A 576,716-nucleotide genomic window follows, 5' to 3' on the forward strand; every position below is an offset into this window, starting at 1 on the left:
AGTGTGTGTGTGCATGTACACATGCACATAGTCATACAGCCTTTACAAGGCTGACTCCCTTTCCTGTACATGTATGCAAGGAATGAACAGAATCATGGCTTTGCCCTGTTGCCCTCCTGCCCCACACCATCCCCATACATCAATCAGCACAGCTGAGCTAGTACACAAATGGAAGAAACCTGGGACAGGTATAATAAGGATGCCGCAGGTCAATGCCTCCATCCACTCATGCAGCAAGGCGGGAGTTCTCACTTCTGGTCTGTCCCTGCGGCAGTGCTGCTATTTGCTACCTCTTGTTCAGGACAAGTGGCAAAGTCACAATCAAGCTCTTTCTGCTCAAAAAGAATAAAGCTCCAGTGGTTGGAATGGTCAGGCCAGTATTCCCGATTCCCTATTAAAGGACTTATTCTAAAGCCCTTGAAGTCACTGAAACCCTCCCCAGGGGTTTGGGACTGTGTCTTACTTTCAGTCCTCCAATATAGTGATACCAATGCTCTTTTTCTATTACTTGGCTTTTAAGCCTCTGCCACGGCTCCTAATTTCAGCATTTCATCTGAGAGTAGCTCTTTAGGGTTAGTAGTGCCAGGGCCGCCCGGGGAGGGGGGGAAGTGAGGCAATTTGTCCCGGCCCCGCAGGGGGCCCCACTAGAGTTTTTCGGGGCCGCTGGAGCGGGGTCCTGGAAAACTCTCACGGGACCCGGCCCCCAGAGCTTCTTCCTTTCCCGGTTGTCGCCGGCGGGGACGTCCTTCTGCTCCAGGGCGGAAGGATCCCCCCCCCGGCGAATTACCGCCAAAGCGGGACCCGCCTCCGAAGCGCAGCTGGGTCTTCGGCGGTAATTCGGTGGCGATGGGGGGTCCCCGCTTTAGCGGTAATTCGGTAATTCCTTCCGCTCCGGGACCCGCCGCCGAACTGTCCCGAAGACCCGGCTGCGCTTCGGCGGCGGGTCCCGCTTCAGCGGTAATTCGGCCGCGGGGCTGCCCGCCGCGGGTCTTCGGGACACTTCGGCGGCGGGTCCCGGAGCGAAAGGAATTACCGAATTACCGCTAAAGCGGGGGCCCCCCACCGCCGAAGACCCCAGGCCCCGGAATCCTCTGGGCGGCCCTGCGTAGTGCCATTATAAACCAGTATTTTATCCCTGAATAAAAAATTCCTCTGGGTTGAATCTGACAAAGCCAACTCTCATAATAGGCTGTAATGATTTCTAAAATTTCAGAGGCAATTGCTCTGTTCACTGGTAAGCTAGATATGAATGCAAACTAAGGAATGGTGAGGAGGAGGAAACTGGAGAATAAGAAACTACACAGAGTTCCAGGACTTCCTCTTTCCTCTGCTATCTGATGACAAAAATAAAGATGCTAAACATGCACAACAAATATTTTCCATATTGTTTTATTGTATTATGTGTCTGAGCATAGTTCAGTAGGAATGTTCTTAGAAAACTAGTTCACCTTGGAGTTAATGGAAATGTATATCAGTTAGAAGTCACAGCTACCTTTAAAAATTATTCACCAGCATTTGAAAGACTCATTTCAATTCCATATAGTTTGTTGAGTATCTTTTCGCCCCATAACTTACAAATGTGAGAAAAGGTTTGTGTGAAAACCTAGATTCAAATAATTCCGTAGTATATAAAACCCTATAAATAATTCCCTATGTTACGATGGCAAAGGAAACATTACAGACTTTTTAACAGCAGGTTGATAGGCAATATGCTTTTGTAAAAACTAGGTATCCTGAGTAAAATCCTGTCTCCTCTGAAGTCAATGGGAGTTGACTTCAATGGGTCCAGGATTTCACCCCCTGGTGTTTTGTTTCCTTATCTCTTATATTATGTAAATATACTAAAGTTAGAATTTATCTGCTAAAGTGTATGGGGTTGTATGAAAGAAATCCAAAACTAACCCAAAATGTATTATCAGGAAAACCCATCCATTGCTATCAGAGCTGTTTCTTCCTTACTGCTTTCTGAGAGAGCTGCTTTTCCAAAATAGACCTTTCTTCTTGTTTTTTCCCTCAGTGCCTGGGTGGGGGAAGCCAACTGCTCCTTGTGGTTGTATATTAGGATTCCTCTCAGCATTAGCAGGAGGGCTATGCTTGAGATCATCTCTCTGATAAGCCTTAAAGTGAGTCTTAAAGGGAAATATTAAAGTAAAAACTGTGGTGCAGGTTGTAGTGTTCTTAGTGAACTGTGGAAAACCACCCCAAATGGCAAGAGATCAGTTCCAGCTGTAAAAGAGAGTTTTAGCTTTAGCCATGTATAAATGTCTGGTCTGTGATCTACTGCATACAATATGATGTGGTCCCATAAATGCAGCACTGATTTTTTGCATTTAAAAGAATCCTAGTTTGGGTTCTTCATAATGAGTTAGAGAGTTGGGTGGAAGGGCAGAGACTCATTCATTCATCTGATTTCTCTAGTGCTTATGCAGTCTTCTCTGTAGAGACTGTCAGATGTTTGGGAACCACTCATATTCTTTTCAGTTTTTTCTTTGAGTCCATTCTAAATGGTGCTTGAAATATTCCCCAGTGGAGGCAACTTAGAGTTTAGCATTTTAGATTAACCCTGTCACAGACCATCTTAAGAAAACACATGCTGATCGAGGGTGGAATAACACCTAGCATGTGTTTGCTGTGTTCACATACATGAAGCAGATGAGCCACACATTTCTATGAAATGCATACTTTTCCTTGATTCCAAGTAACTCAGTTTCATAGCTGAACTGTTGTGGCACTGGCTTTCCACTAGATCCAAGATATGGAAGAGAACAGCATGGGTTGCTTTATTCTCATGTTTTCTGTTAGAGATAGACCTGAAACCAAAGCCCGGCATCCAAATACCGTCAATCATTGGGGTAGTTTGTATTCAGTCATACAGTTTGCATTTTGGCCCTGTCATGCAAAAGAAACCAGATGAATTCACAAAAAGTGTATGTTGGTCAAAACACAGCTTTAGAATGCAAATAATTTCCTAACCTCTTAATTTACTCAGTAGGTGACAGGTCTCTTTTTGCCCAGAAACATCAGGAAGTGTTGTTCTGTCCTTGAAGTGTGTGTTTCACCATCCATAGCACCACCTCTACCCTGTCCTTCCCCTGACATACAGAGTCTTGTTGAATCATTGCAGTATGTTAAGCACTTGGTTTAAATATCAGAATTCTAGTGGGTTATGATGCGGTCATAATCTGTCACGATCAAAAAATAAGAGACGGTAGGTGATCTGATCTCTGAGTTTTGACTGCATTACCTCTCAGTGTATTATCTGCCATGATCTAATATTGTCTATTAATACCTTGAAAAAATGAGCAGCAGCATAGGAGTGAAAAGTGCAGTGCATATTGTTACACAAGACCCATCTCTTTTCCTAAGAACGTGTAAATGGTATTTTTAAAGTACTGGGCAAGTATTTGTCATAAGTTACAGATGAGACACCAAGAGGATAGGAAAGTTAACTGCCTATAGAAATGGCCAAATGGCTTCTGCAAAAGTTGGGCATGGGTAAAAGTACCTTTGACTCTAGTGCTCCTTCTCCTACAGGCATCTCCAATTGCAATGACTTGGAAGGGAAAGCTATCAAGCCGTTTACCTTTAGGTCACTGGTGTGTATCTTGCCTTGGTAAAAAGTCACCACAAATGATTGACCCCAGGATGTAATGTGCTGATCCTCTATTCAAACACCTTGAAGCTTGGGACTGTTTGAGATCTGAGTTCAGGCCCATCTTTGATCATTACAGTCAAGAGGTTGGTGGTTGGATGAAATGAGTTAGTAGTATCAGTCCAGTTCCTAGTGGGTAAATGTCCACATCACAAAGAACTTGTGCATCTTTTATCAGTGCTGTATCTCTTCTGTGGATTGAAGATGTCAGTTTCCAGGGCTGTCAATCCAGAACCTATTATGAGTATTACATTTACTTTGATTTCTAAAAAATGGGTTCCACTCAACGAATATGTCTCCCGCAATGCTCACCGCTTTGACTCATACTGTCAACAAGATTCTTGCCTCCACTAGCCACAAACCATACATAGCAGACTACAGGGTGTGTATTAGCAACTCTAGTCCCATGAAGTCTCTTGTGTATGGTTTCTGGCCATTGGACTCTGGCAGTCCAGTGATTCTACTGCCCATGACCAGGGCTGGCTTTAGGATGTGCGGGGCACGATTCGAAAGAGCTGCTGCCGAAATGCCGCCGAAGATAGCAGTGGCAATTTAGCGGCAGCTCAATCTGTTGCTGCTGTTTCCGGTGGCACTTCGGCGGAGGGTCCTTCCTCAGCAGCAGTTGTCTTCCAGAGCCTTACCTGCAGGGCCCCTCTTCCAAAGCTGCGGGGCCCTATTAGGCGCGGGGCCTGGTTCACGGGAATTGGGGGAATCGGCCTAAAACTGGCCCTGCCCATGACCCAGTTATTCTGGCACTTCAGCACCCACACTCTTGAGGACATTGCTATTGTGGAGTTTGACTCCTCAGTGTCCAGGGAGCTATGGAGTCCCCATTTTGCAGCTTCTCTGTTTCTTGGGCAACCCTTCCCTTCCATGCATCAGAATCATAGGAGTTCTGCTGAGTTTGGAGACCTTTCATGGCTGATGGACAAACCAAAAGAATCCAGCTCTCACTGAACGCTCCTCACTACCTATGCTGAGACACACAACAGTTTCTGAACTTTTCCCTCTCATAAACTTATTTAAAAGTGATCAACACCTTCAATATTTGCAGAACAAGTGGTAAAGATATACATATATCTATATAGTACTGGTGTTCCAGATGCACATGAGTAGGATGAGTGGTACAGGGAAAAACACTATTGGTCTGTCCCACATGTCACATTTCTATCTATCTGTCTACTCTTGTGTCTGCACCTACAGCTTGCTAAGACAGAGCTTTGAAGAGGGAGAGATTCACAGTCTCAATCAGCCTGGTTTTGTGCTCCATCTTTATTAGCTTGTAAGCTCTTATTTTCTTGAGGATGGTTGGGGATATCTCTTTTGTGGCTTACATGCACTCCTAAAAAGGTGTGAGTAGCTTTTATAAAACTTATTCTGGCAGTCAGTGGATAGTCTATATATAAATGCACAAAGAAAATGTGGCTATTGAGATATAAAGTAGCGGTGCAGGGTACTGTAATGCAAGTCCTTCAAGAGGTCTCAGAACAGTGTGCCTGCTGTTCCTGTTTTATATGGGAAACGTATGTGCAATTACTAGCCTGGAATGGAGAAGAAATACAAGGTAATAAGGGATTACTGAACATTGTCAGTCATTTAGTGCAGATGTTTCTTTGCTTGTAATGCAATAGGAAAAGTCAATAACATGCAAAAGGAAAAGTCAGCAATGTCAGATCTATCCTTCCATAAGAATATTGTTTGAGACACTACTTGGTAAAGTTAAAAGTGAAGAGTCCAAGGTTGTTAGGTGCCCCACTCACAATGAACTGGGAGGAATACATTATGGGCTGAGATATACCTCACTGTCATAACTCACCTGCTCTTCTGGTGTACCTGCTTATATATGGGAGTTGGACAACTAACTTCCTTATTTGCCTTTGACAATCCCAGTCCAGTTTTGCTTATATACAATGGGCCAAATCCTGATCCTCTTCAAGTCAATAGGAATTTAGTCAGTGAATGGAACTAATGATTTGGTCCTCTGTTTGTTAAAGGATTTTTTGGATTTTCATTTATAAAAAGAATCACATTTTTAGAAATGGACAACTTTTATTTAAAAGTGAAACAGGCTGTCCATATGTAAGCTGCAGAGGTTGCTATGGTGTAACTAAGTTTACGTCCATTAAGTTGCAGGCTCAAAAGTATTTCCCTGCCAACGCTTACATGTTGAACACAGAAATTACAGCAACACAAACATTTGATGATTGGGAGATCCAGTTAAATACACGTAAACTTAATTTTAAAGTACTTATGCATGTGCTTCATTTTAAGAACATGTGCGGGTCCATTGGCTTCACTGGGGCTATTTGGATGCTTAATCATGTGCTTAGTGCATGGCTGATTTGGGGCCAGAGTGCTCAGCCCCTTGTGGGATTGAGCCCATAATGAGGTGTATTTTGGCATGGGCATGTGTGTACACTAGAAGAGCAGGTGAGAGATGCCGGTGAGGAGGATCTGTGACTATAATGTATTCCTCCCTATATGCACAGGTACATGTGTTAATATACGTGGATATATTTTTAATCTTTTATGGGTGAGTATGTGGGTGTATAGATGCAGACAGCTCTGGAGTTGAAGTAGCAATTGATTATGACAAAGCACAACAATTGCGGGGCGTGGGGGGAAATATTCGTCAGCAAAAGCAGGATAAACACCCTACTGTAATGGAAAGCAGCAGGGTGATTTTATTACTTACACAGACTTCGGTTTCTAAATTTTCAACCAAAAGCCATCCCCATCTTTCCCTGATATGGTGAATTACATGCTGTCCATTTGTGTTTGTACAACTCTCTCTAGCTTGACATATAATAAAATAATAACCCCCCCAAAAATCTCCTCCTTAGCTTGGTTGGCTGGCAGTTTGGAAAACCTGAGCATGCCCCAATAAATTTTAGTCTCTAAGGTGTCACAAGGACTCCTCATTTTGGGGGGGATAAAATTGTACTGAGTATTTTAAATTGAAGTCTGATTCAGTAAGAAAGATCTTCACAGTGGGGAAGAAAACTGATCCTCCAGGACATGTGCTCATGAAAAACTTTGCAAATGATCTTTTAATGTGTTTCTATTATCAACAGGCAAAATTAATAACTTCTCAATACATATTCAGTATTAATCTATGTCACCCTGTATTGTGTGCATTATATTACCTATGTCTTTTGGTTTCCTGTCTCCTTTGTCTTTGACTTCAAGATACTGTATAGACACAATTGATATTAACATATATGATCTGTCCTTTTTCCATCAGTTTATTACTTCTGCAATGTAGGTATATTCTTACCTTATTATCTTGTGTTTGATTTCAGCATAAATGTCTTTGTGAGAGTCAGTTTGGTGCTTGACAACTACATTAGTTCCATAGGGAGTTTGCAAAATGAAAGAGGATACATCTTGGCTTTGTGGTAATAAAAAAAGATTTGCACTCTCTGGCAGGGCCGGCTCTAACTTATTTGCCACCCCAAGCAAAAAAAAAAAAAAAAGCGCCATCCCACCGCAACACCCCCCTCCGAGCGCTGCACCATCCGGCAGAAACACCCCTCCCAACAAAAGCCCTTGGGGTAAATCCTGTAGTCATTCTCAGCTAGGCTAAATTCTTACTGACGTCAACAGCCAATGGCCTAAATTGAAGACTGAGATTAACTAAAGATTTGGTCCCCTTTCTTTTGAAAATGAACAGAGGCTGAAACTGATTGCAAATGTATGAATACTTTTCCTACCCAATTGTCTGAGTAGCTACAATATATGCAGCTGATAGAAGAACCATATTGCTTTCGTAATGATTTCCATCTAGTCCTGCTTTTGTTGCTATCTCAGTGTAGATGATAGAAAGTCTTCAAAAAAGACTCATTTCTATGTTCAAATCACATTGCTTTGTGGTTATAATGTTATTTACTACTCATGTCTGTTCTAATAATCCTAATTATTATTATTTTCCTATTAATAGCATCTGAAATGTGCTAGCAAATAACAGGAGAAGATCTGTGCCCAGAGAAGCTTGCAATCTAAGACCTTGACCGTGCAAGGTAGACATTCGGGTAGATCCTAGCACCCACACAAACTCCCACTGAAGTCAGTGAGTTCCATGTACACTCAAGGGTTTACCTGTGTGGCGTCAGTGGCAGGACCAGGGCCAAAGATGAGTGAGATTGACATGCGACAGAAGCAAGTGAACTAAGCAAGAGCTGATGTTCTATGTATGTAGCAGTATGATTTTAATTGACTGTTTTGCAGGATGCTGTTAAAACACTCTTTTGGGTGTAAAGCTGCTGTATGTTGTTTCCAAGTGAATATTGACTACCCAATAGTATAATTATAAATGGGCTAAATTGCGTAGGTTTTTCAGCTAGTTGTCATTTCACATGGGGCCTGGTCAAATAATTTGAGTGCATGTCTGGTGCTGGGAACTCTTGAGCTGTGACCCAGAGTCTGATACCTACTCCTTCTGAGGCCTTGATCAAGTCATTTCAGCCAATGTTTGCAAACTTTGTTGCCTGAATTTAGGTGCCAAAATGGTTGGCTCAATTTTCAGAGATGATGAGATCTACCAGCACCAGCAAGATTGAGGGGGGAGAAGAGGACTCATCTTTGACTAATTTTTTATTTAAAATAAAATGGTTTGACAAAGGATCCACAAGTTGTTGGTAACAGATAGGTTAAAGAAATGTGGAAAGTTGCATATCTAGCAATTAATTTAAATAGTATCCTTAGTTTCTTAATGACTGTGACCTTGCTCAATATCTGGGGATGTCTGCTTGGGGATGGACAGACAGATTAGACTGATCTAAGCTAATGTTAGGGAATGGAAATTAAGGAATGGAAGGAGCAACCCTTGTGCACTACTTCAACAGCATCCAAGGTCCTCAGAAATGTTTTTGGAGTTTGACTCATTGACATTGCTCATTTATTTACTCACATTATCCATGAGAAAACATGATAGAAATTCCTTGATCAATAATAAACACAACAAACATTTCCAAATAATACTTCAAGAAATTTGTATGAAAAAGTTTATTCTTGTTTTACTGAAGAATTCTTGGCATTAAAGCAACAATCCATGGTAACAGTAGCCTCTCTGACTCAGAATGGCTTACACTGTAATGCATTTTGTCATAGTTCATATCTAAGCAATAAGACACGACCAGCAGTGCATTTCTAGGTGATTATCGCACAAGGCTAAAAATGATAAGTCACAAGCCAAACATTAAGTGCCTGTAACCAATGGAGAAGTACAATAATAACTCTGAAACCTGGAGTATTGTAATGCTGTTAATGAATATGTCATCAGTTCAAGGACAGCTTTACTACTAGTTACTGTTTGATAAACAAAATGTTTTTAATTAATAATCTCCAGGGTCCTCAATTCTTTAAGGGTTAAATCCTACAAACCAGGTGAAGGCTGTGAAAGTCCACATTTCAGTAGGACTCAACTGTGCAGGTAAGGGATAGGATGTGAAGAATTCTCTCCAGGATTCCTGGACCATAGTACAAGAGAGGATTGTAAGGGGTGGGACATGAGGGCTGTGACAGTCCAGGAGAGACTTTGGCTAAACAGACCCAACAGCCAAAACATCCTTTGAAAATGAGCTGGAGTAGCTCAACACAAGTAGGCTATTTACACAGAGTGTGTACTGGAATAGATGTATTTTAGTTATGTGAACTGATTTTTCAAAGCTGATGTTCACCTGCAGTTCCACTGGCTTCAATGAGATTTGCAGGTGATCAGCACTTCCTTGGAAATCAGACCAATAGTGTGGTAAATGTACATGACACCTTACAATGGATAAGTGTTAAAAAAAGTGGGGTTCCTGCCTTCAAAAATTTCCACTGTAAAATGATTGCTGATTTAACTTCCATGTGCAGCTGGCAGAGAACAGAGAGAGAAGAGTAAAAAGAGATCTGGACTTTGGTAAATAAAATAAACAAGACAATTTAATGAATCAAAAGTGGAGTAAAATAAAAGTTGAATATAATAAAAATAAGCATGGTAATATTTAATTTTTATTTTTTACAATTTTGTTTATTTTTAAGCATTTTCTTTTATCGATTTAAATGTCCATAGTTGTGCCAAATTCTGAGTTTACAACATTTTTTTTCTATTTAAATTTTCAGAGTTGAGGGAAAATGTGGCGGGTCAGACAATAATTATTTAATGACAGTAGATGCTGAGATTCAAAAAGTTAAAGCTTTATAACCTTTAAAACACAAATTGTCAATGTCACATGTCAAAATATCCAAAGTAAATAACGTTCACTCAAATGCTAATAAGTTCCAAAGCAACATTTTTCTTTCTTTGCCTGTCTGTAAATTCTGATTATTATCGATGGAAATATTTTTGTTGGTTTGTGTGTGTGCATTAAATTGATGTTTGCAGACCTTCACCAATAAAGATATCCCTTTAATGACATGGCTCTGTGTTCAAGTCCAGGAGGAAACTAAATTTAGGAAGCCCATTATCTTGTCAGTTGCTTGTGCACAGCTCCCACTGAAGTCAATGTGCAGACCTGACTCTCTGAGCTCCTCCTGCAAAGATCCAGGGCCAGGAAAATTGAAGACATCCTTGCTACATCAGATTCCCTGGATAACCTTTAAACACAGAGATAAAGATACAGATGCGAGGATAGATGGAGTAAGGCCTCAGCATTGATAGCCTCTTTTCTAGATCTTGTGCCCTATTGCAGTCTCACAGTTCAATGTTGCTTGCTCCCTGAGGGCAGCCTGTGTTCGAGGTCATGAGATCTGGCCTTACTCATTGACTCCTTATAGTTCTACCAAAATATAACTTGAAATCAATGGAATTATAACAGAATAAAAAGAAGCATAAGGGAATGGAGAATTAGGCTAATGTGCAGCAAGTTTAAAATGCAACTGGTGATCAAAGAATCATAAAAATGTGGTGCTGGAAGGGACCTCAGGAGGTCATCAAGCCCAGACCCCTGTGCTGAGGCAGGACCAAATATGCCTGAACATGACCAGTGTACGTCCAGCTTATTCTTAAAAATCTCCAGTGATTGGGATTTCACAGCCTCTCTTGGAAGCCTGTTCCAGAGCTTAACTACCCTTTTACTTAGAAAGTTTTTTCTAATATCTAACCTAAATCACTCTGGCTGCAGATTAAACCTATTACTTCTTGTTCTACCTCCAACGGACATGGAGAACAACTGATCACTCTCTACTTTATAACAGTCCTTAACATATTTGAAAGCTGTTATTGGGTCCCCCCTCAATATTCCTCTCTCAAGACTAAACATACCCAGGTTTTTTCTTTTTGTCTTTTCTCATAGTTAGGGTTTTCTAAACCTTTTTATGATTTTTGTTGTTCTCCTCTGGACTTTTTCCAATTTGTCCACATCTTTCCTAAAGTGTGGTGCCTAGAAATGGACAAAGTACTCCAGCTGAGGCCTTCCCGCCAAGTAGAGTGAAACAATTACTTCCCATGCTTTACATACAACACTTCTGTTAATACACTCCAGAATGATGGCTTTTTTGCCACTGAATCACTTTGTTGACTCATATTTAATTTATGATCCACTATAGTCCCGAAATCCTTTTCAGAAGTACTACCGTCAAGCTAGCTAGCCCCCATTTTATAGCTGAACATTTGATTTTTTCTTTCCTAAGTGTAATACTTTGCTGTTGTCTTTACTGAATTTCATCTTGTTGATTTTAGACCAATTCTTTAATTTGTCAAGGTTGTTTTGAACCTAATCCTGCCTGCCAAAATGCTCTCAATCCCTCCCAGTTGAGTATTGTCCAGAAATGTTATAAACTCACCCTCTACTCCATTATCCGAATCATTAATGAAAATGTTAACTAGAACCAGACCCAAGATTGACTCTTCCGGCACCTCACTAGATATGGCCTCCCAGTTTAACAATGAACCATTGATAACTATTTGGTGAGTATTGTCTTTCAACCAGTTGTGCACCCAATTTATTATAATATCATTTAGACCAATTTCACTAGTTTGCTTATGAGAACGTCATGTGGGACTATGTCAAAAGCCTTACTAAAATCAAGATATATCATGTCTACTGCTCTCCACTATCCACTAGGCCAGTAAGTCTGTCTAAAAAGGAAATTAGGTTGGCTTAGCATGATTTGTGCTTGTCAAATCCAAGCTAGCTATTCCTTATTATCCTATTATCTTATACATCTAACTTACTTAAATATTTTTAACATGTTCTTTCCCTGTTTTGGCTTGCATTCCTTCCCCCTTATTAATACTAATTGTGTTAAATAATTGGCCACCATTAACTGTTTTAGTGAATACTGAAGCAAAAGAGGCATTAAACACCTCAACCTTTCCCATATAGAGACACATGGTCCCCTAAACCTATCCCTCACCAAGAGGTGGGGAAAAGATGTCACAGTTGTAATTTTTTATCTAGGTATGTGCTCAGATTCTATGGGATGGGCAGCAGTATAACTACCTAGGCAGGCAGATCCTTGTATTGATCAATGCAAACTAAAGCAAAGGGTCATTGTCCACTGACACCCAGGCCTCTGAGAAAGGTCAGACCAATGGGACAGAGACTAAACATCTCAATACAGGTGTATGCCTCATGTAAGATGTATTCCTGCTTCATCTCACTCCAACCACTTACTTACACAAGGATTGAAAAGGCATTAAAGGATTGAAGGCATTAAACCCCCTCCACTACTCCAGGGGTCCAGATCCCCAGAAGATGACAGTATGGCTTTTCCCCCTTGGTCCCATTAACGGTTTCTCTATGTGAAAATGTTTTACCAGTATAGTTAAATCTACATAGTCTCACTGGTTCAGCTCCTCATGTGAACACTCCCACACTGGACGAAGAGAGCCCTTTCACTCCAGCTTAAACCCTTTCTAAAATAACATAAACTAACTCTCAAAAGGCACCTCTTATAGGGGAATAAGAAAGTCCACACAGGCTGCTACACTCGTATAACTAGATCAGCTCAAATAATAACTAAAGTTGATTAAAAATTGGCTATTAGGAGCAATATTACAGTTGTTTCCCTTATGCCCTCAATTCTCTTCTATGGCGTAGGCCCCATGGTTGGACTATATCTCCCTTTATGCACTGCAGTCATGGAACTTCCATGATGCACTATAAAAGTTCATCCACATGGGAGGCTGCAGGGCATTGTAGAAGATGTAGTCTAGTGGGGTGGGGTGGGGTGGGGCAGAGGGGCACAAGACACCTAAAATACCACAACAACTCAGGCAGACACACTTTAATGTTGAAGTGGCTGATATGAAATATTTTGTTCAGATTTTCCTGATGGGAGCAAAACTGACATTTTCCTGTGAAAAATTTTAATTTTGAGAAAACCATATTTTTTGTTGAAAAAACATTGTGATGGAAAATTCCCAGCCAGCTCTACCAATAAGATGAAACTCAGTGAAGTGCTTGTTTAAAAAACAAACAAACAAACAAACAAACAAAAACAGCACCCAACTGTTCATGTTCCAATTTGGAACATAATGTTGATCACTGCTGTTCTGACATTCCAGAGAAATCCGAATGAAACATCAAGACTAGCTCAGTGGTAAACTTTTGCAATGCAGCCTGAGACGTCACAAAACCTAAGCAAAGGTGTGTTGAGTTTTGAGCAAAAGGGATCCATTTTGGACATGAGTGGAAATCAGTCAAAATTCAATGGTTTTTCATTGTTTTGACCAGAAATAAGACTAATCCTGATGGTTCTTGCAGAGCTTTGCTTTTGAGATTTGGGGCCATAGTATGCAAACCATGACAATTAAAACTGGGAAAAGATTTGCTGTCAATCCCCTGTGAACTGGAAGTGCTAAGTTTTTTCACCCTTAGAAATTATGGTCTATATGGAAATATATGGCCAAATTCCAATTTAAGTAATCACAATTTTATGCTCCTTAAATTCCCCCTTTAATTTTAACTGGCCATGGAATGGTCCACTTCCAGTCCTAGACTCTGTGCTGTTAAAGAGATGTCCTGTTTCACACTCAAAATAGTTGCATTTCAGTGGCAGGCAAAGTGATTCTTGCAGCATGTGTGTCATTTTGCTCTTATTTAGTAACTACCTTAATGTGCTGTGCTAAACAGCAGCATAAAGAAATTTGCAGATGATATGCTACTAAACTAGCAGGAGTAGAGGTGAGAGAGAAATGACATAAAGAGACTTACATAGGGTGCAAACATTGACAATAAATGAGATTCTGTCTGGAAAATTTACTGTCAGAGTAGCCAGTGGAGTCAGTGAATACAGACTTCTGTAATGTGACAGAGCTCTTAACCTTTGTAACTCTGACCCAAGTCAGGTGATTGGGTCCAGGAAATAAAGTACAGTCCCTTATCAGAACCTCTGGGTGTCACACCCTTATTACAAATGCATCTAGGGAAAAGTAATCTAAAACTGAAACATTCAGTGTGAAAAAGAAACCTAGAAAGCAGTCATGCTGAAAAAGACCTAGAAGTGATGGTAGGTAGCAGATCAGTTAAAATCAATACTTCAGAGAAAAAAAGGCTGATATAATTTTGGGATGTATGCACAGAAGAATCAGAATATAGAGCAGGAAAGTGATAATTCTGGTTTATATAGCTCTAGTGAGACTCCACCTGGAATATTGAATTCATTTCTGAGCACCTCAGAAAGATATTAACCAAGTGGAAAGAGTTCAAAGAAGTGAAAAAATATGATGAAGGGAATGGAGGGAGTGACTGATGAAGTAAATATATGGGTCACATATGATAACTATATACAAGTAACTTAAGACTAAAAATACCTTGGAGGTAGGGGGTTAATAAGGATGGCAAAAGGGGTTATAAATATGAATTTCTAGATGAAAATAAGGAAGAGGAAGTTCAGGATGACTCTCATCAAAACCTTCCTGACAGTGAGATCTGTTGATTGTGAAACAATATCTAAAGTGAAGTGATGGAAGCGCTGGCATTTTAGGTCTTTTAAAAATAGACTGGTTAAAACACGAGAAATGTCACATAGGAAACAATCCTGCACTGATAGTGAACTAGATAATTTTCCATTATCATTTCTATTATTTTAATCCATGCATAATACACTTTATTTCTTAACCATCCAAAATTTCTGCACAGAAGCATGCCCCATTATCATCTTATGTCTATATTGTTTCCATAAGCATTGTATATTTCTGAATTAAATTGCAAGCTTCTCATTGCAAGGAACACGTATTGGTTGTTTCTAAAGCAGTGTGTGCCTGTGTATGATATTCCATAAGCTTTGATAATACTAACAGATATTGTTTGCGCTGTGAGTAAAGTTTGTTAGGCATTTTAGGATTGTTATGGATGAAAATAGAGATGGCCCTGAGCTGTGAGGTTAAGCTCTAAGTTCAAATCCACATCTAACCTATCTTCAAAGTGTTAGGGGTCACATGGATTCTCGGGTTTTGGTTCAGGCCCATCTCAGAGTAAAATATGCTGTATAAATGCAAATTCGTTATCATTACACATTCAGACAAAAGAATTTTCCATCTGAGTACTAACCGATATTTGTCTGCAGCATTCAACAGTAATTTATGTATCTTTTTTTTAATCAAGATCCATTTCAGAAGAAATCCTAAAGCAGTTTAGTCAAAACCCTGATATGTTTTGGTTTTAGTTGAAAGCCAAAGAAGTGATTAACTCCCTTTTTCTTTGTGGATTTGCTGAACAGGTGCTCTTCTAAAGGATCATTAGGTATATTTAGCATCTGAAATTTGAGCAAGTCTAAATCTCATTGGCTGGCCTGGCCACATGATAATTTAGGATCTGATGCATCAGGCTTGCTTTTGCCCAGTGTTTCTCAGGAGGGAAGAGTTGGAGAGGCTTTGCTGCTAAGGAAAGTTTGTAAAATATTGCTGGTAAGCGGTTTTAATTTTTTCTTTAGAGCCAATCGGGCAGTTTCTTATTCTGTAGCTTTTTGAGGGCTCTGTTCATTATTTACCCATGCAAGTCAATAGGTATTTTGCCTAAGCAAGAAGTCATGAAAAGGACCCTGAGTGGCTGCAAACACAGTAAGTGAAGAGAAATCCTTGGACCTATGACTGGAGGATATAAAACATGGGGTTTGGATAGATGTTCCCTATATTTAAGTACATATATGTACCACTGATGTTTGTGCTTAGACTGAGCTTTAGCCTGCGTTGTTCACAAGACATACCACTTGTGAATTGCTGTTATGAGTTAGCCCTTTGGTTTAACAAAATAGGTTTCTTCTAATTTTTTTCCCAACGTATTGGCATTAAAAAGGGACAATAATGTATGTTCCTATATTTAACCTGCAGTACTGGTCTTCACTTGCCTCAGAAGGAATTGCAGTTTAGCTAGCTAAATGAAACGAGCCAACCACTCCATAGTATTAGCTTACATGGCAGATATCTTTGGACTAAAGCAGCTGTTCCAAACCTTCATCTACCACCAGCGTTAGAAATAGGGATGTATTGTCTAATAGCAAGCTGTAATTTTGACAGGCCTATAACATAAACATTCCATTAATTAATCCATCCAAATTTTGCAGCAATAACCTTTATTTCAAATATTGACCCAAACGATATGGTTTTCTATATTTTCTAGGTTTGAAGGAAAAAAATAGAAAAAAGCCACAAAAGCTAAGAAACGGAGAATACATGCAGGCTGATGGTGGGAAGAGAGAAATTTAACCTCATTAATTTAAGGTCATTTAAAAATAATTATGCTAGATTTTTCTTCATTTTTTTTTGCTTGTTATATTATAACTTACCAAGGAAAACTCCATCCAAACAAGAGATGAAATAAAATAATGGACTATATAAAAATTATAGATAAGGAGAGTTCTCCAGATAATTTTGTAGTGGGAAAATTAAAAGCACATATTTTAACAAATAACCACATCTCTGATTTGTTCTTCAATATGTGTTGGACGTCAGCATTGAATTCCATATATTTAACTTGAATTGTAACTGATATTAGCATGTTACTTAATCCAGTAACACTGCAGTCTGAAATAAAGTGAAATAAAGTTAGATCATGATGGCTTTAATTTTTGTGAGTCACATGCTAAAGATCTGCTCCTGACTTGCCAGTAAAATAATATATTGGTATTAGCAATTATTACACCGTGACACACACACATAATAGACTTGACTAATAGTTTCATAATATTTGAATACTTTGGGCTAATATTATATTTTCATCTGTTATATGTCCAGTGCCTAGGTGATAGGCAGAGGAATACTCTGTGAAAATGGCAGACGAAGAGGAGTATGAGGAGGTCATAGAGGTAAGAGAAAAATGTTTTAACAATAGAGTTACTTGTTTGTGAACTTGTAACAAATTAATGTTTTGAAAATGCATAGCTTGTGTCCATCTCTATACATAAGCAAACTGTTCCCCAAGTTTGTGTGTGTGCAGGTACGTTAGAGGGAACAGTGCCATCAATACCACAGAACCTCTGTGGCTGCTGTTCCAGTATCTATTCGAATACGGATTGTGAACTTTCCCACCCATTGCAAGGAAGGAATATGAAAGTTCCATATTGGGGGCCTTTTGTGAGCCTTATATGGTCAATACAGTATGAATATTCAGTGTAGATCTGAGGCCAAATTAAACCCTGGTGTAAGAGCACCAAAATCTATGGAGCTACAGCAGGGATGAATTTGATCTCATTGAAGCTCATTGCTTTGTACCTCATTGTAGTGCCATGATTTGAGGAGTCCCCAGTAACTAGGGGCACAACAGCCTACTATCATGGGTGAATGTCAGTGAAAAAATGACTTTGCTACAAGATGGTTACACTATATTAATAAACCTGCCCTTAGTTATTAAACAATGTTTATTCTATTAAAATACATAAGGGCAATTAGAATGGCTTCCATAGTGTCCTCTGAGGGGGAAAAACGGTAGTGTTTATTTTAGTGACCAATTTTACAACTCTGATCTGCACAAGAAATCCTATGGATTTCTCATCTGAGCCAGGATGGTAAGGTTGAGCCTTCAGTGCTGAACACTGTATGTTTCTGATCGTCAGACGCAGATGTGCTAATTCAGTTAGTTACATATCTACATCATATGTCTGAGGAAATATATGTCACTGTTAATACAGTCCCTATAGATGTATTTTGGAATCTAGCTCTAAAAGGAACTATTTCTCCAAATTGTTATGATTTCCTATATTATCTGTGATTCACCTTGTATGCAGTGACTAATAATATCAGTGTTAATTGTACCACCAGTTATACTGTAGTCATTCCCACTTCCATAATTATCTTCTTTTCTAGGCTGATAATTATTTATTTTATTTTTGATAAGGTGTCAATTTCCTTTTTTTAAAAATTTGCGTGATGTGACAATGTTTGCCCAGACAGCTCCATTTCCTTCTTTGTTTTTTAAAAAATGTATGCCTATCTATAACCACATCTCTAGGACAGCCTCAGATGGTTCTGCTTTATTAGCTTCCTCCTGAGATAGTCACAGGGGAGAAGTTATAAATAAAACAGCAACAAATGGCATTTGGTATCATTTTGAAGCAGCTCAGCCCTTTCCAAAATCATTAAATCTATAACCCTAGTTTTATATAAATCACATGATTGAAATCTGTGTAATCAACTTGTGCCAGATATTTGTGTTTAAAGAGAGAGGAAAATTATTGCTGGAATAAGTGAATATTCTTTTACTCACACAGAGGTCTCAGAGTATACTGGGTATTTCATTTAAGGGATATTTCTCCTACTTCTGGATGTACTAGTCTACATTGGATATTGTAGCCATTTGTGATTTGCAAAGAATGCAGTTGATCACAAACCAAATAGTATTTCACTGATAAGTATCTATAAACTTTGGGAAAAGTGAGTCAGATACACTACACTGGCACTGAAGGGGAACTACTCGAAAACATAACCAGATATTAGGCCGCATGAGAGGTACTTTGCTCTAGTTATTTGAGCAAAGTACTGAGGCCCTAGAAAGGCTGAATTTTAATCACAGTTCTTTTAGGGCCTGATCTTTTAGGGCCTGAAAAGGCCTTTGGATCAGGTGCATACTGATGTGCTGTGTGACCTTGGGGAAAATCACTGTGCATGAGATTTTCAGAGGCAAAAATGGCAGATGGACACTTAACTAATACTGGAAGTCAATAATTGTTAGGTGATTTTTTTTTGAAAATTTCCATCTTCATCTTTTCTTCTCCATTGACTTCAATGAAATGTTAGAGGTTCAGAGCAGCTCAGGCTCTGGCCCAGTCTATCTCAGTTTTCCCATCTGTATAAATGGGTACAGTAAAATGGAGAGGGCTGTTGTGAAGATTGATTATAGTGACCGTCCTCCAGGCTTTTGGGAAACCCTGGTTTCTTTGATACTGACTCTCTCTGTTGCTTTGTGCAAGTCATTTAATCTCACTGCCTCTGTAAAATGGCCATGATTATGAATAATCTTTATCACCTACCTGACAAGAATTTTAATTTGTTTGCAAACTGCTAATAATTATTATTATTAAAAATGAGCGGATCCTCAGAACTCTGCCACGGATGGAAAAGACGCTCCAGCATGTCTGAACCACAGCTACATTCCCCCAAAATTGGGTTGAAAGCTGTGTTTGTTATTGCTTCAAAGAGATAAGGAAGGCATTTTGCTGTGCTGCATGACCTTGAGAAATGATGAGGTTTGTCCTCTGTTTATAGTATTACACTGAAGAGACTGTCATTGAGGAAGGTGAACCAATGGAGGTAAAAGATTGTATGAGATTGCATGTGGAGCAAATTGTACATGTTGTTGTTAATGGAAAGCACCAAATGCATAATAAACCATTCTGTGTTTTGAGGATTATTTCACCATTCTGACTGCATAAATATGAGCTGAAATAGGTGAAGATTACTGCTCAAGGGACTTCTATTTAATTTACAAGGTCCTGATCTGGGGAGGGGATAAGCATCTTCAGATAAGGGCACTCAGTGTCTCTCAAAATTGGGCCATGGATTACATGACAGGAAACATGGGCTAGTGTATACTCTAAAATACCTGATGTATTTCAGCTATTCTGAAGACAAGTACAGAAAGATTCCTTCTGAAATCTATTTTATTTACACGTCAGTTCTATTCTTATTTGTTTTGTATGACCTTAGTCACAAGCAAAGTGATTGTTTCCATGTTTTTCCTGTTTCAGTTATTGCGATGTAGTGCCCTCAGGAAGTTATAAAAGTAATTTGAAATTGCAGTTAGGCCATTCATATGGATATTCCAACTCCGAGCTTTTTCCAGGTGAAATACTCCTCATAGTTTGCAGCTATCAAGATGCACAGTCTTACAGTTTTATTCTGTGGATAAAGTGTTTCCTTTTGAACAGAGAGTCCTGTCACAAAATCTGTCTTGAATCCTTGTTCCAGTAAAATGCCCATTGACAAAATAGGAACTTTTACTGAGTAACTAATTGAGGACTACCCCTGCCAAAAAAAGGCTATGTCATATCATTTGTTTTTTAAGATGAACTACCCAGTGAAATCAATGGCCAGAAATTATTCAAAGTAAGCAATGGTGCAACAGATAGTTCTGTATCTGACTCACCGGATTTGCATTACATTAATGATGGTAGTTTTTTTAATTTAAATAGAAAATTAGTCACTGTAGGCACTATAGACTTTCTAATTAATGTGATTAGATTTTTCTTCTGTAGACTGTGGTGTATTAATACCCTGTTACCCCTTGGGTTTTAATATGAAAGAGGAAAACTCACTGTGCTTTCAGAATCAAGCATTTTTTTTCTGCTCATTTTCTTTGAAGAGGTCATGATTTAGGCACTAGTTAAGTCTATTCACTGGTACATGTAAATTTTTTCTAGTGTGAAGGTTTTACTGTCTAAGGGTCAAACTTTGTAAACTCTTCAGGGCAAGTACCATATCTTATAGCTATCTGCAAAGTGCTATGTACATTTATGGTGTAATAAACCAAAAAAAAAAAAAAGTTAATAGGAGTCAACTTCTGTTGAACCATTATTTAGCCCTAGTGTAATAGGTAACAAGAAACAGCATGTAATTTTTTTCATGGTTTTATCACCATGTGCGTGCATTTAGGATTCTCCAGTGCCATTTAATGACAGAAAAGGTGTCATACTTTTCTCACTGATTAGAAATGAATGGATATGGACTAACCTGTTGCAACACATTAAAGTGAATAACAACTTATTGGAACATTATTAGTGAAACACAACTAGTGCCCACAGAATAAAGCATTTTGAAAGATAAGTATTGCCAACATTTTCTTCTTTAGCTAATGCCCAATATATTTGCTATTCTACGTCATATTAATGCAAATAACTGTCAAGAAATCTGAGCTTCATTCATTCCCTTTTGAAGGCTTTCCTTTTTTAGCAAATCTATTATGCACCAAGACTTGATGCTTCCTTATCCATGCACTTTTGAAACAATTTTATTTTTGTAAGTTATAATAACCATTTCTTTTAGTGTTTTTAATTCAAATCTTACTTGTATTAAAACCATTGCCTGCAGCATGAACAAATATATAGATTGTTAAAAGGAAATTGAGTCTCTTCCCAACTGAGCTATACCCACTGCTTATATACATATATCAGATAGCCTCTTCTGTGATTATGATCTGACTATCCACATCAGGACATGCAGGTTAGTAGAAAAACTGGATTCTGAACATACATTCAGTCATCTAATGAATCTTATAGTTACTGTGAAGATCTGAAGGGTTTAGTCATGTTTATCTCGCTATTTCAATTTCTTTTCTCTTTTTGGGGAAGGCTATTCCTTTTGAAGGCTGATAAATGCCTTTCATCTATATTCACATCTCCCAGTGACATCAACAGGAGCTGTGAATGTGTGGATATGTGTTCCCTCCAATATTCCCAATATAGCCCTTAGTACTCAGATCATTTCTACACTTTGGGCCTATCTGTCATCAATTTACCCTCAAGGTTCCCTCTGACGTCAATGGGAGATACACATGTGGAATGATGGCAGCAGAATGCCCTCCAGACTCCAGAGCTGTTGGATAAAAACCAGAGAAGCTTAATTTAGAAATCGGCTATTCTGCAGAGTCTTCACACTGCTTGCTTGGATGATGTGTACTAGGCACATTGGGCAATCCCAGTAGGAAAAGTGGCCCACTACAATGTTCCCACTGTGGGGGGTTCCTGAGTAGGAATTAAATGCCATTTCATCAGATAGGAGAGTTAAAAAGTTCTTGCTGCAAAATTATGGCTTATCATTAAAAATCCAATAAATACATATTGCCCACATTCCCAGATTATCATGGAGACCACTACCACCACCACCACCACCACCACCGGAGGAGCTATTGGCCCCAGAGGCACCTCAGGAACTATTGAGCAAGCTGCACCTCCAGTCAGAAAGAGGATGAAAAAGATAAAAGTGGATTCTTCCAAGTTTATGACCCCTTACCTGCAACACAGTCATAAAATGCAGGATCTGTTCAGTCAGGTAAACTCTTACACTTGTGTCTTCCTGTTTGTTTATTTAAATCAAATATACACATCATAGCAAACCCTAATATCACTGTAATGTCCTCTTCTGTACTTCCTTTCTCATCCTTGTTGATTACTGATATTTACAGTGAAAGAGGAGTTTGTCATTGCCTGATTCATTCATTGTTATGGTAGTGAATCATGATGTCACAAAAAGTGGCTTGAGGGAGGGGCATGAGTTCTATCAGTTATGTTCCTGATGTCCATTCCTAGCTCTCTCACTGACTCTTTGTGTTCTGCTGGAAAATTTATTTAACCTCTCTCTGCCTCAGTTTACACACCTGGGTTGGAATAATAATTAAAGATAGACCTGAGTTGTGAAATTAACCAAAGCTCAAGCATGATTGGTTTGTTTATTTTTCATTTTTGGCCAACTGTAGACAAAAGACAAAATTGCAAAGTCCAGATCTGGATCCAAACTTTCCCAAAAATTTGAAGAAAGGGTTCCAAACTGGGGTGCCACTTCATGCCCAGCTCTAAATACATAAGTGCTGTGAGGCACAATTAATGCCTATGAAGTGTTTTTACATTCTAAGATGGGAAAAAGGGTAGAAAAAATTAATGGTAAGGTGATGAAAGTGATAACTTATTTTATTGTTTGAATTCGCCGGGGGGGGGGAGAGGAAGGACATGACAGATCATAATCCAGGGCCCAATCCTGCAAACATTACACATGAATACTCCTTATTCAGTATTCCTAAACCTGTGAACAAGGGTACTCACTTGAATAAGGGCTGTAGGGCTGAGCCCACAACATGCAGGGAGTATTTTAAAATTGTAGTAGTAGTAGTGCACCTCATGCAAATAAAATCAGCAATTTGACTATAGCAAACCATTTAAGTGGGGAGACTGCCCAACTCAAAGGGAAAATCAATGGGAGTTGGGTGCCATAGGCCTCTTTGTAAAGCCCAGCTTTAATTTATTAAATTAAATGTGCCTGATCCTGATCTCATTGAAGTCATTGGGAGCTTTGTCATTGACACCAATGGGAATAGGATCAGGTCACGTAGATTTTCAGCATATCTAAGCAGCTACATTCGTTATATTATTTAAAAAATGTGTGTCGTATTAATATTGTAAAGCCATAGAAACACTGGGACAAATTCTGCTCTTATTTCCACCCGTGTAGCCCCATTGACTTCAATGGGGTTGCACAGCTAGAAATAAGAGCACAGCTTAAGCATTGTGTTTTCAGGTATCTGAATACAATTTTTTTAGCTACATGATTTTTATAGAATAATTGTTATGATAGAAAACCAAACTCCCTACAGGCCCAACCTGTGTCATATCTGGGTAATCTGAAGTGAGCTCAAGAGGAGAAACAGACTATTATATTTGTTACAGTGTACCAGATCCCCAGCTGGTGTAAATCAGGACACCTCCTTCGGCTCCAATGGGACTCAATTGACTTCAATGAAGCTATGCTGATTTGAGCTCTGATGATCTGGCTCAGTGTTGCTAACCCAGTGAAGATAAACATTGATGACTGCTCTAGCTAAAGCTTCTCCAGAACTCTGGGAGTTTGTCTGAGTAATGTTCAGTCTTGTTTTCTTACAGAACAAATACAAACAGCAGTTTGAAAAAGAAAAAGGCAAGCCATATGCTAGCACAGTTGATACCCCAGAACTTCGGAGAATTAAGAAAGTGCAAGATCAGCTCAGTGAGGTATGTGCTAGGCCTAATAAATCAAATGAGATATAAATTGGTAAGGGACTGCATCTCCTGGGTTACATATTTTAACTTTTGACAGTAACCAAATAGATAATGTTATGCAATCCAGTCTGGAAGCTTAGCAGAAACATTGCCAAGGTCTCTGGTGCCAGAAATGCAGACTCAATGTCAAGCTTAAAAGTCTAGAATTCAGTTTGGGATTTAGGCCTTGTCAACAAGGAAGGAGAGATAATGGTCCTTGATCAGCTGAATAATAATTCCAGGTGGCTGTGGCCAAAAGAGATTTGAAATTTTTTCATCTGAAGTTAAAGATAGGATGCTGGGAAAATGTTGATAAAGTGTAAAGCACTAAATTAAATGACACTGCTGGCTACATCCTGTCATTTTTCTGCATGTGGAATTCCTGTTCAAGTCAATGGAAAAATTGCCTGAATACTGCAAAATCAGACCTTTCAAAATGTGCCTAAGCACTTCTCTTTTCATATAACCACATATCAAACAGCTGCCCTTAATAGACCCTGCTGATGTGCTCTAAAAGGTACTTATTTGTGGTGTTGTAGTCCCATTTCAAGTAGCTCTCTGTTAACACAAACTAGATACCTTTTAGGGAATGTCTGCACTGCAGTTAAAAACCCATGGCTGATCTTAGGGTGACCAGATGTCCCGATTTTATAGGGACAGTCCCAATTTTTGGGTCTTTTTCTTATATAGGCTCCTATTACCCCTCACCCCGTCCTGATTTTTCACATTTGCTGTCTGGTCACCCTAGCTGGTCTGTGCCAGCTGACTCGGGCTTGCAGGGCTCATGTTAAGGGGTTGTTTAATTGAGATGTAGATGTTTGGCCTGGGACCTGCAAGGAAGGAGGGTCCTAGAACTCAGATGTTTTCTTGATAAATACTTCTCCCAATTAATTGTGTTTGGCATGTCTTGATCTAGGTTAAATATCGTATGGCTGGTGATGTTGCAAAGACTATTTGCCATGTTGATGAAAAAGCAAAGGACATAGAACATGCAAAGAAGGTGTCACAGCAAGTGAGCAAGGTAAGAGTGTGAGTGACTCTGTGAGAGGGTTGTGGACATCAATGGCAGCAAGCCGTGTAAGTCAGGGCCCTAAGAATGATTGTACCAAAATTTCAAAGTAACATAGGAAGATAATTAGCAGAGAAACAACTGAGCAAGAGAGAAAAGTGTTATAATCTGAAATGCTCCTCACTGAGGTAGCCAATGGGTTTTCTTTGTTAGAGACTTTTTCTCCCTTAACATTTTGAAAAAGCTGGCTACGTACTAACACATTTTAGTGCTTTCCTACAAGCACAGTTAACCAACATGCTGGTCTTTCTGTCCAGGTTTTATACAAACAGAACTGGGAGGAGAATAAGGATAAGTACCTTCTTCCCCCCGATGCTCCAGAGCTTGTGCAGGCAGTAAAAAATACGGCAATGTTCAGTAAGGTAAGAGCAGCTTCTGCTCTGAGGCAATGTAGTGCATGTATCATTGCTAGTGAGTGGTTATTTCATTCCAAGTAATTACTTCCTGGCACTTTTTTCTCTCTTTAAGAAACTGTACACAGAAGATTGGGAGCAAGACAAAACATTATTCTACCCATACAATGACAGTCCAGAGTTGAGGAGAGTAGCAAAGGCCCAAAAGGTTCTTAGTGATGTAAGTAGCAAAGCCTGATTGCCCATCTCAATAGAGTGGTGTCACACTGATTTACCTCTATAGACTTCTCAGTGGATCTGCATTGGCATAAAACCACTATAAAGGAGTAGAGAATCAGTCCCAAGATGCAGTGTGGATATTTATGAATATGGTAGTGATATGTCTGTTGAAAAGCACTGAATGCGTTGAATGTTTATAGTCTGAAGAGACTGGGGATTCTGAGTTGTGTTCAGAAGCATTAGTGTAATCAAACTATTATTGGCCCAATCTTCTAGGGTGCTGTTTTCAATGGGATATGAGAGTGTTTAACATCTCTCAGGAGACAATGAAAACTTTTCAGGATTGGGCTTATACACCCAGTTCTCCCATGTGTAAAACAGGGATAACAATACTTCCCTACTTCACAGGAATGGTTTAATTCATTAACATTTATAGAAGCACTTGGAGAACTGAATACCTCCTTGGTTAAGGAACTATATAAGAGATGTCAGTGAATTTTGAGGGCATTCAGCACCTCACAGGATCAGGGCTCTGAAATCCAAACTATTAATGTATTTCAAAAGTCCCCTAGCAGGTTAGTAATTTCTCTCTTTCTTAAAGAACACTGTAGGAGTTACACTGCTTGAGAGAGATTATTTTGCAGCAGTGGAAATGACTGCTTCTGTTAATGGAAGCGTTAGAGAGGGTCAGGAGTAAATGGTCTGTTGTTTATTTAATCAGGCAGTTCCTGTAAATGTTTACTCCTTGCATTATTTCAGATTGTTTACAAAAAGGGACATGATGAACGGAAATCTAAATACACTTCTCTGCCAGATCCACCTGATGTGGAGCTCGCCAAGAAAGTGACTAAGCAGCGCAGTGATGTGAGTATACTGCTCCGCTTTCTCCCAACTAGACAGCTTGCTGAAGGATTTGGAGAGGCAAACTCATTTAAGTGCATATACATTATATACAGGCTGGGTTCAAGCATGGAATAAATAAATAAATAAACAAATAAATAGATCAGTCCTCAAAGGGGCTCTGTGTTTGTCATCTAGTCTTCCATGATGACTGTCAGGGTTTTTTTTCTTCCTCATCTTTTTCAATTCTCATATTCACCCCCTACTTCTTTCTTCTCTCCTACTCTCTTCTCCCCTTCCTCAGTCCTCTCATTCTCCTTCTTTTTCTGTTCTCTCCACCCTCCAAGGGTATGCTTTAGAAAGTTGTAATGATCAAAATGGCCACTATGTTGCTTGTTTAAATTCAAATAGCAAAGTGTTTGTCTGTATGGGTGCATTTTTGATTATACAATATTTTCTAAGGAGTCCATAATTTGTTCTCAAGGAACACATTATTTTTCTAGTAGGACTGGATAATTGATATTTGATTATGAAATGCACCTGTCAGATCTTAAAAGTGAACAAGCTGTACTCATGTTGTAGAATATATTTAAATATGAATTTCAATGCAAAATTATTATACACATTATAGAGAGTCCTTCATTCCTAACATCCTCATGTTCACAGATCTCAGTTAGAGGAAAAGTTTGTCAAACAAGATGTCTTCAGCGTGATTTTGCACACTGAATTAGCTAATGGCAACAAGCAGTGAATCCTTAGGGCATGATTAACAGAGGCCCTGGCACCAGTCATCTCCAGTCTGTTTTGTTATAGTTAGAGTAAATCAGTACCAAAGAATGCAGGAGATGGGATGGAATATAGAGAGATAAAAGTTCAGCTAAATAAATGGGACTAAGTCATGTAGACTCTTAAGTTAGAAGTAGGATTTTAACTCAGTTCAGAATGTAACTGTGACTAAAGAGTAGGTGATATATAATCATATTGCTTTGTACTAGTAATTAACTACAGCACAGTGTTAAGTAATCACAATAATTGACCCTGGAGGTTGAAAAACCATTGATGAACATAGTGATGAGCTTAGCTATGAGCAGAGAGAAAATATTTTATCTGGAGAAAATTTCTCAGATAGACGAAGGACCTTACTTCGCAACCTTACTCAAATGTAGCTCAAAAGATAAATGCATGTCAAAAAGACCTTACCATGGAACCAGCAGGAACTAACTGATCACTATATAAAGTTAATGAAATATGAGTAGCAGTCAACAGGCTATATGTAGTTCATGCCAGTGAAAACAAGGGCATTTTGTTAGCATTGTTTTCCACAGCCAGTCTCTATGAGTGGCATAAGAACTGAAGCAGCATGGAAGTGCTCAGATTTTCTGCAAATAAACTGGACTATCAAAATGCAGCCTGAAACATGATGGCACCAAGTCAAAACCTTTGCACGGCATCCATTAGGAAACAGATAGGAACTAGACTGGAGCAGACAATAGTTTATTTCTGATGAGCTTGAGTACAAGCTGATAGTAATCATATGCACCGTGTAAAGGGTGTGCAAACCTTGCATAAATCTGAGCGGTACAGTTTGGTTCTGTGACACGTTGTGTTTGCAGTAGCAGGAAATTCTAGTTGAGTCAGTAGGGGAAAATATGTGTGTTAGTGAGAAGTCATGGATAGTAGTTCACAACTGAAGCTGCCTCAATGCAGAGCATGTACAAGCTGCAGAAAATGAGAGAGCTTGTTATTAAAAGAGAGCATTTGATTTACCGAGTAACCTTTGGAACAAGCAGAGGTGGAATTTTGGCTTGTGAAATTAGTTTTCCTGGTAGGAAAACACATTGTTTTAGAAATAGGTAAATCAGACTATTAAATCTAATGTATATGAGCAGTATATCTGCATCACCTAAAACACTATTCAAGAGAAACCAAGACACATTTATACATTGGAGGTGGATAAATTGGAAGTGCACTTAAAAGGACATTGCCTTTCCTCTTATGGTCAATTGTGTAAAAGAGAAAAATGGTAACAATTGCTGGGGGAGGGGAGCAGGATTTGGCAATGATCGAACAATCTAATTTATATTGCCAAAATGCTGGTCTAAATTATAAACAGCTATACATTTTCCAAGCATGGTGCTCACTGTCTAGTGAACGGTATATGATTTTGGGTGAGAGAGGGAAAGATCCATATATTCTATGTCTAGGATTTTCAAAGTAGCCTAAGGTAGATTTCCTTGGGCACTTTTGAAAATTTCAGCTTGTATATCCTAGAATTTAAGTCAGATTAAACCAAAAGGATCTGTGTCACTATTCTCCCATAGAGGAGAAAACCAACAGCAAGCAATCTCCATATTGGTGAGAATATTGTTGAATCTAAGACTTATTCCAGCTCATGGATCAACTCAAAAGGAGTTATCAAGAAGGAACTAGGCATTAACCAAGCAATGAAATAATTAAGCCAAAACATCCATGACAATAGCAGATAAAATGGATTTGAGGCACTTGAAAAACTTGAAGCAATTTTTAAAATTAGCAAACAGTTTTGAAAACAAACATGTAAGGCAAAAATAAAAGACTATTTATTTTATTTTAATTCAGTTCATTATAGCAGGATTATAGCCAAACCTGAGCAATTCTTCCCAAACCTGAGCCATTCTTTTTAGGTGACAAATCTGAAGAACTGTCCCAGGCTGAGGTGTCATTAGAGGAGGTTTTGGAACAAATTAATAAATTAAACAGTAATAAGTCACCAGGACCAGATGTTCTGAAGGAACTCAAATGTGAAATTGCAGAACTACTGACTGTAGTCTGTAACCTATCATTTAAATCAGCTTCTGTACCACGTGATTGGAGGATAGCTAATGTGACACCAATTTTTAAAAAGGGCTCCAGAGATGAGCCCAGCAATTACAGGCCAGTAAGCCTGACTTCATGACCAGGCAAACTAATAGAAACTATAATAAAGAACAGAACTGTCAGACACATAGATGAATATAATTTGTCAGGAAAGAATCAACATGGTTTTTGTAAAGGGAAATCATGCCTCACCAATCTACTAGAATTCTTTGAGGGAGTCAACAAGCATGTGGACAAGGGGGATCCAGTGGCTATTGTATACTTAGATTTTCAGAAAGCCTTTGACAAGGTCCCTCACCAAAGGCTCTTAAGCAAAGTAAGCTCTCATGGAATAAGAGGGACGGTCCTCTCATGGATCAATAACTGGTTAAAAGAGAGGAAACAAAGGGTAGGAATTATTGGTCAGTTTTCAGAATGGAGAGAGATAAATAGTGATGTTCTCCAGGGGTTTGTACTGGGACCAGTACTATTTAACATATTCATAAATGATCTGGAAAAAGGGGTAAACAGTGAGGTGGCAAAATGTGCAGACAATACAAGACTACTCAAGATAGTTAAGTCCAAAAAAGACTGCAGAGTTACAAAGGGATCTCACAAAACTGGGTGACTGGGCAACAAAATGGCAGATGAAATTCAATGTGGATAAGTGCAAAGTATGCACACTGGAACACATAATCCCAACTATATATATAAAATGATGGTGTCTACATTAGCTGTTACCATTCAAGAAAGAGATCTTGGAGTCATTGTGAAGAGTTCTCTGAAAACATCCACTCAATGTGCAGCAGCAGTCAAAAAAGTGAACAGAATGTTGGGAATCATTAAGAAAAGGACAGAATAAGACAGACAATATCATATTGCTTCTATATAAATCTATGGTACACCCATATCTCACACACAATCTGTGGTACACCCACATGCAGATGTGGTCGCCCCATCTCAAAAAAGATATATTGGAATTGGAAAAGGTTCAGAAAAGGGCAAGAAAAATGATTAAGGTATGGAACAGCTTCCGTATGAGGAGAGATTAATAAAACTGGGTCTTTTCAGCTTGGAAAAGAGACAGCTGGGGTGGAGGTATGACAGAGGTCTATAAAATCATGACTGGTGTGGAGAAAGTAAATAAGGAAGTGTTATTTACTCCTCCTCATAAAACAAGAACTAGGGGTCACCAAATGAAATTAATAGGCAGCAGGTTTCAAAGAAACAAAAGGAAGTATTTCTTTACATAAAGCAGAGTCAACCTCTGGAACTCTTTGCCAGAAGATGTTGTGAAGGTCAAGATTATAACAGGGTTAAAAAAAGAACTAGATAAATTCTTGGAGGATAGGTCCATCAATGGCTATTAGCCAGAATGTCAGGGATGGTGTCCCTAGCCTCCCTCCCAGAAGCTGGGAATGGGTGAAGGGGATGGATCACTTGATGATTACCTGTTCTGTTCATTCCCTCTGGGGCACCTGGCACTGGCCACTGTCAGAAGACAGGATACTGGGCTAGGTGGACCTTTGGTCTGACCTTTCTTATGTTCTGATGATTAATATACATTATTTCATTTTGTTATAGTTTAAGTACCATGAAGACTATGAAAATAAGATTAAAGGCAAGTGGAGTCAAACTCCTTGCTATGAAGTTGCAGTTGCAAGGATGAATGCTGATAATTTAAGTATGGTAAGAGAGTTATTTAGACACTGGGCCAAATATATGTTTGTATCCTGTATTTTTATCAACCCTGTAATGCCTGATATATTTTTCTGCTTTGTTTATAGTACTTCTCTTTTTCTATTTAAGCTATATTATGGATGACTATTTTGCAACGGTAGTGTATTTGATACAGTTTGTTCTCTTTTTCCGTTGCTTGCAGAGAAAATACCAGGAAGACTATGAGCTCATGAAAGACCAAATCTACTTTATGCAAACTGACACTCCAGAGTACCAGGCTAATAAGCGAGTCGGAATTGCTGCCAGTAAAGTAAGTTAAGAATTCCCCCATTTACTTAGTTTGGTTCCACTTCTGCCAAACTTCTGATGACTCCAAATTATATTCAAGAACTTCAGCTGCGAAGCCCCTTTGATACACAACTTTCTTTCTTTTCTGTCTGAGACTTCTATTATGGGCCAGATCCTCCACTGATGTAAATCAATATAATTTCATTGAGTTCAACGGAGCTATGCAATTGCACCAGCTGAGGATCTGGCCCAGTATTTCCCTATTTAAGACATTTCCTATATCAGTGATTCTCAACCTTTTCTGGTTGACAATCCCTTATTCAATGTCCAAAATTTTTGTGATCTCCTTACAGTTACACTTGTTGTCTTATTTTTATAGTATCAGTGATAACGATACATCTATATAATTTATTTGTACATGTATTTCAAGAGATTGCTGGAGAATACTTGACTTTGAAAGGTAAAGGGGGGAATGAGAGGAGAGAGTGAGGGAATGAGATTTTTTTGCTTTAGATTGTAATAAATTTTTCAGTGCTTGACAATCTTCCCTGATTGTCTTTTGTAGCGCTGTAAGTATGACCCACATCTGTGTGTGTGTGTGTGTGTGTGTGTGTGTGTGTGTGTATATATATATATATATATATATATATATGTTTATGGATTATCCAGGGCAATAAGGATTTTACTTTGGAGATTGTCTGTTAGAGGGTGCAAAGCTTCTTGGGACACAGTGAATGAAAGCCGCCACATAAGAACAGTTGACATTCTGTTGAATGCTATATTCATTATAAAGCAACAGCTTAGTTCAGGGGTGGGTAAACTTTTTGGCCCGAGGGCCACATCAGGGTTGTGAAACTGTATGGAGGGCCGGGAAGGGAAGGCTGTGCCTCCCCAAACAGCCTGGCCCCCACCCCTTATCTGCCCCCTCCCACTTCCCACCTCCTGACTTCCCCCTTCTGAACTCCTGACCCCTCAACCCCCTTCCGCTCTTTGTCCCCTAACTGCCCCCCTGGGACCCCACCCCCTAGCCAACCCCCGCTGCTCCCTGTCCCCTGACTGCCCTGACCCCTAGCCACACCCCTGCCCTCTGACAGGCCTCCCAGAACTCCCACACCTATCCAACCCACCCTGTTCCCCATCCCCTGACTGCCTCCCCAAACCTCTGCCCCATCCAACCGCCCCCTGCTCCCTGTCCCCTGACTGCCCCTCCCAGGCCCCCTGCCTCTTATTCAACTCCCCTGCTCCACACCCCCTTACCATGCCAGAGCCAGCCACGTCACCACGCTGCCCCGCAGGAACTTGCAGACCCACCGCTCAGAGAGCTGGCAGCACGGCAAGCTGAGGCTGAGGGGGAAAGGTGACAGCAGGAGATGAGCTGGGGGCTAGCCTCCCCACCGGAGAGCTCAAGGGCTGGGCAGGATGGTCCCACAGGCCGGATGTGGCCCGTGGGCCGTAGTTTGCCCACCTCTGACGTAATTGCTTAGAAATTATGCTCTTTCTCTGATATTCACTTCATTTCCAAGAGCAGCCCTTCTGAAAAGGGCTAACCAAGAAGACAGTCCAAATATACTTTTATTTAATTTCTATAGGTGAAATATAAAGAAGACTATGAAAAGAGCAAAGCTACTGCAGATTATAATGTACTTCCTGCTACAGAGAATCCGTTGCTGAAACAGCTAAAAGTTTCAGGAAAGCAGCTGAGTGATGTAAGTACCATAAAAGTTCAGTTTGAATATTTCAGCTACATGATATAAACCAAGCCCATCAGTTCTTTACAGTGGGGGTTCTTGGGGCAGGGAATGTCTTTTTGTTATCTGTTAGCACAGTGCTTAGCGCAGTGGGGTCCTGGTCCATGACTAGGTCTCCTAGGACATATGGTAATACAAATAAATAATAACAATAAATAATCTTCACTGAAGCCTCTTAGTATTTGCAGGTTGCCGCATGAACCTTTGTTTACTGTGAGATACACCCACCCAGTCCAACTATACTAACCGCTTAAAAGTTAAAGACGGAGGATTTGGCAAGTTGAGGGAGTAGTTGACTGTTCTCTAGTGTCTCCGTGTCATTGTCAGCTGTTACAGAAGTATTTGTGATGGTGTTATAGATCAGAGAGTCATATCCATTCTCCAAAGACGGAACTTTCATTGGGTGTCTGATGAAGCTAAAAGAAGTTGATTTCTCACATACTCACATACATAGTTACTTTCAGTGATGTAATGACAGCCGGGTGCTCCCCAGGCAAGGCAAGGCTTGCCAGACACACTGTTGCCTCTGCCCCGAAGGAGCCTACCCTAGTTTCGGCCCTGCCAAGGGTTCAAAAATTATGAATCAGCCCCCCTAAAAATCAAAAGACAGGCTTAAAAATCAAGAGATAAGTTACATCTCTACCTCGATATAACGCTGTCCGCGGGAGCCAAAAAATCTTACCGCGTTATAGGTGAAACCGCGTTATATCGAACTTGAATTGATCCACCAAAGCGGCACTCCCCGCCCCGAGCACTGCTTTTCCATGTTAATCTGAATTCATGTTATATCGGGTGGCATGATATCGAGGTAGAAGTGTATTTTGGGTGCTTTTTTATTTGCTTTCTGGTTTTTGAGCCTTCAGGGAATTCTTAAGTCATGTTTTCAAGCTTTTCTCTCCAACCATGAGGAGCTGAAATTTTACTTTTTTTTTAAAAAAAGATTCTTACCTAATCACATGCCTGGGGCTTTATGAAAAGCACCAATTGCCATGGCACTTGTGATAAAATTGTACGAGATTTGGTAATACTATAGTCTGCCCCTGTCTCCTAATTTTTGAAAGGGATTCTAGGTAGATTCTATCTAGACATGTTCTAGTTTAACATGTTTCATAAAAATTATTCTTCAGAAGCAGAACTGCTGCATAAATTGACTTGTGCTTAACAACCTGAAAAGTAAATCTGAAAATAAAATCGCCTTAACTATAGGTTTTTCCCTGCTCTTCCCACTGTTGCTTTATATCCTCAGAATTTTCACCAGAGACAGGATGTACCAAAACCCAGGATCTGAACACCATGACCTTTGGAGAAGTTTGGCTCTGGAATTAGATCTGAACTTTGCATGTGCCCTTTATATATAATGGACTGACACCCTAGAACCTATCACACGGACATTTCAGCAAAACATAGATACAGATCCAAACTTTGCAGCTCAATCTCATCTCTGGTTTTTACATTAGCAGATTATTGCCTTGTCAAGCTGATGGCTTGCTTTTGTTTCTTAGTGTGATTTCAAAATGTTATCACTAAAGGCTTTAGTCAGAGTATCATTTCTGCTGGTGGAAATTAATGAATTTCCCCTAAATCATCTGTATTACCTGATTTTATTTTCTTTTGCAGAAATTATACAAGGAAGCCTATGAAAAGTCAAAAGCAACAAGCATTAATTATTGTGACACTCCAAAGTTTCAAATTGATAATGTTCTGAAAAACTTCAGTGATGTAAGTATTGTTGTAATTGTTCCTGTATTTCAGACATGACTTTCTCAGTTATATATATTTATAAATATGTGATTTTTCCCTTGCAGGTTAAATATAAAGATGAATATCAAAAAAAAATTTTGGGACATTATGTAGGCAGCTATGAGAACCCATATCATACACATTACATGAATGTTGCAGCTATGAAGAGTGATGTAAGTATGACAGTGTTTGTGTTCATTTCACCATACTCTCATTGCAAGGCAAGATCACTCTGCTTACTATCTAATGTCATTTTTATTCCCTAGAAAAATTACAGAGCAGATTATGAGGAGGAGAAGACAAAATGCTACTTCCCTCAAACCATAACTCAAGAGTATGAAGTTATAAAGAAATTAGACCAGTGCAAAGATGTAAGTATGTGGCAATAATTGTTGAAAGGAAACCAGTTAGTTGCAGAAGGGACTCACCCAAAGTCCATGAAAGTCAACTGAAAGATTACGATTGACTTCCATGTGTTTTGGATTATTTGAAGGTGTGATTTTTAAAGACCACAGTCATATGTATTGTTTTCAGGAGTTTCTTGTGACACCTAGTGGTCAGGATCTGCTTAGCTTATTTATTTTTTTCGGAGAGGTGTAACCACAGAAGGCTGCTGCTCTGCTCTGTGTAGCGTTTTTCAAATCAAATGTTCTAAACACAACTTTGCCCCCCGTTTTCTAATATTTATATAATAAATCATCATGAGACCCACTGGATCAGACTATAAGTGCCATGTACACCTGGTACATGGTAGATTGCAGGGCTGCTACTTGCAGGTCAGGTTTCTGTTCCAGATATGGACAGGTTACAGAGCTTCCTTTCCAGGGAGATACACAAGATGTGTTCACAATAAGATCCTTTAATACAAACCCAAGCTCTGGCTGTTACTGGCTCTGGTAACTTATGTTACTCATGGCGCCACCTAGTGGCTAATTATTATCATACAGTTTAATATTCCATTACAATATATATCATTATTGGGGGTATAGTTAGTATTTAGTATTGCAATATTACAGTATCTTATTTGATAGCAAACTTTATTTATATGTGTGTATTTGAAACATATTTTATTATTATTCCTCCAGAATACTTACAAAAAACATCCTGATCAAATCAAATTTACACAAGTGACTGATTCTCCAGTACAAGTTCAAGCACTGATCAATACCAAGCAGCTGAGTGAAGTAAGTAGTCTAACAAGTTAAGCAAAACATAACAAATCACATTTTTACGCTGATTTATGTAAAAGATTTCAACAACTTTTCTGTGACTTCCTCTTGTGACAGCTATGCTGTAATAGATCCAGTGCAGGTCAATGAGGTTACAGTAATAAAATATAGATAATGGCCTGAGTCTCAAATTCAGATCAAGATTCAGATTTCAAATCCTCTTCAAAGTTGTGTTGTCTGATCTGGAGTTTTGGATCTGGCACATATTTACCCTGTATTCTGTCACCTCTGTATTTGTCTTACAGCTATAAGCAACTGATCGTTGTCAAACAGAATGTACTAAAAATTATTTACAGTTCTACCTAGGTGTCTGGTTGGCTTCAAATGTTGTTTAATAATAAATTCTGCTAAGAGGATTAAGAGGGGAGGCAGAGGGGCAAAAATGCAAATCTCAAAGTATCTACAGTAATTTCTTTGATACTTAGTGGATATGAAAATGGAAGGGTCAGCTCCAGTTATATTCAGAAATAACATCGGGCCAATATGATGAGACAAAGTACTTTATTGGTGAACTGTTTTAGGACCAATTCTACCCGCATTTACCTCCCGCTGAAGTCCATGGGATTTACATTTGTGAAAGTGAGGGCATAATTGGGCCCTTCTGGCCTGGTACTGCAAAGCGCTGAGCACTTCTTGAAAGATATCGAGTGCCCACAGTTAATATTATCTTCCATGGAAGCTGAGGGTACTCAACACTTTGAGGTCTCTTATTCCAGAATAGTTAAACACAGTCTCCCCCCTGCCCTTTCATACCGAGTCTGTTACCGATATTGACATTATGTGATCCAATAAGAAAGCACATATTCATAAAACCCACTTGGAGCAGTGGACAATTAATCTGGTCCAATTGTCCTTCAACAAAACCTAACTGATGGCTAAATGAGGGCTGCCTCTGCACAGAAGCTCCAATGCATAGAAAGAATGGTTAAAAATCTTTTGACAGACTAGTCAGCTACTTCTTGTGGTATTGAAAGGATCTGGGAAAATAACTTGAACTTCCAACTAGAACCTTCACAATGGACGTCTGTATGGATGAACACGGTACCAGGCACTTGCTCATCAGTTTTAGCTCAGACATCACTCTTCATCATGTGCCAGCTGTATGGCCCTCAGACAGAATAAACCAAGGTGGATTAACAAGATTGCTTGTTGGTCATGTCAAAAAGACGCTGGTACTCTTTAACATGTGTTCTGTAGAGAGGCAATGTGTTCTGGTGGATAGAGTACTGGGCTGGGACTCAGGAGATCTGGGTTATATTCCTGGCTCTGCCCCTGGTCTGCTGGGTGACCTTGGACAGGTCACTTTCCCTCTCTGTGCCTCAGTTTCCCCATCTGGATAATGGGAATAATCATCCTACCTCTTTTGTAAAGTGCTTTGAGATGTGTAGATGAAAAGTACTGTATTAGAGATTGGTGGTGGTATATGTTGAATGTGTTTCTATTATATTTTGTCATAATTACTTCAAGAAAAAACAATGAAATTCTTCTGTTCAGGAAAAAAAGGACAGTTCATGTGGGATTGGTCCCATATTATTTATTCGTTTTTAACAATGATCACAAACAATTGATTTATACTGCTAGGTCCCGATGGAAAGCCCACTGAAGTCAATGGAAAAGGCCCATGATTCTGCTGTGTTTATTTTTGCAGCAGAGAATTGTGGACACTTAAAATAATGACATAAATGTAACAGAATACTCATAAAATGACATATTAAACATATTAGACTGATTAACTTTTTGCTTTAAAAATTTGAGTGAATTTAGTGCTTGTAAGAGCAAAGAACTGGTTAGATCCAGACACTTCAAGGTCAAACATTGTGCAAGCTTCTGTATATATGTATTTCTGCCAACGCATCCCAATCCTGAAATGTAACACCTGTGCTATTCTAGTCCTGGATCTTGACTAAACTAACACTCTCAACTGAGTGGATTTAGTGCACAGACAGGAACTAGAATGAGATCATCAATCTCATTTTCGCTTGTGATTTAATTAAGATGGGAATCTATTTCTTCACAGGGGAAAGGCTAGTGCATTTACACACTATGTTTTCTACTTTCTTGCCTTTCTACTTGATATGCAAAAATAAACATCTGTTTCAAAAATGTTACTTAACTAGAACTGAGCTGAATTACTGATAACAAATATAACTGTTTCAGACCTGGATAAGGATTCTTATTCTTAAAATAAAAATTTCTGGCCTAGCTGTTTAACTTGCATTAGGGAGTGCACTAAAGACAGAGAATTAGAGTGTCAGCTGGTGTAAACTGGCGTAGTTCCACTGAAATCAGTGGGACTATGCTGATTTACAGCAGCTGAGGTTTTGGCTTATAGGGTGAGGATATACCTCAAATTCAGATAAGCAAAAAACAGGAAAAACAGAATATTGTAAAACTGAAATTTGATCTGAAACAAAAATGTACCCACTTGCTTACTTCTTATATTAACCAATCACTGTGACCTATCTATTGTCCTATGGGCTGTACCTTTCTTATATGAATATTTTTGATTGTTTTTAGTTGAATTATAAAGCTAAACACGAAAATGAGAAATTCAAATGCCATCTGCCACCAGATGCTCCATTATTCCTCCAGGCCAGAGTCAATGCATATAATCTGAGTGATGTAAGTATTAATGTAACACCTTCCTGTAGATGACATGAAACATTCATAACAAAGCGCTTATACTTGCACCTGGAGTAAGAACTCTCAATAATACTGATGACAAGAATAAATATTAGGAGATGTGAAAAAACGCCAGATAACTAAAAAATGATATGTGTTCCATAGCACCTAGTAGAACCACTCATGGATCAGGTCCCCACTGAGCTGTACAAAATCAGAACAAAACGGTGGTCCCTGCCCCAAGGAGCTTACAATCTAAATATAAGACAAGAGGCAACAGATAGATACAGACAGAGGGAAGAACATAGGTGAAAAATGATGGGCAGTGGTCACAGCTCACCAGCAGCCTGAACCATTGTCAGTATAAAATGAATAGCCTTAAAGTGGAAATCAGTTATCTTTACGCCCACTTCAACAATGGTGCAAAATAGTCTTTGTGCAAAAGAGAATTAAGCTTGAAAAGTTTGATTTGATAAACTGGGTTTAAATTAATGTTCTAAACAATCAATATGTTTATTAGAAGCCCAAAATATTGAGAGTAATTGTTATTTTATCCTCTAATTGATGGATTAGTATTAGATGTCATATCTTACTTCATTTATTTTCATGTCTGCAGAACTGGTACAAGTATGACTGGGAGAGATCTAAAGCTAAGAAATTTGAAATCAAAGTTGATGCAATTCCACTTCTTGCAGCTAAAGCTAATAGTAAAATTGCAAGCGATGTAAGTATGAAATATAAATGTAGCTACAGTAGTTTAGCTGTGAATGTAAAGTGTGGTTTCACATATATGTTCTCACTGTGCAGGTGGCATATAAGAAAGACTATGAACTAAGTAAAGGGAAAATGATTGGAGCCCTGAGCATTCATGATGATCCCAAGATGTTACATTCTGCAAAGGTGGCTAAACAGCAGAGTGATGTAAGTGTCCTTCTTTTGTCGTTGTTGTTTATTCATTTATATACTGTGTGCTAGGTCTTTTATAGACATCAGAGACAAAAGCTCGGCTCTGAGGCACTTACAGGCTAATTAGAAAATGTAAAGGTAGGTGGGGGAATGGCTCTTCTCCAACCCTCCCCATGCACCAACTGTTTGTGTCTCACGCAGAACCCTTATCCTGCATGCAGAGCTGTGATACCACCTACACTCTGGCACAGCTGATGGTGTCTGGTCCCTCCCCACCATATAGCATCTCTGAGAGTCCTCAGTGTGCAGTCCAAATTAACTATGGGTGAAATTCTATCCAGAATGTGGCTTGTTTGTGTAACAGATTAATAAGGTGTATCCCTCTCTAATGGGTAATATGAAAGATAATAGGCTACTAGCTAATTTCATTAGCTGCCAGCTAATGAAATTGCTAACTTAGCTCAAGTGCTAAAGGTCTGTACTCTGGTGTTGGACACTCTTGGCTTAAATCTTTCTGACAGCTAATGGTGGAGGTCATCACATTTGCTGATATCTCATAACAGTAGTTTCAAAATATAGATTAATGGCAGCAAATTATTTACCATTTCATATCTGAGGAACTTCTTTAAAAATAATAATCTGTGCCTTATTATTTTATCTGTTTCTAATACATCTCATGGAGTTAGCAGATATTGCACTTATTTAAAACATTCGATGTTGCCAGGAGGTAGCTTTCTTCTGAAAAGAATATCTGTTTTTAAAAAACTGTTTTCTGTGTTAATCCAAAACATATGTATTGAATTCCTTTCCACAGCATGAATACAAGAAGGGCTATGAATTGTCAAAGAGCAGATATACAGCACCTCTGGACATGATTCCAATCACTCAGGCTAAGATATCTCAGGCTATCGCGAGCGGCACAGACTACAAGCATCTCCTACATAATTACTCTTATCCTCCTGACAGTATTAATGTGGAACTTGCAAAGAAGGCCTATTCTATGCAGAGTGATGTAAGTGGTCATGCTTTGATATGTGTGGTATTATGGACCAGTTCTATGAAGGTTCTGCTGATTCAAACAGGTTACTTACAATTCACTGTAAGTGAAGTGTGAGTGCAAAGCATGCTGGTAGTTAGCGTAAGTGCTGAAAATACAAAGCCTTCTAGAAAGATATGATATTGACTAACAGTATGTGTGCTATTACTGACCAGTTCTGTCATTGTAACTAACGTGGAGATTCTTGAGGCTACAAATATTGTATGTCAAAAGGATTGTCTTAGATATGCACTGAAAAATGATATGCAAGAGTGTTTCACTAAGCACCAGACAGAAATTAGGAGTGACCTCTAAGGCAGAATATACAGCTGCTAACTTTCTTAAAAAAACAATCAAAAGTCTTCTTCATCTGAAATGTTTATGACTGGTTGCCATGGTTCAGGGCAAGCTTCACCTCTGACCCCTTCCTTCATCTCTCTGAGTTGGCCCCCTCTAGGTCTTAGGCCTAAAGCCTTCACCTGCATTGTGGTGGAATTTCACAATTCTCCCACTCTTAGACTAGGTCTCCAGACCCCACTGTACTATAAACCTGAGGATGAGGGTGAAGGCCATGCCCCCTCTGTGCCCTCAGGCCTGCCAAGGGACCCTTACTGGAAATGGGAGGAATCCTGATTCACTCCTCTTTTAGTGCCAGATATAGAAAAGATGAGATGAGGGGAGCCATAAGCCATGTGAGACATAGAGGCAAAACCCCTCATCTTGCAGTTTTGCCACAAGGGAAAAATCCCCTCCAGACCCTGGAACTGGTGATCAACCCTGCTACTGGCATCTCCAGAAATCCAGCATACTAGTTTAAGGGTGCGAAGGGAAACAGGAAGCCCACAATGGCTACTCTACCCAGACAGGAAACTATATCAATCCCTGTCCCGTCCTCCACCACCACCAAAAAGGAGCCAATCACTAGCCCAGCACCATGTGTACCATCCATTGGCCCAGGCCCAGATGCAGCATGTGACCCCCCCACTCCCTCCCTGGAGCAGGAGGAGAGAAAAGAAGAAGCAGCCTCAACATACTGAAGGCAAAGTGGGGGCTGGAGGAAGGAGAGGTGCTCATGTAACACTGCCTCAGCTGCTCTCAGTTGGGATCTCTCCCCTTACCCCAAAATGTGTCTCCACTGCTAGCAGCCCCACCAAAGTAGCACGATGAGCTGTTAGTTAATAAGCATTATTATGGCTCTTATTACCATAGCAATTCAGTACCTGAACAGTATAAAAAAGATAACTCTTTGTTTAAGGTACAGATATTCCCAACTTTAATTATACCTTTGCAAAGGTCTTCTTTTGTGAATAGAATACAGTGCCAGGTGAATGCATTCAAGTTAACAGGAGCTTCATGAATGCATTCAAGGGAGCACAGATACCTAAACTTTTATCATGAAGGAAGCAGTCTATCATGCTGATGGTGTAGTAAAGATATAGAGGCCTCTCTATATTTTGTAAGGACATTCCCTTCTTTCCCCTTTGCCTCTTAGGCAATTCCAGTTTTGTTGATATAAAAATTAACATTTCAAGCTTCCTTACAGCTATGACTGTTTGAAACATGGGTAATTCAGACCAATAGAAGCATTCTCTTTTCATTGAACTCCTCATTTGTCTTTGTTCCAGAATGAATATAAATCTGACTACAATAGCTGGATGAAAGGTTGTGGTTGGGTGCCATTTGGGTCCATAGAAGCGGAGAAGGCTAAGAGAGCTACAGACATTCTCAATGAGGTAAAGAAATATAATGTAGTTAAATTAGTTACTATTCCAACTCAGTGCACACCAGGGCAATATTAAGGCAACAAGGCACTACTCTTCACATTGTATATCATGCTGTTCATTTACATGTGAAATACCCTCTCAACTAATCCATGACTTTAATGGGAATTCCTTGCAAGATCAGTCCAATGGGTAAAGAGTATTTGATACGACTACTGATATTCACCAATATTAAAAACACATGTTCTTTCATATACTGGTTTCCTCCTACACAATGTTTAAGTGTTCTTGTTACTGAGCAGTGTTTGGGACTATAAAGAGCCAAGAATTCCAGGAGGCCGAACATCGTTCCTGCTAGTTCTGAGTATCACTGACACAAAGAGTGCCGGGCCCACTTTCCACAATTGTTTTGAACCAAGAAGAAAAAAAAATAGGCAAGACAAGAAGATTTCCTTGTGATCTTCCTGAGGTTGACAAGGCATCTCAGAAAAATTTGTTCAGTTTTTAGATCACAACCATAAGCAGATAATCAGAGAGCTGCCATTATTTCATATTTCACATATGATAGGCTGGAGTTAGATAGGATGAGTTGTAGTGAACAAGAATAAACATAATGATTGGTGGATATCCTGCCACCAATCTGCATTGAAATTCATCTTGACTTCTACTAACTCTGCAGGATATGGTTTGATGTCTTCTTTTAGGAGTAAATTAGGCACACCACACATCCAATGGCAAGTGCTTATATAATTTTCTGAGGCCTGCAATGAAACTTTACCTAACGGCAAATTTGATGGCTTGGTCCAGGTTTGCAATTTATGCATATAGATGTTTTCTCTCCAGTTGTCTTTTTCATCTACACTTGTCTGTTTGGGATTACTTTTTGACTTCAGTGGGATGATGGATAAATGACTAAGCTGAAAATAATGATCATAGTATGATCACTATCATTATAGACTGCAGTGTGATGCATAGGAAATGGCAGATACTGACCAAATTCTATTTTTTCTCATACCTGTGCAACCCAGTGAATGCTATGAGGTTATAAAGGAGTAAAGAAAGCAGAATAGGGTCAAGAGCTTCCATTAGTGCCAATGGAAGATAGGCACCAAGGTCAACATTTTAAATGTGTGCACTTACGTTGCTTGTGCAAAATATGCACATGAGAGCATGAACTTGTAACAAAAATGTGCAAAGTTATATCTCTCCATATGCTTTTCCATTTTGAAAGTACAGTGGCACGTTCATACAAATGTTGCAAATGCAACACAGTAATTGTTTGGTTATGAAAATACCTAATGTCACTACGATTAAAATTTTCTTTGTATATAAGGACACGTCTGATGAAAAACTACATTCACTTTTACAAAGAGGTGCAATGGAAATAGATTAAAAGGCGCTTTTAGCCATCAAGAAAATGTAACATTGACTTTTTATTTTCTAAATAGAAAAAATATCGCCAGCATCCGGACACTATTAAGTATACCCAGATTGAAGATGAGCCTGTTGTAGTACAGGCTAAAATCAACCAGGCCCAGAGGAGTGATGTAAGTGCTGATATTTCTAATGGACTTACATACATTAACGAATTTAATTCTGAAGTCAGATGCACCAGTTCACCTCTTCTCAAAGTGCTATCAGACAAATCCTGTCCCCCCCTTCATTGGTGTGGATATCTCCACATTAAGTTCAGTCAATGTGGTTCCACTGCACAACTGGCAAATTCAGCCTGAGTTCAGGCAGGTGAAACTTAATTCAAGTAATCTGAGTTTCCTCTGTGATACCTATACACAAGACCCTCCCCTTACTGAGTGCCTTTTATTTTAAGGGCACTCATGAAATTATTCTCAAATGTACTGAGTACAATTCATTGTTACCAGAATGTCACCTCTGTTGGGGAACCAGATTTTGTCAGTCACTCAAATGGTTTGAGTATGTGTGTGTACATGTAGGTATTATACTCTCTGAGTGACATTATGGCTCTGTTGAAGTTAATGAGCGTTTTGCCATTCACTTCAATGGGCCTAGGATTTCACCTTTTAAATAACAGTATTGTACACATAAAAGTATTACTATTGTGTAAGATGCTTAATTCAAGCTATATGACTCAGCATGTTTTAAGCATTTATAATTTATAAGCATTTGACTGACAAATTTATTTTTTACTTTCTATTGCAGATATTATATAAAGCCAAAGGCGAGGCTATAATTCACAATTATCACCTACCTCCAGACATGCCCCAGTTTATTCAGGCTAAAGTTAATGCCTACAATATTAGTGATGTAAGTTTACGTTGGAGTAAGAGCGCTTGATTTAACATAAAGTAATGGAGGCTTAGATTTTTATTTCAAAAGTGATATTTTCTTCCAGAACTACTACAAAATGGACTTGGAAGATTTAAAATCAAAAGGATATGACCTAAGAAATGATGCTATTTCTATCCAAGTTGCCAAGGCTGCTAGGCAGGCTGCCAGTGATGTACGTACATCCCATTTCATCCCATTTTAACTATTAGTTACATGTAGTGATGATTTATTTTCAAATTGGTTGCATTTCTGTTGCATCTGAGGGATTGTTTATTGAGGCGGGATTTTATTGAATTCTTTGCTGGGTTATTTTTCTGAACGCTCTAATAGAGTCCGTTTTTAAATTATTGTTTTGTTACTTAACTAATGTATTTTAATGAGATGTAAGTGTCAAGAAAAATCTGACACTCATTTATAACACGCATTGAATACATAAAACATCACCAAGTCTACAGTTATGAAGAGAGGCAATGAGCTCTCCTGTTCTAGTCACAGTCCTATGTCCAATAAATGCCGGAGTTATTATCTTGACTCTGTTGGTAATTGGAGCCTGGTCTTAAAGTCATGGAAAGACTCCGAATTACTTCAGTGGGCTTTGGAACAGATTCTTGGTGTATAACCTTGGGGAAGTCGCTTAATATACCTCCAACTTCCCTCCTCCTCCATGTGCAGTATTGGGATAATAATACCTACCTCAGAGTTGTGAGTATTAATTAGTTAATATCTGTACAGCAATGAAAATGTAAAGAGATATAAGTATTAAGTTTTATTACGATTATTTTAGTGATAAACGATTATATTTGTTGCAATTTAATAGCTATAATTTCCCTAGAATTGCTTCCTTATAAATGGGGGTTCTTTTGTTTTTTTGGCTTTTTGTACCCTGCAAAAAAGGGGGCTATTAAGGTATAACAACGCATGTTTCTTACAAATTGCTTCCTTTATAAATGGGGGTTTAAATTGCTCACTAAAGAAAGTGTATTTTATGTCTGATTGTGCTTTGACAGGTCCACTATAAAAAAGACTATGAACTTGCCAAGGGTAAACTTGTTGGCTTCCAAAGCCTCCAGGATGACCCCAAACTGGTTCACTATATGAATATAGCCAAGATGCAGTCTGAGCGGGAGTACAAGAAAGATTATGAGAAAACAAAAACCAAATACAACATCCCATTAGATATGGTCAATGTTGTGGCTGCCAAGCAGGCTCAGGACATTGCCAGCAATGTTAATTACAAGCAGCTGATCCACAATTACACTTACTTACCTGATGCGATGAACTTGGAACTCTCCAAAAACATGATGCAGATACAGAGTAATGTAAGTAACATGCTTCTTTGTATAGAATGTACCCAGAGGGATCAGGCAAAGGCAAACATAACTATCTGATCTGTGTGATCACTTCTTTTTGTAGCATGCCTACAAAGAAGACTATGATAGCTGGATGAAAGGCATTGGCTGGATCCCCACTGGTTCATTGGATGTAGAGAAAGCTAGAAAAGCGGGAGAAGCCCTGAATGAGAAGAAATATCGTCAGCACCCAGACACCATCAAATTTACCAGTGTGGTGGACTCCCCGGTTATGGTCCAAGCTAAGCAGAATACACTTCAACTCAATGATGTGAGTAAGCCTGGGAGAAAGGAAACATAACAAAATAAGGAAGTGTCTACAGAAATATCTATATCTACATACCAGTTTAAGAGAAATAAACAATCACACTATTTCCCTGTAAGTGGTTATTACATCTGTGGAAAGATATTTCCATACCAAAGGGAAAAACAGTGGGGGTTTTCTGCAGTTTTTATAGTTGTGATTTTAATATAGTCTGATATGAACATATACAGACAAAACCCCAATGAATATGTACAATGGGTTTTGTACTGAGTATCGCTGCTGACTTCAATGGATTTATGCCTAATTCCAATGATTTATAGATTTTAAGGCCAGAAATGACTGTTATGATCATCTAGTCCGATCTACTGCACAACAGAGGCCATAAAACCTCACCCAGCATTTTACATTGTGGTTACTGAGAGCAGTATTGGCTAGATCTTCAGCTAGTGTAAATCACTGTAGCTCAAAGGGTGAAATCCCAGCCCTGTTGAAGTCAATGGTAAAATTGCTATTGACTTCAATAGGGCCAGCATTTTATCCAAAAGAGCTATGCTATTCTGATTTGTATCAGCTGAGGATCTGGCCCATATTTTAAATTGGAACACTGAAATGAATTAAAAATATTTTTACAACTGTATGTGCAACTAAAGATATCACAAAAAGTTTGCACCCTCAGACTTATTGACTCTCAGGGAGTCCAGTCCAGATTTGTAAAGTATTTAGGCATTGCTGCACTTAGCATTGCAATGCCTCAGTCTCATTGTCAAAAGGGATTTATGCACTAGGAGCTTAAATCCCATTGACTGTCAGTGGGATTTTGTTTCCTAAGTGCCTAAACTCTTTTTGAAAATGAGACTTAGGCTCCTAAACCAGTTAGGCATTGCAATGCTGGAGTGCAGCAATAGCTAAATACCTTTAAAAATCGGGGCCTCCCTCTATGATAACACAATTAAATTTGTAAAATAAAGCACTTTTAGCTTCACTGGATAAAGGGTGACCATACAAAACAGATTCAGGTTTTCGTTCACGCTCCCAGATCAGAATAGTCATTGTGCACTTATGAAACTGAAAAGGACAGGAGAATCTCCCTGATCTTCCTTTCATTAATCCATACGTTTTGCCATCTTCACAAAAACCTTCCAGTCCTGGAAAAGGTTTAATAGTAAAACACTATGGTGAGGTGCCATTTTACTAAGTCTTTTTTAGAATATACTTACAGTATATTTACTGCCATTTTAAGTATAGTATTAGCATAAATTCTTAAATCCAACCAGAACTGTAAAATGTAATGGACACACTACATTTTCCTGCCTTGTGGTGTTCTCATCTTCACTAATTCATAAAATTCAATAACTCACAATATGTCTTTTAGTCATTGCAAGGTAGCCAGGTTCTGCTCTGTATTACAATTCCTTATCATTGTCTTGTGCTGTCTCTCTTTCACAGGTGGGTATGTTTCTATGTGCATTTGTGTCATACTAATGTTTAATTTTTCTATATGTGCTTTTCCTCTGGTGGAACAACTTATGGCATGATATTTATATCATATAGGCTAGTACATAGCCTGTAAAATCAGAGCCTGTGCATGAAAGGGCAGTCACTGATTTTATGAGGTAGGTGGCAATATATGTCTGTGAGACCAAACTTGAGCCCTCAGTTAATACACAGTGATCTGAAGCTCATTATGCTTGGAAAGAAATGATTAACTATGTCATGTGTTTTGCAGAGGTTATACAAATCTTCAGGAGAGGAAGTCAAACATAAATACACCATGACACCAGATGTCCCACAGTTTATCCAGGCCAGATACAATGCAGCTAACATCAGTGATGTAAGTGGTTTCTTGAAGTATATGACTAAGTCACATGCTGTTAATGAACTAAGTAGTGATGAGTAGTGTAAGTAGTGGTAAGTAGTGTATGTCCAATAATGATACCATGTAAGCAATTCACCTGGCTTTTGGTTGATATGCAGATGCAGTTCTACATAATCAAATTATAACAAACTAGTTGCTGTCATTGTTATTTTATAATTTGAATTTGCAAACCGATATAGCTTATCTAATGTGGATGTAGTCTAATAAATGGTGAATGAGGTGCATGGTACCAGGACATCATCCAGATCCTGCAATACTTACAGTAGCTCAGAAGTAACTATTTGAATTGTGTGCAGTTCACATGGTGCTATTAACCCTCCTGAATAATATTTGAATTTTCTTTTTTTAGGCATATTATAAACAAGATTACCATGATTTGATAGCCAAGGGGAACAATGTGTTAGGTGATGCTATTCCATTTACTCTAGCTAAGGCCTCAAGAAACATTGCTAGTGACGTAAGTATCAATTTCAGGTAAATTTTGTGTCATTTCTCAACAAAAATCTTACATTATGGGCCAGATTGTGAACCCCTTACTCCCATTAGCGAGCAGTTACTCACACAAGAAGTCTCTTTGGAGTCACAAGTGTGAGTAACAGATTCTCAGTCTGGCTCAAAATGTTAGTTTAAGTAATAAATTCTCTAATAGAATAGGGCCAGATCCTCAGCTAGAGTAATTGGACATAGGTCTGCTGAAGTCAGTAGAGCTATGTCCACTTACGCTAGCTGAGGATCTGGCCTTTAAAATGTAAAGCTTGTTGAAAACGCTTATAGAAATTATTCTACTTCAATTTTCTTAACATAATCACTAATGAGGTCTCCATAGGGTAGGCAGGTTACCCTTTACTTGCTCTGGTTTGAGTTATTTAAGTGTGATTTTTATTAGCTTTGTAAGTTGGCTCTGATCCTGCACCTTTATGTGACACTTTTGCCTTACCCTCTCTCAGAAGTTGCTAGCCTGCTCAGGGAGAGATGCTATATATCCAGCTTCATTGTTTGGTCATAGTTTCCCCCACAGTTTTGTGTCATTCTGTTTCCACCTTCCCTGTGTGGGCAGCGAGAGACTGACTTCCAACAGGATCCTCTTTCCCTTTAGCTATGGTGGTTTGCCAGCATTACTCTATGGAAAGGATTTGAGAAGGTTCCCGATAAAACAGATTGTTCTAGTAGCAAAATGGGAAGACTATTTTATTCTGATCTCATTGCTTTATATAAACAGAAACTGCTGTAGTGTCTCTTTTAATCCATTTGTCATAGATGGCTATATGACAAAGCTATTAAACAGCATAATCTGGCTATGGTAAATTTCCAGATAATCTATTGCATTCACATTACAGTGGCATGATACACTTCATCCTGGGACATATTTTGCCATATAGTGGAGGGGGAACCTACCTATGGCTCAGCAGGCTTTATTGTGCTAATTGCACAAACTGGAGGCTGATCCAGTTATTTGAAATCACTAGAGGGGAGCTGGCCAGTTGTGTTCAGTTTATTTGCCATCGATTGACCAGTTGCTGGGAAATTGTTTTAATACAACTTATGGGCCTTGTTAACCCAGGACTTCCTTTGTAAGTTTCTCTTCACTACTCTCTCACTGGTGCAGTAGTGGAAGTGCTAGCATTGGCAGAGCTCCTGCCTTCACCATAGTGTTGTGTGAAGTCTGTTCTGTACAGGGGTAGGGGCTCGTGCCCTATTTACACTAGAGCTCACACCTCTAATACCCCCATTGCTACATTGGTAGTAGGGCAATATTGGGAGATTTTCAAGAAAGTGTAGTATACATACAGACACTGGGGATTCCATTTGGGATGGCAGACCCATCTGAACTACCTGCACCTTCTCCAGTACCTTCCCCAAAGAGCATTACAAGAAAGGACACCTTTCTATTGTCTAAACATTAAATCTAGATATCAATATACATATTCAATAGATATGCAAAGTACATTTACCCTCCTCTCCCTCTCCCTCCAGTATAAATACAAAGAAGCTTATGAAAAAGCAAAAGGAAAACATGTTGGTTTCAGAAGTGTGCATGATGATCCCAAACTTGTTCATTACATGAATGTGGCAAAGTTGCAGTCTGAGCGGGAGTACAAGAAGGACTATGAGAAGACCAAGACCAACTATCATACACCCGCTGATATGATCAGTATCCAGGCTGCTAAACAGTCTCAAGACATAGCCTCCAATACCCACTACAAACATCTGATCCACCATTACACGTATCTGCCAGATGCCATGAATGTTGAACTTACAAAGAACATGATGCAAATTCAAAGTAATGTAAGTGTTTCAACTTTCCCAATTCCATAGTTGCTTAAAAACAATACAATGCATCCCAAGAAAAGTAGAATAAAAGCTTTATTATTATTATTATCTGGAAGGTCCCATTGCTGTGTTAGGACTCAGCACATCCCTGTAAAAAAATTTAAGCAGACTTTATTATCTATTTGGGGGGAAACTACACAATTTTACTTTGGCAGCTGATAGTTTGGAGGTGTTACATTCCTGGCTAGAGTCCTACTCAATGGGATTTTTGGCATGTGCATACTAGTAGAGATTGTACTTTTGGAATACTGAATTTATAGGACTTTTTAAAATGCCTTTTATCACACTTGAGCACAAAACTGATTCTTTGTTTTGCAATGCACCCCATTTTTGTTTGGTTAACTGAGGAGATATTTTGAAAGCCCCTTGATCTTGTCCTCATCTCAGACTGAGACCACATAATAACAAGGTGGCTCCTTATCAGCAAGAGTGGGCAAAAATATAACTATTATTATTATTAGAAAGTCAATCCAATACAGGGAACCAACCTAGGACACTACATTCCACTTAGACCCTTCATGGATTGTGCAGGAGTGGGGTTTCAGTTGACTGAGCGGACAGTGCACTCTGCGCTGCAGAACTGGTTTTTGAACCAGCCTCTGCAAGGTCAGGATGGAAGGTCAGTTTGAGAGTAGGTTGGGGGCAGGTCAAGGGAGGAGCTGTGGATTGAGTGATTCCAACCTCCCAGCACTTCTCCTGCAAAGATACCCTGGATTTCAGGGCCGGCTTTAGGAAGTGCGGGGCCCGATTTGAACAGTTTCTATGGGGTCCCAGCAGGGATGATTAAAAAAAAAAACACATAAAAAACATGTGAGGCTTGTACTCACTGGGCGGTGCTCCTAGTCTTCGTTGGCAGGTCCTTCATTCGCTCCGAGTTTTCGGTGGCACTGAAGAACCTGCCACCGAAATGCTGCTGAAGACCACAGCAAGTGAAGGACCCGCCAGTGAAGACCCAGAGTGCTGCTGGGTGAGTAAAAATTAAAAAGGAGCCTCTAGCCAGGGAAGGGATTCTCGACCACTTGCCCCACCCCCCAGAGGCTCTGCCACTGGGCGCGGGGCCCTCTTAGGCGTGGGGCCCGATTTGGGGAAATTGGTGGAATTGGCCTAAAGCTGGCCCTGCTGGGTTTTATACAGGTGGAATAAATTTCACCCACAGTGCTATAAATTTCACATCTTATACAGCAGGTGAAATATGGTAAACAAAAATCAAGTCATTGCCCTAAAGAGTTTATTATTGTAAAAGAAAGTACAGTCTAGTCCTATGCAATGCAGAACAAACAAAGAATGCTCAGGGTCACTATGTTGTAGCAGGAATGTTTTAAGAATAGGTGGGACCATAGAAGGGGAAGAGAGAAGGAACTTGGTAAATATTAATTGAGAGAATCTACCAAATGTATGAAACAAGGCATGTAGGGCACCCAGGACAAAAGCCCAGGAAATTATAGAGAAGTATAAAAAGGATAAAAGAAAGCATTCTGTTTCTCCAATAAGAAACTATAAATATTTTCTGTCAAATGCAGATCACACTGCCTAGGTCACGTGCTTATCACTTTGAATAGAAGGAATGCTATTCAATGGGAAATTCTTCGCAATCTTTGACCAGTTTAGGATTTGTCTTTTTTCAGAACTTGTATAAACAAGATTACAACAGCTGGTTCAAAGGTATTGGATGGAGTCCTCTGGGTTCTCTGGATGTTGAAAAGGTTAAAAAAGCTGGAGAGGCATTAAATGAAAAGAAATATCGCCAAAACCCAGACACTTTCAGGTTCACAAGTCTACCAGACTCAATGCCAATGGTTTTGGCTCAGCACAATACCAAGCAACTGAGTGAGGTAAACAGTTTTTCCACACACTACTATGGACAGGACAGAATTTGTCAGTTGTACATGTTCCTGGTTCATTGTCTTATACCATTGTTGTGATATTCATGTATTGAAATATAAAGACTCAAATGTAATCTAATAGACCTTTTGCATTTTAAGGGCTATACATGTAGTAAAACTGAAGTTAAACATTGCTACTTGTATATGAATAAGTTGATGTGACCTGCCTTGTATCTTGTAAAAGAGATATTGTGTATTATTTTCCTTCTTAGATAAATTATAAGCAGGAGGGTGAGAAACTGAAACATAAATACACTTTGGACCCTGACGTTCCTCAATTTATTCAGGCCAAGGTCAATGCATTAAACATGAGCGATGTGAGTATTTGACAGTAAATTATTCAATTATTATGGTGTATTAGTATTCTATTTATGGAGTTTTGAGTATATTTGTGGTGTAAAATTTCAATATTGAAAATGTGTAATGCCCCAGCTCAGCAAAGCTCTTGCCTGCATGCATGTACTTAAAGCTAAATGTGTGCTTTAAGTGCCTTGCTGAATACAGGTGGATGTAATATATGCTTTAGTGCTTTGCTGCACTCAGGCCAAAATGACTAGTTAGAATTAATAAGAAACTCAGAATATCATTTAATTTCCAGATTCAGTTCAGTGTGGAGATTGAAATTCTTTCTTTACTTCACTTAGGGGAGGGACAATAGTTCAATCTCTATGACTAGTCAATCCTTAGCTTTGGTATCTATGTATCTATCTGCTGTAAGGTTCTCTGCTGAGACTTCCAGCAAGGGAATGATGGAGCCCTTTCATAGAAATTATAATAATGAATTTGGTGATGAGGACATTTGTCCTCTAGGAACTGGCCAGAGATCACCAACTCCTTTTATATAGTCTACTAGATAATATTGTCATTTTGAACCACTTCCAATCTGGTGTCAGGGTCACACCAACAACTGAGAGATATTCTGTTACTGATATCTGAACTAACCACTCTGCTTCCTTCAGTTTACTTAAGATCATAGGACCTAATCCTGAAGCCTTTACTTAGGTAAATTTCCCATTGACTCAGTGAAGTCCAAAGGGCTTTTGAGCAAGGGCCTTCCTTAGACTTATTTTTTGGTTCGGTGGCTAAACCCAAAAATCTGGGGGGAAAAATGTGTGTGTTTCAAACCAACTCCCCCCAAAAAACTTTCAGGATGAATGAAATGTTTCAAATGTCATTTTGAATTGACATTTCCTTTTGAAAATGTCACTTTGAAATGAAATGTTGAAATGGTGTTTTTTAAAAATGTTAGAAAGATATATTTCAACATTTGCAAAAAATAATCATTTTTTTCAGCGGAAACTATTCATGAAATTTAACCTTAATTTGTGAACAGTTTTGATGCCCCCCAAATTCATGTTGGCACAAATTTATTATTTGAAGAAAAAAAAATTACATAGTTCTAGACCTCATTTACTATCATTGTTAAGGCCATTTCCTCTAAAAATTGCCAAAAATGCTAACTGAGAAAATGAGACGGTTTAACTACACTGATTTGAAGTGACTACCTGAAAACACTATATTATCCTTGTAGTAAACTTGAGCAGACCTAAGATGAATGTTACTGAATGTAATATTTGTAATACAGAAACACGGGTTTACAGTAGTCTGTTAAGATTATTAACTACTCATAATAAGAAAATGTGTTGGTTCTTTTTTTCTTTTCTTTAAGGCTTATTACAAAGCAGACTGGAAAAAAAGAATTGCCAAAGGGTATGATCTGAAACCAGACGCCATCTCTGTAATTGCTGCTAAAGCTTCCCAAAAGATTGCCAGTGATGTAAGTATAATTTGGATAGAAACTGGAGGATCTACTTTATTGTAACTTTCTGCAGCATATAATACTATACTCTGAGCACTGATTATTTTGTGATGTTATGCAATTATCAGCTGATATGGATTTCCATCTGGACTTCAGAAACAAGCTGCATACAATCATATCTTGACTATCTGAACCCTGGTTACCTGGAAGTCTTGTTTATATAGTATGCCCGCCCTAAGGTCTGAATGAAGTTCTGGTCCTGCCAAGTTCTTTCAAGTTCCTCTTGTGCAGCTTATTTGTGCAGAGTTCTGAAGTGCTATAGTTCTAGTTTTATGGCACGCCTTAACTCCTCAGGAATTGTTGTTTTAATTTAGATGGTGTATATGGGCCCAGAGAATCGTCAAACATGACCTTGAACTGTCCAACATTAAACACTTTTAAACAAGGCTTGGTGGACAGAGACCTCAGCTTGCTTAGTATCATGGCAAGGACAACATTAAAAATCCTGTTAACCTTTTATTAAAGATACAGAAAGAATGAAGAACAGTTACAGCATTTGAAATGTAAAGTACTGAGTAAGGCTTTCGTTTTAACCATATTCCTTGTTCCCTTTTGGCTGTAAATAGCTTTTAGAAGGAAACCCTCCCTTGTTTGACAATGATAATAAAGACAACAATAACTGCCCTTTCTGGGGAAAAGAGAAAAGTTTAGTTAAGATGGACGGGAGCAGTTGTTGTTAAAGTCCGATCCCATTTTCTTGAAAACAAAACACAACAAACACACAAAAAAGGGATACGAAGAGAATGGCAAAGATAGAAAATACAGCTTCTGTCTCTGACTTTCACTTTTAATCTCACAGCTGAAAAACACAGGCACAACATGTGGTCTTATTGACCATTCTGAGTCCTGGCAAACTTGTGTCAGCATCGGGCTGTTTAGGGAATTGTGTTTAGCTGCCTCTTTCTGGTCACAGGGTTCCAGAAGTATTGCAGAATATGCAGTTTTGGCTGGCTAAGCCAGATTTTTATTAGACAGAAGGCAAAAGCAGAGGGATGAGAATGAGAAGCAATAAAGGGTATGTTTATACAGCGAGTGGCAGTCTCAGAGCCCAGGCTGACAGATTTGGGCTCATGGGACTTGTTAGGGGCTTTCCCTTTGCCCCTCCCCTGGTTCTTGTCACAAAGACAGAAAGCAGACGATCAAAAGTCTGAAGTGTAGGCAATGCAATATTTATTGGGGTTAATCAAGCAAGCATATCCATAGCTTTGCATGCCAGTAGCACCTTTCCCTCTTGTCCCCGTTTTTCCCACCTCCTCCTCCTTAGCAGGCTTTATACCTGTAGTGCACGCCCCTGGTCCCACCCCTTACAATTTATGGTTGTGTTCCATTCTGGAGCACTGTGAGTCTGGGGGCTTCAGAATTCTCTATTTTTTTACCTCATGAGAGGGGTAAGGCCAGGCTTTTCTTTGGCTTTTAGTGTTTCTTATGCCTCCTTCCCCACCTGTCCCCCTTGCCCCTCTCAACGGGTTGCTTGAAGTTGAATCAGGCCTGTCCTTCAAGTGTGCGCTCATATATTAAACTCCTAGTCTACCCAGCAACAGGTTAGCTCCGTTTCTTCTCTCTCTTCACCCCATCTGCTTGTGGGCAGATGCAATGCAGAGTGGCTTTGTTCTTTGTTCACACCTATTAGTAAGAATGTAAAAGTTGCAAAAATCAAACCCAAAATTCTATCCCAGGGTAACCAACAGGCCTATATACTAAGAGGGCTCAAGCTACAACACTAAAAATAGGTGAGCAGATGTGGCTTAGGCTGGAGCTTGGGCTTTGAAGCTTACCCTCCTCCTAAGGCTTCAGAGCCCAAGCTCCTGCCTGAGTCATGATGTCTACACAGCTATTTTCAGTGCTATAGAGTGAGCCCTGTGAGAGCAAGTCTGTCAACCCAGGCTCTGAGACTTGCTGCTGCGGGCTGTATGGAAGAGCCTAAAGTGGGGAAGAAAATGAGCACATGGGAGGATGTGTGCCCATGTGTGACACAATCTCATGTCCCAGGTGATGGCTGGAATTCAGCCAGAGCTGGTGGAGATGCCAGTGTCTTCTGGGTCCCTCCTCTGGCCTGCTCTGGTCAGGACATCTCTTAGGATTAGGAGGAAGGCCTGGGATCCCAGGAGACAGTGGGGATGACACCTATGATGGTGAAGCTTGCTCCAGCAGCTGTTGGCAGAATGCTATTTCTTCTGCTAAATTTCCCCCAAACACTTCTCTTTTTAAGAACCTCAAGATCAAGTGTGGGGTGGAGTAGTCCATCCTCTCAATATTTTATCCACCAATAAACCTAATTTCTGACACCAATTTTCACTCACTTTTTATTCTCGAGCTCACAATTAGGGTAAATTTGGAGGTCCACTTATTACAACAGGATGTAACTGCAGTATCAACTGGTATCAGGGAAGCCCAGCAACTTTTAAATCAGTGGTGCCAGCTGAGCAGGCTTTGAAGTCTGCAGAGACGGGGAACCCAGATTGAAATTCACTCCTGTCCAGCATGAGCACAAGACCTATGAACCACTCATGTCCCACTTAAATCCTACTCCCTCAAATACCTGAATCCTTACCTAGATGTTTTGGAGCGTTTGGTGGTTTGGGTAGTGCTGTAAGAAAAAAAATGGCAATGGGGCTGTGAGAGGGAGTGGAGTAGAGCCATAAGATATGACAGACAAAAGGTGTAGAGACAGTGAGGGGGAAGAGATTATAGACTGTATATCAGAGCTGTGTGAATACTGGATTTTTCCATTTGCTGGCAATTCTGAAAAATGGAAAAAATATGACTTCAGTTTGAACTGAAAACAAAAAATTTTCAAAACTTTCAGCAAACAAAGAAGTAAAAAATGTTCTGATTTAACTTTGATTTTTTTTTAAATAAAATTGAAGGAAATTTTGAAGTGAAACATCGATATGTTTCATTCTGATATTTTTCTGAATTTTTTTAAGGGAGGAGGTTTGACACAAACAGTTTTTGCAAATTCATGTAGGTTTTGCTAATGTTTTAATGTCACTGAATCTGCTTTAGCTTTGGCAGAAAATTTTCTCCCAGCTCTGCTGTCTATATCTATGTCACAGGTACAGCTTGGAAAGGCTGAGGACTGAAAGCCATCAACTCTCTTCTCCAAACCTAATTAATCAGTTAATATCTGCAAAATGATTGCAAGATATATGTCATGAGCTGTAATTATAACAGTATTGAATTTCAAAATGTTAAACCAATCATAAACATGTCTACCTTTTCCAAAGGTGATGAGGTTTTGTTTTCCTTTTTCTCTAGTACAAGTATAAAGAATCATATGAGAAAGAAAAAGGCAAACACGTTGGATTCCGTAGCCTGCAGGATGATCCTAAACTGGTTCACTACATGAATGTGGCCAAAATGCAGTCAGAACGCGAGTACAAGAAGGGTTATGAGAGCAGCAAGACCAAGTATCACACTCCCCTAGATATGTTCAGTGTGACAGCTGCTAAGAAAGCCCAGGAAGTGGTTACAAATACCAACTACAAACAGCTACTACACAACTATACACTCTTGCCTGATGCGATGAATGTGCAACTACCAAAACACATGATGCAGATTCAGAGTGATGTATGTAATTTAACTTTACTTGATTATACTATTTTGCCAAAAGAGTTGAGGCTAATTAATAGCCAGTGGCAGATTAAGGCAGGATGGAAGAAACAGGTGTTCGTTTGGGGGCCCTAAGTTTTCCAAAGCGTTATAGTGATTATATATAGTGGATTCCAGGATACTTTCCGAGCAAACAAACCCTAGCTCCAAACATTAAATTACTTCCCAGCCAAGGACCATATTTTCTGATCATAAGTACATTTCTGTGGTTGGTGTTATTACTTTCTAATTGTATTGTGGTAGCACCTAAGTTTTATCTATATATACCTATATATAATATCTCTATGTAGCTTAGAGTCCTATTTTTTGTTTCCTCCCTTCCCCCTCACTCCCCAGTATCTTCTAGGGACTTCATAAATAAATCATGGGAAGGATCTATTTTGTTGAAGGATCCTTTACATTTTGTTCCTCATCTCCATTTCTTCCCCATAAAATACATACAATAGCTTTATTCTTCACATTCTTGTACTGTTTTAGGGCAGGTCCTGAAGTCCATTAAAGCTGATGAAAATTTTGTCTGAGCAGAGATTTGTACTATCAGGCCCTAAACAAGAAATTGCTGAAGAGAGAGAATTGCTGGGAGTAAATTAACTGAAAGCATCAATAAGACATTTTATCTAAAAAAAAGATTATGCTCCCTCTCAGTTTTCCTACTTTATCCATCAAATTTTGCCCTCAAAGGTGTGCATTTAGCTTCCAATGGGAGTTCTGCACATGAATCATAGAGAAGAATTTAGCCCTATATTTTGAATGATCTTTAATTGCATCCTATATCTTTGAAAAACACAAGTGAGCACTGATCAATTTTGCTGATATTTTTCTTTCAACAATGACCAGGAAAAATTCAAAGGCTTCATTTCTTTTTGTATGTGGAAATTCTGATTTCTCTTACCCCTTTTAATGTCTCTGTTTATTTTGTAAAAAGAGTCTTTACAAAACAGACTTCAATAACTGGCTAAGAGGAGTTGGTTGGATGCCAATTCAGTCTTTGGATTTGGAGAAGGTCAAGAAGGCTACAGAGATTCTCAGTGAACAGAAATATCGCCAGCATCCAGACAAGCTAAAATATTCCATTACAACTGATGCATTGGAGCAGGTGCTAGCTAAACAGAACGCGCAGACCATGAATAAGGTGAGAATTTGCTCCAAGGAACCTGTGTTTCTAGTTTAGTGCCTCAGTCCTGCAACGTAAAGCACACTGAAGTCACTGGGGTTCCATATAGGTGCATCGGTCTGCCTGGATGCATTGCTTTGTAGGACGAGGGCCTAAGACATTATGGAAGCACCATAGTTAAAAGTGTGCTGCAATTTGCATTCAGAGCAAGATTATAGCTCTATGTTCTGTTTGGATTATATCGTGTATCCTCTCCATATGTACAGAATTGTCATTCTTTGTGTGCGTGGGAAATAATATTAGTAGTGAGTGAACTGCAATAGCTTTGGAATTCTGATTCAGTTTGGATAAGCACTCCCTGAAATGAGGAGTCTTCTCTGAAGCACATCCAAAGCATTTGGGGCACAACTAGGACACCATCGCAAGTGAGTCAGGGATGTGTACCTGAGCACACAGAATAGGGAAAAACAATATGTACATTGAAAATCTGCAGTTACAGTCTGTTGCTTATGATAATATCATTTGCATAGTTTATCATAGGAAGTACAAAAGAAAAATGAGGGAAATTGTCACTGTGCTATAGTTAGTTTTTTGTATAGGTTATTTGTAATACTTATGAAGTTTTGTGCAGCAGAGTCTTATTTAGCACACATGAGTAAAATGAAAAGAATCTCTTGTTTTATAATGAATTGCAATGTCTTTCTGATATTAAATATCACTTTGGAATTGCAGAGGCTCTACACTGATAAATGGAACAAAGAGAAGACAAGCATTCATGTTATGCCAGACACTCCAGAAATTCTGCAGTCGAGGGTGAACCAGATCACCATGAGTGATGTAAGCTGACATAATCAAGCAGGACATTCAGTGTCACTTAAAAATACACTCCTAAAGTGGTGCCCTTTATAGTTCTCATTTTAAAAGATTTAAATGCCAATGCAGGGCTAGTAACATTTCCACCTTCATAACAAAAACTTTGTTCCCTTTTATGTTTTGGATTAGAAATTATACAGAGCTGGCTGGGAGGAAGAGAAGAAGAAGGGTTATGACATGCAGTCAGATGCTATCCCAATAAGGGCAGCCAAGGCCTCCAGAGACATCGCAAGTGATGTAAGTTCTATTTTTAGATTGCACTCAGGTAACATTATGGAAGGGGTGTAAACTAAGAGGAATTCAGGCTATTTCATGTATAAAACAAGTCCAATTTGGGCTGATTCCAACCCTAGAGGATATCTACTTCACAACTGGCTTTTGAAGCCTCCTGGACAATCTAGGTTTGAATTACATGCTTGGTGTGGTAAATCTTGGAACAGTTCTTGTTCTGAATATTTATTTCACAGGCTTCCAGTGGATTCTCTGCATACTCTGTACCCCTTGATCATTCTTGGCTTGATCCTTCAAAGTGCTGAGCACCATAGCCCCATGAATTCAATGGATTACTTATATGCTTAAACATATGCTTAAGTGCTTTGGTGGATCAGGATTGTGGTGTTCAAAACTTTGCAGGGTTGAGCCCTCTGTGATAGGTCAAAACGAATGTTTTATAGCTTTTTAAAAATAAATGCATGCTTAATAATGCATTCTTCTGTACTGAGTTTACCTGGATATGTTTATTTTCTGCCTGCAGTACAAATACAAACTAGCCTATGAACAGGCAAGAGGAAAGCATATTGGGTTCCGTAGCCTTGAAGATGATCCCAAGCTGGTGCATTTCATGAAGGTGGCTAAGATGCAGTCTGACCGTGAATACAAAAAGGACTATGAGAAGTCAAAGACGAGATTCCACACCCCAGCTGATATGTTCAGTGTAGTGGCAGCCAAGAAAGCACAGGAAGTGGCTACCAATACAAACTACAAGCACCTGCTCCACCATTACAATGTTTTGCCTGATGCTATGAATCTTGAATTAGCCAAAAACATGATGCAGATACGGAGCGACGTAAGTGAAAGACTACAACCTTTGTGTTACCAATTAAGTGATATTTAGTTTATGAATAAATACCATAGGTTAAATCCTAGAGTTTTATAGATAAACTAGTGCAATTGTATATTAACATGTAGCAAGTATAAAAGAGCAGTACATTAGTAATATGCACATTGTATTTCTTAGAATAATCTGAAATATAAACTAAACTAGTTTATAAAGAATTTAGATGGGATCAGATGGCAAGTTTGCCCACTTTGTTTATATGCTTGTCACATGTGTTTATAGCTTACATGTCCCATTTGACCCAAGGAGTAATACTTGTGTGCAGCCCAAGCCAAGGAAAGCTTCACTAACAGAATCATCATACATTTTCCAATAAATTATCCTTTCATAATTAGGGGAACCAAAGTTGGACTCTATTGTGCCTCAGAGGGATGTCTCCAATGTATAGTGTTACTTGGGGATACTCCTGAGGTGATGGAACTTACACACTGTTTCTCAAGGCTTTGCCTAAAGACACAATCTAGTTCCTTTCATTGGGAGGGACTGATCCTGCAGCCCCATTTGTGTATGCTATAGCTTCACAGAGGAACTTGGGATTGGAATTTTATATGGAATGTGTAGGAATATAGGCCCACATTAGATCTGGGTGAACTAAGGTTTTAATTTGAGTTGGGATATTAATGTGAACAAGAGGCCCAAAGCATGGAATAAAAAAGAATATGCAATAAACAATTGGCTGTATGAAAAATGCCTTCATCTGACCTTAGCTAAGGTCTGATACTTGGCAATGACATCACTTGCTTGTTAAAAGGGTATAAAAAAGTAAACTCTTAAAGAGTACATTGCTAATACCTGCCTGACCAAGCTGAAGTTGACCGATATGAATCTGAACATCCTTGGCTTTAGCCTATTTGTAAGTATCTTGATCAAATGCTTATAAATGTTTTGTTACTGTTTGGATGTAGTAAATTGCTTATTAGTTAGGCTTTTAGGCAAGTTTAGGGCAATTGTATAAATACCATTTGGCATTTGGATTTAATAAAGGAATTTATGGTTAGATTAGTGTTGTAGCAATACCCTTCATAAATAATAATAATTCCAACAGAATGCAAGAATGAGCTGTAATGAAACACACAGCTGTGCTATAAAAGGATGTAAACTTTGGATACACAAGAATTATTCCATTGTATTCATTTAAGTGTGCACATGGGGGGAGGGATAGCTCTGTGGTTTGAGCATTGGCCTGCTAAGCCCAGGGTTGTGAGTTCAATCCTTGAGGGGGCCACTTAGGAATCTTGGGCAAAAATTGGTCCTGCTAGTGAAGGCAGGGGGCTGGACTCAATGACCTTTCAAGGTACCTTCCAGTTCTAGGAGATTGGTATATCTCCAATTATTATGTTCAAAAAAACACTAAACTTACTAAACAAGTAGAAGGGGACCCAGAATTTTTCATGCATCAGACTGATTTATTTCCTTCTCCTTACAGAATCAATACAAAGCTGACTATGATGAATTCATGAAGGGTGTGGGATGGATGCCAGTAGGCTCTCTGGAAGCTGAGAAGAATAAGAAAGCTATGGAAATTATAAGTGAGAAGAAATATCGTCAGCACCCAGACAAACTGAAGTATTCCAGTCTAATGGACTCTATGAATATGGTTCTAGCTACAAATAATGCTAAAATCATGGACAAAGTATGAAAATATTTGTCACAATTCAGTTATGCATGCAGTGATAAAAGATAAATTAGAGAGTCGTGTGAGCATTTCTTTTTTAAATGATCAGTTCTGGCCACAGATGAATATGCTGGATTCTCATTAACTTTATCCCCATAGGCCTTGACACAACCAAGGAAAAAGCTGGCCAAAATATGCTAAGAAATTCGGAAGGGAGCAGATCTGAGGGTTCCTTTTTGTTCACAAACCATGCTCACTGCAAGATGACAGGTCAAATTTCAAAATGCGCCAAAATTTTCAAAAGCGCCAAAAACGCCAAAGCCCAAGTCCCAGTTCCAAAAGTACCTACATCAGTTTTGAAAATAGGACTTAGGCTCCTGAGTCACTTTGGAGGTTCTGAATATTTTACCTGAATTATGTTACTGTGATCAGAAGCCACTGTGTAATATGAACGTACTTTGTAGTTACACTTTAACTTTTCACTGCTGATTCGCCCGCTGAGCTGCCATCATCCATTTAATAGAAATTGGCTCAGCACTGTTACAGGGGTGGGACAACATTACATGGATCCTGAATCCTTCAGTGTTTTAGGCCATCACACAGGCTCTCAGATCCAGTTCCCTAAGACGAGCTCTTACCTACCTACCACTGGGATCTTGCCATTACTCTTAAGTTAGACAGCCAAGTCAGCCTGCCTCTTGAAGGCAGACAGCTAACAGCAATGAGCTGCGTGCAGAGCTATTGCATAATATTTTGACACCAAATAGTTCTTTTTCTGGGTACAGAACCTGAGGTTTTGCTGGATTCTGTCACTAGATATGTTTGAACACATTTAGGAGGTTAATCCTTCCTAGATGCACCAGGTATGGTTAGTAATCGTCAAGCAGGTATGTCCTATGGGACTGATTCTTCTCTTCACTTATATACCAGCATAACTCCATTGACTCCAATGGAATTATTCTTGATTCACAATGTTGTAAGTGAGAAGAGGATCAGGTGTGTTTTGGGGCATATTTTTTTAGCATGTCAGCAAACTTTGTCAGGTTCCATCACAGAGAGAGTTTATAATCCTGTAGTGTTAGGAAACCTCATACTCAAATTTCCCATGTTTTGCTTTATCCTGCAGAGAGAAAGTAACTAGACAGGTGCATTTTCAAAATAATTAAAAAGAAGTAACATTTTAAATTAAAGGCCAAATTCTGTCCTTGCACACTGTGATTTGCATGCATTCTGGGGACCTATTTGGCCCTTATAAAAAATAACTGTGATGATAATGTGCTATATTTGATTTCTTTGTTGACATCTTTTTATTCGCCCTTCCAGCACCTGTACACACAAGCCTGGGAAGCAGACAAGACAAAAGTTCACATCATGCCAGATATTCCAGAGATTGCTTTGGCAAAAGTAAACGCATATAACATAAGTGATGTAAGTACTATTACTCAGACTGATTAGTTGGCACTATCTTGCAGTTATCTAGTATTAGGAGGAATTAAAATGACAGTACAGTAGAACCTCATTTATTCATCCTTCACTAGTCCATAACAATTTGCACTCGGCAAAGATTTCATAGCAGAAGCTGTAATGAGTTGCCACAGTAAAAAACCAAAATATACTGCAGAATATTTATGGATATATTATGAAATATTAACATAAACAATTAAAACAGGATTTGTAATTTTTAAAGTAATAGTTTGGGTATCCTTGATTTTTTATTGTTGTTTTTCCTCCCTATTTTATACAATTTAGTTCATAAGCCACAACAGTCTCCATTTTTCATGGAAATTAGTGTCTGCTGTATGTAATAGACAACATTTTGGGCCAGTTTCAACCTCTGATATCAAAATTTCACTGCTAAAATCTGCACATGTAAAATGAGGAATGGCAAGTATAGATACCATCTTGCAACACTGTATCCATCTGTTGTCTCTTGCTTTATACTTAGATTGTAAGCTCTTTGGGCAAGGACCATCTTTTTGTTCTGTTTGTATAGCATCTGGCACAATGGGATCTTGATTCATTATTGGAGCTCCTAGGCAGTATGGTAATATAAGTAAATAAATAATGTGCACAAAAGTGGATTTTTTTATTGCATTTTTGAAATGGTGGCCTCTTCCTTATAGATACAATTTGCACCTTCTAAATTTTCACCAATATTTTTGTACTTGAAGAAACAAATCAGGGTCTGTTGCCCTTCTAGTTACCTAGCTGCAGGTGCAAAGCACATAGTTCGAGATGCAAATACTCTGTGCTTAATTTTGAAATATTGCCCCGTTGTGTGCCTGAATGTCTTAAGACATAATTGTTGTATGAGTGTTAAATATATGAGGACAGAGCAGTGCTACTGAAAAGTTCTTGTTTCAAATGATCACATATATGGCATAGTTTATCCTGTTTTTATATGCATTAGTGCATTTTAAAAAAGGAATATTCTCTTTTCTTTTTTTCCAATTCACAGAAAATTTACAAGCATTCCTTGGAAGAGTCTAGAAGGAAAGGGTATGACCTTAGAGCTGATGCTATCTCCATTAAAGCTGCCAAAGCTTCCAGAGACATTGCTAGTGATGTGAGTTTTTAAAGGAGGAAACTGTCTGTTGTCAAATATTATGAAGCATTCATTTATTGACTTGATTCCATTTTGGATGCTGATTTATGAATTCTCTTTATTTTCTATATTGTTTATAAATGTGTTTAATAAGTATAGCTTTTCTGACATTAAATTGGCTCACAGTGATTAAAGAGCAATTGCTTCATTAGGAAGATAGGGAGATACATAAGGAGTCATTCTAGCATGGATCTCATTTAGAAAACCAATTTTACCTTATAGTACGAGTCGTTTGTCAAAGTGACTTTGCTGGAGCACTTTTTAAAGATGACATTGTATATAGTAGCTGCATGCTTTAGTTTAGATATATACATGTTACTCCTTAATTGCTGCATTATGGAGTTCAGATGTTAGCCTCATCAATATTTGAATGGAACAAAGGGTGCTTTGTAATAAATTATGTTTGCTGCTAATACTACAATGGTAGGACCTGGTTACTCAGCTTGTACTCAGTCTCTGTTTAGGTGACATTTGCACTGAATGCACTGAATTCTGCAGAGAAAACCAGTACAGAGTTTCACTGTGCAAAGGTGGGGTGGGAGCACAGAAGTCAGGGTCCGCACCGAGGTTCCCTGAATATCAGTGTTCAGGCTTTGGGTGTAGCAAGGACAAAACTAGCCTATGGAAGGGGGAAAGGAGAAGGCTGAAAAAGCTGATGCTATGCTGATCCTCAAGTTCTTCCGCACAGCAGCCTCAGAGTTGCAATAGACACTGCAGAGTGGATCTGCAGCTGCTTCATAGTCTGAGAGGAGGATTCCTCCCTCCGAAACCCTCTCCAAGGAACTCAGCAGGGCAGATCAGAGCCTGGTACTGGATCTGTGCACTCTGCTGACCAGGATTTAGGACAATGAGAGTGTTGCTTGAGTATGGACTTAGTTTGGGTTTAAGGTTTTAATCCATTACAACGTTATTAAGAAAACAAAACTCGGAAATACTGGGAAGCAGCTTCTAAGTTTAAAAACAATTGTTCAGTCTTAGAACTAAACATAACCACAGAGGTCATTTAATCTTCAAACTTGAGCCAAACTCCAGACCTGATCTCAAAGTGTTAGTAAAATCAAATCCAAACATTTTTCAAAGGGATGCCTACTGCAAATTGGGACTTCCTTAGTTTATCAGTCTCTCAATCTTAAATTATGTGATGCCATGACAGTGAGATTCAGTAACAGCTGCCATCAGAGGCTACATGAGGCACTGCAGGGAGCATGGCATTATGAAGAAACTTTCCTTTTCCTGAAAAAGATTTTTAGGATAATTCTTTTAAAAATGTCCCTCATAAAGATCAAAGAGGTAGGACCTCTGAGTTTTTTCAAGGGTTAGCATCAGATTAAGTAGAAAAATCTACCGGTGCTGTGTTTCCCCCAGTGATTTTTAAATAGCATATTTCTAATGGATGTGGCTTTTTCTCAGAGGAAAGGTTGCTTAATTATTTTCTCAATTTAATTTGTTATAGGCAAGGTAGTTTTAAGGCCTTTTGTTCTGTTTTCTTCACAGTACAAATACAAATTAGCTTATGAAATGGATAAGGGGAAACTTGTAGGCTTCCGCAGCCTCCAGGATGATCCCAAACTAGTCCATTTTATGCAAGTGGCTAAGATGCAGTCTGATCGTGAGTACAAGAAAGCCTATGAGACCAGCAAGACCAGTTACCATACACCTGCTGATACATTAAGTATCAGGGCAGCGAAGGAGGCACAAGGTAATATAACCAACACTAACTACAAACACCTGATCCACAAATATATCCTCCTACCAGATGCAGTTAATGTGGAACTGACCAGAAACATGAATCGGATTCAAAGTAATGTAAGTTACTGAGTTTTTTTGTTCTGATTTGGCCACTTCCTATATAGTACTACTTTTTCAGTTGTGTATGAAGAATTTTTTTTTAAACAAAAGAATTTTTCAATTGCTGAAGTTTGTAAAATGTGTTTTTCCTTTCTGTCTTCTGTTTTACAGAATAAGTACAAAGAGGACTACAATGAGTGGTACAAAGGACTTGGTTGGAGCCCTGCTGGTTCTCTGGACGTGGAGAAATCTAAGAAAGCCACAGAAATTGCAAGTGACAGGAATTACCGCCAGCACCCAAGCCTTTTCCCCTTCACAAAACAGAGTGACTCCATGGACATGGTGCTAGCAAAACACAATGCAGATGTGATGAATCAGGTGAGAGGATACAGTGAAAATTGTGTATGTAAATGATCACTGTGTAATTCAGTATCACTGCCTTTCTCCAACATTGCTTAAAACACATGCTTCCCTGGCAAACTTGCTTTGCTAAAATAATTAATTTCTTTTTAAGGTATGAGAGAACAAGCCATTTACAGATTTCTTTTACCAGATCCAAGCACCCAATTACTGGCTAAATAGTTCCTTCTCCCATTTTTCTCATGGTTAGATCATGTCATTGTTACTTGTACAGTCTCAGTTATTCTCACTGGCATGATATAAATGTTAATTTCTAATTCTGGGGTGCGGGAGGGGAACTATAAGCTTCCATATCAGCATTCAGAAGTCTAATCAGTACAGGTCTCATCCTGCCCTCTTTACTAAGGAGAAACTCTGGCTTTAAACAAACAACTGTGGAACGGGCTGATAGACATTACTAGAAATGCTCACTAAGGGCCTGATGAATTGACCTCAGTGGGAGCAAGATTGGATCCTAATTCACTTGAATCATGGATTAAGTCAGTAAAAATAAATACAATCAGCAACTCTCTCTCTTTCTCTCTCTCTCTCTCTCTTTCCATAAACAAAGTACACACAGAGAGATATATCTATCATTCATATTAGCATATCTGGTACTCTTTTTTTCCCTTAGCATATGTACACTCAAGCTTGGGAGAAGGATAAACTTCAGCTTCATGTGATGCCAGATACACCTGATATTCTACAGGCCAGACAGAACATGGCAAATTACAGTCAGGTAAAGAGTCGTAAAATACTTGATATTGTAGTTCATTTTTGAATACATTAGTTCTGTTTTCCTCAGTGAAAGGTGTTCTGTTATTTAAGAGTAAATATTTGTTATGAACTAGAGGGAAATGAAAAATAGATGGGACTTAGACTCCTGTGTCACTTAGGAGCTTCTGAAAATTAATCCTAAACTCTTGCTAAACATAAATATTAGCCCTGCTCAGCAAGGTGAACTCAGAAAAAGGCTTAGTGTATTCTTTATACCTTCCACAGACATGTACAGGGTCCTTCATGGCCTCTGTCAGAATAGGTTGTAAATTCCTTGTTATAAAATTCCAAACCCACTATGTGCAGGTTTCTCAACCTATCATCATGGACCCACTTGGCACTGTGATGTCCTGTCCCTTTAAATGTTTGAGCACTCCTCTGTGCAAAACCTCACCTTCATGTTGATTTCAGTTTTGCTGCCAGGACAATGAAGTCTCCACAGCAAACAACTGTGTTTCCATCACCTCCCTTTGTGTCTGTTTGTCCGTCTGTCTGTCTCTCTGCTGGGTTCAAATATAACATACTGGCAAGGAGGAATTTGTGTCATGAATATCCTCTGTTCCCACTGCCTGAAGAGGAAGAAATAGATAATAATATGTATAAAAGAGGACAAAGTTCACCTCTAGACAGCAGGTGACAGACGGCTGCTCTTTGTTGCTGGGACAGTGTGAGCCAGCTAGCTAGAGAGGGGGAAGTCAGCAAATAAAGATAGAACAAAGGAAAAGGGTACTGCAATTACTGCTGGAGCTGTCCAAACAGAGAAGTGAGGAGAATGCAAGCAGCCATCTTGGCTGACTATGTGCCAGAAGGCAGCATGTGAGATAGCGTTAGCCTGCACTGAGGGTCTTCAGCCAGCAGAGGGAGCTGAATTCTGCATTCTACAGTATGAGCACACAGCCTGCAAAGGGAAATCAAGTGCAGATAGTGCACAGTTTAAAAAAGGGGGAAATGACTGTGGCAGAGATGATGTCCAGGAGGCGTGAAGTGCAACAGCAGAGCAGAGTAAAATGGCAACTTTTCTGGGCAGTGTTGATGAGTCTGATGAAAACCACAAATCATGAATGTACCTTGAATGTTTTGAGCAATTTTTATTGCTTGCAGCACCATTCCAGACAGACAAATGGTTTCAAACTTGCTGACAGTGATGGGTCCAAAGGCATATAGACTGCTTCATTACCTGTTGTGTCCAACTGTGCCTGGAACTTCTACATATGCTGCAATTACTGCTGCAATACAAGAACACTTTTCTCCTATCCCATTGATGATAGCAGAATAATACCAGTTCCATCAGTGACATCAGGGAAATGGAGAATTCGGAGCACAGTTTGTTGCTGCTCTAAGGAAGTTAGAGTATTGTCAGTATGATGCCCTGTGTGACCAGTTTGTCTCTGGATTATGTAATGATGAGATCCAGAAAAAGTTAGTGTCTGTGTCAGTTCTTACCTTCAAGCTGGCTGATGAAGTAGCTAATGGCTTGGAAACTGCAAAGAAGGATTCTCTGGACTTTAATGTGAAGTCATAAATTCATAATGTGGATAAAGACAAGAGTTCTAGGACACTGATCAAGACCTAGCCCTACACATGTTATCAGAAGTTGGAGTAAATGGCATCTTGGTTACTCCCTTGATTGGCTGGAACTTGATACTGGAGCTGCCATCTCACTGATTTCTGCATCTGTCTATCACCAGATATTGTCATAAGCGCCTCTGGAAGAAACCTCCATGGTTTTGAAGCATTATGCTGGAGAAAAGTTAGTAACAGAAGGGATATTCCGGGTGCCAGTTCAACTAGATGGACAATCAGTTGTTTTACTCTTGTATGCAATCAAAGGAAAGTTATCACCATTATTTGGCAGATCTTGGCTTGAGACGCTTGAGAAGAATTGGACTGAGATCATGGTGACCATGAAAGCACCTCAAAGTCTTCAAGAAATACTGGACAGACACTCCAAAGTCTTTGAACAAGAACTTGGACAGATGAGCAATGTGTCAGTGAAGCTCAGTATTAAGTCTGATAGACAGTCAAAATATTGCAAGCCCAGAGTTGTGTCTTATGCTCTGAAGCCTCTAGTAGAAGCTGATATGGACCATTTAGTGAACACTGGAATCTTAACACAGATTTCATGTGGTGAGTTGACTACACTCATCATACAAGTAATCAAGAAGGATGACTCATTTCCAGATTTGTGGCGTTTGTGATGCTGAATCCAGTTTCATGTTCAGACCAGTCCACTAACTCGTATTGAAGGTTTGTTTGCTACTCTTAGTGAAGGACTGTTTCAGTAAATTGGATTTGCTCAATGCATACCTACAAATAGAGATCGATTCCACATCTCACAAATATCTCACAATCAACATGCAAAAAGGCTTAATTTTGTTGTATCAGGTTGCCTTTCAGTATCACATAGGCACTTGTCCTGTCCCAGAAAGCTATGGATGAGATTCTGAAGGGACTGAACAAAGTTCAGTGCTATGTGGATGACATCCCTGTTACATGAAAGGATCCAGAGGATCATCTTCAAAATTTGGATGTTGTCTTGCAGAGTTTGGAAGGCCATGGACTGAGAGTATGTCAAGACAAATGTGAGTTTTCAGACCTTCAGTTGGACATGCAATTGATATCACAGGCTTAATGAATCACCAGAGAAAGAGAAGGTGGTTCTTCATGCACCACTCCAGAGAATGTGTCAGAGTTACATTTATTCTTAGGACTGCTTAACTACTAATCTACCTAATCTTGTGACAGTATTGGCACCTTTACATGAAGTGTTACAAGCAAAGAAAAAATGGAAGTAGACTCTATGTGTGTGTGTGTGTGTGTGTGTGTTTAAGGAAGTTAAGAAATTTGACATCAGCCGAAGTTCTTACTCACTTTGATGCCTCACTACTATTGCAATTGGCTTGTAATGCTTCACCATCTGAGTGCACAAGCTCTTTCTCCATATTTTTCCTGATGGCATGGAGAAACCAACTGCCTTTGCTTCACAAACGCTTACTATGCTTGAGAAAAACTATGTACAAGTAGAGCAAGAAGCTCTAAGCATTATCTTCAGAATTCAGAAGTTCTATATCTCTCTGTATGGTAGATATTTTGCCTTGCTGATGGATTATCTCCTGTCACTTTCAATTTTTGCACCTAAACATGGAATTCCAACATTAGTTGCTGCTCGGATACAATGGTGGTTGTTGCTACTTTCAGCTCATTCCTATACTATTCAGTTCTGTAAAGGGACTCAGCCCAGCAATGCTGATGAGCTGCCATGCCCAAGCTCCCATTAGCCCAAAGAAATGTCAGATGAAATGTTTTATCTTAATTTGATGGAGAGGTTACCCATCACTAGCACAGACATCAACTCAAAAACCACTAAGGATGATGTGCTTTCTCTTGTGAAGGGAATGGTATTACAAGGTACAGTGTTGGATCATAAGAATCCCCCGTTTACTGCCTGTCAGCGTGTTTTATATCTGAATCACAATTGCATCTTATGCAGAATAAGAGTGATCATTCCGGAATCAGTTCACTCTCTGGTTTTTGTGATGGTCATTTTGGCATTGTATGAGTGAAGGCCATAGGCTGGAGTCATGTTTGATGACAAAGATATTGAGAGGAAAGAGAAGTACTATAGTACGTGTCAGTAAATTGAGCATGATCCTGACCCAGCTCGTTTATACCTTTGGTTGGGGCCTCAGACTCGTTGGACGCATATTCACATGGACGTTGCCAGACCTTTAGTCGTAGTCAGTGCGTATTCAAAGTGGCCAGAGATTTTAGAATGATTTCTACTACAGCTACCAAACCCATTGGACATCTCTGCATATTTAGCCAATTTGTCTTACTAGAACAGTTGGTGAGTGACAGCAGACTTCAATTTTGCTCTGAAGAATTTCAGAGATTCTTAGCTTCGAATGGAATTCAGCACATATGTTCTGCTCCATTCCATCCTGCTACAAATGGACTTGCAGAATGCTTTTGCAGTCATGTAAGGCCTGCTTAAGAGCTAACAGGTCTATTCTGAGTCATCAGCAGAAACCGGATAATTTTTTGCTTGTGTTCCTGTAGACATGTGTTCCTACCCAGGAGTCATCAGCAACTCTTCTCTTGAAGTGATCTTTGTGTACCTATTGTGACCTGCTACATCTTGATGTTGCCTCCTCTGTAGCCAAATCCCAATCTATGCAAATTGATTAATGATGTGAGACTCATCATCTTTTTTTCAACTTGGAGACTCAGTGTGGACTCGCAACTACAGTTGTGGGGTGAAATGGGTACCTGGAGAACTTGTAAAATGCACAGGAATTGTTTTGTGTGTGGTAGAACTGGTGGTATTTTATGGAAATGACATATGGATCAGTTGCAGTCTTGACAACTACTGGAGTTGGGAGATGTTCCAGTAGGACTTTCTGTTCCTCCTTTCAAACCTCCTTCCATTACAACTCCTAATGTCAACAGTTTGGTGGAAGATACTTTGGTACCAGATACAGTTGATTCCTTACCCCAAACTGTTCCTGTTGTGAAGTGCACTGCCACACCATTGTCACCATATTATCCCAGAGACTGTGAAAACCAGTTGTATGCCTGAACTTATATATTGTTTAGTTAGTGAGTTGTTATTCCAGGGCAGAATAATCCCTTGCAATTTGAGAGTCTGTGGTAGTCCACCCGCACTATTTAGGTTATATAGTGTTTCATGTTAGCCATGTAAATGATGATGTATATAAATTTGGGAAGTTTTTAAAAGTAGGGTGGAGAATGAGATGTTCTGCCTCTTTTAATGTTTAGCATTCCCAGTGCAAAGCCTCACCTTAGTGTTGGTTTCAGTTTTACTGCCAGAACTATAAAGTCTCCATGGCAGACAGCTGTGTTTCTATCAGCTCCCTTTGTGTCTGTCTCTCTCCTTCTCTGCTGGTCCAAATATAACAGGCACATAGAATATGAAGCATTTACAGTTGTTTCCACCTTTCTTTCTATCTTTCTTAATTTTCCTTCTAAATATAGGAGAGTGACAGTCTGTGCTAGAGATTTTCTGTAAACTACTTAGTTTTTGCTTTCTGTGGATGGTTAGAGGCAGGTCTTATAATTCCAAGTGCCAAGTGTTTTAAGTTACATGTGCATAGTTCAACTGGATTGCATTTTTTTTAGAGCTACAGTACATCCTTATTAATAGGAAATTTGCAAATCCATACCCAATATTAGTAGTTACTTCCACTCTAGTGGCCAAATTTTCCAGCAAAGTATTAGTGAGTGAGGAAGGTTGATCTGGTGTTCAGGGCATTAGACTAGAAGTTGGGAAGCCTGGGGTCAAATCTCTGCCCCACCACGGACTTTCTGTGTGGTTTTGGACATGTGAATTACCCTGTCCGCCTCATTTCCCTCTATGTGAAATGGGGATAATAACACTTTCCTACCTTATAGCGGTGTTGTGAAGATAAATTCATTAAAGATTTTGAGGCATTATGGTACTGGGGACTATAGAAGTATGCAAAATAGAGAACAAAGTCTCACATTACTAAGGCTTCTTGGACCTGATCCTCAGCTGGTGCAAATCATCATGTGTTCTTTGAGATGGAGCTCCACACTATAGTGGACATCAGCTGAGAACATTGGCCTGTTAGTTTTTACAAATTATCCAACAATATAGAACATACTCGTGTGTTATGAAGCATTAGCATAAATAATCAAAACTAAACTGAACAAAGTATATTTGGGGTGTCTCATCCTGTTTCATTCTCAGGGTACACCCAGTGCTGCTAGCCTCACAAAGAAAGAACTAATTGAACTCTGATTTTTAACCTGGTATGATAGATGGGGATCATATTCTTTCCTGCTGTAATGCCATTTACTTTGGTGGAGTGACAAAGGGAATTAATTCATCCTTAAATATTAATTATTCTTTATGTGAGAACAAGCATTGCAAACAGATTATTTTTAATCTAGTAAGCACTTGTGAAAAAAACCTATAATGTATTAAAGACACAATCCCTAATACTTCCCCCTAAAGTTTCAAATCTTGAAGTCCTTATTGGAGGGTCTATTGTAGGTTTAGCCACAGCCCTGCATTAGATAGTGCAGATCACATTGTCCCAGTGAAAGTATCAGTAACTATAGTAAAACCATATTTCCAAATGGTCCCCAGCACACAGAGGGACAGCCTGCAGGGGTGCAGTTTATGCTGTCCTGCATATCTGGCCCGCTCTGCTGTAGGGAAAGGGTAATGAACAAAAAGCAGCCTGCTCCCTGAATGGGATGCTTTGTGCTCTCTCACTTTTTGCATCCAGGCAGGGCTCAGCCACAACCCGGCCCTCAATTTTCACACACACTTTTCTCAGGCAAAACTTTTGCCTGAGTAAGTGCTGAGTTAAGATGGAGTGTAGTACTCAGGACTTGGATTCAATGTTTATGCCATGGGTTCTATTTGTGTTGTTTTTACAAAGATGCAAGGGAAGTTTTGGAAAACACTCTCTGTTTTCAATTTTAGAAACTGTACAAACATGGATGGGAAGAAATGTTAAAGAAAGGCTATGACCTCACACCTGAAGCCATTTCAGTGAAAGCAGCCAAAGCTTCGAGGGACATTGCAAGTGATGTAAGTGACATTTTCAATTCGATCTGTGATGAATTTTATGCACTCAGACACAGTCTAAGAATCCTCATTGGGCTAGGTCCATCCCTGTGCTATGAAGGTGTGCTGGAAGGGATAGAGAGACAAGAGAGGTTTTCCTCCCTGTGTAATCAGTGGGACAGACTCTCTTAGCATTGATGAGACAGTACGAGAGAGATTGCTCTCACATCATTGCACCATGACCTCAAGCTTGCCATTTGCCTTCTATGTGGCATGGGAGCAGCCTGTACTACCCAGAGCTACCTGGTCTATGTTTTTAGAGCAGCAGCAGATTTTGACCCAACTAACTCCTCCCACTGCCCTGAGTCTACCATGCAGCTGTAGAACAGGTCTCAAGGCAAACACATGCCCAGCACTGCTCCACATCCCAGCCTCAGTGCAGTGCTTGTGTATAAGGACAGGTGTTTGCTAATTTTTAGGGAATTGTTCTGGATAGTCAGGACCCTATATTTTCCAGTGCTGACTTTTATCCTTTGAGACACTGGGATTATGTCTCCACCTGGGAGTACCAAGCAAGCGGTCTCTCCAGATTGTAGTTGGTTGGTAATTTGTGCAGTGGAGGAGCCATTCTGAGAGATGTGCAGCCTGATCTTTCTACGCAGTCCAAAGGCTCAATTCCTTCGGCAGCAGAGGCATTCCTAGAACACTAACATCAAGCAAAGTTATGCACATACATCAAGGGAATATTAGACCCCTAAGTGTGAAACCATAATGATCTGCTCAGCTTCTGGCGTCCAAGAGAGCAAGAAATTGAAGTTTGCTTGTGAGTCTAACTGCCAGCATACATGGCATGCTGGTGAATGTATCTAATAAGCTGTTATTTCCCCATTTTCTCATTCTTATCTTAATTTGAGTACCACAATCTTTATGATTTTAGTACAAGTATAAAGAAGGTTACCGCAAGCAGCTGGGACATCACATTGGATTCCGCAGCCTACAGGATGATCCCAAACTTGTGTTGTCTATGAATGTAGCCAAGATGCAGAGTGAGAGGGAGTACAAGAAAGATTTTGAGAAGTGGAAGACCAAGTTTAACATGCCTGTGGATATGTTGGGCTTCCTACTGGCTAAGAAATGCCAGTCATTGGTTAGTGATGTAGATTACAGACGGATCCTACACCAGTGGACTAGTTTGCCAGACCAGACTAGCATCATCCAAGCTAAGAAAGTATATGAACTACAGAGTGATGTAAGTTTCCTTTTTACTTGATATATTTCTTTTATATTTATGGAAGATATGTTCATTATTGAAGGGAATCTGGTGTCCCTATAGAGCAGAAATGACATTTCCTCTTGTAGTTCCAGCAATACGGATCATAGCTAAACATGCTCTGTTAATTGCCAATTAATCTTTTAACGTAGTTCATTGATGCAGACAAGAGAATGACTGTCCCTGATTTGTTTGGTTCCTCCACAGAATGTATATAAGTCAGATCTTCAATGGCTTAAAGGCCTGGGATGGATCCCCTCTGGCTCTTTGGAGGCAGAAAAGAACAAGAAAGCTTCAGAAATCCTGAGTGAGAAGAAATACCGCCAGCCACCAGACACTGTTAAATTCACAAGTATTCCTGATGCCATGGACATAGTTTTGGCAAAGTCTAATGCCAAAAATAGGAGTGATGTAAGTTTCTGAAGGCTGAACATTTAATTGAACAGATACATTAACTTGTAATTTATTTCAACTTCTCATATAATGCTAAAATTAATATAATTTGAGTTAACAGTGACTAATATGTCTTTAAAAAAGGAATTTTCCAATTGTTGGTCATAGCTCTGTGTTTAGTAAAATGTCAGATTTCTGTGATTTTTGGCCCATTTGACATCTTGAGTTCAGCTGTCAAGAAGTCCCAAATGTGATTCAGGAGATTATCATGGCTGATCTACAAAATGTATTCAATGTTAAGCATAAATAATATCTTTACCCATATTTAACCTTAGTTATGCTGTATATGGGACTGTTATAATGATGACTCTTTTTGGCCTTCCACATACAAAAGGGATGCAAAAAATTGTTTTTAAATAGAACTCTAAGTGATTAATGCATTATTTTCTTCAACTATCCATCCAGTACCATTTATATCTCCCACACTCGATACTTGCGTGACATGTTCTTGTATTGCTGTTACAGACATAAGGTGAAGCTGAATGAAATCTGCTATTTATATGAAGATTCTATTAGACACACTGTTCTTGTTTGTTTCTCCTTCTAGAGACTTTACAGAGAAGCATGGGACAAGGACAAGACTCACATTCACATCATGCCTGACACTCCTGAAATCCTTTTGGCTAAAGCAAACTTAATCAATACAAGTGATGTAAGTTTAACTCCATACTACACTGGATGTTCAACGAGCTTATGACTTGAAAATTCACTGCGTGGATTCAGTCTAAATTGCAGTAAAGTCCTTCAGAATTTATTCTAGAACTCTTGAATTCTTACAGCCTTTAACATACCCATGGTCTTTTTCTGGTAAACTTGTTATGTGGAGGGAGCCAATATGGCAGTTATTAGATTACAAGAAAAATACCAACAAAGCATACAGTATGAGGTTGCTATCTTTAGATATGTCCATTTCATCCCTATTGCTCAAATCAACCCCTTAAATACCTCTCCAATAAAATGTAATTAGTCTAGCAACCTGTTGTGGGAAAATGTCTAATTGTAGTGAGTTGAATTTTTAGAATTATAGAGTATCATTTTTGTCAAATTCTCCTTTGTTATGGAACATCAGAAAGAAATGCCAAAAAGATTTATCAATAGTATTCAAGAGGAGAGGTCATGATAGCATGAAAACAGACACACAGGGAGTCAGAAAATATGCATTGTTGACTCTCTTAGAAGTCCATGTAATTGTGGTCTGGAGCAATGTTTATTAATCAGATTACGTAAGTAAAGTAAATGACAGTATTGGTTGCAACCAAAAACTTTTATTTACCTCTCCCTAGTCAATCTATTGCAGTTATGCAATAATTTCCACCCTTAGTTTGGTGGTGGAAAATGTTCTGTAGCAAGAAGAGCATGCAAGACTTTTGACTAATTTCTAGCACCAAGAAAGCCATCTCAGAGTCCTAAAAATGTGCTTTTTAATTTAAAAATATGATAGCTTGGCAAGCATGCATTGGCAATTGAAAATTAGTAGGAACCAACTCCATTTGATAAATCTACCCTTGTTTTCTGCACAATGTAAAAAATAGGAATTCAGTTCTTGAACTATGGTGTAAAATACATAGCATTTCCTTTCTCTCCAAACATCAACATTGGAATACTTTTCTGCAAAGTGTGCTTGCAATCATTACTGCAAACTTATCTTAACAGAAACTCTACAAGTTAGGATACGAAGAACTGAAGAAGAAAGGCTATGAACTTCCTCATGATGCCATATCACTTAAGTCAGCAAAGGCATCCAGAGACATTGCAAGTGAAGTAAGTGTCTTACTAAACTAAAATAACAGACAGTGTGGTTAAGCACTATGAGGCTGAATCAGTGCTGATTGAAATCAGTGGGAGTCTTTCTACTGGCGTCAGTGGGATAAGGTCTTTCTGTCTTTCAAAAAAGAAAAAGAAGGCATACACTGGATGCTTCAGTGCAAGGCTAGTCACCCAACAATACATTGTGTTTGTTTTTTTCAGTCTGCTACTATATATATCACTTAAACCCAGTTTATTACTGAAATTTTGTGGATGACATTGACATTTTATTTCATTTGAAAATTAGCATAGTCCATCAGTGACTTAGACTGTGCTATGGAGTTGCATGTAATTGTTTGAAAATGAATATGTGACTCACTGAAATAGAGTTTGAATTCAGATTTAATATTTCTTATCAAACCTGGAATTAACCATTACATGGACAATTATTTGCTAGATATAACCTGGATCCCACAAACCTGTATGTGAATAGTCCCAATGAAGCACACTAAGTCCAGTGGAATTCGCTACATAAATTGGGACTACATAGATGAGGAAGGGTTTGCAAAAGCTGTGAACCCCATCCTATGAAATTATAAGGGCTATATCTTCTACTACAGTGGGATTAAGGATGCTCAGCTATTTATAGGAATCAATCATCAACTCATAGGATTAGGTTCTTAGTATGTTATAATAACTAAGGAGTTTCACCAACAGTTTTTACAAAGGTAGCGTTTCTAGGTTGAATCTGAAAAAGCATCAATTGTTTTTTTCTTTCTTTCCAACAGTACAAATACAAAGAAGGGTATCGCAAGCAGCTTGGCCACCATGTGGGAGCCCGCAACATACAGGATGATCCCAAAATGGTGTGGTCTATGCATGTAGCCAAGATCCAAAGTGACAGGGAGTATAAGAAAGATTTTGAGAAATGGAAGACCAAGTATAATAGCCCAGTGGACATGCTGGGAGTCGTGCTGGCCAAGAAATGTCAGGAACTAGTCAGTGACATTGATTATAGACATCCTCTGCACCAGTGGACATGTCTGCCAGACCAGAACAATGTTGTACATGCCAGGAAAAGTTATGATCTTCAGAGTGATGTAAGTCCTAATTTTACCAGCTTTGTGAAAACTGAAGTGTTTTATTAAGTATATTTTTGCTCCAATGTCAAAAAACATATTTAAGGGCTATATTTCTGGACTCTCTTTTGTCCTGCAAAGACCTTTACATACTGGATTGGTGGGTATTTTCAGACCAGTGACAATAGAAGTGAGCTCTTTTGCAGGTTAGTAAGCTCACAATTAGCAGCAGGCAGCCTACTTTTTGTATCCTTACTAAGTACTGATCTCCTCTTGAGCAATTTGGAGTTAAGTTTGTTGCTGTGGATTTGAACAGTGGATTGGAGCAGAGTAAGGGCAAGACAATCTGAATTTCATGTCTTCAAATAATTACTATTTGGGGTGTATAAGTGACATGTCAAGAGCTCAAGCGTTTGGGAAGTGCATCCTCATCTGTGACATTTGGCAGAGGAAGAGATGGCTGTAATTACCTAGACATTCAATGTGCATTTCAGGAATCTCCATTATAGTTGTAGATGAATCTTCATCCTGACAGAAACAGAATTTCCAGCAGGTGGAGTAAGATTTCTGTGTAGTAACTAGTATAGGCATAATCACCCTTGGTTTCAGAGACTGTTAGGGCATGTCTACATTGTAATGTAAGCCCGGAGTTGTACAGCTTGAGTTAGCAGACCCTGGGTTTCTTGATTTAGGGCTTGAGAATTTACAATCATTTGTATCCCCAGATTAGGAATTTTTGAACCCTGGGTGCCAACCTGGTGTTCTAGTGTCTATGCTGTGGTGTGGAGGCCCCAGTCCAGCAACTCATATCCAAGAATTCCTAATGCCCTCCAAAAATATGCTGTCCAACCCTTTGTGGTGCACTGTGGGAAAACTTGACTGTCCACCAAAGATGACTGTCCTGAGAACAAAGAAAGTTGGCCCATGGGATTATGGGATACTTTTGGTGGACTCCCAGAGCACAGGTCTACATTGCAAAACAATAGGGATTGAACTGTGGGTCCAGGCTTGACTCAGGCTTGGAACCTCCACTCCCTTGGGGTCCTGGGACCTGGGTCTGAGTCCTGGTTTAGTGCAATTTATGTATAGACCAGACAGTGAGCGAGGGTGGGGGGAATTGAGCGTGAGTTTGAACCCTGGGCTTACACTGAAACACAGATATACCTTCAGTGCTGAACTAGCCCTGTCAGAGGGCTGTGAGGTGATAACCTCTGTTATCATATGATATTGATTAAACAGTGAGAATCTCTCTAACTGGTGCTGCTTTGCATTGAAGAAAAATGTTCATGTTGTCTAAATAAAATAATGAATTTTCTTGTCTTCCTCTATAATTATAACTGAAGTAGGCAGAATCCACCTTGGGTTTCAGAGTCCATCACTATAGAATTAGCCATATCAGAGGACTACAAGGTGAATACCTCTGTCATCATTAGATATTGATTAAACATTGAGGCTCTCTTTAAGTGGTGCTGCTTTTCTTTGAAGAAAAAAATATTCATGTTGTCTAAATAAAATAACAAACTATCTTGTCTTCCTCTGTTATTTCAGCTTTTATATAAATCAGATCTTCAGTGGATGAGGGGCATTGGTTGGTCCCCAGTTGGTTCTCTGGATGACGAGAAGAATAAGAGAGCAACCCACATCCTGAGTGACCATACCTACCGGCAACACCCAGACACGATCAAATTTAATAGCCTGCTTGATTCTCTACCAATGGTTCTGGCAAAACACAATTCTGAAATTATGAACCAGGTGAGTTTTCTATTTATTTGCAATTAAAATTAAAACAGTATAGTTCTTCTGGATGCTCAAGTGTTTTTTCTTAAAGGAAAACAAGGAAGTTTACTTTACAATACTATAGCCATTTCATTGAATGTCAGGGATTTATTTTCATTATAACTGAGTACTTTTGTTTTGTATTTTGAGTTTCTAGCACATAGTTAAGGTATATTTTAAAAACTATATTTAATAGTTGCTTATGTTTAAGATCAGAAACATGAAAAAGTGGTTTAATAAGAGATTAGCTTTATGTTTTTACATGTTATTTTATGTTGTTACAAAATAATTAATGTAAAGAGCTGTACATTTCCTTTTCAAGGAGGAGTGCAATTATTTATCATGATTGTACAGACAATTGGCCTGTTATACCTAGCAAAGATATTCATATAAATGTCAGGTGAATTGTAACCCAGAAGTTTCGTACCCTATTAATGACTTAGGTCTTCATGATTTAGAACATCTTATTATATTTACTGTTTGCTTTTCAGCGCTCATATACAGCAGCTTGGAATAAAGATAAAACTAGTATCCATGTGATGGCAGATACCCCTGATATTGTATTGGCGCAGCAGAACAAATTGAATTACAGTGAGGTAGGTGATGCCTTGCTTAAAAATTGAAAGGCAGCATGTGAGACTATTTAGATGAAAATGAAGTGCATTATTTCTGAAATGTGAGGAATATTTGTTATGATTTTAGAAACTGTACAGACTTGCAATGGAAGAGGACAAGAAGAAAGGCTATGACCTACGGGTAGATGCCATTCCAATCAGGACAGCTAAAGCCTCCCGAGATATTGCAAGTGAGGTAAGTAAATTTGGACCCTTCTCCTCTCAGTTTCAGAGGTCTCAACATTGTAGTGAGCAGTTAAGGGCATGCTTCATCAACACAATCATGTATCCAGCAACACACTTTCCAAACAATAAATAGAGTGCAACTGGAATAAAATCTTCCCTACGGGAACTGTAGGGCTGTCCTTACTTTATCTGTGGCTAGGTTCCACTCTCAGCATCTGTTGTCTATTTGAGGATCTCTGTTTGATGGCTTGAGGGGTGTGACAAATGAAGTCATCTTGTCCAGTTCTGATTCTGACTAATCCCTCCTATTTAATAATGGCTTGTCAATATTTTTAGCAGAAATAATTTTTTTGTTGTAGTGAAACCTTCCAATACTGCCTATCAGACCTTTCTCAGTAACAAACCCACTTAATTGAAACTGGCATTTGGAAAAAAATGTGTTTCACCTTGTTAACTAGTAGACTATATGCAAAAGCATTAAACAAATTGGACTGGATTTTAGGCTAAATGCTAGTTGAGAAATTGACATGGCCATGACCACACAGAGTGGCTTATCCAGTCACAGGGAGAAGTTTTTCCACTCAGAGACTGTCAAGCTAAACTATTGTTGTAGCATGTTGAAGGTCTGTGTAATATTTTGATACTTAGTAACCAAATTTAGTACCCATTTACCAATATTTTTAATAACATCTTTACAAGGTTGAGGCTGTTATCTGAGGAAGTAACTGATGGGCATCTCAGAGAGAGAATTTGAATTCTGACCTCAGGGGAGCCTGACCAAGGAATTAGAAATGACTTTGATACAATGTCTCAGGCAGAGGAAGCAGTAGTTTTCCTCTCCAAACACTCCAAGGACCTAATCACAAAGACATCTTATTACTTACGTGTTTAAGGAGCTCTTGTGTCTAAACATCTTTTTAAGTGCAGGGAGCCCATGAGTGCTTTAGCAGTCAGATACCACACTCTATGAACAGAACACTTCTTCACATAAAACCCTCCGTACTCTGAGCTCATGATGAAGTCCTCCAGGAAGTTGCTATAGGATGTTTTCTTAGCCCCCACCCCTGAATCTTACTTATTAAACTTTTTTTTTGCCTACAGTACAAATACAAAGAAGGGTACCGCAAACAGCTTGGCCACCATGTGGGAGCCCGCAACATCCAGGATGATCCTAAGATGGTGTGGTCTATGCATGTAGCCAAGATCCAGAGTGACAGGGAATACAAGAAAGATTTTGAGAAATGGAAGACCAAATATAATACTCCCGTGGATATGCTGGGAATTGTACTTGCCAAGAAGTGCCAGGAACTGGTTAGTGAAGTTGATTATAGACATCCTCTGCACCAGTGGACATGTCTGCCAGACCAGAATGATGTTGTACATGCCAGGAAAACTTATGATCTTCAGAGTGATGTAAGTCCGACTTTTACTAGCTTTGTGAAAACTGAAGTGTTTTATTAAACATGGCTTTCCTGCAATGTCAAAAAACTTATTTAAGGGCTGCAGTTCTGGACTCTTATCCTGCAAGGATGTTTTCTGCTGCATACTAGATTGGTGGGTTGTCACAGTTTCAGGTCAATTGCATGTGTATTCCCCCTCCATGGTCCAGCAAGGGGGCAGCCACTTTAGGCTTCTGACTCCCAGCCATCACCTCTCTTGGATGGAAATCTGCATCTTAATCCCCACTGACTGGGCCTCCCTGCCTACAAGCTTCAGTGTCGGACTCCAGTAATTTGGTCTACTTAAGCTATCCTTTGTACATCTATGCACATTATACGTCATTTGAAAGTGTATTATGTGTACTTTAAGATGAGGAATGATGTGGAACTATCAAGTGGTGCCATTACCATAGAAACTGGGATAAACAGTGACACCATCAACATGTTAAAATAGCTACTCTGAAATATTTGCTTTTGTTTGTTATTTTAACTCTATGCGTTATTTAAGGACAAAATTGAATTTCTCTGTGACTTCAAAGCGTCACAACAACAACATAAAGGATAAACATCTATAAATAATTTGTACAGGTATAATATAGTTGTGTTGGTGACATTTCTAATCAAAATCATTATCATCATCTTGTTCATAATTATGGCCTCTGTTGAGAGTGTGTGGGTTATCATGGTCTTCATTGCCTTGACATGTACACCGTTCTGTGCAGGGAAGATTATTCTGATTACAGACACAGCTGATTGTGCAGGGACTTCTATGGGCATATGTACAGAGAAGGTCTTGTACAAGCTCAGATGCCATTGGGCCCTTGAAGCATACATGAAGTAGTTGATCATCCATATTTTTCCATCCACGATGCAAGGGTGATCCAATATCTGGTCTATCTATGTACAAAGTTATCTAAGTCTTTAACATGCTCTTCAAAACTGTCCTTCTAATGTGGGAGTTTGGTCAGTAACTTGTCCTTTTCGATGGTTAGATTGAGGCGCAAAACAATTCAGGTCTCTGTGGGTCTCCTTTTCTTACTCACTTTGGTCATAACAGCACCGCTCCCAACTTCCTGGCTGCAGAAATTATGACTTGTCCATCATTTTCTCCCAATTTGGCAAGATCTCTGAAGCATAAACATCTCTATCAGTGACCTAATTACTATGGTTCCTTTGACATTAAGAGACTCAAAAGCCATATTGGTTCCTACTTCAGGAAGTGTTGCCTTTCTTATTAACAAGAGAATCAGCAAAGACTCTGGCAGACTCCAATTTCTTTACTCCCAAGGCCAAGTGAGTGGACAGATGGTACCAGGTTCCTCAGGAAGGGTTTAAGCATTTCTTTACTCATTCAGTTCCTGATTGTTTGGTGATAGTAGCTGCTAATAAGCTATCTTGTCAAGTCTTTACACTCCAGCTACAAAAAGGAAGCAATTTAGGCCACAGCATTATTCTAGACCCTTTTTCCAACAGAGATCTCAATATCCCACTAAGAAGAGATCAAACTTCCTAGACATCACTAGCCATATTCTACTGTGGTGGGCCATTCTTACAAGACGTCTGTGACCTCAAAACAGTTGCTTTGACTTTTTGATCAAGGTCAGCATACTGATGATATCTCCTACCTTTGGGTCACACCTATCCCTTTTTTACTGTGCTTGGGAAAACATTATGTCAGACAAGTTGCTACTCAGCATGGTAAAGAAGGGATATGTTATCCTGTTCCGTTCCTTTCCATTCCTTTTCCCAAACCACCTTCCCTGTCCCTTTTCAGGGACTCCTCTTATGACACCATGTTACTTCAAGTGTCGTGGTCTTTTCTAGAATTGGGAGCCACAGAGAAAGTACCTTACTACCAGAGGAAAAAGCTCCTATTTCCAGTACTTCCTAGTCCCAAAAAAACGGAGGTCCTCCATCTCATTCTAAACTGAAGAAAGCTGAACTATTTAATCAAATAGACCAAGCTCAGCATGGTCCCCGTTACTTCTATTATCCCTTCCCTGGAGACTGGTATGGTGCCTGACAAGATGCATAAGTCCATGTGGCAATACATCTCTCCCACAGCAAATACCTTTGATTTGTGGGAGGCGCCAACCACTACTTGTACACAGTGACCCCTTTCAGTTTGTCATCAGCCCTGAGGTTCTTCACCAAATGCATGTCAGCAGTAACAGCCATCTCTATCATTTGGGCCTTCAAATATTTCCTTACCTGGATGATTAACTGATCCAGGCAGCATCAAGTATCTGGGTCCTAGTCATCAGACAAGTATTCTCTCATCTAGATCTGAAATTAACTTGGAGAAATCTCACTTACAACCCAGGAATTGCATAACTTTTATAGGAGCAGAGCTCAATGCTGGAACAACCATAGCTTATCTGTCAAGTGAGAAGCATCAGTCTATAACCACCCTTACCAATGCCCTCTGCTTCAGCACAATAACAACAGTACATAGCTGCCTTCTGTTCCTGAGCCTCATAAATGTACATAATTCTGCATGCCAAACTTCACTTTTGCTATCTGCAAGCTTGGCTTCATTCAGTATCTCATCCTTCCACGCACCATCCGAACATGCAGATTTGCATACATAGTCGAGTGCTTTACTTTACGAGTGGGTGGGTGGTCCTGAGGTACATGTGCAAAAGGTTTCTGTTTTTTCTCTTTGAACAGACCATGACTTTTGTAACAAGCCTCCACCAAAGGATGAGGGAGACAAAGAACCATAGAATTGTAGGACTTGAAGGGACCTCGACAGGTCATCTAGTCCAGTCCTCTGCATTCATGGCAGGACTAGTATTATCTAGGCCAGACCTGACAGGTGTTTGTTTAACCTGCTCTTAAACACCTCCAATTATGGAGATTCTACAACCTCCCTGGGCAATTTATTCTAGTGCTTAGCCACTCTGACCCTAGTTTTTCCTAATGTCTGACTTAAAATGCCCTTGCTGCAATGTAAGCCCATTGCTTCTTGTCCTGTCCTCAGAGTTTAAGGAGAACATTTTTTCTCTCTCCTCCTTTTATGTACTTGAAATCTGTTGCCATCTCAGTCTTCTCTTCTCCAGACTAAACAAATGCCTTTTTTTTCAATCTTCCCTCATAGGTCGTGTTTTCTTGACCTTTAATCACTTTTGTTGCTCTTCTCTGGACTTTCTCTAATTTGTCCATGTCTCGGTCAACCTCAGACACAAGATCTTTGTTCTGCTTCAGCTTCATGAGCACTCTCAGAAGGAGAAGAGAGAGAGAGAATGCATATAGGAACTGACCGCACCAGGGAAGAAGAAAAGTATCTGCAGTGAAACGTGGTCTGTGGTCAGCCCTGGAGAAAAACCCTGTCAACTCAGGAGGTTTCCCTCAATATAAATTTATTAGAACTCTAAGCTATTTGTTGGGCCTGTGTGATATTTATTCCCTCCATCAAAAACTAGCTGGTGGAAGTTCTCAGAGACAACACTACAGAGAGGTGCAAGTTTGTCTGAACTGTGCCAGGAGGCTTCCTGCTTTGGAATCTGGGTATCCATCACAATGTTTCCCGGAAGGCTTTTCACCTTGCAGGAGTGAGAAATACCCATGCAGTCACATGCAGTCAATCAGGAAAGACATTCTCCTCTAGGTTTTTCACTGCTAGGGTATCCAGTAATGGACTTGTTCATGACCAACCTCAACAACAAGTGCATGAGGTTTTTCTGCACAAAGCTGAAGCAGAACAAATATTATTAATCAACGTTGCACAGACATGGCCAAGACAGTTTTGGTTCATGGATCTGCATCACCTGTTGACCAGTTTATCGACAATTCTACCACCAAGTACTGAACTTCTGTCACAGAAGCAGGGCAGATCTCTTCATCCAAATCTCAAATCTCTCCACCTTATTGTGTGGATCATCTCTAGTTGAATACTCATAAGAAAACCTGCTTCTGAGAGATGTGGGCCATTTTGGTGAGCTGCAGAAAAGAATCCACTAGAGCCACATACACATCAAAGTAGAAGAGATTTTTCTATTTGGGCACAATCCTGCAGTACCCTTAGAGTGAGGTTATTCACGTGATGGGTATCTCCTGCATCTGAAATTATCAGGCCCCTCAAATAGTTCTGTGGGAGTTCACCTGCTTTTTACTTTGGCAGTACACCTGCCAATAGATAGGTTTTCCATTTTCTCTCATCCTCTTGTTTCTTGATTTTTTAAAAGGCCTAACCAACACTTACCCTCCTGAGTCAGTTCTGGTACACAGCAGCAACATGGTCATCTGTACATACCTTTTCTACTCATTATGCTATCATGCAAGGCTCTCATGATGATGCTAATTTGTTAAGTTGCTGCTACTGTTTCTGTTCAGATGATCAGAAGTCCCTTTACCTGTAGGTCACCTACCTGGAATGTATATGTGTCCAATCACTCGAAGGAGAAAAAGCATTTATTCACCTTGCGGTAACTGTTGTTTTTTGAGATGTGTTGTGCACATAGATATTGCACAGCCCTCCTGCCTTCCCTGCTACTTGGGTCATTGCTTATAGGAGTGTGAAGGAACAGAGAGGGAGGCAGTGCACACGAGAACATGGTCACACGCATGGCCTTGTGGTACTGCTGGTAAAAGTCTTTGACTCGAGTGCACTGGGAGCATATATACCTACTGTGGAGCATATATGTGCACAACACATCTCGAATAACAGTTACTGCAAGGTGACTTACCAATTTTTTCTCTTGCATCCAGCCTTCGATCCTGTCCAACACAGTCTTTTTGCAGTTTTGACACGTTACTGTTATCATATCTGCAAAGACTTCAGTTACAGAATTAGCTGTGTCAAATCCATTTAGGACCTGCTCATATTCTTAGAAGCCAATATATCAGCTATGTGGCATTTGTCTCCAGCTATCATTTGTATGGCAGCCATGGCATCTCTGATGTATGCTGCGGTTTCCTTGTTGCACAGTCTTAACTCATGGTTCTTGTAGCTTGAGTTTCCAGCTGTGGCCCCGATTTAGCTTTGTCTGTTCTTCTCATTGTTCCATCAACATGGTAGAAGGACATAGGCACAGATCCTGTTGGGTGACTAAGATCAGTTGTCCTTGAAATGTCTTCTCTGTATCTTGCTGAGGACAAGATTCTGGAAAACAATTTTTGGACTGATAGCTGCTGCAGTTGTCCCTCCCTTGCCAGGCTTAAATTTGGTCATCTACACCATGTCAGCAAATTTTTTAATGCCAGATTTCCTGACTGGGCTGCAAAAGCTATATGTGGCTACAGAATCAAGAGCATTTCCCCCAGATCTCTCCATTTGTTCTTTGCCAACATGTGCTCTTTTCAGCAGAGACTCTTGTACATTTGATGTTACAAGCAATTCATTAGATATGTTGATAAGCACATCTGGATGTGATTCATGGTCAAATGGATTTGTCATATTGTTGAAGATGTTTGGTAAGAGCTGTAACATGCCCTTCATCCCTCTTCAGTGCAGAGGCAAGGATGTGTTAGTGGACTTTGTCTTCACTACTTCTTGCTAGAACACTTCTTTCTGTAATAGCTTTTCCACATTCCTAATATGAATGTGTGTATTGTCATCTCTAACACTAATACTAACCTGTGTGTAAGTGTCACTGAATTAAAAAGTTATTTTCTAGGCTATTTCAAAGGCTAGTACTACATACATAGACAGTTACACATGAAAAGCTTCTACCAGGCAGACTAGATGCTACACTGTACGTACAAAAGCTTACAAATGGAGAAGGAACTGGGAATTCATGTACATTTATATCTATCCTTTATCCAGTACAAACTATGGGCATAAAATCTTCTGCTACTGATGCACAGTCTTCTGTGTGCAACTGATCTGGTCAGCCAATTTCAGTTGGAAATGTATGAAACTATTATAATCACTTGTGAGATGCTTTGACAATTAAGTATATGCAGTGTGAAAACATTTCATGTTAGTGTGTTGCAAAATATTGATATTTGCCATTTTGGTCACATATTACACATCTTCACCATTTCTTTAAAAAAATACTTGTCTGTGCAAAACCAATACAAAAATGTTTTAATACATTATCATTTGGTAGCTTTGACCAACAAGCACCACATTAAAGTATTTAAATCAATCCATAAAAACGTGGTCCTAGTCAGGCTGCAGTGTTTCTAGAACTGTGCAAAATGTGATACTTACTGATTTTGGTTATTGTTGTTTCACCTTGGCTACAGGCTTATGACACCACTTGACAGCTCCACATCATCCGAACATACTTAAAATATACTTTCAAATGATATACGATGTGGGTGTGTGTAGGGTGGACCATTGCCACATGCCCAGCAAGACAGATTGCTTGCAAAGGCCAGCTCCTGCGCTTTCTTTTCTCTCCAAGTTCTATGATCAGTGTTTTTTGCCTGCAGCTATAAATTACCATACAGCTCCATCTAAGCAAGAATATTTTTTTCATAAAGAAACAGCATTACTGTCACCACTGGGTTGTGGGTGGTTAGACCTTGTAGTCAGAGCCAGAGTCCACAAGACAGGAGTCAGCTGTGTCAGGATACCAGGAGATCAGTAGCAGGAGGTCAGAACATGAATCAGATGCCAGAAATCACGGCTGGTCCAGATGTCAGGATATCAAATGTGGGATGCAGGAAGCACAAGGCACCCTGTCCAAACCAGGGTGGAGCCCAGTTCAGACAGTTTCCTGTTCATGCTACTAGTTTAAGTAGATGAGCGGGCCAGTCAGCTGATCCAGGACTCTGCCAATTGGATTGCGGGGGTGGATCCTCAAACTAGGCTGGGTTTCATGGTTCCCAGGTAGGTAAGCAAGCATCAGCAGGCTGCCAGATCGAGGGTTGGCGCATGACTGTTCCTATAAACCTTACAGACCCAAGTCTGAGACCTGTAGGCTCTGACAAATACAAAGAAAACATATTAAAACAATAAAGAATGTATGTGCATGCTAAATAGTTTAGTGCAGGTTGCCCACTAACAGCATCCCCTGGCTCAGGAAGGTGCCAGTCCTTCAAATCCCATTGGATTTTCCCCAGAGGTTGCAAATTAATCTACACCTGGACAGTTCAGCTGTTTCTTTGTACATCTTGGACCTTTGGTCTCCAGTCTCTGGAACAGGTAATCAACAGACCAAGACTCTCTCCTGAGGGTGTGGCTTCCAAGACTGGGTTTTTGCATAACCAGAATTGGAAAATTTGCATTAATCTCTCCACAGGAAATCCACTTAACACCTATTGTCCCAAAAGTCACTGCATGTCTGGCACACTTCCAGTAGAGTCCTTTCAATTCCCAGGTCTGACATTCCTCACATCTCCCCCTTAGAGAGGTTACATACAGTCCCAACCCACACTAATATATGAATTAAATACAAAAAGGTCTTCCAAAGTGATTGTAGGAAATTGACACATCATGGGTATTTTCAGAACAGTGACAATAGAAGTGATGCCTTAATTAGCTCAGAATTCACAAGAGGCAGCCTGCTGTTTGCATCCTTACTAAATATGGAACTTCTCTTGTGCACTTTGGAGTTTAATTACATTTTCTGCAGTGGATTTCAACTCTCCATAGAGCAGAGTGAGGGCAAGACAATCTGAGTTTCATGTCTGTGAATATTTACTATTTTGGCTGTATAAGTGACATGTCCAGAGCTTGAGGAGGTAGGAGGAAGTGCCTCTTCATCTATGACATTTGTCAGAAGAAAAGAAATGTCTGTTAATTCTCAAAATGCATGCTGAGTGTGTAGGTTATCTCCATGCCAGTTGAAGATGAATCTCCACCATCACTGAGACAGAACTTCCAGGGGCTGAAGTAAGATTTTTGTGGACTAACTGAAGTAGGCAGAATCTACCTTGGGTTTCAGAGAGTCCATCACTGTAGAATTAGCCATATCAGAGGACTACAAAGTGAATACTTATGTCGTCATTAGATATTGATTAAACACTGAGGCTCTCTTTAAGTGGTGCTGCTTTTCTTTGAAGAAAAAATATTCATGTTGTCTAAATAAAATAACAAACTGTCTTGTCTTCCTCTGTTATTTCAGCTTTTATATAAATCAGATCTTCAGTGGATGAGGGGCATTGGCTGGTCCCCAATTGGTTCTCTGGATGACGAGAAGAATAAGAGAGCAACCCACATCCTGAGTGACCATACCTACCGGCAACACCCAGACACGATCAAATTTAATAGCCTGCTTGATTCTCTACCAATGGTTTTGGCAAAACACAATTCTGAAATTATGAACCAGGTGAGTTTTCTATTTATTTGCAATTAAAATTAAAACAGTATAGTTCTTCTTAATGCTGAAGTGTTCGTTTTTAAAGGAAAACAAGGAAGTTTACATTACAATACTACAGTCTATTCATAGAATGTCAGGGATTTATTTTCACTATAACTGAGTACTTTTGTTTTGTAGTTTGAGTTTCTAGCACATAGTAAAGAATATTTTAAAAATATATTTAATAATTGCTTATGTTTAAGTTCAGAAACATTGAAAAGTGGTTTAATAAGAGATTGGCTTTATGTATTTACATGTTAATTATTTTGCAACAACATAAAATAATGTAAAGAGCTAAACTATATATTTTGTTTTTAAGTGGGGGTGCAACTATATACGTATTTGTCATGATTGGGCAGACAACTGGCCAGTTATTCCTAGCAAACATATTTATAAAAATATCAGGTGAATTGTTACCCAGCAAGTTTCAAAATTCAATAGAACTTTGCTAATTTGCGTTTCTTTATCATCACAAAAGTACCTCCTGTCTCTCTGATTTAATGAAAGTTTATAGTGAATTGGCATATTAAAAAGTCTTACTTATATTTCCAAAATACCTAACAGGTTATTAGTCAGTAAATTATGAAGTATTAAATAATCGAAGCTGAACTATCATTGTCAAATGGAAAAATGCATTTGGTAATGTATAATGCTTGCTTTATTTACTGTGATTTAAACTAGATTAATCATCCTGAGAATCTTGTCTCATTGAAGTCAAGGGCAAAGTTCTCATTGATTTCAACAATGTCAAGTAGAATATCACTAAAAACTCTCACTGAAATCACAGAGTGGACTTGTGGAACAGGATACTAACCATAAGTGAAGGTCTAGTGACCTTTATTTGTTAATTAGTAAAATTCAGTAATTTGCAGTGGGTCTTCAGGTCAGTGCAGAGAAAACTTCTGTTGTTATTTTAGTTTTAGTTATAGTTGTTCTGAACTGCATGAAATTTTTAGGATTTATGATCTTGATTACACTTATTCAGTCAGAATTATATCTTACTCTGTTAATGACTTAGGTCTTCATGGTTTAGAACATCTTATTATATTTGCTGTTTGCTTTTCAGCGCTCATATACAGCAGCTTGGAATAAAGATAAAACTAGTATCCATGTGATGCCAGATACCCCTGATATTGTATTGGCGCAGCAGAACAAATTGAATTACAGTGAGGTAGGTGATGCCTTGCTTAAAAATTGAAAGGCAGCATGTGAGACTATTTAGATGACAATAAAGTGCATTATTTCTGAAATGTAATGAATATTTGTTATGATTTAAGAAACTGTACAGACTTGCAATGGAAGAGGACAAGAAGAAAGGCTATGACCTACGGGTAGATGCCATTCCAATCAGGACAGCTAAAGCCTCCCGAGATATTGCAAGTGAGGTAAGTAAACTCAGACCCTTCTCCTCACACTTTCAGAGGTCTCAAGTTCACAGTGAGCAGTTGGAGGCATGCTCCATCAACACAATTGTGTATCAAGCAAAACTCTTTCTGAACAATCAATAGGAGTACACCTGGAATAAAATCTTTTGTATTGTTCCTGTAGGCCTGTTCTTACTTTTATCTGTGGCAAGATTACATTCCTGGTGTCTGTTGTCTATTTGAGGATCTCTGTTTGATGGCTTGAGGGGAATGGCAAATGAAGTCATCTTTTCCACTTTTGAGTCTAACTACTATTTCTTATTTGATGATAATTTCTACTCAGTGTTTTAAGTGAATTAATCTCTTTGTTGCCGTGTAATCTGGCATGATTTGGAGGGCTGGGTGGCTGAGAGGATGCGGAGCTGGATGGGGCTGCTCTGATGCCTTTCCCTCTGGGGGAGGGCACTGGTGGCTAACCAGCTGGTCCTGTTCATGCACTGGCACTGGCTCAGCAGCCTGAGCTCACCCCCAGGTATCCTGATCTGCCTCCAGAAGCTAATTCTGGAGTTCTTCTGGCTGGGGCCACACTGGGAGGTTCTGAGTCTTCCCCTGGAGGAGGGCAGACAGGGTCTGCTCTGCCTCTTCAGTCAAATCTATGTACTCCACCTTCAGACTCTGCAGAAACTCCTTTATGGTGCAAGTAGTTTGGCGTGAAGTGCACTGGCACACGTCTTTTCCTATTGGCTCCAAGGGCTCCATTACAACAAGCAGCTTTTTACCTCCATCCAGTGAATCTTCCATGAGACCTCTCTGAGCTGCTGGTTTTCTACCAGGACCTCCTGCAGACCTGGAAGCTGATCTCTGTGACCAGTTCCCTGGTGGCCTCTGAGGGAAAAGATCTCCTCATGGAACCCCTGATAGACAACCCCCAGCTCAGTGTGCATGTGGCAGAGTCCCCCTTAGTATACCGGAGGTTGGTTCTGGCAGGTGCCACCAGGACTGGGGGATGGGATGGATCCCCTGGCACTCGGCCGGTGCATGGGGCTGTCCACCCTGCATGTCCCCTGGTGCATTCTCCGAGAGGTGAGGGCAGACTTACCTCTCAGCTTTCCTCAAGTGGGTCCTATGGTAGGGTACTCCCTGCCCACACCTCACCCTCTGGACTTCACCATAGGGTCCCTACCCTGCAAGCCCCCTGGCTGCCCCCTCTACACCACCCAAGCTGGCTGCAAAACCTGCCAACGGTCTGTTTCCAAAATGCACCTAGGAAACAGCTATATCCGCTCATGCTCTACTCCCTTCATTTCCTGACCATCGAGTCCCACCTTGACACAGTGGCAGGACCTCCTACCACCTATGGAGGCCGAGGAGCCCAATGGGCCAGTCTGTAGTCCATCCTGGTGCCACAGCCTGCCAGGGATATTGATTGGCAGCTCTTTCATGGGTGATGATGAAGTCCTCCAGGGAACTGCTGTGGGATTATAGATTATTTTCTTTAAAAATCCCCCTGAAACTAATTGAACTTTTTTTTAACCTACAGTACAAATACAAAGAAGGGTATCGCAAACAGCTTGGCCACCATGTGGGAGCCCGCAACATCCAGGATGATCCTAAGATGGTGTGGTCTATGCACGTAGCCAAGATCCAGAGTGACAGGGAATACAAGAAAGATTTTGAGAAATGGAAGACCAAGCATAATACTCCCGCGGATATGCTGGGAATTGTACTTGCCAAGAAATGTCAGGAACTGGTTAGTGAAGTTGATTATAGACATCCTCTGCACCAGTGGACATGTCTGCCAGACCAGAACGATGTTGTACATGCCAGGAAAACTTATGATCTTCAAAGTGATGTAAGTCCGACTTTTACTAGCTTTGTGAAAACTGAGGTGTTTTATTAAATATGTCTTTGCTGCCTTGTCACAAAACATATTTAAGGGCTGCATTTCTGAATTCTTTTATCCTCCAAGGACCTTTACTGCTGCATACTAGATTGGTGGGTTGTCACAGTTTCAGGTCAATTGCATGTGTATTCCCCCTCCATGGTCCAGCAAGGGGGCAGCCACTTTAGGCTTCTGGCTCCCAGCCATCACCTCTCTTGGCCAGAAATCTGCATCTCAGTCTTTCCTGACTGGGCCTTTCTGCCTACACTGTGATATTAGGCATGTGGCAGACACCACCAGCTTGGTCGACTTAAGTTATCATCTCTACCCCATGCACATCATACATCATTTGAAATACTTTTATGTTTACTTTAAGGTGAGGAATGATGTGGAGCTGTTAAGTGGTGTTGTTACCACAGAATAAACAGTGACACCATCAACATGTTAAAATGAAATGTTTTGAAATAGTTGCATTTTTTCTGTTATTTTATGACCCTATGCATTGTTTCAAGACAAAATTGGATTTCTTCACAACAACAACCTAAACAGTAAAACAAAATTTAACAATAATTTTTACAGGTGTAATTGAAATGTACTAGTGCTAGAGACATTTCCACTCAACATCATTATTATCCTCTTGTTCATTAGTATGATCTCTGTTGAGAGTGTGTGGGTTACCATAGTTTCACTGCCTTGGCATGGACACAGTTCTGTGCAGGGAAGTTTATTCTGATTACAGACACAGTTGATTGTTCAGTGACCACTACTGGCATGTGCACAGATAAGGTCTTGTAGAAGCTCAGATGCCACTGGATTCTTGAACAATATAGGAAGTAGTTGATCATTCTCATTTTTCCATCCATGTTGCAATGGTGATCCAATATCTGGTTTACCTATATGCAAAGGCATCCAAATCTTAGTTTGACATGCTCTTCAAAACTTTCCTCCCATAGTGGCTAGACTGAGGTGCAAACAGATCAAGTCTCTGTGGGTGTCCTTTTCTGTCTTTCTTTCTCTGGTCATATCACACTGCTACCAACCTCCTTGCTGCAGAAATTGTGACTTGTCCATCGTTCTGTCTCAATCTGGCAAGAATCTGTCTCAGTCTGAAACAGGAAGGTCCCTTTGTTTTGACAACACTGAACATGGATATTTCCAAATACCAAATAGCAGCGACAGAGAGTCCAAGCCTCTTAATGCATGTATAGCAGGTAGTACGTTGCAGAAGTCAGGAATGAGTGTGTCACAGATTGCATGAATGGATATGAAGTGACACTTGTCAGTTGTGCTGGCAATGCTGCCTCTTTCAAGCCACATGTTATGTACTTGTTCCATTTTTGGAATGTATTGAACAGCAAGGTACCCAAAAGCCATATTTGCACATACAACATGCAGAAGCATCCTTGTGTCTGTTTCCTCTTGAGAACTATACTAGCCTTGGGTTTCCTCAACACCTCTGCTGATGATAGACTGTTTTCTTCACTATTGGAAAAGCCTCTAGCAAGAAGGAGTGTTTGTGTTGGATGTGCTTCTAGACTCTCAAGTGTATTCCAGAGAGGAATTTTATAAGTGATAGCTTGTCAGATGCTTTGTTTAGAAAAAAATTTCATGGAGGCACGGGGTGTCCACCAGTCATCTCATTCTCCTTCAGGTGACAGTACATTTATATATTTCACTGTAGTGCACTTGAGTTGGAGATTTTTGCCAGCAGTATCTCTAGGCGTTGCATGCGCCCCTGTTCTCCTTGTGCTTTCAGGTGAGGGCATACAAGGGGTGTGTTCACTGCCTCCTTCTCAATTCCTTCTCACCACCTGTGGCAGAAATTGGATCTCCCTGTAGCTTTAGCTTTGGTCAGTCATCTTGCTTATACTTTTCTATATATAGCTTTTATAATTATAGAATACAGTGCAGTATAGTATAAAATAGTGTAGTTATTTTAGCTACAATTTTATTAGTACCTGTAGGATTTACTATGAGGAAAAAAAGCCCAGATTTTAAACAAATGTGCCACATGCAGCACTGTTATCCCTGTCACGGATAGGTACAAGAGTTGTTTGATTTGTGTGGGTGAGGGATGTGTGAGGGACATATGTCCTATTTGTACCTCCTTTCCTACCTGCACTAAGGAGCAGAGAAACTGTTGTCTTAATGATGCAACCTTTGCATGAGCAGAGTCTCAGTGGTGACCAAGGGGACCCTGGATCAACTTGGAGTGCTCCTTCAGCTTCTTCTGACTGCAGACGTAAGTCTGGGAGCAAACATCTTGCTTCCCCTTCTCTGTGTGGATCGAAGCATTCTAAACATTCATACTTTGACAAGTCCTCTAAGTCTTGGTCTTCTCCCAGACAATCATCTGGTAGGTCCTGTGGTACTGGTTCAAAGCCTCACAGATCAAAGTGCTTACTGGTCATGTCAGAGGTAGCACTCTTGCCTTCAGCTCAATGGTGCTGTGGAGACCAACGAATTCACCCATGCTAGGTCCTTCTCAGTGTTCTTCAGCTCCACTGGATCCTCTGGCACCATCTGCATGGATATAATCAGCTGAGGTACCTTCTACTCTTCAGGCTTTCCTAGCAGCAAGGGACCTTCTTTGTTTTTTGCTGCCTGACTCTCCTCTATTTCAGCTAGTTTCAGTATCTCCTCAACTGATAATGACTACACATCCGACACCGATTACACAGTTGACCTCGCTGATGCACCTGGCACTGACATCTCGCTTGGAATCGATGATGCAGCCAGCACTGACAATGCAACCAGAACTGATGTTGCAGTCAGCTCTGCTGATGCATTTGGAACCAATGACACACACAATATTTATGCCAGCATCAGCTTTTCGGCCACTCTAACCTGTGTCTTCTACTGACCCTTGTGTGTCTTCCATATCTAGACCACTGAGAACATCTGTGGGAACAGCTCCCCCCTACCCAGTGTTGCCTTCTTCAGGCTCTGAAGAGGAAGAAGTTGTCTCTCCTCTGAGATCCTTCAAATCTTTTTATAGATCTTTTCACTGCCAGATCAAAGGATCAAGACTGGTTCCCAGGCAGGAAAATTCCAGCTTGGGGTCCCTCATCATAGATGGCTTAGTCCATACATTACCCTCCATGGTAATATTGGTCTTGGACTTCCCCAAAAGACTCTATAGCAGTGGTGGGCAACCTGCAGCCCGCGGGCCACAAGCAGCCCATCAGAGTAATCTGCTGGCGGGCCACCAGATCGTTTGTTTATATTTGCACGGCCGCCCACAGCTCCCAGTATACGTTCAAATGATATACCATGTGGGTGTGTGTGGAGGAGGACCATTACCACATGCCTATATGCCCAACAAGACAGATTGCTTAAAAAGGCCAGCTCCTGCACTTTGTTTTCTCTCCAAGGGCTCTGACCTGTGTATTGCCTACAGTTATAAGCTACCACACAGCTCCTTCCAAGCAAGCACATTTGCTCATGAAGTAAGAGAATTACAAAGAAAACAAAATTAAAATAATAAAAGAACATCTATGTATGCTAAACACTTACCATAGTGAACCCCTAAAGCCAGCTCAGGGGTCTGGTAGATGCCAGTCCTTCAAAACCCACAACTGGGTTTTCTTCAGGGTTACAAATTAATCTCCACATTATGTCCATAATCGGAACTCAGGCTGGGCAGTTCAGCTGTTTCTTTGTGCAGCTTGGATCTTTGATCTCTAGTCTCCAGAACAGGTAATCAACAGACCAACCGCCATTCCCCCACACCAGTCCTCAGGGTGCAGCTTCAAGTTGCATAACTAAAGTTGGAAAATTTGCCTTAACCTCTCCACCGGAAATCCACTTAACATCTATTGTTCCGAAAGTCGCTGCACATCTGGCACATTTTCAATACAGTCCTTTGTATTCCCAGGTCTGACATTCCTCACATCTCCCCTATAGAGAGGTTACATACAATCCTGACCCACACTAACACATACATTAAATCCAAAAGGTCTTCCAAGGTGATTGTAGGAAATTGACACATCGTAGGTATTTTCAGAACAGTGACAATAGAAGTGATGCCTTAATTAGCTCACAATTAGCAACAGGCAGCTTTCTGTTTGCAGCCTTACTAAGTATGGATATTCTCTTGTGCACTTTGGAGTTAAGTTACTTTTTCTGCAGTGGATTTCAACTCTCCACAGAGCAGAGTGAGGGAAGACAATCTTTACTATTTTTAATAGTAAATATTGTCTTTATTTTTAATATTTACTATTAAATATTAAAATGAATATTTACTATATTTTACTATTTAATATTTTTAATATTTACTATTTTGTCTGTTTAAGTGACATGTCCAGAGCTTGAGGGGGTAGGAAGTGCCTATTTACTGGTGACATTTCGTGGAAGAAAAGAAATGGCTGTTAATTCCCAAAATGCAAAATAGATGACTCTCCACCCTGAGACAGAATTTCCAGGGGGTGCATTAAGATTTTTGTGTAGTAACTGAAGTATGTAGAATCCACCTTGGATTTCAGAGTGTCAGTGTTGAACTAGCCTGTGACAGGGCTGCAAGATGAATACCTCTGTCATCATCTGATATTGATTAAACATTGAGACTCTTTAAGTGGTGCTGCTTTTCTTTGAAGAAAAAATATTCATGTTCTCTAAATAGTGAACTGTCTTACCTTCATCTGTTGTTTCAGCTTTTATATAAGTCAGATCTTCAGTGGATGAGAGGCATTGGCTGGTCCCCAGTTGGCTCTCTGGATGATGAGAAGAATAAGAGAGCATCTCACATCCTGAGTGACCATATCTACCGGCAACACCCAGACACGATCAAATTTACTAGTCTGCTTGATTCTCTACCAATGGTTCTGGCAAAGCAGAATTCTGAGATTATGAACCAGGTAGTTTTCTACTTATTTGCAATTAGAATTAAAATGATATAATTTTTCTGGATTCTAATGATTTGCTTTTTGGTTTCTAAGGAAAATAAAGACATTTGCATTACAATATTACAGTCTTTTTTAATTAAATGTCAAGGGTTTATTTCCATTATAACTGAGTACTTTTGTATTTTAAGTTTCTAGCACATAGCTAAAGTATATTTTAAAGGTATATTTTGTAGCTGTATATGTATAAAATCACAAGCATCTGAAAGTAATTTACCAGGATTTGGTAGTATGTTTTTACATGTTATTTATGGTGTTATAAAATAATTCCTCAGTGTAAAGAGCTAAATGATGTATTTCCTTTTCAATTATTCTGCAAGCAAGTGGCCAGTTATATCTAAGAAAGATATTCATACGCATCTCAGGTGAATTGTTACCCAAAAACCGTATCATGATTTAATATATCTTCGCTAATTTGTATTTCTTTTTCTTCACAAAACATAATCCCCATAATGTCACCTCCGATCTCTCTGATCTAATGGCAGATGTAGTAAATTGCCATATTAGTAAAACTTAAATACACATCCAAAATTACCGGTACTTAGATTATTTGTCAGAAAATTATGAAATATTAAATCATTCATAGTTCATCTTTATTGTCAAAGATAATTGAAAAATTGCATTTGGTGATGTCTAGAACTTGCTTAATTTACTGTGATTTAAACTACATTAGTCATTCTGGGTGAAATTTTGGCCCATCAAAGTCAATTGCAAGATTCCCTTTGACTTCAAGAGAGCCAGGATTTCACCTGTCTAGTAGTATGTTCTTCAGAAATATCACCAAAATCACTGAGTGGACTTCAGAAGCAAGATACTATGCAACAGACTATAACAGTGTTTAAAAGAGAACTGGATAAATTCATGGTGGTTAAGTCCATTAGTGGCTATTAGCCAGGATAGGTAAAGAATGGTGTCCCTAGCCTCTGTATGAGATGGATGGCAGGAAAAATATCACTTGATCATTGCCTGTTAGGTCCACTACCTCTGGGGAACCTGGCATTGGCCACTGTCGGTAGACAGGATACTGGGCTTGATGAACATTTGGTCTGACCTGGTATGGCCGTTCTTGTGTTCTTAACATGAGTGAGGGTCTCAGTATCTGACATTTATTCATTAATAAGTAAAATACTGAAATTTGCAATAGGTCTCCAGGTCAGTGCAAACAAGAGAACTTTTATTGTTGTTTTAGTTTTAGTTACAGTTGTTCTGGACTACATGAAACTCTTAGGATTACTCATTTAGATCACACATATTCAGTCAGAATTATATTTTATCATTTTAATAATTGAGGTTTTCATGATTCCAACATCTTAGTATATTTGCTGTTTGCTTTTCAGCGCTCATATACAGCAGCTTGGAATAAAGACAAAACTAGTATCCACGTGATGCCAGATACCCCTGATATTGTATTGGCGCAGCAGAACAAATTGAATTACAGTGAGGTAGGTGATGCCTTGCTTAAAAATTGAAAGGCAGCATGTGAGACTATTTAGATGAAAATAAAGTGCATTACTTCTGAAATGTAATGAATATTTGTTATGATTTAAGAAACTGTACAGACTTGCAATGGAAGAGGACAAGAAGAAAGGCTATGACCTACGGGTAGATGCCATTCCAATCAGGACAGCTAAAGCCTCCCGAGATATTGCAAGTGAGGTGAGTAAACTTGGACCCTTCTCCTCTCAGTTTCAAGGTCTCAACATTGTAATGAGAAGTTAAGGGCATGTTTCATCAACACAATCATGTATCCAGCAACACACTTTCCAAACAATAAATAGAAGTGCAACTGGAATCAAATCTTCTGTATAGGCCTGTTCTTACTTTATCTGTGGCAATGATCCACTCCCAATATGTGTTGTCAATTAGAGGATCTCTGCCTGATGGTTTGAGGGGTGTGACAAATGGTCATCTTGTCCAGTTTTAATTCTAACTAATGTCTCTTATTTTATAATTGCTACTCAATGGTTTTAGCTAAATTAATCTTTTTCTTGCAGTGTAACCTACCGTTGATGCCAGTCAGACCTTTTCCAGTAACATACCCACTTAATTGAAATTGGTATTTGAAAACAAATGTGTTTGGCCTTTTAATGATTAGACTTCATGCAAAGGCATTACCCTCTTGGACTGGAATATAGGCCAAATGCTAGTAGAAAATATCAGATGTTTATGATCATAATCCAGTGGCTTATCTGCAGTAAAAGGGAAAACTTTTTTTCTTGGAGACTGTCAAGCTAAATTAATATTGTAATGTTGAAGGTCTATTTTCTATTTTGATTCTTAGCAACCAAATTCAGTATCAGTTTAACAATGTGTTCTACTACATTTGCTAGGCATATTTTATTTTATCTGTTATATTTTATGATTTTCTTGCTGTTTCTGCAAGTGCTTTGTGTTTAAGACCATTATAACCAGGTAGACACTGTCAGCTGAGTAAACAACTGATGGGCACTTCATAGAGAGAAACTGAATTCTGACCTCTGGGGAGCCAGACCAAGGAATAAGAAATAGCTTGGCTACAATGTCTCAGGCAGAGGAAGCTGTAGTTTTCCTCTCCATACATTCCAATGGCATATAGGCAACCAGACCTAGCCACAAAGACATCTTCTTATTTACATGTTTAAGGAACTCTTGTGTCCAAACCTCTTTTTATGCAGAGAGCCGTATGATTGCTTTAGCACTCAGATTCCACACTCTGTGAACAGAACATTTCACATAAAAGCCTCTACAGTCTCCGTTTATGAAGAAGTCCTCCAGGGAGTTGCTCTAGGATTATAGGTTGTTTTCTTAACAAATCCCCCTGAAACTAATTGAACTTTTTTTAAACCTACAGTACAAATACAAAGAAGGGTATCGCAAACAGCTAGGCCACCATGTGGGAGCCCGCAACATCCAGGATGATCCTAAGATGGTATGGTCTATGCATGTAGCCAAGATCCAGAGTGACAGGGAATACAAGAAAGATTTTGAGAAATGGAAGACCAAGCATAATACTCCCGTGGATATGCTGGGAATTGTACTTGCCAAGAAATGTCAGGAACTGGTTAGTGAAGTTGATTATAGACATCCTCTGCACCAGTGGACATGTCTGCCAGACCAGAACGATGTTGTACATGCCAGGAAAACCTATGATCTTCAGAGTGATGTAAGTCCAACTTTTACTAGCTCTGTGACAACTCAAGTGTTTTATTAGTTAAGTTTTTTCATCCTATGTAAAAAATGTATTTAAAAGCCTCCATTTCTGAGCTCTTTTTCCTGCAAGGACCTTTGCTGCAACATACGGGATAGGTGGGTATTTTCTGAATGCTGCCAGTACCATTCCACAGGTTAATTAGTTCATGGTTTGCGGCATGTAGCCTTCCTTTTGCATCCTAAGTACTGATCTCCTCTTGTGCACTATGGAGTTAGATTTTCTGCAGTGGATTTGAACTCTCAGTAGGTCAGGGAGGGGGTAAAAGCATCTGAGTTTCATGTTTGTAAATATACACTGTTTTGTTTGTAAAAGTGACATGTCCAGAGCTTGAGGTCCTTCTTATCTCTGATATCTGAGAGAGGAAAAGAAATGTCTGTAATTACCAAAATTCACCTTGAGTGTCTGGGTTATCTCCATGCCAGTTTTAGGTTAATCTCCACCCTGACTGAAACAGAACTTCTAGTAGGTGGAGCAAGATTTTTGTCGGGTAGCGGTGTAGGCAGAATTCAGAATCTGTCAGTATTGAACTAGCCCTGTCAGAGGGCTGTGAGGTAATGACCTCTGTCATTATATGATATTGATTAAACAGTGAGAATCTCCTTAATTGGTGCTGCTTTACATTGGAGAAAAAAAATGTTCATGTTGTCTAGCTAAAATAGTAAACTTCCTTGCCTTCCTCTTTAATTCCAGGTTGTATATAAGTCAGATCTTCAGTGGATGAGAGGCATTGGCTGGTCCCCAGTTGGCTCTCTGGATGATGAGAAGAATAAGAGAGCAGCCCACATCCTGAGTGACCATATCTACCGGCAACACCCAGACACAATCAAATTTAATAGCCTGCTTGATTCTTTACCAATGGTCCTGGCAAAGCACAATTCTGAAATTATGAACCAAGTGAGTTTTCTATTTATTTGCAACTAGAATTAAAATAATATCGTTTTTCCTGATACTAATGTTTTGTTTTTTGGTTTTTATGCATAATAAAGACATTTGCATTACAATACTAGAGCCTTTTCATTGAATGTCAAGGATTTATTTCCATTATACTGGAGTAGTTTTGTTTTGTATTTTGAGTGTCTAGCACATAGCAAAAGTATATTTTTAAAATATATATTTAATAATTGCTTATGTTTATAATCAGAAACATGAAAAAGATTTTACCAAGAGTTTGATTGTATGTTTTGAGATTTTTTTTGTTATAAAATAATTTCTCAGTGTAAAGAACTAGGCTGTTTATTTCTTTTTCAAGTATTTATCGTGATTGTGAAGAAAACTGGCCAGTTATACCTAAGAAAGATACTCATCTATATCTCATGTGAATTGTTTCCCCAAAACATCTCATTATTGTATAGCTCTTTGCTAATTTGCATTTTTTGATCTTCAAAAAACATAGTATCCATACCCTTACCTCTAATCCCTCTGATCTAGTGGCAGAGGTTGTAGTGAATTGCCGTATTAGTAAGACTTAATTATACTCCCAAAATATCTAATCCATTATTTGCCAGAAAATTATGAAGTATTAAATAGTTGAAGCTGAACCATCATTGACAAAGATAATGGAAAAATTGCATTCGGTGATGTGCAACACTTGCTGTATTTGCTGTAATTCAAACTTGATTAACCATGTGGGGTGATATCTTTGTCCCTTTGAAGAAAAATTCCAATTGACTAGAGTAGAGCCAGAATTTAACCTGTGGAATGACACGTCACTCAAAAATCCTACTGAAATCATTGTGCGGTCTGGTGTAGCAAGGTACTATTCAATGTGAATGAGAGTATCAGTAGATGACCTTTATTAATTAATTACTAAAATTCTGTAACTTGCAATGGGTCTCCAGGTCAGTGCAAAGAAGAGAATTTCTGTTGTTATTTTAGTTTTAGTTACAGTTGTTCTGGACTGCATGAAGTTTTTAGGATTTATGATCTTGATTGAGTCAGAATTATATCTTACCCTATTAATGACTTAGGTTTTCATGATTTGGAACATCTTATATATTTACTGTTTGCTTTTCAGCGCTCATATACAGCAGCTTGGAATAAAGATAAAACTAGTATCCATGTGATGCCAGATACCCCTGATATTGTATTGGCGCAGCAGAACAAATTGAATTACAGTGAGGTAGGTGATGCCTTGCTTAAAAATTGAAAGGCAGCATGTGAGACTATTTAGATGAAAATAAAGTGCATTATTTCTGAAATGTAATGAATATTTGTTATGATTTAAGAAACTGTACAGACTTGCAATGGAAGAGGACAAGAAGAAAGGCTATGACCTACGGGTAGATGCCATTCCAATCAGGACAGCTAAAGCCTCCCGAGATATTGCAAGTGAGGTTAGTAAACTCAGACCCTTCTCCTCACACTTTCAGAGGTCTCAAGTTCACAGTGAGCAGTTAGAGGCATGCTCCATCAACACAATCGTGTATCAAGCAAAACTCTTTCTGAACAATCAATAGGAGAACACCTAGAATAAAATCTTTTGTATTGTTCCTGTAGGCCTGTTCTTACTTTTATCTGTGGCAAGATTACATTCCCGGTGTCTGTTGTCTATTTGAGGATCTCTGTTTGATGGCTTGAGGGGTGTGACAAATGAAGTTATCCTGCCTAGTTTTAGTTCTAACTAATTTCTCTTATTTAATAATAACTGCTAGTCAGTATTTTTAGATGAATTAATCTTTCTGTTGAGGTGTTATCTAATGTCAATGGTGTCCCCCTGCACCCCGCTTAGCCCATCTTCCGTAGAGCAGGGGGGACATACCTGGGCTCAGAATGGAGGGAGCTTGCAGCTGCTGCCGTCTAATCAAGCTGATCTAATTAACAAGGCAGTGTACTTAAAGGGGAAATGCACATATCTCCCTCCATTCCTGCTGCTTTGTAGAGTGAGAGAGTTAACCCTTGAGGACTCAGCCAATTGCTAGTTCATCATTTAGCACTAAGGGAAATATCCCACTCTCTGACTCTCCACCTCAGCCAAGCTTCACAATCATCATCACTGTGTACGAGTATTAAATTGTTTGTTTAAAACTTATACTCTGTGTGTGTGTATATATATATATAATATATATATATATAATATAATATTTTGTCTGATGAAAAAAATTTCCCTGGAACCTAACCCCCTCATTTACATTAATTCTTATGGGGAAATTGGATTCGCTTAACATCATTTCGCTTAAAGCAGCATTTTTCAGGAACATAACTACAACGTTAAGTGAGGAGTTACTGTATTTACATATTTAAGGGACTCTTGTGTCTAAGCCTTTTCCTAAGTTCTAGGTGTCATGCGTGCTTTAGCACTCAGAAATAATACTTTATGAAATGACATATATTCACATAAAAGTGTCCAAACTCTCCACTAACCATGAAGACTCCAGAGAATTGCTATGGGATATTTTCTTAACAAGAAGCCCGAAATTTGTTGAACTTTATTTTTTTACCTACAGTACAAATACAAAGAAGGGTATCGCAAGCAGCTAGGCCACCATGTGGGAGCCCGCAACATCCAAGATGATCCCAAGATGATGTGGTCTATGCATGTAGCCAGGATCCAGAGTGACAGGGAGTACAAGAAAGATTTTGAGAAATGGAAGACCAAGTATAATAGTCCAGTGGATATGCTGGGAATCGTGCTGGCCAAGAAATGTCAGGAACTGGTTAGTGAAGTTGATTATAGACATCCTCTGCACCAGTGGACATGTCTGCCAGACCAGAATGATGTCATCCATGCTAGAAAGGCCTATGAGCTTCAGAGTGACGTAAGTACTGAATGAGAGAGCTCCCAGTTGTATCAGTAAGGCTACGTTTTAGTCAGGGGTATTTTTAGTAAAAGTCATGGTCAGGTCACAGACCATAAATTTTTGTTTACCGCCGGTGACCTGTCCGTGACTTTTACTAAAAATACTCCTGACTAAAACTGTGGGCAGGAGGCTCATGGTGAGTGGGGTGCAGCCCAGGGAAGTGCTGTGGGTGCTGGGGAGGGTGGGGGGCATGACCCGGGAGGGTGCTGTGGGTGCTGGGGAGGGGAGCACAGGTGTTTGGGAGTGAGTTGTGTGCTAGGGAAGGGGGCTACAACCTGGGGAAGCACCCCAGGTGATGGGGAGGGGGGCGCAGGGTGGAGAGTCGCAGCCCAGGGGAGATGCGGGTGCTGTGGGGGGGAGGGGCTGGGGCTGGGGCAAGCTTCTTACCCAGCTCCTGGGAAGCAGCAGCCCCAGCTCCTTAGAGCACCACATGCTGCTTCCACTCCACCCCAGCCCCGATTCTGCAGCTCCCATTGGCTCAGAACCACGGCCAATGGGAGCTGCCAGGGCGGTGCCTGACTGTTGGCAGAGGCAGCATGTGGAGCTAGGGGAGATGAGGGAGAGGACCCCACCCCAAGTAAGCAGTGGCCCCAAGCCCTGAGCTCTCCCACACCCAAACTCCTGCTGCTGGGGGGAGGGGACCCTGAGACTGCCCCTGCAGCAGCCAGTGCAACTGACCGGGGAACTGCAGAAGCTCAGACAGCTCCTGGGCCAGCCACACAGGGCTGCTGCAGAAGTCATGAAGGTCACAGAAAGTCATGGAATCCATGACCTCCATGACAAACACGGAGCCTTGTGTATCAGTGATCACAGATGCATAGTAAATTATGCTTTCAGCATAATATCTTGCCCTTTTGGTGGGTGCAGAGGATCTGAAACCTCTGGAATGGTGGTTCAATAGTTCTGTTGTGCAGTGAGACAGGCTAAAAAAAAGCTCTGAAAGGGAACGTCACACCTGGTCCCCATCACAAAGTGCTGTTCCATGATTATTTTCACTGTGGCTGTATAAAGTCAAGGTCACGGTCAGTGGGTGTATGAATTATGCGGATTGATTAGATCTTAAACGCACTTGAGGGGGGAATCAAAGTGAGCCATGCCCACAGTAGTGTCTATGGAGTGGCTTCTTGGTGAAACTTGTGGGAAGGTTTCATCCTTCAAGCTCAGGTCAGGCTCCCAAGCTCACCGCTGTAAATTTGGATGTCTGAGTGAGGGTGTCCTTAGTGGAAGTCCCTCAGCTATGAAATTCATGGCCTTATTGATCCAAGACTGTTGACCTTCAGTGCATAATGAAAATCCCATATTTTCTCTCAGGCTTTTCCTGACAGGTAGTAGGATGGAGGATACCTGAGGAAGATGGGGAGGCAATATATGCCTAAACTGAGGGGAAAGATTGTAGCTGGCTGGCTAAAAACCAGTGCAGAGAGGGAGGAGGGGGTTGTTTCAGTGTACAGGGCTTGCGCAGTCCCTGCATGAGAAGTAATGGAATGTTTAACTGGGTATGTTAACTAAATAGTTACCTTTGTATTCACTGTTAATAGAATTGCTACAAGTCAGATCTTCAATGGTTGAGAGGCATCGGTTGGGTCCCAATTGGTTCCCTGGATGTTGAAAAAGCCAAGAAGGCTGGAGAGATCCTTAGTGACAATATATATCGTCAGCCACCAGACAAATTTAAATTTACTAGTGTAACGGATTCTTTAGAAATGGTCTTGGCCAAGCATAATGCAGAAGCAATGAATAAGGTGAGTCCTAGCTTTGTGAGAAAGATACTAGTGCTGCAAACCGTTAAAGATACATATAATTACAAATGTAATTTGTTATTATATATATTAGACCCAAATTACATTACCAAATGTGTATTAGACCCGGGCTATAATGATCAATTATGTATAGTCTGAGACACATATTGTAGCGATTTGTAAAATAGCTGGGAACCAGTTGTCTCTGAAAATGTCCATACATTAAAATAATTTGTCGTAGTATTCAGGGCCTCGGTGCTTGCCTACACTTTGTGGACCTGATTCAAAGCTCATTAATGTCAATGTGAGTCTTCAATTGACTTTGCTGAGGTTTTTATTAGTCCCTATGCACAGAGTGAGTGCAAAATAAGCAAGAACAGGAGTATTTTCTAATGGAAATCTTGCAACTTAAGCACGTTTTTGAAATTGAAGCCATTTCAGAATCTTGACCTGGAAAGAGGTTAGTGTGAATATAGATATTATATGATTTTTAGGCATTACTTGAAGTAATGTTATTAAAATACTTTATTATGTTTTATGAGGTCTTCGTATGTTGATTACTGTATTGTTTACTGCTGTTGGTTTGTTATTTCATTTGCAGCGTTTATACACTGAAGCCTGGGATAAAGACAAGACTGAAATCCACATGATGCCTGACACACCAGAGATTACGTTGGCAAGACAGAACAAGGTCAACTACAGTCAGGTGAGCAAAAGCACAGTTTGTGTCATGAGAGTAATAACAATCTAAGTGGAATCATGCTGTGTGATTGGCTTGGCCAAAATATATTTTAACAAACTTGAGATAAATATTTACACTATGTTTTCTGACTTATCCCATAACATTGACCTGCCAAAAAGTCAACATCAAAATGTTTTCCATATTCCAATATAGTAGTCTTCAGGTTTGATTGTGGAACCTTTATTCATGTTGGTGAACACCTTTTTGAGAAGAGTCCCACTCACTTCAAACAGATAAATCTCTTGTAAGTGATCATCAGTATGAGCTAAGGGTCCAAAAATGGTTCTCCAGTGAATTGCTGAGTTTCCTTCTTTTAAAGTTACTAATGCTAAAAACTTGTGAAATTCATCTTGTATTTGAAAATATCAAACAAATAATGTCTAATTTGATTCTTAAGAGCTAAAGTCCTTCTGATCAGGGTAAGTAAGGGGAAAATATATAAGCATCAATAGATGGTTGCTTTGGAAAGTAAGATATAATCCATTTACAGTGGAGAAGTTGTCACTATAAGTGTGGTCTGTAAAATGGTATTTTATTCTACATCAGTTAAAGAAGAAGATAGACAAATAGTACAACCATTAGCTAGACTCTTTCACCCAGATCCTCAGCTGATCTAAATTTACACCCGATGATGATCTGGCTCTTTCAGTTAAGAAAATTAAACTGTTAGATCCGAATAGATCGTATGATAATTCTTTTCGTTGTTGTCTTTCTGAGCTAACTGTTTTGCAGAGAAGGCAACATGCATAGTCCAGCTATGAGAATTTAACTCTGTTTAGTTCTTTTCATAGAGTCTATATAAACTAGCCATGGAAGAGGCAAAGAAGAGAGGCTGTGATTTGCGAATTGATGCTATTCCCATCAAAACTGCCAGAGCATCCAGAGATATTGCCAGTGATGTAAGAAACTGCTCTTTATTTCTCTACATAGTTACATGGGACCTTTGCATTCTGTAAATTCCATATGTAAATTCTGCAATAAGAGCTTTGATTAAACAATGAAGATGTGGTTTACATGTTGTAAAGTTGTAGTGCATATATTTAAACATTTAAATTGTAAAATAAAATAATTACAAATTAAAATACTAAGAGATTCAACTTCACATGCGTAGCATAGATAAAAGTCTGTTGTTGTACATAATTTTAGGCCAAAAAAGACCTATTTCATTAATTACATCTTTAATTGTTAAAAAAAACCCCATAGTTCATGCATATCACAATTATTTCTCTTTAACATTACAAAAAGTAAGTTTAATAATTCTTTATATCCCAGAATGTCTATCCCATTTAAAAGTTCTAATTCACAATCCAGTTGCCTAGAATGCAAGCCCATGACACCACTTTGATAAAATACCTTGAAAGCATCTTAGCTATAGTTTATAAATAATTTGTAGAGAGTTTTGTGTTAGAACTATTTAAAATTAATAGTCACAACATTATTAATAAACGGAACATTATATTTTGCTTTTTCCTTCAGTACAAATACAAAGAAGGGTATCGCAAACAACTTGGCCACCACATAGGCGCCCGCAACATACAGGACGATCCCAAGATGGTATGGTCTATGCATGTTGCCAAAATCCAGAGTGACAGGGAGTATAAGAAAGATTTTGAGAAATGGAAGACCAAGTATAATAGTCCAGTGGATATGCTGGGGATTGTGATGGCAAAGAAATGTCAGGAACTGGTCAGTGACATTGATTATAGACATCCTCTTCACCAGTGGACATGTCTGCCAGATCAGAATGATGTCATCCATGCTAGAAAGGCCTATGATCTACAGAGTGACGTAAGTACCGTTTCTGTTTCAGTTCCAGAATATGACTGTATTTGATACTGTACCTTAGATGAGAAATGATTTCACATAGTGATAACAGCAGAGCCAAATGTTCTCAATAAAACACCAATTCTAGTATTGTAACAGGTCTTGTTACAAATGGAAACTCAGATTAAATCCATTAAAAGACTCCTTAATTAGTTCAAATTTAAGTCCAGTTTAAGCACATTTGTTCCCATTTATGATTATTGAAATTATGAGAAATTCTTAATTACTCATGGTTTTAATCCAGAGGAAATGCAGTGATTTTTAACTAAGATTCACTACTTTGAGATTTTGGTTTTATTCAAACCTGGACCTTGAAGTGAAATGAGGAACGGGTAAAGAATCCACCTATATGGATCAATATATCAAAGGAAATGTTCATACAGATTCTTGCAAAGCAAAATTGCCAAGCTTCATGCATTTCAGTACTATCACTAGGGCTAAAATTCTGACCCACAATAAGCTAAGTCAGAATAACCATGTTGTAACTGGAGAGGAGCTTGAGTCAAAAAAATATGCATGACACTTAGTAAATGGCAGGTTGTGCAAGGGTGGCATTGAGGAAGGTACAAAGTCTAGAGACAAAGAGTATTCTGGAATATAGCTGGAGTGGGGAGTAGGGACCAGGAGCGGTGTATGTAAAAAGATGAAAGCAGAGATGTCCAAAAAGGATATTGATAAAAATCAAAACATAAGTAGAGTAGCTGGATAGCATTGTTTGGGTCTCAGAGGTCAACCTGAGAAAGAAAGACTTGAGATGAGTTCTAAACATGGCTAAACATGGTATTGCTTTTCAAGGGTGCAGTCTGTGAATGAAATGGTAGTTTTGCCATTTACTTCAATGGACCAGTATTTCACCCCTGAATTCTAGCCCAAATCCAGGTTTTACTATATTATAGCTTTTATTTTGTTTTCCCTTTTCATATGCTGTATGTTTTACTCACAGCTAACTAGTTGTTCAGTAGTCATAAAATTTAGATAAAATGTACTGGGATGATAATCTGGAAAAGTGAACTAAGGACTGTATTTTGTATTTACTTTGTTAACAGAATTACTACAAGTCAGATCTCCAATGGCTGAGAGGCATTGGTTGGGTTCCAATTGGTTCCCTGGATGTTGAAAAAGCCAAGAAAGCTGGAGAGATCTTAAGTGATAAAATATACCGTCAGCCTCCTGACACTTTCAAATTTACTAGTGTGACAGATTCTCTAGAAATGGTCTTGGCCAAGAATAATGCAGAGACAATGAATAAGGTGAGTAATGATTTGATAAGTAACACATCAGTGCTGTGCTACTCATGATTAAAGACAGAAAATGAGGAATACCTAGGGGTCAGCACCACTGTATTACATGGTGGACACTTGACAAAATTACTGTACATACTGACAGACATTGGGGAGTTACGTCACTCAGCCATTCAACGTTTCTTGAAAAGTTACCACCGACCTCAACATTTTTACCACGGACACTTGTATCCATGTACGGACATGTTGCCAACTCCTACGTGATTCAAAGTAATGTTGATGTCCTGAGATAAAACAGGATGTTTGCAAAGCAGTAGGTAGGACCTATCTTATTAAGTACAAATGGGGACATGTAAAGCAAGAATCAAGTTAGTGAGATTCTCCGGGATATCACAGTGCGCTGTTTCTTGGGCATATGTGTGTAGTCAGCTGCAGTAGCTCACCAGACATCTTAGGTTTGCCTCAGTCTTTTTATTATTGTAAACTGATGTAATCAGTGTCTAAATTTGGAGCCAAATATGCACCTCTCTTCTCAGGTATATAAATAGGAGTTTTGCTAGAGTAACAATGACAAGATTTGATAGATAGTTACTGTAGATTATTACTGAATTACCTTTCATTTCCATTCCTTCTTAGCGCTTATACACTGAAGCATGGGACAAAGACAAAACTACAATTCATGTCATGCCTGACACTCCAGAAATCATGCTAGCAAAACTCAACCAAATAAACTGCAGTGAGGTGGGTAACAATAAAAAGCTGAGGAGATGAAATAATGAGCTCTGGACAGTACCGTTTTGTTATCTCTGGCTTTTCAATGAATATGATAATGCTGCTCATCTGTATAGTCCCACGTGTGACCAGCAATGTTAGTTAAGACAGATTTTTGCTATAATTTACGTTATCTTCTTGGTATCTGACTTCTGATTTTCAAAAGTACTACCAGCATTAAACTAGAAGCTTATCCTGTAGTAAACCCTTGACATATATAAATAGCACACCTGGAAATTCCCCTTTTTCATTTTGCCAGTGTCCTTGTGAAAAAAAGTTTTTCATGAAATAATGTGAATTTGCAACAGTGCAAAAGTTTGCATCTGGGAAAACCTTTCACCCCATTTCTTGGTCTTCATTCTTCTAGATTCCCACCACCCCTGCTTTCCACTCCTTTACTCCTGACAGGTTTATACAATAAAATGTTCAAAATGTGCATTTTCCTACTACCTAGGGCAGGTAGCTATGGGTCATATTTAAATCAGGTTTACCCATGCTGAACATTAATAATGTTTTCTAGTGATTTAATGGGTTTTGTTATATAAATGTGTAACATGCTTACCTACAGGGGAGATGCATAAAGTGCATGGTTAATGAGATAAAAATATAAATCGTTTCCTTTCTCATAGAAATTGTACAAATTAGCCTTGGAGGAATTGAAAAAGAGAGGTTGTGACTTGCGTGTTGATGCCATTCCAATCCAGGCTGCCAAGGCATCCAGAAATATTGCCAGTGAAGTAAGTAACCTTTTTGTTATATCTACAGGGACATGTTTCTTATGGGAAAGAGTTCAGAATTTGTGCTCTATATTTTTTCCATGTAAATGCTTTTAAATTGTACAATATATTCTATTGCAGTCCAATAATTATAATGCATGCTTCTTGTGTCTGAAGGGAAAGAACCATATCAAGATCTACAGTGACGGATGCCTTAGACATATACACTGCAGTTATAAAATAAATAATATAAAGCCTAGTCCTATGCCCATTGAAGTGTTTCCATTGAGTACAAGGGTGTTGGATCAGGCCCATTGTGAGATTCTATAAAGTACCTATTTATTACTTTTTGAGATTAGAATTAAATACTTCAAAGGTCCCCCAGAAAAAAAAATATTAACAGTCCTAAACAATTCCCTTTTTCTGCCATGAAAGATTTTAATGCTGCTGAAAAGTTGTGTTGAAAGCCCATGTGACTGAAGTCATCCATGGAACAGATATGCCATAAGCATTGACAATAAAGTCTCCCTTTCACTACTCTGCCAGTGTGCCTCACCTAGGGCAACACCAGTTAAGGATTAGAAGGCAGTTCACTCTCCAGGCTGGTTTTGTCCTTGGCATCCCTAACTAAATGGAAGATAAAGGTGCCAGTTGATGTTAATTTGTCAGCAGATGTTGTATGATAAAATTCTTAAGGAAAGAGCGCATCCTAAAAAATTAAAAGGACGTGAGACCACAAACAAGATAGTAAGTAGATAGTTGTAAGGGATAAGGTAGGTAAATTTAGTAGTAATATGTTTATGGAGATAGCAAGATAGAATATCTTAAAATATTTTTCTCTTCTTCTGAACGAAATAAATAAAATAGCATATTAAAGAAAGTGTAACATGCTGTTTTCCAGCATGAGGGTATGCATGTTTTAGTTAAGCTGGGTACATCATTTCTGAATTGAAAACTGTCACAGTGAATATAAATATATTTTATTTTAGTACAAATACAAAGAAGGGTATCGCAAGCAGCTTGGCCACCATGTAGGAGCCCGCAACATCCAGGATGATCCTAAGATGATGTGGTCAATGCATGTAGCCAAGATCCAGAGCGATAGGGAGTACAAGAAAGATTTTGAGAAATCGAAGACCAACTACACTAGCCCAGTGGACATGCTGGGAATCGTGCAGGCCAAGACATGTCAGACACTGGTCAGTGATGTTGATTACCGCCATTACCTGCATCAGTGGACATGTCTGCCAGACCAGAATGATGTGATCCAAGCTAAGAAGGCCTATGAGCTACAGAGTGATGTGAGTGCACAATATATGTAATACATGCAATAGGCCCAATTTTACCCTGATATGCCTGCACACAGATGTGTGTTTTACATGCCAAGAGTGGAGCCCCATTGTGCTAGGTGCTGTACCAACAAAGAGTAGCAGATATCCCTGACCTGAAGATGAGACAGACACAGGGTAGGGGAAGGGGTAGAACAAACAAGCAGAGTAAACAATGAGGTGGCAACAAATGTCATGTTAATTCCATGGATTTTTGTGGGGATGGGGGTTACTTAGGAAGGGATCAGCTAAATCAAAAGAAAAGAGAAGGGGACATGGTCAGGAAGATAGGGCAGGTGAGACGATGGTAAGAGAGGGTAGTATGGAATGAAGCTCAGGTGAAGAGACTGGGAGGTGGAAGGAGAGGGTTGGAGCAAACAGCCAATCAGCACAGGCCAGAGAAAGTCTAGTCAAAACTGTAGAAAGTTTTCCGAATGTCCAGAAGTCCAAAGATCCCTTCTTGGGCTGCTTCAGCCCCTACCAGCTGGAATCTCTGGCTGTCTCCTCTCTGCAGCTCCCTGATGTGGGGAGTGAAAGGGGAGTTGAGATAGGCACCGTCTGGGTCCTAGTGCCCTCAGGATGCAGAGGTGTCTCCCCTGTGCAGTTCTGCATCCAGGGGAAGGGTGGCCTCAGCTGGGCCCCAATTTCTCCACTTCTTCCCCCATGCAGTAGTCTCTGCTTTGGCTGCTTCTACCCCTACTGGCTTGTGAAATTTTCCATATACTGTTACCGATCCTTAATCACCAAATCCTTGCTGTTTTCTTGATCTTTGATCTGTCAGAGGTGCCCTAATAATGCATCTGTGGAGTCCTTTCATTTTCCCATTCGTTGTGCTGTGTAATAATTATTTTATCTATCTTGGAAGAATGAGTGTCAGAATCAAATGACCATTTTGTAGTAATAATGTTACATGAAGTGAGTAGTGTATAAATCAGTTGCATTTATTCATATATTCATTTGATTGTTCCTACAAATGACTGATTAACCATTAATTAAATTTTAGGCTGTTTACAAATCAGACCTGGAATGGCTGAAGGGTACAGGCTGGGTCCCCATTGGTTCCATAGATGTTGAAAAGGTTAAGAGAGCTGGAGAAATCCTGAGTGAAAAGCAGTACCGCCAGCCGCCAGACCAAATCAAATTTACGAGTGTGACCGATTCCCTGGAGTTGGTTTTGGCAAAGCAAAATGCTGAGACAATGAACAAGGTGAGTCTACCAGAAAAATCCTCAGGTGTTACTGACTCTGAGTGTTGGTTCATGGAATGGACAATGCACTTTGGTTGAAAGAGGTAAGTGTTCCCAAAGAAGCAAAATGTCAGACAGCATCTGCTGCTAGGTAGCTGTGGTTACCAAGAGTCCTTTAGATCCTTTGCACGTGGTAAGAAGGTTGGCCCATTTTCTTTCAGATGTAGGGTATCGATGTTTTTCCTCCTCCAGACTGAATTTCTTTAACGCAGTCTCTGTGCAGCTATACTTTAATTGCAATTTCCAAATGACTTAATACAGGACACAGAGGCCTGCTGATGAAGTGTTGTTTCCCACAGAGGAGGATGTTCACTCCAGAGCCCAGGTTCCACATGTGACACTCTACACACCTTATGCTTCATGTGTTATGGTCTTAATCTGGGGGTTAAGTGGTGCCTAAGACTATGTACAAGGCCTCTAACTGGTATTAGAGCATTTTACCCCCGTGCTCTGTTATCTGCACTGGCTGCCTAATACAGCTGGTCAGAAAATTGGATCAAAATCAATCGTTGATTAAAAACAGAAATAAAATTGTTAGTGAATTTCTATTCCTCCTTCTCCCCACCAGTTTCAGATTGGCTGTACTGTATAGGGTTTTTTATTTTTAAAAACTCTCAACTCAATATATGCCAGAATGCCTTTATGGAAAGTGACCTACTAAGCAAGGCTGAGGTTGTTTGCAGATTGCAGAACCATTTCAGACAATGCTGCAAAACATGCAAATATAGTGTCCCCAAATAAGGGGCACACCCATCTGGGACAAGGTGCAATGCTAAGCAACACGTTGCTGAATGATTACTGGAAGGCACTCAGATATTACAGTGATGAGCATGGTATACGAACCTATATAGAATAGTGAGACATCTGTTATGTACGCTATTGTGCTGTATGGTGTAGACTGGAGGACCACCTCCTGTATGCCAACTGAGAGCTCAGAGGCAAGAGCTTGTGTCCCCTCGGGAATAAGGCTGCCTCCCATTTATAGTAGCCTGAGTAGAGTAATTAACATCACAAATTGTCTCTTCCTCCTTCTCCCTAAAAATATATTCCAGAGAGTCCCGGATACAATCCTTCTCCCAATACAGCCTGCCAGCAATGCTGAATCAGCCAATTAACATTGCAGAGCAGATTGGGGCATAATAAGGAGGAGAAAGTCACCCAGTTGGGTTTTGCAGTTGGAGATCACAATGTATCAGAGGATTAAAGATTTGCTCAAACTGTCCCTGTTGATTTATTAGGGTATTTTCAGTGAGTGGGTCTTAGTTTTGTAGGTATGTGTACAGAAGTTGGCTATATATATGCCATGTTCTGGTTCAAGACTTTGGTTTTGTAGACTTTTGCTAATTGTTGCTTTCAGTTTTACTGTATTTTCTCAAGGTGTGCAGAATTCTTTGGGCACAAGCAGGCAATGCAATTCTAGTATGTACCTTTAGCTTTCTTTGAGTCTCAGCCCAAGCTTCACAGTTGTATTTATCAGGGACCTGAACCAGAGCTCACCATAATCAGTGGGAGTCTCCCCATTGGCTGCAATGGACATTAGATGAGCTGTAGGCTAATTGTGCTAAATGTATCGTATAGCCATATTTTGGCTATAAAAGCTGGCTGATAAAATTATTTGATATTAAGACACATGGGAGTAAATTCACCTATAAGCCTAATTTAGTTTTTGTTTGAAAACACTGTAGATTTAAAGTATTAATTCCTTCCACTTGCAAAAACTGTGTTTATTTAAATGTTTCATTAAAATCTTTTTAAAAACTGTTCTCCCCCCTTCCACAGCGTTTATACACAGAAGCCTGGAATGCTGACAAAACCACAATTCACGTCATGCCAGACACTCCAGAGATTTTGTTGGCAAAAGCCAATTCAGCTAACGTCAGCCAGGTAAGAATATTTTTAAAAATATATCAAACAAATACAAAATCATAAATAGGTAAGCATTCATTTCACTTTTAACGAATCTCTTTTAATGTGTGGTTTCATTTTCTCTATAATAATTTGTATAGTACTATATTTTCATCTCGCATATTTTGTCTTCCTCTCTGTAGAAACTTTACACACAAGGTTGGGAAGAATCCAAGATGAGAGATTATGATATAAGAGCTGATGCAATTCCAATTCGGAGTGCAAAGGCATCAAGAGATATTGCTAGTGAAGTATGTGCTGCTTCTGCCAATCTATCATTTTAACTGTATATTAAGGGTTTTTCTCATTTTTAGTAAACTTGTGAAATAATTAAAATATGCATTCTTTAAAATGACAAAACATAGGAATAAAATAATAAATAATTTAAAAATACTAGTATATCAAATTCTGGTTTAAAAAAATGAACACCATGGAAACAGATAAGTGCAGAAAAATATCCAACTTCACACTGAAGAGAGTGTAACATTAAAATTATTGACATTAAACAAACCAACCTAGAAATATATATTATAAATATTAACATATCACATGATATTACTGATATACAGGGAGTGAGGGGATATTAGGGATTTCAACCTCTGAATCAAGGATATTTGTCTGCGATAAATTATTTTTGTTCTTATATTACTATTAAACTGAGACAGTACTGATCACTGATGATTATTTTGCTATCTTTACAACTATGTGCTAATTTGTATTCATTTTGTATCAGATTTGCCTCATGTTAAGTAGGCCGTGTCCTCAGCTGATATAAATTGGCCTAGCTGCTTTGATGTTAATAGAACAAAACTGAATTATGCATCTGAGGATCTGGTCCATTATTCACTTTTCCATGAATATGTAAAACGTAACTGAACTGTTTCTGTTTTCAATAGTATAAGTATAAAGAAGCATATGAGAAACAGAGAGGTCACCATATTGGAGCCCGCACCATACGGGATGATCCAAAGATTATGTGGTCTATGCATGCAGCAAAGATCCAGAGTGACAGAGAGTATAAGAAATATTTTGAGAAATCAAAGACCAGATACACTAGCCCAGTGGACATGCTGGGAATTGTGCAGGCCAAGAAATGTCAGGAACTGGTCAGTGATGTTGATTACCGCCATTACCTGCACCAGTGGACATGTCTGCCAGACCAGAATGATGTGATCCAAGCTAAGAAGGCCTATGAGTTGCAGAGTGATGTGAGTTAAAAAACAAAAGCAAAATAAGTCTTCTGGGATGTGTGTGTGTGTGTGTGTGTGTGTGTGTGTGTGTGTGCAAATATCTATTCAAACATTTTAGAGTAGAATTTGTCCATTATGTACCTGATCTTGCAAACAACATTTTTTGCTCCAAATTGAGGATGAAAAGTCAAAGGTGAAATTTTTCACAGGAAGAAATTTCAAGAAAAATACCATTTGGAGAGAATCAAGACAGATTTTTTTTCTGCTTGCTGGCCTTGCCTATTGGGTTCTTGTCAATTTCACTTTTTCTCCCCAGGCAGAAAGTGAAATTGTCCAGAGCCTTCGAGGCTGGCACCCAATGAGCTGTCATTTTCCAGCAAAATTTAAAGTTTCCCCCAGAAATTTTTGAGTATGTGAAAAGAGCATTTTCCATCAGAAAATCATTTTGATTGAAAATTCCTGACCTGCTCCACTTGATTTCCAGGCAAGTTAGGAGTGAAAATGTGTATGCAAAAGGCTTACTTTCAAACACTGCACCCGCAGAGCGTTTTATGTGTAACTGTAGGAGTGAGAACTCTGGAGAAACCCTATTCTGTATTAAAAATGTACTGGCATGGAGCTGCCAAATTAATCCTGACTATTAGAAAGAGTAAGACCTGAGTATGAATTGTATAATGGATGTCTCCTTTGACACACTCATTCTCTAACCATATTCTGATCCATTTTTTCCTTGTGCTTTTGAGAGTGGGGTGGAAGGTGCACAAGTAGCTTGACAGTTCCACTTAGTGCAGAGGTCTATGTCTAATACTTAACTTTGCTTTCTCCAACTCACAGACTTTGCTCCCACTTGCACTGGAACACAACAAGCTTAGGCTCCCTGTTGTTGCACACAATGTTAGGACTAGCAGGATTAAGGTCAATGCGCTTTTGTAATTTCGAGCTTAATTTGTGAATGCATTTCCCATGATTACACTTGCCAATTAGTAATCATATGTGCAAATAGATTAATGGTGAATGCTTGTAAAGCTATGGATGCTTCTCTTCAGTTGAGAGCACTCTAGAATATTAGAATCTGGGCTTCTCCAAATTCCAGCCTCTCTTGGGGAGGCCAAGTTCAATTGTGGGTAAAATACTCATATTTGAATGTTGAGGTGGTAATTGGAATTGCAAAACTTTATTCAAACTTACCAGTTGCCTGAAAAATTATGATGATGGGGATGCCATCCTAATTCTGCTCTATTTGTTGGATGCATAGGGGACAGATTAGGTTTTGTATCTGAAATTTTTTCTGTAATTATAATATTTTTTGTTTGTTTGTAGAATGTGTACAAGTCAGACCTGGAATGGCTGCGAGGCATTGGCTGGATGCCAGATGGCTCTGTGGATGTGGATAGAGTGAAGAAAGCCCAGGAACTCCTGAATGAGAGATTATACCGTCAGCGGCCAGAAACATTGAAATTCACTAGCATTGTTGACCCACTGCCAGTTGTCCTGGCTAAAATCAATTCTAAGCAGATCAGTGAGGTTAGCTGGCTTTTATGTTACCATAAGTTTTCTGCATTCATGCTGTCATTTTTGTTTATCCTTCACTTGCCTTAAAAAATCATAAAATGAGAATTCCTAATGTACATAATAGTTCATACCATGAGATCAGTTAATTAGAAAGTAACATAGTACAGCATCTTTCACACTGTAATTGAATAATGATGTCTTTACTTTCTCATTAGCCTCTCTATCATGAAGCCTGGAATAAAGAGAAGATACAGTTCACCCTACCTGCTAACACCCCTCAGATGATGCAATCCAAAGTCAATGCTCTGAACATCAGCAATGTAAGATCTTCAATTAAAATATGTAATGTTTATTGAAATGAACATTGCCACATGCATCATTTTTAGCCTGCCCTGTTTCAGAACTCTTATTAAGAACTTCCGGGTTCTGACATAAGCACAGATTTACTATCTTTGTTTTTTGTACTGTTTTGTATTTTAGAATGTAGATGAAGAACTATTATGATTCATTTAAGCAGCATAATATGGTTTAATGAGCACAATGTTCATGAAGCACAATGGACCAGATTAATTAATCGGGGGTCAGTGGCATTCCTCTCTCTCTGTCTCCTTTTGTTCACCCACTTATGCCAGCAGTGATTCTGACCCAAGATCTAAAACACGGACTTGTTGCCTATTTGTTATTCATAAATAGAGTGTATCACCATAACACCTAGATCACCATATTGACTGTCTAGTTAAACATGTAATGTGTTGATAAGAAAAGAAAGAAACAGTGGGATTTGAAAGTATAATATGTACCCTTGCCTGAATTGTCCTCTTTATGACAACTTCCTTTGGGAAGTTTGGGGTTTGAAAAAGATATTATAGGCCAAAATACCATGCAGCAAATATCAGTGATGCCCACAGTGTGAATGGATCTGATCTGCTGCATCTAAGGCAACATTCCTGCAATATGCTATATGTGGGGGGCATCCTTCGACATATAGAGTCTCACTGAAGTCAGTGGGACTGCAGGTGGGCACATGACTCTGTGGATCAGAATACAGGTTTGGAATCTATATAATTAATCATGACATGTGTGCAGTAATTATCAGTTAAAGAGATAGGAATAATTTTTGTAACCCACAAAACTGTTAAGGATCAAATGAAAACTTCCATGCTATAAATCTAGTGAAAATATGATTTATGAGAAAAATGAATTCTAAAATTGTATCTCTGATTTTGATGACAGAAACATTATCAGCAAGCTTGGGAAGATGCCAAGATGAAAGATTATGACTTAAAAGCTGATGCCATTTCTATCAAACATGCCAGAGCTTCCAGAGATATTGCGAGTGAGGTACAATCTCTGTTCCCTCCCTTTCATTTCTATGAAAGGCCATGGACATTCATCCTCATATCAAACACAGCAGACAGCTGTGTAGCTAGCTAAGCTCAGTTCAAAGCTGTTGTGTACTCATATCTGAACAGCATGCTGTCTTGTATATTTGCATTATTTTAAATCCTGTCTTGACCCTCTCTTTCTAATAGAACTTAAAGTTTGCTACTGGTAAAATATTAATGATAACTGAACATTGTATTTTGTATTTGTGGTATCAAAGTAGGTTCAGAGAGCTATTTTGCAATACACTGTAACTTTTAGCCACCAAACATTTTCAGTAATTGAAGCACAGACTATATTTCTGCTGCTTCCAATACAGAATTCAAGGATGTTATTTTTGTCATTACTGCTTTCATGTTATCTGTTCAAATCTAAAATGTAGCATTGCTTATAAACCTTACCAAGCAATTGGAATATCTGTGTATTGTAACTAGTGAGGGACTTCTGAAGTATTTTTCTTTTATCATGGTTTTAAACTGTTAAGATAGATGGACCACATTTTCCAGAGTTGTTGGTGATTTGGAGAATCAGTTTTTGGGGGCCCAACGTGAGACACTGGACAGTGGACCTGAATTTCAGAAGTGCTGATCTAGTACCCTTTAAAATCCCTTCCCAAGCTGGACAAACATAAACACTAGTTGCTTTAGAACATGTAGACTTGCAATTTATGACTGTTTCTGCTAATGTTTTACTTTCTATGTTTATTAGTACAAATACAAGGAAACCCACGAGAAACAGAAAGGCCACTATATTGGATGCCGAACTGCAAAGGAAGATCCCAAATTGTCATGGGCTGCACATGTAATGAGGATGCAGAATGACAGAGAGTACAGGAAGGCATATCACAGTTCAAAGGCCAGGGTCACTATACCAGTTGATATGGTATCTGTCCAAGCAGCCAAGCAATGCCAATCATTTGTGAGTGAAGTTGACTACCGTCAGTATTTGCACCAGTGGACATGTCTGCCAGATCAGAATGATGTGATCCAGGCAAGAAAGGCCTATGATCTACAAAGTGATGTAAGTAGGATTGTACAGTATATACAAGTTGGGGGATGCCACATTAGTAACTGTTGAGATATAAGGCTCTGTAGGCACATCAGGGTGACATGATGATAATCACCCCAACACTTTCTGCAGTTTCTCCTTCCTTCACCAGCTCTTCAGTGGTTGTATTCATTTTTTTTTTCCCAAATGTGGGTCCTAGCTGTGAATTCCCACAGTGCTTATTTGTGGTGACTTTGAACATACTTGAACAGTTGCCTTGGTAACACTGTTGTACTTTTTATGCATTAGTAAATTTCTACTGAGTTTGTGCCTATATGTGGGGGAATGTGGTGTGAAGACTGACAAGGATTTGTGTGCTTTCTTTGAAGCATTTCTTTTGTGCCTTAGCAATTATGTATCATCAATGAACTCTTTACTACAGAGGGATCATGATGCTGATGCAGGCATCCGTTATGAGTCCAGTTTATCTATTTCCAGTTTTGGAATGTTCATGAAATCAATTTGTAAGAAAGCAGGGAGTGTTTTCAAGAGACTAAGAGTCAGGGTTATTTGATTACAGTCCTGCTGTGTGACAGTCAGTTCCCTTTGTGGTTTGCTCTTTGGGCAGTGCAAAGTAGCCCCTGGCGATGCGCTGAGAATAAACTCACACACTAGCCATATATAATTAATAATGCAATTATGTTTGTTTGTAGAATGTGTACAAGTCAGACCTGGAATGGCTGCGTGGCATTGGCTGGATGCCAGATGGCTCAGTAGATGTGGATAGAGTGAAGAAAGCTCAAGAGCTCCTGAATAACAGATTGTATCGAACGCGACCAGATGAACTGAAATTTACCAGTATTATTGACACACCAGAGATTGTGCTGGCGAAGACTAATTCTTTGAATCAAAGTGGCGTAAGAAAAGTGTTACATTTGTGCTTGAGTGTCCCTGTGCATATTGTATTTTATTATTTAAAATAAAAAGAGGAAACAGTATGTTTTATATAGAATTTGAGCTGCCAGGGACTGCCAGGGTTTTAGAAGTAGGCGTTCCCCAGTAACCATTAATGAAGGAATAAACAGGGTAATGTGAAACCCTGTCACTGAAAGGAATTCAAATCATTGCACAGTATATATTTCAAACAAATAATCAAACAATTATTAAAACAATCTACCAGTTCCAGACCATAGTTCTGACTATCTCCCCCGGCATTTGGACACAAATATCTCTCTCACTGAAGTCAATGAGAGTCTACCTATTAACATGGAAGTAAATTGGAATAAACCTTCAAAAAGGAAGATTGAACAGTTTATGGTTTCTCTATTGCATAAAACTGTCTCTCCGCTTTAAAGTGTTATATTTATAAGTAATATAAAATAGTATATATATGTATAAAATTAATTTTAAAAATAACTTCAGTGCTTCCCCTTGTGAACAGTGCAACAAAATGACTAAGTTTATGTATTTAAACACATTAAATAAAGCAATCACCTCAACTAGAAGAGGATCCTGCCAAAAGCAACCTATCAAACCCAATAAAACACTTGATCTTAGCTCATAGAGCTAATACATATAGTTTAAAACTGAATAGCTAGTCTTGTCCTTCACAGTACAGCTATGCCAAAGAATGGATGAATTTACTTCCCAATCTAGTGTGAATTGGAGAATGAGGGAAAACTTTAGAGAGGAACATTTTTGGGGAAAAATGAATTAACCAAAAGAAGATTATTCAGAATCCAAAAGGGCTTAATTTAGACCCAATGTCTTTGTTCAATTTCAGTAAAAAGTAGCCTAGTCCTGTTTATGTTGCCTCAGTGGGAGTTTCGCCATTGGATTCAATGGGAGCTGGACCAACTGTCCAAGATGAGATCAGATATATATCAGAAAGGGTGAAAATAAGTTTCTCAACATTGTACTAAATATCTCTGTGACTGCTTTGTCCTTAGGCTTTATATCGGGAGGTTTGGGATAAAGAGAAGACCCAGTTTACCCTTCCTTCTGATACCCCTGAGATGCTGCAGTCCAGAATCAATGCTCTGAACATCAGTAAGGTAAGATATTAAAGTAAAAATCATAAATGCATTTCTCCAAAAATACATATCAAATTCCACATTGCAAAGCGAGACAATGTCCACTCAGTCATAACTCAAGCCAGGGTCTGACATGTATTTTCTAATGTAATTCTCTATCCTATTCAAAGCTCAAAACCTGCTCCATTATAAACCATAGAAGTAGCTAAAGTAAATATCTAAATTCCAAATGAATTAACTTGTGAGAGATATTCATCAACATAACACGAATTATGTGACAGGTTGGATCGTAGAACCACTCCTGGGAGCTGCCAAGTGATGTGATGCCAGTTCTGCCCCTGCCTTCCTGCCCTGTCAGCTTAGGACTTTAGTGCCCTGCCTGGTTTGAACCAGACTCACTAGCCAGACCTAGATCTGAATCACATCCCCTGATAGCTGCAGGCTTACCTGAAAGCAGATTACAGAAGTGCTCTTGTCTTCAGATACCCAACTCCCAGTGGGTTCTAAACCCAAATAAATCTATTTTACCCTGTATGCAGGGTAAACTCATCAATTGTTTGCCCTCTATAACACTGATAGAGAGATATGCGCAGCTGTTTGCCTTCCCAGGTATTAATACATACGCTGAGTTAATTAATAAGTAAAAAGTGATATTAAATACAAAAAGTAGGATTTAAATGGTTTCAAATAGTGACAGCCAGAGCTAGGGAAGAGGGATAGTTCAGTGGTTTGAGCATTAGCCTGCTAAACCCAGAGTTGTAAGTTCAGTACTTGCGGGGGCCGTTTAGGGATTAGGGGCAAAAATCTGTCTGGGGATTGGTGTTGCTTTAAGCAGGGGGTTGGACTAGATGACCTCCTGAGGTCCCTTCCAGCCTTGCTATTCTATGATTCTAACAAAGTAAGTCACCAAATAAAATAAAACACACAAATTTATGTCTAATCAAACTGAATACAGTTAATCTTACCCTTCAGTAAGTTTTTTCTTCAGACTGGACACCTTCCAGGCCTGGGCACAATTCTTTCCCCTGGTACTGCTCTTATTCCAGCTCAGGTGGTAGCTAGGGGATTCTTCATGATGGCTCTTTACTTTGTTCTGTTCCACCCATTTATATATCTTTTGCATAAGGCAGGAATTCTTTGTCCCTCTGGGTTTCCACCCCCCCCCCCACTCTGCCTTCTCAATGGAAAAGCACCAGGTTAAAGATGGATTCCAGTTCAAGTGACATGATTGCATGTCACTGTAAGACCTCAAGCCTTCATGTCTCCCAGCCTGACTCACAGAAAGGCTTGCTTGCAAACAGAGCCATCCACAGTCAATTGTTCTGGTTGATGGGAGCCATCAAGATTCCAAACAGCCATTAATGGCCTACACTTTGCATAATTACAATAGGCCTTCAGAGTTATATTTTATATTTCTAGTTTCAGATACAAGAGTGATACATTTATACAAATAGGATGACCACACTCAGTAGATTATAAGCTTTGTAATGATACTTTACAAGAGACCTTTTGCATGAAGCATATTCCAGTTACATTATATTCACTCATTAGCATATTTTTATAAAATCATATAGAGTGCACCGTCACAGAATAAACTGAGGCCATGGTACCCAAATGAACTTTTGGGAGGAAGGTAACTTTCTACCATATAAAAGGAACACATCAGTGATTAAAGAACTCTAACAGTGTTCGGCTTGATCTGTAAGCCTTAGGGCTTGGCTACACTCACACTTTACAGCGCTGCAACTGGGGTGTGAAAAAACACCCCCCTGAGCGCTGCAAGATACAGCGCTGTAAAGCGTCAGTGTAATCAGGGCAGCAGCGCTGGGAGCGCGGCTCCCAGCGCTGCACGCTACACCCGTAAGGGATGTGGTTTACATGCAGCGCTGGGAGAGCTCTCTCCCAGCGCTGCCGCTCTGACTACACTCACACTTCAAAGCGCTGCCGCGGCAGCGCTTTGAAATTCCAAATGTAGCCATACCCTAAGTCTCAATAGTTTATAGTCTTTGGATAGATTCTTTCTTTTCACTTAGGGCCAGATGTGTCTTAGTAAATGTATTTTAGCACAAGTAAACCTTTGGTAACCATAACTTATGCTCCCTCACAGACAGCTGTGAGAGTGATCCACATAGAGGAACATACTGGATTTTAAAGGGGATTTTTTAAATTTAAAAAATATATATACAAATTTTATATTCCATTATGAGTAATTTGAACTAATTTTGTATTGATTACTGTCTATGAAAAATATTTACACTATTTGTATATGTGCATGTTAACATATTCACTTCATCCACAGAAATTGTATCAACTAAGCTGGGAAGAAGCCAAGGAAAAAGGTTATGATTTAAGAGCTGATGCCATTGAAATAACACACGCCAAGGCTTCTAGAGACATTGCTAGTGAGGTACAGTCTTACATCTTATTTATTTATTTTGGGTAAAGCTAATGTAGTTTTCTTATTAAAAACACTAGAAATGTATTTATATCAATAGCCAATTCAAAAAATTTTGTTTTAAAACTATGCATAGGTTTTTAACAATGAGTAGTATATTTTATATTATTTATAATCTTAGTTGCGTCTTATAATGATTTTTAAAATGTCGAATCATAGCAGTTTCACACTAAGTACAATTAATTTAAGTAGATCATAAACCACCAGTGATTATGTAAAGTGAGAGTTGATTGAATTATTTTGGAAATAGTTCAGGTAACTAAGGGTATGTCTACATCTACAATTTTGCAGCGCTGGTTGTTACAGCTGTATTAGTACAGCTGTATAGGGCCAGCGCTGCAGAGTGGCCACACTTACAGCAACCAGCGTTGCAAGTGGTGTTAGATGTGGCCACACTGCAGCGCTGTTGGGCGGCTTGCAGGGGGGTTCGGGGAACGCGAGAGCAAACCGCGGGGAAGCAGGTCTCCTTCCCCGCGGTTTGCTCCGGTGTTCCCCGAAGCCCCCTGCAAGCAGGTCTCCTTCCCTGCGGTTTGCTCTCGCTTTCCCCGAACCCCCCTGCAAGCAGGTCTCCTTCCCCGCGGTGTGCTCCGGTGTTCCCCGAACCCCCCTGCAAGCAGGTCTCCTTCCCCGCGGTCTGCAGGGGGGTTCGGGGAACACTGGAGCAAACCGGGGAAGGAGACCTGCTTCCCCGCGGTTTGCTCTCGCGTTCCCCGAACCCCCCCGCAAGCAGGTCTCCTTCCCCGCGGTTTGCTCTCGCGTTCCCCAAACCCCCCTGCAAGCAGGTCTCCTTCCCCGCGGTTTGCTCCGGTGTTCCCCGAACCCCCCTGCAAGCAGGTCTCCTTCCCCGCGGTCTGCAGGGGGGTTCGGGGAACACTGGAGCAAACCGGGGAAGGAGACCTGCTTCCCCGCGGTTTGCTCTCGCGTTCCCCGAACCCCCCCGCAAGCAGGTCTCCTTCTCCGCGGTTTGCTCTCGCGTTCCCCGAACCCCCCTGCAAACCGCAGGGAAGGAGACCTGCTTGCGGGGGGGTTCGGGGAACGCGAGAGCAAACCGCGGGGAAGGATACCTGCTTGATTACCAGAGAGGCTTCCTCAGGTATGCTGGGATACCTGCTTATTCCACGGAGGTCAAGAAAAACGCTGGTGAGTGTCTACACCTGATGACCAGCGCTGGTGATCCAGCTCTGGATCCTCTACACCCGAGGTTCGACCGGGTGTACGGCCAGCGCTGCAAACGGGGAGTTGCAGCGCTGGTAATGCCCTGCAGATGTGTACACCTCCTAAGTTGCAGCGCTGTAACCCCCTCACCAGCGCTGCAACTTTGTGGTGTAGACAAGGCCTTAATATTTCTCCTCTGTTTTGCAGAGGCTCAGGTAAGGTCCTGAAATGCATCAGAAGTCTTGGGTATTTCTCCAACCCTCTGAAACTTTTGAATCAGAAAAATGGTGGAAAAATGTTTTTAATATGTACTTCTTTCCATAAAACACATATAGAGCTAGCTTACAGCAATTATGACCTGATCTAACTTCTGCTGAAGTCAGCTGAAAGATTCTCATTTACTTCAATGGAAGCGGGATCTGGCCTTTAACAAGGGGCCTTGTAAAGAGACAATCTTTTTAGTTTACTTACATTTTAACAACTGAAACAGAACATAGACACCTTAAACTGCAGTTGCAGAAGCATTTATACATATATTTATATATATTTAGATGCCTGATGAAAATGCTTATTTGTTTTTATTTCTTTGATTTCTGTTTTTTACAAATGTATTATTAGTACAAGTACAAAACAGGTTACCGCCAGCAATTAGGCCACTATGTGGGATTCCAAAGCCTGCAGGATGATCCCAAGTTGGTGTGGTCCATTCATGCGGCCAAGATCCAGAGTGACAGAGAGTACAAGAAATATTTTGAGAAATCGAAGACCAAATACACCAGCCCAGTGGATATGCTGGGAATCGTGCAGGCCAAGAAATGTCAGACATTGGTCAGTGATGTGGATTACCGCAATTACCTGCATCAGTGGACATGTCTGCCAGACCAGAATGATGTGATCCAAGCTAAGAAGGCCTATGAGTTACAGAGTGATGTGAGTATAGTACATAATAATTCTCAAGAACTACATTTTGTCTAGAAAGAGGATACCCAAACTCACACTAGATTTTAACCAGAAATATGTGATGAATGATTTTCCAGGCATTTACCATTGGAATATTTTTACTTATATTTTAAAAAATGTTTCCCCTTCTGTCTGACATTTTCTGGCACTTTCTGGTTCACACCTGGATGCTTTTTATCTTTTGCAAAGCAGGATGTGCCAGAGGCATTCATTTAGGCCAAGGAGCCTTTAAAGGAAGGTGTCACGAAAAAAGCATTACTGAACATTGTGTGGTGGATTTAAGACCAAAACAACTGTTTTTATTGCACGGTTCTCTGCACTGCAGGGAAATTATGTAGCAGAAATAAAAGCTGGTGATATAATTCATTTAGTTTAAACTAAGAGAGTACAAATACAATTTATTTTTCTACTTGTCTGACTTTCTCTTGTATGGCTGTACAAGAGAAATTATTTATTTTGGGCAAGAATGTGGCTTGTTCTATGCTCTCTTATTTCCCTGTGAGGACGATCTCCATCACTGGTCACAGCATGATAGAGGGAGGGAGAGAGGGAGAAAGCAGCCTGCTTCGGGTCACTTCCTCTTTTCTAATTTAGTGGGCAGGCAGGGACAAGGACTTGGTGGAGCCTTAATTCCATTCTTCCTCCAGATTCACTGGCCAGAGCATCTGTGTCAACTTATACAGGTAGCAGATTAGGTCTTCCCTAAAGTAAAGGGAAATCCGAGAGGAAATTGTGACAATGAGAGTTACAACTCTGTTTGATCTGCTCCTGGAGCAGTGCAGTACACTATCTTGCTAGGCACTGACAATAAACTCCCATTCTTGCCCTATATAACTAACAGAACAATTTTGTTTGTAGAATGTGTACAAGTCAGACCTGGAATGGCTGCGTGGCACTGGCTGGTTGACCCAAGGCTGTGTGGATGTGACTAGAGTGAAGAAAGCTCAGGAGCTTGTGAATGACAGATTGTATCGGCTGCGGCCAGACGAATTGAAATTTACCAGCGTAGTTGACCCCCCGCCAGTTGTCTTGGCTAAGATCAATGCTCTGCAGATCAGTGAGGTAAGATGGCCCTTATATAACCATATATTTTCTATATTCACACTGATATTTTTGTGGATCTTTCTGTTGTGTTAAAAACACTTCAAAAGAGAACAATAACATGTATTCTATCTTATACCATGAGATCAATTAATTTGAAAATAATGTAATACAGCATCTTTCGCACCGTAATTGAATAATGCTGTCTTTACTTTCTCATTAGCCTCTCTATCGTAAAATCTGGGATAAAGAGAAGACACAGTTCACCCTTCCTGCTGACACGCCTGTCATGCTGCAGTCTAAAATCAATGCTCTGAACGTTAGCAACGTAAGATGTTTAAGTAAAAAATACGTAGTGTTATTGAAATGAACATTGTCATATGCAGCTGTAGTTTTTAGCCTGCCCTATTTTAGAACTCTTATTATGAACTGCCTGGTTCTGACATAAGTATAGATATACTAATTTTATTTTTTGAATTGTTTTTTTATTTTACAGTGTAGATGAAGAATTATGATTTGTTTAGTCATAATACATGGTTAATGAGCACAATGGACCAGATTCATTAATCTGGAGTCCGCGGTGTTCTGTCCTCTCACCATTTTTTTTAAGCCAATGGAGGTTCACCGGCTTACTCTGGCAAGGATTCTGACCCAAGAGCTAAAAAATGTACTTGTTGCCTGTCTATCTATTATTTTCATATAGAGCCTAGAGGCATAATAATCTTTGTCTGGTTTAATACACCATGTGTAGATAAGGAAAACAAAATAGTATCCATAAAGATAAGCACATTGGTCTTGCATAAATTGTCCTCTTTATGACAACTTCCAAAGGGGAACTTATGGGTTTGACCAAGATATTTTAGGCCAACCTACCATGAAGAAAAAATCAATGACATTCTTGGGCTTGGAGGCCCAGAAAATTGTCTATCTATGGAAGAATGGGAGAACACTTCAAGCTTTTGTTTCCATGTTATATACTAATTAAATTCCTTTGAATATTGTTGCTTCTTGCAGCCTCATTTGGACACCTGACATTATTCTTACATGGCTTTTATTTTCAACTTCCTTGATTATTGTTTCAAAGTGATATTTTAAATCTTTTAATATTGCTTGCATTACTTTATAAGATCATATTAAATGTTAAGTTTTCAGCAGAAGTGCCAGCAGTTGTGGGCCTATTGCAGGAGTGAGTGGGTGACATACTGTCGCCTGCAATGTGCAGGAGGTCAGACTAGATGATCATGATGCCTCCTTTTGGCCTTAAAGTCTGTGAGTCTATAAATACAGCAAAACTTCTAAGGAGATTATTGATCAGTGACTTCTCTGTGAGACTAATACAACGCATAATCCAAAAAACATTGAAGAAAATGAGAATCTTTCATTACTTCAGTAGGTTTTGAACCAGACTCACAGTGTGAATGTATCTGATATGCTGTATCTATGACCACATTCCTGCAATATGCTATGTGTGGGGGTATCCTTCTACCTATAGAGTCTCACTGAAGTCAGTGGGACTGCAAATGGGCACATGACTCTGTGGATCAGAGTACAGGTTTGGAATCTATATAATTAATCGTGACATGTGTGCATTAATTATCAGTTAAAGAGATAGGAATAATTTTTGTAACCCACAAAACTGTTAAGGATCAAATGAAAACATCCATGCTATAAATCTAGTGAAAATATGATTTATGAGAAAAATGAATTCTAAAATTGTATCTCTGATTTTGATGACAGAAACATTATCAGCAAGCTTGGGAAGATGCCAAGATGAAAGATTATGACTTAAAAGCTGATGCCATTTCTATCAAACATGCCAGAGCTTCCAGAGATATTGCGAGTGAGGTACAATCTCTGTTCCCTCCCTTTCATTTCTATGAAAGGCCATGGACATTCATCCTCATATCAAACACAGCAGACAGCTGTATAGCTAGCTAAGCTCAGTTCAAAGCTGTTGTGTACTCACGTCTGAACAGCATGCTGTCTTGTATATTTGCATTATTTTAAATCCTGTCTTGACCCTCTCTTTCTAATAGAACTTAAAGTTTGCTACTGGTAAAATATTAATGATAACTGAACATTGTATTTTGTATTTGTGGTATCAAAGTAGGTTCAGAGAGCTATTTTGCAATACACTGTAACTTTTAGCCACCAAACATTTTCAGTAATTGAAGCACAGACTATATTTCTGCTGCTTCCAATACAGAATTCAAGGATGTTATTTTTGTCATTACTGCTTTCATGTTATCTGTTCAAATCTAAAATGTAGCATTGCTTATAAACCTTACCAAGCAATTGGAATATCTGTGTATTGTAACTAGCGAGGGACTTCTGAAGTATTTTTCTTTTATCATGGTTTTAAACTGTTAAAATAGATGGACCACATTTTCCAGAGTTGTTGGTGATTTGGAGAATCAGTTTTTGGGGGCCCAACGTGAGACACTGGACAGTGGACCTGAATTTCAGAAGTGCTGATCTAGTACCCTTTAAAATCCCTTCCCAAGCTGGACAAACATAAACACTAGTTGCTTCAGAACATGTAGACTTGCAATTTATGACTGTTTCTGCTAATGTTTTACTTTCTATGTTTATTAGTACAAATACAAGGAAACCCACGAGAAACAGAAAGGCCACTATATTGGATGCCGAACTGCAAAGGAAGATCCCAAATTGTCATGGGCTGCACATGTAATGAGGATGCAGAATGACAGAGAGTACAAGAAGGCTTATCACAGTTCAAAGGCTAAGATCAACATACCAGTTGATATGGTGTCTGTCTATGCAGCCAAGGAAGGCCAATTATTAGCGAGTGATGTTGACTACCGTCAGTATTTGCACCAGTGGACATGTCTGCCAGATCAGAATGATGTGATCCAGGCAAGGAAGGCCTATGATCTACAAAGTGATGTAAGTAGGAGTGTACAGTATGTACAAGTTGGGGATGCTCCGTTAGTAACTGTTGAGATATAAGGCTCTGTAGGCACATCAGGGTGACATGATGATAATCACCCCAACGCTTTCTGCAGTTTCTCCTTCCTTCACCAGCTCTTCAGTGGTTGTATTCATTTTTTTCCCCCCCCAAATGTGGGTCCTAGCTGTGAATTCCCACAGTGCTTATTTGTGGTGACTTTGAACATACTTGAACAGTTGCCTTGGTAACACTGTTGTACTTTTTACGCATTAGTAAATTTCTACTGAGTTTGTGCCTATATGTAGGGGAATGTGGTTTGAAAACTGACAAGGATTTGTATGCTTTCTTTGAAGCATTTCTTTTGTGCCTTAGCAATTATGTATCATCAATGAACTCTTTATTACAGAGGGATCATGATGCCAATGCAGCATCTGTTATCAGTCCAGATTATATCTACTTTCAGAATGTCCATTTTAAGAAAGCAAGGAGTGTGCATAAGAAATTAGGAGTCATTGTTGCTGGGTTCCAGGTCTGGCCCTGCTGTGTGATAAGTCCACAAATCAATTTATCTCTCTTGCTTGAATTTGCCATCCACAAAATCATGGAAATAATGTGACTGATTCTCTTTATGAGCATGGGGAGTGCAGGGTAAACCCTCAATGTATGTGTGAGTAGCTGCACCAAAGGAAATATTTTACCCCAGGTGAGGTTTACATTTCAAATCAGCATTTTCTGGAATCTGGATCAATACATCTCCTATCTGGCTCCACTCACTCCTCAGCCACTTTTAAGGTTATGTTGGCTGGCTCCAGGCCCTCTATTCTGCAAACATCATTAGTTTATTCCTTTTCATCCAATAGTAGGCTAACAGGTGGGAAAATAGTTTTTGCAGCTGGGTTGGTAAATTATTATGGTGATTGTTCAAAGCTAAGTTACGAACATATTGAGGGGAGGATTCTTTGAGTATCTTTTTACTTCAGTGACCACCTTCATAGACCTTCCATTTTGATGGCTTTCCCTCTAGATAAGCTCATCAGTCATACAGCATATGGTCACTTGAGAGAGACATGACAAAACCCCTCTTCTCAGAGGCAGTTTCTGCCCAGGATTCTAACTACGTGTTTACCTGGGAAGCAAACTACACAAATTCTGATCCTTGCATTTGGTATATTGCACTGAAAAAGATCAATAAAAATCAATGATTTTTTTTAAATGATTTTTTTTAAATTTAAATTGGATTTTTTTTGTTTAAATTATAGTAGATTTATTGTTTTAAAAATAAACCTGTTTAAAATTAAATCTGAATTTGATACAAAATATATTAAGGCCTAAACGTCTTGTAATCTCTTAAAACATTTATATAAATAATGAATATGCTGAATCCATGAAACGCTATCAAAACCTGTGAGCTAAAGGCTACTTTTTTGTATAAAGAAATAATCAGGGGGAACGTATCTAAATTTTGAGGTCAAGCTTTATAAATATGGCACAAGAGGTCATGTAGTGTATTAAAGACTTGATCCTGTAGGGCACCCAGACATATTTGAATATTTTCCCAGGCTGACCTGAAGTAATCAACTGCAGTCAGTGAATTAAACTGATTCCTCTGTTTAATAAATCGTTTAGTTATAAATATGAAACATATTTTGATAAGAAAATGTTATTTATATGACATTTAAGGTTGTTTTGTTGAGTAAAAATACATTTTATATGGTTTTTTATGTTTAATTAAATTCCAGTTACCATTCTAATGCAGCTCGACACAAATCATGAGCAAAAAATTAATTATCTAGTAATCAAGCAACATTTCATTCATCATTTTCTAACATACTAAAAATGTAAAATGTATAAGAATCTGAAAATATGAATATACAACAGCTGCTTAAATAAATGTATCTAGTTATAGTGTACCCTTGTAGGTCACTAAAAGAAGTTCCAAATCTAGTGTAAAGGCTCTATTTAGTTGTAAATCAACATGTTTGAATGGTTCTATCAGTTAATGAGAATGCACCTTTCTTTAGAAAATAGTTGAAAGACAAATGGAAAAGTTGATTCAAATCGATTATTTAAATTGCGGTTTTCCACTTGGTGATTTAAAATCAATGATTTAAATCACTTTGGTTTAAACCAATCAACCTGTCAATAGTATAAATTAACTTTAAATAAAAGTCAATAAAAGGGAGTTCTGTCTCCAGCTCTAGAGTGTTTAGTATTTTCCTATCTACATTATTTAGTATGGATTAAAATAATGAAGGTATTACTTATGACAGTTATGTTCCTCTCTGACCTTATCTGTCGTAGGCCTTATATAAATCTGACCTGGAATGGCTGCGTGGCATTGGATGGATGCCAAGTGGCTCTGTGGAAGTGAAGAGAGTGAAGAATGCCCAGGACATCCTGAGTGAAAAGATGTACCGCACACCTGTAGAAAGTTTGAAATACACCAATATTGTTGACACTCCAGACGTTCTCCTTGCTAAGACTAATGCTGTGCAAATCAGCCTCGTATGTTACTTCATACTTATAATATAAAATTATTTCAGTGCAATATATAATTAAAGAAAACCTCGCTGCTAAAATGTTAAACTAGTTATTTATATTTTAAGTTAACCTTAGAAGCATTCCAAAAATTTAGACTTTTAGTGTTCATAATTCTGGGTGGACTTTTGGCCCACTGTGCTGTGACGTTATAGAAAAGGACTGGCATATTTACAATATATATAATCTCACAATTTTTTATTTTCATAGTCCAAATACAGAGAAGCTTGGGACAAGGCCAAGACTACGATCCATGTGATGCCAGACACACCAGAAATCAACCTAGCCAGGGCAAATGCTATTCATGTTAGCAACGTAAGTATATCTATAGGATTTCTGTATCTTTTGAATTTTAAGATTCTAAAGTATTTTCAAAACACATAATTTAGCCATGTGAATACCCACTGAAGTCAGTGGGAGAGTCACAGGTTCAGTCCTTATGTGATGCTTTGAACATCCCCCCATTATGAATATAATTTTTATAGTATTTAGACAATTTTTTGAATGTTTAAGTATAACTACTAACAATGCTACCCATGATAATTTCCTGCTATCACATTAAATACTGGCAATATAATGCATTATTGAAGCCAGACATTTTATTGAAATAGGAAAATTGCTAGGACTTACAAACTTCTCCTAAATCTTTACAAACTGACTTTAGTTCAGTTCTGATTGCAGTTCCATAAGCTATACCTTCAGAGTACTGGAAGCAACGCATTATATTTGCAGTAAAGGACCAGGAGACTTCATTTACATCAGAACTTGGCTGAACAATGCACAAGAATAAGTGATAGTGATTTTTTTTAATGTGACTACTTTAAATGCGCAATTGTTTCGCTGATTGCAAATGTAAGAGTGCTAGAAAAATGATGGGCCAATTTTCTGTCTTCACAGAAACTTTATAAAGAAGCTTGGAATGAAGTGAAGATGAGCTGTGATTTTAGGGCAGATGCCATCCCAATTAAATCAGCCAAAGCCTCCAGAGAAATTGCCAGTGATGTAAGTATGGAAAGAGAGCACTTCTAGATCTTCACATCCATTTCTAAAGCCTCAGAAATATTAGTAATTTACACGGTGGTCTTTGCTCTGTATCCAGTATAAATACAAATTAGATCACGAGACGCAGAGAGGACACTATATTGGGACTCCAAGTGCAAGAGAAGATAACAAAATACGATGGGCCCTGCATGCAGCCAAGCTTCATAGTGACCTAGAATACAGGAAACACTTTCAGACGTGGAAGACAAAATGCAGTATACCAGTGGACATGCTTCCCATTGTGGCTGCCAAAAAATGTCAGACTTTGGTCAGTGATATTGATTACCGTAATTACTTGCATCGGTGGACATGTTTGCCAGATCAGAATGATGTCATACAGGCTAAGAAAGCCTATCAACTGCAGAGTGATGTGAGTTAACAAATATTCATATTTTATCTTCTATAATATTGCCTTCTCTGTATAGGTCTACTCCAGCTCTAACTGAAGGCAACAGAAATTTTTCTGCGGAACTGAGTTGGAGTTAGATTGGGCCTTTTATTAGTAGATATATAACTTTAAGCCATTATTATTACTATTGTAGCACATAAGTACAGTATATATAGCTCTCTACCAAACAAACTAAAAGACGGGGTCCTTAAAAGATCTTACATTCAAGTTCAGACAAACACAATACATGAGATAAACATTGGGTCACAGGTTGTAATTCTGTAAATATAAATGCATTAATTTTAAAATGAAAGGGCAAGGTAATATCTTTTATTGGGCCAACTTCTGTTGGTGAGAGAAACAAGCTTTTCGAGCCACTTCTCCAATATCTTGGGACCAACATGGCTACAGCTACACTACATACAATAATTAAGCAGTAAGACAAAAAACTAAATCATTGCTGGGCAAGCATAGCAATAGCATGTATCAGGTGGCCTTATAGTGTATAAATGCAAAGGCAGAAAGATGTTTACCATTTGAGAAATACAAGAGTTGCTTTGAAATTGTCTTTATTTCTACCTAGGGTGCCATATTACTGTTACAAATTGGAATGTATAAACTAAGGGAATACACTTCATCTTGTGCATTTATTGGTCATTACATGCATTGCTTTGGTGCCATGGACATCCAGTGTCTAGACATTTAAAGCCATCTAATAACAAACTCTACTGATCTCATATGAATTAAGTTTTTACAATAAAAACATGTTTAGGGTACAGATGGTCAATATTTAGTTTCTCTGGTTTGAATGGTAAAAGACAGAACACTATTAAAGAACACTACATATAAGTAGTTGGTGAAATAGATTATTGAACTTGGTATAACTTAATTACCATATGTACTTGTTCATTAGTCTGTTCGTTTATAAGCCGACCCTCTAAGATGGATAGGTAAAAATAGTAGAAACTGTATGACCCTTTCATAAGCCGACCATATATTTCAGGGATTGGCAGACTTTGGCTCCTGCCTGTTAGGGTAAGCTGTTAGTGGGCCTGGAAGTTTTGTTTACCTGGAGTGTTCACACACATGGAGCCCCTCAGCTCCCTGTGGCAGCGGTTCACCATTCCCAGCCAATGGTGCTGCTTCCCGCAGCTCCCATTGGCTGGGAATAGTAAACCGTGGCCACTGGGAACTGAGGGGCTCCATGCCTGCCGATGCTCCAGGTAAACAAAATGACAATGTATTAGATATTCAATTCAATGATTCCATAGAGTTTAAAATCAACAAATTTTGGTGTAGACCCGTTTATAAGATGACCCCCACTCTTTGTGTCACTTTTTTACCAAAAATATTCACCTTATGAACGAGTATATAGGGTACTTACCAGATTTAATGCCATGTTTAAAATATGGTGAACTTAGAGATCACATTGATATTAAGCCCAATAATGTTCACCTGAAAATCAGTGGATGTGAAAGATGAGCAGGATCAGACCTGTTATTTATGAAACTAACCGTGTTGGGCAGAAAACTCAAACTAAAGACATGGATTCTGTTTTGTCTCCACAGGCTGTTTACAAATCTGATTTGGAATGGCTACGTGGAATTGGGTGGATGCCAAATGACTCTGTTGGAATCAACCATGTCAAGCATGTCCAAGATCTCCTGAATGAGGTAATTATTAAGTATAAGTGTTAAATATTCATGTGTGTTTATAACTGCAGGTATTTGTAATTTGCAAATGCATCAACATTTTACTTTTATTGTAATTTTTGTAATAAAAAGCTGGATCTTTCCACTATATTTGTCTTGCATTGGCTTGTAAATTAATTCTGGTCTTCCATGTAGCTTTTCTTTTTCACTTTTTAGATGGGATTGTTTTATTTGGGTAGAAGGTACTGTAATACAATTATTATTCCATTGTTTTGCCCTTTTACAGAGAAAGTACCGCACAAAAGCTGAAACTCTCAAGTTTACTCCAGTGGCTGACAGGGTTGATTATATCACGGCAAAACAAAGTGGTGAAATTCGGAGTGATGTAAGTATATTGGTTTATTTTTGGGCTATTAAATGTATCTGTAAAACTTTGTCTTTAAAAGGAAAAAAACTAATCCAGACCTCATTCTGGCCCAATGCCTGTGGATTCCTTGAATTTGTGGGACTGATATGAGTATTGCTGAACTCATCCACCTCCTTTGTGCTGAAAGGGACTGGTTTCTAAGGAAGAGTGATCCCTCCCAACCATTGTGAACTTTCCAATATGAGGCACTCAACAGTCCCTTCACCAGCCAGGACAGAAGGCCAGCATATGAGGAGTTGGCCAGTGGGCTTGACATAACCCGCCCCTCTACCCATGAGAGCATGCACCTTTTATTCAATGTGCCTCCCACTGGAAGAGAATAGGCCAATATCAGCTTTTTATTTCCTGCACCAGTTCGAATTGGAACATGCCTCCAAAGGTACATGGCTTTGTACCATGATCCTGGAGTTGCCTTTAATACATAACTTCCTCCATTCTTTAATGTCTCTCTGTGTGGTTGGTGTCTTGTGTGAATTTGGCCTTGAAAATGTTGACAATAATAATCCTTATAAATTATTTCATATATATAATTGTGGTCTTGATGTTACATTTTCTAAATGTTGTGATGACCTTACAATGCATTTATTCCATAAATCTTTTTTTGCAGATTAAATACCACCAAGACTGGAATGCCATCAAGTCAAATTATACTCTAACAGACACGCCACAGCAAGAAATGGCCCGAGAGGCAGCCAGAATTCTTAACCAGGTATGTGTTCACCACCAGGAAATACTTGATCATCTGACAATTTGTAGTCACATTAATAACTTACTAGGAGAATGTATAATATTTGAACCGATTGACTTTCTAAGAATGTCCTGGAGTCAGAATCTCAGCTTCTAATATTGTATATGGTCACATATCCATAGAAGGAGTGATAGTTATAGTGGTTTTATTCTTGGTTTTAACTTTCTTTCATGTTTTATTTCCTACAGAACCTATACAAGGAAAGCTGGGAAAAAGTGAAATCTACTGGTTATCTTTTACCTCCTGATGCTGTGCAGCTTCGTCATGCTAAGCACTCTGGTGATGTCCAAAGTGAGGTAAGGATGTTTTTTTAGGTAATCACATGACTTCAGCAGGAGACTACTTGGGGCCTGGCAAACCTGCAAACCCGCAACCTCAACAATTTATATTCAAAAGGCTTCAGTGGGAGCCAAACCCTAGCTTTGTTTCAGTGATCTCCAGGCCACTGCCCTCCAGCTGTCTCTGGTATCAACCTTGTTTTATTTAATATAGGGGTATTGCTGGCTAAGGTCCAGGTTCTGATACATTTACAGAATCTGGCCCGAGAGAATAGCGAAAGCTCTGATAGTGTGTAAAGGTGAGGGCCTTCAGGTGTGCCCCCACCTTAATTTCTCCAACTAGAGCAGCAGGAGATTCAGTCCAGGGCAAGGAGAAGCTGACACACATTAATCAGACACAATGGTCCCTTCTAATAAACAGTTCGTCAGGCCCTGGATTTAGGTTCCCCAAACTTACAATCCTCACCCAATTCTCCGAGTCAGGTTAGGCTTGTCTCCTAGTGTCTGAGAGAGCAACTGCCACCAACTACAGTCTGTCTGGCTTCTCCTCTCTCCCTCCTGCTCTGCTTCTTCTTCTTCTTTATATAATTGAGCCCCTCAGGGAAGAGCCTCCGTGATGATCTCCAGGTTGTAGATTCCAAGCTGTCCCTTAAAGAGATGCTGTCCTTTTCCCCATACACCCTTGCCTGTAGTGCAGTAGGTGGAATTCTGTTGACCATCTTTAGGAGTATAAGAGACTTTGTCATGAACAATCTGTAAGATCAAATACACCACAAGTATTTTGGCATAAAATACATACTGAATATATTATGTGATTGCTTCTCGATAGCTGAATATGCACATTTCTAAATAAAAGAAGTAACATTGCTTAGAGTTGAATTTTCAATACAGCTTGGCAAACTATTGATGCCATTTTCAAATTCTTTTTTTCAAACTATTTGCAAAGCTATGGTTATATGCAAATGTGAGCAAAGTAATTGCAAGGTGTTCTAGTTGTGCTGAAGAAGTTGCTGTATCCCCTGTTTAAAACATGGCAGAAAATTAAGCTGAAAAGTAGCATTGCCATTAAAGAGGAAGGAATATATATCCTAACATTATCCCTCACCTCATCCTATAGTATATGTATACTGGAATGCCCTGAAAATTGAAATGTAGTTAGCAGCACATTGCTTATATAATAGAGTTCCATTTATTCCTGATGTTGAAGAAAACATAGATTTTACAGGGTAGAAAGAGAAGAAACAGGTTTAGTTGTGTTCAGTTCACTATTCAGTGCTGATATTTAAATATTTTTTCTCCCCCCTTGCCAGCTGCAATATAAAGCTGAGTATGTTAATCACAGAGGTCACTATGTTGGTGTTCCCAGTATGAGAGATGATCCCAAGCTGGTGTGGTTTGAGCATGCAGGCCAGATCCAGAATGACAGATTGTACAAATCAGCTTATCACAAATCAAAGTCCAATATTAACATTCCCGCGGATATGATATCAGTCTTGGCGGCCAAGGAATGCCAGACATTGGTCAGTGATATTGATTATCGGCAATACCTACACGAATGGACGTGTCACCCTGACCAGAATGATTGCATCCAGGCAAGGAAGGCCTATGATCTACAGAGTGATGTAAGTGATTTCCCTTATTTATATTACATGATTTTGATTCTTTGCGGGTTTATGTACATGGCCTGTACCACGTAAGCTTAAAAAAGTGAAAGATTTCTCTTTAGTTTAACTCATGCATTTGTCTATATAATATGTATATTTCTTTGCATTTGTTTTCATGTTTTCAGAATATCTATAAATCTGATCTGGAATGGATCCGGGGTTGTGGGTGGATGCCTTTGGATTCAGTGGAACATAGGAAAGTTAAGAAAGCCCAAGAGTTAATAGATAAGGTGAGTGAAAGTTTTCACAAATACAAATTTCCCTCCTATTTCCAGTGCATGGTATTTAAGAAGATTTTGTCATCTCTTTTTGCAGAGAGCCTATACGAAAGAAGCCCTTGATAACTATTCCCATTTCACAAGTGTGGTTGATACTCCAGACATTGTTTTGGCGAAGATCAACTCAGTCAATCAGAGTGATGTAAGCATTATTTTTTTTGGAAACTGTAATAATGTATTAGCAAAATTATTAGATGGTTTGATTATTACTGCTAGGATGGGGTCTATAGTTAATATATGAATGCTGCAGTTTTGTTTGGTAAAAGTGTTAAATAAGTGAGCAACACAATATTACTGTATCATTACATTTTGCATTTTTAAAGAAAATTTAAGATCTCCAATAATCATAGTCTCTATACATTTTGCTTAAATTATTAAAAAAAAATTAGTCCTGTTCTGGGTGAAGCCAGTGTAGTACACTGGCTTAATTTATAGAACACCTACTAAAATATTTCTGCAGATCAAGAGTTTTCATTCCATTAGAGTAATGTATGAAATTTTTGATGAACCATTATGATGATACTTGCCTAGGTCCCAGAATGACTGATATGCACTAAATAACATAATTCAGATAAGGTAGTGCAAATGGGTGTAAATGCCTGTTTCTCATAAGCTGACCAATCAACGAATTCATTTCCTATAAGTCATTAACACAGTCTTTATTTTCTTCTTTAGCTGAAATACAAAGAAACATTTAACCTTGATAGAGGCCACTTCATTGGTTCTGATGACACTCCAGCATTGAACCACACCAGAGAGATGTCTAAGCTCTATAGTGATGTAAGATTTGGTAAACGGCATGTCTAACTGACTAAACTTATATTATATATTAATGTTAACTGTAATTTCCCAGTGGATAGCACACTGGACTAGGACTAAGGAGGCCTGAGTTCCGTTACAGGCTCTCCTACTGGCCTTCTGAGTTACCTTGTGCAAGTAACTTCCCTTCTGTGTCCCATCTATAAAGTAGGGATAATAGTACTTACCTTCCTTTGTAGAGTGCTTTGAGATCTACTGATGAAAAGTGTTCTACACTGGCTATATGTATTATTATTCTAAATATTTTGCATGTAGAAAAATGTTTTAGATTTTGTGAAATATCTGGATATGTTACTGGTGAAACTTAGTTTTATTTACTGCTTAAAGGCCAAATTGTGAACCCTTTATTCACATTGTTGAGCAGTTACCCATGTGAGTAGTTCCATTAACTTTAATGGGTGAGTAGCTATACCTGCTGGGGTCAGTAACTGCTCATCGATACGAGTAAAGGTTTTACAGTCCAGCCCTAAATTATGTTTATAGTATTTAAGATATGTTAAACATCTGTCTGGAAAACACTTCCCACGTAGTGAGGCTATCATAAATAAATACTAATAATAGGACTTGGCAGGTTTGCATGTTTGTGAGGCATACGTCTTGATATAAATCTTTTCCAGTTCCAGGTAGTGCTTTAATACCAGGCTTCCTATTTAAATTATGAAAGGGGGATATCAATATTAGAGGCCAGAGCCCCAAATGAGGAAAGCAGTGTTATTCAAGTATGAAAACAAAGTTAAGCTTGTGCTCAAGTGCTTTATTGTATTGGGACTGAGATTCTGATCCATTATTCACACTGAAAAACACCTTCCTTGGTGAGTGATCCCTCTGACTTCAGTGGGGCCGTTTTTGGAGTAAGGTACTTCTCAGTAAGAAGGGAAGAAGCTGATGCTACATATTTTGCCAGTGTGGTATGTTTACTGGAAAATATGCTGTACGTTTAATCAAAACTTACATATGTTTTCTTTGACTAGAAACGATATAAGCATTCATGGGAAACTGGTAAGGCCATAGGCTATACTTTGCCTCCAGAGTACATCCCTATCGTTGGAGCTAAGCATGCTGATTATATTAACAGTGAGGTTAGTATGAATCTTCTTTTAATTATATCCCACATATCTTTTTTTTGTATGGGCATTGCTTATTTTAATGATCTCAACAATTTCCATGTGAATGTTTTGCAGCTTAAATACAAAGAGTTCTATGAGAAGCAGAAGGGCCATTACCTGGCTGGGAAGCATATCTCCGAATTCCCCAGTGTTGTTCATTCTCTAGCTTTCCAAAAACTAAGGAGTGCGGTGAGGGTTTTTTCTCTTTTCCATATTTAGTGTGTGCCTAACTCTGATCCTACAACCCTCCCATGAGGGATTTGCACATAAAAGGCATTTAAGATTTAACATCTAGCTAATATTACTGTATTGATGAAATCAAAACATTATTTTATATTGGCATATCTTTTTCTGAGCCATAGGTATTTAGCTGGGAATAAACAATTATATATGAAACTAGGAAACTAAAAGGAGAGGTAATGAAAGATTAGATACATTAGAATAGAAAAAACATAAGCTTTTACTGTTTCCCATTTACTCCTGGGAGAATTTTACACCACTGCGCATGCGCAGAGTTAAAGTCCCGCTCAGATTTCTTTGCTTCCCTGCAGAAAATGAGTTTCTGACAGCAAAGCAAAGGGAAGCTGCAAAAGAAGTCACACATCACTTCCTAGAAGCGAATGTACAATGTTTTAGGCACCCAGAGCAGCTGGCGGAGAGGTAAATCACCACGGGGCTGGGGACACCCCAGCCAGTGGCTCCTACCCTGAGCCAGGATCAGCTGGTAGTCCCGGCTGGGCTGGAGGCAGAAGAGGATGGGACTTCCTCTTACCCTGCAAGGAGTGGCTGGGGCTGTGTCGGACCCACCCCCAGAAAACAGTGCTCTTACTCACAAGAAATGTTGTTTTCCAGCTTCGTAGATTAGAAGTGGTAGCTGGAGTTTAGGACTGCTTTTACAGTAACTCGTTACTTAGTCGTCCCAGTTAACATTGTTTCATTGTTACGTTACTGAACAATGGGTAGGGTTCTGTGGCCTGCTTTGTGCAGGAGGTCAGACTAGATGATCACATTGGTCCCGTCTGACCTTAAAGTCTATGAGTCTAATTAGGGAACATGCTCGTTTAAAGTTGCTCAAAGCTCCCTTATAACATTGTTTGGCAGCTGCCTGCTTTGTTCACTGCATGCAGGAAGAGCAGCCTGTTTGAGCTAGCTGGTGGGAGCTGGGAACCAGGGCCAGCTCCAGGCACCAGCGAAGAAAGCAGGCGCTTGGGGCGGCCAATGGAAAGGGGTGGCACATCTGGGTCTTCTGCAGCAATTCGGCGGCAGGTCCCTCAGTCCCTCTCTTCCTCTTTGAGCTGCCACTGAAGTGCCACCAAAGAGAAAGAGAGGGAGCGAAGGACTTGCTGCCGAAGAACGGAGCGGCGTGACTGAGCTGCCGCCGAAAAGCTGCTGATGGTCTTCTCCCCCCCACATCCCGGTCCACTGCTTCGGGCAGCAGAAAAGCTGGAACTGGCCCTGCTTGGAACCAGGGTGAACCAGCAGCCCCCCTATCAGCTCTCCACTCCCGTAAGTTCCCTGTGCTAGCAATTGCCTGGCAGTTCAGCTGTCCCTGCCCCACTGCCGTGTGCTGCTCCTGCCCTCTGCCTTGGAGCTGCTCCCGGGAACTTCCTGCTTGCTGTGCAGAGGGGAGGGGGAGAAGGAGGGCCTAATGTCAGGGTGTCCTCTTCCCCCACTCCTGTACCTTATCTCCACAGAGAAGGGAAGGGGGACATGATAAAGCCTAGGACAGAGGGAGCTTGCTGGTAGCACTTGCTATCTCAACTTGCTGATCTACTTTAAAAGGCAATGTACTTAAGAGTAGGGTCAGCATACTGAAAGAGGCAATGCATGTCTCTCTCTCACACATGGTGTATGTCCCTGTCTCCCCTCCCTCTATTCGTGCTGCCTTGTAGAGCATGAGGCTAGATTAACAACAGCATGTTAATCCTTGAGGGCTCAGCCAAGTGCTAGTTCATCATTTAGCAGTAAGGCATTCGCTGGGAAATCCCTCCCTCTTCCACCCTCTGACTTCACCACCTCAACCAAGCTTCACAATCACCCTTGTTGTGTACAGTATTAAATTGTTTGTTTAAAACTTATGCTGTGTGTGTATCTATGTATATGTATATATATACACACACACACATATTATATATATAGAGAGAGAGAGGGAGTCTTTTGTCTAGCGAAAAAAAATTCCCTGGAACCTAACTCCCTGCCCTTTACATTAATTCCTATGGGGAAATTGGATTCGCTTAACATCGTTCCACTTAAAGTTACATTTTTCAGGAACATAGCTACAACATTAAATGAGGAGTTACTGTACCTCAAAGTCTCATGCATTTTTTAACCAGCTGTGTGAATCTAACAGGACAAGGGCCACTCCTTCTCTTATAGCACTCCAGTAGAATTAATTTTAAACATTTTAATTTAATAAATATTTCTTCAGCATTATAGGCTCAGTCCTGATCCCACTGCAGTCAATGGGAGTTTGTCATTGAGTTGAAAAGGTGCTGGATTAGACCCTGTGATATAGCTCTGTTTCTAGTCAGAACTGTGCCTGAAAAATACACATTTTTACTCTCTCCCCTGTCCCCCATATTTCCTTTCCAGCTGGCCTACAGAAAGAATTATGAGGACACCAAGGCAAACGTCCATATTCCAAGTGACATGTTGAATCACCTGTTGGCTAAAAAGTGTCAATATATCCTCAGTGATCTTGAGTACCGAACCTACCTCCACCAGTGGAATTGTTCACCTGAAGAAAATGATGTTGTTCTGGCCAAGAAAGCCCAGGAGATTTTGAGTGATGTATGTACCCTGTTTAGTCATTCCAAGTTCGGGTAGCTTCACAGCCTTCTGGCTAAATTACCTTTAAAAAAAAAAGTAGTTATATGTGAAATTAATAACTGCTTCCAAATTGCTTAATAACATCATTTAATTGAATCAGCCATAATGTTCAGGGGGGCTTTAAACAATTTCTCAAAGGATTTTTCTGAGCTTGTTATTTATTATTTGGTTTGAAAATTGGAAAAAAGGTTAAAATGTACAGGCCTAATCCAAGTCCACTGGAGTCCACATTTGTTTTTTTTTCCTATTGCCTTCAGTGAGCTTTGGGTAAGGTCGTACAGAAACATACAAACCTGACTTGCCCAAGCATGCCAGTAGCTTCTAACGACTAGGGTTGGTGTAGGAGGCATGTTGGGATTACAAGATGTGGTCAAAGCACTGCAGCACTGCAGTGATCCTCAGGCATTATAACGCTCCCTTTGGAATGCTCTCACTTACAACGGGGCCAAAACAGCTCCCAGAAGCTCCTGGAATCAAAAGAGTGCAAAAGTGGTTTACCTGTGCCCTGCCACCTTTGGGTGCTGCACCAAAGACAGGGATCAAAGTCTAGTACACTGGTACAACTGACCAAACAGGTTGGAACGCACTGGCTTAGTTGACCATACAATTGTACTATTAAATCAATATGAAATGGTCCTTTTTACCCAAGAAGGTCTGATTACATCTGAATAATCTGACTCTACATGCTGTGGGTTGCCACTTTGTTCTACTTTTACTTCTCATATAAATTCCTGTAGAAAAAGCTGAAAATAACAAAGACGAGCTGTGATATTTGAACACTTTTCTTCATTCGCAGCTATAAACTTTCAAAACTGATTTTGATCAGTGAATAAGACTGGGTCACAGCCTTTAGTAATACTCTGCCTTGCTATGTAGGAGACATTGAGTTGGTATGGGGAAGATGCAATTACCACCTTTCAGGTAGGATGCACATTTTCTGGGAACTGATTCAGTTTTTCTTCTTTACAGGTTGTGTATAAAGATGACTTAAATTGGCTGAAAGGACTTGGATGCTATGTCTGGGACACCCCACAAATCCTGCATGCTAAGAAATCATATGATCTCCAAAGCCAAGTAAGCAAATCTTCCTCAAATAAGAAGAGATAGTGGGCCACATTTTTATTTCATTTACATTACTTGGGGTTTAGACCACCATAGCTGAGAGCAGGGCTTGATGCTCTACAGTATGCTTTAGATCAGCCAAATAAAAAAAATGCAATGTAGTCTTCCAGGCGTATCTGATAGAGACATCATTATTTCCTCTTGTTATTGAGAAAAGCAGAGAACCAAAGGGAACTGGAAAGTATAGCAGTTTAACAGAGTTTGAACAAGCAAGTTTATTTTAGTCTGAAGATTACGAGATTGGTCTGCTTAGATGTGGACTTTCCACTGCTGAAATTTCTTCATGTGGAGTGGTCAGCTCCCAAGACTTCTTGCTGTTAACATTTTTGAATAAATATTATAATATACAGTATAGAGGCCTTTTTTAACAAAGGGAATAGATGGCTGATGGACCTGGAAAACATGATGAAGTTGATAGGGAAGCAGGTCTAGTTATTCTTAGGACACTTTTTGTCTGTGTTTTCTTAGCTGAAATACACAGCTGCAGGAAAAGAGAATTTGCAGAACTACAGTGCTGTTACCGATACACCACTTTATGTGACTGCAGTCCAGAGCGGCATCCATGCTAGTGAGGTGAGTCATTCCCCTTTTTCTATCCAGAAACTTTCCCTCATTCCCACAGATAGTTAAAACACAGTGAATTAATCACTGTATCTTTCTTAAAGGTGAAATATAAAGAAAATTATCACAAAATTAAGGACAAATATACAACTGTGGTGGAAACAGTGGATCACGAAAGAACCCAAAATCTGAAACATCTTTTTAGCAATGTGAGTGTTTTAAACAGTTTTGTTTCTTTCAAGGAGCTGGATTTGATTTTGTTTTTTCAAACTCCTTAGTTCCAGATACTAGGCAAAATACAGTATATTGATAAGCTGATTCCATATACCAAAGCACAATTGGGGACCAATTCTTGCAGGAGACTGGGCCCCAGTGGATGAACAGCTGGCTTTTGTCACTTATGGAGTGAGCTTTTGTGCCTGGTGGGTGATTATTCTGAACCAACATTCAGTCTATTGGGCTTGAGTAAGAGTTCAGAGGTCTGCAGGGGTTTAAGTTAAGATACAAATTATTTTGTTTGTCTTCCTATACTGTGTGTTACATAAGAGTTTTGAAAAGCATATTCAGAGATCTTTGTATTCCCACTCAGAACCTGTACAAGGAAGCCTGGGATAAAGTGAAAGCCACTGGTTACAAAATGTCCTCTGATTCCGTCTCTCTGTCTCGTGCCAAAGAACTGAAGCATAATGCTAGTATTGTAAGTGAACATAATGTTTTAAGCTTCTCTATCTTTGCAGCTCATTAATGCTAGCAATAAAGCCCTTTTCTGCTTTGCATTTACATAGTAGAGCTGTACAAAAATTTTAAATTACTATTTATTTTTATTTCAAATGTGTGTCTATGAATAGGTATGCAGTGATTCATGCAGGTAATTCCTTCTTCCCTGGTAGCCTATTATCTATTGACCACAACTTGGTTCTTGCTCGAAACAAGAGCCTGCTCAATCTTTCTACCAAATACTTCAATAAAAGATTGTCTTCTTATATCCCTAGCCAAAGTTTGCTTTCAGCAACTTCTTCGCTTTTTATACTTCCAATTTTTAGATATAAGACAATAAGATTTAAACCTCTGGCTAGATTTGAATTTGAGATACTGTTACATGTGGTAGATTTAACCATACAGGTTCAACTAAAGACATATTTCTATGATTCATCTTTTGATGAGCAAAATTAATGATACGCATTACTGTTGGAAAGCTCTTCCTGACGATCACTATACAAGAAATGTGCTAGATGGTCCTCAGTCAGCAATCCATGCAACAAAGTACTTAAACATGTGCTTGAAGTTACACATGTGCTTAAGTTCTTTGCTGAATATGGATGGATTCATGCACATGCTTTGCTGAACTGAGACCCATAAAAGATAGTTCCCTTCCTGAACATTTTTATATTGACCTCTGGAAATATAGAGCTGGAGTTATTTTCCTACAATAAATTAATAAATTCATTTATTCCTGCTATTTTACAAAATTTATCTGGAAGCTATCATTATCTATATGGCATCATAGATACACCTAACAAGACAGAAGACAAGATCTTGCCCTGAACTGCTTTCACTCTCCACTGACCTCAAAGGAGTTGTGCCCAGTTCAGTCACCAGTGAATTTGGCTCTAAAAATGTAGTTGTGTTACTGGAGGATGTCATTTTATCTCCTTGTCTCTGCTTAGGTCAAGTATCGGGAGGAATATGATAAGTTTAAAGCACTTTACACTCTACCCAGAAGTGTTGAAGATGATCCCAACACAGCAAGATGCCTTAGAGTTGGCAAGTTTAACATTGATGTAGGTATCTTTTTTTAAAATTTAAGTTCTCCTGATAGTCAAAGCATCCACATACATTAATCAAGATTTCATATTTAAATATGTTTGGCAACTATTGATATTTACTAAACTTTCTCCAATATGTATAGAAATATGTTTGTGTTTGTTTTGCAACATTTTCTTTTGTGGCTAAGCCTTTGGTAGTGTATCTGTAGAACAAAGTCTACCCTACAAAAACTACCATGTTAAGAAACCTACTTATAACATGAAAATGTTTGTTCTAACTTCTATTGCATAAGAAAATCAACAATTTAAAATGATGTCAGACTCTTTTCTCCCATTATTAACATAATATTTTAATTTCACAGCGTCTGTACAAAGAAGTCTACGAAAAGAACAAGACCAAAATCCATATTCTTCCAGACATGGTAGACATTGTAGCTGCTAGGGCCACACAGAAAAAAGTCAGTGAAATTGATTATCGCCTCCATCTCCATGAGTGGACCTGCCTACCAGACCTTCAGATCAACGCTCATGTTCGAAAAGTCACTGACCAGCTCAGTGAAGTAAGCCTACAAATTATATTATGTCACTGTTCAACTTTCAAAGAGATTTCTATTGTTAGATTCTGTCTGTAATAGGTGAAAATGTGTTGCAGAAAAAATGTTGGAACATCCCGAGATTGCAATATTTGTGCATTGTTTTATGTCCGCACATAACAGCTGTCCAAAACTGTTTACAAACATTGCTTATACCACAGGTGTTTAGCTTAGATCAAACTGAACAGGCACAGTCTGGTTTCTTCCCGGTATGAACATCAGACCACAGCACTGCAAGTCTAGTGATCAGACAGTTCTCCAAAGTCTTTCCCATGTTGTGTTTATAAATTACCCAAAGTAATTAATCAATAGTGCAAGGTACTCTGGAAATTTTGATGCCCTGGGTGGGTTGACCCATGTGGTAAAAGGTTCTCCAGGATTGATCCAATATAGGGGCAGGCCAGAGGAAGGGCCATAGCTTCTGTGTTTCTGCAAATCCAGTGGCCCCAGTAGAACATGCAAGGCAGTAGCTGCTGTTCCATCAACTATTTGGGTGCAGTCAGTTACTCTGTCTATATGCAGGTAAAGTGAATTTCATCCACAGAATAGATACGCATACCAAAAAAGTTCAGAATTGCAACCTTTTTTCAGTACTTCTTTCTCTTTATTACATCTTTCATACCAATAAGTATAGCTGCTGGTAACAGGGACTGTGAGAATTCCTTGCATTAGCACAGGTTTATGATCTCTCTGAAGATTTGCGTTTTCTGCTTAGTTTCAGAAAATACAAATTTTCACACAGTTGCTTAGATTTTTTTAAAGTATGTTTTGGTTGTATTTGCTTTGAAGAAAACACACTCAGATTTTGAAAAAAAATGCCCAGAATCTGAAAGAGAGAGAAAAATCATTAGTATTTGGCAAAATTCCCTGGATTTTGAAATGCCCGGTGTATAACTTATTTCAGCAGCAATGCATCATTATGCAAAATACAGGTTAGTTGAAAACCTTCCTGTCAAACTACTTCTAATTGTATAGGCTCCCTCACCCTGCACCCTCAGTTCAGTTAAAAGCTAAAAGAACTAATGGTGCTTGTTGTATCAGGGTCCAGGCAAATTAGTTTCAGAATATTGGAAAAGATATTTACTATTGAAAGCTGCCACCTAGGGTTAAAGTATAGTTAAGTGATGAAGCTATAGTGAAATTCTCAAACACTTCCTTGTTTTTTATAATACTCTAGGTTGTGTACAAAGATGACCTTAACTGGCTGAAAGGCATTGGCTGCTTTGTTTGGGATACTCCTGAAATTCTGCATGCCAAACATGCATATGATCTTCGCAGTGATGTAAGTCTGAATTGTCTCTAGTTCGGTTCTGCTTTTCAGTTTCCGTCACATCTAGTCTCACTCTTTAAAATACCATGCTGACGAAGCCTGGATGGGCATTGCATTTCCTCCTTGCACTGAAATGTTCAGATTGAGTTCTTTAAATTTTATTGATCTACAGTAATTAGGTGTTGTCATATAGGCCCCTCCTCCCCCACAGGAAAGCACTTAAATATTTGTTTAAGTCCATGCATATTCAGAAAAGTGCATAAGAATGGGCTTAAGTCTGACTGACGTTAGAGGGATATACATGCTGAGATGCCCTCCTGGAATGGGAATGCTTTACTGAATCAGGGCCACTGATTGGATGTGGGAGAGGGCACAGGACTGGGGCAGAGAGTTAGGATATGGGCTCTGGGAGGGAATTTGGGTGTGGGGGGGCTCAGGGCAGGGCTGGGGTGCAGGAGGGGGTGAGGGGTGCAGGCTCTAGGTGGCACTTATCTCAGGGGGCTCCCCAGAAGCTGCGACAGGGCTGCTGTGCTGTGTATACTGTACAGCAGCACTGAATGAAAATTCATGCAATCTAGAAGTAATGTCATTGATTTTGATGAGTCAATTTTTTTGGCAGGCAAAGTTTTCTTACCCATTATTAGTTGAGGATTAAGCAGTTGAAGTAGTTGTAGATAATGGTTTTGATTACAAAGAACACATCTCCTCAGGAGCTTTTCTTTAGAATGTTGGGGGCTCATGGTTTTCTATGGTACATACAAATATTTAATGACAGAATAGTTACGTTATTGAAGTATTCTAATGATGTGTTATTGAAGTATTCTAATGTTCCCCAAGTGTAGTGCTATGACTGTTTTTATCTAGTCAAATGTCTCACCTGAGTACTTTTTTCTTTTCTTTTTGCTTAAATATAATTGACTTTACTGAATTACTAATATTGTGCATAAGCAAGTTGTTTAATTAAACAACCAGACTTGCAATAATCAAATTGTTTTCTTTCTCTCTGCAGATTAAGTACAAATCTAAGGCAGAGAAAATGAAGAATGACTACACCATGATCACTGACACCCCTTATTATGTCCAGAATGTCATTAGTGGCAAGAATCTGAGTGATGTAAGTCTTTATACCACATTTCATCCCTGTATGATATGTATCATGTCTCAATAATTCCAATAATGTAACATTTAATGACATATTGGAATCACTTCATGCTAGTCCAGTACCATCCTTTGCTATACCATCAATAGAATATTAGGCAACAGCTGCTTTCAGCAGCACGGCAAGCATGTTCTACACAACATGCCCTGAATGTGAAGCTTTTTCCCTCTACATATTTCAAAAGATGGTCCTGATAAGCCAGCAAACACTAATTGACCCACAATAAGTTAGACCAGGAGTTCCTAAACTTCATTGTACTGTGCTTCTCCTCTGACAACAAATACTACTACACGACCCCAGGAGGGAGCCTATAACCTGAAGCCCTCAGGCGGTGGGGCTTGGCAACCCCATTAAAGCAGGATCGTGACCCAATTTGGGGTCCTGACCCACAGTTTGAGAATCACTGAGTTAGACAAACACATACCACGAAATGGTATCAATAAGCGAACTGTTTTTTTCTTATTTCCTAGGCTGTCTATCGCCATGCATATGTGCATAATATTAGAGGCACTATGACCCCCACCGATAAAACAGTGGACTTGGTGCGGGCAAAGCATGCTCATAAGATACAGAGTGAAGTAAGTAGCAAGTTTTCATTTCTAAGAGGATACTAAAGAATAATGGCCAACTTCTGCTCTTGGGTGTCACATACGCTTGTTCAACAATGTTGGGAGTGTATATTTCCAGTTTACAAAACTCCAGGGAATTCTCCCCATTAGAACTGGTTATGTTCTCTGTGATTGTTCTCAGTGAAGATGCCAGCTCAGAATGCAAACCTTTCAGAGCCAGCAATCCAATCTGTCAGGACGTCATTCTCCTTGCTGCATTCCAAGACTGGAGATCCAGAATACAGTCTGTTCTAAACCATCTGGCTTTTTGAAAGCCATCTATCCAAGACCCAGCCAGCATTTCTTCATTGCATTCTAGGTTTAGCGACAGAGTTCATTTTCTCCAAGCCTCTTCCTTGTACCCCAAATCCAGCTTGTGTGATGATTTCAGATTTTCCTCTGGCCCATCATGGCTAGTCTTTATTGCTCTGAAATTAAACTAAAAAATCTTCGTGAACAAAGATACCTGATATAGCTTATTATCTGCGTGCCTAAGATGATCTCAGTGGAGTTAAAAAGGGAAGGATTTGGTCCATTGCGAAGAAGATACTTGCTATGCAATACCAACAAACTCCCTCACATATTTTATGTAATTGTAACTTTTTTACTTTTCCTGCAGAATCTATACCGGGGGGCTGGCTTGCATGCCCTCCCCACTGGATACAAACTCCCACCAGATACTCCAGGATTTAAGCTTGCTAAACATGTCCAATACATAGGCAGTGATGTAAGTAATATACTAAGTTGGTAATCTCTAGGCAACCTATGGGAACGTACAATATTGCTATAAGGAAGCTGCTATTCAGCTATGCAGCTGATTGTGTTTGCCCTGAGTATCTGTAAAAGCTGATGAACTGTACAAAGATCTGAATATTTTCCTATCATGACATAAATTTCCCTCTGATATTTATTCCTTATCAAATGCATGAGAAGTGAAACAAAATCACTAATCTCAATAGAAATCGCCCCCCAAAGGTTAGTTTCTGCTACATCATTTTGAGCCATAGAATGCAAATGTGTCATGAAATCTCTCAAAGTTAGCATGATATGTATCTATTAAAGACGTGTGGCTTATTTTCCATAGTTCACGATTCATAAGGGTCACATTTTGGGCTTGATTTAATCCTGTGTCAGTGGAGCCACCTTGCCCCAGGCAAAATTAACCCTTGAAGAAGGGCAGGATAATCAGGATAATCTGGTGGGAGAGCATGGCTTTGATTTGTGCTGGGATGGTCTTCTGGCAGAAGCTCTCACAAAGCTAGCTGAATCTGAACATCGTTTGGAGCCCTCAATACACCACCTACCCATACAGATTTTTAAAGGTTTAGGTGCTTACAAATGTATATAGATGCCTAGTATGATTTTCAGACGTGCCTAGGCACCCACTCTCTTCTGAATACCTTTCAAAGTCTCGCTCTTTGTGTTGTATAGAAGCTGCCAAACCTGAATATAGTCGTTTCTTTATATTGGCTGTAAATAATAGTAGATAAACAGGCATTTATTACAGACGCAGTCACAGCCAACATCATGTAAGATTTTTCTTACTCCCTTTTATTTTAAACCTTTTTTTTAATTTTACAGCTTAAATACAAAGAAGCCTATGAGCACATCAAGGCTAAAGGCTACACTCTTGGACCCAAAGCTGTTGGCTTTGAGCATATAAAGGAAGTGAATAAAGTTCTTAATGAGGTACTCTAAATGTTAATTACCAGTATATATGTTTGTATTAACACATCATTATTTGATTTTCTGGTGTATACTAAAATACATTACAACATAATTTCATAAAACAATTTAGCTGCTATTTAATAAAAGCTGTTGAGAAACTGATAAGTCTCTTTGCTAGTGAGATCCATATTTTCAACATTTTTTGGCCCAAAGCTTGCAAAAAAACCCCACACACTTTCTTAACCATTGAGTTTTAAATGTGCTTAAATTAAGCATATACAGAAGTGTTTGCATGATCTGGGCCTTAGATTCTCTGTAACATGTTTTCAAGATGTTAATAAAATAGTTGTTGTGAAATGTCTTTACTGTGTAAGAACCAAATCTTTCTAGAAAAGTGGTTCCATTTTCTCCTGTCCTTCTGTACTATCTAGTGCATGGAAGTAGAAGGAAGTCTGCGGCTAATAAAGCAATAGCTATTTATTTTCTGCTAACTTGGATGCAGTGTGGCTTTCTTTCATGAGTTCTGTTTTTAACACATGGAATACTCTCTCCTTTGGTGCAGAGGCTGTATAGGGAGATATACCACAAAAATAAGGACAAGATTCATACCACCCCTGACACACCAGAAATTCGCCAAGTCAAAGCCACACAGGAAGCTATCAGTGATGTATGTCTCATTTTTCAGTTTTATAAAAAGGAGATGCTTGATATATTCAGCATGAATAAATATATGTAATATTTTCCCTTTGTCTTTCAGCTGATCTACAAGGCAGATTTCTTTAAGATGCAGGGACACTTGATTTCCTTGCCATACACCCCTCAAGTGATCCATTGCCGCCATGTTGGAGATATCACAAGTGATGTAAGCAAAGATACCTTGCCTTTGAATGTGATGGGCTAAACTCTTTTCCTAGTCACACATATACAGATGTCAATGGGAGAAGAATTTGACTTGACATTTAAATTGTATACAAGCTAAAATAATATGATTGTTTGATTATTCACGTTTTTCCAAAAGGATCAACTTTTAATTTTCTGTTATTATGATTGCTTCACAGAATAAATACAAAGAGGATCTACACTGGTTGAGGGGCCTGGGTTGCTTCCTATATGATACTCCTGATATGGTCCGTGCTCGTCACTTGCGGGAGCTTTGGGTATGTTCTTTTTTCTGACACGTAATTTAATATTGATTCATTATTTACTGATGCACAGTTGTCAAGATGATCTGTGGTAAGTGCTACGTCAGAATGATTAAGGAACTCAGAGTGTTTCGTGCTATGCTGCTTTGAAACAGCTGATTCGAAGTACTAGCCATGGAGTGTGATGCTGCTGTATCAGCTGTTACCCATGTTAGGCTCCCCTGTACATTTTCTATACACTGCTGAGAATACTGCAGCTTCAATATGTGTCATGTTTATTTGTTTTCAGTCTAATTACGTATACACCAATACGGCAAAGAAGATGCGGGATAAATACAGTGTGGTTCTGGACACTCCCGAATACAGGAAAGTTCAGGAGCTGAAGGCACATTTGAGTGAAGTAAGTATTGCATTATTTTATCTGTTCTGGTTGGCAATGATCAAAAGAAGCTCAGATCATCTCACTGGCTTTCCTGATGTATTTTAGTCCTTATTCTTTCCCAGCTTTGAATAACTAAATGCTAATTGAACATTTGTAACAAAGGAAATAACTGCTAGGCTTTGTCTCCTTCTAGGTGGTTTACAGAGCTGCAGGCAAGAAGCAAAAGACGAAATTCACGTCAATCCTTGATACACCAGATTTCTTACGAGCCAAGAAAGGACAGAAAATACAGAGTCAGGTAAAATTCTTCCTTAATAGAAAAGGGGCTGGGAATCTGTGTTGATTGTTGAATCCATCTTACTACAGCGCTCCTCACAACCCTTCTGAAGTCAACTTAGAAATCTTAGAGATGACTTGTAATAATGATTAATACACATTTTCAAATGACAATATGATTCTCAAGCTCATGATATTTCTTTAACAAACATGTCCAGTTCCGTTCATCTGAAGTGGCAGAAATCTTTATTAAACTCCCATACAACTGCATTCAGATTCTCTAAAATCCCAACCCAGCTAGCCAAATAAATCTGTCTTTATTAATGGGCTCATTAGCCAGGTAAAATGATGACATTTTTTAATTGATGTGCAGTCTGCCAAGTGATGTGAAAAACCTGCATGTACAATTTAGACAAATAGGTAGGTCTAGCGTGTGCAGGTGCGTGTGTGTGGGTGAACACAGGCAGAAGTTGCAAAGAGTTCTTCTCCCTTGTGCACAGGGGCCAGCACAATAGGGTTTCTTGCATTCACAGTGTGTAAAAGTTACCTAGAGTGACTGCAGCACTCAGCAAAGTCATTTTGTAGGGTTCCCAAGATAAAGTTAATTAGAAACATATTTTTTTGAACTTTCTGTTTTTCTTTCCTTGTCACAGTACTTGTATGTAGAGCTAGCCACCAAAGAGAGACCCCATCACCATGTTGGTGATCAGACCCCAGCCTTGACGCTTGCAAAACATGTGAAGGACATGGTCAGTGAGGTAAGATACCTGCTTCCATCTTCAGCACAGTTATACCATGTGAAAGTTCCAATTCTAACATTAATAGGGGTGGGGAGTGTAGGAGTAACAGAACACAGTTTTATTTATTGTAAATCTTCTGATTCTTAAGTATTACTTTTCCTTGTATGATCCCTGGGTTTTTTTCGTTTAATGTATAATTCTAACACAGAGGAATGTTTTATGAAAGAGAAAAATCATCTGCTTCTAAATGCATATCTGTAATATTCAGACTTCTGAAGCCATGGAGGTAGCTTTAGCATCTGCCCCCTCGCCCCCACTAAAATAAAATAAAATAAATCCTTTCAGGGCTACATTAATAAATAAAATAAACACTGAATTTGGAACAGAAGCTGGTTTATGTGTTTATTAAAAGTGGACAAATGTTGTCATGGTACAAAACTACTCATTAAAGTGATGTTCAACAACTATTATTTTTAGCTCTAGTCCCAACCCCCAAAATAAAAAATGTGTCCATTCCTTTGTAAGGCATCATGTAGAGCAGATTGGTTAGGACCTGGTTCTACACGGTGCTGAGCACCTTTCGGGAGCTTCTGAGCAACTTCAACTCCCATTGACTACAGTGGAAGTTGAATGCACTTAGTATCTTGCAGTAATGACGCTCAACGAAGTGTACTAAATTTAGCTTCCCTGGGTCTTAACACAGCATCAACTGGGCAAATATCTTTGTAACTAATTATATTTTTGTTCTTTTCCCTCCTGCCATCTGATCTCCAGAAAAAGTACAGAGCCCAATATGAGAAGATGAAGCACAAGTACACAACTGTCTCTGACACTCCTATCCTCATCAGGGCTAAGAAGGCTTACTGGAATGCTAGTGATGTATGTATCCTGCAGACACCATCACTGACACTTTCTCTCATCTTTCGATAGAGCAGAAAAGGAACTAGGGAAAATGAACATATGGCAATATATAAAATAGACTGCCCATGCATTCAAATCCCACTATGGTGCATGCTGTATCTGTCACTCTATCTCCATGCTGATCATAAAATGATGTCAATGAGATTCCTATGTTTGGACTGAAGGCACCATATATCTTTTTATGTTTGTCTTTCTCCAGCCAATCTTGTGTTCAAATGTGCTAGTCCAAAAAAAAATTAAAAAAAAAAAAAAGAGAGAGGATGAGAGCAATAAATCAGGACAAAATGAATTGCCTCCCCATGTGACATTTACTAGTAATATAGATTAGAGTGAAAGTACTGATGCTGGAAGCAAGCACAGAAATGCTTTTATCCCACTTCTTCATCTCAGTGCTGTTTGAGGAATAAATCTCAATCCTCACTGAGAGTTCATTCCCTTTTACTTAGAATGCAGATTCGGAAAAAATCAATTTCTGTCTGAGCTGACCTGGGTAAGGATCTGAGGATGAAATGGGTTTTTGTTTCAAGTGTGGAATATTAATTTAAAGTTACTTGTAGATGTGTTCTGCTATATAATGAGATCTGTGATGTACGTTTCTGATTGCAAATTGGCACCTGGGCCATTAAAAGACTGAAAGAAAGGTATTGGGGTTATGTATTGGGCTGCCCATCAGGTCAACTTGTTCAGTTACGACATGTCCAAAATAGAAAGGCAAAAGACCTCAGCTCTGCACTGGTGATTGTGAGCTTTCGTGCTGTGATTGAGCTTCCCAGCTCTCATACAACAGAACTTCTGTGTGGATCAGGGTTTCTGCACTGTGGAGGTTGGAGAGTTTCCAGTAAACTTAGAACTGGAATGACCTTCTTGCTTTCCTCCATTCAGAGCATGCCTGGGGACAAGGATGGATGTTTTTATACTAAATTCAGCACTCATTGCTGTTGTACAGGGTACTTCTGTGATGTATGGTGCCTTTCTTCTTCATCTTCACTCTTAGGGCATGTCGACATGTACAGCACTGCAGCAGCACTGCAGTACCGATATAGCTGCACCGCCACCGCTGCAGTGCGTGTGGTGAAGACGCTCTATGCCGATAGGAGAGGGCTCTCCTGTCAGCATAAAAAAACAACCCTGCGAGTGGCAGAAGCTGTGTCGGCGAGAGAAGTTCACCCACCATCATAGTGCTGTGCACATGAATGCTTAAGTTGCTGTAATTTATGTTGCTCAGGAGGGTAGAATATTCACAACCCTGTACAACATAAGTTTTGCTGACAGAGGCTGTACTGTAGACATAGCCTGAGGGTGAGCAGGGAAAATCCCTGCTTTGATGGGCCTAATCTTTCCTCTCTGACTGAGTTCCAGTTTGGATCTCAGTCAGGCAGTTAATTTTGGGCAACAAAACTTCTTAAATTTTCTTAGGCTCCACATTAACATGATGGGAGATGATGCATCCCCCTGTGTCATTCTCATGAGCCCAATTTCCATAATGAAACTGGGTGAGACTTTACCTATGGCAATGTGTGACCACACTTCTAGAAAGGAAGTGTTTTTGTTGAGAGACCACAGAAGGTCTAAACCAAGTTTCTGTGGGCGAGCAGCTATGGAGGCAGTTCTGGACTTAAGAGAGGCCTATACATTTAGCTTTAATAATTGCTGGCAGACTATATAACTAATTTGTTCATATTTTTCTTCTTATCAGCTGCGCTACAAAGAGACGTTTGAGCAGGCAAAGGGTAAATATCACACAGTGAAAGATGCCTTGGATATTGTCTATCATCGCAAGGTCACTGATGACATCAGCAGTGTACGTATACAGCATTTCTAGTCCTGATTAATGTTTGTCATTAACTGTATGACACTAGAGCTTTTATATTTAATTCCCTCCCAGTGAAAGATCCTGGGCCTAATGCTCATTTACACTACGGCCACTTTGCATTGCTAGTGTGGTGTAAAAGGTTAGTGTAAATGAGAATCAGGCCCCACATTTAAGTACATCTTTGGGGAGAGTCAGTAGTGAGAAGTAGGAATGTCATAAAATTGGGTGACTAATGTATTATGTTTTCGAACTGTTTTACATCATTTGCAACTTTCTTTTCAACTCCTTTTGTAGGTGAAATATAAGGAAAACTATGTGAGCCAGTTGGGAATCTGGAGATCTATCCCAGACCGTCCGGAGCACTTTCATCATCGTGCAGTCACAGATGCTATCAGCGATGTGAGTTTGAATGGTTATTGTATATTAGACATTGCATTTTTAAAGCAGGTGTCCAAAATGGAGTGTCACTTAACTCCTGTCAGGTATCGTCTGCTGAAATGAAAGAGTGGTCAGTTTCACAGTTGCTTGGCATGTTTTCAGAATCAACAGAGCAAATCAAGTGAACAAGGCCACTTCCTATTGAAAGCAGTGACAAAACTCCCATGGACTTCAGTGGAAGTTCAATTGGGCCCTATTTCTGTTGCTTGAACTTGTTTGTCACATGACAAGCCCCTAGCAACACTTTAGCAGTCTTTCTGGCTTATTACAGCATGTGAAAGACACTGGTACTTTTAACTATCTCAGTGGTGATTTTTTGTGAGCATGTTATTGAGACAAAACAATGTTCATTTTTTTTCATGGCTTATATTTAATATGTGAAATCCTGTGGCATCACTCCCACTGGAGTCAGGATTTAACCCAATGACTCTTCTGGGCTGTGCTCTCAATTACAACTGTGCAACCCCAATGATTTAACTGAGGTTATAAGCTGGCCCCTTAATTGTATAAAAACAAATGTAGTTAGCAAGGTAATTGATGCAGGAACTCACATAACTATAACTGTCCTGTGTTAGACTTAGATCTGGATGGTATTTCAGCATTAATAGGATAATATTTTTTTCCCCACTTTGAACTTTAGGCTTCAAGAAGTGGGGACCTGCATGATCACTTTTAAGCTTAATTACTAGCTTAAATCTGGTACGCTGCCACCAGCCAGAAGTCTGTGTCTGGCACACTTTTGTTCCCCCAAAACCTTCCCTGGGGAACCCAAGACCCAAATCCCTTGGGTCTTAAAACAAGGAGAATTTAACCATCCCTCACCTTTTTCCCCCCAGACTCTCCCCTCCCTGGGTTGCCTTGAGAGGCTTACACTGATCCAAACTCCTTGGATCTTAAAACAAAGAGGAATTAACCATCCCCCCATCTTTCCCCCACCAATCCCTGGTGAGTTTAGACTCAATCCCTTGGATTCTAAAACAAGGAAAAATCAATCAGGTTCTTAAAAAGAAAGCTTTTAATTAAAGAAAGAAAATGTAAAAATTATCTCTGTAAAATCAGGATGGAAAATGCTTTACCAGGGTACTCAGCTTCATATAGACTAGAGGGACCCCCCCCTCTCCCTAGCCTGAGATACAAAGTTACAGCAAACAGAGGTAAAAATCCTTCCAGCAAAAAGACACATTTACAAGTTAAGAAAACAAACATAAGACTAATCCGCTTTGCCTGGCTATTACTTACTATTTTGAAACATGAAAGACTGATTCAGAAAGATTGGGAAGCCTGGGTGTACGTCATGTCCTTCTCAGTCCCGAGAGCGAACAACGAACCAAACACAAAGCACAAACAAAGACTTCCCTCCACCAAGATTTGAAAGTATCTTGTCTCCCTATTGGTCCTCTGGTCAGGTGTCAGCCAGGTTTACTGAGCTTCTTAACTCTTTACAGATAAAAGAGACATTAACCCTTAACCATCTGTTTATGACATGCAGGAACTCACATAACTATAACGGTCATGTGTTAGACTTAGATCCGGATGGTATTTCAGCATTAATAAGATAATATTTTTTTTTGCCAACTGAAATTATTCCAGGTTTTTTAATTTATCTTCTTTCTTTCTTTCTACAGTTTAAATACAAAGAAGACTTATCATTGCTTAGAGGCTTTGGTTGTTATGCCTGGGATACTCCTGATCTTGCTCTGGCAGAAAAGAACAAAGTCCTCTACAGTGGGGTACATAAATCTCTTTATGACTTTTGGAAGAATTGTTTTAAAGTTTGGTTGTGTGATGATTATCTTTTAGCTCAAGGACCAAATTCTGCCCTCCGATATGGATATGAATATTTCAGGGCAGAATCTGGTGCAACACATTTTAAATAATCAAAGTTACAGTATCATACAGATCAGAGTAAAGGGACCTTTTAGTTAATCCTTTCTATCCACTGCCAATGCAATTGTTCTCTACTGAACATTTTTTAGTGTTTCCAAGTCTCATTTCTAATGTCTGAAGGTTTGATGTTTCCATTGCTTTCCTTGGAAGACCATTACAAACAGTAGACTTCTATATCTACAGCTACATTACCCAAGTAATATTTTTCATTTTTAAATGTATTTATATATGCAATAATTCCACTATTCCTTTGGTGTAGACATATTTTCAATTCATATTTTTTCATGGTCTTTCTTTTAATTTTACTCTGGAATGACTAGTTTCTTTGTTTTCTCCAGTGTAAGTACAAGGAGTCATTTGAAAAGACGAAGTCTCAGTTTGAGTATGTTGCAGACTGTCCAATTAATAGGCATTTTAAACATGCAACTCAGCTAATGAATGAGGTAAGTACGATAACAGACCTGTATAGCATATCATGATGAAGTGGCATCTCAAGGCCCTTCATTAAATTAAAAGTTCATCTGTCCTGCTAGTGGAAAATACATTGAAATAAATGAAAAGCTACTGAAAACAAATGTGTCTTAAAGTTAGACAAAAATGAAGAAGGGCAAGGATGTTCTTGATATCTATAGCAATGAGTAAAGCAGGTGTATAATAACTAAAACAGACTAACCTTTTGACCCACATTTCAGCAGTGAAAATGCAAAGAGTTCTCTCAGTTGCTGACCAATAAGAAGTCAGTAACTCTGAAAGGTATCAGTTTCCTTTTTAGAAACAGGGTTTTAAATCAGTAAAACTTAACTTGTGATTGTCATGTGAAAATGGTAAAGAATCACACTGAATAAAGAATTTCATTAGCATTAGGAAAACAATACTACCCACAAATCTATTCTATCCAGCTCTGTGTTTCAACACAGAGCTTCAGGCTAGAATTCCCCAGCTCCTGCTGCAGATTTCAATATATTGACCATCTAGGGATGATTCTGAAGTTCTTTTGAATGCAGAATGGGTATTACAAGGCAGCTTAGGAGAGAGTTGCAGAAAGGGGCTGTAGTCTTTTTTTTTCAGTTTTACCTTGTATCCTTAAATATAAATTTGGGAATTTGTTTTATAAATAAGACTATGATTATGTCATGGAGGTCACAGAACTCAAGAAATCTGTGACTTCCAGACACCTCTGTGACATTTTCTGCTCCAGGCTGGAGTTCCCAGCTGGCCCCTCCACAGCTCCCAGACCCCGCTTTGGTGGGGGAGACTCTGCAGTTCCCAGCTCCTGCCCTGGTCGGGGGACCCTGCAGCTCCCAGCTGCAGTGGGTGGATCCTGCGGCTCCCAGCCACAGCAGGCAGCTGTGGCAGGCAAGAGGACCCTGCAGCAGCCCAGTCCCCATGGCGGGGGACCCTGGAGCTCCCAGCCACCATGGGTGGTGCGGGGCCCAGAGCTGCTCAGCTGTCATGCAGCAGGACCCCAGAACTCTTACTCACCATGGCGGCAGGGACCTTGGAGTCCCATTTTGTCAGTGATATTTTTAGTCGGAGACAGGTCACAGGTTTCCGTGAATTCTTGTTTATTGCTTTTTAGAGCACAGGTCTGGGCATCTGGTTTCTTGGTTTCTCTTTCTGGGTTGGCCAGTAGCTTTTGTGTTGCCTTGGTTTAATCACTGGGGTCTGGGAGCTGTCCATGACTTTTACTAAAAATATTAATGACAAAATCTTAGCCTTATTTATAAATTATCCACATTTCCTCTGCTTTTTCTTTATTTTTCTAACTTGGGTGAGGTCCTGAACAATATCCTTTTAAATATTATGCACAGTAAGTTGTCAGTTTTGAAGCTGTTATCTCAGTGTTTCTTTGTGCCCTCGCCTTTTTACTTTGCTACAATTTAACATACAAATCTGAGTATGAGAAGAGGAAAGATAATTACAGTTTTGTTGTGGATGAGCCTAGAATCTTACTGGCCAAAGGGAGAGAGAAACTGAGCAGTCTGTTACTGTAGCAGTGCTGACCAGTGCAAGCAAAATGTGGCTGGATCGCACACAACACATCTTTATCTGCCTGAAATGTGTATAGCCAATGACGTCATAGTCTCACCTACGATATTACAGTGTTCTAGTTCAGTGTTATCACACAGTATCTGTTTTGCACCCGAAGACCACAGCTGCTTTTTGAGTTAACTAGTTTGTCGTTTCTCTATGTATTCTCATATATTGTGCATTAATTGATATTTGCATGACATATTTCTCAGAGAGACAAGGTGGGGGAGGTAATATCTTCCATTGGACCATCTTCTGTTGGTGAGAGAGACAAGCTTTCAAGCTTACACAGAGGAAGTTGGTCCAATAAAAGACATTACCTCCTCCACCTTGTCTCTCTAATATCCTGGGACCGACAGAGCTACAACAATCCTGCATACATCTTTCTCACCTACAGTCTGATCCAGTGTCCACTGAAATCAGTGCAAAGAGTCTGATTGACTTCAGTGGATGTTGTATCATGCACTTATTCTTGATGATATTTCTTTTTTTTAAATGATTTTTACACTTATTTTTTCCATCTAATTGCAAATATAAGGCAACTGTGGACTTGTTCGATTCGTTAAATGCCCTTTTGGTCTAAGATTTATTCTTTTTTTCCAAAAGGTGTTTCAATGTTCTGATTGTTTTAAGGAGTTGGTAAATCATTGCAAGCTTTACAAATTGGCACCATTAATTAAAAATGCATGTTTAAAATTGTATGGATGCATATTGTCCAGGCATGCAATGATGTGAGTACACATACTATGCTTACCTAAATCTCACTGTGAATGTGACTGTGATCTAAAACTGTACTGTGCATTGACTTCACAAGTATCTTTTGTGCTTCATTGCTCTTTTCATGGACAGAAAAAATACAAGTCTAGTGCCAAGTTGTTCCTGCAACATGGATGTAATGAAATTCTGAGACCAGATATGCTGACAGCACTTTACAATACAAACTTGTGGAGCCAGGTAATGTGAATGGCTTCTGTTGCAGGAAGGCATTATACACACAGTTTAGCTGCTTGAATGTTTAACATTTTAATATTTATGAATTCTCTGAATTTCTACTGATCTTGAGCTCTAATGTTTCCCCGGGCATTTGCTACTCTTTACTTGGTAATGGAGCATCTGAAATTATACCTATTATTCCCTGGGCCTGATCCAGCTCCCGTCGGAGCCTGAACTGGTTTTCCATTCATCTGGTGGGCCATATTATAACCCTCAATAAAAAATGTTAATCATGAATATTTCCTAATATAGTTCATTGGCCAAATCCTGCAAATTCTTTCATATGTGAGTAACTTTACTCATGTTCATAAGTGTTTGCAGGATGAAACTGTGAAAGTGGCATTGTATCCCATCCATCACTCATATCACCCAGGACCCAGTTATGCCATCCTTTCTCATACTGAGTGTTACCTTGCCCTATGCATAGTCCCCTTGACAGAATTGGCTAATGAATGTAATTTAAACCCAAGGAAGCATTTATTTTATGCATTTATCTGCAGCTCTGTACTGAAAATAGTATGGAGTCTCACCATCCCAGGTGGAGCATTGGGAGTCATAGTGTCTCCAGAAGACCCATACTTTTCAGAGCTCTACAGTAGCGCAAGGAGGAGTGCAGTGTACTCTTGCCGCTGTGTGTGTGTGTGTGTGTGTGTGTGTGTGTGTGTGTGTGTGAGAGAGAGGCGGGGGGGAAGCGAGGGAATTGTAGCTCCACCTACTCCATGCCCCAGCTTTTCTTTTTATCCAGTTTAGTTGCCAGGCAGTCCTTCTGCAGGCATGCAACAGGGAGAAGCTCTTTATTCCTTTATGTTCATATTGGGCAGAGGGGAGCACAATTTAGTTATTTCATTCTTACAGAACAAAGGAAAAACAAACGCTTTTAAAATTTTGATTATGAAGAAAGGTAAATTCATCAACATGGAAATGATTCTAATATTTAGTGTTTAGATTTAGTTTTCCAGACTCATCAAATCTGGACTCCTACATAGTTTCTGGATGTACCAGGTGGATGTTAATGCAACTCATTCCAGAGCTGTTACATATTTATACCTGTACTTGAGTCAACAGCATTTGTTAGTGTTTAAATTTTGTAAAATTCCATTCTGTATCCTCATTCCTTACATACTTGTTACCCATGTCATTGGCAAAAAAGCAAACAAAGCAACACCACCACAAAAACCCACGCACAACACCCTTTTCTAATAGGCCAGCTAATGCTGTTCCTTTTCAGCTACACATGGAAAATGTAATATTGCAAAGCAATTACATGGGAGCTAATAGACTCAGACTATATTAACATTAATAAAATCCCACAGCACAGCACTAAGATGGCAAAGGCATTTGTTAGACAATTTCTGTTGAATTCAGCAATGGAATTCTGTTTAAAATGTTGCCAAGTAAACTCTGGCATATTTGAAGTATGGAAAATAAGCACTCAGCCTGACCTGCATGTTCACATGAGACGAGTCTGTTCTGAGTGTTGTTTGTATGCTGTTATCTTTATTTTGTGCCCCTTGCTGTTCTGATCTCTAATGCATGCGTTATTTTCTCATTTGTAACCAAAATATTCTCAATTTGGATGATTCAGGGAATAAAGTGCAAGTTAGTTTTTTTAACGAACTCTGGATTTCCTCCACCTGTCCCTAGCCCATCTGTAGTAAATTGTCATTCTTAGTGCCCAGTCCTGCTCTCACTGTATTTCATGAGAACAGGATTAGGCCCAGAGCTGGACAAAATGGCCCTCAAAGAAACTATACACATATATTTCAAGCATTGTTGTGGCATTGGTGCCCCAATATTGTTTGGCATGCAATGAAATATTTAGAGGGGTTGCTTGGTCCAGTCTGCCATGTTTATATTTTCCCAAGTCTTAATTAAAGTCTTTCAGCCTGGTACTGATTTTAAAAGGGAATCTTGTCCAGTGTGATTAAAAACAAAAGCAGCACTTTCACTGACCTTACAAAACTGCTTAGAATCCTTTTTAATCTCAGAGTTCTATTTTACACCTTCAGGCCAATGTACTTGCAGTGCCAGACTGTGGAGCTCTTATTCATGTTGGAATCAGCATGAGACCACATGCGGGAGTAACTCACACAAACAGGCCCAGATGCTCCAAAATGAATAAGGGTTTCATGCAGTCTAGCTCATAGGGCCACATTCTGTCTATGCACACATGCCCAGCTTCCACTGACTTCAGTGGGATATGGGCCCATGCATTGCAGTATGCAAATTTAACATGATTGTGTCTCTTCTTGAAGATGTTTTCTTGTTTCATATAGTTAATGTCCTCTTCTTTGCCCCCATTAGTTTAAATACAAGAGGCAGTATGAAATGCAGAAGGACAAGTTTACTTCAATCGTGGATACCCCAGAACATCTGAGGACTGCAAAAGTCAACAAGCAAATCAGTGAGGTAAGTATAATTACCATAATATCATAATGCTAAATATATCTTAAGTACATCTTCCTACTCTGAACTGTGACCTTTGAAGTATGCTAATTAAAAAATTGAGTCCTCCTCAGCCACAATAAAATATTTTTCAACTTGATTTTTTAAAAACACTTAAATTGTACCAGAATTGTTAGCCAGAATAAATATGATTTAACAACTTTTACCCTCAGATTATTTACAAGATGGAATTTGAGAAGGCCAAGTCTAAAGGGTACACCACAATCCATGACACCCCTCTCTTACTACTTATGCGCAAGGTCAAAGACAGAATAAGTGATGTAAGTAAACTATGCCTGGCATGTGATACCAGTACGATGCACAATTAACCTTTATTTTACTACACAATACTGTCTATTTCTACCTTGTAGATAATGCTGCCATAACAACTAGCCTCTTATTGAATTAAGATAATATTGATATATTCTAAATTTCCTCCTGCTGCATCTGACACATTGACAGGCAATATAACAATGTTTTGAAAAGCTATGCTCATTCATGTAGCTTTTCAGCGTAGTTCATGGGATAATGATGGGTGGACTAGAACAGTTCTTACCTGTAATGAAAGCTGCAGGTTGAGCTATTCTTTTTTTAGATCACAGGTCTGGGCATCTGGTTTCTTGGTTTCTCTCTCTGGGTTGGCCAGTAGCTTTTGTGTTGCCTTGGATTAATCACTGTCACGCCATTTTCCCATCCATACTGTGGGGATAATAAATAGCCCAGAGCAGTGTGGCTAAATTAATTAATGTATGTAAAAGACTTTTGAAATTCTCAGATGAATGGTGCTATTAAAAAGAAAGGATGAAAGTACAGGAGAGCAAGGCTGGTCCAATGGCTATAGCACTGCTCTAAGGAACGGAGAGCTCTGGGTACAAGTCCTGCTTTGCTACAGACTTCTTGTGTGACCTTAGGCAAGTTACTCAGTTGTTTTGTGCTTCAGATCCTTATCTGTAAAATCAGAATAATGGGATTTCCCATCCTCATAAATACAGTAAAAGACTGTGAGGTACATGGATACAACAGTAATGAGGGCCATATAGATGAGAAGTAGAAAGTATTAATATTATCCAGTTGCCCATACACAATTCTGAAGGACAAAAATTTTCAAAAGTGGGCAGTGATTTGGAGTATCTACATTTTTGAAGTATCAGAGGGGTAACCGTGTTAGTCTGGATCTGTAAAAGCAGCAAAGTATCCTGTGGCACCTTATAGACTAACAGACGTTTTGGAGCATGAGCTTTCGTGGGTATTTCTGACAAAGTGGGTATTCACCCACGAAAGCTCATGCTCCAAAACGTCTGTTAGTCTATAAGGTGCCACAGGATTCTTTGCTGCTTTTACGTTTTTGAAAGCTCATCTTGAGCCCCCTTAAGAAGCCTGATTTTCAGAAAGTGCTGAGCACTCACTCTCTGAGGATCAGGTCTCTTTAAAGTACCTTGTAGTAAGCGCCCAGAATAATTAGTCACTTGAAAATCTTGGTCAAAAGCTTTAAACACAAGTTAGTGTGGACTGTGTATTTCATGTTGAATTAAATTGATACATCTTTATGTTTCCATGCAAATGGAACTCCAGCTGAAGATGGTGTATCTTTTGTGTGTGTAATGCCTGAAAACAAGATCTATGGGTGCTTCTTCCTTTTCTGTTATAATTTTTAATTAAACAATTAGGTGATTTGCCTAAACGTAGAATTCCACATGCTGCTGCTGTTGTTTTACTTTCATTGAGTTGTAGCACATGAATAAATACTCAGAATATGTTTCTTTCACCAGCTGAAATACAAAGAAGTTTATGAGAAGAATAAGTCTCACTGCAACGTTGTACCAGATGCTGTTCATATTAAAGCTGCCAAAGCTGCCTACAAAGTAAACAGCAATGTGAGTTCAGTGCTATTACTGCTTTTCACTGTTATTGTCAATGGCTGGTATTTCAAAGGACTCTATGGGAATTAGGCACTCACCTTCCATTGAAATTCATTGGGACTGTGGGTCCCTTTATGTTCTTTTTTGAAAATCACAGCCAGTATATAGAAAATGTTATTCGGAACATCTCCATTTAGTCTGGATTTTGCTGAAACCTCCAACAAGGTCTTTTGTGTTCTTTTGCTTATCAGATAATTTTGGTGATCTTTGAAGAATGTGGTGTTTTATCACGGGTTGAAATGAAATGCTGAGTTTACAAAGCATTATCCATACATACAAAATTTCCAACATGTAGCACAAACACCAATTATCCTCAGGCACCTCCTAATTCCTCAGGCATGGAGGTGTAGGTGGTCCTAGTATTTTCCATGCTAATTTATTTAATCTTGTAGCTAGCATAAATTCTGTGTAGGAAGGGCTGAAGGCCTTCACACCATTGTGTGGGTCCAGGATGCACTGAGATGGCTAGTGAGATAACATATCAAATTTCTTCCAGGCCACACCCACTTTTCAATCCTGCAAATGCTCCTTCAACCTGGCAGGGAAAAAGATCAGCACAAATAGACTTCCTCTTCATTGTCCATGACTCAGAAGAGAAGCATATCCCAAAAGTGTTGCTTTCATGGATGTGTACTTTTCCAAGCATGACTTCCTGCCCTTTCCCCCAATTCTCATGCAGTTGTTCAGGCAAGGGGAGAAATAGGTTCTGTCTATATTGAGTTTATGAATGATATGATTTTCATTAATGTGTCTTTTTAAACAGCTGGATTACAAGAAGAAATATGAAGCAACTAAGGCTCATTGGCAATGGACTGCTGATAGACCTGACTTTCTCCAAGCAGCTAAGGCATCTCTGCAACAGAGTGATGTGAGGAAACTAGAAAATATTGTATTAGCTTATGCTCCTTCCCTCCCACACTCCATCACTCTTTCACAGCAAAGATTTGGGGGACTTTTTGTCAGCTTTTCTTTTCTTGTCTGACAGTATGACTACAAGCTAGACCGAGAGTTCCTTAGGGGATGCAAACTGTCTGTCACAGATGACAAAAATACAGTTTTGGCTTTGAAGAATGCCATCCTGGCAAGTGATGTAAGTATTTGAACTTCTACTTTGTTTATTCCTTTGCTAACAGCTTACATGCTATTTAAGGAACCTAAAACCTATGTTGTGTGTCCAATTGTTTTTGTAAATATAATACCATCAAAATGGAAACTCTGGAGTTTGTGAATGTCATTTGGTAGAAATTTGTTGCAGATAATTTCATCTGGGCATAGTTTCCGAACCTCAGTTCCTAAATGGGAGTAGGGATTGCTCAATATCTCTGAAAAACATGCACTTCTATTTAGGCATCTAAATAAGGACTTAGGGAATCTAGGTTTGGAAATTTTGCTCAGAATTTCATATTTCATTAATTGGGCTTGTTTGTTCATTTTATTAACAAATTTACAAAATCTGGGATGATTTTGGTCTTGCAAACCTCATTGGTCTGGTTGGTTGATTTGCAAACATAAACTAGAGGCAGTTCAGATTTGTGGCCCTTTTTATCCAAATACCCAACTTTTATGGTAAATAAATTATTCTGGTTTTGACACAGGTTTAAACTCCAAACATTGAAATGCATGCATTATGTGTACATACTTAAATCCAAAGCTGCTGCTTTCATTTGGGCTTAGCACCATGACTGTAGAATAAATATTGGCAATACAGTAACAAGATCTGAGTTTAAGCTCTAGTGAGATGTGTAGGAATATATAGTCTGGAGCATATTAAAGTTGACAGGCAAATCAAATTATGGGCCTAATCTTGAAAACCCTTACTCACATCAGTGGGTTTGCAAGGCTCTGCCATATATAGTAAGATGAGTATATTTGAAGCCCATTTTTAAAGTCAGTATAAGACAAATAAATTGCATAAGATAACGTCTTTTCTCTCCTCCAGGTAAAATACAAAGAGAAGCATAACAAAGCTAGAGGAACATGCCTTGCTGTCCCAGACACACCTCAGATCCTCCTCTCTAAGTGTGTCAGCTCTCTTGTATCTGAGGTACCACATGTAATATTTTGTGTCTTCATAAATAGTTCCTCCTTATACCCTATATTTCTTTCAACTATTTTTTCTCTATGCGTTCAGAACAAATACAAAGAGCAAAGTAAGAGGCAGCTTCCGCATGGTTCTTATACAACCCTGCCTGAGACACAGGACACTGTTCGTGTCAAAGAGGTGACCAAGAATGTCAGTGAGGTGCGTGACAAGTATAGTGCAACATTTATTGCTCATGTAGAATTTTGCTATTGCTACATTCACAGTATTTATTTGATCATATGAAGCATTTTTTGTAGATCCCTCCATATGCATTTTCTAATTTCTGTCTAGTGAGACATTTGAAAGCAGTAGAACTGCTCATGACCTTAAAGTTAAGCATATGCTTAAATGCTTTGCTGCATCAAGGCCCAAAACATCACATCTCATAGCTCTTAAGTATGAGGGATCCCTACTCAGACATGCTTCAGGTAACTTTTGATGCTGTAAGTTGCTTCTAATGTATTATGCATTAGCAGGCATTCTGGATCCTCACTTTTTCTAAGTGGTTTAAGATTTTGTTGGTGGCGATAAAGAATGTCCCTTTGGCTGGGGTAATATCTTTTAAAATATTTCAAGAGACCTCTTTCTGCTGTCAGTCTTATTTCCATTTCCAGCTCCAACACATTGTCTTCAGGCTGGATTGGAGAACTGCTGTTGAGACTGTAAACTGTAGTGGGCTGGTTATGGTCTGTTACGGGGGCACATTCACTGGCAGCTGTTAACCTCCTACCATTCCCATGAAAGGATGGAGTGTTGGAAGACGCTACCACAGAAGCCTTTGATTAGACAGGAAAGACTGGAACCATTTCAGGGCATTTCCAGTCAACCCTTCAGTTTCCTAGAGGTGGGATAGGGATATTTGGTGATTGGAGGTATCAAATGCTGCAGAGGGGTTCAGCGGGATGTGTTTGGATATCTTCTAAACGCTGCAGGGAACCAGGTTTCCTTATCTCTGCTGATGCATGTTTAGAAGAAGTAAGTGATATCTCTGGCTAGCTCAGTAGGCTTCTGTGAGGCGTTATTGTGAGTGTCAGAAGAACACAGCTCCTTGTGGGAATAATGAGGGATGTATAATACAAACCCTTTTTCCTCCACACAGACAAACTATAAAAAGAAGTTTGTGAAGGAGAAAGGCAAGTCCAACTATTCCATCATGCTGGAGCCTCCTGAGGTGAAACATGCCATGGAAGTTGCTAAGAAACAGAGTATTGTAAGTTTGTCCTGCATTTACATCAAGCAAACAGCCCATATGACCATTTTCAATTAGAGTCATTCTCAAATCAGAAAAATCAAATTGGTCTGATTTTTCAGCTGGATGTCTCCCCAGCCTGCATTTTGCAAGGGAAATATGCATGAAATTATGTGTAGGCAGAGAATTTCACCTAGAGAAATAAAGGCCATCTCTGGACAATGAGATTGGGAATTAAAATAGTTTACTCGGAAATAACAGTGACTCCACAATAATGTTTTCTTTCATTTTTTCCCATGTGCTGTTAAAATTGCATTATATTTATTACTTCATTTGAAAACGACTTACAAAAGCTGATCCCAAAGATCTGTTCCCAGTGAAATCAGTGGAAAAACTCCAACTGACTTTCACAGCAGCAATACTGGGTTCTCAGTGGCTAGATGACACTAAACTGGGAGAAGTGGTAGATACGCTGGAGGGTAGGGATAGCATATAGAGGGACCTAGACAAATTAAAGGATTGGGCCAAAAGAAATCTGATGAGGTTCAACAAGGACAAGTGCTGAGTCCTGCGCTTAGGATGAAAGAATCCCATGCACTGCTACAGACTAGGGACCAAGTGGCTAGGCAGCAGTTCTGCAGAAAAGGACCTAGGGGTTACAGTGGATGAGAAGCTGACTATGAGTCAACAGTGTACCCTTGTTGCCAAGGAGGCTAAAGGCATTTTGGGGTGTATAAGTAGGGTTATTGCCAGCAGATGGAGGGACGTGATCATTCCCCTCTATTTGACATTGGTGAGGCCTCATCTGGAGTACTGTGTCCATTTTTGGGCCTCACACTACAAGAAGGATGTGGAAAAATTGGAAAAAGTCCAGCGGAGGGCAACAAAAATGATCAGGGGGCTGGAGCACATGACTTATGAGGAGAGGCTGAGGGAACTGGGATTGTTTAGTCTGCAGAAGAGAAGAATGAGGTGGGGATTTGATAGCTGATTTCAACTACCTGAAAGGGGGTTCCAAAGAGAATGGATCTATACTGTTCTCAGTGGTACCAGATAACAGAACAAGAAGTAATGGTCTCAAGTTGCAGTGGGGGAGGTTTAGGTTGGATATTAGGAAGAACACTGAAGCACTGGAATAGGTTACCTAGGGAGGTGGTGGAATCTCCTTCCTAAGAGGTTTTTAAGGTCAGGCTTGAGAAAGCCCTGGCTGGGATGATTTAGTTGGGGATTGATCCTGCTTTGAGTAGGGGGTTGGACTAGATGACCTCCTGAGGTTCCTTCCAACCCTGATAGTCTATGTTTCTATGATTCTATCAGTAAACACTAGAGTAATCCACTTTCCTCTATGTTTGTTTTCATTGATTAGGTTCAGTACAAAAAAGATGCTAAGTCACAGCTCCATTACACATCTATAGCAGATCGACCAGATATTAAGAAAGCAACCCAAGCTGCCAAGTTAATCAGTGATGTGAGTATTTTGTAAATCTCCTGTGTACCTCCTTAGCAGTATTTTTCCTCTAGCAAACTGTATCAATATAAATTATTAGAACAACATGTGGAGATGTTTGCATTTTATCGTTAAAAGTAAAAGTACATTTTTATGTACTGATTGTTTTTTCTTCAATAGATTCAATACAAAGCCAAGACTCGAGGAGAGGCTTGCCTTGGTGTAAGCATGCTGGGACGTCCAGATATGGAACTTGCTAAGGAGGTGTCCAAGCTTACTAGTCAGGTAATTAATGTTTGCAAATTTTGGAGCGGTGTGAATAATGGCATGAGTTCAGATTCTTCTGGAACAGAAGTCAGTAGACTTTTTCAACCACTTCAGAATTGAAGATGGAAATAATTCTAGATAATTTTAAGGGGAGTATGGTAACTTAATTTGAAAAAGGTAACTCATTGGGCAGAGTTTGTGTGCTTTTTTAAAGAAGCAGCAAATGTTTGTCTAAGGGGTATTCTGTGTATAATGGGACTGACATAGCTTTCAGTGATGTAATTGGGTCTTAAGTCACCATTCCCTTGCATTTTAGTCATTCATATCTGTGCAAAGTGAGCATACAAGATTTTTGCAAGATGGCGGAGAATCATACCCAATGGCTAAAGCTCAGTTGACTTCAATGGGAACAGAACTGAGCCCTGGAGAGATGGTTTTTGGGAGCAGGGAGGTTAGGCTTTGCTTCTCTTGTGGTTTCTTTGTCTGTCCTCTTTTCTCCATTCTTCACTTTTCTTGACATAAACGTCTTCTGTTTCCATCTTATGAAGAACATGTCACTTGTAGTCCCTCAGAAATGTTCAGCATAAAGAACTTTACACAAGAGGAAGTGTATCTTCATGGAAACCTACATGTAGAAATCAACGACAAACATCTGAGTTGCTCTGTTGGTATTAGAATTTGGAAAATAATTATTGAATGCTGAGGACAAGGCTAAAATTGGGCACCCAAAATTAGAGCCCATTTTTGAAAACTCACTCTTCGTGCTTCACTTCATCCTGTCTGTAAAATGGGGAGGATAATACTGCTTACCCACCTTTGTGAAGTACTTTGTAATGGACAGGTTGTAATAATCACTATATATACAAGTGCAAGTTATTATTTTACATTAGAGATTTCTACTATCCTTTCCATTTGACTATTCAAGATGAGAAATTATTTTAACATATGTCTTTCAATAATTCATTACCTTTTATTTTTGAATAAATACATCATGTTAGTATAAACTTCCTTTCTCTGTAAAATAATCTGGAACATCAGTTAGTGTGGATTTTACTCTTGCTGTTTCCTGTGGGAATTTTTCAACCAGGACCTCACCACCACTTGGTTCTCTCACACAACTTTATACTTGATCCCTGCGATGGTCTGCTGTTCTGATCTTGCTATCTTGCTACGCATTATAGGTGGAATACCTCAAAGGACACATGAGAGGGCATGGAGCAGCATCTTATGATACACCAATGATGAGACACGTTAAGAAAGCTAATGTCCTAAGTAGTCATGTAAGATGGATTTAAGTGACACTAAAGGGCATGTCACTTCTCTATATCTTCCTCTATGTTGTATATGATCTGTGTCGTTCCTAGCACAAGATAATCAGCCTGAATTGTAAATGAGTATATAATGCACCAGTTGCACTGTTTTTTCTGCAGTCTTTGTGTCAAAAGTGTGGAATGCACCAAAAATTTGTGAAGCTGACCATTTGGCTAACACCTCTTTTTTTCCAATGCAAAGACTGTGCATGGGGACTCTGTGGGTGGGGAATTTGACTAAACCAATTTACAGTGTGTAGAACTTGAAGCCAAATTCTACCCTTGCCTTTTGTGCAGCTTCCAGTGATTTTAATGGATGTCTCCAACACACACAGCCGAGACTGGAATTCTGCTCTTAAGATTTAAATTGAAAAAATGCAGCTATGTAAGCTGAATTTGGTGGGGTCTTGCTCTCTTGAAGACAACATAGGAAATGGGAAAATATGTGCCTTTAGATGACAGTGCTTAAACTGAAAGATACAAACTCACACTGAGATGGAGTTAAGGATCTGATACTGAACTGCAAAAGCAAAGAAGTCTTAATCCCTCGTGCATTTAGATTTTGCAGCATGTATTTGTGTTATTTTAGGTCACTCAGCAGTTTGTACATACTCTTCTACCTAAGCATAATGGTCAATGAAAACAGTGTGGAGTCCATTGTCTTAATAGGGATTTTAAAAAAGACATTCCTTTACTGTTTTTACAGTAATCAGAAAAACAATAGGAAACCCTGATACCTGCTCTCATGTGCTCTGACTTAGTCAATGAGACCCTCTGCCATGCTACAGATCATTCATTGAGGTCAGATTGTTTCCTTCTGCACTGATCTGGTCAGAAGAGGGTTTATGTGAATCCCTGTAATGTGCTCCTGTTATTTCATTGGAAACCAAGAGAGATTATTCAGTTGCTGGCCCCAGGATCTGTACCCCAGACCTGTTGTTGGCCCCACCTGAGGATCAGGGTCATAGGAAGTCAATGGAATTGTGCCAGTTTACACCAGCCAAAGTATTGTCCCATTGTCAGGAATGCAGTGATGATGTGTGTCATTTTCAACACACATAATACACTGTGGATGAGGTTCACCCATTCACTTAGCTTCATGGTGTCAGAGTGGTACAGTGCAGCCAATGTGTTTCTGTAAATTTGGCCCCAAACCTCTGGCAAAATAAATTCTGATTGCAATTATTTCAGGGCACATATTTTCTAATATGCCTTCCCACCTCAGAAATCATGGGTATTATGGCTTTGTCACAGGGTGTGAAATGACAGTGCACAGATCTTATTTTACTCAAATATTTCCAAACGAAAAAAGGGGTTTTACTGTTTTTCATGTCTACATGTGATTAATGCATGCAACTGCAGCATGTCTAAACATCACCTACTATATTTGTCAGGTAATAAGAATCTTTCCTTGGAGTTGGGTGCCTATTAAGCCCACATTTGCTCCATAAAAGCAGACTTTACAAGGGAAAGAAGAAAAGCAGCATAACTCATGAATAATGAACAGCACTCCTTTTTATGTCTTTTAGCTTCAATTCTGTTTTTAAGTTAAGACCAGACCTTCCCTTAGTCTTTGAGTAACCTTTTTTAGCTGGCTTGATTTTCATCTTGAAAGAAACCAAGTTCTTTGAGTCTTGAAACTGATGTGGCATGTCTCCATTGTTGTCTTCTTTGTCGTGTTTACTTTTCTGGGCATTTCCTATTAGAGAAGCAGCATTTCACCCATCTTGTTATCCTACTTTTACAAGACATGTACCCATTTTGTTCTCTAACCATTCACTCTTTTTTGTTTTCTCTGTGTGTCTGTTGTAATTATTTTTAATTTGGAGCTATGTTTAGTTTCCCCCTTCTGTGATCATTTCTTTTCTTATGAGTTCAGCAAAAGTGAACTACTCTACTTTGACATATGGGCCTGATTCTGATTATTACACCAGTGTGTCTCCATGGACTTTAGTGCATTTACACCATTGTGATATCAGAATCAGACACTAAGTGTTGCTCTTGAATGGCAACAAATATTGATGTTCTTTGTTTTCTTACAGCAAGTATAGAGCTGGTGTAGAGCATGAGACTGTATGGATAAAATATGCTAAAGAATTTAAAAGCCAAGAATAAGTGGAATGTGATTTATCTATGCATTGAAGCACCTTTTGCGTTTACTAATATGGAACTGTATGCTACTATTTCTGTAAACGTGTTTGAAGCATAGGTATCATTCCCAGCATGATCCATTCCTTCCATCAGTTGTGTCCATCATCTCTTCTGTAGATGACTTGTTTCATTTGGTTATTTGTATAAATAGCACTTGTGGATTTATTTTTACTGGAGAATTATTGATGGCTAGTGCTGCAAAGGGCCTCCTGTCCCTGCCTCACTTGCAACAGTCTCTTACCCTTGCACAGGATGTGTCTGTGGGTTAGGGAAAGGAGGTGTCATTGCCTCACCCCCTTTCCACACCCACCTGTGGATCAGCAAGGGGCAGCACATAGAATCTCTCTGCTGGCTGCTGCTTAGTTAGAATAGCCACACACCTACCCACACCTACAATGTTGGCTCTGATTGTAAAAGTCAGAATGTAACCCCAAACTCTTGAGAGCCGACTAGTTGGAGTTTCGACTTCAGTGGATCAGAATTTGGTCCTAATTGCAAGAGCTCATGTACACTGTAAGAACTCTGCTGAAAGTATCTCAGCAACCCACAATGGCAAAATGACTTTCCTGTTCAAAACGTATCCCTAACTGGAGTGCAAGGATTCCTGTCCTGCATATTTGTAGACATTGGGAACAGCGGTCATCCCCTGTAGGTCCACAGGAAATAGTCATTTGCATCTAAACCTAGAGCCAGTGAGAAAGAGCAGATCACCATGTGTGAAAGTTTGGTCCCATTAAAGTCAGTGGCAAAATTCCCATTGATTTCAGCAGGGCCAGGATTTCACCTTATGTCTGCTGAACTTTCATGGGCTTTCACTGATGTTCATGATTATGGTTTAACCTGAGCCTCCACCTTAATTCAGGGTGTTCTAGGGATCTTGCCTAGCCTGTTGTGCACTCCAGTTCCTAATGATTAGTTTAAATTTACCCTTTCTGAAGATGTGACCACTCTCCCTTTTTTTACGTATCACCTCTTTTTGGTTAAGATAAATTGTTGTATCTTTGTTATGCACCTGAAAATATTTCTGCTGCCTCATTTATGCTACTACCTCTTGAGTATTTAGGTAGTTTTCGTATCTCCCTCTTTTCTAAGGGCTGGTCTACACTACGGGGGGAGATCGATCTTAGATACGCAACTTCAGCTACGTGAATAACGTAGCTGAAGTCGAATATCTAAGATCGGATTACTCACCCATCCTCACCGCGCGGGATCGATGTCTGCGGCTCCCCCTGTCGATTCCGCAACTCCGTTGGGGTTGGTGGAGTTCCGGAATCGTTATAAGCGCAGTCGGGGATCGATATATCACTTCTAGATGAGATGCGATATATCGATCCCTGAGCAATCGATTTTAACCCGCCGATACGGCAGGTAGTCTAGACGTAGCCTCAGATACCCATATTAAGCTTCTCTAACCACTCTTTGTACAATTGCCAGTTGGTCCCTTTGGGTCGGATTTTGCAGTCATACATGCCTGCACAACTCTTATTGATATGAACATTGGCCTATCTTATTTAGCTATTCTTTTGTCAACTTTTAAAAAAAAAATTCTTCAAGGTACCACCCTTATCTGCATGTGAGGAGCTAAAACCTGTGCATTGAATGAAAGCGATGAATGGTGTCTTGTAAAAACAGAATGTGCATTTTCTTTCCCATATCAGGTGATCTCTAGAAGATATTTTATTCCAATGGATGTATTAAATTTATTGCATTTTTTGATCCTCTGTTTGCTATCAGACTCTTTGTGAATGTGGACTTCTTCAGTCTCTGGCACAGGACAGGCTAACGTTCAGGAATAATTGAAATGCTTTGTTGTTTTCCATTAGTTGAAGTATAAAGCGAATTTTGACAAGGAGAAGGGTAAGAGGCCGAAGTATGACTTGAAGGAGGCCAAGATCTACAAGACCTTGAAAGATGCTAACAACATTGCTAGTGAGGTATGCCTACTCATTACAATCTTTTGCATTTTCCGGGGTTTTTTAAAAATTTTGACTTTGACTAGCAGAGTCTTACTTTGTGTTACTAATATATTAGATGTTAAAAGCTTTATTTACAGTCTTCTTTTCTGATGTTCTTTGATATTTCATTCCTGTAGGTTAAATATAAGGCGGATCTAAAGAAACTTCACAAGCCTGTGACAGACATGTCAGAATCGCTGATAATGAACCATGTCCTGAGTACAAGTCAACTCTCCAGTGCTGTAAGCTCATTAACTAATCTGAAATCTATTTGATTTCTATTCCCATTCTGTATTGACCTCTACTAACAATTTCTAAGGAGTTCCCTCCTTTACTGTTCCAAGGACATCACCTGGTAATGATCTCTTCCTCTCCTACCTAATGATTATTACCTAGCCAACTAGTAACATTAATACAGCCAGCCTTTGGACACTGAAATCTATACATGTCGAACTGCTACCATTTTAAAACCTCTAACCATTTTTTAACTGTAGTCATTTTTTACATTTTCGACTGATCATATCTCACTAACAAATACCAGGTTTCTTTTCCATTTTCTCCTCTTTTTTTTCTTTGCAATTCTTTTCTATTTATTATTATTTGTGACTTTCTTCTTTACTGTTTTAGTGGGATTTTTGTGTTTAATATCACCCTGCTGTAGTATCACATAATGATGGCTATGTCTAATGTAGCACTTCAGAATGATATAAAAGATCAGTCATTATTACATGACATAACCCCATTTCTTTTCTTTTCCTGGTGTAAAATAAAATCTTGATCCATTTTGAGATTATCAGAAAGGACAACTGTCCATCCCAAATCTTTAGAAATAAATCTATTTGGGAGTTGCTTTCGCCCCACCTCCCTCGTGTTATTAGATTTCTAATTGCTATTTGATGTGCCATTGAAGTGTTTGCATTAGTTGGGCCTAGGAAGTAAACCTGATCAGGTTTTTACTGAGGTGGTACTTGATGCCTTCCCTTCAGTACCAGTACAAGAAGCAATATGAGAAGAGTAAGGGTCACTACCATGTGGTGCCAGATAACCTTGAACAGCTTCATCTAAAGGAGGCTACAGAACTACAGAGTCAAGTAAGTTGGTCAAGTGTTTCTCATTCATCCATTTCAATTACCCCTAGAGGGCTCTCTGATACAGAATGAGCCTGTGCCAACCTGCTTTATGCAAACTGTACAAGCAGGAACACAGAAGTCAGGTAAAAATATTTACACATCTATTCCTATTGAACGCTCACTATATGTATGCATTTTTTTGACACAATAGCAAGTCTGTCCCTTCCATGTCTTTAACGTGTGATGGCAGTGGATAGGAGCCCTGTGCATTTCAGTGAGAGAGTCAGAGACTGCAGTTCATTTTCTAATGGAAATCCATTGACTGAACGAAATAGACACCTATAGGTCCATGAGCTGGTAATTCAGAGCCTAACTTGGGTCTCCTGTTGTCAGGTGAAATACAAGGAGAAGTATGAAAAGGAAAAAGGAAAAGCCATGCTGGACTTTGAAACTCCAACATATATCACTGCTAAGGAATCTCAGCACATGCAGAGTGAGGTAAGATGCTTCATCAGTGAACTCAGTAGAGTAAGATTTAGGACACCTCTGTATACAGCTTTTTCATTGTTATATTTTCACAGTGAACTGAAAATGGTTGGGGGTAAACCTTGAATGGTGTTGTGCGCTGTAAACTATAATTACATTGTAATGTAAGTTCCATTATACCTGCATTACCAATGGAATCATACTTCATTAATTCAAGGGATTGCAGTATGTAACTATAAAGGATGTACCTCTGACACTCTACCTACGTCAACAAACTGTAATAAAGTAGGCCATACTTGACCAATAGCTTTGAGTCTATGGGAGAAATACAGTGTGAGATCACCATTTCACCGAAGGTCTTGCAGCAGAATGTATTACGTGAGTTATCACAGTCTGTGGGAAGATTTTTCAAACTGTAAATGTAAATGCTCAAGATATCACTCTTATTGGAGACCTATATTTTTCAGCAGCTCTGTTTAATTGCTGTTTGTCTCTGATGTCACAGTATTTTTCATTGCCCTGTCATTCTATCCTTTCAAGCAGTTATTTCTTATCAGCTTTAAGTTTTGATATTGTTTTGTCACATTGAGAAACTTATACATGTTGAAACACACTTGTATAAGGTGGTCAGTCATGCTGTTTGGGTGCTTCCATGGATTGTTTGAACTTCTTGCCATACACAGACAATAAGAAACACTTCTGATATAGAGTCAGCTCCAGCTTCCATTGAAGCCAATGAGAGCTGTTTCATAGACTTCAGTGGGAGCAGGGTTATGCCCACAGTTACCCTCCTGGAGATAGAACGGGAGTACTTTTGGCATCTTAGAGACTAACAAATTTGAGCATCTTCCTAGAGATGGTGACACTGAAATCAATGGAGATAATTAGAAGTTGCTCTTTTGTCCTGGTCCATTTATTTTGAAGCAATATGAAAAAAAGTAATAAATATTTGCTTTTTTCTCCTTCTTCCTACTCATATTAGAAAGAATATAAGAAGGACTATGAAGAGTCCATTAAAGGCAGAAACCTTGCTGGCCTGGAGATTACACCATCTTTCTTACATGTCAAATATGCAACCAAAATAGCAAGCGAGGTAGCAGCTACTCTGCATTTACTTCCTCTATTGAGCCAAATAATTCCACTAATTAACCTCACTAGTATATTCCCTCACTGCTTACTCATGTATGTTAAGTATATTTTCAGATGTCTTTGTACCATGATGTAATTTGTTGCATATGTTAATTCCACTAATTGTTAACTGTATTCACATTTATTGTGTCCCTTTACATCAGCATAATTGTTCCTGTGTGTGTGCATCCATAAGAGTTTAGACTTGAGTTCTGATCTCTGTCTTTAGAGAGTGTATAACTCCAAACAATACTCTTTGTTACTTAAAACAAAACAAACAAACAAAAAACCTGTTCAGCCTCATTTTTTCTTTACAAAAGAGTAGCGGAACGATGTTTGCAGTTTCCCCTTCTTTTTTTCTTCCTATAGAAAGAATACAGGAGGGATCTAGAGGAAAGTGTCAGAGGCAAAGGTATGACACTCTTGGAGGAGACTCCAGACATGTTAAGAGCAAAGAATGCAACTCATATCCTAAATGAGGTAAGTCAAATAGCTAGCTGGAATAAGGCCTGACTGGAACTAGAACCATTCCACATCATTAATGCACAAGGTGACTTTAACAAAGAATGACAAATGTTGCTAGACATAGCCTATGGAAGGGAAGAGTGTTCCAGTGAGCTGGAGAATGGGAGCCAGCACTTGTTGGGCACTGTTCATGACTCTGCAACTGACTTTCTGTGTGACCTTGTGCAAATCACGTTAAGTACACTGCATATCTGTAATAAAGGTATTTCAAGTAACTGCTTTCACAGGAGTAGCTAAGTTTACTCATGTTTCTAAAGGCTTCACCACCACTGGATAAAAGGAGACTTCCAAATACAAATTATTATTATTATTATTTATTGTTATAATTATTATGGTATGTCAATGCAATACTACAAATTAAATCTACCTGATAACTGGCAAAGGGGATATTTGAATTTGTAGTATATCTGTATTGATGCTGCAGCAAATTTGTGCAGTTAAAGTTTATTTTATTACCATAATTTATATTACAACTGATAATGAGCCAAATGTAGCAAAGTTTTTGGTGTAAGTTACACTGACTTGCACCAAATAAATCCTTTGAACCCCAGGGAAGATTCACCCTAGTGTTTCTGGTATTGTGCTTCACATAGTTACCATTGGGAGGCAACATTAATTCCAGAGGTTCTGAAGCCGCTATCTTACATTTTTCAGACATCACTAGCGTCTAATTGCCCACCTCCCAGCAGAAGTGGCTGGTCCCTACTTTCCACAACCGGGTCTCCTAGGGAATTTCTGCCCTGAGACCTTGTTCCAAGATTTATGATGCCAGCGTCAGCACAACCTTGAAATAAACCTGGCTCATGACATTTGTCCATTTACTGCTGTATTGTGTTGTCTGTTCTGAGCATTTACATAGTTTTTATGGAAAATAAACTGTCATGAGTTAATATAGTTGAATTTAATTTTGTGGTTTTGTGTGTATGATTGTCATATGCCATTTCTAGATGATGGAGCTATTTTGTAATGAGACTCTAGTTACAGTTGCCAGAGCCATCCCATTCTACATGTATATTTTTTTCAAATTATTATCTTCTCCCGTAGAAAGAGTACAAGAAAGCTCTGGAGCTTGAAATCAAAGGAAGAGGTCTGACAGACCTGGCTTTGGAAACACCAGACTATATGAGGGCAAAGAATGCCACTGACATTGCCAGTCAGGTGAGTGTGAATAGTGCAGACATAAAACCTGATGACTTTATAAAAATAAACCTTATGAAGAGTATTTTCTGAGTCGATGAGAGAAGAGAGTGGTCATAGATATGACTGAGGGTCCCTAACCGAAATGTTTTCCAACAGATTAAATATAAGCATTTGGCAGAAATGGATAAAGCCAATTACACCTCTGTTATCGATACTCCAGAGATCATTCATGCCCAGCAGGTCAAGAACCTTTCGAGCCAGGTAATGAGATTTAAAGAGTCATGGTTGTTGTTCATTCTCAGTGAGTCTCTCCTTTGATCATTAACAGATACTAATTCAGAGCAGATTTTGTTTTAAAGTAATTTAAACTAACTGGCTGTAACAAAATTCAGGAGAGAATGCTGGACATATGCTACCAAAGAACTGTCAGACTAGCATCTCTGACTGACATTAACGTCAGTTAACATTTAAAAAAAAAATCCTGCAGAAAAATTATTTTATGTGTTTGTATCATCCATTGAATTGCTCGCTGCTGTTTAATCTTGCATTAATCAGCAATAAATAATGCTATACTATATTTTAATTATCTTTAACAGAAAACTATTTTTAAAAAAAATTGATTTAACAGAAAAAATATAAGGAAGATGCAGGAAGGACCATGTCACACTACCTGGCTGTTGTAGACACACCTGAAATACTGAGAGTCCGTGAGAACCAAAAGAACTTTAGCACTGTACGTATACATACCAAGCCATTGTTTGTTTTCAGAGAACAGAGAACATTTCCCATCTAATTAGCTTGTTCCTGTTTTAAGACCCGTTATCCTTATGGCCCAACCAAATTCACAGTCCATTTTGGTCAATTTCACGCTTATAGGATTTTAAAAATTGTAAATTTCTTGATTTCAGCTATTTAAATCTGAAATTTCATAGTATTGTAATTGTAGGGGTCCTGACCCAAAAAGGAGTTGTAGGGGAGGGGAGGTTGCAAGGTTATTGTAGGGGGTGTTGCGGGACTGTTGCCCTTATTTCTGCGCTGGTGCTGGCGGGGCGCTGCCTTCAGAGTTGGGTGCCTGGCCAACAGCTGCCAGTCTCTGGCCACCCAGCTCTGAAGTCAGTGGAGAAGTAAGGGTGGCAATGCTGTGACCCACCCTAAAATAACCTTGCTGTGTAGCTGTGGCACTAGTGCTGGGAGAGAGCCCAGCACCGTAAAACCACCCCCACAAGGGGAGTAGCTAGCTCCCAGTGCTGGTGCACTGTCTACACTTCCACTTTATAGCGCTGAAACTTACATCACTCAGAGGAGTGATTTTCACACTCCCCTGAGCGAGAAAGTTTCAGTGCTGTAAAGTGGCAGTGTAGACAAGGCCTCCGTTTCTGAATTTACTGATAAAAGCAGTTGTGCATTACTGTAATATTTACTCAGAACATGTTAGTCTATAAGACCTTAGTTTAAAATTTGCTTTAAAATATTTCATTCGTGTGTTGCTGAAGATTATAAAATCACATCTCTAAAGAATCCTTGCACAGGTTTTTAGATGCACAATCAGTGTATTCATCTTTAGCCTTAAATGCTTGGATCTTCAGATGTATAGTTTTTTGAATAAATCCTTCAAAAGACCACCCTTATCTAAAATACACATACAGGCCTGGGCTGCCATTGGGCATAGTGGCACCAGTTTAATAATACTGCATAGGGCCCCATAAATCCTAAGAACGGCCCTTCCCACAGCATCCTAAAAACCACAGTTCCTATACTACAAAATACAAGGAAGGAAGGTGTGGCTGCATAAATAGAGCAAGAGGGTCCTAGGGTATGTCTACACTGCAGCTGGAAGCAAGCCTCTCAGCCCAGGGAGGCAGACTTGTGCTAGCAGGCTTGATCTAGTGTGCTAAAAATAGCAGTATGGATGCTGTTTGGGCAGCAGCTTGGGCTCTTAAGCCCATCCAACACCCTGGGTCTGAACTCGGATGGCTCGCCCAAGTCTCTCCCAGAGCCACAATGATCACACTGCTGTTTTTAGCACACTAGCTTGAGTCCTGCTAGCCTGAGTCTCTCTACCTGGACTGGGGTGTTCACTCTGAGCTACAGTGTAGCCATACCTCAGTGGTTCTCAACTTGTTTACCACTGTGGCCACATATGCAGCTCTCCATGTGTTATGTGGACTGCATCCACACAATATAGCTGTACTACCCATATGGCCCTGAGGCTGTCACATGGGCCACAGCTGTGTGCTGATTGGGCCAAGAACCACGGCCATACCCCTAAAGATGTGGGCAAAAATTTAAATTTAAAACAGAGGTGAGGAGCAAAGCAATCAACTCCCATCTGCCTCTGGCTGGCCAATAGAAGGAAGATAACCCCTCTCCCGAGGAAGACAGATCACCCCTGCATTCCTCTAGCATTCACACCCTCCTGTTTCCTGGCGCTGTCCCCCTCACTGCTGGTATTATTAACTTTCCCACCCGCTGAGCCTAGCGGGCGGCGTTATTTTTTAATGGTGTGATTTTTTCCCTAGTTCTCAGTAGTTACCTTTCTAGAATTTCTTTATTTTATTTTAAGTCTCTATAACTAATTTTATTCTGATTAGCTGCAACCCGGGAGAGTATCTTTTATATTCATGGATTGTAAAAAATCCCACCACATGTGATGATGTTTAAATGTCTCCTCAGAATATATCCTTGACAAATCTTTTCTTTTCTATCTTTAAAAAAGAGAGCCTTTAAAAAGACAAGATTAAACTCTTATGGACTAGAGTTGATATACCAATCACATTTTTCTTTTCTTTTTTTTAATAGCTTCAGTACCAGTTGGATGTAATGAACAGTAAAGGAAAAGTTACAGTGGTACAAGATACACCAGATATACTGCGTGTTAAAGAAAACCAAAAGAATTTCAGCTCGGTATATTTATTGCACACATTTGCAATGCTAACTCAAATAATCAATTTTAATATTTTAAAAACACTTTTTAGATGTTTTCTTGTATGCACTTATATCAATGTGTAGCCTTACTGACTTCAGTGGAGTAGGGGGAGGGATAGCTCAGTGGTTTGAGCATTGGCCTGCCAAGTCCAGAGTTGTGAGTTCAATCTTTGAGGGGGCCACTTAGGGATCTGGGGCAAAATCAGTACTTGGTCCTGCTAGTGAAGGCAGGGGGCTGGACTTGGTGACTTTTCAAGGTCCCTTCCAGTTCTAGGAGACAGGATATCTCCATTAGTTTTAAATTGAGAATTTGCAGCATCAGGTCTTTAGTGTTTCATACTAATTTTACACTTATTATAGTTAGCTGACTTTTACTACCTCTCAAATCTGTTGCTGCTTGCCCAAACTTCTCACTCACTTTCTGTTTTGACAGTTAAGCCATCCTATGTGCAGTATTATTAGTGTTCACCCTTCTTTTGTTATGTGGCCATCTAGTGCTGTGAGCTTGTAATATAACAATCCTGATGTGATGCAGATGTCATCTTTTAACAGTAAATGAACTATGTCTGTCTTGATTTGTTCCACATCTCACATGATTTATCTTAAGGAGTTAAGTATTTCCCTTGTGTCATGTTCACATTGCACATTTAACAACAGAAGTCTTTCCAAACTCTGGAGAGTGATACATTTCAGTCTAAAACTAAATGCTGCAAAATGGAATACTATTATCCATAAAATGTGCTACTGCAAATAAAAATGATCCAAACCCTTTGTTTCCACAAGGGTCACTGCTTGTAGTAGGAGGGACTCTTCAAGGTAGGCAGAATAAACTTTACTGACCTTATTTTGCACCCGTTACAGAGAGAGCTCAGAATTGGCTCTGAGCCTGTACCTTTGTATATTAGTTTGGTCCATCCACTTGCAGATGTTTTGTAGTCACTCTCTAGGAGGGACAATATTGTGTTTTCTGTGCTTAACTTTGTTGTCTTGGTTCTGAATTTTAAGATTTTATATAAAGAAGATATTGGAACAGGAACAGCTATTGAAAAGACACCTGAGATGCAGAGAATTAAACAAACCCAGGACGCGATTAGCACGGTACAGAACAATGGATTTCTAACACTCTACCTAATACAACTCAAATAATTTCCTCTTCCTCACTCATTTCCTTATCCAGTGCTAACAGCAGTTTTGGAATTACTTATGAAATTAAGGGCTATCTTAGAGCCTTTGCCTATTACTATTTGTCAAAAAATAGTTTCCTAACAAGCTTTTAAAAGTTTTATTTTCTTCAATATCTGTGGTAGCTCTTACTAGGAAAATCTTTCTAATGATTAACAATATGCTAATTATAATCCTTTTCTAAAACATGGAAGCTCTCATTCTAATTATAGTCTCTCCCCAAACATGTAATTTAACACATTTTTAAATCAAGTTTACCTGACATAAAAGTTTTACTATTCTAAAGTATGAACAAGGATTTATTTATGCACGTTGGCAAATGCAATTTTAAGTATTTAGCCTCCATATAGTTTATGCTTTGAATGCTGATGTCATATTAGGGCAAGGGATACTAAAGCTTGCCTCTATTCAAATGTTTGCTTGATGATGGTGGGAGAAATTTGTTAGGGAGAAAGTTGTTTTTGCACCTTGTTAAAAAAAAGGAGACAAAACTGATTTTTTTAAAAATAGGCTCTTGTATGCAGCCTCACCCATGTTGGATAGTATATGTTTCATAAATCCAAAACTTGAACACCTACATTCATATAGAAAGCAAGTAGCAAGGTTACAGATCTGTTCAGTGTATTTAGATTTATGTAAAAATCAATTTCAGTCCACAGTATTATAAAACTGAGCTATTAATGGAAGCTTAAACTATAGCTGAGATTGCCTCTGCTTACAGCTTTACTGTGTAAAGGACTGGAATGCTTTAAAAGTAGATACCTGCTTTTAAACTGGGTGGCTGTATTGGTCAAAAGTGCAGAGACATCCCTGGTCCTATTGAAATGAATGGGATCTGCAGGTTCTCAAAATCTTTGGAAATCAGGCTAAATCTGTTTGGGAAGCTAAATATGGATTTAGGTGCCTAACTTTAGGCACTAAGGCTAAGATTTTCAAGTGACTAGCAATTTTGACAATTCATTTTTTTGGTGCCTAAGTGATGCACCTCAAATTAGGCCCAAATTTTAGCAGTCATGTGATCAGCACTTTCAAAATACCATGCCCTCCTGAGGTGTCTCAAGTTGGATGCCCAAATCTTGGGCTCAGGTTTGAACATTTTACTTTAAGAAGCTAAGATTGTCTGCCTCTTTACTCTGGGTTCAATTATTGGTTGATTGGTTTTTGATGCCATGACACCTCTGGCTTTTTTAAAGACTTGAGAGCCAAAAGATTCATCATCTGTGCCCTAGAGAAACCCTCTGCTCCTGTCTATTACATTAGAATTTATTGAAATCTGGGTCTCAGAAGGAGATGTCTCCCTATGAAGGGAAGATAAGATTTCTTTATGGATAACTGAACTTTATTGAATACACTTGTTTAAAGATGACCAAGGTCACCTTACTTATGGCAAAAACAGGTCCCCAGAGGTGAAGAATCCATGTCTGAACCCACTGCATGTCCTAGCCTTTTCTCTAATTTATAGTATAACGTGTATAACAATTATTTTCAGTATGAAGTCTCTTGATTATCATCAGTGAAGCTGTAAGTGGTTAATATCATACATAATATCTTGTTCATCTTGAAAAGATCAGACTATTCAAATACATTTTGAAAATGTATCTGCTGCCATAGGGTTAGGGTGGATGCATGCTGGTCATAGTTATTTTTAATCACAATGAACGGGAGACATTCAGGGCATAGGCTTCAATTCCCATTGCATTGTATGCAACCTGTTTACCTTTAGACACACTCAGGGGCGGCTCTAGGAATTTTGCCGCCCCAAGCCCCAAGCATGGCAGGCAGGCTGCCTTCCGCGGTGCCGGCAGAGCGACCCCCGCGGCTTGCCGCCCCAAGCATGCCTCTGGACACACTGAGATGGCTTAAAGTAGCCTGATAATGCAGATCAGTTTTGGCAGAATCTTCATTGAAGACTGTCCTTCCACATGGGTGTATGTAATGCTTTAAGTTTCAATAAGTTTTAAATGATCTGTTTCTTTGTTCTGTCATGTAATTGGGTACCATATGCATATGTTTAATGAGCTTTAAGTATTTTTGTTTTTTGACTGTATGTAACTTTTCAGATTAAATATAAGGAAAGTATTGGAAAAGGAATTCCAATTTCTGATCTTCCCGAAGTGAAACGTGTGAAGGAGACACAGAAGCACATCAGCTCGGTAGTGGCTGATATTTTCTGCACTCATCTGTGTGACTTGCACAGTCATAACACTATGCTTGCATTACTAAATAGCCCTCCTTTCCTTTCTAATAAATACTGTCGTTTCCAACTAGGACTCTCAGGGAGGTGTATGCCCTTTGCAGAGCTCAAGCTTTAGCCTCCATTAGCATTAATGGCTGTTGCCTGTTGAAAGGAGACTGAACCTCTCAATCTTTATGATGAGCACCAGCAGGGCACTGGAATTCAATTTTCTTCACTACTCAAGCTTGGAGCTTGATAAAATCAGCCACTTAGCTGATTTAATGCTACATATGTGGTTAAGAACAAAAAAATGGTCAGGTAGTTTCTTAAACAATTCTGCAGTGTTGTGAATGGTTGGAGGAAATCTCACTAAAGGTATCTGGAGCCATATTAATTGTCACAAACTCCAGTTACAGTTCTGAGTATAAACAGCATCTTGGCCTTCTTTGTTACTCTGTTGTTAAAGAGTCACTGATTTTTAGGTGACATTCCTCTTAACTTCAGTGAGAGTATTGCATGTAGACTCATGAGCAGATGTGGTCCTTGGTACCGCAGTTATTCACTATAGAAGAATTCTCTTGAGTGATGGCAAAGTCCTTATAAGTGAGTGTAAGTAACCTTTAAGTAATAAATTTCCCTTTCCTGTCCTCTGTCCCACCTTTTCACTCTGAGCTCCTTCTGATACTAATTGGTTTTTACAGTTCAGTTTTGCATAATCTGGTTATATTTTCAAACTACACTGGTGTTCGCTAACCTTGGATTTACCTCATCTCGTGCTTTGAATGCCTTATTTACCATATATTCTAACCATTTTCTGGTTCTGGTGGCATACTGAAGGCATATAATGCAGTATGTACATCCATTTTAGTGATTTACAAGTTACATCTCTAACATAATTGTAGTTCTGGTTCTTATGATCAGACTTCAGACTGAAGCATTTTGTATGCAATTTTCTTTCATGAAAATGCAAGCAATTATTTGATCAAATAATTACAAATGAAGATGAAACTAACTGTATGAGAGCTGAAATTCAGATGTGCTTTCTCATCAGAAAACTAAAGCAAAATAGAGGCACTTAAGTATTATTAATAGTTAAGACACAGTGATAGGGTAAATCTTGAAAGGGGACTTCATGTGAAGTGAAGCGACATTGCTAAGTCTCTATACAGTGCTTTCAAAATGTACTACACAGACCTCTAAGAATTTTAGCCATATGTTGACACTATAACATAAAATCTCTCTCTCTGAAAACGTTAATTACAGGAAAAGTAGCTCACAGGAATTTTCAAAACCAAATTAATGTGTTTTTTTTAAAGAACTGCAACAGTTTTAGACCTCAAATCAGTTATGTATTTAAGCATGTGTGTAACTGTAAGTGGACAATCCCATTTACTTCAGTATGTTCATATACTTAAAATTAGATGCCTGGCCAACTACCTCGTTGAACCAGGGCCTTAAAAACACAGACCTGCAGCCAAAATAAAATGTGCACATATTTACATGTAATCCAAACAAACTACATATCCAGCTTCAGTTAGGTTTCTGTGAAAAGTGAGCAGTGTTCTCATCGCTTCTGTGGGTGCTTATGTTCTTTCTGCAGGTGTTGTACAAAGAGGACCTCGGGACAGGAATCCCAACACCTATGACTCCAGAGATAGAAAGAGTCAGACGCAATCAAGAACACATTAGCACGGTATTTCTCAAAGAAATAAAACAACTCATCCTTTCACAATAACATCCTAACAACCATTCTTTGTTTCTTCAATTATTTAGAAGAAAACTACCAACATGAAATATTTAACTCATCTCCTGCCATTTCCATTGTGTTTTTAACCTTTTGAGTGATTTACAATTTTATATGCATAAAAACAAACAAACAAACAAACACCCAGCTTGAGGTCAGCAGTGAAATTACCATGGCATTTTTCCTCTGCATGTTTTTTTTTAATTTTAGCAGCTTGTGAGTATTTATGGAATAATCAACCACCATGCATCTGCCTTTAGTATTCACCTCTAGAAGTGTGGAATAGTCAATACTATTACTAAACCCTGTTCACCACATAGACAGACTTAATAACCTCGCCTGGTTTGAGTACTTTTTTGGATACTTTCTTGTACCTCACAGGTGTTGTACAAGGAGGACTTGGGGACTGGGATCCCAACACCTGTCACTCCAGAGATGGAGAGAGTCAAACGCAATCAAGAGATCGTTAGCTCGGTATTTCCAAAAGAAAACAATCCCGTTAACTCCTCTGTTAACTCCTCCATATTAAATTTCTTCCTTTAACCCTGCACAGGGCTTTGAATCACAGCCCTTTTTTTTTAACTCAACCACTAAACCTGTCACTATCCTAGTACAGTATTTTAATTTTCCATCCCAGTCTAACTTAGTTATAAATAGCTCTTTCTGTGAAATTTTAATCATATTTACCCTACCACATTTCCCTCACTGAAAAACATGTGATGTTCAGAGTGGATTCCCATCCTCTTCCTCAATAACATAGTAGATGTTTCTAACAGCCTTTGGCATCACCATGTTAGTGCAGTGAAAATGTAAAATAAAACCTAACCTTTCTTTAAAGCAATAGAATGTAATTAGAGCAAGATGTGTCTTTCGTTGTTGCCATGTTGGATGCTTTTCTTGTATCCTGCAGGTCTTTGTAAACAGACTTGGGGCAGCATTGCTGTCGTTCCAGAGAGGAAGAGAATTACATACATAATGAAGATTTATTATAGTACTCACAATCCCCTAGGATAAACTCTTCTGGTCCCAATACATTACATTTGAATTGCCATCTACAATTCATGAATTTTATGTCATGATGCTTTTTTATTATTAACTTTTTTGTGTCCCTGTTTATATGGGGGGAGGTTTGAATTCATTTTACACCTACTCAAACACCATAGTTTTGAAATTCTGTTCTGACTTCAGATTCTTATGCTGCTTAGGAGAATACAATATAGTTACACTTTTTGATACATGTACTTACCACAAGCTACTCTGATCTCATTTAAAGTGGTACAAGTCTGGAGATATCCATTAAAATCAATTTAATCACTCCAGATTTACAATGAAGCAAATTAAATCAGAATCTGGCCCACTTGTGCCTTCATATTTCGCCACATATTTCTTATTAATGGGAATTGTGGGTCAATAGCTGAGGTCACAAATACTGCATAATCATCAGTGTTAGTTAATTTTCTCTTTAACTTTTCCTAGTTTGGGAGTCAGGACTGATATAGAAAAATTGGATTCTTGATGGTTAACATGTACATGATGTTAAATGGAGATTTGTTGACTTGCTTCTTCTTTTTCTTTGACACTTCCTTGTTGCCACACAGGTGTTGTACAAGGAGGGGTTGGGGACTGGGACCCCAACAGCTGTCACTCCAGAGATGGAGAGAGTCAAACGCAATCAAGAAAATTTTAGCTTGGTATTTAAAAAAAGAAAATAGCTACCTTTAACACCATTTCAGATGAACTTTTAAACATTTATAAAAGTTCCACCCTTTTCCTTTCGTCTAATCAACTTATAAAAATAAGACCATTCTCTTTCCAATTTTCAGTAATTACTACTTATTCCTTTTTTGTACTTTTCATGAGTTATGTAATTCTGAGGCACTCCTAACCACCATTTCCACCCCTCTATTTTCCAAATCCCTGTTTAACTTTTAAAAAACTAGAACTATTTTAAATTTTTAATACAGCACTACGTTTTTGATTAGCCTCAGTCCCTTTTTTCCCCCACTGTAGTGCACTTAAAAAATAAGACATGGTATTTCTGCAAGTCTAAAGAATTCTATCCAAATTGATCACAATTCCTGTATAACACGGATCTTAGCTGGCTTATTCATTAACACTTTCTGCTTTTTTTGTGCAGAGTGGATTTGGTAGACATAAAAATTGTATTCCTTATGATCAACACTTACCATCATCAAGTGGAATATTACTGACCTTTTAAAAAAAAAATTTTAACACGTCCTTGTTACTCAACAGGTGTTGTACAAAGAGAACCTGGGGACAGGAATTCCAACACCTGTCACACCAGAGATTGAGAGAGTCAAACGCAATCAAGAAAACTTTAGCTCGGTATTTTACCAAATGAAAAAAAGTTTCCTTTAACTCATTTTTAAATGTTTTAACCTTTACCAAAATAACTATACTGCTATCCTTTCCTTGTAATCAACTTATACTGATAAAACCATCCTTTCCCCCATCTTTTTCTGCAGTTTCCAGTGATTGATATCTTAGTCCTCTTCATGTTTTATGGTTTAGATAATCCTGAATGTTGCTATCTATTTTTTTTCTTTTAATAAGGGGCTTTTTTTTTTAATTGCCTCAATCCTTGATTTTTTTTTTCTGATTTAATGCACATATCAATTAAGACATGTTTGGTCAAAACCTTAGCTGATATAAATCTGTATAATTTCAATGTAACTACACCAATTTAGAGTGCTGAGAGTCTGTCTCAGTATTTCTGCAAGGGCTAAAGAAGCATTTAGTTAGTATTTAGAGCAGACTGCTTCTTTTCTGTCATGTCAGATGCCTTTTGCCCCATCCTTACCTATTTCTCATGGTGCAAAGCCTCTCAGTTGAATCCTTATCTGTGTAAACAGGCATACCTTCGTTTGAAGCTCTGGTCCTATGGGTCAAAATTGCCAGCATAAGTGCATTTCTTAGAGAGAGAGAGAGAGAGAGAGATTTCACATGCAGTCAGGCCGCAATGTTAAATAAGTATTTCTCAAGTACCATTCCCAGATGCACTCTTTATAATCTAATCCCTGTGCCCTTTTCAGATGAAGGCAGCAAGATTCCTTAATCTTAACTCTGGCACCATTTTGTTGATTTTTTTGTTTTTTGAGGACTCCTCATTGCACATGTTATACAAAGAGAATTTAGGGAAGGAACATCAATGTCTCTCTCTCCAGAAACACAGGGTCAAATACAATCAAGAAAATGTTATTTCATTATTTAGGAAAAATCCCTTCATTCCTTTTTAAGCAACATTTGTAACCTCTAAAATAGCCTTCAAACCTAGATATTTCACGTGACCCACATATAAAAAACCCTCTTTCCATCAAAATTGATCACAATGTGTTGTATATGACACTGACTCTACAGCTTTTATTTCATTAATTTGTCTTGCTTTTAGTTTAAGGTCTCTGTGAAAAAATTGTATCCCTCACACTTATCCCTTTCTGCCAGCACACGGGATATTACTGACGCTTGCTTTTTTTTTTTCTTTTTCTTTTTTTTTTGATTGTGTGGCTATTTCCATGTTACCCCACAGGTGTTGTACAAAGAGAACTTGGGGACAGGAACCCCAACACCAGTCACTCCAGAGATGGAGAGGGTCAAACGCAATCAAGAAAACTTTAGCTCGGTATTTTTGAAAAAACAAAAGTTTCCTTTAACTCCATTTAAAATGCACATTTTTAATCTTTATAAAGAAAACAAAACCCACACATCCTATCCTTTTCATGTAATTAACTTATACAAGTAAGACCATCCTCTTTCCATCATTTTACTGCAATTTTACAGTGACTGTTACTTAATCTCCTTCCTAACTTGTATGATCCTCAGTAATGTTAACCAACTTTACTCCTTGTTCGAACCTCTTTTTTGTCTTTTCTCTTGTTGGATATTTTAAAAAATCTCTATTGTATCTGTCACTCGCCATGCAAGGAACATGGGTCTGACTCTTCAATAGGATAGAGTGAGAGGTAGTCATAAAACTTTCTCGTGTAATCAGATTAAGTTTTTGATCCATGTTTGCCAAGAAAACCATTCTCTGATGGATTCAATACATATTCCATAATAAGACATTAGAATTATCTGGTCTTGAACCCATACTCCTTGCACAGCTAAAACTTTCATGTCATTCAGCCAGTATGGAAAAGTAGAATCAGACCAACCAGACTTAATACCTGACATAATGTGGCTCTTTATTAATTGTTGCTTTTCTGATTTTTTTTTTGGATGCTTCGTTACCACACAGGTGTTGTATAAAGAGAACTTGGGGACTGGAACCCCCATCCCTGTCACTCCAGAGACTGAGAGGGTCAAACGCAATCAAGAAAACTTTAGCTCGGTATTTCTGATGAGCGAAAAGTTCCCTTTAACTCTGTTTCAAAATGAACTTTTTTAACAAATGACACTGACCTCCCACTATTTTAACTTATTTTTGTTTTGATGTTGTTGCTTTTTAAAACATTTTTAATGCCACACTTCTAATCTTGAGAACTTTTAACCATTTGCCCTTTTTCACTTTTCAATCTTTCTTTTCTCTGAACTTCTGTGTTAATTTTTATTTACCATCACCCATTTTCATAACAGCCTCAACTACTGCTTTTTTGTGGTCTTGTTAAAACACAATATTTGTTCAAAGAATTGTTTTGTGGTTAAAATGCAATGTTAGATCTGTATTTCCCCAGATGCATTCTTTTAAAAATGTAACACCGAAGTCTTACAACAAGATAGAACATGCCCTAGGGTTCCAACTTGTAAACCAACAGTTTTATTTATTGGTGCTTTCTATGGCTGCTTTCTTATGTCTCACAGGTGTTGTACAAAGAAAATGTAGGGAAAGCTACCCCAACACCAGTCACTCCAGAGATGGAGAGAGTCAAACGCAATCAAGAAACCATTAGCTCGGTATTTTTAGCAGGAAAAACACTCTTTTTAAGATCTGACCTGTTTAACCTAACACTAGAGGTTTTAACAATCCATGCTTTCTAACTTTAAAATGGATGTGAATTCACCTCTTGGCATAAAATTCCTACCTTTTACACTTATAAATAAACTACAGACTCTCATCTTTAATCCTTTGGTACTAGGATTTTATTAGAGCAACAATTTAATTGACTTTCTTTTTTCAATAAACAGTGTTTTTTTGGTTTTGGTTTTGTTTAACCCTTCCAGACTCCTTATTCTACTAAGCTATTTTGCTTCCATGCAGTGCTGATTCCTTAATGGAGCCATTCCTGCAGCCAGTTAGATCAATCACAAAGCACTTATTGATCTTACTGGAAACAGGAATGGGCCCCAAAAGTAACCCTTCTAAATGTGATAATTCAGAAGCTCTTGTTTTTATTGTCATTGTCTTTTTGTGATTTTTGGATACTTCTTTGTATCATGTAGGTTTTGTACAAAGAACACGTGGGGAAAGCGACCCCAACACCAGTCACTCCAGAGATGGAGAGAGTCAAACGCAATCAAGAACACATTAGCTCGGTACCTATAAAATAAACAGTTTTTTCCCCTTTGCTCCTAGTTTTTAATAAAATAACACTAACGTATTTCAGAAAGGCTTTTTTAGCTTAAAACATTAGATGTGGCTCTGTTTGCATAATTATTTCTTTTGCTTCTAAAAATAAATCTAGCTTTAGTGTTAACAGTCTGCTCCTGGAATTTTAAGATTGTTTTATAACCCAGCTCTGTGACTGTCGGGCTCTATCCAGATATTAACAGTCTCTGTGGCTGCTGGCCTATACGAGCTCAGCAGCACTTCCTCCCTATTATTCCATTGAATCCAGTTAGGAACTGACCTGATGACATACTCTAGACCTCTGTGGGAGTTGGAAATAGTTGACAGTATCTAGGAAACATTGAGAACCAATGGGCTTAAACATTAGGCCACGATCCAGCTCCCATTAGAATCAGTGGGAGTGTTTCCATTGCCTTAACTGGAATTGCACAACTGAACAACCTGCCCCTTTTAAGGGATGAAGTCTCAGATTGCCATATACAGCAGTCAGGGCCCTGGGAGTGATGCAGTGATATTTATAGAACATCTGCCCCTGGAGTTGGTTTTTAATTTGGCTGACTGCTGTCAATCAGCCAGAGAAATAAACATCTCTGGCTGACAGCGTCAAGACAGAGACAGAGAGAGAAGAATCCTTTCCAAATGGTGATTTAGTGGAGAAAGTAGTAAGAAGGGATGTCTTCACTGGGGAAACCCCTCACCACACCCAGTGATCATACCCTGGCAGTGGGAAGGTTCAGTCAATGGAGTCTCATTTGGGTTGGGATTCAGACTACAACCAGTTCAGGTGACTGAGAACTGAAGACCATTTTACCAACTGCCCCTCCTACAGCAATTCCTACTCCAACCCTAATCTTAAGGTTTGCATAATACATAATGGCAGTGATGTGGTGCATGGGAGTTAGGGACTCATTTTTCAGGTCTTCTGGAGCAACCCCTTTCTTGACTAGGTCTGCCCAGAGCACAGACAACTTCCCAGAGCTTGTGCATCCTGCAGTACCATAAATATTTGCAGCTGGATAGAGCCCTTCTATTTTAATATGAAAACTTCATTTTTAATCTTTTTTTCCAGTTTTTTTTTCTTGCTCTTACACATCCTTTTCCCTTTAGATGTTTGGCATTCATGTAGTGCTGTGTACCATAACAAGGCATGATTTTTTAAATTTGATAAGTAACTTGTTTTTTCTGGATACGTCTTTTGTATCCCGTAGGTATTATACAAAGAAAACTTGGGGCGAGCAACCCCAACACCTGTTACTCCAGAGATGGAGAGAGTCAAACGCAATCAAGAAAACATTAGCTCGGTATTGTCTTGAGAAAATAAAATGTGATGTGACAGTGCATTTTTAAAAATACCTTTAATCTGACTAGTTTTTTTTTCTCCCCATATTTTTAAATGTAATTTGAATTGGCTTTTTAAAATGACAAGCATTGATTTTATTAACTTTTAAAATATTTTTTCCAGAGGGATTTTTTTCCTATTAACACAATAAACTTTACTATTACAAAAGTAATAGTTTAAAAAAAGTTACTTGTACATTTTTTGTGATTTTTGGATACTTCTTTGTAACCTGTAGGTTGCGTACAAAGAAAACGTAGGGAAAGCAACGCCGACACCTGTAACTCCAGAGATGGAGAGAGTCAAACGGAATCAAGAAAACATTAGCTTGGTATTGAAAGGAACATCCTTATATTAAAAAAAATAACAAGCCTCAAAAACTTTTTCTGCTTCTAATTTTACCCCAATTTTCTCAACTTGCCTTTTTTTTCCTTTTGAAATAATTGTTTTACTTTTTGCATAATCAGATAACGTTTTAACTGCTTTACTTCCTGATATCCCTGCAGTGATGAGTATGATTAAACAATAACACCATTTACACCATGATTCATCAACAATTGTCTAGTCTTTGACTTTTGGACACTTTTTTTGTGTGCTATAGGTATTGTATAAAGAGCACATGGGAAAAGGAACTCCGACACCTATCACGCCAGAGATGGAGAGAGCTAAACGAAATCAAGAAAACATTAGCTCGGTATTTGCTAGGACGAATAAATAAGCTACAAAATAACATTTTAACATTATAAATCATTTAGTCCTTTACTCATTCAACTTAAAAACATATAAATATTAACTCCCTTACCTAGTTTTGAAGTTATGATACTAAAATATAACTCTAATTCCTGGAGCTGACCATTCCTTGTTTTAACTGGCTCTCTATTTTCATCGGATTCCTTGTTTTAAATAACGATATGACTTCAAATAACAAATTTAACCACCTAAATTCCTGGTAATATCTTCTGTATTTAAAGAGTGTATATGGTATGAGCTGCATAATGGCCATTCTTCAGCATTATGGGTATTTTCTATTTTTTTGATAGCTTGTATTCTACATAAAATGTATTCATTCCTACAGGCAGTACCCCCCATCCCCCATAAGCTGTTTCTCAAGACAGCAGAGACTTGTCATGTCCTCTCCTGGCAAATGCTTATGCATGCAAATAGTTTCACTGAACCTATATGGCCCTCATCAACACAGTAGTTGAGATCCTAATGTCCCTCCCTCCCCACAATGTAACTGAATATTAGAAGGATAAGTTGGGCCTAATTATTTTCTCCACTACTCACTGATAACTCCATGAAGTCAATGAGTTGCATGTCAATAAATGAGAACAGAATATGGCCCAAAATACTGTCTAAGGTTTGGCTCTGGCCTTTGTTTACCAAGGCAGCAATTTTTTACATACTCATCTAACAGAATTAATCAGGCTTTCACCACTATTTTGCCTTTACAAGACTTTAGAGATCAGCATAAAAAATCTTGTACTTAGTGAAAAGAAAGTTTGAGGCATGTTCTTATACTGTGCCTCTCAAAAGCCAGTGCTAGCCGTGTCTCAATAACTAAACTAGTGTGGTGACCTAGAGGCTCTCGCCAGCATGTTCTCATTCATTTTGTCTGATCTCGTCACGCCTGTGCAAAGTGTCTCTGAAAATTCAGAGGCAGATGTAGTGATCCACATTCACGTCCTGTTTCTCATTTGGTAGGTCCTCTATTCAGATAGTTTCCGGAAACAAGTGCAAGGCAAAGCAGCCTATGTATTGGATACCCCCGAAATGAGGCGTGTGAGAGAGACCCAGCGACACATCTCTACAGTAAGGCTTCCTTTTTTTTAGAAGGTTGGCAAGTGACGTAATCAAAATTTAACTCAGAGTTGTCACATCATGGATAATGTCTATGGGATTCGCCGAAATGAGTTTATCCCTTATAGAATCCACAAGGGATACATATTTGGGATTTCCCTGTCTCTTGGCTTTCAGAAGTCAGACATGTCAATGCACATCTTTACTAGCTATTAATTCAGGGCAAGCAGAAATACCAATAGTAGCTACTCTACAGAGAAATGGACGTCTTTTTTTTTTAATTGTAGGTGAAATACCATGAAGATTTTGAAAAACACAAAGGTAGCTTCACGCCTGTGGTTACTGACCCCATTACAGAGCGTGTGAAAAAGAACATGCAGGACTTCAGTGATATTCACTATAGGGGCATTCAAAGAAAGGTTGTAGAAATGGAGCGAAAGCGAGTGGACCAGGATCAAGAGACAATCACAGGTATTCAGTGCTCACACTGAATAGCAGTACTGAGAGCATTTCTTCTGCCCCATGTAAAACTCAAACAAGCCTTGCAAAATGATCATGAAAATTTACCATCCCAATCACTTTTCATAGATTCCAAGACCCAAAGGGATCGTTGTGATCATCTAGACTGATCTCCTGTATAACACAGGCCATGGGCCATCCCCAAAATAATTAGTAGAATAGTCTTTGAGGAAAAACATACAATTTACCTGGCCAGCTGCTCCTGGGACCCTCTGTGGGGGAGGGGAGTCTTATGTCAGCGTGTCCTCCTCCTCCTTGCCCATGTACCCCTTCTCCTCAGAGCCAGGAAGGGGGCTCAGGAGCAGGAGAACTCAGCTGCCACAGTCTGAGCCTTCTGGTGTGAGCGCCTTAAAGAGATAGCACACGGTCTCTCATAGACTTCCCCAGCAGCCACTAGACTCTCACAATCTGTCTGTGTGTGTGTCTCTCTCTCACACACACTGTCCTCTCACACTCACATCCCAACACATTCTTGTCGTGGTAGTGTTACTACTTGGTGTTTCCTGCAGTGCACATATATGCACTGTAATTTCGTTCTTACAAAGTGCTGTTGCTTTAGTTTTTTGACGGGTCTATGCATTTCATAATTTTATTTCTCTCTTATGCTTAAATTTAATTCTTTGAGTAGTGAATTCTAAAATGCCTAACCTGGCCTGACTGGAGTATTTATTCCTATGGTGACTTTACAAAAAAAAAAATTTTTTTTGTTTATGTTGGTGGCATACATCCACACATTATTGATGAACATAAATTCATTCTGCACGTAGATAGAAAAAATTAGAGGGAACACTACTTATGTCTTGTCTTAATTTGTCTAGCTTTAACTTCCAGCTGTTGGATCACGTTAGATCAGTTTGATTCATTCAGTCTCTATTACTTTGAGCTATTTTAGTCACCCTTCAGCAAATTAAATGTTGCGAAGCTCTCTTCAATGAGCAGTATTAGCTACACATTGTGCAATCTAGAAACCTACTGTTTCAGCCAGATCTTTCTAAATTTAACACAGAAAGATAATAATTCATATTGATTTAAAATAGTTTTAATTTATTTCTGAGGACAGATGGCCATATCCCTGTGACACAGTTGGCAAATTTGTTACTGTACAATGGCATCACTTGACAGAGGAATAAGGAAATGGGCCTTGCACAATTATCTGGTCGGATAATTTGAGAAGTATGGTTTTGAGAAGTATGGTTATGGCCTTCAAACATATTCAGCTCTGAGACACAAAATTACTGCGTATTGGAACCTCGTCTGTTCCTGTTCCTTTTGCTATTCAAGATGTAAGTGGACTTTTGGCTAGTTGATAAAAACAGTACATTTCTCTTTCAGGTCTTCGAGTGTGGCGCACTAATCCTGGATCAGTCTTTGACTATGACCCAGCAGAAGACAACATTCAGTCTAGAAGCTTACACATGATTTCTGGTGTGTCCCACAATAGCTGCCATTGACCAGATGTTCTATTCAACAGTGTGTGGTCAAATGTGTAGTTACTTGAAATGTATGTTTTTAGAGACAGGTCAACTCTCAACCTACTATCCAATGAAGACTGATTTCCATCAGCAAGTTAAGGAATACAACTGAATGGGTTTTCATGTGGACTTCTGGAAGCACTTTATTAAATATGGCTGGGATTTTCAAACCCACCTAGGGACTAACTGCCCACTGAAAGACAACAGGACTTGCCTTTGAAAATCCCAGCCTACATGGCTATAAGTTTAAACTTATCTAGTTGCACGCATAGTTAACTGGATATTTGATATTGCTAATCTTCAAAAAACACACATTATTCAACCTCAAGTGTGTGTGTGTATATATATATATATATATATATATATATGTATGTTATGCTTTTAACACAGCTGCATTGGATTGTCTACTGCTGGCTTACATCGCTGTATTATAGTTTGCTTATCAAATGTGCTTCTTTCATTATTTATCTAAAATGCAATGGATGCAGAGCTGCCAGACTTCTTTTTCTTACTCTCTTTCATTTTTAGAGAAAAGCTCTGTACGGCAAGCACCAATAAGAAAAATGTTCAGCAACCTTGAACCAGCTTTGTGTTACTTGGATGGGGGGGGGTGGAGATTGATTTATGAATACATATTGCATCCTCCATGTTTTGGAAAATTCCAATTTAGTAAGAATGACAACCAAAAGGGGAGTTGTGTTCAGCTTCAGATTTCATTCATGTTTATAAATGGCTCTGCTAATTTTTACTTATAACTTAACTGAGACCAAGTGCTTTTAAAATATCACATTTTGCTTATCCAAAGAAAGTGATAGTTAAGTATTGGCAATGTAGGTACAATCCAACCAAATACAGAAAAGGGAACATGGAGAAAAGTAGAGCAGCTGCCCTATAACTAGCGGGAAAAATAGGTGCAGCAGGAGAGAACGTTGGAAAATAAACAGAATAAAAATATTGCTCTTTGTATTAAAATAAAAAAAAAAAGGAACTTCACAATTGTGCGTATTAGGTTACAATTCTATCATGAAGTCCTCAGTGCCCCTTCAGTAGCACTGCAGCTTTATGTGTAGGTGGGAGTCCCTGCGTCTGTGGTTTCTTCATTAGCTTTCTAAGCAGCAGTAATATTTACAATGTAAGTAACTTTTGCTTAGCTGCTTATATCTACCATGCCAGATTCTCTCCAGCTTACTGTACACCAATATAACTGCACGGATGTCAATAGCAATGCACTGGTAGAGTAAAATAGGGCCTTTAGTAACAGAGTACCATGGAGGTAAGTAGGTCCAGGCACTCAATCTGGTTTCTGCTTGTTCTCCTCCAGTCCAAGCCCAGCGCCGCAGCCGGGAGCAATCTCGCTCTGCCAGTGCATTAAGCCTCAGTGCCGGGGATGAGAAATCTGAGCATTCAGAAGGCGCTGATCACCACCTGTCTTATTACAGCAATGGAGGCCTCTTTACCACAACTACAACAGGTAGGAAGGGAACAAAATTTTGGAAGATCTCAGGATAAAAAAAAAAGACTTGGGTAGCCCAGGCGCACGTCTCCTTTGCATTTGATAAGACAGCTCCCTGCCTCATTCTCACTAGTGCTTCATCTAACCTGTCAATAAAGCTATGGATGGTGTTAACCATTAGGACATTACCTAATTCTGATGTATTTAACAACATAGGGACAGGCCAGTTCTTAATGGCTAAAGAAGCACCAAAGTAGGATGACAGGGGCCTTGCCTGGAGAAAGGAAGACGTAGTTGGACTATACTGGGATGCGAGTCCTGATGACTAACTCACCTATACCAGGAACCCTTTCTCCCTAAGCCTGTACTTTTCACATGTCATGTCTCACTCTCTTGCTGTCCAGGAAGCAGCAGGGGAGGAGGTGGCACACGTTGGCTGAATGGACTGTGGGAGGGAGAAGGTGACACACAGCTTACACTATGGAGGTCAATGATGGAGAAAGTCTCTCTCACTCCCATTTTGGGCTTAGGGGTTCTCTTCCAGAATTTTGTAGGAAGGGGATGGCTGGGGAAAAGGGGTGGGATTGTATGAGTGAGAAGAGACATTGAACTCCTACTGGGGAACTTTTGGCTCACATCCCTCAGCTTTGAAACCTCAGGTATTATAGTGTGTCACTGCAGTACTTCAAAGGTGGTTAAAGCAATTGTACTAAAGTCAGGACTCCTGGGTTCTAGTCCCAGCTGTACAACAGACTGTGTGACATATGGCCCAGACACATGAAACAACTTGTCCAATCTTTGAACATCATAAGCCGGGGGGGGGCTAGATATTATGGCCCTCTGAACACCATTCAAGATACTCAGATGAAAGGTTTGATTGAAAAAAAACCTAACAATACATTTTAGCCATGACAAAAACATAGCTACACAATCTTGAGACAGTGGCTGAGCCCTCAGCTGATGTACACTGGCATTGGTTTAAATGAAATTAAACTGATGATTTGACCATCTTTACTCATGTTAAAAATACTATTTGTATGCAAAGTTCTCAGCTCTGGAAAAACCTTGAGAATGGGGGAGGGAGAAAGAGAAAAATAATCCTCCAACTCATTTACCATTTAAACAACCTTTTATTTTCCAGTGGCTTACAAACAAGCTAAAACTATAGAACTGCCACAACAAAGATCATCTTCTGTTGCCACCCAGCTGACAACAGTGTCTTCCGTTCCCTCTCACCCATCTACCACGGGTGTAAGTAAAATTGATTACATTGTTTGTGGACTGTCAGTCCCAAGTTGTTTTACTAGCTACAGTAAAATGAATGGTTGTGTGATTTTCTTTAGTCACTTTCACCTTTTCCCCATGGTGGTCATACTCAATAAACGGGCTCATTTTAGAGCTAGTGCCATTTATGCACCTGAGGCCTTCTATTGACGGCAGCATCTGAAATCTCCTGTGATTTAGATAATAGGCTTGGCTTCTCCAAGTTTAATAGCTTGGTCAGATATCACAACACTGAAGGTCCCTCAACCATTGATGAGCACTAAGGCACACCACATGCAGAAACTGATTCAGTAGCAGATGTGCCACCATGCCACACTGATGGAAGGTCTGGGCAAAATGATGCATCTTACATTAGCAAGAATGGCATGAGCCCCAGCCCAGACCTGAAAATTACATCGTAGTCTTCTCACCCTCTAGGGGCTGCTTTTTAAACCTAAAGCCAGGGACCACATTTATTACCATTAGCTGAGGCTGTGCAAGTTAAATTACAAGTTCTAGCTCTGCCTCAGGGGACCATTCCAGGGGGATGCAAGCTGTGTACAGGGCTGCTCTCAGCAAGAGTTCCGCAAGGGGAGTGTGGCTTAAAATTGGTGGCTAGAGCTCCATACAAGTCTGCCATTCAGAGTTGCCCAAATGATACACTAAGAACATCATCCCTTTTTTAGGCCCCAGCCTCCTTCCTAAAGTAGACATTACAGACTGTGCTGTGTGACCTCCAAACTAACCTCTTCTCCCACCCCACGTTGTGCAGGCATGGAATACATGGCTGGGAACCGGAGCTGAACTTACTCTGTAAACTAGAGTTTATGTATGGGGGGAGCAGGGAATCGAGCTAAATATGTACAAACAGAGTATGAAGTTACATCCTTGGGTGGTACACTGCTGCCTTATAACCTGTTGAACAAAGTGTGGCAACTTATGGCTTTTTTTAACCTTGTAGTATGACTTTTTTTTTTAATAGAAGACCTACCGTGCCATGTATGACTACATGGCAGCTGATGCTGATGAAGTTTCCTTCAAAGATGGAGATGCAATTGTAAATGTCCAAGCTATTGATGAAGGCTGGATGTATGGGACTGTACAGAGGACCGGCAAGACTGGCATGCTTCCAGCCAACTATGTAGAAGCTGTCTAAATGAAAGTTAGGTCTTCCATGAAGCATATTGACGTGGTCAAAACACACAGGCACTTTTAAACCCCAATCAGACTGGCCCCTCTAAATTAAACCCCTTTCTAAAGTGCTTATTGTTTTCCCCAAGTGATGGTGTCTCATGAATTGTCATTCTGAAAAAAAAAAATAGAACAAGATGTTTTTAAAAAACTACCATTTACAATTCATTTCTGAGGAGAATGGTCTGCTAACACACTAGTAGTCCCTAGAGCAGTGTGTTTTTCCAAACTATCATTTTAGAACTGGACTTGCTCATCAAAACCTATTACAATGCCATGTTCCCCGAGTTATTTTTATGCAAGCAACATTTTGACACAAAGGGTTCTGAGTACCTTTTGGTTTGGAATCTAGTTGAATTTCACGGTATTCAAATATAATTTTTAAAAAGTATGCAACTTTGATTTTATTGGTTTTCCTATCATTCACCCTAAGATTTTAATATGCTGTTCTAAAAATGTTTGAATATATTTGTTCTCAATAAGCACCATGTAAACCTAAAATCTCAAACCAGCCAAACGTAAAACCTGGTAAAAGCCTCTCCTCTCTTCTGCTTGCTGAGCGCTGATGCATGTTTTTTTTATCCGATTGTGGTGGTGTCAGTAGTCACTAATTTACAGGGAAACAGCTTTCTAAGTTCACGTCTCTGCAGTATGATTGATGTATTAACTTTGGGTCAAGAGCAGTGCAACAATCTGCATATTAAACAATCTTGCTACACAACAATCTTGTCTGAAAATCCTTGTTATACATATTCAGAGATCTTTATTCCACTGTTACAAGATATAGTTATTTTAAACAGAATTCAGAAAAGAAATGGATGCATTCATGTGGATAACGAGAACTTCAGTTACATTAGTACGATTTTTTTTAAACCAACAAGTTTATATAAAGGCATATGAAACACACAAAATGCTTCAGGGCATTAGCTAAGCTGTAACTGATGGGTTTGGGAAGAAATTATGGGCAAATTAAATTAACTTCCCCCCATCTAGTCCTGGCCCATCAGACAGAATACTGTAGTACAGGTACCAGTGGTCTAATGATCCAATATGAAAACGTCTATGACACCATAGAAATTTATCAGCAGGTTAAATTATACAGCAAAGTGGTCCTAGCAGCCTGACTAATAGCTCTAGAAGACTGAAGCCTCTCCTTTGGCTATGATGTTACCTGTGTATTTTCAGCACAAACTTACTCATGTTCTGGGGACCAGTGGTTTGCCGTTGCCACACTAGGTCATCATGGTCCTGGAGAACAGAGCTTTCTTACCAATAATTTCCTTTGTTAATTGTCTCACAATTATTGATGTCTGGACTGTTCTCTTGCTGCAGCTCACAGAGGCAGATTAGAGTTTTGGAGCTGCATGGTCTGGCCATCGCTCCCTCCACTCACTCCAAGATGAGTTATTTTCAAGCTGTAAAACTTGCATAACTAACAAATATTCCAGCGATAACAAAATTACTATGTACATTGGATCAACAGTCGTATGGTAATGTTTCCACTTAATATCTGGGCAGAATTGTGGGAGATGCTGCTAGCAGAAAGACAATTATTGGCAAGAAATTTTCCATTCTGCAGCTCTGTGTCTTCCACAGTTCTTGAAGTCTGTGAAGTAGCGAGCACTGAACAGATGTAGGGAGGGTTTAGAAAAGGTCCAAGGAAAAATGGTATCCTTCCCCATCTGTATTATCTGCTCAGAGGGCAAAAATCATTTACAGCCACCACCTGCAGCATTTTCCAGCCAAAGGATGCCTCTGCAGAGGATGGGAAGTCCACCTTGTAGTGCTTCACAAACAAGTTTCTGCTGTGGATGTATTAGCTGCTTCTGTTCACAAAGTCGCCAGAGTGTGTGCCCTGATCCCTTCTGGAACTGGAATCTTCAGAAACCTTCAACACTTCCACAATGTATGATCTAAATTACTTGCAATAGAGGACTTGGAAGCAATGAGTCCGTGCCATTTTGAATGGAAGGATACAACAGAACCCCTGCTCTCCTCATGGACTCTAATTTTGAGGTACATTTTCAGAGTACTTCTGACATTTACCGTGTGCCACTTCTTGGTGGGGTACTGTGTCCTTAGACAGAATGAAGGTAGAACCCCCTTTTGGGAAGCATGGAAAGAAGAGTTCACCTTTAGGATAAATGATCCCAGAGTTCTGAGCTCCACCCTGACCTCACATACCATGCAGTAAAGTTTCTGCATAGAAAGCACCATGAGCTCTGACATTTGCCTGGCAGACATGATGGCTATCAGAAAGCAAGTTTTCATTGACAAATAAAATGGTGACACTGACACCAGTGGTTCACAGGGGTGTTATCAGGGCTCTCAGTACAAATGGCAAGTCCCACTTGGGATAAAGAGGTCTAGTTGCTCACTTGGCTAACTGAACTGCCCTAAGGAATCTACCTGGGGGGGGTGTTCTCTACCAGACAGCGTCAGAATCCTGCAAATGTCACACTGCTCAGGGCAGACACCTGCCGTGCAATGGCACTGGGTTGGGCCCTTTGTCAGACTTACGGCAGAAAATTAAGATAGCTAGAATTCCTGGATTTCTAGGATTTGCTATGTGTTTCTGGCACAAGGTCGCAAAATTTTGTCCAGACAGGAATATGCTTTCAAGGCTGATACTCTTAAAAGAAAAAAATATTCTCATGACTTTGAAGGACAGACCTAATGATACTAGTGTTTCTCTTTCAGTAGCCAAGCTGTTAGATGATGCCTGTTTGGGTCTACCTGAAGCAGAGGACCTGGTGAGATATCCTGCTTCTTTGGGAGCTGCTAGTTGGGGGTCCTAATTTCAGCTCTACCAGGTCCAAAACCAGGGTCTCCTCGACTACTGCAGGATTACCAATATTACTGTCAGGTGTTATTTTATTTTCTGAACCACCTTCCCTAATAATGATGGCGGTGGAACTGCGTACGGGAGGTCCTGCGTCCATCTGTGAGATACGATATCTATCTGAATGCATCTGCGGTTAAGTACTTTCATCTCTGTGTTTATGTGCTCTGCAAATAGGTCATTTGAGGGCAGGCCAAACAACTTGACAATTAACTTGATAACTTTCTGATTCAAGCGCAACTTAGAGATGTTCACCTTGCACATGCTAAGCCAGTCTGCCTTCTGGTTCAGGTTTCCCTTTATGTGAACTTTCCTGTGGGACAGGAAAGAATGCTCACTGCACTGCATGATTTCCATTGCTTTGGCACATAATGCTGGGCTTCTTGTTCTCTCCTGGTTGTTCACATATGCAACCATGGTCCTGTTGTCTGATCAGGATGTGGTTCCCTTCTAGGCTGGACTAGAACCTTCATAGTGCTAGCTTGACCACTCTACAAGGTTTATGCTATGAGTCCTTTCCGCCATGTTCCAGATGCCTTGAGCTGTTTGAGACCCCAGGTGTGCTCCCCAATGCTTCAGGCTAATATCAGTTGTGAGGCTCAAGGGATGTGGAAGGCACATGGATTCACCCTTGCAGACAATTGCCCTGAGCTAACCACCATTTTAAGGAGTTGACCTGCACTAGAACTCTCACTTGACCTTTCACGCACTCCAGGAAATGGTCTCATACCTTTAAGATGAAGCCTGGAACGTCCTTGATGTGTGACTGCACCCACTGAGTAAATTCCTATGCTTGATATGAGAAGGTCTAGCAGTTGAAGGCTCAGAGCAATAGTGTCTTGCAGTTCCAAAACAATGCGAGGTCTTGAATCTTCTGGAGCCTCTCTAGAGATGGATTTGTCCTTGCTATTTAGCTGTCTGTGGGCACTCTGATGTGAGTTAGTTGGGTGGATGGAACCAAGGAGCTTTTCTCGATACTGATGACCAAGCCATGGGTCTGAAGGAAATTCAAGGTCAAGGATGTAGTTGTGTGTGCCATTGACGGAGACAGAGCTCATTGAGATGTCGTCCAGGAAGTGGTGCAGATGGTTTCCCTGTGACCTGAGTCTGAATATGATTTCCACCACCATCTTTTTAAAGACCTAAGGAGAGCCAATGGCAAGCTGAATGGGAGCATCTGATACTACTAATGCTTCCTGCCACAGGCAAAACCACAGGATCCTGCAGTGTGATTGGGACGTGGAGGTGTGCTCTGCCAGATCCACTGAAGTTAAAAAAAAAATCACCCTGGAACAGAGATGACACCATAGAAATTAGGACTTCATCCAGAACTTTGTTTTCTTCATCCACTTGTTAAGCCACCTGAAAGCTAGAATGGCTTAGATTCCACTGGAATGAAGAAGATAGATGAAAGATTCTCAGAGTTCTGGTTCTACGCCAAGTGAATGATCTCTTACTCCTATATCCAAGGGGTGAGAAATCTCATTTTGTATTAGAGCATATTTTATGGGGTTGTTCAAGGCAGGGAACTAGATGAAAAATGATAGACTGGAGTCTAACTTGATGGAGGATCCCTAGTTCATTATCTCACTGACCCCCTGGTCTGTGGACCAGAGGCGCTGACTTTTGTTTTTGCCAGTGGGTGCTTTTGAAGAGGGGTGTGCCACTCTGCCAGTTTTGGGGAGAGGCTATTTTCAGAATACTTATACACTTTTCATATTCTAGTTATTGAAGGTGTCTATCATTGGTAACTTTACTATTTTAATAATGATTCAGTTATGAACTACATAATTACATTATCATGAATTACAGTATATTAAAATCATTGCAATCACAAGCTGTCTTCACTAACATCCCAGTTTAAAGACATTATGTCTCTCTGTAGCTTTCTGGATGAAACTGTCAGCAATCTTATCTACATCTAGGTTCCCTAATATTGTTTTGATGCATATTAAGGACAGTTACATTATTCAGTTACGTTTGTCCCATTGATGACTGGAGATCATTTTTAAGTCTTCTGAAGCTGAGCACCCACTATTGCCCCCCACACCGTGGTTGCTTGAGCACTGTATCACCCATAGAGTCGATGCCTATGCTGTGGACAAAGCAATCCATTCTTACAGGAAATGGGAAATTCTGCCCCCAAGCTCCAGCTCTGGGCAGAGACTTATGCAGCCTGTCAAGAAAAGGCTTTGGGAGCTACAATGTTTCCTTGGGGATTTCCTCCCAGGCCACGGTTCCACAGCTTCCCTCCAGGAGAACCTGCTGATATTCTTGCAACGATGAAGGCTGAAAGGAACACATTTGTCGGAAGGCTGGTCTCTTGTTCTCTTATTCTCTTGTAAGGCATGGTGGGGTGTTGGAAGTGACTGTTAGATTTTGTGGCACTGTCCGCCAGTACCTTGTCTAGCTTTGCTCTGAAACGCAGGTCTCCTGTGAATTTGGCAGAACATGGCACCTGCTTTGAGTGGTTATCCACTTTCCATGGGTGAAGCCATAGGTCACTGAGCTGGAGGCCATGGTTTTAGCAGAGCAACTCATCTCACCCTCTAAGACCTCAGCAACTAAACAGTTGCCAGGGGGACTTTCTTTAACAGAGCCGAAGTCAGGGTGGTCTCTAACCTTTGAGGGCTCTGATCTTCCAGCCAGGAGATGCCCTCACAAAGCACATAGCTGCTAAGGATGCTCTTTGGGATGCTGAGGAGGCCTTAAAGATTTTTTTGAGAGTAGCCTCCATTTTTCTATTTATGAGGAGCCAGCATAGAGGCACTACAGCTGAGGCTCTGAGAGGTTCCAATAGATAAACGGGCCCCCGGTGAAGGAGGAGGGGCTGTGAGGGAGATCAATGCTCACTACTAGCCCAACGTTTGACAAAGAAGTCCCTTAGGCACAGAGGGGTTCACAGCTTGTTAAAGTTTGTGAACCATTCAGTAAAATGTCAAGTCTCACAAACCCCCTCCTAAAAATGAATATTTCCAGGGATTTTCTCCTTTATCTGAGTATAAATTATAAAAACAGTGATCTCAGAAATATAAAATTTATCATTACAGTATTTTTATTACATTATGAAAATGGCAACACTCTTCCAAGATCTCACTTTCGTACCTTGCATCACTTTGAATAAGCCTGTTATAAGACAAGGCTCCTATAGTTCCTCAAGGAGTATTAGATGTGAAATAGCATGAAGGTATTTAAGAAGACAACTCAAAAGAGTTCCTCCTACACAAGCTTTCAGGTCTTCAGCAGTCCAGGCAAACAATGCATGTTAAAACCAAACTTAAACTTGTTCTTCATAATAATTTTAAACACAATACTAGCTGCCTATTTAATTTTAAAAACAGCAACAAATATCCACCTCCCTTTCCATTACTTATAAAGGAGTCTTGAAGTTTTAATCTCAGTGACAGATATGCTTGCTTTGATCTGCTTAGCTCTTGGAAGTCCAGGGGCTCTGTACTGCTGGCCCTGTGCTGCCCAGGGTCCCTAGGGACAGCTCTGTCTGCCATTAGAGAATTTTTTCCCTGAGAACCCCTGTAACATTTTGCAAACTTCCGTTTGGGAACCACTGCTTAGGCAGATGCAAAGGCAGGAGCTGTAAAAATCACTATCATAATAAGCACTATTAAGAAAAGGCTGAGGAGACCCTTCAGACACCATTTGCCAGGAGAGTTCTGACCACTGCCTGAAACATATCTTCAGACAAGTTTCACGTGCATAATACTTCTTGTTCAGCATACCTTAAAAACATGAAATATGAATTTCTATTCACAAGGAAGACTGCATTAACTGTTAGAGAACTATTCAGTGTTTTATTTTTACATACAGAAGTCCTAAAAACAGCTGCAGTAATCACATTATGTGACTGTCCATTCCAGAAGCTACAGTACATTATATACAAATTATATTTCCAAAGTAAAACCCAAGAACTCTCACTAAACAAAGTCTTTGAGAAGCAGCAGTGCATTCCATGCAATCAAAATTCAAAATCATAAATTATAACCAACATCTGCAACCATAAGTCTATACAGAATATACAAAATTTTGCATATCAAACCTACTTCTGTGTTAAGATTTTCCCAGTGGGACATAACACTGCTGCATATAAAATTGTAAGGGCACATGGAAGGAGCCTGAGAAATTCTGCAGCAAACCCTTATGACCTCATAAGCCAATTCTATCATCAGCTTTGCCTTCTGAGGTCTATAAAAATGCATGCAAAAACAGACTAACTCAGGTGCCTGATAACTGAGATGTGAAAGATACTACTATAAGGAATTAGTCAAGCATAGCACATCTCTATATGTAATAGGGTCTAAACGAGAAGGAATCCCTCTCAAAATATCAGCAATTTAAAAGAAAAATCACAGGAGCATTAGGTAAAACTGAGCAACACTTTCTGGTTTCAATTAATTTGAGATATATAACCTTTTACATTTAATAAGGCTTCACAGGAATAAAAACACTTTACATTTGAAAAATATTTAAGATAGTATTTAGGTTTCACAGTCTTTGTTACTGCATATCTTAACAAGTTTACTTTTAAATTACTTGCAAGATTATGAACAGCTATAAAACAAATACTTTTAGCATGGAAATGATCCCACAAATTAAAAAAAATTAAGCAATACACCATGATACACTGTCTCCCTCTGTGTTAAAAAGTTTGCCATTGCATGAACGTTCAGTTTTTTATGGAATAATTCATATTATCAGTCAAAAATAAACTGGCTTTCAAAAACTGCTGTATATCAAAACCTCCTGCTTGAAAAACGTTTCAAGTACAAATGACTAAACAAAGCTTTCATGGGGTGGTGACTTCCAACGGGACTGCAGATTTTTCATAATACAGTTTGTCATGCTACCAAGTTTCTCTTGCATTTCAAAAAGTTGGCTCCCTGAATAACTGTGGAGATCTTCAGAGGTTAGCTGAGCAGCAAGTGCACTGACTTGGCTCAAGAGATCTGTTGTGGGCTGTCCATCTGTGCTCAAGGCAACTGGTTCACTCAAATCTAAAAAAGAAACAACCATGATTAATATACAGTGTTGTAAATGTATCTTACTTTTAACTTGAGTGAAATTTATCAGTATGGAAATGTTATGAGCTTCTGCTATGAAAAAAATGTGTTTAAGTTGTCTACATCATATTTATGGCCCCAATATAACTCAGCTGCTGAATACGGAAAATTTAAGAACATTCCACTTTGATATGAATTCGTTAGCACGTTTATTATAGAAGTTTTCTAGTTGTGTTCCAACTAGTATCAATGACATGCAGCAAAGTACTGATAAAGGAGATCACCTTCCAAAACCAGTGCAATTCAATTACACAGCAGTTTTAGGAAGCTACCATCACAAAAGGGTATTAACTGAAATTGTCACCCTACTCAAACTAAGCAAGCTACAAGTTACACTTATATTATGACAAGGACAGGAAAGCAAGTGACAAAACACAAATGTGAAATCAAACAAGATAATGCAATGTTTACCAGTTGCAAGTCTTTCTTCATCTGTGGAAAAAGGTTTCTCGTATATGACATTTTCTGTCTTCTCTCTGTCTTCAAGGACTGCAATTTCATCAAATCCACGAGCCTTGACCTACAGATTTTATTAGGAAAAAGATCAGAAAAAAGAAAAGATTTTTCCCCAAAAAGGAGGTAGTCTGAAATCACATGGTAGAAAGCACTTACCATAAATTTTAAAAATGTAATTTTAATTTCACAATTTTTAAACAACTGCTGTTTAACCACATATTACTGTAGTCATTACCTGTGTAATATTGGCAGCATGCAAACTCTATACTAAGTTGGTTTCCACCATACTTGAATATTGCTTCGACAGACAAGTGTTAAAATTGTACTTTAAGTCAATATTAAATCATGTATAAGATTGGGAACTCCCAGATTATTGGCATCACAAGTTACTTTTTTAATCCAACCAGTCACTGCCAACACTGTGCTCAGAAACTAGTTGTGTTTCAAATTTTAAGACACCTCATTTTATCGACATTCAGAAATCCTTCTCACCATGTGAACTTTCAGGCTTCTTGGTGAAGGAAAAAAGTATACTTTTGTCATAATGAAATATTACCACCACCAAACAAAAAAATGACTGAGATGCAAGGCTTGACGATTGTAGACTAGCAATGTTGTTGCACTGTTACTAAGCTTGAAAATTTAAAATTAAGTTTCACATTGGCTTTAATATTGTATTTTAGCCTTTTTTCAGAAAAAGGCTTATATTTTTAAAAAAATGCAAATCTCCTGTGAAGAAAGTTAGCAATGCAGGACTTTATGATACTATTTCATTATAGTACTTAAAATAGCTTTACCTGTTGCTCATGATATCCTCTAAGAGCCTTTTTAACATTGGAAACTTTAGGAGAACGGATAGGAAGAGTTTTGATTTCAGCTGCTGTCAGAGTACTCAGATCACCCACTGTCTTAATATTCTTTGCTCGAATGAGCTGCCCCAAACCTCTTGCCCTAGGGAAAAAAGAGATTCTGTATATTTATTCTTACTAAGACATGAAAAAGGTGTTGGTAGGATCATGTTTCCTTCAGCAGCTGAGATGAGGAGGAAGAGAGGCAAGAAATTTGCTGGAATGCACACTCTATTCATATAAAAGGAGGAGAAAATAGTCATAGCAGATGACGTCTTTCTGCAGAAAAGAAAAATTTTATTCTCCGCAGTTTATTGAATGATCCATAAAATGAATCTAATTAAGTAACATGAATGGAAAAAAGGAGTAAAACCAGGTCATTCTGAACAGGTCCTTTGGTAACTCCAGAAAACTTGTCTTTTGGTGTATGTTTTCAGATTCAAAACACAGAAAAAAGCCAAATTAGTTGAGCCTAGTAAAGCGCTGGAAACACTCATCCAAGTTTTCGTAAATCTGAAATATTGCTCTCTGTACAAAGCATTTGACAATTTTTAATAAAATATGCAGATAGGTCAGGTGGGCATTATCAAGCATATTATATTCGGCTCTGTTGAAAGGGCTGACATTCAGAATACTATCGAGAGAGAGAGAGCACATGCGAGTGCACAAAAGGTAAAAAAGGTTACAAATACTGTAGAATCATAAGCTTTGTAATAAAATCTTGTTTAACAGAAACCATGGGACACGCTCTTGTTCTAGAACACTAAAAATATATGAAATAAATATGATATTATAATAGGCTGGAAAAAAAACCCAAGTTCATGCATCTTCCATATCTGAGAACAGGCAGATAATGCAGTGGTAAAAACACTAGCAGATTAACCACAATAGCGCCCTCATTGCTGCTTTTACAACTGGGGATGCCCTTGTGCATTCTTGAAAGAATTTGCCAAGGCCTTTTTGTATTCTTAGGACAAGAATAAAAGACTTGAGTACTTCTGCTAGATGCTAAAAGGAGACTAAGTTTGACAGTACAACTTCCTTTTACTTTTTTTTTTTTTTTTTGTTGCAGAAAGTGTCTCCAATGGATGCTAGAATTAGAGACCAATACATCCTAACAGAAAAGTTTATAAAATTCATGAAAGTGTATTAAGAGTTTAAGTCTTGAAAGGAATAACCACTTACCAAATGTTTGATGTAATCTGAGGTAAAATTATGTCAACTGGAGCTTTACAACCCACCAATGCAGGGTACACACTCTCTGTAGGACACGGCAGAGACTCCTTGGCCATTTCAGTGATCTTGAATAGTACAGAAAAATTATTAAGTATCACACAACTGAAGACAGGAGAAAATAGAGAAGAGATACATGAACTGAAGCACTTCTTACTAAACACTTCTTTGAGCTCTTAAATTTAGCGTTACGAGATCCTGGGGACAGAAGTCCTTTGGTTGGAGTGGTAATATGCTGGATAGAAAAGAGGAAAAAAGATCTCTCAGGATCGTAGATATTTAAAAATAGTCATAGGATTTTAGTTCATTTAACAAGTGAAACTAGAATCAACCAGATTACAAAAGTATTTCTTTCATTTACTAATTCTAAAGCCTGTTGTCTATATTGGCCATTCTTGGAACGGTTTACCCTTAAACACAAGTTTACACTGGAGTAAGACTAGCTCTGATAAGAAAGGCATAGTTATGGTATAAAGGTTATGCTATACAGTTGTACTAATATCTAGAAAGAACTATTCTGAAGAAAATTTAAAACAATCACAGTTTACCTTGGCTTGGGTATTAGATGAAGTTTTAAAACTTCGCAAAGATGGTGAGCTATTCGAAGAAGAATGAGACCTAACAATAGGACTTCTCCTATCAATGTCATCTGCCAATCCTTCTTGGTAAATTGGATTTGCAAAAGAGACTCGACGTATCTGTTTTTAGAAATTAAGTGATTTTTATAACCAAACTAACAGAATTTGTATTGTTACAACTATACTGTCAAATTCATTTCATACCAGATAGATCTAAAGTCTGAGGCTTCAAACTGTTGCATTCATCAGATCTCCTGATTCATACAGCTGTGTTTTACTAAAGAATATTAAAAACCATAATAGGATTCGGGAGGCAGGGGGGGAGGTGAGAATTAGGGTTACTGCTACAGGAAAGGTTACAAACTTTATAAAGAATTTCCCAAGGAATAGTGAGGTGTTGACTGTACAATGATTTTGCACTAATAGCTATTTTCTTTAATAGTGCCAAAGCCTTGCTGCAACTTGAGAGTTGCTACCATGCAAAGACTAATTAGGAGAGTGGCATTAAAAAGTGCAAAACAAGAGAACCAAAAAATAAAGGGAAAAGTGCATAACGTGTGCCTGCAAGGACAGAGTGGGAGTGAAAGAGCAGCAGTAAGATGACAAGAGAAGGAAGATGCAGGGTTGAATCAATGGGACAACAGAGTGTGTATTTTATTTGGTAATCCACATTTTCATCATCCAGTGCATTTACTAACCTTACTGGTTAGTTTAGACAGATTCTTGATGAGACGGGAGGTGGAGGGATGGGGGGTTAGGGAGGAGGGAGGGAGACAAACAATATAAATATATACACTATATATTTCCTTGCATCTTTGGCAAATAGACATTTATCCTATCCTTTCCAATACCCTGGAAGAAACACTGATTGAGAACATACTGGATCACTGAATTTCATATTCACATGCTGGGTATAGGAGTCATACCATTAGAATTATTCTAAAACACTGAAATAGCTGATTATGGTGGGGAAAACATGAAAGTTATTTAAACCCTGGACATGCAACACTAAATATAAACTTCAAATCGTGTCCAATTTGCCTCATGTTCCGCAAAAATTCCACCATAGAATCGGACCATAAGGGGCATGTTTCCAGGGGTGTTAAAAATTGAACTTGTAACACAAGGAAGTATCAGCTGTAACCACTGTAGACACTATCTTTCCAGTAAACAGGAGAGCATTCAACAGTTTTTAAGAAATTAAACATCTATATTGCATGTAGCAGGTAACTGCCAACCAGGTCAGGGCCCCATTGTTGGAGTTCTGTACAGAAAATATGAGAGTCTCTTGGCCCAGAGCACTTATATTTCACAGCAAGTCACATAACCAGTGTTAAAGTAACCTGCAAAGGGAAACGCTGGGCTTGTCTCCCTCTTCCATTCTGCTTGTTTATGATTTCATAAGGCCTGAAATGACTGCTTATTTTTTAAATGGAAATTTTGGTCCTGTCTAGTTCAGAAGACTATGAGGACATGAGGAGGAGGACATGATATCACAAGAGCCAAGAGTGAAAGTTGAACAATTGACAAGGAAAGAGATTTTTAGTTAGACAATAAAAAGTAAAGTTTTATTTAATATCAGTGACCACTAATTTGGAGATAGAAGCTTTTATTAAAGATTCATGGCGCCCACCTTCAATTAAGGATGAAGTTAAGTGTGCATCCTGATCATCCTGCCCCACCAAACAAATCCTCCAGCAAAACCAAAGAAGGTAAGGAGTGGACAATATATATATTTCCAAAGTAAAAACATGCAGAAAAATCATTTTTATGATAAAACCTGTCAGGACTTACACATGAGAAACAAGCCTAATAAAAAAAAATAAAATCTTTGCAGGTCATCATTAGCACTTCTCCAAGATCATGTGGTAATGGCATACATGATATCCAATGTACTCAATACACTCTCTATGTACACTTACAAGTGCTCAGTAGTACCTAAGACTGAACTACATCACAATACCTTGTTAGCAGGTGATGGGGAGTCATCCTCTTGATGTCTTTTTATTCCCCTCTTTAAAATACTGGTGGATGGAGAAGCAGAAGGAGACCAAATGCAGCGTGTCTGCACTCCATTGGGGCTTTCATTAACTTTAACCAAACCTACAGAATCAAGCTCCTTCAATTTCTGAGGAGAATCCACAGGGTCACTTTCTTCTGCACCCTCCTGGTCTGAGGCTACATTTTCAGGCACTGTAGCTGCCACTGCAGTTTCAGTGAATATTAAACCTTCCTCCTTCATTTCACTATCTTGAGGGCTGTGTGCTTCTATAGGAGTGTTCTCAGTCTTTTCTGCATCATTCTGATCATGTTTTGGCTCATTTATCTTTGTTTGGTCAGGTTTGTTAACAGTTTCTGTATCAGATATCTCCTCCATTTGTCCATTTTGACTCATTTCCTCCTCTTCTGTAGCTTCTGGCTCTGTGCCATTCTCCAAAGGAAGACAACTTTCTGCGGGCTCTTTTGAAACACAGTCAGTCAAACACTGTTCAATACTGTCAACTAGATTGGTGGGCTCTGGCTCCTGAATGACAGGGTCACAAGTTTTACTTTTGATATATGACAGTTTCTCAAGATCTTCCTCCACTGGAATAGCATTTCCTTCCAAATCATTCTCAGATTTTATTCGTCTTTCTGAATCCTTAATGAAACTAGATTTCTTAATGGGGAGCAATGGTGTACTCATTGCACAAGGTTCCACAGACAACCTTTCTTCAAAATGAGACTCATTAGAAGAAGTTTCTAATGCAGTCATAGTTATCTGAATACATGTGCTTTTATGCTCACTTTGTGCAAGGTTATCTGTATTTTTTAATTCAGTGAATGACTTTTCTTGCTGTTGAGAGTTTTCACCACAGCAATTGTAGCTCTTTGATCTTCTCATCCTCTTGCTTCTTTTGTGCTGGCACTCAAGTATCTGCAAAGGGTTTTCAGAGGAAAGAACATCATCTGAAGTGGTAGTTACTGCTGCAAATTCAGACAGAATGATTGCACTACAGCCTTCTACACTTCTTTGCTTATCAAGTGATTTATTTGCCTGTCTTGTTTTCAAAACTGGTTCAGATATGCATGGGTTCATGAAGGGTTCTCCCAATATGTTGGTTTTATTTTGTTCTACATTTGTGTTCTGCCCACCAACTGAGGTCTTTGCCAGGTCTATAATTCCTGTAGATTCATTAATAGCTGTATAGCTTTTTCTGTTATTCACTTCAGATGCCTGAGATATCAAAACAGTATCTTTGTCCACTTCAGAACTTGTTTCACCTTTATTTTTTACTTCAGACAGATTCCTAATTTCAGTTACTATTCCTTGTGAAGAGAGCTCCTGATTTTGGCTCTCTTTTTCTTCTTTCACTTTGCTTTGAAGAGGATCGCTTTTATTTTTCCATTTTCCAGATCTTTTCCTCTTGGTACTTTCTTCTCTTGTCTCAGAGCTATCAGACTCAGAATTTTCTATACTAGAAAGCAATCCTTGTGAAGCTCTTCTTGTTTGATACCGCGTGCGCCCCGTTGTCTTTTTCTGACCTGTTATATCCGAACCAGAATCTTGAACATCTATTTCAGATTTCAAGTTACCACTTTCAGATTTCTTGGCATTTTTGTTCATTTCCTCTTCAAGACCCCTTGAACTGCGAGACTCCTTTGGGCCAATATCTTCTGCAGCAGTCTTCTCATGAAAGCTGCACTCTTTTTTATTTGCATTTTCTTTTGCATCTACAGCTTTTTCAGGAACAGATTTCTGCTTTTGGGATTCATCCTCTTTAATTTGTGGCACCCTCTTCTGGAAATACTTATCATCATCTTTACGTTTGTCCTTTTTCTGGTGACTGTTTTCTTTATCTTGACTGTTTGTTGTATTTTCTGGAATTTCTGTCCGTCGTCTTGAAGAACGTCTTAGTGCTTTCTGATTAGGAGACATTTGTGGAACTTGATTGTCATCATTAGATATCTGATCACTTGATACAGCACCCACTGGAGGTGTATTTTCTTTAGAATCTAGATTGGGTCCTATACATTTTTCCTCCTCTTCTACACCATCTACAATTTGTTTTTGCTCTACTTTTGTACTCTCTATCACTGCAGAATTGGGAGTCTGTGTTTGAGTATCCAGAATGCATTTTGTCTCTTCCTTTTGACAAGATGTTCCAGATTTATTTTCCAAATGGGAGGCAACAACAGACTCCTGTATACTTTTCTCCTGTTCTAATTCTGTTAACAACTTGGACTGAAAATTTTCTCCATGCTGTGTTTTATTTTGCCTGTGACTCAACCTTTTTATCCCAGTAACTGTTCCTTCAAATTCAGATTTTGAAGAACTTTTGTTCTCCTCTTTAGGTTTTTCTATTTTGGAGGGAGTCTTTGGTGCATCTATGCTTTCCTGTTTTAGAACAGCAGCAGTCCCAGATGCTCCCGATAGTCTATTCAGTGCAGAAGGGCTAAAGGGTCTGTTCTCTGAACTATCAAACTTTTCCAAAGTAATAAAGGACTGTCTTCGGCTTGCAGGTTGCGGTGTTCCAGAAATAACATCACTAGAAGATGAACTGCTGCTGATGTTTGAAATGTTTTCATTTCCAACTGAAGGCTCCTTTGCAACTGTTTCAGTTGTATGTTTTTTTGAATCCTCTCCTACTAAAGACTCCTTTGCAACCATTTCAGTTATACTTTTTTTAAAATCCTCCTCACAATTTAAATCTGATCTTTCTGGAACATGAGTGATGGATTTGTCTTCAATATTCACAGAATTCTCAAGAGGTTCACTTGACTTGCAGTCCCCAGTGATTTCATGTGTACTACTGTGCACACTGCTCTTTGTTCTCTCATCCTGCAAGGACAAATTAAGTGGCATTATAATACTTTTGCTACTTTCACCATAAACCCACAAAACATGCAATCCCATTTGGATTTGAAATAAAGTAAAAAATATACTGCTCTACCTAAATAATGACAATGATTTTTAATCCATCCACCCACTCAAAACACTACAGATTTTCCTCTCTTAGCCACAGTTTAACTGTGTAACCTTTCCAGTGTAACTGACATGCTTTATACGGCAATATTTATTTTATTTGTTTAGTCCAAAGAAAGGGGAGCAGAAAGACCTTGTGAAAGTCTGTAGACAAAGAACAGCAGTCAACTTACTATTTACCAGGTTCTGTTTCAGTTATTAAACAGTACTTCATATACTGTTTACATTAATGTAAAGATTTTCTAAGCATACGGTACAGTACTTTCTGAAGACAATTAGGAGTTGTTACTAACATCTAAATTTAGGATTCTAGATACAATACAATGGCCATGGAGTCTGACAAGTAATGCCTTCAGAAGAGTCCTAAAGAGACAGAACACTGGTCATAAGGAGTTAAGTAAGGAGCAGGAAGAGGAAGTGTAACAGGTGTGCCTAATCTGTACACATGCTATATTACACCAATTTTCGTGTGTCCTGAATTCTACATCCATTTAAATGTTCAGTGTTAACTGTGTGCCCTGTTCAGCCTGTACAACTTCATCCAGAGTCAAAGTTTATATTGCTAAAAAAGCCTAAGAGGATCTTTCTTACAGATTACATAATTTACTATAAAAGCTACTGTCATAAGAGTAAATAGGTTAGCCTCAGGAATTACCTTACTAGCTAAAAACTACTTTGAAAAACTATGCAGACTAAATGATGTCTAAAAGGTTAGATGGAAACTCCAAGATTTTTTGTATCCTAATGAAGTTTCAGGTCCAAACTCACAAGCAGACAATAAAAAACATTTACATTTTAAAATAACCAGTGAAGAAGGAGAATGTGATGTGGAAGTCATCAAAAATAAATTCTTGGAAAAAATAAGATGGGCATGTGAAATAAGTTCATGTTTCAACTGTGGGACTAACTGAAATTCAAGCACTGAAGAATTTCTCAGAACAATTCTGTAATATTTTTAGTATCATATATACTCGTTCATTAGCCCGTTTGCTTATAAACCGACCCCCCAAAACGGATAGGTAAAAATAGCAAAAACTGTATGACCCTTTCATAAGCTGTCCCTATATTTCAGGGGTTGGAAAACTCTGGCTCCCGGCCTGTCAGGGTAAGCCTCGGGCAGGTTGGGACATTTTGTTTACTTGGAGCATCTGCAGGCATGGAGCCCCTCGGCCCCCTGTGGCTGCAGTTCGCCGTTCCCAGCCAAACTTTGATGTAAACCCGTTTGTAAGCTGACCCCTGCTCTTTGATGCATCACTTTTTTTTACCAAAAATATTCGGCTTTTGAACGAGTATATACGGTAAGTTACTGAAGACATCTTGTATCAATTTTCTGATCTGTCTACAAGGTGGGCTGTTTTAGAGGCTCTTCTTGCTGTACCTGGCAGTTACAGGGATAAAAGCACTACTTATAGTTACTTGAACAGCTAACTGATGAATCATGTAATTATATGATTAACTAAACTCAATCAGGCAGACTCACAAATTTAGTACGATTGAGTTCAAATAGTCATGGTGTATACAATCTTGCATATGTTCTTCTCCTACCACCCCAAACCCTGAGGACTTTACTGTAAATCACAAGCAAACATGTTATGGTTCTCTGTTGTATTTGGAATTCATCTCAAATTAATTTGAGCCAATAAAGGTAATTTAAAAAAAAACACTAGGCACAAGACTATCAGTATGCTTTACACAATCATATGATTTCTGTGGTTGAAGTTAATTTAAGACACCAAGGAAACTGAATAAAAAAAATCTAAATTAAATTACGTTGCAAGAACAAAATTAGCAAATGTTCTCAAAACTCTGAACTTACTAACACGTCTTCCTCTTTTAGTTTTTATTCCTGGACGCAGGACAGCCTTACAAGATATTCTATAAAATGGAAACTCAAGTCCTATAAGAAATTTAGAGGTGCTCTTCGTTTTAGACTTATCAAGCTTACCCTCCCCACCACATATCAACTTTGGTCTGTGATCAGAGAAGTTCACTGTCACCACATTAGAATTGTTCCTCAAACAAACAGATTATAAATAAGCATGACAGAATTTTTTTTTAATGATTATAATGCATATCAATGTTTATTCTTAACTTTTTTTATTTTTATTGATTTAAATTTTACAGTTGGGGAAAATTATGGGGGGGGGGGAAATCAGACAACTATTTAATGAAAGCAGACACATTCAAAAAATTAAGAGCTTTATAACTGTTAAAAAGCAAACTGACATCACATGCCAAAATATACTAAGTAAATATCCTCATTAGAATTGATTTAAGTTCTCAAGCAGCATCTTTCTACCTTGTCTATCTATAAATTTTGATTATTGATGGAAATATTTTTGTTAGCTAGTGTGTGTACACTGAAATCAATTTTTACCAACAAATTACTGATAAAAATCTAATCCTTCCAAGCCTATTATAAAGCATCATAAAGGTAATTGTAATTCTAGCATCTCCAAAACTATTAAACATGGTGAAAATACCTGAGGTTTCTTTTCAAGATCTTCCTTCTGCTCTTCTATTAAAGATGTTTTCAATCTAAAAACAAGACCACTCAAATTAGAGCTGTCGCAACAGAACTTAGAAAATATCTTATTACCACAAGGCCAGTTGGTATATCATACTTACAAAGAATCTTCCTGGCCCTGAGTATATTGAGAAAATAAGGCAGTATCTTGGGATGCATCCAGATTATTGTACATAGCAGGAATATCGATTCTGGAACCAAAAATATAATTTCAGGTAGGTATAGCTTTATCTTAGAACTGCTAGTGAGAGACACGTAATTTAAAAACAGTTTCAATGCTGAAAATTCTCATCAAGGAAACCCTACATAGACTGAACTGCCAAGTCCTCACAAGATTATTTACCCTTCTAAATCACTCTGTGACATGGAATGAGAGAACTCTTGCAGTGAAAGTGCAATTCCAGCAATCAGTGCTTGCTATGAAGGAACTGCTGTTTACATACAGGCATAAAATGCTTTTTTGATCTTTTGATGCCTGTCTTCAGATCATACTGCCAGCTAAAGACTTTCCTTATTTCAATTACTGAAAAATGCCATTTTACTAGTTTTAGCCTAAAAGCGAACATGAATCATTGGGTGATGTTCTACGGCCTGTGTCATGCAGGTAAAATTAGACCAGTGGTTCTCAAACGTTTGTACTGGTGACTCCTTTCACATAGCTAGCCTCTGAGTGCGACCGCCCCTTATACATTAAAAACACGTTTTTATATATTTAACACCACTATAAATGCTGGATGCAAAGCGGGATCCGAGGTGGAGGCTGACAGCTTGCGACCCCAACCCCCCCATGTAATAACCTTGTGATCCCCTGAGGGGTCCCAACCCCCCGTTTAAGAACCCCTGAACTAGACAATTATGGTCAGTTCTGGACCTCAAACACAATCTCTGAATGAAGTATAAATCAGAGATTGGTCCTGTCCCTTTAAGATACTGTTTCTCCAAATAACTCTGATGTCTTTAGCCAAAAGATCTTTTTGTGTTAGCTTCAAGCTCTGGAGCTTGCATGTAATAGCACAAGCTGCATAATTAATATCCTATTCAAGTCTGAGGACATTAAACAAATTAAATTTAAAATTTGTCCTGATCAATTCATAATACAACCACTCGTCGGTGCTATGGATTACAAACCTCTTTGTCCTAAGAACTTCTTTTTGGTGTTCTGTCAATATTCTCTCTTTTGTTTCCAAAGGAATAACCACAAAATCAACAGATTTCTCCTCTTCCAAAAGTATCTCGCTTGATTTTGTCTTTGAAGATGAAAATTCTAGTTTCAGCTATGGAAAGGAAAAAAATGGTTTAAAAACCAAGATAAAGGAAATACTATTAATGATACTTCTGTACCCCGGGTATACTATCCCAAAACAGAACAAATACTAACCTACAGTAACTATGGTTCTTAGAGATGTTGCATTCAGTATTGATCCTACTATAGGATCAATGCACCTAATGCATAAGAGATTATTAATTTTTTTTAAAAGCTATGTGAGGGACATGTATGTCCCCATATGCCTCCTCATGATACCATGTGAGGGTACAAAAAAACAAAAATGGACTGGCCATGAGCCTCCGTCAGGTCCCTTACAATTAAAAGCCCATGCTAGCTAACTACTAAGAGGAGGGGATGGAGAGTAGGACATGGGATCTACATGCAGGGCATCCTAAAGCAGCACAGTTACTGTAAGATAGGTAACCATTCTTTTTTGGAGCATGTGTCGGTATGGATTATAGTGCAGATGGCTGGCATGCAATATGCACTCAGAATGGTGGGAACTGGGAGCTCCAGAAGCATCAAACAGAGACTGTAATATTGTTCTCTCCAACTTTGCATCTGACCTGTCAGTTATTTGCACGGCATAGTGTTTGACAAAAGGTTAGTGAGTTACTCCATGTTGCTGCCTTACAGATTTAATACTGGCATATTAAAGCAGGCAGAGGATGCAGCTTGTGACATGTTGGAGTGAGCCTGGATGTTCAGTGGGAGACATACATCAACCAGGTAGTAACACAGTGAAATACATTTTGTTATCCATTTTGATACCCTGTGAAGGAATGGCCTGACCTTTAGAACATCTGGCTACAGCAATAAACAGATGGGATTTTAGTATGAATGGTTTGTTCCTTTCCATAAAGCAGAGCCCTGGATATGTCTAGGGTGTGTGGTTTCGTTTCTTTTACACAGAATGAGGTTTTGAGGCTGATTGACTAGTTTAAAAGAAAATCTGAGACCACTTTATGAATTATCTTCGGTGAAGCCTTAGAACTGTCTCGGCCCTATCAAATGTCATTAAGTAGGATTCAGCCATAAATGCCTGAAGCTCACTCACTCCTCCTGGTTGAAGTGATAACCTGTGACGAAGTAGGAATGTTCTTGATGTGTTATGTGAATGCTGAGTGGCGAGTATTAACCTGGGAAGGTTGCAGGGGAGTTGGGCTGCCTGTATTGGGGAAGGGAGCATACCTGAGCATGTAACCTGAGAACCCAGGAAGGAGGTTGGAGGCCAGGTAACACCTCTGCCTGGGAAAAATGGACAAAGGACACGAAGGCTGGGGGAAGAGCTGGGGGGAGGCTGAGTGAGAGGCTGGAGGAAGTTTCAGTTTGGAGCTGGCTGGGAAATGGAGAGGGGTGCCCCAACGGGGCTTGGGCCTCTCAGTGGGGCTGTGGCCTCCCTGGGGCCCCCAGATGGACCTAACTAAAGGGAGTACTGCTGTCTGTACCGGCAAGATCTGTTTTGGACTGTGTTTCTCTCGTTTAAATAAACCTATTTTACTGGCTGGCTGAGAGTCATGGTGAATCGCGGAAACCCGGGGGCGCCGGGCCTAATCTCCTCCCACACTCCATGACATAACCACTAAGAAGATTTACTTCAGAATGAGGTGGTGAAAGGAGCATTCTGAGAGAGGCTCAAAACAGAGGATCCATGAGCCTCAGGAAGATTATACTGAACTGCCAGGTTGAAGTAGGTTCTCTGACCAGCAGGTCAGAGTGTAAAAGCCTCTTGAGAAACTTTGATTCTGTGCATGTCGACTTGAGTATTACGATTGTTTCCATGATGGGTAAACTGGCTGTCTACTCTGAAAGCACGGGTGAATCAGTTCTTTCTTTTGAGACTGGTATTTGCAGAACTTCCTATAGGGGATTGGTGTACAAATCCTCAGTGACCTCACAGTGTCCCTCGAGTCCTTCAAGGTGTGCTTTACTGTTCTTTTGGTGAAGAGCTCTAATCTCTTGAATGGGAGGTGTCTCATGACCCTGAATCTCCCTCAGTACTCTGGATGCTAACTGCCAAGACAACCACGGGCATGTTGGAGGAGTCCATGACTACCTGCAAGGCTGTTTGGTCTTCCCTTAAAGGGGATTATAATTCCTCCCTAGTGTCCTGTGGCACTTTTGCCAGGACAGGAGTCACTCTCTCCCATATCAGGATATTACACTTGATGAATGATGCCTGGTAGCTTGCCACACAGAACTGCAGTGAGGTGGATGAGTAGGCTCTGAGCCCAAACACAGCTAGATTTTTTGGGGGTTATCCTTGGACATGCCTTTTGTCAACTGCAATTTGTCCTGCACTTCAGCAACTACTAGTGACCCTGGATCTGCTGGGATTAAAAGCCTTCCAAATTTTCCGAAGGCACCTGACAGAGTTTCTCCACCTGTTTAGACACAGGTTGGAAGGTAGCCAGAGTGCGCCAGAGCACTTTGCTAGCTCCCATGTGCCCTTGTCACAATATCCCCAGTATGGATAGGTTGGCATGGCATATGGGTACTGACCTAGTTGCGGCAGGTTGGCCCAATGCCACTCATGTCTTATTTGAGGCAGTGCTCAGAGACAGTACCACCTCTAGGGTCACTCTCAGAAGGTAACAGAGCATCACTGTTTGTTGCTGAGATGAAATGGCAATCTGGCAACAAAGATGTAGTTTGAAATTGCAATGCTGCAGTATAGCGTCATTTCCCCATTCTGGCACCTGCTACTGCACCAGTACCGATGATGTTCCCTGGAGGGAGTCTCAACAGCTCTCTAAGGTGTACCTTGATCCTATAATAGGTGCAGCGGTTGGCATATATGCCTTTGTCAGTGTAGATGCTAGCAGTCCCAGTTACTTAGGGTCACTTCCTTGGAGGAGGACAAGGCCCCTATTCTTGGAGGTCTGATGTGTCTCTCTTCTATGGGGAAGGGTATCTGTCTGGTCTTCACTTGCCCTAACTATTGTATTGTGGTGCTGCTGCCAATGATGATGATGTCAGTACCAGAGAAGCAAGTGCCACGTCTGCCAGTAATGGTGTCAAAGCAGCTGACGGCACAGGTGTTAGGAGAAGCATCGGCTAACACTGAAGGCTTTGGTGTTGGGGCGATGAGCACCAATGTAACTAGTTTCTATTTCGAAGATGTTTTCTTCCCTGCCTTCTTTTGCTGCTGGATCCTCGGATGGGGTGTCTGCTCAGAGGGGCACTTGCTGAGGATGACTTGTTAAGATTTTTTTGGAGATCTCTTTCAGGTCTGAGATAATGCGTATTAATTGCGTGTACGTGTGTAGCTTCAGCCATATTGTCCTCACCTTGCAAATCATCGATGAGAAGGATTTGGACACTGAATACTTAAGAGGAGGTGCCTCTCCCCCCAACAGAAAAGGCATCCACTCTGCCCATTAACCAAGAGAATAAGTCCACTGAAAGTCAGTTAGTGCTTATACCCTGAAGGTTTAGAGTCTGCTATTAAGGGTTGGCATAAGGCACCTCACCCTCAGCCAGCTAGACAGGGGTGTCTTTCTGGGATAGTTTTTTAGGAATGTCCACATTAAAGTATTAATGAAGATAAGGAGGGCAAACAGGATTTTCTTCACAAAACTAGTCTAAAAGATGAGCCTGAAGGTCGAAGTAGTGGGTTGGACACTTACCAGGTTCCATCCTGCTACCCAGGCAGTAACAGGGAGTTGGGGAAGGTCCTGGCTGGTGGCACAGGGTACATGCATGGCCCTCATGGATAGTGCTAGTCAAAGCAATCCAATCTCAGATGCATGAGGTGCATGTGCACCAACAGCAGGATACACACACACACACTTTGCCATGATACACAGCCAAAAATAACTAATCAGATCTTAATGTTCAGCATCCTGCTGGCTGCTCTCCCTTATGGAGCCTCTGCTGATTAAACTTCCACTCCTTATAAAACCTACCTTGCCTCAAGTTTCCATAGCAATAACAAAAAAGAAATCTCCAAAAATACTAGACAATCTGAATAGGGAAAAACAGCTAACTGCCATTAGGCTGGCTTGCTTCAGACTGGTGGACCTGAGATATAAAAACAGCATACCTGATAGTTTCTTGTGGAAGAAAAAGTCAGCACAAAGTAATGTTTAATTTTATTACATCCATTTGTATGCATCTTACCTTCGCTGTTGTTACATGAGCAGTGGTAGTCTTGTCTTTCAGACCATTGGCCTGTGCCAGCAAGGAATCCCTTTTTCCACCCGATTTTACTTCTATTCCACTTATCTTTGCATCCCACTGGGAATTTTCTGTCTATTTAAAGAGAAATAAAAATTTTGTTTAGTGTAAATAGACAAATTAGATAATTTAATGAAACTTTGCATAAGATTCAATTACACTCATGACTTTGAAAAATATGTTTGCTTACCTTCCACAGTATATTCCTCTAAAATGTAAAGATTTTTGCAGATATACTGCATAAGAACAGGCCAATAGTTAAGGTAAAATCCTAGTTATTATTTACCAAATGCCATCTCAGCCTAGGCCCTTCAGCCTCTGGTTATTCTAATTTAGGATATGGTTATTACCTCAAACACTAATCAACCTCAAATTATAGTAAAATCTCGATTACTGTAACTCCATAGGACACTGTTACTATCTCCAACACAATTCCAGAATTGTATAAATTACTCATAAGTAGTAACGTAATAGGTACTTACAGCATCAGAAAATGGACCACCGGACTCTTCCACTATCTCAACACTTTCAAAACCAGGTAGTAAAAGCAGAATTTTCTTTTTGGCTTGGCTTAATATGGATCTGTTTAAGGAAAAAAATTAAGAATTACGGAAAAAGTGCACAAGATCGTTAAGTTCATTACTACTTATAATAAGCAGCTCACATACAGTGAAGCAGAATGAAGGTCACGGATTCTGTACATCTATAGATATACTTGTTCAAGAAAAGGTATTTTTTAGATCTGAAGCTTTCTACAAGCAAAGAACTCATTTGTGAGGACTTCCAAACTAACCTGATAACCCATGAACACCTTTTCCTTCCCTTCCAAAATTCCTAAAATAAAACTTCACATTTAAATTCTCATTCCATACAAATTCACTCCTATATTAGGGATATGTTCATGACAATCACAATTAGTGGTTTGATTATTTTTTATCTCTATGTATTTGACCAAGGTTAAATCCTGAATTTAGGAACAGTTTTCCCTACTTAACAGCCTATTTATAAGAAGTTTGATTTTTTGATGTTTAGGGCCAATAACAAATTTAAAAGCTTATGTTATCTTGGCTTGATTTATAAATACTCTGTGATTATGCAGCAAAATCACACACAACAAATATACAAGAGAGCATCTTACTTTAATTCTTCAGGGTATGTTAACACAGTAGCTTTAGCAAATGTTGCATTCCAGAACTGAGCACTTTGGTTGCGTATCTGTTTACTCTTATGCAGAAATATTACGCACAGCAATGGAGAGAGCTGCTCTAATAGGTCACTATCATAAAATCCAGTATAGTGGGATTGTAAACATACAATTATCTCTCCCAAAAGTTTTTCTAACTGTAAAAAAAGAGAAAGGTGTAAATAATTTTTGAATCAGGTATATATTCTAAAAATTAAAATAGTGAAATAAACAAGATTTATATAGTGGCAGTTTATGTGGACACGACAAGAATATGGTCTAAGAATAGGTCTGGACTCAGTTCCACAGAAATACTAAACCTCTATATATGAAGGAGCCCATAATATTTAATTCAACACAGGTTTGAACTTCACCCTAGTCAGTTTTCAGTTCAAGTTTATAGTACACCTTTAAGTGAAATGCTTACTAGCTTGCTCTAATACAAATACCATTTTGTTTTTAGAGCACAAAATTCTCAGATTTAAATGTCATACAGTATTAGTTCTTTCCTAGACAATTTACCTTGTTGCTGAGACTACTGTACACTCTAGATACATCAGCAAGCCTATGAAAGAAAGAACATAGTATGGATGAAGTATTAATGAAATATTTCTTAATCCTATTTGTTCTCAACAACACTTCCAACGATATTGATATATGACACTAGAAAAGATGCAATAGTCCATCTTCAAGGTCTCACACCAACATATGAAGTTGCATATTATTTTAATAGCTACATTTTATAATTTACAACCCTTCTTGATTTCCCCATAATGGCCATAAACAAACTTTTTAAGCTAATAAGCATGACAGTTAAAAATCAGTTCTAATAATCCCCACGTAGTTTACCAATCCATAACTAATTGTTTTTCTAATAGAGTTAATTTCTTCTACCTTCCTTCTGCTCCTCTTGGTCTGAGCTACACCGACTCTGCAAGCAAACTTCCCTAACTAACTTCAGAGAGATTTTTGCATACATAGCTGCAGCAGCACATGGAGAGAGTTTAATACGGTATCCAATAGGCTTAACTGTAACCACCTTGCACGGTGAAAATTAAACAGATTAATAGTTTTGACCTCCAAAAATGAACAATTTTTAAAAGGAAGTCTTTGGAAAATACAATAGAACGCAGAGCATTGCAAAAATATTTCAAAACCTTTATATAAAATTTCCCACAGCTTAAACATTTTAGGCTTTTACTTAAGTTGAAAACATATGCAACCACAAACTTGGTTTCCTTATTCTTGTGATAAAACTCATCCATTTTCTGCCAATCTAGGAAGTCTGTTCTGAGTACATCTTAACAGTACTTAACCCATATAACTGTATACTGAATAAATTAAAAGCAAGACATCTCTGTGTTTTTCTTTATACGTTATGCTATATAGTTTTAAAGTGAATTACTTAAGATATCATATATTCCTATTGGAATCTGTTTCAGGAAAAACAAATTGCAAATAGCTCTTCAGTTAGTAAGACTAGATAACCGCAAGCGTGTGTTAATTTGCACATTAAAGAAGACTGGGGTTTATAAATGCTATTTTATACAGAAGTTTATATTTTGGATAAATATATTAATGTGAAAGATAGTCATGAAAAACACAGAATACTTTTAAAGAGTGAAGTTTTCAATGTGATGGTTAAGTGGCAAAACAGGATAGGGATTCTGAGGTTGACACTACGTTCATTCTGGAGGAACAACACTGTTAAAGACAACCTTCGAATTAAAGCTATTACTAGCAAGTCCTTATTTAGAATCCCAGGGAGACCTCACTGTCCATAAGTTCATGTTCAACGTAACTACACAGCAAGTATGCAGCAGTTTTGAAGAATGGAGTCTTCAGAAAATCGGTTACCAATATACTAGTAGCAGTTGTGTATCCAACTTTTACAAATTCAAACTTGATATCTGAAATTCACGCTGAATTCTATAAGGCACAGGGCACCCTGAAAAACCACTAAATTCAGCAGGAGTTGTGGACACTTAGGGCTGGTCTACACTAGGGGGGGAAATCAATCTAAGATACGCAACTTCAGCTACGTGAATTGCGTAGCTGAAGTCGAAGTATCTTAGATCGAGTTACCTACCCTCCTCACGGTGCGGGATCGACGTCCACCCTGTCAACTCCGCTACCGCCGTTCGCGTTGGAGGAGTTCTGGAGTCGACAGGAGCTCGTTCGGGGATCGATATATCGCGTCTAGATGAGACGTGATATATCGATCCCCGAGAAATCGACTGCTACCCACCGACACGGCCAGTAGTGAAGACGTAGCCTTAGTACCTCACAAGACAGCAGCTTTGGGTAGCCTGATTTATGGGCTATATTTTAATATAGCATGCTGCAGATGCCACAGTTTCACCAATATGCAGCAATATTACAATGTACATTTATCTAGAAGTCATCCCATAATTTCTGAAATACTCACTTTGTTTTTTCATAAAACACTGCAAGTGGTTTTGACAGATTTGCAAACATAGTTCTGATCATCGAAGGCAAAGAAACGTGGCTGATGATGTCATGAAGAATAGCAATAACTGAAGTGCCAACTGAGATCAACGTTTCTGACTGGGTATCTTTGGAACTGAGCATATGGAAAGAGTTCATCAACTTCACTAGAAGTTTAAAGAGGGAGGCCAGCTTTCCAAGAGGTTCCTTTTTCTTCTTAGACCAATCTGTAGGTGTCTGAGGGGCTAAAGCAAAAAATAAATCCATTAAAGATAGTGACCTTAAACTTTCCCTTCTGCTTTATACAAAACTCAAATCAATATTGTCTGACATACATTAGAATGAAATAGCTCAGGATTAGAATGAAATAGTTCAGGGCAATAGTAAACAGCATATTTGGACTCCTAAAATAGCTCATCGGTATAAATACAATATAACCAAACAAACATTCTAATTTAGTGCAGTTGCTGTGGATTTGATTCCAATTTGCCATTCACCCACCCTTATGGCCTGGAACTGATGCAGGAGCTTTGATACTGAGTAATCTTACATACTCTTAAATTCTACGTGTAAAAAATAGAAGGGCCAGATTCTGATACGCTTAGTCATGTGGACTGGTACTCAAAGTTGGATAAAACTGAAAACGTTTCAATTAAAAGTTTACATCACGTTATTTCAAAGGGAAAATCATTTCTCTTCAGCTCTAACTAGTACAGAGGTGGGCAAACTATGGCCAGCGGACCACATCCTGCCCCCCGGACCCTCCTGCCCAGCCCCTGAACTCTTGGCCCAGGAGGCTAGCCCTCAGTCCCTCCCCTGCTGTTTCCCCTCCTCCACAGCCTTAGCTCACTGCGTCACTGGTGCAATGCTCCGGGCAGCAGAGCCGTGGCCTGAGCCAGTGCTCTGTGCTGCGAGGTGGTATGGCTAGTTCCAGTTGGGCAGTGCAGCTGCCTGTCCTGGTGCTCTGGGAGGCATGGCTGTAGTGTCACCAGCCACCGGTGCTCCAGGCAGCGCGGTAAGGGGTCAGTCAAGAATGAGAGGAAGAGGGGTTGGATGGGGAGAGGTGTTCAAGGGGGGCAGTCAGGAATGAGAGGAGGGGTTGGCTGGGGCAGTGGGTGACAGTCAGGGGCAGGGGGTCTTGGGTCAGTCAGGAGACAGGGAGGGGTGTATGGGGCAAGGATCCCGCGGGGCCCATCAGGGGACAGGAATCGGGGGGGGGGGAGGAATTGGCCACCCCAGGACTCCTGCCCCATCCATCAGGGGGCGAGAAGCGCGCGGCGGGGGGAGGGGGGGCGGTCAGATAGGGGTTGGATAGGGAGCCGCACCTGGCTGTTTGGGAAGGCGCAGTCTCCCCTAACCAGCCCTCCATACAATTTTGGAACCCGGACGTGGCCCTCAAGCCAAAAAGTTTGCCCACCCCTGAACTAGTACCTCCAGTCCTTGAGTAGTCCTCCCAGATAGCTGCATGTAAGATACTACTCAATGTGTGCACAGATGGCAGATGCTACAGTAAAAAATTAAATCAATTTCCATTTGTAGTTCCATCTTTAAAATAATGTTCTAGTGTTTACTTCAATTTTAATGGCTATGAACAGGGGAACAGGAAAACCAGTAACGTGTGCCCAACACCTTCTGTATTTATATATCAATAGCGCAAATGAAAGGTGGAAAACAATTTCACTAACATAGGACTTTGCGTCAGTGATATGGGACACAAAGCTACTCAGTTACTATGAAGTAATGCCCATTTCAATTGCAGCACTGATAAGTGTTATGAAATTAACCACATGTGCAAAAACTTTTATGTTTTAAAGTTAATTGCTTAATGTATAAATTCTTCAAGGCACATTATATGTTAAACTAAAACTGGAAACTGTAGAGTAATAATCAAGTGTTGCTTTTTTAGGCTATGTTTCAACAAAGTAGTATGTGAAATGCAGGAGTTTTTGGACTGCTACTAAAACAAAATGCCTTAGTAGACGTAAGACTTTAAAAAAATGAAATTTTAACTGAACCCACAACTAAATTTTCCAAATTTAAAAGAACGTTTATGTTTTCAATAATCCACTAAACAGGTAAAAAATTGGCTACTGTCATATACCAACCTATCTCCTAATTTTCACATGTGTTGAGCCCCAGGGAGCTTTTACCAAGCTTACATGGGAGCAGCTAAACGCTCAATAGTTCTGAAAAATCAGACTTAAGTGCCTAAGCATGGATTCAGGACCTTAATTTTAGTTTCCTATTTTTGAAAATCTTGGACTCAACTCTTAATTAAGAAAGAAAAATACCTCAGAGATGGACTGTTAAGAATGTACAATACCTAATTTATCACTTGCAATAATTCTAGTTTTCAACCATTTACTCTTTGAAATCACAGAACAAATCCAATCGTTGGAAATTTTTCTTACATCTATTTTTTGGCTGATATTTAGTCCCATATGGTGCAAAGTTGATGCAGTCAACCATAACTGACACAATATGGGTGAGACCGTCCACCACTGACAGGCTCTGAGGGGGAAGAAAAGCAAAAATCATTAGCAAAGCCACGGGGGTAGAGAACAATGTGAAACAGTGTTTGAAAGAAACCTAGTAGTGATTGTGGGTAACAATCTGGATACATGTTCAGAACTATAATACGTGGCACGGAGACCAACGCAATTTTAAGCTGCAAGGAGGAAATAATCAGGGCTAGGTTACCACATAGTCTAACTCAGCATCACTCCAGTGAATTCAAACAAGCAGATTTACACAAGCTGAAAATCCAGCTTTCTAGCTTTATCCCATGTACTACTGCATTCAGCTCTGACACCACATTACCAGAAATACCTGCAAACGGAAGGAGTTTAGAAAGCAACATCAAAAATGATTAGAAGTCTAGACGTATTGACCCCTAATGAAACATTTTATCATATTGCAATGTGTGGCTAGCTGAAGGACTGTCACACTAAGGCCATACATTTTTGGTTCAAATTTTGTAAACCTAGCAATAAGAGCTGCACAAAAGGAATACCATAAAGTAATTTCAAGGGGCATATGATTAGTCAATTGCTAACAGGAACACTAAGTTTAAGAGAGCATTTCCCTCATCCCACCTTGTTTGCTTAAAAAGAACTATATTTTGTTTAAATGGTTATGCTAAAACTGTTCAACTTTCATAGAATCTGTACTTTGAAGTTCTTCAATTTAAAGTAAGTCTGAGTGCAACAGCTATTACTGAAAATATAAGAGTCAGACGCAAATTTCCTATATTAGAATGAAGAGATGTGGTAGTATCAAGAGGGAGTTCAACAAGTGACAAACTTGTAGCATTGCAATTGTGTAGCTCTATTTTTCAGGCTTGACCTTTGTTGCGTTTTTAAGGAACAAAATGTGGTTAACAAATTACAGTTAAATTTACAAAGTCTAAAATTTTATGACAACTTAGTATATATTTACATGTACACAAATTGCTGGCCACCCGTTTTTCTTGTTTGATGTTCTTATAAATAGGAGAAATCAGTTGAAACACACTAGGAAGAGCCAGCATCATTGCAAACAAAAACAAATGCTGTAAGCCTTGTTTGTTGGTCAGGCTACCCACCTGATAAACTGGTAATTGACTGATCTTCCTGATCTTATTTTACAAGTTGACAAATTATTAGTTGGGTAGTTCAGGTTTAAGGTTGCCAACCTCAGTGTGAGTTACCATTTAAATATGTGGAATGTCAGCCGCAGTGGATTTAGACTACTGAATAAAGCTGATCACATAACATTTTTCTCTAATAGACTTGTGGCAAGTTCAACGCCTTACTATACCTCAGTACTTAAAGCCCAAATTGAAAGAATCCTGTAAAATGCAGTTTTACAGATAGAGCATAATCACATATTTGTATTTGTATAATTAAGTGTCCAGGTTTAGTCAACTGAAATTGCCTCAAAACCTCCTGTGCAGCTTACAGTTTGTATAAAGTTTTATGCATATGTTCAGCGGGATGGGAGGCCTACGGATGAATCACAGACAATACTTTGCTACTTTAGGGCTTTATCCACATTTCAGAAAGGACTAGATCAAAGCATATACATGAACCACTAACACACATCAGCAGGTTCCACATGGACAGTTAGTCTGCAGCAGGCTAGTGTAAGGTAGATTCACACCCCAGTTTGCTACAAATTAAATGTTCATGTAGACAAGCTCTGAGGACTTCCCGTATTGATTATAAGATTATATTTCTGTTCAGCTGGAACAGCATTCGTTTTATGATTTCAAATTTACTGAATTGTGTATTTAACAGCCATATTAGGCAGCAGAACTTTCACTTCATGAAGAAGCCATCTCCTATTAGACAATGTAAATTCCATTCATGATCTGTAAATGGGTTAAAACAAAACGCTTGTTAACAGTACAACTAAAGTTGCTGGGTTATGTTAAAATCTAGAAATTTGCTAAAAACTTAATAGTTTGATAAACGCTTTATAAAAAATTTTATAATCTATTCGTGTGCACATTACTTCAAACAGTTTCCGAATCAACTCCTTTTCCTACAGAAATTAGGATTATGTATTTTTCACTTGGTTTGTGTAAATAATTCTGACTGTAGTGTATTATTTGCTGTAGTTTATAATCAGTCCTACATTGTTAAAGCAGCAGCTAACCTAGGCTGAAGGGCAAGGTGCCACATTTACAATACTATTGCTACATGTGCTAGCTTCATTAGAATTAGCACACATATGCCTATCTGTACTACAATCACACTGTCACCTACAGTGTAGACCTAAATTCCCTTTAAGCTGCATGGCCACACAGCTATTAAACCCCATGCAGGGTCAGGGCTGCGGCAGGGAGAGGTGCCTCTCCCCGCTGGCCAAGGCATGGACCTGCAGTGGCAGGGAGAGGCGTCCCTCCCTGCTGGCCCCAGCACAGACATGCCCTGGACTTGGCGCAGCATGGGGAGAGGTGCCTCTCACCCAGCCCTAAGCTGCTGCGGCTAGAGAGGGCTGGGGGTAGTCCTCTCTCCCCAACATAGCCCTGAGGCAGCCTGCACTGCAAATCCTCATCTCTGGCCCCAGAGCCACCGCCCAACTCTTTGCCCTAGCCCTAAGCCCCATTCTGCACCCCAAATCCCCCATCCCTGGCTCCACCCCAGAGCCCGCATCCCAAGTCAGAGCCATAACCCTCTACCCAGCCCCGAGGCCCCTCCCACACTCTGAACCCCTCGGCCCCACCCCCACCACATGAATTTTGTTATGTGCACCAATATGGAGGTGATGTGTCACACATCACCTCCATTTTGGTGCACATAATTCACTTCACACATGTAATCTAAAAAATTAGAGGGAACACTGGTGCAGACATACTTTTATAATCCAACTTCTTATGTTTAGGTTTGACTAGGCTTATAACAAAGATTGATGGTTAAATTTAAATTTAACTGAGTAAATGCAAAACGAAAGTTCAAGTGGGAGTGTTTTTCTGTGTGCAGACTGCACCAGCAGGAGTTTTATATAATTTAATATCGTGATTTATACTTACAACTAGGGCTTCATCTTCTACCCCAGATATTTTGGCACAAAGTTCTTCACAGCACAAATTTTCTTCTGCCGTTGCCACTAATGCAGCACAGCGGGCAAATGTTCTATACAGCTCTGACCAGGTGCGCAACAAGGACTTCATAGTGGACTTTAACGACCAAAACAAAAGTTATACATATAAAAATCAAAACAGGAGTTTGCACAATTTTTCCTTCTTTCTGTATGTCAGAAGTCAAAGTGGGCAAGCTATTTGATTTTCTTCCTGAGCCTTGGGGAGAGATCCACCAAATCTAATCTTGATTTTGTGTTTTTATATTCCTTTCTCTATTTGTCAATAGAACTATATCAAGTAACTGAAACCTCGTCTATATTTTTCTAATACAGGGGTTGGCAACCTTTCAGAAGTGGTGTGCCGAGTCTTTATTTATTCACTCTAATTTAAGGTTTTGTGTGCCGGTAATACATTTTAACGGTTTTAGAAGGTCTCTTTCTCCAAGTCTATAATATATAACTAAACTATTGTTGTATGTAAAGTAAATAAGACTTTAAAAATGCTTAAGAAGATTCATTTAAAATTAAATGAAAATGCAGAGCCCCCCAGACTGGTGGCCAGGATCCGGGCAGTGTGAGTGCCGCTGAAAATCAGCTCGTGTGCTGGCTTCGGCACCCGTGCCATAGGTTGCCTACCCCTGTTCTAATAGGAAAAGCTTTTTCACATTTCAATTAACAAAACTGCACTGCTTTAAGATCTAAATATAGATATGATACAGATAAGAAACCCTGTGGTTACAAAGTTTTGCTTTTATCATCAGAAGACTACAAAATGACAAGACATTAACCTGAGGAGTACACAATATAGAACACAAGTTTATTTTTAAGAACGCAACATAAAAATGCCCATACTAAGTCAGACCAATGGTCCACCTAGCCCAGTATCCTGTCTTCCGACAGTGGCCAGTGCCAGATGCTTTGAACAGAACAAACAGAACAGGGCAATTATCAAGTGATCTATCCCACCTTATAGTCCCAGCTTCTAGCAGTCAGAGGATTAGTGATACCCAGGGCATGGGGCTGCATCCCTGACCATCTTGGTTAATAGCCACTAATGGACCTATCCTCTATGAATTTAATTCTTCTGTGAACCCAGTTATAGTTTTGGCCTTCACAACATCCCCTGGCAACACGTTCCACAGGTTGATTGTGTTGTGTGAAGTACTTGCATATGTTTGTTTTAAATCTGCTGCCTATTAATTTCATTGGGTGATCTCTGGTTTGTGAGCTATGTGAAAGGGTAAATAACACTTTCTTGTTGATTTTCTCCATACCATTCATGAGTCTAGCAACCTCAATCATATGCCCCCTTAGCTCTTTTTAAGCTGTACATACAGCATGGTGCTCATTTCAAAAATTTCCAGGTAAGTAGAAAAACTAAAAAGTTAATAACTTACACTGAGTTTAAAAGTTTCTAGAAGACAAAAAGAGAAAGATTTAAGAATAGCCAGTTGGGTGCTGATATGGAGCCAGCTTACATAAAATTCAGTATCTTAGACTCAAAGGAAGATTAGCTTGCCAATGTTTAATGTTTACTAGAAACACTGTATTTTTACAGAATCTAAGATTTGTTTTCATTTCTTACCTGTGGAAATTCTTGAATAGGGAAAATGTGGCTTATGGGTAACAGCAGTGCACTATAAACAGCATTAAAGTTGTGTTCCAATGCATCTCCCTGATTTACTTCACTAGTCTAAATAAATCACAAAACAGTAACTTATTAGATAAGCAACCTACAAGGAGTAAAGGACATCTAGATTAAATTTGGTTTCTAGTTTTTTAAATAAAGCTTTTACAAGTTAAGACTAAAGTAATTCCATTTTTTAATTTCACAGTGTTTGCTTGAGAATCTAAAAATGGACTATCAACTAGTTAAACAAAAAACAACCATGACCACTTAGTTTTCACTGTCAAAAGAAAAATGCAAGAGAGAGAGTAAACAACCTGTAAAACAGGATTCCAGGAATCATTTTGAAGCAATATAAACCAGTACAAGCAAGGCTGAGAGCTATTTTTGTTTACAGTATCACCAGGCTGAATCATAACTGAGATCAGCTGTCTGTTACCGTCCAATTTTTAAATTTGCAGCTATTTTTGATTTTTTAAAAAAAAATTATAAATTACACTCATGTGATAGCACGGGCTTTTAGCTACTAGTGAAAATCAACATTAGTGAAAAAATGAAATCTAAAAGAATAGAATTATTAGTAATAACTAGAGATTTTACTGGTAATTCAGGTGACTTTAAATACTTTAAAAACTATCCATAGTTTTAAGGCCAGGGGACCATTATGATGATCCTGCTGTACTTCCTGCATAAGACAGGCCAGAGAATTTCAGCCAGTGATTCCTGCATTAAGCCTATAACTTCTGGTTAAAACAGAGTATATATTTGAGAAAGACATTCAGTTTTCATTTAAATTCTTCACATGATAGATTCTCCATCTCATAAGAATGGCCCTACTGGGTAAGACCAATGGTCCATCTGGTCTAGTATCCTGTCTGCTGACAGTGGCCAATGCCAGGTGCTTTAGAGGGAATGAATAGAACAGGTAACCATCAAGTGATCCATCACCTGTTGCCCATTCCCAGCTTCTGGCAAACAGAGGCTAGAGACAGCATTCCTGCCCATCCTGGCTAATAGCCATCTCATTCCTGGGTAAGCTGTTTCAATGGTTAATTACTCTCATTGTTAAGAATTTGCACCTTCTGTCTAGTATGAATGTATTTAGCTTCAGATACCAGCTGTTGAATCTTGTTATAACCCTTGTCCGGTAAAAGAGCACTAATATAAGTTTCTCTTTATGCAGGTACTTATAAACTGATCAACTCACCTTTTTACCTTCTTTTGACTGAAAATAAGTAAACAGTGTCTCACTATAAGGCATGTTTTCAGGACCTCAAATCATTTTTTGTAGCTCTTTTCAAAACCCTTTCCACTTTGTCAGCACCCTTTTTGAAATGTGGAAACTAGGACTGGATACTGCATTTCAGTAACAGTCTCAGTAACATCAACTAGAGGAAATACTATGTCTCCACTTCTGATTGAAATTCCCCCCACTTATACCTACAAGTATAGAGAAGCTGTCTTAGCCAGACCCTCGCATGGGTGATCATTTTCAATGAGTTAGACATAAAGACCCACCCCAAATTATTTTCAAGTCACTGTTATGTAGGCTGTAGCCCCCATCATATAAGTATGACCTACTTTCTTGGTGCAGATATATGACCTTGCATTTGGCAGGATTCAAATGTGTTACTCAAAAGGAGCCCAGTTTACCAAGCAATTCAGATAATTTTGTAGAACTGGCCTGTCATTTACTACCCTTCCTACTTGCATCATCTATAAACTACCAGCAATGATTTTTATGATTAACATAATTGGTCCCTTTAATTTTGAAGAGTAGAAAATACTAAAACAAATCAATTATGGAAAGTTATTTATTATTCCATCTACTTGATGCGCAATTTTACTTTGAAAAGTGACTAAATTATGACACTTTATTTCAGTGACCCTACATAAAAACATTCAGTTTACAAAAGGTTGGTTTATATAACATAGCATCAACCTAGACTCTTCCTTTCAATCATCACTAGCCATAAAAATTCTGCAGGGCAAGTTATGTTCTTCATAACACCTGTGAAACTCCACTGAAGCTAATAAAAGCACTTGTGACGTATTCACATTTGATATCTGAGAAATATGAAATTTCAGCAATGTCATATTGACATCACTTTTCAGAACAGAGCCATACTTTAAAATCTACTTTTGGACAGCCTTCCACTATTGATCAACTACAAACTACAATTATTTACTCTCTCGTAAAAAGATGAAGTAATACTTGCACTGTCTCTGTCTATCTAAGGATGTAAACTCTTTGGGCAGGTAACTGATAACTGTATTTTTCATGGCTGTGCTTTTTTTTTTTGTTTGTTTGTTTGTTTTTAAGAGGCATGAATTTACCAAAATGTAAAAATTTGCTATTTCTTGCCTCTATGTTATCAGCAATGAGAATATGATAAGGCAATCACACACTAAAATGCTTATGAGTATTTGGTACACTACTATACCTGGTTAATCCATTCAGTCAATGGGTTAACTACAATACTCCACATTCTCCAAAGATGTTCCTTATTTTCCACCTGTTTTGCACACTGATTAATAATGCAGAACACAGATTCACTGAAAGCCAACGGAGATGTGGGGCCAGATAAAACACAACCCACAAGGACTTCCAAGTTCAGGAAGAACCTAAAAACAAAAGTTTAAAGGTTAGAAAGGCAATTATGGGAGGAAGTAATACTTAAAATTCACAGGAAAGGCCTCTAAAAAAAAAATCAGCATACTGAGGTACAGAAGAACAGGGCAAGTTTGGTGACAAAACAAACGAACATTCTCAAATAGTTCCAGAATAGGATCACTTACCTCTCATCTGTTACACACCATTCCAACAGATTATTACGGAAAGATAGTTGAATTAAGAACAAAGCTGGTGTTCCCTTGCAAGAAAAAAAAAACCAATCAGCCTTTTGAACTGTATTTTCATTATTGGAGTTTTTATTACACAGTCAGAATAGTGTATAGGGTGGACTTTTTCTTCCAGTTAATGATTCAGAAATGCAATATATAGGAGCTATATAAATGTAACTCCACGGGGCCAGTAATTTATTCAGAGTCAACTAAAATTCTGAACTTGAATTCTGAACAAAAAAATGTGGTCACAATTACAACATCCAGAAACAGAAATCTGGAGGTGGAAAGAGGAGAAATCTGAATCAAAATTATTCAAACACCCTTACCTAGTGCAGAAGAACACCATAAATTGCCAGAGTCCTATATGGCAGATTTTGCATTTGCCAAATTATTGCCAAAACGTATTTAGTATTTGCCAAATATTAAAAAGATTAATCAACCCCTACAGCAGCAACTAAACCTCAAAATCAGATTAAATCTTTTTAAAATTAACTTGATAGAAAAATTACACAGACATGGGGACAGAGTCCCTCTCCTTCACCTAAATGCACTTTTCTTTGATTCTTTTTGAGAAACATGCTCTCGAGTGCTTCCGTACAGGTTAAAGAGGTTTGTCAGTGGCCATTGCTACTGAGGTATCTAACCAGATAATGACCGATAATAACTTGAGTCTACTGTAACTCATGCCTCACCTGAGGCTCATGACGTTTTCTACAAGTCTACATTAACCATAGCATTGAAACCATAGGTATCAATAGTATGACTAATGCACTGAGGACACTTATCCAAAGCAGCACTAGTACATAAGAGCGCAAATCCTCCCAGTAGCCAGCCTAGTATTGACTTCTGAGAGATCTTGAGATGCAAGGACTGTTACCCGATTAGATTTCTCACCTTCTGGCTCTGGAAGAAAGATCTTCATTCTTTGCAGTTCCCTTGTCTTTGTGGGGATTGGAAGACAACTAAAAAGCTACAACTCTAGCGATGACCTGATGGACGGAGGAGAACTGCATTGACAGATGGAGGACTTACTTTGAAGATGTTTGGGGTCCCATTACTGACTGTTAACCTGTCCTTGCAGGTAATCACAAAGTTACTTGGGGATCTCAAAGACTCAAGAAAGAGGATGTCCCCATGCTTCCCCTGTCAAGCTACAGGATGTTAGGCAGAAATACCTCGCTGCTTCATGCAATCCTTTTGAGGCTTGAGGGGAAATTTATTCTTGGAGACCCATACTGACCAGTGAGAGACTAAAGAGAACGCAGCACGGGTTGGACATGAGTGAGCAAAGGAATTGTACTTGTATACAACTTATTTATTCAAAATGAAGTGCATTTCCTTGCCTCTACTAAAGTTTGTCTTCTCTGGATACTGCTTAACCATCTCAGTGATGACTAATCCTTGGCTCATAAAGTAATTTAGAAGTCTAAATGTTTTTTTTCTTTGAAATACATCCTATAATACTAAACGACACGCAATGTCAGAAAGAAACCCCAAGAGGGCAGTGCATTGTGTATCACATGTCAAATTGCCAATTACTAACATGGCCTTCAGCAGCACATTCATGATGGAATTTGGCCCCAGCCAAGATTTAGCGAATGCCATTTGTTAGCCAACATACATTAAAAATGTATTACTTACACCACATTAATATGTCTGAAGCACGCAGTATGAATATTGTGTGCATGCATGTTAGGCAGTTATGCCAACTGAGCTATACTGTTTTGCTCAAAATACTAAATCACACTTGTTCACTGATACATCCCACAAAACCCTGCAACATGACAACTCAACATTTGGCATAAGTGGCTAGTAAACTGTCAAAGGCAAAATACATTAATGTTCTGTCCTGGTACAAGCAGGTGAGGACTAGTACTGGGAATGCTAGTATCCAAAACAAAAATAAGGAAGGTACAGAATACGTTAAGGAACTGGTGGGCTGAATCTTACCTGACTATGAAGTGCTAACTAGTAAACAACTGTCCTATAAATACAAATGGTTTAGGGCCTGTTTTGGTAGCAAACTGTGTATAAGGTGAACTGAACAGCGCTGCAAGAAACTGTTTCCCAGAAGGACTGGTATCCTATTAACTCTTTCCTTCCTGCGGTGTATGGTTATTGACTTTAAGCAATAAGCTAGCTAAGTTTGATTTTATGTCTCGAACATTTTTTGTGACATACCACACTTGTAGTCAATCAATTAGCTAGATTATTAATCAACATACTGCTCCATCAATAACATGTAACAAAAAGTTATATAAATAGATCATGTTGTCTACAATCCCTGCAATAAACAGTGTGCTCAACAATATAAGGAGGTCACTTTCATGAATATGTCTCTTCAGAATATTTTTCAGACATAAGGAATTGTTAACCCTGTTTCAACTCATTTTAAATCTCAATTATTGATGCAGTTAAACTGTCTATGACAAGGAAATGCTAAACTTGTTCCAGACATTCTAAAATAAAAATACCAGTGAGAACTGTATAATTTCACCAAGATACGGCTCTTTCGGCTTACATAGGGTACTATGAATATTCAGTGTACTCCAACTCCTCTCTCAAAGTATAAACACTAACACATTTTTAAAAAAATATAACTAAGGTTTTACTTACATTTAAAAGATCCATGTCAGCAATCTGATATGCTGGTGACCCCAATACTTTTGAAGGTAATTCTTTAATTGTAATTTCTATTAGGGACTGAGGGAGGGAAGCAAACAAGAAAACAGGCAAGTATTAAAAAAAATGAGAATTCTTCAGAACAGACTATGTATAAACGTCTATGCAAAAGCCAAATACTAACAAGTAAATGAGAAACCAGATGTTAACAACTGGTTTGAAGTCTTCTGCAGGCATAAAGAAAGCAGCCTTACAAACAATTGCTCTCTGAATTAATAACAACTTAGGAAGAAAAGGGCTACAAATGACTCACACCATGAGATTCATGCTGACATTTGATAAATACTCCTTAATGGTTCCTACAAAAGCAATGTAGTTTGCCAAGAGAACTTGGTAATTTTTATAAAATAATTTTTAAAAAATTATCAGCTCTTTAGAATCTGAAGTATTGGTGCAGCCATTGCAAGAAACTGGTATCAAAATCAAGGTTTCAATTATACAGTATCTACTTAACAGCACATAAGAAATTATAGGTTTAATGTGATGATGTACCCCATAATGCTTTATAGAAATATGCTTGAGTGTAAATATGATATAATTGGAATATGTCTTATGCTAGATATGTCATGTAATATATCTTTGCAAAGGTTATGTTCTTCTGCATGCATTCACCCTATTCGTATGCATGTATCATTTTTATTTCTGAAGTTACAAGCACTGGCTCTATGTTTGTATTTAAACTGTTTGCTGTAGAAAGCACCTAGGGCAGATTTGGTCAAAATAGTGTAAAGGGGTTATTCAAGTAATTGGGAGTACTTGGCTAAAAATGGACCTTGACAAATGCCAATCCACATCTGAGCTTTCCTGGGAACTCCTCTAAACAACTGAGTCATGCATGGACATGAGACTTGCCCATGTGACTCCAAAACTCCATCTTGGATCTGGATATTGCATAGGAGAGTAGGAGGGGTTTGCATCCACAAGAGAGAGTCTATTTAAGCCCCTGGGAAACCCCTTCATTCGGTCTTCAGCTGGCTCAAGAGATAGCCTCTCTACCCCACGGAGATGCCTGAAAGAAACTGGAACAAAGGACAGTAACTACAGGGGTGTGAGTGACTGCTGGACCCAGACTAGAAGGAGGCTAGTCTGTCAAAGCAGGTTACTGGAAAATCTCTGAGGGTGAGATTTACCGGCATTTAGCTTCCTACTGTATTAGGCTTAGACTTGCGTGTTTTATTTTGTTTGGCAAGTTACTTTGTTCTGTCTGTCTTTACCTGAAACCACTTAAATCCTACTTTTTGTATTTAATAAAAATCACTTTTTACTTATCAATTAACCCAGAGTAAGTATTAATACCTGGGGGCGAGGTCACAAACAGTTGTGCATCTCTCTCTACTGCTGTTATAGAGGGCGAACAATTCATGCATTTACCCTGTATGAGCTTTATACGGAGTAAAAATGATTTATTTGGGGGTTGGACCCCATTGGGAGCTGGGTATCTAAGTGCTCAAGACAGGAGCACTTCTTAAGCCATTTCAATTAAGCCTGCAGCTTGTGGGGGGATGTGGTTCAGACTTGAATCTATGATTGCAGCAGGCAAGAGTGTCTGGCTCAAACAAGGCAAGGTACTGAAGTCCCAAGCTGCCAGGAAAAACTGGCTAAGAGACAGTCTAGGCACATCAGGTGGCCATTCCCAAGGGGGTTTCTGTGACCCAACCAGTCACAACGGTATCTACTTAACAGTACATAAATTATCGGTTTAATAACAAAAACAACTTACCAGTGTTTTCTGAACAGGAAGTACGCTTGAAGTAACTATGTTTTTTAAGGCCTGTAATAATACTGTTAACATTTCTGAACCTTGCCTCTCTTTCTTATTGCCTAAAAAAATAAAAGTAAAAAGCATGATCAAGCCAGAGATAAAGGTACAATAGTGGCAGAACAAAGCACTGATTAATGAGATCATCGTTTAAAAATTATTTTTACTGCAACAAAATGAATTTTAAGGCAAGAACATTTTCTGAAAAAAATCAATACATAACGTGGACCGTAGCACCTTATGTCAATTTTCGGTTCCACTCTCCTGCCATTTCGAAGATATGCAATGAACTGCCCAGAGAAACAGATTATAAATAAAATATTTTGTAAGTGTGCTAGATACTTTACTAAATAACTGAGAGGGAATGTCTCTGCAGAGCAGAGTGGATTAAAAACTTTTTTTACTTTCTTCCCATTTTGTAGTCTTAAATTACTAGTGTGGATGTTTTGTACTTGTCTTTCAGTTTCCTTTTAGAATTTCAGATTTTACAGAAGGATTCTCTCTACTTAAAAATTCACACTTAAATGTTCATCTATGCTGAAAAAGACATAGCCAAGATCTTATATTTACTGTGAGCACATCAGAAAGTAAAAAAACCTGATAAGCAAATAATAGCTTGTGTTATATTTGCAACCATCACTTTCTGACATATTGAACCTTTACAAGTCAAGAAAGCGGAAATGCTTTGACCAGGCTACAACTCTTCCATTAGCATTTGCAGTGTGAAGTCAATGCAATTTATGCTCTTAAACTGCTTAGGTACTTTTGAAAAATCCCATCAGAAATTGCATAAATATGGGTTTGTGAGGCTAAGTTTCGGCTCCTTTTTTAAAATGTAAAAAACGTTTTAAAAGTTCATAACATTGTTAATGTACTGAAGTCTAAACTTCTCACTGTTAACACTGAAGCAATTTTGTTTTGAAATGAAAGATTTCATGCCACTAAGAAAAGTATATATAAAAAATGAAATTTTAGCTCCTAACGCTGCAAACATTTAGACAAATGCTTAACTTTAATCACAAGTACTTTAACCATGAGTAGCCCTGTTGACTTCAATGAAGTTATTTGTGTAAGTAAAGTTACATACCTGCTTAAATGTTTGCAGCATCGGGGACTTAATATTTTCATTGTTTTTGCCTATAGCAGCAGAGTTTTGTAAAATTCAGATAAGATACCCTACACCAGTAATGGAATTCTAAAAAAGACAGCATTTACAATTTAGTTCATTACAAATTTTAATCTAAAGCTGCAATAGCCCAAGTTTTAAAAAGTCGCACCTGACTCAAATAAATTATTTTTTTTTTCAAATCAAATTTAAGTAATTTAAATTCGCCTTGATTTAAATCATTCAACCCTGTTTAAGAAAAATGTAATCTAAGACATGATATAAAAAAATAATGTGGAAAATGGACAAGACGTACAGCAGTAAGACCACATGGAGATGATTTTGGTATCCTCACATTCTGATGTTTTAAATTTTTAATATATGTTATGTAATCCTTATGATGCATACCCTTATATTATGGGGCTAGGCTTCATAACCCTTACTCATGAGGAGGACTTCATTACAAAAGTGGCACAGTTTAGTCCCTTTTGCATACGTATTATACATGCATATATTGTACAAAATTAGACTGTATCTTATAAAAGTGTCCTAGAAATAGTGGGTTTTTATGAAGAATTTTACTGAATAGTCAAATACTTTCAGGAGCATAACCCCCTTTTCCACAAAAAAACAAACAAACCACACCTCATATTTTGGTCACAATAGATATGAAATAAACGTTACCTGATTCAATAGCTGATTTCACAAAACCAATCATATGCTTCCATATAATATTTAGCATGGCATCTGCAAACAAAAAAGTGAAATTTCCATTCACAGAAGTCAGTGAACAATACCAAGCAAAAGAAATAGCAATGCACATAGAAAACAGGTGTTAAATTATGGACTTTACATTTAAAATGTAATGCTACAATCCATACATGAAAAAGTCACAAACGCAAAACTGGATATGTCGATAAGAAAAATGCTATTTTAATACTTTCATTATTATTCTATTAAAAATCCTCTTTTCCCTATTTTTTAAATTTATTTCCCTTCATCTCAAAATAAAAAGGTTATTCCACCATGAAATTTTTACCTGGAACCTCTTTTCCAATTGCAATGAAGCCTTCCTGAACTGCATTTATGAGTGTGCTGGCATGCTTACAAAAAAAAGAAGAGCTACTGATCAATGGATATTGAAGAGGCTCTAGGAGAAAACAGAAAACATAAATCTGACATACTGCATGTGGATTTTTTTTTTTTTTTTTTTTTACAGTCAAGAGTTTAAGAGATAGCCTAAAAGAAAAATCAAATACAGTGGGTTCTTTAAGTGTTCTATATTAACATGTGATAAAAATAGCTCCTAACATTAAGATTAGGATCTACAATTAATTATTTTAAGTATCTTATCTATTATGTACATCTTTAGGTTTAACAAAATATTATAGAAAAAAAAAAGTAATCATTTCAAACTACCCTTGGGATCAAGAGTGCTTTGAAAAATATAGTGCAAATACCTAGACTAAGTACAAGTTTGTTTTGCTTAGAAAAAGCCAAAACTTCTGGCCCCATCAGGAAGTGAAGCAGCATTTCAATTCCCAAAAGTTGAATTGAGGGGATCACTATGATTCCTGATACACTAGAATTCAGGTTTATCCTTGGAGTGACCGGACTTCCAAATGGATAAGAACCTAAGGAAAAGAATAACACAATTCTTGTGACTACATCATAACTACATTCAAATGAACCACTTTTAAGCAAAAAGAAAACAGATCCAAACAATATATAAAAATTAAGTCTGACAAGTTTACAAATGGGCAAAGAGAACATTTTCAGCCTAACCACTGTGGTAAAGCCAGGAATACAACCCAAATCTCCAGACTCTCAGCTTTGTGTTTTTAGCCGCAAAGCAATGTCTTGCTCACCAAAAATTTCCATTATAGTAAGTACCTACTAGCAATGCTTTATTTAAGAAACTATCAGAGTTTCCACCAGAATCCTTTATTTTAAAGAGTTAATACTATATATAGTCCCTACCAAATTCACAGTCCATTTTGGTCAATTTCACAGTAATAAGATTTTTTAAATCATAATTTCATGATTTCAGCTATTTAAATCTGAAATTTCAGGCGTTGTAATTGTAGGGGTCCTGATCTAAAAAGGACTTGTGTGGGACTCATGGTACTGCTACCCTTACTTCAGTGCTGCTCCTGGTAGCAGCACTACCTTCAGAACTGGGTAGCTGGAGAGCGGTGGCTGCTGGCCAGGAGTCCAGCTCTGAAGGTAGAGCCACCACCAGCAACAGAGCAGAAGTAAGGATGGCAGGGTATGGAATTACCACCCTTACTTCTAGGCTCCTGCCTGTAGAGCTGGGCCCTCAGTCAGCAGCTGCCACTCTCTGGCCGCCCAACTCTGAAGGCAGAACAGAAGCAAGAGTGGCAATACCGCGACCTCCTTGCAACTCCCTTTTAGGTCAGGACCCTCAATTTGAGAAATGCTGGTCTCGCCCATGAAATCTGTATAGTAAAGGGTAAAAGCACAAAAGAGACCAGATTTCAGGGTCCATGACGCATTTTTCATGGCAGTGAATTTGATAGGGCCCTAACTATAGAAGTTTACAGGTCTGTTGCATCTTAGGCGCATTTAACATGCGCAATCTCAGCTTTACGTGGTCGGCAAAAACCAACTATTTTAATACTGTAACTGTAGTGCGGGCGATTCTGCTCGCCATTCAACTCAATGTAATTTTGACTATACATGGTTTTCGCTTTATGCGCTAACCGCGGAACGGAACCCCCATGTAAGATGAGACTCACCTGTACTTCAGGACTGCTTACCTTGAGGTTTTAGCTCAAGATTCATTTTTGAACACTTTTTCAAAAACTTATTTTAGCCAGTTAAACAAAAATCTGCCTTTTTGACAGATTTGTCACTGTTAACATGCATTTTTGTTGTCTTGTTTTCCAGGTTTGAAGAAAATCTATTCTCTTCCTATGCCTCATACTTAGCTTTCACTTCCCTTCCATATGAACCCTCCCTACTGACCAGCACAAAGTCTGCTTCTAAAAATCAGATACACCATTTATCATTGTTTAAGGGTGACGTCTGCCTATAGTGGACAGGAAAATATATTTACTGTTTTATAAGACTTAAGACCGTCAGTGATCAGACCTCTACATTTCAAGTTAGACTTGCCTTACCACTAATAGGCAGACTCCAGTCTAATATTAATAGTTGTGATATACCAACCAAACGCGTACTGGGGAAAGGAGAAGTTTCCCATGCAAAGCAGCTGGTGACTGGGGCGGAAGAGAGATATGGGAGGGAAAAAGGTTCTGCTCTTCAGGGATTTGGAAAAGAATAAAAAATAGATTGGTGCTTTGATGCTGTAATCTGAAGCATTCATCACCTAATATTTAAGTATGCAAGTTTAATTCTGCATATCACTTAACTATATATCTTAGAACAATTTTTAGAAGGTCACATGTTTTACCCTCCACTCTATTGCAACTAAAACTATCTTACATAATCTTAAAGTTTAAGTCTACTTGGTTTTAAAAAAAGCCTCAACTGAGATAGAGATTTATACAACACTTAGAGCTACTACAAAGAACTGCATGTTAAGGTTAAATGAATGGTTTAACTAGACAAAAACGTGAAAGTAATTTAGAACTGAGAATTGTTTATTCCATCACTGGCAGCCATCCATCCAAATTGCATCATGGTATACGCATAAGTGATCTAATGAGGTCCCTGATGAATCTGCTTATGGCTGACAAGAATACCACACAGTATGCAAATGAACAAATGTAACTTAACTATATATAAATATAAAATATAAAATAATGTTTACAGACACAGGACAAAGAATACCTGCAATCCCTAGGAACAATGCAGTGCACCATGGAATTCTTTCCCGCGTTCTCAGATTTAAATAGTTTTGTAGGCTTAAAACAGATACAAAGTTTTCTTGATTTTACTAGCTACTAAATTATTCTAGACCAGTAGACTGATATGAATGTGCAGTATCAATAAACTGTTTGCTATTGCTCCTCAGTTAACACATAAGTTTATTTTAAACTTAGTTCCAGCATTTGAATTATATTTGGAAGCAGGGCTTATTTTGTACCTGATTTCTGTGCAGATGTTGCTGTGGCTAAACTCTGATTGGCTGCTGCACGAGAGGGAGTTCCTTGAGGTACAACAGAAGAATCTACACTTAAAGTGCTTTGGATTAATGGAACACAAACCTGCAAAGACACCAAACCTCAATAATAGCGTGTATGACGCACGTAAAGAGGAATAAGAGTACATTTAGTCTCAAATCTGCATCATACCTTCTCTGAGGAGAAAGTGGAATAATACAAAGACTAAACTGCTCTGTAAACTACTTGTTTTAAAGTTATTTCTGATATATAGCAGCTTCATTTTAATGACTAACCAAATCAGTAAAATTTTCAATAATGTTATCAAATGAAAGTTAAATAATTTCAAATGAGATGTTACTGAGACAGTACAGTTTGCAATTGTTTCATATGATTATCTAATCTTATCTATATTAAAAAGATAGATCAAAAGCATAGCTCAATAAGTAAGATTTTCAGTTAATCACATCCTGGAATATAATTTGATGGAATTATGAAACCCAGTGCTAGCAGTTTGTTTCATGTGCTCAGTCCAATTTTACTACTCCTTGTAGTTTTCCAGTTATATCTACCAAAGTCTCTAGGTTCATTACTAGAGTGAGTTAAAACATGTCAAAAAGGTGTTAAAATTAACCTAACTGAAAAGCCTGACTAATTCCAGAACAAGCTCACCCCATCACTACCACTCAATCAACCTGTAGGTCTTGCAGGTCCACCAAGTCCATGCACAACTGGATATAGAGAGTGAGCCCCTCAAAAAATAATACATCAGTCCAATCCCTTTTTGACTAGGGGGCTGTAAACTTCACTCCACTCTATCACAACTGCTGCAGTATCACTGGAGAGACTGTCACTCTCCATGTAGCTAAAGCCCAAATCATTTAGGGCTTTATAGGTGAAAACGAAGACATTAAAACACCAACTTCACTGTTCTTGAACATAAAATTCTTTACCTACTGTTACAAACACCTGCATTACTATAACTGAAAGATTTTTTTTTAAATATGGTCTTTTTTGTTGTGACTGTGACACACCAGTCAGTCCTGCTTGTTTGCATGAGTCTATAGAAAAAGTAGGCAGCTGTGATTATAAACCCATAAAAACTAGCAGGAAGACTCAACAGCAGATATAATACATAAAAACTACTATTTACTTGAAATCTATTTGAATTTAAAAAAGAGAGTGTCCTTTTAAACTTTGAAAAAGAAATGAATACGTTCATTGAGTATAGGTCCATTAATGGCAAGATGGTCAGGGATGTAACCATGCTCAGTGCAATCCTTAACGCCTGACTACCAGAAGCTGGGACTGGAAGACAGGGGTGGATTGCTTCATAACTGCCCTGTTCTGTATGCTCCCCCAAAGCTCTGGTACAGGCCACTGTTGGAGACAAGATACTGAGCAAGTCAAACCATCACTGATGAAGTATGGCAGCTCTTATTTCACACAGAAGTTAACTGAGAATAAATGCATATCACAAAGATCAGGGTAACTGCTGCTCCTTGCTAAGAGTACTACTTTATAAACAGGCTGCCAAATACTAGATGTGTTTTCTATTTGTCCACTGAATGCCTCTGTGTATTCTGAGCAAGGACAACAGAAGTGCCTAATCTACCTTTGCTATACCGTTAATTTTTTTTATATCCCCTCTTACATTTTCCAAGCTAACAAATCCTGATCTTTCCAGTCTCTTTCCATCTGGAAAATTTTCTATGTGGAGGCAGGATGATGAGAACCAAACAGTGTTGTAAGAGAGTTGATTTATATAGTGAAAATGTTACATCAATATTTTCCATTTTATTCCTTATAGAAAGCGTATTTTGTCTGACTATTGGTGTGTACTGAGCAGAGGATTTATCTGAGCAGTCCACAGTTACTTCAGGTAATTCCTCTTGATAGTTAATTTAGAGCTCTATGTGTACCACTAGTACAAATTGTTCTTTTATATTGACCTATCAGCTTAAATTATTGGAAGCATGTCAGGCTTGGAGCATACAAGAGTGACAGTATCCTTTTAATAATTGTTTTATGGCTAAAGATTACAGAGAGTACAGATAAACAGCTACCAAAAGAAGATAATCATAAAGCAAGCTTAAGTTTTACATGAACAAAACATAGGCTCAACTACTGTGCTAAAACTATTTGCATTTGTTACCTGTTCAAAGTTGGCAGGCAGCTGAGGTCCAAGTCTCACCAGTAAATACCACCAGACCTCCAGTTTCGTTAGTGCCAAAGCCTCTGTTCTTACATGGATAGAGCTCAATGGCTGCATTAGCAATTTCAGCCTTTTTGCACTGCACAATATATCTTGAGGAACAAAGAACACATTTTAAAAGATGCAATAAAAAGTCTAAACTGTTTTGCAACACAATAAAAAGGGAAATTTCTAAACTGTTAGGTTCTTTTCTTTCAATTAACACATTCACTAATTCAGCAAGAGTCAGTCTTAACCATCAGAAGATTTTCTAGGTACTCAGTCCTATCAAAAAAACTCATTTCCATTTTCCACCAGGAGCCTGCCAGAACAAGTACTTCTGAAACTGTTTAGCAGTTAACACTGAAAAAGTAATTTTGTTAAAAAATACTCAGAGGAATAAAAAAAAAGGAAGAAAAAATAACTTTTCCATATAAATCCTGGAAGAAAAGAATTCAAGCCTAGAAAAGCTAGTTTTAATAAATGATCCAAATTAGCAGATGTTAAATGGTAGAAAAGAAATTATCTAAAAAGGAATCTCCCTCTTATCTGAATCACAGATTTGGCAAGACTTTGATACAGCAGTGACAAATCAAGGAAAGTGGAAAAGGAAAACTATGGTAACAAAAAAAAAAAAAAACCCCCTGAAAAATTAGGATTTAACTAATAGGGATAATTTATACAATGAATGCTTAGGGGAGTTGTCTCCTGAAGGAATAGGAGAAAAACAAAATCTAAATTATGCCTAATGAAGGTATGAATCAGGGCTTAAGTTACAACTTCGCATATTTCTTCTGCTAGAAACAAAGCATTCAGCTCACTCAAAGATCAATATTGAGCTGGGTTGCCAATACTGGTATATGTTTTCTTGATGTATCATCAAATTCATATGGATATTCTGAATTGAAGCTACTTGACCTCTGTAATTTGGATGAAAGAGCACAGCCTGAAGAGCTCTGGTACAGCTAATCTATGCTCTGAAAGATCCATTTGTGGGCAGCAGAATTTGAGAGAGATGGTGTTGAAACTTTGGAAGTAAGGCTCTGATGATCATATAGCGTATCAATGCTCCACATTGTGCACAACTCATTCTTGAATGCAGCATCCAGTTCAAGATCTCTGTCCTGTTATTTAAAGCCTTCTACGGAAATAGCCCTAGCAACCTGAGAATCTCTCTCTCTGTACTTGGGAGATCTGATCACAGCTACATTCTGCTGAAACAATTAAACTGTTGGAGCAATCTCTTGAGAAAGGGAGGCAATTTCCAAAAGGAGCTAGACCCATATTATAGAGCTCGTTAACCAAAGAAATTAGAATTACTGCTAACCTTATTCTAACTCTACTGCTCAATTCCTTATGGCTGTCTCCCAATCCCATCATCCTCTCTCTATTCGGGATTAAACTCTAAAACCAAGAGATTCAGAGCAAGAATTTCTAAACCCAATACACTTTGGGTGCCATAAAAAGAAATAGTGATTGTTATCTAACATCAACAGGATGTACTCGAGGGAAAGTAGGAAAATTTGAAGCCTGAATTCATAGCCTTGTGTCTGTGTCTAAGTGCCACAGACAATGTGAGAGTCATTACGTGTTCCCCAACCTAAAGGAATGGCATTAGTCATCTGTGTTTCGAGTAGAAGTGATATTTGTTCTCTTGCCATGCTTATCACTTGAGAAGGTAACTTTGATCTTGCTCACAAGACAATGTCGTGTCCAATATAGGGATTGAAAAGTCAGAGCCCAAGTTTTCCCTAAGGGTGCCTCTTCTAGGAAAAATCAGCTGGGATTTTGCCAAGGAGCCTACTGCAACATCTGTTTTGAAAAAACAAACCATGCTACCCTCAAAATGTTGGATTTATTATCTGATGGTAAAGATTTATAAACCCTTACACTGGAAAACTCTTCACTATTTTATCATCACATTTGTCAGGCTACTGTCCTCCACCTTTCTGAAATATTTGTACTAGCTCAAATTTGGAGACAGATTCAAGTTGTAGTATTACTAGCACCTGTTTGCAACTGGTTTTTAGAGGAATTGTTTTAGAAATAGCCAGGTCCCTTCAACTCTAGCATTCAGTAAAGAACCAGGATTCACTCCTTAGCTTGAATATCATGTTCAGCATGTTGACCCTGGACAAAAAGACTTGCCAGCGAAGGTAAAACAGCATCAGGGTTCAGGGTTGACCAGGCTCAGAAAGATAGAACCTGCCAAATACAGTATTAGTAACACTATAAGAAGAGTGCGGTGCCAAGAGCACCTCAATATATTTGAAGTGGGCCTTCCCTGGTGGCTTCAGCATCAATCCACCACCACTTAGCTAAGATGAAGACAGTGTGGACCCCTCCATACAGTGTCTGTAAACAAAGGGAGACCTCCAGAATTTCAAAATATTAAAGTGAAAATACACTGAAACTCGTTATAGATTACTGGCTAAGAGGTAAAGGTTGTTAATTCGAAGAAGAGTGGTTAGTAGGGAAGTGCTGCATTGCTGGCTGTTCAACAAATAGAGATTTCTAATGAGCTCCTGGAAATGGCAGATGTTTCCCCAAGCTATCTTAACTCCAGTAGATGCATGGAGAGAGAAGATCTAATCATACTGGATGTGGAAAGGAAAAAAAAAATCATTTTATCATATTTGACATTGTAATAGGAAAATAAGACAATGAATAAACTCTACTTGTACATTTTAGCAACTGCATCAGCTGACAGATCTTAAATTAGATATGAGCTAAGATCAAGTGTAGTGTCTGAGGTCACAAACGTTCACAGTAGCAGTGAAGTGTCTGCATGGCTTGGCTATCAGTTATTTCTCACACAGCTTTAATTTCCCAGTTTAATTAGCCTTTATTCTCTGGAGAAGTGTCAAAGCAAATCCAGATAGTTTTTTCTTGACTCCACATAAAAGCATGCAAAAGAACAGAGAAGATGTATTTAGTCATTTCACTAGTAAGGGATAAATACTGTATGCTACAGAACCACAGAATGCTAGGACTTTGACTTAGATTCCTTATTTGTACTGGAAAATAAAGCCACGTTACCACCAATAATCCTATCTGTTATTTCTTTAGCAGAACAAAAGCACTGCTAAATGATCTATTTTAAATAGCCTTGGAAGGATTAGCTTTTTCCTGGTAAACGTTCATTTTACCATATATACGTAAATCAACAAAAAAATACTTCCATTTATGATCAAAACTTACAGATAGGCAAAGAAAGACAATGCTGCTTGAGGACTTAGGAGTCTGATTTAAGGATATGCACTTCGTTTATTTTGACATGGGATGTTGACAATTTGTCTTTTAACTGTTATAAAGCTTTAACATTTTGAATCTCAGCATCTACTATAATTAATTGTCAGACCCCCATAATCTGCTGCAACTGTGAAAATTTAAATTAATTAAAAAAATGCTTAAAAATAATCAATATTATCCATACAGATTATAACAACATCTGAATTCTGCCAAGTCTAACAATGAGGGTGGGGAATAAACACTTCAGTGAGCATTCAAACGAAATTTTATTAGTTTAAGAAACTTCCATTTTTGTTTCCTTGTTTTCCTTTGGAATAAGTATCCCGAAGAATACGGTCCAATCTTGCAAAGGATCTTTTATAAAGTAGTCAGGATGCATGCTGAACTTAAACAGGCTTGTTTAAGTCTCAGTACTGATTACAGAAGTAATTTCTCAATCTCCAGATTCCTTAACCACAGTTCCCAATAAAAAATCCATGTAGCACAAAATGAAGAACTGCAGTGTAACCTTGTGTGTCCTATCTCATTGCTATCTGTGCTTGGCCCAATTAAACTACTATGGAAAAAAAAATGTTTAACTTTAGTAATTCTACCATGCAGCAAGACTGAGCTAAGAAAGAATCGTTAATCAGTAGAAATGTGCATTTTTAGAGAGATAATATTTAACCTGTATATAGTTGAGCACTACCAGATTACAATGGGTAAAATAAGTGTTTTCCTTTCTCCTGGTTAGCTCAATATTAAACTTACATTGTTTAATATATTTTTATCTACCTGGATTCAAAGCAAAATTATCTATCAGACTCTTCCATGCAATGAAGGCTATTTTCTTTACCACTGGTGATCCACTACGGAATCCAAGTTCTTCCAGTTGCAACAATGAGTTGATAAAACTGCCACTACGATGGAGTGTCTAAAGGTAAAATAATACTGTTTTTATACAATGAAGCATTTACACTGTCACTATCTACTGTCATGGAACCTTAAATAGTAAAGTTATTGCTCTTCTGCTTACCTTTCCAAGTAGCTTGACAAACAAAGGCCACAATTTCAACACATAGGTCTCATTTTTTGCAGAAAATAACTTTTGGAGTTCTGAAATTACTTTCTGAAGACAAGAAAAGGTTGTTATATTTTCTTGTGCAGTGAAATACATAGAATAAGCTACAAGTTTTGTACTGAAGATTAAGTTAAATACAATTTCTGAAAGATAGATGCACTATATTGACAAGAGTTAAAAGGAAATGACTCCAGTGTGGGACTTAACTGTGCTACTTCTACAAAAACTTTTAGAGGCGCAGCACAAAACTTGCAGGTCACCAAAGGTGTAGGAGGGAACATAGTAGCTTTTAGCCACCTCTGCATCTTCCTGATGCTGGGTTGCTCTGGGGCTGAATAAGTCCCTGGAGTGACTTAGACAGGTCCATGAGTCTATGAAAATCGCAGCTGCCAACCAGGCCACAGTGCTGCAATTAAGCCTATTCACCTTTTTTAAAAGAACTAGTTCTCTCTCTTGACTATACAGTAGAATAGACAAGCAGACCTCATGCAGTCCTTCTCCATTTCTAATATATAACTTAATATAGAAATAGTGGGCAATTATTTAACTAGTCATTGACCAGGACCCCATCATAATAGGCCCTAAACACACACGATGAAAACATAGCCCTTGCCCCCAAAGAGCTTGAAATGATTTCTATAAGGCTTAGGCAGTCTTGTAAAACTGTCATGAAAGTTTACAATCTGGCACAAAATTAATTCACTTTCCCTTTAGTCTTAATGATAATAGAAAAAAACTGAAGATACTTTACTCACACTGGACAAACAGAATTTTGCAAGGCTGACTAGGATGACTGGTAATACGATAGAGCCATTCATCTGTGAGGTGCTGGTTCAAACCCAGCATATGTTGGTAACAGCCAAAATAGGCTGCCACCATTTGGCTACTGAGTTAGGAAAAGTTAGCTGATGGTTTCATTGGTACTCTCAGCAGACAAACCAAAGAATGAATGGTATTGAGACAGCGCCCCCTTCAAAACTGTGCAGAAGCATACTGGGACACTAAGAAAGCTTGCACTTCTATTTACTGTTCAAGCTGAATATGCCTTCAGTTCTATTAGTGCTACTTTTCGTGAACCAAATTCACATTAACAGATGCTTTGAAAAAAATCATAGTATGAAATCGTCTTCCAGTCAAGGCTGCAGAGACAAGTACACAGGGTAATTCAGAAATTTAAATGATATTTTAAGAGCATAAAAGAAAACATTGCTAGAAGTTTTACAGCTTCTCTAAAATCCTGAGGGAAAGAAGTTTTTAAAAGCACTTTCCACTTACAGTAGTCATAAGATGTTCAGTTATGACTGCCACTTCCTGCTGTTTCTGAAGTAACAATGGCATTCCCATCTCCAATGCAGCGGCACCTCGTAACTGCACCTTATGAGCTGAATGGACGACCATAGGAATGATCAGCTTTGCCCACCTCACAACCTCTTCTCCCATTTGGGTTGGAGTCTGTTCCATTAGACTGAGTTCAACAAAGCACATGTATTAACTACATATAGAACCACTATACTTACTGCTGGGCTTAACAAAAATATTCTTAGCTAGTGATATTAAAATATGCATTTATATTTCAGATGTAGTATGCACTAACAAAATGCTGTTCAAAACATTTTCTAATAAATCTGAATTACACTTTGAAAATCTAATTTCAGTGAAACTCTACATATCAGTATATCACTGAAGTACCAATTCAGATACTTCCCTCGAAAAGCCTGACCAAGGTGACAAAAACCAAAGAGAAATTTATTCTCAACAACTTCCTCCAAACTTGTTTTGTTCAAGTTAAGATTCCAGTTCTTAATGGTATAATCCAAAGTGGCAATTTTCCATTAAGTTAAAAGGGAAAGAAAGCTAGTCTGAAAGACCTCTGAATAGGTGTCCTTGTTAAAAAATTACCTTCAACTTGAAACCTAGTCAATTATTTTTAAGTTGCATTTAATTTCGGATCTACACCTGCAATCTGAGGATATCTGCCAATTTTACAATCACATTTTCCTAGTGAGAGCTTTTGTCCAGTAGAGCGCTAGCCTCTCTATTGCTGTGTGAAAGACACACATACACCCAAAGGGGAAAACTGAATTATGCAAATTAAATTAACAATGCTCACAGTATTGCCAAATATACAATATAAACACAGAGAAAAAAAATCTAACTTTTCAGTTATAGTCATCTTAGGTATTACCTGTAATAACAGTAGGTAAATATTCAAGAATTATTGAGTCAAATGTTTATCTTTCACAAGTACATACTGACCCATCTCAACTAAAGCCAGACTTGCTTATCATACATCAGGAAAATGTAGCAAGTGGACAGCAGTAAGTATTCATTCACTGTAATTTAAGGTTTCACGTGCCAGTAATACATTTTAATGTTCTTAGAAGGTCTCTTTCTATAAGTCTGTAATATATAACCAAACTACTGTTGTATGTACAGTAAATAAGGTTTTTAAAATGTTTAAGAAGCTTCATTTAAAATTAAATAAAATGCAGAGCCCCTTGGACCAGTGGCCAGCACCCAGGCAGTGTGAGTGCCACTGAAAATCAGCTCATGTGCCGCCTTCGGCACCCGTGCCATAGGTTGCCTACCCCTGGTTTAGAGACTGTTTCTCTCAATCTTTTTGATACTAGGGACCAGCTTGCTGCCTTCCTAAATTGTGACAGGGAGAGCTCAGAGACAGGGAGAGCTCAGTCCATGGACCGGTCATTCAGAAACACTACTCTAGAGAACTTAAATCAAACTGATTAGGTCTCAAGTAAAATAAAGACTACAATGAGACTGAACTTGCATGCACACACACATAGTTCGGTGCTGAACTTGCATGCACACACACATAGTTCGGTGCAACTGTGTAATTTGCCTCTGCTCAATAAAGGACCATGACTGGGACATCAGGATTGCAGTCCATTAGTAGAGATGGTAAGAGTATTTTACAATGAGCCTAACTTGCCTGCTTCAAGCCAACGATCTTAATTTTTCAATCTCAGGAACACTAAATTCACTCACTGTTGATGATAAAATCTACTATTTCTATTATTTCCAACAATGCCAATGGGAGGAACACACTCTCAATAAGTTTTAATCCTAAAATGTAGGCTTTGTAATTAAAAACTAGTACAAAACAGTATCATAATAAATACTGTAATGAACTTAAAACAAGTTTTTGGATGTAAACATTCCCACGCAATGCGGGAAACATCTCACTGAATCTAGCTTCATTTTTCAAGGTGACTTAAAGGTGCAGGGAAAAAACAAAGAATCAATTATATAAAGTAGAATAGACTTTTTTTTTAAAAAAAAGTTAAAAAAGTCTAGTAAGTTAAGCTATTAAAAATGGTAGCAATTAATTTTTTATCTGACTGTGACTTTCCACATCAAAATCAGTGATGACATTATAGGTCTGGAAAGACATTTTGCAAATAAAATGGTCTAGCAGGCTTCAGAAAAAGCATAAGTAGTTATCACACAGTTCATAAAAAGCCTGACTTTATCATACTGATTTTTTAAAAATATATATTGGCAACGCTGAGAACATTACTTAGCATGTTTAACAATTTTAAAGTAGGTCAAATATTGTCCTTAAACTATAGTACCTCCAACAGATTCTTTTTTCAAATGGACTTTTCCAAAAACTCAATAACTGTTTTAAACATTTAGCTTTACAGTTCACGTACCGTATGACAACATTTAGTGCTTCATATTCAACAGCCATGGAATATACATCTCCTTTAGTAAGTATGGTTTCTAGTGTAGTAATTATACTGGGTACCTGAAGAAACAATGGGATGAGGTTAACTAAACTGTCTCTTTAAACTAGAGGCCAAAAAATAAAAAAGTTAAGACGCTCACCTCCTTCCCAACAATTTCAGAAGGAAAGGTCTGCTTAGAGATTACCCAAAGGGCTCGAGTGCGTGTATTCTTGTCTGAAGTTTTTACAGCAATACTGTTCACTGTTGAAAGTAACTCTTGTATTTCAGTTGCTAAAAAGCAGAACAGAACATATGGCATTCAAATTATGTTTTCACAAATTCTATTCATTTTCTTAGCAGGCTTTTAGGTCACACCAGAAACTTTGGCTTAGGCATATCCAACGTTAATACAGGACCAGCTACACAATTCCAAAACCCACAAATATGTAACTAACATTTTAACTATATTAAATATAAATAAACTTTCCAGTAAAGAGTGACTAAAATAGACTACCAATAGGCAAAATTGTGTAGAATAGTACATATATATGTTGCCATCTACATTAGCACTATAGAAAATTGAAACAGTATAAACTTGAAAGTCAAATTTCTGTCTGAAAAATGTATCTATTACAAGAAACACCAGAGACTACACAAATTTTTCTCTAATTTTCCAGGTTTTTAAAAGAAAAAAAAACAACTGTGCAATTGGTACCACTTTAGCCATAGTCAATTTCACTGTGTGGTTGATAGTGTATGCCCATCCCAGGCTCTACATGGTTCAGCCATTAACAGAAGCAAAGCTGAAAGTGAAGAGGCTGTTTGTACAGCACTCTGGAAAATAATGTTCATCATTATTAATGTGATGATATGACATAATATAAAGTTTGAGAGAGTTTGGGAGCAATGAATTAATTACATTCTGCCTATACCACAGGGCAAGCTGTACCCATCACCCGGAACCAACTCACCAATTAATTCCAACATTTTACTGATAAATCTCTGCCTCACTCCCTGAAAATTCCTAATTTTAATCTAGAATTAAAGAAACAGATTAGGGCACATTTCAACATCAGGGTATCAGAAGGAGTTCTAGTAATATTTTTTTTACCAGATAATTCAGAGGTAATCTTTGAGTTAAAGACACAAAATCCTAAAGCTTGTAGGGCTGCACTGCTCAGCTCTGAGTTCTGACTAGAAATGTGTGCCTGCAAAAAAACAAAACACAAAAAAGGACATTAAAACTCCAAGTTGTATCATTAATTACAAAGTAGGATTATGTACTGTGTGGCTGCTCAGCCGAGTTAAGATTAAGTCATGAAATGGAACACAGAACAATAAAAAAAATCCCATGCTTAATGAAATCTCATATCTAAATGCAAACTGAAAAATATTTCTAGCGTCCACAGCACAAAGTCACACCTAAAACTACCAGACCTAGTTGGGGTTTTCAAGACACTTCCGTCACCTGTAAATCTGGACACTTGTTATTGAATTAAGTTCCAAAACATCTAAGAATCTGCACTGAAATAATTTTTACATAAATGGGGAACAATCATCCATTTTTTTATTATTGTATTTTGAATAAAATAAGCATGACATGCTTAAAAAACAGATGAACTGGTTACCAAGAAAAGAAGTCAGAATAAAATGACCTGCCAATAACTTTATATTACATCAGCAGTACCCTGATGATCTCCACTACTCAGGTTATAGGGGTATTCACCACATAGAAAGATACAGATATCTTAAAATTCAGAAATCACTCCATCCATTATGCACTACACACTGACACCCCAGATTACATTATTCTTAGTTTGTTATGATTACTAGTGCCAGCCTACTGTGGGATGCATCAGAGAAGTGGCATGGATAGTAGGGGTTGCTTTTTAGTTTTAATTTTTTTTTTTTAAGTATTGGTTATAACAATCATAATAGATAGTGAGCCCATGCTGCAAAAACACAACTCGACCTGACTGCACTGCAAGACATCCATGCATCCCAACCAGTCCTTTGCATCCAAGAAATGTTTGTTGCAAACCATTTCGTAGTCAAGAAAAAAACCTCGAGAAACTAATCTTTCTGTAGTAAAAGAAGATACAATCTCCATGATGTGAAGGAAAAGCCAGGAGAGTACAGTCTACTGGATACCTTAATTCACAAGGTCAAAATTACGCTACTTCCTCACCCAGCTTGACCGCAAATTAAATGAGATCAGTGTCTGAACCCAGATCTTGACTTAAGCTTTGGTTCTTTTATTTACTGAGTCTTGTATAGCAAAATTAACTTTAGGGAACACAACTCATACCTTAAATACTTTACAAAGTCGAGGAAAGTGTTTTCCAACATCTGCAGTGAATTCTTTTCCTTCCTCTCCAGTCAGACGACTCCAAGAAGAAGAGAGAAAAATATAAGACATATTTACAAATATAAAACATTTTATTCTTATAATAAGGTTTATATTAAAATACTGTCAAATTATTTTTAACTAAAAATTACAGTTTCAAGAACATCTTAAAAAAACAGTTGAAACATAGCACGCAAGTGTTGGAGAAGGAAAGAGAAAAATCACACCTTTAAACATTGCAAGTCTATACTTAAGCCTGTGACCATTCAGAATGAATAATATAGCCCATTGCTGTACTGTGAATACAGGATATTAGTGTATTTTATATTTTGCTACTCTTGCTGCTAAACAACTAGAGATTAATCAGCTACTAAACTGAAATTGCTACTGAAAAATCAAATAAACTTTACCAAACCATACATCAAAAAGACTTAAAGAAAAATTAGTGTTTCATTTTTTAAAACTAACAGCATTAGAAAGAATATGTATACACAATAGCTAGTGAACCCTACCAACTATCTGAATGGAAGATTGAACCCTAAATGTAAAGGTCCCACATTGTAACTGAGCCAGTACATTTTAATAGTCACAATTTGAGCCATGTGTGAATAGTTTCTTAAAAGAGAATCAGCTTTTTTCTTAAGTGGGATCACCAAAGGCAACTCTGAGGAAGCTTTTCTTGTGAAGAGTTAAGTTAGCAGCATTCCTTTTTCTCTCTCACCATTATGGCCCCACTCCTGCAAACATTTAAGCATGGAAGCAGTCTCATTAAAGTTAAGTGTATAAAGACACCAACATATAGGTGTCTGCAGGATTAAGGCCTATTTGATTTTTCCCCAAGAGTAACTTCAGGGAAGGGATGTTGTAGGTACTGTACAAACAAGTACAAAGACATAATGGGTCCCCAATTCTCAAATGGGCTCTCCAGGTGCTACAGTAACTTAAACAGGCTTTCATCAAATAAATATTTTGATAAAATATGATATTACAGAAATCATGAAGGATCCAACAATACGAAAACTGAGATTTTCTAACCAGAAAAGCACATTGACTTCAAGAGGCAGGACACTTGTCCACTCATTTCTTCTTAAATTTGGAGCTAGTTAAAGGATAAAGATAAAAGCCCATCTGCAAAACGGCCAAATATTTCTAAACTTTGCAGCTATTCCCTGCCCCCGATCTCCAACTAAAAATGTGCTTGAATTTGTCTGTGCATGAGTGTGCTTTGGTATCTGCTGACAGTCGTATCACTGAGGCTTTATCCAATATGCACCCTTACCTTCAACAGGGTGCACACAGAGATCCCCCACACTCGATGCACCATGCCATTAGCTCAGCGTGTGGCTGCATACACACGCTTCCAGTCATGCCCCTTTACACGCTGTCTGTAACAAGGTAACACCGCCAAGCTCACACCTGTTACATAACCTCCCCGACACACACACACACACACACTCCCGCTAACCTTCACCTGGAGCACCCCACTACCGGCGCACACAGCCGCTCTCACACCTGTTGCACACGCGCGGCTCCCGCATCCTCTCCGGGGCGGACGCACGTGAGTGAGGCCAGGGCAGAGCCCTCCCCCCGGGACCGTCACTTCGCGGCCCTGACAGGCAGCCGTACCGGAGCTGCACCCGCTCCCCCCATCGCCCCAGCCCGGGGCGCGGCGGCCGCACTCACTTAACGATGGTGAGGTGCGCGTCCGTGAGCTCCCCGAGGGGGGCAGCCGGGTCCTCCAGGGTCTCTAGCAGAGGCAGCAAGCTGGGGCCGGCGGCGGCAGCGCTCATGGTGCTGCAGGGGAGCAGAGAATCCTCCCGGCCAGGCGCCCGCTGCCTCCCTCACCGGCCGCTTCGCTTTCTCCCGGGCTAAGATGGCGGCGCGCGGGACTCGCCGCCAGACAGACCGGGACTGGACTCGCCCAGCCAATCAGCGCCGCAAGAGGCGGTGCCTGAGGCCGAACGCCGAGATAGCGAGCGGAGCCGTCCCGCCCACCGCGCTCTTTTCCCCGCGCAGCCGTGCCTGGGGTGGAGCGCCGAGTCATCGATCGGGACTCCTCCTTCTCCCCTGTGGTAGATCGGGCTATGACTGCAGCTCTTGCAGGGCCCGCCAGGTGGGGGCAGGGTGGATGTGTGAGCTGCTGCTTGCAATCCACCCCTGAACACGCTAGGGGGCTCCTGTAACTAAAGCCAAGCCAGAGGAAATGGGCCCTGTGTCATCTGGGTTACCATATTTTAGGTTCCCCAAAAGAGGACGCTGCAGGAGGGAAAGCTGGGGGCAGGGGGTACAGTTAGGCATGGGGGAGGGGTTGGTGGCACAAGCCCGGATTGTAGATCCTGTCTACTATACCACTGTCGTGCTTCTCTGGTAGCCAGAGTTGTGAGGCACCTCACTACCACTTCCCCTTAGTGTGAGGAAGACTTGTTTGTACCTGCCAGGGGTCAGCTTTCTGACTATCAGCCACGAGCAACACAAAAATTCCTCTCTAGGTTTTGCACATCCTGCCCTTTGTCGCTACAGGTTGGTGACAGGCACACTCCAACCCCTGAGCCCTCCGACCATTTCCTTAGAGTGTCCAGCCCCTGGTCCACTGGACACTTGCAGTATTCACAGATTCACTCTTCACCTTACCAATTACTCCTCAGATCACTGCTTAATACATACAACTTAGATATGTTTATAGTGAAAACAAGTAAAAGTTTATTGAACAAAGTATAGAGATTAAAGTTGTATCGAGGAGTATTAGTAATAATTACATATAAAATAAAATAACAAGCATTCTGAAAGATAGATATCAGAGGGTAGCCGTGTTAGTCTGGATCTGTAAAAGCAGCAAAGAATCCTGTGGCACCTTATAGACTAACAGACGTTTTGGAGCATGAGCTTTCGTGGGTGAATACCCACTTCCTCAGATGCATGTAATGGAAATATCCAGGGGCAGGTATATCCTCCCTGATTAAACTGACCTCGTTATCTCTAGCTTGCTTGCTAGCACACATATATATACCTGCCCCTGGATATTTCCATTACATGCATCTGAGGAAGTGGGTATTCACCCACGAAAGCTCATGCTCCAAAACGTCTGTTAGTCTATAAGGTGCCACAGGATTCTTTGCTGCTCTGAAAGATAGAGTTACTTAAGTAGATACTTTAATGTCTTATAGCGATTTACAACCAGGCTTGGCTGTGATCTTCCATTTATGAGACAAGTCGTGCTGTCAGCTTGCCTCCTGGGAGAAAGGCCCAGGGTGTTCCTCTGCACTCCCAGATATATCCCAACAATCCACTGTCTTTGCTCATATATAGGATGCTCTCCTGCTGTTTATTTCTTCCTTTAAATTTCCTTTCTTGACGATTTCACAATGTCTTGAGTAGCATTTGGCTGAGCATGGAAAAAAGACACCCATCATGAGACACATAATGACCAGACAGGGATATAAGCATCTCACCTATAGCTGAGGCCTCGCCTGACAGAGTAATTAGCATATAAAGTAGAGGTCTGATTTCTTGGAGGATAGAATTAAGGAGATAAACAGATCATTAGGCTGAAAACAGAATGTTTGTGCTAATCAGGTACGTAAATAGGTCATCAGGCTAAAAAGACAGCGTGTCTGAGCCTGCTAAGATAAGCAGGAGAACACCCAAGGAACCATTTACTAACAATGAACAAGATAAATTAGGAATATAGAGATTAGGTAAAGAGTAAATGGAGTATGGACAATGAGCGGACAGAGTATGCTGCACAGAGATTGGCTTGGTTACTGTGCAGGAACCAGTCCCAAAACGTGTGATGCAAAGAATAGTAAAGGCAATGTATTGTGTAAATGTATATAAAGGAAGAGGTTTTCTGTGTAATTATGGATGTGTGGTATGCCCTATATCCACCCCCTACACTTGAGTCTGATCAGCTCAGCATAGCTTTTCTGTATGCCAAATAAAGGAATCTGAGTGACAAAATCTGGAGTCAAACTGATGACTAGAGAACTGGACAAGGTGTTCTGGATAAACCAAGTGGAAAGGTCTCAGAGGAAATTCCAAAATCTGTTTGAGACATGTCAAAAAGAACCTGTTTGAGACATGTCACCTCCTGTTACATATCTTAGGGACATAATTTTCAACATAGATGCATAATTCCTTCAATATTACCCATGCATACTTTTCACAATGATTATGATTACCAGGTCCAGTTGGCTTCTGGCTCTCATTAGAGACCTCATATGGCACCCGTTAGTGAATTATTATGCATATATCTGACTCAGGGGATCCCAGTAAAACTCTGTGCACCTCCCATGCTCTCTGCCAGCTGGCACCAAGAAATCACTGAGTCACACTGGTCATTATAAAGAAATAAGAAGGTTACTTACCTTATAGTAACTGCAGTGATTCTAGATGTGTGGTCCCTCTGCGTATTTGCTGTGGTTTGTGCATGTGCTCTGTGTGCCCATGACCAGAAATTCTTCAATAGCAGTATTTACAGGACTGTACCTGTGCACTACACCTCTCCATGCTGCAAACTGAGGGCATAAGTGATCCTACATTGCCATGAATCATATGAGGATCCAAAGCAGAGGAGGAGGTCACATAAAGAGCTAAGGGGATGACCTACTGCACAGTCAGCCACTGTGCCACCATAGCAATCAATTTGAAAGACTCTAGAAAGGCCTCAAGGTCATCCTCTGGGCCCTTCTTGGTGAACGTCATTGGCATAGCTGGCATCACTATGGTTGGGCCTGTGGGCCTTACAGGATAACCCCCAGTCACCTTGGTAGTTGCAAGAGAATCAAAACTTCTTATGCCAGATGTTGATGCTGCTCCTGAGTCAGTTGTTTTCATTTCTCAGTCATCACTTTAATGTTCACTCTAGGTCTGTATTGCCATAGAACAGCCATTCACCCCTGACCCCCAAGCCTTGGGAGGGCTGCAGAACACAGTTATTCAGGGTTCATGGGCAGCCACTGCTCAGTTCCCAGTGAGAGAACAAAAGTTTTTATTTAGCTGTTGCCCCCTTCAGGCAGGGCACCTGCAGTAGTCCTCCCAGCAACAAGCAAGGCATTGGTAGCAAATTGAAACAATAGTCCCACATCAGGATCAGATTCCCTCAGGGAGGGAAACTGCCAACAGCAGTTTCTTAAGCAGTTGCTGACCCTAGCCAGGCTTTTCTGATGGACAGAGCTAAAGGTCTGGTTCTCTCTCCCAGCTAGTACCCAAACAAGCTTTTACACCCTCCTTGTTAAGCCTATCAGTTGCAGGTGTAACAGGAGAGGGCTGACTGAGGCCACAGCAATTTAGTAAGCCTTTCCTGGCCCGTGAGCATACTCCATTACAGGGTGGTCATGTAAATTTTTTGTGTAAAAGCTGTTGAACTTCCTACTGAATATCAGAAAGATTTCCCATTTATCAGCTATGGACTTACTTAACTCTGTGTCTGTCATTGAAGACTTTAGAACAGGGGTTGGCACCTTTCAGAAGCGGTGTGCCGAGTCTTCATTTATTCACTTATTTAAGGTTTCACATGCCAGCAATACATTTTAATGTTTTTTAGAAAGTCTCTCTCTAAAAGTCTATATATTATATAACTAAACTATTGTTGTATTGTAAAATAAACAAGGGTCCAGCAGCCAGAACCCTATGCCAGCAGTGGGCTGTGCGGGGCTGGCGGCCAGGACCCCAGACTGGCAGTGGGCTGAGCAGCTGAGCCTGCTGCCGCCCAGGGGGTCCATCCGCCGGCTCCTGGCAGCCTGGATTCCGGCTGCCAGTCTGGGGTCCCGGCCCTGCCCACATACAGTGGGTACCTACCTTCTCCCTGGTTCTGGCCCATTCTCTTCCTCTCTCTCTCTGCACTGAGCTGAGGGTGGGAGTGCACTGAGCACAGCGCTAGGGGTGAAGGAGCAGGCTGGGGGTTGGGATGTAGGGTCTGGCCAGGAGCTAGAATGATGGAGGGGGCTCAGGGTTGGGGCAGGAGGTTGGGTGTGGAGTGCTTACCTGGGCTGCTCCCATTTGGTGCAAGGGGTGCAGGTAGGAATGTGGGGGTGGGGGTGCAAGAGATTCCATTTGGTGCTCAGGGTGGGGGTGGGGATGTAGGAGGTGCAAGAGTCAGGATGTAGGGGTGCACGGAGTGTGGGGGGCTGAGTATGTGGAGGTTGCAAGAGTCAGGGCAGAGGGCTGGGGGCATGTGAGGGGGTACAAGTGTCAGGGCATGGGGCCTTGGGGGCCTGGTTATGTGTGGGGAGTGCCAGAGTCAGGGCTGGGGTTGTGTGGGGGTGAAGGAGTCAAGCAGAGGGCTGGGTGTGTGTAAGAGGGGTACAGGGCTCATGGCAGGGGTCTAGGGGGTGTGCGGGGTGTGCGGGGTGCAGGGCTCAGGGCACGGGCCTGAGGTGTGTGCGGGGCTGCAGGGCTCAGGGCAGAGGGCTGGTTATGTGTGAGGTGGGGTCAGGACAGAGGGCTAGGTGTATGTGAGGGGGTCAGGGCTCAGGGCAGGGGCTGGGTGTGTGTGAGGTAGGGTCAGGCAGAGGGCTAGGGGTGTGTGCGGGGTGTAGGGCTCAGGGCAGAGGGCTGGGTGTGTGTGAGGTGGGGTCAGGGCAGAGGGCTGAGTGTATGTGAGGGGGTCAGGGCTCAGGGCAGGGGCTGGCTGTGTGTGAGGTAGGGTCAGGGCAGAGGGCTGGGTGTGTGTGTGGAGTGCAGGGCTCAGCACACAACCCAGCACACTGCAGGAAAAGCGTGCCGGACCAGGCTAGGCTGGGCTGGGCAGGATTTTTAATGACACATTGCTGCCTGTCAGGACTCTGGCAGGCAGCAGCATGCCATTAAAAATCGGCTCATGTGCCATCTTTGACGCGCGTGCCATAGGTTGCTGACCCCTGCTTTAGAACCACCCAAGGAGCAGAGCTTTTGACAGTTGCTTCATGGCTTTTCCTACAGTCTGTAGGGTTTAGATGGCTGCCTGTGAACTGGAAATGGCTCTTTAATGTGTCTCCTGTGGCTCTTTGCAGCACATGATATTAAAACACTGTGATTTAATTATTAATCAGGACACTTTTAGTATGTTAATATTAACCAATTAAGTCATCAACTTCCACTAAGTTACTAACTTATTTGATGTGAGAATAATATATATATAAACTGAATATTTCCCTGTCATACTGTTTAAATACGAATAGTATTATAATAAATGAAACAATGAATTCACACTACTGGAGCTCTTTTGGGTAATGTTGATCACTGAACCACTGAGGTCTGGTTTAGATGCTTCTTAGGGATCCCAGTCTCTGCAATTCATCTAAACTCTTCAGAAACAGATTTTGAACTTACAAGTTCAGCTGAGGCTTAGTCTCTGCAATGTTTGTAAGTTCTACAGAGATAAGCACAGGTCTCAGTAGCACAGTAACTCTTACATCTGCATGACTGAAGCACCTGTAGAGCTAGATAGAAGCCTTTGATGTACTATGATAGAATTCTCAAGAGTAACAAATTCTTGAAAGTACTTTTTAGAATGACATCACTGCAGTGACAGCACAGCTGTTCGTTGGAGATTATTTTGTTAGCCTTGGATACTTTCAGCAGATATTTTGATTCTGGCCCACATCAGTTTAAGACTTCAAACTTGTCAGTTAAAACAATTAATATTTTATGCTAAATAAAATGTTAATAGACCCACTTAACACTCTTAGTTTGTGATCAACAAACTACTACTGCTGAGTTTAGCAAAATAAAGAACTTGTAATTATAGGAACATGTCTGTGGCCTCATTCAGTCCATCAAAGGGCAGGATTTAGAAATATTATTTATTTAAATTTGATTCAGTTCTTAATAAATGCATCTTGATTCAATTAAGTATAGTTACATGAAACTTATTTTCCAGCAGCACTAATGTGATGCTCAATGCTCATAGTAAAATAATTTGGAATGAGATGCTGGAATAGTTGTATTATTGTTCAACAGAGTTATGAATTTTTTTTTTGTAAATTATAATTTTATATGTAGTGTTCTGTTCTCTTTAGGGGATTTCAGATGTCGTATTTTCTGGTTTACTTCATTTCTGAGTCATTCTCACTGCTACTGATTTGCATCAGAAATGTTCTAAGTATCAGGAACTCTTCTGATAACAGGGTCCATATTGTATCCTAGTCCATTTTTTGAAGTGTTTTAGAAACATATAGGTGCATGTCAGAGAATGACAAAGGAATGATGTATGATGTAGAGATGAAGGAACCCCCAGCAAATAAGAGCCAGAAAATTACGTAACTTTTGAAGAGTGGTGGTGATGAGAAAAGGCCACTTGGCTTTAATTTATTTTACCTTACTTACACAGTTAATACTACTATATATTATATCAGCTTTGGAGAATCCAGATTCCCAAAGGAAAAGAGCTATTTATGATACAGCCATTTTGGCAGCTGGAAAGGGAACATTTATGGATTACAAAACTAGAGGATAACTGGATTTTGTAATGGCTGCCAGCATACAGTGGTTTTGGAACAGTTGAAAACAAAGCTGTTTCTGTAACTCTCATGTTACATGCTGGAAATGAAAATAGTCCTTTCTGGTGGATGCTGTCTTTACTCTTATTTACTTGTAGTATGTTTTTGGTTTCATCTTAAAGTTAAAACCAACAAATCCCCCAAACTAAAGTACACTGAAAAGTACCCAGGAACTGTTAATGCTGGAGGGTTGAAAATTGTTTGGTGAGAGGGCTGATTAGCCCTAAAGGTCTCCCATTCTAGCTGGGAACTTTTCCAAGGAACAAAGTACTTTGCCGTCTGCTCTAACGCCTACTGAAGAGGTCAGTGGAAAGACTATAGGTGACTTCAATGGGTACTGGATTGGACTAATTTCTGATTTATATATATATATATATATATAAACACATACATACACACACACTACTATCAAATAAGCCAGCTGTCCCTAATTATTAATACAAAAGTCAATAAAAATACCTAAAAGTATCAGAAAAAATAAACAGCACAGATTGGAAACCCTGGACATGATTAAAATAGAGGTAGATTTAATGATATTTTGGGGTCAGGGGGTTAACAGACAGATATAAACTGATATCAAGAATGGATACATGTCTATCAATTCAGCATAATGCAGTCTTAGAACTGGTGTGAACAAGATGAAGCCTGTTGACAGGTTGAAAAAACGTTTGCTGATAGTTGATGGACAATTCCTTTTGGTGCCTCAGTTTCTCATAAACAGAGAATCTTTCATCTTTTTGCCCTTTAATAAATGTGGTTTGAGAACAGAAAAGGCTTGAATAACTCTGCACTGGGTAAGAAAGACAAACTCCTAACAAATCTGTTAAATAATTTATAATCCAGAACATGATAAAAATCACAAGGACAGTACAATTACAGATTCAGTGCTTTTCATGCAGCTTTATTATCTTATGGCTCTAGAAGCCCATTGCATATGGGTTTGTCAGGGATATATCACAGACCAACTCTCAAGATGAATTTGCACTTTGAAGTAAACTATCATGAGGCAAGACTTACTTGAAAGGCATTGGAAGTGACTTAAGCTTAAAAATATATAGCGAGAGCAGCAAGAAAGGAAGCAAGAATAGGGAAAGGAGAATTCGGACAGCAATAAATATACAGGAATGAAAGAAAATGAGAGGAGAAGGATTGAAATATCAGGCCCCCAAAACTTCAGCTGAAATGGTGCAAGGGGTGAGAGAAAAGGAGTGGCTAGTGTAGAAAAACAATTAGTTGGGAAATCTATGGTAACAGTGAATCCTTCAGTTTAATTCAGACAAGTTCATGGAGGATAGGTCCATCAATGGCTATTAGCCAATATGGTCAGGGATGCAACCCCATGCTCTGAGTGTCCCTAGCATCTGTTTGCCAGAAGCTGGGAGTGGATGACAGGGAATGGATCACTTGATGATTACCTGTTTTGTTCATTACCTCTGAAGCACCTGGCATTGGACACTGTTGAAACACAGGATTTTGTACTAGATGGACCATTGGTCTCACTCAGTATGTCCATTCTTATGTTCTTAGTTTCACTGACTCCTGGTGATCTAGAAAACAATCGTCTATCATTTAAGTACAGTTTTCTAATTTATTTCCCAATATTCTTTATTAAGAAAAGTTACATAAAGCAGAAATTATAAAAGTCAGAAGGATAAGATGAAAAGCGACTGTGGCTGCTGGCTATCCCAAATATAGTATGATAGCTATAACTTATTGGACAAAACAGGTATCTCAAGTGGTATTTGTACTTAATAACTCTATATTCCAACTGCATTTTCTGTGATGTTGATCTGTCTGTTCACATAATGCCAAATTTTCCAGACAAGAAGTTTGTGTTTCCTTGGGAAGTTGCATTTTTCTCATCATTAGGTTTTGAAGGTGGGTCTACAGCAACGTATTTAATTTGAAAACCACCTGCTGTCACTGAGGCATCTGACAAAAACTTTAAGGTCATGAGATTTCCTAGGGCAAGAGAGAGGGGAAAAAAGTTACTTCTTTGCTATTGAATAAAAAGTGCTGCTTTGGAATTTTTCTCTTCACTCCTCCCTCCCCAAGAGCTATTGAAGTATTTCCCCCCAAATCTTGGATCTAAATCCTACGATTCTTACTCACTTCTTATTCAGACAACACTGAAAACAATATTGGTGTATCTCATTGAAAACTAAGCAAGGAGCTCAAGATTCACCCACTAATATCAGTAAGAGTTTTGCTTGAGTAAATACTGAGTAAGACCTTCAGGAGTCCTCGAGGAGGGGAAAGGCCTTATTTGCGCACAGACTGGCTAACCTAGTAAGGAGGGCTTTAAACTAGGTTCGACGGGGACAGGTGAGCAAACCCCATAGGTAAGTGGGGAACAAGACCTGGGAGATGGGTCGGAAACAGGAGGGAGCATGGGCTATAATGGCAGAGAGAAAGGAGAGTCAGGGCAAAGCTGGGAGGCAAGATCAAACCAGTATCTTAGATGCCTATATACAAATGCAAGAAGTATGGGTAGTAAGCAAGAACTGGAAGTGCTAATAAATAAATACAACTATGACATTGTTGGCATTACTGAAACTTGGTGGGATAATACACAGGACTGGAATGTTGGTGTGGATGGGTATAGTTTGCTCAGGAAGGATAGACAGGGGAAAAAGGGAGGAGGTGTTGCCTTATATATTAAAAATGTACACACTTGGACTGAGGTGGAGATGGACATAGGAGATGGAAGTGTTGAGAGTCTCTGGGTTAGGCTAAAAGGGGTAAAAAAACGGGTGATGTCGTGCTGGGAGTCTACTACAGGCCACCTAATCAGGTGGAAGAGGTGGATGAGGCTTTTTTCAAACAACTAACAAAATCATCCAAAGCCCAAGATTTGGTGGTGATGGGGGACTTCAACTATCCAGATATATGTTGGGAAAATAACACCGCGGGGCACAGACTATCCAATAAGTTCCTGGACTGCATTGCAGACAACTTTTTATTTCAGAAAGTTGAAAAAGCTACTAGGGGGGAAGCTGTTCTAGACTTGATTTTAACAAATAGGGAGGAACTCATTGAGAATTTGAAAGTAGAAGGAAGCTTGGGTGAAAGTGATCATGAAATCATAGAGTTTGCAATTCTAAGGAAGGGTAGAAGGGAGTACAGCAAAATATTGACAATGGATTTCAGGAAGGTGGATTTTGGTAAGCTCAGAGAGCTGATAGGTAAGGTCCCATGGGAATCAAGACTGAGGGGAAAAACAACTGAGGAGAGTTGGCAGTTTTTCAAAGGGACACTATTAAGGGCCCAAAAGCAAGCTATTCCAATGGTTAGGAAAGATAGAAAATGTGGCAAAAGACCACCTTGGCTTAACCACAAGATCTTGCATGACCTACAAAATAAAAAGGCGTCATATAAAAAATGGAAACTAGGTCAGATTACAAAGGATGAATATAGGCAAATAACACAGGAATGCAGAGGCAAGATTAGAAAGGCAAAGGCACAAAATGAGCTCAAACTAGCTATGGGAATAAAGGGAAACAAGAAGACTTTTTATCAATACATTAGAAGCAAGAGGAAGACCAAGGACAGGGTAGGCCCACTGCTCAGTAAGGAGGGGGAAACAGTAACGGGAGACTTGGAAATGGCAGAGATGCTTAATGACTTCTTTGTTTCGGTCTTCACTGAGAAGTCTGAAGGAATGTCCAATATAGTGAATGCTTACAGGAAGAGGGTAGGTTTAGAAGATAAAATAAAAAAAGAGCAAGTAAAAAATCACTTAGAAAAGTTAGATGCCTGCAAGTCACCAGGGCCTGATGAAATGCATCCTAGAATACTCAAGGAGTTAATAGAGGAGGTATCTGAGCCTCTAGCTATTATCTCTGGGAAATCATGGGAGACGGGGGAGATTCTAGAAGACTGGAAAAGGGCAAATATAGTGCCCATCTATAAAAAGGGAAATAAAATCAACCCAGGAAACTACAGACCTGTTAGTTTAACTTCTGTACCAGGGAAGATAATGGAGCAAATAATTAAAGAAATCATCTGCCACCACTTGGAAGGTGGTAAGGTGATAGGGAATGGCCAGCATGGATTTGTAAAGAACAAATCGTGTCAAACTAATCTGATAGCATTCTTTGATAGGATAACAAGCCTTGTGGATAAGGGAGAAGCGGTGGATGTGATATACCTAGACTTTAGTAAGGCATTTGATACGGTCTCGCATGATATTCTTATAGATTAACTAGGAAAGTACAATTTAGATGGGGCTACTATAAGGTGGGTGCATAACTGGCTGGATAATCGTACTCAGACAGTAGTTATTAATGGCTCCCAATCCTGCTGGAAAGGTATAACAAGTGGGGTTCCGCAGGGGTCTGTTTTGGGACTGGCTCTGTTCAATATCTTCATCAACGATTTAGATGTTGGCATAGAAAGTACGCTTATTAAGTTTGCGGACGATACCAAACTGGGAGGGATTGCAACTGCTTTGGAGGACAGGGTCAAAATTCAAAATGATCTGAACAAATTGGAGAAATGGTCTGAGGTAAACAGGATGAAGTTCAATAAAGATAAATGCAAAGTGCTCCACTTAGGAAGGAACAATCAGTTTCACACATACAGAATGGGAAGAGACTGTCTAGGAAGTAATATGGCAGAAAGAGATCTAGGGGTCATAGTGGACCACAAGCTTAATATGAGTCAACAGTGTGATACTGTTGCAAAAAAAGCAAACGTGATTCTGGGATGCATTAACAGGTGTGTTGTAAACAAGACACGAGAAGTCATTCTTCCGCTTTACTCTGCGCTGGTTAGGCCTCAACTGGAGTATTGTGTCCAGTTCTGGGCACTGCATTTCAAGAAAGATGTGGAGAAATTGGAGAGGGTCCAGAGAAGAGCAACAAGAATGATTAAGGGTCTTGAGAACATGACCTATGAAGGAAGGCTGAAGGAATTGGGTTTGTTTAGTTTGGAAAAGAGAAGACTGAGAGGGGACATGATAGCAGTTTTCAGGTATCTAAAAGGGTGTCATCAGGAGGAGGGAGAAAACTTGTTCACCTTAGCCTCCAATGATAGAACAAGAAGCAATGGGCTTAAACTGCCGCAAGGGAGATTTAGATTGGACATTAGGAAAAAATTCCTAACTGTCAGGGTACTTAAACACTGGAATAGATTGCCTAGGGAAGTTGTGGAATCTCCATCTCTGGAGATATTTAAGAGTAGGTTAGATAAATGTCTATTAGGGATGGTCTAGACAGTATTTGGTCCTGCCATGAGGGTAGGGGACTGGACTCGATGACCTCTCGAGGTCCCTTCCAGTCCTAGAGTCTATGAGTCTATGAGTCGGATCAGCATTGCTTACTATGGGCAGGGCCAGTTTAAGCAAGGGACATCCTTAAATTAGATATGATAAATAAGCACATTGGCCCAAATCCTCAAAGTTATTTAGGATGAGGCAGCACTAGGTGGGGGTAGGGGGAAGGGGTGGAGTGAGGGTGGAGTCTGGAGCAGAGCAGGGGTCGAGCATCCCCTGGGAACTGAGGAAGTTGGTGTCTATGTTAAAAACCCAAAGATAAAATGTATTCCCCAATGCCAGAGACATTTTTAGACATATTCTCCCTAATATGAGTCTTGCAATCCTGACTCCTGAGTAATGGGAATACTATTGACTTGATATTATGTATGTGGGTAGGGCTTGTAAGACTAGGCCGTTGATACAGACATGCTATGTAAACTCCCAAATCAATGAAGTCACTTTGATGTAAAAGGGAATTTTGCCTGAGTAAAGCCTACAGGATTGGTCCCTAATTCTTTGTTTAACTAGACTTCTCCAGGATGTCTCTTCTTTTACACTTATTTTTAAGCAAAAGTGTTGACTACAGTATATGCTAGAAGGTTTGCATGGTGGCTTATGACATATTAGCCATGAAATGGGCATTTAATGTTTGAATATCTGAGCCCCTGGCCCAGTAGGCTGATATTTTTGTCTGTGAGCAGTACATACAATATTACCTGTGCTGATGATATCATCTGGAAGTTCATCTCCACAGTACCTGAAGAAAGATTGTAAATGGTTCATGACTAAATGTGTAAATATGCAATAACATACATGCCACAATGATACCTTAACAGAGAAGGATGGAGTCCCCCTTTCTGTTATAGTCCATAGTTCTAAGTTGTTCTTTGGGGTCTATTCTAACATACAATTATATCATAGGCTTAAATACTTTTATCTGAACTATTTCACAAATGAAAGTGAGGGAGGAGAGAAGGCAGAGGATGCAGGAAGCAAAATTTGCAATAATTGAAGAAAGTAAATGAAATAATAGAAGGCAAACAGCTATTCATTTTCATAAGGAACAATGACCTGAAGTTGAGGGAGGACCACCTTACGCTAGACATCAGGAAAATGTATTAAAAGGGACTTGTCAAGGGAAAAAGAAAAAGGGAATTGTGTACTTTCTTTGCTTCCTGATGATGTACAAAGGAGGCATGAAAAGCAGTGAGAATTTTAAGGGTGTTTTTTTTTTTTCTCCATTTTTTTACATTAGAAATTCAGATGTTCTAAGCTGGAAAACTATGATTGTGGGGGAACCAGTGAAATGACAACATCACAAGAGCAAAGAGAGTAAAAAAATTGAGCAAGTAAGCGGGAAAGCAATGTTTCAGATTGTCAATCTGTTTAAAACTCCTTGGGTTACTGGGTCATTTTTGTTTTGTTTTTGTTAATATTTATTTTGCTTCAGTAAAGAACAACATTTTGGGTTAAATCTATTTTTTGCTAATAACTCAACCCCCCCCCATCCCTTCAATTAAGGTGTTAGAGCAAACACTAATTGTGATCTGAGACTTCCAAGAGCTCTTCCACCAAAGCCAGGGATGGGTGACCATACTTGTATTTTTAAGGTAAAAATAAGCAGTTGTTGAGAAAATCTTGCAGGCTTTCTTTATATTTTATAAAGAAGCAAAAAAAAATGGCAAAACTCTAATTTTAAAAAAAATCTTTGCAGGTTGCCTTTACTAGTAGTGCCTGAGGAGATGGTTTAGGCAACATCATCGTGTATATTAAAGAACGTATTAGATGCAGGAGTGATGTAGGAAGCACCTCTGTAAATGCAACATGGTCTTTTTCTGAGTGTACTGTCAATGAAATATTATACCGTGAACATTTTAACAATATAGCTTGAAATAGATGTATAAAGATGTTGAAATTATTTTTACCTGCCCACAAAGCCAGTGATATCATCATAGCTATCATAGACTTCTAAGAAATCAGCCATGCAAGCAGTGTCATCTTCAACATCAAAATCCAGGAACTGTAGATGAATCCGTTGTCCATACTGTAGCCTAATGTGCCAGTAGCATATTAGTTTATTTTCATACTCGTTTGGGTAGCCTGGTGACTTAAAGATGTGCTTTGCATCTGTGAAGATTCCACCACATTCTTTTGCTAAGAGAAAAATAAAAATAGACTTTAAATGTGTTTTGATTTGTCATGCCTTTTTGTCCGTTAGCTCTTCTGTCTGAATCTTATACAGAAGCAACCCAGTATAACAGCAGCAAGACTCTTGAGTGCTGTTCATATATTCTGTAACCCCATCATTCTGAACTAGTACCCATTGTAGCACACATATAGAGAATATAGTACATATGGAGTTGATATGTTGGCAACTAGGGGCCTAATCCAAAGTCTACTGAAGTCAATGGAAGTGCTCTCACTGACTTCAGTAGGCTTCAGATCAGATGCTAGGTGCTCTGTATAAAGAAAATTGGGATGTCAAGCTAAGTTCGTCTATAGGCCTCACAACTGCACTTATAAATCACCCCACTTCCACCTGGTCTCTCTTCCTTCAAGTCCTTCCTTAAAATACTCCCCATCCAAAATGTCCATAAACTCTAGCCCTCATCCCCATTCAGTTAGACTGCTTTTTTGTTGTTGTGTCCTATTCCCCCTTCCATTGGGCTTTACCATTCAAGATGTTGAGCACCTCTTCCCATTAGCTTCAGTGGAAGTTGAGGACTCTCAACAGCTCACAAGCCTGGAGGTCCAAGCACTCAGGGCTGGTCTACACTACTGCTTAAGTTGATGTAACTTACATCTTCTCAGGGGTGTGAAAAGGACACTCCAAGGAGTGACATAAATTATGTCGACTTAAGCGCTGTCCACACTGGCGTAATGTCAATGGAAGATGCTCTCCCGCCAACATAGCTTTTCCGCATCTTGCGAAGGTGGAGTAATTATATTGACAGGAGAGTGCTCTCCCATCGGAATAGCGAGTCTTCAGATGTGGTGCAGCTGCACCAATGTAGCCTCTAATGTAGACTTGCCCTCAGTTTGTGCATTGTCTATTTTGATTGTAAACGCTTCAGCACAGGTACTTGGTCAGGAAGGACTTGCATCCCAAACACAAGTTGTTGTACAATATACTACCAATATTGTTAATAGAGACAACTTAGTGTCCTCGCTTCGGGATGCTGCCCTTTCCCCATGAAGACAGGCAAATCTTCTCAAATCTGAACAATATTCTCCATCAAGTATTAAGAAATTTATTCACAATGGGAGGGACCCAAATCAACCTCTAAGTGTAAACAGCTCTGGTTAATCATGCTGTCCACCGCCCAAAGAATGTATTTGGAAAACATCTAAATGGCATCTCTGTGTGTGTTTATTTGGGGAGGTATTTGAGAGCTGACATGCAGGAAAAAAAGCAATTGCAATCAGAGACATATTTTCCGTCAAGATTGTGTATTTATAACAAAAGACTAAGATCACCAAACAGTCAGAAACTCCCTAATTTGGACTTTAAACCCAATTCTATGATTTGTGTTAAGTCGGAGGTCAGCCAGATGATCAGAGTGATCCCTTCTGGCCTTAAAATCCATAGGCCAGAACCTCAGCTGGTGTAAATCAACTCCACTGATGTTAACCTTCTGATCACTGGGGAATTGATATTGTCCCTGCACCCTGTCATAGTACTGCTGGGCATCCATGTTAATGTTACATACATATTCTTCAAATCCTTACAGGTAAATCAAAATGCCCATCCTTATTTTTAATCTGCTTTTAAGTATAGCTAAACTTCCTTCAGGTGTCAGACAATTAAAGGGGATGCTTATTAAAGGGATAATCACAACTCAAACTTGGGCCAAATTGTAGCAGTAACAAGCTTTTACAAATAGAAGACAAATAGAAATTTTCCTCTGGAATTTTTTTCATACTCCCATGAAAACTGTCATTTTAAAACAAAGAAATACTCTGCTGCAGTGTGTGCAACCACAAAATAAAATTGATTTAATTGATTTTAGTTTGTACAAGCTGAGAGAAATGTAAAAGGAAAACAGGATAATTAATTTATTAATTACTATAATTGAGATCATTAACATTCTTTTAATTTTAATGATGTTACCTAATAACAGAGGTGAAATATGTTTATAATATATGATTTTAAAATTTCCCTTTAATATTACTTTTATAAACACACAGACCAAAATATTCAAACATAGGTGGCCTAATGTTAGCCATCTAAATAAAAGTAGCTGCTAATCACCCATGGCCTAATAATAAATTTAGGCACATAAATGTACACACCCAAATTGGAAAATTTTACATTAGAAACATTAGCCACATTACTGATTCACTAGCTAGCAGTCAGTCTATTATTAACCTTAAACATTTATTTTACTTAGTAAAAAGGCATGTAATTAAGCAACATCAGATTTTTTTAGACATACCATGAGGGTTGTAGCAATAGACATCCCATCTCTCACTTCTGTTGAGGCGAATCCCATAATCAACAATGCCAATTTTTCCAAAGCCACAGCTGGATCCAGCTTTCACTATGGGATAACCAACTCTACCCTTAGCCATCCAACCAGCTGCACACACATGGAAACCTGTGACAGAAGGAAAGTATCATGGCTGTTTTGAAAACTCACTTTAAGCAAGAAACATTATAAAAATTATTGCCTCATTCAAACTAACAATATTTTTTCTCATTGCCAAAATCTAGTTTAAGTATAATTAGCTTAATGCAAATCATATCATAGTACTGAAGCAATTGCTGTCTTTTGCATGGAGAATTTTGAATGCAGAATATAAAATCACTTCTCCTCCTCCACAATAAATGTTTTTCTCAATGAAAAATAAAAATCAAATGCAGATGGACAGTAAAGTTCCCCACCCTAGAAAATACATTACCAACCATTGTATTCAAATTCGATGTCAGATTAGTCATGTAAATATAATACATTGATTGCTTTGTTTCCTTTTTAGTCCCTAATCCTACAACCTCACTCAGCCATTACTCATGTGAATAAGGGTTTTCAGGACTGGGCTCTGTTTTGGGTGGATAAAAAGGTGTATACATAGCATAAGCTAAGGCAACAGAAATGCTTATTGAATTAAAAAACAACCTGGTAATGCAATGTTATGGCTGAGTGTTTAAAAACAATAATCAAAACATTCAAAATTATTCACTGCTTAGTACAAAACAGTTCTTTCATAAGCTTACCAAATTATCAAAGTAAAAAACAGAACACTTCTTTTGTGGTGGCTTTTAGGTTGTGAAATAGTCACAAACAACAAAATGTACCCTATTATTAATGTTTGCTTGTGCCTACTGCCAGGTTTTGATTCAACAGTGATGCTTACATATTCCTCACAATGGAGGATTTTTTCCAATAACATTCACTCGGAGCAAGATAACACCTTCAATGGGGTCTGCACTCATTCAGCTCTTCATTCCAAACACTTGTTATCACATTGAACACTCTTTCTGATGGACTATTTGTTCTCAGTAATATATGTAGCAAATTTTGCAAGATGTCTTGGATAAAACACTATAAAAAACAAGTGTTTTGACTGATTAAATGAAAATTTTAGAAGAAGACATTCTAGAAGAAGTTCCTGAGGCACTGATAATTTTTTAAAGAAAATGCAGTGAAGGAGAATGTCCAGAGCTTCTATCTACAATAGCACCCCCTTCGTGTAAAGTTAGTGGTGAAGAGATTGAGGGTGAGGCTGCTGTTCCCAAGCTCAAGGAATAGGCTGTTCTATTGTGTTGCACCCACTCTTGGGCTCCATCCCACACAAAGCACAAAGAGTCATTCTAGCACTGCAAGCAGCTGCTACAACTATCTGCAGTACAAGTCACATAGCAGCCTCTAGCAATCGAGGGGGGAAACTGCATACAGTTCAAGCAAAATTCCTGAGCTGCCTGTGTTTTCTAACAAGATTGCAAGAGCCACCTCCAAATTCATGACACTTGCAATAACACAGGTGTTGGCAACACTGAATGTGTGATGTCAGAGCCAAGTGACTGCACATTCAAATGCACATTTTCTTTCATACCTATTTTTCTTGCTGCCTCCAGCTGCTGGTATGTGGCTAGTTGTCCTCCTTCATATTCACACACTGCTTTAGCTTCTGCATAGGTGAGCTGATATTTTCCAGACCGGGCCTCCCTGTGGTACACTCCAGCTGCTCGCTCTGTGGCATCAAAGCAATTAAGAGTTTTAATATTTCGTAGGAATACAGAATATATCCCAACTGGCCTCCCTTCCTAGATGATATCAGACCTCATTGCTGCCAATAGTTGATCAGGAACTGCAGCTTGGGCTATTGCCCAGGTGAGAACATAAACAAGATATTCAACTGAACTTGATGTTATTTAGAAAGCTTCAGGAAATTTGTGTCCCTCCCAACACGGGTATTTTAGAGTCCTGCGGGAGGGGGGCTTTTTGAACCACACTGAGTCAGCATACTTCTGAAATGATTCCCAGAACTACTACTTAGAAAGCAGCAGCTCTAGCAACGGTGAACTCTTGTCAGAAACACTGAGTGTGGGATATCCCACTTAAGCTAAGAGGTGATCTTTCCTGACTGGTATCACAATATACTTTTGGATATAATTGTGACAGATATGGTAATGTCCTGCCATGTCCTAGACAAACCAAACAGAATTAAGTTAAACTTTATTGAATTAAATTTAAGTATTTTAGGAGTTCATTCTATGAAAAAGGCAAATATTTATGTATTATTACATGCAACTTTTTAAAGGGGAGACATGACTAATGTAAACCCTGGGAAGTGTTCTGAGCTGCAAAGGACTCTTTCGAACAATGTGCCCGACAAGACTTAGCTTTTTCAAGAAGTTTCCTAGGAAGGAGTGTTTCCCCTCCTTGGGAAAGCAAATTTCTCCCTTTGGACCAGACCTTCTTGAAGCTGCACCTTGAGGTGAAACCATTGTCTGGCTGATCTCCACAGATCAAAGACTCAGATGGTATAAAGGAGTGAGGATACATGATAGATATACATATATACACACACACACTTATTGAGGCACCATCATGTCTCTATAGTTAAGGCTGAATCAGGTTCTACTTGTAAATACAAACACACATCTGATGCAGTTTCTACATCCCAAATGCAGGGCCGCCCAGAGAACTCAGGGGGCCTGGGGTCTTCGGTGGCGGGGGGGGCCCGCTTTGGCAGTAATTTGGCAGCAGGGGGGTCCTTCCACTCCGGGACCCGCTGCTGAAGTGCTCCGAAGACCCGCAGTGGGGCCCCTGGCACTTCGGCGGTGGATCCCGCTTCGGTGGTAACTCGGCAGCCCCGGCCCCGCGAGAGTTTTCCAGGGCCCTGGAGCGAGTGAAGGACCGCGCTCCAGGGGGCCCCAAAAAACTCTTGTGGGGGCCCCTGCGGGGCCCGGGGCAAATTGCCCCACTTGCCCCACCCCTCTGGGCGGCCCTGCCCAAGTGAGTGGTTTAATGCTGGCACTAGAGAACAGGAAGCACTCCAGCTGGAGCTGATTACAGCAGCCACAAAGGCTATCCTCTGCAGAGGGAGAGGGCTGGCTGAGAAAAATATATTCTTCCTGGGTGCCTAGCTGAGACTCTTCCTCGACAGTAGTAAAGGGTTCTAAACAGCCCAGAGACCTGCTTAGTGTAGAACTCTTTATGCTTGCCTCTGGAGAGATCTTAAAGGGTTGCTACTGGCTAGGCAACAGCCTGCCCTGTAAGAACCCTCTGTAGTATGTAGTATATGTAATAATTTTCCTCTGTATTTGAGACATTGTATACTGGGACCATTCTCGCTGGGATTCCTCTATCCACCACTGCCCTTTGGACCATACCACAGCCTGTTGAGTTAACAATGTTTAGTTCTTCCACCTCTGGCCCTCTATAGCTCTCCCTTGAGTCCAGGGATGGAAGATGCTGCTACTGCTGCTTCAGAGGCAATTGACCTTCCCTCAAACCCACTTCCATAGCAGCAGGTGAGATCTGAATGTAAGGAGTTCTCTGTGCACAAGGTTAAGGACTGCTAGATTTGAACCAATGAAGGACGTTCCACTAAAATGAGTGATAAAATGGAGTAAGTTGAAATGAAAGGGAAGCAGAAGATGTAATTTTTTAACTTTGTTATAAGTGATCAGTTTAAAGAAATATAGTAATACATTCGTGCACATTAATATTTCACATTATGTCCTTATATTAGGTATGAAGAAGAAAAAGGAAGCCAGGAGCAGACACTTCTCTTCTGCCCAGGAATCTAGCATTTTTGCTGCTAATCCACAAACCTTAATGGCCAGTTTTGTTCTCTCCTCAGACCAAATACAGTGGTTCTTACTGAGGCAACACTCTACTTTGATTTCAGTGATATTCAGTGTGTGACTAAGGACAAAATAAAATATAGAATATTAGGGAACAGAGATCTTATTATAACTTTCTGTAGGAGTTCAGTGCTTTTTAGTGAAGCCAGAAAATGTGACAGAAAAAAAGAATTTTTAGTTTCACAGATTTATTCCCTCCCGCCCCCCAAAAAATCACAGCTAGATAAGACTGTGAAATATGTACACATGGGCCCTTATTCTGAGCTGTGTTTTGGTCCCTTTATGCCACTCCAACAGGGAAATGGGACTATCAAGCATCCTAATCCCCCCACCCACTTACTTCCCCCTCCTTGGGCTGCACCTTGGTGATGGCCTGCTAGGGTGTGCGCGACCGGAGCGCTCTGTATTCCACTATTCTGGGTTGTTGATAGTCTCTTGGAATCTGTTCCTTCAGTGTGGAAGTTAAAGCAGTCCCAAGGTTGCTCTAGCCAAACTGGCCCCCAGTAGCCCTACAATCCTTGAGGTGTAAGAGTGGCATGAAGTCCCAGTATGTGCTTCAGGACTGGAGCAGCTCAGAATCAGGGCCTTGGTGTTTCGGATTTATCATTTGAGTTTTGCAGAACCAGTCACTACCCATGTATTCCCTCTAAAGCCACAACCTACCAGTTCACTGGCCCTTGATAGTTTGGTTAATCAGTTTCATAAATTCATCTAATGTCTAATCTCCATAGTTTCAGCTTACTGATCCTTGCCCTAGGAATGGATTTTACTTACATGCCTTAATTCATTTGTAAACAATTTCTGCTGAGCTGAGCAACTCCCCATTACTAAAAGCATGTTCTCTATTTACACATTTCCTTGTAAACATAACAAGCAAAAGGACCAAATACTTTAGTGCTTGCTGCGGTTCAGTGTTTATTTGTTTTTTCCCTCTGGGTTGAATCAACTTGGGCCTTGGCTACATGGGCGCTTTACAGCTCTGCAACTTTCTCGCTCAGGGGTAAGAAAAAGACACCCTCCTGAGCGCTGCAAGATACAGCGCTGTAAAGCACCAATGTAAACTGTGCCCCAGCGCTGGGAGCGCGGCTCCCAGTGCTGCAAGCTAATCCCCATGAGGAGGTGGAGTACGTGCAGCGCTGGGAGAGCTCTCTCCCAGTGCTGGCGCTGCGACCACACTCACACTTCAAAGCGCTGCCACGGGAGCGCTTTGAAGTTTCGAGTGTAGCCAAGCCCTTACTCATGAGGAACTTACTTTAAAATGAAAGAAATATACTTCTCTAGTTTATTTTCTTCTCCCCATTATCTGAAGCTGATTAGAACAAAGTATTACTCCCTTCCTTCCCCCATGTTCAAAATGCAGCCCTGTATAACACAATAAAAATGTTTGTGCAAAGTTACTCTGATATTTTTATTAGTTTTACAATAACTGCTTTTGGAACATGCCAGAATGTTCAGTCAAATAAATAAGATGTTAGTATAAAGCTAATATATTCAGCTGCACTAGGTATCCACTAAGTGTTTAGTGAATTTGAACACAATACATTGGGTAGCATAGAAATAAGATGAATGGAATGTATATTTCTAGTCTGTCCTGATATCAAGACATGATAGCTCTGTGTCATTGCTATGATGCATTATTTTACTAAAAAAAAATTCTCATTCTGCTTTGGATATTGCTTTGCCAGAAGAGAGGAAGCAAAGGAAAGTTCAAATGTGACTATGCCCTATTTTACAGATGCTTCAATTTATCTCAGTAGGATTGGTTCCTTTCTTTCCTGTATGTGTTATGGCCTAATTAAATCATCACTGGGTTGTTTTATTGGACATGGTATTTTTTCCTATAGTCAATATGAGATGGGACTGTGGTTACTTATTGTTCACATTACAGCTGAAACATTTTTATGATGATTGTATTAAAATGTGTGTGTTGTAACTTTGCCAATTTTCTCTTCATTTGTAATTCAGTTCACTGAATTATGTTTTGGTTGCACCAGTAGCAATATTTTTGTTGCAATAATTAAACTAGAGGGCGTTGGTGGAGACCCGCCATTTAGTGCAGTGGTCTGGAGCTGTGACATCAGGCCACCTGGGTAACATATTTGAAAGTTATGGTCTAAGGTACTGCATGGGTTCTCCTGTTTGGTAACCGAATGATCCATTGTTTTTATTTCATCTTTACTATCATTATAAATCCTTTTATTGCAAGTGGTGCTGACACCAGTATTTTTGGTTTAATACTGGGAAGAATAGTAATCCATGTTGCCTTGATTCAGTCCAGTTAACACCTTGCTTCTTCCTTTTAAAGAGAGAGGAAGTAAAACTAGGAGCTGAATAAAGCACTCCATTTCCACTCATGCCATACAAAAGGCAGCTGCTGAGTTCATTATTGTTATAATTACTTAACATTTATATTGTGGAAGCGCATAAAGGTCACAATCAAGTTGGGCCCCATTGTGCTAGGTGCTGTACAAACATATGATAAACGACAGTCCTTGACTCAAGAGCTTCCTTGTCCATTGCTCTGACCATATCAAGTCCAAGCTTTTTGTCCTCACCCGAAAGGCTCTTCACAGCCATCTGAGCCTACTTATCTTGGTGTTATATCATGTCACTTCTCCACCACCAATCAGCCAGCAATGCCAGCCTTGACTGCTTCTCACACAAATGTCTGTTAAGTTGCCCCTTAGGCATAGTACACCCCCCTTTTCGTGACCATAAAGACACTACTCTCTCCTCCTTCATAGCCCTCCTTCTCTGTGATATTTCAAATACTTTTTTATCTACTTCCCCTCCCCCCCAAGTCCTGCAAGTAGCCGCTCTTTCTTAAATGTATTTGTATATAAAAGATTAGAGAAAGAGAACAAATGATGTTTCCCTTCCCCCACCCATACTTCATATATCACTTGTCGTTTAGTTTTCAAGATTTTTTAGGGAAGGAACTAGATTTACTTGTGTTTGTTTGGCACCTAATAAAGTGGCCCAGATCTTAAATCTGGCCACTATGCAATCACTAATAATAACATGAATTCAACTAGCTAGAAATCTCTTAAGAGATGCATAATGTACTGTAAAAGATAAAATAGGGTATAACAATTACTCCATAAATCAGCCATTTCGGGCACACATTTCCTTGGTTGTTTTTTTTTGTTAATGTGTTTTGTATTACTGTTCTTTCCATTGCATTTGAAAATGTATAATTTTAAGAAGCCCTTTCACCTACATATGAAAGAAGAGACTGCTGCCACAGTATTTGTACATGCTTCATTCTTTCATAATTATTCCTCACAGCTGCTTAATGATGCCAGCAAGCCATAACAAAAAACCAATACACATTTCCAATAATTTTTACTGGAAATTTAGGAAGTATTATATCTGTGGAGAGAGCTTGGCATTCTTTAGTTTCACATGTAGGACACCATGTGTGGGTGTTATGTTCATGTAAAACTAGTGTGCTCCTTTTACAGCTCTTTCCGTTTACACTTTCATAGTTTTCCTTCATTAAAGGAACTGTCACTTAATACTCAGTTTTTATTTCAGCTCATGCTTTCAGATAATACATTCAGCTTACATAATTCATGGATTCTTTTCCTGGGTAGCCTTTAGTTAGAAAATAAGTGTGAAAACATTAAGAAAATTAAGCAAAACTGTAGTCATTACTCAAGTAAAATTCCTATTGATTTCAATGCAAGATTTTGCCCTTATTGATGTATGGTACATTTTTATATCATTTTAAAGAACTGTGGTTCTTTCTGCAGCAAAGTGAGTGAATGAAAATGAAATGAATTAATGATTTTTTTTCTTACCTAACCAAATAGAGTTATGCAGTACTCCATTCTTGAATCCCCAACTTTGAGCCTCATTCCACAGCAAGATAAAAAAGAAAATTAACACGATCATTTCTTCTGTCTGAGCTATTAGATTGTAAATACTCGCTGTTAAAACACTCAGGGTAACCTCTGCTAGCAGCTGCCTAAATTCTGTTGGCACATCTGGTAACCTGATCTTAAATAGTGTGTTTCCCTGTGAGGTCAGCAAGCCTGCTCCAATTGAACTTTCTGTGTTATTGTTACAGAATTAAATGTGATATCTGAGTTGGTTGGCCTGACTCACTTTATGGCTCCCTTGCTGATGTGTCTATTCAATGTATCCATAACTACTAAAGCACATGTGAAAACTTTTATGTGCCAAAAAGTTTCTTTAGCATTCACTGTCTTCAAATATATTCCTGCCTATGCTAAAACTAAGTAGCAAATCTAACAGTGGATGATGATTCTACTCACAGAATACATTATTCGTTGTCATTTAAACATTCTAAAGGTCTGGTCTGGTGGAATTTCTCAGGGACCTGACTGGTAAAAAGCAGTACTACAGCTAATGCTTTGCCTTAGATATTTAGACTAAATAATCCCACATAATACGTTTAATTGAGGATAAACCAGGACCTCCCCCAGGGTCAGTATAAAACTAGAAGTGTCAAAAAGTGATGCTTTTGATTCAGACAGTAAGGAATGAAGCTCTCCTAACCACACCTTAGAATCTGATTCATGGCATGATAGCTGTCTGCTTGTCTTCCCTACTGGCTGCAGAGGGAGTGCTGCATAAGCAGCTGCTCCTTGTGAGCAGGACTATGTTGTAATAAAAAGGGGAAAAAATGATAGTGTGGAAAAATTTCTGCTACCCTGCCCAGTACTCTTGAAGAGCCTAAGGTGGAGTCCAGTCTCCTTTGGTAGCACAAGAGAGTTTTGCATATTGTTTTGATAACACCCTTGAGTCTGGAGTCAGAAGTTACAGCTAAAGATGTGTTAATTTGCCATGACCTCAGAAGTTAATGAAAACCAGCAATGACAAGAAAAGGGTCGAGAACTAACTTCACACTTAGGCTGGTTTTTGACATAAATCTCTGTTATATTAAGGAAGAAAAGATTCTTAAATGCCATTGAATCCCCATCAACTGGCACAGAGGGGTTAATACACATCATATTACAAACATACATGCAGGGGTGCTGGAACAATTTTTATAGTGTAGGTGCTAAGGATGGAAACCATATATTTGGTGTTTGTTATTACTATTTCAAGCCAGGGGATGTGGCAGTATCTTCCACACCCTTTGTTCCAGCACCACTGCACATATGCTTGAAGCTAGTTACCCTGCCCCTCCTCGTCCCTCAACACACACACCTGCCAACAGGATTGGGAGTGTTAGGGGAGCAGGAAGGAGTGGGGAGCTCTCCCTTCTCTTTTAGCAGAGGAGGCAGGGATGCACTATCCCACCTACATTAAGCCCTGCAGCTTCCACACAGTGATTGCCACTTGCTTCTCCACCATTAGTGCCTCTCATTTTGGTGTCCCTGCGTACACAGTTCCAGGAAGTTGGCTCTGCTCATTGGAAAGTTCTGCAGCCACTATTCATCATCCCATAACTGCATAACAATGCGATCCCACCACTCAGTGCTTGTTTCTTGAGCCCAGAACTGACAGTATACCGTGTGCAGCTTTTCTGTGAATGTCAGCAGCAATCTTGACTTGTTTCTGTCCATAGCACACAGGAGGGAAGACATCACTGTATCATCAGAGTTGCAGCTCATGAAATACTGCAGGATCAGGTGCATTGTGTTCATAATACTCATCACAATACTGAAGAATAGTGCAGGATCCATGCTTTCTGATGCAGATGGTGGGCAGGCAGTTTACAGGGCCTGTTGAAAAGCAGCACAGAACATATTAGGAAGCCCATGGAATGAAGGGATGGAGAAAGCTGCATCATGAGCCTGCCCCCAGGAGGCATTGCAATTAAACCCTTCCTAGAACACACTGCAGTAGATGGTGGCCAGTTGCACAGTGGAATAGCTATCTACCGTGCACTGCTCTGTGTGTCGATACAAGAGCTGCTAATGTGGACATGCTCTGTCGACACAGAAGCATAGGATAGACATGCACCAGCCGTTTAATTACAGCAGTGGCTGTATGTCAACGTAACTTTAGTTTGTAGTGTCGACATGCCCTAAGAGAACGTGGTGCAGACATTGGGTAAGGGAGGAGCAGGAAGAATGGGTAAAGAATTCAGACTAGGAATTTTTTGATGTAAGTCAAACTATATTACTGTAAAACAGAGTGGGAAAGAAATCTACTGACTAATGGATGAACAACAGAAGAGGGAGGAATTTAAAACAAGTAACTGTATTATGTGTTGTGACAGCAATCTATTTTAGTCTGTATTAGCTTGTAAAAGTAAGGCAGACTAACAAAACACCTTTTTTCATTACTATATTCACCCATTAGCAGAGTAGAAGAGTGAAATTTGTTTTTCATCAATGGAGCTGTCTAGCTGGGACAATTTGAATTAGTGAGATTTTATTTAAAAAATAAAAATAGTTGAGTGAAATTTTTAACTAACTGAAACGCACAGCAAAATCCTTCTTTGCAAGAAGCCTAAGAATTACCCAAAGTGAAGGTGTTTGCATCTCAAATGAATCGGACTTGGCAGGCTTACATGAAAGTAAAACAATCAGCCAATACGCCTGACAATATATTAGATTTGGGATTTTCTTGGGCCTACTGGTTGTGTTGGAAGGTCTCAGTTTGTGTGGAAATTTTGTGATGTGGATAAAAACCCAAACTACTCTTTTTTACTTACAACTTTAGCTAGTTTAATCCTATTTCCCTAGAGGCTAGAAGGTAAATATACTTTACCAATACCAAGTTTTGGTAATATATAGCATATTTTTAAATGTATTTAAACAGATAGTTGGATTAAGTTCTGAACAAATTTTATAATTTTTTCAGTTCTGTCTATGTTCCCAATAAAAACAATTTTATAAGAGTAAGGATTAACGTTATAATTTGTTTTTTTCCCTGTTGCTTATGGTACCCGGTCTAATGTATCCTTCACAGAGTATATAGCTGGTCTTTTAAGGTTAAATTTTAAACATTACCCTCCTTTGTTTTCTATGACCCTCATCCAACTCCCACTGAAGTCAATAGCAGTTTTATTAGAATCAGCTCCTCTATGTATAATAGCGTTTTAGTTTAAAACTAATTTCTTATAAAAAGAGAATAAACCAAAAGCATTTGGTTTATGAAGAGCAGATGTTAGGGGAGGATAATGGATTCACTTACTAAAAAAACTGAACATTTGCCAAGGTAAGATATTTGTTAACAGGCAATTCTAAAATATAGTAATTACGAATAAAATGGACTTATTCCAGTAGGACCTTTTTAATGCAGGCATACAATTCAGCATGTCTCAGACATTTTTCTCCATTTACATTTTGTGAAATAAACACATGTCCAAAATACAAATAGTATTTACACTATAATACAGAAAAATGGGTAATAACCTTGAAAACGTGTGTTCCAAAGTAAGCAAATCCTTAAGTGAAATTTCTCAAAGTGAAAAACCTGAGAGGAGCCACTGCAAGGCAAAGTAAACTGTAAGCAACATATCAGTACGTCCAGTTGCATATCCAGTTGCAAAGTTAACCTATACAATAGAGCTGATATACTTAAATATTTTGAGCCAGATTCTGATCATATTTAAATTTGGGTAAGTCCACAGTTACTCATTTCAATAGCTCAGTTATCTCCTTTGGAGTTACTGTGAATTTACATCATTGTAAATAAATTAGAGCAGAATCTGACTTTTTATTTGTTTTCCCATATATTCAGTATAGAACTTATATATAAGTAGAACCCTGGTTTAGTGGTCACTTTTTATAAACACACACATGCTTTAAAATAATTGCAATACCTTTTATTTACTGCATGTAGTCCCTTGCTTCCCTAAGTGCTTTATAAACTTAATCTGATGTACAAACTATACACATGGATCATGAAATGCACCATCTTTGGGATGGAACAGCACACAACACTATGCAAAAATTAATGTGGCTAGGAAGAGAAGATTAGTGTAGCCAAATGAATCTGTAGGGAGACGGTGTAATTACCTGAGCTGGAAGTTAGCGGGACATCAAGGCTAACTATCCAACTCTTGCAAAATGTTGAGGACTTCACTTTCTGCTCAGTAAATCATTGCTAATTTCCATTTATAGACAAGGTGAATTCTCTTTAATCAGCCACTCAAATGGCATGAAATAAATTCTTACATAGGAGAAGGAAATGTATTTCTTCAAAGAAATCAAGAGAAAAAGGCAGCTTACAAAAAATGTATTAAACATCTATCAAAGTCTTCTGTGCCATCAAAAGTTAAAACTGGACATCTGCACTAAATTGCTAGAGTGCAACATATGGTCAAGTCTCCTGTATGGATATGAGAGCTGGACACTTAAAGAAGACGCAGAGCATTCTAAATGTGATATAGAAGAACATTAAAAATTAGCTGGATAACCAAAATTACAAATCAAGCAGTGATGAGAAGGATGGATTTAAAAAGAATGCAGTTATTTGAGACCCTAGATAAAAATATCTTTTTGTCGACACATAGCTTGCCAATTGCAGAGCAACTCGCTTCTCGCACTCACACTATCAGCAATATCTCAGGCAAACCCGGAAAAGGAAGAAAGAGAGCCAATTATCTTGGAAATATCATCAGATGGCCTGGTATCCAAAGGAGAGTGGAAGTTTTGCAATGCTGTCATGATTGGAAAGGGTGGAGGTAGTACTTGAGAACCACTAATTGGAAACATCACTTGAAGAAATTGTAAGAATTCTGACATGTCAGGCAAACTATTGCACAACAGTGGTGTCAAACACACTCCTCCTACGTGTAATGTGGTTAGCTATTATCAATACTTCTGTGTTTTTAAGGGGTTGAAAAATGTAGCTCTAAGATATACCAAGCTGCATTATATTTCTGCAGCTGCTAAGACTAAAGCCATGTCCTACTTCACAGGCAAACTGTTTGGCTCCAAGAACAAATCATGCCAACAAAAATGCTAAGTGTCATTCATCCATGTAGGCATTTATACTGTCAGGGCCGGCGCTTCCATTTAGGTGGCTTAGGCAATTGTCTAGGGTGCCAGGATTATTGGGGAGCGGCATTTTGCTGGCGGGGGGCGGCAGGTGGCTCCAGTTGACCTGCTGCAGTCGTGCCTGCGGAGGGTCCCCTGGTCCCATGGCTCCAGTGGAGCTGCCGCAGGCATTCCTGCGGATGGTCCGCTGCTCCAGCGGCTCCGATGGACCTCCCGCAGGCACGGCTGCGGCAGCTTCACCGGAGCCGGGGACCAGTGCATGGGGCGGCGAAATGGCCATGCACCTAGGGCGCTAAAAACACTAGCACCGGTCCTGTATACTGTGCTCACTATCATGGTATGTAGAAAAAGATCTATAATGGCTACAAACATAACTTTGGTTTTAATGCTGCTATGTCAGCCTGATTCACCGCATGATGAGACAATTATAGACTGTCTGTTGGGTCTTATACAACAATCTCATTTAAAAGGGTAGTTAGTCTCAGTCAGAAATCTTCAGACTCTAAAGGTACCTCTAATGGCGTTAGCCATAGGGCCAAACCAGAGTCTTGTCAGATTAACACAGCCTGTGGTGTTTCAAAAGTCTGCAAATTATCATTTGTCACATTTACGCAACAAGATTTTTAAATTCTCTACTCAGTGGGTTAGGAGAATCCATGTGATGCTTTGTAGTAAGCGTGTCCAAAAAATGCATATGACTTGGCAAACTTACTTACATGAAATACTTGGTACTTACAAGACAATGATTTATATTATTCACTTGAGAGCCTTGTAAAATATCCCTTTACATATGTCATATTAAAAGGAGTACACATGCTTTTTATTAACTTAGTATAATGCTACAAAAGAAAGAGCAGTAATTCAGAACATTTTCCAAGTTTCACTACCTATCTGCAGAGCTATGTTACTCACTGGATTTTCACTGTTGTTTCTAAGAAAATTTAATGAAATTCAGTGATAAGTTTCTAATTTTCAACCCCCCAAATTGATGTTTTCTCTTAAAGTTTCTGGAGTTAGGCTCAGAATCAATTGCTCAGAAAGGACTTGACTGAGAAATATAGGGTTAAGAGTTTCCATTCAACTCTTTGAAATTGTACAGGAGTTACTGGATATAGAAAGTGTGTAGGAATAGGGCAGAAAACAGAATACCTAATGACATAAAAGGCCAGATTATCATGTGGGAAAGATTGACGTAGTTTACTGAAGTCAAGGGAGCTGTGCTGACAGAGACCAGCTGAGGATCTGGCCCAGCGTTTTCTCTGGATCCTGAGGAACATTCATCCTGTTTCAAAGTTTGTCCAAGTTCTCGTTCATTTAGTCTATATCTTAAATTGTGTCATGAAAGATCTGCTACACATTGAAAGTGACAGTTTGATTTAACTTAAAGATTTTGATCTTTATGTGTCAGTTCACAAATTAAATGCATTTTTAGTTAAAATAGCAACTTAATACATAATGAGGTGAAATCTTGCTGTACTCAGTCAAAGCTTCCACTGAAGCTCTTGTTGGAGTACTGGGTGCTTCTTTGCCATAGCTGAGAACATGGCCCAAAGTATTTCCAAACAAACCTAATAACAGCACATTCACTGCTTTAGGGCTAAATCCTACCCTCAGAAACACACCTACAATTCTATTGAAATCTATGGGAGCTACGTGTACAACTCCAATGGCAAGATTTTTCTACATATCTGCAGAAGTTCAGAGATTGACAAGTCAGATGCTGATGTCACTTATATCAGTGTAAACCACTTCAGTGGTGTTGCACCAGTGCAAAACTGGCGTAAAAGATATCAGAGGTAGGCTACAGTGATCATTCTGCAATACATACTCAACTTTTGGAACAAGTGCTCTGTAATATAAGTGCACTGAATTACAGTATTATGGGAAAGCAAGAGTGCTACAAAAAACATACCAGATTATACAAGTTTATAAAAACATGCAAATGTCAAGAATGTATGCTTCCTTTGATGTATGAAGTAGTCATGCAAGTTATTCTGCCCTTTGTGAGCATGCATATAGTTCTCAGTGAGTAATTACTGCTGCAGAAATGTAGGAATCTTTTACTTTTCCCATTGTTTGCATCCTATAATGGGGTCGCATGCACCTCTCATGAGCACCTCCTGCTGGTTGAATGCGTGTGCCTGCACTCTCATTCTGCAGTAATCTCTGTCAGTGTATTTTGTCAGGTTTTCAATGACTCAGCCCTCTGGCCAAGTCTCTCACGCAGTCTGTATGTGAAACAAACAGACCCCTTCTGGGGCATTCAGTCCAACCAGGGCCTATCTCTGTAGCCCTCCCCAGGCTCAGTCTTTAAGAAGTCCCAGCTCAGGTATGGGGCTGTACCCCCCAGGGCTTCTGCCCTGGAAACACTGGCTTCCTGCAGCCTTCCTAGGGCTAAAGCCTTAATCAGTCCTGCAGTTCCTTTTGAGACAGCTTCAAATAGCCCCTCGACCCTGGTATAGGGCCATGTCCCCAGGGCTTCCTCCCTGGAGACTCTTCACCTTTTCTGGGCCTTTCTGGCCCCAGCTCTCCAGCTAGGCCACTTAACAGTTCATATCCCCTTCTGAGGGTGTATCACAGTTCAATATTAAGGCCACATCCCCAGTGGCTAAATGCAGGGGGACCCAGGTTCACCCAAAGACCCTACTAATAGCAAGCCTCCTGATGCATCCCTTTAAACTGTGCTGCTGTTACTATTCCCTGGGACACTTCTCCATGGCCTCTGAAACCTTCACAAATGCTTCACCCTGACCATAGAGCTGAAGGCTTGTACTCAGTTTCAGCAGCCAGCCAGGAGCTCTCACTTGTGCCTGCAGTCCTTGCCAGCAACTGCTTGCCTCAGACCCAAACACCCAGCCAGGAACACCTTCTCTGCTCCCCCTGTTTCTACTACTGCAGCTCCTTTTATGTGGCCCTCCTAGGCCCTGATTGGCTGCTCGTTGTAGCCTCTCTCCAATCAGATGCTCCCCCCCACCCCCGCAGCCACTCTAGGCAGCTTGGAGGACTTTTCTATTGCTCCTTTCTGGAAAGGGGTGTAGTAGGTCCCTGAGGCTTCCAACGGGGCGGGGGGGGGGGGGCTCTGGGCCAAGTTTACCCTGTCACACATCCCAACACCAATTATTTGACTATTCAGTTTTTATGGCATCACAAACCAGAATGACACCACCCTCACCAAATGTTAAAACAGAATAAACTAAAACAAAAATGCCCCTTTCCCAAACCCAGTATTTAAACAGAAAATGGAGAAAAGAAAACAATACATTTTCTTTGAAATGTTGCACAATTTTATAACACTACTGGAGTAGTGTAAGCCATAATAGTAAGTAGCTGTGTCTCTATTGATTTTTTTTTAATTATAGTGTACTTTTAAAGTTATAACTGGGCCTTCACAACGGCTTGTTTAAATTTTTTATGTGTTTTGTCATTTCATTATTTATTTGATTTAACATAATATTGTAAGCTCTTTGGGGCAAGGACTGTCTGTTTGTTCTGTCTTCGTACAGTGCTGAGCCCAATAGGGTCCTGGTCTATAACTAGGACTCCTAAGCACTATGACAATACGTATAATTATAAATAATAAATCTAGGATATATTTCGAGGGACAGTAGAAGCTGTATAAGGAACTGATCTAACACCCCTTGAAGTCAATAGACTCCCAATGATTTCAGCGGACATTGGATCAGAGCCTAAGTAATTATGTTCATTAGAGAGTGTGGTGAGACCACTAAACTCACATTTTGCTGTCTTAGGTCTCTAACATGAAGCCAGAACTCCAGAGGTATACAATGAGTGAACAGCATATAATGCCTGAATGACTTTTTAAAAAAACTTGTATTTCATGTTTCTACTTGTCCATTCCAACATTTTGTTTGCCTATCTGACAAAAGATACAAATGGTACTAAGGGCCAACTTTTAAATGTATTTATCAACCTAAAGATGTGATGGACACCTACGGGGATTTTCAAAAGTGCCACCTGCAATTTTAGATTCCTAGATACCTTTACAAATCTGATCCTACTGCTTTTGTGGTTCTGTGTCTTCCTGTGGACTATTCCTATTTACTAAACACATTTTGCATTCTTGACCTCCGTTTTATAATCCCAAACATGTCTTAACTAAAAAAATCATGAGCTATTACCTGCACTTTTTTTCTCATTTTCTCTCTGTCTTTGTAACCGATCCTTTCCCTTACTATATTATTCACCTTATTTTGTTTTGTGTCTAAGATTGTGTATCCCACGGATAGGACCTTCCAGTTACGGACTAGAGAAGAGCCTATGTAAACCAATTGCTGCTTTCCCTGCCTTGAATCACACTTTCACAGTACTGTACTGTTACAATCCGCCTTTGGTTTCCCAACCACTTACTTTATTAGTTAAGGACAGTGCCTCCCATCCCATAAATATTAATCATAGGCATTAGTTTTCCTTCTAGTGATAACCCAAATTCCTTTTTGAAGTCCATACTGATGAATACACTGATAATATGTTCAGTGGAGTCATCACTTGGCTTAAGATCTCCTGATTAGCCTGTAACACTCATTTCCCCTTCCCACCACATATTCATTTCCTTCTCCACCCTCCTCCTGTCTGTCTGAACTCCCACTTAGAGAATATCAGATTTCTCAGACGTTATTAAGTCCATAACAACTCAATATTGTTATAATCTCTGAGTGTGTATGTGTGCTTTAGGATTTTATTCCATGTAGTATCAGACACTGATGTCAGATTTACTGCTTGCTGCCTTGCTAATTTTATGTCTCCACTTTACTTCCTTTCTTAAAGAGTTGTTATGTTAGCTAATATTCAGTTCCTTGGAACATCTGCCTTGTCTTTCAGAAATACTATACTTCTTTTTATGGACTAGAGGTGTCCTCTGCTGTCCCTTTCCAAAGCACGAGCCTCCCTCGTCTTACAGTTTTATCCCTCCTAAATTATTTTGGTTTACACAAGACATGTTTTTGTGTGACTGCTAAAGCCCGAGTTTTGTTTCTTTCCTGCCATGGAAGCACTGTTTCCATTTCATGGCATTTTATCTCCAGTTTTCCTCATTAAACACTGGAAAAGAGAAAGCTGTTAATATTACTGCTATATTCTGGCCCTGTATTAAGCTCTCACTGTTTCCCCTTCATGACTTGATTGCTGACTGGATCTCCTCCTCTTTGTGTGTTTTAAGGGAATTTTGCTTGGTGTTGTTGAGATCATTGGCAGACTGTGTCTTTTCAAATAATATTTTTACAGTATTTCTTATTTTTAACTTTTGTCCATTCAAGGCAACTCTGCCCATTTTAATTCCAGCTTTATACAGTATTCATCAACAAACTGCCTACATTCCTCCCATGCTTCTGTCTGTGGTCTCTGTGCTTTCTTTGCCAGCTCCCAGCATTGTGCCTTCTTTCATTCAACCCATTATGCTTCAACAGCCTCCTAGTAAAAATTACTACATGCAAAAATATCATCTTCCAAAAGATTCTGAAGGCCTACAAGGTCCAGAAAGCATACAGTCAATGATTATCTTTGGTGCTCTATAAAATTAAAAAAAGAAGCATCTTATATAAAGCATGGACAATGAACGTATAACCTCAGAGTGCATGTCACTGAGTTTCATTCTTAGTGATTCTATTCACACATTGTTACTGATTCCGATGTTATCACAGCTGTTGCCTTTATATCTTTGTGATGGAATGCACCCGTGTAGTAAGATGAGGCCCTGAGACATAAACCCTTGGTATCAGAGGCCTGGTATGAGGCCTGAACTGAAGTAATGGTCAAGACATTGCTAACATAAAGCAAAGCTAAACTGTGAGCCAGAGGCAGGCCCTGCTCATGGAAGTTGGCAAGAGGAAGGCTGCTAAAAGAACATGTGCCAGGATGGCACCAGAACAGCCTGGTACGAACACATCCCACAGAGATAACAAGGAACAGGCAGACCCAGCCTAAAGACAGGGTCAAAAGGACAATATGATGGATAGACAAATTGATGGATAGACTTGTTTGTTCGAACCAACCTGTACCAGGAGAAAGGCAGCACCTTAATGCGTAGAGGGGCTGTACCTCAATGCGTTCAATGATGCACAACCTGTTTGTACCTATGTATAAGAATGCATCCCTGAGTGGACGTCTTTGTCTGGCCTAGAAGCAGTGGCAAATCCCGCCACTGACTGAGCTAGTCCATTGTCAGTGGGGCACATATTCGTAGTATGTCCTGCAGAGTCTGCGGGAAAATTATTACTGTGCTTCATTTCACAATAAACCTGGCCAGGTGCCTTTGTACTTTATTAGAGTCTGTGGCCATTGGGTGGTTCGCTGTGCCAGCTATCTGAGCAGAGCTAGGACAGCACATAGGGAGAACACACACGCACACAGCTGACTGTTATCGTCATTGAACAGAGCAGAGCACCACACCAGTACTGTCTGACGACATCCTCTGTTCACATTCTACATACTATTGTAAGAAACTTTGTACAAAATATGCCCTGTAAGGTATTATTTGAAAATTAATAATTTGCAGGTCAATAATATCATGGTAGAATATAGATAGCAACATTATATGTAAAGTTATGAATTCCCCCGAATGACATTGGTGGTACATGTTCAAATCCATGTAGCCCTGATTAGGCAGAACTGGTCAAGCAGGTCTTAAACAAAGGAATGTGTGTTTACCTCAATTTATGTATAAGTAGTAAACAAGATCCTCAGACAGTGAGAGAGGGAAAACAGGAGACAAGAAAAATCTGTATTTCAACAAACAGGTGAGAAGAAAGAGCCTCTATCACTATTAGACTCTGTGTTTCCTCCTTTACTGTTTGAATAAACTTTGTTTTGAGGGGTAACCTTCAGGAAAATGCATCTCAAAGTGGGACTGAACTATAAAAATGAGGGACAAAACCACTAATTTATGTCTCCCTACTGACCTCTCTCTTTTCACCTAAGATGACAAAAGACACAGTTGCTAGACTTTGGGAGCAGATTGTAGCCTGAGAGTTTGGTCATCAATGTTACTGGAAACGTGGCAAAGGACTTTGTTTTGAATCAAGTCTAGTTAGTTAAGGTTAGAAAATCTTTTATCTTTATTTTTCTTGTAACCATTTCTGACTTTAATGCCTCATACTTGTATTCACTTAAAATCTCTCTTTTTGTAGTTAAATAAACTTGTTTTATTCTTTAATTGAAACGAATCCAGTGTTATGAACTGTGTGGGTAACTCCATTTTAGGTGGCAAACTGTTGTATAATGAAGCATTTAGAGGGACAAAGGACCTTCTATATCTAGGCTGTCCACGAGAGGGCTGGACAGTGCAGAAAAATCTGGGACTGGGAGTGTGTTGGGATCCCCTTCAAGTAGTAATCAAAGCTTCTGGAAGCCAGACTGTGGCTGGTGTTTGCTGACAGGCTGCTGGGGTTAGAGCTGCTGGACCAGGGCTATGGCTATACCCAGACATGCAGGGTGTGACCACAAGGCCTGTTGAGGGGAGAGGGCTCTGTCTTTCTAACACTGTGCCTCCCCCTGCCATGTTTCAGGCTCGCTCAGCCTCTCTCCCCAGCAGCGGAGCCTGGGTGGGGAGCAGCAGGGGTGGGATGGAGCCACTTCTCCTGCTGGGTGAGGGTGGCTGCTCTGGGTCACTGCCTCTGTGCAGCACAGCAGCTGCCTGCAAGAGCCTGGCTGGGGAGGTGGTACTGGCCTGCCCCATCCGCTCCCTGTCTGGGCCCAGGTGTGGGGAAAGGAGGGCTCTGGCTGCGCCTCCCTCCAGTACATTTCCAGCTCGCTTGACCCCTTTGCCCAGCAGCTGGGCCCAGGTGGGGAATAGAGGTGGTGAGCTGCCATCGCCTCCTCAGTTGGGTTCTTGCAGGCAGCTGCTGCGCTGCACAAAGGCAGCAACCTGGAGTGGCTATCCTCATCTGGCAGGGGAATCGGCTCTTACCCGGTAGGTAAATCTGGTGGGGAAAGCGCAGCAACCGCTGGAGCCAGGCAAAGGATGAGAGGTCACTGAGGTAGGCACTGGGAACTAATTCCCTCTGCTTAGCCTGAACTAGGGGCGTTGCCCATGTCCCTCCTCCCTGGGGAGCTCAAAGAAACCCGAGTTATTCTTATCTCCATGCAGGACACCTTCTAAATATCACTAAAGAAAATGACCCACTGGTAGATAAATCTCTACATATCAAGATGAGATGATCCCTTTGAAAAAATGGATCCCAAAGGCTATGGAACTATAACAAACCATCTGCATTATGGATTCTGTCAGCAGAATTAAACAATGCTCCATGAAGTCTCTGTTGTGAGGTGACGTGGACAGGATCAGTTTTCAGTCCATCAAGAAGTATTTTGAGGCCTAGTAGTCCCAGAAGGCATCCAGGAAAAAAAAATTCAAACATGTTCTTCCCCATTCTCACTATCTTTTATCAATCTGTCTGTCTTAGATATATATGTAGTGTTCTTCCATGTTGTCAACATTCATGATTTTATCATAAATCCCACTGTTTGGTGTTTTCCTTAAGTCCTCATCTCCTAGATTCATATGATTAGGTGAGAGTTTCAGCTTTTATTTAAGAAACAGAAACAAAAACCTAAGTTTCCAAGACCCAGGGCTGCAGAGAAAAGTTTGAATACACAAGGAACATAGGCTCAAAAGCTGGAAAACAAGTACCACCCCCCACAAATTATTTTTAAAAAAGTATTTTTAAGCCAATCTCGTGATCTTGGGGGTGGGGGTTGACATGATTTTTGGATGTATGAGGTTAGCAAAACTGTTTTTTCACTGTAACATCTAAGCAGTGAGTTATGACATGAATACCACTTACTGCACACTAAGCAACACTAGAGGTTGTTATTACTGCCCATCCTTTTTGTTTCTTCAATTTTGATTTTAAAAAACCCCAAACCATTTCCTCCATGCAGTGGGTTCTTTCAAAACAAGCATAATAATGTAGAGGGAGTTGTGGAAGGAGTAGCTCTAAGAAATGTTTCTTCAGAATACTGAGCATGTCCACCAAAGGTAAAAAGAGATGTCTAAATGTCTTCAAAAGCAAATGCCTTAGGAAAATACTAGGTATTAAATTGAATGAATTTATAACAAATGCCCACATTCATCAGAGTTCAACAACCTCTTATCTCTAAAGATATGTAGAAAAGAAGATGGAAATATCTGGGACATATATTAAGAATAAAGCCAGAAAATCTGCCATGTCAATGGGCAGCTGGAGGAACAGAGTAAAGGTGCTGATCAAAAGAATTCCTCCATCAAACACTGCTCAAGGCATATCTACGCTACACAATTTATTCGCTTGTGCATGTCTACATTTTGCTCCTTGTGCCAGTACTGTGCATCCTCACCAGGAACTCCAATTGAACTGTGGGACAGATGTGGGACAGCTTCTGAAAGCCAGTAACAGTTGGTATAAGCAATGCAGTGTTTATGCTGTGTTGATCTAACTACATTGACATTGACTCTATGCCTCTCATGGAAGTGGAGTTATTAAGTTGGTGTAGTGGGCACGTTACATCAACGGGAGCTAAATTTTAATGTAGACACTTACATAGTTAGGTCAATGTAAGCTGCTTTGTGTCAACCTAACTCTGTAGTGTAGACCAGGGCTCAGAAAGGGAAAGTTTACTTAACAACATAGAGGACATGCAAAGAGGCCCAGCATAGACAGGGATATCAGAGTTTTGTACATGCCCTAAGCAATGTCTGATGGCAGGGGAAGGATTCAAATTCAGTCAAAGATCGGGTCATATAATTCTGGCTCTCCCTGCTTCACTATAGAGCTTCTCTTGGCACTTTTCCCAGTTCCCCTTCTGACAGATAAGGAAATTTCCTTCATATCCTTGGGAGACTTTACTGAATTAAGTTTACGTATCTTTTGGGTCCATTGTAGTAAATGAAAAATTATTGTGGGCTGGGATTGCATGTAACCTCCAGTCTCAGGGCAGGGACAAAGGGAGGGAGAAATGTGATATAAGGCCTGGGAGTGCAAAGGACTAACATGAATACTGAAAATGTGCTGGACAAGAAGGGACTTTTGGAACAATAAGTGTGAAGTGGATTTTCTGGGGATTCTCTGCAGAGCAGTTAAAAATTACCCAACTCTGCTTATACAAAAACCCAGCCTTTTGAAGCCACGCTTTGAGGAGAGGGTTTTTGTCTGGTGATTACTTGTTACCAAAGGCCTGAACTGTATAAAGAAAAGCCCTGCCTAGCTTTTGTTCTGGTTCTGAGACAGTTATGAACTGGTAACCACAGGGAAAACCAAGTGTTTTGAAAGATTTTGAAGGACTGACACCTACCAGATCCTGAGGCTGGAGATGGGGTGAGCTGTAGTGAGCTCTTTAGCATGCGGGTCAGTTCTTCTATTGTTCAAATATGTTTTCTCTGTCATTCTTTCACCTTAAGAAGAAGTGTGCTTGCTTATAACTTATAATTGTGGGCAATTACACTGTTCCTAACCTCTGGAGAGAAAGCAAAGTGCAGACACTGGCCTGTTTAGGCAGACTGGCTTGCTGGAAATATCACAGTGTATGTATGGAACTGTGTAGCCTGGAATAAACCCAGTCAGGAGGGAGAGAGAGAAAGAGATGGTATTATCTACCCAAGACAGGCAATGGCTGAGGAGCCTAGATTGGGTGCCCTTGGTGGACCACAAGGAGGGAATACAGACACAGTTACCCTGAACTGTGACATCACTCCAGCCTGGCTTCCTGCTGCAGATTTTAAGGGACTGTACACATATGCTTCTAGCCGAATTGCCAGTGAATAAATAGGGTTCTGAGCACTTGGCAGCGCATCAGATCAGTACAGATACAGAGAAATCTAGTGAAGTGAACAGTGTTGAATGAATCATCCTTTCTTGGAAGCTAAATTTCACGCAAATCTTACTCATTGAATATTACTTCATGCTGAACATAATCCCACAGACTGATGCAAGACAGTTGTTGCCAACCCAATGGGAAAAAGAATTACTGGGAAATGTTTGTAGAAACAGATTCAATATTTTAAAAACTTAAATAATCTTGGGCTGAGGATAATGCTGTGACACTTCTATAATATGGTTTTGTGACAGATCCATTAAGTTTGTCAATCACTCATATTTAAGACAAAACAAGACGTAAAGTTGAGAGAACTATAGGAAAATGCAAGCCATTTCTGTAAGGGCAAAGTGAGCTGGATTCATAAAAATACCTTCAGCCATGACCCTTAACATGCAAAAACATATATAAAAGATTAATCTTGGGGTTGGGGATTTTTTTTTTTTTTTTTTAGAAATAAGATATAAAAATGAGCCGGGGACCAACTATCTAGTGTGTATACATCTTCAAAAAAAATATATTCCAAAATACTAGAGGAAAAAGCAGGAACCAAAGTTGTTCATCCAAAGCAGTGAATATAATTATGAATGGATTTAAGAAACAGTCAGTGAAGTCTTCCCTATCCTTCTTGGCAAATCCATCAAGGGAAATATCTTTATTTAGAAGGTACTGGAGTGGGGGCACAGTTCAAAAGTAACTGAAGACTCCACAGGCCCCTGAGCTTCTGACTCTGCCTCAGGAAGCCTGTCTACACTGCAGTTAGACACCTGCAGCTGGCCTGTGCCAGCTGACTCAGGCTCACAGGGCTTGGGCTAAGGGGCTTTTTAACTGCAGTGTAGATGCTCAGGCTCAGGTTCAGGCTGGATCCCAAGCTCTGGAACAGAGGTGGGCAAACTATGGCCCGAAGGCCACATGTGGCCTGTGGAACTGTGCTGCCCTGCCCCTGAGCTCCTGGCCGGGCAGCTAGCCTCTGGCCCCTCCCCTGCTGTCCCCCCACCCCTGCAGTCACGCTGCCACGTGGGCAGCGCTCTGGGCGGTGGGGCTGCACACTCATGCAGGGCGGCGCGGCGGTGTCTCTGGCTCTAGCCAGGAGGAGCGGGTCCATACAGGCTGCTCTGAGCGGCATGGTAAGTGGCCAGGGGTTGAACATGGGGCAGAAGATTCTGGGGGGTCAGTCAGGGGACAGGGGGGTGGTTGGATGGGGCAGAGCTGGGGAGAACAGGGAGGATTGGATAGGGGGCCGGGGTGTGGATAAGGGTAAGAGCAGTCAGGGAACAGGGGGTGTTGGATGGGGGTGGGGGCAGTAAGGGGACAAGGAGTGGGGGGAGGTTGGATGGGTGGGGGGTTCTGAGGGGAGCAGTCAGAGGGTGGAAAGTGGGATGGGTCAGATAGGGGGTGGGGGTCAGGCTGTTTGGGGGGCACAGCCTTGCATACTGTAGAACCAATGTGAATGAAATTGTTTTTAGTTAGTCACTGTACCATTGTAACTTCTGTTCACCATTTCATTACACTTGCCATTTTGCCTACATTGTAACATTGTAACTTCTGTGCAATATTGTAACTCAAAACCCATTTTAAAATGCTGACTCCATTTTGTAGAAGGCTTGTGCTGCAGCCCCCATTTTTGCAAGCCATACTGTAATTTTATTAGTCTAGTTGAGATGTGTGAATGAGGTATGCATGGGTGATAGAATCAACCTCCAGCACCAGCCCGTCCTGATGAGATAAAGTTCAAATACCAACGGCTGAAGAACTAGACAACAGCCCTAACTCAAGCAAAAAGCATCCACCCTAAAAAGAAACAACAGAAGGAAGATCAAAGCCAGGTCCCAGGCTGACAGTCACACCTGCAATTGACGGGTGATCAAGCAAACCCAGAGGCGGCGTGACACAGCGAGACCTAGGAACTTTAAATCCAAACTAAACTCCTATAAAAAGGGAAGGGTGAGATAAAAGACTTTGGGTAACGTTCTGCTACCAACGTCAAGGAGCATCGGTGCGCGCCCGACAGAGACCCGGCTCCTCCTCGTGCTCAGCTTTCCTGGCCAGTTAGCTGCCACAAGCTCCGATCCCAAGCTGCGAACTCAAACTGCAATCAGGACTGGTAACTATCCAGCAGCTGCAGAACATTTTGGGGTGTGTGTGTGTGTGAGTGTATGTGTATAAGCATTAGGGTATTTGCTAATAGTTACGAATTAATAATAAATGTGGCATCTTTGTCTTAACCCCTAAAACGATCCTGTGTAAGTTTGTGGGACAACAATACCCGGCCCTCCATACAGTTTCGCACCCTGATATGGCCCTTGGACAAAAAGTTTGCCCACCCCTGCTCTAGAACTCTGCAAGGTAGGAGGATCCCAGAGCTTAGGCTGCAGCGTGAGCCTGAACATCTACACTGCAATTTAACAGTCCTGCATGCTGTAGCCTCACAAGTCCCAGGCAGCTGGCCTGGGCTAGGCGCCGGAGTCTGATTGCAGTGTAGACAGGCTTCTTGATGAATGGGTCAGGGGAAAGGAGAGAAGCTAGGGAGAAAGAACAGCCTGTGATACATGCTTAGAGACCAGAGTCTGGGTTCTGTGACTTGTGGTCTGTCAAAAGGGTCAAGAAGAAAAAGCAAAAAACTTGAGAGAAAAGCTGTGCTCTCTAGAAATGCAAGTTCTCACTTTAATGTTGTAACTGGCCCTAAAGGATACCTGTGTATACTGTGGACTTTGGAGTCTACAGTTGTGCAGGGCCAGCTCCAGGCACCAGCGAAGGAAGGAGGTGCCTGGGGCGGCCCAAAGAAAGGGCGGCATTCCGTCCGTGAATGGGGCGGCACGTCTGGGTCTGTGACGGCAGTTCGGCGGCAGGTCCTTCAGTCCCTCTCTTCCTCTTCAGCGGCACTTCAGCAGCAGTTCAATTGGGTTTTTCTTGTTTCTTTTTTTCTTTTGCCACCCGCGGCAGCAAAAAAGCTGGCGCCAGCCCTGCAGATGTGGAGTTTAAGACTAGCTAAGATATGCATGTCATTTTTAAAATCTAATTTTCCCTTTCCTTGCTAAACTTTCTTTTAATGAAACCAAATGAGTCTTACATGGTTTTGGGGGTAAAATGGACTGTGCTGCATTTCTGAATAGAAACAGCTTCCTGACTTCTTGTGAGAGGCAATTTGGAGAAAACTGAACCTATCATGGAGCACTTGGTTCAGACAATAGCCTAAGAAGTACTTCCTGGACAATGGGTGCAGTCAGAGAAGGTACAAGGAAATCCTGCTGACTATAAAATTTGGCAGGAGCAGGAGACCAAAAGCAAATATTTTTATAATTTTAGCTTTGGAATCCTATAATTCAGGATTTAAACTAGTCCCAAGAGGCAATGCATGCACTTCAGAGTTCTAAATTACATACAGTGACTGCTGTATCCCTGTAGCTGCAGACTGGGGACAACGCACTTCAGCAGTAGGTTTTTTTAACTTGTGAATTCAAACAACAAGCAAATTCTCTCCATTTGGCAAGAAAGACAAAAGCACAAGCAACCTCTGTGTCGGAGCTCATTTTAAAAAAATGGCTATTTATATGCACATTAGATGTAGCTCTTGAGCTCACTGCAGTTTGCTAATGCAGCCCCCAGTGTGTGTTTTGGAGTTGCTGCTAAAATTTGTTCTTCCATCTAGAAACTAAATAACTAATACTAAGAAACTAGGGAAACTTTCTGTGAAACAATGATTCTTTGTGTGGCTCAGGAATTTGTCCGATCTGTAGCCAAAGAACCAGGATTTGGCTCAAACGTAATATTGCATCTCTTAAATTCTGTTTATTTCATTGTTTTCTTTCTAGTGGTCGTGCTGGGGCTGCTGGACTAACTCACAGTAGTTCCACACAGTAATATTCCGGGGCCTTAGTGTGAGTGGAACTGAAACATTCCAAAACTGTTAGGACATATTTCAGAAGCTTTCTTGTAAATAATGCAAATCAGTATTGACTGTTTAATTCATAACCATTTTGGGGTGGAAAATGGATCCTTCCAATCATGCTTTCTCTTATAGGAGAGAGGTATCTGACACCTCTGTACAGCTAGATTCTCCCACTCAGATATATTTCTCTGGTCTGACAAGAATTTATGTGAAAAAAGGATAAATTGAAAATGAATATCAGAAAACTTTACTTCCCCAAAACTGCCCTGGGATCTTTAATTACTGTTGTGATGGGTTCCCCCTGGGGTGCCACCTGGGATTGGGATACCACTGAGCCCTCTGACCTACTAGCCTGGGCTCCCTCTCACACTGTGCTGCTGTGACAAACTACAGACACACTTCCAGTCTTACACTTCCATCAGCATACACACAGGTAGGGACACACCTAGCTGCAGTTACATGCAGGCTCTCTGACCAGCCACCGCATGTGAACCAACAATAGGGAGGCTACAGCCAAAATCACTCCCAGCTTTCCAGCCTAGGACCCGAGAGTGGTTCCGTCCTACCCTGGTCCAAACCCCAACCAATATGAATTTATTATCCAGTTCGCTCCCCCATCCAATATTGAGAAGAATATACAACAGCCCCTCTGAGCTAAGATTCCCACACACATCACACCAAAGTCATTGATTCAGATAAAGGAAAAACAAGTTTATTAACTACAAAAAATAGATTAAGTGATTATAAGTGATAGCAAACAGATCAAAGCAGATTACCTAATAAACAAAAATGCAAGATAAATTTAATATACTAGATTGCTAATTCATATCCAGTCTGATTTTCACCCTAATTGATGGGCTACAGATTTCTAAGGAGCAGGGTGTACTTGCTTTACATCTTAGAATCCCCAGGTCTTTTATACACAGGCTAGAAATCCCTTTAGTCTGGTTCCAGCATTTCCCCCAGTTCAGTCTTTGTTCCCCAGGTGTTTCCAGGAGTCTCCTTGTGTGAGGAATTAAGAACAACAGATGATGTCACTCCCTGCCTTACATAGCTTTAGCATACGGCATGAACCCTTTGTTTCAAAACTTGGTTCCCAGACTGGTTTATGGAAAAATACTGACATCCCAAGATGGAGTCCAGAATCATGTGGCCTGGTCACATGTCCTTGCAGTGTTATATCAGCCATTGCTTACAGACTGGCCAAAACGCCCACAAGAAGGTTAAGCTATTCTATAGTCCATTGTCCTATGGCTGATGGCCCATCAGCCACATCTGGCTTCTTCATTGTTGTACCTGAAAGGCTGGTTGTGGGTGTTTTCCAGAGTTAGCCCATTTGAAATATAGATCCCTAAGCAATATTCATAACTTCAGATACAAAAATGATACATGCATACAAATAGGATAATCATATTCAGCAAATCATAACTTTTTCAATGACACCTCATGACTTATCTTGTACAAATTGGATCATAATTATGCCATAATCCTATCACAATAATATCCCTGTGAAAATATGGAGTGCAGTGTTACAACTACGATCCAGATCCTGAGCTGTGGTCAAGCTGTACTGGGCACAGCTCAGTGGCAGGGGGTGGGAGCTGAGTGCAAAGGTCCTTTTAAACACTTATAAGCACCTTTGAGCCCCTCCCACCCCTAATCCTGGGGCTGTCCAGCAACAGGAAGGGACAACATTCATCTGAAATACCTAATATGTCTTTTCTACCTCTAATTTTTAGATATATCAAGAGGGTTCATCATGCTGAAGAACCAATTCACCATCAATCCAGGCTTGCCAGGGAAATTTTCAGATTTTCTTAGGTCTTTGAATTTAAGCTACATGTTATCACCTCAAAAATAACAGGACTAACGAGTCTCTAAGGTGCCACAAGTACTCCTGTTCTTTTTGCGGATACAGACTAACACGGCTGCTACTCTGAAACATGTTATCACCTCCTCACTCTTCCCTTTATCTATGTAAGGTTCTTTCCAGAGTCACACATACCAGTTCCATTTACAATTTACAAGTTATATTTTCAAAAGAGTGGATTGACTATGCACTATGGCTTAAATCCACTCACTATGCACAGAGCTCAGGTAAACATTCTTTGTGCAGGGAACTACACAGGACTTGGGGGAAAGAATCTACTCCCACCCTATGGGGTGTGTAGGGGCATGCAGCCTCTCCCACAGCCACATGCTATGGCCTAGAATACTTGCTGCAACCCTAGCAGGTCACTCTCCCTTGAATGTTCCTTACAATACATGCTAACTACTTATGCTAAAAAAAATCTCTTTTACGTTGCATTTTGCTGTGATACTGGGAGTACCTTTCCCAGCCGTGAGGAAGAGCTGTGTGTGCATAGGTGCCAATTTTCTCTCTTTCTTGCGGGGGCAGGGGGTCAGGGCTGCCCGGGGGGGGGCAAGTGGGGCAATTTGCCCCAGGCCCCACAGTGGCCCCACGAGAATATAGTATTGCAACTTTTTTGTATTGCAACCCCAGGCCCCCTGAATCCTCTAGGCAGCCCCGTGGGGGGTGTTCCACTCCTGTTCTGCCTTGAGGCCCCACCCTCCTCCTGCCTCTTCCCATCCCTCCCCCCCAGTGCCTCCTGCCTGCTGGCACCACCAAACAGCTTTTTGCCCGCCGAGCAGCTGATTGCTGGGTGGCTGGTGGGTGCTGAGTCCTGGAGCACCCCTGGAGTTAGCACCTGTGTCTGTGGATCAAAAGCTTGTCTCTCTCCCCAGCAGAAGCTTGTTCAATACAAGATATTATATCACTCACCTTAACTCTCTAATATCCTGGGACCAACACGGCTAAACTCTTTGCTGTGTGGCAATTAGCCCTGCATAGCTATGGGCCTTCTATCGCATTGCTCCATTCCTAGTCTACTTCCAATCTTAGGGCTTGTGTATACTACAGGTTGTCAGCATAATTTATATCATTCAGGGATGTGAATAAGTATCCCCCTCCCATAAGTGATGTAAGTTACATTGACCTAAGTGCCATTGTGGACAGTGCTATGTCAGCAGAGCTTCTCCCACTGATGCTATCACCTCTGGTGGAGGTGGTTTTATTATGCCAACGGGCAGCAGCGGCACCAGGGTTTTTGGTGCCCTAGACGGGGATCCTTCTGTGCTCCTGGTCGGTGGCAATTTGGCGGCGTGAGGGTCCTTTCGCGCTCCCGGTCTTTGGAGCACTTCAGCAGCAGGTCCCGGAGCTAGTGAAGGACGCGCCGTCGAATTGCCGCTGAAGACCCGGAGCGCGGAAGGACCCCCCGCCACCGAATTGTCGCCGAGGGTGGCAAAATGCCGCCCCCCCCCAAATCCTGGCACCCTAGGCGACCGCCTAGGTCGCCTACATGGAAGCGCCAGCCCTGCCAACGGGGAAGCTCTCTCATGTTGGCATAGAGCATCTAGAAGCAGTGGCAGATTAGCCACTGGGCCAGCATGGACCACACCAGGGGCCCTGGCAATTGGGGCACCCGTGCCCCAACCCGCTCTGCCCACCTGGCAGTTCTGCCAGGGAGTGAGGTTGGGCCACTGGGGCTTGTCCCACTCTCTGGCAGAAGCAGCAGGCAGGTCAAGCAAGCTCCTGCACCCTGACCCCACTCCCTGACAGAAGTGCCAGGTGGGCAGAGCAGGTTGGGGCGCAGGGGTGCCAATTTTTCCACCACCTCAAATTGGCCAGGTGCCCTGGGCATGGGCCATGTTAGCACAGTGGCTAATTCGCCACTACTTCTAGTGTACACTGGTTTTTCTTACGTCCTGCAATATGCTAGTATGCAAAGGGGACAGGAATCCAGATGGGGGAGAGGTGCTACAGAAGGGACTACCCGAGGGAAGCAGCATCGGGAAGTATGCTGGAGTGCTGGATCCAAGTGGATAACATGCAGAGCTAGGCTAGCAGGAGCTCTGATGCCCAGAACATGGGAGCAGGGTGCTTTGCAGTGCCAGCGCTCGATGAGAGCCAGCATGGCTGGAAAAGGGAGCCGACCCCACAGGGTGCGGCGTCTCCACCACAGCGGCTGCTTCCCACTGGAGTCTGTTTCCGGAGCGCGGCACAAGGCTCCCCGGGGCTGCGGAGAGTAACGTCCCAGCGCGCCAGGGGAGCGAAGCCACTGCCCGGGGGGGGTGGGGACGCTGACGGCTGAGAGCCCAGCCCCTGCAATCCCCTTGCGCTGGGGTGGGCGGAGAGGAGGCGTCATGGCGGGCAGGCTGCCCCTGCAAACACCTCCCCGCCACGTCATTGCCGGGAACTGGGGACCAGCTGCGCAAGCTAGTGCTGCTGCCTGCCCGCCGGCTACTGCACAGGCCCGGGGTTGGAGCGCGCCGGGGGACCCGATCCACGCAAGGCAGCGGCTGTCTCGCCACCCTGCCCCGCTGTAAGTGCAGCCAGGCGCCGGCCGGGCACGCTGCTCCGCGCTGCTGCGGCCCCCTCTCCATCCCTAGCCCCCGGCCTCCGCTACGAAAGCGAAACTGAAAGTGAGAGCGCAGGGTGATAGCAGCCGGGAGCAGGGCCGGTGAGCTCTGCCGGTGCTGGCAGACTGGGCAGGTGCCTGCAGCGCACGCCCCGTCTGGTTCGGGTTCCCCTAAAGAGCTGGGTCTTCACGGGCCAGCCGCTGAGGCCAGGGAAGGATGCGAGCGCAAAGTCCAAGCTGGCTTAGTAAGTGTGGGCTGTAAAGGCGCATGCACACCGAGGACTGGGTGTGATAGTGTCGCTCTGAAAAACACCTCTTGGTTATTAACTGTCCACGGAACACGCATGATGGTAAATAATCACAGTCACCAAGGTTTTAAAGAGTAACACAAGTTACTTGTGCTCAATGGCCATTTAGGCAGCGTTTTGTTTAGGTATTAAGAGCTTTTGGTGGCTTGCAAAGTGCAAATAAAAAGAAAATAATACACATTCTTCATTATAAAGTGCTCTTGTTTATGTGCTTTAGAGAGACTTAGTGGGATAATATGCATGACTGGAATATTGGAATAGAAGAGTACAGCTTGCTCGGGAAGGACAGGCAGGGAAAAAAGGAGACGGTGTTGCCCTGTGTATTAAAAATGTATACACTTGGACTGAGGTCGAGCTGGAAATAGGAGTCAGACTTGTTGAAAATCTCTGGGCAAGGATAAAATGGGTAAAAACTAAGGGGGAATGTCATGGTAGGAGTCTACTATCGACTACCTAACCAGGAAGAAAAGGTGGATCAGGATTTTTTTTTAAACAACTAACAAAGTCATCCAAACCACAAGACTTGGTGGTGATGGGGGACTTCAACTACCCAGACATCTGTTGGGAAAACAACACAGCAGGGCCCAGATTATCCAACAAGTTCTTGGAATGTCCTAGAGACAATTTTTTTATTTCAGAAGGTGGAGAAAGCTACTAGGGGAGAGGCAGTTCTAGATTTGATTTTGACAAATAGGGAGGAACTGGTTGAGAATCTGAAAGTGCAAGGCAGCTTAGGTGAAAGTGATCATGAAATGGTAGAGTTCATGATTCTAAGGAATGGTAGGAGGGAGAACAGCAAAATAAAGACAATGGATTTCAAGAAGGCAGAGTTTAGCAAACTCAGGGAGTTGGTAGTAAGAGCCCATGGGAAGCAAGTCTAAGGGGAAAAATTATTGAAAACAGTTGGCAGTTTTTCAAAGAGACATTATTAAGGGCACAAGAGCAAACTATCCCACCGCATAGGAAAGATAGGAAGTATTGCAAGAAATCACCCTGGCTTAACCAGGAGATCTTCAATGATCTAAAAATCAAAAGGGTCCTAAATAAAGTGGAAACTAGGTCAAATTATAAAGGATGAATATAAACAAACAAGTATGGAGGGACAGAATTAGAAAGTCCAGGACCCAAAACAAGATTAAACTAGCTAGAGACAAGAGTAACAAGAAAACATTCTACAAATACATTATAAGCAAGAGGAAGACCAAGGACAGGGTAGGTTCATTACTCAGTGAGTGAGAAAAACCAGTAACAGAAAATGTGGAAATGGCAGAGGTGCTTAATGATTTCTTTGTTTTGGTTTTCACCAAGAAGGTTGGTGGTGACTGTACGTCTAACATAACAAATGCCAGTGAAAATGAGGTATGATCAGAGGGTAAATTAGGAGAAAAACAAGCTAAAAATTACTTAGACAAATTAGATGTCTTCAAGTCACCACGGTCTGATGAAATGCATCCTAGAATACTCAAGGAGCCGACTGAGGAGATATTGGAGCCATTAGCGTTTATCTTTGAAAAGTCATGGAAGATGGGAGAGATTCCAGAAGACTGGAAAAGGACAAATATAGTGCCAAATCTATAAAAAGGGAAATAAGGACAACCCGGGGAACTACAGACCAGTCAGCTTGACTTCTGTACCCAGAAAGATAATAAGCAAATTATTAAGCAATCAGTTTGCAAACATCTAGAAGATAATAAGGTGATAAGTTACAGTCAGTATGGATTTGTCAAGAACAAATCATGTCAAACCAACCTGATAGCTTTCTTTGACAGGGTAACAAGCCTTATGGATAGGGGGGCAGCGGTAGATGTGGTATATCTTGACTTTAGTAAAGCTTTTGATACTGTCCCGCATGACCGTCTCATAAACAAACTAGGGAAATACAACCTAGATGGAGCTGCTATAATGTGAGTACAAACTGGTTGGAAAACTGTTCAGAGAGAGTAGTTATCAGTGGTTCACAGTCATGCTGGAAGGGCATAATGAGGGGTCCCACAGGGATCAGTTCTGGGTCCAGTTCTGTTCAATATCTTCAGCAATGATTTAGATAATGGCATACAGAGTACGCTTAAGTTTGCGGACGATACCAAGCTGGGAGAGGTTGCAAGTACTTTGGAGGGTGGGATTAAAATTCAAAATGATCTGGACAAACTGGAGAAATGGTCTGAAGTAAATAGCATGAAATTCAATAAGGACAAATGCAAAGTATTCCACGTGGAAGTAACAATCAGTTGCACACATGCAGAATGGGAAATGCCTAGGAAGGAGTACTGTGGAAAGGGAGCTGGGGGTCATAGTGGATCACAAACTAAATATGAGTCAACAGTGTAAAACTGTTGCAAAAAAAGCAAACATCATTCTGGGATATATTAGCAGGACCATTGTAAGCAAGACACAAGAAGTAATTCTTCCGCTCTGCTCTGCGCTAATTAGGCCTCAACTGGAGTATTGTGCCAGGTTTGGGCACCACATTTCAGGAAAGATGTGGACAAATTGGAGAAAGCCCAGAGAAGAGCAACAAAAATGATTAGAGGTCTAGAAAACATGACCTATGGGGGAAGAGTGAAAAAACTGGGTTTGTTTAGGCTGGAGAAGAGAAGACTGAGTGGAGACATGATAACAGTGTTCAAGTACATAAAAGGTTGTTACAAGGAGTAGGGAGAAAAATTGTTCTTCTTAACCGCTAAGGATAGGACAAGAAGCAATGGGCTTAAACTGCAGCCAGGGAGGTTTAGGTTGGACATTAGGAGAAGTTAAGCAATGGAATAAATTGCCTAGGGAGGTTGTGGAATCTCCCTCATTGGAGATTTTTAAGAGTGGGTTAGACAAACCTGTCAGGAATGGTCTAGATCAGTGGTGGGCAATCTGTGGCCCGGGGGCTGCACGTGGCCAGTTGGGGTAATACCCTGGCAGGCCACAAGACCGTTTATTTACATTGACTATCTGCAGACATGGCTGCCTGCAGCTCCCAGTTGCCATGGTTCACTGTTCCTGGCCAATGGCAGCTGCAGGAAGCGGCACGAGCCACAGGGACGTGCTGACCGCTGCTTTCCGCAGCTCCCATTGCCCGGGAATGGTGAACCATGGCCACGCCTGCGGGCAGTCAATATAGAGACTGTCTGGCGGCCCACCAGCAGATTATTCTGACAAGGCCACCAGGTTCCCCACCGCTGGTCTAGATAATTCTTAGTCCTGCCATGACTGTAGGGGAGTGGACTAGATGACCTCTTGAAGTCCCTTCCTATGTCCTATGATTATTTGGTATGTTACATATAGCAGATTTTTGTGTGGATAATATTATTGCTGTTATTTCTTTTAGATGGCACTCAAAGTGTTCTAGGTGCTTTCCAAGCAGAAGCAGTGGTGATAAACTTGTGATTTTATCACAAGACTTACAAAAGTTTTACTGTAAGCCCTACCTCCTAGAGACAAGTAAATGTGTGAGAATTGCAGATTTCATTAAAATAAAACCAGAAAAAGCTGTGCAACTTTCTAGCCCTCATGATTGCAGAGGAAAGCTTGAAAATGTAACCCAAGTATGCTTGAAAGCTTGGAAACCAGAAATCACATAAAACTAACTTTTTTTGGGAAAAAATCTGATACATTTTAAACCTGCCTCATAATTATTTGGAACACTTGGGGTTGGCAATACTGCAGAAGGGAAGGTGTGGTCCTGACACAACAAGATAAATACCACCCTGATCCTGCTAATGCACTACTTGCATGTAATTAAGCAAGTGTGTACAGTATTTTAAAGATAAGGGGCAACTCTGAAAACGTTTGTAGCCCCCGCCCTGCCCTGACATCACATGTGCGCAAGTGGATCCTTCCTCTTATATGGAATTTCACTACCTCCAGGATAAACATTTTCCAGTGTGTTCATTACTATGTTTATGAACATCCTCATATTATTGTAATTTTAAATATAATAGAACACTGGCCTTATAACTCATAATGAAGTATGTTCTTTTTATCTTTGTTTCAAAGCCTTAAGCTGTGCACTGTAGAAATCTTGGCATGTCTTGCTCTCAGGTTATTATACTATCCTGTATGTTCTACATATTGTGAAAGTGGTCTATTGTTTCTATTTCCTCAGGGTTCAATGGATTTAACAAGTCAACCATGTTCCTTAAAAGATGACTCTATTGTAAGTATTTTCTGTTGTGCCAATGCTATAAGAATCTGTATTTGAAAAAGATCTCTAAATGGAGATGTTTAGCTGGTGCTGTAAGATATTTTTCAGTAATAAATAGGCACTCTTTTTCTGAACAGCTTCCAATTATAGCCTGTATCTCCTTTCTCTCTCTTTTTCTTACAAAATTAAAAAGATAAATAAAAAAAAAAATCTGGACAGGACAAAGCACTGGAAAATATTTTGTAGGAAATATTTTGTGGAATATCCAGTTTGGCATGGAAACTCACTCCATTACTTAATGGGTCTTTTCTGTGCCTAAATTTTATGATTCACATTCCAGTTTTACATAATCCTAAGTGAAACAAGAGGGATTTTTCTGCAGGTCTTTCTGGAATTTTTCTCTTTCAGAATATTGCAACCAGAAGTAAAATGGAGCAAGAAGGGCTTTTCCTTCATTTCTGGTGCTCAACCCAGCAACAAGTTTTCTAATTTTTTAATTCTGAAATACTTTTTGATCCTATTTTCCCTACCGATATTATTCTTGGCAGTCTAATCATCTGCTCCTGCAAAGACTTATACACCTATAAGTAGGCTTGGAGGGATTAGAATTTTGTTGATAAATGTCGATTTCACTGTTCACATATGAAGTGACAAAAATTTCCATCAATAATAATTGAAATTTACAGATAGGCAAAGTAAGCAAAATGCTGCCCAAGTAAGGATTTAAACTTTTGTATTAGGCTTGTTACAAATGGACTAGTGAAATAAATAGTAAAAACAAGTATGATTTGTTGATTGAAGGACATTTGCTTTGTATATTTTGATGTGATGATGACAAATTGTGTTTTAACAATTATAAAGCTTTAACTTTTTGAATCTCAGCAAATACTGGCATTAGTTATCTTACTCCCCCATAATTTTGCACAACTGTGAACATTTTAATTGATAAAAATGCTTAAAAATAAATATTGATATTATCTATTGATTTTTTTTTTTAAATAATTTCAATCAAATTCTGCCAAGGCTCTTTATATAACTTTATACACTGTGAGTAAACCCACTGACCTCAGTTGACCACACTGATCTTAGTTCTTTTTGGAAGACCATGGGACAGCACGCCTCCACAGTGTGTCAGAACTATTAGCCCTAGTTTGCAGTTGGATAATAGTTCCAATTAGGTCCCCGTGTTTAATGACCAAAATCCATTTTCTGATATTTACATCCTTTCCAACCACAACAGTAGTTCAGTGATTTCTGTCTAACTTTCAAGACTTATTGAAGTGAAAGAGTAAAAATGAGAAACTCATCGTTATAGTGCATCTGTTATACTCCTGCATGAAAATACTGCGAATATCTAATTCAGCATGTCTCTATCAGATTTGCCTAATCAGCACTTTCTCCCCATCACCCATCAGGACTGGCAGAGTTGCAGAGAAGCAGCAAAAGGCTCTCAGTCAAGAACTGGACTGTCGTGTACTGATTAACTAATAACTACAGTGGCAAAATATTTCAAATTAGTGCAAAGTGTTACTCTTTTCAGTTTACTAATATAGTTTGAACACTGCTGGTATGATTTGTACAGATAACGATTTAACAAGTGAATAATCTCTCTAGCATGACATATCTTGTGATATTATAGTGTGAAAAAATAGTACTGTGCATTTTCTTGTCTTTCTAGAATCTGAAAGTTACTGACCATTCTGGCACACAGATAGATGACGTTGACAATCTTAAAGAAGAACTAGAAAAATGGAAGGTGCGTATGAACTGTACAGCTCTTAGGTTTCCACTGAAGTCAGAAGCAGCAGCATGCATGTTTCCAAAAGAAAAAAATTGCCCAAAGATTGCTTTTAAACCGACTTTACAATATTTTGTTTGTTCTAATGAAAATATACTGAAGTACTTGTTGTTTTCAATGTCAAGGAAAGGCTTGGAAAAGCTGAAAAACAAAAAGATGAGCTCCTTCTTTTGAAACTAAGTGCTGATAAAGAGAGAGATCAGGCACAAGATGAGCTGAAAAAGCTAATGGATTTAGAAGAGGAGCAATATAAGGAGAACATGATAACAAAGGAAAACCAGGAGGTAACAAGAGAATTTTCCCATAGCTATCAACATTTGGAGAAGAGCTGGAGACGTGTTCCGTGTAGGTTGGAGTACTTTCCCCTTTCAATCCAAAAAGCTCCATCAGAACTACAATTTTTAGGGCCAAAATATTTAGCACATCATTTTATAAAAAATTCAGAAGTTACATGATAAAAATAAAAAAGAAATCTTGCAGTAGTTATTTGAAAGAATGCAGGCAAAGCTAAGACTTTCTACATCACAGGTAAAAAGTGATGGATAACAGAATATACCTTCAACTGGTCCAAGGCTCCCATTGACAGCAGTCTTACAATTCACGAAAGTCCACATTGTGTTGAGTTGGGTCATTCAATTGCTCTATCAAATTACATAAAGAACACTTTAAAACAAAACTTCCTAATAAAAACGCCTCATAAAAGCTTAAGAGTATCCAGGAGAGTTAGTCACTTCTACATAGCTGTAAAGAGCTTGCAACCTGAGAAAGCTTGTAGCTAACATAGCTGCATAAAGACACAGAAGTTTACTTACTAAGGATGGCAAAGTTATTCTCTGCTTAATTTGAGAATGAATTGGTAATTGCCCTTGGGGTATGTAATCTAGGCATTTGCAACATGAGTGGTAGGCAGTGAACTCTTCCTATACTGTCAGGGGCTGATGGTTGTGGCTTATCTGGGAGAGAGATTTGCAGTACAGTTTTAGATTTGCCCTATGAGCTGTAGCTTAGAGGCTATTATCTCAGTATCCCAAGGTATTTTTAATAATGATTTTCATGTAGATGTTCAAGCCAATAAATGATGGATTTAATTTGTTTTGCTGGTACATTATTAATTTCAGAGAACTTCAGACATAGTAGAATGTAAGTAGCCAAATAGACTGAAATTCAAGCTCCTTGTCCTCATGTTCACGGCTCTACACGGTTTTGCCTCATTCTACATCTCTGTTGTTACTTCCCCATTATGTTCCTCCCAGTTCTCTTACTTCACTGTGCCCTTTTTCTTCTTTCTACTCAGCTTTGGGTATGGCTACATTTGGAATTTCAAAGCGCTGCCCCGGCAGCGCTGTGGGAGCGCTGCCGCGGCAGCGCTTTGAAGTGTGAATGTAGTCAGAGCGGCAGCGCTGGGAGAGAGCTCTCCCAGCGCTGCATGTAAACCACATCCCTTATGGGTGTAGCGTGCAGCGCTGAGAGCCGCACTCCCAGCGCTGCTGCCCTGATTACACTGACGCTTTACAGCGCTGTATCTTGCAGCGCTCAGGGGGGTGTTTTTTCACACCCCAGTTGCAGCGCTGTAAAGTGTGAGTGTAGCCAAGGCCTTTGTGCTTGTAACTTGTTGCTACACCTGGAATACCTTGTTCTCATCCTACAGGTGCTGTCTCTGTCCTCTTTCAGATCCCTCTTGAAAACCCTCTATTTCAAACAATCTTTTCTTTCTCTTATCAATAATCTATATCCTCTCTGCATTGTCCTCATTCTGTGTCTTATCTTATTTGGAGCCTAATCCTGAAAACACTTTATATATGTGAGTAACTTTACATATGTACGTACTCCCAGCCAAAGTCAATAGGATTATTCATTGGTAAAGTCACTTAGATGCACAAGTATTTGCAGACTTAGGGCTTGTCTACATCACAAAGTTGCAGCGCTGGTGAGGGGGTTACAGCGCTGCAACTTAGGAGGTGTACACATCTGCAGGGAATCACCAGCGCTGCAACTCCCTGTTTGCAGCGCTGGCCGTACTCCCGTTTTGTCTCGGGTGTAGAGGATCCAGCGCTGGTGATCCAGCGCTGGTAATCAAGTGTAGACACTTACCAGCGCTTTTCTTGACCTCCGTGGAATAAGCAGGTATCCCAGCATACCTGAGGAAGCCTCTCTGGTAATCAAGCATGTCTCCTTCCCCGGTTTGCTCTCGCGTTCCCCGAACCCCCGAGCAAGCAGGTCTCCTTCCCTGCGGTTTGCAGGGGGGTTCGGGGAACGCGAGAGCAAACCGCGGGGAAGCTGGTCTCCTTCCCCGGTTTGCTCTCGCGTTCCCCGAACCCCCGTGCAAGCAGGTCTCCTTCCCTGCGGTTTGCAGGGGGGTTCGGGGAACGCGAGAGCAAACCGCGGGGAAGCAGGTCTCCTTCCCCGGTTTGCTCTCGCCTTCCCCGAACCCCCCTTGAAGCTGCCCAACAGCGCTGCAGTGTGGCCACATCTAACACCACTTGCAGCGCTGGTTGCTGTAAGTGTGGCCACTCTGCAGCGCTGGCCCTATACAGCTGTACTAATACAGCTGTAACAACCAGCGCTGCAAAATTGTAGATGTAGACATACCCTTAGGCTTTAAAGCCCAAATCCTCTGCTGTACTCATTCTGCTCTTTGGGATGTTCTCAGAGAGCTACTGTGGCTCTCTGATCATGGATTCATAACTTTTAAAGTCTGAAGGAACCATTATGATCACCTAGTCTGACCTACACAAGACACTTACCACATAGACTCTTACCATGTAATTTCTACATCAAACCCATAACTTCTAATTTCACCATCCCCGGTAGATATTAGAGCAGTCTGGGAACTGATGTAAATGCCATAAGTTGATAATGGTGCTAAAAGAGCCACCCACTAGTTCAGGATAACTGGAGCTCATCAATTCTACCATGTCCCCTTTCTAATCCTGACGTGTTCCCTATGCCGGACACCGCAAGACAGCTAGCATGGGAGCTAGTTACATTGGCAGTATACCCGCTCAGGATTCCCCTACACCTAGGAAATCCAGAGCTGTGGAAATGCAACTGATTTCTGCTTCCCTTTTACCTCTTGAATGCATAAAGGGAGTGGAGTGGGAGGGGGCCTGGAACTGGCCCTCAGTCTGTAAACTCTTCAGGACAGGGAATATAGATTATCCAGGACCCGATCCTGCACATTAATAATTTAATGCACACAATTAATTTCATTGAACTAAACAAGGCTGTTCACATGTATTAATCCCTTGTGTATATGAAGGTTCAGGGCCTAACTGTGTAAAGTGCAGTGTAAGTTCACGTACCACCATAAATGTTTCTGAAATTTTACTTTTCTTATTTAAATTGAATGGAGCTGTTCCTTGGACAGGAAACTTACCTATTGGATAGTAATGTGTACCATTGATTTAATCTATCTCATAATTGTTCATGCCATTGATGGTTGTGTGGTTAGTTATTTTTAGCAAAAGATTAAAAATGGAAATATATTTTCCAATTTCTAGTGCCTACCACTTTTTACTGAAATCCAGAATTTGACCCTTTTACATATTATGCATTATATTTGTAATCTGCAGAGAAATCTTGCTGTAGTAAAGCAACAAAATATTGAGCTGCAGAAGGAGATTCAGAAGCTCAAAGATGACCTTGCAGCAAAGAGTTCAAAGCTTTCACAGGATTTTCGGGTAATTGCTATTTGAAATATTTACAATAGAGCTTTCAAATGGACACATTTTACTTCTGAATTTCTACACTCTAAGGGCCAGATCATCAGTTTTGTAGATCTGTGTAGGCTCCATTGACTTCACTATGATATTCAGCTATTGCTTTCCTTCTCATTCTCTATCTGGCAAAGTTAATAAATACACTTGACAGTGAGGGGAAAAATGGAAATATGAAACTGGGAGATACAAGAAAGATCAGGACATGTTTTAATGGAAAAAATTGAAAGAAAAAGAAAAGTGCATAACATTTTCATGAGTTCATATTTTATCTCTCTGTCGGAAAGAGGAGTCAAAAGAAAAGGGACTTGTCCATTACAGAAAAAAAACCAAAACAAAACCCCAAACCATGATTGTAACTTTAGTTTTCCCAAATTGCATGTAGCCTAATTTTGATCTCACTTATAGCGTGGAAATCATTTGAAGTCAGTGGAGTTATATTGGTATAATATGGGTAAGTTCAGAATCAGAACTCTCTTTTGGCTACACTGCTGCAAATGTTATGAAGCACTGTAACATTCATGTTTATTTTACTAAGTTAGTAACATGCGAGGCAATTTTAGCAGGCCTCCTATTACCAAAGAGCTACACTCAGTGCAGCACAAACAGTAACCATAAACTGCTTTGTGATATCGACTTATGCACAATGTTTCGTACTTCCTTTGGTGTTAAAAGTTCGACACATCAAAGCTCTGATCCTGCAGGTAGAATCCCTATTTACTTCAACTGGACTTTTAGTACCTAAGGACAAGTTTGGGCTGAAAGTTTATTGGGGAGGAAAAGTAAAAGCTTACAGACTAAACTCCTTAGGGGACATAGGATCCAGGAGAGGTTGGGGAATCTCCATCACTGGAAGTTTTTAAGAACAGGATAGACACACACCTGTTAGGGATGGTCTAGGTTTACTTGGTCCTGCTTCAGTCCAGTTACCTCAGTGGTGAATTCAGCCCTACTATATATTAGCCTTAAAAAAAAAAAATACTGCAGAGTGAGGCAAGAAAGCATACTGTACATTTTTTCAGTTGCTTAATAAATTATTTAAACATTGTCATTTCCTGTCTTGATTCTACAATATTAGATTAAAAGAGAGATACCGAAAAAGAAAATGAAGTTTACTAGGATGGAAAATGCTGAGAGTGACGACACATTTTTGAATACTTGCTGCCTTTTTCACATAACTGCAAAAATTCCATTCAGATTGCAGCAAAGACAAGCTCTTCTAACTTTTGAAGAGGAGGATGGTATGGTCCATATTTTAAATATAACTAGCAATGTATTTCATGTTAACAGCAAGGGATATGGGGTTAAACAACAATTTATTTGATCACCAGGAGGGCTAACTAGCCCAGGTTGCCAGGGCTGGAAGGGGAACCTGCTTACAGTGAGTAAGAGCACCAGAATCTGGTTCTCAGCCTTAATGCAAACAAACATTTTCATGCTATCACAAATAAAGTTGAAGACAATATTGAGACAATCGGTTAATAACTCCCACTTTCTCTACATTCAGAGCCCAATCCTGCACTCGCTCAGATGGGTGCACAGAGTTAGGCTACTGCACCTTGTGAGAGGAGAATTTTGCCAACTATGTCAGCATCAGCTCTAGTCCAATTAAACTCAGCTGACAGGTGCTCACAGAATACCAGCAGTTGACCCTCAGTTACGTAGATCCTACCTCACAGAGGGATGAGGCCTGATCTGCAGCCCATGGAGATCAATGCAAGTTTTTCTGTAGACTTCAGTAGGCTTTGGATCAGTCACTGTTATCTTCACATTAATATACAGACTTAGTCAATATTAGTAAATCCCTGCCAATTAGTATAGGGCAGTTTTCCCTACATCAGCCTCCTCGAGACACAGCTGTGCCTTATTAAAATGCAGGCAACCCAAGCCTGCAGTGGAGTTGGAGGTTGGAACTTAATTCATCCAGATTTAAATTAAACAGAACAGTTTGTTTGCAAACTAATAAATAAAATTTCACATAAAGCAAGAGCCTGCCTTATTTCTCGATTAACTCTTAGATGGAATCAAAATGTTTCTTACTGGTAGCGATTTAGCCATAATTTTGTATATAGGGATAGCATCTTTCATACTGAGGATCCTAAAATAGTTTACTAGTGATGCATGTTGCATACAGTAGTGAGATTTTAAAAAGGTATTTAAACACCTAACAAAGCAGATAAGTGCTTTTGAAAATCTCACTAGGCACCTCACTCCCATTTATTACACTTTTGGCGGTGCAAAAGAGATTTTTGGCTAAGGGCACTAGGGAATACTTTTCATTAGTGTAAAGCTATCTGAAAATCTTCTTAATTTCCCTTGCAGTTGCCCAGAAACTGATAAGAAGAGGTAAGCATACTGTGAGCCTGGATAATGAAAAGATAGAGTTGAAAGCAGTGCCAGTTACACTAGAAACAGGAGTCAAATTTGAGGTAATTGACAAGTCAATATAAAAACCTTTGAGATACTTAAAGAATATGTACTTTTGTTTTCAAAAACTGTATCGAACAGGTACTGTAGCACGTAAAGAAAATAAAAGTATATTTTTTGTTAGCTCCATGTAACAATTTCTGGAGAGAAGATTAATGTTTCTGAAGTACCAGATCTACCGATACCTGATGAGTGGATCAGAGACAAAATAGAACTGAATTTCTACAAATCCAAACGAGGAGGAGGAGAAGTAAAGGATGTGAGATATGACAGAAGGTCTCGCACAGCCATGATTACATTCCTCAAACCTGGAGGTATTTTATGTACCATCGTTTTAGCTAAAGTTACAGGGCCTGATTTAGCACTCATCTGTAGGTTTTTACCCTGGTGGACCTGCATGGACTTCACCTGAATTATTCCATGTTTATTCCACTGTAAATGAGAAGAAACTCAGGACCATAGTTCTTTAAACACAACTGTGTTTAATCACATTCCTTTTGGATCAAATATGAATTCATACATAGCTTGTAAGCTTTGATATTTTCCCCCTCACATTACAGTATTCAAAACTTCTTCTGCCTTTGCGTTACTGGACTTCATTTTACAGGAAAGAGAAAAGTGAGAAAATATACTTGACATATCATGCCATTGAAAGTTACCCAGATCCTCAGCTGGTGTCAGTGTGTGTGAAACTCCACTAAAATCAGTGGATCTGCATTAATTTTAGTGGACAATTAACTAACATCTGTTTTGTCATAAAAGTCAATTCCAATTTCCAAATAGCAAACTTGAAAAAATTATATTTAGTTTCTAACTATATACTAAAAGGTTTGGTCTTGTTTCTGATGTGCTTACAAAATACACCTTAGATAATATTAATACTATTTCCCACTTTTGAATTCTTTGTTCTAGTTGCTGACAACTGTGTGAGATGTACAAAGCACCCTTTCTACATAAATGAAAAGCGCTTTATGCTTTCTGTTTCCCCAAGCATAGAAAAGCATTTGGAAAAATTTCAGGTAAATTAATCTTATTGACGCTACATCCTAAAACAGCAAACAATCTGTGCTCTGGGAGGGTGGATTGTGATCAGAATCTTCCCCTCAGGTCATGGAATGGCAGGAAAACTGCTGTATTCTCAGAGCAGCTGTTTCTGCCTCATTTTAGGTGGGCGTATACAAGAGCTTGCTGGTGAATTCACATTGCTGTAGATCAGGGGTCAGCAGTCTTTCAGAAGTGGTGTGCCAAGTTCACTGTAATTTAAGGTTTTGCGTGTCAGTAATACCTGTTAACGTTTGAAGAACATCTCTTTCTGTGTCTTTATTATATAAACAAACTATTGTTGAATTGAAAGTAAATAAGGTTTTAAAAATATTTAAGAGGCTTCATTTAAAATAAAATTAAAATGCAGATCTTATCAATTTAGTGTGATCCTTGTCTGGGGTTCCAGCCACCAGCCCCATTCAGCCCGCTGCCGGTCTGGGGTTCCATTCACTCAGCCAGCAGCGGGTTGGTGGAGGGCTGAGCGGGGCCGGCAGGTGACTGAGTGGCTCAGTCTGTTGCCAGTCTTGGGTGCCGGCTGCCGGCCCCTTGCCAGTTGGGGTCCCGGCCACTGGCCCTGCTCAGCCTCCTGCTGGTCTGGGTGAGCAGAACCCCAGGCTGGTAGTGGGCTGAGGGGGGCTGGCACCTGGGATCCCGGCTGGCAGGAGCTGGCGGACGGAACCCCAGACCAGCAGCGGGCTGAGCAACTCAGCCCCCTGCCAGTCTGGGGCCACCAGCCCCGCTCAGCCCGCTGCTGATCTGAGTGAATGGAACTCCAGACCGGCAGCAGGCTGAGCAGGGCCAGCAGCTGGACCCCAGACAGGCAGCAGGCTGAGCAGGGCTGGTGGCTGGAACCCCAGATAAGAATCCCAGGCCCTGCTCAGTCCACTGCTGGTCTGGGCTGAGCGGGGCCAGTGGCCGGGACCCCAGACCAGCAGCATGCTGAGCTGCTCAGTCCACCGCTAGTCTGGGGGTTCTGTCTGCCAGCTCCAGCCAGCCAGGATCCTAGCCACAGGCCCTCCTCAACCCGCTACCAGCCTGGGGTTCTGCTCACCCAGGCCGGCAGGAGGCTGAGCGGGGATGGCAGCCGGAACCCCCGACTTGCAGCAGGCTGAGAGCTGCCGGCACCCCAGAGTGGCAGCGGACTGAGCCACTCAGCCCGTCGCCAGTCCTGCTCAGCCCGCCGCCGGTTGAATGAATGGAACCCCAGGCCAGCAGCGGGCTGAGCGGCTCAGCCTGCTGCCACTCTGGGGTTCTAGTAGATGGCTCCTGCCAGCTGGGGTCTCAACCACTGGCCTGCTCAGCCCGCTGCCAGACTGGCATTCCCTGGGGGTCCCCAGGCTGGCAACGAGCGCTGAGTGGGGCCGGTGGCTTGGTTCCCGGCTGGCAACGGGGCAGCATCTGGAACCCTAGAGTGGCAGTGGGCTGAGCTGCTCGGCCTGCCTCTGTGTGCCATCAAAAGTTGGCTCGCGTGCCACCTTTGGCATGCATGCTTTAGCTTGCTGACCTCTGCTGTAGATCTACCAACCTGGCCCTAGGCTCCTCTGGGACACAGGAGCTGTGTGCTTTACAGATTGTGGAAAGTGTTCACTCCTTGCAGAGAGTCCCCCATAGCTTGTTCCTCTGTTGAAGATCTTATGACCTACAATATGAAGTTTGTAATTCACTCAGAAATCACACACAAATGCTTTTTTGATCATATGTCACAGCAGTAAGCAGTGTAGTGTCTGTGCTACAGTCAGGGCAGAGATAGGGTTCCATCAGGTGTTTTATGGCTTAATTGTTCTCATTTAAGTTACACACAATTGATGAATCTGTGTCCATATCATAAAAGCACCACTGAATCTAGCATTAATTTAATCCCTCATTGCCTGTGCTGTGGCTAATGGGTATATTATACCAACATTCCCAATCAAACTAAAAGCACCCAAAAAGATTCTACAAACAGTAAATCCTCTCTGCAAAACCCCACAGTTCATTTATATTAGTGGATTCTCTTTATCCATCTACTTATGAGGTTAGAAATGATTTCTCTGTGCCCATATTTGCAATATGCACTCCAGTGTGTATTGGCCCACTTTGGCCCAGATGCAAATATCCAGGATTGTTTGACCTCTGGAATTCAAATCTCCCACTGATTTTAGTACTAGACCAACATCATAGTAGAAATCCTAAAATGAAAGGCAAGCTTGTAGTGATATCTTCACAGTAACATTTTTAAGATACCAATTCCTGAAACTGAATATACCATGTGTGTTTTCTTCCTTACCAGATATTTTCTGGGATTTCCAAGAGGACCATACTGCTCTCAGGAATCCAAGAGGTTGAGGAGGATGAGGAGAGCATGCAGGACATGATTGAAATTCATTTTCAGAAGCCTAGCAATGGTGGTGGGGAAATTGAGAACATCAAATATGTAGCAACAGGAACCAAACTAGCTTATTTTGAGGAAGATACTGAGAATGTGTCATGAAGCGTTCAAGCTGGGACTTTCACTTTGCCCAGTGTGACATAGTATAATGGAAAATGTTGCAGACTTTTAGTTTTTTTAATATCTGTGCTTTTTAATCTTCAAAATTTACACTTTTGAAAAGAAGAAGTGCCTGCCTTTCCTTCCTTTCATCTGCATGATGCGAAGACTCTTAGGGAATGTCTACGCAGCCGTTAAACGCCTGCGACTGGCCTGGATCAACTGACTCAAGCTCAGAGGGCTTGGGCTGCAGGGCTATAAAATTGCGATGTAAATGTTCAGGCTCAGGCTGGAGCCCAGGCTCTGGGACCCCGCAAGGTGGGAGGGTCCCAGAGCCTGACTATCTACACTGCAGTTTTAAAGCCCCACAGCCTGTCAGCTGACCCAGCCTAACCTCATGTATTTAACTGCTGTGTACACATGCCTTTATGGTCTGGAGCACACAGCTATGTGAAACCCACTGGTTCTGTCTTATAAAGATTCCTTGTAAAATTCAACAAATATTACGCAAAGCCAAGATCAGTGCAAAACTCACTGTGAAACCGTAGAGTTGGCTTAATGTACGTGGGTCCACCAAATCCCTAAATCGCTCACCAACACCTAAAACTTGATCAAGGTTGCTTTCTGCAAATCAGATCTGAGTTTCACATGGATAACAAAACCCAAAACTTGATAGATTTTTCCTAGTTGAGGCTGTGTTAGGAAACTTTTACGTAACTGCTCAAAAGTGACTTCAATGTATATGCTTTTTTAAAGTGGCTCTTTTTCATACAGTGTATAGCCCAATAGGACTTCAGTCCTATCAGATCCTTTGGTGCTGCCACAATACAAGCAACTGATTCTTATAAAATTACAGAATAATTTCTTATCATCAAATTAGCTGCAGAATGTCAATAATAAAGGAAGTGATATCCAGTTTTTCCAAACGTGCTTATGATCAGAAGGAGAATGTTCAGAAATGGCACCAGTTTACTCATCAGATTGACATTTGATGAGCTAAATCAGGCCTGCACAACTCATAAAGCAATGAGGGCCATATTACTCCAAAGAAAACAGCTGAGGGCTAAAACCCCTGCCGAACCCCACTCCCAGCGCCACCCAGCCCCCCCAAAACACATCCCCCACCCAGCGCTGCCTGGCCCCGCGGAAACACCCCCCGCCCTCAAGTATAAAGCCTCGCCGCCACTGCCTGCCTGCCCGGCTTGTCATCCCCCCCATGAAATAAGAGAAGAGGAAAAGGGGAACAGTTTGAAGGGATTTTCTGGGGCTATGAACTAAGGGGAGGGGAAAGGGGGGCAGTGTGAAGGGATTTGATGTGGCTGTACAAAACACAAACACAGGCCACAGGGAGCCTGGGGGGTCGGGGGCAGTGTGATAGGGGCCGGGGAGGCTCGCATGTTGTGCAGGCCTGAGCTAAATTGTGCCTTTAAGGAACAACTCAGCATGGGTAAAAAAATGGCATGGAGGTAATCTTGCTCCTGGGGCAATTCTGTGCCACTGTATATGCTCAGAATTCATGTGTCCCACAGAATTTTATTTGTCCTCACAGAAAATACATTCTGCCCCAGAAATGCTGCAGTTCTGCCTTTCGCCCACCAGAGGCCACTGTGGTGCCAGAACAGCCAACAGCATGAATGCAGCACTTTGGGGCAGAATGTGTTTTCTGTGGGGAAAAAAATTCTGTGCATATGCAGTGGCACAGAATTCCCCGAGGAGTAAAAGCTCATCACAGCATCTGGCTCGTGGAGCTAGATTAGGACAGACTGGGACACTTGGGGCTGCTTTGGGGGATCACAGACTGGGGTTCAGAATGGCTAGTAGGGAGGACAGACTGAGGGGGAGACTAGTGGGCTCCAGAACCAGGGGTTGAATGGGAGTAGGGGTGCATAGCCACATGGTGATGGGTGCTGCAGGGACCCATCAGGAAGGAGGGATGCAGGGAAGGTGCCATTGTGCCTGATTGAATGGGAGAGGCTTGTGATCAGGGTCTGTATGGGGGGAGGCTCCCTAACAATCCTGCCCCTTCTCCCCCCCAAAAACAAAACTTTCTCCCACCCACACCCAACAACCCTCCAGGTTCACTCCAGGCTCTTTCCCTCTCCCTCAGCTCCTCTGTTACTTCTGAAACTCCCAAGCTTTTGCACTGCTTCTGATGGGTGCAGGAAACAGTTCTGTATTGTAATTTAAATGAATTACAGTATATACTCATTCATAAGCTGAATTTTTTTAGTAAAAAAAGGATGCACCAGAGAAGGGGGTCGGCTTATGAACGGGTATAGAGAGGGAGAGGTGGGACACAGCCCCTCCCCCCCAACAGAGGGAGCAAGGAGGGCATCACAGCCAGCAGAGCCAGAAGGGAAGAGGCAGGGCCAGAATCTCTCCACTTCTGGCCATGCTACTTTCCCCTCCAGCCTCTGAAGCAGCTGCAGCTCCGGGGCTGGCAGGCTGCAGCTGTACCGCTTGGCCCCACCCCCCAGATGAGGCTGTGGCCACATCGCCCAGCCTGCTGGAACATGCTGCGGCCGTGCCACCTGGCCTAGCCCGCTGGAACATGCTGTGGCCGCGCCGCTTGGTCTGGCCTGTCAGAGCAGGCTGCAGCCGCGCTGCCCAGCCTGCCAGAGCAGCTCTAGCCAGGCCAAAGACATCCTCCCTTGGCCCTCCCAAGATAAGGTGGGAAGGGATGGGATGGGGAGAGTGTGGACGTCCCAGGTTAGGGATGGGGTCATGGTCAGGGGTTACTCCCCTGACTCCCAGCTTCTCCCCCCACCAAAAATTTCCCCACCACCTGTCCTGGCCCATCAGGGTAACCAGCTGGCACACTGGGACACTTTGTTTACCTAGGTTTACGTCCGTGCCTGGGCCGCTTGAGGTAAACAAACCATCTCAGCCTGCCAGCGACTTATCTTGATGGCTTGGGAGCCAAAGTTTGCCAACCCCTTAATTATAGGTTCAGCTTATGAAGGGTTATAAAAAGGTTATAAAAATTTTCCATTTTTACTTACCCATCTTGGGGGAGGGGGTGTTGGCTTATAAACGAATCAGCTTATGATCGAGTATACACAGTACTCAAAAGTTCTGTATTAATATGCCTAGTAAGGAATCCATTTGTCCAAAAAAAAAAAAAAAAAAGTTCTGGTAATTTTTTTTTGGTCTGTATTGTTACAGACAGACATTCTTAACTGACATATTTTGAAATAAATTACCAAAATAATTGAAACTGGCATGATATTGTATTATTTTGACAAATAAAATATGATGAATTTTGTCAAATTTTAAAATATTGTGTGCAGAATTTTTAATTGTTTGGCACAGAATTCCCGCAGGAGTATAATCTGTACTGCTATCGGCATGTATAATAATGTATACTCCCCCAGGAGTATAATCTGTACCTCTTCTGGGGCCTGATCCAACACCTACTGAACTCTTTAGTAAGCTAATATGAGCTCTCTGTCTCTAGGAAGGATGTATATTTTATGAGAGGTCTTTTTCTTGACTATTCGTATCTACAGTTACACTATTCCTCCATTATACCTGTTATTTTGTCTAATTTAAACATATACAGATACTAGCTAAGAACTCAGGTGTTTCTTAAAATGGTGTAAAAACAGATTATTATTTTGTAACTGTACTGAAGCAACCATCTGGTTACAAAACACCTTGTCTGAGGATTTTATTTTGTGTGATCGTGGCCATAGCTCTCTTTCTGAAGGCAGCAGTAAATGGATGGAGATGGCCAATTAGGAAAGGGGCATATGGAAGGCAGCCTAGATTTCATTCATAGCCCTTGAACTAGGGACAAAAGGCAGAATTTATTGTCTTCATTCACATCTTAAATTATATTAAAAGTTCTTTGAACTGAATTGGGCTTGCAAAGGGAGGAAGTCTCTCTTCCCAAGGGCGGGATTTCTTGCCTCTCTGCCTTTTTCCTTCTCCACCCTTGTGAGGCTGGAATGATTTGGCAGTCTGTCATGTGGCAGCAGACAACCTCTAATGTCACTTAACACTGAGGGAGAGGTTCATGTGAATATCATTTATTTTCATTATATAAGAGACCTTACTGTATAAAAGGGATTTTGTATTATACCTTATGTAGGAAGACATTGAAAAATAAACATCAGACATTGATTGTAGCTATTATATACACAAAAGTCAGATTTAGATTACACAGCCTAAACAAATGACTTTGTATTTTGTTGTTCAAGTACTGTCAAAGTTGCTTTTGTTTTCCTTCTGCTTAGAACAAAAAGGAAAATGTATGGGGTTACAGCTCCCCCAACTGTTTGATGTGTGGGGAAAAAAAGCTTACATTGATTAAACTTAAACATGAAATGCATAATAAATAAAGGCATGTGAAACTATGGAATGAGTCGGAGAATTGTGTACTTAGCAATTAGCTTTAAAAATGTCTTGATATTTTGAGCAGATGCTCTGAACTGCACAGGGGGAAAAAAGTGCATGAAGATCAACAGCATAAACTTTATCATTGAGAAGCATTGATATGTAAAACCTGAAGAATGAAGGTTTAAATGGAAATTCTGACAACAGTTTAACCATAGCAGGACTAGTGAAAAGGTGCAGATAAAAGTAACAAAGTGAAATCAAGAAGAGAGGTTAAGTAGTACATCTTAAGAACCAGGTAGTATCTATTGATTATTCAGTTTAAAAGTGCAAAGTAGTGATTTTATATAAAGGATAACTGGAGATCAGTTAAAAAAAAAAGTAAGACCTTTTTCAGAAACAGTAATGTTTGATATTTCTTTCAATTAGGTGCTATTACCACCCATAATATTAAATAATGGTTAGATAATTAAGTACAGCCTTAGAAAACAGCTTAGTAATAAATCCTTGTTCCTAAATGTCCTCATTATATGTCAGAATATTTAAGATGGAGAAGAAGAGTCAGAAGCACACTAGATAGGACACACAAACAAAATTCCTCCCAGGAAACACATGCTAGAGTGGTAGTTCCTCACCTGAGGGGAGTGTGTTGCATGCCCTTCACTCCAACTTGAGCCCTTTCAAGCAGCTGTTAGCAATGGGGGTTTTGGTTGGGAGCAAAGCCTGCAGTCCAAAACCACCACGTGACCTGGCCCTGCACTAGGGCCCAATGGATCAGATTGGGGAGGTGTCATAAACAGATAGCTAAGGGTTAATGTCTCTTTCACCTGAAGCACCTGACCAGAGGACCAATCAGGAAACCGGATTTTTTCAACTTTGGGTGGAGGGAATTGAGTGTCTAAGGTCTTTGTTTTCTGCCTGCCTGCTTTCTCTGAGCTTTGGAGAAGTAGTTTCTTTTTTCTAGTCTTCTGTTTCTAAGTGTAAGGACAAAGAGATCAGCTAGTAAGTTATATGGTTTCTTTTCTTTGGTATTTGCATAAATATAAGTGCTGGAGTGCTTTGATTTGTATTCTTTTGGAATAAGGCTGTTTATTCAATATTCTTTTAAGAAATTGCCCTGTATTGTGTCATCTTAATACAGAGAGACTATTTGTATTTTTTCTTTCTTTTTTATATAAAGCTTTCTTTTAAGACCTGTTGGAGTTTTTCTTTACTGCAGGGAAATTGAGTCTGTACTCACCAGGGAATTGGTGGGAGGAAGAAATCAGGGGAGATCTGTGTGTGTTGAAGTGGCTAGCCTGATTTTGCATTCCCTCTGGGTGAAGAGGAAAGTACTTTTTGTTTCCAGGATTGGGAACAGAGAGGGAGATTCACTCTGTTTGGATTCACAGAGCTTGTGTCTGTGTATCTCTCCAGGAGCACCTGGAGGGGGGAAGGGAAAAAGGATTATTTCCCTTTGTTGTGAGACTCAAGGGATTTGGGTCTTGGGGTCCCCAGGGAAGGTTTTTCAGGGGGACCAGAGTGCCCCAAAACACTAATTTTTTGGGTGGTGGCAGCAAGTACCAGGTCCAAGCTGGTAGCTAAGCTTGGAGGTTTTCATGCTAACCCCCATATTTTGGACGCTAAGGTCCAAATCTGGGACTAAGGTTATTATAGGAGGCTCCTAACACTTACCTTCTTGCTTACCGATACTGGGGCCAGCCATGGTTCAGCTCATAGGAAGCTAATGCAGCAGGAATAAATTAACAGCTTTCTTCTGTGCCATTGAAACCAATGGGAGAAATTACAGAACAATTTAATGGAAAGGGTTTCCCATCTGTCCTACAGTAGTATCTAGGAATATGTTGGAGGTAGTGCTAATTCAAGCTTTATTAGCTGCAAATGTTTGCACTCAATTGGCAAGGAGCATTCTTGCTGAGAAGATTCCTTTTCTGATCCATTTAGGAAAGGTGGTGTCATTTCTGAGAGGGGTCAGAAACATTTAATTTTTGGAGACAATTTAAATGTGATGAGGACTAAGTAATACAGTGATGGACATCTTATAAATGTCTGTAATAATAATTAGATGAGAATGGCTGTGCACTCTTCCTATCCACTTATGATCTCATGAAATTGTTATTCTCCAGTGGAAGTTTAAAAATCCTAACATTTCTTTATAGGCTATGCTGCTAGGATGCAGCTGACACCATGATCTAAACTTCAGCTTTGAAATTTCAAGATACCTTACACAATCAGAAGTTCAGATCTCAATTTCCAACAGGATTGATGCAGATTTGACAGGGTCATTCCCTCAGTTTGCACTCGTGCTCTCTCTGGGTGGGTGGTTTTGGCTGATACTGTGATGCTATTAAACCTTGTTGAAGCTGGTGGATGTAATCATAAAAATAAAGATAGACTCAAGCTCCTTTGTGGAATAAAATGTTGAAATAAGAGTTGCTTTCCAAAACACAGGCCATGCCATGCAGGACAAGTGAGACAATGGCCTCCTGGGAGTAGGGGTTTGGGTGGGTATTGCTTGCTCAGTTTGAAAAGAGGAGAGAGAGAGAGGACACAGCCTGTAGAAACATTACAGTACACCAAGAAGGCAGCAAGGAAGCATGAGATGCAGAGAAGCACTGTGCCCTTGAGCCTGAGGGCTTGGCTACACTGGAGAGTTGCAGCGCTGGTGAGGGGGTTACAGCGCTGCAACTCAGGATGTGGCCACACTTGCAAAGCACAGCCAGCGCTGCAGCTCCCTGGTTGCAGTACTGGCTGTACACCTGGTCTGCCTCAGGTGTAGCGATTCCAGCGCTGGTGATGCAGCGCTGGTCATCAGGTGTGGACACAACAGCGCTTTTATTGGCCTCCAGGGTATAAGGAGGTATCCCAGCATACCTTTTCAGCCACTCTGGTAAACGTTTCACACTCCACTGCCCTGGGCTCAGCTGACCCCTGCTTTAAATGCCCTGGGAATTTTAAAAATCTCCTTCCTGTTTGCTCAGCCAGGTGTGGAGTGCAATCAATCAATCAGCGACCATGCCTCCACACCCCAAACGAGCCTCAGCATGGAACAGTTCCGAGCTGCAGGACCTCATCAGTGTTTGGGGTGAGGAAGCTGTGCAACGACAGCTGCGCTCCAGCTGGAGAAATTATGATACCTATGGGCAGATATCAAAGTCCTTGCTGCTAAGGGGCCATGAACGGGACGCGTTGCAGTGCAGGATAAAAATAAAGGAGCTGCGCAGTGCCTATTGCAAAGCCCGTGAGGGAAATCGCCACTCAGGAGCTGCCCCCACGACCTGCCGTTTTTACAAGGAGTTGGATGCCATACTTGGGTGAGACCCCACTGCCAATCCGAGGAGCACGATGGAGAGTTCAGAGCAGGGAGAAGTGGGGGAGGGTGTAGAGGAAGGGGAGAGTGAGGCTACTGTGGTGGAGGGAGACACCCCGGAGTCCCAGGAGGCATGCAGCCAGGAGCTCTTCTCAAGCCAGGAGGAGGCTAGCCAATCGCAGCAGCTGGAAGTTGTTGGTGAGGAAGAAGCTGCGGAGCGTGTTCCGGGTAAGCAGATTTTATGTTTTGGGAGAGGAGGGTTGGGGTTATGGCTGCCTGCATGCATGCCTAAATGTGGAATAGCCCATTGATTTGCTCTATCACGTCTCTGTAATCGGTCTCGGTAATCCCTTGAAAACTTGCAGCCAGAGCGTGGGCAATGTGCTTGCGCAAGTTTATAGGGAGAGCCACCGTGGTCCTTGTCCCGGTCAGGCTAACTTGTCCGAGCCACTGTGCTGCGAGGGGTGGGGGGACCATTGCTGCACATAGGCAAGCTGCATAGGGACCAGGGCGGAATCCACATTGCTGTAGAAGACCCTCCCTCTCTTCTCAGGTAACACGCAGCAGTGATATATCTGGCAGTAGGAAACCCTGTTGAGAATGTAGGGATACTGCTCAGTGCAGGTCGGCAGCTTCGCGGTCCCCCCCCCCGTGCAGGTCGCCAGCTTCGCGGTCCGTTCCCCCCTTGCAGGTCACCAGCTTCGCGGTCCGTTCCCCCCTTGCAGGTCGCCAGCTTCGCGGTCCGCCTCCCCCTTGCAGGTCGCCAGCTTCCTGTTCCCTCCTGTCCCCTGTGCAGGTCCCCAGCTCCCTCCTCTACCCAGTGCAGAGAAACCCCAGTGAGCCATCAGGCAGTTCCCCTTCCCAGGTGAAGTCGGGGCAGAAACACTCACCCCATTGCTCGCCATGCCTTTGCTTCCATGGCCTCTCTGTGCTATGTTAGGTATGTGGGAATGAGGCTACAAAAAGTCTACAAACTCCTTCACTGTGTGATAATAAGCAATGTAGCCTCTGTGTATTACATGTTTCTATCTATGTTTTTTTAAGTGACCTTGAATAATGCAGCCGGATCACCACCTGCCCGTCGCTTGCAGAACTTGAGGAAAAATCAGCGAAAAATCAAAAGAAGAATTGATCAAAGCAGTTATGAATCAGTACGCCAGAGAAAGTAGGAAGACGCAGGAATGGAGAGAGAAAATGCATGAGTGGAGGCAAACAGAAAGCAGGAGAAAGGAATTGGCTACCAGAAAAACCTAGAAGCAGTTGATAAGCCTCCTGGCTCACCAAACTGACTCTTTCCAGTCTCTCGTAGCCATGCAGGCAGATCTGTACTGTGGTAACCCACACCCCTCCCAAAGCTCTCTTTCTTGTTCCCCAGTATTTGCACAAAACACCTGTTGATTACATGGGGGTCTAACAACACCCTTCTCCAGCAGCCTGTTTCTTACTACCCCCAGCTGCCCCCAACATCTGTACGATCACCTACCAGCCCTGATAACTACAATCCTTACCCTGTGCACTCCACCCCCATGACGCTGCAGCATATTAATCCTGAAGTGCAGCAGACATTGAACAGCAATCCAAACAGGACATATTCAAACCTCTGAATGTACAGTCCACCACCCTACCCCCCTGCCCTTTTATGTACTGTATTTTGAATAAAGGATTTCATGGCTTTTACAATAGTTTTTATTATTGCAGAAAGTGGTAAATACTGTACCCCAAGGGAAAAACGAGCACAGCAAAGGCACCAAACATTACTGTTGGCTCTCAGCATCAAATTGCTCCCTTAAGGCATCCCTAATCCTTGAAGCCCTTTGCTGGGCCTCTCTAGTAGCCCTGCTCTCTGGCTGTGCAAATTCAGCCTCTAGGCATCAAACCTCGGAGGTCCATTCCTCACTGAATCTTTCACCCTTCCCTTCACAAATATTATGGAGGGTACAGCACGCGGATATAACAGCGGAGATGCTGCTTTCCCCCAAATCTAGCTTCCCATAAAGACAACGCCAGCGGGCTTTCAAACGGCCAAAAGCACACTCCACAGTCATTCTGCACCGGCTCAGCCTGTAGTTGAACCAGTTCTTGCTCCTGTCAAGCTTCCCTGTATACGGTTTCATGAGCCATGGCATTAAGGGGTAAGCGGGGTCTCCAAGGATCACAGTGGGCATTTCGATGTCCCCTACTGTGATCTTGCGGTCTGGGAAAAAAGTCCCGGCCATCAGCTTCCTGAACAGGGCACTGTTCCGAAAGATGCGTGCATCATGCACCTTTCCAGGCCATCCTGAGTAAATGTCAGTGAAACGCCCACGGTGATCCACAAGCGCTTGGAGAACCATGGAGAAATACCCCTTGCGATTAAGGTACTCTGATGCCAGGTGGGGTGGTGCCAGAATAGGAATATGCGTCCCATCTATTGCCCCTCCACAGTTATGGAAACCCATTTGTGCAAAGCCATCCACAATGTCCTGCATGTTCCCCAGAGTCACAGTTCTTCTTAGCAGGGTGCGATTAATGGCTGTGCAAACTTGCATCAGCACTATTCCAACGGTGGACTTTCCCACTCCAAACTGGTTTGCCACCGATCGGTAGCTGTCTGGAGTTGCCAGCTTCCAGATTGCAATAGCTACCCGCTTCTCCACTGGCAGGGCAGCTCTCAATCTCGTGTCCCTGCGCCGCAGGGTAGGGGCGAGCTCAGCACACAGTCCCATGAAAGTGGCTTTTCTCATCCGAAAGTTCTGCAGCCACTGTTCGTCATCCCAGGCTTGCAGGACGATGTGATCCCACCACTCAGTGCTCGTTTCCCGAGCCCAAAGGCGCCGTTCCACGGTGCTGAGCACGTCTGTTACTGCCACAAGCAATTTACTGTCTTGAGCGTCAGGTGAATCAATATCATCGTCTGACTCCTCACTGTCACTTTGCAGCTGAAGGAATAGCTCCACTGCCATGCGTGATGTGCTGGCAACATTCATCAGCAAGGTCATCGGCAGCTCGGGCTCCATTTGTAACAGAAATCGCGCTGCAGACTCACAATGCTGCCAAACTGCTCGGAATGTGTAGCAAAGCACCACGGGGTGTTAGAACAGGAAGCGGAAAGACCCGTACCCTTCCGTCCCCTTCCCACAAGCCACAGTGCCAAAATGGGACGAGGTGCTCTGTGGGATAGCTGCCCACAATGCACCACTCCCAACAGCGCTGCAAGTGCTGCAAATGTGGCCACACTGCAGCGCTGGCCCTACACAGCTGTACGAACACAGCTGTAACTACCAGCGCTGCAGAACTGTAAGTGTAGCCATGGCCTGAGAAAAAGCTCAGCGAGAAAGAGCTGAGAGCAAGCTTGGGGCTAAGTGCTGAATAGAAAGGGGCTTTGAACTGTGAGGAAAGAAACTACCTCCTGCTGTGTTCAGGGAAACAAGAATTTGTGGATTTTTTGTAAACAAACAGAAATACCTGACTTCATCATCAGTTTATCCTAAGGAGAACAACCCATGACCCCCCAAACTGGCTAACTGCTCTGGTCAAGAGATGTAACAATACCTTCAAACCTTGAGCCCACTGCTGTACATGAACACTAAGGATCCCATGGCACTTGTCAGATTTGCCACATTCCTCACAGTAATGCTGTTTGCTAGTAGATTGCCAACTGTCTGTTCTGAGGTGGCTGCCTTTCAGGGGTGTTCTATATGCATCCCTGTATACATGACATTCCATGTTTATAACCTCAGTACAATGTTATGGAACTAAAGTTGCTCTAATGTTAAAAAAACCCACGAACACTATTGCTTGTTACCCTCTTTATTTTACTGCAGCAAAACTGAGAAGATAACTGAACAGGAGAGGCATCCTAACCTTCCTGATTCTGTGTCATCCATGCCATAAAAACAGAACCAATACATACACGGTTTTCCTTTAATTTAAGAAAAGAAAACCACAGCAGTACTAGATAACTGATATAAATAAAAAATTATAAAATGAGGACAATTAGTCCTCCTTTTCATTGTAAGGGGCTTTGAGAGCTATGGATGAAAAGCATTATATATGAGCTATGAAGTATTCTAATTATTTCTTTAGAAAATTGCAGTACAGAATGATAAAGAGAAAGGAGCTGGGAGGAGGAATCATCTATAAGAAATCTGATGTGTGATTGCCAAAGGTCTTGCCACTCTGGAAGCACTTAATATCTTTTGTGAGGCTTTACCATAGCAACCAGCACTACAGTGTCTAAGGGCTTGTCTAAACAGGGAAGCTACTGCAAAATTAGCTAGGATGTGAATTAAAAACCCAAATAAGTGATTAAGCTAAACCGCAAAAAGGTATTCGTAGTGTAGAACAGGAGTGTCCACACAGGGAGTTCATGCAGAATAGCTGTTGAGGAAAACACTATTCTGGGCTATTTTCCCCATGTATACAATCCCTGAGCGCTGAAGAGTCCATTCTAAGAAGCTGCAGCAAAACCACGCCAAGGAAGAAGGAAAGGTGTGGGGATGCAGAGTCTTCATTTTAATTTTCTTCAAGTTCACACATTAGGGGGAAAAAGGACAAATTTAAAATCAAGTCTTAAAAAGAGTCTTTGCTACTTGCATAATTTAAGTCTAGTAATAATTCTACAGCATCCAGACAAGGCACTGACAATCCTCACTGGGGACTCAAGGAGCCTGATTCACCACTTTTTTTTGCCCATAAAAGGGACAGCACAATGCCATTACAAGGCCATCCACTGGATGTCAGAATACTTCTGGCTTCCTGCACTTTCATATGACAGATGAACGATACCCACAGTCTGTATCTCTGCCATTCAATTCAGTCTCTTTTGACTTGTACATTATTTTATGCCCAATTGGTTTAACATGCCTGTCTTGCCTCCTCATGTCACCACATTCATCTTGGATTACTCCTTCCTGTCTCTTCCCTGTGCCCATCCTCACTCCACTCACTCCCTATCGCCTCCCCCTCCTACTTAGCAGCCTGAATTTAGTTTCATAGCTTTATTTGTGGATAGATCTATCTAGATGAGCAAAAATGCATGTAGAACAATCTGTGACAGTTTCACACCTCAGTGCATATTAGGTACAGCATGATGTGCAGTAGACAAGACCTATGCTGTATGACTTATACCATGCACGTGTATCGGTACCTGGAAAGACACACAGCTCTTACCAGTACCTGATTATATGCTTCATCTTTTTAGTTCTAAACCAGGGATAGGCAACCTATGGCACAAGTGCCGAAGGCGGCACACGAGCTGATTTTCAGAGGCACTCACACTGCCTGGGTTCTGGCCACTGGTCTGGGGGGCTCTGCATAGATTCATAGACTCTAGGACTGGAAGGGACCTCGAGAGGTCATTGAGCCCAGTCCCCTGCCCTCATGGCAGGACCAAATACTGTCTAGACCATCCCCAATAGACATTTATCTAACCTACTCTTAAATATCTCCAGAGATGGAGATTCCACAACCTCCCTAGGCAATTTATTCCAGTGTTTAACCACCCTGACAGTTAGGAACTTTTTCCTAATGTCCAACCTAGATCTCCCTTGCTGCAGTTTAAGCCCATTGCTTCTTGTTCTATCATTAGAGGCTAAGGTGAACAAGTTTTCTCCCTCTTCTTGATGACACCCTTTTAGATACCTGAAAACTGCTATCATGTCCCCTCTCAGTCTTCTCTTTTCCAAACTAAATAAACCCAATTCTTTCAGCCTTCCTTCACAGGTCATGTTCAAGACCTTTAATCATTCTTGTTGCTCTTCTCTGGACCCTCTTCAGTTTCTCCTCATCTTTTTTGAAATGCCGTGCCCAGAACTGGACACAATACTCCAGCTGAGGCCTAACCAGTGCAGAGTAGAGCGGAAGAATGACTTCTCCTGTCTTGTTTACAACACATCTGTTAAATGCATCCCAGAATCACGTTTGCTTTTTTTGCAACAGTATCACACTGTTGAGTCATATTTAGCTTGTGGTCCACTATGACCCCTAGATCTCTTTCTGCCACACTCCTTCCTAGACAGTCTCTTCCCATTCTGTATGTGTGAAAACGATTGTTCCTTCCTAAGTGGAGCACTTTGCATTTATCTTTATTGAACTTCATCCGGTTTATCTCAGACCATTTCTCCAATTTGTCCAGATCATTTTGAATTTTGACCCTGTTCTCCAAAGCAGTTGCAATCCCTCCCAGTTTGGTATCGTCCGCAAAACTTAATAAGCGTACTTTCTATGCCAACATCTAAGTCGTTGATGAAGATATTGAACAGAGCCGGTCCCAAAACAGACCCCTGCGGAACCCCACTTGTTATACCTTTCCAGCAGGATTGGGAGCCATTAATAACTACTCTGAGTACGGTTATCCAGCCAGTTATGCACCCACCTTATAGTAGCCCCATCTAAATTGCATTTGCCTAGTTTATCGATAAGGATATCATGCGAGACCGTATCAAATGCCTTAGTAACTCTAGGTATACCACATCCACTGCTTCTCCTTTATCCACAAGGCTCGTTATCCTAGCAAAGAAAGCTATCAGATTGGTTTGACATGATTTGTTCTTTAGGGCTATTCCCTATCACCTTACCACTTTCCAAGTGTTTGCAGATGATTTCTTTCATTACTTGCTCCATTATCTTCCCTGGCACAGAAGTTAAACTAACTGGTCTGTAGTTTCCTGGGTTGTTTTTATTTCCCTTTTTATAGATGGGCACTATATTTGCCCTTTTCTAGTCTTCTGGAATCTCTCCCGTCTCCCATGACTTTCCAAAGATAACAGCTAGAAGCTGCTACCTTGTCTATTAACTCCTTGAGTATTCTAGGATGCATTTCATTGGGCCCTGGTGACTTGCAGGCATCTAACTTTTCTAAGTGATTTTTAACTTGCTCTTTTTTCATTTTAATTTAATTTTAAATGAAGCTTCTTAAACATTTTTTAAAACCTTTTTTACTTTACATACAATAGTTTAGTTATATACAGTATAGCCTTATAGAAAGACCTTCTAAAAACATTAAAATGTACTACTAACATGCAAAACCTTAAATTAGAATAAAGGAAGACTCCCACACCACTTCTGAAAGGTTGCCAACCCCTGTTCTAAACAAACCATACAAAACAAAATGAAACCCGGGCACAGACACCAGACTTACAACCTAATCCCTGTATAGCAAACCCACTTAGCTTCTCCTTGGGGTTAAGAGTCAAATGTATCCCAGCTGTGTAAAACCACTGGTATGCGCGACAGTAGCTCTTCAGCGTCTAATCACCCGCGGCCCTCTGCCCGGGGAGAACTGGGACGTGTAGTTGACGGTCCCTTTTACACCGCACTGTTCTCCCGCGATAAGGGACGCAGGTACTACAGTTCCCAGCAAGCATTGCGCCGCGACGGACTGATGAATGGTCAGGCTGTCAGGGAAACGAAACTACGAAGTGAAACTAAATCGGCATCGTCGCCGCGTTTCCAGGGCCAGGCTGCAAGCGGTACAACCATGGCAAGTGTCTCGCGCTGTGAGCGCGCGTGTTTATCGCGGGGAGCAGACGGGCTTGGCGCTTGCTGGCAGGACTTCGGGCTCTAATTGCGAGCATTGCTGGCGGGCTTCGGACGGGGAGCTGCGTGATGCGTTTGTACTGAGTGCAGCGCCGCGTTCGCAATGCGCCAACCTGGAGACTGGCCCGGCAGTTCGTGGGCTGGCTGCAAAAACGCTAGCATCACTGTTCTGTTAGAAGTTAATATCTGTAGCATCGAAAACGTCATTGGTCAAAACCAGCCCAGCCTGCCGTAAAATCAGCGTGAAGGTGTTGGGTGGGGGGAATTCTCAAAGGGATTCACTCCTGGAGATTCCCTCACGCCCTGCCGGAGCAGGAGCAGGAGCAGGTTTTGCCACTTATGGGCCTGCTCCACAATCTTGCTGTTTGGGGAGGAGCTGCTGGAGGTCAAGGCCATCCCTGCAGAAGCCTTGTGCCTAGTCCGCACTCTCTGGTCCCCCCCGGCCAGCTATTGGGCAGTGCAGTTGCAGTAGGGCCTTGGAAGGGAAGGGGCTATATTATCTTTTCTGGCTAATTCCCTCCCCCCCATCCCTACCCACCTCCCTAACCCAGTGCAGGAATAATATTCATTTGTTTATATGCTGAAACATTGTCTGAGGTTGAAGTGTTCTCCCACTGGTTTTTGAATGTTATGATTCGTGATGTCAGACTTGTGTCCATTTATTCTTTCGCATAGAGACTGTCCGGTTTGGCCAATGTACATGTCATTGGCCAAACCGGACAGTCTCTATGCAAAAGAATAAATGGACACAAGTCTGACATCACGAATCATAACATTCAAAAACCAGTGGGAGAACACTTCAACCTCTCTAACCACTCAGGCCATGGCTACACTGGCACTTTACAGCGCTGCAACTTTCGCGCTCAGGGGTGTGAAAAAACACCCCCCTGAGCGCTGCAAGATAGTGCTGTAAAGCCTCAGTGTAATCAGTGCCGCAGCGCTGGGAGCGCGACTCCCAGCACTGCAAGCCACACCCGTAAGGGATGTGGTTTACGTGCAGCGCTGAGAGAACTCTCTCCCAGCGCTGGCGCTCCGACCACACTCACACTTCAAAGTGCTGCCGCGGCAGCTCTCCCACAGCGCTGCCGCGGCAGCGCTTTGAAATGTCAAGTGTAGCCATACCCTCAGTGACAGACTTGAAGGTGGCAATTTTGCAACCAAAAAACAGACTCCAAAGAGAGACTGCTGAACTCGAATTAATATGCAAATTATGTACAATTAACTCAGGCCTAAACAGAGACTGGGAATGGTTGGGTCATTACACTAATTAAATCTATTTCCCTGTGTTAAGTTCTCCTCACACCTTCTATGGGTCATCTTAATTATCACTTCAAAAGTTTTCTCCTGCTGATGATAGCTCATTTCAATTGATTAGACTTCCTGTTGGTATGCATACTTCCATTCCACCTTTTCATGTTCTCTGTATGTATAAATATCTCCTGTCTGTGTGTTCGGATGCACAGAATGGAAGAAGTGAGCTGTAGCTCACAAAAGCTCATGCTGAAATAAATTTGTTAGTCTCTAAGGTGCCACAAGTACTCCTGTTCTTTTTGTGTATACAGACTAACACAGCAGCTACTCTGAAAATTAAACCAGTCAGACATTCCCATATGGAATTTGTACTAACCAAAGTGCTGGCTAGTTATTATTCCTCAGCCAAAGTAAATGGTCATCGTGGGTTGTAGTAAACCTTTTCGAAGTTAGTGGGTGTAAGAACCCTCTTTCATTCAGGCTAAATGTAAAGAAGCCATTAAGACTGTGACATTGATATAAACTGGGACCATATTCTATATGGTTTGCAGCCAAGGTCCTGTAGTGGCAGCAAATCTTATGTAAAGGGGGTCATATAAGGTGTCTAAGACCAGGTTATGGGTTGCTGGTTATGATTATGCTGTCTGTATGTCTGTATCATTTTGTAGTTGAAGTTATGAGTATTGGCTGTATATTGTCTGTATTTCAAATACAGACAATATACAGCCAATACTCATAACAGAAAAATCCCAGACAGGGGGTGTTAGCTCTGCCTAGCCCGCTTGATGGCCCATTAAGGACCATCAGCTACACAACTGACCCATTGAGAGGAGGCAGATATGCCTTGTAACTCAGCAGGGTGTGCAGGAACTTGCCCATGTGACTGCAGACTCCATTTTGCTGTAATTTTCCATAGTAAGAACAAAGAAGTGTTCTTACACCTGGAAGAGCCTATATAAGGCTGATGCCTCATCTCCATCTTGTCTTCAATCCTGCTTCTTACCTCTGGAGGGACTTTGCTACAGACTGAAACTCTGCACAAAGGACTGATGACCCATCTCAGGGGGGGATGTTCTAGAGACTTGAGTTAAATCTGCAGTTTACTCCATCACTGCTACAAGCCTGAACTAAGAACTTTGCCATTACTGTATGTAATTGATTCCATTTAACCAATTCTAGCTCTCATCTCTACCTTTTTCCCCCTTCATAAATAAACCTTTAGATTTTAGAGGATTGGCAACAGCGTGATTTGTGGGTAAGATCTGATGTGTATATTGACCTGGGTCTGGGGCTTGGTCCTTTGGGATCGAGAGAACTGTTTTCTTTTATTGGGGTGTTGGTTTTCATAACCATTCATCCCCAGGATGAGTGGCACTGGTGGTGATACTGAGAGACTGGAGTGTCTAAGGAAATTGCTTGTGTGACTTGTGGTTAGCCAGTGGGGTGTAATCCAAGTCCTCTTTGGCTGGTTTGGTTTGCCTTAGAGGTGGAGAAACCCCAGCCTAGGGCTATAACTGCCCTGTTTTAAGCAATTGGTCCTGAACTGGCACTCTCAGTTGGGTCCTGCCAGAATTGCATTGTCACAAAGGCCCTCTTTGTAATTAGGTGACTAGAATAACAGGAGTGCCACCCAACACACAAACACGACAAAGCTTGAGTTAAAGCTGAACTGTATAGCTCAATGGGTTTCCCTGGGGGCTACGGTTACCACCTGGCCGGTATTTGACCAGTCTAGTTAAAAAAAATTGCTAGAAAATTAATTAATTATGCAGGAGCTATTTTTAATATGGGTCTGAAGACTTGCATTAACATCACTGGGATAGCTAATGTTCAAAGTTTGTGTCCAGCTAAAGAAGCGGCAGTGTTCCCACTTCCACAGTTTAAACAACAGATGAAAACTGATGAAAACACAGCAGCTGTATGTCCACCAACATGGAAGTGCACCATGCATGTGTATGAGAGAGAGGGCTTGAGTCATTTGAGAATGAGGAGACATGTAATGTTATCAATCTTATCTAAATGTGTTCTCTTTAAATACTGTAAGTGGCTGTTGAGCCACAGGGGGAGGGCAGTGTTGTGGATGTGTCTTGTGTTTGGGGTTGCAGCGGGCTTGCCTTGGAGTGGAGGTGCCCTTTTTTTTGTGCATTTCAAAGGTGGTAACCCTACTAGGGACTGGTATAGCAAACACCTGTCACAGAGGCTAGGACATTGATTGGTGGAACTGTGTGTGTGTGTGGGGGGGGAGAATCTGTAATGAGAGAAACAGGAGAAACAGAGAAGGCAGCAAGGGATCAGCCACAGCAGAACTGTTAGGTTTTTTCCCTCAGGATGGTGCTAAGAAAGAGTGAGCTTTTGGGCCAAGTGCTGGCTGAAAGAGAATTGGGTCTGTGAGCAAAGAAATTGTCTCCCACTGCTTGATTCCTGCTCTATTCAGGGACACAGGATTTGTACATGTTTTTGTAAACAGGATTGCATTAGAGATACCTGAATCCATCATCAGTTTCTCCTTCTAGAAGAAACAAACTTCATGGCTTTGGCTAACCAGTCCGGTCAAAAACCAGGTAACCCTACATATACTTCAGCCAGCCAGAAAGCAGCTTGTTCATACAATCACTATCAGTTTAAAAAATGTATTTCTGTGCATAAGCTGCTCTCTGACAAGAACAGAAAATCTGTTCTCAAGATGATCAGAGTGCAATTTATTTATGTAGCATTCACATAGCAAAGCAATAGGGTTCTTAGTGGCCAAGCGGAGCTCTTGAAGCACCACCAGTCAATTTGGCTAACAGGCACTCTTCAACAACATGTACATTGTTTGATCTGCATCACAGCTTGGATTGTCTTGAAGACCCTAAACACTGCTGATTGGTTGCACAAAGGCCTTGCCAAATCTGGAAGGAGTTAAGAAGGACCCACTGACAACATGGGCAGGCAAGCAGTAAGGTGCAATGAGTAGAGTATAACAAGCTAATGCTTCAATAAATTGTCATTTTACTGTGCTAATATTCCATCAGCTAAATGACTAAGGACTAATAACTGCAATGGAATCCAGTTGGAGGAATCCGTGCATCTGTGCAACCCTGTTGACTTAAATGGGACATAAGGAGTCTGCACTGGCAGATCCAGTTGCAAGATCAAGGCTTAAATCTATGTAACAATGTAGAACCCACCTCTCACAAGTGCTCCTGCTGGTCAGGTGTGTCTGGTTTTTTAGATAGTCCCAACCCTGCTATCAGGCCATAGCCTCAGGGCTTCCTCTCTGGAGGCAATGGCTTTGCCCTCTTGGTCTGTTTTAGCCCCAGCTCTCCAGTTGGGCTTCTTAGTAGCTCAGATCCCCTTCAGGGGGAGTTTACCACTGCCCAATTGTAGGTCAGTTCCCCAGAGGCCACTGGTAGGGTGGAGAGGGACCTGCCCACTACTCTGGGTCCCAGCCCAGGGTCCCTAAGAATAGCAGTCATGCACAACCATGTCCCTTTAACTACCTACCTTCAATTCCCTGGACCACGGCCACAGCCATCACAAAAGCTTCACCCTTATCTCAGGGCTCATCTATGTCCAGGCCCCACAGCCAACTAGGAGCTCTCTCATTCCCCTGGCCCCTGCCAGAACTGGGCTGTCCATGGTGTTGCAGTTCTCTTTTTGTCAGCCAGGAACACCATCTATGCTCCTCTAGCTCCAGTAAGGAACTGACTGTGTCTGGTGCCACAACTCCTTTTTATACGGCCTTCCTGGGCCCGGAGTGACTGCTCCCTGCAGCCTCTCTGATTGGCTTTTTCTACTGCAGCCACTCTAGGCTGCTTGGAGGACACTTCTATTGCTCTTTTCCTGGGATAAGTACGGCAGGACCCTGAGGCCTCCAGCAGGGGTCCTCTAGGTCTAGTTTATCCCATCACACTGTATAATTCAAGTTGTTTGATGAGGCAATGCTATTGCCATAAACGAGTATCACAGGATTAACAGTTTCAGCCTTGCAAATTCAAGTCTCAGCTTTCTCTTGACACTCAGGGCCAAATTCTCTGCTAATATAAGTTGGCACAACTCCAGTGGAATTGCACTAATTTATATAAGCAGTGGACCTAGCCTTTATTTTCCATTGATTCTTCTTCTATAATTTGGCATTTATGTAAAAGCAAGAGATTAGAATTTTGTGACATTATTCCTTTCTTTTCTTTTCATGCAACCAGACAGCATTCTTTCTATGTACTGTTCCAACATGCATTACAAAAAACGAGAGCAGCTTGTCTTGGATACGTTGTCAAAAAACATAAATGCATTAAAAGATGCAGCATCTCTAGCTGAAATGGCTTCTTTCTTAAATACTGTCTTTTTGAAATGAATTCCTGTATTGGAAAAAATGTATGCTATCAAAGTATTAATATTCTCTATGGTATCTCATTATTATTCACTCATTTCACTTCTTCAACTTATGATACAATGGGGTCTACATTTTTTTTCCAGTGAAAGTAACATTTTAAAATTGTGTACAACAGAGATATAAACTAATGGGTTCTATGTTCATGCCCCAGTATCAAAATTAAATGTCTTCAACTCAGTATTCCACTTGGCAGCAGTACACCATGATGGAGGAACAAATTCAAAATCTATTGATGGTGTTGCTTTGTTGGAAGAAAAATAACACTATTATTTAACTCTTATATACCACTTCGAAAACATTATCGGATTAATTCATCCTCATATTTCCTGGTGAGGTAGATGATTCAGTATTGCTAGCTGCATGGTACAGAAGTGGAACCGGAGGCTTAGGTGTTAAGGACCCAAGGGCACAGAAGGGGCCAGTGTTAGACCTGGAACTTGGGAGTTATTTCCTCTAATTTTTATGGTCATACCACTAGACCACACATTTTTTTGTGTGTGAGACCACATATCTGTCGGGTAACCTGGAGTAGTCAGGTTATTTTACAGACTCTTTATAGGGAGAAGGAGCCAGTTATGGCTCCTTGACCCTTTTTTTGCCACAGTACTGGGCACAGGTTAGAGCAGCCTCAGGGCTGCTTCAGCATGCCAGCTGGCAAGGCCGCCTAAGGGACTGTCTGCCAGCTGAGTGTTCTAGCTGTGCTTCCTTCCCCACTTCCCATTCCCTGTGCCAGAGGCTGTGTAGAAGGTGCCAGTTCTGGTGACTGTTTGCTTTCTGGGAAGTCCCTCTAGCTGGGGAGTTGCTTGTCTCTATTCCCGTTGTGATGCCTGAAAGTGGCTTATACTGAAAAAAATCACCATTTCATAAGTAAAACGTGTAGCTCTTTAAATGTGAAGCCTGATCAAATAGGGCTCGTGTCTTCTCATATTAAAAGCTTTTAGAGTGCACTGCTATGCTGTGTCTTTCAATCTGTCTTCTGACTCCCTTTGGAAATAATAGACTGGTGATTCACATGGCTGTGAATCCATGTCAGTGAAAAATTATTATCCTGTGGCATGTTTTGCAGGCTTTATAACTGCTATTCGGGCCCTGACTCTACCTTCTGGAGTGTAGATCCAGAAGAGACCTTCTCAGAGTAGTGTAAACAATGTCATGGAAAAACTGACCTGGCTTACAGACACTTAGAAATTGTTGACACTTCATTCCTATAGGTGGCTCTATGATGAAACACTAAATTATTTACTTTCTTCTTCTTAAATCAGTGAATGGTTACAAAACTCACTCTATGTACTAACAGCTTACAGGAATTTTGTTATGGTATTCCCAGTGAAACACTACTGTTTATTTCTTTATAATAAGCATGGAAGGAGAATATGTTTTATAATGGGACACTGATGAAAGTCCTATTTGTGATGTGTTTCATGATCAAAGAAAAAGGGAGGCTGGGTTCTAATGAAAATCTTGTGTGCGTTGAGTTACTTTGCATGTTGCACATCTCAGATGACTGTAGTTGTGGTCTTCCACTATAATCCTGTATCCCAGCTCTCCTGAACTTTGGAGAAGTTTGAATCTGAGCCTTAAAATTGCGGTCAGACCTATCTCTAATGAACAATAAATAGTAGTTGTGACACTGTGCCAGAAAGGGTTAAGCAACTTGCAGGCTTGATGACGTAAATTCCACCTTTAGAGATATTAGTATATAATGATTGTATTTTTTGGTGTGTTTACATATATATTGTTAGAGTTTGACAGTGTAACCAAATGTATTCACTGTCACTGTATTCTGTTAATTCAGAGATTAAAAGGAGATGTTAACATTTAGATGAACCGTGAATATAGTAGTATCATTGTCTTCACTTCTCTTTTGAAGTTTGTAGTAAACTACCTGTAAATGGTGGGAGATGGGCTAATCCATGTAGCTAGTTATCAGTAGTGCTTAGGAAATAGAAGGTTTTACTTCAGAGCTACAGTGCTTCACCCAAGGAATGCCTGCTGTCAAGAGGCTGCCAGAGAACTATAAAAAGAACTCTAGGGCCCTGATCCTGTATCTCAGATCTGCTTAAACTTTGTCATGGGAAGTTTTGAGTCGCAAAGACTGAGGTTTCCAGCTCCAATCTGGATCACCCTGATATTCGAGTGTAACCTATGGAACTTACTCTGAAAGAACTATTTGCATCTCTAAAGCTCACATCTGTACTATGAAACTGACCTAAGAAATTTGTTCAAGTGTGTATGTATAATGATTTTAACCAATACTCTCTTTTCTTTTCTAATACATTTTTGTTTGGTTAATAAGAACTGGCTGTAAGCCTGTATTTGGGTAAGATCTGAAATATTCATTGACCTGGTGAGTAATGTATCTGATCCTCTGGGATTGGTAGAACTTTTTATATGATGAACAAGATTTTCAGTAATCATCATATTTGACTTGGCTGTTGGTAGATGCTCAAGGCTGGATTGTTTAAGAGAACTGTATTTCTGGCTTCTGGGTAACCATTAAAGTGTTGTAGAAGCAATTTTGTTAATGGTTTGGTAAATCTAAGTATTAGAAATATCCACTAGTTTTGGGGATCGTCTGCCCCATTCTTTGCACTTTGTCCTGATTGGGCAATCTCAGCGTGCACCGCCCCCGGGACTCTGGTCACAGTAGTGCTTTCCAACTTTATTCACACTGTGAATGGTAGAATCAGAAAATAGAACAAAAGTAGTCTTATTAATATCACACCAAATACTGCTCATTTTAGAAGCCATTTAAGTCTAAGTCTGCTTTTCTCTTGCTCTGCTTTGGCATTTGAAGTGGGATGTGAATGTAATTTACACCACTAGTGTAAAAAGGTCTTAGGCCTGGTCTACACTTAACTTAGATTGACCGTGCTATATTTCTTAGGGCTGTGAAAAATGTCATGCCCTGTGCAACATAGTTAGGTTGACCTAACCCTCCCTACTTGTAAATGCAGCTAGGCCAATGGAAGAATTCTTCTGAGAATAACGTAGCTGAAGTCGAATTTCTAAAATCGAGGTACTCACCAGTCTGGACGGCGCAGCATCGATGTCCGCGGCTCTCCGCGTCGATTCCGGAACTCCGTTCGGATTGATGGAGTTCCGGAATCGATGTAAGCGCGCTCGGGGATCGATACACCGCGTCCAGACTAGACGCGATATATCGATCCCCGAGCAATCGATTTTAACCCGCCGATGCCGCGGGTTAGTCTGGACGAGGGCTGAGAAGTGAATTACGTACACTGTCAGAAAATTGCCTTCCTTTGATGTAGGAAGCATCTACACTACAGTGCACACACAGCTGCAGCACTGTAGCTGTGCTTCTGTAATGTAGACAAACCATTATGTAAATTAAAATTAAGCCTGGGGTTCTTTGGTGAAATGTTCTGTGAGGTCTATGGAGAGAATCAAAAGTTAACTCAGCATTCTTCCCGCTGCAGAAGCGGAAAGAGGTATATTATGGATCTTAGCACAGGAGGGATAGTGTGACAGAGTGGATATCAGAGAGGTACTGGGAAATCTCTTATGCCACTAGCTGTTCCCTCCTCATAAGTCATTGCACATATAACTTGTATTTACAGTGTGTCATGTCTCTGTCCACAGGCCACAGGACGAGCTGCCAAGTCTGAGAAAACAATTGTGGTCTCTGGTATTCCAGATGGCATTGTGAAAGATGATGTCATGGCTGACATATTGATGATTCATTTCCAAAAGCCGAAGAATAGGGGTGGAGACGTGAAGGATGTAGTTTATCCAACAACAATAAAAGGAGTTGCATACATAATCTTTGAAGATCAAGAAGGTATTTATATTAACAAATAACATAATTGTACCCATGAAATAAGAGTATGTAATTTAGAACTTTAAACTTAAAACACTATACATGAATGCCCTCATATTAATCCCAAATTTTAAGATTTCCTCCTGTTTGTTAAAGACACAAATGTGAACAGGCTTAATGCAGAGTATGTTTGTCTTTTAAGACTAGTAAAAGAATAAATCTATAACCTGCATAGCAGATGAGATTTTTATAGTCAAGCCTTGGGGAATAAATCTCTGCCAATTAATGTTCTAAAGAGTCAGGCTGCTCTCTCTCTCTCTCTCTCTCTCTCTCTTCTGAACAATTGTGAGTAATACATAAAGTATCAGGCAAGAATATTGAGCAGTGGGGAAATCACTAGGGAAACCATCAAGAGAAAAACACCTATGAAGTATTCCAACCATCAGACAGGAAATAAAACATTATTGTCCTCTTGCAAACCAAAGTGAGTCTGAATTTTCTTCTCAGTTGCAGAGAATGTTTTCCAGAAAGATGAACACAGACTAGAGGACAAGAGGCTGGGCAGGTATTATCCTCTGAAAATATCTCTCTATAGTGAACATGTAAGTGCTTCCATCATAGCATCCTAATAGTGTGGTCACGGCTGTGGTGCACTTATTAACTGCTTTTATTTTACACATACAGGTTTTCACCTGTGTCTCGTCTGTTCTTGATTTGTCCATTTTTGGAGATAAATACATTTTGGAAGATCTGGTGCAGGAGCTTCAGAAGACTATCCCAGCCTTGAGCTTCAGTCCTTTGCAATCCAATGGGCAAATTTCTGTTCAAGGGTCATTCCCAGCAATCAAGTCACTAAAAGACAATTTGTTATTAAAAGCAAATTCCCTTTCCAGGAAGGGCAAGAGGGGAGAGAGAAAGCCGGATCAAAGACCTAACAGCAGGACCGAGAAGTGTGGACTATTTGTGGAGCCAAATAATACTTTTGTCCATAATGTAAACAGGGAAGAACAGGTGGTTGTCCTTGACACAGATATATACTGCTACATGAAACGTTTTTTATACAAGGAAAGTCTGGCAAAATACAATGTTGTAAGTCATGGAGTCACAGATGGTGAGATCACCACAATATATCTAGAAAATGCCAGCGCAAGTTCTGATTCTAGAGAATTAGAAAGAGCCAAAGAGGAAATTGAAGATTTGTCTGCAAAACTTCATTGTAGATTACGTAAAGAAAGATTATCTCTTGATGGCAACACCAGGTCTGAAAGGCTGAAATATAAACGAGCATTTGAGAGCATAAAATCTCGATTCCCCAAAGTTCTGGTTATTCATTATGATACTCACATTGATATGATAGGAAGTTCCTCTGAGACATATGAGTTTACCCAAGAAGTGGTTAGAACAGTAAAAAGCCACTTCCAAAAGAGATTCAGGAGGTAGGAGTTGTTTAGGTGCTGTAGGTGATGCCTGCGAGCTAGGACTTCCTGAGAGCGACATCTGGTCACCAAAGTATAGTCTCCCAAGGGAGTTGTTAGGAGCCCTATTGCTGGGGACTTTTTGTAAAGGAGGTTTTCCACTTCTATAACTTCCAGCGGAGGATTTCAAAGCACTTTGCAAACTTCAATTAATTAGGGCCCAATCCTGCTCCCATTAGAGTTTTGCCATTGACTTCACACAGCACCCTAATAGTATTAGGAGCATCATTTTACATGTTGTGGTTCCTCTATCATTAAAAGAAAATGCAGACCCTTCTACATCACTGCTGATACAGTTCTACAATATGTGCACAAGCACTTGTCACAGTACAGGAAGCATGGACACCAAGACAAAAGTCTCAAATACTGACTTAAATTTCAGACAAGTAGCAAATGATCTGTTCATGCATCTGGTGAAATTAAAGGGCGTAGAAGTTAGTTTTCATAGTGAATGGACCATCCCTGTTTTTTGGTCTCTACTCACAACAAACGAGTGCCTCTTGTGGCTATATTAACATACGCTCTTTTTATGCATGTTTTTGTTTAATAAGTCACTTAGTTTTACATGTAAAACATGTTTTGATAAACTTTTTTCGTTCTATATGCAGCAAATTTAAAGTAGTTTCATTTAACCAATAAAAAAAGTAAATGCTGTTTTTGTGCTATAATTGAATTCTAATTTCCATCCAAATACAGTTTGACAGGAATTATGAGTAAAAATTAATCATATTCTAGTAAATAAAAAATATGCATCAATCACTATTTTGTAACAAAAAAGTTGTGCCAATTAGGAATCTGAATAAATGTACGTTAAGCTACGTAGACTCATTGACTTGTAGACATTAAGGCCAGAAGGGACCATCGTGATCATCTAGTCTGACCTCTTGCACATTGCAGGCCACGGAACCTCACCCACCCACTCCTGTAATAGACCCATTACCTCTGGCTGAGTTACTGAAGTTCTCAAATTGTGATTTAAAGTCTTCAAGTTACAGAGAATCCACCATTTACACTAGTTTAAACCTGTAAGTGACCTGTGTCCCATTCTTCAGAGGAAGATGAAAAATCCACACAATTCCTTAAATAACAGTGTAAAGATATAATGTATTGTCCTACTTAGCAAAAGGAAGTAGAAAATGTAATGTAAAGGCTCTAATTAGCAGAAAGTAAACCTATTTTAATGGTTTCCAGCCAACAAGAATTAATCTTTCTTTAGGAAAATAACTAAGGTGCAAATGCATGAGCTCTGACCCCAGAAATGTAGTTTAGGGATTGGTAGCCATTTTGTAGAAACCTTTCCTATTTTTTCAGTCTGCTAACCCAGCCTTCCACATTCAAAATGCGTATTAGACACAAATAAGTGATCACTGGCCTTATTTGCACGGGACTGTTGAACTCTCACTGACAGGCAGCTGCAGCTGCTCAGCATCTCCTACAATCAGACCAGTTATTTGAATATCTCTTAATTTTTGGAGTGAAAGTGTTGATCACTGCATTAAGACTTCTGGCTTTGCTTCTATTTCTATATGTATTATTGACAATGCAGTGAAGTGGACACATTTCCACAGCAAGTCATCACATTCATCAGTGAATGCTGTGAGAAAGAGAGGAGTAATCATTTCCTGCACAAATATAAGCAACCTCGAAATTGTACTGAAAAGCAACCAATCACTCTAATAATTAATTACAGAAATTAGGGAAGGAAAAGACCTCTATGTCATATTGTCCATCATCCCCCTTGCCCAGTGCCTGATTGTTTCTGGCTGTGTTTTACAGTCCAGTTTTAAATGTTTAAAATAGTAGTGTTTCCACCACATTGCCAAGGAAATAACTCCACAATCTAATAGAAAATTAGTTAATGTTTTAACATTTAGTTAAATATTTTCTGGATCATAAGCTCCTAGGAGCAGTAACTGCCTCTCTCTGTGCATTTGTACATTCCTAGCAAATGGGGATCTTATTCTGATAGTTGTCAATGCATATAATTAACAATAATAATCATGTTTGTATAGTGCTTGGAATATAAAAAAAACTCTATAAATGCTTTTCATCTACATTGTTCCATGATTTCTGTCACCTTGGTATCTGAGGCTAAGTATGAGCCTGAGGTTAAAATTATGTCAGAGCCATTACTAAACCCATCTTTTAGTGCATCATAAAAATTAATGGACTTTGTCACTTAATGTGATTTAATGATCTTTTGCAAATTTGGCTCTCTCAATATCCACTGTAGTGGAGAAGCAGGGGAGAGTGAGTTACGTTTTTAAATGGTTGTATACTATGTAATATAGGAATGTACATAATGCTTTGTCAAAACAAGACAAAACTACCCTGTGTGTTATATTTTATATCTCTTTTATATTATTTTGGGGGTGTATCTATCAGTAGATACTCAAATTATTAAAGACAGTAATTGAACACTTTAAAATGGAGAATAAAATTATTTAAAATCCTGTGGGCATTTCCCTTTAAAAGAAACAAATAAACAAACAACCCCTCTACCCCAACGTTGTGCTTTTGGGATTTTCTTGCCATGACAAACTAACAGCTTTACTTATTATGAAAATGGAAGGTCCAGTTATTGTTTTTTATTAAACCAGTGCCATTGTGGTGCATGGAAATTGTCTTCTTCCTTGACTGTAAAAGTCAAGAATGAGCTTAAGTACTTCGCTATATCACAGTCTCAGCAGGGATGGAAATTTTAGAATGTTTTGCAAAGATAAAATGCGTTCATATTTGTGCTCATTTCCACTATTCAGACTGTAGTTTTTCTCTTTGTACATAATTTTTAATACATTCATTTTTTCTCTACCATAATTTATATAGAAAACCTATATTAAAATTTCAGGTTTTTATCATTATGACATTACTGTTTCTTATTTCAGTTCATTGTGTAGAGGTATTGTTCTGTTTTCATTGTATTTAACTTACCTTATAAAATAATTTAAATTCCTTGAAAATAATAAAGAGTTTAATAAAAATTGTTACTTCAAATAATTGTAGGTCAAATCTAAACAATATCAGTGATTCTGGCACACTTACAAATCAGATGTCATTTGAACTATGATTTATAAACATTTGCATAGCCCATCCTGCTGTGTTTATGGTCTCTGTTACATGGTTTATGTTTATTCCAATTACCTATAATAGGGTTTTCTTTTTCTCTCTGTACATTTGAAAATAGTAATTGAAACTTTTGAACAGATAGTAAAAGGGATGCAATCAGCTGAGACAAAGGAACTAGAATACTAGGAGTGAAATTCACCCAGGTAGCAAGGACCAGAGAGAGCCTCCCGTGAAGCTGAGATGAGTGTGTGTAGGGGTTGGGAGAGGGGAGTTCCATTGCACGGGTGAATGGCTGAGGAGTTGGTATAAGAATGGCCAGACTGTGTCAGACCAATGGTCCATCTAGCCCAATATCCTGTCTTCTGACTGGTCAATGCCAGATGCCTCAGAGAGAATGAACAGAACATGGCAATTTAATGAGTGATCTATCCCCTGTTGTCCGATCCCAGCTCATGCCACTCACAGGCTTGGGGACACTCAGATCACAGGCTTGCATCCCTGACTGTCTTGGGTAATAAGCAATGATGGACCTATCCTTCATGAACTTACCTTATTCTTTTCTGAACCTGGCTATAGTTTTGACCTCACAACATCAACGGGTTCCACAAGTTGACTGCTTGATCCGTAGATGGATTCTGCAAACCTTGTGTAATAGTAATAGCTACCTCATTATTAACCTTTAAATCTCTTCTTGAACCTCTCCTTTGCTCTGATTCCTAGAGAAAACTTGACAGTGGTTAAGCAGCTGCTGTGCTGTGAGCACTGCTTATTAAACTAACCAGTATTATCTCATTGTTTCCTTGTATTCCCCCATCAAACTGTATCAATCTGTTGTCTCATCTTATACTTAGATTGTAAGCTCTTTGAGGAAAGGACCATCTTTTAGTTCTGTGTTTGTACAAGTGCCTAGCACAATGAGGCCCTGGTCTCTGATTAATAACAATAAATATAAATTCTTATTGTATGTTACAGCTTTTTACACCATTTTTATAGCAGCTCTGTAAAAACAGCCATGAGGGAAGGGGACAGGGTGTTCATGAAGGGACAGGGCCTTGAGGTTAATGACTATACAGACCATATGACACTGACTGAGATGTAGGAGGTGTGTAGAGGGCAGTACATGCATCTCCTGTTTCAGCTCAGGAACTGGAATAGTGACAGTGGAAAGGCTATGGAGCCGGCTTATGGCTTAGAGAGTGACTGCCTTCCCACTCAAACCCCTTATAGGCCCTGATTCTGCAAACAGATGTACACAGACAGACCCTTATGCTTGCAGTAGAAAATGGAGAGCATTGTCTCTGTTGTGACTCAGTATATTACAGTATTGTTTGCTGTACGAGATTACAAAATAGCACCCCAGCAGGAGATAGCATTTTTAAGAGAGGCAACTGTGAAACCAAACAACAGTTCAGTCTGGTGTTATCCATATTCATCATCCAGGTCCCATTTCAATGCATGTGAAACAATAATGAATGTTTAGAAAAAAGGTTTCATAGATTCCAAGGCCAGAGGAGATCATTGTGATCATCTGCGTAACACAAGCCATAGAACTGCCCCAAAATAATTCCTAGAGCAAATCTTTTAGAAAAATTGTCAGTGATGGAGAATCCACTATGACCCTTGGTAAATTGTTCTGATGGTTAATTGCTCTCACCATTAAACATTTACATCTTATTTCCAGGCTAGATTTGTCTAGCTTCAATTTCCAACTGTTAGGTTGTGTTACCCCTCTCTGCAAGATTGAAGAGCCCATTATTAAATATTTGTTCCTCTTGTAGACACTTATAGACTAATCATTTCACTCCCTTAACCTTCTATTTGTTAAACTAAACAGACTGAGCTCCTTGGGCCTATCACTGGAAGGCCTGTTTTCTAATCCTTTAATCATTCTTGAGGCTCTTCTCTGAACCTTCTCCAATTTATCAACATCCGCTTGAATTGTGGGCACCAGAACGGGACACAGTTTCCATCTGTGGTCTCATGCGTGCCAAATATAGAAGTAAAATAACCTCTCTACTCCTATTTGAGATTCCCCTGTTTATACATCACAGGATCACACTGGGAGCTCATGTTCTGCTGGTTATCCACCACAACCCCCAAATCTTTTATCTTGATCCAGAATGTTTTAATAAATGCAACACAAAACAAATCAGTTCAGATCTGATGACTGTTGCCAGGTCTCATTTCCACAGTTATTTTTGATCAGCAAATGCTGATAATCAAAGTGCTGTTCAAACTATTAAACTCCACTTGACAAGAAGAATATATTTAATATTTTTAGATGTTGGAGAATGTCCAGTAAAGTGCTTTAGTTGTTATTCCTATACACTTCACTGCTGGTAATTACTCAGTTGATCTGAGCAACAGGTTTGGAATGTAATGAACTTTTTCATTAGGATAGAGGTTTGCTTCAATAATATATTTTCCCTCACCTTAATGTATATGCACTTGTCACCTGCTGCCCTCCATCCCAGCGGGGGACACATTACAGTTCATGCTGTATGTAGACAATGTCCAATTCTGACTTAAAGGTCCCATTGACCTCACTACCAGGATCACAGACTATGACCCAATATTTATAAAACCTTTTCCGATCCTGTTGAAAGAAAATTGCTACATAATTATACAATATCATTAATAGTAAGAGATCTGTGGAGTGAAGAAAGTCATGTTAAAAGGTTCTCTTAATGCAGGTTTAACTGTCTTTCAACCTCAGCAATGCTGGCCTAGGATGCTGGTGTTTTATTGCTACGTTCTCTGTTCTTGGTTAACACACGTACAATATTCAGAAACAAAACCTGCTGTCCTGTCCCCTGAAAACCTAGATGGGATTATGGTATTGCAGAATTAAACCCTCTCCCCACACACACACTTCGGCTAGTCCTTCAGACTTCTCTCCATCTGCGTGTTTTGCTTTTTAAAACTTGGTTCATATAGGCAAAAATATCGATAGCGTATCTGAAAGAAATCATTCTTTGGAAAGAAACAATAACAATTAGGTTTATATTCTCATCTGGACACATGAGAAATTTAGGAGAATAAAACCACCGAACAGCAGAATGAAAACACACCCAAAATATGCAACAGCTGACAGTCAGCTGTGCCCCTGATGACTGGTGATTCTACACCTGCAGCATCATCTGAATATTTACGGTGTGCACTTTGGAAAACATGAGAGAGGCAGCTGAAGTTAGCTGTTATTGTGTCTGGCTGAGTTTGTGTTCTCACTTGGCTTCAGTACAACTGTTAGTCAGCTTCCATAAATAAACGTACACATTTAGTCATTCTGTTGTACCACTCATGTAAGAGCAGGGTTGCCTTTGTCCTCCCCAGCTCTTCTTTTTAAGGTCTTGTCTACATGAGAATTTTTTCAGCATAACCAAAAGTGTGAAATTAATTTGCTATAGTTATATCAATAAATGCCCCTATGAGACCGATTTTGGTTTAGCTCATGTTGCTTGGGAAGGGGGGGATTAAGCCAAATGAGAGAAAAGCCACCCATAAGAGTATCCATACATCAGTTTGTGGTGTGTGGGGTTATAATAGTATACCTGAGTCTACACAGCAGCTGGGAGGTTAAATTCCCAATGGGTAGACATACATGGGCTAGTTCTGTGCAAGCTAATGCACTTAAAAATAGCAGTGGCAGCACAGGTGGTGTCTTGGGCTAGCCTCCCAATCCTGCCCAACCCCCTGCTTAAATACCTGGGTGGCTAGCCCAAGCCACCACACATGCTGATGGCTTGCACAGTGCAGTATGCCTACACAGCTGCTGGGAGGTATAATCGGGTAGATATACACTATAGCAGTACATTTCCCTTTGTAGCCAAGGCCTTACTTAGTCCTTCGAGCTAAGCTCACAGGGACTGGAGGTCATTATCGGCTCAGTGAGTTTCCCCAAATATGTTTTTGCAAAGAACAATGCACACAATAAGGATAGGTAGCTGTTTGCATCCCCGCACTCTCCTGGTGATTGTCTAGTGTTGGGAAGAAGGTGGTAGATATTAAATATCCATCTTTCAAATGATTAACTTCCTGGCTCAAGTATAGCATTTCACAGATCATTTTGCCTGGCTTTATATAGACAGATTGGATTTTCCTCTGAATACATTCCTCTTAACTATCTTCCCTTGTTATAAAATATAATTTACTGTTAAATTCCAGACCATCTGTCATCTATTAGCCTAGATGTCCTATCTATCTTTGATTATTACATATTTTCCTTTTCCTTGCTGTTTGCTGTGACAGCAAAAACCCAGGGATAATAGTATAGAATGGGCCTAATTGGGAAACCTCAGTTGATAGCCTTCCATGTGCTCACGTTGTCCTGTAGTGGCTGATCCCAATAACTATAACAGCCAGCTATTTAACAAAGTTACTCCCTTAGCTGAAGTGGTAAAGGGCTGTGCTTTGATGTTGAAGGTCTGAGGGTTGATTCCCCCCTGGTTACTTTGTTATTTGTACATGCATGGCCATGGGTTGGTTGCTATTCTATTATTATCATCCACACTTATTTGAAAGCACCTAACGGTCACAACCAGATTGGGCCCATTGTGCTGGGCATTATACAAATATAGAATAAAAGACAATCCCTGACCCCAAAGAGCTTACAGTCTAAAAGACTCGGTATAACGGGTGGATGAGACAAACAAGCAGACTGGGGTGGGAGGCAGGAGAGACAGGGTACCACAGCTAAAGAGGCAGCAGGAAATCTCCTGAAAGTGTCCTAGTTAGGCAGAAATACCAGCCCTAAAAGGCAGCAGCCATTGCTGTTGGACCCCTGGGAGAAGCTCCAGATAAGCTATTTTTTCTTATTTTGTAGATTTCCTGATTGATGACTTTTGCTACTATTATCTGCATTACATTAGCACCTGGAGGTCCCAATAGTGCTAGGGGATGTATAAAAACACAGGAAGGCCTGGTCTTTGCCCCATATATCTTATAATCCAAAAAGCCAAGAAATGCCAGAGATCCATATAGAAGCCTAGTCATTGGGATGAGGACAGGCACATGCATTGTTAGTTCCAATTCTCCCTCCCAAACCAAAAGCAATATATGAAGGATGGGGAAAAGTAGATCAATATGTACAATTTTTAGATATAATTGTTTAAATATAAATACACATCAAGTAGGCACAACGGCCTCTCAACTATTATTAATTAGGCAATGTATTGTAGGTTCTATGGCAGAGGTGGGTCTTGAGGAACGATTTGAAGGAAGAGAGGACAGTGGTTCTATGGAACAGTTCATCGAAGGAGAGTAACAGCATCCTGATTAAATATGGATTGGGACTGTAAAAATATCTCTGAACTGAAGTTTGGGATGAACTGCAAAAATGCCAGTGTGGTCAACCTTCTCTTCATATGACTTTGGAAAGTTACGTAGGCAAATGTACTCCCCGCAATGAAGAGTACCACAGAAATGGGAAGGTTCCACGTAGAGTTTCTGGGAGGCAAAGGTCAAAAATCCCCACTCACTTTTTCTTTTTTCTTTTTTTTTTTTTTGTGTGGTAGAGCTTTCGGTTGTCCCCAGTCATCTGGATCCAGCCACCAGCATGATACTGACTCATTTACACTGGAAAAGAAACACACACACCCCTCAGATGTTTTTGGAAACCAGCATGCAGAACTGTTAAAATTATTGTATAGTATAAATTCATATATTGATGGAGGTGGATAGGGCATCTTTGGTAAGGTTCAATCTCTTGGGCATACATTGAAGTTGCTCTGGTGCTTCAAGGTCACAGTCTCTCTGACATGGCCACAGATATAGGACTATATCAGTACAGGCATATATGCATCATGGTAGTTCATGTCTTTTGTTTTGTTTTTAAACAGAGTGTAAACATACTCTTTTTGCCAGTGATGAGGAGTGAGATTTGGGGATGGTTTTGAGGGAGGAAACATGAGAACCTGATTTAAGAAGGCCATGGATTGAGAGAAACCATCTTGGCAGGCTCACCATGAAAGCTTTGAATGTTATTTCTGCCCCTTTGGTTCCTTACAGCAGAGTACATGCACATTTGGAGTGAAGAGCACAGACTGATGGAAGTGATCACTAGATATGTTATAATCCTGAATTTAGAGAGGGAAGATGGGTGATGTAATATCTCTTATTGGGCTAACTTTTGTTGGTCTCTAATATCTCTGGTTCTCTAATATCCTGGGGCTGACATGGCTAAAACTACACTGCATAATCCTGAACTGACATTTAGAGCAATAACAAAATGTATTGTATAAATTTTAGTTTTTCCAAAGTGTAAGCCCGTTGCTTATAATAATTACCGGTACTCATCTTTGACTAAGCCAGAGGTAACGTATGGATGCTGGAAGATGTAGGTAACTGTGACAGGGTGCTGTTAACAGCTTCAGATTGGGCTCTGTGGTTAAGGTAGATGGGAGCACTTACACCTAGTGGTAGCCTGATGAATTAATGAGATAATTAGCTCACCACCTGGAGAACCCAAGAAGCAAGGCAGGCAGTTTAAAAGGCTAACCCAAGGAGCAGCAAAGGGGCTCTTCATAATTGCTGCTATATGGTTGGATTGTGCCTGGAGTTTAAGAAAGTGGTAAACAATAAACACGTGTTAAAGGTACCTTGCCGGACCAATGTGCTGCTCAATTCATCAAGAGGGCTTACCAGCCAGAGTTTTCCTGGAGAGGACGAGGGAGCCCATTTGCAATGGTGCGTAGCCTTTTCCCTAGTTATGTTCCAGGAGCAGCTGCATTTCACAATTTCAGTTTGCAAGGGTGTTAAATGTTCCAGTCTGGAGGTGCTCTATGCTTTCTGTTCTAGCTAATAGCTAGCAATATGATTAACTATGTCACAGTAATTTGATGATGATAGGACTAATCCTTTTTCATGTGCAGCCCCCATTGCTGGTTACCACTGGGCTGACTTTGTCCTGTTTTGTTTTCAGTGTTTCTGATTATGAAGGAATATGACCATGTGGGGAGGCAAAGTGAGAGGAAGACTGGAAAGCTCTGGCAACACTGAGCATGAGTGTCATAAAAGTAGGAAGCACCAGAGGGAGCCAGATACCAGACAGCTGAATTTCTAGCTTCTGGCTTAATATAAATATTACACATAAGCCGCCTTACACATCTCTTATCTGGATCCCCCATATACTTGGAAAATCATCCCTGTGTCAGCAATGACAAACTGAATTCTGCATGCTGGGGAAGAAGAGATAAATATGTGTAAGCAATGAAGACATGCCTTGCTACATAGCTAGTATAAAGAGGCTTGGATACGTTTTTGATTCAGATTACACTTGTTTTGAACAAAAGTCCAACGTAGATTTCCTCTAAAATCTTATTCAGTTCTCCTTAAATTGGGAATTAGTCCAGTGAATGTTTATTCTGCTGTGATGTTCTCATTCAGTGACTTACACCACAAGAAAAACCTTTCACAGTCTTCATCTAAGCTGTGTGAGCTGCCCATCTGAAAACAGAACAAATCCAGAGGCTTTCACATCTAGCACTGAGCACCAAGGAAAGCTCTTTAGGAATTTCTGTCAGGCCATAGACTCGGCATATCCTGCCCTGTCCACTCCAAGCCAATGTGCCAAAAAATAAACGCTTCACAACTAGATGCCTGTAAATCACTGGTAAAAAAAAGAGGAATAAACACACTTACTGGTATAACTCTTAAAATATGGATTGTAAAGAGGGTAGCTGGAACTTCTGGGTGACATTCCACAGCTTATTGTTATTAATCCAGTGTTATGCAGTGCTCAATGCAGGTACAGAGCATTGCACATGTAAGCACAAGGCAAAAAGTGATGGGCGAGGCAGGGGGGTGCAAGAGAACCCAATCCTGCGCGAAGGTGAGTGCTGCTGCATGATCACCAGCTGTCTTCTGCTTAGGAGTAAGGCCTAAGAAGGAAATGCATAGCTAAGCATTATGAGGCTTACGCTCAGCCCATATCCTCAGACATGGCCATCTCGGCCCGTTTTTGACCTCCACACCTGTTAGTCAGGGAGCGAGCAGTAGATTTCCTGCTGCTCCAGTGCTCAGGATCATGCTGAGCATTAAACCTATCTGTGCTAATTCACACCCTGGTCTTCTTTTAACTATCCTCCACTCAAACTTACTCTGGAGCACAACAGCCTTGTTCACTATGCTGATCACTTCACAGGGACTTTCAGAATCAAGATCCCAGGCAACATGTCTAGGAACTTAACTATTCTTCGTTTCTACTGGCAGTATAACATGCCAGAGCCACATCCACAGCTGGTGTAAGTTGGTATAGTTCTGGTGAAGTAAACTGGCATGATTCCACTGACATCAGCTGCAATTCTGCCTTTAGTCCAAAACACAGTTTAAAAGAAAAAAAAGATGAGATGCATTTGGATAAAAAATATGGAGCTGTCTGAAAGAATGCCAAACCGCCATTCCACCTAACCCCGCTTTTCCCCACACCCTCCTGGTCCCCTCCTCTCCCTAATCATATATGTACAACTTCTATTTTACTACTTTAACCCCCATCCTAATGTGTTCTGTTTTTGTAACATTGTCTGGTTTTGTATTGTCTGGTCTTGCAGCTTTGACAAGTTGTAAAACTGCATCATTCTATTTGAGACCCCGTAAAGCATGCAGTATTTGGAAACACATGCAAGCTATGAGTCATTTACCTTTTTGTGCTTTTCATTATTGGTTTCTTTATTAAAGAAAAAAATAAATGCTTGTCTTCCAGCACTTCTACTGAAGCATGGATTTTGATGTCCCCTGTATACTTCAGCCTTCCTGATACTATTGTGACGGCAACAACAGTCTGTGGTGTTGTGACTAGAAATGCATGACTACTGAAAATCATATGAGGTGTCACTAGATTAAATACTACACAGTCCAGACATATTTTTGCAGCTATGGTTTGGCATAGATCCTCCTCTTTGATAGAGCGGAGATAATTGTGTGAATACATCCAATGTTTCAATTTCTGAACCTTACATATAACACTTTTCCAAAGTAGCTGAGCAGTCCCTTTCCCTCGCCCAGCAATTAATGGAACTTACATTTCTGTCAGTCCCAGACTCCCTGTTTCCAAGAACTTTCTGAATAATGTACACTTGAGAGATTTAAGCACCTACACTGCCAAAGCAAATGAGAGCAGTAACAATTTTATGGCATCATTTATGTATAGTGTTGACAGGCCTGTAGAGTTGTGGTGTTATTTACATACAGAATAGACAGGCCTTAAGGAGAGTGGTATTATTTACATACAGAGGAGACATCCCTTTAGAGGCGTGGTCTCACTTGTATGCAAAAACTACAGGGCTTCTGGGTGTGGCCTTATGTACGTACAATTCCTTCTATATTCTCAAGAGCATTTCCTTTTTTGATGCTCCTCCTCCTCCCAACAGTAAATTCTATTGCTGCTAACAGCAGGTGTAATTTCTTCACTCAGAATAACTGTTTAAGACATTGAGCTATATCTTCTTTCCCATATCTGCAATATATGTTTTCCTTCAGATCTACTTTTGGTATATTGTAGGTCAGGGGTAGGCAACCTATGGCACACACGCCAAAGGCGGCACGCAAGCTGATTTTCAGTGGCACTCACGCTGCCTGGGTCCTGGCCACCGGTCTGGGGGGCTCTGCATTTTAATTTAATTTTAAATGAACTTTCTTAAACATTTTAAAAACCTTATTTACTTTACATACAAGAATAGTTTAGTTATATATTATAGCTGTAGAAACGTTCTAAAAACATTAAAATGTATTACTGGCATGCAAAACTTTAAATTAGAGTGAATAAATGAAGACTCAGCACACCACTTCTGAAAGGTTGCCGACCCCTGTTCTAGGTGTTTGGCACCTACAATGATACTGCACAACCACTCAGTAATGATGGATCTTACACCATGAAATGAACCTTGTTTCCAGATTAAAATATGCATCTAGTACCCGAACAGCTATAAAGACAGTTCATTGTCTGCTACCCTGTCATATTTTATATGGGGAACCATGTGAGAAAAAATGTGGAGAGCCCCAAAACCTCTTTATAAATGTACTGTATATCCAGTGAAATTTGCCCAGATCTTAAGACTTGTGAACATGGATAATAGATCCACTCATCTGGTATAGCATATACATGTTAATAGGAGTTACATGGTATTGGCTAAGACTTTTTGCATGTGGGCCTAGAAGATTCTGAAAATCTACTTAATTTCACTTTATTTGTTGCTTCCTTTTTCTGTTACAGTCCCTGTTTTATTTATTTATTTATTTATTCTTGTAAAATGATCCTCCACTTTTGCTGCATTCCAATAATAGCCCCTGGTCCTTATGCACAGACATCACCACAAAAATATGGAAGTTATAAATGGGAAAGATCTGTTAGGTCATTAGTCAATCTCATTGTCATTGCAGGATTGTTTCTACAACAGATTTTTAAATAGTTTAAAAAAAATTGTTTTTGTCCAGTTTAATTTTAAATGAAAGAGGCCGTGGAACTGTGATCATTTTTTTTTTGGGCGACTGTTCCATCTCCAGCCTAATACATAGATATCATTGTCAGATCAAGAAGTTTTCCTTGATATTCAGCCTACATTTCTCTTTTTAAATTTCATCTAGTTAGTCCTTGTTTCCATTAATTCTGCTAAGGCCATGTCTACACCTACAGCTGTGCAGGTGCAGCGCAAGGGGTGAAGATGTTCTATGCCAACAGGAAAGAGCTCTCTCATTGGCATAAAAGAAACACCCCTGTGAGCAGGGCCGTCCAGAGGGGGAGCAAGTGGGGCAATTTGCCCCAGGACCCAAAGGGGCCCCACGAGTCCTGGCCCAGTGGTGGTCAGGGTCTTCGGTGGTGGGGGGCCCTTCAGTGTTGCTGAAGATGTGGAGTGACTGAAGGGCCTCCTGCTGCCGAAATGGCCCACGAGCCCTGGCCTGGCGGTGGTCCGGGTCTTCAGTGGCATTTTGGTAGCGGGGGGCCCTTCAGTGCTGCCAAAGACATGGAGCGACTGAAGGGCCCCCCACCGCTGAAATGCTGCCAAAGACCCAGACCGCTGCTGTGTGAGTACAAGCGCCGCAGCTACCCCGCTTTTCCCCAGGCCGCCTGAATCCTCTGGGTGGCCCTGCCTGTGAGTGACATAAGCTACATCAGCAGGAGCAGCTCTTTTGCTGACACTTGCGCTGTGCAAATTAGTGCTTATGTCACTGTAACTTATATCACTCTGGGGGTGTGTGGAATATTCACACCTCTGAGCGACATAAGTTTTGCCAACAAAGACGGTAATGTAGATATAGCGTAAGACAGGGTGTGACAGTGAGTCATCAGCTAGTGCATTCCCTCATGGCTGGGTGCAGCATTGTAAGGTTTTTTCCTCTCTGCAGCCCCACACACTGACTACTGAGGTCTGCTGTTGGTCCCCTTTGTTTTGTGACTCAGCCCCCTAGCCAGGTCATGTTTAGTTTCACCCTTTTCAGGATAAGTCAGAGTCCAGTCCAAAAACAGTCTGGCAGCCTTGTGCCAGGTCAACTCTAGGACCGCTACTCCTTAAAACCTTTGTTTGGGGCCTTAAGCAGACCTTTCCTGGATGTCTTTAGGGGAACCCAGTTCCTCCTCCTCCTCTCTAGGTTCCAAGCCTAGGGCTCCCATGTAGCAGGTGATTAAGGTTTGCTATTTTCAGACCTCCTGCTTCTTCCCTAGATTTCTGACTATCATAGCCTATCTCTAAGACTTCTTCCCCAACGCTCTTCAGGCCTCAGAGGAAGGGCAACAAAGGAAAGGCATAACACAAAATATAATCCATATACATCCTCAGCCTTCTTTCCTTCAGGAGATACCTGACAAGCCATAGCCCAGCTTAGTGTCCCAAGGGCTATCGCACAGCATTCTCTAGAACCCAGGCAGTTTTGCTCTCCATAGGGTATGTCTACACTATGGGATTATTCCTATTTTACATAAACCGGTTTTGTAAAACCGATTGTATGAAGTCGAGTGCACGCGGCCACACTAAGCACATTAATTCGGTGGTGTGCATCCATGTACTGAGGCTAGCATCGATTTCCGGAGTGTTGCACTGTGGGTAGCTTTCCCGTAGCTATCCCATAGTTCCCGCAGTCTCCCCTGCCCATTGGAATTCTGGGTTGAGATCCCAATGCAAAAACAGTGTTGCGGGTGATACTGGGTAAATGTCATCACTCAATTCTTCCTCCATGAAAGCAACGGCAGACAATCATTTCTCGCCCTGTTTCCCTGGATTGCCCTGGCAGACGCCATAGCATGGCAACCATGGAGCCCATTTTGCCCTTTGTCACTGTCACCGTATGTGTACTGGATGCTGCTGACCGACGCGGTTCTGCAATGCTACACAGCAGCATTCATTTGCCTTTGCAAGGTAGCAGAGACAGTTACCATCCCTATTGCACTGTCTGCTATGCCATTGTAAATTGGCGATGAGATGACTGTTATCACTCATTCTGTACCGTCTGCTGCTGTCATGGGTGCTCCTGGCTGGCCTCCTGAGGTCAGTCAGGGGTGCATGGACAAAAATGGAAATGACTCCCCGGGTCATTCCCTTCTTTATGTTTTGTCTAAAAATAGAGTCAGTCCTGCCTAGAATATGGGGCAAGTGTACTAGAGAACCAGAGAGCACAGCCGCTCCGTGTCAGAGCCCCAGAGATCCTGCAGAAATGATGAACTGCATGCCATTCTAGGGGGTGCCCCTGCAACAACCCCACCTGTTGCTTCCCTCCTCCCCCAACCCTCCTGGGCTACCGTGGCAGTGTCCCCCTATTTGTGTGATAAAGTAATAAAGAATGCAGGAATAAGAAACACTGACTTTTTAGTGAGATAAAATGAGGGGGAGGAAGCCTCCAGCTGCTATGATAGTCCAGGGAGTACAGAATCTTCTATAGACATGAAAGGAGGAGAGCTGATGGAGCTCAGCCTCCAGCTGCTATGATAGTCCAGGCAGGACATTAAAGGGTGGGAGAGGGAAGAGGAGCCCAGTCTCCCGCTGCTATGATAGTCCAGGCAGTACAGAATCTTTTCTTTAGACATGAAAGGAGGGGCGCTGATGGAGCTCAGCCTCCAGTTGCTATGATGAAGACGGTTACTAGCCATTCTGTACCATCTACCGGGGATGACCGGGAGTCATTCCCATTTTTACCCATGCGCCCCCGGCTGACCTCACCGAGGCCAGCCAGGAGTACTCATGGGCTGATGATGACGATGGATAGCAGTCATATTGTACTGTCTGCCACTGGGAAGGGGATGCTGGTGTTCAGTGCTGCAGCACCCCATCTACCAGCAGCATGCAGTAGACATAGGGTGACATTGAAAAAAGGTGAGAAACGTTTTTTCCCCCTTTTCTTTCTGGGGGGGGAAGGGTGTAAATTGATGACATATACCCTGAAACACCCGGGAAAATGTTTTTGACCCTTCAGGCATTGGGAGCTCAGACAAGAATGCAAGTACTTTTCGGAGACTGTGGGGACTATGGGATAGCTGGAGTCCTCAGTACCCCCTCCCTCCCATCCATTTGATCCTTTGGCTTTCCGTTACGCTTGTCACACAGCACTGTGCTGTGGCCTCTGTCTATCATAGCCTGGAGATTTTTTCAAATGCTCTGTCATTTCGTCTTCTGTAACAGAGCTCTGATAGAACAGATTTGTCTCCCCATACAGCGGTCAGATCCAGTATCTCCCGTATAGTCCATGCTGGAGCTCTTTTTGGATTTGGGATTGCATTGCCACCCATGCTGAGCAGAGCTCCAGGCGGGGCAAACAGGAAATGAAATTCAAAAGTTCGTGGGGCTTTTCCTGTCTACTGGCCAGTGCATCCAAGTTCAGATTGCTTTCCAGAGTGGTCTCAATGGTGCACTGTGGGATACCGCCTGGAGGCCAATACTTTCGATTTGCGGCCACACTAACCCTAATCCGACATGGCAGTACCGATTTCAGCGCTACTCCTCTCGTCGGGGAGGAGTACTGAAATCTGTTTAAAGAGCCTTTTATATCGATATAAAGGGCCTCGTTGTGTGGACGGGTGCAGGGCTAAATCAGTTTAACGCTGCTAAATTCGGTTTAAATGTGTAGTGTAGACCAGGCCATAGTGTCACTTTCTAAGACCTAACGGGAGAGGTCAATCCACCACACATGCTCTTCTGAACTGGGCCTTTCCCTTTTAAGGCTCCTCTTCCAAACCTGGTATGCCTTACAGGTGCAGTGGGATGGGGCTGCCTGACCCAAAGCTGTTCTTTAACCTCTTCCTGCCTGTGGTGGGGTTTATATACCCCAGCACAGAGGGATTCTTACACTTTTCTGTGGTGTGACCACATCCAGGAGAGTGATTACTTTGTGGATCACCTCTGCTACAATCTGTTATTGTGCAACTTACCTTCCCTCCCACCTGTCATTGCAAAACTTTTAGAAGATGATAGAGCACTCACTATTTTGTACTTTATGAAATAAAGTCAATCCATTTTTTTTCTTGGTTTCATATCCTTGTCAGACTGAAGCAATGAGGAGGGTTAGCAGGACTACATGACCAGTTAACTCTGCACGGACCACCAACAAATGGTCTGCATTGACCTTTTTTTAATGTCTAGGTCATGACACATGCATTAAAGAATCAGTGTTGCAAGTCAATACATATTACCTTTTGTTTTTAAAAAATGTGAATAATGTTACTCTGTGGAACATATTTCAGTATTTATAATTTTTAAAGTAGTATATTTGCTATGATCCCAGACTGACAAAAAGAGAATGTGTTTCCCTAGAATTCCCTCTAATCCTTTTAAAGAAATAAGATAAAAACCTCTACATTTTGCTCAACATTTTTCCAGATTTCCTTTGACACCAGTGAAATGTGTATTTGTGGTGCTTAAGAGATGCACAAGTGACTAAAGTTTCCCTAGATTATCAGGAACCTGAGGATTGCAGTTGCCCTCACTTTTAATTTAGATCTTTCTGGTGCAAAGTCCACTGGTCTTTTGCTTGGCTCAGGACAGAATAATTCATGCTGAGAGAGTCACTGTCTACACAACCATGTTAAAGAAGAGTGTGCCATGAACTGCACTGTGGAACTCTGTGGGCTGTGTTTGGCTTGTCTGTCACATTCATTTTAAGTGTAGACATCTTTGGTTGACATCAGCTGATGTGTATATTTTTTTCTGCATCAATCAGTTCTAGTGCACATCCAGTACTCCCACCAGACTTTGCATCAAAATTAAATAAATAAATTGATTCCTAGTACCAAAGAGTTAGAAACCTCTGCACTTTCCCCCTTTGCCCCATCAGGTGTTAGCTTAATACACCCTGTGATGCTTGTCATTTACTTACAAATGGCAACTAAAATTACCCTCACCAAGTCAATATTATATCAAGAGTCTGACAATTTCCCTGAGAAGGCTGCTGTGTTCCACTAATGAGTCTCAAGATGGGCAAACTGCATTGACTTCTTGTGGTTGCTGGCAAATGAAATATAAAGTTTCTTTGATAGCTCCTACTAGTGTTTCTTAGACGTTTTCATACTTCCTACAACTTTACAGCATTGTTCCTAATGCGGTGTGATTCTTCTTTTTAAAATCTTTACCTTGGGCAGTCACTGTAATCCAGTTGAATTACAGTGGCATTTTGATTTGGTTCTGTCAGGAGAAGGTAAATCAGGGTAAATTAACCTTGATCAAAGCAGGAAAAATCCCATAATCCTGTAAATTTCCAATTTAGACAACAAGGAAAAAAGAATTTCAAAATCATCTAATTCACTGAGAAGTATTTTTTTTATACAGGATGAATTTATCTTAACAGATCTGGACATGGGAAAAGAGTTTGCAAGAAAATAGTTCTATCCACTTTAATTGGACAATTCAATTTTGAACAAAAATATCTATTTGTCCAATAATTTACTGTCTCTAATACTGTCTCATTTCAGTATTTTTCACCCCTTAATCATGTCCCTAAAATTCTGGTGACGTCTGAAAAATAGTAGGTAAAATTAACACCATAGTCTCCTGCACTGAAACTGTGTTAGCAGATTGATAATAGGATTATAAGGGGTAAATAGTGAGGTGACAAAGTTTGCAGAAAATACAAAATGACTCAAGATAGTTAAGTCCAAAGCAGACTGCGAAGAGTTACAAAGGGATCTCACAAAACTAGGTGACTGAGCAACAAAATAGCAGATGAAATTTAATGTTGATAAATGAAAAGTAATGCACATTGGACAACATAATCCCCCCAATACAAACAAAATAATAGGTTATAAATTAGCTGCTACCATTCAAGAAAAATATCTTGGTGTCATTGTGGATAGTTCTCTGAAAACATCTGCTCAATATACAGTGGCAGTCAAAAATGCTAACAGAGTATTAGGAACCATTAGGAAAGGGAAAAAATGATAAGACAGAAAATATCATAATGCCACTACATAAATCCATGGTAGGCTCATAACTTGAATACTGCATAGTTCTGGTCACTCCATCTCAAAAAAGATATATTAGAATTGGAAAAGGTACCGAGAAGGGCAACAAAAATGATTAAGGATCTGGAACAGCTTCCATGTGAGGAGAGATTTAAAAACTGGGAATTTTCAGCTTGAAAAAGAGATGATTAAGAGGTGATATGATAGACAGCTATAACATTGTGACTGGTGTGGAGAAAATGAATAAGGAAGAGTTATTTGCTCCTTCACATAACACAAGAGCCAGGGACAGCAGGTTTAAAACAAACAAAAGGAAATACTTCTTCACCCAACGCACAGTCAACCTGTGGAACTCATTGCCAGGAGATATTGTGAAGGCCAAAACTATAATGGGGCTCAAAAAAGAACTAGCTGAGGTCACGGAAGATAGCTGAGAGGATAGCTCTTGGGGTCATGAAGGATAGCTATTAGCCAAGATAGTCAGCAACCTCATGCTCTGGGTATCCCTAGCCTCTGATTGCCAGAAGCGGACAGCAGGGGATAGATCACTCAGTGATTGCCTATTGTGTTCATTCCCTCTGGCATTGGCCATTGTCAGAAGACAGGATTCTGGGCTAAACAGATCATTGGTCTCATCCTGTATGGCCGTTCTTATGTTTATATCGTTATGACTGCTGTTGACATATTTAAACATGGTTTGCTTGTCCATGCATGCCATTAGTAAAGAACATATTCTAGACCTAGCCTAGAACCTAAAACACTGCCTTTTTATCTGAGTATAGTTGTGTTCAGAGCCAGTTTACAGCAGCAAATTAAAAAAAAACATATTACTTGATTCAAGATAGAATTTTACAAAACTGCTTAACCTAACCTAATTGGCCACTTGTACAAGGGAATTACTCAGCTTTGCCCTAGTATCTGGTGTTTTGCAAGGCTAGACTAAGACTATCCTGAGGAGCCTCCATAGGCCATTTATTCAGTTTTATTCCTCTCTCTACTCCAAGTTGCCATGACCTGCCCTCTAGCCAAGGTGGGCTGGATGTGATTCTACTGAACCCGTCGCTGCTGTTTACAATGGTTACAGTGTTACATAGTAATCTCTCCTCTTCATGGGTAGGGTGTGCTGCCTCAGCAGTCCCAACCACTGTTGCTGTACTCATGGGAGTGGTAAAGCTGCTACCCAACTCCTTCCCGAGGGGCTCATAGCACCCCAAATTGAGCAGGTGAGAGAAAGACCATAGCTCCATGCTTCCTGTGTTTTGGCTGTCTCCCTACAAGGCAACAAGGTGCACTACATCAAGTGAGACAGCAGTGAACACACTGTATGAAATCCTGGCCTCATGGAAGTCAATGCGAGTTTTGCCATTGACTTCAAAGGAACCAGGGATGTCTACTTGTGCATGCCTGGGAGTTTCAGCAGGCATCTTGAGGCAGAATGCCTCACGGGGTTTCTCCTCTTGGATGGCCCCACACTGCCAGTAACACAGGGCTGTGTCTTCCATGCACTGCTGAGAGCTTTGCTTCCTAAAAATGTGTTAAAATGTGACCCATGAAAGCTGTAATTGAGTTTTATGGAAGCCATTTATTACAAAGAGCTATTTCCTTTACTGTTTGTGGAACACATTACTTAATTAAGAATTTGGCTAGACATGAATAGCTAATGTCATTCTACGATTTGTGCATCAAGTTCAAATCAAATAAAGCCATCTGATTAATTGAAGCTTAGAGAAGTGTGTGCAAATATACAAATAGTTCAGAACACAGCTAATGATGTCCATCCAAGACTCTTTAATGTTTGTTTTTTCCAGTACTCAAAAGCATTTTTTTGGTGGTGGTGGTGGAAATAACACAAATAATCCATGTGTAGGATGCGGGGGAGAGACACTGGTTGGTGTACAAGACTGGCAAGGTATGGAACCTGCCATCTTTAGGTCCCGCTCTAATACAGCTCTGGTTAGTATGGGTCTGAAAGCTAACATATGTTCAGTGGCCTATGAGAATAGAGTTTCATCAAGCAAGTATCCAAACTACAGTTACACTTTCACTTAACACTATGTGTGAGTCTCAGTAGAAAGGCCAACACTGAGTGTGAACATTGAAATCCAACTATCACAGCATGCACTCTTCCACCACAGAGTTGCTTACATGCAAACAAAACATTAAAAGGCCAATTTTCCACAAACTGCTGTAAGTCCATTGATTTTAAAGGAGTTAACAACAATTCACACTAGTGTAAGGGAGGGGAGAATCAGGATCTAAGCAGCATAGATTCAACAATCCATCCCTTTTGGCACTCAAAGAGAAGTACAACATCCCATCCACCCTCAAGTGTGGTCTACCCACATCAGACTGCTCCCTCCTCCTCTTTTTATATCTAGCAGCTGAACCTGATAGATTAGTGAGGCCAGTTGCACCACACTCCTCAGCAGCTGCTTTTAGACCCATATAGGGATGGGGCTGGCCACATGGAGACATGGCCCAACCACTTAGGGGTCTCATGGAATTCTTATTGGTCATCCCTACTGGTCGCCCTTCAAGGAGAGTGTTGAGGCACATTGACAGAGCACTAGAAATGGGGAGGTTTGCACTACTGCAGTATGAGAAGAACATTTTCTTTAGACAGAGGACTTCAGTCTCCTTTGTCAATAGCCTGGCAGCATTCACAAGAATTCAGTAAAACGGAAAACAATTACTTATGTATTGATTGAGCCGACATTTTAAAAATTAAAAAATCTATCCATTATAAAGTCATATATGTAAATGAATTTGTGGTATCTTAGGCACTTTTCAATGGATGAAACTTTAAAAGTGTCTATATTCTTGCGTTCATTTGGGCCTACATGATAATAATATAATTTGGTGTCCTTTGACCAGATGGAACTGAACCATGTTTTGATCAGGTTATTGAAAAGTGGTAATGGCCAGCGCTGTAAAGTTTGGTCCTGTCTATCATCAATGTAGTGTCATAGAAGGTTCCCAGCAATTCTATGTGCCTTTGGAGATGGGCTGTTAAATCTGTTAAAAATAAAATTTGAGGTTACTTCACACATCTTGGGAACCTGGCATTTTAGTAATGAGACAATAGTACATGTTTATATAAATATGGGCATGATTGCTGTAAGGATTAATTAATGTTTGTACAATGAATTCATTTTCACAGCAACCCCATTTTATGCTTGTTTTATAGACTGAGAAATTGAGGCAAAGAAGTTAAGTACTTGCCTGAGGCCACACACTGAGCCTGACTCACACACTGTACTTTCAGCCCCAAGCATTCAAAAATCATGAGTCAGGTCTCATGAGTCAGACTGGCTTAAAATCATGAGATTTTAAAAGTTAATTTGCAGTTCTTTTAATTTGCCTTCTAGGTGCACACTTTCAATCTTTTCTCTGCAACCATGAGAAACAGAAACTTTTTTTAAAAAAGGGTTATTATGTATTCACATTAATCCAGAAGCTGGGGCTTTAAGAACAACCTCAGATGTTGGTGTAGCCTTTAGGTGAGCTAGAGTTTACTTCATTGCCCTTCTCCAGTGCCTAAAAAAACCCACTGAACTCTCTTAGAAAACTACCTGGAGACTCAGAATTTAGTCATTGAGGATTTTCAGCAAGGATTGTGCAGGGTCAACCTCCTCACAACCAAGTCCAAAAGAACAAAAGGAATGAACTTAAGAATTAGGTATTGACTTTATAAAATCTTATGATAAAGAAACATAAATAACAACTTAATTTCTACAACATAACATGGCTACTTTATAAGATACATACATTATCTTCATTTAAACATAAACATACATAAAGACAACAAATTAAATCTAAACAGGTCAGTCTCCACAGAAACACAGTGAGAAGAAACTCAAGAGTTCCCAAAAGCTTAGGTTGAGTCTTTGCTCACCAAATCTATAATGTCCGCTGAGTCAAAAGCACTTGCTTGTATAAAGTTTCAGCTGGAATTCATGCACTCTTCCTTTTCCTTTGCTGAAATCACTCAGTTAACTAGTCAGCTAACCAATTAACCAACCACTCAGTTAACTATGTGGATTTAAAAAAAAACCTTGCTGCAAAATACTTCAGAGTTAGTGAAAGCAGCCTGCTTGTTTTCTGCTCCTGGGCTCAGCCTCTCCCAACCCACATGGCCCTTTGTAAACCAGCCATCCTGACGGCTTCCCTTCATGGAGTCTGAGTCCAAAGAGAGAACATATTGCATACCCTAAACTATCACACCCAATTCCAGAAACTTTAGAGTTGTGGAGAGCTAATTGTGCATTTGCCTAGCAACAATGACCGAGGCACAATTTGTACCTACCTGCCCCCAACAGATTGCTTTAAGAGATATCTCTCTATTAGGACAGTGGGTTAGTTACATTGGCAACACTGATGTTTTACACTGGTTAAGGCCATGTCTACACTTACAGTTTTGCAGCGCTGGTAGTTACAGCTGTGTTCGTACAGCTGTGTAGGGCCAGCGCTGCAGTGTGGCCACACTGACAGCTACCAGCGCTGCAGTGTGGCCACATTTGCAGCACTTGCAGCGCTGTTGGGAGTGGTGCATTGTGGGCAGCTATCCCAGCATTCAAGTGGCTGCAACGTGCTTTTCAAAAGAGGGAGGTGGGGTGGAATGTGACAGGGAGCGTGGAGGAGACAGACAGAATGGATTTTTGGAGTTGACACTGTTCTCAGCTCCCTGCCTTGCAAGTTCTAAGGACTGTGCCTACCTTCAATCATTTTAAAAGTTCTAACTCCCTTCCCCCACTCCTCTCTCATTCACTAAATGCAAATTATGTACTGCTAAATACTCATCAGACCAGATCAGCAACTGCTCAACACGGACTTCCCCCTCCCCCTCTGCCGTGTGAGCGTGCTGTTTCTCTCTTCAAGCAAACAGCTGTGAACATTCCAAAGTAATTCCCCTGCCTGCCTCCCCTCGCTCAGCAAACAGGAGCTGTGTTTGTTTTTTAAATAAGCAGTTTGGCTGAACTCCGAGCTCTCCCTTTCTTCCGGTTTGTTGTAGACAGGAATTCTGGGATACCTCCTTATACCCCGGAGGTCAATAAATGCGCTGGTGGGCATCCACACTTGCTGACCAGCACTGGATCACCAGCGCTGGAATCCCTACACCCGAGGCTCGACCAGGTGTACAGCCAGCGCTGCAACCAGGGAGTTGCAGCGCTGGCCGTGCTTTGCAAGTGTGGCCACATCCTAAGTTGCAGCGCTGTAACCCCCTCACCAGCGCTGCAACTCTCTAGTGTAGCCATGGCCTAAGTCTACTGAAGTCAAACTGAGGTAACACCATGGTGAATCAGTTCCACTCTCCTTAGTATTTTAGGATCCAAATACACTCTGGCAGCCAATCAAAACAATGGGGGAACCTCCAGCCATGTACACATACTAGTACACATCTCAATCACTTTGCAAACACCCAAACACAAGTCATGACCCTGAAAACTCTGACTCACCTCAGTATTTCTTACTCATGCCAGTAGTTCTTACTCCCCCGATAGCAGGGGTCAGCAGCCTTCGGCACACGGCCTATCAGGGTAATTCGCTGGTGGGCCATGAGACATTTTGTTTATGTTGACCATCCACAGGCATGGCCCCCCCACAGCTCCTAGTGGCTGTGGTTAGCCATTCCCGGCCATTGGGAGCTGCTGGAAGCAGTGGCAAGCACATCCCTACTCCCTGTGGCTTCCTGCAGCTCCCATTGGCTGAGAACAGCAAACCGTGGCCACTGGGAGCTGCAGGGGGCCATGCCTTCACATGGTCAATGTCAACAAAATGTCTCACGGCCCACCAGCGGATTACTCTGATGGACCGGGTGCCGAAGGTTGCCTACCCCTACCCTATAGCCTTCAATGACAGTGCACTAACATACATAAAGGATACTCATATGAATATAGGTTTGTATAACTAAGCCCATGGTTTTCATTTATAAATGGGCTTTTAAATAGTGAAACCTCAAACAACCTTTGTGATAACAGACAGTCCCATTCCCTTCACTGTAGGAGACCTGTAATAAGTTTCTTTGTATATATATATCTATATATACCCCATTCACTGCCTTCATTAGTTTTCAATTGCTGGCCCACTGTTTTTGAATTTTCTTGCTCTGTTGCTTCCCGTGACACTTGCAGCGCCATACATCCTTTCAACACACTGCACTGCACCAGCCTCAGAAATATCAGTTGCCCAGCTGGTGTAATATAGTGACAGACAAAATGTGAGCAAATTTACTCCTAACGACACGAGGAAAATTCTCTGTGGTAGCAAACTGATCACTTCTGATTAATTGGCGAACAAGTGTAAGTTTGTTAATAGCAAGATAGTAGTTTATATCACTTTATAAATCAGGCATGGTGATGTTTTAGTGCAGAGTTTGCACTGTAGAATAGTCAGATGGAATTAGAATAAGGGATTCAAAGTTATAAAGTGAACATTGAAAACTGATCAATGCCTCCATTTCATATGAGGACAAGGGCTCATTCAAGGGAATTAATGGTTGGTAAACTTAAAATAAATACAACAAAATGTTTCTTCATATCAGTTTCTTCCAAATTGGCATCCCAGCACCTTGCTCAAGTAGCTATAGTGGGTGTTAAGCAGATTCACTGTGGAAGCGCATATGGAACAGAGGAACACGTAGGTGGGGCGCAATACATCTTGTGAGGTCAGCTCACACCCAGCTCCACCTTAAGCTTCCTCATCTGTGGAAGTAAGAGCTGAGTTTGCCCCATAATGAATAGTCAGCCTGTGGAATTCACTGTCACAGGGAATGTTAAAGTTTTAGGCCTAAATTTTCAAAACTGCCTGGGGGATTTAGACATCCAGTCCCCATTAAAGTTAATGGGAATTGGTAAACCAAATAATCTGGTGGCTTTGAAAACCTCTAACATAAATCATTAATTGCTATAATGGTTTTTGTTTCAAAAAGTTGTGGCAATTTGTAAAGCCTGTTTTTGATTATTTGGGTCAGATTTTCAAATGCAGCCTCTAAATCTACATATCCAAATTCAGACTTGCCGCAACATTTGTCCATCTCAAAACTCAGATTTGTTCCTGCAGATAGCTCTGGTGTGTTAAACCTGAACTTTTGGGAATTCAGAAACCTAGACACCCAAAATTGTTCTCCCATTGTGAAGCTGCAATGATGATGCCAGTTTGAAAATTTTTGCCAGGCTGCTAAGCAAATTTTTCTCCTCATTTTAAGAAATAACACTTTTAATGCAGAGAAAGTGACATTGTGAATGAAACTTTATTGGCATTCTGATAAAAACACACTGCTGAGATGCCCGACACACTCCCTTTTGGAAACTTTCTGTTATTCAGCACAGTGTGTGTCTCATTTTCATAACTTGCTTATTTTGTAGCTATACCACATTAGCCTTACTCTGCAGGTTACTCTGTGTAATAAACCATATTGCGGTCTTAGTCACATAAATGGGAATTAACATCATAAAAGAAAACAAGGAAATTAAATATAAAACATGGAGGTGTGAAAACTTATGGGCACAGGAATAATTATAAATATTATACTACCCACTGCTGCATAACTTCGACTACACTCTACACATATACCATCTAAATTATCTCTCCAACTATAGGCATTTCTACAGTACCTAGCACTGTGGAAACTATAAGAGAAATTATGATGTGAATCATTTATATGAGAGGATGAATCAGAAAGACTGGTTAACCTGTAAAAAGGTACCCAATATGAATTGGATAATGCAGGGAAATGGTGATAGAATAGGTTGGCTTTTCACTGCTAGGTTAATGATTTAAAGCCATCTTAGCCCAATAGAGACTGAAAGAGTAACTGTTACCAGATGTGGGTCCAAACTGAAACCTAGGATCTGAAAATGCCACAGACTTCTGTCTAATCAGTTTATCTTAGCTCTTATATTGTACCTCTAACTGCATTATCATTGGACACCTCAGTACAAGGCTATCCTTTCTTGTTATGGGGCAGCATTGCACCTCTTGCTATCTGTAGACTCTGGCCTCGGTGACCCTCTCTTGCAGGAGGAGGCTGAGGAAATGTAAGGTTCTTGCAGGTCATTGCATTGGAGTGTGCCTCTCCCCACAACAAGAGACTCCTCAGGCTCTGACCACAAACATGGGGGAATCCCAAGGGATCAGCAAGAGGCCACAGCCATGTGCACGGAAGCCCAGTGCCTTCACAATGGTCCATTGCCCCAATGGAGCCATGCAGGTCAGGCTACTGCAGCTGGTAACTGCACCAGAGAACCTTTGTTAAGTGGGATCGCCACCATGGAGAAGGGGATGCAGGAAGAAAATAGAGCCTTGGGCTGTATTTTCTTTCTCCTCTTAGTTTCCCTGGACTCAAGGGAGGAGAGAGGGACGATTGGATGAAATGTGTGTTCTTAAGTCTTAATCTCAGCCAACTCACTCCTCCCCTAGCTCACCCATTCCCTCTATATGGATCCCCAGTGCCATGGAACATCTACCAAGGAATTTGGAGGAAAATGGGTGCAGCTGTGGAGGCAGTTTAAACCCCCTCCATTCTGTGCATGATCTGTGTGACCTGAGAATGGGTCAGGCAGCTATGACTGAACTGGGCCTTCTGGGCCTACTTTTCAAACAGAGGCATCTTAACAGGCTGTCCATTTTATGGATTTAGTTAATCAGATCTTCAATTAGGTGTATAGATGACTGCTATTTAAGATTCCTAAGTGCATACTTGAGAGCTCAAATGCAGAATCTGGTTAAACGCCCATATTAAACTGTGCACCATAAAGTCTACAGAGATAGCAAAGTGTGCAGGACTGCCCCATTGCAGCTCTATAATGTCCATTTTAAATTAGTCTCTTAATTATGTATATTGCTAAATGTGTAACCGCTAATCTCTCACCCTTTCCCTCTCTTTTCTATTGGGCATTGGACATTTCATCAGCTATTGAGCAATATGAATTTGTAGAGTGGATGAGTAGAAAGCTACATGCCACAGGTATTTCAGAAACTGCCATAATCAGATTAGCTTCCCAGAGGCCCTGGAACTCACTACATCCTAGTGTAGGGGTCTACTGTTAGTTCACTGAGCTATCATAAAGAACGTTGAGAGCTTTTTTTTTGTTTTTTACATCCACGTGTCCTTGTCTCTACAATTATAAAAAACCGTTGACTAAAAAGATCAAATCCCCAAGTTTTATGAGGCTGCATGAAACCTGGTAGTCTCCCACACTTTGCCTGGGTACATTTGATTACATACCCCCAGCAAAAACAGACTGTGAGATACCTGTGTGTACCTGCTCCCAAGTTATTAGGTGCTCTTCAATGAGTACATGACTATACTAGGTGCTAGGCACTGGAGAATTAGGGCTACATGTAGCAAGCATAGCGTAAAATGGAAGGTTCTAGGCAGTGGAGAATTAGGGGCCATATATATCCTAAAATGGATTTGTTTGCTGCGTTTTCGCTTGTGATATAAGTTATCTGAGTCAGGAGCATAGTGCCTTCAGCGCTGGAGAAAGGCTTGAACCATACTTTCAGATACAAACCTTTATATCTTTTGAGAGGGTGAACACCCGGTTCAGAACTCTGTGGCTTCTGCCTATATCTACTCTTAGCCATCAGAGGAAAAAATATTCACAGGGTGACATGAGATGGGTGAACACTAAAGAAGGAATGTGCTGATCAAAAGCCTGTTTTAAGGTTGCCATTCTCTGTCCTTCCTGCCATTAGGGAAATAAGTAAACTGCATTGGCTATCACATTCATGAAAGCATGAGATTTTTTGACTGGGGAATGGAATTTGATTCAGATACAAATATCTGACCATTATTTCTCCCCAGACATGTCAGATTGTTATTTTGTATCTAAGTGCAAGCAATAAGATGTTCAGTTTTCTGAACATCTTGTCAACTTGGTAAATTCTACATAAAATTAGATAAAGTTGCAAGATAGGCGTAACAAAGACAAAAAAAAAATCTTTCTATGAGTTATTCCATCCTATGTTGGAATGACCCTTTATGGCAGGCACTGGAACAGTGGGTGATCTTATACACCACACTTGCAGCAATGTAATCAAAGGGATGAGTGAAATGTAATTGCTTTGTTTTTATTGTCTCTCAACTTTATTGTTATTTTGAGAGGATTTTTTTTTATAATACATTTGGACTATCTTCTGTAGTGCTTGCTTTCACCCTGGAGGCTGTTAACTGAGGCCAATAGTTGGCAGCAATGTAGCATTTTGAACTCACACAAAGTCCATCAATCTGCACCCAGAGATTATTACCTCCATAATGAACCACAAAACACATATGTTTAGATAAATAAAACTATTAATGGGATTTTCCAGAGAGCTCCACAATACCAGAAGTATCTCTCGAAAATAGGACCCAGGCTGACAAGTCAAGTTATGTGAATTAGGTTTTTTATTATTATTTCTCAATCTATAATACGGTGCGATCATCCGTCAGATTACTAGACTGAGCCTGGCTGAATGCCTTGTTAGTATGTGATATAATGTTACCCCCCAAAACCTGTGTTTAAAAGAACTGCATTGTTCAGCTCAGTGTTCTGACATATTACAGGGCAAGAAGTTCTTTCTTCAGTTTATATGTATTAAATGGCATTGATTGTTATTTATATTACAGAAATGCACAGAATCTCCAAGCAGGATCAAAGACTCATTGTTTCACTTGCTCCACAACCACAGAAGTTGCTGGGGTCCGTGCCCTGAGGATCTTACAGCCCAATTTCAAAGGAAGCTGATAACATAAAAATTGCTGGATTAGAGAGGGTTGTTCTCCCACTACAGCCTAAGTAAGGAAGTGAGTGGTGCTTAGGTGGGATTGTCAGGGTGGGAAGGCAGGAACCCTCTGTCTGGCTGCACCCTCTGTATGCCCCAGATATCTCCTACCTTTTCTTTCATTTTTAGCTATAAGACATTCTTGCATCCCAGACACGTTGTCTATGGTGAGTGTCAGCTGAGCTTGTGCACATTTGTAGTTTTCTTTGACAGGAGGCCACACATATGCCCTAGGAACAGTCACCACTCAATACAAGGTTTGAATAAATAAAATGGCAGCCTTTTATCTAGCACCTTCCTAGGCAATTTGTTCGTGTGCTTAACTACTCTTATAGTTAGGAAAGTTTTCCAAATGTCTAAGTCTCCCTTGCTACAATTTTAACCCATTTCTTCTTGTCCTGGCCTCAGCGGTCAAGGAGAACAATTTATCACCTTCCTCTTTATAACAAACTTTTACGTACTTGAGACTGTTATCATATACCTTCTTAGTCTTTTCCAGGCTAAACAAACCCATTTTTCCCTATTAGAGGCCAAATGATTTAGGAACCCAAATTCATTCTGTGTGGTCTGCACATGTATGCGTGCGGGTTTTTTTAAGAATCACTGCCACAAAAGGAGATTTAGCCTCTACAGCATTTTGCTAGCATATGAAACCATGGCAACTCTGTGTTCGGAGCATTTGTAAGCAATTTAATTTGGCCTACACTTTTTAGAGGCATTGTTCTGCCAGATATTTTTTGATTCTTACTTTTTAAATTTCAAAACCTTTCAGTAATATTTTATTGACCCCCTGCCTCTGCCCCCATCTGCCCCAAAAGGAATCCCTTCAAGCTTTATGATGTATCATTTGATATTCCTTCTTAAAGAGCTGTAGGTAGAAAACAGCTTTGAATTTACCGGTCTTCAGAACACTTGCATTGCAGGACATTTTGTTTAATCTTTGAGATCAGGCTGAAAGAACTCAAGCTAAGACAGGGACAGGAGCCCACACTAACTTTTGTAGCAAAAGGGCCTGATCAATTTCAACAGGAGTTTGCAGGACGAGGTCCTTAATCATAATGCAAATTACTCAGTTTCTTTTAAGTGTAGCACAGAGCTGATAGTTGTTAACTGTCATTATTCAAGGACGAAGAAAAAAGTGCAAACAGGTAAAACAGGAACTGTTTGCTGACTTTTGTGGAGGCGTTTCTCTCTATTTTTAAGGCATTACCTTAAAGAGCCAAGCAAGCCCATTTAATTTCAAGTTTAATGATTTTCCACCATAGCTAATTTTACCTTTTCCGAGTACATTAGCTGAATGATATCCAGATTGCTCGAAGGGTGTCGTCAGGTAACAGACTGAATGTCAGATGTAAAAGCTTAATAAGTAGCATGCTTTACATTCTTGGTGCAATCAGAATTTAAAAGCTTCCACTCAGTTAAAATTACTAGAGGTAATTTCAGCACATCTGTCAAGCCTTTTCCTAGAAATGGAAATTTTCCTTAATGCAATTTTACTCAGACTCAGGTGGAGCCATTTCTGATTTAATTTTCTTCAAGTGTGTGGGTGGGAGTGGGAGGAAGGGAATCCTGACATTTTGCTGAGAAAATAGTTACCAGACCAATATTTTCACTTTGGGTGTCTAAAGATAAACCTCTACATTCAAGCTTTAGGTATGTAAATAAAAGTGGCCTGATTTTTAGGCGTTGAGCACCTTCATCTACCTATGGTTTCTGTGGGAGCTCAGCATCTCTGAAAAAACTGCCACTTTTTTTTATATGTCTAATCATTATTTCAGGTGCTTAACTTTAGATGCCCACTTGGAGACCATCAGGCAAGGAACTTCTCAAAGTTTAAACTTCCCATTGTCTAGGAGGGCCAAGGCACCAAAATCAGCCTTCCACCAGAGAGAGAGGTGCTCCTTCTTTCCTTGGACCAGGATTCACTACTGTTGATACAGAGCTGATACCAATAGACCTTCACTCTCCCCCTGCTAGAAAATTCCTTCACTCTCCTCAGGCTAACCAGTTAATAGAATTGTCTTGGCTCTGCCTTGTTCCTCTTCCTGTTGAGGCAGGGGAATGAAGGGGGACTTCCTCCTACTGTCTTTGAAAGCCCCAGTACTGGCTTTTTAAACTAAATGATGTCACTAAACTGAAAGCTATTTTTCAAGCAAGAATAGATGCAAACATGGGGCCTTAAGAGCACACTTCTATTGGATTGCGCCAAATCTTTTCTGTCACCGAGGGCATGTCTACACTGCAATATACACCCAGGGTTTGAACTCAGGCTCAAGCCAAATCCCCCCTTCTATCTATACACAAATTGCGCTAACCCAGGGCTCGGACCCATGCTCCCAGGATCCCCTGGGGGTGAAGGGTCCAACCCTGAGTCAAACTGGGACCCAAAGTTCAAGCTCTATGGCTTTGCAGTGTCGACACAGCCACAGTGGACTTGTGGCTCTGGGCATCTACTGAAAATATCCCACAATTCCACAGGCCACTTTCTTTGTCTTCTGGACAGTCAAGGTTTCCCACAATGCCCCACAAAGGGCTAGAGTGGCCAAGTTTTGGGATGGTGCAAGGAAGACTTCAGTTTACTAATGCCCCAAATGAAACCTTTGTTTTATAACTATGTCATTTGATCACAGCCTCAGGATTTATTTTATTAAGTTCAATATGGAATGTAGCAGCCAATCAGCTTGAGTCTTTATTGTCCTGCACCTAGTGTGGTCATCTCCCCTATTCATGCATTTTTTATTTTGTCTTTCCATGAAATGTGTAATATCTTCCTCAACTATCTGTGATGGACAAGCTCGAGTCTCTCTTTGTTAGCCATTGTCATTGGCCAAGTCTGTGCTCTGTACAGTAGCATGCTTACTACAATTGCATGGTATGATCTGACCTTTAGTTTGGTGTAGAGATGTCTGTTTGACCAGATATTGTTCATCCTTCCACAAGTGGCACTTGCTTTTCCTAATATCATATGAATATCTATCACAGTCACCTTCAAATGCCATCACATTCCCCAGACAGAGTCTTCCCAGACTCTTCTACCTGTTCAATTTCTTTTCCGTCCACATGCACCTTTGCATCTGTTGTCCAGTTTCTTACCTTCATGATCTTGGTATTCTCTGCATTTGTTTTCAGTCCAATTTTTGTTTCTTCCTGTTCAGGCCAGTCTATGTCACACATGGTAAAGCAATGTCATAGGCAAGTCAAGGTCATGCAGCTCATCTCCACTAACCCATTTCATACAATCCACAATGCTTTTTGTTGCCTGCTTCTTCTCTCACTCTATTGTTAATGCAAAGAGGACTGGCGATAACACACGCGCTTGTCTAATTCCAGTCACAATATCAAATCAATAGTTACATAATGCTGATCTTACTCCTCTGCTGGATGAAAACTTATTAGGTGTGGGAGTAGTCAAGCTGCAGAGGTCAGGCCCAGTGCTCTGCAGATCTACCATGGTTCACCTAAGATCTATAGAGTTAGTGGAGTCAACCACCTGCCTATTTTGAGAGTGTGTCAGGCCCCACAGGTCTCAAACCTGGGTTTGTGGGAGTCATCGCACTCCAGTCCCCTACGCCACAGGTCACAGAGAGGAGGTGGGATCAGGATCCGTGAAGCCCAAATGGAGCACAAGCCCCTCCCCTACACTCTGATTGGGAGAGCTCCAAAGCTCCTGATTGGGCTGCAGACCCTATTTAAGCCAGACAAGGAAACAAGAAGTTGTCTGTAGAACTGGGCTTCACCCTACCTGGACTGATGGTTTGGTATTTCCGTGTTCTTGCCTTCTGATCCTGGTATCCTGACTTGGCTTGACTTTTGGTAATTGACTCTTGATACCTGCCCTCTGGTTTGCCTCTTGAGTCTGACCTCATGGTATTCCAACCCACTCTGATTTCTGGTAATTGTCTCCTGGACCTTAGGACCACACCCAGTGCTAACCCCTAGGCCAGGCTGCCCATGCCCAGGCATTGACAGTGGGATGATAAAGCATGTTGTCTGATGGAATGATATACAGGAAATACATGGCATTTTCTATTGCATACATGAGTGTTTCTTGCTCAGAGCATGATGTGGCCCACAGAGTTCTATTCTAGCGAAACTGTGACATAGACATAGTGCTGCACTCAATTAAGTGTTTATTCATGATTCAGTGTACCCATCTGTGCACCTACTAATTCCTCTCTAAGCTCTCCTTCCAAAGCACTGGTACTGGCAAGCTTTTTTACAATAAACAACCCCTGTGTTACCTCCAGTATGTCAGATAACTCAACAACCTCTATAACCACATCTTTAATCAGACTACATCTTACTCCTCCCACCTTGCAAAGTCAATAGAGGGGAGGATAACTTCTCTTCAGCAGCATTCAAATGGGTAGATCAGAGTAGACAAAGATACAATTTATTATATCATTGAACCAATCCTTCTGCCACACCAAGCCATAAACCTCAAATAACGGATATATCAGATGTTAAATCCCCAATCTTAGTCAATGTCTTGAGGGAGATCTCTTCCCCCTCCCCCACAAAAAATTATGTGTGTTCAGGACCCCATACCTAATCCATATTCAACTGAGCCAGACTTCACTTGGGCTTACCTATAAATTCTCTCCTCTTCTATAACAGGCCCATTATGTTCTTGAGGCTGAAAAAACTCCATGTGCACTGTTGGGGCTTTTTTTTATTGGCTGTCAGAGCCAACCATCAATGGCCCAGATGAAATAATTTTATTTTATTTTTTTACTTCATCATTACAAACTCATAATGAGCCTTCACATAAATGGAACCTTCACACCCATAACTTTTCTGAATAGTTGTAAATATTAGCCCAATATACATTAAAAATGAGAGAAAATGCTGTGAAAATATACAAATGTAAGCCATTTCCCACACTCTGAGAAACCTCCTATCCAACCACTCTATATTGTTCCCTTTATGAGATCCCTGAAGAAAAAGGTTAAAACAGAAATCAATCCAAATGTAAAATGTTTATAAACCGCTGGGAGCTACAGTGTAAAAGCCCATGTTCCGGCCTACAATTTAGTGGCAGAGAGAAGAAAGGAGAAAAAAAGCTATCATAATAAACAGCATTGCCCATTATAATTTGATACAAAGAAAGAGTAACGATATCCAGGGGTGCTAGCAATGCCTTTCCTGTAAATACCTGTTAGCTCTCATCTCAGGGTTCCATTGTGCCTCCCAGAAAACAACCCCAAGAGGAGCTCTGGGATTCATTGCAACTCAGGCAAACATGAGCCCTATGGTGTTCCAGGAGCCACCTGAGGAGCACAGCCCATAATACGCTCTGTGCTTTCTTTCATGTTTGGCTGGTGTGGGAGGGAGGGGCTGTAGGAAAAGGCCCTCCACACCCACTTTGGAGACAGTAGGGCTGACAGTGGTACACCCTCACTCAGTCTTGTCTTCAAGACAACAATAGGGTTACCATTGTGCCCAGGGGCAGCTCTAGCTTTTTTGCTGCTCCAAGCACGGCAGTCAGGCAGCCTTTGGTGGCTTGCCTGCGGGAGGTCCCCAGTCCCATGGATTCGGCGGCTTGCCTGCGGGAGGTCCCTGGTCCCGCGGATTCGGCAGCATGCCTGCAGGGGGTCGGCCAGTCCTGCAGCTTCAGCGTACCCGCCGCCGAATTGCCACCTAATCCGCGGGACCAGTGGACCTCCCTCAGGCAAGCCGCCGAAGGCTCCCTGACTGCTGTCCTCACAGGGACTGGCAGGATGCTCCCTGCAGCTTGCTGCCCCAGGCACGCGCTTGGAGAGCTGGTGCCTGGAGCCGCTGCTGATTGTGCCTGGCCCCCATGGGGGTGCCTAGGGAGAAGGAGGTTTTCTGTGTATTCTCCGGGCTATTGTGCATAAAGCCAAGCACAACCTTTTCCTCAGTTTTCAGAGGCCTCAGTAACAAGTCAGAATAAGTGGGGCTGAAAAGAGAGGCTTTTAGGTGAAAAACATGTGGCAGCTCTAACTAAAATAAAGCCAGTGATGGTTTGAAAGGGGCTCCACTCCACAGCAAGTGGCCATAGTGTAGTCAGAGCTGCAAGTTATGTAAGGGCTACTGAGATTGATCCTGTTTCTACTTAAATCAAACAAAACAAAACTCTCAGTTTGTAGCACTGGCTCCAGTAAGGCCCTTGAGATATCCAGGAATAATCAGAGCCTATTGGTGCTGTGGCCTGGCCCCCATTGTCATTGGTGAGGTGTGGAGTTGGCAGTGTAGAGCTGTTATGCTAGCTTCATAGCACCTGGGGATTTCCTTTATGTACAGGAAATTCCCAGCTAGCTAGATCCACCACTTCTATAACCCTTTCTGCCTGCAGAGCAGTACAGAGTAGCCAAGAATTGGGCCTGGAATGTATATTTTACTGTAACTTTGCTAATAAATAAAATCCATCTAACACTAAAATGAAGAGGAACAATGCGTCCCATTTAATAGTGCCCTATAGACCTCATCCGTGCTCAGCCAGCACACAAACTGCCAAGTGAGGATGGATATGTTGTAATTCAACATCACACAATTTTAACAAAAGCTAGTATGCTTTGCAGTACTGTAAATACAGTTAATATAATGCAGACAGTGCAAGAAGATAAAACACCAACTGGATGACTTAGGACATTTGGTTTAAATCCAGAGTAGTTGCAATCAAATAGCTGTAACGTGACTTATGTGAATTGTGTTGATGGTCTCAGTCCCAAAGCCAAGATAAATGGTTGCACTTCTACCTCAACAAAACCTGCTATTTAACAGGCCCTCCTCTTAGCTGTGAAGTGATTGGGTACAGATAACAAAAGTTTTCCTTTCAGATCAGGTTTGAAACACACTGGAGGGATGGTGAAGGGAGCCTGCAGTGCCACTTCCTAGTCTGTAAAAGCAGCAAAGAATCGTGTGGCACCTTATAGACTAACAGACGTTTTGGAGCTGTTTTTACAGATCCAGACTAACACGGCTACCCCTCTGATACTTGACTTCCTAGTCTGTGGATGAACACAGAACTTCTTCAACCTCCCGTACTGTCACTGCCTGAGAACTGCATGCACTTTAGAGAAGGACAGAGAAAAGTTAGCACAATATATCAAGGTCCATTTTTTCCTATCTAAGTAAATAGAATAGAAGTTAATACTAGAAAATCAGTCTTGGTGCTGTGGTGCTATTTTAGGCAACTGGAAACATCCACAGTGAAAATGTTCGAATTAAAGAGTTTCCTTTTGAATAGTACAAAAGTACTCAGTTCCTTGGAGGTTCATCTGCTGCAGCTTCTAACAATAGCTGTAAACATAATCCTCTAGCTTTCAGTAGCTCCATTCCTTTCTATAGGAGTAAACCATCCAACTATGTGATAAACATAAATATTCACCATCTCAACATCAGTTTCTGGATTTTTTGGTAAACCTTGTTAAACTCAACAAATTATTTGCAGTAAGAAGTCTGATCTCTTGTCCAGCCCATTTGATTCTATATAGTAGTCCCACACATTGGTCCAATACCATGTCAATCAAGTGTGTCTGTATGGTGTGAAATTTCTCAGTAGGGGCCAGATCAGCATCTTCCCATGGAAGAACCCTCAGCATGGGCCTAGTGAGTGAGCGAAGCTTCTGTTAGATTTGTTTTTAGGATGTAACCTTTCTGCCCCTCTGAATTGGCAGCAACAAGGGCCAGGTTCAGTATCCAGGGGTTCCGTTTCAATAACACCATGCATAGCCGGCTCGAGCCCCCAACCAGTGACCTGGGACACTTACATTCCACACCCCCCTGGGTGCCTCTAGGAGGCAATACTTCCCCTCTCACAAGCACGGAGTCTGAGTGTAGCAAAATCTTTTTAATAAAGGAAGGAAACAATGCGGCATCCCACTGGAGAAACACCACAAACAGGATTATAACACAATCCATAAACAAACAAAAAAACCCACCCCCAGGTACGTTTGGCAATGTCCTTTTCCCCTTAGGGTCTTAAGTCCAATCACCCCAAAGTCCAACAACCCAAAAGTCTCTGGTCAGTGCCACCCCAGAATTTGAGATTTTATCTGCAGAGCTTTACGCCCCCCAGCCTGAGTGGAAAGAGGAGGAAAGTCCACACAGGGTGTTAAGGGGCACCTTATGTGGGCCATGGCCAACTGCTCTGCCTCTCCATGGAGTTCTGCTGCAGCCTTCACCACGACCAGCTCCACCACACCAGCTGTGCCGCTCCTCCAGCTGTCCCTGCAAACCGCTTCACTCCACTCACTGTTCCATGGACTGCTCCAGCACACTGCAAACTGCTCTGCCAGCCGCTTAACAATAGGTCTTCAGGCTCCCCCACTAGTTAACACAGCACTCCACGATCTCAATTCAGCTCTTACAGTGATTTCAGCTCTTAGTAGGGGAGCCCTGGTGCTGGTGCACCATTGGCCCAACATGAATTCAGCTCAGCAGTCTCTAGATGGACTCCTAATAGAATAAAAAATTAGCTCTACTCTTTAACATTGGAGAGGGGAGGATGTGCAATTGCTGTTCCAGACCCTGAGGCCCCATACCATCAGGTACACACACCAGTCCTCAACCTCTCTCAATTCATGGGGTTTTGGAACCCATGTCCCATGTTTAGCAAGTACCACCCAACTGAGGTTGAGTCATTTCTGTCACAAAGCAGTCCCACAGCTCCCCATTCACACAATCAGGGTGACAAAGTTTTTTTTTCTGCCCCAATAACAAAGAAATTGGGGACCCCAGAGCTGTTAAAATCACCGTCCCAAGCTGCTGTGGGGTTATGCTACGTGTGTGGGGGGGGTGGATGCCAATGCAAATTCTTGAGATTCTTTCCACACTCTCTACAATTCACCACCAGATGTCAGGGTAGCGCTCATCCTGACTCTGCTTACAAGGAGTTTTTCCTGTTCAAGATGATCAGCAGTAAACAGACTCCGCCTTTCAGTGGAGAGAAGTGTCCGCTCCACTAGCCCCTTTTCCCTGACAGTATCGTCATTGTCTGGGACCTCTGTGATTCCTAAGGGGACCCAGAGGGACACAATATAGTTCCAAAATATATTATCTCCTGCCTGGAAATCCAGGTTCACAGCAGGGGATGGTGCTGTGGAGAGCAATGCCTTCTCTGATCCACATTCTCTCATCCCTGAGGGACATCCTGTGAGGACCAGGGAGGGAGCATGAAGCCACTGAAGGGACATGCCTTCCACATGGGAAGGAAGAGTTCCACATGTAAAGAGCCCCTCCCAAGCCCGGATCTTTAGGATATGATCTGGGTCTAGATTAGGTATGTTTAGATGGAGCATGCCAGCGAGTAGGATGGCTCGGGATTCAACGCATTACTACTCTGTTTAGCTACCTAATTTCCTTTCATACTGAGGTACACTATATACAGTTTTGTTTAGTGTGGTTTATAAAGCACAACTGTAAAAATAATTACATTTGCTGTGGACAGAAAAATTGGATGGAGGCTTCTCTTTCATGGATAGGCTCTTCCCTTGGACTTTCATAATGAAGACTGTCAGATGCTCAAGTTACTGACAAATAGTTTGGGTTCATGTGAGACCATTCCATGCTTATCAGACCTAAGGTCAAAATTTCCCTGTCTCTCCAGGTGATTTTATAATATAGCTACTTCACATAAATCTTGAGGGTAAATCTTCCACTGCAGTCCTTTCATACTTTGCATCTTTTCCATTTTCCATTGCTCCTGACTTATAGCATGCAGCAAGAAAACAGATAGCAATTGCAAAAGAGCAGGATGCATCTAACACACTTTTCTTGTGCTTGCTCCATTTTTAGATGATTCTGTTTGCTTTTAGGGTCTCATTTCAAAAGCAATACATAGTGTCTATTTGCATTCAGAACTTCCTGCATGGATTAGCTTTATAAAAGTCAATACATAAAATGTAAGTTGTGTGAGCCATTGAGAATAAAATCTGCCAGAAGCTAATACTGTAGAAAAGAACACAAATCAGAAGAGAAGCTTGCTTGTTTAACACCACACTTCAAACGTCTGCCCAGTATCTGACTGGCAGTAGTAAAAAAAGACAGATAAGGTCTTGAAATATCTGGGGTTTGGAATATGTCTGCTGAAGTTATACCACTTCATACAACACAAGAGACCTCATTAGGATTATTGTGTGCAATGCTGTGCAGTATAAGTTAGGAGGGACATTGGAAAGATACGGCAGAAGGCATAGTGATCAATCCACTGGGGTCAGAGTTATATGAGTGACTAATAATTCTGGACTCAAAGCTCACTGAAAAGGAGACAAGGCATATCATGAAAATATTAATAAGTAGCACTTTACAGCTTCAAAGTCCGGAACAAAACTTCTTAATTATTAAGATCACTGATTGAATTATTTCCCTCTTAAACCCCAGCTAGGTCAATAAATAAATTATAATCCTATTATTTGGAGAGGAAAATTTAGGTGAAGTTGGGTTAAGGGCCTGATCCAAAACCCACCAAAGTCAATGGAAAGACTTCTGTTGACTTGAATGGGCTCCATGTAGCTTTGAATGGGCTCCATGTAGCTTATTCAAGAGAATCCACACAGTGAATCAGTGGTTAAAACTCAGAGGTTCAGGTTTCTATTCCATGATCAGTCCATTAGACTTCATTAAAGTGGTCTAAGATCCTAAAGTGGCAAATACTAGATTTGGGAAACAAGCCATTTGAGGTAATAATAACTCAGTTAACAGGAGTGGGGAGGCAGGGATTGAAATCTATCTGAACCCAGAGTCAGAATTTTAGTTTACAAAGTATGCTTACACCATGGAGCAAAATGGACACAATATTAGTGGGGTGGGCTTCAGAAGGTGAGCTATTTTATATTGTTGTATTTGAATTCTGATATGGCTGGACATTTGTACAAAGCACAATGTCTAGGCCCTGAAGATTTTATGATCTAAATAAGACACTGGGACAGAATCCACCTTAGGTTGAGATATGCTTAGTGCTAGAGAGAAGAGGGGTTAGAGAAGGCTCCTTGATTCTCCCCTTGCCCTAACTCCAGTTTATGATGTAAATTAGAGCAGTCTAGGGGCTGCTGTCTATGGTCCCTAAAGGATAATCATGGAATATCAGGGTTGGAAGGGACCTCAGGAGGTCATGTAGTCCAACCTGCTGCTCAAACCAGGATCAATCCCCAGACAGATTTTTGCCCCAGACCCCTAAATGGCCCCCTGAAGGATTGAATGTACAACCCTAGGTTTAGCAGGCCAATGCTCTAACCACTGAGCTATCCCTTTCCCCATAATATGTCAACTGGGAATACCATAGGAGAACAGGGCTCCATTCTGCCTCTCCCTTCTCTATTTTTCTGACTTGCCTCCTTTTCCCTACAATACACGCCCTCTATACAACAATTATAAACAAAAGTGTGAATGGACAGCACACAACACACATGGCTGTTTTAAATTAAAACAAAATAATTATGGAATATATGCAGTATAGGCAAATGGACAAAAACATCCTCTAGAATCTAATATTAATAATTACATAAGGTGCACCTTGCTGTCTGGGTTTCCATGGAAAAACATTTTTTTTAAAATTTAGATAAATTGATCAGGACATGTCCTATGCTAAACAAAAACTTATGATCTGTAGATGTCAAAAATGTCTTCTGTTTTTCAAACCATTTGACTGGTGGCCACCTACTATGACCAGTATTTCATGCAGATATTTTACTGATCAGTTGTTTTACTTTTTGCAACTGACCAGCACACATTTCCTTGGTAAAGTCATAGGAGCTATCTAAGTGGCTTTTAAGAAGTGGAGGTTTTCATTGATTTCCACATTCCATTTTCTTCTTTTGGCACAAAGAGATATAATAGCATTTTCTTGAAATGACTATCAGCCAAGAATAACAATTCTCAAAAATCAGAGCAAAGGACGTGGAAATTTGTACAACAAAACATGCAAACATCCTGATCAGTCTGGACAGTAAAATAACAGAAATATGATGACAGCAGAATAAATGCACTGGCATATTATGTATTGATTAATGCCTGTCCAGTTATGGCTTCTTAGCTAGTAAACAACATGATAGCAATAAACTTTCACATCTGAGGTCTGGAATTTATGTTGCTTAGTTTATTTTGATTTTAGCACTTGGAACTATAGGGATACAAATTGCAAAGATAAATGGTTCATATTGTATTCTCCTGAAATGTTGATGACACTTTTTAGTGTATATTCCACTGCATGACTTAATTAAATGAATTTACATTGAAAGCTAGTGTACACCAAAGAGAAACTGCATAGCTTCAGTAAAAGAGGCATTATATACCAAATCCTGCCCTCACTAATACCTGAGTAACCCTACTAGCACTAATGATTCGGTTCTTTGTTTCTTACTTACTTGAGTTGTCGTTCACTTACCACACTACTATAAAGCAGATTGATACAGTTTCATAATGTTTTATTCTACTTTCATAATGCAGATGTTAGCAGCTTTTATATTTCTCTGTCTCTTTAAAAAAAGGAATGCACGAGTAGGAAGGAAAGATGAGAACTATAGACTTTGCCTGTTTGTGCACTCTTTGCAGTTTGTAAAATCCGTAAGTGGCTGCAGGATCGAGGCCCATGTGTGCTGTGCATTACAGTTTGTGTCTGTTTTTTCCACTACACTTACAAAATAACAAAGGAAATGTTTCTTCACATTCCTCAAGGTTTCCATTTGTCTGTCTTTTCTTAGTTAGGGCTTGTTCCAGTGTGGTCCTGAGCACCTACTGTGAAGTGCTGATGCCCCTTTTTTTGGTGATTGCCTTAATTTGGAGTTGAGGGCACCCAGCACTCTTAGCTCAACACTTTGCAGGATTAGGGTTTTAAAGCAGCTACTCCCAGACAACCTACAACCTTACAATGGCTTTTATTCCCCTATGAACTTTTCACCTAACCTTTTGCTAACCCAAGTATATTTAATGGAGCATGTAATTATTGCACCATATATAAACAGTTTGGAAAAAATGAGAAAAGCATATGTTTGATCTTTGACTGCATGTCAGCCATAAATGGGCCAAAGCGGTGTTCAATTTATTCTTCATTACTTAATAGCTCCATTGTCTTTATTGAAAAGAAAAATGTAAGCACTCTTCTTTCTTGTATAAAAATACTATAAAGGTACAAATGGTATATTCAGGGGATAAGATTCTAGAAAATTGAAAATGTTCATATTTGAAAAAAAATAGGGAAGGAATAAAAAGAATTCCAGGATTTTGTACCAACATTTCAGACATCTGATCAAGGTTATGAATAATGGAACGTGTGAAGTACAGCATCTCTGAAACACCTGCCATTTTTCTCCTCTCGTGGAGAGAAAGCAACACATAGATCCCAACACTCCTAGTAGTTTGAAATAAAAGTGAGGGTGGGGGGGGCGGCAGGAGGGAGGAAGTCTTACTAGGATTTCAATTCTGATCTCACTAGCAATCCTGCTGGATTGAATCTAATGATGTAGGAACAAGAAACCACCGTCTTTGTGATAGAAGGTTATTGCTAGTCTTTACTATTTCATACGTAGCTTCAGTATAACTGTTTCCACCTGGCCTCCCAGAGATTAATGCTATAGGTACCAGCAGAAAAAGCCTAAATGACAAGCCAATTTTAATACAAATATATACAAGAAAAAAACAACCTAAGAAGTGATTTAGCATTTACGCTAGGTTACAATATTCAGTAAGGAATCTCAAATATTTAAAGCCCCAGCCATACATCTTCAATGCCTCTATACCGATGCAAGGAGTATGGGGAACAAGCAGGATAAACTGGAAGTCATGGTATGTGAAGAAAATTATGACTTAATTGGCATTATGAAGACTGAGTGGGATACTCCCACGATTGGAGTACCAGGATTGAGGGATATAGCTTGTTCTGGAAGGATAGGTGTGGGAAAAAAGGAAGAGGTGTTGTGTGGTAATCCAGAATGTATGTACTTGCTTCAAGGTCCAAGAGGAAGTGTGTGACAGATGTTACTGAGAGTCTCTGGGTGAGGATAAAAAGGTAAAAGAATAGTAGAGATGTTATGGCGGGGGGGCTATTAAAGTTGGTGGCTACACTTTGAGGCCAGCAAAAATTTGTTGTACTAGAGCAATGTGTAAAAATACAGTTTGTGAATACCTGGAGGATAAAGGGATAATCGCTAGCAGCCAGCATGGATTTACTAAGAACAAATCATGCCAAACCAGCTTGATTTCCTTCTTTGACAGGGTAACTGATTGGGTGGCTAGGGAGGAAATGCGCTGGACATAATATGCCTGGACTTCAGCAAGGCTTTTAACACAGTCCCACATGACATTCTGATAAATAAGCTGGACAACTGTGGGCTTGGCAGAACTGCCATTAAGTGGATACATAATTGGTTAAACAACCACAAACAAAGAGTAATTATTAATGGAATGGTGTCAGATTGGAGGGAGATCTCAAGTGGGGTTCCACAGGGATCTGTTCTGGGTTTGGTGTTGTTTATATCTTTATTAATGACCTGGATGTAGACACAGAGAACATACTGATCAAATTTGCAGATGACACAAAGCTAGGGGGGGGTTGCCAATACTTTGGAGGATAGAGCTAAAATTCAGAGGGATCTTGATAAATTGGAGAACTGGGCTATAGACAACAAAATGAAATTCAGCTGAGACAAATGTAAGGTGCTACTGTTAGGAAGAAAAATCAAATGCATAAATACAGAATGGGGGATAACTGGCTTGGCAGCAGCACTGCTAAGAAGGATCTGGGAATTGTGGTACATCACAACCTCAACATGGGTCACCAGTGTGATGCTGTTGCAAAAAAGGGAAATGTAATTTTAGGTTACATTAACAGAAGCATAGCATTCAAGTCATGGGAGGTGATAGTACCGCTCTACTCAGCAGTGGTTAGGCTCAGCTGGAGTACTGTGTCCAATTTTGGTCACCAATGTGAAGAAAGTGGGGGGATCTAGAGGTGAGCAACAAAGGTGATCAAAGGGTTGGAACACAAGCCACAGGAGCGAAGGAACTGGGTATGGTTAGTTTGGAAAAGAGGAGATTGAGGGGTGACATGATAGCAGTTTTCAAATACTTGAAAGGCTGCCATAAAAAAGTTGGAGAAAAGGTGTTCTCTCTTGCCACAGAGGGCAGGACAAGAGGCAATGTATTCAAACTACAGCACAGCAGATTTAGATTAAATCTCAGGGAAACCTTCCTAACTATAAGAACAGTAGGACAGTGGAACAGACTGCCTGAGAGGTTGTAGAAACTCCTTCAATGGATGTTTTCAAAAGGAGGCTGGATGATTTAGACACAACAAATCCTGCATCTTGGCAGGGAATTAGACTATATGACCCTTGTGATCCCTCCTAACCTTATGGTTCTATTATTCTATCTTAGCTTGCCAAAGCCCAAAGGATGTTGCATGTTCCAAAGACCCCAAATGAGGGACTCAAAAACCATTTAAAACAGAAAGGATACAAAGCTGTGGGATTTGTTCCCTTAATGTTAATGACTCTTTCCAAAAGCTGAATTTCATGGCTTTTAATTCTGATGTAAATAATTTTCATCAATAAAAATGAGGTACCACGGTGTGAAACAGGCAAATTCGAGAGTAAAAAAAAATATATGGTCCCTGACAGACAAAACTGGGTGAATAACTGAATTTTCAGTTCACTGGCAGTTAAAATAAAAATAATTAAAAATAATTTCCTATAGTGCAACTTTGGAAAATAATCTGTTATCTCTTTGACACATAATCAGTTATGGAAACACAGACAAATACGAGCCCTAGCACAAGAGTCACAAGGTTAACACAAGCCCCCAACAATGTGTAGTAAAAGGGAAAAGGCTAGGGCAAAAAAAACCTGTGTTAAACCGAATCTGAAAATTCGATGTTGGAGAGTTCTGGTTTTTTCCCCCCAACTGGGGAGCAGGGAAGGGAAACCATAGATCACTCTCTTGGCCTGGGGGAGCAGCCATGGGAGGAATTTTGGGGGATGGGGGTATTTGTAGGGGAGGGAGAGATGAAGAGCACCAGCTCTACTTTCCTTGCCCTCTCAAGTATATCACTTAGGGGAATGTGCCCCATTCCCCTCCTCCCCCTTCCCTCCATGGTTCTTCTATGTCAGTTCCTCTGAGCTCCTAGAGAGCAAGGGCCCCTTGCATTAATTGTGCCAGAGCACAGTCCTGAGGGGTGAAGGTTGGCAAAGGGGCAGATACCCCATCCTGTGCCCTCCCACTTCCCCCCTTGCACTGCTGCCACAGTCCCCACATTCCCTTCTCACTGCACTGATTCCCTGCTTCTGCACCAAAAAAGTTGTAAGCATCTGAAAGTGTTACCAGCAACTCATATTAGAGGAGCTGTGTATCAGGAACCCTTGACCAAATGACCCATTGACTTTCTTTTCTTTGATCATGCTCTGTTCCATTGTTCAGAAAACCTGTGAAGAGTAAGAGTCATGATAACATGAAGCTAACTGCTTCGTAGAGCCTTTCATCTTCTCTCTATTTAATTAATGCTAATTTCCCTTACAATACTTCTACAGTAAAATCAGAGTCTGCATGTGGGTTTATAGAGCAATTTAAAATATTGCTCTTCAATCAGAAATTTTAGTCTCAGGGGAAAAGTTCCAAAAGAAGCTTTGCAGAATGCAGGCAGAGGACCATGTACAGGCACAAATATATATTATTTGAAAGTTGTTAAGGGAAGGGCTCAAATTCTCAGTGTAGGGGTATAGACAAGGTTCAGTGGCTAGCAGATCATCACAGGCCACCTGGCTTCTACAATCAGAGGCTTCCTGCAAACCATCTGGCTTCAACAAAGCCCTAGTCTTGCCACATATGTGCATTTCACTCTTTGGTTTGTCAGTTAGGCTCTAGTAGACCTCTTGTTTAACCTTTGCCCTCAATCTCTTTTCAAAATTTTTTCCCCAAAGAGGAAAATTCTGAGCACCTGAGAGCCACTTGGGTAAGATTGGAGCCATAGTTTGAGCACAAAATAATATTATAAGTATCTGATGATTTTGTAAACGTGATTCTTTAGGGAAGCTATATTTTGGGAACCCCATGCACAAATGACCCCAGATTTGGTCCACTAACTCCCACTCCACAATTCATTGAGACATAGCAAATTTCAAGACAACTTGAGTCTGGATGTGGCTTTTAGAGCAGTTAGAATAGTCATCTTTAAACAGTCAGTGACTGAACCTTAATTACAGCAGAGCACTCTCCTGTAATGCCAGGCCAATGTGAATGGAAACACAGATATTTTATTGTATGTGCTCAACCAAAATTCTTCTGTGTAGGTGCTCATTCAGAAACTATAGTGATGAGTACAATTTAAAAACTCAGATAGATCACACATATGTGAAAAATGCACCAGGAACCTTAAGATATTTTTCTGACATTTGTTTCTCTACATCTAGACATGATGTGTGCCCAGAAAATTCCTACTTTAATATATTGGTTTTCTCTTACAACCACAAACTTCCCACTACAAGGTTTTAGTGTCTAGCTTTCTTTCTGTGGCACTGAGGGCCATAGCCTGTGCCCTGTGAAATCTCTGCTTTGCACCACTTGGGGAGTGTAAAGCAAACAAAATCAGCTTAGGTGGCCAGCTGTTTCCCCTGGCACGGGGCACTGCATCAGCCACTTCAGAGTCCTTGGGGTAGGGACCATGGCTGAGGAAAATGGATATGACTGAAATTCCCCAGCTCTCTGGTAATTCCCAGCTACCAGAAGACTTCCTTAAGGGCTAATGCAACTGGCACAACTTTGGCCCACTCTGAAGCAGCTCTGAGTTGCACCTTTCAACTGAACTGGTGGTGACCCCCAACCTGTGCAAGAGCAAATGACCGGTCCTGAGGATCTGGCCATTAGTATTCACCAATGGTGCCACATTCAAATCTTGACTCTTTTCTCATGGTGCTGCGTTCCAGGCCCACATTTTACAGTCAAGTACAGCAATAGGCCAAATTAATGCTTATAATGAGCCCAACGTGCGTGCTTAGTGACACTTCTCATTACTTCTAAGCATCTATTACTTTCCGTAAGCATTTTGGCACCAGCCTGTCTCACTGTTTTTCTTCAAAAATAGCAGGATAATTACATTCTTGTTATATTTTCTCTGTGTTTGGAGAGGCCTCTCATCTTTATGGCAAATAGGTTTGCAAGCCCTGTTTTGATTTAGAAGTGACATTTGGACTTGGCTCCAACTTTCAAAATATTCCAGCAAAATGAAGAAACCCAGCACTGTTTTACTGCATAAAAAATATAAACTGGAAGCTTTCACAATCTTCTTTGCCACAGGCATTTTACTGCTTCTGGATAAAGAACCAACACCCACAATGCAAATGGTCTGAACTGAATTATGAAAGGGAAATTAAATATATTTTAGGGGAAAATATAGACTGTAAGGAACAAACCTGCTCCGGTAGTGGGAGGATAAAGATGTATAATAGGTCTTTGCCACCTCTGGGTTCTATTATACCATGAAAAATTATTATAGCCTAGATCAGGTTGAACTAATTATTAATACAATGTCCTATAGATTTTGATAATTCTGAGGTAAAACTAATGATATTTTATGCACTTATTAAAATTTACTCATCTTGGGCTATCGATGGCCAAATCCTGAGCTGGTATAAATCAGCACAGCTCCATTGAAGTTGGTTGAGAAATGCCAGCTAGAAGCTAAGTCTCTGCATATGTTGAGAGACAGAAGTCTCATCTGCACTACAGAATTTTGGCTAGGCAAGCACAGCTGCAAGCTTCTGTTATGCTTATAATACATGTCACGTCAGCACAAGCAGTTTTGTGTGATGATGGACTGACATTGGCCGCACCATGGCAAATGCTTTCTCTGATAGAAAACTCACCACCCCCTGTTCAACTCCCTGGCATAAATGGCAGGCTGGGGCTTGGAGGGGGTCATCCCCCTGCTGAAAGAATGATCCCTAGATACCTTTTTCTGTCAGTGTTACTTAGGAGAGCTCTCAATTTGGTTTAAAGTACACCAGGTGCCTAGTTACACCACAGCCGGCCCCAGAATTGAGGAAGCTTCTCATCCCTCTTCCCCTCAGGTTCTGTGCAGAACTGGATAAAGGCAAAGGGTCCTGTAGTCATGTAATTGTGCCAAAATCTCAGCTTTCAGTTAAAAGATAAAAGTAAGTTTCTAATTCTCATAGACAAAAGCTTCAAAACATGTCCTGAATGTAACCATGGCAGAGACACTTGTGTGAAACAACAGCTCTGAGGGGTGTGTGTGTGAACTGCTCTCATGTATCTCAATATGGTGTTAACTCAAAGACCCACCACTTCCATGGGCCATACCAATATCACCACAACAGAGGACTCTGTGTAGCTAATTGTCACAAATTGTGGTCTTTGCCAGTGATCCCAAAAGAGTGTCACCAACCCACCTCTCCAAAATGGGAGAAAGGCCCCTGCTTCTGCTATGGGGATTCCTTGTTATGCTGCACCTTGGACCTGGATTGTCTTAATCTGACTCTAGTCCTGGTTAAGCATAATTTGGCTGGAATCAAGGATTTGGCCAATCATGTCTCTGCACCATTCTCCACCAGAGGCTCCCTTGCCCTGAAAAATGTAGAAATGGGAGAGAATATTGTCATTTATTTGGCACAAAGATTTAAACTTTGACTCTGCATTCCTGATAGGGTGACCAGATGTCCCGATTTTATAGGGACAGTCCTGATTTTTGGGTCTCTCTCTTATATAGGCTTCTATTACCCTCCACCCCTGTCCTGATTTTTCACATTTGCTATCTGGTCACTCTAGTTCCTGGCATAATCAAAACTCCAACTCAAAGCAAGGGGAAGTTTGGTTGCACTAGCGTGGAGAAGCAGGATATTCACTGGTGTGAGTTTGGCATAGACATATTATTCACAAGTGGCCAAGCCACAAGCACATATAAATGCCAGTCAGGTCTAATGATATTACCCTTTGATTCCCCCCCCCATATGTTATAAAGATAAAATGTTTAAAATACCAATCAATTCATTTCTTAGAATATGTAAATAATGCCAGAAATATTGTCATCATCCTGAAGAGTTAAAAATAACAAGTGTTTTCAGCAGATTTACTGACCATTTTGAATGGAGATTTAGTGATTTATGAATGGTAGCAGAACTCCACATTGTATTATGGACATAGAATTTAAACCCAGAGTGTAGAATAGACCATTAGAATTCCTTTGCCATTGTGAGGATCTTTACTTTGCAAGGAGTTGTTAGTTAGCCATTAGAAAATAGGAGCTAAAAATCAGGGCAACTGGGGAGTTTGACAGACTGCTTTACATAGCGTAGGATGAGAAGTATGTGAGGCTTAGGAGAGGGATTAATGTGTGTATACCACACACTGTAGGTGAACACCAATTACTGGAAAATTACATTTTCCAGGAGACTCTGATAGTCATTTAAACCCATATTATCATTGTGATTTGAAATATTATGATTGTTACAAAAAGGTGCATTTTAACAGCAAAGAAAATACAAAATCAAAAGCGTTTGAAGTCTCAGTAAAACCATCATGACTGTAATGCTATAAATAGCTTTATGGTAACTGTAATAAATGTCAACTTTAAAATGGCCAGATTTGGACTGGAAAGCTCAGAGCAGGGAAGAGGCAACTAAAGTTTAGAACTGAACATGTGGTGGCTTTTGTTAGGCAAGAGGAGTGTTGCTTCTAAAATTCATACATGCAAAGGTTTTAGGGCACAATCGAATGTTGTTGTTGGCTTCTGCGTTCAGAGGGAATTGCCTTGGCTACAGATGAAGCTAGAGGTAAAAATTATATCAGGCAACTGCACAGAGGTGAACAAAAAGTTGTAAGATGAGCCAAAATAAGGGATAGTGGATAAAGTGGTATTTATAATTAAATGGAGCATTCTGTAAACTAAAAAGTTAAGCCAAAATTAATCTGTCAGCTAGTTTAACCATGTGAAACTGAAGCTGGGAAGCACTATATTTAGCAAAGATTAATTACATGATGAATTACAAAGATGAAACATGAGGGTCACTAAGGGTTTTGTTGGCCTGGTACAATAAGAGAATGAGTGACTGGACTGTGTGGAGGGACAGAATAGAAAAGGGCAAGGTCACCCTGCAGTCAGAAGTTTTGTTTGATTATTTAACATGAAAAATTCTGTCAAGCTTCTGAAGCTAGGGAAAGAGCTTTTCATCTTCTCAGTGGATGCACATAGCAACAGCACCATGCTGCCCTCACCTCCAAGACATGAAGAGAATGGGAGAGCTACTTGCTATGACACCTTTATTGGGAGGAAGAGCATATCATGCAGAATTTGCTTTTCTTCCCCAGGAATTAAATGCAGGCCTCGTGCTCACGTGATGGACATTTCAATTTACCACAACATTCCAGGTATTGCATATTTTGTGACATATTAATTCTCACATTCTTTCTATACCTAACTTATTCCACAGCCAGTCAGCATGAAGAAGAAAAAGAGCCAAAGAACTGTCATTTTGTCTTAGAGGGCTTTGTGCATAATGGGGTTCAGGGTACTTTATTTCCACTTGCAATGCTCTACATGAATTCTTGAATTAACTAAAACAAACCAGAGTTTGCCTTGTTTGCTTTCAGCAGAGCCTGTTCTCTAAGAAGCCTTTCCCAAACTCCCATCTTATTCCTTTTCTAAGAGCAATTTGAATACAGTAGGTCAAAACCTTAAGCTTAATACATTGCAAATGTGGTTGCTGAGCAACCAGTCCACTTTCCTATAGTGCAACTTCGGCAAATAATCTGTTATCTCTTTGACACAGAATCAGTTACGGAAACACAGACAAATATGAGCCCTAGCGCAAGTATTACAAGGCATGCACAAGCCCACAACAATATGTAGAAAAGGGAAAGAGCAAGGGCAGACCACTGTGCAGTCTCACCTGTGGTTCTTATTGGTGGTGGGTCAAAGGAGAGTGCCCCAGAAGGGAAAGCAACAACTTTAATGCCATGACCTTCCTATTACTAGCCTTATAGAATTATCTTTTTTAATATGGGTCTAAGCTGAACTTTCTATTCCCAGCAATAAGAGCTGCAATATTACAAGGTTCTGATGGTCTCCCGTTCATTCAGTGGCACCATCTCAAGCACGAACATGTTAGAAAGGTAAGGAAGTCATTTTCCCCCCTTGGTATTATTTGATTTTCTTGTGGAGTGATGAATTTGGCTCAAGTAGTTTGAATGCCATTGTATTAGTTTAATTGTAAACGATTACAGGGACAAAGTTCATGGGGAGGAATATGCAAGGCATAAAATGGCTTTTTGTGAGTAAACATCAGAGTGAAACTGTAGCATCTGATTGCTAGAAGAGTGATTTACTGCAAGTGTATATCCCTCTGTGAACATTAAGAGGAGAAGAAAGGCTCTAGTTATGTGACAAGAAGAAAGATTAAACAAGCCACTGTATAAAAATGTTAATCATGCCTTTCTTGCTGTTGGAGCTTTGAAAGATCTGTGTGCAGTTTGGAAAGTTCTCTTTGCATTGATGTCACTTTTGCAGGGTAGGGTTTGAGTGAGTGAGGATTGGAAAGAGCAAAGATGAATGGTTTTAGTGAGTGTTATAAAGGATGATTCTTTGGGATACACCCCAAATTTAACAGACTAATTTTCAATAAAAAGCATGTGGCTGTGAGGATCTTAATCCGTCTCCCAGCTTCCTGATGTATGAATGAAGAGCATTTGATGCTTCCTTTCAATCCCAGCGATTGGTTTACATCAGTTTATGTTTCCAGGGATCTCTTCACAAGGAAAAGGGCCAAACCCTTATTTTGTAAATAATGAAAGCTGAGATTCTCCTCTAAATGTTTACTTCTGCATATCAGAGGGGCCCACAGCAACGGACTAGGTCTATGTTCATCTTTCAGTATTGAACAGCAAATACTTTGAGTGTGGAAAAGGAGTAATTCAACCAGAGACATGTTATCACCAGAGGGCCATTTTGTGCGGCACTGTACAAACATAGTCTAAGAGACAATTCCTGCCCCAGAAAGTTTACAATCTAAATAGATAAGACAGACAAAGGGAAGAGGGAAGTTTACCTATCACTCATTTGACAGCTGGGGAACTGAAGCAAAGAGATTAAATTATTCACAGTTCCACAGGAGGTCTGAACTAGAACCACAAACTGAACCCAGCTCTTCAAAGTTACAATCCAATGCGTTAGCCACAAGAACCAAACTTTCAAAGGGGATTCAATTCAGCCACCAATTTTACAGGCAGTTTTGTGGGTGAACATATTAGTTTTTCTATGGTGGGGATTTAGCCATGGAATCAATTTCCTGAGGAAATCAGAGTAATCCAGAATCTGATCACTTTCACAGCATGCTACAAGACCCACCTCTTGGGCAAGGCATTTCCACTATCACTGACATGATGATGATTTTAAAACAATATTGCTCCATAAGCAGAATTAGGAGAGAAGAGAAAAACATTATCTGAAATTCAATAGGGACCTCACCACGCAGATCTGATTTATCGGGAAGCACTCAGTGAGGGGCACTATAGAAACATAAGAACATAATGACGACCATACTTGGTCAGACCAAATGTCCATCTAGCCAAGTATCCTGTCCTTAGACAGTGGCCAATGCCAGGTGCCCCAGAGGGAATGAACAGAACAGGTAATCATCAAGTGATCAATCCCCTGTCTCCCATTCCCAGCTTCTGGCAAACAGAGGCTAGGGACACCATTCCTGCCCATCTTGGCTAATAGCCATTGATGGACCTATCCTCCATGAACTTATCTAGCTCTTTTTTGAACCCTATTGTAGTCTTGGCCTTCACAAAGCCCAAAGATAAAGAGAGATAGAGGCGGATCTACATATTACCTGACTGTAATGATAAATAGCTTTCCAAAATGGGGCACTATAGTATGATAGCATGCAAAACAGCAAAATAAATTGTTTGTGACACTCTGACTGACAGATGCAAAGACAATACAGCAGCACACAAGCAAATAGGACATTAAATGCCAAATAGAGAGGCATTAGTGAACATTCTCCACTACAAAGACTTCCGTAGCATTATGCAAGAGAAGGAGGCAAAATTGCTAAGGATAAGTACAAAAGAATAGCCCAAATATTGAGAACAAAATCAGAAAGGGTAAGGCACAAAATGAGTTACACCTAGCAAGGGACATAAAAGGTAATAGAAGAGTTTCTTTAAATACATTAGGAGCAAGAGAAAGATGAAGGAAAGTGTAGGTTCTCTACTTATCAGGGAAGGAGAGCTGATAATTAATAACATCAAAAAGGCTGAGGTATGTAATGCCTATTTTTGTTCTGTCTTCACTAAAAAGGTTAATGGTGACCAACTATTTAACATAATATTAACAACAAGGGTGAAGGAACGCAAGCCAAAATAAGAAAAGAGCAGGTTAAAGAATATTTAGATAAGTTGGATGTATTCAATTTGGCAGTGCCTGATGAAATTCTTCCTAGGATACTTAAGGAACTAGCTGAAACAATCTTGGAACCATTAGCAATTATTTTTGAGAACTTGTGGAGGATGGGTGAGGTCCCAGAGGATTGGAGAGGGGCAAACATAGCACCTATCTTTAAAAAGGGGAACAAATTGGACCTGGGGAATTATAGATCAGTCAGCCTAACTTCAGTATCTGGACATGTACTGGAACAAATTATTAAACCACCAATTTGAAAGTGCCTAGGGGATAATAGGTTTATAAGGAATAGCTAGCGTGGATTTGTCAAGAACAAATCATGCCAAACCAGCCTCGTTTCCTTCTTTATTGGCCTAGTGGCTAAGATAGAAGCAGTAGAGTTGATTATCTTAACGTTAGTAAGTTTCCTGACACTGTCCAGTGTGATATTCTCATAAGCAAACATGGATGCGTAACTGGTTGAAATACCATATTCAAAGAGTAGTTATGAATGAGTTATCAAAGAGTAGCTGTCAAAATGGGAAGGTGTGTCTAATGGAGTGCTGCAGGGGTCAGTCCTGTGTCCAGTATTATTCAATATTTTCATTAATGACTTGGATAATGGAGTGGAGAGTATGCTTATAAAATTTATGGATGACACCAGGCAGGGAGGCGTTGCAAGCACTTTGGAGAACAAGATTAGAATTCAAAACAACTTTGGCAAACTAGGGAATTGGTCTGAATCAACAAGATGAAATTCAATAAAGTCAAGTGAAAAGTAGGAAGACAAAAATCAAATGCACAACTACAAAATGGGGAATAACTGGCTATCTGGCAGCAATGTTGAAAAGGTTCTTTGAGTGATAGTGGATCACAAACTAAATATGAGTCAAAAATGTGATGCAGTTGCAAATACAGTGTGATTCAGTTAGGGCTGCACTGCCTGCCCTCCTGGCACTCCGGGGCTGGGGAGGCTGGGCCCATTCTGGGGCTGGAGGCAGGGACTGGTGGCCACAGTGGGGGGCTCTGGACTGTGGCAGGGGGGTGGAAAGAGTGGGCCTGGGAGGATAGCCTCCCCCAGTCAGCGGTCCACATGCCACCCATGAAGATGATGGTGACTGATTGTTCTCCACATCCACTGAACGTAGGATAAGAAGGAATGTGCTTAATCTGTGGCAAGGGTGATTTAAGTTAGATATTAGGAAAATCTTTCTAACTACAAGGGTAGTTAAATTCTGGAATAGGCTTCCAAGGGAGGTTGTGGAATCCCCATCATTGGAGATTTTTAAAATCAGGTTGGACAAACACCTGTCATGGAGGGTCTAGCTTAACTTGGTCTTGCCTCAACACTGGGGGCTTGCCTTGATGACCTCTTGAGGTCCCTTCCAGCCCTACATATCTATGATTGTATGAAAATCAAATAAAAAATTGTACAATGGCATGATCATGATGCAACTAAGACAACAATCCCAAGGAAAAGTATGCAGGCTGAAATTTCAAGTAGTACAGATAAAATTGAAGCCTCTGCTTTCAGCTAAAACAAGTGAATTCATGAACTTTGTGACACTAAACCTGGTAGAAAAGATTCATACAATAGACACACAAGCAAAATGAAAAACATCCAGAGCATACAGTGTATTGTGACATCCTTGCAGCAAAGCTGTTAAAAGATTACCATGATATTTTTGACAGACTGCAATATAATCCAGGCACGTTACACATGGATATAGATAAAATGACTCTGCCAGTACAGCACCTATCTCACAGAGAACCCACTGCCATAAGAGAAACAATAATGGGAGCAATAAAGTAAATGGAAAATGGCATCATTGCTAAAATCACAGAACCAAGCATAGCTGAGAACTGATGAGCAGATGTGTTCCACATGGGGAAAGCTAGGCCAAACACCAAAGAGAGATATTGAAACTACACAGCATCCCCAACAGACTTTGAAGCAAAGGAGCAATGGATCTTTTCACCGTAAACCACAGAAACCACTCATTTCTTTGGACTACTATTCAGACTTCTGTGAATTAGATGAACTGTTAGACACTACTGCAGGGACCATCATAGACAAGGTAATCCAGCATTTCAGCAGTTATGGTATCCCAAAACATGTAGCTTCAGACACCAGACCAGTAGTGAGTTTGTGCAATTTACCTGGAAATAGAAGTTCAGTCACATCACATCATCACCATATCACAGCCAGTTAAATGGCAAAGCTGCATTGGCAGTTAAAATTGCTACTAAAGAAATCTGCAAAAAGCAAAGAAAATATATGGCAAGACATTCTTGAAAGAACTAACATTCCCACAGAAGGCCTTAATAGCAGCCCAGTACAACACTTGATGTCATGATGCATTCCTTGGAGCTCATAGCCCCGGCATTACAACAGCTGGAAGTGGTGGAAGGAGTAATAGACAAAAAGGAAGAGAGACTTTAAAGGCCAAAGCCTACTATGATTGGCTAGCTAAAGATCTCTGAGAACTACCATCCAGAGACCATGTCTGATCAAATTATTTCCTCAGGACAAAACATGCACTTAAAAACAAATGATGTGTTGAACAGATAAATGTATGTTCATATAATGTAGGGGTAGATGGATATATATTTAACTGAAACTGCAAATACATGATCAGGGCCGGATCTGGCTTTTTTGCTGCCTCAAGCAAAAAAAACCCCAAAAAACAACAACCTGCAGAGCGGCTGAAGCCAGGGTGCAAACTTTTGCTGCAGATGTGCCCCGGGCAGTGGAGTGTGCACCTCGGCTAGCAGGGGGGAGGAGAGAGAGAAAGGGCACGGCCAGGGCTTCCTTTGGCCAGGGCACTCACCACTTGGCCCCTCCCACCGCGCCGCCTGCTGGGAGGGCTCCGCGCTGGTCTGGTCAGCGGGGAGGGAAGGACGCGGGCTGCCAGGCTTGCTGCAGACCTGGCACCGGCTGGGGCAGACGGAGCATGCAGCTGGCTCCCAGCAGGGCGCTCCCCTCCTCCACTCCGTCGCCTCTTGCAGGGCAGCCAGAGCAGCGAACCAAAAAAAAAAAGCATGGCCATGCCGCCCTAGGATTGGATGGAATGCTGCCCCTTAGAATCTGCCGCCCCAAGCATGAGCTTGCTTGGCTGGTACCTGGAGCTGGCCCTGTACATGATAAACATGAGACATAAACATAGACATGGAGGATGGTGAAAAACACATTCTAGTGAGACTTGATCAGCAGGACATGGTAAGAACTGGCAAACAATTGATAGATATTGGAAAAAGACTTTCAAAACACCACACCACCAGAGGAACCAAGTGAAAGGCAGTCTCTTGTCATCACAAGAAAGACTTGCACTTGCTCCAACATCAAACTGCCTGCAAGGTATACACTAAACTTGGTAAATACTAAGGTATGAAAGAACAGCTCTATCAAATCCAGAGGAGAATAACTTAGTTTCCAAGCAAGTTAATAGTGAGTTAAAAAAAAGTAGCTGGTAAATTATCTATATGGTGATATTGATTTTAAGGTAGTGTAATAAATGTTAAATATATAAGCAGGTTATGTTACGTTAGATTGCATCCCAACAGGGAGCATTATCATTTGATAATATGTTTATGCATAGGCTAATGTCTAGGAACTTAGAGAACTCTGTGCTCAGGAGATACCTGATGAAAGGAAAGTACACGTGGAGGAAGGAATAAAATGTGAATGTTGCACTGTCTTGACTTTCTGGCTCTCTCACTTATTATCCTTGAATAATGACCGTGTAAGCAAATCAGACAGCTACAGATCTAAGTACCAGGCATTTCTACTCACAGACTGGAGGCCCTTTAAAAAATCCAGCCTAGTTTTAAGAAGAATTCTAGTGTAGCTTGCAAGAGGCTAACTCTTGACATTTCTAGGATGTGATTGGCTGGAATTCTGAAATCCTTCTATGTTGTACCATTCTTATAAATGTTTCTATTGCTTATCCTGCACAAATGCAGTATATGTGGCTTGCTGGGAATTTCCTGTATTTTGAAATTGTGTTTCTTTTGCAAGCTTTACTGTGTATAAACATGCCATTCTTAAAAATAGCTTTGCAAGCTAGCATGTGAACTGTTCAATTTATTGCTGCTCTGAAGACTACTTCTGGCATTTTTTCTAAGAGCACTTGGCCCTATTCTGCAAATTCCAGTACTTGTGTGTGGTAATGGAACTCATGGATGGATGGTCTGTGGTCTCTTGGACATTTTCTTTTTGTATATTCCTTTAGAGCATCACTGCCAGCATCCATGTTGAACTGGTACTCTATCAGCATTGCATGCTATGTGTTTAATTTTCTTCATCTTAACTTCCAGCAGTAAAATTAGAATGAGACCAGTTTGAAAAGCAGGATTCAATGTCTGGGCAAGGGGGAGAGGCATGGACTATGGACCAGAGTCTTCTCTAAGGCTAGGTCCACACTGCACACCACAGGTGGCAGCATGTACGTGCTTCTGTACGCAGACTGTTTTTCACTGAGGCATACACTACATGCCTCAGTAGCTACCCGTGTCACTGAAAAGCTCTGGAGGGGGAAGGCAGCAGGGAAAGGGTCGTTAATGGGGAGCTGCCAGAGCCTTTTTGCCAAAATCTATCACTACAGTGGAGAAAGGCTTGGGCAGCTCCTTCTAGTGCAAGTCTTTCCCTGGGGCACAGAAAGGCCCCTGCAACTCCCCACTGCCCGAGTCTTTCCATGCTGCAGGAGACTTTCCCTGCGGCAGGGAAAGACGCCAGCAGCCAGGAGGCAGCGGGATACTACGCTGCCAAAAACAGCAGTGTTGAGGGTGGGGACACATTGCTGGGGGGAGTAGGGTACATACCCACCAGGTTCAGGCATGTCCTTAATCTATTTGCCTAAGTGGTGCCTCAGTATTTATGCTGCTGTTTATACTCATGCTAAAGGGGCACATAGCATATATACATAGTGGTATGTATGTATGTATATAGTCTACACACTGCAGACATAACTTAAATGGGAAAAAATCTGGTTAGGGAGCAGGAAACTCCCTAACCAGAAACAGAGTTTCCTCCTAATTATTCTGTAGAGGGGAAAGATGTTTGCTGCCTCTGTGGGACTGGCAGGGGATTTGACCTCTTAAATCAGCAGCTATTCTGAAAATGGAAGCAACTATCTCCATCTTAACAGGAAGAAAAAGGAGTGCTTCTAACTGGGGCCCCCAAAAAATGAAAATTATGAACCCTAATAAAGTCCTACAGGCTCCATTTGGTCTTTCCAAATGCTTCAGTTCCATCTCAGGTATTAACCATCACCTTGGTACACATCCAACTAGTTAGGGACAGAGACTGCATGGGCCTCACCCTGAAGTACTAAAAATGAATAGCAAGTGGACTTGGGATGACACTCTGTGAGATGCATGTGTGGAGTGGAGATAATGGGCCAGTTTCTGTCTTCAGTAATATTGCTATAACCACAATGGATTTAAACTGATATAACTTAGTGCAAAATTTGACCCAGTTCTTTTTTTCCCCTTAGAAAAAGTTGTCATGATGGACCTCGTCTTTTGTTAGTATCATTACATGAGCAATGCACTATTAATAAAATATAGCACTGTGGATGAATGTAATCCAAAACCATAGAAGCACTTATAAAAACACCAAGGTTGATTGCCACCACACCTATGCCTGTTTTACATCAGTGTAATGCTTCTGACTTTAATTAAATTACTCCATATTTACACTGGTTGAGATCAGATCCAGTCATATAGGGAACAAAATTTCAAATATGGGTTAATAAATAAGGCAACTAAATTGTGTGCTGGGTCACTCATATTGGAATCTAGTTGCCTAAATGACCATTTTATATGCCTAAATGCAGATCTGAGTGTCTATATGTGGTTTGAATTCAGCTATGATCCTGTGAAGTGAAACAATAGAAGCTGTCTGAAAAGGGGTGTATGGAAGTAGGAGAATTATCTCCAATAAAATGCAATGTATGATAATGGTAAATAGGTAGCACCCTTTGATTTGCTAGGCTAATCACATTTGTGTATTTCCTAGAAATTGTGAAATTTGTTAGAATGTAATATTGTCATGTCAACACGCATTTGAAATGAATTATCTCATTCTCATATTAAGAGGAGGTTAGGAAGTCAGACATTTGAGGTCTAGATGGAAGGTTAAGTTATGTTACCTTTGGCTGTTTCTATAATATTATATAATTCTCTTATGTATATGCACTTCATCAGATGTGGTGTTCAGTAGGTTTATGCATGACATTTTGTGCAGGAGTTCTTTCATTTCTGGAAAAAAATGAAATATCAAACTTTTTGTAGCTGGTGTATGAACACGCTGGAGTTCCATACGGAAAGAGATTATATTAGCAAGAAGAATTACAGCTGTTTGCAATACTTCTTTATGATAACAATTGACTTTCTTGAGGAAGAGAGTTGCCTTAGGCACACAGTACTTGACTTTGGCACATACTTGCACTTTTTTTCCCCCCGATAGTGAACATTATACAGGGAGTTAGAAGACACACGTTCTGTATTGTATTTTAAGCTAATTGAATATGAAGATTTGTGGAAAGACTTTGCAAAACATAGTTCATTGATTTCCCAATGTATTGGGATTCCCTCTGTGTGACATAGTAAGGGCCAAATCCTGCTCTTTTTTACACCAGTGCAATTTCAGCAAAGAGTTGGGTGTCTCATGCTTTACTTGTATAATCCACTGTGTGCTACATTTTCCTTTCTACACCTAGGGCTGCCAGTTTTGGTTGGACGTATTCTTGGAGGTTTCATCACATGACAACCTTTAATTAAAGAATAATCTTTAATTCCTGGAGACTTGCGCCCAATCCACTGAGGATGTGAGTCCGTTACAGAATCTGGCCTGTCAAACGTAAAAGCTCTTGCTTTTAGCTCTGCAGGCCCCTGGTCTATTTGGTCAAGATAGTCGCCTCACATAAGTGAGGTTCCATCTGGGATTTGAGCTGCTGCAGGCCTCAGGATGAGTTTCTTCTCTCTGTTCATGTAACCCACAGCCAGTGTGTGTTATGTGACCCCTTTTGTGCCTGATTGACAAAGGAAGTGAATCTCTTACTGTTCCCACTCTGCGATCCTGGCTCTTTATTTCAACTGTACAAACTCCTACTTTCACCTCCAAAGGCCATCGGTTCAGTCCCTGCTCCCTGCCAGGATGCTAGCCCTCACACTTATGTTTATGGCCAGACCTAGCCTGATGCTTGTGCTAAATAAAAGGGAGACATTCCAATTTACAAGTCTTCAGGCTTATTTATGATACTGCACATGGTTTCTTTAGTTTAGCTTCTTAAGTCCTGTGAGGAAGAGACACCTAAATATGTTTTTAAAAAACCTAACACATGGTACTTTCAGAGCAGTCTTGGGGCACTTTCAAGACTAGCACTACCAGACTGTTATAAGAACAATACCAAAGAAAGAAGTGCTTTTGCTCACAAAGTGCCCCATTTACACTCATACTGCATTTTATATACTTTATGGTATTACCCAAATTAACATCTTTTTCCATATAAAACAGTAATAAGTTTCTATGAGTATAGCATTCAGTCTCATTTTAAACTATACAATTCAATCTAGATTTAACTTAAGCTAAATGGTAAGGCCTTCCTGCAGATGAAGTTTGCTTGTACTTTTAAGATTTCCTTTTGCGGTGCTTCAAAAATACCTGCCTTGACCAGGGCCACCCATAAATAACTAACTGAAACACCTGTATTTGTTCTTTTAATCAAATATTTCATTTGATTGGTCAGCAATTACCTTGAAGCAATATCTGTATCTATCTATATGAAGCATTTTAAACACCTGATTTAGCTAAGCTCCTGCATACTTCTGATAATTACATTTAGGTAAAAAATAATCAACTCATAAACTGGACTGTTGTATGTGAGTTACACATAATCACATAGCTACTTTGTAAGTATTTGGTATTTACCCTATGTGGCAGAGTGCTGAACAGGAGGACTGCAGAATCAGCATCCTGCCACACCAGCCCCATTTAAGTGAATAAAGTGGAGCGTGCTGGAAAGAACCTGCCCTAACTGGGGAATGAAAGCCAGCTGCCAGCCCAGGGCTGTATAGGAGGCAGGAAAGGAGAAAGTCCTTCCTTCCTGGGCTCAGACTTAAGGAATCAGGGGGAGAGCAAGAAGAAAGGGAAAAGGTAGGGAGTGGAAGCAGGGAGGTAGCTCCCCCTCCTACCTGCAGATGGTAAAGGGTTGCTTGTATGGTGAAAAGGTGGTGGGAGCACAACCTGTAAATAAACTGCACCAGTCATTATTGAATCCAGGGTCTCTGAGTGATGTTATCTGAGCCTAGTACAGCCAGTCGTGTTCTTATACCCTGGTATATCTGAACAGTACAGGGTGCTTTCTTTGTAACTGAGTAAATATTTGACAGTTATCATGTAAGCAAAACATTAGTATTTATCCTTTGTGGCAAATTGCCTGCACTATTTTGATGGGTCTCATGCTTTCTCTTCTTTGGGGAGGGTTCAGGGCACCATTTCTTGCCCTTGCAGTGGAATGTTAACTGTCCCACTAGTGTCTTAGAGGAGGAGAGTGGAGAGGGAGGGACCTGGGCCCACCCTTTACTCCAGGTCCCAGCCCAGGGGCCCTGAGGATAGTGGTAAACTACTTGAACTGACACTTCCTTCCCCTGGGCTACTTCCCTCTCCTGCCCTTCAGCTTGTGGGAGGCTTCCTGCCCTCCCTCTGTACAAGCCAGGTACCCCTTTACCTAGGGTCTTGAACTTCTTAGCTCCCCCACAGCACTTCTCCAAACTGTCCTCTGCTCCAGCACTCACACTGTCTGATTGAAGGAGGGGTTTTTATCCTGTGACTGGCTTCAGGTGCTCTAATTAATCTATAGCAAACTTTCTTCCTCTTACAGGGAATAAGGCTCCCTTTTAACCCTCTCATGCTGCCCTCTGGCCATGCTGTATCACATCTTCCACAGTTGTAACTCCCCACTTGGAGTTTTCCAGCTCCTGGAACTTTGCTATGAACCTCTAGGGGAGCTACCAGAGACCTCAGATGCCATTTCCCAGCTGCTTAGGGTTGGGGTGGATAGAGGTAGGCTGTGGAAGAATTCTGCTGGTGCAGACACTGCATAGGCCTGCAAGCCCCAGGAGTCAGAGGAAGTTTGTAGGGGGCACTATGGAGATTCTAGTCTGCTCTAGACTGAATGGCAGCCTATAGATCACAGCTTGCTGAAGGCTAACTGTTTGTTTATTAAATATAGTCTAATTTATACATTTCAGCCTTTGCAGCAGCCCAGAATATTGAGGGAAGACAAGTGGCTTAATACCACCTCTGTGGTCCCCTTTGGACTCTGTGTGTTGCTCCTGCTGGAGCCATAGTACACATTTCAAACTGACTGTGAAGTGGATTAGTTACTACAGAGCATATAGATTCTGCTTTTTGTTTCTAAAAAAACAAAACCCGAAAGAACAGTAGCTCTCTCCTCAGTTGAGTTGTCAGCTGTATGCTGGTGTAACTGTGTAAAACAGTAAAAATGGGAAGACTTCAATGGGAGCTGGATTGGGCAACGAGAACAAAATGTGGCCCCATGAAAACAAATGTGAGGGTAGTAGAAGAATGGTGCATGGAAAGACGGCTTGTAATAGTGATCAGGTCATCTTGAAAAAAAAATATATTAACTGAACAAACATTGTCTGCAGCAATTTTTATAGTGTTCTCTATAGCATAGGAAAGGGATTTATCTTAACTACAGTACTTGGCAAAGAAATAAACATGGGAAAATAATATTTGTTCAATATCATTGATGTGGATGGAAATGCATTTTTTCAAGCACAGTGTTAAAATACATTAAAATATTTCAAAATAAATAGAATTAAAGCTCTTTTAAATTTTCCCCAATCCCATATTCATAGTTTCATTTGAATAAAAACTTTTCTTGTGTTCTTTGATTAATATTATAATTAAATGTACATAAAGACAGAAGGAGAGAGTAGAGAATTAATGGTAAAAGGTAGAATTGCATAAAAGAATGGATAAGAGAAATCGAATCAGGATATGGTCACATAGTCCATCCAGCTGTCAGTGCATGATTTTTCTTTACAGTACATTTTATGATACTTTGTCCACTCTGAAATGTTGCTGGTGATGGGGCCTCTGCATGTTCCTTTGAGAGACATGTTGTTCTCTGTTAACCAATACACCTATAGGTGTCTTTCATATAGTAATCACCAGGTTGCGGAGGTTGTTTCAAGAATAAATGCCCACCCCTGTGAAAAAAGGCTCTACAATCTGGTCCATAATCATTTGTTCATTGGCAGCTGAGACAAATTCAGTTGTCTGACAAGCAAACCTGGTTGTCTCACCACATGAGCTGTGACCTTATTGTCACTGGTAAATTAAAATGAAATCTTGTTGCAGCTGTTATGTTTCTGAAGGTCATTTCTCTGCATTCTGCTTGGTTTTGGTATTCTTGATTCTTGTTCAGTTGCTGTAATGCAAATGAAATACCACAGCCACCACCCATCAGAGATTGAGACCACATAATTCATTTCACATTAGAAGTTTTACTCAAATGCCTAGAGGATAAGGGAGGTATTTTCAAAGGCATAAATTGAAGTTAGGTGTCAAATTCCCATTGATCTTCTTTAGGACCTGGATTCTTAACTGTCTTTTGTGTCTGTGAAAATCTCTCACATTATGGGTCATGTTTAGCTCATTTGAAATCTTGACTGGATGACAGGAAAAAACTAGTCCAGTTCTCCTGTAATGCTGCCTGCTGTTGAGGGCTTAATGTGACTCTCTGCACAACTGCATTTCCCCACTCTGAGAGAGAGAAAACGTTTGGGTCATTTGCTTGTATTTGCATCCCATCCTGATTTTGATGATGCTGCATATATAGATGCATGTACTTGTTCTGATTGTGGAAAACACACATTTTGCCGCTGCCATGCTACAGGACAATGAAAACAGTATTTCCACCAAGATCACTATGTGCAGAAAGGCTTATGGTTTATGCTTAAAGCTTTATGGTTAACCACTAGATGGTTAACAGCTTTCTTAGACATGTGTGCACACTATCATTTGTATTGGAGTCAATGGCATAGAAATGTTATTTTAGACTGATGTAAAGGATTCCCCTTCTCCTCCTTCCATACCCACATCAAGTGGTCTAGCAGAGTGTCATTTTGTACACTGCTGTAACAGGCCAGTTTTTTCTATTACCAGGCCACTGTGCAGAGTCAAAGCATTCAAACCATGTGAATAGAGATTGTTGAGGCCTGGTGAATCTGGCATTCATATGTTCAATGACAGCTTTAAGTATATAGGGCTCATTTTATGAGCTGCCTTATGTGCCTATGCAGGGGAGTAAAGAGGGTATACATAGTCTCTTTCCTCCCCTGCCTAAGTCACCTACATAACCAGTCCATGTGCAGGTGTAGAGCAGCCATGACAAGCCCACTACTCCCCCAGCTTGTGTATCTTGTGCACTGGCCAGCATGGCTGAGTTTGGCCTAGAGAAGGAAGCAGTCTGTCAGACATAGGGCTGGTACAGCTTACTTCCCTCCTGGAACAAATTGGAAGCCAGGACCCAACTGTCACTCTGAATCACAAATGGAGCCCTGGCCTGCTTCTGACAGTCCAATTGTGCGCTGCCCCTCTCTCAGGACTTATGGTAACTCCACAATCAAGCCCAGAGATTGGATTTTTCTGCCACTTTGCCTCTAAGTGTAAGGAAATGTTTACACCTTCAAAAGCTGCCATCCATTTAGGACAGGGGTTCTCAGACTTTTGTACTGGTGACCCCTTTCACATACCAAGCAGGGGCGACTCCAGGCCCCAGCACGCCAAGTGCGTGCTTGGGGTGGCATGCCGCAGGAGGTGCTCTGCTGGTCGCCGGGAGGGTGGCAGGCAGGGTGCCTTCAGTGGCATGCCTGCGGAGGGTCCACTGGTCCCGCAGCTCTGGTGGACCTCCCACAGGCTTGCCTGCAGAGGGTCCTCTGGTCCCGCGACTCCACTGAAGCCGCGGGACCAGTGGACCCTCCACAGGCACACCTGCAGGAGGTCCACTAGAGCTGTGGGACCGGTGAGTGGCAGAGCACCCTCTGTGGCATGATGCCATGCTTGGGGTGGCGAAATGTCTAGAGCCGCCCCTGATACCAAGCCTCTGAGTGTGACCCCCCTTATACATTAAAAACACTTTTTTAATATATTTAATGCCATTATAAATGTGGAGGCAAAGTGGGATTTGGGGTGGAGCCTGACAGCTTGTGACCGCCCATGTAATAACCCTCGTGAACCCCTGAGGGGTCCTGACCCCCAGTTTGAGAACCCCTGCTTTAGGACATGAGGCCCCAAAGTGAGTTTGCCCAGTGTGTTAGGCTCAAGCTCCTCCATTAGGCCATCAACAGTGTACTCTGTACTTGCAAAGGTTAACTGGGAGATGGCTCCATTGCTCAGGTTCATTTTCTCCTCCCTCCATTTTCCAAGAGTGAACTAAAGAACTAATATGCTAGTGTGAGTAAGGTTACTGATGTGAGTAAGGCTTTGTAGGGTTCAGGTCCTAATTACAATCTGCATAATTTTCCAGCTTTTTAAATTTGCAATCACCTCTATTATTATCGGTATAAGTCAATCTCATTATTTGTGGCTTTACCTGTAACAAAAACATTATCAAAAAAAGCCTTGCTGTGAAAGCAGACTTTATGAAAAGCCACCCTTAGTTGTTCATGCAGTTTGTAGAGTGTTAAACATCTAATGCTGAACAATGGCTCCTTGATTTTAAAAGGCTTATTAATATACACTTGCGGGTAATCTGAATGGAGACTCAAAATTATGAGATTCCTATTTCAAAGAAATCAGAATGAATCCTTGCTCAAAAGCCCCTCAAAATACTCTTGGAAAGCTCACATGGAGTTATTACCCCCTAACTTAAAACAATTTTTGGTAGTTGTCCACCAGACCTGGAGGTGAGATTCTGAAATAAGAAGACTCCAACTCAGCAGGCTTTTACAATGAAGTTCTGGAATAGCCTTCCGAGGGAAGTAGTGGGGGCAAAAGACTTTCCTGGCTTTAAGACAAAGCTTGATAAGTATATGGAGGGGATGTTATGATAGGATAGTTAATTTGGGCAATTGATCTTGAATTACCACCACACAGGTCTGCTCAATGGTCTGCGGGGAGATGTTGGATGCGATGGGTACTGAGTTGCTGCGGAGAATTCCTTCTTGGGTGCTGGCTGGTGACTCTTGCCCACATGCTCAGGGTTTAGCTGATCGCCATATTTGGGGTCGGGAAGGAATTTTCCTCCAGGGCGGATTGGCAGGTGCCCTGGAGGTTTTTCGCCTTCCCCTGCAGCGTGGGGCACGGGTCGCTTGCTGGTGGTTTCCCTGCAGCTTGAGGTCTTCAAACCATTTTTGAGGATTTCAATAACTCGGTCCTGGGATAGGGGTTGTTATAAAATTGGATGGGTGGGGTTCTGTGGCCTGCCTTGTGCAGGAGGTCAGACTAGATGATCAGATTGGTCCCTTCTGATCTATGAGTCTATGATATTGAAACATCATAGCTAAGGAAAAGAAGCTGAGATTTGGTCAGGGTCTGCTAACACTTGCAAGATAATCTGACATAGCCATACATTTTTTCCTAGTGTGGATGCACTTCAATTTTGTCAATCGAGATTGACCCTAGTGGGAAGCCTAGAATTGACTTCAGCCAGCCAAATATTGAGATAATAGGTTTACATCTATGTCTACACTTGGGAAAAGTTTGTGGTTAGTTTAGGGTTATTTTTCCTAATCTAGACAAACTGTGTAAGAAAACAAGGAAAACATGAGTTATTTTTGCACTATCATAAGGAATTGATTTATTTTCCAGTCACCAATTTTATATGCTACCCTTTACTTGACTTATTATTCTCTAAATAGATCTGATTATATTAAGTTCAGGATATTTGAACGAGTAATTAATGACTGCATGTTCTCATCAGCCTCAGTTTCCTGCTTTTATCCCACTGGTAAATAAATCTAGAATTATTGCTGTAATTTGTCTGGAGAAAGTGTTATTCATTTTTATTAAACCCCTTAAAGACACTCACTGATTTTTTGGGGCCAATCTCAAACAACATGTTAATATGCATTTGTTAATTTTTTTTCTCACCATGTTGATTAAAACATAATTCAGGCCCCTCTCCTGTAAACACTTAAGCATGTGTATAATCTGACTCACATGAATAGTCTCATTGACTTCAAGGAAAGCAATGGAGCTACGCTGACTTACATGAGGATCTGGTCTTCTACATCCAAACCAAAGAGAGAGAAGGACAGAAAAAGAATCCCGGTAAGACAAATACTTGCTAAAGGAATAGACCTGTTTAAGGACTATATTTTTGGTGCAATTAGGTTTACTCAATGAGCAACAGGTTTATAGTTTTTTTTAAACCAGGATAAAGTAAGTCCTGTGCAATCTTATCTATACAGTATATATTATGGGCTCTCCATTTTACACATACTTGATTTTGAAAAGTGTGTGAGAGAATGAGTCAATTTGCTCCTTATACATTTAGTGTACAGTATTTTCCCCTTATCCTTTGACTTATTCAGTCCTCTGAGTGTTACTGTGAAGGACCAGCTCTTTTGTGTTTAGATAAAGTGCTTTGATAAGAAATTACACAGCAGATTTGATTGTTAGTAATAAGAAATCTTAGATTTTGTTGCAAAAAAATGGAGAGACAGGTCTTTCTCAGCAAAGGGAGCTACTGTAGAAACAATAAAAGAAAGAAGGTTGTTGTGCTAATTAAACAGAAAAGAAAACAAGTGATCATAGGAAAGAAATTTTGGATTAAAAAAGGTCAAGAAGAGATCAGGCAAAATCTTTTACACTGGTGTAAATCAGGAATAAATACATTGAAGGCAGCATGAAACCAACATGAGATCTGAATCAGACCCTTCATGAGAGGAGAGAAGGAACAAAAGGAAAGCAGAAAGAATGCATAGAATTAAGAAGGCCAATAAGACCAAAAATGTGAAGAGGGAAACAAATAAAAGGAACAATGAAAAAATACAAAGAATTGATTCCATACTGCCATTATTCAAGGCATTATCTTGCTCTGACACTGACTTCAGTGAAGCCTGGATTTCACCCAGAGGGTCAGATTTCCAAGTGCTTGAGATCCACATCTAGGGCCAGATTTTCAAAACAGCTCAGCTCGCATTTAGGCAGCCAAATAAATGACAACACTCCCACTGACTTCCAGTGGTGTGGAATGAGAGCTTAACTGGTTTTATGCATGATAGTAATGATAATATAATATATGGAGATATACCTATCTCATAGAGCTGGAAGGGACCTTGTAAGGTCATCAAGTCCAGCCCCCTGTCTTCACTAGCAGGACCAAGTACTGATTTTGCTCCAGATCCCTAAGTGGCCTTCTCAAGGACTGAAGTTACAACCCTGGGTTTAACAGGCCAATGCTCAAACCACTGAGCTATCCCTCCCCCTGATTTATATTTTGCTTTTGAGCTCCCACTCCAGGAATACCTCTAACTTTAAAGAACGCACCAATGGGTTGAACTCCCCCAACATACAGGTTTTTCATATCACCAACATTGTTTTGGGAGCTAACAAAACATGAAATACTTTCTCAGTCATATGTGTTTATAGCACTGAACCGTAGAGTAGCCCATCTCAGTCTTCATGTTCATTTGTCTCTGGGAAAGAATAGAGAAATTCCACCATATATAAACAGCTACAGAGATTATGGATCTCTATCAGCAATGGGAACTCAGTTTAGAGCTCATGAAAAATGAAGGAACAAATGGCGAAGTCACATTGCCATCAGTGGGCTTGCACCTGGTAACTGGGTGGCCCTGTAACTGGAACTTAGTAAACAATTATGAAGGTGATGCATAAGGAATAGAATGCAACTCTCTTTCCCATAGTTGTATTGGCTCTGATGTGCTAACAGGAGTAGGAAGATGTAATCGCATATTATAGTCAGCAATAGACACTGCCAAGCAGATCTATCCACAAAAAAGGCATCATTTTTTGCTTAGTCATTTTTCACACAAGACCTACAGAGGTGAGATTCCTTAGCTGATGTCAACAGGCAGGGAATAAGTGGCCAAGAAATAAGGAGAGGAGACAGAACAGAATGGACACGAGAAAAGTATTTAAAATAATGAATGGCATAGAGAAAGTCAATTTGACCTTCAGAGTATTCTGTAAACCCTTCTGTTTTTCAGGCATTTGAGGGAGGTGAAGATAGAGTGAGAATCAAACTTTGAGGTATTTTGTGATCTGTTACCTTGATTATCTGAGTTGCTTTGTAATATGGGCTTGGGCTGTCCAGATGGGGCTGGCTTTTTGTATTTTCTTGATACAGTTGTGATATTTTAAATGTCAGGGGGCCTATATCTGGTATAGATATTTTTTGTAATTAAATAAATCAAAATAATTAAATAAACTCAGTACTTCATCTACTTTTCCCTATCTAGCATGAGGACCTAAAATGAAGCTGGAAAGGCAACACATTTAAAATGAGGAAGAGAAAATACTTCCTTTAAAGCAAAGCATATAGAACCTTCGGAACACCATGCCACATGACTTTACTGAGACAAAGTGCTTAGTAGACATTTATATGAGTAACAGTATCATGTACATTTATACTAATTAAAAATATATATAACATGGGCCATTCTTTACCACTGATTAAATTTCCCCTATAGATATGTTATTACTCATTACAGGGAATTTACACTTTCCTCTGGAACATGAGACAGACTACCAAGTTCCCAACTAGATGGAGTATTGGTTAGAAATGACACCAGGTATGGAAGTTCCTGTTTAAGAAACTGTGCAGATGTTTGAGGAAAAGGTTACTGAACTTGAGGGCTGGAATAATACTTTGTTCTACCATTACGTGGGGATGAGGAAAATATCCCTAAAACCATTTATGGTGCAGCATTTAAAAACACTCTCAATTTTGAACCAGACACACTGCGAGCAATGCACTGGATATTTCAGTGAGCTTGTTTTATTCCAAATATATTGCAAAGATACATTTCAGAACTCCCACCGCACACATACCAACACTAACAATGTCATCTAGTGCTTTTTGCTTTCACTCAGGCTTGTGCGAATGTCCATCAGAGAGAAAACTTAGTTTTTTACCAGTTACAGTGATTGAATTAAAAAATCAAATCAAAATCAAAGTCCATCACCTAATGAAATAGAAACAGAGGTCAGAGTCCAACAGAGCAGGACAACCAAGTAATATTTTCCCTCCTTTTTATTGCTCTTTTCCCACTGTGGGAATCATTGTAATTTGAAGGCAAGCAGCATACATACATTAGGGATAGTTTCTATTTTTTGCAATCAAATTATTTTCCATAAATCCAGGCTCTGCATATGTTGATTTTATAAGAACATTTTTGCTCAACAGCAGAGCCAACAACCTCCGAGTGCTCTTGCTCCCTCTGTTTGTGTTAAATAATTATCCATTTATGTAGGAAACACTTCCAGACATAGAATAGCATGTTTGTGTAGCATGTCTCTTAAATGTAACTTAGCAGCCTATATACCATGTGACTAAAAATTTAGGACTATTTCGTTGCCCAAGAGGGGAAACCAGAGCTAGGAAACTGCATGTGTCAACTCATGGACTTTCCTACAGAGTTGTACCAGGGATGTGTGCAGAGGATTTGTGTTCCTTCCATGGAACTGGCAGGGCCAACACCCACTTAACCCATGGATGTCCCAATGTCTTCAAGAAAACCTTGAGAACATAAGCACACGTATGGATGGCATGAAGGCTCAGTGCCTGTCTATTACATCCCAGGCTACATCTGTTCTATGGGGAGCTATAGTTACATGTGTCTGTGCAGTCTGCGGATGCATCTCTCCCAAGTAGTGTTTCAATGTGTGTACAGAAATCCCTTCTATATATTTATTTTTTGGGGGGGATGGGGAGGACTATATTGTTGACAGGGTCCATCCCCTGATCTCACTCCCTCCCAACCCATGGAGCTTTGAAGTGCAGGAGTTTCTGTGGGATTGAAGCATGCAGCAGATCTGATGCTACATTCTCCTTTAATCACTGACTGCTTTCGATTGGGTTTTGCGCCTCTGCCCTCATATTGAAGGAGAAGAGACTACAGGTCCTAGAAATTAAGAACAGCTTCTTTTCCAAGAGCCAGTTGTACAAGCTGTATTTAATTTTTGCTCCATTGAGTTCCCTATTGCTTTACTACAGCTTTGCATAGTACAAAAGCATAGGGATCATAGAACAGCTCATTGGTGCAGGGTATGAAATAACTTTATTATCATATGCTAGAAGTAACTGTGTGAAATCAATATAGCAATGTGAAATAAAGTATGGTTCAAATATCAATGGCCCCTCCCTACATCCCCCATTTACCTTCTTTTGGTGCTTGTATATCAGAGACTTGGGACCAGATTGTGATATTGTGATACCTTTACTCACATTGAATAATACCTTATTACATATATAGTTTCACTGATTTCAGTGGAACTACTCCTGGAGGAAGATACTACACCTGATGTGATAGACAATATCCTGGACAAACCTCATGGAATCAAGATAAAATTTATACTTTATTGAATTAGGTTTGAGACTTTTGAGGTCCATTGTATTAAAAGTGCAATGGTGTCTGTGTTATTGTATGCAACTTCTCTAGTCGGAGGGGGTGATAATGTAATTCCTCAGCCCTTTGAAACCACAACCTAGAGAAATTCATATATATTAGATCAAACTGGATTTTCCGGGGACCAACAGATAAAGACAGGATTTTGGGATAGGCTGGTTTTAAACTGGGTCAGAGCCTATTTCCTGAGCCACCAAACAGACAGGACCCCTGGTCCACAGATGGACCCTTAGGGAAGGGTTGGAAGCACTGGGCCTATTGAGGCCCCATAAGACTGCACTTGTTCTGAGCTAAAGCTCAGATGAACCTCAACTCACAAGGAAATCCCTTGGGTGTGATTTGGAAGGACTGCTCCTGCTAGAGCCAATGTTAGGATAGAGGTGATTTCTGGTAAGCTGATTAGCATGTGTGTTTATTCCTTTTATTGTGTGTAATATGTTTTCTCTGTAATGCTTTTCACCTGAAGAATAAAATAGTTCTGTTTAGAAAGAGCTGGGTGGGAAATTGCAACAGTGGGCAGTCACACAGTTAGCTGCCTCTGAAGAGAAAGCAAACAGGTGTGCATGGGAAGTCTGTCTTTGCTGGAGATAACACAGCGAAGGCAAGGAACTATTCAGCCTAGAGATACCCCAGTCAGAAGGGAGTGAGATGTGGGTCTTCACCCAAGAAAGGCAACGGCTGGGGAGCTGGAAGCCTGAGTGGGCTGACGTTGTTGGTTCATAGAGGGGGAATACAGGTATAATTGCCCAGAATTGTGAAAGCTTACTACATATGCAGTCTGACTGAATTCAGTGGATCTACTTCTGGAGTAAGATAGCTTTACTCTTACCAAGTGTATTATCTCTGTCTGGCCCTTCTCTTGTCCCATTGTGCTTCACCCCAGTTTATCTCACAGCCAAACTCTGCCTTTAAATTACATCTCTTGTATTGCCAGTGATTTCAGGATTGTTGCATTGTGTTCTTTACTGTGGGTCTTACTCAGCTGACATTTAAGCTAATGGATAAACGAGCAGATAAAATCATGTTCTTGCAGGGCAGCACTGGGTTGACGTGTTTCCAGTACATCCTGAGAGGAGAACTCACATACACAAAATATTCAATACCATGTAATGCAGTGGCAAAAAGGGACACATTTCAAAGGAGACACTTTCTTCAGAACAGAGACAGTAGTTGGCATTGGCACAAATCTGAATCATCCTTTTCATGAAAGTGGGCTAATGCATAATATTAATAAATGCAGAGAACACTCATATTTCACCAGGTCACGTTATTAAATTGTGTCTGTCCCTTGTTTCCTGAAGTTATGTTTTAAATTCTAGCTTTCCTCAACAGTCTAATCTGACTAATCTTTTCATGCCCTGGTAGCCTTAACACCAGTTTCCTAACTTTGCTGTTTATTGATGTGCAGCACCTGCAGTACAGCACCAATAACTGAGAATTATTTAGCTTGTCAGGTTTCTTATAGCTTTGTGAGAATTTTTTTTTCTGCTCTGATGACTGCAGAGGCTTGGCTAACGTTTTGTATTATGCATGTAAATGGTGCCATGTTAATTACACTGCCTCTCTTTTCAATTCATACGAGTCTCAGGAACTTTCAGAAACACACATTAGTAGAAAACATTAGTAGCATTATTATTTTTTTACTATAGCAACTATATATATATACCCTGATATAATGCTACCCGATATAACACAAATTTGGATATAACGCGGTAAGGCAGAGCTCCAGAAGGACAGGGCTGTGTTTCCGGTGGATCAAAGCAAGTTTGATATAACACAGTTTCACCTATAGCGTGGTAAGATTTTTTGGCTCCCGAGGACAGCGTTATATCGGGGTAGAGGTGTATATAAAAAACGCCCCAAGTACCTTAAGATTCCTTAGTGATATTATTTCAATTAATGGGCCATGTGGCTCATTTTCTTGTTCATGAATATATCAGCAAACATGTGATCTGATCCTGCAAGTTGGGAGCTGCCTCATCTTCCATGGTGCTCAGCACTTTGCAGGATTGATTCCATAAAGATGGATCATAATAGGGCATCTGAGTTTATTATCTATATTACATTAGCATGCAGCAGCCCCAACTGGGATCAAAGCCCTATTGTGCTTTGCACTGTATAGCCACATAGTAAGAGACTATCCCTGCCCTGTTAAGTTTATAGTCTGAATAGACTGGACTGACAAAGGCAGGCTGGGAAACCGGCTCAGAAAAGTGAAATGACTTGCCTAAGGTCAGTGACAGAACTAGGAGAGAGAACCCAGTTCTCACAGGTTCTAATCTAGCGCTTTACCCACTGCACCATCCTGCCTTCAAAAGAACTGAAGCTATAAACCTGATTTGACCAGGTAAAATGAACCATATTAGCCATTTTAAAAAGGAAAACATAGCATGTCTGACAATGTTTGGTGTATTACAGGTAACATGTTGACAAGGTAATATAAATCCACAGGATGGTCTGTGTATTTTTAGTTTCCTAACAGAATGAACTAGGAATATAGCACATTCACAGAATCTAAACTTTCATCAGTGCAGCTCTCAGGATTTTTGTCAAAATAAATGCATATGGTCACAAATCACAGAATTTTCAAGGGATTTTATGTCTCTGATGTGGGTAGCTCAAGCTTCTTAATTTTTGAAAATCTCTAAATGTGGTTTTCTTCTAGCCTTTCATTTTTTAAAATCCTGCGAGCAATAAGCACTCAGACCAAATATGATAGCCATTGCTCATGGCTCTTGGCCATACCACATACCTAGTCAGTTCAAGATTAAGGCCCTTTACAGCTGTGCTGACCACAATCCTTAAAATATTGCTGACTGGTTATTGTCCCAAAACATGTATGTGCTAAAGATGGAATTTCCCTTTGAAGATGCTCAACATTTATTGAGAAAATAATTCTAGTGTCGATGTGGATCTGTTGATAGACTGGGTGACATGCAGTGGCATTGTTTAATCACTTCTGCCTGCTGATCTTTGGGTTTTCTTCTTCTAGCACAGTAAAATAGAGAGAGCTTTGTGCAGTCACAGTGCACGCCTCATTATAGCTAGGAAAGCACAAATTAAATATTAGCCTGTTAGGTTACACATATTGGAGAAATTGTGTGCCTCTTTATGAAGGACATTACTGATGTGGGGAGTTCAAAGTGAACAAGGTGGCACAAAGGGTGGGATGGGTAAAAGGATATTCTTAGACTATAAGGCCAAAATCTAATCTGACCTGTAAAACACAAGCCATAGGACATCTCTGAATTAATTCCTGTTTGAACTAGAGCATGTTTCTTAGAAAAACATCCAAACTTGATTTAAAAGTTTCCAGAGCTGGAGAATCCACTGCAACCCTCGGTAAATTGTTCCGATGGTTGTTAAAATGGGCTTGTGATGGGGTGATGCTGCCTAGTGGTTAGATCACGCTGGTCCCTGTATGGCAGCAACCACACTGCTGCTGTGACAATCCCCCTTGTGGTAGGTAGTGATTCAGCCTTCTAGCCAGGTCACCAATTGTGTTCACCCCTTTACAGGCAAAGAGAGTGCAGCAAAATATATGTAGTTCAATGGCCCCACAAAAGAAAGGGTCAACAGGCCATCTCCTGGCCCTGATGGGTGGTGTGCCCTTGACTTGGGGCTTACATTATCTCTATCCCCCCCAGATTTCACATGGAGAGAAGAAGAGCATTCTGCTATCTTCACAGAGCGGGGTTGGTAGGGGGATCCCAGGCCCTTCATCTCCACTGGGCTCCAACCCAGGGCCCTACAAGAGGTCATGCTAACAAACACCCCAGAGTGCTTCAGGGCTGCCTCCCTGGGCCACTTTCTACCACTTATTTCCCCAGTCCAAAGCATGGTCAAAAGACTCACAAATGATCCACCCAAAGGCTAATCCCTTCTCTAGGACCTGGATTAGCTGCCACTTGCAGACCTCTGCCCTGCAGCCTGGACTACTACTATATCCATACTCAGGTGCTCCCAAAATAGGTCTCTCCTGTCTGTCCCCTACTGAGCTGTCTGTGTCTGCTTCTCTTTTTAAGCTCCTTCTCCAGCTGGAGTAAGCTCTGCAGGTGTGACAGGGTGGAGGCAGCTGGGCCCAGTACAGGTCCTTAACCTCTTCTGTCCCAGTTTATAGACCTCATCAGAGGGCATCTTATTTCTAGTCTGAATTTATCTAGCTTCAGCTTCCAGCCAGGGATCTTGTTATACCTTTGTCTGGTAGACTGAAGTGCCCTCTGTTATCAAACATCTGGTACCATGTAAGTATGTATAGACTGTGATCAAATCACCCCTTAACCTTCTCTTTGTTAAGATAAACAGACTGATCTGTAGTTTTCAAAATCCTTTAATCATTGCTGTGGTTCTTCTGTGAACCCTCTCCAATTTATCAACATTCTTCTTGAACTGTGGGCCCTGGATCTGGACACAGTATTCCAGTAATGGTTGTACCAGGATCAAGTACAGAGGTAATGCAGCTTCCCTACTCCTACTTGATATTCCCCTGTTTACACATCCAAGGATTGCATTAGCTCTTTTGGCCACAGCATCACACTGGGACCTCAAGTTCCGCAGATTATTGACATGAATCCACCCCTTCTCCAATCCAAAAGCCTTAACTGCTGATTGGGTGCCAAAATGCAAAACTTCTTCCCAGGTCATACTGGGTGCCAAAAGATACAGTTGTCCTCTTTCCAGCTCTAAAACTTATAGCTTTCCCCTAATTTCAATACAAAAGTTGATGGCACACTGAAATTTATAGGCAGTGTACAATATATTTAATTTAACTTAGAAATCAATACAGCTCATAAGGAATACTGTACAGACTGTACTGTACTGAATTATATGCCAATGCCATATCCGTTACACATAACGGCCAGTCTACCGAAGTCTCTGCAATATAATTTAATAATAATAGTATCCAGACCTTATATGGTGCTTTTTATCCATAGATCTCAATGGGCTTTTAGAAAAGAGGTCAGCATCATTGTCACAATTTTACAGATGTGGAGACTGAGGAACAGAGATTAGGATGCACATGTGAATGTTCTCATCACTGAGCTATGGGATAGTCTGATGTGGGTCTCCCTCAGTCTCTCCTATTGAAGCTGTTTCACTGGGTAAGTAATTGGAGTCATTGGAACAGAGGGACTGAATCCTGGGTCTCTTAAGGTAAGTACCTTAATCAGCAGCTACAGTGTTATTCGCATGCTTGTGTTCTCTCTCTCTGGACCAAATGACACTTTGAGAGCAAGCGAGAGAGAATACTTCTATAGTGAGAGTTTGGAGCACTCGCCTAGGATCCAGTCCTCCTGCTCCAATGACTTCTTAAAAAATGTTTATTCACAAATCCCTTCTCCCCTCATATGGATTTTGATTTACAGGTAAACTGAGTAACATGCAGTCATATTGTTTATGCTCTTCTGCCTGCTCGTCTTTGAATTTATGTAAGTACCTTGAACAGGATTTCTAATTGTCACTGACCTCATATTCATGCTGCGTTCAGCAATTCACACTGCATACTGTGCTTCAAGGTCACACATAGCAGAAGAATTGGAAGAATGTACAGGAAGATGGTGCCCTAGGTATGTGCATATGCTCCAAAAATACTGAATAGGTAAAAGATAAGTGACTGAAGGCTGCATCATTGTTTTGAGACAAATGCCATTACCTCTGTAGGTTGGAAAACAAAAATTGCTGACATCTATGCATACTAGCTCACACGTTTTCTGGTGATCAGCCTCAGAAGTGACTTGGTTCAAAATGATAATTTCAAGTAAAATCAGTTGATTTTTGCAAGAACTGAAAAGGTCCCATAGGTAAGGCTACGATTTTGTCATGGATATTTTTAGTAAAAGTAATGGACAGGTCATGGGCAAAAAAAAAAAAAAAAAAAAAAAAATCACAGAAGCCATGACCTCTTCCTGGTTTTTACTGAAAACATTCCTGACAAAATGGAGAGAGAGGCAGATTCAGCATTCTGCCCCTCCCCAGTGGCTGGGAGCTGCAGGGACATCATTGCCCAGTGGCTGGGAGTGGTCCCCCTGCCACCCTGTGGGACTGGAGCTGGAGGGTTCCCTAACTGCCCTGCAGGGCTGAGAGCTGTGGGGTGTGTGTGTCCCCTGCTGCCCATGGTGTCTGGAGAACTGCTCCAGCATCTGGGAGCTGCAGGCCCCCCCCACATGTCTGCTCAGCAGCTCCGGGGTCCCTCTGCCACCACTGCTGACAAATGGGAGCTGCAGTGGGGCCCTGGCTGATTGCAGTGGCTGAGCAGCTGCAGGGGGGACCCCTGCTAGCAGCAGTGGCTTGGCATCTCAGGGTTGCTGCTGGTGGTGGCAGCTGGTCAGTTGCGGAGCGTCCTGCCACCCTCAGCTGCAGGACAGTCCCCTGCTGCCCGCAGTGGCTGGGCTGCTGGAGGGCCCCCAATGTCATGGAGGTCACTGCAAGTCATGGATTCCATGACCTCTGTGACATAATTTTAGTCAGAAATAAAAAAGAACATTCAGTAAAATTAAAAAATCAAACCAAACCCCAGTCCTGTTCTATTTATTGTTGTATAGAGAGTTAAAGAGCTGAAACAGTTTGCCATGATCTGAAGTTTACTAAGAAAGACTAAGATGAATTATAGACAACGTAATTCAGAGCAATCTCGCTGGATATAATAAAATAGAAAATTTCTTGCTGAAAGACTTTTTTTTGTGTCATCCTGGCAACTTTTGTTATGGCAAAAAAATATTTAAGTACATTGGAAGCAGGAAGTCTGCTAAACAACCAGTGGGGCCATTGGACAACAGAGATGATAAAGGAGCACTCAACGATGATAAGGCCATTGCAGAGAAATGAAATTAATTCTTTGCCTCCGTCTTCACGGTTGAGGATGTGAGGGAGATTCCCAAACCTGAGCCATTCTTTTTAGGTGACAAATCTGAGGAACTGTCCCAGGTTGAGGTGTCATTACAGGAGGTTTTGGAACAAACTGATAAACTAAACAGTAATAAGTCACCAGGACCAGATGGTATTCACCCAAGAGTTCTGAAGGAACTCAAATGTGAAATTGCAGCACTACTAACTGTAGTCTGTAACCTATCATTTAAATCAGCTTCTGTACCAAATGATTGGAGGATAGCTAGCGTCATGCTAATTTTTAAAAAGGGCTCCAGAGGAGATCCCAGAAATTATAGGCCAGTAAGCCTGATTTCAGTACAGGGCAAGCTGGTTGAAACTACAAAATTGTCAGATACATAGGTAAACATAATTTGTTGGGGAATAATCAACATGGTTTTTGTAAAAGGTTATCATGCCTCACCAATCTACTAGAATTTTTTGAGGGGGTCAACAAGCACGTGGACGAGGGCGATCCAGAGGATATAGTGTATTTAGATTTTCAGAAAGCCTTTGACAAGGTCCCTCCCCAAAGGCTCTTAAGCAAAGTAAGCAATCATGGGATAAGAGGGAAAGTCCTTTCCTGGATCAGTAACTGGTTAAAAGATAGGAAACAAAGTGTAGGAATTGTAGAACTGATAAATGAAATTGTTTTTAATTTATTAATGTAACTTCTGTTCACCATCCACACTACACTTGCCTACACTGTAACTTCTGTTCCATATTGTAATTCAAACCTCATTTTAAAACACTCACTCCATTTTGTAAAAGCTTCCTCCAACCTTCATTTTTGCAAACCCTGCTGTAATCTTATTAGTTTAGTTTAGATGTGTGAATGAGGTATGTATGAATGATGGAATCACCCTCCAGCCCCAGCCTGTCCTGATGAGATAAAGTTCAAATACCAACGGCTGAAGACCTAGACAACAGCCCTAAACAAAGTAAGAAGCATCCACCCTAAAAAGAAAAGGACAACAGAACAACAGAAGGAAGATCAAAGCCAGGTCCAAGGCTGAAAGTCACGCCTGCAATTGATGGGTGATCAATCTAAACCCAGAGGCAGCGTGACACAGCAAGACCTATAGACTTTGAATCCAAACTAAAAGCCTATAAAAAAGAAGGGTGAGATGAGAAACTCTGGGTAACATTCTGCTGCCAACATGGAAGAACATCGGTGCCTGCCCAACAGAGATCCAGCTTGTCCTTGTGCCCGGCTTTCCTGGCCAGTTAGCTGCCACAAGCTACGAACCCAAGCTGCAAAATCAAGCCATGAACTTAAGCTATCTTCAGGACTGGTAACTATGCAGCAGCTGCAGAACACCTGATGAATGTGGGTGTGTATGTGTGTGTGTATAGGTATTAGGTATAATGTGAATGTGTGTGTGTGTGTGTGTGTATAGGTAATAGGTATAATGTGTGTGTATAAGAATTAAGATATTAGTTATTAGTCATAAATTGTTATCATAATAAATGTGGCATCTTTGCCTTGTCCCCTTTAATAAGATCCTGCTGGTTTTTACTGGTCTAATATAATTGGTACAACAGAATAAATGGCCAGTTTTCAGAATGGAGAGAGGTAAATGATGGTGTCCCCTAGACGTCTGTACTGGGCTCAGTCCTATTTAGAGTATTCATAAGTGATCTGGAAAAAGGGTTAAAAAGTGAGGTGGAAAAATTTGCAGATGATACAAAACTGCTCAAGATAGGTTGGCAGACTGCAAAGAGCTACAAAAGGATCTCTCAAAACTGGGTGATTGGGCAACAAAATGGCAGATGAAATTCAATGTTGATAAATGCCAAGTAATGCACATTGGAAAACATAATCCCAACTATACATGTAAAATAATGGGGTCTACATTAGCTGTTACCACTCAAGAAAGAGATCTTGGAGTCATTGTGGATAGTTCTCTGAAAACATCCACTCAATGTGCAGCGGAAGTCAAAAAAAATGAAAAGAATGTTGGGAATCATTAAGAAAGGGACAGATAATAAGACAGAAAATATCATATTGCCTCTATATAAATCCATAGTATGCCCACATCTTGAATACTGCGTGCAGGTGTGGTCGCCTCATCTCAAAAAAGATATATTGGACTTGGAAAAGGTTTGGTAAAGGGCAACCAAAATGATTAGGGGTATGAAATGGCTGCCATATGAGGGGAGATTAAAAAGACTGGGACTTTTCAGCTTGGAAAAAGAGACAGCTAAGGGGGGATATGATAGAGGTCTATAAAATCATGACTGGTGTGGAGAAAGTAAATAAGGAAGTGTTATTTACTCCTTCTCATTACACAAGAATTAGGGGCCACCAAATGAAATTAGTAGGCAGCAGGTTTAAAACAAACAAAAGGAAGTATTTTTTCACACAACGCACAGTCAACCTGTGGAATTTCTTGCCAGAGGATGTTCTGTAGGCCGAGACTATAACAGGGTTCAAAAAAGAACTAGATAAATTCATGGAGGATAAGTCCATCAATGGCTATTAGTCAGGATGGGCAGGGATGGTGTCCCTAGCCTCTGTTTGCCAGAAGCTGGGAATGGGCAACAGGGGTTGGATCACATGATGATTACCTGTTCTGTTCATTCCCTCTGGGGCACCTGGCATTGGCCACTCTTGGATACTGGGCTAGATGGACTTTTGGTCTGACCCTGTATGGCCGTTCTTATGTTCTTATGTAGAAATGACTGAAAGTCAGTCCCTGTGGCTGTTGTGTGACCTGTGAAGATACATAGTTTGTATGTGTTTACACTGGACAGCTTTAACATTTTGCAGATGATTCAAAGGCTGTCATGGGCAAAGATCCTTTTTAACAGATCTCATGAGTGACATCTGCAAGACACCCGATTCACAAATGATTACAAATTGCCAAGTTCTATTGAAAGAAAGTGCAATGAACCAAGCAGACATTTTATGACGCAGAATCTAGGGCCCACTAATAACCTTCTTTATCAGTCAAACTTTTTATGTCACACCCTCCTCTTACCCATAATGGAATCTGTCTGTTCTCCCCCTACTTGGGAGCCGAAGTTGGAAGCCGGGGCCAGAGTGGGGGCCAGAGCTGCAGCTGGGGATGGGACCAGAGTGGAGCTGGGGGCAGGGTGGGGCTGGGTGGTGCACCCTCCCTGCCCCCTGTGGGGGCTGGCCTGGGTCCTCCTGTGCCCCCCTGTTTCTCTGCATGCCCCTAGGGGGTGTGCCCCACAGTTTGGGGACCACTATTCTAGGTGCTGAAAGAGAAGGACAAATCAACCAATTTTGAAATTTGCCTACGAAACTTGCTAAAAGCACACAAATTATTGTACTAAAAAAAAAGTACAGTGTGTTGGTAAGTAGTAACATCAAAGACAAATGTAAAGTCAAGGCAAAATGTACAAAAGAAGGAATAATCAAGTGCACAGGTACAGATCAGGGTAATAGTGGTGCACAGAAGGATTTGAGTTTGAGTGGGTGATAAATTAAATAGAAGTTAATGTGGCATTGTAAAACCCACAGGTACTATATTGTGTTGTGCTCATACAAGCAAACTTGTAAAACAAATAAGCTAATTGTTCTACTCTTCTCAGTAATGGTTAGGCCTCACTTGGAGTAATGCTTTCAGTTCTTTAAACTATAATTTATGGAAGAGTTAGAAAAATATCAGAGTTTAGAAGAGCATATAAGGTATGATAAGAAGCTTGGGAGATAAACCATGTGAGGAAAGGTTTAGAGAACTGGGGATGTTCAGTCTGCTGAAAATAAGGCTGAAAAGAGATATTATACTATTGTCACAAATTATTTCTGGGCCTGAACCGAAACACTAGATCTGAACACTCCCAAACTTTGGTAAGCTTCCGATCCAGATACAAACGTCATAGCTGATCCCTGTTTTTATAATGAGCCGAACCAAAATCCTGCATCCAAACGTCCTTGACCTTAGGAAGAATTCCAGGATAAAATCCAGGCCCTACTGAAAACAAAGCTTCCATTGACTTCAGTGGGACTAGGATTTCACCTCAGATCCTTATTCAGATCTACATCCAAATTTTGGAATTCAAATTCCTCTCTGATAGAAATAGGTAAAATGGATGATATAATGAGGACAAAGACAAATTGTCCTTATTAGGCAGTGAGAAAGAGCAAGAAATACAGGAAAGGGTAAAATAATAGTTTGGTATTAGGCAGGGAGTCAAGCAAAGATGAAATCTAGGTGCAAAACTAGATTTGACATACCTCTATCAGGGTGAAGCAGCCCTATTACAATTCAATGAGACAGTTAATGACCACAAGATGTCATAGCCATCTCAAATGGTTCCATGTTTCCATGGCTTACTGGGCAGATAGCAGATATCATTTCCACTACTGGGAACAACTATTTTGACCACTGATTTTCAAAGCCATTTATTTTATTGAACTTGGTTTGGTTTCTTTGTCTAAGTTTGATATTTGATTTTGGTATGGTTTCCTTGGAAAGCAGATGTAGAGGGAGACATTCACTGCTGGTATTTCTTTAGGAGAAAATGTAATTCAAATAGCTCATCAAGTAATACATAGCTTTGAAATATGTCCCTCCAACAGTATTCAGTATGTAATGTACAACCTGTGTAACAACAACCAATAGATGGGTTTTTCAGTTCATACAATTTTTCAGTAGAACATAACTTCAGAGTTAGCTTTCAGCAATGCAGACAATGCCAACTGTAAATGATTTTCAACAGTCAACTTATTTCCAAACCTGCAGTAGAGATGGAATTCTTATTACTAATAAAAGATGAAGGTTTTCTCCAAATTTTGTTATATTTGTGAAAATAATAGATCTCAGAATATTTCCCTCAACTAATTTCAAAATCAGCATCTTCCCATTGCAAAGGCTTATGATCTATGTGACCTGATGTGCAGGCTTCATTGTGCATGGCAGCAATATAATGTTATACAATTGCAGGTTTGTGCAGTGTTGTCATAGAGACTCTGTAATTACAGTTCTCCAAAGAAGCATATAATGTATATTGTGCTAGGAACATTACACAGATTTGCTTGAGTTCATTTGAGAGAACATTTGAAAGCTGTAAAGTCACTTGCAATTTCAGCTGCAGATGGCATTATTACAAACAAAAATAACTCAAAAACAAGGGAAGTCACATTAATACGAAGCAGATTATCACTCAAAATTTTTTTTTATTATTAATATTATGATACAAAATGAATTTAGATTACACTGACAGCTAAACATTTTGGATTTCTAAGCCTTAGGGCTAGATCCTCAGCTTGTGTAAATCAGCTTCACTGATGGACACCAGCTGAGGACCTGGCCCTTAGTTTACATTTGTGTCATTTACAATGCTTGCAAAGGTAAGTGTCACAGCTGACTCAAGATGGGATCATACAGAAAATAGAAAATGTGATGATGAATAGCAGCAAATGTCACTTTTGCAAAGTATTTTTGCCTTCACTGTAGCTTTGTATTTAGCACCCAGGTAGGTCAGCCTAAAACTAGCTTTTCTACATAAATAATTGCCATTAATATGTATTTAATCTTTGTACAGTGCCTAATCATTACTTAGAAGTACTATTGTGACTTGTTAACCAGTGATATTTCATTTCATTCTCTTAGAATGCTTTTAATGGCTGGCAAGTTCACATTCTGGACAATGTCACCGATGCATATTTATAGCCTCACTTAGGGTCAAATAATACTTGGCATTGAATTTCTAAGTACTAAATGTTCATGTGTGACTGAAGGGTATTATGAGCATGCTCGTCTATAGAACTATTTTGCAAAGATGCTACATAGTCTACAGGCCTGATACTGTGAGGTGTCAAATACTTCTGAGAGGTCCTGAGCACCTTATTTCCTATTGACCTATTGGTGCACAGCAGTTCTTGGCATGGGTCAACACCTTGAAGGATTGGGCCCTTAGGGCAAATTCTGCCTTGTATTGCATTAGTGAACTCTATGTATGTGTATGAGGGGATAGGTGGAGGAAAGAGAGTACAGGAAACTCTTTCTATTAGTGCCTCTACTAAGGAACAGGATTGGGGCATGGACAGTGGTCACATCACTCTCTCCGTCAGTACTCAGCCCAAGCCAGGGAAGCTGATGATCCAATCATCAGACCACACTGATAATGATGTATCTGAGGCACATTCCGCATGCACTGAGACGACAGGAACAGGAAAGGATATGGCCCTAGTGCGTCGTGGAGCACTTGAGTGGTAGAATGGTTAATAGCCCTACAGCATTTCATGCTGGGAGTGGAGGGTGTTTGTCAACTTTTGTGCCCTGCCAAATCCCCAGTGCCTGCTGAGTGTGCTGCACTCATGCACTCCTGAGAACTGGCAGAGTGGCTCTAGAATCTTGCGCTTGGTTGCTGCATTGTTGCTCCTCTATCCCATACGTGGCTCAGAGGGTCATGTGCAGAATTTTACTCTAATTGTGAATGCAGCAGACACTAGTCAGCATAATAATCCATTTATATTTTGGGATCAGTATTGGTTGTCGGGACCTAAACCACTATCTTTACTTTCAATCCAGGTATATTAAAGCACTTTACAACTTCACTTTATGAAGCCCCTTTAAGTAGGTAATTATCCTTACCTTGTGGTGGAAAAACTGAGGCACAGAGAATTTAAGAACAAAATTTTAAAATACAACTCTAATTTTGGTTCCCTCCATTTTAGGTGCCAGATTTTAGACTCCCACCACTGAAAATCAGGCCCTGGGTCTCTAAAGTGTCTAAATATTGGCCCCTAAGTGCCAGATTTGGTAGAAATAATAGTTTTATAGTCCCAAGCAAAACAAGGAAAGAAAGATGTTGTTCAATGTCTGCTGGCAAAGGAGCCTAGAAAGAGAACACAAAACAAGTACAATACGTGTCAGTCATCTGTCATGCAAACCACACCCCAAGATTCTTTATGTACCCAAACAATGTAGAACAGGCGAGATTTCACCATTGTTTTCTATAACATATGTTAAACACATTGGGCTAAATGCTGCTCTCAATCACTGCAGTTGAGATGGTTGTGAATCATAACCCTGGATCTGAACTGTTACTACCTTTGTGGAATTTTATATTTAAATTTGTATCCTAACATCACAACTTGGGCCCATCTCGACAATGGACTGAATGGCAGCTTCAGATTTGAACACTCCAGAATCTGGAGTATTTCTGATTGATTGTCACAAGTAGGACCCATCTCTACTATACACAGACACATACACGCTCACATGCCTTAGGCCAGGAGCTGGCTCATTTTATGGTGAATAAATTAAAGCATTAAGTCAGTAGGCTAATAACAGAGGAAGAAAGAAATTAAAAGGCATAAGCAAGGGACAAAAGGAGATGGTGAGGCAGATAGTTACAAAGACGCTATTCCAGATGGCAAGAGCTGCAAAAGAGAGAGCACAATGGGAATGGTAATTACACCCATGTTGAAAAACTATCATTCAGCAGCGTAGAGGATCATCAAGTTCAGCAGACACAGCTGTACCACGAACAGAGGAGCAATAATTGAGCTACTGACCCTTGAGAGAAAGCTCAGTCTTCAGCAGGAATCTACAGAGAAAGAAAAAAGACAAAATGGGGCTCTCACATTTACCTGGTAGCCTGCAGAGCTCTGCCCTCTGAAACAGGTATGAGAGCCCCTATGCCTTGGCTGAGAGGTGTATAAGAGAATGACTGGAGAGGGGGGTTGTGTGGTGCCATTAATATGATTCGTTGGGATTTCTTGACAGTAAATCAATGATTCTGTTTGACATGAATCCTCAAATCATAGAAAAAAAAGGAAATTTTAATGGAATACTGAAATAGTTGCTAATATTAGCTAGAGACTGATTGCAATAATCTAAACCTTATGATAGTGGCTTATTGGACTGAAATCTTACTCAGACAGGGAGAAAGTGGGCATAATTCAGTCCAGATTAATATTCTGGCTTCCCACATATAGGATCCCTGAGACAGACTGACAGTCCACAGAAGGAGAGGAGGTTGAGGTGACAGAAATGGGGTGTCATCTTTCTTCTGGCAGGTGTGACTGGAGGAAGACAGCTTAGCCTAAAAAAACTGGGATGCACTGAAGAGGAAAGAAGGTGGACCTGGACATCCAGAAAAAGAGTTTCATTCATCCACCTCAGAAGTCTCATGAATGGGCTCCTACAGAGAATCATCTATAAATTAATGATGCTGGTCTCTCCCCAGCAAGCATATAACTTGAGAGTGTGCAGTGGCAGCAGTATTTTCTCCCATGTGGTGAATCCCCTTGGGGCCATGCTGGTAAAGAGGGAGTGTAATTTACCTATCTCTACCAACCAGCAGGAAGTGAAGACTTTTGTGGTGGACCCACAGACATAAAGATCAAAACCATACATGTTCTGTATCAGTGGCCTCTTCTGTAGGATTAATATGCCAATGGTGACTGAGAGAGAGAGGTGCATACTGGGTTCTTGGAAGTGGGTAGAGCTAAAGAGCAGAGATTGCTGAAAGGCTGGAGATGAACATTTAGTTTGAACATAACCTTAGAATGTCCATACTTGATCAGACCAATGGTCCCTCTAGTCCAGTACCTTGTCTTCTGAGAGTGGCCAGAGACAGATGCTTCAGAGGCAGTGAACAGAACAGGCAATTTACCTAGGGATCTATCCCATCGTTCAGTCCTAGCTTCTAGCAGTCAGAGGTTTAGGGACACCCAGAGCATGGGGTTGCATCCCTGACTATCTTGGCTAATAGACATTGATGGACCTATCCTCCATTAACATATCTAATTCTATTTTGAACCGAATTATACTTTTGGTCTTCACAATATCTCCTGGCAACAAGTTCCACAGGTTAACTATGTGTTGTGTGAAGAAGTACTTCCTTTTGTTTGTTTTAAATCTGCTGCCTATTAATGTAATTGGGTGACCCCTGGTTTGTGTGTTATAAGAAGGGTTAAATCTGCAGAAGAGGCAAGTGGAGAGGGATTTAAGTAATTACAGAAATGTACACTTGATAAAAATAAATCAATTACATTCTCTACATCTGAAGTGAAAGCACATCTAAAAAGGAGTATCTTTGCTTATTCACAGAGACTTGGGATAGTTCTCTTATACATAGATTTTCCTTTCCTAGTAGACCTACCTTTCTTTTCATTCAACAGAATTTTAATTAAATGTAATAATTACAGGATGAGGAGAGGTACCATGATTTTGTGAACCTTGCCAACCTAATCTGCTGTTTTATTTGTGCATTTAGGTCACAGTCTTTACAGTGTGCATTGACTAATATCGGTATGTCTATCCTGGAGTCCAATCTTCCCTCTAGGTGTTTTGCTATTGATTTCAGTCACAGCCAGATCAGGTCCTTGTTATCTGCATTGCCAGGAGTGTATAGCAAGTGGTGTTCTCACAGTGCTCCTAACACAGTACACACACATTGGGTATTGTCCAATGTATCCCCTCTCCTTCATAGTTAACACATATGAAGGACCAATAAACCTCAGCCAGAGCTTCCTCTTGATCTGCTTCATCTTCGGATTTCTCCCTTTAAGAACCTGCTATTCTTGCCTCAGGGAGACTTTCAACCTTCTGTACACCTGGGTTGAAACTGGCTACCAGCTTGAGTCACCAGAGTAGTTATATATCCTTATGCAGGGTCCTCCTAACACCACACACCAGGGTGAGTGAGCAGAATAGCTCTGCATCTCCACACAGGATACTTGAACATGATGAACGATCACATGGTTGCATCAGTTAAATGAAAGAAGAATCTGGCCTATTGTTTATAATGGTTAAAATCAGCTAAATAAATAGTTGTGCTTTTTCTTTAAAAAAATAAAGAAAATAAATTATATTACCCACCCCCAAAAGCAAATTCTATTACCTACACCCTCAGGCATATTTTTTACCCAAAAAGGAGAAGCACCAGAGACTCCATGAAATCCACTAGTGCAATAGACTTTACAGGAAAAGGCTCACATACTACGGTGATTGGAGGCATTATAAAACCCAAAGATAGATTTAATGTTTCTTATCTCTGTATAAATTAGAACACTAACTAAGAGCACAATTTTTTATGCGGTTTTAGAGCAAATTTCCTCTTCTCAGCAATGCAGAAGTAATTTAAATTACATTCAAACCAAAATAGCATTAATTAACAGTTATTAAATGGTTAATAGAAATATCTTTCCCTGCCCAAATAAACACCTATAACGGTGATTTGACAGCCCATGCTGAAGTGGATATAATTCTTTTAAATACCTAATGGACAATGTTTTAGTAAGCTGTTTCAAAGCCCTTGTAAACTGAAATGCATAATATTATTTATATTGTACATGTTGCTAGAGCATATTATACCACAATTTATAATAATTTATTAGGGGGAAAGTTATTTTTATTAATAATTGATGCATTATAAATAATGCATTAAGAAATGTTGCTTTAATTTAAAACCTGTTTGATTAATGTATGTTAAATACTAATGTAGTTGATGGAAATGAATCTGAGGAAAACCCAGGCATTCAAGGATATCCATAAAATAAAAATCTTATCTTTTCAGTGCTAAACAGATCTGGGATTATGACTGTGTGACATATAAAAGACTTGATTCTAAAACTAGGGCCAAATCTGGCTGCTACTTTTTTACATTCATAAATAACTGCACCTATTTTTCTAGGCCCACAACCAATTACTGGTACAAATATTAATAATCAAGGCCCTGATCTTCACATCTGGCTGAGCTGCAATTGGTAAAAGGCCTGGCTGGGTGTGGAAGGTGAGTATATGCTAACTTTACACCCTTCCAGTCCTTGGAGCTGCCTGGAGTAGTTAGGCACAGCTACCCTAGCTTTCTGGCCACCTGAAGATTTCCCTAGATTGGGGAAATTCCCAGTTGTCTGATTCGGAGCAACTTAAACACACTGTTTTATGGCTGAAGACCTAGGCCTAGATGTTCAGTTGTCTGATATGTGAGCACAGACAGACAGATGTCTGTCTAGGACTAATATTTGCTCTGTAATTATGTGTGGGTGCAAAATGGAAGCCTTTTCTGCAAATCTGAGTCAAAAGGTTTTTTATGTTAGAATTTCTAGTTTAAGAGAGGCTGCTTCCTTTGACAACACAATGCTTCCAACCCCACCAACCTGCACCTATCACTCCCAACTTCATTCTTACAACAATGTGGAGAAAATAAGAACACTCATACTGGGTCAGACCAAAGGTCCATCTAGCCCAGTATCCTGTCTTCCAACAGTGATCAATGCCAGGTGCTTCTGAGGGAATGAACAGAACAGGTAATTATCAGGTGATCAATCACCTGTCGCCCATTCCCAGCTTCTGGCAAACAGAGGCTAGGGACATTATCCCTACCCACCCCGGCTAATAGCCATTGATGGACCTATCCTCTATGAATGTATCTAGTTCTTTTTTGAATGCTGTTATAGTTTTGGCCTTTACAACATCCTCTGGCAAAGAGTTCCACAGGTTGACTGTGTGTTGTGTGAAGAGGCCATGATTTTATTCAAGCACAATATTATGAAAAAAACACTTCTAATGATTTCCAGAAATGACGGTACCCAAATTTAGTGGGCCCTGGATAGTGCTTAGCTAACTGACAGACTTTAGCTGTAACCCTTTTTTGGTCATGATTTTCCCATGTCAATTCAATTCCTAAATCAATACCGCCAGTGCATTTCCAGATTCAAAGATAAATAAATCACTTTTAATCCCCTCTCTCCTTTGTGTCCTTCACATTCACTGCAGGCTTCCTTCCTGCTTATTAGAATGTTTTATTAGATAAATTGATGTCTTTTTATGCCACAAATCTGTAACACCTTGGAAATCTTTGAGTTGCAGAAGTTATTCCTCCTCCTCTTTGTTGTTGGTGCATTCCAAGAGAGGCAGGTTCTTTTATCCTATTCTGGACTCTGGACCATAAATTTGGTTCTGACAGTATGTAGAGTAATTTGTAACTCTGATCCCTCTGCGTCAGTATGAATGTCAGCTTTCCCATTTTGCATAGGGGAGAGCTTTTTTTATCTTCTGATCCTTCAGAAGCAAGCGTAGAAGTTTAAATTGTACTACTTTTGGGAGGGGCACCAGTGGGGAAGAGCAAACTCCTCCAGCCCTGGGGCCCCAACGATGGGCGCAGAACTCCTCCTGCTTCTGGGCTGTGGTGGGGAGAGAGAGAGAGAGAGAGAGAGCTCTTCTCTCCCCTGTGGCTGGCCGGGGCTGGAGAAGTTAGTTGTCCCCGCCACAGCCACGAGGCTGGAGAAGTTTGCTCTCCCCACCACAGCCAAGGAGCAGGAGGAATTCTGCACCCCTTGCTGGGGCCCCTGGGCCGGAGGAGTTCTGCATCCCCTAACGATTACTGGGGAGGGAGGGGGTGTATGCCCTGCTTGTCCCCCTCTTGCGCACGCCCCTGTATCCTGCAACAGCCATTCTGCACAGCTACTGCTCATATGGCAGATAAAAACTGTGTTCCTTCGCTACTGGCTTCCACCTGTTCAGAAAGATGTCAATTTGTAAATGCCCTTTTTATAAACCCTTCATTGATGGGAGCACTGATTTAACATAATGAGATACTAGCACTTAACAGAAAATAAAATAAAATAAAAAAAATCATCCCTCTAGGATTACATGAGCCAATCCTCATTTAATGACAGCAACCTGAAATGAGATGCTGGATGTGAAACACTTAGTCATTCTGTAACTTTTTAAAAGGTAACTACGTTAAGGGCAAACATCTTGGAAGAAACAACTCCCAGATTCTTTACACTTGGGCCTGGTTTTGCTTTCATTGATAAATCTCCCCTTCATCTTAAAGGGAAGCGAGCCCCTTAAACATAGTCATTTTACTTTAAGAATAAATAACTATGAGTAGATGTGTAAATTCCTAAATTTTCCAGTAAGATGCTGTTCAGAGGGTTACTAGGGAGTGCTCACTGTTCTTGTGGCCACATCAGTTTTAATTTTTGGAGGAGCTCATAAACCAAAAGATGCACACTATTAACACTTCACTTTGCAGATACAACCATTTCTGTGTGGGCTGAACGAGAGTGGCTTCATGCACACTTTAAATAATCTAACCTCTGTGCATATGTTAGTGAAAGAGTTTGCACCCACAAAAAACTTTGGGGCATTAATACATGCACAGGGGTTGATTATTTAAAGAGCACATGTGGGTATTAGTAATATTGCACTTTGCATATGCAAATACCTGCTAACAAACTGCAAGTTTATGTGCATGTGCAATTTTGCTGATGAACTGATGGAGGTTTGACTGAAAATGTCCCTTTTTATGTGCTTTTCAAGAAAAACACAAAGTGAATAGAGGCAGTTCCTACAATTTGCCCCAAAAGCTTTTGCAAAAGGAAAAACAACCCCCATTTTAGCTCATCTGCATCCAGGGCTGCCGGGGGTGGGGGGGAAGTGGGGCAATTTGCCCCAGGCCCTGCAGGGGCCCCCACAAGAATATGTATTCTAGAGTATTGCGACTTTTTTTTATGGAAGGGGCCCCTGAAATTGCTTTGCCCCAGGCCCCCTGAATCCTCTGGGTGTCCCTGTCTGCATCTGAAATGGAAATGGGTCATAGCAGTATTCATCAGAACTTTAGGGTTTGGGTAAAATGGGCCCCCATGAACCTCATATGAACCATTCCCATTTTTATTCTGAAATGTCAACATTCCATTTACAAGATTTTGCAGAACTAAAATCCAGACCAATCTCCATAATTTTCCAATTTCTGATGTTAGTGTTTTAGTTTTCCAGTGTTGCTTGCATATGCATTGTGTAGATAGTGTAGAAATGTATTGGAGACTGTGATAAAATGTGTTACACTCTTCCAGATGCTCACTGAAAGCAGCTTCCCCATAAAAGCAGATACTTTAAACACTGTAGATCTCTAGATCTGTCAGTAAATATTGACAGAAATTTGTCAGCGGAGATTATGAGTCATCTTTGGATTTAAAGTTATCAAGAAACTTCATTCATTTATTAAAAAAAAAAGATACACTTCCAAGTTACTGTATAAAGCACAGTCATATTGCAAGCTGGAAGAGCAGATGGAGTAATTTAATTCCTTTAAACTATTGGATTGGTGACAGGTATTATGTAGCGTCAGAGCAGAAAGTTCCATCTGGTGTGCACGTTGGCTGCTACACTGATACTTAGCATGGTAAAATGATGTCAACACAGATGCAATAGCCAAGGCATGAAATTAATGTATTTTTCTGTATACTTTCATGGGAGTAGGGTCTCATTCTTTGCCCACTGGAGTCAAAGGCAATATTTCCATTGACTATAATGAGAATTGGATCAGGCCCTCAAAGTGCAAAGACCTGAGCTGCATAGCAATAAAGGGACCGCTTTGTGAATGAGATGAGTTTTGCTTTAGTGGGCATCATGAAGTTTGGTATGAAGAGACCAGGAGGTGTGGGGAGTTATTCTGCTTGTTTTTTAAGCTAAATGTATCAAGCATGTTATGCCTAATCTTGCCCAATTTTCTCTAAAAGATCCCTTGGCGTTCTCTCAGATGTGTATTGTCAGCTGTAACACATTAACTGAAGGGACTGGAGTGTCAAAATTTTTACTAACACATTCTTTCTCTCAAGTGTTTAATAGGCATTGGAGTTTAATTAAACAGAGTTTTAAACCATCTGACTAAAATCCCTTCCTCTTTTAGCAGTCTCAGCTGTGATGTCATAATTTCACTAGTTCTCCAGTTGCTTCAGTCTTCCAGGGTAGATAGATCTGAATTTCTAATGTAAAATCAAGGAGAAAGCCTTGGTTGTTGTCTGGGTCCCTCCCCTTCCTGCCCCAAATTTACACATCATAAAGAAACTAAAGAAGCCTAAGTGCATTTTTCCTTTTCAAGCTATTTTAATGCAAGGGGACTTTTCTATGTCAGTTAATGCTATCTCCAGTGTTATGAAAGAAACTGAGTTCTTAGCTAAACCAAAACAATTTGCTAACATCATTTTGAATTCACTGGGTTTTTGCTATGAATGGCTCTATTTCAGGACTGCTTGCTCATACCTTAGCAACATGACACAATCTTCATTGGCAGATGACTTCACCTTTGCTTTAAGTATCATTTAAATTTTATTTTAGCTGGATGAAGGAATTTTCATTCCCACCACTTATGCTCACAGATAGGTGCTATTAAAAACTTAAGCTGAGAGCTTCCTCGCAGAGAGAAGCCTCTTTTTCAAGTCAGTGAAATTAGCAATTTTTTGTTCTTATTGGGATGAAGTAATTAAATAAAACCTGTTGTTTTCATTGCATTAATGTGTTTTCACAGACTTGGATATTGGAAGTCAGCATTTTCAGATCTGATCTAAGAGACACCAGAATCTTTATTGTACAGGAGACTATAATTTATTTGGGCCTAACAAAGGCTACTTTTAAAAAAGACTTCATAATAAATACAAAGTTACTAATAAATAATAAAATACCTCTACTATTGTTTAACTAACTAATATTTTTTTTTATCAGCAAGTATCAAAATGCTTTCTGGTGGAGAACTAGGATTATTGTCTTAATTTTACAATGGGAAACAGAGGCACAGGCAGGCACTTAATGGCAAAATCTGATTCAGAAACTTCTTTTAGGAGTTAAATTGCTAATATTAGGTTATAAGGGCAGTAAGTATCAATTAGTAAATTTATTTTAACAGAGGCACTGTTAAAAAATCTCCTCGTATGCTGGTTCATATTTTTTATACTACAAAGAATTTGGCATGCTAGCCAAACCTTTTAAAGCAAAGATAACTCCTATTGGGATATCATGCTAACTCATTTAGCCTTCACTAACAATTCTTCTTGCAGGATCATTGATTTATCTGGTGAACTACAATGTCTGTTACTGTTGTATTGTTCTGCCAAAGTGCTGGAATTGGCTGTTTTGAGAACCAACTAATACTGGATGAAGAGAAAATCTAAAAAGAACTATAACTCCATTTGGTGTTTTCAGCAGACAAGTAAGGTACAGGAGTGTGACTTTCCTCCTGTCTTTAGAAATATATTGAGTGATCTGCAACTAGATGGGCTGGTACTGATAACCTCTTTGTTACATCTGCAGTTCCATACAAACCTGTTGTATACAGTATAATATGAGCTTGGTTTAAGTACCAAAGGGCAAATGCATGAATAAAAGTGTCTTATATATGGGGACAAACAATTAGAAGGAAAGGGTAGCTGCAGCAAGGAGTGGGGATGTAATATCTCCACAGTATTATTTGCAGCCCATTGATCCAGGGATAGAATCTTAATTAAAGATCTCTGTAACTTAGAGTCTACAGCAAAGTGAAAATGTTCAAATGCTAAGTTCAGAAACGAAAGGATCTTAGCTACCATAATGTAGCAAAATAACATGTCTTTCTCTCATTATGTATAAAAACAGATTGACTTTGAATTACTGTCTAGGCTAATTATTCAAAAGCATCATTCTTAAGACTCACAGACTATTTTTCCTTCAAAACTTGTTTTTGATGGAAAATTGGGTTTCAATCAAACAAAAATGTTTATGGAAAGTGTTTGTTTTCCTCAATTTTTTGATTTTTCATCAGAAAACTAAACATTTTTTGTTTGCTGGCTGAACGTTTTAAAATTTTTGGTAGTTTTCATCTGAAAATTTTCATTTTTGGTTGTTGAAAACCAAAAAATGTAGCTTTCATTTTTTTTTCAACGAAAAGTTGAAATTTTGTGTAGGAAAAATTCTGATAATATTTAATAATTTTCACCATTCCACTCAGATTTATCCAGTAACACAATCTTGTTGCTTATGTACATGTAAGTCAGCATCCAGCAATCGTTACTTCCTTGAGCAAACAGTCAGAGAGTTGTGGCACTTGGATGGATTCTTAGGAAGATAAGATGTACTTATTTTTCTTGTAGGGTACAGAGATTTTTATCCATGGACCTATTTGCAATTCAAATTTGAATGTAGGTTTTGAAGTTTAATTTTACTTTGTCATGTTAACTATGGTAGTTACATCAGTCACCGGTCAGGTCCATTGTGTTTTAGAGGGCACTTGGGATTTGTTTTGTGTGTCAGTCTAGTACAAAATTCTTTAACATCATTTATTTAATGGTAGGGGAATTCAAACTTTTGGCATGTGGGATCCTTTGGCCCTCAACTTATAACTCTAAAAGACAGTGGTGAATAGCTATATTACCACAATTACTCTCAGATAATCCAAATCTCACTGAAGGCAATGGGGCTTTTCTCTTGATTTCAATAAAAGGTAGATCAGGCATGTAAATAAAATGACCTGTTCTTAAAATTTAGAGTGATTTTTTTTTTTCATGCTGAAAGCTGGGCTATTGCCCTTTCAGTCATCTTATTATACTGAGGACTACATGGATAAATCTTAGCCCCCATAATAGTGTTTTGCTATTGATTTCACTAGAAACAGGCTTTGGCCCACTGTCTGTTAGCCTCTAGCTTTAGCTGTCATGGTTGTATGACTGGAATGGTTTGGGGATGCTAGAGGTTAGTTGAAGGCCTGCCCCCAATATATAGACGAATAGCCAAAATAAAACTCACTGCTGCTTCAGATTGAAACAAAAAACCCCAGAGATTTAAACACATTCCCCTCCCCACGCCACCTGTGAGAAGAATAAAACCCTTACTCCACCATAGGGAATTAAGAATGGCAGAATGCATATATATATATATATAGCTTCTTTTTAGAATGCTCGAGCACAGAATCATTCTCCATACAGGTATCTCTTTAAATAATAAGATGTATAATATTTCCACAGCTGTGCACTGCCAGATTGTTTTGCTTTTATAAGTTTAAAGTAACTTCCTTCCTTTGCAGTGAGAAAAGCCAACGCTGTCAAGATCTATAAATTCATCCTTTAAGGAGCAGACAAGTTCTGAGAGACCTGGATTTGAACTTAGAAATTCAGAGAAACTTCAGATATGGGAGTTACAACAAAACGAGTCACAAGCGAGAGCAGGGCCGTCCTCAGGATTTATGGGGCGCTACGCAGTATTATTAAACTGGTGCCCCTATGCCGGATGGCAGCCCAAGCTCACAGCCTGGTGGGGGAGGGGGAGGAGGGACTTGACAGCAAAGGATAATGAGATGCCCGGCCTACCTCATGGTGGCGGAGAGTCAAAGTTCCCCGCAGAGACTTCCATGCACTCTCCCTCATGCAGAATGGACATGAAGAAAGTACCTAATTAAAAGCACTAAAATTTGGGAATAAAAAATGTCAGTCACAGGTTTTTTGATATGCCCTGAAGTTTGTCAGAGATTTATTTGCAAAAACTTCATAGTAAGGGTGAGTCAGCTGTCCTGCTGAATACAACATTACATATAATGGAATACATGATGCAGCTCTTCTCTGTTTTACATTTTCTTAATCAGTATTTCTAAACTGAATTTATATTTTAAATGTACTCAAATCTTAAGCCAGCGTTCCAGATTACTGCATATTTAACTCACTGAAACAAAGACATTCTTTTAAATTAATCAGAGAGGTTTAGTGTGTTCATAACAACGTTCATTGCTTTTAGAAAAAGGGAACAGTAATTTACTTTGTGTGATCTCCATAACAAGAGACATGGTTATGAAATTTCACCAACTTTAAAAAAATATGTTTCCAAAGATTTTAGGTATAACAAGGATTTTGTCTTACTAAGGTACTGATTTTGCTGGAGGGTTCTTTTAAAACTAGTTCGTCGGACAGTCAGAAGTAAAGAAAGGGAAACTCTTTGTCCAGCTATCTGGAAGGGAAGGACTGTTGTCCCTTTAAGGGCTCTCTTCAGTGGGGAGTGGGGGTTGAGGTGGTGAAGGGATGGACAGAAAGGACACAGGAAGACTTGGAAGCACTTTTTTTTTTAACTATAGTAATTAAAATGTGTATTTTAGATAAGGGAGGTCTTTTGAAGGATTTATTTAAAAAACTATATGTCTGAAGATCCACACATTTAAGGCTAAAGATGATTGTGCATCTAAAACTCTATGCAAGCATTTTTTAGAAATGTGATTTTATAATCTTCACCAGCTCACTAATGAAATATTTTTAAGGCAAATTTTAAACTAAGGTCCTGTAGACTGACATGTTCTGTGTAAATATTACATTAATGTACAACTGTTTTTGTCAGTAAAGTCAGAAACTGACAGTATAAAAATTTATTTGGGCATAAGCTTTCGTGGACATCTGATGAAATGGGTTCTAGTCCACAAAAGCTTATGCCCAAATAATTTGTAAGGCCTTGGCTACACTCACACTTTACAGCGCTGCAACTGGGGTGTGAAAAAACACCCCCCTGAGCGCTGCAAGATACAGCGCTGTAAAGCGTCAGTGTAATCAGGGCAGCAGCGCTGGGAGCGCGGCTCCCAGCGCTGCACGCTACACCCGTAAGGGATGTGGTTTACATGCAGCACTGGTAGAGCTCTCTCCCAGCGCTGCCGCTCTGACTACACTCACACTTCGCAGCGCTGCCGGGGCAGGGCTTTGAAATTCCAAATGTAGCCATACCCTTAGTCTTTGAGGTGACACAAGGACTCGTCCTTGTTTTTGCTGATACAGACTAACAGGACTACCACTCTGAAACCTGTCAGTATATACCTTGGGGTTGGCAAATGCCTGTTAAATGGCTTTATTACCCCTTGAATGTCTCTTTAACAGTTTCAATGTTGTGCTAATAGGTCTGGCAGGCTGGAGGTTTTTTCACTTTTAACTACTAGATTCCCTCCCAAGGAAGACTCACCAGGCTAAAGCAGCCATCTGTGGGAGCCTGCAGGAAGGGTCAGAACAGGGATAGGAAAACAAGCGGGTGGACACTAAGACCCAGTGGTGCCCCAAATTTTCAGGTGCCCTACGCAGCTGCCTATGCCTAAGGACGGCCCTGAGCGAGAGTCAGGTAGTTGTGTTTGAAGTACCCAATTTCTCAACTGGGTTGTTTGTGGATAATGATAACACCAATATAAAAGAGGTGTAAATAGTTATGCTGCTTGCAGGATCCAGGCTGCAAGAATGGAGCCTGGATCCTGACTAGGGCCTTGGAGTGTACCACAACACAAATAGTAAATAGTAATAATAATAGTAATGCTGATGCAAACAGGGAAAAAGGACTAAATTTGCCATAAACATGTTCATAATAATTGTTAACAGAACTGTACTCAGGATATTTGAAATAATTTGTACTCATATACAATGCAACTACTCTAAACCTAGGCACTCAGGTTTGACCAGCAAAATATTTAAGAACATGCTTAATTTTAAGCATGTGAATAATCCCATTGAAGTCTTTCCTTTATTTCCTTTAGTGCCATTGCTTTGCTGGAATGGAGCCTCAGACATTACGGTATTGGGCACCAATATAAGAATCTAGATGGATAAGTATAATTTTATGGCATCATATGAAGCAATATAAGTATATGACATGATTTTGGGGAAAGTTTTAGGGTATGTTCCCAAAGGTGGGAAGGGAGATGTATGTGAAAAAGGGTTTTTTTATTGCTTTGATTTACTGTCTGGCTAAGGTAATTTGTTACTATTCATGACCATGAAAAGTGGCTGCTGGGCTGAATTTTCAAATGGCATTGAATGGTCATTATTATGCTATTGTAAGAATATTTAAGCTAAGGGAGTTAGGCACCCAAAATCTCATTGCATTTCAGTGGCGTTTGGACACTGAACTCCATATGTTCCTTTAAAACTTCCAGCCTTGACTGTCAGAATGCCAAGTACTTTTCATCTAGGTGGGCTTTTTTTTTCTTTCTTTTTTTACACTATTGATTAAATCTAAGTAAATAAGTACATATTTTCAGTTTCTAAGCTGATCTATTTTATGCTCTTCAAACCTCTCACAAGTGTTTGCATGAGCATATTTTTCGTTTCCAGAGGTGTCAGAGTGCTGTAGAATAGCTATATAAATGACATCTACCAAAGTGAATGGAAGGTGACTTCCTCTTCATGTTCTCTCTGGGTAAAATTAAAAAATGTGTCTAGTGCCCACACAAGGCCCCATGCACCACTTCAGCTTTGCACTAAGGGCTTAAGTGGAACTTAATGCGAATTGCTGCCTCTGCACTGAGGTAAACTATGTCCTGTCGGCACAATAGCAGCAATAGAATTATTGTGCCATAGAGTCTTTTCAATAATGTCTTATGCACTTGTAGATAGAATTTCAGTTGCTATTGAATGTTCAGGTACAGGTTTCTAAAGGATTTCCCCCCCAGTGTGTCTATTATAGCACAAAATGTTTGGCCTTGGATCTAATGCAAACACTTGCGTAATGTGCCTGTTGCTATAGCTGCTGTATCAGATCCATCCGTCTGACTCATGCCCTTAAATTATCTTGTTTTGAGAGTTTTACATGATCTAAATTTTATGAAAGGGACAGCTAAAAATGGACCAAATTATTTGGATCAACTTTGTATGCTTTAGGGCCTGTAGTGTCCAAACAAGGCGGTGGCTGCTTTTTGCTTCATGCTGCCAAAAATCATGCGGGATATGACACAGAGCCCACTGAGGTTAATGAGAATTCTTTTCTTTACTTCAGCAAGTTTTGGATCACAACCATAGTTTGTGCTTCGAGGGCGTAGCAAGAGGGAGATACTTAATGCGCTAGTAGCTCCTGATGAAAAAATATGATTAGTCTCATAGCACTGGAGAACGGTTTTAGAAGCATTGCATATTTTCCCATCTCTTCTCAAGAACACATTGTAGAATTACTGGATTTGCATTCCTAATAAGAAGCATATATTTCCACATCTGAATAAGAAACACGCTTTGACTCTGGTATTTCTGGCTGCAGCTTTGGATTCTTAGGGGAAATCAGGAGGGTATCTCTGCTATAGTGCAATGTGTTAAAATTGTATTTAAAGAAATCTGAATGTACTGTCCAGGCAATATATTTAAAAAAAAAAAACAACCCACAAGAGATCTTCAGCATAGTACGTCAGTTATTTATAGGATATCTGAAAGTGCCATACCTAGATTATAGAGCATCCTAACAGAGATAAGAAGCAAGAATTCTGAGGGCTTTTGAACACCCTGGAGATTTTTGCATTGGACCATTTATTACACAGCTGCGTTTGAGTGAAGATAATACATTAGGGAAAACTCATCTGTTCTGGGATATGAAATCCCACTTGCTGTGTGGTACAGTGGTTTAATTTTAGTATCCTGAGCTGTAATATACATTAGAAATGTACAAAAACTCATACAGGACATAGTATAGAGTTTTTCTTATGTTGTCTGGTATAGTCTGTATATCTACATTTTCACTACCATATTGAAATTAGGTTAAAAAAGGTTAAGAACATAATTATAGGAGCAGCCAAAAGTGATTTAAACATTAACAGAAAAGCTTACTTAAGTTGCGCAATGCTAGTATGTCAAGTGTTTACATGATTGATTTACAGAATCTGTACTTGTTTGACTATATACTTCAGTATTTTATTTACCAGTATTCTAGAGATATTTTAACAGGTACATGCCTAAAATTACAGATAAGATTCTGCCATCACATATATGCATGCAACTCCCTTTGCAGTCAATGGAAGTTTCATTTTTTTTGTGAGGTAAGAATGCACCTCCATACAGTTTATTAAAACAAGGCTGTGAGGTGGCCAACAATGATATGAATATGTTTCACCAGAGGTAAAGCACTCTGCATTCTAAGAGGTATCTAAACTTCATTATCACGTCTGAGGACAGATTGATGTTCTCCAGTTTCCAAAGAAAAATCTTGCCTATGGGATGACAATGTATTTTGCTGCAACCAATGACACATGACTGACTTCAATTAAGCTTTACCAAGTAAGTAAGAAGTAAATCACCCTACAAATATAATGAGTTCTATTCCAGTATAGAACTAACGGAGTCATTAGTAGTCATTTTCTGCAAAATTACCTTCCTAAATCAGTCTGGAATATCCTGCATTGATTTTAACGTGTTTGTTGTTGTTGTTGTTGTTTTAAAATATATAGTGTTCTCATTGCCCAAGAGTCAGGACAATTCATTTTTCCCATCAGCAGAATAATCATGGAGATGAACTGTTAATTTCTTGACAAGTTGATATCACACATCAATAAACTTTGATATTCTTCATCTCATGGATTTTTAATTGTCTATTCTATTTAAAGTTTGCAGTGTTGTTGTAGCTGTGTTGGTCCCCTTGCTCATATTCAATTTAAGGTAATTTAAAAAGGTGATAGAACTAGCTCTTCATTTTTAATTTAGCATAACATATCCTCTTGCTGATTTATAGAGTTATCATAATATGTTGTACCAATTATATTAGACCAGTAAAAACCAGCAGGATCTTATTAAAGGGGACAAGGCAAAGATGCCACATTTATTATGATAACAATTTATGACTAATAACTAATATCTTAATTCTTATACACACACACATTATACCTATTACCTATACACACACACACACACATTCACATTATACCTAATACCTATACACACACACACACACATTCACACACACACACATCCACATTCATCAGGTGTTCTGCAGCTGCTGCATAGTTACCAGTCCTGAAGATAGCTTAAGTTCATGGCTTGATTTTGCAGCTTGGGTTCGTAGCTTGTGGCAGCTAACTGGCCAGGAAAGCTGGGCACAAGGCTGAGCTGGATCTCTGTTGGGCAGGCACCGATGTTCTTCCATGTTGGCAGCAGAATGTTACCCAGAGTTTCTCATCTCACCCTTCTTTTTTATAGGCTTTTAGTTTGGATTCAAAGTCTATAGGTCTTGCTGTGTCACGCTGCCTCTGGGTTTAGATTGATCACCCATCAATTGCAGGCGTGACTTTCAGCCTTGAACCTGGCTTTGATCTTCCTTCTGTTGTTCTGTTGTCCTTTTCTTTTTAGGGTGGATGCTTCTTACTTTGTTTAGGGCTGTTGTCTAGGTCTTCAGCCGTTGGTATTTGAACTTTATCTCATCAGGACAGGCTGGGGCTGGAGGGTGATTCCATCATTCATACATACCTCATTCACACATCTAAACTAAACTAATAAGATTACAGCAGGGTTTGCAAAAATGAAGGTTGGAGGAAGCTTTTACAAAATGAAGTGAGTGTTTTAAAATGGAGTTTGAATTACAATATGGAACAGAAGTTACAGTATAGGCAAGTGTAGTGAATGGTGAACAGAAGTTACATTAATAAAGTGAACAATTGAAAACAATTTCATTTATCAGTTCTACAAATATACACATTGTTTTCTTTGATGCCTTTTAGAAGGTGTTTCCAGATGAATATATTTCTCATTATAAGGCTAATGGTAGGTCTACATAGTAAAAGCTGAGCAGATAGCTCAGATAGGGCTTGCCTATACACAGCTTTTGCTGTGTAGATGTACCTCAGTCAATCAGCTAACAAATGTAAGCCTCTTGCCTGAGCTGTAGTTAGCCAACATCTATTGGTGCAAAGCTTGATTTTGAAAGATGAACACTTTTTGTGTATCACTATAAAAAACAACAACTTTACACAGTGGTCCAGTTTCTGCTCTCAGATAAAGCTGTGAAGATCTGACGCATAAGCCTTAGAGTGGGGGTAGGTGGGTGGAAGAGGATTTAACAACCCTTACACTTGTTGAATGGTGCTAACTCATGGAGTCAGTGGGACCACTCACATAAGAAACCACTAATCAGTAAGTGAGGGTTGCAGAATCTGGCACAGAGTGAATCAGATATTTAAGGTGAAATAGAGGAATAACTTTATTCTACTTAGGAACATTAACAGCGATAATGCCAAAACTTAGGTCCATGAGTGAGGGGTGGGAAATTTGTGGCCTCAGAGGATTTGCTGCTCACAGTGCTATCATAGCTGTTCTGAATGTCCAGAAACTATTACCACAATCCTCCTGGTAACAAGTTGCCCTCTAGCTCCCCCTACAGGATTATTACTAGAACTGATTTGTATGTTTTCTTTTTTTTGATAAAAACAGAAATTTTTACATGAAAATTTCCTGGTAGTCAATAACCATTTTCATATAAAGAAGTTTCAAATGAATTTTTTTGACCAACCTAGTTATTACAGTACACAACTTCCATTGACATCAGTGGCAGTTTTGTGTATGTATCTGAGGACAGAGTCTGGTTTACTGGATATATCTTAGTGTTTATGATGTGCAAGAACTTATGTGTATATCAGATACTAGCATCTGGTGGGCATTTTTACAATTGAATATAGTTTGTATATTCAGTAATAAACCTTATTTCCAAGGAAGAGCAGCCTCTTGCTTCTGTTAACACTTTGGCCACATCCTTTTCCTTTGCAAGTCTCTGCAGATTTGAAAGAGAAGTTAAGATGGACACCCTTTTCATGTGCTATTCCCAACTTACTGTCAGTATTATGGACATCCGCCAAGAAATTACAGATGAGCAAACTAAAGCCACTGGAGAAGTTTGATATCATGTAACATTTTACTCCACATTACTCTTGGTACCTCTTTTGAACAAGAATACATTTACTCTGAAGGGTTTTGTGCATGAAAACAGCGTGGGACTTTAATGACAACATTGCATCACAGTTTAAAACTCCCTAATGGTCAGAAGCTGAGCCCCAACCTGAACACAATTGGGAAGTTTAGATGTCAGCTGGAATTTAAATCTCTAAGTTTGGATATCTGTATTTTGGTTCTGACACCCTTGGAAATTATTGGCCTGATTATCTCATTTACACCAATGTAAATCAGTCAAGAGCATAACGCTGATGTAAAAGCAGTGAGAGGGGAAAATCAGGTTCAATATGTCTGCATCAGCAGTTTAGATCCAGGTTTTTGGTCTTAGCCCATTTCTTGAATCTGTACAAAATGAACAATTTTGGCTGTATAAAAATGAGAATGGCAGTTTGATTTTCTAAACTAAGACGTAACGTGGTTTGAACTGAAAACACTTGAGCCAGCTAGCTAGCTTTGGCTACTCCTAAATATACTGCTTGCAAACAGGTGTTTTGGTTTTGGATGGAGGGAGAAGGAACTAATTTTTAATATCATTCCCACAGTATGGCTTTCCACAGGATTACTTCCTGAAACTTACTTAAACTGGCATTGTTCAATGTGATACTTTGCAGGGGCGGGTGGGCGAGGCAACATTTCCAGGTATAGTAGCATCCACATTAACACTGCCTACTGGTTCTGAGGCAGGAGAAGTAAGCAAATTGTCTCACCAACCTGCAGGAATTTGAACATTCTTACCTCCCCTACCTAGATTATATCAGGATCTAACATCTCCAACAAGTTCTTATCAAGCCATAAACTGAGCCTTTGTAGTGAATTTGCTCCCATCACCTTGTTTTGGAAACTGTATCTGTTCCTTAGATTATAAATCACACTTTTTGAAATGAATGACTGCTTCCTGTCACAGCAGACTAATTAGATATAATCCTCAGATAACCTGCTTCCAGCTGCTGAAATTAAACTGCTGAATGCAGCCCCAAACCCTTTTCATTGGCTCATATTTTAACATAAACTCTTCTTTATTAATCTGACACAGCAGCTACCAAGAGAATCCCACCTGATTCTAATTATCAGGGTATCATTTATCCAATATTCAGGAGAGCTAAAGCTACAAATTTCCCACTACTAGATTTTGTTCCACAGTCTATGTTGTAAAAGAACTTTCCAAAATTCTGCCACAGAGCTTAAATCCAGCCGTTCCTATGATATACATTTTTAACTGATGTGCTTTGTTACATAACACACTCCTGTAATTCAATAATTCATGTGGGGAGACTCAGTAAACAGGGCACAGTTCCAGTGAAAACTTTTGCATGGCATTGTGTGTTTGGTAAAATCTATTATAGGTTATTAGTTCATAAATACTTCAATTATTTTCTTTTAATTCTGCTTTGGTTTTTTTAAGTTGATGTGGCAGGCTGAAAAAAAATGGATTTCCTGTTTAGCTGTGTGCTAACAAATTAGGCCTATACCTTTGTAGTCTTACAATTTGTTTTTGGGTCACAGAGACTAGGCCACTTATCTAATGACCCAAACTCTACTAGGGCAACATTGTGAATGTGCTGTAGTAAATCTTTAGGTTTAAATAATTTACTCTTTCCTCTTCAGGAAATCTCCCAGTACACATATCTGAAAACCTATTTATGGTCTGACTAGGAAACTATGGAAAAGTATGAAAACTGTTGCAATTTTTATAAAATCAGACCATTATCTCTTTATCCTAAGTTCTGTATTTTCTCCCAGGGCTCAGATCAAATACAAACTAGGAAAGCAATCAAAATATTTTATATTAATGGTTTTAGGGCATTAAGTATAATAATCTTTAAGATTTGTTTGACTTTAAGAAACTAGGAAATATATCAATAGCAAATCTCTCACTGTTTTAAAACTAGACATTTTATTCAATTCTGTTTTGTATTCAGACCCGGTAAATCAAATGTACAATACCATAAGACAGGATACTTTGGGGTATGAAGCATAAAATTTATTTTTTGAATTTATAATACAAAGGCTGCTCAAACAACAAAATATCTTTCAAAAACACATACCAAAAATACAAAGACTACAGTTTTGTCTAAGCAATAGGAAAGGAATGTGCAAAAAAATCACAGAGCAGCTGCAGCAACCTCTGTAAACTACTGTATAAAACTCTTGTAAACTTTGCTCAGAAGCTGGTGCAAAAGCCCACTGAATCCAAAGGGGGAAGTCTTTGAAATTTTTGTTTTTACAAAAGAACATGAAATGTGCATCTGTTAGAGGTATTGCTATTATGGAAAACTACCACCAAACATGTCTAGCAAAAAATGATACAGTGACACAGACAATTGGATCAGCACAGGAGAGAATCCATTAAAATACTTTTGCATAGTAAGAACACAAGATTCATCCTAAGCTTTCTCCAATGTTTATTTTTATTATTGTGTCTGACTTCATTCACCAAGAGCCTGATCCTGTGCTCAGTGAAGTTTATGGCAAGAAACCTAGGTCCAGATCCACCTGTTTTATGCTCCACTACGATCCACAAAACTTCCACTCAGCTACTCCCTATACCTGTAGGTGCCTAAATTAATTCAGCATCTAAGTTTTCAGAGTAAAAGTTCCATAGGCACCTATGTTTCTACCTCTGGGTATGTGCCCTGCTGCCTCACTCTTCCTGCTAGATGTTGATCTCCTACCTAAGCCTCAGAGCAATCCACAAACTGGGGAAAGGTAGACGGTAGCCCACCTATCTTTCCTGCTGGGCCTAATGCAGTGGGTTTGCTTAGAAGCTGCCAACCAGACTGGGCCCCATTCAAAATCCAATCAGAAGAGGAGGTGTCACCACCCACCTTATAACTTTGAACTCAAAGTGGTTAGAACAGTCAGCTGGGACATGGGCAGGGGGTGGGGACTAAGCATGTCACCTCCTAAGAGAATGCTCTAAAGACTGAGCTATGGGATATTCTGATATGGGATTCCCTCATACCTGTTAAAGCTGTTCCACTTTGGCATAAATAATGATCTGGTTTAAGATAATGACTCTATAGCCTGGTGGTTAGGGCATCCCTCTGGGAGGCGGAAGACCCAGGATCCCTGTTCCTCTGACTCTTTAATTATCCAAAGTGGAACAACTTCAACAGGTGAGACTGAGGAAGCCCCACATGTGTCTATCCCACAGCTCAGTGGTTATTTCACTTTCCCGGGGGGGCGGGGGGAGGAATTTAACCTGGCTTGCCCACCTCCCAGGGAAATGCTCTACTCACAGGGATAATAGATAAAAGGTGGTACGTTCCCCCTCCTCTGGTGAGTTAGTGTGGATTGAGGCAGGCACTTAACTCAATCTCACAAAAATGACTTAGCTGCCTGATTCCAGGAGAGGTTCCTGGATGTGGAGGGCATGCAGAATTAGCCCTGCAGCCTGGACTTAGGTGCCTAACTCTGTAACAGGGGCAGTGCTTATGGTATAGCTCTATTCTCAGCATTCCCCATTGGCTAGTGTAGGCAGTTCCCTGCCTAACATGCTGGTTTTTGTGGTTGGTATAGGGAGTCATTGTATAGTGAGGCTAGACACCTAACTCAGGCTTTGTGGATCTCACTGCTGTTCTTGTGATTTTTTGGGCTCCTGAGAGTTAGACCTTGTCATGCTCAGCATCACGATGTCCAAGTCTCCTTGTGGATCCAGGCCTCACTGATTTCTGTTGGCACTAGATCCGGCCTCAACAGAATTATCCTTAGGCCAGAGCCCTATACTTATGTATAGGTCTCTACCCTTTCAAGAGTCCCATACCAAGCACCCAAAAAGGCAGCCAAAGTGTTATCTCAAGATCCCTGTAACGGGTAACAGGGTAATGACTGAGTGAGAATAAATCAAGTTTTCTCTTCTTGGGGTTTTTCTCAACGTGTGGGCCAAATTCTAACCTCCAACTTCTATCCAGAGCTCCAAGAACATCTAAAAGAAAATGTGGTCAATTTCATCTTATCTGTCATGGATGCAGTGTAGTTGTAGCCCTGTCAGTCCAGGATACCAGAGCGACAAAGTGGTTGAGGCAATATCTTTTATTGGACAAATTTTTGTTAATGAGAGAGAGACAAGCTTTCAAGCTATCCAGACCTGAAGAAGAACTCTGGGTGGCTTGAAAGCTTTATCTCTGTCACCAACAGAAGTTGGTCCAATAAAATATAATACCTCACCCACCTTGTCTCTCTATCATCATGGAAGTTTTCCCTGTGTGAGGACTGAAGAGCTGATCATATCATCCCACTGAAAGGGCCTATCAGGAGGAAAACTGAAATAATTTGAATAAGATTCTCAGTGACTCTCTCTGTATATGCTACCTCCAATGTATAAGGAACTGGTGTTGCAATGGAATGTATCCTGCTAACAGTATTGATATCCCCTCTCATCTAGTAATTTAGATTAACAAGGTGAAGTTTCCTATCTGGTAAATGTTATTTTCAACCCTCACTTAGTCTTCATGTTCCATGCTGCAAATTATTACCTGTAGACTTCATATAACATCCCACCAGACAGTGCCTAGACACTAGTGGGACTAACTGTACATGCTCTTGGGATTCTAATAGACACTTCTCCGCCTAAGACTAATGAAGTCTCCTGGGTTTCTATTTTTTGCTTTCCATTCTATCCTGTCATTCAATAATTTAACCCTTATTGGCAATAGAAGATGTTGTGATGGAGGTAATTTATTGTACCCTTCACTTTCTAGTCATCAGAGTCCTGTATTGCTATGGTGACTATGAGACTGACTTTGGTTACCAAAAAGCTAGGTGTTCTTAATGTCTGCAGCTGCTCCAATTTTAGCTCTCCTGCCAAATTCAATTTTCAAGTAGGAATTCATCTGACATCTCCTGAGGCCTTAGCTTGTCTGATTGTAATTCAAGTTTTATACAGTTGTGCAGCAGGCCTGTCAGCAAAATGTGAAAAAACAGCTCCCAGCTGTGGACTGGTACATATCTGAACCCCAAATATTCTTCCTAAGATGCAAGCAAAGATTGTTTTAAAAATGAATAACAAAGTCTTTCACTGATGATTTTGGTTCTTGTATCAAAGTGCTCAGTACAATAACATATCTAAAAAGAGACTTTAATTCTGGGAGGACATTCAAATGTATCGGTCCAAATATAGAAATCCATGTAGCTTTCGGTATATACTTCAGATTTTTTTCTTAGAATATTTTCTAATTACATTCTGCTGATATGAAGAAAGACTGCCTCAAAACCCCGTCTTCCTTTCCTATACTATCCTGCAGGGAAGTGGTAAATCTGAGCATCTGACGTTATCATTTTCATAAGAGTAGAGTAGGGTGTATAATCAAAGGATCATGATTGCACTGTGGCTGCTAGCAGAAGATAATCTGAGAGTTTACTTCTAAAGACCCTGATGTGTGTCTAAACCTGTCATGTGGTGGTCCCCTCAGAGTCCTCTCCAATCCCAGTCACTGACCACAACCAGTCCAGGTCTTCTTAACTACCACTGTGCTTTATTATATGTTATATTCACAATCAGTAGCCAGCTTCCCCACTTGCTTTTGGGGAAGAGGAAGGGAAACAATAGCAGTAGCAGCCAGGCCTCCATACTTCTGCTTTCTTCCCAGCTCCCAACTCTCCCACCAGCATTTCCTTCCTGTTTGCTTGTATAGTCCTAGCTGCTGGGAATGCTTCCATGCAATTAGCCCCTCAGGTGTAACCTCCACTCAGTTAATTGGCCTTCCCTGCCAACTGCCTGTCTTTCAGTCAGAGCTCAGTTAATATAAACTGGTGGGAATTGGAGTGACAGAGTGCTGAGTCAGCTGCTGACACCATATTACAAAACCCCAGGTATTTCCCATACAATCAAAGGATGTGTAGAAAACTACTGGCTAAGTAACTTCTTTTTGTTTCCTTCTCCAAGTTTAGTGCAGTGTGAAAGTTCTCTAAATATAATGTCCCAAAATCTTTTTAATTATGTTTTTATAACCACATTCTCAGTTGACAAGAAAGTATTTTGTTTACAAGAGAAAACAATGTGGAAAAATCCTTAATAACATAGCCAAGAGGAGAGAAAGGCTTTGATATATTACCTAGCTCTTAATAGAAAAAGAATAAAATTTCCATTAACAAATCCTAGAGGGCTTTCCTAGATAAATTTAACTTTTATGCTTTAAAGAAATAAAACTGAACAGACAAAAAAGGAAGAGAAAATGTTAAGAGTTTGTGAACAAGGTCAAATATCCAGTGTGTCTGGAATACCAGGTGTCCAATGTCTGTCTACCCGGATGTTCTCTATACATCTTTCCCACACAGATCTGTACTTGTGAGTTTTCCCTAATGTGTTTTCCTTGAAAGTTGGCAATAATCTCAGCTTGGAGACTTGTATTTAACTTGTCCAACAAAGTCAGATATATATATTTGGATGTTTTGAAATGAACGCCAAAGTGAGGATTCTATATAGTGGACCATTTACCTCCATTTTAACAGTTTCAAAGACAACAAATAAACCAGGAAAATGTAAAAAACAAGCATCACATTAAAAAAACCAGCCACTATAACTGAGGCTCAGATTCACCAGGGTTCTTAAAATATATTCTTAACTGTAAGCCCGTAAGTAGTCCCATTAAAGCCAATGGAGCTATTCACATGCTTAAAATTAGGCATCTACTCCAGTGGTTATTTGAATTGAGGCCTGAAAGAACAGTCTAGCTTTGGTTACATTCCTGGAAATGAAAAGATCTTATGATTTTTATTAGCCAAACTTTTCTTTTTCAAGCAGCGTACAGATGTAAGGGTATGTCTACACAGCAACTAGACCCGTGTGGCTGGCCTGGCCCAGCTGACTCAGGCTGCAGGGCAGTTTCACTGCTGTATAGACATCTGGGCTCAAGCTGGAGCCTGGGCTTAAGGACCCTATGAGGTGGGAGGGTCCCGGAGCTCAGGCTGCAGACCAAGCCGGGAAGTCTAAACAGCAATGAAACAGCTCCACAACCTGAGCCCTGCAAGCCCAAGTCAGCTGGCATGGGCCAGCTGCGGGTGTCTAGTTGTTGTGTAGACATATCCTATACCTCTAAATATATTTGCTGAAAATATTACTTCCCTCATAGCTGGTTTAAAATACTTGCCACTTATTTCTGCTTGATTCTGATCTTAGATACAAAGTTGTAAAGTTGGAGTAACATCATTAGCTATAGTATCAGTTTAGGGTCAGATTATGATCTCAGTTACAACTGTAAAGCTAAGGTAACTTTAGTGAATTCAGTAGAGCTACTCCAGATTTACAGCCATGAAACAGAGAGCAAAATGTTTCCCTAAATTGGGTCTAGGGCAGGTGATGTGATAGTGGCTTTAAAAAATATGTTCCACAAGAACAAAGAAACAGACATTTTCATACTAGATAAGATCAATGGTCCCTCTAGCTCAGCATCTTGTTTCTCAAACTAGCCAATACTAGATGATGCAAGAAACATAAAATGGACAATAATGCAGTAGAATGCATATAAAGAAGTTTCTTCCTAACTTCAGGCAATTAATGGTTGACATATGTCCAGAAAGAACTCACAGTCTTTAGAACAAAATATAAAAAGCAATCATTTGACTTAGATTCAAACTGAGAGAAAAGGTGGGTGGGGTATCTTGTTGGACCAGCTTCTGTTGATGAGAGAGAGAAACTTTCAGGCTTCACAAAGCTCTTCTTTAGGCCCTGAAGATATTATCTCACCCACCTTTTCTGTCTAATATACTGGGACCAACATGGATAAAACAATACTGCATACAACAATGGAAGATATTAGGATCATACAGGGAATTAAAAACTCATACAGTGAGATGGAGAGAGAGAAATATTTATCCTTATGATTTTGGGTAAAATTTGTTAGTCTCTCAAGTAAAGTGGGCCAGATCGCCAGTGAGAATTGGCATAGTTCCAGGGACTTCGGCACAGCTCTACCAATTAACAGCAGCTAATGATCTAGTCCATTGTGTTGTAGAACAAGAGATTTGATATCCCTTATACATATTTTTATTATAAAGGATGAGCTGAATTTTACCAGTAGAAAACGATCATAAAAATTCTTCAGGGCTACCTCCTTCAGATGGCACTGATACAACATATGACATATGGTTGATACTTAAGATTTTCCAAACCATGCTGCATCTAGATGTGATGCTTTATTGATACCTTTGACCAGGCTTCTACGCAACTCCCTTCTCATTCCCTCTGAACAAGTTCCCAAATTATTTCTAGTTTTCTTTATCTAACTCATCATCCCTTCTGGGCTTTGGTAGTTGCTAGCATATGCAGTGTCATTCTATTTTTAAAAATCTCTTCCTTTTATTGCTTGTAACATTAATATGTCTTCAGGATTTCAATGAGATTCTACCCAAGCTTCTGTTCCCACCACACATTTTGCAGCTTTAGGTCCTAGTGTGAGGGGCATAAGCCTTTAGCTAGAAATTCCAGTAGCTGGGTCCTAACATTCTCATCCTTCAGCATCCAAATTGTCTTTAGGAAGTTGATATTTTTCTATGCAGTGTGGAGCCTTCCATCTCTGATCACTATGTGGCTGCTGGAGCTTTGTGAAATCTTTGACTGAAAACCTGAAAGCACAAGACAGCTTGTATTTTCTAGTGACAACAGCACATGCTTATGTATGCATGACGTGTTGCTACAAAACAGCACTGTGACTCACTCACTTAGTCCCCTAAACCCTCCAGGAGAGGAATGTCTTTCAAATGTTAGCATTCCACTTCCATCTGCTTTCCAAAACATCCTCATTTGTAAATGTTCTCTTGATTACATTTCATTGGTGGTTTTACTGAAGATGTCTTCTAGGGGCATCAGCTGTCTCCCCATGAAGTTGCTTGAATAGAGTGTGTTTGGGAGATTTTCAAGGGGCTTTGAATTTCAGCTTAACCCTTTACAAAAATGGTTTATTTATTTTTTTGTTTTAGTAGGAGAAAGCCAGTGAGCTAACATGCAAGGATGTGCTTTGTCCCATGCATAAGCACATTTCGCTCACACATATCATCATGTTTGCTGTTCGGGTTCTGGTTGCTGTGCCAATAACTCAGGATTTTATCCTTTTCCTTTAACAGGCTAGACAGTATTGGCTGTGTGGTTTTAAAAGGTCTGGCCAGATATCTCTAGTTAATGACATTTTGCTCTGCAAAATCTGCACTTCGCTGTGCCAATTAAGAACAGAACAAAAACTGCTCAACCTTCTTTAAAATGACTAAGATCATCAAACAAAATGGACCTTGCATAGAAGAACTTGTTCACAGTGCATTTAACAAACTGCCATGCCAGTTCCTGGCTGATCCTTATAACCAGGAACTGGCTGTTAGCCAGAAAGGACAGCATATCAGAGCAATCAGCTGTGGAAATAAGAACCTTATTATTACAGATCAATAAGAGACCATAGAAATCACTTTTCTTGATGTCCTTTCTTTATTAAGTTTTCTTTCCTATTCTGAACAATAAGTAAATGAGACAAAAGGCCAAAATCAGAAATGAGTTACTTGGTCACAGCTCCACTGAAGTCAATGGAATTACGCGGCTTACAACAGACATGACTTTGCCCTGTAGTGTTTAAAACCTTTTTAGGCCACACCGAAGCTCCAGTTTACAATGCTACCATCAAGCAGGCAGCTATTTTAAAAATGTTCTATATGCAGAGAGTACATTTGAGCCACACTCAAGGTGCCAGCAATGCTGATAACTACAGTGTACATTAAAATATGATTTTCCATTTCATATTATGTAAAATGTAACATAGGCACATTAATTCTGTGCCTTTGTTTTTGTCTTCTCTAGATATATAATCATGCCTTAAAATGGACTTAATGTAAACCAAATGCTTACAATTCTAGTAACAGGCTACATTAGTTCAAAATCTTGACTTTTGTTTTTGCACATTATCTCCTTGTGTTTTGAACATAGCAGTAATGTCTATAGTTCTCTCATGCAGTGCACCTGGGTCTGCATGTCTGAGTCTGCTTTTGAGGGCCTGAAATAGATATGTGAACTGCCTATTTTCAAATTAATAGCACATGCACTCAGTCTTTAGGCTTTTAAGCATATGTTCAAAAATACAGGGATATAAAAGTTGCATGATTTACTGGACCTTTCATAGACTGAAATGATTGTCTGATTTACTAGTTCCTCCTTTCATGCCGAAACCAATATAAAAAGAAGTTAAGGGAAAGGGAAAGAAAATGGTTATTCAAAATGCATTCATACTTTTGCTAACTACAAAAGTGATATTGTAATGAAGTGATGTTAGCCTTTTGGTTCATTGTGTGTGAATATAGTTGTATATTAAATTGCATATCTAACTGCCTTATGGTGGACTGACTTACATCTATATACTAAGAGGAACTGATTTAAAAAAAATGGTTACCCATATTTGAATTTTATGCAAATACCACTCTTGATGGTCAGAAGTGTATTTATCTGCTCTCACAGAACCTGGAGAAAGGAGATGGAAGCTGATATGACTACAGTTATAAAACTGCTATGACATAAGTGACCAATTAGACAGCAAAGTGATCATCTGCATTTCATTGTTTGACATATTGGCCAAAATTTTACTTAGAGATCTGTTAACATTAATGAGAGTCCTGGGTCCCAATCCTTATACATTGGCCTTATACAAAGTCTGCATGGCAAGGCAATTAGTACTCAAGTTCTTGGTGGCGGAATGGATGAAACCATTGATGCTAATAACCAAATAGCAGAACAATGAATGCCAGGTTTGGAAATAAGATACTAACCATTTTACTGTAGCTAACTGATCACTATGAAAAAGAGAGGATAATTAAAAGCAAATTCCACTCTAATTGCTTTTGCAGCCCTTACTTAGTTCAGACCAATGTCAAACAGCTTGCCCAGGGCTAGTGAAAGAATGTCTTGTAAGATAGAATAAATGTCAAGAGTGGAGGATTTCTTTTGAAAGACGCTAGAAACACACCCTGTCAGAGAGGCAGTAATGAAGACAGGCTCTATGGTCTAATGCTACTGCTTCTGGATCAGAATTTAGGTACTCATCTACTTTGTAGAGAGCACCTTATGTTGATTTCAAGTAACTCTATTAACTTAGACTATAAATGGCATTAATTAATACTGGAGGCAACAGCAGCTTGGGTGGATATAAAGAAATCAAGTCAAAGAAAAAAAAGAGACCCACTTAGACCTTATATGTGGGTGGCTAAATTTGGCTTTAGGTGCTTTACTTTAGACAGTCAAGTCTGAACATTTTGGCCATTAAACTGTAATGTTGTAAAAAGAATGGCAGATACTGAGGCTTTGGCCAGTCAAAATTAAATTTGATTAATGGAAAAAATAAGTAAGAAACCCAATAATAAAAGAAGAGTCAATTCATAATTAATCCCATTTTGAGCAAACACTTTACCAGACAGCTAACGTGCCATTCACCACTGGAACTAAAATTATGGGGATTGAAATTTGTGGGTCAGGGACTGACTGGTCTTTGAAAATGAAAAACAAGTTGCAAGAGGCAGCATTTTTGAAGGGCGTCATATTGTTGCAGATCGTACATCTATGATTCATTTCAAAAGAATCACTTATTTAGCATATCTGGCATAGATGTATTTATGTACCTTACAGTGCTATATGCCCTTACACCAATATACAGTTATGGAAGGCAGATTGTTATTCATTTACATTCACACAATCAGGGGCGGCTCTAGGTATTTTGCCACCCCAAGCACGGCAGGCAGGCTGCCTTTGGTGGCTTGCCTGTGGGAGGTCCCCGGTCCCACGGATTCAGCAGCACGCCTGCAGGAGGTCCCCCAAAGCCGCAGGACCAGCGGACCCTCCGCAGGCATGCTGCAGAAGGCAACCTGCCTGCCGCCCTTGCAGCAACTGGCGGAGCACCTCCCCTTGTCTTGCCGCCCTAGGCACGCACTTGGCGTGCTGGTGCCTGGAGCCGCCCCTGCACACAATGAAGCAGGAACTGCTGTGAGATGGTCAGGATTTCACTGGGGCCTATATAAAGGCACACTGTGTTAATTCTCTAAAATGAATGATTTAGGGACTGTGGAAATGTTAAAAGTAGAATTTTATTGTTACTATTTCAGAGAACCTTATGTTCATTCCTGATTGTATTAATGAAGTGAAAGACTAGCAAGAATTGAGACATAGGTCAGATATGTGCTGCAGACCTCAGCTGTTATAGCTACGTTGGTCAGAGTGTGATGAGGTGTGACCCCTGACTGACAAAGCTGTGCCAACAAAAGGCCCCAGTGTGCATCCCCCTATACCAGTAAGTCTGCACTTTCACCGGGATAGCTTGTTTCATTCATAGAGGTGGTTTTATTATACCTGTGCATAGCCAGTACAGCTACTTCCACACTGGGAATGCTTTGCCAGTATGGTATACTGGGATTCCTGTACTGGCAAAGTGCTCCTAGTGTAGATGTGGCCATAATTACTTCTGAAAATCTTGGCCTCAATCTTTAAGGAAATCTCTCTATTTCTGAAACAGTTTTTAACAACTGATCTGGCAAGTCTGTGCCAGGCAGTATGAATGGAGAGAGCATTTCTTATGCTTGGTCTCAAAAATGTTTTGCAGAAACTGTTTTAAAAACATTATCCTATTCAAATTGGTTGGCACTGACCAATACCATAAAACATTTGCAATATTGCATCTTGTAAACTGACACAGCTAATTTTCTTGAGTAGAGGGAGCCAATATCTTCATATTTTAGCTAATGTTGGGAGTCAGGTGACAGATCTAGGGGTATGAGTCTGAAGAGTGCAGAAACCCTGCAAGCCCTTCATCTTGCCAGCACTATTCTCCTCTCTGTATGCATGTATAGTTTGCACTAAAAGCAAGATTCTGCATCTGAGATTTACATTTGAATAACTGGATCTGATTTAATGCATTAATACTGCCATATAATATTAACCACACATCTTGCCCAGCACTTCTACACTTAGCACTGGAATTCTGGAATAAAGGAAGTGGTTCATTTGATGGTGATACTGTGGCTTTAGCTTATTCAGAATATGTAACAGGGGAGAGAGAGAGGTCACCCCATGCCACTCTTCAACTCTGTACAAGACTCTTTCTGTCCATGGAGTGATGGGCTCTCTGAGTGCTGTTGGGTGGAAATTGACTAGCTCATTAAGTATTGTTATCTTTACCTGTGGTGCATTAACCATCTTATGCTATGAAGCAGCTACCATAGGCAAGATATCCTTTTCAGTATAACTCCTGTTTACATGGGATCTAGCAATATTTGGTTTCCCATGAGGTATACCAAGCTTTTTTCATGCTCTTTGAAGCATAGCTATTTGCACTCCAAAGAAGTTAGGAATTTTAGAATAAATGCAGTGAACATTTCTTTAAACCAGTTTTTTTCCCCTCCAAGAACCAGAAACCTGATTTTGAACTCTCAGTTATTGATCCATAAGATTTATTCTGTATGGCTCTGGTGTATCGAGCTTTCAAGATGCATAGTAATTACTGACTAAAATGTCAGCACCTCCTCAGCCCATAGTCTCTGGTTTGTTTTTGTATGGTTTGATTAGGGCATGCAACATTTTATGGAGATAATTAAAAACAGAATATAGATATTTTGTCATCCTTTGTGCTTTCTATTCCTGATTTTTCTTTAAGTGCTAACAAATGTGTTTGTCTCCATTCAGGACACTAGAACTATTATACAGAGACAATTTGTTTTTCTTTCACTGCAATACGACAAAACAAAGTGAAATATAACTAGGAATACGTTTGCCCTCTAACATTTTATACGGCTTTTTACAGTATATTTACTAGCATAATGAATGATATTCAATTCTTAAACAAAATACTTGTGTGTCAGATGGCCAGTGAATAGGCAGGCAAGAGAATAATGGGTTAGATATACCTGCTGGTCTCTTCTAGAAGAAGCTAGCTAAAAGGGTAACATTTTCAGATGCCCATATGAAATTAGCACATGCATTTGTGTGTGCGCAGTGCTGGCAGCCAAATATCCTGATATGCTGTGCATAAGCTGTTGTATGTTGTGCCATGTGGATGCATGAACTTTTGAAAATTTGAATGGGGCAGGAGAGAGGAAGCTGTAGAAGTGCTGGGCAAGATGTGTGGTTAATATTATATGGCAGTATTAATGCATTAAATCAGATCCAGTTATTCAAATGTAAATCTCAGATGCAGAATCTTGCTTTTAGTGCAAACTATACATGCATACAGAGAGGAGAATAGTGCTGGCAAGATGAAGGGCTTGCAGGGTTTCTGCACTCTTCAGACTCATACCCCTAGATCTGTCACCTGACTCCCAACATTAGCTAAAATATGAAGATATTGGCTCCCTCTACTCAAGAAAATTAGCTGTGTCAGTTTACAAGATGCAATATTGCAAATGTTTTATGGTATTGGTCAAATTTCTTTTATAGAAATTCCATATAATTTATATGCTAAGTGAAAATACCACACAGGGTTTCTAAGATACTTCCATAGTTACATATGAACCCAGATACTATGAATTAGTTTTTACAGGACTGTTAAGGTACTTTATTTGGCACCTTCTATTTGTTTAGCATATGTATAGTTATTGTATGTAACCTCCTTCTAGAACAATTAAGAGACTGATAAGCATAAATCATTGCCAGAGTCTGTTGTAGGGACATGGAAACCATATGAAGTCACATCTGGACATCTTTGCTTAGGATACGCCCTCTGCAGCTGCAATAATGGGGCTAGGAGTTATGGCAATAATTATTTTCTTTTTCAAATAAAAAAAGAGGAAAGAGAAATAGGAGTCTCATGGGAGGGAGACTGAGCAATGAGACACAAGAAAGAAGGACTGAAGAAACTGTGACACATATAGGCATAAGAGCCTAGACTTCCTCTAAAGGGCATAAGACTTCCTTTAAAACACATCCAATGCTGGGCACTGCAGAATTGAAGAGTTATACATCTGCTCTTATGTCAGTTCTGGAAAAAGGCAGTAAAATAGGTTATAAAGGAGACTGGCTTACCAAAAGACTAAGAAAGCGGCTTATGCATACATAATGGCCAGAAAGCATCTTACAGGGATTGTTTGTTGTAAACATTACATTGTAACATGGAGATGGACTGGTGCAAGGACAGGGCTGGTGCAACCATTTAGGCAACCTAGGCGGTCGCCTAGGGTGCTGGGATTTGGGGGGTACCATTTTCTTCGGCAGCGACTGCGGCGGCCGGGTCTTTGGCCGCCCCAGTTGCCACCAGCATTTAGGTGGAGGGAGCTGGGGAGGGAAGCGTGGAGAGGGCCGCCTGCAGCAAGGAAGCGGGGGGCAGCACGCAGGGGAACTCCCCAGCCCAGCTCACCGCTGCCCCGTCTCCTCCCCGAGAACACCATGGCTGCTTCACTTCTCCCGCCTCCCAGGCTCGTGGCGCCTAAGCTGATTGGTTCTGCAAGCCTGGGAGGCGGGAGAAGTGAAGCAGCCAAGGTATGCTTGGGGTGCTTGTGCTCATGCGCGGAGCAGGGGTGAGCTGGGGCAGGAGTGTGCCTCAGGGCGGAGGGTGGGGTGTAGGGAGCTGCCATGGGGGGGGCACCTCAGGGTGTGGGCATTGGGGGGGGCGGAAAGTGGAAGTTTTGCCTAGGGCACGAAACATCCTTGCACCGTCCCTGTGCAAGGATGATTTGAAACCCATTCTGCAGTTATGGCAGGATCTGTTATCTTCCATTAGGTTAAAAATCCTCATTTCAAAAAGCCCCTCATGTCATCTAATTGGGCTTAGTTTTGCCCAGATATGAGAGATTTGTGCCTTACTTGTATTTTTTCCATATTTCTCTGGGTTCACATTTGCAATAATAATTTATTTTAAAGTAGTTATTTTCTATACAGAAAATACATAAATTGTTCTTGGAAGCTCCTTCCATATTGTTCCTCCAAGCCACCTAACTTGTTTGCAATTACCACAGGACTTCAAACCCTCTTCCCTTATTCGCTCCATAAATCCTTAAAAGCAAAACCATAGTCTCTAATACAAAATGATAAAAATGCTGGTTGCTAAATTGGTTAAAGTTTTAGACTGACTGGTAAAAAACAAGTTTCCAAATAGTTCCTGGTATAGATTTTGAACCTACATTTTTAAAAAAAAATAAACTCACATTTACGAGTTGACAAGGGAACTAAATAATGGTAATAACTGCATAAAATATGCCCTTCCAGTCTGAGAACTACTAAGATGCCAAGTACCAACTCACTTGGAGTTCTTACACTGGAGTTACACGTCTTTGGAAAAATAGGGCTTAGTAATGAGAATGCTGACAGAATCCAATTGATATACCTCAGCAATGCTATGAAATAACAGTGCTTGCTAGAGAAGTATTTTGAATCTTTATGGAATGAGTTTGTCTCTGGGAAGACTTGCCCTGAGTGTGAGGATTTAACAAGTTGCATGATTATACAGTGTTCTCCTTGCATAATCTAATTGTTTCCTCACTCAGACACTCTGATCTCCAGCCACCTTCCCTTTGCCTTTAAATTTAGTTCATACCACGTGCATAACAGTCTTCTCTATCTTTATATATATACCCTTTAAAACTGCATCTCATGCTTCCTCTCTCCTGCCCCATTCAAGAGAGTATCCCCATCTACCTTAAGTCTTTCTACAGTGCCTATCACCTTGGTATCTAAGTGCCGAACCTCCCTTTTATCTGGTGTTAAGATCCTCTCCTCTGTCATCTCATTTCTCATTTTCCCTCCCCATTGTATCAGTGAAAATATATTGTGCTACCTTTTCTCTGATATTTTACAAAGGTTGTAAAGACTGCAAAGCACTTTCAGATCCATTTGCTTTATGAAGGTAAAAACTTTATCCATTTTCTTTGTCCAAAAAGTCAGAAATATTTGGTCTATGTTTGTCCATTATTTTGTGTCTACTGGTAACTAAATGTATCTGTCAAGATAATTTGCTTAGATATTATACTGTATAAGCACTATAGTTACCAATAGATTGGACAGATAATTCATCTACCTTTCAGTAAAATCATCCTCCATCCTATTCTATGTTAAGCAATCCAGATGGCTAAAGAAAGCTTTAATTATTTAAAACTAGAGAGAAAATTTAGATTTAGATTCAGCTCTGCACTATTCCAGAGTTTAAGATTCTTTGCATCCATGGTTTTGATTTGGGACCCATCTCTATTTAAAATAATGTTGACGGTCAAACAACCACAATAATAATGATGTCACCTAAATAAACACTAGACTTCCCAACACAGTTTGACTTCATCCAGAGTAACTTTAAATTTTACTAAAAAACTATCCTGCTCCATTATGACTCCTTAGAACTGCAAACACACAGATGTATTACAAATACTATAGTGTTCTACAATACTGACACAAAACATTACACTTTTCAATAGTGTTACTGTACTATTTAACACTCTTTGAAATATATTGTATTTTTTAAAACATAAGGGATTCAGGATTATGCTTTGCCATATGTATCATTCTTTATATTATCAAGCAATGTTTTAAATTCAGTGATCACCAAGGGAGTTGCTTGGACAACATAAAAAAGAAATCCCAGACAGCAAGCATATTTCCTTACTTTTATGTATTAAATATAAACAGCGGAGTGGATTTTCATGACATTCTATACAGTCCAGATGCAGACACAAGCTTTCTGAGAAAATCTGTTTCCAGATGCCTCATTTTTATAGTGTCTAAGATATAAACACTTGAAAAGTTGACATTTGCATTTAAAGCCTAAGCCAAGACAGGGGAACATTAGAATTCTGTGATTACTGCCACTTATAATATATGCATTAAAATAGGATATTAAAAATGAATGAGAGCGCAACCAGGTCAGGTTTATGTTCTACTTAATCTCACAGAAGACCAGGTAATTGAGAACTATTGATTTTCAGGACAAAGTAAAAAAAGAATCTACTCAGTTAAAAATATGCCACATGCACATCTGTATTTTGGAGGTAAGTAATCATCAGATGATCACTTAGTATATTTTAAGAAGATAAATCAGTTTAACTTATATTGACTTATTAAGTCCCTGGACTTTATTTCTGTTAGAACTAATTATAAGTCTGGCTTTGGTATGAACTACATCCTAGCTTTTGGGTCTGTACAAAACTTTTTCTGTGCACCTGGGGCCAAATCATGAAATCCTCTTTCATGTGCAGTCATAACATCCCAAGAGAAAACTTGTGAAAGTTGGGTAAGGAGAAAGAAAAACATGCCACGTTATAATCATGCTGTTTCCTTCAACTTCTTTCTGAGGGTATGTGGCAGAGTTTTCTGCTCCTCTCCCCTGTGGAAGTAGCAAGAGTTCAGACCCCACAGGACTCAGAAGGCCCATCTGCATGGAAGCCCTGTGCCTATGCATTGGCTCTTTCACTATGCAGTTTCTTTGAAGGGGAACCTCAGCATGGAAAGGGCTCTGCAATGAAATTAAAACAAATGCTGTAAAGTGAAAAATAAATCAAGCCTACAGGGTACATCAACAGAGATTGGTTCCCATAATTAAGGCTTGTCAATTCTTCCTGTGTTCTTATTAAGGCACAGAGAGTTTGTAAAACATTACACAACACAGCAGTGAGAGCCTGCTGTAAGCTTTCACCAGCTACAGCCTGTTCTGCTCCCTACAGTCCAGATGCACACCTTCCAAAATGGAGGCTGTACTTTCAGCCACATGCATTTCCTAACACAACATTGACAGCTATTCCACACACTCCCCTCTACCAGACTGAGCTCCTACTCATACATTCTGATTTATACCCTGGAAAAGGTTCTCAGCATGCCCTGCTCTTAAAGAGACACTGCCCCGAGATGGACTTAACTTCCCTTTCCTCTCTATAGAATTCTGGAAAAAGTGGGAAGGAAAAACAGAGTGGAAGAGAAATGTGTTGTTCATTGTTTAAATAGATTAAGAAAAGGGAGGAGAGTGATTATAAGCTTTTGGGGAGCAGGGACTTTTGTTTTGTGTTTGTGCAGTGCTTAGCATGAAAAGGCCCTGGTCCATGACTGGGGCTCCCAGGTGCTACCACAATCAAGTAAAATAAAATAAAAAAGTAGTGTTTATTGAAGCAGCCAATCAGATGTCAAGTCAGATATCGATAGCTGTAGCAGGGGCACATACTACAAAAATATCTACTGACTCCCACTACCTTGCCCCCCTTACTTTGTCCCAATGGTCTCCAAAAGCAGAAGAGACTCAAACCCATGGAGCTCCAGCAAGACAGTCTGGCTAGATCCCAATACAGTGGGAAGTGTTTCATGAAGCCAGAGCTCCTTATTACCCATACTTCGGCTTTGGTTCCTTTGAATCAGAAGGGATAATATTGTCTGTCAGTAATTAAATTCCATACTTCATAAGCTTATTGCCTGAAGTGGAGTCAGGAAGGAATTTGTACCCATTCACACAATGTATCGCATTGTAAAATTGGTTATGTGCATTAAGGAAGACATGTCAGAAGCATCCCAGAGAAGTATCACATATGGGCCTGGCTGGATATTAGAACAGATGGACCTACAGTGTGACCTGCTATGGCAAGTTCTGTGCAATGAAAGAAATGTCCAATATGGACTAAGTTTTAAGGAATCACACTTTAGTACCTTAATCTGATTATATTGTAGAGTGAAGCACTTTCAATTTTTCTTGAATCCTTCTTGGATCATTTTAGTCCTGATATGGTATATTTTGAAAGTAATCGGTATCTGTGTGAGGATCTGTCATTCTGTTCAACATAATATTTACATATATTTGACTTTGTTTCTCCACTGTTGATTTGGAAAATTTCATAACTATTAGCATTGATGGCTTTCTGTACTTTATAAATTGCTTCTATGTTAAACCACTGCAGAGTTCTAACCCTAGGAATAAGCCTATTAAAAATAACAGCTTAAATGTTTCCTACAGCACATACATGAAGATGTTAGGACAGCATGCAGATGAGTAGATATGAACACTGAAGGCACAGACATTGCATGTTTCAGAAATGACTGACATAACTTTGACATGCTTGATCTCTTATTCTCTGTCATTTGACAATTCAAGGTTCTTCATTCCAAAATAAATTTCTTTGGGCATGGTGCACATTTTGCAAACAGACCTGCACCGTCCCCAGTTGCTGGTAGATACTGGGCTAGATCCTTAGCTAGTTTAAATAGTGTAGTTCCATTACAGCTAATTGGATTCTGCTGATAATGCACCAGCTGAGAATTTTATCCAGTGTGTCTCACGGGTCAGGAATTACAGTGGTAACTAAACCAGAACACCAGCATGCACTCGAATAGCATGGCAATGGGACTTTGCAGTTTTTATTTCACCCAGCTCCTGGGCTGTAGTTTAAATTGTGTGTCATGCCTATAGGAATTGTTGGAACTTCAGCAACTTTTTATTTTCATATCTGATGGGCAAACTAGACAAGAAGAGCAGAATTCTTGGTGAGACGTAAAAAGGGTTTTGATCACTCAGCAGTCATTTAAAAAGCAACTAAATAAACTAAAACAATGGTCAAAACCCAAATAGCAAATTGAATTAGTTGTTAAATGTCATTAGATCCTTATCAGTATTAGCCGGTGGTCCAGATAGCATAAATTGGGTTTCTTTTGTCACAACAGGATGTTTAGACATCAGTGAACATGTTCTCTGGTTTTATCTGTTGCAGTTTAAACTGGCTAAAGCAAAACCTCGTCTCAGTTAACCATTCAGTGGCAATAGCAGAATCTTGTCTCTGCATGCTGCTCTTTTAGGGTGGAAAATAGCAGTGTCAGCATGTTAGTACTTGTGCTAGAAATGTATCTCCTAAGGTTGCTGTGGCAAATATGGAACCAGAGCTTCCCTAATAAGTCACAGCTATCTCCATCTATCAGCCTAAGCTGTATCAGGCATTTCCTGTTAGCTCTCATGTATCTTTCCACTCTGTTGTTGAGTCAGCTAGGAAGGCAATTGCCTACATTTCTGGCAGCAGATCTGTATTGTGGGGTGCAGTTGTAGCCAATCATGAAATGTCACTTAAGAATCTGACAGCGGAATTTCTGGGTCAGAAACCTATCTAGCCCAGCAGGACCCCAGGGAAATACATTAAACTAGACCAGTGTACTTGACAGCTTTATTACGTACCCCCCCTCTAAACAGCTACAGAGGGGAGCACATGTTGGTTTACAGCAATATTTTTGGTAACAAGAAAAATATGAAGGTAAGGGCTGAGACAAACCAGAGCTGAGATGGGACAAAGAGATACTTCTGATTGATATTAAGCCTGGGAAATGTAAATTATATTAGTTTACAGGGGAAAAAGAATAATGTTTTGCCACGGCACAATCTTAACTTATGTAGGGAATGTGCATTTTTGATGAATGCTGCTGTCACAGCTTAGCAGTCAAACTGGTGAAAACAGCTTGCCTATACACTACCAGTCTAAGGTGCTTATACTTGCTTCATTACTGAAGTATCTGAGTGCCTCACAATCTTCAATTTATCGTCACACTGTTCCTGCAAGATAGGGAAGTGTTATTATCCCCAATTTACAGATGGGGAACTTAGGCACAGAAAGATAACGGGACTTGCCCAAGCTCACACTGAATGTCTTTGGTGGAGCAGGGAACTCAATCCAGATCTCATTAGTTCCCTAAGCACTGGCCCACCCTTTTCCTCTGTTCCCTGGCTATCCAGCTCTCTGATTTATGATTATATACCTCACTACATGGTTACTTATGCAGTTTAGAAGGCTTAGACCCTTGGAGAAGTATCACCTTATTTGGCTTGTGACGGGGATAACAATGAAACAATATTTTTAAAGGAAGATGCATGTTAAAGTTAATTACTAGTGAGATTCAAGAGGACAAGCTGTATTTTTCTTAATTCATTTATTCTCCCCTGCCCCCATTTATGTTTACAAAATTAAGTCCAGAGGGATTTTAGGAATGAGACACCATAAGTCTGGCTGCTGGTTTGTAAGATTTTAGGAATAAAAGTGTAATAAGAACAATTAATAATCCACCTAGAAGCAAAAACCCCAACCCATTTGTAACCTTTTATTTATTTCATTGGGACGGTGTGGGAGCCCTGGAGAATGATAACCTCTTTCCAGCTACGGAACAGCTACAGCACGAGCAGGCACAGTGTCACATCCCCCACTATGCTGTCAATGTGCTTCAGCTCTGAACTGGAGGGACACACCAAGGAGCAAGAGGCCAGCTAGGTTCCAGGCCCATTGAGGACTTGCTCCTAGAGTGTCTTCCTGTGAGTTGCTAAGGGCCCTTATCAGTGGGAGACAAAGCTGCTTGGCACCTCATAGGAGTACTCAGAACCTTGCAGAATTGAGCCCCTCCATCCTTAGCTTCCCTAACAAGACTGTCAGCAATTGTGATATAGGCACGTCCTATGGAACCAAACTGAGGACACCATCTTATTTCAGTAGGCTACTGAACAGATAGTAACAGCTTCTGGTCACTATTCATTACTGAACTGGATCAAATCTGAACTGGCAACAAAGAGATGAAAGACTCCAGATTCTATCACTAATACTCTGAGACATCCAGGTTTCTATTCTTTAGGTCTTTTCTCCTTAGCATCACAACAGTCATTCCATCAATCAAAACTGTCATTTTCAATTAGCAATAGATCCATAAAATTAGAAGATAGGTGAAATGACTTGTAACATATAATGCAAAAAAATTACAAACCTTCTATAGATATTGCTGCACTCAAAGCTATTGTTGGCTTATTATCTGATTATTTTCACTGAGATGTAATTTTGTAAGAAATCTCTGCTTGACTTTAAACTGTTTTGCTATATGTGTTATTGTTTTTGTAACGTTTATTACTTACTGCTCATTTAATTATTCATTGAACTAGATTGTGTTCAAAGGAAGGATTTTTCTAATTGTACCAAAGAAACTTTTTGATGATACCAGCAATTAAATCTTTTAAGTTCCTGGTATACAACTATGATTTTTTCTTGAAAGGCTATACAATATGATTTGTATGTCTGTATGCATTAAAAAGCACCAACACACCTGTATATCTTAGACTTTAAGCAAAACAAAATATATAATACTTTTTTTGGACTACAGTGGAAATTATTTGTGTGAGGGAAACACATGAATGTTAATTTTTGGTATTGCGTTGAATGCAAAAAGTAAGCAATTTGAAGAAATAACTTTGAAACAATACAGTGTATGATGCTAGTTCTATGGTGATTATGTCCAAGTGTCTGTAAAACTATGCTACAAAAACAGCACTTTGCCTTTGCCTTATGATAGTGGGACATGATCTTAATGAGCCTGATTTTTCTCCTGTTTATCTCAGTGAAAGCTTTGCTATTGACTTTAGTAACAGTATCAGGCTGAATATGAATCATCAGAGGCCTGATCCAAAGCCCACTAGACGGCCATGGAGCTCAATCGGCTTGGAGCAGACCCGCCTAGTTGAACAAAGAAGGCTGTTTTGTTGGTCTGTATTGCAGTTTGAATAGCAAATGCTAACTAATACAACAATTCTACTTGAGCACACTGCCTCTCTCTGTCCTGAGCAGACAAACAATACCCTCAGTCTGATACTATAGTCAGACAAAGAGAGTTTCAATGGAAACCCAAGAAAGAGCTAATTTTCTAAAATTGGAACATTATCTGTCATGTGTTACTACTCTGTAATTATGACTGTTTTTCAGCTTTCACAGAAAAAGATTTTTATAAGAGCCTTTTAATCTAAATGGCCAATTATATTAAAACACTGACTTCCATACTTAGATACTATTGTGTTTAGTATAAATTTAGCAAATTACATGGCTTTGCTTCTTTAGTGGAAACTTAAAATATGATTACTACCTGCTTAAGTGTAGAACATGAATAGTCTCGAGAACATTCATGTTGTTTATCATTAGTGATACAATACTTTTGCTGTGTATCTGAGATTGTGTGCCAGAGATAATGCCTTTTAGACAGTGGACGTCTGTATGGTTTTGCAAAGAGAACAATAAATAAATAAATAAATTAAATAGATGATTCGTCTCCCATTATCAGAAAAAGAAAAATGAATTTAAGTTGATGGAAAGTATTTTGTGGCCTGGTGGGTTGCTGTTCGGAGGAACATGCAGAAGCAGATGAGATGGCTGGAAAAAATCAAGCACAACTTGTCTTGAAGTATCATATGAAAAGTTTAGTGATCAGCTGAAAGTATCAATAAGGTTTTCAGGCCATTGAAATACCAAAAGGTTCCAGAATCCTCTGCAGGAAACTGACCTATTCATACAGCACTTTTATTAAATAAAAATGAAATGGCCACTCCACAGCTATAAGTAATGGAGTCGCTGTGGAGATCATGCTGACGTTCCACAGCTCCATTCCAGGGTAAGTGGAATTTTGTTCAGTAAATCTCCAGTTTGTGTAGGAAGGGGTAGGAAGATAAATAAGTTTGGAAGATCATCTTGAAATTACACAAGTTTAATAACTTTTAAAATAGAAATTAGGTCCCAGTTCAGGAAGATACTTAAGCATGTTCCTAACTTTTAAGTATCTGACTAGTCCCATTCAACAAAATGGAACTACTCGTGTGTTTAAATCTTTGCACATACCTTGCTGAATCAGGGCCATAGTACTGAAATGCTGGGGGACCCACTTATAGGAGCTTTGGTTATTTCTGTTAAATATTTGGGCCATGATGAGTTCAGAGGTTCTTGAAATTTGCCATATTGTTTAGGTCCCAATTCTGCAATCCTTTCTTACGCTGAGAAGTACCCTTCTCCTTAAGTAGTCCTATGTCAATCATTGGTAGCATTTGCATAGTAAGTTATTACTCAATATGAGTAAAGATGGAGGAATCTAACCTTTAGTTCTTACCTACAAATTAGACATTATTTGACATTCATGGAAGAGTCAGGAACACCTTTGTTACTGTTAGTAACATTTTCTTCAGCCTCAAAGCTTCACAAGGAGATCAGAATGCCTATTGTTCTTGCTCTGGTGAAATTAAACATTTGTTTTTATCTTCTTACCTGGTGTTAGGGGAAGGTTTGCCCTGTACAGACATTTATTCTGAGTTTTTCTGTTCTGGATGAAAATATTTTGTCCTCCTAAATTAATTTAGACAAATGAAGACATGGAGTTGGAAAATAATTCAAAAAAACTGCAAGTAGACAATCCTTTCTAATTAAATGAAATTATTCATTTCTAGATTTAAGACAAATAGAATTTAATTGACTGTGAGTCCTAAAAATGCATAAATATTTAAATAAAAAAATAAAATCTTTGAATGTCAATTCTCTTTGAGAACTCCACATTGGACTGAAACAGATGATTCTTTTTGTTAATTTCCATATCCTGTTATTCTATTGCCTAAGATTTTAATTATTGTGGACTCTATTCAACAGAAATTTGAAAGTGTCTTCCTTTCATATAGGACTAAAGGACATTGTTCCTTATTTTGTCTAACTAGTAATCCAAAATTTGGCCATCTATTGGGTGCTAGCAATTTTCCAGTCAATCTCAGGTGTGGGAAATGTCTTCTAGCTGAGTGCCAGGAACTGTGTAGACTCAGTGATTGCCAGTCTTTATTTATCACTGTTGAACAGAAAAACCTATCTTCCATGCACAGTGACACAGATTTTTATTTTATGGGAACCAAATCCTCAGCTGATTTTTAAAATCATGATAACACTTTAGAAATTGGAATTACTACTAAATTTTGAGTTCCTCTATATGGTTAATGCAATTGAAGGGCTACATCTTTAGCTGATGTAAACCAGCATAACGCCATTGTCTTAATTTTCTTCACTGGAGCTATGCAGAATTTCACCAGCTGAAGATGTAGCCCTGTAATGGCACTAACCACATTGAGGATGTCAACATTTTGAAATAAGCCATGGACCACTACTAAAAGTTATCATGATATTAGAAATTGTCACGAATACAGTTGTTAATTTAAACATATCCCTGTAGTATGGGAGACCCAGAGACAATATCACTGTTTGAATGCATGAGAATCAGGAAGTGAAACTGAGCAATCTTTTTATTAATCAAACTAAATTAACTGCAAAAAGAAATAAACATAATAAACAGTGAACAGTGAATTTAGTTTGTAAAATATTTTAATTTTAATAATCTGAGGTGGTATTAATAACACATGTAAGGAAATATTTAAGAAAATATTATCTCGACAGCATTCTTTAAAATTAATAATAGTATCTATCTGCCATCCGAACTCATGAATCCAACTGAATTCAATGTGATGAATTGATTAGTGTGTTTTTAGCATGGCCCAGTACTGGAAGGGCTCCACATTGCTCAGATGCATTATTTAGGGTATACTAGAAATAAGGGAGTTCTGCTTTACCTCTAGTGGGGACAGGGCCTGTACTTTTGGAGGTGGAAGGTGTCAATTCTATTCCTGCCATTGCCACAGTATGACAGCAGTGAAGATGCTACATGGTCACAGGTTAGTTACATTGTAAGTCTGGTACGTCAGTGATCATTTTATGTCGTTATTTACTGTTATTACTTTATATTTAGGTATAGTGTGTAATTTCATATTCCTATGATCCTGGAAAGCAGTGAGAAGCCCTCAACACACTGCAAAGAAGAATAGCAGATGATGCTGTTGCTGAGCATAGATAACAGCTTGGGGGTGATGTTCACTCTACAAAGAACAAAGTGTTAACCAAAACAGAAGCACTATAATAAATTACAACACCACTGTGGGAAAAACACCACTCCAATCCAATTACTGCAGTATGTTTTGTATATCAATGTATTGAGGCATGCAAACCAAAGTAATTATGAAACCAATAATTGGTCTATGGTGAAATCTTATGCAGGTAACACATGCTGAAAAAATCATGAACGGCCTTAATCATACTTTTCACTCTTCTTCTACTATTTGCAAGAAGAAATATTTTCTTTATAATAAAATAACTTTGTTTCAATTGTAGAACCTGCTTAATGGAAAGCAAACAGCCAGAAATAAGGGATCACATGGATATGCAGTGGAGAAAGCTGTAATGTTTCAGGAATTTCAAGTGTATGTGTCTGTATTTGATTCAGATACAAAAGGTTTTTTGTGTGTGATTAAATTATTGGGGAATGCTTGTGGTTATGGGATGCACTTTCAATTTCTTAACTGCAGAGTGGGAACATCAGATTTACGGAAAATTAAAAAAGAAATCACACAGCCATGGTCATTTTGGCACTGTTTTATAATCAATTATTTAAAAAAAATCATAATCTGACATTCTCTTAATGTTGCTTAAACAATAACTGTGTTGTAATAAGGCCAGGGATATCATATAATGATAAAAATGGACTTAGTTTGCCCGGTTTAACATTCTGTCCTATAAACTTTAATTGATTGACTGATTAATGTACAGTGAACAAGAGAAGCCTGTTCATTTAGCTGTTGGCAACATCCTTACTGGATTGGCTAAAAGTCAGTGAGAGAGTTAAATAGTCAGGCTGACATTATTGTGAGAAAATTGCATTGTCAGGGATGGGTCTGAAAAAGCACATTCACTCTGGTGAATTGTTGCTATTGCAGAGCAGGCCAATGCATCTTTTCAATAGTTTTATCAATCTCCTTCTTTATATCTCTCATACAGTTTATACTAAAGGGCCACTGTCTGGTCAATTTCAGCTCCAAACTCAGGGTTACTGAAAGAGCCAAGAGCAATAAAAATTATTCTATGAATATTTTTTGAAAAATCCAATAAAACCAGTGTATTGGTTGGATTTAAATGTTCCCCGGCAAAGTTTGCAAGCCTTGTATTCTATTAGCTTTTCACCAGCAGGTGAAACTAACTAGTTATTTTTTCTAAGATGAGTGAAATGCAAAAAGGAAACTATCATCATTAATAATGAAATATAAATTTGATGTTAATGATTAGTTAAGAAAGGATCATCTACTTTCCATTTTTGGAATTCTTTTCCAACTCCATGTCTTCATTTGTCTAAATTAATTTAGGAGGACAAAATAGTTTCATCCAGAACAGAAAATCTCAGAGTAAATGTCTGTACTGGGCAAAACTTTTTAATCATCTTGGGTATTATTCAGTGGAAAAAATTGTGTGGGTTTAAGTATATGTATAAATTGAGATTGGATGTCTTTTTAAGAGATGTGCTTTAGCTCATCCATAAGTTATGGGCTTGATATGGCATAGGAATTGCTAGGTGAAATTCTCTGGCCTGTGACATGCAGGTCAGATTTAATGATCATAATTGTCCTGCCTAGCCTTAAAATCATAGAATGTCTGGGTTGGAAGGGACTTCAGGAGGTCATCTAGTCCAACCCCCTGCTCAAAGCAGGACCAATTCCCAACTAAATCATCCCAGTCAGGGCTTTGTCAAGCCTGATCTTAAAAACTTCTAAGGAAGGAGATTCCACCATCTCCCTAGGTAACCCATTCCAGTGCTTCACCACCTTCCTAGTGAAATAGTTTTTCCTAATATCCAACCTAAACCTCCCCCACTGCAACTTGAGACCATTATTCCTTGTTCTGTCACCAGGTACCACTGAGAACAGGCTAGAGTCATCCTAGTTGGAACCCCCTTTCAGGTAGTTGAAAGCAGCTATTAAATCCCACCTCATTCTTCTCTTCTGCAAACTAAACAATCCCAGTTCCTTCAGCCTCTCCTCATAAATCATGGGCTCCAGCCCCCTAATCATTTTTGTTGCCCTCTGCTGGACTCTTTCCAATTTTTCCACATTCTTCTTGTAGTGTGGGGCCTAAAACTGGACATAATACTCCAGATGAGGCCTCACCAGTGCCGAATAGAGGGGAATGATCACGTCCCTCAATCTGCTGGCAATGCCCCTACTTATACAGCCCAAAATGCCATTAGTCTTCTTGGCAACAAGGGCACCACTCTTGACTCCTATGCAGCTTCTCATCCACTGTAACCCCTAGGTCCTTTTCTGCAGAAGTGCTGCCTAGCCATTCGGTCCCTAGTTTGTAGCAGTTCCTGGGATTCTTCCATCCTAAGTGCAGGACTCTGCACTTGTCCTTGTTGAACCTCATCAAATTTCTTTTGGCCCAATCCTCTAATTTGTCTAGGTCCCTCTGTATCCTATCCCTACCCTCCAGTGTATCTACCACTCCTCCCAGTTTCGTGTCATCTGCAAACTTGCTGAGGGTGCAGTCCATGCCATCCTCCAGATCATTAATGAAGATATTGAAATCAGTTACTCTGTATGTATGGGTGTTTTACTTGACCACATCCCTTTAAAAGGGAGCTGTATCTTAAGATCCCACACTACCTGAATATGCTACTGAGACACCAGGGGAGTGGGACATTTTTGCAGCAACTCCTCCACAATCCTGCAGCTAAACTCTGGGGTGCTAATCTGTTTATCTAAATAAACAAGTGGGCCCTATTGACACCATCTGCTTCCGTAAATGGAGGGGTCCCAGATTGAGTGCATATATACGGGGTTGTTTAAAGGCAGGGAGTGAGCGTCTCCACATGCTTCCCCATTCTGATGGAAAGCCCTTCTTGCAGCCGTACCACAGGAATTAGGCTCTGAGGTCAGAGGGGAATATCATGTCCCCTTAATCTATGGGAATTTCCAGGATATGCATTTTATGAGAATCCCTCTGGCCCCGGAATAAAACCCAGTCTGGCTTGTCTGGGTTTACAGAGACTACATCGGTCCTATAAGAGTCATGGAGTTGGAAGATGGGATGGAGACAGAATATCTGTGCATGTTTGAGTGCCAAATTTCCCAAACATTACTCGCCCTCAGCTTTCCTATGCTTTTGTATTTTTTTTCCTTTTTGTCTGCTTCTTCCCACATTTCCCGCCATTTTCATTCCCTTCCTCGCTCTCACCTTCACTCCACCCCCTTTGCTATGCATTTATTCTATGACCTCTATTCACAGGATCCCAAAACAAGAGAGAACTGAAGCCTCTGTGAGAAGGAGCACAGTGTGCATCTTCTCTCTAGCAAGCTGCTTCTGAATTGAATCCCAAACCAGATGCTTGACCACTCCAGTTTTCCTTTTTCTCTATTTCAAAGCACTTGTTATTCTGAAGGAATTTTATCTTTTTCTTTAAATGACCACACTTTCCAGGGAGACAGATTGTGTGGAGGCACAAAGGATTCACATTTTATCTATGATCCAAGGGGAGATCCGAACAAGGCTCTAACATTCACTAAACACATTTTTTCATCTCAGCTTCTCATCACTGGCATATGTCCTCTAGCAAAATCACTGGAACTTGTCACAGGCAGGCTCACCTTGAACTGCTATATCGCTAAAGAGAATCAATGTGGAATGACTGAAAATGTTTACACTGTGACTTAAGCCTTTTATCACTTGTGTGTGCTTGGAGGATTGTCTTTGAAAAAAAGAAAGACTGGCACTGAATCAGAATAATACTAAAAATACAGATGAATATTTTCAAAAATAGAAGCCTAAAATTAGGAGCCTAAAGCTAGGATTTTCATAAGACCTCAAAGAGTTAGATGCCCATATCCCACTGATAAATTCGAGGCAGAAAATTGTAGCCTAAATCCATATTAGGCACCTAAATGACTTTTAAAGTCATCTTCCTATTTTTGGAAATATTGGGCACAAGTATAATCAGCACAGAGAATATTGGGCATATGATTTCAGGTTTGCAGGCTGGAGTTATTATGCAGAGAGGGAAGACGAGACTAAAGCAACAATAGCACTTACAGAAGCTATAATCTCTGTGCAAACATCCACTCTTCTGACCTCATAGTGTGAGCCCACTTCTATCACTCTTTTTAGTGTAGATGTTTTTCCCTTAGAAAAAAAAGACTGCCTTGATGGTGCATGCAGTTGGCTTTCATAGCCTGAATAACACAGTATCTGCCTCTTGACATGCTCCACTACCTCCTTCTAAGGTTTGCTGCAATGAAGAATTTTGTTATGGCTTGTTCTGTAAGGGTACCCTAGAAGCTCAAGTTAGCCTCAGACGTCAAAGCTGTCAGTCTTCATTAGATCACGTAATTTTCACTGGAGGGTTATTATGAGTATTTGTGTTAATGTTTGCAGCTGCTAGATTCAGTGTGAACTTTTCCACACTGGACTGTGCTGTTAATAACCTTTCTCTTTGCCTTCAGGGGGAAGGGGTCTCCATGTTTTTCTCTTTCCAGGGACAGAAAATTTTGCCTGTTTATTTGCATAGTCTTAGACTTTCCCTAAATTGATTGCTGGATTGCTGAATGGTGTTAGATTCAAAGTGCTCACTTTATTCAGTGTGTTACTGATGGCAGATGAACTGAGATATACAGACTATTATAATGGTGGTGAGGTTCTCCAATATAAGTGTTATGTTCCTTGCATGGGAACAGACCGGCCTGAACTGATTCACAATCTTTTTCTCTTGCTCCTTGGTCAGACAAGGGGTGGGCATGATGGAAATTTGGGACCAGGGGTTGGTTATGTGATTTGTGGTGCATTGGTGAGCTGCTACTTTTCTAGTGTGGCTGTTATCTTGTGCCCTTGGACCTAAACTTTAATTTAAACCAATTAAATCTCTAATTGCTAAGGTTGTGAAAATATCCTTCAAGATAGAATGCAATGTAACTTGGTTCACTGATGTATCTATTAATCTGCAGAATGCCTGAAACAATAGCTCTGAACTGTTCCCATTCACCTCAGTTGTTAACTCTGAGACCTAATAATGACAACTGACAGAGGGTACATTGTTAACTATTTCTCTGCTGATCAGTGTGCAAACAGAAGAAATGTATCAGTGGGATATGCATTATAAAAACTGCACAATCTACTGCGAGTGCCGTCTGACCTTGGGAAAAGAGAAAGCAAAGCGTCAGTTGTGGGAGAAATTTGAAAAAGAACCATACCTTTTTTTCCCACTGGAGTGAGTATCAGAGGTGGCGCCAGCTAATGATAGTTGATTAAGGTAAAGAGTGTGGCCAAGTTGTACCCCTAGGTTAGGGGCAGTGTGAGGTTTTGGGCTCAGACTGGTTTTAGGGCAAAAAGTTAAGACCACATCTGTATAAGGAGTGCTTTGACGGTATGGTTGCACTGGTATACTACACTAGCAAAGCGCTCCTAGTATGGCCACAGCTTGTACTGGCAAAACTGCCTTTTCCATATATCTTATCCAGCACCCCAGAATGAAATACGCTATACCCGAAAGAGTGCAGCTCTGCTGGTATAATTGCATTTATTCCAGGGGCTTTTGCTGGCACAGTATGTCACTCTGGGATCACACCTCCTCTTACCCCTGACTGACATCGCTCTCCTGACAAAAGTCTGTAGTGTAGCTCTGGTCTAAGGGCTTGTCTGCATGAACCTTAGATCATAGCAAGCCAAGGTGTGAATCTACCTTGCACTGCTGTGTCTAACTGTCCCTGTGAACCTGCTCACTGGTGTTAGCTTGCTGGAACACTTTGATCTCATCCTCTTTGAAATGTGACTTGCTCAAATGAACAGTTAACATGTATCAGCAGGGTCCACATGGGCAGTTGGATCACAGCAGACTAGAGCTGGGCAGAGTCACACCCCAGCTTGCCATGGTCTAATTGTTCATGTAGACAAGCCCTAAGTGTCTAGATCTTCTGGTTGTAAAGAATCCTTTCAGAGTATGACCTGAATGTGCACTAATGCAAAGCTGTCTGAAGACAATCTGGAACAATAGCTCTGACAGTGGTGTCAATTGCCCCACTCAATTTAATTGGATATTGATTCCGAAGCCTAATGATGATAATGCACATTACAACCCTTTTGCATAAGAAAGGAGAGGCATGACTGACCAGTGAATAACTACACAATCTGTTATGAATAGTATTTCATTTTGATAACACAAGTTTCAGTGTGGGTGGATTTTGGGATAGCAGCATCACCGTATCCACCTCTCAATCTACACAGTCATACCCTTTATGAGACACAAGAGAAGTATTAGAATTTTTTAAGCACAAATTTACTGCCAAATTCCACTGGCAAAAAATGGTAGAGAACATAGGAGTTCCTTTCCTTCTTTAGCAGCTCAAGTGTCGTTGGGTTTTCAAAGGCACCCAAATATCAGTGAAAACAATTGAGAATTGGACACTTACCTTACTTCAGCCGCTTTGACAATCCCAACCTTAATAACTGTGTCAGTATGAATAAGTTTTCTTGGAAGCAAAGAGACATTGGTATTGAGGATTGTGCCTGTAAAGGCCGAGCTTCCCAGGCAGAGAGTCTGGGCCTTGTGCTCTGAAGCTCTTGTTGTTATATACAGGCAATTGGAACCAGGTATGGAATGAAGCAGTTCTCTTGAAAGCACCTTAAAAACTGAGTAATCAGTGAACAGCACAAGGTCATGGGAATGCATTTAATTGAATATCGCTGAATTAAGGTATTATGGGCCCAATCCCTCAGGTCTTTCCCATTCACTCTCATTGAATAAATGGGAATTGGGGGTACACAAAGTTCAGTCCCTTAAATCTTTTATTTATATATGTATTTAATCTTATCTCACAAAGACAGGTGGGTTAAGATTTAAAAAATCCTTCTTCAAAAACTACGATAAATATTGATGCAGTATTTCAAATAGCGCATCTTCTCTCCTAGGACTAGCCTTTTCCTGTACACGTACTTTAATCAAAAAGTGATACGCATGCTACAAAGGGTGAGGAGGAATATTGATGTTAATGAATATGTTGGAACACTGGGCCTGGATCATGTTGCTTGCATGAATGGCTGACCATTTTTCAATTAGGTGTCATTAAAATGTTTGATGCAAAGTCCTATTAGGCTTTATGAAATTTCCAATGAATTTCATTTACAAGGTCGACAGTAAAAAATGAAAAAAGCAAGATGTCATAGTTTCAATACCTTGTGGCTCAAAGCTTTTGTTTCTTATAAATGGACATGGTCCTTTAAGCCCTGTGATTAATCTGATGGATCTTTTCAATTTTATCAGCCCCTTCTGTGACATTATTCTCTAATCTATATGGCTCTAGCTTTCATTTAAAAAAATAACCCCAATGACAAGCAGGTAATGCTGCTCAAAATTCTATTGCTAATCTCCGCTGCATGGACATTTTTCTATAATTGCTTTTCACAGTGTTTTTGTGCTACTTGTTTTGTGAAGTATCTACGGCAGCATGATAGCTGCTGGTTACCATAATCATGGGGTTTATAAGTTCATACAAATATTGTATTAAGAAAGAACAAATTGTTGATGGTTAGGATTTGTAAGATGCATCTGTCTTTCTTCCAGCTTTTGTTGCCACATTAAATTGTGGCCTTGAGGAACGGGGACTCTAAATTCTTTACTGCTGCCTGGAAAGCATATTCAAGTAATTTTTTTTTAAGTCCTTATTTTTCCTGTCAGTGGTTGGCACCTTGATGAAGACAGCTGTCAACTCAAGACAAATCATATTTATTTCAGAATGGGCAGGCAAATCTGACTTACGGAATATCAGTCTGTTGCCAGATCTGTTAGTATAAAGTTCAGATCATAATTAACTAGCACCAGTATAGTTAACCACCTGACAAAAAGACAAATAATATGCCACAAAGAATGATTTTCTTTGGAAAATAAACTACACAAAGAGTTAATGTTGCTGACAGAACTGACACTGGCCCTTTAAAACCTGTCTTGATTTCACAAACATTATTGATCAATAGGAGCCTGACCTTGAAATAAGCTGAAGTCTGAAACTGCTATGCTTCTATTTCTTGATAATTATCTCTCAATGTTACACAAGTTATAAACTGATCGATATGGCTGTGACATACATATTTGTCCGGTATGAAGAGTAGTTGCTTTATATTCTTTCCAGGTAGATCCCAGTGATGAGAAAAACCTCCAGAAGCTTGAAGTCCAGGTTCTTAGCCAAAATTCATCTGAACATTTTAAGGACACCTCTCCTTTTGCCTTAGAACAGCCTTTGAAGGTTTGCTCTTCCTACTGCTGGCCGTACTCTCCAGAGCAGTAGCGCTGAGCTTACCATTGCCCTCTGACACCCAGGAGATTTTCAGTGTACAAATCACCAGACTCCATGGGCCTGATTCTCCTCTGCCGTAAATCTTATGTGGTCATTTATACGTGTAGCACGCAGGAGTAAAATGCTACCAAATGGAATGGAGGGTGGTAGGTTTCAGATCCTCCTCTTCTTGTTGTCCTATGAGACCGTTTCAGCCATGGAATGATCTTCTCTGGAAAATAAGAGAATACTTGTTTGCAGTGGGAGCTGCATGTTTTGGGATTGAATGAAAGCATCCTGGGTTTATGAAGTTATTTGTGGGCCAGGAAAATGTGGACATGACTTCACATCCTCTGTGGCAGAGGATAAGGAGGCTCCCTTTGTGTCCTTCACAGGTGATGATGAGAGCTAATGATCTGATGTCTCACTGTGAGGTTTCTGTGGCCCAGAACTGATCACGCGACTCATCAGCGATATGATAGTGGAGAGTGAAGGACTTATTGACCATAGATCTTGCATTGATCAGCTAGGAAGTGTAACAGTGCGTGTTCTCCTGCTATGCCTTAGGTAACTCTAGGAAGTCTTGAGCCTTGCTGCAGAACAATGCCTCCAAATCACCTGCTGAGCAAATGAATCTCTCTCTTCTCCCAACACAGGCCAGAGCCTTATAGGCACAAACAAACCCTATGTATATTTATAGGATATCAGATCTGCTTTGACAATATGTAATTCATCACTCACCACAACCTTTATATAAATGTAATTAAAAACTAATATGAAAAAAATGCTAATGTGGTCACATATTGCTATATGATTTGGTAAGCAAGTAAATGAAAATACATGCACAGATTTTAGGCTTTATGATGTTCAGCTGACCAAGTAGCATAATTTAATTTCAGCTCATAGTTAGCTACTAAGAGGATAATAGAAGTCTGAAATACATAATCTCAAATTGCCTCTTGAGCAGAACTTACTGCTTTTTTCTGTGAAGGAAGCTGTAAAATAAAAAAAAGTGATGGTTCAGTTATTCATGCTATGCAGTTTCAATTTGATTAAAAAATAAGATTTATCGTTTTCTCTACGTTATCATTTTTGCTCAGCTATGGACCGTAAGCTAAATGAGGTTATAGTGCATATGGAAAACTTGCAAGCTTAATATGTATTTAGCATGCAATGGTTGCCTGTTAAAATGATTTCTTTTATGTCTGTTTTTGCCTTTACACTGCATACCATCATGAGATCATTTCAGCCATACCAGGAATCTATAGCAATAGACAGTTTAATGTTTCATTAATGGGCTTGGAACCCTGCTGGTTCATTCCCTGCAGATTTGTTCAGCTTTGCTATGCCACCAAGCAAACGCTCCCATCGTGTTTCAAAAGTGTAACAGGCAAAGGGCTGGGAGGATCGTTATGAAATGTAGAGCATTTCATGCCCCCAGTTCAGTGGCCTGAGCTCAGCCCTGGTGGATATTGTTTAGGGCAGTGTCTACAGTAGATATTTTTCCTTTAAAATTCCCAGGGTTGCTACCGCCAATGCAACTCCACCAGTGGTAGCGAAGGTGGGAGCACTTCTATAGACCAGCTATCAGCATTATGATCACTATATCACTTAATCCTGCTCAGTCCAAGGCTCATGGTTAAAATGCTAATGGGCATCTGTGTGCCCTGTCTGCACAAGTCGTTCCACCATTGCTCCAATCACTGGATTTGCACTGGTTGAAGTTTTAAGAAAAAAATCAGTATGGAGGAGACCCAGAAGACATCATCACCCAGTGTTCTATGGCTTGTATGAAATGGCTCAGGGGGCTCAGTCTAGTTCTTTATGGAGAGGAGTCTACAGAAAAAATCTTTTCACGACTAGTAATAATTGAGACTTTTGTTGCAGTGGCAGCTCACAGTCAAAATCTGTGTATATGTGCACCCTTTGTGCTGGCTCTGTAAACAAGCTCTTTCCCTTACTACTTGCTTCTTCATTGCCTGTGCACTCATCAGTTCAGGACACATTTGAAAGGGCCCTTTGGTTGGCTGCTGAAGCTGTTCAATGGGGTGTAGGTGACCCTTTGAAGTTCTGATGCTTCCGCTTTGGACTCTCCTATGGGCAACACAACGTAGCTCACTGGGGTGAAGATAAATTCTCACTTTGAGTTTATTTTCTTTGTTTTCTTAGTGGGACAGTGCCTCCTGTGCCCCCTAGCAGTAGTGTCGCTGTCTGCTTGAACATTTTGGTGAAGAAGTTAGGGATTGAATGAGCATAGAAAACTGTAGAGTTGACCCTTTCTGGTTAGGGTTGAAGAACATTGCACAGTAGCGTGGAGAAGCTTGACAAGGCCAGGCTGTGCTATATCTGATCTCTTAAAAATAGAGAATTTAAGATCGGAGTACTGACAACTGACACTGCTCATAGATATTACATTTAGAAAGAAAGGAGAAAGAAAATACTGCACTGATTGGCCTATTGAATACTGGAGGGTGGAATTAGTAATTGGTTTCCTAGAAGAACACAAGAATGGCATACTCGGTCAGACCAATGGTCCATCTAATGCAATATCCTGTCAATGCCAGATGCTTCAAAGAGAGTGAACAGAACAGGGCAATTTAATGAGTGATCCATCCATGGTCATCCAGTCCCAGCATCTGGCAGTCAGAGCATGGGGTTGCATCCCTGACCATCTTGGCTAATAGCCATTGATGGGCCTATCCTCCATGAACTTATCTAATTATTTTTGTAAAAGCAGCAAAAAGTCCTTTTGGCACCTTATAGACTAACAGACTTTTTGGAGCATGAGCTTTTGTGGGTGAATACCCACTTCGTCGAATGCAGAGATTTCAACAAAATACATCTGACGAAGTGGGTATTCACCCATGAAAGCTCATGCTCCAAAACGTCTGTTAGTCCATAAGGTGCCACAGGACTCTTTGCTGCTTTTACAGATCCAGACTAACACGGCTACCCCTCTGATAATTATTTTCGAACTCTGTTATAGTCTTGGCCTTCGCAGCATCTCCTGGCAATGAGTTCCACAGGTTGACTGTACATTGTGTGAAGAAGCACTTCCTTTTTATTGTTTGTTTAAAACCTGATGCCTATTAATTTCATTAGGTGATCCCTGATTCTTGTCTTATATGAAGGGGTAAACAAAACTTCCTTATTCACTTCCTCCACACCATTCATAATTTTATAGCTCTCTAATATATCCACCCCTACTTGTTTCTTTTCCAAGCTCAACAGTCCTACTCTTTTTAATCTTGCCTCACATGGAAGCTGCTCTGTAGCCTTATTAATTTTCTGCACCTTTTCCATTTCTAATTTTTTTTTTTAAATGGGGCAACCAGAACTGCATGCAGCATTCAAGGTGTGGGTGTACCATGGATTTATACAGTGGCATTATGATATTTAACGTCTTATTAGCTATCCCTTTCCTAATGGTTCCTAACATTCTGTTAGCTTTTCAGACTGCCACTGCCCACTGAGCAGATATTTTTCAGAGAAGTATCCACAATGACTCCAGAATCTCTATCTTGAGTGGTTACAGCTAATTTAGACCTCAACATTCTGTGTGCACATTTCTACACATGATTCTGTGAATAGTCAGATGTAAAGACTGGACTATGTAAATGGCTGAATGGACAACTGATTAAGCAGACTGTGCTCAGGCAATGGGCACATATTCTTATGACTCTAAATAACAAGTATTCAGAGCACCAACCATTCATTTTCATAAGCTTAAGTTTTGATAAACCTGATTCAGCTGAAGTTTTATGGTTCAGAACAAAAACGCTCAGTCACAATTCGAGCCTTATTTTCACCAACATGAGAGGGACCATATTTCCCTATGCTGAATATGGGATACCTGGTAAAATTACTCGTATTCAAGCGAGTTCAACGACAATCAATCAGAACTATGCAGTACAAACATTCAAATTCACTAAAGTTGACTGAACCCGTTAAAAATAAATACTGTGTAGTAGGATTCTTTTTATTTATCTTCTTATCTTTAAGGATCTAGGATTCACATACACATTCCCATACACCTCTGTCACACAGGGGGTGATCGACCAACCTGACCCTCCCTGCCCAGCACTCTCCGCCTTCCATGCCTGGCTGGGCCTCCAGGATTGGACCCCCCCCGTCTCCTGGTACCTGGCACCACATCTTCCCGAGGCAGGGCTCGCAGGGTCACATCCCCACCCCCCAACAGATTTCTATCAGGATTCACACCACGACGTGTCGAGCAGCAGCCTTTCGGCACTGTGCAGGAGAGAAGGGATGGGAGCTGCTTCCAGCCATGGGCCCATGTCTTTGCAGAGCTCAGCTCCTCCCCTCATCCCGTTCCCCTGTGTCTGGAAGCAGCTTGTCCCTTCCGGCCTGCGCAGTGTTGAAAGGCAGCTAACACCTCCAGGCTGCTGCTGGCCACTGACATAACCCAGCCACCTCCTGTCCCCCAGCTACAGTGTGGGCAGGAAGGGGTTAAGCCCTAAGGATGCATTGTGCATCAAGGCCCAGGGAACCTGGCTGCAGGGGCTTCCGTGAACCAGCCAAAGAGGTGGCTCAGCAGGGGAAGGTGCTTAGGGGATGGAACAGCCTCGCACTTCCTGGCGGCAGGACCCTGGGCAGGTGGTGGTGAAGAGGGTGTTAAGGCCCTGCCCGGCAGCTGCTGTGGAGCCTGCATTGTTGGGGTGAGAACAGGCTGGAAATCACTTTCTCCCCCCACCCCCTTCCCTGCCACTCCAGACCTTAGCTGAGGGGCAGAGAGGCTTCTCCATGCCAGCGCTGTGTAGGGCTTTGGCACATGCTGGGCTCGGCTCTTCCAGGCCAGGCTGTTGGTGAGCTGAGTGCTCTGACCAAGGGCTGGTTGTCCACATAGTGCTGGGAGGGATCCATGCCCTGCCGGGGGGATATGGAAGAGCAGTGGAGCTGGGGAGGTGAAGGGGCAAAGCAGGGAGAGGACAGTGAGAGAGGGAGCATGTAAAGGGCCAATGGGTGGGCAGCAGAGGTGACATATAACCAGCTGCTGCTAGGTGTCTGCCTGCACTCACCAGCCACTGTAGCTTGCAGCCAGTGCTGGCCAGAAACATGACTGGGGATGGGGCCCTGCTGGCTGAAAGCCGGCATGCAGCTGGAGTTGCACTGACAGACCAGCAGCGGAAGCGGCCGGCCCTGTACACTGAAGCTTTGCCCCACCATCAGCCTTGCACACCCATCCCTATTGTTGGCCACCGAACTGCCCCTCCCACTCACCGCTGGTGGGCAGGCAGCTGGCAAGCAGGGATCTGGCCAGCAGCAGGACTGACCAGTACTGATGGGAGGGAAGGGGTGGAGAGCAGGAAGACAGAAAATATGGGACAATTTGCCCATTTTAAAGAAAAAGTTAGGACACCTGCAGGAGAGCTTAAATAGGGGACTGTCCCTTTAAAAGCGGGATGTCTGGTCACCCTAACCAACATAATAATTGCTGTTTCACCAAATAAACCTTCATCCCTTTATCTAACTGGATTCACTTCCTTCATCCCTTATTTAACTGGATTCGCTTGTAGAGTTTCAGGCTGTTTATTCTCACAAATATTAGGCTAGAAACTGTATATTCAAAAGTGCAAACACAGCAAATACAAATCTATTGTCAGTAGCAGAATGGAACGTTTTTCGTTGGAGCACCTCTCGATAATAGACAGACCTTTCCCTTTTCTCCCTCTCTATCAGGAGATACATTTTGAAAGTGGTGCAGGTGAAGTTAGCTGCATATTTCTCACTGATCTTGAATGGAATCTTGTAGCTAAATAAATGCCTCTCCTCAATAGAACACACAGATCATTAGTATCCAGACTCTCACTTTTCTGGGGTTTGGCTTTACTGGTAATTCAAATAATAATGCAACATAAAGCTTACCCTAAGCTGCCTCTCTGACCTTGGCTGTCTCTAGGGTTTCCTTCTAGCACTTTCTGTCTTAGGCCTGGTCTACACTATGCGTTTAAACCGAATTTAGCAGCGTTAAACCGATTTAACCCTGCACCCGTCCACACTGTGAGGCCCTTTATATCGATATAAAGGGCTCTTTATATCGGTTTCTGTACTCCTCCCCAACGAGAGGAGTAGCGCTAAAATCGGTATTACCATATCGGATTAAGGTTAGTTTGGCCGCAAATCAACAGTATTGGCCTCCGGGCGGTATCCCACAGTGCACCACTGTGACCACTCTGGACAGCAATCTCAGCTCGGATGCAGTGGCCAGGTAAACAGGAAAAGCCCCGCGAAATTTTGATTTTCATTTCCTGTTTGCCCAGCGTGGAGTTCTGATCAGCACGGGTGGCAATGCAGTCCCAAATCCAAAAAGAGCTCCAGCATGGACCGTACGGGAGATACGGAATCTGATCGTTGTATGGGGAAACTAATCTGTTCTATCAGAGCTCCATTACAGAAGACGAAATGCCAAAGCGTTTGAAAAAAAAATCTACAGGCTACACAGTGCTGTGTGACAAGCGTAACTGGAAGCCAGAGACAAACGGACGCTCATGGAGGGAGGGAGGGGGTACTGAGGACTCCAGCTATCTCACAGTCCACAGCAGTCTCCGAAAAGTATTTGCATTCTTGGCTGAGCTCCCAATGCCTGTAGGGTCAAACACATTGTCCGGCGTGGTTCAGGGAATAGCTCGTCAATTTACTCCCTCCCCCCCACATGTGAAAGAAAAGGGAAAGAAATCGTTTCTTGACTTTTTTCAATGTCACCCTATGTCTACTGAATGCTGCTGGTAGACGCGATGCTGCAGCAGTGAAGAGCAGTATCTGCTCCTCTCCCCTCCCTTGTGGCAGACGGTACAATATGACTGATATCTGTTGTCACCATCAGCCCTTGAGAGCTCCTGGCTTGCCTCAGGTGAGGTCGGCTGGGGGCGCCTGGGTAAAAATAGGAATGATTCCTGGTCATTCCCAGTAAATGGGACAGAACGTCTGATAACCGTCCTCATCATAGCAACTGGGGGCTGAGCTCCATCAGCCCCCTCCCTTTCCTGTGTAAAGAAAAGATTCTGTACTGCCTGGACTATCATAGCAGCGGGATGCTGGGCTCCTCTCCTCGGCACTGCTTAATGTCCTGCCCGGACTGTCATAGCACCGGGAGGCTGCCTCCCCCTCATTTTATCTCACTAACAAGTCACTGTTTCTTATTCCTGCATTCTTTATAACTTCATGACACAAATGGAGGGGACACTGCCACGGTAGCCCAGGAAGGTTGGGGGAGGAGGGAAGCAACGGGTGGGGTTGTTGCAGTGAATGGCATGTAGCTCATCATTTCTGCGGGATCTGACATGGAGCAGCTGTACTCTCTGATACACTGCTTCTCTAGTACACTTACTCCAAATTCTAGGCAGGACTGACTCTATTTTTAGAAACCATAAAGGAGGGATTGACTCGGGGAGTCATTCCCAGTTTTGCTTTTGCGCCCACGGCTGACCTCAGCCAGGGGCACCCATGATAGCAGCAAACAGCACAGAAGGACAGATAACCGTCATCTCATTGCCAAATTACCCTCACAGCAGACAGTACAGAACGACTGGTAACCATCTCTGCTATCATGCAAAAGCAAATGAATGCTGCTCTGTAGCGCTGGAGTATCGCCTCTGTCCGCAGCATCCAGTACACATACGGTGACTGTAAAAAAGAAAAAGCTGAACGGGCTCCATGGTTGCCATGCTATGGTGTCTGCCAGGACAATCCAGGGAAAAAGGGTGCAAAATGATTGTCTGCTGTTGCTTTCCCGGAGGAAGGAATGACTGACGACATTTACCCAGAACCACCTGCGACAATGATTTTTGCCCCATCAGCCACTGGGCTCTCAACCCAGAATTCTAAGGGGCGGAGGAGACTATGGGAACTATGGGATAGCTACGGAATAGCTACCCACAGTGCAATGCTCCGGAAATCGACGCTAGCCTCAGACCATGGACGCACACCACCGAATTAATGTGCTTAGTGGGACCGCATGCACTCGACTTTATACAATCTGTTTTATAAAACCAGTTTATGTAAAATCGGAATTATCCCGTAGTGTAGACATACCCTTAGCTCCCTTGTTTATTCTACTCCCCCTCCCACACTTGTATCTCAATTGACAGTAATAATGAGTTTAACAGCTTTATGCTACAGTTATGCAAACACTTGATTACAGGTTGGGTTGAGCCTCACCATCATGTTACATTCCTTCCTTCTCCAGAGCAACACTGAAAAACATGCTCACCTGTCTGTTCCTCAGTGCAGTCCAGATGGAGCCCAATTCCAAAAGTTGCATAGAAGAATGTCTCCTTACTGGTCCATGACCCCCTTGGCATTCTGTAGAGCCCAGGAAGACAGGAAAGTGCTACTAGTCTTTTCCCAAGGCATCTGTGGCACCTTATAACATACAATTGTCGGTAATGAGTCAGACACATCCTCAGAATAAGCTCACATGACCCCTTGCTCACAGGAGGATTATAGCTGAGGGATATGCCTCCAGGGATAAAGGGAGCCTGAACAGATTCTGCTGTCTCCAGTAGTAGAGCTCTGAATAAGCTCTCTCCTACTAAAATGTGGACAGACCCCTAGTGCTTTAGCTCAGACATTGTTTTCTCTCCTAATGCAATGGGTACAGTACATGATTTGTGCACTGTGGACTCACTGTCCTCACCCACAAATCTCCCATAGTCACACTTTATACAGGGGCAAAATTTCTTCATGTGCCCAAATTGCCCCCTATGAAAAACAGGAGTGGTGGTGTCGCTCCTAGTCTAGGAGAGTGTCTTTATGGCTTCCCTTGTGACGTATCCAATTCCTTTCATTATTTTCCATATTGATTCTCTGCTTTTTAATGGATTGTCCTTCAAATTTAGGATTTAGCTTTGGCCATGGTCATTGCTCGCTCTGACAGCCCAGGTAGTCTTCTGGCTGCCACACAGCCTGGATGTCTGGGACCAGCATACTTGCAACCTCCCCAATAGGCTTTATACGTAGAGCTCAAATATTGTAAAGTCCTTTAGTTCCCTATTATTTGGGTCTTGCACCAAACTAAGGGCATGGCCTCAAACCTAGTGAGGATTAAAAAAAAAAAAAAGCTTCTAATTAAAACTGCTGCCAGTGTTTTTCCTCCAAGACCCTCAACTAGTCCAAGATAGTGGTTTTCATGACTTCTTAGCCTGTAGCAGTGTCCTCACCAAGGACTTTGTATGCAGCCTCTGTCTCCCCTGTCAGAGAAGGGGCCAAACAGGAAACCCAGAATATCTACTCAAATTGACCTGCAGCATCTTCCTGCTCAAACTCACCAGGAAAGATTTTGGGTCACCTTTTGGACAAGGAAATACTGGGACTTACTAGCAGCCTGGCAGGTGCAGCCAGGTTAATGAAGCTCTGAAGCTGCTGCTCCTGGGTCTCTCTCTGATGTGCTGCAAGCCAAACTTGTTCACATTTCTGGAATTGTCACTGGTGTGGCTGGGGAATGGCAAGCTGAACTTGCTGCCATTCTGTTGCACTGTATCTTAGGTCTGTTGCTTCCTCACAAATTGTAACAAGGCCTGCTGGGTTGCAGGTTGGGCAGCTGGCTGTTGGACATTAGCCTTTACTAGTTGCTTTAGCTGTAGGACTAAAGTATGAGTTTGCTGTTGCTTCAGCTGCTCCTCCAGTCATTTCAGGACTTTTTCTATTTTTCTCCTTTTATCCAGAGACCCACATTCCCTGTGTGTTTGGTGCCAATTGTGAATAATCTGAGTCCAAATAGTTCAAATTTTAAATAAAGTGATATTGTTTTGTTAATGGAAAGGTTGACACCTCTATAGATACTGTAACAAACAACTGCAAACAGCTAGTATACAAAAGTGAAAGGCTTATTTATTTCATCTGACATCTTTTTCAGTAGCTCATATGTTAATAATCAATTACATTTTCTCTCTTTTCCAAAGGTAACTTTTCTTTCTTTCTTTCTTTTTGTACAGGAAGTTTCTTGATGCATTATTTAACATTATGGTCTTAAGGGACTTTGCATGATTGAAGACAGGAGCTTCATTTTGACAGCTTAATGCATTTTACGTTATGATGCCACTGCATCCTTCTATTTGTGTTGAGAAATCTGACATTAGATCTGCCTTTTAAATCCTCAATATGACATAAAAATGATGTCCCTTTACCTCCTGACCCAATCTCTTTTGGTATATGAGATTCTGGTCCTCTGAAATCTTTTAGGGTTTAGGTTAATGTAATCTGGTGATAAACAGGAGAAGAAAACAGGCATTTGGCTTTCACTGATAACTACTTTTTTGACATATGGTTACTGGATTATTGTGAAAAGCGCATTTAGCTGAAGTAGATTACACCTAAGCCTGTGCCTTTGATATCTAGTAAAGGCAGCAAATCTTTCATAGGATAGCTTTTTAATATTCTGGTTAAATTATTTTAAGCTGTTGAATAAATAATAGCTAGCACATTTGGGAATCATAATTATGTTATGAAAGGAAATGCTGTGCTGTAATGACTACAGGCACTTGCAAAATATTTGGTAAGTTAGTTATAGAGAGCAGAAAGGAAAGCTAATAACATTTTTAGCTCTATAATGAGAACATATTGCGTTTGGAATATTTTGATGTCATTAATAAGGGCTTCAGGACTAGAGGTTGCATATATAATGGCTTCCCTGTCAGCACAAAATAATATGTGCACCAGCAAAAAAATTTCATGACATTTATGACGCATCATGAAAAAGAGATGGCAAACCATCCATTTTTTGTATTGTTATTTACCTTAGCAGCTCTTCGGGTTAGAATATTAAATAGTTTACCTTAGTGTGATCAAACTAATCCTTCTGTAAGAGCAGACTTTGGCATGCAGCCTGAAAGAGAAACAATCCGAGTTTCAGATTTTGAGGAACTGTGCTGCAAGGGGGACCAAAGAAGAAAAGGAATATGGGGGCACATCATCCTTTCATTTCAAAAGAGTGAATTTAGTACTCATGAAAGTCTATGGATGGTGACTCAAGTCCTTTGTTTGTCCACAGACAAATCCACTGAAATCTGGCTGAATTCAATTTGATTTGCAGCTTTTTCTTATTCCTCAATATTTGGTCCACTTAGAACCAGTACAGTGCAGGCAGAGGAAGTGCTGGTTTTCCCATACTACCCTGCCAAATGTGCCTGAACCCTGATGTGGAGGGACCACCATTAGGGTGAGAGGATAGCTCAGTCTCCATTCCTTGTCTTTCCTTGGTCTCTCTGCTCAAGGTGCCACTAATTGGTATTCTTCTTCACAGTTTTCATGGAGTTTTATGTAGCAGAGGATTATACATCAGGAAATGGACTGAAGCCACCAATTCATTTCATACATGCCATGTTTACAATGACTTTTGGTCAACCCTTGGCAGGATTTGAATTGGTGTCAGAGGTGAAAGTCTCCATAATCCACTTCCGAAGTCACCCACAAGTCTCTGATGTAAAAAGCAAAGAATTCTGCCCCAGGTGAATCTCAAGAAGTTCAGAGGTTCATTATGAGTAAGCATCCAAAAGTGAATAAATAGCTGAACTTACAAAATTTATACACATCTCTTTGGCTTGGAAATCACAAGAGGAAGCTCTTGTGTGAGCTTTTCTGCACTATCTCAAAAACATTTTCTGTTTCCATTCATCTGCTTGGCAATGATTGTGCATTGCTTATTCTGTTTATCTAGGGCCAAATCAAACCCCATCCTCTGTAGTCACTGACCCAGGGGACCGGTGTGGTTCAGAAAGGTGTGGATTTGGATACACCTATTATATGCTTGTGCTCCAGAAAGTAGGGGAAGACTAGAGGCAGAGTAGGTGGACCTGCTTATGCACCATCTCTTCTTCACCAAGGAGGCTGCAGAGAACCCCCAGGGAGGGAAACAAAAATTGCATGATTCTCAGCTACTGTGGAGCTCCATAGCACTTGTGTTCAAAGATTTAGCCCTTGTTCCTGCAATAACTTTTGCCTCCCAAAATCATTTCCACAACAGTCAGATCTTTAGAAGCCAAATTTATGGTAGTGAAAATGTCTCTTTGGGACCAAGCCACTCTCCCCTTTTGGAAATGTATCTGTCCCAGTGGGGATGTGTAGAACTTGGAAACGTGGTATAGATCCTTCCTTTCTGCCATGCCACATGAGAGGATTTAGGCCTCTATTTAGGGAGTGAGACTGAATGAAAGGTATGTTTCTTGTTTTGATCTGAACTATACTGCACATGGTGAATGATCCGCCAAAAAAGGATATCAGTGAATATGATCAACAAAAAACCTCCTTCTTACAACTAGAAAATCTCTCTTCCTATGTCTGATTCAGGACTCTAGTCGATATGAAGATCTAATCCTGCTTTAATAGGTAAGATGCAGTCCATATTCAGACAACAGTAAACTATACACTCTGTATATAGATCTCTCTGTTAGCTTTTACATGGGCAGCTTTTGCAGATAGGATGCTCTATTTGTGCTATAGTATGAGTTACAATATTAAATGCTTTCTAAACATCTCTAGATTATAGGTTTTTCATGCCAGCTGCAAAAATTTCAGCAAATATTCTAGGATTATATTTTAAGTTTTAAACTCATTTTTAATTACCAAAAGCACATTGTGCCTTTTGCAGAAATATTTTTGTTTAATTCAAAAGCAGTAATTGGAAAAGGCAACTCATTTTTTCCTATATTTGTTTTCATGTGAGTTGAATGATTAATTAATCATGCAGAAGTTTTTGCGCTGTTCAGATTAAAGGACCTGAAAGTGTACTAGAAACATATCTGATTTATTAGAAAGTTCAGCAAGTAGGGGAATAGGCCTCACTTTCTCTAACTAAACATTTAAAATGTATTTTTGCTTCATAACCTTTAAAAAGAAGCACCTCAGAGACTTGCAAGCTAGTTGAGCCAGGAAAAATACCCTGTCCGATTTGAAGATTTATTACCAAATTATGGTGAAAGGAGAGATTGCTGAGGAGAGAAATATCTTCATCTGGATGCCTGGGAAAAGGCTAATGTAGTACCCATCTTTAAAAAAGGGAAGAAGGAGGACCAGGGAACTACAGGCCAGTCAGCCTCACCTCAGTACCTGGAAAAATCAAGGAGCAGGTCCTCAAGGAATCAATTCTGAAGCACTTAGAGGAGAGGAAAGTGATCAGGAACAATCAGCATGGATTCACCAAGGGCAAGTCATGCCTACTAACGTAATTGCCTTCTATGATGAGATAAATGACTCTGTGGATGAGAGGAAAGCAGTGGACGTGTTATTCCTTGACTTTAGCAAAGCTTTTGATAAAGTCTCCACAGTATTCTTGCCAGCAAGTTAAAGAAGTATGGGCTGGATGAATGGACTATAAGGTGGATAGGAAGCTGGCTAGATAGTCAGGCTCAATGGGTAGTGATCAATGACTCCATGTCTAGTTGGCAACCGGTATCAAGCGGCGTGCCCCAAGCGTCGGTTCTGGGGCCAGCTTTGTTCAATATCTTCATTAATGATCTGTAGGGTGGCGTGGACTGCACACTCAGCGAGTTTGCAGATGACAGTAAACTGGGAGGAGTGGTAGATATGCTGGAGGGTAGGGATAGGATACAGAGGGACCTAGACAAATTAGAGAATTGGGCCAAAAGAAACCTGATGAGGTTCAACAAGGACAACTGCAGAGTCCTGCACTTAGGATGGAAGAATCCCAGGAACTGCTACAGACTAGGGACCGAATGGCTAGGCAGCAGTTCTGCAGAAAAGGACCTAGGGGTTACAGTGGATGAGAAGCTAGATATGAGTTGACAGTGTGCTCTTGCTGCCAAGAAGGCTAGTGGCATTTTGGGCTGTATAAGTAGGGGCATTATGAGCAGATCGAGGGATGTGATCATTCCCCTGAATTCAGCACTAGTGAGGCCTCATCTGGAGTACTGTGTCCAGTTTTGGGCCCCACACTACAAGAAGGATGTGGAAAAATTGGAGAGAGTCCAGCAGAGGGCAATAAAAATTATTACGGGGCTGGAGCACATGGCTTATGAGGATAGTCTGAGGGAATTGGGATTTTTTAGTCTGCAGAAGAGAAGAGTGAGAGGGGATTTGATAGCTGCTTTCAACTACCTGAAAGGGGGTTCCAAAGAGGATGGATCTAGACTGTTCTCAGTAGTAGCAGATGACAGAACAAAGAGTAATGATCTCAAGTTGCAGTGGGGAAGATTTAGGTTGGATATTTGGAAAATCTTTTTCACTAGGAGGGTGGTGAAGCACTGGAATGGGTTACCTAGGGAGGTGGTGGAATCTTCTTCCTTAGAGGTTTATAAGGTCAGGCTTGACAATGATTTAGTTGGGGATTGATCCTGTTTTGAGCAGGGGGTTGGACTAGATGACCTCCTGAGGTCCCTTCCAACCCTGATATTCTATGATTCTATGATTATCCAGTAGAGACCTCCCATATCCACCTGATGTTCAAGCTCTCCATTGTATGGGTGACCCCTTCCCCAAAAGTCTTGCTGTCAGAAATTCTTTGTGGTTTTCATAATTTTCCTTCAGAAAATGGGTGGCTAGAGCCAATCCACAGTTACCCAGAAGAGGCAAGTCAGCTTTTGACTGGCAAAACATTAAGATCTTTCAAACTGACTGAAGAAACCAGTAGGGAGAAATGAGATCCCCTTTTCCCTCCCCTTCACCTGAGTTGATTGCAACTTCTCACAAGTTTGGTGCTGCACAATATATTTTTAAAACAAGTTTCTGTAACAAGCTGACCTCTCTGCTGAATAGGTTGGCTTGCCTCAAAGTGAGAATCTGTGATGATCCACAGCTGGAATGATAGCTCATAAGTCAAACCTAGGTTTAATTAAATGGAAGTCAAAACAATGAAAAAACTTTGTAAGTTTTTACAGAATATGTGTGGCACGTTGTACTGCAGTGCAGGTCAAAATGAGATGCTGTCAGAGACATTAGCGTTGGTCCATGCAAAAATCATTAATCTGACTGCCCTTTCAAACATGGAGTATAAAACTTTATGACTGAAGTTGGATCAGGATGAAATTTGAGGTAGACTGTTCTACTGAAGACTAATGTGAAAACACCGGTATTATCAGCCCAAGTCAGAACACTATAATGCAAATGTTAAATCTCATTGGTATGTAGTGAGTGTCAAATGGTGGCTGCCTCCAGGGTGTCCCCTTGTGGTCTCAAGATGGCCCTGAAAGCAGACACTAGCCTCATTTTCCCTATTCCAGTCACTTGCAAATCCCCTCTTCCCAGGGGCTGATCACTCACTCACAGTCTCCACCATATGTGATAAGGCACTCCCGGAATGCCATCCCATGGCAGACTGCAGCACAACCTGTGCATCTGCCTCTGTTTCCCTCCTTCGAAGTCCCCAGTAACTATATGAAAACTTATCCTCTAATCTATCAACATGGCTCATTAACACATAAGAATAGCCATACTGGGTCAGACCAATGGTCCATCTAGCCCAGTATCCTGTCTTCTGACAGTAGCCAATGCCAGATGCTTCAGAGGGAATGAACAGAACAAGCAAATACCATGTGATCTATCCCCTATCATCCACTCCCAACTTCTGGCAGCCAGTGGCTAGGGACATCCAGAATATGCGCTTACATCCCTGATCATCTTGGCTAATAGCCATTGATGGACTTATCCTCCATTAATTTATTTAATTATTTTTGAATCCCATTATACTTTTGGCCTTCACAGCATCCCCTGGCAACAAATTCCCTAGGTGGACTGTGTGTTGTGTGAAGAAGTACTTCCTTTTGTTTGTTTTAAACCTATTGCCTATTAATTTCATTGACCTCTGGTTCATGTGTTTTGTGAAGGAGTAAATAACACTTCCTTATTCACTTTCTCCATACCAGTCATGATTTTATGGCCTCTGTCATATCCCCCCTTAGTAGTCTCTTTTTTTAAGTAGAACAGTCCCAGTCTTTTTAATTTCTCCTCATATGGAATCTGTTCTATACTCTTAATCATTTTTGTTGCCCTTCTTTGCACCTTTTCTATTTCTAATTTATATTATTTGAGATGGGCTGACCAGAACTGCATGCAGTATTCAAAGCGTGGGTGTATTACAATATTTTCTGTCTTATAATCTATTCCTTTCCTAATAGTTCCTAACATTCTGTTATCTTTTTTGACTACTGGTGCACATTGAGCAAATGTTTTTCGAGAACTATCCACAATGACTCCAAGATCTCTCTCTTGAGTGGTAACAGCTAATATAGACCTCACTATTACCAAAACATAGTTTAAACAATCCACAAAACTCTGAAACATAGGCCTTCTCACATCCTAATGCATACATAGTCTTTAAAATCCCATTATGTGACACCCTACCTACACACTTCAGCATCTTCTGCCACACCTAGGCTTCTTATCAGTCCTTCTCTGACTCTCTGCCAGGACAGACACTCCAGCCCTTCCAGCGGGAGTGCAAAGCCTCTCTTCCCAGCAGGAACCCACACAACCTCTCTTCTGGGAGTATCCTCATCAGAGGAACACCCCTTACTCCCCCTGGCCCATTCATTGTTCTCCTGGGTCCAGGGGGGAGTACAGGCAAGCCTCTCTGCTGCTCCCCTGCCTACAGCCCTCTCCAGCTTTGGTTTTGGCTCTCTAGCTTAGACATCAGCAGGCAACTCCCTCTGATGCTCTCTGGCCTTCAGCCCTCTGGCCTTGCTTTGATGGCTTAGAGAAGTCAGCCAGCAAATCCTTCTTGATGCTCTCCTGCCATCAGCCTTCCCCCAGAACCCTCTTGGCTCTGGCAGTTCTCACCTGCCCCTCCTTGAATCTTTCAGTTAGTGCTCTCAGGCAGCTCTTCCAGATGTCTGACTCATCTGATCTCGTTCCCCTTTTATATAGACCAAGTGTCTTCCTTTAAAACCCAATTTGGAGGTAACTGATGAGTCCCAGGTGCACTGGGTTCTTCCCCCTTAAAAGGCCAATGCCACCTTGTAGGTAAAAATTAGTATAATCATTTTGTGACTTTGAAATGGTTTCCAAGAGACTCTTGTTTGATATCATGTAGGAAAATGCACCAAGTGGATGTGATTGGAGACAGACAGTTGGTTCAGATTTAGATTAAGTTCTGAGCAAACTGGGGGAATGTGAGTCAGCCTGACCCAATATTATGTTGATTCCAAAGTATTTACATTTGTTATTTGAAGGATCTGTAATAAACTGAGTTGTGGCAGTTATGTGGCTGTTTCACTGAAGCAATTTCAGAAATCATTAAATGTATCTTATGTTGGCTACACATTACATTAACCCCTCCAGTACCTCTAGACATATGACATACATTCAGTGGATAGGCAATTTTATGGACCTAGATGCAAAAGGCAAACCAATGAAGATAAATTCAGGAAATGTATGACTTTACTGCACAGGTCTGTTCTGCACCATAAAAACATGAGGATTAAAAAGTCCATGTAAGGCTCATAAGAAAATAAGAACTGTTCTAATGGAACAGACTAATAGTCCATCTATTCCAGCATCCTGCCTTATATATCTTATACAGTGGCCAATGCCAGATGCTTTAGAGGCACAGAAGAAACCCATAATACATATTAATGTGCAGTACTATAGCACAGGGGGAAATTTCTTCTTGTGCTCAGTTGGTGACCTGGTCATGCCATGAAGCACAAAGCTCGATAGGCTTTTAAAATGTATGCTAGCTAGTGCAACTGCTGGTGTTAGTTTTATGCGTGTGAATGAATAATCCTTATTTTTGGAAATTACTTAGCTATTTGCTTCATGGTTAGAGAAAAAAAGATCTATCACAAGCCTATCGAATGTGCTTTAAATGGGGATAGTTCTGCAGCTGACACATGCCCATAATTCCAAGAAACATTTGTCCTTGAAAAATATCGTGATTCAGGTTGGAAAGAAAAGAAACAAGCTTCCCAGGAGGTTCAGCACAGGTCAATGCCAGAAAGAGAAGAACTGAGATGAGGGGTCTCAATAAATCGAAACAAGAGAGTCTGATACACTCAAAACATAAGACGTGCTTGAGATTTATCAGTTAATGCAGGATTGCGCCTTTATGCACTGCCCCATATTAGGGTGTGGCAAAGCTACATCACCTGTTGGGAGGCATTACATCTCAGTCAGCCTAACTTCAGTACCTGGTTAAGATACAGGAATAAATTATTAAACAATCACTTTGTAAGCACCTAGAGGTTAACAGGTCATAAGTTGTCATGGTATAAATCCCCACTCTGAACCTTAGCGTCCAAAAGATGGGGTACCAGCATGAATCCCCCTTAGCTTAATTACCAGCTTAGATCTTGTAGTGCTGCCACCAACCAGGACTTACAGTGCCTGGTACGCTCTGGTCCCCCCAAAACCTTTTCAGAGGACCCCAAGACCCAGACCCCCTGGATCTTACACAAGGAAAGTAAAACCTTTCCCCCCATCGTTGCCTCTCCCAGGCTTTCCCTCCCTGGGTTACCCTGGGAGATCACTGTGATTCAAACTCCTTGAATCTAAAAACAAAGATGAGTGCACCTTGCCCCCTCCTCTTTCCCGCTCCCCAAGAGGTAATACAGATTCAAGCTCCGTGAATCTAAAACAGAGAAATTCCACCTTTCTCCCCTCCCTTCTCTCTCCTTGTCTCCCATCAATTCCCTGGTGAGTACAGACTCAATTCCCTTGAGCCTCAACAAAGGGAAAAAAATAATCAGGTCTTAAAAAGAAAAAACTTTTAATAAAAAAAAGAAAAAAAGTAAAAGTTGTCTCTGTAATTTAAATGGTAAATGTTACAGGGTCTTTTAGCTTATAGAGACTAGAGAAAAGCCTTCCCCCCAGCACAAATACACATTAAAATCATTCCAGCAAAATACACATTTGCAAATAAAAAAAAACAATCAAAAAGACTAAACCGCCTTCTACTGTTACTTACTATTTGAATAGAAAATTAGAGAGCCTGTAGGTACGTCTGGTTACCCTCTCAGAACCCAGAGAGAACAACAAACAAAGAAAAAACACACAAACAAAAACTTCCCTGCACCGAGATTTGAAAGTATGTTGTCTCTTGATTGGTCCTCTGGTCAGGTGTTCCAGGTTCACTGTTTGTTAACCCTTTACAGGTGAAAGAGACATTAACCCTTAACTATCTGTTTATGACATAAGTAATAACCAACATGGATTTGTCAAGAACTTGGCCTGTATATTTAGCACAGACACTGTGTTCAATGCAGTATTGCCTGATAAAATGAAACACCTACCATCCCAACCATGGTCTACTCATCTGGGCTCACTCTGAAGACTGCAGAGTACAAAGTTATAAAATTAAGTGCCAGATTCGTGGCAGTCAATGGAGTGATGCTAATATCCATGAGCTGAGGATCTAGCCCTAAGTAACACCCGAACAGCCAGAATCTGACTGAACCTGCCTTACAGAGCTGACATACAGAAGCCTGAATCAACTCGTTGCTGGTCAGGACTCTTGTCCGGCAGCACTGGGAGACGACAGGGAAGTTTGCAGGATAAGTCCAAGGACAGATGATAGGACAGAGGAGTGGGTTGAAAAGTGGAGGGAGAAAGAACAGATGGAAGAAGAAAAAGGGAAAAAAAACCAAAATGGGGAACACAAAAGGGAAAGAAAACACAATGGGAAGTACAGAGGGAAAAGGAGGGAAGAGAACATTACTTTATATACAATCAGATTTGTCCAATGTGGCACAATATTGACTGAATGGACATGTCAGCCTCCTTGTTTTCTTGCATGGCAAGTGAAAGGGAATGATACTACATGGCTGTGAGCAGAGGCTCTAGGAAGACCACAGTTGTGAATGCAAATTGAAATGGCTTTTTTACAATAAGAATGTATTCCATGTGTTTTCAGGTCCTACAGAGGGCATTTTCTCTTTCCAACATGCAAGAGTCATATGAAGAAAGAGATTAATATCATGAGGACCATAGACTGACTAAAGAAGCTTATTTGCTGAAAAAAGATGTATTTTAGTCAAATGACAAAAGTTGTGGCCAAATCATCTGACTGGGATAATACTACTGACTTGCTCCCAATGAAAAGGCTTACAATGCGATAGAACAGGCATAACTATGTTCTACTGTACATTGTAAAATATTAGCATATGTTGGTAAAGGGAAAGTGTCAAGGGTCAGAAAGGCCACAGTTTGACAATCCAGCAATAAGAGTGACCGTGACTGTCCATTTTGGCAATGAAAAGGAAATGAAAAGAAAGGCAGTGCAATTTTAGGCCGAAGGAAGAAGGATGGCCCTCTGACTAGGGTGCTAGCCTGGGACTTAGGAGGCCAAGGTCCAATTCCATGCTCCACTATATACTTCCTATGTTCAATTTGCAAAAATGGTTTAGGAGCTTAAGTCCCATAAGTGCCTAAATCACTTTTAATAATGGAGTTTTGGAGCCTAAATGATTACAGGCTTGTATACATGGTAAGGTAATGGGCTTTAGTGGGGAATAATTTCTAAAGCACGCTAATGTAGTGCATATTAATTGTTCAGTTGGTGGTGCATGATGTAAGAACCTGTGGGACCAAAACCTTGGAGATTCTAGGCTGCTGATGCATCCACATCACCATTGGAAGCTTAGGCTGGGTTTCCACTTGAGGACCTTGTGGAGCTAGGCTCTGCAGGATGTACTGCCCAGTGGAGGCTGAATGGTGACCCCGCATAGCCCACTCACCGGCTGATACTAGTATTTAAATCAGGAAGCCAGCATGGGGAGCTGCCTGAACAACAATGCAGACTGTCTGCTTGCTTCTCCTCCAGATTCTGCTTGCTGTAGACCCTAGACCCTTGCTTCTGACCCTAATTTGTTCTTGACTCTGCCATTTGCTTGCTGTATATAACCCAGCATCTGATCCTGACTCTCTAACCCCAACCTGGCTCGACCCCAACTCTGCTGTCCACCTGCCACTTGGTGCCTGACCATGACCTTCCACCCAGCTCGACCCTGACTCTACAATCTGCTTGCTACCCACAACTTGGTGCCAGACCCTGACTTCCTGGCATTCAGATCCAGCTTGTTCCCGATCCTGCTACTTGACTCCTGCCAGCAACTTAACAGCTGACCAGTGCACACAGGCTACCCATGGCCCAGCCCTGACATGTACTAAAGGTTCTCTGGTGTGTTGTTTTAGTAACAATACTATGTTAAAGACCACCAGCCAAGTCGGGGTAGGCCAACTAATGCACACCGCCTGAGTGTGCTTTAGAACTTGCAGTTCCGTAGAGTGCATTAGCCCACTGTATAGACAAGCCTTAGTGCCTCTGTGCCTCAGTTCCCCCTTGGTAAAACGGGGATCACAGCCCTTCCCTACCTTAGAAGGGCATTATAAGAATAAATATGTTAAAGTCTGAGAGGTGCTGAGATATTATAGTAATGGGGGGGCCATATAGATACCTAAGATGTATGTAGAAGCCTTACATCACGGATCAAAGAGATGGAACTTTCTTCATATAAGGCATTGATAAAACTACCGTTCAGTAACAGAAAGATGCCAGTGAACTGAGGGGCATTTGGAAAAGTCCTGTAAATATATGACTTATTGATGTGGGCCAGTTAGACTACTTTTGAAATGTGTATCCTGGCTCCAAGCAATGACTAAGGAGATTATCATCATTCTCCACCAATCTGCTCACTACAAGTATTTCAAGAGTGCACTATATACAGAGAGGAATTTGTCAGGGGGAAAGCTAGGATATAAATGAATAAAGAAAACTTTAAACCGTTGGGTGAGATTTATTAGGTCGTGGAAGAATGTCCCAAATGAGGTGGTGGAAGACTGAGTTAATAACAGTTGGGGCTGGGTAAAGAACTGTATCGAGGAAGCAATCCTGCATTGGCAGGGGATGGGCAAAGAGAACTTTTCCCAATCTACTTTCTGTACGGCTACTTGTTATTCTTTGCCTGGCACTTCTGGAACTTCACACTAAACGAGGGTGAGTTACGTGTAAAACACAAAATGGTAAGGAATAAGAAGAGCAGAATCACATAGTGAAAAATCATATCCACTTTATCTTCTGAATAACATGTAGTGCCAGTGACTTACTCACAGCCTGGCTTAATGCTCTTGTATGAAGTAGGCACACAGCTACTTCTTTAAGCACATACCTAAAAGTATCAAGGGGATCTAAGGGAGTTAGGCACCAAACTCTCACTGAGGTTCAATCCCAGTCATATTTTTCCAATTGTTTTTATTAAAGAAAGTTTAATTCATGGCATGCTTCCTTTCTCTTTTCAACGTGAAAGGGAAAGTAATGAGAATATGGCTACCTTGGGTCAAAGTTTGCTTGAATTACCTCAGTGCTAATACAAAGTAACTCTAGAGCGACTATGGAATTGCTTTGGATTTACATGATATAAACTGAGAGCAGGACTTGACCTATTACTCCTATGCCTGACAAAGAGGAAAATAAAGAGTTTTGAAAGATTAGCCCCTTCAAGTTACATTACAGCCATCAGCAATGAAGGTCACATGAGGATTTCCATCTTGCAGAAGCATCAGAGAAATGTTCACCATCCTGTTAGCACGAAATCCTGGGAGATGCATTAGCAAAATAGGATTAATGGTATCAGGCCAGATGATGATGATGGCAGATATGACAATCCTAGGCACCCTGCCAATGTGGTCTTTTTGTGTCTGTTGAGAAGTAAACTGTTACAAACACAGCTCATACAGGTAGATGTTGAATTTTACATTTTAATCTTTGTTCCTTAGCATGAAGTGTTCTTTTTTTCTATTTCACTTATTAGCCAGAACTTAGCAGCTGCAGACTGCATAATTCCAATGCACTGTCCTGCTGTTTTCTGCTAGGCGACCAAGAAGCAAGGGTATTATCATTTGGAGAAAGAGGATTTGAGGTGATAGTTGGAAATACAAACTGTCACTGTTGCTAAATAATTAGTTCTGGTGAAACATCCTTTAACTGAGAAGGATGTGTGGGATGCACCCCACTCTAACTGACTGATATAACATGTGGCACTGTGAGGAATGCTCAACTTGTGTGTCAGAGTTTTCTTTAACAGCAGCGTCCATGTGTGAATGAATGTGCTATTCTACCTGACTGTCCTTAAATACTTTTAAACCTATGTGGCAAATAATCATCAGAACAAAGCAAATGATACACTACCAGGCTTGCTTATTGCCAAAAGAAAATACGTTATATCTTTTGCAGGGGTTGGGCAAAGTCAGGGTCAGAATAATGCTTCAGTGAGCAACTTAATCTAATCCTTAAAAAGAGTTTTGGATTTTCTCAGTGGAAGCTAGGGTTGCCAGGCTCCAGTCAGCACTGCTGACTGGGCCGTTAAAAGTCTCGTTAGCGGTGCAGCAGGTTTAAGGCAGGATCCTTGCCTGCCATGGCTCTGTGCGGCTCCCAGAAACAGTGGCATGTCCCCACTTTCGGCTCCTAGGCATAGGGGCAGCCAGGGGCCTCCATGTGTTGCCCCTGCCCCAAGCGCCAGGTCCACAGCTCCCATTAGCCAGGAATCACAGCCAATGGGAGCTGTGGGGGTGATACCTGTGGGTGGGGCAGTGTGCAGAGCCACCTGGCCATGACTCCACATAGGATCCAGAGTGGGAACATGCTGCTGCTTCTGGGAGCTGCTTGAGGTAAGTGCTGCCTGGGGCCTGCCCCCCTCTCATGCCCCATCGCCCTTCCCCAGCCCTGATCTACCTGTCCCATCTCAGAGCACCCACCTGCACCCCAAATTCTTCATGCCCAGCCCCACTGTAGCACCTGCACCCTCAACTAGAGCCCTCACTGCCCGCGCCCCAATCCCCTCAGCCAGCCTGGTGAAAATGAGCGAGTGAGTGAGGGTGGGGAGAGCAAGCGACAGAGGGAGGGGGGATGGAGTGAGCGTGGGGTAGGGCCTCGGGGAACGGGTGAGGTCTCAGAGGAGAGGTGGGGAAAGGGGTGGGGCAAGAGTGTTTGGTTTTGTGCAAGTAGAAAGCTGGCAATCCTAGTGGAATCAAACCTGTTTCAGAACATAAGAACGGCCATACTGGGTCAGGCCAATGGTCCATCTAGCCCAGTATCCTGTCTTCTGACAGTGGCCAATGCCAGGAGCTTCTGAGGGAATGAACAGACAGGGAATCATGAAGTGATCCAGATTTTGAGTAAATTGACTGTTCCCCCAACTCTCAGTGTAATTGGAATAAATCCTTACAGAAATTTCAATAATGTGTATATTAATCTGCTTTTCAGTTTGATCTTCCCTACTGACTGTTCCTTACAGCAGATATCTCCATATGAAAGGGCTCATCAGAAATAAAAACTGTAAAGGGTGAAGTTACCAGGAATAGACTAAAACTTGGTCACAGAAGGACACTGCTGATCTGCATTTTGCTAATCCACACACTCCATAATTCACACTCAAATGCTGACAGCCTCACCGCACTTCTTGGCAGCGGTTTAACAGCAGAGCGTGTTAGCTAGGGCTCATATTGCCAGGATTTCATTACGTTTACTAAATATTAAAGCAGAATGAAAATTTGGTACGGAACAATTTATCTGAAAAAACGCTTCCACTTTTTTCTGCTTGTGGCATGCCTGCACACAGGTGATTCGCTCACATTTTAAAGCATTCTAATTTAGTCAATAAAATATGGTCTGAGTTTGGTTTGCTCTTTGGCTCCCTGCTGTATGCGTGGGGATGCTATTTGTGATTGGTCACATAAGGACATGGTATTATTTCTATTCCCCGTTTGGATAAGTAACTCTCGTAAGCACAATCATTTACAGTACCAAGTCCTGACCGTGTGCTTGCTACAGCTTGTGAAGACAGCCCTTTGCCCCAAAACCTGCAATCTAAGGCCCCAGTCCCATATATACTATGCATGTGCTTAACTTTGCACATGTGAATAGCTCTATTAAACTCAATGAGTGAAATCAGGGATCTGTTGAAGTCAATGGAAGTTTTGCTTGGGGGGAGGGGGAAGATTTCAGCAAATGACACTACTCATGTTAAAGTTAGGGCCCTGTGTTAGTATTTGCATATTTAGGGCCTAAAAGACGATAGACAGGAGACAAAATGCACTGAAAACTACAGAGGAGACGGTTATCTTATTTTTTTTGTAGCCTGATCTAATTCACCTCCTTTCCAATGTAATATTTAATGTTGTAATTTGATTTTTGCCACTATGCAAGACTGCACACGTTTGAAAGATTTGATTTGCCTGGAGGGAGTCATTTTTATTGTAGAGCAAGTAAAATATATGCATTTTTCCCCACTATCATCGATCATTATGGTAAAGGATGGGTAAGTATTTCTTGTGTCTGGCCTAGAACCTCTCCATGACAATTGTGCAAAGCTGTATGGCTGCTAAAATTTGCTTCCTGCAAGCTTCTATGCTAGTAAAACTCAAGTCTCATGAATATTCATGGAAAGCAAACACAAAATGGCAGCAAACGCAACAAAACTGAAGTCATTAAAAGATTTGCATGTATATTCATGGACAAACATTTGCAGTCTCTGACCATCTCTCCTCTAATATCTAACAGACTACAACACATTTACTAATGTACTAGGCAGTGAGTAGTTTTTTTGAGTAATTAAACCCAAACTAACCATGTCAAGGTTAAAAAAAATAATTGTTTTTGACACTGCTCCAAAGCCTAATGGAGTCAAAGGCACATTTCCATTGACTCGGGCCCTCTGTAAAAGGCAACTTTCTTGTTTGTCATTCTGCCCCCCAGTTCCATTTCCACTTTCTTGCTAGTTTGAGAAATTCAGTAATTCACAATGGGTCTCCCAGTCAATAGTGCAAATTAGCACCGTTATGCTGTATTCCTTTATCAAAGCAATCCAACTACTGTATTGCCTAGTGTTCTGCCTGGCAGGCTTTTCACATGCCTCCTTTCACTACTTCTTGCAAACAGCTTTCTAAGCTGTTCTTTCATGAAATTCAGTTAGGGAAAAACCTTCACTCTTGGGAGCTTATGTGGTTTTTGTATAAAAAGATAGCAAATTGAATACAAACATTTCTCAGTTTAGGGGGAAAATGCTTTGTTAAAATAAGCAACCCCATTTTCACAACTAATCTTCCATGATAAATTAGTCTTTAAAAGTCTGTAAAGGGGGGTAAAGCCCCAAACAACAACAACAAGGAATTTTAGTGCTTGAAAACCACCATGTTACATGGATCCTGTATATGCTCGTGAATAACTGGATATTTTTGAGGAATACGTGATTTTTATTTGACAATTTGCAATTTAATTCCTAGACATTCTTCCAAATCTTAATCTACAGAGAGATGTTCAATTTTATTAATGCTTTGACAATAGCTGGTAAATAAATAAGTCTTTCCATCAGTGACAATAGCCCATCAAGAACAATACAGTCGCATAATACAATATTCATGAATGTGTCTGAAAGGTTACTCTAATTATTCCTTGTAGATCTCTACAAAATGTACATCTCAGAATGATTTGGCACAAAAATACTTAAAGGGCAAATTAAATGTCACTCCAGCTATTCACTCTTTATTCAGACATAAAGGACCAAATCTTAAGTCCTTTTTGAGGCAAGAAATTCTGTTGAAGTCAATGAGCCAGGATTTGGCCCACTGTATTTATTATAAGGATCTACAAATTATCTAACTTGTAGGACAACATGCATATATCAATGTGATACATTATTTGCAGGATTGAAAAAGAACTCTATTTTCTTTACATAATGGGGTTCTCAACAGCTGCTAACCTGTTGACTTACTTCTTTTGAAAGTTCCTTGCTTTCTTTCCTGGTGTAATTTCCCTTGTAGATTTATTAGATTATTTTATGCTGCAAAGTATTTATATGGTCTTTGGGTCCTTTCAGCCACTTTCCAGGATAGGGGTACAGAAGCACCCTGCACCAGAGGTTGGTATTTGAGGCTTTGTGCTAGATTCTGATCTCACATTAGTGTAAACCAGGGCTAACTCCACTGAAGGAAATGTTAAACCCAGGTGAAATCTGAATAATGCACGTTGCACACAATAAGTCAGATCCTGGCCCCACAAAATTCAGTGGCAAAACTTCTACTGACTTCAGTAAGGCCAGGATTTTACCCAAAGCCTTTGGCATCCTGGGGCAGCACTGGTTACAGTAGTCACCACTATGGCCTTTGAAAGCTTTCTATGTACTGGTCTCACCTCACTGCCTGGTATAAAGGGATGTGTGACAATATTCCTGTCCTTGCCCCAGCACCACTGGCTAATCCAGCCTCAAGCAGTCCTTGTATCCTGGGAGTGTGACTGTAACTAGCCCTCTCCTGTGGCACAAGGCTGGGTGAAGGCTGCTTGCTCCTGCTCTTGCACACCTGAACAAAGCTAGTCTCTGTCTCTGTCTTGCTTTGCTGTAAGCAGCTGACATTAGCTACCTATCATCCACCTTATGGGACAGAAGACAGAAGCACAAGTAATAACTGGGTTGTGAGTTCAATCCTTGAGGGAGCCACTTAGAGGGATCTGGGGCAAAATGAGTAGTTGGTCCTGCTAGTGAAGGCAGGGAGCTGGACTCAATGACCTTTCAGGGTCCCTTCCAGTTCTATGAGATAGGCATATATATTATTATTATAAATGCATGAAAACATTGCAGCAGGGGCTAATCTTGTTGCGTGGGAGATTCGTTATTGGTTCCTGCAGGTAACCAATGGACTTTTGAGACACAAAACAGACAGATTTGCTTTGGCACTGGGCTGTGTTGTCAGATTAAAATGTAGGGAGCAAGTGCCAGAACAGTGTGATGAATACACTGGCAGATTTGGGAATCAGCCTCTCTGTGTGCTGTTTTGCAGGTTTGTTTTTGCATTTTCCCCTACATTTTCCATCATCTCTGTTCTGTCTCACTAGTCAGCTGTTAGAACTGCTCTGCCTCCTGTACTGGGAGAAAAGTAGAAGTAATGCCTCTGAATCAGGGATCTGACATTATGTCAGCTACATTAGGTCTATAATAATATGTAGCCATAGCACTTGCATATTGCTTTATGTCCTCCAGCCTCTGTACAAACATTAAATATTCATCCCCACAACACTCCTCTCAGCTCGGTGAGTAAATGCTACTGTCCCTCACATGACAGACTGGGTAACATAGACAACAGGATTCAATGACTTTCCCAAGACCCCCCAACAAGGCTGGCTCCTGGCTGCTAGTCCAATGTTCAATCCACTAAGGTCATGGCACTGAGAGACACTCAAGCCCATATATACACTTGGAATACTGCCAAAAGGTTCTCAGAAATAATTATTGTCAACTCATCTCTTGAGGCACTACTAAAGGAACTATGTCTCCCAGTGTGATATTCTCAGCAACTAATTCAATGGGGGCAATGATCACAATTGGGGCTTTTCACAACACAAACAGCAGTAACAAGATCGTCTCAGGGTTCTTGTTTCCAGACTAGCAATGTGCAAATGGTTTTCAGTTTCTGCTCATGAGAATGTGCCCCTCTGATCAGTTGGAGCCAGATTTTCAAACAACAGTCTCCATTTTTGAAAGTGTAAGTAACTGCGGACATACTTTTGTGTCTATTGTTATTTGTGCTCTATGGTATAAGCCCCTTAGCTGGCAAATTTCTTACAATGTGGGTGCAAGCAGCAGTATTGTCAACCCCCAAAATCATGTGATTGGCTGAAAAATCAAGACATTTTACAAAAATAATAGATGTGCAGTTTTTTTTTCTTTGCTTTTCATTTTCTGACCGTTTAGAGAGCACTCAGGTCATATTTTCTCTGCACCATAGGGCTAGAAACTTTCTTTTAAAATGAAAGCTGAGATCTCATACAATCACTTATCACCAGGAACTGGGAGCGTAAGTGTTCTGACACTTTTGATAAAATGACAAGCATAAGTAACAACAAATTTGGAACTTGGCTGTCTAAGTGGCCCAAGTTCAGGTCATAAGATCAGCCCTACGGACATGGAGACCCACTTAAGGCTGACCTAAAAAAAGGCCCTTTTATATAAGAGTTTCTTTCATCACCATTAAAATGTGCTCCTATGTTATTATTATCACTCGCATCGCAGTGCAGTTGCAAACATTTGCTGGATGTAGTAAATGTTGTTTCCAGCAATCAGCTGCAATGGATCATCTGTCTGAACCAAAGTAGATTTAACCTGCTCCACAGCATTTAAAAAAGTGTTTAGGCTGGTAAATAAACTTTCCACAAGAATTTGCATTGTCAGTGCTAGAGACAGATTGCCTTCCCTCATCACTTATCTGCTGGGCTGAAGGGCAGTTCATAAGATGACTTGGATTTAAGGAGCAATACAATTGGCTGACACTTTTTTATGTTGTGTATCTCTATGGATATCTTTTCATAAGTCAAAATGAGACAACCAAATGAATTAAAATAGCAGTTTCATAAGCACAATAATTCATGTGTTTGCAGTTAAGCCACACATTTTCCCAGGCAATCAGCCTTCAACCTAAAGAAAAAGCATGTGTTCAGACACACTCTGCCATCAGTTATCACTGAGATTATTTAAGGAAACATTCAAACACCTGTTTAGTTAGCAGCCTCTGACTTACCAGTAGAGAGACAAAGAGAAGGCCAACCACTGGGAACGGTATTTTACTGATAGCTCTTGAAGGGTGGGATGAACTGTGAAAGAAATCGCTGGAATGACCCCTGACTTTGTGTACTGTAGCCAGCATGTTTCCCAACATTTTTGGAATTGTACAGAATCACATTACTGCGGTCAGTCACCTTTGTCAGAAAGCCATACTAAAAGTCCAGCAAATCCTGAAATCTTAAGATCAAAAAGAAAAGAGAACAGATTGCCTTTAAGCTTCCCATATTTCTTTTAAAAGTTTCCCTCACCCCATATTTTTAAGGTCCTTGTACAGCACAGCACTGAAGCACATGTTTAAATTCATCTCTGTTTGGCATGCACGTTAAGTATGTGATTAAGTCACATTGACTTTATTGGTACTAAGCTCTTTGTTGAATCACAACCTAAAATGGCCTCCCTTTTCTTCACTTTCTCAACTAGTTAAGTCTTTTTATGCAAAGAGAGACAATTCTTTTCTACACAACCCTTCCTTTGGGAGATTGGTGGCAAGCACTGCACATATATATACACACACACATGCTATGCCCGAAGTGTTTTAAAAAATGAGGGCCTAAAGTTAGCCTGTATTTAGGCATTTGAATAAGGCCCAGGTGCTCAGCACTTTTGAAATTCAGGCACTTATTTAGTTGCCTAAATATGCATTTAGGAACTTAGCTTTAGGCCCCCATTTTATATAATTTTGACCTACTATATGTCCTTCCATATATGCTGTGTTCATGCATGTGCACACACACATTATTTGTGCCCATGTGTAGTATAAGGGAATAGGGCTTAAAAAATAATCCATATGGTTGCTATTTGCTGTAAGTGTTGTTGGAAAAGGCACTTGAATTACAAATCCCTCTCTTCCTTCCCACTGGCAATGGGATTCAAAGTTTTACAGCCTTTTACAGCCCTAAGCAAACTAAGCATGAGTCTGCTGTATGCCAGAAAGAACACATTTTGGGCATTATGGGACATTCCTTATTTCTATGCTCAGGATTTGTATTCTTCTACTTTTGTGCTGTTTTAATGAGGCTTTTTTTATATCTTCTTTCCTGAGCCGTCATGCTAAATAACTGTGGTGTTTTGTAGTAGTCTTTTTATTAGCAAACTCAGTGTCAGAGAAATCCTGACACATTTCACTGGATGCACAGGGTAATTCTGACACCCAACTCACTATACATATGTAGGATTGAGTTTCATTTAGTTTAGCAGCAAATGCATTAAGTGAATTTATGTAAAGCAAAAAAGAAAAAAGTGCTTCCTCAATACAGAATTGCAACATACGTTGGAAAAAAATATCAGAGAGGCCTGGCATGCTATACAATATGAAAAAAAGGAAACGGAATACAAAATACATTTTATATGCGTTCTTTGGCAAACCTTTGGGTATCTCACACCTATAGAGTTGAGGTATTGCCAGTCTTCGGGCTATAAAGATATTCCCTTAACCTGGCAAATTTTGCCATCTACAGCTTTAGGTCATGAAGGTTTAGAGGCAGAGTGAAGCTGGATATTAACCAAGCAATAAGAATAATAAGTTTTTTTCCCCCTTAAACCACATCTGTTTTTCGTTTCCTCAACTGACACATCCTTTGAGGTACATTCCTTTTAACTACATTAGTCATATCGCAAGATAAAAACAAAATTTAGTCGGTTTAAATCAGTAGTTTTAAAATAGAAAAGCTCTAAAATGTTTGACTATAAAATCAATTTTTAAAAATATTATGCCTGACAATTATCACTTGTTATATAATTCATGGAAGAAGACCTAGAGGCAAATCTTGTTTACTAGAGAAGGCAGCAATCAGGGATTCTGGGTCCCCACTCATAAAACTATCTGGAAGCTGTTTGCTCCAAATAACATTTTGGAGATTTATTTGTCAGATGCATAGAAATAAGGCACAATTTTTAAACAATGAGAGTGATTAACCATTGGAGCAAACTATCCAGGGAAATGGTGAATTCTCCATATTTTGATGTCTTCAGATCATGACTGCATGTCTTTCTGGAAATTATGTATTAGCCCAATTCAAGTTACTGGGCTCAACGTAAGATTACCTGGGTAAAATTCTTTTGGCTTGTGTTATTACAGGATGACCAAACTAGATGATCTAATGGTTCCTTCTACCCTTAAAATCTAATAGTCCATGCATGACAAAACAACTGTGACATGTGTAACCTTAGCACCCTTACCAAATCTATAAGAGAAAAATGGCTCTTGACACAGTAGAACTTTTTGAAAGAGACTCAGAATACTGCTGCTCCAGCTGAATACTTCAGCAAAGGGCACACTGAACAAACCTCTTCTACCCAGGTTGCTTCCACTACAATGAACATATGCTTGTTAACACTTTTGAGCCACACAGAAGATCCAAGAAGAGTGTCTAAAACTGGAGTTCAGCTTCATGCATGTAGAATATGAAGAATTACTCAATAAGTGAATGTTGAGTATTGATGTTGCCCCATTTGTTATCCTCAGCCCAGTGGGGAAATGGTGTGTTTTGTTGGACCCCCAAGTTGGGCCCTAGGGCCAGGCAGCTAGTGCTCCGGCCTCCACCCCCAACGGATTTTTCCCCCAGCCCCCATAGCTGCCACTGATCATGTGGCTGCTTGGAAAGCAGAACTTGTAACAGGAAAAGCAGCCTTGTGGTCAGCCGGTCTGAAGGGACGAAGTTCCCCTCACGACGGTTGCTACCTGGGTAAGGATGTAGGGGCCCGACTGCCTCCCTTGTATGGGCATAAGCCACTCGCGACCCCACAATTGGCTTATCACAAATTATGACGAAAAATTCGCTATATATTCCTGACCCCCTCCTGGGGACGGGGGGAGAGAGAACTCGAATTCCCGTCGAACCGTATCCAGGATTGATCAACCTGGCTCTCTCCTGGCTCACGCATTCCCCAGAGCCTGACTGCTTGCCGGCCGTAATGAAACTTTTGTGGTTTGTATGTGTAAGTATAATTAGTTGTTAAGGATATCTGTACATCTGTATTGTTAGATAAGAGGCAGAGACTGGTTCCAGCCGCCCCAAGGCTCCTGCTAGGGGAAACCCGTTGACCAGGAAACCTTGAACGCAAGGGGGACCAGTTGAGCCTAGCAATTTGTGTCTACTAAGATTAGTTGCTGCATTTATGAGTACTAACAGCACCAATATCACTTTTATTAACCCCTGGGACGACCTGAATAATTACTGGGACTTAGAAAAATACCAGGGCCAACTTCTATTTGTAATTGTAGTGTTTGTGTTATTTGTTCTAGTATTATATTGTAAGCCCAAGCTGTAACTAATTGTGTTATCCCTTATCCTTATCTGTGACTCCTTTAATAAATCCTTAATTTTTAACACTACGCCTGATTGCTTGCGTTATCCCCGTCACTGCCCTTGGGCACTTGTCACCCCCCCCCGGGGCATCCAGTGATCGAACCTCCGCCCTATTCCAACGCTCATTACCCGGTAGATAACGGGCACCTGGTGGCCATATCGGTGGAGCAAGGGGCGAGAGCAATCTGTAATCAACATGTTTTAAACAAGTTTTAAAAGACTGCTTGAAAACTGCTGAACTAGAAGGAAAATCCCAGGAATAATTTGTCACTGACTTCTTACAGAGCGACCAGCAAAATTGTTGCATGGCAGATGTGTGGAGATCAAATAATTAATTTTGGGGCTATAGATCCACATGTGGTGAGAGCAGGATTAGGGCCCTGCTGTACTGGATAATGTACAAACATAGATGAGGATGCAGTCTCTGGCCTGGAGGAATTATTACAATCTAAAAGATTAGTAACTTTGAACATGAAAAGAAATGAATAGATACACTGGGAGCCATAGTTATCACATTAGTATTCAACTAGAAGTCTGTTGGAACTTCTCTGTTTTGAGTTCATAGCAAACCTGGTTGAGGTGGGATGTCAATGGAGTCAGTGAAAAATGGAGAAAGAAGTATAGTGCAGTATCAGTGCTAAATGTCACAATTATGAGGTATTTGCTACTTTGAGGGCTTGTCTACATCACAAAGTTGCAGCGCTGGTGAGGGGGTTACAGCGCTGCAACTTAGGAGGTGTACACATCTGCAGGGCATCACCAGCGCTGCAACTCCCTGTTTGCAGCGCTGGCCGTACTCCCGTTTTGTCTCGGGTGTAGAGGATCCAGCGCTGGTGATCCAGCGCTGGTAATCAAGTGTAGACACTTACCAGCGCTTTTCTTGACCTCCGTGGAATAAGCAGGTATCCCAGCATACCTGAGGAAGCCTCTGGTAATCAAGCAGGTCTCCTTCCCCGGTTTGCTCTCGCGTTCCCCGAACCCCCGAGCAAGCAGGTCTCCTTCCCTGCGGTTTGCAGGGTGGTTCGGGGAACGCGAGAGCAAACCGCGGCGAAGCTGGTCTCCTTCCCCGGTTTGCTCTCGCGTTCCTCGAACCCCGAGCAAGCAGATCTCCTTCCCTGCGGTTTGCAGGGGGGTTCGGGGAACGCGAGAGCAAACCGCGGCGAAGCTGGTCTCCTTCCCCGGTTTGCTCTCTCGTTCCCCGAACCCCTCTTGAAGCCGCCCAACAGCGCTGCAGTGTGGCCACATCTAACACCACTTGCAGCGCTGGTTGCTGTAAGTGTGGCCACTCTGCAGCGCTGGCCCTATACAGCTGTACTAATACAGCTGTAACAACCAGCGCTGCAAAATTGTAGATGGTAGTAGTAGACATACACTGAAAACCACAGGCTTGACCCTTAGCTGGTGTTAAAGTGGCACAGCACCTTGCATTTAATAGTACAAAGTTGATTTACACCAGATGCTGACCTGACCCCAGATAGTACCCTCTTGAGCAGAATGGCTGCTGCTTTTTGCACAGAGCTCAACAGGGAGAAATACCTGCCAGCTAAATACTATCTGAATTTCCTATAGAGGTAGCAGTACTAACATACAAGCTAAATTAAATCTATTCCTATCTATAGTAATTTGCTCCCACTCATAAAAGGAAGTAAAGTTCCCTGGTTTGGGTGCTAGCCTGATATTTGGCAGACCTAGGTTCAGTTCCCTGTTCTGCTACAGATTTCCTATGTGACATTTGGTCAGTCCCTTAGCAGGGCCAGCTCCAGGCACCAGCGCAGGCTATTTTTTCCCGCCCCCCCGTCGCTTGGGGTGGCAAAAACCCTGGAGCCGGCCCTGCCCCTTAGTCTCTCTGTGCCTCAGTTCCCCACCTGGAAAATGTGGATAATAGCATTTCTCTACTTCACAGAGTGTTGCAAGGATAAAAGCATGAATAAAGCATTCAGATAGTAAGGTAACAGGGGACATGTAAATACTTCATTCAGATCAGTTAGATATCTACTCTGATCTATTATGACAGGCTGGATTGTGCCTCACAATGCTCTGTGTGGAGAGGAGTGCAGAGACACACCCTTCTAAGGGCTTCAGGATGGCCCAATCCCAACCCAACATCCCCAATGTGCAATGGTGTGGGCAAGCCAGCCCATATTTTAGGATGATGCAGCCTATTCCTTCTTGGTGCTCCCAGGCAACTCTGCAGGCATATACAAAGATGTTGTTGGGTTGAACCATAGTATTCTCCCCCTTCAGCAGCTCTACCTCCTTTGGATTGATATGTTCATCTCTAGAGCTACTTGGAGTGATCAATCATTGAGCAGGGACATGTGGCACTGACACGTTCAGGGCACGCAATGTCTGAGGGAAAGGCTTTCTGCACCCTTCATTACCACTATCATGCAGGAATAATGTTGCTTCAGACCATTTGAAGTATAAACCGTGGAGCACAAAGTTATCATTACAGCTGTTATTTCATCTAGTGCTTAATCCTGTACAGCTCAAGGGCACAAAAGCATGAGATAAGAACTCAGTGGGCAGAACAGGGAGCACAGAGGGCCAGATCCTGCAGTTAGAAAGGTGCAGCTGCGCAGCACCAAATTGACTTCTGTCTAGCAGAAAATTAAGGGTGAAGAGGGTAGTGTGGAGCACTTCAGCAGCAAGAGATCCACATTCAGCTCATGTCGCCTCAGTCATGCATACACTCTGCTGATGCCCTCCTCTTTTCACCCTGCACAAAGGGAGCAGGCGCACAGGGAGGCCTTCCTGTCCTATCATAACACAATCCATCTCCCTGAAATCCTAATTCCTGAGTGTGGGAGCTGATCATTCTTTTTCTCTGAGCCATCATCTGAGTGAAGCTGCATTACGTGCATGTGTGTGGAAAGCAGGGCAAGCATTGGTGCTGTGTATTCATTTTAAATGTAAGCTAATTGCCAGGCCTTAATGGGAGAGGTGGACTGAATAGATCAGCCATACCCTAGATTTATTCCTCACTCTCACTCCTTTTTTTTTAAATATTCATCCTATGACAACATATTTTCTACAATAGTTTCTGCAGAAAGCAATTGATGATTTACTAGTATCTGTGTAATATAACTGCTGCTGCTGCATATGCTGTTTGATTTCCGTCTGTATTTGTACCTATGATGTATGTTAATGTCATACTGTAAATTTTATTTAAAGAGAAAAATAATGCTTATTTTTGATTTTAGAAAGCTAATGTTTATGTGCCATGATAAGAAATAAACTGTCACTGTATTTTATGACTATTTTGATTTCATCAGAAAGCAAGTTGAAATTATTTAGAAGCCCTTTCAGATATATGAATGGAATAAAACACGGAGACATACAGGCCTGATCCATAGGCCAATGACCTCAATAGGAGTCTTTCCTTTGACTTCCGTCAGTTTCAGAGCAGGTCCACAGACAAATAAACTAGGCTAGATTCTGTTGTTTATTACTCTGGTTAAAGCGCAGAGTAATTACAGTGGCTTTGTTGGACTTATTCCATTTTTACACTAGTATAAATTAGATAAGAATTTGGCTCACTGAGAATGTAGAATATTGGCGTTTCCATACCAAAATAATGGCTCACCTAGTCCAATATACCACTTCTAATAATATCCACAATGCACCTTTCCAATCAAGTATTCATTAACAAGGGGGCAAGGCTCTCTGGCCTCACCTGGTGATCAGTTTATCTCCTTATGCCTAAAAATGAAGATCATATGTACCTTTTTGCTATAGTTTGTTTAAATGCAGATGTTATCCTTAAGCATATAAATGTCTAATTTTTCTTTTAAAATCTTTGTAAGCTCTTCACCTTAATACTGTATCTTACTGGGAATTAGTATCACAGGGGATCAAACATTATTAAAAGGTATTTCCAACATCCATTTTAATGATGTCACCTTTTGATGACAATGCAAAATTTGTGAAAGGTACCAGATAAACTAACCATCTTGGAGAGTGAAGCTCTTTGTTTATTTAGAGGTACAGCACGGATAGCAGTAGTAAAATTTCAACCCTATGCCTCAGTCCTTATCCAGAAGGTCCTCCCATGGGGTTAATAGGTCATTGAGTCTCCATACCTATTCCTGCTTTGGCCTGTCTGTTGAGTCCCAACAAGGGTTCAGTATAGTTCCAGTTTTGATTGTGAGTTTTGAAACATGGACCTCTCTCCAGCAAGAATAGATTAAGATCATTAGCACATACCATATATTGCCTTTTAATTTTGAAAGTCAACTTTTGTCTAGTATGGGGGTGAAGAACACAGTCCCCAATACCCCATCAACTTGCTTTCACTGCATTCCTACTTGTCATGAAATGACAGTGGTTAGTCATATTACTTATATCTTTTCTGATAGTTGGGAAACAGTCAAACATTCCATATGAATTTCAGAATGAGAAGTTGCACCATTCTGCATGCTCTCATTCATACGCAATTCTTGTTTTGGTTCAGCCTGTTTAAGGGTGGGTGTAGTTTGGCTCTGGAAGTTTGAAGATGATGTTGATTGGTTGCAGCAGATTAATCGTGAACCTCTTCTGTTGCCAACTATTGCTAATCAAAGAAGATTTTTTTTGGATCATGAACCCTCGTGCACTAGAGGTTAGACTGAGACTGCCAAATTCACTTCAATCAGACTGGATCTGAACACATTTTCCAAGTGTACCAATGCAGTTTCCAAAACTTTCACTTTTATCTACACTCTGAGTAATGTGCATTATTAGATTATTTCAACAAAAATAATTGACATTTTCAAAGCCAGCTAGCTTTTCATTTTCCATTTCTCATGGAATCTGCTCATTCATCCCTGCCTTTATATAGCCCCTCATCTGTACAGCATATCAGAGAGTTGATTCAAACATCCTGTGTGATAGAGATATTTCTGGCACAAGCACTAAGTAGTGAGGCAGACTCAGCAGTCAGCATGGAAGCAGAAAAACCCCTAACCTGCTGACCAAAAGGAACAAAGAATCTGAAAGTATTAGTGCGCTGGTACAGAATTCTATCAAGTCACTTGAATAAGTGTTTTACTAGGAGAGTTGGTACAGTAAGTACTGCAGGTCCTTTCATTCCAAAAATAAGAAATGTTCTGCAGAGCTCTGAAGCATTTTCTTTACTCTTCAGTTACATCTCTTTATATCCCAGTATATGGTTCTTTCACACAGTTTTCTTTGTAAGTGAGAAATAAACTCCCTAGCAGCCTCTCTGCCATCCAATAAAATTTTAATTTGTAGTGCTCAGGCGTATAATGAGCTTCTTTGAAAATAGGACATTGCATCTCTCCTTCAATGGATTTTTTGTAAGCTTTCGGCCACATGAATCATGAAAATACATAGACTACTGTGGCCATCAGGCTGGATCATGAGACTATGAAGACAGAACAATGCATTGTAAGTCTTTTTCTTTTGTCTCAAGAAATCTTTCCCAGTAAAAAGCCTCCTGTGACCAAGAAATTCTGCACAGAGAGAACACTAGGTTACAAAATCCAGAGATTTCCAGTATAGTAATTAGTATACATTCTGCCATGTAAAGAAGTAAGGTGCCTAATTAAAAGATTCGGAAGGAAAAATTCAATAATTATATTGTAAATGTTGATTGCTGTCTGTTGAAATGATGCCTGACTAGTGGGCATTTGAAAACAGAGTATTTCGATTAGGTAGTCTTGGAGATATCGAGCACTGTTTGTTAAGGTCACTATGAGGCACGGTGATTTGAAAGTATCTGAAAATGACAGCAAAAGGAAGATGCCAAATCATGCATTGCCAGTGAAAACTACATGAATTTAGAGTTTTAGTGTGGGCCCCATGTCACTGCCCTTGCATCTTTGGAAGGGGAGGGTACCAATAACACTCAAGATTGGAGATGGGCGATAGTATTGGCAGGGAGCCCCAGAGGACCCTGTGTCATGGTGTACGTAGGGCCACAGAAAGCCTTAATCCAGCCCTGACCATAACTGAAGCCGGTCCCTGTATTAGACATACACATATTTGCTATTAAGTAGGCCAGCACTTCCTGCGCTAGTGCGCAGAAATTTTGTCCAAGTCCATAATTAGTGTTCTCCACTTTGCTCATATATATGATCTATTAGCCTTCCTCTGTAAGGTAGCGGGCAATGAGAGCATTATCTTTGACCTTTTCTTGCTGATTTGAGCGTGTTTACTCATATCTGTAAAAACAACCATACAAGATGGTGAGCCTGATTTATATATTCAGTGTAGAAGTGCCACAGACTTCATCTGGCAGCACAGTGTAAGTATCATGGAAAGGCAGACACTTCTAGAGGAGATTGGCAGCCAGGCAGAATGTTGGCCAAGGAGGCTGTGAGAAACTCTAATTCTTACGAAAAATCTCACAGGATCTTTAAAGTTGATGCTGACTGGACATAGGTCCAATTTATAAAATCCCACCTGAAAGACTCTTACCTGGTAAATAGCATGGAATTCAGTTTGTCTCATCAGGAATGATGAAAGGATTTGAATTCAGACCAATAATTTCAGGAGGTGTAAGTATTTCAGACCCAATGATCAGAGAGACAAGCTACTTCCATCCCCATCGCTTGCAGCTCATTCTGTGGCTACAAGAACTAAGAAATAAAAACAACCACAGTACAACAATGGGAAGAAAAAGAGAGATAACAGGTGAGAAAACTGGGCTAAAATAATTATATTTAAATTCTGACTGAGCTAATTACTCACATAACACTCCAAGGCAGACTTCTCTCCTCTCCATGCCCTCTGTCATGGTATAAACCCCCACTCTGAACCTTAGCGTCCAAAAGATGGGGTACCAGCATGAATTCCTCTAAGCTCAATTACCAGCTTAGTACTTGTAGCGCTGCCACCAACCAGGAATTCCAGTGCCTGGTACACTCTGATGCCCCTAAAACCTTGCCCAGGGACCCCCAAGACCCAGTCCCTTTGGATCTTAACACAAGGAAAGTAAACCCTTTCCCTCACCGTTGCCTCTCCCAGGCTTCCCCTCCCTGAGTTACCCTGGAAGATCACTGTGATTCAAACCTTCCCCCCTCCTTCTCTCTTCCCCTCCCAGACTCTCCCTGAGAGAGAAAGTAATCCTAACACAGAAAGAAAATTAACCTTTCTCTCCCCCTTCCCTCCTTTCTCCCCACCAATTCCCTGGTGAATCCAGACCCAGTCCCCTGGGGTCTCACCAGAATAAAAAAACAATCAGGTTCTTAAACAAGAAAAGCTTTTAACTAAAGAAAGAAAAAACACTAAAAATTATTTTTGTAAATTTAAGATGGAATATTTTACAGGGTCTTTCAGCTGTAGACACTGGGAATACCCTCCCAGCCTAAGTGTACAAGTACAAATTAAAATCCTTTCAGCAAAATACACATTTGAACTCCTCCCAATCAAATACACATTTGCAAATAAAGAAAACAAACATAAGCCTAACTCGCCTTATCACCTAGTACTTGCTATTTTGAATCTATAAGAACCTGTATCAGGGAGATTGGAGAGAAACCTGGTTGCACATCTGGTCACTCTCAGAACCCAGAAAGAACAACCACCAAATTCTAACAGCACACACAAAACTTCCCTCCCTCAAGATTTGAAAGTATCCTGTCCCCTGATTGGTCCTCTGGTCAGGTGACAGGCAGGCTCACTGATTTTGTTAACCCTTTACAGGCGAAAGAGATATAAAGTACTTCTGTTCTATTAACTCCTACTATCTGTTTATGACACCCTCCTTCCCCTAAGAATATGATTTGGACCATATACAAGGATTTCCAGTCAAAATATTTTCATTTGTTCTGAAAACTAATTTGGAAAGCCTGCAAATCTACACTGCAGAGCAGAATGGAAAATGAGCTCACTCTCACTTGGCTTTTAAGGGATTGGCTGCTGAGTCCAAATGAAATGAAAATGTCACTTCAGCCCTGGAGCTCTGTAAATCTCCAGAAAAAAGACAATACGGAAAGGCCCAACTAACACAACTGTAACTGCTTCTCCAGCAGGTATTAAACATTAATGGCAATTTCTATATTAAGGGACAGAAAACATCTCCTTGCAGAGCAGCAGTCCTATCATTTTAGTAAAATGGTTTCTCAAAAATGGGACTAATTGGCATTGCCTCCAAGTCTTTCCTTTCTTCTAGTTAAAAGATTAAAAATACTAAAAGCTTTTTAAGACATTCACTTTCACTGAAAAGTCTCTCTCATTATGATTTTTGAGAAACAATAATTACTGTAACCACAACAACCGCATCCTAGCATGGCAAACAAACTGCAGGAGAGGCGAATATAGGGTGGATGTGTAAGAAAACTATTATAAAGGAAAGTCAGAGTCTGATTGCATTTGTGCACGTGAGCAATTGCAGGGAGAGAGAGGTAAGGTATCTTTCTTTTTTCACACTTTTGCATGAAGTGCCAAAATCCTAGTGTGTCCTCTGTGAACACAAGATCATAGTGCCAACAACCACATTAGCAATACCAAAGGCGGTCTGGTTGGGCAGAAGAGCCTCATTCCTTTCTCCACTGGCTGGGAGGAGCGTATGCTGTTCCATTGTACTTCTGTGTGTTCAGCTCAGCACACATGGAAGCACTCTGTCTCCCTTTGACCTCAGCAGGCAGAATGCCCCTGGGAACTCTTACAGCCCTTAGCTGGCTATAGTTCTTAGAGCAACAATACAGTCCATTAGAGCTCCTGTAAATCACAGCATTGTGCAATATTCTGTAGTAAACGGCTCCAGGGTGACACATTGGGTGAATTAAGATGTTGCAAAAGAGAACCAGTTCCTATGCTGGAGTTGACTATTACCCGATTTTCTTTACGTTTCATGTTTTAAAAAAATATGGTGACTGCTGGTGGTAGCTGTTCAAAAACGTCAGGCATTTCTTCAACTGATGTAAATTCCCCTTGAGGACAGTGGAACTATGCCAATTTACTCTAGCTGAAAAGCTGGGCATGAAGTTTGAAATTATTCGGCAATCCTATTAAACTCTACATTGTATAAGGGACCCATAGATCAAGCATAAGAAGGCAATTATTTAACCATGATATTCGCAGAAAAATAAATATTGATTATATAAAGTTACCAGTCATTAACATGGGTTAAAAAATGGGCTGGATGCTGGTGATCTCCCATGCAGCATTTGTATAATAGCTGCTGTAATCTACTCTGTAGCTATTGTGTATAGAAGAAGGGAGCTGCTGTATTAATTTAGATGGAATAAAGGGGTGCAGAGAGTCAAAGGTGTTAACAAGATTCTATCATTGTCCAACATTAAATAGCTTTAAACAAGGTTTGGTATATAGAGACCTCAGCCTGCTTCATACTATGGAAAACACCCCTTTAAAACCTTTTATTAAAGATACAGAAAAGAAGGGTGGTGGGAAGCATTTGAAATGTAAAGTATTACATAAGGCTTTCATTTTAACCATATCCCATATTCCCTTTCTCTTCAGCTGGAGATAGTCTTTAGAAAGAACCCCTCTCCCCCTTGCCTCACAGTCTCTTAGATGCTATTAGAGATGGTAACAACTGTCTTTTTGGGGAAACGAGAGGAAGTTAGTTGAGATTGGCTGGAGCTGTTGTTAAAATCTGGTCCCATTTCCTAGAGGAAAAAACACACACATGGACACGGGAACAGAAGAGAACAGCAAAGAGAGAACACGCAACTTCTGTCTCTGGTGTTGACTTCCACGCGTAATCTCACCACTTATTGAAAACAGGAACAGAACAGGATCTTATCAGTCACTCCAAACCCTGGCAAACCTACTAGCATCGGGCAGTTTAGGGTAATACTTTTAGTAGCCTCTCTAATCACAGATTCACAGCAGTGTTGCAAAATATACAGTGTTGACCTGCTAAGCTACGGTCTTATTAGATAGAAGGAAAAAAGAAGAGAGAGAGAGAGATGGCAAAGAAAATAAACAAAGTAGGGAAGAAAAGGACACACTGAGGTGGGGTGAGGGGAGCGGTTGCATGCAACAAAGTCTCACTCCTAGCTGCTTTTTGGGATTCAGTCAGAGCCAGCAAAGGTGGTGATATCATCTGGGTCCCTCTCTCTGGCCTGGTCAGGACATCCATCAGGATAAGGACGACAAAGGCCTGAGGTCCCAGAAGATGGGGAGTGCCAGCCATGGTGGTGAAGCTCGCTTTAGTAGCCAGTTTTTCTCCCCAAAGTCTCTTTCTTTAAGGACCCAAAAGGGAGTGATGGGCGGACTAGCCCATCCTCTCATTCTTTTGTCCATCAATAGGCCTAATTTCCTAACATACCAATTTTCATTCATCGATTTCTGGTTCCACACTCTTGTTTACCAAGCATGATCTTAACACAGTCCTTGAGTTACATCAGGAGTCTGTAGCAGGGTGTAACATGAAGTGGTCGAGGGCCCATGAGCTGTGGTCCATAGTCGCATGAATATGTATTCCTGTCAAGCTGCTTATATTAATCTCTGGTCATGGTGCACTGCCTGCACATATTCTGCATGACATATTCAAAGGCACCCAGATTGGCCAAAGTGTTACCATGAAAGATGATGGTAAAACTCCCACAGACACGAGTAGGATCAGAGTTAGGCCAATGTTGAGTAATTTTGAAAAATCCAACCTTCATTTCTAGCCTTGACACAAATAGCACAGATGAGGGGCCTGTGCTCTCAACCAGGACATGAGTATGTATATTCATGTGTTTTTTGCAGTATGTATGTGCACCCATTTAGGGAAGGGAGATTAAACCACTCCTCTCCTCACTGACCAGACTCTGGCACAATGTAAGTAATTTTACAAGTGGCACAGGTAGTGAGGACTGTAATTAAAGTTGCCATGTTTTCAGCACTTTTGCAAATTTTGGCTGTTCATGCTGACATTTTCTATGCCAGGTGGTGTTTACCTCAAGTTGAATATTTTTGGGAAGTTTCAGCACGAATGGTTCAGTCAGTGCTGAGAACATGATTCGGGAGGAAATGTATTGTATTGTTCTTATCACTCCCTCTAACGTGCTGGTGGACTCTCCACTATCTATCTAATTTCTCTAGAAGATAGAAGTTATAAAAAGATTATACATACTTGGTACCAGACTATTTACTCAATAAATAATCCACTGTCTTTTCAGTTTGAGAGGAAGTAGTTGCAGTAAGAGGAACACGGTGAATACGAATGAGGGCCAGAGAGCAACAGCTATAAGAAAATTGCGAAACTTTGGTGTGCCGTCTTCACATTACACTGCGTGAGACTTGTATTGACAATCCATGAAATATCCATGCAGAAATATCTATACTAGGAGATATAGAATAGTAACATATATGGAGAAGTGTGGCACTGAGCACTTTCTCTAACACAGTGGCTCTCAACCTTTCCAGACAACTGTATCCCTTTCAGGAGTCTGATTTGTCTTGCATACCCCAAGTTTCACCTTGCTTAAAAACTACTTGCATACAAAATCAGACATAAGAATACAAAGGTGTCAGAGCACGCTGTTACTGAAAAAATGCTTACTTTCTCATTTTTACCATCTAAGTATAAAATAAATCAATTGGAATATAAATATTGTACTTACATTTCAGCACATAGTATATACAGCAGTATAAACAAGTCATTGTTCGTATGAAATTTTAGTTTGTACTGACTTTGCTAGTGCTTTTTATACAGCTGTTGTAAAATTAGACAAAGATCTAAATGAGTTGATACATCCCCCAGAAGACCTCTGTGTACCCTCAGGGGTACATGTACCCTGGTTGAGAACCATTGCTCTAACATACAGGATGGAAACACTCTATTATTACTGATAATGCCCCTTTCTGACTAGTTCAACAATCCCTTATCCTATGCACCCCCACTATAAATTCCTTCTCCTTCATTTCCTGATATACCAACCATATATCCCACTTTTCTTGTGCATTAAGCATAAGCTCTTCCTCAGTTTTAAGTTCTCTAAAATGCTTCTCTGACTTCAGCCCTGCCCTTACCTTCTCCACCCAACCTGCTCCCCTTACTGTTCCTTTTATCTCCTTCACGCAGGACTGACTTCATACCATCACTCTGTCCTATCATACCTATCAGTCCTTTTCCTCGAAGGAGAGTGACCAGATGTCCCGATTTTATAGGGACAGCCCTGATATTCGATGCTTTCTCTTATATTGGCACCTATTACTCCCTGCACACTGTCTTGATTTTTCACTCTTGCTATCTGGTCATCCTAAAGGAAATCTGTACAACACTTTCAAAAGATGAGCCTTGGAGCTTAAATTAATAACTTTGCTAGACACTAAAAATCATGGACTGAATAGAAATAGTGGATTTATGGCTTAGTACAACAATCTACAACACACTAACAGCCCCCACAAAACTGCCCTCCCCAGGTCCTTTCCCCCTATGACTAGAAGAGCATTACCTGGCCACTTCACCTAGAATGGTCCCTTGAAATATGTGTTAACTACGTATGCTAAACAATCTGTTCCATCTTGTATCTAGCTGTGACACCCAGAGGGCTACGTTTACATGAAAGACTTTACAGCAGAACAGCTGTACTGATGCAGCTACAACACTGTAAGATCTCCCATGTAGCTGCTCTATGCCAACAGGAGAGAGCTCACCCATCAACATAATTAAACTACCCCCTAACAAGCGGTGGTAGCTATAGCAGCTGGGGAAGCTCTCCTGCAGACATAGTGCCGTGCACACTACCACTTATGCCGGCAAAACTTATGTTGCTCTGGAGTGTATTTTTTCACACCCTCAAGTGATATAAATTTTGCTGACATAAGTGGTAGTGTAGACCTGGCTTTAGTTTCCCAGACCTGAAGAAGAGCAACTTTAAAAGTGTGCTCATTGTACATGTCCCAGAAAATTCCATTGTCATATAAACTACATAATATCATTTCAGAATGTTTGTGTCTAGGTATTCACAAACTTTTTCATAGCATGTGGACCACACATTTTAACAGAAAGATTGTCACATTGCCATCTCACCCATTTACAATAGCACTGTGCCATTTGTGATAACATAAGAGCCCTGTAGCTGCTACTGTCATTATTTTCAAGGAAAAGTACATGTGAATGTATTTACCACTGTTTTGTAATGCAAGTTGGCTGATGGAAACAAAGAGTAGAGTCAAAACCCTGTGACTAGACAGTTCTACATGTACATGTAACCTCCACTTAGAGTTTGCCAGCTTCTGAAACTCTGGATTGAGCTTCTAGAAGGTCCTACTCTATTGATTACACCATTAATGGCTACCAGATCCCTCTGACACCAATTTCCAGAATAATTGTAGTTGGAGATGGGAAAACAAAATGGACTAGAAACTCCTTTTGAGGCCAGTAGGGAAGCTTCTGTATGGGGAGGTATGGACAAGCAGTTTGCTGGACCAAAGATAATCCAGGGCTCAGTCCTTCAATGGAAGACTGACTCAGAGACAAAGAGACTAATTTTAGTTTCAGTTTTGAACTTTGACTATTGGCTGGTCTACACTGGGGGGGTGTCAGTCTAAGATACGCAACTTCAGCTAAGTGAATAGCGTAGCTGAAGTCGAAGTATCTTAGATCGATTTACCTTGGGTCCTCACGGCGCGGGATCGATGTCCACGGCTCCCCCATTGACTCCGCTACCGCCGCTCGCTCTGGTGGAGTTCAGAAGTTGATGAGGAGTGCGTTTGGGGATCGATCGCTACCCGCCGATAGGGCGGGTAGTCTGGACTTACCCTTTGACAGCTGAGAGAGAAGCAGAACAGCTCAGATAGTCACTGGTTAACTCCCACTCCCCACAAATGGAACCTTGGAATTGCCATGGGATCTAGTGCATGGGTCAGGCTGTAGAGAAGAGTGTCCAGAATGGCAGAGAACTGACCCAGGGCCAGCTACTGAAAGCTAGCTGAGACCTCCATAGGACTCCAGGCCAGGAGAGGACCTTGCGTCATCCATGGGTGAAGACATAGTAAGGGGGCCCTTTTTTGTTAAAGCCAGCCAATGTTCACAGCACTGCAGCACTCATATCCAGAGTAATTGTCAACCTACCAAGTGCTTGGCAAGATGCCAGGCAGGAGGCTGGCAGTTGAGAAGAGTTGGGAGTGTTGAAAGGTGGGAAATGTGTTGGTTTTCTAGTGCTTATTATTTAAATCTGACCCTTTCATTCCTCAGATCCTATTTTTCTGCTCCCAGTGATGCCCCCTTTATTATATAATTATTTTTAGGTGTGTTATTTCTTTGCTGGGTTTATGTTGATGTATTGTATGGTTTCATACCTACTGTGGTTTATACTTCTTGTCAGCAGTGATGGCACTGTTCATTTGCCCTACATCCTTCATGTCTCAGCCACAGTGAGGAGACACCCTTGGGTTGAGGCATGAGGCATCACAAAAAAGAGCCCAGAATCCAAGACATGGAAGGAAAGGGGGAAACCACTCCAAGTACCAAGCATCAGAGAGTAGGCTGGAGCCACACCTCAGAGGAAGGGATATATACAGTAAGGGAATCACTGAGCTAAACTAATATGTTGTCATCAACATCTCCTTATTCCATCATCAAAGCTGGCTAGGGTTGGTTTATGAGCAGATTCCATCCACATCTGTTTTGAGTCATCATCTGTTTTGAGTCAAAGCCTGTTGGGGTGTTGCTTGGATGGTTTTATATACTGTGTTATACCACAGTTTCCTTGAATATGTACAGTCTCTCCATATACTCTTCCATAGAGAACAATTCTAGGCAGTGGGGATGGGGTCATTCTAGCAACAAGGCAAAACCATTGTAGTTGGTACTTTTTGATGATTGTCATCACACACGGCACCTTCAGTCTTCTATGGATGTTGTCATTTCTTACTCTATCTAGCCTTGTCACACTTAGGATATGGCATGGGCACCTTATTTCAAATGTTTGCAGCTTTTGCTCCAGACACTTTGTCAGTAGCTACGTTTCACAACCATAAAGTAATGTGGGTGCAATAAGTGTTACACATAAATTGGTTTTAGCTGTCATGGACAGTGATTTAAAGTTCCAAATATTTGTATGCAGGCACATGAATGTTCTGTTCACAGCAGCTATCTGTTTTATACCAATATAATAAAAACCAGCAGCATCTTATTGAAAGGGATAAGGCAAAGATGCCACATTTATTGTAAATATAATAATAAAGCAAAAGACAAAAGTAAACAACGTTGTTTGACTAATTCCTATTACTACTTATTCCTTATACACACACACATATATATATATATATATATTCATTCACACAATCATTCATTCAAGTTCTGTATAGGTGTTATATATAGTTACCAGCCTAGAAGTTGCTCATGCCAAGTTACTGGCCAGGTATCTTGGTCATGAGGATGGAGCTGAGTCTGTGTCAGATGCACCTGATGCTCCTGGAGGTTGGCAGCAGAACCAGAGACTCAAAGTTCTCAGTTTTTAGAGTTCATTTTTATAGGAATTAATTCCTATGTTAGTCTATGGGAACTGTTTCATCCTGCTGTTGCTGGCTTAAACAGCAGATGGCACATTCCTGCTGGCTCCACACTGTCTAAAGTGGCATATTCCTTCCAGGTGTTTGGGGTGGATCCCAGTTTACCCTCCGGAGGTTGTCTGGTGGTCCACTTGACACATTCTTTGGCCGATGGATCCTTTCTAGGCTGGCACCTCCCTAACCATTCACGTACATCAAACATTCATCAACATATATTCCATATCTTAACCATATTTTAATTTACTGTCTTCACCACTTTTGGGGTGTGTGTTAATTCCTATGACACTCGCAGCCCTGTAATCACAGAGGGTGGGGGTCTGTTTGTTTACATTGTATCAATTACAGCTTAAGGCTAGCATAGTGTTTACTTCAAGAACAAAGTCAATTAACTTGTTTGTAAGTTTTACATACTAATACAGTATCTTTCACAGGACAGATACAATCAGTGTTTTCTGCAGACAGGAGCCCACAAGCCCCAACAGAAGAACTAAAAGACCTCTGCACTTGGTGAAACTGGAGGGGTCACTGTCACTTGGGGGAATCACTGTTAGTACCCTCTTTACTATCCCTACATCTGCTTGTCGATGTCACCTTTACAGCTGTTGTCATATGTTATAATGGAACCCAAGTAGGAGAAACTGTCTGCTTGTTCAGTGTCTACACCATTAATGACTAGTTTAATCTGTTTCTTGATTTTGATGTTACCATTAGTTTGGATTTCTGTTCATTCATTTTTAATCTCCATTCTTTGGCTATTGTGTACAAGTTAGTTGTTGCTTTTTGATTGTATTCCTTCACAGGCATTATTATTATTATTACAATGTTGTCTGCAAAGTCAAGGTGATAGAAAATAGCTTGTCCAGCTCCCTTAGTAACACTGGTGGAGGCTGCAGGATACTGGGAAAATTATCCAAGTATAGCACAAAAAGTATTGGGCTGAGTATGCATTCCTGATTGATTCCAATCTTCACTTCAAACCATTCTGTCAGCTCACCACTGACTCATCCTGCGTGCCAATCTGTGCTATACAGACTCTGCAATATTTGAATCAGCTTGCTGCTAAAATTGTACCACTAGAGCACTTTCCACAGAGACTGTCTGTTAATGGAGTCAAATGCTTTCTTAAAGTCAGCAAATGTGCAAAACTGGGTTTTGCTGAACTCTGTGTCTCTCTCCAAAATTGGAAAGAAAAAAAAAAAGGTCTATAGTGATAGGGCGTATACTCCACACAGACTCGGAACGAGCTAATGCAGGCCTGAGGGGCCAGTTGTACCACTTGACAGTACCTGGGGGAGACAGCCAGGCTTCATTAGAGACGAAGCCCAGCTAGAGAAGGGGCTGAGCAGTGATTATAAAGGTAGGAAGTTGAGAACAGAAAAAAGGCTGCAGGGAGAAAATCTGCAGTTTTCTCTGGGACTAGAAAGTGGAGAAACCAAGAAGGTCAAGGAGGAAGCCCAGGGAGAGAGTTGGCCCAGGGATCCTCTCCTGAGTGGCATAAGAGCTGTATTGTTATGTCTGCATAAATAACTATGAAGTAGGCCCCTATCCTGCAATGCGTGGTGTTCCATTGAAGTCCATAGACTCTGTAGGTGCAGCAGTCCACCGACACAGAGCTCACTGCAGGATTGAGGAATCAGAGAGAGAGAGAGAGAGGTTTAAAACATTTATAGTGCAATCATAGGAACGCAGTTATTAGATTGAAATCAGGCATGTACTCTAGGGTCCTGCTAGACCTAAAGGTGTTCTTTCACTCCTCGCTCAGCAAGACAAAGTTGGCTTTGCACTAAGCCAATCAATACAGAGCCTGTAGTATTAGACAATAGACTCATGCTAATTAATATTTAATAGGCTTATTGATTTTTATTCTCAGCAGCTGGGGTGTTAAATAAAGATCAATTTGCAAAAGTGTTTATTAACTCTAATTACACATCACATTGTAGTTTCTCAGAGGATTTCCTTTTCGGGGGATTAAATGGAAATGTTCAGCCACTCATCTTGATCACACCATGCCACTAATTATTTCAGAAGCCATTTTTTGTAGAGTGCTAGCACACCTTTTGAAATCAAAATTATCTGAATCTATTTTAGATATTAGACTGTGTTACAGAATGGTCATATTAAAGGCAGATGCCAAGATCTCTTTTCCTCTCTCTCTAATATTATATATAAAGAGTATGTAATGAATTCTTAAATTTGGTCTCTTTCTGCAGCCCAGCGCTCTGTTGGAAGCCAAAGCAGGCGTGTTTAGAGCTACTGTATACAGAAATCTGAATCTGCATAAAGTACCTGAACAATAAGGACTTTTTAAATGAACAGTACTCTTCTGGGGATTAACATGCTGGTTATGTGAGGAGATTCTAGGGACTGTGTGGTCATTGCCTGTGGGGAGGGGAAACACTGATTGAAAGAAATTATGCAGACAGCAGTCCTGCACATGCACTGGCGCATGTCACTAGATCAAAGGCCAGCACTGACAGAGCTCTGCTCCAGGGAAGCCTGCAGTGCTGGCACATTCTTACTGCCAGAAGATGCTGCTCAAAGCATTTGTATCTAAACGCTCCAACAGTAGCTGGGAAAGTGCTAGATTTAAAAGTGCTCATAAAATTAAAAGTTATTCCCTCACCTCTTTGGATTTCTACAATAACATTCCAAAAAACCCCAAACCCTTTTACCATCAGCGATCATAATTCAGTTTCCTGCTCATTAAACACCTATCAAAGGCTGGTTACGTCTCTGAGTTGTTTGGACAAAAACCACACAGTCTCAATAGTGAAGCTGCAGGATTTCTATTTACTCTCCACGTCAGATAACTGTGGCAATGCAGCATCAACTTAACAAACCAGTTCTTCAATAAGCAGGAGCAGCACTTGCACTCAAACTGTTAGTAGAAACTCAGGTCACTAATTTGGGGAGCCTCAGTTTTTGGGTGGCCAGGTTGTCCCAGCGATGTGTGGTTGTGATCCTGATCCAGGAGCAGTGCTCCATCCAGCAAACATCCCCTTCAGAGTAACTCACAGGCCCAGTTAACCTGGAAACAGACAATGAAGTCCCAATCAGTGAATTGCAGCATAAAGCCCATTAACTATTGTACTTCCTTTCCACACATATTCCTATAACTCTCTGCTGGCGCTCGAAGCACATTTGTGACACTTTGCCATCCCTAAAATAGAGCTAGTTCTGAAAGTGCATTGCCAAAATGTCTGTGCTACTCAGGGAGTTATGATAATGACCTTCTCCCACAATTTCCTTTACTCTCAGAATCCCTTTCAAAATTTCCCACAAGCTACTGCTTCAAGAAGTGGTGCCAGAAATGCTGGGATAGGCACCCAGATGACAGTGCAAATGCAATGTTTGATTAGTAAGCTGTGTGTGGGCATTGGGTAGAATTGTACCCAGATCACTGTGAACACTGTTCTGCTGCTATTTACACCAGGACACTGCCTCCTGTTCAGTTAGCAATAGCACATTTCTTGGGTGTAGATCTAAGTGTGGAACTGAGCCTTGAGTATAATATAATATAATTCCAGAGACCAGCTTCACAAAAACTAAGTGCAACACAGAACAGGAAAATTAATACATTTACATTTAAGACATGTTATGCTCAGACAATATACCTTTGCATTTCTTTTACATGACTTATTTAACTTGTTTTACATTAACTGCAGCAGATTGCAAAATAATCTATACAATCTGAAATGTTCTACGCCAGTAAGTGCTCAAATACAGAATGTGCATACTGAAAATATAGCCCAGGAGGCATAATAGCTGTAATGAGTAGAAAATCAATTAGGAATTTTGACACAGTGATGGGCTCAAGCAATTAGCCTTGTCCCTAGCTAGGAGGCTATGGTTTTAATATGACAATGAAATTGATTGTCACTCAAAACTCTTTAAGTGGTTTGCAATGGTGCCACTCATACTGATGACAAATATTTGTTTCCTCCCTCTAGAAAACAGACATATATGCTCTTTTCTTTGTATATTTTTGATCAACAATAATTATGTCTGGGTATTTGTCCTGTTTTTTAGCATCTTTTAAAATATGGGCACCAAAGACAATGTGGATTTTCAGTACACTATTGGTAGGCTCCAGGGTTAACCTCCTCACTGAGGCCACGTCCAGACTAGGGTATTAAAATCGATTTTAGATACGCAACTTCAGCTACGTGAATAACGTAGCTGAAGTCAAATTTCTAAAATCGAGATACTCACCCGTCCAGACGGCATGGCATCGATGTCCGCGGCTCTCCATGTCGATTCCGGAACTCCGTTCTGGTTGATGGAGTTCCAGAATCGATGTAAGCGCGCTCGGGGATCGATACATCGCGTCCAGACTAGACGCGATATATCGATCCCCGAGCAATCGATTTTAACCCGCCGATGCCGCGGGTTAGTCTGGACGTGGGCTGAGATGAAGGAGGAACACCACATCTATCTGAGAGCATGTTGTGCAAAATTTTCATAACAGATACACCTTACTTTTATGCTGTGCCTGTCAAGCAAATATTCGTAGCACTCAAGCTAGGAGGGACCACTCCCCCAGTCACACTACACTCCAATAAAAGACCCACAGCCTGGCTGTGGCTGGCTCAGGTCAGCTGACTTGGGCTCGTTGAGCTCAGGCTGCAGGGCCATAAAATTGCAGTGTAGATGTTCAGGCTGAGGCAGGAGCCTGGGTTCCTGCCTGGGAGACTGCGAGGAGGGAGGATCTCAGGCCCAAGCCCAAACAGCTCCCCTGCAATGCTTAGCTCCACTGCCTGAGCCCAAGGCAACTGACCTGGGTTCAAGACATGATGCCACAGGTTTTTTATTGCTGTGTAGATATACCTGCTGTGGCTGACCCCTAGAGAGGAGTACAGGAGGGGGCTAGAGAGAAAGAGAGAGAGTCTTTCTACCATATATTCCTCCAACACACTTACCCACAATCTCCTCAGTTAGCAAGTGCACTTCATCTGATCAGTTCTTAAATGAATCATTAATCTCATTAATACTATCTGTGATTTACAGTAATCTTAATATAGCAGCACTGGTAGCAAAGCCAAACTGCAGAGCAGGCTAAAGTTAGCATTTCCATTATAAACACGAATGATCAAGCTTTAAATACAATGACAAATCTAAAACGCATCTTTCTCAAACTTAATAAGTAGGACATGTTTTTCACTCCACTACCCAATTATTTTAAAAGGTAACAGAAAAATTTAGAACTAGATTTTTTTTTTGTGTGGAGAGTACAGTCTATACAAAAAGTACTACAATTTTACAAAAGTGAGTGTTGCACAGAAACTCCTTCATGTGCTGAAATATCTATATGATTTTTTTTTGCAATTAATAGATGTATTATTATTATTATTATATATTCCAGTAGTTCCTACAGGCCAGTCGAGATCAGGGCCTCAGTGTACTAGACACTGTAAAAACAGAGCAAGAGACAGTCCCTGCCCAGAAGAGTTCACAATCTAATTAGACAAGACAGACAAAGTCTGGGGAGAAAGGGGTGTAACAGAAGAAGAGAGATGGTTTGGAAATGTTACGCTAGATCCCTTTTTAATGTGTGTGTGTGTGTGGGGGGGGGAGTAAGGATAGTTTTTTAAGAGCCTGAGCCTCTAACTTTTACTCATGTGACTAATCCTTACTCAAGTGAGTAGTCCCGTGAAACGATTGGGTTTCCCATGATTTCTTTTGTTCTTGAAGAAGTGATATGGCATAAAATAATAAATACGATCACAAACGTTCCTTGGGATATTGTGACTGGATAGAAAAGTATGTGCCTTTAGCATTGTGGGATGGGCAGTAACTTAGTCTGTTGGTTTCATTACAAGGACAAGTATCAGAGGGTAGCCGTGTTAGTCTGGATCTGTAAAAGCAGCAAAGAATCCTGTGGCACCTTATAGACTAACAGACGTTTTGGAGCATGAGCTTTCGTGGGTGAATACCCACTTCCTCAGATGCATGTAATGGAAATATCCAGGGGCAGGTATATATATGTGTGCTAGCAAGCAAGCTAGAGATAACGAGGTCAGTTCAATCAGGGAGGATGAGGCCCTGTTCTAGCAGTTGAGGTGTTTTCCTCTAGCTTGCTTGCTAGCACACATATATATACCTGCCCCTGGATATTTCCATTACATGCATCTGAGGAAGTGGGTATTCACCCACGAAAGCTCATGCTCCAAAACGTCTGTTAGTCTATAAGGTGCCACAGGATTCTTTGCTGCTATTACAAGGACAGGACTTCTATGAAACACTTGCTACTTAAAATACATGGCAAAGGAAATTTTATAGTGTTAACTTAAAACAAAGCATTAGTGCATTAATAATTATCAATCCTGGAGAAAATGAAGAAGTTTCCTATTGAATCACATCCTGCTATAGAGGCTACATTATCACAGCTGGAAATAGCACTGTCTCACTCTTAAGTCCAAGCACAGAGACATGTTCAAGTTGGTGGGTAGGACTTTCATTGATACTGTGTGTGGCAGAGCTATTCATTAGGTGATGTTTAAAAGCCTCTCTGGTAAAAATGCACACGCTCCTCTTCAATGTTCAAAAAGCAATTCATGAATTGAAAACCTGGCAGATTAATAATAATAAACTAATTTCCATGCCATCTGCAAAACAATTTCCTGAGCAGAGCCTTGCTTCAACAGAAGGCTTTCTCACTCTTTCTATCTGCCAACAGGAAACAATGATATTCATCTAAAGTGATTTAGAAGACAGTATGTTAACATATTTTTATTGCCACATCAGCCCAGACTTGTTGCACAATCTGTGGCTGGCTTTTTCATTCCTTAAGAGTAGTGAAAAAATCTGTCACCAAAAAACAGGTACAAGGAACAGCTGTTGAGGGTTTGCAAATCACATGCTGCTCAGTTAAAAAAGAAAAAAAAAAGAAAAAAAGCACCAATGCTATTTTTACAATGTCCCAAAACATCCTAGTGATTTATACCATTTTGGAGAGGGGAGAGGGAATTCCATGGCTTTAGTCTGGATTTATACAGTTGTAAACAATAGCTGAATTGGTCCACTGACTGCAATCTACATCTGTATATATCGAGAGAGAGATCTATGTATATTTTTATAGTTCATTAAGGGGAATGAGGAAATTCATTTTCCTGTTGATGCAATTGTCTCAAGGGCGAAGATTTGCATGCATGACTCCCATTGACCTGCTAACAATTTGCTGATATAACAAGAGCAGAATCAGATCCAGAACATGGGCAGGGATGGTGTCCCTAGCCTCTGTTTGCCAGAAGCTGGGAATAAGCAACAGGGGATGGATCACTTTTGATGATTACCTGTTCTATTCATTTCCTCTGAAGCACCTGGCATTGGCCACTGTTGGAAGACGGAATACTGGGCTAGCTGGACCTTTGGTCTGACCCAGTATGTTCTTATATAGTGAGGATGGGGAAAACATTAAAACAAGTGACAGTTATCAGGGAGCCAAAACACAAAAGATTTTGCACATATTTTATTAGTTTAAATTTTATCTTCAGGTTTAAATTTTATTCTCATAATTTGACTCAACAATGGAGTTGCCCAATATTAGCATATTTAAAATAGCCTACATGCAGTTAGGGTGACCAGATAGCAAATGAGAAAAATCGGGATGGGGGTGGGGGATAATAGGAGCCTATATAAGAAAAAGGTCCAAATATTGGGACTGTCCCTATAAAATTGGGACATCTGGTCACCCTACATGCAGTGAATCTAGCATGATAATGTTCCAAGGCTCTTGCATACTTCTGGAAACTTTCTAACTGCTATACAGACATCTAAACATTAATATTTTTTCTTTAAGACTATTGTTTCTATTGGGGTGTACTTCAGTGACCATATGAGTGGATACTTACAAAATATAAGTACTAATAAGGCACACCATATTCTAAGAAAATCAGTGCATATGTTGCCAGGGATAACTGACTAAATAAAGGTGTAGAACTGGATTTATGAGGCATACAGACTGAAATAATAAATAGCACCCATTGTTTGTTAGAGCAAGTCAACTTTGTTTTCCTGTGTTTTGAAAGGTCAGAGTCATCAGGATGCAGAACACAGAGTTATTCTGAGACATGAACTATCTTATCTCTAACAATCACACAAGTCATACAGCACAGGGGGTTGTAATTACCCTTAGCACCAAATAGGGATGTGTCTTTTCATAGTGCTCTTTGAAGCTTCTACACTGCTGTGATAATGTAGCCTCAATTGGAGGATTTGTATTGAGAGGGTTCCTCTTGATTTCCTCTCTAGCTGATGCCTGATGTATGTGGCTACTCAGAACTCAACTGCAGCCATTGAGTGCATGGGGCACCCCAGGTGGAATCTTTGCAACGGTGGCTTTTAGTTACTTTTGCATTGCCCTGATCCTGGGATTTCTAACTGACACCATCTGCCCACAGGGCAGCGATGCTCCCATGGATGGTAAAATGAATTAAGGGCCACTTTGCATTGTTAGTGCAGTATAAAGTGGTCTTATTGCAGCTGAAGACCAGGGCCCAATTGTTTTACTGTATATTGGTAATAGACATGATTTGGTAGCTGCTCTGTGTGTAGAACTCCCTTTGCAGGGAGTAGGAATTCCACAGGCAGAATGAATTAGGCCCCAGGGCTACAAATTTCATATTTGTAAGTAAAAACTTGGATTCTGGAAAACACAGAGATCAGCAGTTTCATCCCTTTGCTAGAGTTCAGCAGTTCCTAATGCCTAGCCCTTTTGATTCACTTCTCAGTGAATTTGATGAATGAGAATAAATAGGCAGATAAATAAAACTTGATAAATGCAGTTGAAACTGATATTGAAATCATAACAGTGCCTAGTGTTTGAGAGAACCAATCTTGGGCCAAATCCTGAGTAAATAGGTTTTGCACAGGTTGGCGCGAATGGAATCTTTCATGCCTTTGCCGGGAACAGCAGTGCATCTACTATGAACCCTGAAGTCACTACTACAGTCTATGAGCTGTAGTAGCAGCTAGTGCCCCATACTGCTGCCAGTGGAGCTTTTGGATAGATATGGACCCGATGAAAATGACCCTGCCAATCTCAGTATACTCAGCTCACTGCACTCCTGTGTGCTGACAAGGAACATCATTCTGGAGTGTGGCGGGAGTATGACGTCACTGTTCACTGCCTCTTTATGTAATGCAAATAAAACAGTTTGGGAAAATATAAGGGCCTGACATCCCTGCAGGAGTTGAGGAATGGCACATGATTTGACCCATGGGCAGCAGGTATCAAGGCTGGAGAATGCTGTGCCTTCCCGAACAGCCAGGCTTGGCCCTGCTCACACTCCGCCCCCAGGCCCTCTTCTGCTTCCCGCTCTGGCCCACACTTCCCAGTTCCCCTGTGCAGTGGCCCCGGCTCAGGCTGGTGCTAGGGCTGCATGCGCCACCCACCTGCCCAGCGCTCCAGGGCTGCGCCACCTGCCTGGCACTCCGGGGCCAGAGGCCTCATAGGCTTCGCTCCTAGCACTCTGGGGTTGGAGTGGGAGGGGCTGCTTCAGGGCTGGGGGCACTAGCCTAGGGCAGGGACCGGCGGCTGTGGTCATGGGTGCTTGGGTGCAGCGAGGGGAGAGAAGGAGAGGGGCCTCCGCTGCAAGGGGCGGGGCTGGAGGTATCCTTCCCCAGCTGGCAGTCCATGTGCCACCTATGATTTGGCCTCCTGAGAGATTTTAGGAACTTATTCTCATCTCACATTGGTATAAATCAGGAGTAATTCTACTGAAGTCAATGGAGTTTTTACAGCAAAGTGAGGTGAGAATTAGGCCATATTTATCCAAATGTGCACAGCGAGTGTCACATTAGCTAGAAACAGAATATGTCATTTCACCTCATAGGTCCAATCTGTGTGTTTGAATTCTTGTTGTACATATTAGGAATACTTGTTCAAAATAATTAACAAAGCCAAAACCAATGTGCTGATTGAATAAAAATTGGTCGAACTATGTAAATAATTTTTGCAGCATTAACTGAATACGGTAACTCAGCAAATCATGTAATACTCAAATGTCTTTCTGCACAGCTTACTGGTTTATCGGTTTTTTCCCCTTATTACTTTTCTCTCACAGCTGCTAGTTAATAGAAAGCAGCATTATGATTGTTTCCTACTTTTTAACTTATTGTGTGTGTATTTGTAGACTCAGGATATTACGCTGGGGATCTATGGATTGTTTTATTCAGTTTATTTGGAATTCAGGAGAGCAGGAAACACATTTAACTCTAATCATCATGGGAATAGGTCACATAACTCACGCAGCCAGGAACCTTTCATAACAAATAAACGTAGGCAGGTGTGAGAGAAAATGAAGTCCATATGTTTAAAGTGAATTGGGCAGGTTGAATTTTACTAAAACGGCATAAATGGAATGTGTATCTACTTTTGCCTGATCATATAATAAAATTATGAGCATGCAGAAACAGAAGATTTTGTAGAAGTTTAATGTTCTCATACTACATTTTTATATTATCTTTCCTTATGATTTTCAATTACAGAGACTCATTCATGGATACCAGTGTGCAATTCCCATTAAATTCAATGGGATTTGTTTGTGCATTTCTGAGAGCAGAATTTTGATCATGATCATTACTGTCTAAAGTTTATAAAGTGCAAAAAGATCGGAAAACACATTATAAACTTAAGAAATAGAGGAATCACTTCACTCGGTAAAATGCAGCCACAGTTAAATGTTTAACAGCGTATAGTGACACTGCAGAACTATTTAAGACAGGAAATGAATATTGTGTCCAATAGAAATCCAAATTAATGTGTCTCTCAACATTATTCTTCCATTGCTTCTTTTTCCAATATGCAATCAAAGATTAAATAGAATAGTGGCGGATACTTATCTGGATATCTGATTTATAGTTTTGTATTGCACTTTCGAACTTTTGTAATTTCTGAATGGATAAATTATATGTATATTCTTGTCCCCACAGCTCATACTGGGGTTGGAAGAAGCAGCTCAGGTGTGATTCTCTATAGGTGCATATTGAGAAAATGTTAAGGGCTGAGTCTGCCACCCTCATTCATGTGGAGAACAACCTTACTCCACAAGTACTCTCACTAAAACTCCAAGACTACTAGAGAAAGCTTTCAGGCTACATGGAGATCGTTTGAAACCTGTGGAATGAAAATGACTTCAAAATGTTCGTATTTTTCCCCTCCTTTCATTTTCTGACCAGCGCTAATACCTACTTAGTAAGGTACTATTCTAGGTGAATAAAAATGGCAGAATGAAAAATGGTGTCAAAGATGGTAACAGCTCATTATGTGAATGGCTATCAAAGGGATCATTAGTACTCTTTGTGGATGTATTGAGCAACAGAAGGAGTCTTCTAAAAAACTGACATAAAGCATACCAGAGATAGGTCATTTGGAGGAAGACAAAACAACTGCTGTCTTATAAAACATAGGTGCTTCCCAGAACAAGGGAAACAGACCTTTGCCTGGTTATGAGACCTGAGCGGACAGGGAAGAGGTCACACATGTCAGATGCAGAGCCATTAAAAGGAAAGATGGTGTTGGAGTTATGATGGAAAGGATCATCCTGTCATGACCTGATCAGCACTCTCTACTTGGTGACATAAGGGTCTTTCTTGCACAGCAATATTTTAATCAATAATAATTTGAGGAGTGTTTATGTTTCATCTTTATTTTGATAATTCTATTTTTATCTGTAATAAACTGGTTGTTAGACACTGAATTGTACCATGATGACCTTTACATTGTCAAACATGCCCAAGAGAAAGAAACCTGAACTCAAATCTCAGACAAGGCTGAATAAAGAAGTAAAAGCCTGAGCAGTGAGGCAAAGGCATGAGAAGTACAAGACTCATTCCTGGTAGGTGCCGAGATAACATTCTCCTAGATTTGTGTGGGCCCGGGGAAAGCTGCAAAACTGCAGTAGTACTAGGTACAGTTTGAGAACACTGGTCCCTAAAGTCCAATATTAGAACTGGTTGGGAAATTTTTTTTCCTGTTGAATTGGTTTTTTTTCTTCTTTTTGACAAAAATGAAAAAAATTAATCACTAATTATTTTCTTTAAATTGTCATTACCCCCTCCCCCAAAAAACATTCTTTTTGGTTGCTGACAACTGAAAAAAAATGGTTTTCAATTGTTCAATGAAAATTTTTGACAGAAATTGACACTTCTTGCTAAAATTTCTTTTTTCTCAATAAGGACATTTTGCACACAGAAAATGTTTTTTATGGAACATAAGAACATTTGTGACCAGCTCTAGCCAACATTCTATTTCGAACAGTGGCCATCTGGCGAGAGAAAGTCAGCACGACAGCCTCTCTTCTATCTGTGGGAGGTAGAGGATGGCCAGAACAAGCCAGCTTTGGCCAAAAACTGAGCAAATGGCCACGAAACAGCCATCCAGGGCACCCTGAAAGGGCCAGTAACAGAATTTGGTCTGTACCAAATTTGTAAGGGTAAAATTCACCCCTTCTTTGCATTCCATTCAAAGGGCCTACACAGGGACAGGAAGTCTCCCGGGAGGGTGGTTGTAACAGCAGCACAAAATCTCTCCACTCTCTCATTTGCAGGAGGGAATCTATAAGGAGGCAGAACTGTGTAGGAAGGGGTTTGGCCCTGGTGGCCTGGAGAGGTGAGGAATCAGTTTGTCTCCACTGCAGCTTTTCTTGATAGGACTCCTCTAAAATCCCCAGTAGAACTAAAGCAGAGCTCTCCTGGCATAACCCCTGGAGGAATGTGGCAGTGGAAATTCCACCTGCCCTCTCTTAGGACCAGATAACCCTTGTTTTTACAAGGCTCTGGTATGGATACAGAGATGCGATGGTGATTGCCAATTCAGTGCAAGCTAAACTACTGTGTCACTTTCTCATAGACTTTAGGGTCAGAAGGGACCAATATGATCATCTAGTCTGACCTCCTGCACAAAGCAGGCCACAGAACCCTACCCATCCACTTCTATAACAAACCCCTAACCTATGTCCGAGTTATTGAAGTCTTCAGATTGTGGTTTGAAGACCTCAAGCTGCAGAGAATCCACCAGCAAGTGACCCATGCCCCACACTGCAGAGGAAGGCGAAAAACCTCCAGGGCCTCTGCCAATCTGCCCTGGAGGAAAATTCCTTCCCAACCCCAAATATGGCGATCATTTTTGCTCAACATAACCCTATCCATATTCTGCTTAACATAACCCTATGTAAAGTTACACCTCCACTACATTGCCACTGTATTTAATTCAAAAGCAGTAAGTCACTTATTTTTCAATGAGTTATTATTCAGCTCTACCGAATGACCAATACACAGAAATGAACATATTATTACATTTCTCAGCCATTTATTTTTGCAGTGGTACCAAAACAGGTACATTGTTCTTGCAAATCTGCTTAGCCCAGACCTTGCCACCAAACCTCATGTGCAGTTTCAACCTCAATTTGGCAGGTCACACACAGTACGTTGGCTGCCAAAAGTGTGGCTGAAGAATGGGAAGCTCTAGCACATACACATGTAAATGTAAAAGCTCCTTTTCTAATTCCAAGGAAAGTCCAGGCTTGCCTACTGATTCAGTTGGTGTTGGTCCTGCTTTGAGCAGGGGATTGAACTAGATGATCTCCTGAGCTCTCTTCCAACCCTAATCTTCTATGATTCTATAGTGTAAGTTTTGATTTCATTAGGTGGAGGGGATTTGGTTTTTAACATGTCTTCTGCATCCACTTGTGCATGTGTCCTTGTGCTTAAGGAAAGCGTGAGTACAGTAGCGGTTCTCCTGGGTTTATGGGCCTTCTCTGCTGTATGACTCCTGCTGTAAAACAGTTCATCTTAATGGAGAGTGGGAGCAAATGAGCTTCCTACCAGAAAATCACCAGTGTACGAGGACAGAAAGTGCCAGGTTGTTTTCACTGTTGTTTGATATTATTGAGGGGCAAATGAGTTAGTAAGATTCAAAGTTGTATTAGACAGTTACATGGATAATATTGTCTGTAGGTCTACTGGCATGGGTAAAAATTACAAGGGTTATCGGTCTTGGTGCTTCAGGGCACAGAATGCTCACCAGCTGGGTTCAGGAACAAGCTCCCTGTCCCTGGCTAAAGGATGATATTTCACAGTGGATTGTCTTTATTTTTCCTGGAAGTGTCAGGCATAGGCCACTGCCTGAGGCAGGCTTTTGGGCTTTGATGGACCTTCTCATGTGGCATGTCTGATCTCATGTGGCAGTTTGAATACGAATGAAAAAAACATGGATTCATGGATCACCACTTGGCCATCACCAGTAAGGAGGAATGACCTTGTAGTTTAACAAATTGTATGTGACATTTCAGGGTTGCACATCACGTGTAAATAACTCAGAGAGCACCCACAATCCTGAAGGTACACTGTGGGCCAAATGCTGTTCTCAACTGCTCCCATGCAATGCCACTGCACTCAAAATATCTTGTTAAAAATCACAAACTGATGTTCATGGCAAGCTCCCTGATAATAACTCAGCTCTAAAATCAAAGTAGGTAAGTGCTATTACCCAGCAGAGAGCTCATGTTCTGAACATTGGCCACAGACAGACACCAGACATTATTACTGTTAGGAGAGACAACTCCTTACCCAACACACATCTACCCAGAGACACATTTTGAAATGGTTAGTAAGTGTTAATGGTGATGAGCAGTGGTCCTTTCATGTCACAAGCCCTATTTCCACCTGTCACAGAAATGATCATTTGTCAGTATCAAAGACAACTAGGAGGTCAGAATCAAGTATGTGACATACACTTAGAGAAATGTAAAACTTGATGCACGGTCAAGCTGTGTCTACTATCCAACTGTGCTTCTCTTGGACGGTGTTGAGCTTTTTTGTCAAAGCAGTATATGAACTTGTTTTTCTAACTAGGGATTCATGAACACTGGAAAACTTCTGTTCATGGAGATGGGGAAAAATCACATGGCATTTTCCAATATGGGAAATTATGCCACTTCAAGGTCCAACAACTTGGATAACTTGATAACTCTATGCTTGTCTTCAGGTTTGCAATGAGATGTGCATGTTGAGGATCATTCAAACCTTTTCAAACTTCAATACCTGAGAACCCACATGAATTGATTCAGACACACACACAATGACAATCCTGCTTTCAACCAGTTTGGCAAGACTCAATGAGCTCTAAGTACACTTCCTGCCCCTCCTTCATCCATTCTAGCAAAGTAAAGCACCTGCTTGGGGCTGCTCGGGTTTTTTACAAAACAGCTCTTTCAGCTCAGTCAGCATGTGTTTCATAGGAGAATCTTAGAGCACTATTTAAAGTGGCCCCAGAAAAATGAAAAAAACCCAAACATCCTGAAGGAGATTTGCAGTGCCAGCGAGGACTTGCTGTGTGGACAAAAACAGACAAGAAACTTAATAGGGAAGCAAGGAAGAAAGCTAAAAATAGAGGGTGATATTGTTTCAAATATTTAAAAGTAAGGCATGAATGTACACATGTATCTTCTCTTTTGCTAATCCCATAGGGCTTCATAAACTTTAGAAACTATACATATAGCGGTTGCAAAAACAAAACAAGGCAAAGAAATATGTGTTTATTTTAAAAATACATGAATGGCAAGTGGAGAGCTTGGATTTTTATATATGCATAATAGAGGGAGAATTTATAAATAAACTATGGCAATTGGGGATTACTTTAATCTTTCAATCTCTAACCTTTGGTTCTCTTATTATAATATAGTACCTGGAGAATCCCACATGAAGAAAATATTGTTATGAATTTTAAACTGTTAGAACTGGGAGCTAATAGATGGTCCAAACTAAGCCACGATGAATCCCATAGCACAATATATTTGTTTATCAAAGTTTCTGTCTGCAGTGCAAAGAGAAGACAGACACTAAATTTAAGGAGCTTTCATATTCTTTTGTTTGTGTTCATTTGTGCTAGTGGCTACCGAGTACTTCTAAAAATATTTTCCTGCTTTCTGATTAGGCCTCACATCTAATTGTAATACAAACACAGATGTTAAAACATTAATAGAAATTTCTTATTGCTTCTTTTATCTGCATCTTGATAAAACCGAGAACCACATGATTTGATAGCATGATTTGGACTGACCTCGTTACATATGTGTTAGTAGTAAAGTTTAGGAAATTTCCTTTGGGAAAGAAGGAACTATGCCAGAAAAGAAATTGTGAAATATAAAGTGGTTTCAGGAAAAGATTATTAACTCACAATCGCCCTACAGACTTCTATAAGTATTGAGGAAGTCTGAATTCCATTGAGATTTTCATCACTTAGTCTGTACTGTTAGCAACGCAGCCTGAGATCTCTCCATTAGCCTCCAGAGTGGCTACAAAGGAAATGTAAAACAGATGAGGTATGTTTCCTCAGACCATGAGCTGCAACAGTCCGTGAGGTCCTGTACTCAGGGGGAACCGAGCACATGCAGCAACACTTAGATCAGTCTAAACTTACAAAGCTTTGACACTAAGAAAAATGAGTGTTATTTACACTGGCGACCATTTGGCTGACAGAATTTATAAGGTCAACCAGCTGGGCTGGAAACCTAATTTAGTATCTTCTATAGCCACATTACATTTATTCAAGAACAAATTCTGTTATTTATTTCTTTAAGAGCTCTTTATTTTTCGATATACAGTTAGATCAGAATGAAACCTGGAAACCCAGTAAATAGGCATCAATTACTATGTGATTGTGTGGCTCTATTACAGGTCTGAGATTTAGTTGTTAATTGTGGTAGCTGGTCAGCTTAGGGCAAAATGTACGAAATATAAAGCAGGTGTCGGTTTGCAGTGTGGTTCCTGCTCCAAAACTCTTATGTAAGGACGAGAGAAAACGACATGAGGGAAAAGGGACAGGAACCAGAGATGTTTGCTTAAGAAATGTTTCAATTCAAAATGATAAATGTTTCAATCCCTTGCAGGGAGCTTTCTGATGCAATGCATGAAAGGCCCTGTTAAAAAGAAAGCAGGGTAAGTTATGGCATCTTAATCAAGGTGCGCCATACAGCTGTGTCATAGCAGATGTCAGAAGGGCACTGCTATAAAATATCCTCCAAGGGCATTTGTAAATGCTTGATGTACTCATGCTTACACAGATGTCAGTCATTCAACATGCTTCCACAGAGAGATGGAAGTACACACAGGATTTTGAAGAGAAAGGTAGAGATAAGGTAATTTTCCAATGTGGTACATGGTTAAACACAAACATTCAGCTCTCCAATTCTGAGAATAAAGGGTGCCAGCTGTGAGTAATCTCAAGGATTAGCAAAGGGGTATGGCTTTTTCGTGTCTAGGTCACTCATCTGAATCTAAATCAAGCCCAAAAGCTGTTGCCACATACCAATTTTTTGGTGATTTTGATGTAAAATGTTTGTATTTTCAGGCCATATCTTACTGGACAAGTCTCTACATCACAAAAGCTATTATTCCTTGGTGTTAGTCTCAGAGGAGAGGCCAAGGACTCAATTAGTATGAAGTCTGATCTACCTTTCTAGCTTGTTGTCATGGTGCTTCCAGGTCAGAATTATGGAATACTGATAGGCTAATGTGAGAAAACTTACAGTGCTTATAAGCTTGCCAGACCTGTTCTAAGAGAGGACGGAACCTTCAGTCTCCACAACAACTCTCATCCATGAACAACAAATTCACTGAACATTGAGAGCGAGGGAGAGAGCACACATGTAGCCCAGTCCCGAAAGCAGAAAATTCACAAAATATGAAGTAAAAAAAGCTGGTATTGTCATGTTAATAGTATGCTATAACACAAAATCTCCCTTTAAATAGCAATAACTAAAAATAATTCTAAATAACACTGTTCATTAACACAGCAATTTTCATCTCTTGGTCTCAAAGTACTTTACAAAGGTGGATAGGTATCATTACCCTGATTTTACAGATGAGGAAACTGAGGCAGAAAGAGTTTAAGTGACTTGTCCATGGTCAGACAATGAATCAGTGACGCAGCTGGGCAGAAAGCTACACTACCAATAGGATTCACAAGACAAACAAGAGAGATTGCACTTCTTTTGGTAAAAGGACTATTACATGTATAAAAAAATGAATTGGCTTGGGCATGTTCTCCTAGGTATATCTTCCAGCAGCATTGGCATGTATGTTCATATTCCTTCAACGGCAGCATTATCTGTTTAAAGAAGTTCAATCTGTTCCAGGCATATTTAGAACTCAATATCTTTCATAGGAGTTATGAGTATTTTTAATAGGGAGATGGACTCCTACTGTGATCACAAAAGGAACACAACTGTGCCACACACTAGCACTGACAGAATAAGAAAGAACCACCACATCACTTGTCTGGACACCAAGCTGAAACTGGTTGACACAGGGAAAAAGAGATCTGAGCACATTCCTATTATGAATCACATAGCAAAAGGGGTGCCTGGACAGACAGTGGCATGGGTCTAGCATTCATGTTATATATCCAGGAGGCTTTTTTTTGTTGGGGAGGGGTGGGAATGAAACACAAGCTGAACAACAGGTAAGGTCATGAAGTTAGAGCTGGTCCTGCTTTGAGCAGGGGGTTGGACTAGATGACCTCCTGAGATCTCTTCCAACCCTAATCTTCTATGATTAATGAACTGAAAATTTAAAATTATCTAACCCTGACCCCACCCACTGCCTTGGATTTCCTGTCGACCCCTGTAGCAGGGTGCTGCTGCAGACGCAGCTAATTAGCCCCTGCTCAGCCAGCCCCAATCAGGTGAAATGGATTGGGGCTGGGGAGAAGCCTGGTGCCTGGCCTCTGAATGGGCTGCACCTGTGGGCCTGCAGGTTCAAGGGCCATAAAGGCTGGCTGGCAGCCAGAGGAAGGGGGGAAGAGAACAGCCAGAGGCACAGCAGTCTCAAGGCTGGGGTAGACTCCCTGTAAAGGAGGAAGAGAGTAAGACCTGTAAAGCTGTAAATAGAATCACGGGTGGTGGGAACTGTGTGTGAATAAAAAGCCATGGGTGCTGCATCCAGGAGGCCCAGAGTGCTTTGTTGAGACAGCAGGGAACTGCAGCAAGGGGGGCTGAGGAAGACACCCGGTTACAACCCCATAAAACTGGGAATATTAAATTAACACAAATGGCAGCCTGTAGCCCAGATGACAAATAGCAGGCATGTACAACAAAAAGCTTTAGGGTGACTGCGGCAAACAACACTGGCACGGACTCTTGAGCACCCAGGTAGAACAAAATATTGTCACAAAGTCAGATGCACGGGAAACAACAATCACTCCACCAAATGGAACACTGTACAGGGGGAAATAAATCACAAACAGCTGTATTCTGTTTACAGAAATGTGGAGCACAAAATCCCTGGGAGGCATTGTTCATTCAGTGGCCCAGCAGACCAAATGCAGCTACAGTCTTCTTTTGGCTCCAAGCTAGTCTCTCTGCTAGCTGCCAGCAAGTCCCTACTAAGCAATTAAGAATATAACCCTGAGAAATATAAAATCTTGTTTTGCCTCATTGGAAAAAAATACACTTAAAAAGAATTAAGATTTTGTTCAACAATTATCCAGAGGTTTCTGCACAGCTTTCTTCTTTTTATACTCTGAACAGACTTTTGGCTCTTAGAAAGCACAAATAAGCGGTGTAAAGAAGCCAAGCCATGTATCCTAAATGCAACAAAAAGGAGAGGGATGATAAATGCCTGGCAGAGAGTAAAGATTTTCATATTTCACTATGTAATCGCTCTCTGTTTGGGCAACACCATGTCTCTCATAGCCCTTTCCATATGGGCAGACTCTCATTTATACTAAACCCTCTTCCTTTATGCCACCCAGGGAGTATAAAGGGCCTTCAGGGACTTTAAGGCTGCCCCACCTTAGTGCAATGAAAATCTGGCACATAAAATGTTGCTTTTACAAAACAATAAATGTCTGGACTGATGCTGAAGAGACAGATTCTGAATTGCTCAAGAGCATCCATCATTCCCAGAAGTGCTATATTCCTCAGGCAGTGTTTCCAGGAATGTCTGTGCAGCACATTTGGAGGGGGTATGTCAATATCTGCACATTCTCCTAACAGAAGAGAAGTTTTCTAATTTATTTACCTTGAGCACAGAGAAACCTGTGCACATGAATGTTATGCTCAACACAGCCGAGAACATGTGCACATATGACTGGTTTAAATAAAAGTAATCTATTCTGCAGAGTTTCTCTACACTGCCATAAGGAAGCTGGAAGGCTCAGCATCCCAAAAGAGGCCAAAAATGGAGAGCTGCACCGGAGCCCAAACTGAAGCAGAAACCAGTAAGCCTTCTAAGTTAAAAGGAGTAAGCTGTGGGGGAGGCTAACACACATTCAGGACTAGCAATAATTAACAATCTCACAAATCACTTAAAATCATTCAAAATACCAAGCCCCATAAGCTTTGTTCAGCCAACAGCAATTGTGAATCACTTGCAGCAGCTCTGCTTTACTGGCTAGCATTAATTTCTGGAATCGGATTCCAAGAGATAGCAATGATGTTTAAAAACACTTTTAGACCACGTTTTAGCCATTAACAAATTAATCCTTAAAGTACTCCTGGGAGGCAGGTAAGTCTTATTGTCTCTCTTTTCCAAAGGAGGACACTGAGAGAGACAGACATCAACTAACTTGCCTAATGCTATAGAGGAAAACCTCGTGAGAGTTTAGGAACTGTACCGATGGGTGTACTAGAGAAAGACATGTAATGAAAGATGGAGAGTGGGGATTGGAATTTAGAAGCTTCTGGCTCCACTGTAGATCACTTCACCACACTTCTCTCTCGACAAATTTTGCTTTCTGTCAAGAGCAATGAGCTATAGAAGAACTGCATTTTTCATGAAGCACATGCTTTGCTGATTGTTACCTTCTGATAGTGGATTATGAAGACTGTGAAACTCCCCCATATACTAGAGTCCTTTTGACTTTTTCCAGTGGAACTGTATATTGTTGCCATAGGCAATCAGTTTAGTAAGCTGTTTTCTAGGATTTCCTGGGGAGAAGGACTGAAGGAGGTTGAAAAACATATATTTATTTTGGAAAATTGTGTGGGAGGCCATAAAGGGGCTTTAATGGGGTCTGAAATATGCAATTCTGTTACATATTAAGATTCATGACATGAAAGAGTCTGTGCTGAGTCTGGGAAGGTTTGGGGGAGCTTTGTTTGTTAAGATAAATGTGTTGGATTTTGTTAAACTTTGTGCTGTTTGTGAGAGGTTCGGTCACAGAGACCCCCTTGGGACTGTCACCTGATGTGCTGAAACTACCTCTGAGCCCATTTTCTCTATCAGCTTGGGACTCCAGAACCCTGTCTTGTTGAGCCAGACATGCTACTCCTCTGCAACACAGACCCGGGTCTGGTCCACGCTCCCAAAGCTGAAGGCTTTAACTGAAAACCACTCAGCAGGTAGACAACCAACTCCCAATGGGATCCAAACCACAAATAAATTTGTTTTACTCTTTATAAAGCTTACACAGGGTAAACTCATAAATTGTATGCCCTCTATAACACTAATAGAGATATATTCACAGCTGTTTGCTCCCTCAGGTATTAATTACTTACTCTGGTTTGATTAATAAACAAAAGTGATTTTATTAAGTATAAAAAGTAGGATTTAAGTGGTTTTAAGTAATAATAGACAGAACAAAGTAAGTTACCAAGCAAAATAAAACAAAACACGCAACTCTAAGACTAATACATTTAAGAAACTGAATACAGGTAAATCTCACCCTCAGAGATGTTCTAATAAGCTTCTTTCACAGAATAGACACCTTCTTAATCTGGGCCAAATCCTTTCCCCTAGTACAGCCCTTGTTCCAGCTCAGGTGGTCACAAAGGGGATTTCTCATGACTGACACCTTTTTTGTTCCGTTCCACTCCCTTTTATAGCTTTGGCACAAGGTGGGAATCCTTCATCTCTCTCTGGGTTCCCACCCTTCCTTCTAAATGGAAAAGCACCAGGTTTAAGATGTATTCCAGTACCAGGTGACATGATCACATGTCACTGTAAGACCTCATTCGCCATTTTTTCAGGTTTGGCCTGCATGTACTCAGGAAGGTTTGTGAGTAAACAGAACCATTTACAACCAATTGTCCTGGTTAATGGGAGTCATCGAGATTCCAAACCATTATTAATGGCTCACAGTTTGCATAATTACAATAGGACCTCAGAGTAATACTTCATCTGTTTAGTTTCAGATACAAGAATGATACATACATACAAATAGGACAAACAAACAGTAGATTATAAGCTTTGTAATGATAACTTACAAGAGACCTTTTGCATAAAGCATATTCCAGTAACATTATATTCACACTCATAAGCATATTTCCATAAACATATGGAGTGCAACATCACATGGTTAAAACAGTAATCTGCTTAGACCTGCCTTGTGAAAACCGCATCAAAGTTTAAATAAATGAGTATTTAAATGATGCTAAAAAATGGAGTGATGCTTGCAAGATTACCCTGGACTTCAACATTTACTTTGTTAATCATCTTTTCCATGGCTAGGAGGTGGCAAGTGGTATTTACTGTGGCTACTGTTGCTAACTGATTTATGTCACCTACAATTTGTGTTATGTATCTAGTCTGTACTAAATTGTCTTATTTTTACTGTTATCCCTTCTCCCTCTCGACTGTTCCTTTGCTTTGTTTCATCCAACAATTACATCCTGGCTTTTAGATGTTAAGTTCTTTGGGACAGAGACTGTCATTTACTCTATGTGCATATTGCCAACAGCACGGAGGCCCTGAGTTGATTGAAGTCTCTAGATCCTGCTACAATAGAAATAAATAATAACAACAACAACAACAATAAAATCAATAAACATTTAAGCCTCAGAGCAAAGGAGCCTAAAGGTGTTTGGCTCCTAAACCGGCCTCCATCACAAGTCAATGGGAGTTGGGTTCCTAACTCAGTTAGACTTTCCAAAAATCCCAATCTCAAATAATAAACAGATGTTCAAAAAAGAGAGAGCAGTTTCCAAGACTATTTTGGGTTTCAGGATTAGAGCTTTTGGGACATTTTTTGATTGGAAGAGTTTTCTCTCAGAAATTGTAGTTTTGTCAAAATCTAAGTGCTTTGCAGGAATGTTTTGATTTCAATGCAATTGGAAATAGGAAAAAGTCAAGACAAATGATTGGTACTTTCTTGTTTTGATTCATTCTATTCTGACTTTTCTATTATATTAAAATATTATTTAGATATATTAAATAAACATGCATTATATGTGAAGTGTATGTATTATATTTTATGTTTACATTATCAAAATAAAATGTTTTGATAGTTCTGAATTAAAAAATGGAATTTTTGTTCTGAAGGAACTCCAGACTTTTCATTCTGATTCAGAATGAAAACAAAATTTGAAATATTGGAATTTCCCACTCAATGGAAATTCCGGTTTCCAACCAGCTCTGTATAGCATTTCCTCTGTGCCATATTCCCCATCCAATTTAGCTTTAATAATGTGGATACCGTGATTTTACCCAAGAGCCCTCTTCATCCATTTTAGCCAGTGTATAACACACCCAAACCAAAGCAGTTATTCTATAAACCTCAGTTATATATTGTTTTGGGGTGAAGGCAACATACTATGGGAACAAGATGAAGGCCATCTCAATCTGAGAGCCATATTAATGCTCATGATTTTCAAATATGCTTGTGGTATTTTGTTCAAAAATAGTTATAACTTTGGCCATTGCATGCAAGCAAAATTACACACCCGACCTTACTTATATTATCCATTTTTATTGCTCAAATACCACAACAGTTCCCACAACTGCAGCTTGTTTGAAGTAAGTATTTCCTGAGCACTGCCGAGCAGTTTGTTTGTGGGACGCATGCCTGTGTGTGGTTATGAGGAAAGTCTGCTTTGAATGAGAAGGTAGATTTCCCCCAGACACATGTGAATTTTGATTGCTTGTAAAGAAGAAACATTTGAGAGACTCTTTCTGGTTACATATTCCATTGAACAGGGGTCAGAGGAGGGTAAAAGCTCTCAGAGATTTCACTGTATAATTCCTTTTGTCTTTAAAAATGCATTCCCATTTATTGTCAGCAGATTCTCCTTGTGCTTTTGGAGTCCATATTGGAAGATAACAATATTCTCTTTATTTGAAGGAACCCATTCATCTTCACATCCAAGATGCGCTCGAGATGGTAATTAAAAGGTTTATGGACTAAGTCCGACTGACATGGAACTTTCTTTTAATTAACATGGGGATGATCGAAAAATTCTTGCTTTTCTAAAGCTCATCCTTGTTAAGATAAGTTCCTGTCTGCATCCTAAAGACTTGCCCATACCGGTATTGCTCTGGCCTCTTCCTTTGTCAGTCAGTGTCAAAGGCATTCTGAACTATATGCATTTCCTCACCTTTTGGGGGCGAAGCCAGACTTTCAGGCACCTGCTCCCCTACTTGGTGTAAACTTTGCTTGTACCAATCAGAAACGAACACACACAGTTTTTGGGCCCCGTCCCCTATGACACTTCTATGATGTCATAGTGGGTATTTTAGGCTGGTCTGCCATATGCAGGCAGAAGAGGAGAAAGAAAAACGAACCCCGTGTACCTTGTGCACACCCATAACCGAGCCTGATCACCTCGAAGCCTCTCTCAGCTCACGTGTTTTAAGCAGAGTTTCTACGTTTGCCGGTCGTTATGAGTTGGTTTGTATTCGTAAGTATTGGTTATTACTAAATGCTGCATCTGTGTTTATAAATATTGTTTACTGCATCTTTGTTTATAAATATTGTTTAATAGTAAATACTTTAGCCATTGTATGTTTTAAGTTCTATTAACCCTATTAGCTAATCATACGCTGCTCCCCTACCCCTTGTAACTATCCCCAATAAAACTTTTAATCAATTAATTTTAGTTGTGTGCGTGCCTGCATCGTGACCCAGACCCTCCTTGCATCCCTTACCTATACAGTCTATTGCCACGTGCAGCCTGGTAAATAACAGCTCTGCATTTTTCTTTTGCCCCTAAAGTACGTGGCAATCTACAATCCTTTAATGGAATTCTGACCTTGATGTGATTTTAGAAAAATCAATAGCAGGAAGCTGATTATTAAAAAAAACAAAACAAGCAAAAACAATTTTCAGAAAAGTACCGTTTGATACAACATAATTTCATGACAACTGACATGACAAATATAATGATATATTGTTATTTCAGCATGTGGGGTTATATATTCATTGTGGTGAGAATATAAAACCAACAATATGGCTTTTTTTGGTTCTCTATGCCCTGCCCCCCATTGTCTGCCTATCAGAGTTGGTGGGGGGAGACTTGGGACTTCTGCTCTGCAGCAGGGTGATGATGCTAGGGGCTTCTGCCAGAGATGACTGGTCCCTGCTGAGAGTGGAGTGGCACAATTCAAAGGTTTGCGCCCCCCCCCCCCCAACAGCTTGACTCATGCCCCTCTCTTACCATCAGCAGCCTCTCCCTGCAGCTCCCAGGTGTTAGCTCCACATGGAGAGGCAGCAGCAAACAGCTGGGAGCTGCCTGGAGGGGTTGCTGTTTTAGCTCCACAGGAGAGGCAGCAGCAAAAGCAGCAGATCTCCCTGCAACTCCCAGCTGTTTGCTGCTGTCTCTACCCATGGCCACAGCTCCTAGCTTGCCGACTCCAGCAGCTGCAGTGCAGGGAGGGGGCCTGGCAGAACCATGTGACCGAGAGGGGCCAGCAAACCCCAGCAAAAATCTGGGGGGATACATGACGGCATGTGCCTCCCGCCCTTGTGTCGCCTCTGGCTTCTGCCTAATGAAGAGGAGTGTCTTGGGGCTTCAACTTCCTTCAGCCTCTGAAGGTCTGAAACTCTGAGCCCCCCTACAGGGATGAAGTCCTGAGCCTGGGCAGGCGTGCCTCATGAGACTGAAGCCCAGAGCCCCAGCTCTCAAACTTCCAAAGATTGTTATATGTGGCTCAGAGGGTCAGTAAGTTTGGCCACCACCGAATTCCATCATCATTTAAACATATAAGGACTTTTAAAAAGTGTGCTCTACACACCAAACAGAACTTGACAATTGCTTTGGAGCTGTTAAGATTCAATGCAATAATGGTACAAAAGGGATTTGATAAGTGTTGAGTACTTATTGATCCATCATAATGGCTCTCAATAAACCTTTATATTTTACTGTATCAATGAGTACTTAAGGACTCTTCAATCTATGTGTTAATCACAAACTAAATACTGAAACTGCCTGGCAAAATCAGGATGAAAATTCTCAATGAAAAAAAATTAGTGCAGAAAAGAAGTTATTGAAAATGCAAGCCTTAAAAAGGATGTCAGCTACCTGAAGAAACATGACCATATTATATATTAAAGATCTCTAAAATCTTTATAGCACACATTTGAGTCAGTTCAGAATCATAATGAATAGGAAACTGAAATAACTGTTCAACAGATGTACACCTCACAATTAAAAATGACCAAAAGTATACTATATTTTGGAAATCAGGTTTTTTCCTGCCTCCAAGAAAATCCTTCTGAGCAGAGAGTTTATGTAAAATTCTCTGAATATCACAAATTATCATCATGATTCCTGCTCTGCCTTAATGGCCAGAAATACTGAGAAAGTAGATCGACCCTCTGGAATATATGAGAACTTTGCCCTGCATTGGTGTCAGTATGGAGGAGATGGAGAAATATAGGGAGTGAAGGGGAAGAAGGGGAATGAATGACATGAAAAATGCAAGAAGCACCCCAACATCCCAAATGAATAATTCCTACCTTGACTTTCCTAGTCTGAAACCTGATCAAAAGCCCATTGTAGTCAACAGGAGATATTCTGTTAACTTAAATGGCTTTGGGCCTAGGCCTGGGACAAGCATACTGAAAACAGCTGAGGGGCATGGTATTCAGTCTATCTTACTGAGCTCCTGTATCGTTCAACTTGAGTGTTTTAAGGCACCTAGATATGATGCAAGTGGTGTGTCTTCAACTGAAGAATTTAACAATGACCTTATTATAAAAGACCTATTTATTCTCTTTGTTCTATGGGCTGTAAGTCTCAGTAATTAAGAGCTGTTAAACACTGATTATGATGACTACTACCTGACCTTTCAACTAATAACACAGTGATATGTTTTAAAGGAAAAAAGATCAAGAATTCAGCTGAACTCCAATTACTCGGGAAAGGATTTCAGCAGAATCAAGCTAAAAAAGCTAAATGGTTTGTTGTTCCTTTTCAGACAAATCCTGACCACACATTCCATGTAGAATGTTGTCAGCTGCTAAGTATTTTGTGGTTGCTTTTGTCATTGTCAGTTAGTGGGTGACTGGGTTAGACAGTGGCAACCTGCCAATGAAGGCTGCAAAGTGAAGCAGTGAGTTCATCTTATGAGAACTTAGATGCCTTCAGACGGCTGTTGAAATGCATGAAGCCATTAGGGTTTGTTGCTGTGTTAGGGTGTTGTACATGCCTTTATGCTGAGTTAAAGAAGATAAATGAACAAAGCAGAATAGATTGAGTCTATTTGCATACCTGTGCAGCCACCCGTATACCAGCCACAGAGGGGAGTAACTACCATAAGAGACACCCTAGCTCCCAGGAGCCATCTTGGGAAATTGTCATTATCTTAATAATATCCCATGCTAGATTTGGAGGGCATGAGTAGTAAATCCAGTTCCAATACCCAATGTTCACTCTTTCACACAAAGCAATTCACATTGAAGGAATTGCCCTTGGATATTGACTATAGCAAAATCCTAACAGTATAGGAGGTCTTTACTGTGGCAAAACTCCCATTGTTCTCAAGGGAGTTTTACCTCAGTGAGGAATGTAGGATACAGCCCACTACAATGGGCTATTAGCACAAAACACTGTACTAGTTCTTTATAACCAGGAGTGCAAGTAGGGCAGTAGCCTCCAGTATGCAGTACCAGCAAGAAATGTTTAGTGAGTACAGGGTACTGGAAAGATTTGGAGCTAGCTCTCCCTCTCCAGGGGGCGGGGGGAATGTAAATGCGGCTAGGGAGGGCATTCATTCTTTATATGGCTTTAACAGCACAATATATATGCTAACAAAGGCTTTGTTTAAGTTTGTTAGCATAGGTATTGGGCTGTTACGCTGGTCAAGAGTCCTCAAGAGGGGAGGAGTGGCGGGGGGGACAGA

General features: G+C 40.4%; 5 protein-coding genes and 1 long non-coding RNA gene across 65 annotated transcripts; 4 read left to right on the forward strand and 2 right to left on the reverse strand.

Moving 5' to 3' along the window:
- Positions 1-15,423: 15,423 nt before the first annotated feature.
- NEB (nebulin) lies at positions 15,424-209,022 on the forward strand. Of its 50 annotated transcripts, XM_050969087.1 has the most exons (166): positions 15,424-15,488; positions 16,815-16,885; positions 19,281-19,325; positions 21,867-22,061; positions 23,663-23,770; positions 24,714-24,818; positions 25,124-25,228; positions 25,335-25,439; positions 26,198-26,302; positions 30,698-30,802; positions 30,996-31,103; positions 32,671-32,787; positions 34,447-34,548; positions 34,635-34,742; positions 34,836-34,940; positions 35,655-35,753; positions 38,316-38,420; positions 39,037-39,144; positions 39,228-39,341; positions 40,141-40,338; positions 41,988-42,095; positions 43,532-43,630; positions 44,262-44,366; positions 44,455-44,562; positions 45,398-45,709; positions 45,804-46,010; positions 47,731-47,835; positions 48,230-48,337; positions 49,855-50,166; positions 51,837-52,043; positions 52,307-52,411; positions 53,764-53,871; positions 57,172-57,483; positions 58,451-58,657; positions 59,372-59,476; positions 59,642-59,749; positions 60,267-60,578; positions 62,056-62,262; positions 63,568-63,672; positions 64,703-64,810; positions 66,344-66,655; positions 66,809-67,015; positions 67,671-67,775; positions 74,289-74,396; positions 75,310-75,621; positions 75,850-76,053; positions 76,643-76,747; positions 77,749-77,856; positions 78,630-78,941; positions 80,469-80,672; positions 81,188-81,292; positions 81,399-81,506; positions 82,598-82,909; positions 90,954-91,157; positions 92,254-92,358; positions 92,465-92,572; positions 94,092-94,403; positions 99,086-99,289; positions 100,672-100,776; positions 100,883-100,990; positions 102,165-102,476; positions 103,215-103,418; positions 104,539-104,643; positions 104,750-104,857; positions 105,968-106,279; positions 107,860-108,063; positions 108,662-108,766; positions 109,594-109,701; positions 110,279-110,590; positions 111,673-111,876; positions 112,504-112,608; positions 113,268-113,375; positions 114,344-114,655; positions 115,686-115,889; positions 117,708-117,812; positions 117,977-118,084; positions 118,730-119,041; positions 120,344-120,547; positions 120,751-120,855; positions 121,769-121,876; positions 122,627-122,938; positions 123,619-123,822; positions 124,855-124,959; positions 127,238-127,345; positions 129,167-129,478; positions 130,367-130,570; positions 130,773-130,877; positions 132,287-132,394; positions 133,145-133,456; positions 135,762-135,965; positions 136,209-136,313; positions 136,896-137,000; positions 137,098-137,409; positions 138,996-139,100; positions 139,366-139,464; positions 140,114-140,215; positions 140,443-140,550; positions 141,843-142,154; positions 142,322-142,426; positions 142,512-142,616; positions 143,150-143,254; positions 144,265-144,372; positions 144,475-144,588; positions 146,992-147,189; positions 148,198-148,302; positions 148,819-148,923; positions 149,016-149,120; positions 149,501-149,608; positions 150,579-150,692; positions 151,040-151,237; positions 152,448-152,552; positions 153,550-153,654; positions 154,170-154,277; positions 154,927-155,034; positions 155,889-155,996; positions 156,538-156,642; positions 156,733-156,837; positions 157,034-157,132; positions 157,407-157,517; positions 157,693-157,797; positions 158,429-158,533; positions 159,290-159,394; positions 161,133-161,237; positions 161,544-161,648; positions 163,313-163,417; positions 163,913-164,017; positions 166,455-166,559; positions 168,903-169,007; positions 169,217-169,324; positions 170,813-170,917; positions 171,726-171,830; positions 171,948-172,052; positions 172,902-173,006; positions 173,094-173,204; positions 174,145-174,255; positions 175,601-175,702; positions 175,862-175,966; positions 181,233-181,343; positions 181,502-181,606; positions 182,351-182,455; positions 182,828-182,932; positions 183,903-184,013; positions 184,418-184,528; positions 185,618-185,731; positions 185,870-185,974; positions 186,342-186,446; positions 188,513-188,617; positions 189,644-189,736; positions 191,881-191,973; positions 193,597-193,689; positions 194,122-194,214; positions 195,339-195,431; positions 195,994-196,086; positions 197,288-197,380; positions 197,996-198,088; positions 198,559-198,651; positions 199,138-199,230; positions 200,473-200,565; positions 200,839-200,931; positions 201,202-201,294; positions 202,305-202,412; positions 202,688-202,871; positions 204,252-204,344; positions 205,713-205,862; positions 206,986-207,095; positions 208,090-209,022. In XM_050969087.1, the coding sequence occupies exons 2-166, from the start codon at positions 16,850-16,852 to the stop codon at positions 208,261-208,263; spliced, it is 23,367 nt and encodes a 7,788-aa protein (XP_050825044.1). In that variant the 5' UTR covers positions 15,424-15,488; positions 16,815-16,849; the 3' UTR covers positions 208,264-209,022. The 50 variants fall into 50 exon arrangements, with proteins under 50 accessions (XP_050825044.1, XP_050825051.1, XP_050825045.1 ...); XM_050969094.1 differs by lacking the exon at positions 200,473-200,565; XM_050969088.1 differs by lacking the exon at positions 199,138-199,230.
- A 5,905-nt stretch (positions 209,023-214,927) lies between these two features.
- Positions 214,928-269,912, reverse strand: RIF1 (replication timing regulatory factor 1). Of its 5 annotated transcripts, XM_050969144.1 has the most exons (35): positions 269,799-269,912; positions 268,077-268,155; positions 266,880-266,976; positions 265,929-266,059; positions 265,754-265,848; positions 263,355-263,544; positions 262,035-262,127; positions 261,794-261,932; positions 257,729-257,880; positions 255,558-255,678; positions 252,946-253,119; positions 252,525-252,635; positions 252,170-252,232; positions 250,342-250,442; positions 248,556-248,642; positions 245,892-245,965; positions 245,537-245,717; positions 243,051-243,158; positions 241,416-241,562; positions 238,312-238,411; positions 235,881-236,145; positions 233,975-234,017; positions 233,408-233,610; positions 232,752-232,851; positions 232,213-232,344; positions 227,952-228,097; positions 226,925-227,014; positions 226,780-226,834; positions 221,294-224,152; positions 219,301-219,450; positions 218,910-218,987; positions 218,705-218,820; positions 217,469-217,622; positions 216,627-216,735; positions 214,928-216,149 (listed from the first exon to the last, which is right to left on the reverse strand). In XM_050969144.1, exons 1-35 carry the CDS (start codon positions 269,903-269,905, stop codon positions 215,929-215,931), a joined length of 7,071 nt encoding a protein of 2,356 aa, XP_050825101.1. In that variant the 5' UTR covers positions 269,906-269,912; the 3' UTR covers positions 214,928-215,928. The 5 variants fall into 5 exon arrangements, with proteins under 5 accessions (XP_050825101.1, XP_050825103.1, XP_050825102.1 ...); XM_050969146.1 differs by lacking the exon at positions 219,301-219,450; XM_050969145.1 differs by lacking the exon at positions 218,910-218,987.
- Positions 269,913-277,130: 7,218 nt separating this feature from the next.
- On the reverse strand, positions 277,131-295,215 carry TNFAIP6 (TNF alpha induced protein 6). Its single transcript, XM_050969345.1, has 6 exons — positions 293,967-295,215; positions 287,904-288,041; positions 286,286-286,447; positions 283,775-284,003; positions 282,566-282,606; positions 277,131-278,554 (listed from the first exon to the last, which is right to left on the reverse strand). The coding sequence occupies exons 1-6, from the start codon at positions 294,058-294,060 to the stop codon at positions 278,391-278,393; spliced, it is 828 nt and encodes a 275-aa protein (XP_050825302.1). The 5' UTR covers positions 294,061-295,215; the 3' UTR covers positions 277,131-278,390.
- Positions 295,216-317,949: 22,734 nt separating this feature from the next.
- NMI (N-myc and STAT interactor) lies at positions 317,950-338,450 on the forward strand. Of its 6 annotated transcripts, none has more exons than XM_050969316.1 (10): positions 317,950-318,164; positions 322,602-322,652; positions 324,319-324,396; positions 324,564-324,722; positions 328,011-328,118; positions 329,233-329,395; positions 330,477-330,583; positions 330,706-330,895; positions 331,494-331,600; positions 333,895-338,450. In XM_050969316.1, the coding sequence occupies exons 2-10, from the start codon at positions 322,608-322,610 to the stop codon at positions 334,093-334,095; spliced, it is 1,158 nt and encodes a 385-aa protein (XP_050825273.1). In that variant the 5' UTR covers positions 317,950-318,164; positions 322,602-322,607; the 3' UTR covers positions 334,096-338,450. The 6 variants fall into 6 exon arrangements, with proteins under 6 accessions (XP_050825273.1, XP_050825277.1, XP_050825272.1 ...); XM_050969320.1 differs by lacking the exon at positions 317,950-318,164 and adding an exon at positions 318,278-318,445; XM_050969315.1 differs by lacking the exon at positions 317,950-318,164 and adding an exon at positions 318,452-318,550.
- A 10,653-nt stretch (positions 338,451-349,103) lies between these two features.
- Positions 349,104-363,230, forward strand: RBM43 (RNA binding motif protein 43). Of its 2 annotated transcripts, none has more exons than XM_050969324.1 (4): positions 349,104-349,218; positions 358,488-358,686; positions 359,173-359,267; positions 359,350-363,230. In XM_050969324.1, the coding sequence occupies exons 1-4, from the start codon at positions 349,108-349,110 to the stop codon at positions 360,103-360,105; spliced, it is 1,161 nt and encodes a 386-aa protein (XP_050825281.1). In that variant the 5' UTR covers positions 349,104-349,107; the 3' UTR covers positions 360,106-363,230. The 2 variants fall into 2 exon arrangements, with proteins under 2 accessions (XP_050825281.1, XP_050825282.1); XM_050969325.1 differs by having other exon boundaries at positions 349,104-349,202.
- A 77,251-nt stretch (positions 363,231-440,481) lies between these two features.
- LOC127058915 (uncharacterized) lies at positions 440,482-441,690 on the forward strand. The gene is made up of 2 exons (XR_007776493.1): positions 440,482-441,538; positions 441,589-441,690. It is a non-coding gene; the product is annotated as an uncharacterized LOC127058915 (long non-coding RNA).
- The last annotated feature ends 135,026 nt before the right edge of the window (positions 441,691-576,716 follow it).

The sequence above is a fragment of the Gopherus flavomarginatus genome, chromosome 10 (genome assembly GCF_025201925.1).
Source record: "Gopherus flavomarginatus isolate rGopFla2 chromosome 10, rGopFla2.mat.asm, whole genome shotgun sequence".
In the NCBI taxonomy this organism is placed as follows: Eukaryota; Metazoa; Chordata; order Testudines; family Testudinidae; genus Gopherus; species Gopherus flavomarginatus.

Coding starts and splice junctions, on each gene's coding strand:
- NEB (XM_050969087.1), top strand. CDS start 16,850: ATGGCAGACGAAGAGGAGTATGAGGAGGTCATAGAG. Junction 46,011..47,730: donor ATACACTTCAACTCAATGAT/GTGAGTAAGCCT, acceptor TGTGTTTTGCAG/AGGTTATACAAATCTTCAGG. Junction 99,290..100,671: donor ATTCTGAGATTATGAACCAG/GTAGTTTTCTAC, acceptor TTTGCTTTTCAG/CGCTCATATACAGCAGCTTG.
- RIF1 (XM_050969144.1), bottom strand. CDS start 269,905: ATGAGCGCTGCCGCCGCCGGCCCCAGCTTGCTGCCTCTGCTAGAGACC. Junction 250,443..252,169: donor GAAATCAGCTATTGAATCAG/GTAACGTTTATT, acceptor TTATTTTTTTAG/GCAATAAGAAAGAGAGGCAA. Junction 216,150..216,626: donor TGAAGAAAGACTTGCAACTG/GTAAACATTGCA, acceptor TTTCTTTTTTAG/ATTTGAGTGAACCAGTTGCC.
- TNFAIP6 (XM_050969345.1), bottom strand. CDS start 294,060: ATGATCGTGTTAATTTTCTTTTTTATCTTGCTGTGGAATGAGGCTCAA. Junction 286,448..287,903: donor GGAGGCAGCAAGAAAAATAG/GTATGAAAGAAA, acceptor CTTCTGTCACAG/GTTTCCATGTGTGTGCAGCT. Junction 278,555..282,565: donor AGATGATATCATCAGCACAG/GTAATATTGTAT, acceptor CTCTTGCCCTAG/GAAATCTCATGACCTTAAAG.
- NMI (XM_050969314.1), top strand. CDS start 322,343: ATGGAATTTCACTACCTCCAGGATAAACATTTTCCA. Junction 324,723..328,010: donor TAACAAAGGAAAACCAGGAG/GTAACAAGAGAA, acceptor TGTAATCTGCAG/AGAAATCTTGCTGTAGTAAA. Junction 330,584..330,705: donor AAACAGGAGTCAAATTTGAG/GTAATTGACAAG, acceptor ATTTTTTGTTAG/CTCCATGTAACAATTTCTGG.
- RBM43 (XM_050969324.1), top strand. CDS start 349,108: ATGGTCAGGCTGTCAGGGAAACGAAACTACGAAGTGAAACTAAATCGG. Junction 358,687..359,172: donor AATCTTTGAAGATCAAGAAG/GTATTTATATTA, acceptor TTTTCTTCTCAG/TTGCAGAGAATGTTTTCCAG. Junction 359,268..359,349: donor TATCTCTCTATAGTGAACAT/GTAAGTGCTTCC, acceptor TTACACATACAG/GTTTTCACCTGTGTCTCGTC.